The 533,106-nt window shown below is 42.8% G+C and overlaps 2 protein-coding genes and 1 long non-coding RNA gene across 7 annotated transcripts; 2 read left to right on the forward strand and 1 right to left on the reverse strand.

Annotated features, from left to right (window-relative positions):
• Nucleotides 1-2,309: 2,309 nt before the first annotated feature.
• syce3 (synaptonemal complex central element protein 3) lies at nt 2,310-22,747 on the forward strand. Its single transcript, XM_067995881.1, has 3 exons — nt 2,310-2,348; nt 4,979-5,081; nt 22,593-22,747. The coding sequence occupies exons 1-3, from the start codon at nt 2,310-2,312 to the stop codon at nt 22,745-22,747; spliced, it is 297 nt and encodes a 98-aa protein (XP_067851982.1).
• LOC137332180 (uncharacterized) lies at nt 11,860-95,274 on the reverse strand. Its single transcript, XR_010965612.1, has 3 exons — nt 95,023-95,274; nt 79,218-79,317; nt 11,860-12,185 (listed from the first exon to the last, which is right to left on the reverse strand). It is a non-coding gene; the product is annotated as an uncharacterized lncRNA (long non-coding RNA).
• Nucleotides 95,275-137,907: 42,633 nt separating this feature from the next.
• On the forward strand, nt 137,908-482,802 carry LOC137332582 (janus kinase and microtubule-interacting protein 2-like). Of its 5 annotated transcripts, none has more exons than XR_010965701.1 (27): nt 137,908-137,956; nt 249,403-249,449; nt 259,925-260,184; nt 261,727-262,224; nt 270,043-270,258; nt 271,960-272,058; nt 276,704-276,850; nt 282,643-282,783; nt 284,909-284,965; nt 287,589-287,708; nt 299,732-299,860; nt 303,002-303,085; nt 304,142-304,204; nt 306,486-306,584; nt 309,368-309,466; nt 315,285-315,338; nt 319,699-319,764; nt 332,486-332,554; nt 333,376-333,453; nt 378,994-379,197; nt 393,513-393,578; nt 401,198-401,927; nt 408,066-408,285; nt 408,359-408,602; nt 433,539-433,645; nt 480,277-480,359; nt 481,936-482,802. XR_010965701.1 is itself a non-coding variant. In XM_067996512.1 (22 exons), the coding sequence occupies exons 3-22, from the start codon at nt 260,056-260,058 to the stop codon at nt 401,648-401,650; spliced, it is 2,871 nt and encodes a 956-aa protein (XP_067852613.1). In that variant the 5' UTR covers nt 137,908-137,956; nt 249,403-249,449; nt 259,925-260,055; the 3' UTR covers nt 401,651-403,759. The 5 variants fall into 5 exon arrangements, 1 of the variants encoding a protein (XP_067852613.1); XR_010965702.1 differs by having other exon boundaries at nt 408,069-408,285; XR_010965703.1 differs by lacking the exons at nt 433,539-433,645; nt 480,277-480,359; nt 481,936-482,802 and adding an exon at nt 419,690-420,664.
• The last annotated feature ends 50,304 nt before the right edge of the window (nt 482,803-533,106 follow it).

Raw genomic sequence — 533,106 nt, forward strand, 5'->3', positions numbered from 1 at the left:
GACGCTCACCTGACGAAGGACAAAGCCTCCGAAAGCTTGTGATTTTCAAATAAAACTATTGGGCTATAACCTGGTGTTGTAAGATTCCTTACATTTGTCCACCCCAGTCCATCACCGGCATCTCCACATCATGGCTACATCAATAAAAGCAGTGATCCCAGCACTGACTCCTGGGGAACACCTCCCTCCAGTCTGAAAAACAACCGTTCACCACTACTCTCTGTTTCCTGTCCCTTAGCCAATTCAATATCCATGTTGCTACTGGCCACTTTATTCCATGGGCCGCAATCTTGATGATAAGCCTACCACGCAGCACTTTATCAAATGCCTTTTGAAAATCCATTTACACCACATCAGCTGCATTGCCCTCATCTACCGTCTCTGTTACCTCATCAATAAACTCTATCAGGTTAGTTAAACACAATTTGCCTTTAAAAAATCCGTGCTGGCTTTCCGTAATCAATCCACACTCGTCCAAGTGACTGTTAACTCTGTCCCGGAATATCGTTTCTAAAAGTTTCCCCACCACTGAGGTTAAACTGACTGGCCTACAGTTGCTCTTGTGAGGGTAGTGCTTCCCATTGTTCCCCTCTCGGGGCCTGCCCCTGTTGTTCCCCTCTCTGCTCTTCTGTAGGTCCCTGTGGCGCAGCTCTGCCTTGTGGAGCTGCAACTCCCATAACTGCACGCTGTGCCTGGCGCAGATGGTGATTGGCCTCCTCCTCAGAGATTGTGGTGAATACATCCATTGCGCCCCACCCCCCCATCCTGATGTTGTCGGGTTCAGGGGGTCCAAATTGCAGGCAAATATGTCTGATCAGAAGAATTATGAGTGTGAACAAAGAAATCTGAGTCTGAACACTAAGAACTCCCAGCCAAATGTTTGTCTGAGAGAACTGCTTGCCCTGCTGCAAAAATTCATCTTTTATCCCCATTTGTCAATCACTGGTTTAAATGTCCAAATGGCTGCCGGCTGCAACTCGCCTCCATTTCCATGGCGTGTTTCAGAGGCCACGAGAGACATGTTCAGGCAGAGTTAAAATAGTTTGTCTGCCTCATTTCCCACAAGTTTAATTGATTTAAGTACTTCAACTATCTTAATTACCCCTTTAAACATCATCCCACCTGTTTTAATTGCCGTCAGGTCTCCTGGATTTCCGAAGCGCGCACACCCAGATGTGTCTGGGTGAAACTCATTTTTCGGCGCATTGGAGCTGGGACTCATTCCCGCTCCCAACTTTTAAAATTTTTACTGCCCCATCCCCTCCCCGCCCGTTCTTCACGGTTAAAATCATGCCCATGGTGTGAGTTCAGCACTTGCCTTGGGCCCTAATTGTTTGCACTGATTTACGTCTATCTACACGTTCAGGCGTATTCTAATTAGATTAGCAGGTAACTGATGGGCAGAATGGGCACATTTTCGGGTTTAACTTCCGGGTCGCACCCACGGAGGATATTCCAGGACCCTGAATTGCAGAAAGAGATCCCAAATTACCAATAAAGATCCTGAAATCCAATGCAATTAAAAGGAATTGAACTTATTTAATCAGCTTGAAGCAATGGCCTTTATTTTGGGCTATTTTTGAGTTGTTAAGCTTTTTGAAGCTCCTTTCCGAGTTTTGTACATTGGCATGTGAATTTTGCAAAGGAAATTATTGAATTTATTGTACTCCTTTAGCTGGTACTTGCAATTCAATAACACAAAATTAAGAGGGACAAAAAAAAAAATCACCCAGGAAAATACAAATAGTGCATTAATTAATAAAATAACAAAAGTTTTTTTTTAAAATAGAATGAGATTTGGGGATAATTTCAGTGGCGTTTTCCGCGACCGGTGGGCACCGCAGGGACTGGAGTGCATCCTGGAGCGATGTAATAAATTTATTATTTGACACTTATTTTGGGTTTATTGGTTTACTGCACATGAACGCATTCTAACCCCCCCCCCCTAAAAAAATTCAGTAGCCTGTTGATATTGGTCCAGAAACAGTTCAACTCACCAAAGGTCAATTGACCAGCCAGCCAAGCTTTGCCTGTGGCGTCTTTTCCCATCTCCCAGTGGTTAGAGCTGCATTTTCCTTTTTGGCGGGCGGGTGGGCGAGCGAGCTCCGCGGTTTCCAGTCGCTGGAAAGAATGGGGGCGGGGGGTCGCGCGTTGGGAAAAACGGCGCGCGAGCTGTTGGTTGGCGGTTGACCGAGGCCTTCTCGCGCACCTGTTTGATTTTTTGTTTGTCAGTTTGGCGCGCGTGGGTTCGGTTGGCCGGTTCTCTCGCAGTACACGAGCCTGGGCTGTGTCCAAGTGGCTCCTTGGGCATGGCATATATTCAAGATATAGCAGTGATACGCCCGCAGGTACCTCTTTTATCCACGGACTGTAGCCGTGGTAAATCATTTATGTTTTGTCATGATACTGGTGTAGTACGGCCAACACCCTTTTGCAGCTTGACAGTGGAGTGGCAGTTTTAAAATGTAGTTTATTTCTCATTTATCCCTATTATTTGGACATTGGGGATGCCACTGCTTCTCTTCAATTCGGCACAAAAAACCATGTGATGCACCCAACTTGACAGTTTATTTTTCTTTTCAGCTGTGCAGTAGGTCAGATCAGCTAAGTATCATACATTTTTTGCAACTTGGTTATTCAGATTTCGTTCTCAATAGCTTTTCTTTCAATACCAGACTATCAACCAAGGAAGGCTGATGTGGGGGTATTGCACGAATTTCTGAAGGACCGTCTCCTTTATTGACGGTGGTAACCAATCCTTTGCTGCCTATCATTGAGATATAACATGGTTTTAAGCAAAAATCTGCCTCTTATTTACATCTTGCACCAAGAGACTGGGGGTGATTTTAAACCCCAAGAACGGGTGGGTTGGAGGCAGGTGGGAGTTGAAAATAATTATTTATTTTGGATTGCAACCGCAAAATTTTCAGACTTTGCATTCCCAGTGGGAAGCCTGTACTTTTATGTGCCGACGTTAAAGCCGGAAATAAAGCTGGGTTGCGGTTGTGACCCAAAAAACAAACTGTCCCCAACCCACCCGTTCTTGGGGTTTAAAATCATCCTCTTTGTGTTCAAGGTTCAGGGGTAAATTTCCAGGAAGAATTGGAAGAAGAGTGAATCGCGATTGCCCCCCCCCCCTCCCCAGTTAGAATGTAATGCAATGGCACCAGTCACAATCAATCTCATCAATCCCAATCTTAGTAGGTACCAGCCTCAGTGATAGGCAGGTGATGTGCATAGGGTGAATTTGGTACTGACCGGTCCTGAGTCCTATGCACCAGTGAGAATTATTAGTGCTTCTTGAAGCTGATAAGTAGTTCTCCAATACTAGTCCATCAGGCATTGGTGGAGTTCTTGCTTGCGCTGCCAAGTACTAACAAACCCACAAAGAAGAGAAAGTCTTCTGCACTAGTTCATGGTGACCAACAACGTCCTTTGGCACCAACAGCCACTGAGAGCTCTATTGCCCCCAAGAACTGTCAGGAGATCTTTCTATACTCGCCCAGGAAGTGCATGGATGCTCTTTCCATGGTTTAGTGATACCAAGTTACTTTTTGGCATGTATAATCTTTGAGCTTCACAATGTTGATGGCAATGATGAGCCCCTCTGGTTTGCAGTGTTAGCACCCTGGAAGTGGAGGCTCTTTGCCCATATTTTCAGTTCAATATGCTTCGAAGGACAAGTTGATCTGGATGGATTAATTAATCTGGATCAATGAATGTTCAGAAATATCTGTAGATAAAGTGATTGAAATTCATGTCGGTCAAATCTGTGAGGAAGAAAAGTTAAAGAAAATAAATTTAAGATATATTTGTTGATCAATATGAGGGGAAAAAATGTATGCAGCAAACATCAGATTACTATAGTTTTCAGGACAATTCTAGGATTTCATGAAAGGAAGGTGGTTGACGAGAGCTTGTAATTCATGACTGTTCTGTCAGAGGGAATGGCTACTAAAAATGGCCTTCAAAAGAATCAGTAGACTCAAAATGTAAATGTGCTAACTGGGAAAGAGCAAGGGTTGATATTTCCAGGCTGACAGGATGTACTGGGGAGGGAGGAGAATGTATGAGAGTACTTCTAAAGGAACTGTGAAGGATCCTTTAAGATCGGCATAGCAAGTGGAAATATTCAACAAGTGAATCTTTAGAGAACTCAGTTTTAACTGAGAATCTTAATAGTACTGAAGCTGTTCTAGGGGAAGAAACCATTAGTAAATGGAGCTGGATGAAGCATGTTATCTTCTGCTTGGGAAAGAAAGTCTCGTCACTAAGAAGACAGCAAAGGGAAGGTTTGTCAGCCAATTCAATATCATTTTTGAAACAAGGATTATACTTGATTTAATTTAAGCCTGTAGAAAAGATTACCAGCAGGATTTTCCAGTATGGGGTAGAAACTGGAGCGAGAGCACTGGGCAGGGGATTTTCTTAATTGGGGCCTTCCTTTCAGTGCCCATTCCAAATTAGAACTGTGAGGAAGCGCTCCATTCACATTATAAATTTGTTTTGGGGTTTTAATAAATCATACGTGCAGTTTATCCATAGACTTCCAGTGCCCTTTTCACTAGATAGCTGCATTGGGGTGCACGTGATGCCTCAGGTGTATTGTCGGCTCTGCATCTGATAATACAAGTAGCAGGCACCTGATGCACTTCAGTATGTTGTATGCCCGCCATCACATTAGCAGCCCCAGATATGTTTGCCGGGGAGAGTTATTAGTGTGAGGAAAATCCAGTGGCCTTTGATTTTTATTCAAAATTGCTTACTTGTGACAATAATGTAGAGGTGACTTTCATCCTGACGTGAAATTGCTGTACATTGAAGTTCTGAAGAACTTCAATTAGAGTTATTGCAATTTCCGAAGGACAAATCACCATATTACATCATTGCTTTAACAGAGGTAAGTTGTTATGCATAATATAAAACCTTGTTGAAAATTATTTCTGATAAAATTATTATGCTTTCAATCTTTTTGTAGATGGCAGAAGCTATACCATGCACTCATGAAGATCTCATAAAATTGCTTGAAGACACACGTATAGAATTGGAAGAAAAGTTAAATGATTTGGAGATGTTGTCAGGTGCAGTTTGTTACTGCCTATGATTAGATTTTAGTGTATTTTGCTTGAAACTAGTAAAATCCATGCCCATACTTTGAGGGGGTCCCAGAATCTGGGAGTGGAGTTCTGTGAACACTAGAGAGAGAGAAGTTCAGGGAACATTGGAGCAGGACTCAGGGCGTGGTGTCACCGAGGAAGAGGTTCTCAGATTAGTAACATTGGGGAGGGTGGTCTCCCAATTTGAAAGCATTGTGAGCAATCCTGAAATCAGGTGGCATCAGGAATATGGTCTAGGGGTTTATGAGCACTAAGAGAGTGACTTTGGATCTGGAGTGAGAGAGAGAGTGTGAGGAGGGTGATTCTAGGATCCATCAAACTGGGAAGGAAATATTGGGGCAGGGGGTGGAGTTTGCTGGAATCTGGCAGCCTTGTGGCAAAGGGGGATCCAGGTAAATGAAACCAAAACTGCCGTTGGCCTCTTTCAGACAATAAATGCCATACCCTCCACCACCTTTCTGCCCATCAGCTTGCTCTGTGAACAGTCTGTAGTCCCTTTTGTGCTTGCAGTTCCTCCCACCACTTTCCTCATTGTCAGCATTTCCTAGCTTTACATTTCTGCCTTAAAGCATTTAAAGACAAATTTTCTGTTTTTTGCAGAAAATTATGCACCCAGTCTGTGACTTTTCATCCAAGTGGAAATGTTACTTGTACAGATTTTTAATAACATAAATTTCTATAAACAAATGCATTTTGTTTAGTGAAACATTTAAAAGATCATCTTATATATATACCAACATACATACTTCAAAATGGTTCAGGAGAAAGATTTTGAACTGAATTTCTACAAAAATAAAGAGGTATACCTAAAAACAAAACCATTCTTAAACAATCTTTTTGGGTTTTTTTTCCAACAATCAAGAAAGAAACCACAATCACAAGTGCTGCTCGTCATAGGTGCTGTTAATCACAGGTATTGCCTGTCTTTGGACAAGTCCAAATTAATACGTTTAAATAAATATCATACCTTACCTGAAATTAAAGCTTTGAGAATTTTATCTCCAGTTTGTTTGAAAGTCTTTTGGAAAAAACAAAGAAACTCACGAGGTGTCAGCTGTAGCTTAGTTGGTAGCATTCTCACCTCTTAGTCAGAAAGTTGTGGGTTTGAGACCCACTCCAGAGACTTGAGCATGTAATCCAGGCTGACAACCTCCTTCAGTGCAGCACTAAGGGAGTGCTGCACTGGTAGAGGTGCCGTCTTTCGGATAAGACGTTAAACTGAGGCCCCGTCTGCCCTGTTGGGTGTAAAAGATCCCATGGTGCTATTTCGAAGACGAGCAGGGGTGTTCTCCCCAGTGTCCTGGCCAATATTTATTCCTCAACCAACATCAATAAAAACAGATTAGCCATTATTTTGTTGCTATTTGTTGGGCCTTGCTGTGTGCAAATTGGCTGCCGTGTTTCCTACATTACTACAGTGACTACATTTCAAAAAGTCTTTAAATGGTTTAAGGCAGAAATGTTGCCTATAAAGCGCATTGGGACGTCCTGAGGCCATGAAAGGCATTATATAAATGTAAGTCTTTCTTTTTACAAGTACTCACAGGCTAGGCGACACGCACCCATTAACTCACACTGATGCGGAGATATACAAGATTTTAATAATATGCTCGTCAGTCTCCCATAGAGTTACACACGTAGTCGGGTGAAGTTGGATTAGAGGGTGGAGGATAATTGTATCAGACATTCAGAAATAATTCAACCCCCATTTTTTTAATATACTTTTATTTGATATTGTTAGTTATAGTTAAGTAGCAAAACTGACAACAATTTTGAAGCAGAGAAGGAGGATTGGAGCATTGGAGGTTGTCTGCAGTACTGGGTAAAGAGCTGGGAGATGCAAAATGGAACTGTTTCTTCACTCACACCTTTTCATGCATTCAGCTCAAAATAATCCATCTAATTTAGTTCAGTATTGGCGGTACAGCATTCTGATCTCTTAGGCATTACTGCATAACATCTTGACAGTTGTAACTTCTCACCACTTGTATTCCTTTTGCAGGTGAAGACAGTTCATAATGATCATTAGAAGCCACCTACAGAAGGATAATCCATTAACTTCAGACCTGTAACCCAATATGAGGAAGAAGCCTTTGAAATCCTAGGAAGGAGGGTGCTTAATACAAGAGGGTAAAAGGTTTGCCTCTAATTTATGTTTATTAACAGCTGCTGCTACTCTTCCTTCTCATTTTACTCTCTATTTCACTAACTACCAGCAAAGCATATACTTAAGACTATCACTATGTCACACTGTTTACTGGAAGCTATATGTGAAGGCTGCACATCAGGACACCATTATAACCTGTCTGTTTCTCTTTGTTTAGGTGCGCCACAAGAAGCTGAGCCAGGTCCCATTACATCCAAATGAGCCAGAAATTCACAACACGCACCATCACTCTCAGACTCTACCTCCCAAGCACCAGCTGAGATAAATCCATCCCAGCAAATTTAGAGTGAGCTCGAGGAAAGTGCAGTAGGGTACGTTGCATAGCATGAGAGAGCAGGAGCAAAGGGTGGTCGTAGCAGAAGAGGTGGATCTTGCTGCCTGGAGGACCAGCTTGCATCCCACATCGGCTGCTGTACTTGGAGATCTGCACTTCACAGGATCTGTTTTTAAAAGAAGGGTTTTCTGAGCATCAAAAATTGGTACTAGAATTGAACGCCATAGTAGTGCTCTGCAGATGTTGGCTTGGGTGGAGGAGCCTCGCATAATGGTTTTGCAGCATTGTAATCCACTATGGAGTGTGTTGCAGGAAGAAGTCTCTGGACTGAGGAAGAGTGCCAAGGTGCAGTTGACTAAAGTGTGCCAACTCAAAAGTATGCGTGTACTATACATACACCAAGCAAAATGGTGCCATGTCCGCAAAGCAGCATGGAAATCACTGGCTCCACCGCTCACATTTTACACCTCCTAAGTACCATGTCTATAGAGCTGTAGAGGCAACTTGGTGCCTACAATAAGGAAAAGATCCCCTTGCTCACGTAACTGTTGCATGTTTTGTCACGAAGTCCATATGGCACTTCAGACTACTTGCATGCTTTGTAGTCAGCTGGAGTGTAGGCTAGGCATTGGGATGAACCTCCTGTTACGTGCAAATACTGAAGGCGTTTGTTTTCAACGGAGTAGGCTGCCCACAACAATTGAAAGAGAACCTACACTGGTGGAGGCCCAGCCAATCGACACCACAATGACTGCCATGAGAAACTTTTCCAACAAGTGATGGAGATGAAGGCCATAGAGGGTGTGCGCTCGGAAAAGCTTGGTGGCTTAGTGCAATCCCAACTTTTTTCTTGGTGTTAAAGCTCACTCACTGAGCCATGTTCTATGCTGTTGGGAAAGGGTTACAGCATTATTGACCTTACTACTATGTGTATAACGCAATGTTAACACATGTTCCTTTTCTCTTTGGCTAGATGATGTCCCTCCTATAGATGAGCAGGAAGTTGGCCCTGCACTCTAGCACTTGTCAAGCACATACATTTACTTCAGGGGAAGCTGAAGGAGAGGGCAAGAGGTATTACTTGCTGAAGCACTGAGCACAACTGAGGGGGAGCAAGCGGAGGTGGCAACAGACAAGCTGCAATAAGAAGGGAGGATGAGGACTGGATGTGTATCTAGTCTTTGCATATGGAGCTGAACTTATTAATCACTAGAAACGCTTCATGCAGTTCTTTGAGTCTCTTCAGAACTCCTTGCATTGAATGGTGGCGAAATATATACTAGTACAGTTCTGATATCTTTGCAAGCATGTGAGAGAGCTTTGGAAACATGTAGTCCACCATGGAGCAAGTGGTTACGACAGGGCGATCTTCAGTGGAGCCCTCAAAGATAGAGGGCCTAAGCGCAGATGCAATTTTGCTGGTCAGTATCTGCCACTATTGAGACCTGGAGCTCCAGTTTGCCAGAGGCTCTCAGTTCTAACATTGTGAGGCTGGGGAATTGGCTTGGAAGGACCTTGATGGCAAGCTTCACCTTCCTTAGTGACAACTAGGGGTTTGCTCCACCCAGATCCCAGGTTATCCGCAAAGGCCACCCAGCAGCAGGAAAAGGCACAGATGAGGTATTTACCTCTGAGGAAAATGACTCAATTGCCTAACCCAGCTATTCCCTCAGAGGCTGCAGACGACACAAGTAGAGGAGAGGAGCAGTGACCTTGTAAGGACTGAAATCCTGTAATTAATTGCAGGGCCATCTCGTGACCTAGCAGAGAAGAAGCACTGCCATAACCAGTTAAAAGATCCCAATTGAGGAGCAGCAATTTGCCACCACACTTGTTTTTCCTACTGAGGTGGCATTTACAAACAGAACAAGACTAGGAAGTAGACAAAACACAACCAACACTTTCACCAAGAGCAAGCACTGGCCAACTAAGCATTCAAGCAGATATGCAGAAATTGAGTATGGAAATAAGCTGGTTGCACCTTTGGAGTATACTGTGTAAATTTATTGTCAGAAGAGACATATGAATGTTGCCCGTGGTGGTATCCAAGCTCTGATGGTAGTAAAGGTAGTTATGACTAGGCTGTGTGTTATTGGGACTAGTGTGTTACAGAGAGGACCATAGAATTGTTCATGCAGAACCATAAATGCAGCTTTTATGTGAGAATACAATCAATTAAAGATTGGAGCAGCCCTCGACTTCCTGGCCAACCTTCCTGGTCCTCTGGCTGATGGGTTTCCTGTCGTAAAATAGCAGGATACAACAGATGTTGATCTGTCCAGAATCTCTCTCTCCATGCCAATTGTATGTTCTACCAGAATTTTTATGGAAGCATGAGCCTCATTGGATTTCATGTCAGTCTCTATTTGGACATTCCTCACTGGCATTAATAGCTAGGGCTCCAGAAGTAGCCCCGGTCCTATAGCAGCCATCGGTCCAGTCTGCCGGTTGTTAGAAATAATGCTGTCACATTGGATTGTTACAAAATTACGCCATTGTGGCTGCTGCTGGGGTATTGAGCATTCACCTGCACTATTCTATTCCTGTGATCTGCCACCATCTGTACATTAGTGGAATGAAAGTCTTTAAATGGGTTTGCTTTTGGGCGTCTTCGTGGCTACATGTGTACGATTAACAAGGCCGTGCACTTTGAAGAAGTTTGCCAACTGGTTAAAGTGCTACAACTTCTCATGCTGTTGCCTCCTTTCCTTGGGGAAATGGAGATGTGTTTGCCCTGGCAAACAAGGTTTCTGTGATCTGCTTACTACAGGCCAGGGGAAGCAGGAGCGCCATCGTGCGTACCCCACTTCCTTTTAACACCAAGCCCTTCAGTGGGGCATATGGAACTATTGCCCACCCTCTTTCCGCCCCCCCCCCCCCAGAAATTCCCAAACTTTGATGATTGGGGTGGGAGTTCTGGATCTTGCCCCTGCGTGTTATCTTCATCCCTTTTACGCTGACACCTTAGCTCAGGCCCTGTAGATATTCAGAGCCCTTTCCTCAGGAGATGAAATGGGTTGGGTAGAGTCCAGTGAAGATTATATATGGTCTATGGAAGGAATGAATTTAATAGGTTGATTGGCTTTTCCTCATTCTGTATATTTAATGATTTTAACAAAAGAGCTGTTTTATTTTAATTTAAATTTTTTGGCTTGCCAGTAGTACAGCAGGTCGGTAATGAATACTGCAGCTCAAAAGAACAAGGGCAGGAGAGTGGAAACATGGCAGTCATTCTATTGAGTGATTCCTAGCCCATTGAGTTCAATTGTGATATTTGCACTGTTTTTGACTATCTGAATAGTTGACATCTCTCCCTAGTTGTTTTAAGGTATTCAATTTTTAAATTTAATTTATTTTCTTTTTTCTGTTTGCTTTCCAAATTTTCCTTCTTATTACCCAATGGGCAGTTTCCTAAATCAGAAAGCAGCAACTTCTGAGTCATATTTTTAAGTCTCATCAAACTGAGGGATGTCCATGCTGGTCATTGGAATACTTATTACTTGATTAAATTTGAATAAAGCTTTTGTAGTAATCTTTGGAGAGGGCAGAAGAATAACTAGAAAAATTAAATTAGCTTTTTTGAGGTTGGGATTACACTTTATTATTAATATCGATAAGCATTGCTAAGCACAAGTGAATATGAAAGTATAAAAGTGCTTTATTTTCTTTATTTCATTTGCTTTCTTTCATTTTTCTTTTTTCTGTTTATTTTTTAAGCTTCTCCATTCTCACTGTCACCCAACAAAATACAAATTATTGCCCATAAGTGACACTGTAATGACAATCAATATAATCATAGTATATGGTTGCAGCTCCTTGGCACTGTGCCACTGAGCAGAGCTTTAGTATAAGTGTCAGCTTAGCTCATTTGGTAACGTTCTTGGTTGTAGGTTCAAGCCTCAGTCCAGGACTTCAGTACATAATTTAGTCTGACATTTCAGTGCCATACTTTGGGGTTACTGCATTGTCTTTAGGATGAGATATTAAGCCATGGCCTTGTTTAGGTGGATATAAATGATCCCACGGCACTATTTGAAGAAGAGCAGGAGGTTCCTCTGGTGTCTTGAGCTATATTCTTTGAACCAGCAACACCACACAGATTGACTGGTTATTCATCTTATTTACTGTGTATTGGACCTCGCTGTATGCAAATTGGCTGCTATGTTTGCCCACATAAAGTGACAGCACTTTAAAAGTAATTAATTGGCTATGAAGTGCTTAAGGATATCCTGAGGAAGTGGCAAGTGCAATATAAATGCAAGTACTTTGTTTCTGTACAGCACTACTAAAATTTGGGTATAACAGTAAAATTTATTCCAGTATTGAGTTTAGCTATAGCACCACCAAGTGATGGAAGTCAAGAACAACAGCAGCATAACCATACATTTTACTTTTAATTCCATTTACATCCATATGTATTAACATAACAAGATGGTACATCGACTGTGCATTTGCTGTCTGTCATCATACCATCTATTGTGATATTTAATTACAAAGTCCTTGGCAAATTTTCTGTATCACATTTGCAGTTGATTAGTTCATGGGTAAATTTCTTCCATCACTCTCCTATTCTTCACATCTGCTGACCCTTTCCTTTTCAAAAGCAAAATATGTGGATGCTGGAAATCTGAAATAAAAACAGAAAATGCTGGAAAAGCTCAGCAAGTGAGGCAGTGTTTGTTCCTTTTGCTGTCTTTAACCAGTGCCTTTTTTTAAAACTAAAATTTTCTTTCTGGCTGTGCAGGGTATTGTTCTCCAAACTCCTACCCTGTCCTCTCATCTTTTAACAGAAGAAAGCATTTGCGGCCCTGCCACCATTTTAGTATTCTTCTAGGTCAGCACTATGTTGCACTGGCTTCACCCGCTGCCTCCCTTCCACATCTCACGTAATGTGCCACTGCTCCAATTTGCTTATTTTCACATAAAAATTTTAAAAACTAAGTGTCTGAAATATTAATGAATATTAAAGGCTAGAGTGTGGTACATTCATAGTCAATGGGTGGAAAAAATATTAAATTGAACCAATTTTAATCTCTGCCTAGATTGCTTGCATAAGCCACTCAATGCACAGTTTGTATACACCCGATTTGTGTCTGTGTTTGTGGGTTCAGCTAATCTGCATACTGTGGGTGAGAGCCAAACATGATGCACTCCTCTTTGGCGCTGGCCCAATGAGCTGAATTCACGTGCTGCTTAAAGGCCTGAAGACGTTTATAAGGTGATCGTCTCTGGAATTTTTCATGATATCTTTGTATCAATTCTTGAAAATGTCTGTGAACAATCGTGGCAGTAGCAGAGCACCACCGTTTGAAGATAAAGCTTAGAAATTGGAGAGTCTGGAGAAGCTGGGGTTATTCTCCTTAGAACAGAGAAGGTTAAGGGGAGATTTGATAGAGGTGTTCAAAATCATGAATGGTTTTGACAGAGTAAATAAAGAGAAACTGTTTCCAGTGGCTGACGGGTCAGTAACCAGAGGCAAAAGAGCCAGAGGTGACATGAGGAACCATTTTTTTACGCAGCAAATTGTAGTGGTCTGGAATGCACTGCCTGAAAGGGTAGTGGAAGCAGATTCAATAGTAACTTTCAAAAGGGAATTGAACAAATATTTGAAGTGAAAAAATTTACAGAGCTATGGGAAAAGAGCAGGGGTATGGGACTAATTAGATAGCTCTTTCAAAGAGCTGGCACAGACACGATGGGCCAAATGGCCTGTTCCTGTGCTGTCCCTACTATGATACTATGAAGTCTTGGTGCAACAACTGATTGACAGTCTCAAGGCCAGCAGCACTGTGCAGAGGACCTGGATACAGTGCTGGGTAAAGTTCAATAACGTCACCAGGAGTGGCAGTGTAAGGGATCATGCTGACCTCAATTATGTAATGCAACAACAATTATTGGCATGAAATGTTCCCTTCTTACCCAGATATTCTTACATTATTTGTCTAACTTCCTATGGTTTCTAATTAGGCTGCACTATACAATTCCTACCACTCCCTTCCTCAACACCAGTTCCATCAATGAGTCTCCATAGTACCTGCCAACTTCTTCCATGTATTGCGGTTGCATAATGTATGTTTCTGTCATCTGAAAACTTACGAATAGCACCCTGATACATGGGTTTTGGTGTATGTGATACTACCAATATCAACTACTCGTGTATGTCTCTGCATTTGAATGGAAGAAAGCATATAACGAGGGAGAGGATGAGAACGAGAGGTGGACTGGTAAAGCTGCATGCTCTCTCACTTTTGCAAAGCAGGTCCTCAGAAATACATGGATGAGACTTGGGAGAAGAGATGGAGAAAGCAGGAGGCCTGGCCCTAGCTCAGGGTTTGTGGCACATCACCTTCTTTTAGTCTCCATACAATGGAGTTACAGTCACTGACTCTGAAGCATACTTTGAACTGCAGGTTTATGTTAGAATAATAGGCAAAGGCAGTATGAAACCAAGTTCTATTGAGGACATACTGGTAGCACTTTTTCTTCTCCTGTTCCTGCAGATATGGCAAAGGAAGCTGAAGCATAGACCAACGGCAACCATGCACCTCATAGCACATTGTATTGTTTAACCTCAATCTAGCAAACACCAACATAGGTACATTCACCCTGGGGGATTTAGAAAGTAAGTCTGAGGAGTGCACTGGCTAAAATGCAGAGCACAAATGGAGGAAATGTAGGAAGCATTGGTTAGAGGATGAGATCGCATCCGTCCACAACTGACAAGGACCTGAATTCTGATTTCTGGGGCCCAACTTTTAAAAGAAGGATTCCTTCTTTATGAAAGATTGTTGGAGTCATTGGGGAGTGTGCCTACTGACTTTTATCACATAGCAGTCAGTGTGGAGGATTCTACAACCAGCTTTTGCGAAGTATTGATGACCAGTAGGTCACCATTAGGGGTGGACAGTAAATGCTGGCCTTGCCAGTGACGCCCACATCCCATGAACGAATTAAAACTCTTCAGTCCACCTGGCAAACATAACAACTTCAGGGACACTTGCAGCGGAACGCCCCATGTCAAAGGCCCTAATGCCAACCTTTGAATCTCTTGAGTGCTCTGACTGCTGCATTAGAGGCCTTGAGCTGCAGAGTCAGCTCCTTCAACTGTTTTGCTAATTGAATGGAAATGGCAATTGATAGGAGCTACAACAATGACATTGCCACCATGGGATCTCTTTGTTCATTGATGAATGGGCATGGTGACAGAGTTCATGGCAGGCATGAAATGGTAATGGATGATGTTGCTGTCTGTTCTGATGGCAACACATTTGCACAATTTCACCACTTCACTGATAACTTCACATGTGCTAGAAAGCAGCCAGGGTCAGCTGCATCTGCAGCGGGATTATCGCAAGTCCATGCTCACAGAGATTGAGTGCCACCTCAATCCTAGGAACCTTTCCTATATGCACACAGCCATGGGAGTAGCACTAAGAAGTACAAAATTAGGTAGTACAGCACAGCGTACACAAACTGTTAGGAAAGGAGACCAATGTGATAGTAGGCACTAGAATCAGAGACATCACATTTTTGATAAATTGTAGCACTTGAGTTGATGTGTTTGCAGATAGTTTTGTTTGTATGTCTGTAGGAAATATATATACAATTGAGCAGAGTGGTGTGGCTAGCAGAGGTACATCTGCAGCTGGCTCCTCAGAGACATCTGTGGCTTGTTCTAACTGCTTCATGTGGATTCCTTGTTAAAGAGTGAAGTCATGCAGCACATCACAATAATTAATGGAACTTTGGCCAGGCAGTACTGAAGAACATTCCTGTTACATTTTTGGATCTTCACTAACCTTCTTACTCTTGATTATTTTTGGCTCTCCTATCTTCAATCGTTCTCATGGTTGAGTCCCAACTCCCCATAAATTTGTGAGTGTGTATCCTTGACTTGAGCTGTAGGTACGCTTTTGGTAATGTGCTGGAGATAACAAGCAGTAAACCCTGCCAATTATTCTCAACCTGCTGGAATTTATCCAGTGTCTCCATAGGATATTTCTGCAGTCTCCAAAAGTGATAGTATATCATATTGCTTCTCATTTTAAGTTAAAATATGAAACACATTACTATAAAGAAAGACTTTCTAGATTATAGATTTATTAAATTATTAATAAATGATTTATTAATAAATGTATGCATTTATAGTAGAAAATCTATTATGTAACTCAAGTGGAAAAACCAATGAGTCATAATCTAAGACTATAATACACATTTTTCTCTTACAATCTTTTCTGGATTGCATTTTCTATGTCACTCCTCATAATAAAGAAAACAATAAAGTGCCAATCTGCTCCTATTAATAGACTAAGTACATACTTATGCTAGTCAGCCCTTTTGAATCAGACCAGTTCTATCGTAATATAGCCTTAGCTTTTGCCTCCCACAGATCTTCCCAAGTAACCTGCACACATGTTACCCTGCTCTTTTGTCTGATAGCTGGGCAGAGGGTCAGCGGCTGACATCTGACTCCCTCCCTGTCCAGGGGTTGGCTGTTAGGGCTGCTAGTCAAACTGACTACCGGCTTCCTGAAAGTGGGCCCAGGCAGACAATCTCGTGCTGTGTACGCATGAATGTAGTTCCTCTCAAAATTTTGTGAGTAGCCTACTAGAACTGTCTAAATGTGATAATAACTTATCTACTTATCTCTATCTGATAAAGATAACCATTTCAATGGTTTGCCCATTTTATTCAAGTGAACGTATTGAGACATCTGGTCCCTTATTCAAATAGCCCCAACTATCCTTCTGCTAAAATAACAAGAAAGATACTGGACCTTTGTTAATTAACCCTGAAAATTCTAAATCTGAGTTCATATCAAAAACAAAAACTTAAAACAAAAATCCCTCCGAGGTCAAGTAATCAACAATCTCTAATTGTAACAAAGACCTAGATTACATTTCCTCTCAGTCTTATTTTCTGCAAAGAAAATAACATGAAATATGTACACCATCAGCCTGAGCAACTGACATTCCGCTTTTCCTTGAAGTCGATTTAAAAAATAGTTTGGAACTTTTTTGCTCCAAAACATTGCAAAATTTCACAGAAGATTCTTTATAGGAACATAGGAACAGGAGTAGGCCATTCAGCCTCTCGTGCCTGCTCCGCCATTTGATAAGATCATGGCTGATCTTTGATCTAACTCCATATACCTGCCTTTGGCCCATATTCCTCAATACCTTTGATTGGCAAAAAGCTATCTATCTCAGATTTAAATTTAGCAATTGAGCTAGTTTGTGGAAGAGAGTTCCAAACTTCTACCCCCTTTGTGTGTAGAAATGTTTTCTAATCTCGCTCCAGAAAGGTCTGGCTCTAATTTTTAGACTGTGCCCCCTACTCCTAAAATCCCCAACCAGCGGAAATAGTTTCTCTCTATCCAACCTATCCGTTCCCCTTAATATCTTATAAACTTCGATCAGATCACCCCTTAACCTTCGAAACTCCAGAGAATACAACCCCAATTTGTTTAATCTCTCCTCGTAACTTAACCCTTGAAGTCCGGATATCATTCTAGTAAACCTACGCTGCACTCCCTCCAAGGCCAATATGTCCTTCCAAAGGTGCATTACTCCAGGTGCGGTATAACCAGGGTTTTGTATAGCTGCAGCATAACTTCTGCCCCCATGTACTCTAGTCCCCTAGATATAAAGGCCAGCATTCCATTAGCCTTACTGATTATTTTCTGCACCTGTTCATGACACTTCAATGATCTATGTACCTGAACCCCTAAGTCCTTTTGGACATCCACTGTTTTTAACTTTTTACCATTTAGAAAGTACCCTGTTCTATCCTTTTTTGATCCAAGGTGGATGAACTCACATTTGTCTACATTGAATTCCATTTGCCACAGTTTTGCCCATTCACCTAATCTATCAATATCACTTTGTAATTTTATGTTTTCATCTACACTGCTTACAGTGCCACCAATCTTTGTGTCATCAGCAAACTTAGATATGAGACTTTCTATGCCTTCATCTAAGTCGTTAATAAATATTGTGAATAATTGAGGCCCCAAGACAGATCCCTGCGGGACTCCACTGGTCACATCCTGCCAATGTGAGTACCTACCCATTATCCCTACTCTGTCGCCTTTCGCTCGGCCAGCTTCCTAACCAAGTCCGTACTTTTCCCTCGATTCCATGGGCTTCTGTCTTAGCTAACAGTCTCTTATTTTTTTTTATTCGTTCATGGGATGTGGGCGTCGATGGCGAGGCCGGCATTTATTGCCCATCCCTAATTGCCCTTGAGAAGGTGGTGGTGAGCTGCCTTCTTGAACCGCTGCAGTCCATGTGGTGATGGTTCTCCCACTGCTGTTAGGAAGGGAGTTCCAGGATTTTGACCCAGCGACGATGAAGGAACGGTGATATATTTCCAAGTCGGGATGGTGTGTGACTTGGAGGGGAACGTGCAGGTGGTATTGTTCCCATGTGCCTGCTGCTCTTGTCCTTCTAGGTGGTAGAGGTCGCGGGTTTGGGAGGTGCTGTCGAAGAAGCCTTGGCGAGTTGCTGCAGTGCATCCTGTGGATGGTACACACTGCAGCCACTGTGCGCCGGTGGTGAAGGGAGTGCATGTTTAGGGTAGTGGATGGGGTGCCAATCAAGGGGGCTGCTTTATCTTGGATTGTGTCGAGCTTCTTGAGTGTTGTTGGAGCTGCACTCATCCAAGCAAGTGGAGAATATTCCATCACATTCCTGACTTGTGCCTTGTAGATGGTGGAAAGGCTTTGGGGAGTCAGGAGGTGAGTCACTCGCCGCAGAATACCCAGCCTCTGACCTGCTCTCGTAGCCACATTATTTATATGGCTGGTCCAGTTAAGTTTCTGGTCAATGGTGACCCCTAGGATGTTGATGGTGAGGGATTCGGCGATGGTAATGCCATTGAATGTCAAGGGGAGGTGGTTAGACTCTCTCTTGTTGGAGATGGTCATTGCCTGGCACTTATCTGGCGCGAATGTTACTTGCCACTTATGAGCCCAAGCCTGGATGTTGTCCAGGTCTTGCTGCATGCGGGCTCGGACTGCTTCATTATTTAAGGGGTTGCGAATGGAACTGAACACTGTGCAATCATCAGCGAACATCCCCATTTCTGACCTTATGATGGAGGGAAGGTCATTGATGAAGCAGCTGAAGATGGTTGGGCCTAGGACACTGCCCTGAGGAACTCCTGCAGCAATGCCCAGGGGCTGAGATGATTGGCCTCCAACAACCACTACCATCTTCCTTTATGCTAGGTATGACTCCAGCCACTGAAGAGTTTTCCCCCTGATTCCCATTGACTTCAATTTTACTAGGGTTCCTTGGTGCCACACTCAGTCAAATGCTGCCTTGATGTCAAGGGCAGTCACTCTCACCTCACCTCTGGAATTCAGCCCTTTTGTCCATGTTTGGACCAAGGCTGTAATGAGGTCTGGAGCCGAGTGGTCCTGGCGGAACCCAAACTGAGCATCGGAGCAGGTTATTGGTGAGCAAGTGCCGCTTGATAGCACTGTCGACGACACCTTCCATCACTTTGCTGGTGATTGAGAGTAGACTGATGGGGCGGTAATTGGCCGGATTGGATTTGTCCTGCTTTTTGAGGACAGGGGCATACCTGGGCAATTTTTCACATTGTCGGGTAGATGCCAGTGTTGTAGCTATACTGGAACAGCTTGGCTAGAGGCTCAGCTAGTTCTGGAGCACAAGTCTTCAGCACTACAGCTGGGATGGTGTCAGGGTCCTTAGCCTTTGCTGTATCCAGTGCACTCAGCCACTTCTTGATATCACGTGGAGTGAATCGAATTGGCTGAAGACCGGCTTCTGTGATGGTGGGGATATTGGGAGGAGGCCGAGATGGATCATCCACTCGGCACTTCTGGCTGAAGATGGTTGCAAACGCTTCAGCCTTGTCTTTTGCACTCACGTGCTGGACTCCGCCATCATTGAGGATGGGGATGTTTCCAGAGCCTCCTCCTCCCATTAGTTGTTTAATTGTCCACCACCATTCACGACTGGATGTGGCAGGACTGCAGAGCTTTGATCTGATCCGTTGGTTGTGGAATCGCTTAGCTCTGTCTATAGCATGTTGCTTCCACTGTTTAGCCTGCATGTAGTCCTGAGTTGTAGCTTCACCAGGTTGGCACCTCATTTTTAGGTACGCCTGGTGCTGCTCCTGGCATGCTCTTCTTCACTCCTCATTGAACCAGGGTTGATCCCCTGGCTTGTTGGTAATGGTAGAGTGAGGAATATGCCGGGCCATGAGGTTACAGATTGTGCTGGAATACAATTCTGCCGCTGCTGATGGCTCATAGTGCCTCATGGATGCCCAGTTTTGAGCTGCTAGATCGGTTCTGAATCTATCCCATTTAGCACGGTGGTAGTGCCACACAACACGTTGGATGTTGTTCTCAGTGCAAAGACGGGACTTCATCTCCACGAGGACTGTGCGGTAGTCACTCCTACCAATACTGTCATGGACAGATGCATTTGCGACAGGTGGATTGGTGAGGACGAGGTCAAGTAAGTTTTTCCCTCGTGTTGGTTTGCTCACCACCTGTCGCAGGCCCAGTCTGGCAGCTATGTCCTTCAGGACTCGGCCAGCTCGGTCAGTAGTGGTGCTACCGAGCCACTCTTGGTGATGGACATTGAAGTCCCCCACCCAGAGTACATTTTGTGCCCTTGCTACCCTCAGTGCTTCCTCCAAGTGGTGCTCAACATGGAGGAGGGCTGATTCATCAGCTGAGGGAGAACGGTAGGTGGTAATCAGCAGGTGGTTTCCTTGCCCATGTTTGACCTGATGCCATGAGATTTCATGGGGTCCAGAGTCAATGTTGAGGACTCCCAGGGCCACTCCCTCCTGACTGTATATCACTGTACCGCTACCTCTGGTGGGTCTGTCCTGCTGGTGGGTCCTTATCAAATGCCTTCTGGAAGTCCACATAAATAACATCCATTGACACTCCCCTGGCCACTACTTTAGTCACCTCTTCAAACAATTCAATCAGGTTTGTCAGGCACGACCTACCTTTCACAAATCCATGCTTGCTCTCTCTGATTAACTGAAAATTCTCGAGGTGTTCAGTCACCCTATCCTTAATTAAAGACCCCAGCATTTTCCCCACAACAGATGTTAGGTTAACTGGTCTATAATTCCCCGGTTTCCCCCTCTCTTCTTTCTTAAAAAGCGGAGTGACATGTGCAATTTTCCAATCTAGAGGGACAGTTCCTGAATCTAGAGAACTTTGAAAGATTATAGTTAGGACATCAGCAATGTGCTCACCTACTTCCTTTAAAACCCTGGGATGGAAACCATCTGGTCCTGGGGATTTGTCACTCTTTAGTGCAATTATTTTCTTCATTACTGTTGCTTTACGTATGTTAATTTTATTGAGTCCCTGTCCCCGATTCAATATTAGTTTTCTTGGGATTTCCGGCATGCTATCCTCTTTTTCTACTGTAAATACTGACGCAAAGTAATCATTCAACATGTCCGCCATTTCCCCATTGTCAATGACAATATCCCCACTTTCAGTTTTTAAGGGGCCAACACTGCTCCTGACCACCCTCTTTTTCCTAATGTAACTATGAAAGTTCTTCGTATTGGTTTTGATATCCCTTGCAAGTTTCTTTTCATACTCTCTTTTTCTAGCTCTTACTATCTGTTTTGTGACCCTTTGTTGATCTTTGTATCTTTCCCATTCGCCAGGATCTGTGCCATTTTTTGCCTTTTTGTATGCCCTTTCCTTATGTTTTATACTGTCCCTTACCTCTTTAGTTGTCCATGGCTGTTTTTTTTGGCAAGTAGAGTTCTTGCCCCTCAGGGGTATAAACATTTCTCACTGATCATCAGTCGTTTTACCCATTAACAGATTTGCCCAGTTTACTGTGGACAGTCTCTGTCTCATCCCATTGAAGTCGGCCGTACCCAAGTCTAGAATCTTAGCAGCTGACTCTCTTTTTCCCTTTTAAACACTACATTGAACTCGATCATGTTATGATCGCTATTGGATAGATGTTCGCGTACAGTTAGGCCGTTAACTAAATTTGGTTCATTATTCATTACTAAATCTAGTATGGCTTGCCCCCTTGTTGCCTCTAGGACGTACTGCTGTAGAAAACTATCCCGGACACACTCAAGAAATTCACTCCCTTTCTGACAGTTGCTAGTCTGCTTTTCCCAATCTATGTGAAGGCTAAAGTCCCCCATTAAGACCACTATGTCTTTCTTACACGCTTGTCTAATCTCTGCATTTATACAATCCAGCACTTCAGAGCTGCTGCCAGGGGTCCTATACACAATTCCCACTATAGTCTTAGATCCTTTCCTATTTCTCAATTCAACTCATAGAGTCTCTGATGCCAAAACTGCTTCTATACCAGCTGGGAAGTAGGAGTGCTTCAAATGCCTGTGTTTTCACTTTCCCCTCTGCTACTGTCCACAGTGGTATCAAGACCAAATCAATACTCAGTTTCCATCTCTAACAGCCAGAGACTCACTCCACGTGCGAGAAATGATATCATTGCCCCGGTTTTCATTGCGAAGCAAACAGACTGCAACTGTATGGCAAGCACTGTTCAGTTCTTCTTCCAACATCCAAAGATAGGGTTCTAATTTTACCCACCTAGAAAAGGTTCACTCAGCTTTTCAACCTATCAGGATCCAAACCCAAGATCTTCTAGCACTGAGTCTGGCACTTAACCAAATGACCTACCTGGCCTACCACAATAAAAATAGGCAGTTTGTTTTACTCGTATTCAGTCTCTTGAAAACATGCTTACTGTGTAAGAATGGTGTTTGGTGTAAAGGACCTGAAGAGGATAATGAAAATAACTAAAATGTGAGGGAAAATATTAATAAACGTTTCAAGTGCGAGTGGAGAAAAAAAGTGGATTGTGACTTTTTTTGTAATTATGCTCAAGAAAATGAAGATTGAAAACGGTACTGTGAATTCCGCAGTCGTAATTATCATTTATTTTGCAGAAGTTAAGGAAACTGCAGTATTAGGTGAGGATTCTCTTTTTATGTTTTTCTAATTAAATTATTTGTTAACATTTTCTAGTGCAAGCAACTTGTATGACCTATGACATGGTTACCATCCGTACAGACCCCTCTGTCGTGGAATCAATAATACGATTGAATGAAGCATATCTGAGCTGCAAAGAGGCAGTAGCAAAGGACTACAAAGAAATGTTAATCAAACCCAAAGAAAATTAGTCAGATACATAAACCGTTTGACACAAAGAATAAGTGTGATGCTTTAAAATTTAGGTTACGTGATCCATCATTTTTGATTCATTGTGTCTATTATTCGTTCAGAGTATCCAGCATTACTCCACTTAGTGGAGCTGCCAGTTGCGTAGCATATATCAAATTTTTGTATTGTGCCTACATTTATAATTTATTTTATTGATATTAAAAGCGAAGCTTTACTAATGTTTAGTTATTTGTCTCTATATTTTGCTTTGAGAAAGCAACTTTAGGGAGTTGAGAAGTGTATTCAAAACCCTATAAATGGGACAACAGCCCAGAAATAGCTGGGACTGGAATATTAACTCCATCACAGGGACATTTTTTTTGCTGCTTTACACCAGCAGCAGCAACATAAAGTGAGGGTTGGTGGTCAGAAGTACAGGTGGAAATCAGCAACACCAATTCTCCACCTATTTCACACCGCCCAACCACATCTGGGAGTCCACGGAGGACATCATGCACTTCTATGAGGCTGCTGTCTGTACACCATGGCCCACAATGCATAAATAGTCATCTGACTCATACAATAGCCAATCATTCTCCAGTGTTGGCAAATGCTGCATTTGAACTTCCTCTGTTGAAGCATTATGGAAGAAAATAGGAAGAACATTCCTTTGTTAGCAGTCAAATGCTAACAAATATGTATTCTCTATAGTGTTTTGTCAGTGTGTTCCTACTGTTGTGTATCATTTTTTTTTAGTGGACCTATGATTTATGTGTTCTGGAATGTAATTGACCCCTGTCAATCTGATCTGGAAGCAAGAGGAGGGAGCGTCTTGTATAATGGAGGCCAAGGCATGTGGGGTTTCCATTGCAGAATTCCCTGTAGTTGCCACATACTTCAGGGTGCACTGCATTGTGTCTGGCCTTCTCCATAATTCCTTTCAGCTGTTGCAGGTTGATAGCCACACTGTCCACTAACTTTATAATGCTTCTGTGCTCAGAAAGTAAGCTTTTTAAAACAGTCCCTGTGAGGTCTGCATCCCTTGGCTCCTCAGATGAAAGAGGATTCAAGCTGGCCCTTCAGACAGCTCTGCCTTCTCCACCACCATCTCCTCCTGCTCACCTGTTCTTTGAGAATCACCTGGTGCACCTTCATCACTGTCACTACACAATCCCCTGGGTTGGATGCATATGAAAGCCTTGGGTGGTAGGACTGAGTGACATTGCCTGTTATGTGTCAAGTGCTTGGAAGGTTCCGCTCTGACCTGCTGTGATTGCCCATGTTGTAGATATAGAGAAAGGAAATAATACACTGCTTGAGTCACGTGCAAAATGAGTTACATTAGAATTTTTTTTATTCATTCATGGGATGTGGGCGTTGCTGGCAAGGTCAGTATTTATTGCCCATCCCTGATTGCCCTTGAGAAGGTGGTGGTGAGCCACCTTCTTGAACCGCTGCAGTCCGTGAAGTGCTGTTAGGTAGGGAGTTCGAGGATTTTGACCCAGCGACGATGAAGGAACGGTGATATATTTCCAAGTCAGGATGGTGTGTGACTTGGAGGGGAACGTGCAGGTGGTGTTGTTCCCATGTGCCTGCTACCGTTGTCCTAGGTGGTAGAGGTCGCGGGTTTGGGAGGTGCTGTCGAAGAGGCCCAGATGGTAAACACTGCAGCCACGGTGCGCCGGTGGTGGATGGAGTGAATATTTAAGTTGGTGGATGGGGTGCCAATCAAGTGGACATACCTTCGTGTGTTTCAATGCATGCATTGATGAGTGAGTGGATAAAGAGAGAATAAAAAGGATGATAAAAATGGTACAAGCTCTTAACTTGGTTGGGGGAGCTTCCTGCTTCCTTATCCTTCACCCATTCCACAACTTCTATGCCAAGTAGCTGAAGTGCCATCTCTTCAAAACAACTGAGGGGCCAGTAGTTGCATGGCCCTCCTTCCGTGCAAGTCCATAATCAGTGCTTATGTGTCACCCTGTTCTGGAAGAAGAGAATTACAGGGAATAGTTTATATAGTAAGGAAGAAATACAGAAATAATGTGTTATTGTGAAGGCAACCGAAGGAGCGATTACATGGACTTGTGTCATGCAAATACATGAATACGCAAGGAAAGTAGAGTGGAGCTTCCTAGGAAGGTTGTGAGTGAAGTCATGAGTACCTAATGCAGGCAATACACTGCCTGGAGCTCACTTCCTTGATGTTAATAAAATAGGCCGTGTAAGTCTGATCATGACTCACCTCCAAACAAATCGTTAGATTTTACATGTGCATAACTTGCTTCTGCCCTAGTACATGCCTGGGTCAGAAAATCTATCCCATGTGTACACACACTTCTGTATTACAAGTAGAACTACCCTTGGAACGGCAAATATATCAAAGTGTCAAATAAAGTGTCAAAATAAATAATGTCCTTTAGGGAAGGAAACCTGTCGTCCTTACCCGGTCTGGCCTATATGTGACTCCAGACCCACAGCAATGTGGTTGATTCTTAATCAAGCCACTCAGTTGTACAATCTCGCTACAGAAAGTCACAACAAGAATAAAACCAGACAGACCACCCAGCATCGGACCACTAGGCACCGGACATGACAAAGGCAAACCAAGCCCAGTCAACCCTTCAAAGTCCTCCTCACTAAAATCTAGGGACTTGTGCCAAAATTGGGAGAGCTGTCCCACAGACTAGTCAAGCAACAGCCTGACATAGCCATACTCACAGAATCATACTTTTTAGCCAACGTCCCAGACTGTTCCATCACCATCCCTGGGTATGTCCTGTCCCAGCGGCAGGACAGACCCACCGGTGATGATGGTACAGTGGTATACAATCAGGAGGGAGTGGCCCTGGGAGTCCTCAACATTGACTCCGGACCCCATAAAATCTCATGGCATCAGGTCAAACAGGGGCAAGGAAACCTCCTGCTGATTACCACCTACTGCCCTCCCTCAGCTGATGAATCAGTGCTCCTCCATGTTGAGCACCACTTGGAGGAAAGTCTGAGGGTAGCAAGAGCACAGAATGTACTATGGGTGGGGGACTTCAATGTTCATCACCAAGAGTGGCTCGGTAGCACCACTACTGACCGAGCTGGCCGAGTCCTGAAGGACATAGCTGCCAGACAGGGCCTGCGGTAGGTGGTGAGCGAAGCAACACGAGGGAAAAACCCACTTGACCTCGTTCTCACCAACCTACCTGTTGCAGATGCATCTGTCCATGAAGTACTGGTAGGAGTGACCACTGCACAGTCCTTGTGGAGACGAAGTCCCGTCTTCACACTGAGGACACCATCCAATGTGTTATAAGAGATAGAGATAGGAGCAGGAGTAGATCATTCGGCCCCTCGAGCCTGCTCCGCCATTTAATGAGATCATGGCTGATCTGATTTTTACCTCAAGTCCACTTTCCCGCTCTTTCCCCATATCCTTTGGCTCCCTTGCTGATCAAAAATTTGTCTAACTCAGCGTCCACAGCTTTTTGGGGTAAAGAATTCCAAAGATTCATGACCCTCTGGGAGAAGAAATTCCTCCTCATTTCCAACTTAAACGGGCGACCCCTTATTCTGAGACTATACCCCCTAGTTTTAGATTCCCCCATGAGGGGTAACATCCTCTCAGCATCTACCCTATCGAGTCCCCTCAGAACCTTGTATGTTTCAATAAGATCTCCTCTCATTCTTCTAAACTCCAATGAGTATAGACCCAACCTGTTTAATCTTTTCTCATAAGACAACCCTTCCATACCTGGAATCAACCAAGTGAACCTTCTCTGAATTGCCTCCAATGCAAGTATGTCCTTCCTTAAATAAGGGCAGCAGAACTGTACGCAGTACTCCAGGTGTGGTCTCACCAGCACCCTGTACAGTTGTAGCATGACTTCCCTGGTTTTATACTCCATGCTCCTAGAAATAAAGGCCAATATTCCGTTTGCCTTCCGGATTACCTGCTGCACCTGTATGTTGACTTTTTGTGTTTCATGTACGAGGACACCCAGATCCCTCTGTACCGCAGCATTTTGTAGTATTTCTCCATTCAAATAATATTTTGCTTTTTTATTTTTCTTCCCAAAGTGGATGACTTCACATTTTCCCACATTATATTCCATCTGCCAATTTTTTGCCTATTCACTTAGCCTGTCAATATCCCTTTGCAGACACTTTGGGCCCGATATTAGGAGGGTGGCGGGTTCGCAGCGGGGCGTCGACTGGGCACGTGGGTAACGCGCCCAGTGAAATCGGGGTGCTCCGCGTGGATTCGCAGGCTAATTGGAGCCACTTACCTGTGCTTCCGGGTTTCGCGCTGGAAAGCTGCGCAGCGGGTGGACTGCGCATGTGCAGCATGGGCTGTCAGCTGGACGAGCCCTATTTAAAGGGGCAATCCTCCACTGACTGATGCTGCAGGAAATTGGAAATATTACAGCATGGAGCAGCCCAGGGGGAAGGGCTGCTCCCAGGTTTAATGATGCCTCACTCCAGGTATTGAATGGGGTGAGGAGGAGGGGGAGGACAGAGATCTTCCCCCCGGCGGGCGGGAGGAAGCGGCCTGCCTCTGCCACCAAGAAGGCCTGGCTCGAGGTGGCAGAGGAGGTCACCTGCACCACCAACATATCACGCACCGGCATACAGTGCAGGAGGCGCTTCAATGACCTAAGTGGGTCAGCCGAAGTGAGTACACTTACTCATTTCCCTACCCTCCGTCTGCCACATCTCCGCCCCCACCCCACATCTCCTTCTGCACTGCCAACACTACTCTATTACATCACTCCTCACATCTACTCAAAGCTCATCCTCATCTTAACTGCACTTACTCACCTCGCCAGTACTCATCCTGCCACTACCACTCAACCCAATCCTCATACAATCTCATGGCTCTATCTCATATTCACCCTCTCATGCATGTCTTTCATGGTCAGCCTCACTCAACCTGCCACTACCTGTGCTGCAGCCACAGGGCATGCATCACATATGTGCAGTAGGAAGCGTAAGGCAAACGTGTCGTGAGCATGAAGGGGATGCACAAGGGTGTTTGAGGGTTTGTCATGGTTTTTACCTACATTTAATTTCTGATCAACTCACACAACATATTATATTGTCACCACTACTGCCACATCTTTGCGAATCTTGTCTGGTTTGTGCAATAATGCCCTTTCCTGAGGATCACTATGAGGACCCACAACTGATGCCACCCATTGTGTCACTGCAGAGTGGGTGTAGGTGTATTTGCAGGGCTCTTTTGTGCAGACGACTGAGAGACGTCAGCGATGTCCCCGGTGGCACCCTGGAAGGATGTGGAGGAGAAGTTGTTGAGGGCAGTGGTGACTTTGAGAGCGATAGGTAAGAAGATGGTGCTCGGGCCAGCCGGGAGCAGCTCCGCATGAAGGAGACTGCAGATGTCCATGACTACTTGCCGAGTGACTCTGAGCCTCTGTGTGCAGTGCTGCTCAGAGAGGTCCAGGAAGCTGAGCCTCGGTCTGTAGACCCTGTGGCGAAGGTAGTGCCTTCTGCGACGCATCTCTCTCTGCCGTTGCCCTCCCTCCTGCTATGCACTGTGTTGTGGGGCTCCACGTGTCAGAGGTGGATGGCGTGTCCGGCGAGGCTGGTGATGCTGTTCGTCCTCCGAGGAGGTCATGACTGCAGCTACGGCGGCTCCCATCCAGAAGATATACATTTGAGGGGGTCCGCAAGGTAGGTAAATGTGTCTGGACACCGGGGTAACTGTGCAAGTTGGTGAATTTTATTGTTGGGAGGCGGGTGGTGGAGGCCAAACTTTGTCCAAAGTGACAGAGTGGCCTCCTGCAATGAATGAGGGTCTCCCCCACCCCCGACCTGTCAAATGGACCTTTGCAGCTGCCACAGGCTGATGGCTGCAACACGTCCATTTCAACTGGGAGTGTTTCCCCCAGTACGGGAAACAGTCCCAGTTGTTTGGAAAATCCCACCCCTCCTAAAATATCATGTTAATCAGGTCTCTAAACGAACTGAAGTACCTAAATGATTACCTTAAGTGGCACCCCGCCGGCTTTAATTGCCGGTGGGAGTCCCACATGCGGGGGCTGCGCGCGCATGTCAGCGCGTCACTGGGGAACCCAGAAGTGGGCGGGTTGGAGCCGGGCTCTGGACCCGCACCGGGAATCCCCGATTTTCGCAGCCCCCCGCCACGAACGCACCCGCTCGGGGGTGCGAAAATCGAGCCCTTTGTGTCCTCATCGCAACTTGCTTTTCCACCTATCTTGTATCATCAGCAAATTTGGCCACAAGACACTCTGTTCCTTCATCCATCATGTTGTGTGGCATTACCACCATACTAAATGGGATAGATTCAGAACAGATCGAGCAGCTCAAAACTGGGCATCCGTGAGGTGCTGTGGGCCATCAGCAGCAGCAGAATTGTATTCCAGCACAATCTGTAACCTCATGGCCCGGCATAGTCCTCACTATCATTACCAACAAGCCAGAGGATCAACCTTGGTTCAATGAGGAGTGTACAAGAGCATGCCAGGAGCAGCACCAGGCGTACCTAAAAATGAGATGCCAACCTGGTGAAGCTACAACACAGGACTACGTGCATGCTAAACAGCGGAAGCAACATGCTATAGACAGAGCTAAGCGATTCCACAACCAACGGATCAAATCAAAGCTCTGCAGACCTGCCACATGCAGTCGTAAATGGTGGTGGACAATTAAACAACTAACGGGAAGAGGAGGCTCCGTGAACATCCCCATCCTCAATGATGGCAGAGTCCAGCACACGAGTGCAAAAGACAAGGCTGAAGTATTTGCAACCATCTTCAGCCAGTAGTGTCGAGTGGATGATCCATTTCGGCCTCCTCCTGATATCCCCAGCATCACGGAGGCCAGTCTTCAGCCAATTCGATTCACTCCACGTGATATCAAGAAGTGGCTGAGTGCACTGGATACAGCAAAGGCTATGGGCCCTGACAACATTCCGGCTGTACTGCTGAAGACTTGTGCTCCAGAATTAGCCGCACCTTGAGCCAAAATCTTCCAGTGCAGCTATAACTCTGGCATCTACCCAACAATGTGGAAAATTGCCCAGGTACGTCCTGTCCACAAAAAGCAGGACAAATCCAATCTGGCCAATTACCGCCCCATCATCTACTCTTAATCATCAGCAAAGGATGGAAGGTGTTGGTGACAGTGCTATCAAGCGGCACTTACTCACCAATCACCTGCTCGCTGATGCTCAGTTTGGGTTTTGCCAGGACCACTCGGCTCCAGACCTCATTACAGCCTTGGTCCAAACATGGACAAAAGAGCTGAATTTCAGAGGTGAGGTGAGAATGACTGCCCTTGATATCAAAGCAGTGTTTGACCGAGTGTGGCACCAAGGAGCCCTTGTAACATTGAAGTCAATGGGAATCAGGGGGAACAGTCTCCAATGGCTGGAGTTATACCAAGGCCACCAACAACCACTATTCGCAACCCCTCAGATAATGAAACAGTCCGTGCCCGCATGCAGCAAGACCTGGACAACATCCAGGCTTCGGCTGATAAGTGGCAAGTAACATTCGCGCCAGACAAGTGCCAGGCAATGACTATCTCCAACAAGAGTGTGTCTAACCACCTCCCCTTGACATTCAACGGCATTACCATCGCCGAATCCCCCACCATCAACATCCTGGGGGTCACCATTGACCAGAAACTTAACTGGACCAGCCATATAAATACCGTGGCTACAAGAGCAGGTCAGAGGCTGGGTACTCTGTGGCGAGTGACTCACCTCCAGACTCCTCAAAGCCTTTCCACCATCTACAAGGCACAGGTCAGGAATGTGATGGAATACTCTCCACTTGCCTGGATGAGTGCAGCTCCAACAACACTCAAGAAGCTCAACACCATCCAAGACAAAGCAGCTCGCTTGATTGGCACCCCATCCACCACCCTAAACATTCACTCCCTTCACCACCGGCGCATCGTGGCTGCAGTGTGTACCATCTACATGATGCACTGCAGCAATTCACCAAGGCTTCTTCGACAGCACCTCCCAAACCCGCGACCTCTACCACCTAGAAGGACAAGAGCAGCAGGCACATGGGAACAACACCACCTGCACGTTCCCCTCCAAGTCACACACCATCCCGACTTGGAAATATATCGCCGTTCTTTCATCGTTGCTGGGTCAAAATCCTGGAACTCCCTTCCTAACAGCACTGTGGGAGAACCTTCACCACACAGACTGCAGCGGTTCAAGAAGGCGGCTCACCACCATCTTCTCAAGGGCAATTAGGGATGGGCAACAAATGCTAGCCTTGCCAGCGACACCCACATCCCATGAACGAATAAAAAAAAACTAACCTGAAATGACTAAGTACCTAGTAGAATCATTGAGTGGTGCAAGAGCAGACTGCACTGATATTTTCTCCCAGTCTAATCCCACTCTTCCACTTATCCACATACCCCTTCATATTACTTTTTCAAGTAACTATGTAAGTCTCTTGTAAAAGTATTTATCATCTCTGATTGAACAACAGTTTGTGGCAAAACATTCCTTGTTCAAACCACTTTGCCATCTCAATGACCAATGGAAACAATTGAAAACAATTTTCTACACTATAACCCTTCATAATCTTGAAGAATTTTATGAAGTCACCCGTCAATCTTCTGAGCTCCAGTGAAAAAAGTCCTCATTTCTTAAGTCTCTGCGTAACTGTAATTCCTCATCCCTCGTAACACTTTAATGAATCTACACTGCCTTTTCCAATACTTTTATATCTTTCCTATAAACGAGGTACCCAAAACTGTATGTAACGCTCCAATTGTGGCTTAACTAAGATATTATTAGTGCCAACATGGCGAGGTGGTTGCACTCTCACCTTTGCGTTGGAAGCTTATGGGTTTAAGGACTTCAATCTAGGGCTTCAGTACTTCATCTAGGCTTATATTTCAGTGCAATAATGTTGGAGTGCTGCATTGTCAGAGGTGCTGTCTTTCAGAAGAGATGTTAAACTGAGGCCCTGTCTACCTGGATATAAAAGATTTCAAAGAGGAGCACGGAATTCTCCTGATTTCTTGGCCTACATTCATACCACCACCAACACAGAATAACAGGTCTTTTATTTCATTTACTATTTATGGTGCTTTGTGCACAGATTGGCTGCCACATTTGCCTACATAATAACAGTGACAATACTTCAAAGGTAGTTTATTGGCTGTGAAACTTTTTGGGGTGTCCTGAGGATGTGAAAAGCATGATGTAAGTGCAAGTTCTTTATTGTACAAGTTCAACATTGCCTCCCTGTTTTGTATTATAAGCCTCAAGATACAAAACCGATTCCATTGGTCTCTTCTTGGCCTTGACTACTTCCACAGCCACATTTAATAACTTGCAAACCAAGGCCCCACTGCTGCTAAACTCCATTTACATTCTTATCGTTTAAAGTGCACTTCCTGTCCCTATATTCATTTCCAAAATATATTACTTCACATTTCTCTATATTGAACTGGATATGGCAACTTTCTGGCCATCCTATTCTATATATGTCCTTTACAGTTCTCATCACAATGTCATATTCCTCAATTTAATTTCATCCATAAATTTCAATGTTGTTCTCACCATTCCTCAGTCCAGATCATTTATATTTATAGTTAGTAACAATGGCTGCAACACAGATCTCTGTGGAACACCATTCACAACATCCTTACTAAGCAATAGAGGAGGTAGTCTCACTTCATTTTGCTTCAGAGTCGGTTTGGGCCTTCACATCCGGTTTATAATCAAGCTCACATTGGTGCAAATCGCTTGCGGTTTCGTATTAACAGTAAACTTGTGAAGTTTGAATGCTGTTAAAAAAAGATCCTTATTCTGAATGGCAAATTGAATAAACTAACTCAATATAGCATTTCTAATGCAAAATTTAGTTATTCAAAATAATGGTTGAATTAAATCAGGTATTTTTTACTTGCATGATATGGTTTCCAGTTTGGTTCACAGATATACAGTTGAGAATTTGAGAATCTCTTTTCTATCACATTGTAATAGTCAGGATTTCATTTTTCTCACTAAATTCGTAAGATTGATGATCATTAGTCAAAATGATTGGATCTGTTCTTTTGGGTAGTAACATGTATTTACTTGTTGAATTAGATGCACAAGGAACCAGCGATTAATTATTGCATACCTGACCACCAGAAAATACTTGAGGAAACTATTAAATACATGGGTACAATGTTAGAAGATATGGACAAACTATATGGTAACTATGATATATTTAACGGAACAATTGATTTGTTAACTCAGATTTAAGACAGCAAATTATATTGGGTATAGAATCACTTATTACACATTTCTGGGGAAGATGTTATGACTTAAATTGATAGATTCTCATTTAAATAGCATTTTCCATGCTTTTATTTTTTCTCTTTCCCCATCAGTATTCACTCTCCCCTCCACCTCTCCTGAAGTTGTTGACTGCTTGCAGGCACACAATTGCACAGTCATCAGTTGCCTTCCGTTATCTGGTGCAAGTAGCCACTAGTCACATGTGATCTGAGTTACTAAATACCAGCAGGATATTTGACAATGGGAGGACATCACCGCCGAGCCAAATCTGGTCCTCACCCAACATCCACAAACAAACACATTCAGCAGGGATGATAGATCCATCCTCCTGCAAGCTTCCAACACTTGACACATTCGGCGGGAGGTCACAATGAATAGTAAAATAGGCTCAACCTGGAAGTTTCCACTGGACCAACCATGCTCTGGGCAGATTCCTAAATATGAGCTTACGGGTACGGTAGCATAATGGTTATGTCACTGGGCTAGTAATCTAGAGGCCTGGATAATCCAGAGATGTGAGTTCAAATCCTGGCACAGCAGCTGGGGAATTTAAATTCAGTTAATTAAATAAAATCTGGAATAAAAAGCTAGTATCAGTAATGAAATGACCATGAAACTACTGGATTGTCATGAAAACCCATCTTGTTCACTAATGTCCTTTAGGGAAGGAAATCTGCCTCCTTACCTGGTCTAGCAATGTGGTTGATTCTTAACTGCCCTCTGAAATGGCCTAGCAAGCCACTCAATTGTGCAATCCCACTCACCATACAGACTGCAGCGGTTCAAGAAGGCGGCTCACCACCACCTTCTCAAGGGCAATTAGGGATGGGCAATAAATGCTGGCCTTGCCAGCGACACGCACATCTAATGAATAAAAATAAAACATTGACCCAGAAGCTTCAGTAGGCGATAGCTCAATTTTCACCCTATGTTAAGTTTATGGGTCTTTTTATACAAAGTTGTGGATCTCTCTAACGTTTCCTATGCATCTTGAAACTTGATATCAAATAATGAATTTCACAGGGGCTTCTGATAGCCGAGTGTTGATCTGGATCTCAAACAATCTATCTAAACTTTAGAGGGTTTAAATTTATTCTTATTGATAGCAGCTTACAAATAATAGCTGTTCCCCTGGTTGATATAGGAACCAATATTCATTTACATTCTTTATTGCAAGGTTGTAGAGGATTTTTTTCATTTTGTTCTCAAGATGTGGCGGCACACTCATTTATTGCTCATCCCTAGTTGCCTGGAGAAGATGGTAGTGAGCCTTCTCCTTGAACTGCTGCAACCCTTATGCTGCTCCCACAATGGTGTTAGGTAGGGAAGTCCATAATGTTGACTCAGTGGCAATGAAGGAAAGGCAATATATGTCCAAGTCAGTTTAGTGTGTGACTTGGAGGTGATGATGTTCCCATGATCTCATTGCTCATGTCGTTGGTGGTAGAGTTCATGGGTTGATAGCTGCTAACGGAGTAAGCTTGGTGAGTTGCTGCAGTGCATCCTGTAGATAGTACATACTGCAGCCATAATGCACCAGAAGTGGAAGGGGTGGATATTGAGTCCAATTGTAGGGGTGCTACGCAAATGGTCTGCACTCTCATGGATAATGCTGAGTTTCCGAGGTGTCGATGCAGCTGCACCCATCTATGAAAGTGGTAAGTATCCCATCGCACTCCTGACTTGAGCCTTGTAGATGATGGAGAGGCTTTGAGGAGTCAGGAAGTGAGCTACTCATCACAGAATAATCAGTGACTGCCCTGCTCTTGTAGCCATATTGTTGATGTGACTGGTCCACTTCACCTTCTAGTCAGTGGTGACTCCTGAGATATTGACAGTTTTGATACTATTGCCATTGAAGGTCAAGGAGGAGGTGGTTGGGCCTTCTCTTATTGGAGATAATTATTGCCTGGCACTTATGTGACACAAATGTTACCTGTCACTTGCCAGCCAAGCCTGGATGTTTTCCAGGTCATAGTTACTGAAAATGTAGAGTTTCTAGAATTCTGCTAAAAGTGTTCAAAATAGTAATAGTAAAAGTCATAACAAGTACAAATAACCTTTGGTATTTTTCACAATCAAAACTAATAAATAAAACTTTATGCTAACCTATTGAAATAAGTATCATTTTCCTGTCAAATGCTTAGCATTTTTGGTATCTGTTTTGCATTTCAGTGCAGACACAGCTTCTCCTGTGTGACTTGACTATATGCTTCAATTCTCCTGCAACAATGGAAGCAGTCAAAAGTGGTGAAGAAAGTTACAAGCATCATAGAGAAATATCAGACCAGCACCAGCATTAAAAAATAAAAAGAGGTTAACTTACAGGCCCCGAATTTTGACTATAAACTGCATTAAACAATGATTTCTTGTCAAGATGTTGGGAATCTTGTGAAAATGTGTTTGTCTTCTGTGTGTTCTTTCTGCTGCAATGTTATCTATTCAGGTGGTATTCCAGAATAAAAGTGAGTCAGATTTTTGTTGTGTTTTTGTTATTGTCCTGTGTTTACAGACTACTGCCCTTAAGAACATGTATAGTAAGAGTAAAACAAAAACTGAAAATTCTGGAAATACTGAGCAATTCAGGCAGCATCAATGGAGAGAACAGATGAGTTAAGGTTCCAGGTGTGGACCCTTTGTCAAAACTGGAGGATATTACAGATGAACAGCATTTAAAAAGGAACAGAAAAAAGGGAATGGGAAGGAAAAACACACACACACATGAGAAAAGAAATAGTGCCTGTGAAGTGCTTAAGTGGAAAACAAGAGATGGTTAAATGGCAGAAGTGATATTAGCATTAGACAATAATGAGGCATAGTGGGAGAAATCAAGAAATTTAAGATATTTGCAAGACATGGAGAACATGTGAATTGTCAAAGCAAGTGAGGGATGAGGCAGGTGGAAATGGAAGCACGAAAAACTGGCAAAGTGGAGATGTGTCCAGCAGCCCAGGAGGCTGGGAGAAGAAAAAAGTAGGTCAACACCAAGGGTGCACACCAACCCACCAGAATGACGTTCCGATGGGGGAGGGTCCCAATTCACTCACTCACTCACATCGCCAGCACTTCCTGCCAAAGAGATAAGTGGGCGCTACAGTTGAGGCCTGACATTACGAAAGTCAGTAATAAGACCAGAGCTTTTTGTAACAAAAAGCTACAACAGACAAAGAACGCAAGAAAAGAAAGGTTCTACCTTAGGACTGCAGGACAATGCAGAGGGGTTATTCTGTGAAAAGTATGATGACCCACCAAGGTAGGATAATGTTGCACATTCATTATTTTTAAATCATAAGTGAAGCCAGATTGCACCAATTGAACGAAGCAGCTGTGGTCTTACCTATCGCTCTGTATGTTTCTACTCACTAGAATAGAGCAGCTTACAATTCAAAGAAAGCTTAATTTTATCTAATGTTAACTCAGCCCACCTTGAGAAAAATTGAAAAAGTACCTGTTCAAAAGACACGAAAATCCAGTCCAGATAACAAGGGAGTTTTATTGTTACACCCATGGGTTCCGCTATCATACAAGTAGATATAGAGCAGTGTGAGTTAAGACCCATAAAAGTAAAAGGCTCAGACCATTTATGGGAGAAACTGATGCCCCTGAAACTGAAGAAGTATCTACAACAGGCTAAAATTTGTAACATTGATTTTCGTTGGTGACATTTCTCTATAAAAAGCAAAGTGTGGGACTTGATGTTCTCGTCATATGGAAGATGAGATTGTAAATAAAAGAAAACTTATATAGATTCATCTTCCACAATTTATGGCAGCTGAACTGACCAAAATAACTCCTCGTTTTATAATTCAACTATTCTAATTCGTACATTTTTACTTTTGACCTTATACTTTCAATGGATCACATTATTTTGCATCATAACAATGGACTTATGGACAATGAGATTGATTGTAAAGATATGATAATACTTGACTCTATGTGGTACTTTTCGTCTAAAAATCTGGTGTGCTTTTTATGCTTTGTTCCATTCTGGCCAGATGTGAATCCAAAATATTACACAGGAACAGGAGTAGGCCATTCAGCCCCTCGAGCCTGTTCCATCATTCAATTAAATCATGGCTGATCTGTATCTTAACTCCATCTACCCATCTTGGTTCCGTAACCCTAATACCCATGCCTAACAAATCTATTAATCTCAGTTTTGAAATTTTCAATTGACCCCCAGCCTCGACAACGTTTTGAGGGATAGAGTTCCAGATTTCCACCACCCTTTGTGTGAAGAAGTGCTTTCTGACATCACCCCTGTAAGGCCCAGCTCTAATTTTAAGGTTATGCCCCCTTGTTCTGAACTCTCCCACCAGAGGAAATAGTTTCTTTCTATCTACCCTATCAAATCCTTTAATCATCTTAAACACTTCAATTAGATCATCCCGTAATCTTCTACATTCAAGGGAATACAAGCCTAGTCTATGAAACCTGTCCTTATAATTTAACCCTTTTAGCCCCGATATCATTCTTGTGAATCTGTGCTGCACCCCCTCCAAGGCCATTATATCCTTCCTGAGGTCCAGTGCACAGTACTCTAAGTGGGGTCTAACCAGAACTTTATATAACTGTAACATAACCTCCACCCCTTTGTATTCCAGCCTTCTTGAGATAAAGGCCGATATTCCATTAGCCTTTTAAATTATTTTTATACCTGTCCACTAGCTTTTAATGATTTCTGTACTTGGACCCCTAAATCCTAGCTTCTCACCATTTAGAAAATACTCAATCTATCTTTTCTTGAGTCCAAAGTGGATGACCTCACACTTTCCCACGTTAAACTCTATATGCCACAGTTTTGCCCACTCACTTAATCTATCAATGTCCCTTTGCAACTTTCTGCTCCCATTTACTGTACCACCTAACTTAGTGTCATCAGCAAACTTAGATATACGGCTCTTTATTCCTTCATCCAAGTCATTTACAACTTTAGCGAAAAGCTGTAGCCCCAGTACAGAAACCTAGGGGACACCACTAGTCACATACTGCCAATTTGAGTACATACCCATTATCCCTACTCTCTGTCTCCTACCCCTTAACCAATTCCCTATCCAAGCCAACAAGTTGCCTCCAATTCTGTGCGTTCTCTATTTTGTTAACAGTCTCTTATGTGGAACCTTGTCGAATGCCTTCTGAAAGTCCATATAAATAACATCTATAGACACTCCCTTATCTACCACGTTAGTTACCTCCTCAAAAAATTCAACTAGGTTCCCTAGATATGATTTACCCTTTATAAATCCATGCTGGCTCTCTCTGATCAGCTCATATTTGTCCAAATGCTCAGCCACTCTGTCCCTAATAACAGATTCTAGTAACTTACCCACAACTGATGTTAGACTAATAGGCCTATAATTTTCTAGTTTATCTATTTTTTTTCCTTCGTTCATGGGATGTGGACGTCGCTGGCAAGGCCAGCATTTATTGCCCATCCCTAATTGCCCTTGAGAAGGTCTATCTTACCCTTCTTAAATAGTAGAGTGACATTGGCAATTTTCCAATCCAAGGGGACAATTCCTGAATGGAGAGAAATTTGGAAGATCATGACGAGCGCATCAACAATTTTCTCACCTATTTCTTTTAATACCCAGGGTGGAAATCATAGGGTCCTGGAGATTTGTCTATCTTTAATAAGAGTAGTTTCTTTATCTCCATTTTTTTACTTACATTGAATCTAGTTAGTTCCTCCGCTTGATTTATTTTTATTTTTCCTTGTATCTCTGGTATTTTATCCTCATCCTCTACTGTGAAGACCGATACAAAGCAGCTATTTAGTAAGTCTGCCATTTCCTGATTTCCAATTACAATATTTTGCTATATCTCCCACTCTGTCTTGACATCTCCATCTCTGCCTTTGTTCTCTTTCCCTCTTCATCTTAATCAGCTCTATACTTCACTTTGCCCTATTCTTCCACAGCCTAGTGTTTCCTTTTCTGCCTTTCACTTTTCCTGCTGTGCCCTTTCTCTGTCTTCTCTCCTATTCAGCTCTGCCCTTGACATTTCCTCACTGAATCCCAATGTTATCTGTGCCCTTGTTCATTCCTGCCCTGCCCTGGAGCACAACACAAAGTGCATCAGTGACTGGCAAAGGCAGGGAAAGCTGATTTTTTACCATATATACATTTATTTTAACTTGAAATTGAAAATATAAATATTTAATAAATTATAAGTAAGGAAAATACTTTTAAGTTCAATTTTTTTCGCAGTGAGCTAAGTGAAACATCAGGTTGTGACAGGTTGAAGGCTTATATAAGAACATAAACATAAGAAATAGGGGCAGGAGTAGGCCATATGGCCCCTCGAGCCTGCTCTGCCATTCAATAACATCATGGCTGATCTTCTACCTCAACTCCATTTTCCCACCCTATCTCCATATCCCTTGATTCCCTTGGTGTCCAAAAATCTATCGATCTAAATTTTCAATATACTCAACAACTGAGCATCCACAGCCCTCTGGGATAGAGAATTCCAAAGATTCTGAGTGAAGAAATTTTTCCTCAGCTCAGTCCTAAATGGATGACCTCTTATCCTGAGACTATGATCCCTGGTTCTAGACTCTCCAGCCAGGGGAAACAGCCTCTCAGCATCTACCCTGTCAAGCCCTCTAAGAATTTTATACAGTTCAATGAGATCACCTCTCATTCTTTTAAACTCCAGAGAATAAACACTGAAGATTGAAGATGCAACACTGCCAAAGATGGATGAATTGTGTAATGCAGGCATGATTTGTGACTGCGTGACTTTGTGATTTTACCCCATTTAAATTAATAATGATGTGTCACACCAATGTATGTTCTTATCTATTTCGCTCTGCTCTTTTCCTACTGTCTTTGTTTTAATTTGTAATGTTCTCTCTGTCTTCTTCAGCTTTTCTGTCTCACTTGTATTCTTTCAGGTGGAATATTGTGGGTAGCATGAAGGATAAGAAATATTTTCTGGTGGTGGCTGTGAGACACTGGATTGGAAGGCATCTGGCCAAAGGTGGGAGGCAGAAGCAGGAAGATGGGAAGGGGCAGGAAAGCAGGGACATCTGGGGTGCTCGGGTTGCGAGGTGCTCAAAGGGAGATTAAATGGTATGGGGTAGGAAATAATGGATGCTTATGGTGAGAAGTGGTAGGAGGGAGAGGAAAGGATAACGGGGCACTGGTGGTGATGTGCAAAGGCTTGGCTGAAGAGATGGGTTTTGAGCAGGTTTTTAAAGAAAGAAAAGGTGAGATGTAAGTGTTTATGGAGGGAATTCCAGATAGTAGGATCCAGGTGGTCGAAGGTATTATCATCAGAGGTGAGGTGTAGGAAAGAAGGGAGGGAAGCACTACAGGCCACAGTCAGAAGATCGGCGTGTTTGGGGGAATGTAGGGCTGGAGGCAGCTGTGGAGATAGGGTAGGACGAGATGATGACGATAAAAATTTTAAATTTGAGGCGTTGGGGATTGGGGAACCAGTGTAGGTCAACAAGGACAGAGCTAATAGGTGAGCGAAACAGGAAACTTGCAGCAGGTTGGACAAGTTGGAATTTATAGAGGGTGGAATATGGAGGCCTGGGAGAGAGATTGTGATCAAACCCTCTGGTCGGAATCCATTTGCAGGACAGCACAAACAGTGTCCACTTGCAATACATTAAAAGAAGGGCAAATTAAAATCAATATTCAAAAGCAACAAATCATTTCATGTCTACACAAATGCAATCCTAAAACCTTTGCAAAATCTTGGAGAGGTTGTGATGGAGAGGCCGCAATGTTTCATATTGCCTGATTGTACACAAAAGAGGAAGAGATACACAAAAGAGTGTTTGGGGGAGAGTAGGGCTGGAGGATGGTGCGGATCCAGGGTGGGACGAGGCCATGGAGTGATTTAAAGACAAGGATTATCATTTTAAATTTGAAACAGCGGGACATAGGGAGCCAAGGTCATCAAAGCCATGGGTGATGTGAGAACAGGACTTAGTGCAGAACAGATATGTACACCGGAATTTTGGACAAATTGGAGTTCATGGAGGTTGCACTACTGGCAAAAAGACACTATTATTTTTAAACTTTACAATTTGACTTATATTGTGAAGGGACTTAATGGCTCTTGTTATTGACCTGTGAAAATTTTTTGAGATCTTGTTCTGCCGGCCACCTTTGCTATATATGGTATGAGTTCATGGAAGTAAAATTGTCATATTGCTCTTCTGTTGGAGTGGTGAGAAAAATGCCTTCAGCCTGATATTAGACCTGCAATATAACTGAGGCATTAGAAACATGAAGCATGTACACACTGGACGGGTGTCCATCGGCAAAGTTGGAAAATTAAGATGTGGCTGTGATTATTAGTCATTCACTGAAACTATTTAGTCAATGTAAGGCAATTAACAAAGCTAATTAGTAGCACTGTCACTTTAACTGGAGAGGTTGTAATCTGGAGGAATCAGTTGGTATCAGGTGAGGATGATTATAAAAGCAGGCTGTAAGGGTCAGAAAGGAGTTTTCTGTTACCTAACAAACAGAGCAATGAAAGCTGTAGTGTGGTTACAGCAGCTTTGTTGGTTATGAGTTGAGGCAAGTTATTTTAACCCTAAGTAATCCATTGGCAAGGCCAGCTGGTGTAATGTATGTCATTCTGGGCACCTTCAAAGGACATCAGTGGGGAAGGAGAATTTCAAGACTTAAAGCTCACCTGTGTGGAAAGGCTCAGAAGATTGAATTTTTCACTAGAGAAAAAGTAGAGCAGGAATGTTCATAGGTTTTATTTTGCTTAAATGTGTGTAATGTTGATTACAGTCACATGTTATCTTATCACTTCTGTTCCTGCTTTCAAATGCCTACTAAAGATTTTGTCTTTTGACCATGCATTTGCCCTAAAGCTTTCATTTGCCTTTTTCTGTGTATATTCTGTCTACCACCCTGGAAAGTACTGAGATGCCTCTCTATGTATGTAAAGAGAGCTATAGAAGTGTTGTGTTGATGTTTAAATCATTGTGTGTATGTTTCAGAAAGGTTCCCCACTTTATCTTCTCTTTCCAGTGGAAAATAGTTCCAATTTTTAGAACCAAATATAGGTTTTCAAAATTATCAAAGATTTGGAGTGTCAGCTGTAGAAAAATTGTCAGTAAGAAAGGGGATGTAGATTGTGCATTGTCATGAGAAGTTAGTAAGAATGTGTTCACAGGTTATTAGAACATTCAATGTTCTATCATATAGTGTCTGCCTCAGTAGTCACATGACATTATTTTAAATAGAATTGGATAAGTATTTCAAAAATGATCTAAATAAATGGGGAAAGAACAAGAAAATGGGATTGGAGTAGATAATTCCAGTTAAAGAACTACAACAGGCATGATGGCCCAATGGCCTACTTTTTGTATTGAAAGCACCTCCAGTATCTTGTTCAAGTGTAAGCTTGAGTGTTGATGGGTTATTCAACTATAGAGGACATCACAGCTAAGCTCAATTTTGTTCTCTTGTAACATCCACACACATGTACTTTCCATTAGATGGCAGTCAAGAGTTGGAATCCTGGCTTATTTTCTCCCCTCTTTTTCCAGACCAGGGGTTTGGGGCAATTAAACCTGATGCAAGCATTTTGTCAGTCACCTTTTATTGGTGAATAAGACAATGACTTGCAAAACAAATTGAAATTTCCTTTGAATACAGCTGCATGAGAGGAATGGTGCTCTGTCGCTGCTGCAGTGTAATCTTATGGACACTAGATGCCCCCATGCTATATAACAAGATTTAGCACTGCACAACAGATATTCAGATTCTCTTCAGGATTCTGATTTCATACAAAGCAATGAGCTGGACTTTGCTGTAAAAATAACAGTCAGGTGAACAGTGCTCACTTATTTATGTGCAAATCGAACAGTAACATCTGGCAACTGTACACGTGCAGTTAAACGGGTAAATTGAGATGCGATGCGCCTCCAAAGGCTGCACGAAAATGGTATCATCTGCCTCACCGTTCAAATATATCGAACGGCATGAAGTTTCTGTACTTGCCACATAGATGTGGACTAAGAATTAATACATAATTTGCGACATATATATTCCTTTAAGGCACAAAAACCCAACAGGAAAAGTGGTCCAACCGTGGTTGACGAGAAATTAAAGATAGTATTAAATCAAAGAAAGAGGCATATAAAGTTGCCAGAAAAAGGAGTAAACCTGAGGATTGGGAGCATTTTAGAATTCGGCATAGGAGGACCAAGAAATTAAAAAGAAAGGGATAGTAGAATATGAGAGTAAACTCGTGAGAAACATAAAAACAGACTGAAAGCTTCTATAGGTATGTAAAAAGGAAAAGACTGGCGAAGGCAAATGTGGATCCCTTACAGACAGAGACGGGAGAATTTATAATGGGGAATAAGGAAATGGCAGGGAAATTAAACAAATACTTTGTGTCTGTCTTCATGGAAGACGACACAAAAAACCTCTCAGAAATACTAGAGAACCAAGGGTCTGGTGAGAATGAGGAACTGAAGGAAATTAGTATTAGTAAAAAAATGAGTACTAGAGAAATTAATGGGACTGAAAGTTGATAAATTCCAAGGACCTGATGATCTACATCCCAGGGTTTTGAAAGAGGTGGCTTTAGAGATAGTGGATGCATTGGTTGTCATCTTCCAAAATTCTATAGATTCTGGAATGGTTCCTGCAGATTGGAGGGTAGCAAATGTAACCCCACTATTTAAGAAAGGAGGGAGAGAGAAAACAGAGAACTACAGACCTGTTAGCCTGACATCAGCAGTAGGAAAAATGCGAGAATCTATTATACAGATAACAGGACACTTATAAAATAATAATAGGATTTGGCAGAGTCAACATGGATTCATGAAAGGGAAATCATGTTTGACAAACCCATTGGAGTTCTATGAGGATGTAACTAATAGAATAGATAAGGGGGAACCAGTGGATGTGGTCTATTTGGATTTTCAGAATGCTTTTGATAATGTCCCACACAGGAGGTTGGTGAACAAAGTTAGAGCACGGGGAATTGGGGGTAATATACTAGCATGGATTGAGAATTGGTTAACAGACAGAAAACAGAGAGTAGGAATAAACCAGTCTTTTTCAGCTTGGCAGACTATGACTAGTGGGGTATCGGTGTTTGGGCTATATCAATGATTTGGATGAGGGGACCAAATGTAATATTTCCAAGTTTGCTGATGACTCAAAGCTAGGTGGGAATGTGAGTTGAGGAGGATGTAAAGAGGCTTCAAGGGGATATAGACAGGCTAAGTGAGTGGAGAAGCATATGGCAGAAGGAATATAATGTGGAAAAATGTGAAGTTATCCACTTTGGTAGGAAAAACAGAAATGCAGAGTATTTTTTAAATGGTGAGAGATTGGGAAATGTTGATGTTCAAAGGGACCTGGGTGTCCTTGTACATGAGTCACTGAAAGCTAACATGCAGGTGCAGCAAGCAATTAGAAAGACAAATGGTATGCTGGCCTTTATTACAAGAGGATTTGAGCACAGGAGTGAAGATATCTTACTGCAATTATATAGGGCCTTGGTAAGACCGCACTTGGAATATTGTATACAATTTTGGTCTCCTTACCTAAGAAAGGATATACTTGCCATAGAGGGAGTGCAATGAAGGTTCACCAGACTGATTCCTGGGATGGCAGGATTGTCGTATGAGGAGAGATTGAGTAGACTAAACCTGTATTCTCTAGAGTTTAGAAGAATGAGATGTGATCTCATTGAAACATACAAAATTCTTACAGGGCTCGACAGGGTAGATCCCCTGGCTGGGGAATCTATAACCAGGGGTCACAGTCTCTGAATAAAAGGTAGGCTATTTAGGACTGAGATGAGGAGAAATTCCTTTACTCAGAGGGTGGTGAATATTTAGAATTCTCTACCCCAGAGCGCTGTGGAGGCTCAGTCATTGAGTACATTCAAAACAGAGATTGAAAGATTTCTAGATATTAAACACATCAAGGGATATGGGGATAGTGCAGGAAAATGGCGTTGAGGTAAAAGATCAGCCATAATCTTGTTGAATGGCAGAGCAGGCTCGAGGGGCTAGATGGCCTACTCCTACTCCTATTGTGTTCTTGTGTCTATTCTCACCACAGAAAGTTAAGTCATGTGCTTTCAAATCTACATACTCCTTTAACGGTGTGGTAAGTCTTAATGACTGCCAAACAACCCCTCTGGGCTGAAAATTTACAAGTGTGACATCTCATTCCTTCAGATTTTAATTATTGTTGGACATTTTTTTAAAAATTAAATAAGTTTTTTACTTTTTCTTTGTGTCTCTGTTTCTTAATTCAGTCTTGCTTGCTTACCCTCTCTCGCTTTCTGTAGCTGATTTTGACATTGAATTCTGTATTCTAACTTACACTTCCTGATTCAGTCTCTGCACTGCTCATTAATGATTCTTCAATCTGACTGGTTAAGGGGAAAGGCAGCTCCTTGCCCTGTTCAAACAGGTTCCAGATGCCCTGTAGAGGGCGCCGTGCTGAATGGATCTCTAATTTTCAGGAACTTGCCGTACAAAAGCTCATTCGCCGCTCACAGCAGAATCCGGCTTATTGTTTAAAAAAAAATGTACAGAATTATTCATTTAGTTCCAACTTTCATTGAGGCTTGCTGCTGCTACCCCCATGCGTCTTTGTATCATTGTGACTCTAACTTGCTTATTGAATGGGTACCGTCTCCATGAAAAAGCTTTGGTGAAACCTTTTCCTTGGGAAGGAAGAGCTGTATATCATTTTTGTTACAATCATGCATTTCCACATGATCATGTCCATGTACATAAATCACTAAAAGCTAGTAGCAGGTACAAAAAGTAATCAAAAATGTTAATGGAATGTTGGCCTTTATCAAAAGGGGACTGAAGTACAAAGTGGAGGAAGTTATGCTTCAGTTATACAGAGCCTTGGTCAGACCCCATCTGAAGTACTGTGTTCAGATTTGGACACCGCACCTGAGGAAGAATATATTGGCCTTGGAGGTGTAAAGTGCAGATTCACCAGAATGTTACCGGGGCTTAAAGGATTCAATTTTGAGAACAGGCTGCGTAAACTTGGTTTGTATTCCCTTGAGTTCAGAAGGTTGAGGAGTGATCTGATTTGAGATGTTTAAAATGATAAAGTGATTCAATAGGGTAGATACAGAGAAACTATTTCCTCTGGTGAAGAAATCCAGAACAAGGGGGCACAATCTTAAGATTAGAGCCAGGCCATTTTGGAGTGAAATCAAAAAGCACTTTTTCACACAAAGGGTAGTGAAAATTTGGAATTCTCTTTATACACCCCTCCCCCCCCAAAAAAAAAGGCTGTGGATGCTGGGTCAGTTGAAGCTTTCAAGACTGAGATTGATAAGGGTATCTAGGGAAATAGATCAGAGGAGAGTAAATGGAATTGAGGTACAGATCAGGCCTGATCTTATTGAATGGCAGAGACAGGCTCAAATGGCCTACTCCTGTTCCTATGTAGGTTAGTTTTCAAATCTGCTACAACAATGCATTGGTGTTACTGACAGATGTCTCTTTATGTCTACTCCTATACAATGACCTTTAGGTGAGAAGCCAGATGCATGACTAGTCAACAACGTAAGCAACAAAGTAAAGGATCTGAGGAAGATGCTGCTTCAGAATAAACACCTGATGGAAAATAAAGGCTTTTTCTTCACGAAAAAAATGTAAGTACAATGGAAATTGGGGAAACCTAAGCCTCATAAAGATATGATGCATCGTCAACCAAAATTACTCTCAGCCAGAGGCTATCTTATGTCTTATTGTTACAGAAAAGAATTGGAACACTAACTGTATTGGCAGAAATCATATGGTGCATTGCTATAGTGCTAAGAAATGTGAGCCTGTTTGATAACATTCTGCAGCTGTACTAGTCTGAATTCTGCCTGTCTTGCCAGCCCTTGACTGAAGGAGGCAGAGTCTTCCATGAAAGGGTTTGGGAAACATTTCCTGTGTTTTTGTAATGATATGTTGAAGTGTATCTACATGTCATTTGAATGTGACATCTGTGTAATGAAAATTATAGCTCATCTCCTTAAAGCAAAATATTTGCCAAGCACCTTTATGAAGCCAAGGCCCTTGTAAACACGAGTGTTTAATAGGTGAATGGGATGCGTGAGTCTGTAATTACTATATAACATACTTTGCTCATGACAAGGTGCAGACCAGTATTATGGGTAAAAGCATACAGTATATATTCAACACAATTCCATTATCATTTCTTTCTGAGTAGGCTATTTAATTTTATTGTCAATACAATGTTTTTGTTTATCAATGTAACAACATTTCTAAATGTTCATTAAGGTCATTAGTGCATAAGTCAGCAACTTTTGATGGCACCTTCCGTGAATCACTAACGCTTTTGATGTTCTAGATCTTGATTCTATATTTTATCATCTGATTACTGCTTGCTCCTCTGTAACTACTTTTGAGTCAAGATCTTAGTTCTGTTGTCTTGATTAGTCAGATGAGACATTGAAGGGAGTTCACAAATTCATCTTGATATGTTCTATGCTTCAAAACCAAATCATAGGAGAAAGACTCTAGAAGATGGTTTGCTACAGGATAGCACCAAGTAAATTCCTGTAACTCGGCTACAATAAGAAATGGTGGTAAGACCAGAAAGTCTCATGAGTTATCGTTTAGTTCTGCAACATTCCCTCATCTCTTGTCTGCAGGGGTATTGTTGCAACATGGAAATGCAATCTAAAGACTGGCTTTGTGTTCCCTTCACCTGCTGGTGAGGCTTTCTGTCAAGCAGCACATATCGCCATCCATTTGGGTGAGGTACCAGAGGCCTCGCAACACACCAACATGAGTCACTGTCTTCAGGGGAAGGAACAAAACAATAAGAGGGTACACCTTTTCAACAAGATGTCAGTATTCAATGGCTTCTGACAAGTTCCAAAACCATGCACATTAAAGCAAATCTAAAATTAATAGATTAAGGGGTAGAGTTTCCCCTTTGGGCGCAATCGGGAAATTGCATCCGAAATTGCTCTGGTCAGGTTACAGTTCAAGTTTCCTCTAAAATGCATTTGCATAATCACAAACTTAAACTCTTCCATGAACCAGTGCAATCGGGCAGTATAATAGAACGTTAGTTTTTTTTTTCTTTGCATTAAAAATATTCCATTGATGTATTTAAGAGTGGTAACCTGCTGCAGTTTTATTAATACAGCTGAAAATAGGTTTATCACAAAAAAAGCATTTTTAATGTGTCCAGCCCTCCACCTGTGAGTAATCTGATCTTAAATCACTGAAAATGACTTTTAAAAAAACTATACTAAACCATTTACCAGTTTCATTGGTGAACACTAGTCATTTTCTTAGTAAATTAAATATTTTGATATGTAAAAACTTTTAAAATGTGCCTACCAGTGCATGTGCGTCTAAGAAAATGAACGCAATTTGAAGAGCTTCCCTAACCAGCGCAATCGGCGGAAACTCGCAATGTCGACCTGGGGGTGTGGCCAGTTTTGTGGATGGGGCCTGATCCGGGCAAATTGAATCTTACCCCAGCGCAAAAAATTGTGGAAAACACAAATGTAAGTGCTTTTGGGCGTAACTCACTTACGTGTAAAATTCCCCGATCTTTTGCGTGGTTCGGCCGATTCTGCCTGGATTGTGCGGATATTACTGGCATAAACGAGCGGAAACTCTACCCGTAATTCTTTAAAACAAGAAATGTTAAGGAATTACATGCTGTTGTTCTATTTAAAGTATATAGCTTCTCTGATCCTGTATTAACCTTTGCTCAGAGGCATTTTCTGAAATATCTCACCCAGTGAGCCATTCACAAATATTTTCCCTTAATAGTGAATGGGTCCCAGGGGAAGAAGGAGAAAAGCTCGGACATGCATTTGTCTGAGGTATGGGCAAAATGTACCCAGTGGCAGCAGATAAAATGTTACTTTTCCACCTTCTGTATCTACCAGTTTTCTCCCCTCCTCTGAGAGGCATTGACTCCTTGTTGGGTTTGGCTTTTCAACCTAAAAATGTGCCAGCCAAATCTAACCCTGTACCCTCACTCGAAATCCACACAAAGTATATGTTACAAATTTGGGTCTGTTGTCGATACCTTCTCTGGTTCAGTGGCACCACTCACTCCCATAGATGATCTGAGGGTCTTAATTTATATGAGTTGACTCTCTCTGCATTATACCCTGCTTGCATAATTGAACCCAGGAGTGTAACAATAGTACCCCCTTGTGATCGGATTCAGATATTTCTAACTTCCCCTGCATTGTATCCTTCTCATAGCCTTTTTCTGGGCTTCACTGCCTCATAACTTTTGTTTCAAAAACCTGGCTGCTAGTGTCTGACTCTGTGTTTTAACCCTTGTTGCTCACAGCTTGAAAAGGAAGGGTTGGTAGACCTCCTGCAGAGTGCACAGAATCAGTGACTTCCCAACATAATGGATCTGAGGTCCTATTGATTACCGAGTAAAGTTAATAAATTGCTTATTGTTTATAGTCTATGAGGAAACGGTCAAAATTAGCTCATTAGCATCTTAACTGCCAATCATCTCCCCCTCCTTTTTTAATGGATGAATGCATTATGCATTAAAATATAACACTTAAAGTAACTCTCTTTTTCCAACTCCCTTCTGTGGAAAAACGGTCAAAAGATCTTGAACCAGTGCACTTCCAACAATGAAGCCGGGTTTACTGGATAACAACAACTTGCATTTATATAGAATTCCTCATTCAGAAATATATCTCCAAATGATTTACATGCAGCCAAAAAAAGACACCGAGCGAAAGGCAATACAGGTAGATGGAATGAGGGGATGGGGTCAAAAAAGGCAGGAGAAAAGAAAAGCTTTGCGAAGACTTTTGAAACCAGCAAGAGAGGAGGTAAGACCGCAAGACAATGGCATACCAGCTGAAAGGATGACCACCAATTGTGGCATGTAGAAGATAACGAATAAGGAGCAGCCCAATGTCAGAGCAACGGGTATGAGCAGGGTTGAAGGAAATCAGAGCTGGGGACATCCAGGCCATCAAGGTATTTAAAGTTATGGAAACAAATTGAAATTGACTGGCTCCACTAGCTCCTTTCGTCCCTCTAACAACTCTGGGGTGGTCAAAGTCTGGGGCTTTGAGCGAGCAAGGACATAGGTGGTAGCTCTTGAATGAATTGTAATTAATGGAGGATGGATGCAAGGAGATTGGCTAGGACAGCATTAAAGAAGTTGAACTTCAAGATGATAGTCATGGCTTAAGAGTTTTGGCAGCAATGGAGAGGAAGTAGGGATAGAGAGGGGTGATATTTTGGAGGTGGAAAAATATGGTCTTGGTGACGGCTTTCTTCCCCACATCCACTCTAAGTTCTGGATCGAGCAATACACCGTGCTCTGAACTACTGAACTTGGCCTGAGATGTTTACTGGGGAGTTTGGTGGAGTTAAGAAGATAAGTGCGTAGGAGCTGATGTGAAACAAATAGGATGGCATCGGCTTTGCCTATATTGAGTTGCAGAAAATTTTGATTTATCCAAGACTTGTTGTCGAAAAGGCAATTGAAGAGTTGGCAATAGCTTTGGAACCAAGAGGCAGAGATAAAGCTGAATCTCATCTGTGTAAATATGGACGTCATCCTGTGATTCTGAATAGAGCAACATATAGACAAGAAGATGAGGGGACCAAGGATGGAGTTTTGGGGTGTGCCAGAAGATACATGAGCAGTTTCCCCTCCCCCTTCCTAACCCGAGATGCTGGTGCCAATGATAGTGCCCTATCACTGCCCCCTGGGATCGAACTTGAGCCCTTCTAAATTTGTATGACTTAACTACTCACTTTTTAACCAGCTGAACCTTCAGGGCATAGATACATGGTTCTCAAGAAAATGTCCTCACTGGCAGCAGATAAAACCTTCTATTAAACAAATTGAACTGTAGGTAATTACAGCTTACAGCAAAGAGGTTCAAAGGGTTCTGTTCAAAAAGGGAAGATAATTGAACAGCTAGTTTTTTTACTAAATGATTTAAAAACAATGCTTCTCTATGACAATACTTCAAAATGTATAATTGTGTAACATGAATATTCAGTTGCATCTTACCGACTGAACCTCGTCAGTGTACAAAGCATAGTGAGTATTATGTAATATGGGCTTCATTTGATACATTTTGCTAAAAGCAATTTAATGCCTTGAAGTATGGTGACATTTTTTTAATATAGTGGTGCTAACAAAAGCAACATTCAATTCTTCTCCAAACTGAGCTGCAGAGGATGTTGCCCTCCCATTGCTGGGGATGACTGTGGAGTGGGATAAGGAAATCCACATTTATCCACTAGCACTCCCAATGGAAATCTCTTTATTCAGTTTGCAGGACTTTTCATCTGGTGGCATTGATAAGACCACCTAGATGATGGCTCAGAGCTGCTTGCAAGCACCAATTATCCATGAAAAGGCTCCTGCCCTTTAAATTTTTTATGTTTGCGCCCTTCCCATGAAAACATATGCAATGTGTTCCATGCTTACTAGGATTATTCTGCACTTGGAGCAGAACGTGGTGGGAACCTGAAAGCACTCTGAAAGTGTAATTAAATTAAAGTGTATTTGTGCATAGATTTTTAACTTTCTGTGGGGCATTTTTACAGGACGTAACCCCAATTTTCCTTGTCATTTTATTCTTTCGTCTATCTGGCCTGACATCTTTAAGTTCCAAAAGGGCGATGATATGATCTACGACATGGTATCACCAGTGCACCTGCAGGATGGACATAGGAACTGCACAAGGTAGCTCTCCCCTCTGATTTTCCCTACACCCTGTAGGTGGGTGCTGCAGGCTTTGCTTGATGCGTCCCTATTTGACGCTGCTGCAAATGGGCTTGGTCCTGCATCCAGCCCACTCGATGGCATTAAGCATTAGCAGGCTCCATCGTGCCAGCTGCACATGGTGCCATTTCTAACCACGATGAACTGTCTGAGAATGCTGTTTTTGTATCATATGGACACAGTTAGTCTTTGCCCTGTGTATTTTATTTGTGTAGGTTTAGTTTATACCAGCAGATCTACCGTGGTGGTGTTATTGGTAGGTTAGAGGATATAATATATTTTTTATGCTCACCCACCCACCCACCCACCCACCCACCCACCCACCCACCCAGGAACTATCCATGAATTACCCCCATGCCTCTAGTTCTCTCTCTCTCCCCTTATTACCCTCTTGCTTCCACTACCCCTTTGAAGTATTCTGTCCTTTTCTTCCTTGTCACCTCCTTCCATTCCCCCTCACCTCACTAGCTCCCCTCCACCTCTTAGTTGCTTTCCCCCCAAGAGCAGGCAACCAGAGGCTCCTTACCCTCTGCCTCATCGCTTCCTCTTTGTTGCTTGTGGAGGTAGAGGCAGGTGTGTCATATGTAATAATAAATTGAATTAAATATATTTGAAATAAAACTTGCTTGGCAGTAATGGGAAAAATACAGCCTCCACTGCAAGACTTAATTTCACTAATTGACACCTCACTCCTGACCATTTTCTCAGTATGTGTCCTTGCATCATTCCCATTCACCTTCAAGTGCTACTTTATCCTAAATTGGTGATTCATATTAAGGTCAGAAAAAATTATCCTTTTTACACACTCACACTCACAAAGGAAATGTTAAAGTAATGAATTAACAAAAAAAAAATTGTTTTCATTTGATCTGCCTGAGAAACAGCAAGTAACTTTGCTACAGTTGAGACCATCAGCAGATTGAACTGATGGTTAACATGTGATGAAATGCTAAAATGAGGCATTTACAGTAATGCTTTTCCAATATGGTACTCAAACATAAGCACCAGTGTCACACTGACTTTCCTAACATGGGACTACAATGCACAAGGAGCAATGTTATATTGGCTTTATAACAACTGGTCTAAATGCTTTAAAAACCTCTTATGTTAGCTTTTCTAAGCTTGCACAAATGGGTAGGGGCAGTTTTATGCTGCGTTTCTTAACATGGTGCTTAAGTGCACAATGATGGATGCTGTTAGCTTTCTAAATATACGGCTTGGGTGCATAAAGGTATTACATTGGTCTTAATATATGGCATGAGTATTGAATTTGTTCTTCATTAATTTAAAAACATCATCTGTTGTAACATTTTTTATAGACCTTTCATTTTATTTCTTGATTTAAATCTGAATTATCTTTTAATTTCACCCTTTAGTCTCACACTTCTGTTTTAATTGGTTGCCTTATCACTGTAGTCCAGATAACCAAGCTATCAAACTGGGAATATAGTAAGAGTAAAAACAAAATGTACATTGGCACCACCATCATGTCAATGCACGATCTGCTTTAAGCGGTTAAATTGGAAAGACCACTTGCAATTATATTGCGCCTTTCACAATCTCAGAACATCCCAAAGTGCTTCACAGCCAATGAAGTACTTTTTTTGAAATATAGTCACTGTTGTAATGGAGGGAAACATGGCAGCCAATTTGCACACAGCAATTTCCCACAAACAGCAATGAGATAAATGACCAATTAAACAGTTTTAGCGATGTTGGTTAAGGGATAAATGTTGGCCAAGACACTGGGAGAACTTTTCTTCTGTGAAGTTGTTTAAAATAATTATTTAAATAAAGCACAGCCTAAACTGAATTTGGAAGATTTTGCTAACTCTTAAACCTACAGTATTTAAATGCACAGTGGCCCTACTTGACATTGCTGTGATGTTATAGTTTCATCCACTGTGATGATTTGGAATTCTGACTGAAGCTTGGATCAACTTGCAGCCAGGCAAGCTGACAGCTGGAGCTCGCCCCTGGTAGCTTGAAGAGAATAGGGGTTAAATTGGATAGCCCCCGAAACAGGGCATGGTGATTGCGGTGCGCGATTAACCTACACCGGGTCGTTGAGATGTGGGCAGCATGTAACATTCGTTTTGCCTGGTGATTTACTTGATATCTGCAAGCAGCCAGGCCTAGCTGCGCTGTTGAGTGGCTGCTCACCAGGTTGGGGCAGGGGTGCAATATTGTGAGTGGCTAGCGTCACGTAAAGGCAGCCTGCACCTCTTATTTGCAAAATATAAGATATGGGTCCGCATGGAGTCTGTATGAAGATCAGATATCGCATACGTAAAACCCAGATGCAGGTCCCGTCCCTACGTTTACAAACTGATGAGTTATGTTAAAACATTGAATAAAGGTTACACATTACGAAATCCCACATCCTTCAATCTGCACACCAGACCTCACTGATCTGAGTTTGTACCAGGCCTGCGAGAGAGTATGCATCAAGGTTCTCTGCTGATGCACTAGAGGCCTCGGTGCAAGAGGTGGACAGAAGGAGGGACATCCTATAATCCGCTGGGGGGTGGGCACAAGAGGCCCTTCAGACATATGATCCCGAGGCAGTAGGGGACGAAGTCAATGCCAGGCGCATAGCACCATGAACGTGGATACAGTGCAGGAAGAAGTTCAATGCTTTGACATGAGTGGTCATGGTGAGTGAGGTCAATTGTCAAGTGGCATCTCCTACCAACTGCACCCCTAGATGCATCCACTGCTCCACGCACTACACCACCACCCCCCCACATCACCCACATATCAACAAACTCTTTCAATTAGTACTCAACTCCTCCAATCAGATGCTTCCTCTCACCCTCACACGTTACCACTGTGGCAAGCCGTACACCCACAACTCACAGATCACACACACTGGCAGCTATTCATCCATGATGGGCGCATCGCCCAAACATCTTGCAGGACACTCACCGACACACATCTCTTTCTTGCAGGAGAAGGTGGCGCATAACAGGAGGTAGCAAGTGGCAGTGGTTCCATGGAACATGAACCTGTTGTCCCCTCTCAGGATGACAACATTCCTGTCCCACTCTGCCAGTACCCTTTCTGTTGCCTGTCCGCTAGCCAGCCCACTCCCTGTAGAGTATTGAAACTTTATTATAGGAAGATAGGAACAGGAGTAGGCCATTTAACCCCTCGAGCCTGTTCCACCACTCAATGAGATCGTGGATGATCTGTGGCCTAACTCCATATACCCTCCTTAGCCTCTTGTCCCTTAATACCTTTGCTTAACAAAAATCTATCAATTCCTATTTAAAATTAACAATTAAGCTAGCATCAACTGCCATTTGCAGAAGAGCATTCCAAACTTCTACCACCCTTTGCGGGTAGAAACGTTTCCTAACTTCACTCCTGCAAGTCCTGGCTCTCATTTTTAGGCTCTGTCCCCTGGTCCTAGTATTCAAGTATAGGAGACAAATGCATCAGCAGCCAGAAGCAATAATCCAGCAACTAACCTGTAAATCCTGCATGATTCCTTTAAATAGCGCTGGTGGGGGGTCCTCCATGCTGTTTACAACCTGTTCGGCTGTGTGAGGTTAAGACAGTGCGTTGGTCATAGCGTGAGTTCCAAAATCGCATCTGTCCCTTTAAATCAGCATTGCACATTGATCTACCGCACATTCTCCCGACTTTACATGATACCGTCGTTCATTATCTGTGCTTGGCAAAAGCCTTTACCAAGATGGTGTCCGGTGCACATCACGCTAGATGTGTGCGTATGCATTCCGGACGCCATTTTGGGTCCTTAGGAGACCGTGTAGCAGCTACAAAACAAGCGCTACGCAGCCCAATTTATAGCCCAATGTTTTTGCCTTTAAGCTATCTTCTCCTCTATCAAAATTGAATATTGTTGTACCTGAAGTCTGAGATAAACTGATAGCCCTTCGCTTATCTGTAGTAGGAGCTTCTGCGTTCATTTAATGAGTAGGAATATGATTTCTTCTTCCGACTGATAAAACTCGCTTCATACTGTGATGAATGTGACATGCCATTAGCTGCACACTCAAGTGAGGCATAAGTTTTTGCTTTGCTGTTCAACATGCCTCATTTAGGGGTATGGTGATTTCTCCTGCATGACGACCGTGCTAGGATTTGCACTGGTCTCATACTGTGAGAAATACGCAATGCCATTGGCCTTGATGTCTGACCTATCTCCTTTTGAATGGAGGCAGTGTTGTGGACAAATACAAATAGCAGAGCAGCAACTGCACCAGATGTTTTTAGCTTCTAGCCCAGATATAATTCCTATGTGGCTTTCTAACAAATGCATATAAAAGCAGGTCAGTGAATCATTTCCTCTTGAGGGTTCTGCTAATCTTTGGTAAAAACGGTTGAGAATTCAATTTTCCTTTGAACTAGTAACCAACAGAGGTTTGTTGATGGTCAACCTTTTTAAATTTAAGTTGGCAAAAAATACATTTTAGTAACTATTGAAGTGTGGTCTGTTTTATCCGTCTAAGATCACTTGGGTTTTTCCCTTTTAAAATGTCAATAATATTTTGGTTTCAGGTCAAGATGAATGTTGTTGAAAATAACTACACTGTGGTCTATCTGATCTGACTCAGTTGTTGACCTCACATCTTTGAAGACTTTACTGTGTAGTCCTGGCAACTGGTTTGGTGTACACACTAAACAACACCATTACATTCTTTTTTGGTTTTTACAAGTTTTCTTTTGCACACTTTTTGATGCATTTAGCAAACACTGAAAAATAGATATCTATCCGTGCATTTGGCATGTTAGAGGCAGCTGCCAAGCAGGAGATCCTGCAACTAGTCCAATTAGTAACTAAAGGTGTTACCACTATAATTACCCTAAATTAGCTTAAGGCTCACAAGTACATAGTCCTGAGTTAATTAAATTAGTTTAAGCCACGATGGATCAGCTTATAAACAAGCACCTAACAAGCCCTGAACAGGCACGTGGCCCCATATAAATTAGCCAACAAGGACCATAGGCGGCAATAGGATTAAATGAGACCAAATCATCTAAGGTAGCTGATGGACTAGGAGTAGATTCTCCCCCACAAAGCTCTATTGTGTAGAATAATTTTCCATCATTGTTTATGCAGTCAAAAACAGCATTGTCAAGCAGGCTCGATGCATATTTGAGCGCAAAAATAGTACTGTAATATGGCAATGTCAGTGCAGTCATCCATTGTGCTATGGGACAATACTGGCACAGCTAATGAAGATAACATTTCATGGATTCTGGAACAAATAATCTGACAGTAATTGGGCAACTCCCCAACAGAAGCAGAGGATTAATAATGTTGCAAGTATCTGATCAAAACAAAAATGCTTTTACGAGTGGGAACAATGCTGACTTTTTTTATTCATTCATGGGATGTGGCTGGCAAGGCCAGCATTTATTGCCCATCTCTAATTGCCCTTGAGAAGGTGGTGAGCCGATGCCTTGAACCACTGCAACCCATGTGGTGAAGGTACTCCCACAGTGCTGTTAGGTAGGGAGTTCCAGGATTTTGGCCCAGTGACAATGAAGGAACGGTGATATATTTCCAAGTCGGGATGGTGTGTGACTTGGAGGGGAACGTGCCGATGGTGGTGTTCCCATGTGCCTGCTGCTCTTGTCCTTCTAGGTGGTAGAGGTCGCAGGTCTGGGAGGTGCTGTCGAAGTGGCGATTTGCTGCAGTGCATCTTGCAGATGGTACACACTGCAGCCACGGTGTGCCGGTGGTGAAGGGAGTGAATGTTTAAGGTGGATGGGGTGCCAATCAAGTGAGCTGCTTTGTCCTGGATGGTGTCGAGCTTCTTGAGTGTTGGAGCTGCACTCATCCAGGTAAGTGGAGAGTATTCTATCACACTCCTGACTTGTGCCTCGTAGAAGGTGGAAAGGCTTTGGGGAGTCTGGAGGTGAGTCACTTGCTGCAGAATACCCAGCCTCTGACCTGCTCTTGTAGCCACAGTATTTATGTGGCTGATCCAGCTAAGTTTCTGGTCAATGGTGACCCCTAGGATGTTGATGGTGGGGGTTTCGGCAATGGTAATGTTGTTGAATGTCAAGGGGAATTGGTTAGACACTCTCTTGTTGGAGATGGTCATTGCCTGGCACTTGTCTGGTGTGAATATTACTTGCCACTTATCAGCCCAAGCCTGTCTAGTTCTTGCTGCACGCGGGCACGGACTGCTTCATTATCTGAGGGGTTTCGAATGGAGCTGAACAATGTGCAATCATCAGCGAACATCCCCATTTCTGACCTTATGATGGAGGGAAGGTCATTTGATGAAGCAGCTGAAGATGGTTGAGCATAGGACACTGCCCTGAGGAACTCCTGCGATGTCCTGGGGCTGAGATGATTGGCCTCCAACAACCACCAGCATCTTCCCTTGTTCCACCTATTTCTCTATGCCTCTAATCACAGTTGTACTTCTCTAGTTATAGGACAGCAATCTAGATTGGTTATTCGTTAATTAATAGAAGCCAAGGCCATTGTTTTAAATGACTACTCACTTGGTTTGTAGCTGTTTCCATGTAAAATGGTGACCCTTCATGGAAAACAGGTTTCCAAAAGATTAATAAACATTGTAACTGATGCACTGTTTTTGTTTTCAGTTATTCATAATATCAAATTTTGAAAAGTGAAGTTGTCTCATTAATGAGGCTCAGGAGCAAGGTAATTAATTTCACAACTGATGCACTGCACAGTGCAGTTTGAATCATGTTCCTAATCTCAGTATGCAGTAGGTCATTTTCAGACTATGAACCTGTGAGCATAATATAAGCTAATTAGTATGGATAAATACTGCTAAGTGTCGAAAGCAATCACATAGGAGCTGTAGTTTCTCCAGAACCTGATTGTTGCATATCTCACTGACTTGGTGAGGTCATGCAGGATGGCAATTACCATAATGCAGATTGCTCACATACTAAAAATCTTGCAGATTTTTGCTCTTGACAAACACCAGCTTTTCTGCAGAAATCAAGATAATGCATGTTGGCATCATTTCTAGAGATCAATGTAACACTCAAAACTCTTGAGGTAGTACCAAGTGCAACAGAACATGCCTCAGTTGCTTGCTTAGACTGTTTCTAGTCTGTCTGTACAACACACAAATTTTAGCTGAGTGGATAGGCTCAAGATCAATGCCTTGATCCCTATAGTTGGCCCACCTGATTTTCCTTCTCACTATCCCGTTCCCCATCCCCAGCCTGGGGATACTGAAACCAACTGTAGTGCTGCCTCAACTAAGACGAGGTAAGTTTGTACAGACCACAAATTTAAACCAGACCATCCTTATCTTTATACTCCAGTAGTACATCACACAGTGCATTAATCCACAGCACCATTCAGGAGTTCTAGAGATTGGTATAGGTATTTGTGTAGAGCCAGTCCAACAATGCTTTACATATCATGACAACTGATCATGACTTCCTTAACAATATAGGATATGAAGAATGAACTGATCTGGAGGTACTGCAAAAATTACTGAGGTACTTTGAGGAAGCCATGTCTGAATTAGATGTTAATTCCACCTTTTTCAGCCAATATATTTCCAAGGCAGGAATAAGATGTCTGTCCTTTAAACATATGAGTATAAAAAATGGTCAGTATCTATTTTACACAGTTCCAAGTTTGAACTGGGGATTTCAGTAAGTGCCTTCCTTTCCTGGAGGGTGGAAACACAAATGTACTGGGAACAGGAGATGTTTTTTTTTATTCGTTCATGGGATGTGGGTGTCGCTGGTGAGGCCGGCATGTATTGCCCATCCCTAATTGCCCTTGAGAAGGTGGTGGTGAGCCGCCTTCTTGAACCGCTGCAGTCCGTGTGGTGACGGTTCTCCCACAGTGCTGTTAGGAAGGGAGTTCCAGGATTTTGACCCAGCGACGATGAAGGAACGGCGATATATTTCCAAGTCGGGATGGTTTGTGACTTGGAGGGGAACGTGCAGGTGGTGTTGTTCCTATGTGCCTGCTGCTCTTGTCCTTCTAGGTGGTAGAGGTCGCGGGTTTGGGAGGAGCTGTCCAACTAATCTAAAGAACTGGCCAGTGTAATGTTGCCAAATATGTTGTATAGCTCTTAAACCATAGCTGCTTTGATTTTATTTATATATATACATACATATACTGGAACAGTTCAAAGATGAACTCATGATGGCGGTTTAGGATATGCAAAGTTATTTTCAAGTAATTGGATAAACGTACAAAGGAAAAGAAAGCAAACAGCAATTAAATTCATTTATCATACTGTACTAACCTCAGTGGCATCAATCGAGGTTGATCCATATTTTGGATACACATAGAAATGTCACTTTAAATTTGCTAATATGTTGCGATTTCCTGTAAGCAAGCTTAATACAAAAATATATATTTTTTAAAAACTCATTTATTTTCCATTGACATTGAAGTCTTTAAAAAGAAATTGAAACTAAAAATGGCTTTTGGATAGCACTAGACAATTGGACTCCAGTCACTGAGTCCTAATTCAATAGTTACAATTTAATCTATCAATATACCTCAGCTGAAAAATGAGTTTTGGAAGGGATATTAGCTAATAAGGACAGGTTCTAGAATCAACTAGACAGTATGGAGGTGTCCATTACAAACTAGGAACTCCTTATAGCTGATAATAATGGTAAACTTTGTTAAATATTTGACCTAGAATAAAAACAGGAAATGTGCAAACACACAGCAGGTTCTTCAGCATCTGAAATGACTCATGACCGGTCAAAGTTTTGTGAGAAGAAGTTAGACTATCTTTACTTTTTCAGATGGTGACAGACCTACTGTGTACTTCCAGCATTTTTAGGCTTTATTTCAGATTTTGTGTTTTGTTTTTTAATATTAACAGAGTACTCGATAGTCTAGCTATCAATCACCATGTTGGGGCACCTTACACTGCAGAACAGCATGTGCTACTTTAGTAGACTAGCCTATCGATATATTATAGCTGTGTTCATTCTAAGCTGCTCCTGCAAGAAAGAAAGAAAGAACTTGCATTTCTATAACGCCTTTCACCACCTCAGGATGTCCCAAAGCGTTTAATAGCCATTGAAGTATTTTTGAAGTGTAGCTACGGTTGTATTGTAGGAGTCGTTGCAGCCAATTTGTGCACAGCAAGGTCCCACAAACAGCAATGAGCTAATGACCAGATGATCTGTTTTAGTGTTGTTCGTTGAGAGATAAATATTGGGCAGGATAATACAGTGCCTAGTGTACATATGAGCACTGAAATACTATCCCAGCAATGATGCACACACTTGATGGGTTGTAGGTGGTCTCTCTCAACTCTGACCATGTCATTTGAGGCATGTGTATTCATTCCATATCCTTTTTGAATTGAGATTTATTTTTTAAATTGCTTGATCTTGCAACATATGTGTAGTGGTGATGGGCTAAATGAACATTTTTCTTTTCCAGAATTTGAACTAAAATTCTCCACCCAGGGAGCATTCATAGGAGCATCAAACACCAGGCCCAAAATATTGATTTAAAATGTGAGGCTGAGAGAACCGCTGACCAAGGAGAATTAGCAATCCACAGACCAGCTAATGGAGTAACCTGGGCAAACCTGCCCACAGAAGCAAATAAACTGCAGATTACCTAGTGCCCAACATGTTGGCCTCCAGCAGACTTCATTTCAGGTGAGAGAATCATTTTCTACTTTCCAGATTCAGAAGGGCAAGAGGTGGTTTGAAGATGGAACAACCCAGTCAATTTCTTCTTAGCCATTTATTGAAAACCGTCACTTCAGAATAAAGCAGACCACATGTATCTCTGAGTTGCTCATTCAGAAAGTTTTAATTTCAAAAAAAGGCTTCATACTTTCCACAGATGTAAGAAAATAGTAGTGTTTTAAGGGCAATATAGCAAGAAATAGCTTTATTGATTAAATCTTTAATCAAAAACCTACCCATATCTGAAAACAACACTTATAAATAAATCTATATTCCATATATGTATACAAATCACATTGGTGCGATGAAATGTTCAAGACTTAACATTTATTGAAGGTGGAAATACTAAAACATTTACTTACATTGAGCAACAAGAGAGCTAATATAGATTGAGATAAAGACAGAGAGTTAATGGCTGGCTTACCTGCACCATGCTGTCTGCAAGAATTCTGCACAATTAAATAAAGCACCAATCACATAATGTTTAAAGTCAATTGTTGTGCCCGTGTATTGGCATTATCTACAAAATCCAATTCTGCCAGTTTAAGAACATAGGAACATAAGAAATAGGAGCAGGAGTAGGCCATCCGGCCCCTCGTGCCTGCTCTGCCATTCAACAAGATCATGGCTGATCTTTTACGTCAATGCCATTTTTCTGCAATATCCCTTAATGCCATTAATATCTAGAAATCTATCGATCTCTGTTTGAATGTACTCAATGACTGAGCCTCCACAGCCCTCTGGGGTAGAGAATTCCAAAGATTCACCATCCTCTGAGTGAAGAAATTTCTCCTCATCTCAGTCCTGAATGGCCTACCCCTTATTCTGAGACTGTGACCCCTGGTTCTAGACTCCCCAGCCAGGGGAAACATCCTCCCTGCATCTACCCTGTCAAGCCCTGTAAAAAAAATTTGTATATTTCAATGAGATCACCTCTCATTCTTCTAAACTCTAGAGAATACAGGCTTAGTCTACTCAATCTCTCCTCATACGACAATCCCGCCCTCCCAGGAATCAGTCTGGTGAACCTTCGTTGCACTCCCTCTATGGCAAGTATATCCTTTCTTAGGTAATGAGACCAAAATTGTGCACAATACTCCAGGTGCGGTCTCACCAAGGCCCTATATAATTGCAGTATGACATCTTCACTCCTGTACTCAAATCCTCTTGTAATAAAGGCCAACATACCATTTGCCTTTCTAATTGCTTGCTGCACCTGCATGTTAGCTTTCAGTGGCTCATGTACAAGGACACCCAGGTCCCTTTGAACATCAACATTTCCCAATCTCTCACCGTTTAAAAAATACTCTACATTTCTGTTTTTCCTATCAAATTGGATAACTTCACATTTTTCCACATTATATTCCATCTGCCATGTTCTTGCCCACTCACTAGCCTGACTATACCCCCTTGAAGCCTGTTTCCATCCTCCTCACAACTTACACTCCCACCTAGTTTTGTGTCATCAGCAAACTTGGAAATATTACATTTGGTCCCCTCATCCAAATCATTGATATAGATTGTGAATAGCTGGGGCCCAAACACTGATCCCTGTGGTACCCCATTAGTCACAGTCAGCCAACCTGAAAAAGACCCTCTGCTTTCTGTCTGTTAACCAATTCTCAATCCATGCCAATATATTACCCCCAGTTCCATGTGCTCTAACTTTGTTCACCAACCTCCTGTGTGGGACATTATTGAAAGAATCCTGAAAATCCAAATACATTGGTTCCCCCTTATTTATTCTACTAGCTACATCCTCAAAGAACTCCAATAGGTTTGTCAAACATAATTTCCCTTTCATAAATCCATATTGACTCTGCCAAATCCTATCATTATTTTCTAAGTGTCCTGTTATCACATCCTTTATAATAGATTCTAGCATCTTCCCTACTACTGATGTCAGGCTAACAGGTCTGTAGTTCCTTGTTTTCTCTTTCCTTCCTTAAATAGTGAGATGCTGTTTCCCTGGCTGGAGAGTCTAGAACCAGGGGTCCTAGTCTCAAGGTAAGAGGTCAGCCATTTAGGACCAAGATGAGGAAACATTTCTTCACTCAGAGGGTTATGAATCTTTAGCATTCTCTACCCCAGAGAGCTGTGGATGCTTAGTTGTTGAGTATATTCAAGACTGAGATCGATAGATTTTTGAATACTAAGGGAATCAAGGGATATGGGGATACGGCGGGAAAGTGGTGTTGAGGTAGAAGATCAGCCATGTTCTTAATGAATGGCGGAGCAGGCTCGAGGGGCCGTATGGCCCACACCTGCTCCTATTTCTTATGTTCTTATGAAAATATTTGCCAAGTTGGCTGTTAAAAGTCTCCTCTTGCACAAGATTAATGAATCCTCTGGAATGAACACATGGTGATACAAAATGTTAGCTTTAAGTACTCCTCGAACTCCACTGTTGCTCAAGTAGAACTGTTTTATTCCAAGAGAATAACATATTAAGTTGCACAAAGAATGTCTTTTTCTGTGAGTCACCACTTGCATTCATGATTTTATTTTTGCAAAGTGCCATTTAGCTGTAAATTGCTGATTTTCCAATATCTCTAATTGACACGGACTTTTGGTTGCTTATGTGCTTACTTACCTCATTAGTGTACGCAGGCTGTCCCAAACAAGTGGCCGCTGTATGGAGATAAAAAGCTTCCAAGCTGCAGAACTGAGTACCATGAGCTGAGAACCAATAGCTTGAACAACTCATGGAATTCAGTTCTCACAGCTGGGGGGCATCTTCCATCAGGCGAAGGCATGTCCATCAAATATTCATATCTTGTGAAGTCTATTGTTGACTGGCACTAAACAATGCCTCGACATTCATTCAGTTATGTTAGCCCCAAGATATCTGCAAAACATTTAAATCAAAATGAGCGAAAAATGGGTTTAAAAAGTCTATGGGATACAGCCGGCAGGACTAGTGCTCTGCTAGCATCTCATATGGATTGTGGACCATACATGGTTTTTGCAAGGTTAGTTAATTGGCGTGCTTCCTATGAACTCCTTGCACAGATTGGCACAAACACAAGGAGCCCCCTGATTGTGGGGGTAGAGCCGTCCTTAAATTCTGCTTGCTGCCATTTAAAGAGGAGATGCATTTAAGTGAATACATGTCAAAATCAATCTCTAGCTCATGGCAGGGAAAAGACTGAGGAACAGAGCTGTACCATTTGAAGATGCTGCTCCAACTGGTGCAGAAAACGAAGGTTTCCCTCTTTGGGCCAGTGGGGCACCCTCCTATTAGAACAGCTGTTCAGAATGCTTGAATGGAAGTGGCTAAGTGAGTGAAAACAATCTCCGATATCTAAATTGTGGGAGCAAATGCTGAAGACGTTTAGAGGTGTCATGAAGATTGCGAAGCTAACATGACCCAGTTTTTATCTGCTCAAACTATATGGTCATAGTAAACTCTTTGTGGCATGAATACTCAGAAGTTGGTGCAGCTTCACTGAGACAGCATGCAAAGTACTCAGGCAATATTTGTGCACTTTTACACGTGCACGTATGTTACTAATATCCCACACATCAAGTAAGTTGTGCCCACAATGCTTGTGCGCATGCTGCATGTTCATGGATTTAAACAAGTTCTGTAGCAGGGTGGCAACTTGGATGTTAATGTCTCTGATCTTTGCAATTCTAAAACTACATACGTTGTATCTGCTTACAGGAAGGGGTGGCACATAACAGACATGAGCAAAACCAAACTGGAAAAGGGTATTGCAACTAGGGCACTGATGAGTTTTAAGATGACCATCATTAAAATTATGGAGCTGGAAGCCATAGAGGGAGTGGGGGAGGGTAAGGTTGGAAACTTCATCCAAGCTGGGGATAGTAGCATCACTTGCTTATTATTTTTCCTCCTACCTACTGACATGCAGACATGCAATGTACTACAGCAACACGCCATAAGATTTGTTTGAAGGAATGTTTTATTGCCAGAATTCCAGCACATGCCCCTCTTCTTTGCCTATAGGTGTCCAGGAACAGACTGACCCAAGAGCTAACATTTCACAATCTCCTACCTCCTCCAAACATTTGGAAGCAACAATTATTTTTATTATTTTCAATGACCCTGATATCCCCAAAGGCAATTTTTCAACAGAAATGGCAATTTTTCTGAAGTGCCTTCAGAAGTAACCCTGCCAATATTTAGCATTGATGCGAATTACAGTGAAATTTAGAATTGATCGTTGCCAACTTGAAGCACTAGATTTAAAGCTTTCTATGTATCTCTCCAAAATCACAATACCTTACAATACCACTCCTCTACCCACTAAGGTCTAATCCTCTTCCCCCGAGGGGAAGGAAATGTTGCTCTACACTTCGAGAATCATTTTGTGATGATCTCCCCCACCCGCCTGTACCTATATGAGAATCAACCTGAGCCCCCACTCCATGCTGATTCCGACCCCACTGCAAAAAATTCAGACTCCTTCCCTCTCACCTCACCATTGATTAGCAATTGGGAGCCCTTTTATGCCCACTAAATTCTAAATGCAACTTTAGCCTCCAGTATTCACCCCCCCCCCCCCAACCCCGGATGAAAACCAAATTGGACTGCCTTCCCCTTTATGAGAAACTTGGGCCTCTTCCGCACGAAGAAGGAACCAGGACCCCACGTTGAGCTGGAAACCAATACTGTTCCCCGCCCCCTCCACTACTGAGAAGTAAATATCTCCTCTCCCACCCCCTTCCACAGAGATGGAAAACGGCCAAGTCAACATTTTTTTCCACCCCATTTCCCACTGTGAAGAAAATAGGCCCTGACCCAGTGTCGCTCATTCCTTCCCATCTCCCTCCCCTATCTGGGTCCAGTTAACAACCCCTGCCTTCTCACCCTGCTTCACCTGAATACTGAACTCGGTGTTCAACTTCTAGTGTGCACCACCACAGGGCATTGACTAGATATTATAAAATGTATTCTCTTTTTCAAAAAAAAAAGTTTGTTGTTTTTCCAAATTTCAGTCTGGATTGTTACACAGGTGTCTATAACTTTGTTACACAATTGAGAGTCTTCTAACAGAACTAAAAGCACAGAAATAGATCAAGTGGTAAACAGCATTTCAGCTAGGGATGGAAGTTTATGCCTGGGCAGCCTTTAAGGAGCACTGTTGCTGCTTGTTTTACTGCTCAGTGTCACGTGGTTATCACTTGCAGTAAACCGGCATCTGAGGTAATTACTGTCACTTCAACTATTTATACAATCTCTATCTAAAGAAAACTGTCAGAATACTACACATCAAATGCTTATGGGGGAAGTGCTAACCATATGTTATCTAATGTTCCATTTATAGTAGCATCATATGCTGCTTCTCTGGCATTTGGAAGTTTAGGGGGACGGTTTTATAAAAAGAAAACATGTGTAACTTGCACTAGTAAAGGAGCAAGATGGCTGTGATCATCCATTCAGGTTGGTAGTGCTTTTGGGCTGTCATTTTCATATCCTGCTGGTGGAGAACACCCTGCATTTGTGATTCAGCGTTTATAATTAGCAGGAAGCAAAAACCCTGAAACTCCAAAACTGCTCCCAGAAGCACTGCTAGAAATCTGATCTGAGTCAGATTTGAAGTAAGATTTCATACCTTCCCTCACCGAATAGCAGTACTTGGTCACAGATATAGCATAAATTTTTAACCTAAATATAAATCCACTGAGTCATTCAATTATGGTGCTTCACTATCCCTCATTTTGATGCTGATGAGCCAATTTAATTAGCATTTAAAATTTTAACATTTATGATACATTTGATCGAAAAGGACATTTGCACTACATTAAAATGACTTTATTTCACACTAAGCAACATTTAATTAATTGGCAATGGACAAGTCACCTTCCATATGCAGCAAATAGGACTCAGAAAATAAGGGTGCACAAATTTCAGACCAGAAAATGAAAAGTGGCTCATAACCAGATGTTGGTTATATATCTTTAAAAAGAATGGTAATTGATTAGTGCATCAAATTTAAAAGGGATTGAATATAGAAGTGGTGAGAAAATCAGCACTTTATTCAAAGTGTTTGATAAAGTATTTTACATGTAAAATTAAAATAATGTAATTTCTTGCCTTGTAATGCTTAAAGAAAATCATGTACTGTTACAGTAATTTGGCTTCTCTGATGTTGGGTGCAACACTGTAAATAAGACATGATACCCGAAAAAGTGTGCGCGAGGCATAGAGAGAGAAATTGGGAAACATAGTGGAAAGGCAAACAGAAATGGAGGGCGGGAGACTGAGAGAATTATAAAGGGGACACCGTTTGTTTTATTTTTGTCTGAGATCAAATAGTCCTGTACTAAATGTAGTCTTGCAACAAATATTAGCCTGGAAGTTACTGATGGTGATGTTGTCGCACAAGTATCACTCGTACTTGCACTTGCATCGAATTCTTTTCTGCTATTTTAATAGAAATGTCAACTCATTTATTTTAAATATTTGATTGACATAAACTGCAGGCAACCAGGAAGAACCAAGGGACCAGATGAAAATTGAACTGCAAGTATTCCAAATTGAGCCCCAGATTCCTGACACGAGAATAAGCCTCCGCAATCAAATGTTTTCCAGGGATTTGCAACATTGTACAAGCAACTCTAGGGGCTATTTTGCTCTGAATTGTTACCTTTTTGTTTACATTATTGGTACTTAAATGGGTACGTTTTCAGAAGGCTGAAAGTTAAACTGGCGGCTCAAAACAAGATTACAAAATGATTTGAGTGGTCAGCCATCAGATTGGTACCTTTACAAAAAAAATTGTGATCAGATTTTTCTCCTGCTTACTCATTGTCATTGATACCTACTGACTGTATCAAACTGATTTTGATTTGTTCATGTTTAATCAATCAGATATTCAACTGGTAACCTAATGAGTGCTCATTTACAATTTTTTGCCCTATGGAGGTGTGGTGTTTTGAGGTACATTTAGCTCAGGTGTGATACCTTTGAAGAGTATGATGTGATGGCTGCACACTGGATGCAATGTCTTTACTTATATAGATTCAATCGTTTCAGTTACTGATAGATTACCATACAGGAATATAGACATTATTTTGTACCCACTGGAAATTTTCACACCATGCATATTGACTGTTAAATGTTCCTTGCCAATCTTATAGGTGGAGGAGGAACAGGATGACCATGATGCAGTATTAGTAGTATCAGACTGTGGATTCAAGTTTAGTACCCAAATTCTCACACCAATTTGGCTTCAAGATTGACTAAAGCAGCAGTACTCGCACTGCTAGTTCTTGAGCTAGGCCTCCATGTTTATGCTGAAATACAAAGGCCACTATAACTGTACCTCAACATTCTGTAGCAATACAAAATATCTATAAAGAATACCAAAAGGAAAACTTCACACACTTTCTCCTGCATGTTGAACTTTCTCCTCAGACATGGAGTAGAAATTCCATGCAAAGTTGGCCGTAACTTATTAAATCACAGTTGTATGGACACACATTAGCTTTGCCCATCAACCAGTATAACTTCTCTAAGTCTCTCAATCACCATGGTGAAATTTGAGAGAGATCTTGCTCTTTACTTTTTCCTGCTTGCTGCATCCTGCTATGTCAGCTTCTTAATAAAATGAAGAGTCAATTCAATTCTTCTCTTCTCCCTTTCTTACCATACGATTTAAAAAGTATGAAAACTGTTATCAGTTGTGGTACTAAATTTCCCATTTATAAAGCCCAAATGTTTCTGAAGCCTGGCGCGATCAGAGTTTTGTGTTTGCTAATCTTAGTCTGAACGATACGAATTTTTTACAACTGCTTTGAACTAATTTCATTACTATTCTGTGATGTGTAGAACACCTTGGTTTCCCTTAATAATAAAAATTATTTTGTAAAGCAACTGCAGGGTTTTCTGGATCAATGCAGTTTATTTTTATGGAGTCATCATCATCTCTTTTTTTTTAAATTGAGAAATTTAGGTGAAGGGCCAAGGCCCACAATGCAGGATACCAAGGGTAAAAGAGAAGGCGAAACAAATCAGCAAGTCGTGGTTAGTTGATCCGAAGCTTGGGCTTTGAATGCTGAAGATAATAGGAGGAAGGGAAGATTGAAAGAGGTGAGGAATTCCACCCTATATGCCAATGTATAAAAACTAGTAAAAGCTAACCAACAATTTAAAAAAAACCTGACACCACCCCCAAAGAGCTTGCAACTCAAGAACAGCCCTGATGTCAGGTAGTCAAAGAATTTGTAGCTTATGCAGTAGGTATATACGTTCCTTTACTAGTATTGGAGGGGAAAAAACATAAGTACGTGAAAAGCTGAAGGGAAAATCCAAGCGTTGAAGGAACAAAATTGGTGGCACAAATCTAGTGATTTGAGGGTGTACTGCCCTGTAAAATGTTGAATTTGTACATTAAAATGAACCAAAATGCTTAATTTTAATCACTTTTTTACTTCACAGTTAGTAAATTTTTAATCTTTTTGAAAAAGGGTTAACAAAGTGACACTTGGTCTAGTGCTCTGTTAAAAATCCATCACTTACCCAAAAGTTACCTCAACAGTTACACTTTCACATCCAATCCCAGTGCCTCACTTCACAAAGGCATTTTACCCAACCTAGACCCAGTTCTCAATGACACCGTACCCCATTCAATTGCCTTATCTTGCACAGAGGCACTCTCCTCTTCTAACCCTCCCTGTACACACTAACATTCTTCGCCCTCTCCCTATAAATTCAACTTGCCACTCTTCTCCCCCTCCAACACAATTAAGCTGGTACTCTTCCTCTGCTCCCTCAATTCATGCTGGCACTTTTCCCTCTTCCCAGAATTAATACTGGCACTCCTTCCTGTCTTCCAAAGCAACACTCCTGGCTTCTTCACCCTTTCCTGTCCCATTCATTATCATCCATTTCCTTCTTCCTTCAATTACCATCCATTTTCCCTTTTCCTTTCCTTCGTTGCTATGCATTCCTCCCTTCATTGCCATCCACTTTCACTACCATTCACTCTATGCCCCATTATTTTTGGAGATATCCATTCCCACCCCCCCCCCCCACCAAATCACTGCCTCCTCAGTCAATCTCGTTCTTAGGTGAGTTTGGTAGCTAATGTGTGAAATGGGTCCCTGTCTTTTCTCAATGCCACCCCCTTGCTAATGGCTGTCATTGTGGCCTCTGTATACTGAAGGCAGGAACATTTCCAGCCAATAATAAACAAAGGGCACAATCCTGTCCATTACAGCTGGGACCGGTGTTGAGAGGAGAGGATGACCTGTTTCAGTGAATTAGCCACTGGACTTGGGAGGAACAGCATTGGGAGAGAGAGGCTTAGCTGTGTTAATATTTGTCAGCAAGTGCTGACATGTTAACCGGGCAGCTAATCTCTAGTAACCAACATATGATTACTGGAGACTGAATTCCCCCCACACACTTCTTTCCTCCTTGGAAATAGCTCCAACCTAATTGTAATAGTTCTAATAATCAATAGTAGCAGACTGCTCATCATTCAACATTAATGATTTGGATTCAGAGCTCAATGCAAACTGGTCAGGTTTCCAGATGATGCTGAACTAGGATGGGTAGTTAAATAAAAGGAAGCAGCTCAGGAACTACAAAATGAGTTGGACAAAATATGTAAGTGGATAGAACAATAGCAAATGCAATTTAATACAGTAAAGTACAACACATAGGAAGATAAAATGGGTGACTTCATGATTGGGATTGAAATAGCTAAGGGTGAAGTTGAAAGAGACCAAGGAATCTTAGTACACTCGACACTTAACATGCCAAACCCCTGAATCAATTAACAAATCAAATAGAATGCTGAGCTATATAGCCAAAAGATTAGAATACAAGTCAGAAGAAGTCATGGTCAAACTTTCTGGTGCTTTGGTCAGGCAGTACCTTGAATAAAGAGGCCAAGGGACAAGTAGACATTCTACTCCTAAAGAGAAGAGCTTTGAGACAAATCCCTAGCATTGGAGGACTAAATTATGAGAAAAGAGTGAAGAAACTGGGGTTTTCAATCTTGAAAGGCAACTGCGAGGTGACCCTGAGGTGGATAAGATCGTAAATGGTATGGAAAAGGATACTACTTCAAAATTAACTGCAAAATTAGGACAAGAGGAAACTGGTTCAAAACAGTAAAAGGCAAATTTAGGATTGATGTCAAGAAATTCTTCTTGACGCAGAATAAGCAACACGTGGAATAAATAGGCTTCCAAAAAGAATAGCGATAGGAAAACCCTGGAATTATTCAAGAAACAGCTGGAATCCATGGCAGAAGGACTGTAGGGTCTTTCCGGATGGATGAGCTGAGATAACTGACTGGGCTTCCTCATTCGTATCTGTTATGTGAAGATGATGAGTAGAATGTCTATGACGGTATAGGAAAAATTAGAATCTGCATACATGTAATATTCATCTGTTCACATGTCTGGAGTGAGTGCCTTTTTATAAACAAACAGGGCAACCCAAACCTGTAATGATCTGAACTGGGCAAAATTTAGGCGCTCATAATTTAATCTAAATTGCTCAATTTGGGTCACTTTCATTTTTAGTTTAGTTCTACTTGATGTCTAAATATCATTGCATAGTTAATAAATCATTATAATGATGGCTATATACAGCAAATAAAGGAATACTGATTATAAATGTCAAATCAAAAGCGATTTAAACTAGATATTTGCATTTTCAGAAAGAGATGAGTTTTGGCCTATTTGGTTTCAAATAGAGAGGGACAGTTTCCATTTACTTTGTGCAACACCAATTTGTCAACTGCAACCTTGTTTGGCAAACGGCAGATGTATGTAAAACAAAGTGACTGCAGCAAGGAAAATTGTGATTTTTCTGGGTGTACACACATCTGCCTGTCTGGTATGTTGATTGAGGGAATATATGTACTAATTCTTGAGCATTCTACTAGAGTGAGGATGTATGTAAATAGGTTAACGGAGAGTGGATGGGCTATATATTTTCCTTCCAGTCCAGTTGAAGGATGTTTCTGAGCACTCTGGTAGTCTAGTAGGGTAAATGTATTTACTCTCCCCATATAGGAATTTGTTTTCTTTGTCTTTGAAGTAAGATCATCTAGTTCATCACAATGCATGATCACACACTGGCAAGTACTAATATTTTGACTTTAACAGATGTGACGCGATTGGACAAGAAACTGAATATTGTTGCCAAGGCAACAAATATATTCACCCAAATGAGAAATAAATGTGAAATGCATTTAAATCTACTTTATCCTCATGTGCACGTCATAAACTAAATGCTCAAAGTAGAATTAATATCATAATTGGTCTTCCATCTCAATAATGTCCAAAAGTAGTTTTGTATTCAATTATGATCTGGCACATTGACTTATTGAACCATATACTGGTGGAACTTGAGCTCTTGATATGGTCAGTTCCTATTCATAGTCATTTTATAAGGAGAAACAGAAAGGAAATTTAGACCAACAATTCACTTGCTTACCTAAGAAGAAATGTTGTGGAGTGGCATCGGCAAAAATCTGAGACCACACTGCCTGCCTCTCTTTCATTTTGGCTGTGGTGTACAAAATAATTGAACATATGTGATTACTGCAACAATAGTAAATGATTTTGGAATAGGGTCAACATGGTATACAAATCTAGCAATGATGCTTTGTAACAAATTCAAAATGAGGAACACTTGCTTATCGTAGGTTAGAAAAAGAAAACAACAACTTGAGGTGGAATAGTCCACCTAGTAATCTGGCTGGTTACTCATTATATTTGAGTATACAATTAAAAGAAAGAAAGAGAGCAACAAATATTTTCACCGAAAGCACTTATATGGAGTCTTTCTCAACATTGGGATGTCCCAAAGCACTTCACAGCCAATGAAGTTCTTTTGAAATATAGTTACAGTTGTAATGTAATGATGATGTGGAGATGCCGGTGATGGACTGGGGTTGACAATTGTAAACAATTTTACAACACCAAGTTATAGTCCAGCAATTTTATTTTAAATTCACAAGCTTTCGGAGATTTTCTCCTTCCTCAGGTAAATGTTTCAAGATCTCCTTGAAGCCTACGCATTTATACATATTGAATAATACATGGTGTTTACAGACTGCCCCTGCAACTGCCCGTTGCCAAGGCAATCACCGTGTTCAGACAGAGAGGTGTCATCTGCAGAACCCCCGAATACACATTCAACAAAAAAACAAACAGGGAAAAAAAAACAGAGAAAAAAAAAACACAGAGAGAGGCAGAAACATCCGGAAGGCAGAGAGAGCCAGCAAATGACCCATTATATTAAAAACAGATAACATTTGTTCGCTGGTGGGGTAACGTGTAGCGTGACATGAACCCAAGATCCCGGTTGAGGCCGTCCTCATGGGTGCGGAACTTGGCTATCAATTTCTGCTCGACGATTTTGCAATATAATGGGTCATTTGCTGGCTCTCTCTGCCTTCCGGATGTTTCTGCCTCTCTCTGTGTTTTTTTTTTTCTCTGTTTTTTTTTCCCTGTTTGTTTTTTTGTTGAATGTGTATTCGGGGGTTCTGCAGATGACACCTCTCTGTCTGAACACGGTGATTGCCTTGGCAACGGGCAGTTGCAGGGGCAGTCTGTAAACACCATGTATTTTTCAATATGTATAAATGCGTAGGCTTCAAGGAGATCTTGAAACATTTACCTGAGGAAGGAGAAAATCTCCGAAAGCTTGTGAATTTAAAATAAAATTGCTGGACTATAACTTGGTGTTGTAATGTAATGAAACACAGCAACTAATTTGCACACAGCAAGGTCCCACAAACAGCAATGACATAAATGACCAGACAATCTGTTTTGGTGAGGTTGGATAAGGGATGAATGTTTGCCAGGATACTAGAAGAGTCCAGTTGGCAGATTTGAGTATCCATTACAGGCAAGGGTTGCACCACAGTAATGTAAATAGACATCTTGACCAGTGCAGCATGAAGACCACTATGTTTGAAAGACTTAACCTTGATTTACAAGCATCGGACAGAGATACACTAGATACAGAACAAATGATTACCCAGCATACTCAAGATTCGTCATCGTTCAATATCCAAGAAGACAGCCAGAATATCATCTCATTTTTTTGCAGTGAGTTTTTGCTTGGGAGTCTTGGTTTTTCAAGCGAGACTTCCGCAGTTGCCGTTTACATTCAGCATCAGCAATGTGACAGACCTCATAGTAGGAGATGCATCATGGATGGTTTATTGCCACGCTTTCTTATCTTGAGCAAGTTGTTCCCACTTATGGACGTCTATTTGGCACTGTTTCAGAGCAGCTTTTAAGCAGTCTTTAGATCTCTTTTGCTGTTCACAACAAAATTGCTTCCCAGTTCTCAATGGACCACAAAAGATCATCTTCAGGATTTGTTCACCAGACACTCACACCACATGACCTGATCATTGTAGCCATGGTTTCATGATCAGCATTTATGCTTGGATGTCAGCTTTTTAAAAGAACTTCAGTGTTGGGGATCTTGCCTTGCCATCTGATCTTCATTATTCGTCTCAGGCAGTTTAAGTGAGAGTGATTCAGTTTCTTAATGTGGCGTGAATATGTTGTCCAAGTTTCATAAGCATAAAGCAGGATCATCAGAACAACAGCCCTGTATACTTTGAGCCCAGGATTACTATTCCTACGTATATAAATATATTCACACTGCATCCTAATTTGTAGCAAATCAATTCACATAGCTGATGTTTACTTTAATAGAAGATGAAAGAAATATGCAGTTATACTTAGGTGCTGAATTGTATTTGTAAACTGTGTTGGGAATAAGCTTCCAGTTCATTAGGTATGCAACTACTGGTAAATATGAAATCCAAAACTTAATTTTTAAGTTTCCACCATGCAACTCAATGAAGGAAGTAAACAGTCTTTATCAGCTGCTTGACAAACTAGCTGATTTTAAAGCCACTTCTGTTTATGATGTGACAATCCTAGGGTTCAGGTTGCTGCGAGTTTTGCGCATTCATGAACTAGGAATGGTCAGTCTTATTATTATATATTCACAGTAAGCTCCCAGCCTGGATTAGGCCTGCTGGCAGGAGCTTGATCAATTGGGTTGTAGGAATTACGTGACAGCAGCAACCGGGGGGTGGGGGGAGGAGAAATTGTGATGCACGCGCATGTTTTCAGTGTCCAAAATGGGCGCAATCAAGTCCAGTACAGCAGCGCGACTTTCCATGCCAGAAGACTGCACACGACGTCATATTGGTCTGGGCGCTTGATAGGCGACCATGGCTGTCGCCTGCAACAAGCACGGGCAACATTTAAATATGCTAAGGGTCCTGCGCCTGAATCAGGATTCTTTCGTTAAATTGAAATTCATCAATCCATGCGGCCTGAAACGTCACTTAATTCGCCCACTAAATCATGGCAGGAACAATCAGTAAGCAGCTTTCACAAGTGGTATTCAAAAGGATCCTCACCTCCACCGTGGCAGATCTCTGGTTAGTTGTTTTAGGCTGGCAGGGTACTTTTAGGCCAGGTCTTTGGATGTTTTGACAAGTGTTTCTCTCTTTAATACTTTGCAGAGTGAGTTTGTGGAGGGCAAGAACTTTTTCACAGAATTTGCTTGTTCTGAATTACTGAATTTGGGAATGCTGCTGGGCTTACCATTGAGGCTCCCAAATCAGGAGGAGGAGAGGCAGCAAAGACCTGCACAAGACGGAAGGGCACAGGAGGCCTTACAGCTTGCAGGTATTCAGGAACGAAACATCATATCTGAACCTCACAGAAGAACAGTGTGTAAGGCGGCTGCATTTCAACAGGGAGATGGTCACTTACCTGTGCCACCTGTTAAGAGTGAGAATTGGAGCTCCACACTCGCGCATGCACTGCACTGCCTGTGGCAGTGAAGGTCACCGTGGCTCTAAGTTTTTATGCCTCTCGTTCCTGCCAAAATGCTTCTGCTGACATCACTAATATCAGTCAGTTTTCTGTGCACATGGCCATCTGGCAGGTCACTGGTGCACTCTTTATGAGAAGTGTCAACAGTTCATTACCTTCCCCATGGAGGCTGACAAGCAGGAAGAAAGAGCACTGGGGTTTACTCGGTTTGCTGGATTCCTGCAGGTGCAGGGCACCATACACTGCACGCGCATAGCCCTGCTTGTTCCCTATCAGGAACCAGCTCCCTTTCTCAACAGTAAGGGTTTCCATTTGATCAATGTTCACAATGTTTGTGACCACAGTCAGCGAGCTGTGCTGGTCTGTGCCCAGTTTCCTGACAGTTGTCAAGACTTTCATACTGCGCCAGTCCTCAATACCCACTCTATTCCATTCAGACCATTGGGTAGCAGGCTGGCTGTTGGGGGACTAAGGCTATCCCCTCACCAACTGGCTAATAACTCCTGTCAGGAACCCGGGCACGGATGCGGAGCGCTGATATAGTGAGAGCCATGCAGCAGTTTAAATCACAACTGCAGCCACTTAAATGAATTGTCAGTTGTTGATCTGATGCCAATATTCTATTAAGCAGCCTGCCATGGGAGCGGGAGCTCGTGCTATGTCATCAAAATATATAAACCCAAGTAACTGGACTAACCAGCTATGTGAGTGCAAACTCGAAACTACTCACAACACACTGCCAACTCTGATTTGCTCGCCTACAGGAGTTTCCAGGATATGGACTCGAGTGCTAGGAAATCTTACGAATTGTTCTTAGCTCCATAGGTATTTTCAATGCTACTCCTTGACTGAAGCAGAAAAGAGCATACCTGACCGATGTAGGAATCCTACACCCTTTGCCCTCCCTTACCGCAGTCCCTAGATGGCCGAGCCAAAATAATCTATTAATAGCCTGTTCTGAGAAGAAGAGAAGAAATTAATGATAGTTCAATGGCAAAGGTGTAGGATTTTCCCAATAAAAAAATCTTTGTGACCTGTCTCAAATTAATTGATTTTTAAAATCAACTATACTGTGCCTCATTGATGTTTGGCTAAGAGCAATTTGCACTTAATTTATGAATATCAATGCACATTTTCTGACCTTTCTTCCTGGCTTTGTTACTAAAATAGCGGGGAGACACTCGTCACTTGGATTGTTCTATCAATGTGTTGAGCAACAATATACCAGCAGTGATCTTTACACCACACACTTTGTTATTTTTTCCCTGGCAGTGGTGAATTAACAAAATGAATATGAAGATATCTGCCCGACAATGTATGCACTAAAGTGGCCATTTTAGTATTTTTCCAAAGCTAATTGCATTAATTGCAGGTGCAGTTTTTGGAGAGGAGGTGTTCAGGAAGAATACAATCCCTACCTATTGATGGACAAAGAGTGGTAGGTGGCAAGAATCCAAAACTACTGTAACAGCTCAGCTTCTAACTTGGTGCCATCGTACAGATGGTCACAACAGCTAGATGCTGAAATAGTAAGATGATAAGTTGGGTCTGAGAGGATGAGATCAAATGAGCTGAAAGTCGTCCCCTTATGAATTACATGCAAATGTTTTAATCCTGCAGAGTGCCTCTATTATTGCCAAGTCACTGGTCCATCTAATTTTCTAGACCCTTGTTGTCGGCTCCCTATAGCCTATCTTTGCCTCTACCACCAGGTCAAATTATTATCAGGAGAAAAATCTACCTCTGTTTGTGGTCTACAATGACCTTAAAACATTAAGTCCTACTCCATGGACTATATTTGACAAGCCTGTCAGCCTGTGGAGAGTAAAGAGACATTTCAATGTGATTTCTGTCATTCTGAGGGATGTGTGGCAAACATTTTTCATGTGTAAACAAACTTTTTCTGAGGATAGTGTCCCTTTTAATGTCTATTTCTGTCATTCATATAAACTGTAAGAATGATTACAATTTCTGTAGATGTGCAGTTCTAAAAGATTATCAGCCTTAGTTCAGCGGTCGCATTCTCCCCTCTGAGTCAGACGGTTGTGGGTTCAAGTCCCACTCCAGAAACTTGAGCATATAATCTAGGCTGATACTTCTATGCAGTACTATGGAAGCACTGCACTGCCGGCGATGCCATCTATCGGATGAGACGTTAGACCCCGTTTGCCCTCTCAGACGGATGTAAAAGATCCCATGGCACTATTTGAAGAAGTACAGGGCAATTCTACCCAGTGTCCTATATTTATCCCTCAACCAACACCACTAAAAAACTGATATTATCTCATTGCTCTTTGTGGGAGCATGCTGTGCACAAATTGGCTGCTGCGTTTCCTATATTACAATAGTAACTACACTTCAAAAGTACTTCATTGATTGTAAAGTACTTTGGAACATCCTGAGGTCATGAAAGGTGCTATATAAATGCAAGTCTTTTTTTAATATATGTTCAGACATCTCCACCATTTGAAAAGAACATTTCCTTCACTGTGAGGGTTCAAATGGTGCCAATACTTTGCTTACAATGCATGATGTCAACACCTTAAAATTGTGGAATGCTGACAAAATACTTGCACTTCAGCCCATAACAGTGTGATATTTGTTTTGCTTGTTTCCACACCAATTGCTCAGTATTTATTTATATTCACAACATTTACATCAGAGCCCACCCTAGGGGGCCTCTGCAGATTCTAACATCATTACATGCACAGTTATAAATGTCTTGCATGTAGCTCTACAACAAAGCAACAGCCCCTTCAGCAGTCGAAAAAGTCAACTGGTTAAAAATAATTATAGTGCATGTCTTAATGGTTTTAATAGACAACTGGAACAATGAAAACTACTTGACAAAAATGATTGCTTGTGTTTCAACACACACACGTGAATTCAGGCCATGAGTCACATACATTCTCACTTATACAATTCAATCACTTGGTGTGTTTCATTACAATATAAATGTAAAGCGACACTCACAGGCAAAATGACCTACTTCTTCCTCAGGCTGGACCAACTCTTCTCGAAGTCTCTAAGGGTTCTTGTCATTTTTTATCAGTCTATTTTCATCATGTAGCCCCTGTAATTACAATAGCTGCAGGTACAGTTTTCTTTGATGAATTGCTTGTGACCTTATCAAGTGTATAGTCTGTTTATATAATTCACTCTGAACACTTTTCTCATAATATATTAGCATTTTAAACTGTTTTATTTAACCCCTCCAATGACTGAATTTTTGATAAATTTCTATTTCTTTTGTGCTAGCGGGGGAGGGAGAATAGGAGAAAATACCTGAGTACTTGCTGGATTCCTTGCTGCCCCCTCAACAGTAGTAGCTGCAAATTTCAGTTACGGGGGAGTGTGTTCTTCTGAATTGGCGTATAATCCTAGATGTTACCTCTATGCTTGCCAATGCCTCAGCCATCGCTTGTTACTGCTGGTTATAAGCAGTGCGAGAGCAGATATTTTGTGTAACCCCTCCCCGATACGATGACATGAATGGCGACAATCCTTATCTATGATCTCACTGGACTGTAACTTCATCAGAGGGAACTCTACACAAAATGTCTGCTCACAAGCTGCCTTGAACTAGCAATTCTAAAGCTCTCGGTATAGCTTCTTGGATCATGATGTAACTCAGGAGACTATATTTTCCTTCTAAGGAGATACTTAACACCTCTTATCCCCCATCCCATCTTACAGTTTGCAATGTTAGATTTCAAAAAATGTTCCATTACAGTTAAAAGCATTCCAAAAATTGTACACCCAAAATAGACATTGCCCTGTAAATTCTCAATAACCAGATAATTTGCTTTCAAAAGTTTGCTGCACGAGGCAGTTCATGAATTATGCCTGACTTGCTCAATGGAACAGAATTGCATAATATATAGTTTGTATAATATTCCTCATAGTGGGATAAAACCCAAAATTTGATTCCGTTTCAGTCAAGGAAATATTTCACCTATTATTTTATGATTGGATTTACACAATTGCATCAGTATAACTTTAATAAACTTGTGTTTAAAGGAGTGGATGTTCCTTAAAGGGCACTGTTGGCATTAGAACCATTAATAATGCAATTCTACTTTCTGCCAATTAAAAGTTCATGGCTTCACTACAGGCACAGTTTATAACAACACCAACTTGCATTTATGTAGCACCTTTAACATAGTAAAACGTCCCAAGGCCTTTCACAAGAGCGTAATCAGACCAAAAAATTGACACCAAGCCAAAGAAGGAGACATTAGGACAGGTGACCAAGTGCTTGGTTAAAGAGGTAGGTTTTAAGGAGCATCCTAAAGGAGAAGAGAGAGGTGGAGAGGCTTAGGGCCTAGACAGCTGAAGGCTTGGCCACCAATGGTGGGGTGAAGGAAGTCGGGGATGCACAAAAGGCCAGAATTGGAGGAACGCAGAGTTCTTGGACAGTTCTAGGGCTAGAGGAGGTTACAGAGATAGGGAGGGGCAAGGCCATGGAGGGCTTTGAACACAAGGGTGAGAATTTTAAATTCGAGGTGTTGGTGGACCGGGCGCCAATGTAGGTCAGCGAGCACAGGGTGATGGATGAAAGGGACTTGGTGCGAGTTAGGATACAGGTAGCAAAGTTTTGCATGACTCCAGTAACATACTGTGGTTCCTGAAGACTTGCTGTGAGTGATTTCTACAACTGTTTCACATTGCAGCAGCATCTATCAACCAGCTCCTTAAACACCATGCACCACTCAATCTTATCACTGGAAATAAATTTGTAGAAACAGTTCCTAACATTTTGTATCATCTAAAGTTTTGTAAACTAGACAGAATGTGCAAGTAAATGGAAAATTGCAATTAAGTCCACCATTGGTCCTAAATTCAAAGAAGTTTGTATATTATTTTAACTCTTCTTTAAAAAGACCTAATTAATTATCCAATTGGGAACTAGTGTGAAGATTATAAAGACATAAAATTCTTTACAGAACATGTGCTGTTGGCACCACGGGTGAGTCATCGATAGAATGCAACTGAATTGAATAGCGTAGGTGTAATATCAGATCAATATGGTGAAGTCTTACTCAATTACATTGGGGAGTCGGATTAATTTCAGAGATTTATTATCTTGAAGGTTTTCTCTGGGGTTGGTTTCCTCTCTCAGAAAACTGGGCAGGCTGGGTGGAGTCCATAATAGGGATAATTGCACATGTTTTGTGGAGGGAATGAGGTTTACTGAACCAAGTGCACTTCTCATATTTTTAATTTTAGTTCTTAAATTGGGTCTCTGGAGGAAAAGGAGGATGGAAGAGAGAAGGAGAAAAGCTCTTTGGACTCTGATCCACTACTTATGCAGCCTTGGTTTCTGTTTCTCCTTTATTTATTCAATGAATATGGCCTCAAATAATAGAAAAGTATTTTGTGAAGAATGGACTATGAAAGATGCTCTCTCTAAAGGTGACAGCCTTAGCTCAGTGGAGGTAAGAAGGTCTTGAGTTCAAGACCCACTCAATGACCCGAGCTGACACTTCGGTGCAGTACTGCATTGTCAGAGGTGCTGTCTTTCGGGTGAGGTGATAAACCAAGGCCCTGCCTGCCCTTGTTACAGACCCAATGGCACTATTCCAAGAAAAGGAAGGGAGTTCTCTCAGTGGCATAGCCAATATTTATCTCCTCAGCCAACATCACTAAAACAGATTTTCTGGTCATTGATGGTCTTGCTGCTCATGGGATCTTGCTGTATTACAACAGTGACTACACTTCAAAAGTACTTCATTTACTGTGAAGTGGTTTGGGACACCCTAAAGTCATGCAAGGCGCTATGCAAATGCAACTTCTTTCTTTCTTGGATTTTCTGACTTGTTTGTTTTCCAATATATATTTAGCTGGCTCTTTACTGCAGTATTATAAACAGAGCAGGTCATTATTAAATACTAAACGCCTAAACAGGATGACTTGCAGCAGCTTTAAAAGAGAACCCAATCTTGCAAAGAATATTTTGTATGGATTTTTATCAATCTTCATGTTCAATAATGCTTTGCTGAATGCTGAAATAATTGTAATAATAGAAGAATAGAGCTGGGCTAGTAATTACTGGCTTTCAGCACCCTATGAGTAATACATGCAGCGGAGAAAAAAAATACACTGAGAAAAGTAAAATAACTGCCGTAGACCGCAAGTTTTCAAAGTGACTAAAATGCAGAATATTCAACCGTCAGCCGTTTCAAGAAAAAAATACTGAGCAACATAACAAAACTAGGAGGCGATTATGAAAGATAATCCCTAATTCTGTAGGTGTTTAAAATAATATGGCTGTGTTGGGGGAAAAAAAAAATCAAGATTTATCCTTTTGACAACATCTTATTAACTAATATTCCTTCATTAAAGCATATTTTGTAATATATTAATTATGCTACAATTGTAGAGATGATGTATGACATGTTTTATCAGTTGTCTGAATACTGATTATCTTACTATGTGGTGAATAAAATGTGATAATTTGCTATCATTCCCAGGTAATAATTTATCATGTCTGCTTAATGATAAGCCTTGGGGCATCTTGTCTGTTTAAACTTGGGAATGGGGATTTTTTTCCTGCTGATACTTCCTGTTGCAGATCAAATTACAGAACAGAATTAGGCACTGTCTTATGATAGCCAACTCCTTTTCCCATACTGCCCACTTCAAATACCTAGTAATAGTGATTCTTCAACGTGGGAAGTCAGCACCTCTTGTTTTGTTAGTGAATGTTATAGACCAGGAAGGTCCAGATCCGTGCTGAGTTTGCTAATCTCTATTAAGATGACAATAAGGGCGCTATAATTAGCTTCAGTGTCCCTGGAAGAGAAATTAGGTCCGAGCTCCTGCTTGCTTTGTAACCAAAGATCCCTGCTGGGTACTCTGCATGTGTGGATGCAGGCGAGGGTGGGATTGGACTCCACTATAACACCCTTTCCCACATTTGAAAACCCTGCAAACATTCATTGTCCAGGGTCATGTGTGAAGATGGTCAATTGGGTGAGGGACAGGATTCAACGATTCAGTAGAGGAGAGAAAACGGTTCAAAAAATATGGGCCTGTTATGCTAGCTGTTACCCATTCGCATACCGTTTACAACTCAAATGCTCAGTGTGAACCTAGCAATAGTGGCTCTTTATAGCTCTGAAAGGTAGCAACCCATTTTGTTGCATTATCAATAGGGGGAATTGAAGTTAAGCATTCCCATTTGACTGTTTAGGGAAGAACTAAGTTCAGATTATTCCTAAGTTTAGCAGTCCCTGTTACTGTAAAGGAATTGACAGCATACATGCATTAAATTCTTTGACTCCTAACCCATTGATAGATTTTTGTTAGGCAAGGGTATTAAGGGTTACGGAACCAAGGCAGATAGATTCAGTTAAGATACAGATCAGCCATGATCTAATTGAATGGTGGAACAGGCTCAAGGGGCTGAATGGCCTACTCCTGTTCCTGTGTTCCATGTACAATGACAGTCTCTGTACCCTGTCAGAGCAATTATGTGTAAAGAGAAACACAATGTCAATCCCCACAAATGTACAGTGCTATTTTCCAAGCACTGTTGTTACAGCACATACACATAGACCTGTTGAAACGCTGCTTCAGTTCTTTAACTTTTTGGTACTTGTAAACTAATTTTCTCTTGTAATTAATTATTTTTTATATACTAATCAAAAATAACTTTCAAAGCTACCATACAAATTCTATCTAATTGAGTAGTTGAAGAAACCTCTTGGGAAAAACTATTCCACAATTAAAAAAACAAGCATTGTTTCCCAGAGCCCTCTTCAGAATCTAACAACCACTTTTTAAAATATTCTTGAATTTCTTTGAGGAACTTGCTTATCGGAAGGTAGAACAGAAGCTGGGGATTGGTGAGCCAAGGGTCCGTAGCTACATTGCAGGATGAGCTTTTTCTGAATTATGTTGTTGGACAGCAAATTGCCCCAGACCATTCTCGTTACAATGGGCTGGTAGTGGATTTGCCCTCTTAGTCAAGAGGATGTAATTCAAGTTAAGTCCAGAAGAAGAGAAAAATATCAGTTCACAAAATGCAGGAAAGTTCTAATTAACTTGGAAAAGTAAATAACTGCTCTTTACTTAACCTTTTGTGCTACAGATCTAGGATTCGGGCAGTGCAGGTTCTGGAACAGGAATCAAAAGCGCCTTCAGAGGATGGAAGTAAGGTAAAGGAACATATAGAGCTGATTTTCCTCCCTTGCCTGGGTGTGTCAGGTGGTAATTCTGGGTTCAGTTCATTTGAATTGGCCTGACATATCCCAGGCATAGGCCCGCCCCTAGACATGGCCTTGAACCTTGAAATTCAACCACTGCTACAGGCCAGAGAAGCGTGCAGGAGCAGTAATGGCTGCTAGTTATGCTGTCCAAAAACAGCAGCTAGAAGGCCTCTTGCCTGAGAGTTTTCTTACTAGCCACAGGACAAAGATGGCATTTACTTTTTTTGGTCTTCATGATCTTGCTGCCTGTCCCTTTGCTCCGAGTAGGTCTGGATGCCAGGCCAATGACCCACTATTTCTGGACATCAAGCAGAGACCAGGGAAAATGCATGGAGACATCACTCTCACCTCATTTGCATAGCTTTTGAATGCTTCTGCTGCTGCAGAGATTCTAGGTATTTCCCCTATTTTTCTCCTCGTCCTCCTGTGCGATGCGTGTCCCGCAGGCAAAATGGCGAATGGCTGACCTACTTGCCTGGTGTGACACTGAGCCAATCACAGCCAGTAGGAGGTATCTGATAGGGGCACAAGGATTACGGTTCTCCTGAACACCTCTCCCTTCCCTATGGGGAGATGTTTAACCTTTGTTTGGTACCTCTAAAGCAACGTACTTGAGATAGGGAGCTCAGTTACATGTGGGATCAATTCTACTTCTTTCTTCTCTCTTCTCCACCCCCAGCCCAACTCCTGTACTGCCACATATTAATGATCTATCATGCAACTAGAATTACCGCCTGTTAGGATAAAGTCTGTTGAGTCAGTTGGTGTGTCTGGAAATTTCTAAAAGGTATACTTGACACAAAAAGTGTCAAAAGCTTTTGTATTCAAATTAGAAGCCCTTTTCCCTACTTGTGGTGTAACTTCCATTGATCTGACTCCAATTATTTACCATCCTGGTTATCCACCATAATTTTCACAGGACAAAGCTTCGCATTACATGAATGAGTTACACAATGTTTCTTTTGTTATTTATGATGCCTTCATTCCCATACCTAGCATATTTCTCTACCGCACATGTATGACCAAAAATATAGAGGCTCTCAATTATCCTCCCATTTCCATTATCCACCAGGAGTCTACCCTCCATTATGATGGATAACATAGGATCCACTTACTTCTGTGATGTGGAGGCATTAGTTGTTCATTTTTTTTGAAGTTTTTAAAGAATTTTTATCACCAGTCATCAGAACTCAAGCTATGATCCCTCCACAATTTTGCCCGTTTCTGGTTTGGACTTGTCAGAAGGTGATAACCCCATGTCCAAATCCATCATTTCAATTATTGTTCAATGATTAATCCACAATGGCTTTTCCTCAGCCATAGTAGGAAACAATTTAACAGAGTTACAAAATCTTATAGTTTGGGTTAGTTTAGATCAAAACTATTAAGATTTTACAACTCAAATGTTATAACTAAACTGAGCAACTGGGTTGTAGTAATATAGCACAGATTCTGTTTCTGAATTCGGACTGTCTGAGCAAAATGTAACCAAAACGAGAGGCATTTCTTCAACAAAATGAGGGAAACTAGAGAGGGTCAATCTGGTCTTTCACATCAGCAAAGATGACAGCCTCCTTCCACTAGTGTTCTGTAACTAGCCGTTACAAACTCTGTGATCTTCAGAACAATGAAGTGTGTTTTTTCCCCATCCTATTTATTTGTTGAACTATCTCACTAATTAATGTGAAGGATGCCAGCCCAGAAGAATTATTCTTTCCATTGAGCAGTACGTGATTTAGATGCAGGATAAAGTTCATTCTGTGCTACCACAACAATATAGCTTTATCCCAACCTTGGATATGTACTTGAAAAGGAAAAATTTGCAGGGCTGTGGGGAAAGATGCGGCGGAGTAGGACTAATTGGATAGCTCTTTCAAAGAGCCTGCACAGGCACGATGGGCTGAATGGCCTCCTTCTGTGTATGATTCTATCCTCAATTGAGTATCTCCTCCCACTTCATTGGTCTGACATTTCTATTTTATAGACTGGCTATCCTTGTGGTTTCGCTAAATGAGATTGCCAATTTTAACAAAAGCCATCTGCAGCCAAAAAGAGTTGGTGTAGAGCTGTAACTGTAGCCTGCAAATGTGGTTCCAGATGAAGTTAAACTGATTGGTCTGAGCTGAGCATTAATCATCTTACATGGAGAGGTTTTATTTATTTATTTCTTTTAAGTATTTTTTGTAGGCGGGTTGTGTTCCTGAAACAGCCAACCCTGCTCTGAAAACTCTAACTGCAATGTGCAGGCTGGTGGAAAAGGTTTCTGTAACCAAAGAAACTGGGGGTTAAATTCATTGATCCTGTTCTCCTGGCAGGCAGACACACTCAAAGGGAGCACGGGTCAGAGATAGGGCTATAACAATTCTCTTGACCCATCCTCCCTTCGATTGCGGCTCCCTGTTGCTAGTGTGGGATTGGTGAATTTACTCACAGGCCTGTTGCAACATAAACTTCTGTAATTTTCAGGTCGATTTTAACTCTGCCTGCCCTGCAGAAATTGAGAAGGCAGGCTGTTAAAATTGACTGGGTGACTTACCCATCGATGTCACACCTGTAACCTGCTCCTCTGATCAGGCGGCAAAGGCACCCACCTGAAGGCAGCAGGGTACTTCTTTAAATAGCAGATCGTGGTCTGATGGCATTATTAGGCCCCGACCACATATTTTTAACTCCGACCAGAGCGGGGAATCCGCTGCAGCTTTCCCGACGGATAATGACCAGTGAGAAGAGGATCAGAAGAGGCCATTCAAGGTAAGTTTTTCACTTTCCTTTGTGGATCCACCTACAGCGAGATGCCCTCGCACCCCCCCCTACCCCACCCCTCCAGAACACTGGCCCCCACGCTTACCCGAGTGACGGCGAGCAGCCAAGAGCCGCCCAAATTTCCACAGGCTGATCTCCTCTAGTCGGCCGATGGCATATTAATGAGGCTGGGCGGTTAAAATTCCCATGGCCTCATTCTGCTGCAGATGGGCAAGAATCTAACTGAAAACAGTGGATTCCCATGAGAAACCCACTGGTACTTAAAATCCCCCCCCCTTTGCTTTCTTTGATTTTGATTTAGAATTGAGCAATTTGGGAGCGGGGGTTGGGGGTTGGAGTTTGGAGAAGACAGATGTGGTTTATGCCAGATGTATGTTGTGTTGCTGATCACATCAAGTAAACTCTTACTCTACAGAGCTAGTAAGATGTACAATGTGTCAGAGCACTATTGTGCAGCGCTACAGAGGATACGGATTTAAACTCCCCCTTCCCTCCCCATTCTGCTCAGTTCCTGATCCAAGCTGCACCGAGCAAAGAGGCATCGAGTGGAGGCCACGACATCTCACTGCGTAGGGACAGAAAGAGGATGGCTTTCACTTTCCAGAGGCTGGTGAAAGAGACAGACGTTTTGGCACCAGAAGTCCAGGGCCTAAAAAAACATTGGTGAAAGGATGAATACTATCAAGACCAAAATTTTAAAAAATAGTTGTGCTGGACAAAATACTTCAACCATTATTTTTCAGTTCCAAAATTCACCCCTCCTCTCCTGAAGATGCTGACTCTTGCTAGGTATGGTTTCACAGTCACTGATAGCCCTGGGCTACTTCACTCAAGCACCCATTCTTTATGTGTGAGCCTAGATGCAGTGTTAGTTCAGGGGTAGCACTCTTGCCTCTGAGTCAGAAGGTTTTGGGTTCAAGTTCTACTCCAGAGACTTAAGCACATAATTTAGTGAAGGAGTGCTGAATTGTCAGAGGTGCCATCTTTTGGATGAGACATTAAACCGATGCCCCATCACTCCTCTTAGGTAGACATAAACGATCTCATGGCATTATTCAAAAAAGAGCAGGGGTGTCCTGGCCAACACTTATCCCTCAAATCAACACCACTAAAAAAACAGATTATCTGGTCATTATCTCTGCTACTTCTGGGACCTTGCTGAGCACAAATTGGCTGCCGCGTTTCCCCACACTGCAACAGTGACTACATTTCAAAACTACTTCATTAGTTGTGAAGCGCTTTGGGCTGTCCCGAGGACGTGAAAGGCACTATATAAATGCAAATTTCTTTAAACAGTAGGTGTTAGCTGTCTATTCAACTGTGGAGGGCATAAGAGACATACCTAATCCTGTCCTCTATGATTCAAACGCTTTGCTTTTCAGACAATGAATGTGAAAATCTACATATATCCGAGGTTTTATCATTGCAGCGATTGTTTGGCACAAGGTCTGAGACCAGTTCTATGCACGATTAAAAGATTCAGTTGATCACCTTTCAAGTACATTGTGTCCACTGAATCTTGGTCTCCAAATAAAATTCAATTCTATTGTTAACCTTAGACTTTTAAGAACTGGCTAAATGCAAAGCTGTCAACGTAGAGAAATGCCTGGGGTGAGATTTATGATGTACAAGAATAACACAGTAAACAAAGTAATTTAAACAAATGTGACTGCATTTACTTTTAAATGTGAGATACTTCAACAAAGGTCAGGTTTAATAGAAGAATGACTGAGACTTGATAAGCCTACCTAAACCGCAAAATAGAAACAAAGCAGTGTTCAAACAGAGCTTACACTTAGAAAAATTGTTAGTTTACCCTGCAGCTAGTAGGATGCTTATATGGAGGCACAGAAAGGACACAAATGAAACCAATATTCTGTCAGTATACCAGAGAATTTACAACATTGCGATAGCCAGTTACAGCATTGGTAATGTCTCCTTAGTGAGACTTTGACCTCATTGTTTATGATTTCATTTGAACCCTCCAATTAAGTTACAGCCTTTAACTCACTCCCAGTTTTTCGTTATTCAACATATGGACCCCTCAATTAGGTTTCAGCCAATAGCTCACTACTGGGTAAATGTATAAACTCCCCAAGCTCCTCAATTATTTGACTGTCTTGTGACTATTCCCACCCATGTTACAAGCATCTACTTGGAAAAAGTTAGACAATCAATAGCAAAGTGTTTTGGTTGAACATTTGTCTATTCTCAGCTTGCGTGCAGATTTTCTTGAACTCACACAGATTCAAAATACCATATATTATCAAGTCTTTTATATGCTGTTTGCCCACCCATACAAGGACTAAAAAGGAAGGGTGCCCTTCTTTTATTGATTTTTTTTTTACAGGTTTGTAACCTGGGAATATTGATAAAATCCATTTAACAAATGTAAAGGGCAGTAGCCCTAGGAGTACCACAAACACAAGCATGTGCGCGCACACTCGCTCTCTCTTTAGGAAAAGCAAGCTATGTGATAAGATCCACATGTAGGTCTGAGATTCCCCACACAATGATTTCTTGAGGGAAAGAGAGAAAGTCGGGAAGACAATCACCCACATTGGTCTTGTACCCACCATGCAGTTGCTTAGAAAGTAGCACTGGTAGATACCTGAGAAATGTGAGAATGAATTACGCCCTCATTGGGGGGGCCAGGCCATGGGGTGTGGTAGGGGGAACCTCAAAAGAAAATCTTACTGTTTGTAGACCTGTGCTATCTGGTGCTATGTTGTGGTTCATGATTTGTCCGCAGAGTGAAATAGTCACTTTTGTTTCATCACATGCTGTTTTAAGATTTTAATAACTTTAATCTTGTAACAACAACATATTACACCTTTGAAACTTTGCACTGCCCTCCTCAGACTGCCCAGAAACAGCCACTTAGGTTAGCTACTGAAGACAAATGACTGCTTCTCCATGGTTTATCAGAATTCATATATAAATTGTTGCTGGCACAGAAAACCTTTACTAAAACCTGGCTGTTAACTGACAAGTACCAAAGTGCAATCATCAGATGAAATGGTTTCAATAGTTTCAAAGGTGGTGTTACTGCCCATTCCATCAGCTAACAGATTTTTGCAAGTAGTTCTGTTTTTAAGCGGGCGGTGAGCAGGTATTGATTGTGTGGTGATGGGTTATATTTCACATTAAGCGCAGTCAAGGAAATGGCAGGGCTGTTATTCTAGAATGAAAGTGTGGTGATGCACCAAAGGGCTGCAGGCACTATTACAATCATACCCCACCGTGAGTCAACACCATCGGGGGAAAACAGGGAGAACATTCGCACAGAAAATGAACGGTCAGTTGTTCTTAGATACCTATAAGATATTCAAAGGAAACATTTCACTTACACAAATAGCTGAGCATTTCACAATTATACTGTTGCCATGGTACACAGGAGAAAGGGGAATATTGGTGAGATAATTGCTGTTAAATCATTTATTCATAATTGAGGGGCAGATACTTCAAAAGCTTCTCTCCAGTAACATGAAAAATTTATTGTAACAAAAATGTGAGAGGGTTAATTCAGGATGACATCTCACTCTTCAGGTAGAGTAATATTGATGTTGATGTTGGAGATACTCATTGGAAAACAGTAAATATAATTAGATTTATTTCTTTTAAGCTTTAATTTTTTTTTTACTTACACACAAAATGCAAATATTCCTACCAAAATACAGTTTATATCATTGAAAATGTGTATGGTGGTGTAGTGGTTATGTTACTGGACTAGTAATCCAGAGGCCTGGCTAATAATCATAGAACATGGCAGTTTGAGAATTTGAATTCAGTTTTTAAAAAAAAACTGGAAATCAGAAGCAAAGTGACCATGACGCTGTTCGATTGTCGTAAAAATCCAACTGGGCCACTAATGTCCTTTAGGGAAGGAAATCTGCCTTCCTTACCTGGTCTGGCCTATATGTGACTCCAGTCCCACACCAACGTTGCTGACTCTTAACTGCCCCCTGAAGTATCACCACTCAGTTGCTTTATCAAGGGCAACTGGGATGGGCAATAAATGCTGGCCTTACCAGAGATGCCCACATCCCAAAAATGAATTTTTAAAAATATTCCCAATGTCCACGGAATAAGTGTATTTAACAATAACTAGTCTGATATACTGGAAGATTGTTTCTCTTTTGTTCTTAGTAAAACTAATATTAAAAAGGGAACTGTAATGACAGCACCAGTAAAAGGCTTTATAGGTAGATGGCTCCATTTTCTTAAACCCTTTCATGTTGTCATCCATGATGCAGTGAGATAAAGAAGGGTAACGTGGAGCAGACATTTTGTAATCTAAGGCCAGTGAAGTAATTCAGAATGGATTTTTCTGGTTTTGAGATGCAGCTTTAGTTAACCTATAATGCCAGATGTTAAATAGAAAGAGGAAAAAAATTGGAATGCTGGTAATCTGAAATAAAAATGGAAAATGCTGGAAATGCACATTGTCAGTCAATATCTGTAAAGAGAAAAGACAGAATATGACATTTCTGGTTACATACCCAAAATGTTAACCTGCCTTTTCTCTGTTTTGACTGACCTGTTTTTCTGTTTTCATAGCAGAAGGGGTGGGTATGTCCCAATCAACTATTGTGAAAAGGGGTAACTCTGTTCCTCTTAAAATGTTTATGTTAGAGGCACTGATCTACCTATCTTCAGGTAAATCTAGCCTTTGTGATTGCGCCATGCTAAATCAGTGATATAATGAATTCCAATTGTTTGGCTGCATAGCTCACACACTCATCGAGTCGTTCAGTTGTTCTTGATAAAGTAATAGGGTAGAGTTTCAACTTGCCACCCGGGCAATGGAAACAAAAATCGGGCGGTTTCTATAATGGACGGCTAATCCGCAGCGCCTGAGCGGCAAGTTGAAAATCTACCCCAACAATTTCTCTTTTTTTGGTTTTGATGTGTAAATATGCATATTATCGGTGGGCTGCAGCAACATGATCTAATATGGTAATGTTGTTGATTATTCTTGAAAAGTAAATCAAATTTATCTAATATATACAATTAATGATGGGGCTTCTCGGTCGGATTGATGCAGCCAGTAAAAAGTTTCTACCATAGACCTCTAGTATCGACCAAATATGCTAAAAACTGTACAAAGTGTGCTCATAAAGGACACATTAATATCGGTTTGCAGCTAATGATTACTGTCTGTAATTGTTACAGTGAGGGAACACTTTGTTTTATTTATCAACTAGTGTGATCTAACAGTTAAAATTGACCATTTTCCCAATATTTTGTGGCTAATTTTGTTCTTCGTTGAGCAGAATAAAGATGTTGGAATGATTTAAATGGTAACTATTTGCTTTATGTGCAGTCAACACCATTTAATGGGGATGTAGCTAATTTAGGCACACATTGATGATGAATATGCTTTTTTTAAAATACCAAATAGTTTTGTTTTCAACTTGGTTGACCTATGAGACAGTTTCCAACTCTATCAACAGAAACATTTTTTAAAAATTGTGCCCATGTAATATTTTATACTAATTGACAACAGAAATCTATTTTTTGAACTGGTGTCTTCTTAAATGTCTAATGCAGATATTACAGAAATTAAGTTGCTCTACCAGTTCTCACGAACCTTTGCAAATTCTATTTTATATTCCCAATAACAATTTTATAATAGGGCCCAAAATTTCTCTTTAAAATAAAGGGGCTATGCCTGTTTTTCAATGTAATGAATAACCTGCTCATAAAATTTTGGAACACACGCCTTTTCAATAGGCCAATTGTTGAGAATGCAATTTTGTTAGTGGATCATTAATTACGGAGAAAAACAGAGTTGGGGGTGGGGGGAGAATAGGAATTTAAAGCCCAATAATTAGCCTTAGTTGAAGATGGCATTGGCTTGTGAACATACACCCTGTACTTTCTACCACTTTTTTATTGCCTAGACCACATACTTCAAACACTCGACATTTGGACAGCTTGTCTCCAGGGCCTTACCAGTGCAGCCCTGAAGCCGTCAATATAAGACACATAAGTGTGGACCAAGGATAATTCTCACCATTTTGTTTACTCCTTCCCAGTGGGCAGTGTGCAGCATATGTTTATTTTTCATTTGTAAACTACAATAATTCTATGATCAGTGCTGATATTCTCAGAATTGTGCAATCAGTTCTGTAAATCCTGTCTTCCTCATTTCATGCCAGCTACCAACATAAAATGTCTTTGGTGTAAAACTCTGTGGAAATTCTGTGGCTTTTGAAGAAGGGCGAGTACCAATAACTAACACTGTGGTGAAATTTTGGGGTGAGGCACTAGAAAATTTGCAATCTTATGTTATTCAAACTGGTCCAAATTTATTTTTGGGGGGTAATAACATTATTAATTTAGGAAAGCTATTAAAATATGGGCACATTAGTCCTAATAATGAAGAAATTCCATTTTTTTGAAATGAGGACAAGTTTTTTTTTATAAATTCTTTTTTTTATATATATAATAAAAATATAGATGTAGAGAGCTAGCTAGTTAGTTACAGAAATGGATATTGCAAATAATATCAAGGCTACGAACACTTAGTTTTTCTGAAGGCTGACTGCAAGAATTGCTCCTCTCACAATGTAGTTGAACAGTGCCAGCTTTGCTGCCCTATTTGCTGTAAACACTCTATTTAGTCTTGGCAATGTTTTGTACCAAAGTGCAATCATTAACATTTAGCAATTTTGGGTGTAGGAACAATCTCGCAAATGTCACCAGCGCCAGCACTGAGCTCACTCTGTCGCGTGTGAGGTGAGAGGCCTGGTGACAAATCAGATATTATTGAGACACGGGGTGAAGTGCGACATTAGGAGTGCTTGCTGTGAACCCAGAATACGAAAAATACATACAGCCTTCCGTTGAATTACATGTGATTTAAGTTGTCAAAAATGGGGAGTTGCAATCTTGGAAATGTATGTGTTTTTAAAATATGTTCTGGTTAAACTTTTTAATGTTTTTTGTTAATTTCTAAGTTAGGTACAGCACAGGAGGAATCCTTTGAATAACAATAGTTATCAATTTTTTTAATAGTTGTGCTGTGAATCAGCTATATTTTGTGCACTGTGTTTTTAATTCTCATTGTCTTGTAGAGATTTTAAAATTAAAAACCTTAAAATGTTACAATAGGTTCTCATTTCTCAAATTATATTTTTAATTCCTTTAAATGGGAATACACTGCAATGGTAAAAGATTTATTAGTATTAATTGATTTTCTGTTACAAAATTAATATTTTTTTACTGAACTGTGTTCAAACCATTCATAAACACTTTAACAGTACCGTTTGTTACCAAACATATTAAAATATAATATCTATTGTAAGGGATCTGACATTGTCATGGCCCGGTTCTCCTTTGCTATTGTATAAGTTTCAACAAATCTGTAGGCTATGACACATTGTAAGATGAGCTTTCCAAATCTTTGTTACATTAAAAGAAATGTACATACACTGAGTTATTTATAACACAAAAATCATAAATCTTAAAATGTTCTGTACCAAAAGTCACTTGAAGATTTCAACAAATAGTACTTTAACATCGTTTTTACAACATAAACATTTTGGGCCAAATTAAATCCTTGTAAATTATTTCCAAATAGTAACTCCTTATCATTTTTACTGACCTGAGTGCACCAGGTGACAATTTACACTAGTGTTGTTTTCAAATATTTATTTTCATTTTTAACATTTCCCCAACCTATCCATAAACTTATGCAAATATTTTTTTAAAATACATTTTAAAATAATTGTTATTAATGAACTGATTTACCAGTACTGATCCAACTCAGTATATGCAAAAAAACATCAAATTACCTTTCCACGTTTTCAGCTCCGAGACTTTCAATGACCAAGGTGCTCACAGTCTACGCCTCAAATATAGTTTCCACGCCTCTTTCATTTTTCCTACTACATCTTCATCTACAAAACTTACTCAGGATGATTGGGCAGTTTTCCCTCCCCCAGAGTCACCCATTACACATCATTTTCTGGCCGATACATTTGAATGAAATGACTGCACCTTGTGTTTTCGTTTACTGAACACCTACATTGAACATGATACATGACCAGTTCGTAAACATTTGTGTATATAAAGGAAAAGTTTGCTGCTAATTTGCATAAGCGTGGATTCCATTCACATGTCTTGATGCATTATTAGCTGTGGGAAGTTCCCCTTATATCCCAGCTCATGTAAAACTTATGACATGATACCAGACCAATGCTCATTTTGTTGAACTACTTATATATTCAACAAAAAAAATCTCACTCAGTTGCATGGAGCTTTATTTTTTTTATCAGAAATAAGGAATAAAGTTCTTTAAAAGAAAACTAGAACTATAGTTATTATTTCTTTTGAAAAGTGTTAGATCAAGCGTAAATTCTGAGAAAACCCCAGCACTGTACCTAAAAAGGAAGTAATGGTCGATCACTTGATGCTTCAGCTTCCTGTCTGTAAACTCCGTGGGTAGATTCGGGGAAATCCTGAAAACATTATCACTGGAACAGATACGTTCAGTCACTTTTTAAACAAGAACTATAGTTTCAGTAGAAACCTTTTTTTTTGTTCTGAAACATAGCAATGGAGTAAGGGAAACCTGACAATTAGCAGAAGCATCCCAGAGAGAAAAAAAATATAACAATGCAGCAATACTATTTTAACATTCTGTTCCTTTGAAATGTATTGGACATTCTGAGCATTAAAATGAGTTCAATGATCTGTTTAAAAACCTTATAGGATTATAGTAACATTGTTCAAATAGGAACAAGGAAACTTTGGAACAAAAAGGCCTAAGCAAAAGGTGAATTTATGTTGTGGAGATGCCGGTGATGGACTGGGGTTGACAATTGTAAACAATTTTACAACACCAAGTTATAGTCCAGCAATTTTATTTGAAATTCACAAGCTTTCGGAGGCTTCCTCCTTCCTCAGGTGAATGCTGTGGAATGCTGTTTCCACAGCATTCACCTGAGGAAGGAGAAAGCCTCCGAAAGCTTGTGAATTTCAAATAAAATTGCTGGACTATAACTTGGTGTTGTAAAATTGTTTACAATTGAATTTATGTTGTATTTGCAAAATGGCAGGCCAGAGATCAGCACTAATGACATTTAATTTGGTCCAATGTCATTTTTAAATTTAGAGCTACAATAAATTTAATGTTCTGTTCACAATCAATGGACTTAAAGGAATGTGGCCTTCATGAAAAAAATTGTTTGGTAAACATTTTTAAACAATACATAAAAATAATATGACTCTTCCTTGCCAAACAATGAAAGATTTGCCACATACTTTTTCATGAAGGATAAGGATGCTCCTTCAGGCAAAAGATGTGCGCGAGTGCAGAATGAAGAACAAGAGGCAGCAACTGTAGTACACAGCTGTGAGCTTGTGAGCGTCTTCATATATCTGTCCATGTATAAGTTTCGAGAGCCTCCGTTACATTTTAAAATGTCGAGAGTGTAGAAAAAAATAAGTCATTTCATGCTGAGTCAATTTACAGATTCCTTATGGTTGGTGATGGAAGTTTCCAGATTGAACCTAGAGCTGTACATTCAGAGGCAACAGGCAATCTGCAAACTTCTCTCACTAACGGCAATTAGCCCATAATTGACCTCAGGACCTGATTGTGGAATTCATTTCGCAAAGAATTATTATTAGGCTTAACTTTATTTTAGCCTATGAGGAAAGATTGGATAGGCTAGGGTTGATTTGTTTGGAACAGAGAAGGCCGAGGGGAGATTTAATTGAGGTGTGTAAAATTATGTGGGGCCTAGATAGAGTGGATAGGAAGTACCTATTTCCCTTAGCAGAGGGATCAATAACCAAGGGGCATAGATTTAATGTAATTGGTAGAAGGATTAGAGGGGAGCTCAGGAGAAATTATTTCACTCAGAAGGTGGTGGGGGTCTGGAACTCACTGCCTGAAAGAGTGGTAGAGGCAGAAACCATCAACTCATTTAAAAAGTACCTGGATGTGCACTTGAAGTGCCGTAACCTACAGGGCTACGGATCAAGTGCTGGAAAGTGGGATTAGGCTGGATAGCTCTTTTTCAGCTGGCATGGACATGATGGGCCGAATGGCTTCCTTCTGTGCCATAAATTTTTATGATTCTATGATTAACTCAGATTTCAGGAGTAATGCAGCTCTGCTTTCCTTTTTGCTTACTAAAGGAAGTTGGAAGTATAACACTGTGGAGAAAAAATAAAAAACTTAAACTGAAGTATAAAAAGAAAATGTTGGAAATACATGGCAATTTTTCTTTGATAAAGAAAAGACAGGTAATGTTTTGGGCTTGATCTGCAATATTTCCAGCATTTCCTGTTTTCATTGTAAAAGCATAAAGTGTTATTGGCTTTTTAATCAAGGTCTTTTTTATTTATTCTGGCAAGCTTAGCCCACAGAAGTGCTTTCCAAAAGTGAACAGCTCTGATTATGCATCAAGTATGGAAGATCCCTGTAATTTACTACAAGATATAACCTGGTAATGGTGCGGTTACCAGAAAATGCAATACCTTTTCATGATGTCATCACCCTCCATAATGGAGATGAGTTCCGAACCAGATAAGAAAACCAAATCCATTCCAAGCTAGCTCTGTGGAATTATTTGGGGAAATAATTTAATATTTTAAAAATATATATGATGTGGCAGCTAATGCAGCTTTTAGGCCTTTCTATTGGAGACATGGTAAATTGAAGAGATGAAGGTCAATTTTCCATTTCATTGTGCCTGGGAAATCAGTGTTTCTCAGGTGCTGTGAAGAGGAAAAAGGGTGGAGACCTATGTTGCCCCAGGATTTCCTGGAACTTTCCTATGTGATGTCAGTAGGGCCCATTCTTGGAGTAGATACAGGCCCAGTGTTCCCATTTTAATGAGATGTGAGGGAGTGTTCCCAGCCTCTTGCATCACTTTCCTCTGCTGATGACTGTTGGGGGCCACAGAGAAGGGATGTTCGAAGAAACTTAATGCAAAAGGTCTGTCCCAGGATCCCTGTGGACCTGAAGGTCTGCAAGAGTCAGGGGCCAGGCCAAAGACTTTGCAGGCTTGGAACTTTTTTAAACCACTGAGGTGCACAAAGAAAAATCTGGCTCATAATCTTGTTCTCAAAAACCACGTTATGAGTTAAACAAAGAGAGTTTCCATAAAGCACAATGGAAATATTGTGGGGCCCAATGTTATTAAAACCTGCCACTGGTATAAAGTTGGGTCAAAATTATAGCATCCAAAACCAGAGCAATCAACACTAGAGCACCCCATTGGCACACTGGTGGTACATAATTGTTTTGTCATTGGCTATGATCTGATAGGTAAGCTGCATGAAAATACAGATTGCCCTGTCTTGCCCTTTGAACTAGAAGGAGCAATAGAATAGAGTGGAATGTGTGCAAGTGTTGATTGTAAGGCCTAAGTAAGGAACTAGGGGGATGATTCCTTCTTCCAGGCCAACAATTTACTAGGTTTCATCCATGTAAAGTAACAATACATCCATTGACTTTTTTTTTATTTGTTCATGAGATGTGGGCGTCGCTGGTGAGGCCAGCATTTATTGCCCATCCCTAATTGCCCTTGAGAAGGTGGTGGTGAGCCGCTTTCTTGAACCGGTGCAGTCCGAGTGGCGCAGGTTCTCCCACAGTGCTGTTAGGTAGGGAGTTCCAGGATTTTGACCCAGTGACAATGAAGGAACGGTGATATATTTCCAAGTTGGGATGGTGTGTGACTTGGAGGGGAACGTGCAGGTGGTGTTGTTCTCACGTCCCTGCTGCCCTTGTCCTTCTAGGTGGTAGAGGTCGTGAGTTTGGGAGGTGCTGTCGAAGAAGCCTTGGTGAGTTGCTGCAGTGCATCCTGTAGATGGTACACACTGCAGCCACGGTGCACCGGTGATGAAGGGAGTGAATGTTTAGGGTGGTGGATAGGGTGGCAATCAAATGGGCTGCTTTGTCCTGGATGGTGTCGAGCTTCTTGAGTATTGTTGGATCTGCACTCATCCAGGCAAGTGGAGAATATTCCATCACTCTCCTGACATGTGCCTTGTAGATGGTGGCAAGGATTTGGGGAGTCAGGAGGTGAGTCACTCGCCGCAGAATACCCAGCCTCTGACCTGCTCTTGTAGCCACAGTGTTTATGTAGCTGGTCCAGTCAAGTTTCTGGTCAATGGTGCCCCCAGGATGTTGATGGTGGGGGATTCGGCGATGGTAATGCCATTGAATGTCATGGGGAGGTGGTTAGACTCTCTCTTGTTGGAGATGGTCATTGCCTGGCACTTGTCTGGTGCAAATGTTACTTGTCACTTATCAGCCCCAGCCTAGATGTTGTCCAGGTCTTGTTGCATGTGAGCACGGACTGCATCATTTTCTGTGTGGTTGTGAATGGAACTCAACACTGTGCAATCATCAGCGAACATCTTCATTTCTGACCTTATGATGAGGGGAAGGTCATTGATGAAGCAGCTGAAGATGGTTGGGCCTCGGACGCTGCCCTGAGGAACTCCTGCAGCAATGTCCTGGGGCTGAGATGATTGGCCTCCATCAACCGCTACCATCTTCTTTTGTGCTAGGTATAACTCCAGCCACTGGAGAGTTTTACCCCTGATTCCCATTGACTTCAATTTTATTAGGGCTCCTTGGTGCCACACTCAGTCAAATGTTGCCTTGATGTCAAGGGCAGTCACTCTCAACACACCTCTGGAATTCAGCTCTTTGTCCATGTTTGGACCATGGCTGTAATGAGGTCTGGAGCCGAGTGATCCTGGCCAAACTGACCATCAGTGAGCAAGTTATTGGTGAGTAAGTGCCGCTTGATAGCACTGTCGACGACACCTTCCATCACTTTGCTGATGATTAAGAGTAGACTGATGGGGCGGTAATTGGCTGGATTGGGTTTGTCCTGCGTTTTGAGGACAGGACATACCTGGACAATTTTCCACATTGTCGGGTAGATGCCAGTGTTGTAGCTATACTGGAACAGCTTGGCTAGAGGCGCAGCTAGTTCTGGAGCACAAGTCTTCAGCACTACAGCCGGGATGTTGCCGGGGCCCAAAACCTTTGCTGTATCCAGTGCACTCAGGCCTTTCTTGATATCACATGGAGTGAACCGAATTGGCTGAAGACTGGCTTCTGTGATGGTGGGAATATCGGGAGGAGGCCGTGATGGTTCATCCACTCTGCACTTCTGGCTGAAGACGATTGCAAATGCTTCAGCCTTGTCTTTTGCACTCACGTGCTGGACTCTGCCATCATTAAGGATGGGGATGTTCATGGAGCCTCCTCCTCCCGTTGTTTAATTGTCCACCACCATTCACGACTGGATATGACAGGACTGCAGAGCTTTGATCTGATCCGTTGGTTGTGGAATCGCTTAGCTCTATCTATAGCATGTTGCTTCTGCTGTTCATCATGCATGTAGTCCTGTGTTATAGCTTCACCAGGTTGGCACCTCATTTTTAGGTACGCCTGGTGCTGCTCCTGGCATGCTCTTCTACACTCCTCATTGATCCCCTGGCTTGTTGGTAATGGTAGAATGAGGAATATGCCAGGCCATGAGGTTATAGATTGTGCTGGAATACAATTCTGCTGTTGCTGATGGCTCACAGCACCTCATGGATGCTCAGTTTTGAGCTGCTAGATCTGTTCTGAATCTATCCCATTTAACACAGTGATAGTGCCACACAACACGTTGGATGGTGTCCTCAGTTTGAAGACGGGACTTCGACTCCACAAGGACTGTATGGTGGTCACTCCTACCAATACTGTCATGAACAGATGCATCTGCGATAGGTAGATTGGTGAGGATGAGGTCAAGTAAGTTTTCCCTCATGTTGGTTCGCTTACCACCTGCCCTCGGCCCTGTCTGGCAGATATGTCCTTCAGGACCCGGCCAGCTCGGCCAGTAGTGGTGCTAGCGAGCCACTCTTGGTGATGGACATTGGAAGAGTACATTCTGTGCCCTTGCTACCCTCAGTGCTTCCTGCAAGTGGTGCTCAACATGGAGGAGGACTGAGGGAGGGTGGGAGGTGGTAATTAGCAGGAGGTATCCTTGCCCATGTTTGACCTGATGGCATGAGATTTCATGGGGTACGGAGTCAATGTTGAGGATTCCCAGGGCCACTCCCTCCTGACTGTATACCACTGTACCACCACCTCTGGTGGGTCTGTCCTTCCGGTGGGACAGGACATACCCAGGGATGGTGATGGAAGAGTCTGGGATGATTCTATGAGTATGGCTATGTCAGGCTGTTGCTTGACTCGTCTGTGGGACAGCTCTCCCAATTTTGGCACAAGTCCCCAAATGTTAGTGAGGAGGACTTTGCAGGGTCAACTGGGTATGGTTTACTTTTGAAGTGTCAGATGCATAGTGGTCTGATGCCGGGTGGTGTGTCTGGTTTTATTCTTATTGTGGCTTTCTGTAGCGAGATTGTACAACTGAGTGGTTTGCTAAGCCATTTCAGAGGGTAATTAAGAATCAACCACATTTCTGTGTGTCTTGAGTCACATATAGGCCAGACTGGGTAAGGACGGCAGGTTTCTATCCCTAAAGGGCATTAATGAACCAGATGGGTTTTTACAACAATCCGGTAGTTTCATGGCCACAATTACTGATACTAGTTTTTTTTAGTTAATTAATTGAATTTAAATTCCATAGTTGCCATGGTGGGATTTGAACTTATGACTACAGATTATTAGTCCAGTAACATAACCACTATGCTTCCGTGCCCGTGTATTTCTAGAAAATCTCTGAAGTCATGTTCTTAAACAAGTAAAAAAAAATGTTAACGAGCCAGTGTGTAGCCTAACTTGTTAACCGTAATGGTTTACAACCACCCCCTCCATTCCCTCCCAGGTTATATGTACACACCATCACCGGTCAATTAACGGCTTACATTTATTAACTGATTTGAACTTGATCTACTGGAACATTGAAAGCCAATTAATCACATCCTACTGAAATGGAGAACAAATCCTTTAAATAGCTGGATGTACTGCATAAGTGCGAGAAAGCTAAAGGAACAGGGTATGTTGTCTGACAGCAGAGTTTCTGAGATTATCAAATGGAGGAGAATGCAAAAGCAGGGTGGTGATCATTTGACCACTCTGAGCATGCCACTGAGGTGCTTTATTTTAAAGCAGGCTTAATAACATCTTTTAAAAAAAAAATAAACTGGACGAAAATCTCTTTGATTTTCTGCATTTAATGTAGTAGCATGGAAAAAAGGGAAAGTAAAGTGTTACCTGAGAAAGGGACAAAGTAGTCTGTTGGTTTTGACGGTGGCAGGTGCAGCTTCTGCAGTGCAGGATTTCACCGATGATCAGTATGCAGGTTTTATGGTAGAGTTTTCAGCACGCACCACTTCTTCGTGGGACACTTAATGGGCAGTGGGGAGAGGGATGAGCTGCATGTCACTTCCATTGGGAATGTACCACGCACAACTAATCCAACTTCATAACACTAAGGTGGGTTTCATACAATTTGTGCCATTGCATCTAAAATGCTTGGCAGACAGAGGAGGAAAGAAAAGATTGCCAAACATTTTTTTTGTAAAGAAATTCATACTGCACCCAGGGATGAGTTATTGATGCCATTTTCAGCAACCATGCAAAATGGAGGCAATACTTGCCACATATACTCGCATGCTGTGAGATTATGGAAGGGAAAGCCCCCTATGTGTATACTGAAATGCATGCACAAGACCCTCCTCACTGATCTCCAGCTGCCTGAAAAAAGCTCACAGAATAGTCTGTTCTTTTTATCGATTAAAATATGATTGGCAACAGAGTTTTATTTATTACCGTAAACCTTTTTGTCTAGTTTCACTTGAGTACTTTTATAGAGCAGCTGATTTGCAACCTTACCAGTATGACGACATCTCAGCAAGTCAGCAATGATTCTGAGGACTTCCCCCAAATCCATATTCCCCACATAAGAAGTACTCTGATGAAATATTAATATCCTGTTTTTAAAAAAAATAATATATGCAAGATTTTTTGAATCAGTAAATGTTACTGTTCAAGTTTTGTATTGGAGTTCATATATCCCATTATTTTTTCTTTTATCATTTATAGCCGCCACAAGGTCTTTGCTTTGCATTACCTGACAGGATTTTTTTTCAATTTCCTAATAAGACTAGGTTGGATCTCTCCTCATGAGTCTGTGGCCAGATGTGCTTTATGCTGTGGTACTTAGCAATGTACACCAGGATAATCCCAGGTTCAATCCCTTGTATGTCCTGAGTTAGACAGTCTCAACCACAATGGTGTTGAGAATACTACAATTGGCCTCAATATCTCGAGGCTTAGAGAGACATCAACTTACATTTATATAGATCCTGATAAGGATACAAAATGTCCCAAGGAGCTTCATGGAGACAAGGAGAAGGGTGAAGAGGGGACAGGGGGGAAATAGTGGACACCAAGCAAGAGTAATGGGAGGTGATCAAAAATATTGTCAAAGCGAAGGGTCTTTTGAAAGTGGAGATGTAACAAGGTGGAGGGCTTAGGAAGAGAACTCCAAAGTGTAAGGGTGGAATGGCTGAAATCTCTGCCACGAATGGTGGAATGGAGGGAGGGGAGTACATAGTATACCAGAATTGGAAGGATGCATACAGGAACATAGGACTGGAAGAGGTTGCAAAAGTAGAGTGGGGTGAGATCATGGACAGATTTATAAATGAGGATTTTCAAACTGGAGAACTGGGGCCAATAGAGGATGGTGAGATTTATCGGCAAATGGAACTTAGTACAGAAGAGGAGTTGGTGGAGTTTTGGAGAATTTAAATTTTTATGGGGTGTCGCTCGAGACACCAGTGAAGAGAATATGAGAAAATTCAAACCTGGAGGTAATGGAAGGGTAGATGAATGTGGGGATGAGGTATGACAGAGGTGAGCTCTTTCCACCTTCAGAGGTGGAAATTCTTTGCAATGGTTTAGATATGGAATTTGAAATTTGGCTCAGAGTCAAACAGGATATAGAGAATGAACCTCACTGGGTTCAGCTAGGGAATAACGGAGAGTGTGCTTCAGGTGAGGAATTTCATTTGGGGCCAAAGAATGGCTTCGATCTTGTCAGTGTTAAAATGGAGAAAGCTGTGGCTCATCCAGGACTTTGTATCAGAGAGGCAGCCACACAGCACATTAAGAGGAGAGTGGGGGTGGGTGACGGGGGGCGGGGGGGGGGGATGGGAGGCAGAACAGCTCCTGCTCGCTGTCCAATGACCCCAGTGAAAAATGTGGATATATGGATGTCGGGTGAAGACAGAACTAGGTTCATCTCCCTCTATTACCAATGGATGTAAAGTATGTGAGGCACACCCATGAACAATGCCCACTTGGGTGAAGTGCCAGAGGACTGAGAGCTCCCATGGAAACATTAATTTTTCCCGGCATGAGTGCTGGGAAAATTGAAAATTTTAAAACTAGATTATTGCTGGATCAGAACTGGGCAAAGACAAGATTGAGTTAGATGGAGAAATCTGATTGCAGCCTCATCCACCATTGGGTGGCAAGAGGCTGAGAGTGGTCCAAGGGAGTCGAAACCAGCACAAGGTGTCTTGCTGGGTTATAATGCTCTTACTTATGTTATAACTAGCTAAAACAAGGAAACGGAAAAGACATGACTTCGGTATCACCTTAAAGTTAGAAGAAAGACTTGTAAGAAATGTTGGAGTCATGTGGTCTAGCACAGTGTATTTTGACTTGTTTCTTAGAACTGTGATACTATTTTCAGAAACCTAAGTTTTGGATGAACTTCTCCAAAATGTGAAGTATGTGGAAACCGTTGCTGACTTTTGGTTAATTGGTACAAAGAAAGTAAAATGAATAAAGAACTAAAGTAAGAAAAAGGGAAAAAATGGTTCCTTAAAGTGACAGAGCTGGGTTTAGGTACCTATAATCCCCACAGATTTGTGGGGGGGGGGGGTGAAAGGGGGAGGGGCAGCTTAGCGGTAAGTACTGCTGTTCCCCCCAGCATGGAGAAGGATGCATGAGGATTAAGAGAATCATGAGTAAATCAAGCTGGCTGATTGCTAAAGGGAAAAAGTGCAAATAAAGGAACAGTAACTCAAGAGAAAATGGTAAGAGGCATTTGTGAAGGGAAACATTGGAAAGATTAGATTATTGGAAATATTAAAACAGATCAATAATTGAGCAGCAAGGTTAATTACAAAATTAATCGGATGCAATCAAACATTCAAGAAATAGGAAATCTGTGTGGGATGAGGTACGGCACAATAGATTGTATTAAAGTAGCAAAAAATACCAGTCTTAAGAATATACAGGGATCTAACATGTTGAGTATAATTTAGTATTGATGTGGTCAGTTTGAATGAGATATATAGAGTTTTCAATGCCTGGAATTATTTTAGAATGTTTTCTAATGGGGATTATTGCTACTAGTTGATTTTGATTAGCTTCACTCTGGAGGCCCTTCTTCTTTTGCATTTTAAAAAAGTATATTTTTGTTAGATTTTTTCCCCTACCTTTCCTGTCAGTTTTCTCTGCTGTCCTTTTCTTTTCCTGAAGGTATTTATTCCTGGCTGAACAAGTAATCGTAGGTCTTTGGTACCTCACCTAGGTGGTCATTTCTCATGTATGAGCTAGACAGAGAGCGACAGCAATTGATTTAACTACAGCTAGCATCGCAGCCAAACCTGACTCCGTCCTCACCGGACATTCATATATGTATTCTTTCAGTAGGGATTACAGGACAGTGATTGTGCCCCTGCTGAGATTAGATAATTTGGCACAAACCAGAGATCAAACTTGGGTGTTCCCAAGATGTCAGCCTTGGCTCCGAGTCAAGAAGTTGTAGGTTCAAGTCCCACTACAGCGACTTGAACACATAATCTAGGCTGACAATCCAGCGCAGTACTGAGAGAATGCCACACTGTCGGAGGTGCCGTCTTTCAGTTGAGATGTTAAACCGAGGCCCGTCTGACCATGGCGATATTTCAAGAAGAGCAGGGGAGTTGTCGAGTTGTCCTGGTGTCCTGGCCAACATTTATCTCAACAAAATTTATTAAAGCAGGTTGTCTGGTAATTTATATCATTGTAATTTGTGGGATTGTGCTTTGCACACATTGGATGCTATGTTTCCCTACATTATAACAGTGACTACAGTTCATTGACTGCAAAGCGCTTTGGGATGTCCTGAGGTTGTACATAAATGCACGTCCTTTCTTCAATTTCTGATTCGGGCTATGTGAGCCCTTCAAAAATAAACCAGTCACTGTACAGAAACATGAAATTGCCCTTAAATGGGGCTTTGAAGTTACAGCAGAGGCTCTGGAGCAGCTCTGAGGAAATTCCTGGCTTGGGTGATTTTCTGCTTCTGACTTAAATAGTTCATGATAAAATTACTCTATGTATATACATTTATAGAATATTTCATATACAGCAGTTAATTATGATGTACATTTGGGATGTAAGTTAGTCATAAGTCCTGCTTATGAGTTATCTGGTTAATATAAACTGTAAAAATATGAATCATATTTCAGACAAAGTTCCCTACCAGAAATATTAACGCTCTATATAAATGCTGACGAACCAGCTGTATATTTTCACCACTTTCTGTCTCTATTTTTAATCGTACGTCACTTCTGGCCACAGCATATCCTCTAATTTTGATACAGCTTAAAACCTAATTGTTTCTCTTTTACACTTCTAAAATCATATGCCCCAGTTTTAGACGGGTGGGACCCACTGCTCCAGAAATGATGCCCGGGCTATTTTAATTCCCGGGCCTTATTAAAAAACCTTGCCAGCCAACCTGTTCCTGTCAGATGGCTGTGTAAAATCACGTGGCCGTGAGGCCGCTCGCCGACACGTGGTAAGTGGCTGGATTGGCTTCCGGGCCATCTCGTGTTCGGGAAATGGGTGTGAGTCCATGGCAATGGAGGCTTGAGCTTTTCTTATGGGGCCTGGAGGAGAACTCCCACAAGGAAAGTAATCAAAAAAAAAAAATTGCCTGTTTGGGTTTGTTCTGGCTCCAGCTCCTCTTCCCGTTGTCTTCACCTGACTGCAAAGCCATGGCCGAATTCTCCACTCAGGCCACCAGTTAAAATTGCAATGGGGGCCTGATGGTGTCATTGAGACCCGACAGGCATGTGTAAAAAAAGACCCCGCTGGCTTTGGGCGAGAGGTCCTTGCCCGCCTACTCACCAGAGTGGGTTAAAATTCTCAACCGTGGGTTCCTGGCAGGTAAGTACCCTGGCCAATTTTAACTGGCTACCCCACCCTGATTCTACCGGGTGGGTAGAGTTAAAATATAGAAATTTATATCCTCTTACTTTGTGGCTAATTGCACCGTATGGCGTGTTGCTGAGTTACACGGATCAGGGAGGTCCTCAGTTGATCCCTGATTGATGCAGGGTTAGCTGGGATGAGATTAGGGACACAACAGTTGAGCTCAGAATTCCTGCATCAGGGAGGAGAAATCAATCATGTTTCCTGTTGTTTTTTTTATTTGATCATGGGCGTAGCTGGCAAGGCCAGCATTTATCGCCCATCCCTGATCGCCCTTGAGAAGGTGGCGGTGAGCCACCTTCTTGAACCGCTGCAGTCCGTGTGGTGAAGGTTCTCCCACAGTGCTGTTAGGTAGTGAGTTCCAGGATTTTGACCCAGCAACGATGAAGGAATGGCGATATATTTCCAAGTCAGGATGGTGTGTTATTTGAAGGGGAATTTGCAGGTAGTGTTGTTCCCATGTGCCTGCTGCCCTTGTTCTTCTAGGTGGTAGAGGTTGCAGGTTTGGGAGATGCTGTCGAAGAAGCCTTGGCGAGTTGCTGCAGTGCATCTTGTAGATGGTACACACTGTGGTACACATCTACAAGATAGTACACAGTGCGCCGGTGGTGGAGGGAGTGAATGTTTAAGGTGGTGGATGGGGTGCCAATTAAGCGGGCTGCTTTGTCCTGGATGGTGTCGAGCTTCTTGAGTGTTGTTGGAGCTGCACTCATCCAGGCAAGTGGAGCGTATTCCATGGTGTGTCCACTGTTAGTTTTGGTGTCTGCCAGCTTACTGGCCCTCTTCCATGATCTACAACTTTTGTATAATTTGCCTGGTGATCCCATTTTTGATTTAATTTGTGTTATTTTATTGATACTATTCTGGGTTAGCCGGTCTCTCCCTGAATCATTAATAGTAAGAGGAGGTTCCACTTGTATTTCACCAACCCTGTTTAAAACAGAACCCCTGTTGGAAATGCCCACATGGGTGAGAGTAGGATTCAGCTTGGCCAGGACAGCCCCCCCCCCCCGCATTGGTGAATTGGTCATTATACAGGCACACGTGTGAACAATGACCATTTGAGGAGTTACTGGTGGTTAATACCCTACCCTTACATCAATCGCTGCCTCCAGGGGCATGATTTTATCAGACAACCGGGAAGGGGGCGGGGGGGTGGTATTCCTGCCAGGAAATCCGGAAGTGCGGGCTTCCTGAATGCCCTTACGATTTTGACGTAAGGATGTCTTTTTTTTGTACGTTTTGTCCCCGACAGGCCGGCCTGACTGACAGACTGGTCTTAGTCGGATGGGAGAGCAGCCAGGGAGAGGACGTGAAAAGGTAAGTGTTAGATGATGGAAGGAGAGGTCATCGGTTGGGGGGGGGATTTGGGGGTCATCAGTGGGGGGCTCAGTCATTGGGGATTATCGGGGGGGGGCGTCAGTCATCGGGGGGGGGGGGCGTCAGTCATCGGGGGGGGCGTCAGTCATCGGGGGGGGCGTCAGTCATCGGGGGGGGGCGTCAGACATCGGGGGGGGGGCGTCAGTCATCGGGGGGGGGGGGGGTCAGTAATCGGGGGGGGGTCAGTCATGGGGGGGGGGATCAGTCATCGGGGGGGGGGGCGTCAGTCAGTCATCGGGGGGGGGGGGGCGTCAGTCATCGGGGGGGGGGGGCGTCAGTCATCGGGGGGGGGGCGTCAGTCATCGGGGGGGGGGGCGTCAGTCATCGGGGGGGGGGGCGTCAGTCATCGGGGGGGGGCGTCAGTCATCGGGGGGGGGGGGGCGTCAGTCATCGGGGGGGGGCGTCAGTCATCGGGGGGGGCGGTGTCAGTCATCGGGGGGGGCGGTGTCAGTCATCGGGGGGGGGGTGTCAGTCATTGGGGGGGGGGTCAGTCATCGCGGGGGCTCAGTCATTGGAGTCATCGGGCAAGGGGGTCGGGGATCACAGTGGGGCTCAGTCATCAGGGGGGGGGCTCAGTCATCGAGGGTCATTGGGCAGGGGGTCGGGGTTCACTGGGGGTTCAGTCATCGGGGCGGGGGTGTCAGTCATCGGGGGGTCAGTCATTGGGGGGGATAAGTCTTCGGGGTCGGGGGTCATTGCGGGGATCGGAGATCATGGGGGAGGGGGCCAGAGATCGTGGGCGAGCAGTCGGAGATCGTGGGCAAGGGGTTGGAGATCGTGGGGGCAGGGTCCGGGATTGTGGGGTGGGGTCGCTGCAGGTAGGTTTCTTGGGCCTGGGGGAAGCACTCCTGGCCCAAAAGCAGTACAATAAAGGCACTTACCTACAGTTTTGGGCTTTCTCGCCTCGTCTCACGGGCCATGAAGTGGAAGGCTCGGGAATCCTCGTCCCCCGGGGTTAAAAATAAAAAATCTGCAAAAATGGAGGCCCGCAGCCTCCTTGAAAGCTTTTACTGACCAACCCGTCTCCTGAGACCGTCTCCTGAGAGCGGGTTGGTCACCTGCCCCTCGTCCCGCCTTTGTGGGTGAGTTGGGGGTGGATTTTTGATTTTTAAAATTTTTGCTGCCCACCCCCCTCCAACCCACCCATTTTTCCCATTTGAAATCATGCCCCTGGAGTGGAGGGGCGTGAGGAGAAAATCAGAAAAGTAAAACTGAATGGATCACACACAAAGTTTTGAAATTCTATCTAGTGATTTTTCAGTACTTCAGAAAATGGTCAGTCAGTTGCAATGTTGTGAATGAAGCACTGTGTTGTAGTTACAATATTGTACACAGGATGACAGTAACATGGTTGTTTCTAGATGCTTGAATTGGACTAAAAGCCACGGATGCATTATGCACAAGCTTTCAGTGCATTAAAATAGAAACTAATTTTAGTAAAGGGAGTAGTTTGAGCAGTGTGTTCCAAAACTTGCTTCTCAAATCAGAAAGAAAATAATAACAGACAATTCAAATTTAGAAAATTGCAGCTTTCGCTCTTAACTTACTTGGGGGGCCGATGAAAGCCCTTTGGACTCAGAAACTCTGTGACGTACATGGCATCATCTTTCAAAATAAAATATGACTAAAATAGTGCCCACTACTATGATCACTCTGTATTTTGTCAGCAACAATTTGCATCTAATTTTACATAACTATGTTAATATCATCTAAATATGGAGCAATTGCAGACCGAAGGAGTTGCCTTTTTTGTTTTCTAAAATGAAATTTATTTCAGAAATAAATATGCTCAGTGGATCTTTTTAAATCAGTTATCTATGGGTTCTGTTTCCTATTCATGTCAGCATTTGTGCATAACAGCTGGCAGTATGGTTTGTGTATAATAAAATTGTCATTTTATTCCATTTTGAAATGACAGACTGATTACACCCAAGCATTTCTCACAGGAACTGGTTTCTATCTATATTAATGAGGGGGCAGATGTTTATCCCAAGATGGGAAGACATAATGAAATGCGTTAGGTGGGAGCATTGTGTTATGACAAACCAGCTTTACAATTCATCATACTGAAAGGAAATACATTATCTGGATTTTGGAGTTGGAGCAATCAGTTGCCAGAAACTAATGATTTTAAGCATGTTTTTATTTTGCTGATTTTTAAAATTCTGCGTTATGATTAATGAAAGCAGGTGTTTGTCCGTTTTAGTAATTGCTGTTGAGAAGAGTCCACCGTCTCCATTTTACCAGACCCCTGGATTTAACTCTTTCTTTGTGCTATATCAGTGCATCCATTAACGTGGTCACTTAAATTCCTTTCTGCACTCTTAGCACTGATGATAATCTACTGAAAATGTGTTTTGTCAAAGGATTTCGATTTCAAATGTGAACAGGAAAGAACCATGCATCTTCAAACTATGTATACTTACCTGGCACTCAACCATTCTTTGTATAGTTTGTAGAAAAATCAGTTTGATATACTTACCTGAGCATGAGAGTTGTTGTTTAAGGTTTGTGTTGAAATAGCACAGTCAAGAATTTGTGTAAATACATTAACACTTGTGCTAAACATAGCGTGCACAGGATAATAAGCCGACTGATTTGATTAGTTTTTTCTTAATCTTTTGCTTTTCATGCGCTATGATCTGGGAGAGCTCTGAGTTCTATTTCTGTTAAGTAAGGTCACCATTGTCTGCCCTGCTCTTGGAGGTCTCGTTGGCCCCGATGTTTACGGGGAGGCGGAGAGGGAGCGGGGGCGTGTGTCAGCGGCCGGGAAACCTGGAAATACTGGGAAGGCGGAGGTCCTACCGAATTTAACGGCAGGACCTCATTAGAATTTTTTTTCTCCGTTTCCCACCCAGATTGGGAGGCTGGCTGGCCGTCAGCTGGGGACCACTGGGGTGGGTCCTTGGCAATCAAGCAGATTGAGGGTTGGTTGGTGGGGGGGGGGCTCGGACCGCGGCAGCGAGGAGCGAGAGAGGGAAACATTGCGGGGGAGGGGAGACATCACAGGATGGGGGGGATAAGACATCACGGCAGAAAGTTTGCTTGAGGGGCCAGGGGAAGCACTCCTGCTCCTCCTGGCCGACAAGCAGTACTGGCAAAGCAATTACCTGCTGGATCTGGCAGCTTCCCGCCTCCCTGCAGCTGCCAGATTTCTCGAGCGGTGGGAAACCCGACCGGCCAGTGCTAAATTTAAATGGCTGCCAAAACCTGAGGAACACAGCCTCATTTAAACATTATAATCACTGACCCGCCTCTCCAGTGCCAGTTACTCGGCCGCCCCTCAACCTGCTGCGGTAAAACCTGAAGGAGGCGTATTTGCAGCGGGTTGGGGTAGGAGTAGGGTTTCACATTTTTAGCAATTTAGCCTCCCCAGCCCCCAGCCCCCAAACCCCAACCCTCTCCCACCCGTTTTGTGTGTGTGTGTGTGTGTGTGTGGGGAATGGGAGGGGAGGGTTAAAATTCCCCCAAATATTTCCCTTACTTGCATTAAGATATACTTCACCGTTTAGGGGGTAGTCTGGTAAAGCAGAGAGTTTCTTTGTTATAGATCCCGCCTACTTTTCATTCCATTGAAAATCGGGCAGGTTCTACAACAGGCAATCTGCTGTGCCAGACTACTGCCCAGGCAATGAAGGCAAAACTCTGCCCCACTGTTCATTACAGTGACTGAGGACTAGAGTGGGAACATATCTCATATTACTTAGCTCCGAAGAAGAAATTATATTTTGGAGATGAGGTTTCTGTTCTTTTCTAACTGTGTACAGATTGTGGCTTGTGGTGTTTTTACGTCTATGGCTGTTGATGGCAGATTTGTTAATTTATTCAACATTACATATGGGCCCTGATGTTACCAGGGGAGCGGGGAAAGGTGCGGGAGAGGTTGAAATCGGCCAAAGGGCCCAGCAAGGTCGGGGATGTGGAGGCCCTGCCGATACTAATGGTAGGGCCTCATTAACATATTGTAGGCCCACCTCCCACCCGGCAGCCGGCCAAGTAGACAGCCTGGCCAACGGGTGGGAGGGAACACTAGTGGCAGGAGGCCTCAGCCGGGGATCCTTGGGGATGGTCCCCGGCACTGGGATGGCTGGGGGTCGGCCTGCGATCGGGAGGGCCGGGGGGGTTGGCCTGCGATCGGGAGGGCCGGGGGGGGTGGCCTGCGATCGGGAGGGCTGAGGGGAAGCCAAAAGGCTTCCTTCAGGGGCCGATGAGGAGCTCTCCTGCTGCTTTTGACCCACAGGGAGCACTAAAAGGGCCACTTGTCTTGGGGAGCCGGCAGCAACCGCCTCGAATCAGCTGCCGGGAATCCCACAGCTCGGGTCGGGCCGCCCCCATCATTTACTATTAAATTTAATTTGCGGAGTCAATGATGTTATCAGGCCGTGACTTTTGTATGTTAATTATGTCCCAGAGAGGGAGCCTTGTCCATGGCCTGATTCCTGAACTTTAAAATTTAAAGGGGCGGAAATGAGGTCAGGTTGGGCTCGGATTGCCCAATCCTGATATTTTAACCACCCCCTCTCCCACCCATCGGGGAAGGGGGGAGGGCTAAAATCGAGGCCTTGGGGGGAGTTTTACCCCACTCCACCTGGCAGGAATAGGGCTAGTGCACAGTTAAAATAGCTGTGCAAAGATTTACTGCCCTGTTCTCGTTTGATTCCCTCCTGCTACCTCCTTAACTGGGCCCTTCTTTTAGGTGGCCGAGGCGCTTGTCTGACTCAGGTCGGAGCCTCATTAATATATGCTAACCCGTGTCCTGTGACGCCCGTAGGACCCCAATGACATTTATAAAGGCCGACTGAGCAGGACTCCCACTGCGTGCGCCCCTGGTGGGGTAGAAGACGAGACCCTCGAAGGTAAGTCACAAACTTTCCTTAGTAGGGCTAACAGGAGCGGAAGTGCTCTTGTGATCCCAACTACGATAGTCTGGGTCTCTGCTGCCCCGCATTCCCTGCCCCTTCCCATCTGCAAAACGATCCTGATACCCCCTCCGCAACTTACCTTGGGGGCAGCGGCCCTCGAACCTCGGACTCCGCGATTTTGACCTCCTTGAAGCCGGTCAATTGCCTCTTTTCACCCGTTTCGGGCAAGCAGCTGTTCAGTGGAAGGTAAATGAGGCCCGGGACTTCAAATATCCCCGGCCTCAAGTGGGTTATGTTGGGCGGGTTTAATGCTCGCCCTGCTCCCACCGGCCCAGAACTCGGTCCCGTTAAAAACCTCCCTTTTATACTTTGTGATCAGGTTGAATATTTTTCTTACAATCTGTAACTTGATAACAGTTCAACAGTTTAATTCTACTTCAGACACTTTAGCAGCTACAATATGGGAAGATCAGAATGTTGACTAAGAGCCAAATTCAAATTCCAGCTTTGATTTGACATTTGTGCTTAAGTTTTAATGGGGATAAGATTCACCAATCCAAACCAGCTCATCTGAGTGAGGGACGCAAACTGGAAAGTGTGAAAAGCTGAAATGCTTTCTGTTCCATTGAAATCACTCTTTCCAATAATACAGTTTGCACGAACACAAACCAACCCTAATTTAAATCTATTGGAGGAGGTAACGACATAATCAAAGCTACAAAGAGAATATGTGAAATTTCTCCCTCGCCCTGGGGTTAATTGAGTAAAAACTCCAAGATATTATTCTAAAATTACAATCTATGCTGTTCTCCACTGACCAGATGCCATTTCAATGGGCTAAACCCACACCTCATCAGTTACTCAATGGAGCACAGTCCCTGAATGTATAACCTTCAATCCTTTTCCCTAAACAGGATATTCATCCAGCCCCCTTTTTAGAGGCGAGATAATATCGCATCATTCTATCTATAACGTTGTGTATGGTTGGTGGGATGAGAAAATTACTGTAGGAGGGTTAGCTTTTCACAGCGCTTAAGTCTAACTCCTGGTGGTTCAATTGAAACACATCAGTGCCTGGCTGCATGACTATGTTCATGGTTTGAACCAAGTCAATGTGCGAAGTAGGAATACGAGGGGGACGGAACCTAATTTGGACAGCAGAAAGTCTGGGAAATTGAGCCCCACCCCCGCCCGACACAAAAATAAACAGCTGAACTCCACTTCAGTAAAAAGTGATCACAATGTTAATCATATATGCAATAACCCTGAATAAATCCACAGACTTAGACAACCACGGCAGGCAAACTCATCTGCACAGCAGTTTAAACCACGACTGCAGGCTATACTAATCCCTAAATTGGAAAGATGCAAACGCATTTCATACCAGTTTCATGTTTATTGTGAATGTGTTGCTAAGCTGTTGGATAAAGGTCAAATCTCACTGTCTTGGTTAACATTCAGAAAATATGGATTAAAACTGTACAATGCTACAAATTAGATGATGTTAGAGAGTTGTGATTTCAGACATTGGTACCTGCACAAATATATAAGCGATAAGGTCATTAACTGTTAATTAAAATATATGGAACGTTTTACAGGACACACTACAAGGAACTGTGGGATACGATCTAAATGACAAAAGTGGCCGACTAATAACTTGTCAGCAATAAAGTCATGTGAATTACAGTCAGTGCTATGAGTGAGATAAAATTTGTACATTTGGATCCTTATCATGTATTTGTTAGATCTGTAATTAAAACAAAACTTATAAATATTCACATTTGAGCATAATGGATTTTAGAGTAGTTTGGATGAATTCGCTGTGGACAGCTTTTCCCCTTTACAGTGCCATTATGACATTAGGGCAGACTTACCAATTGGTTATGCTGATAAACAGACGTAAAGTGTAGGCCCCAATGATGCAATTTCACAGTGTTTATGCCTATATTTAATTTAAACATCTACTCACCCATAGAAAATGGACATCCGGGGTTGCTAAAGACTGTTCCGTTTACTGACGTGGATTCAAAGAGCCTTCATGCAAGATTTGTAGCAACATTTTGAGACTATTTCAGGACTTTTTAACCTCCCTGTTTCATTTAGTTGGTCAGGAGGTGTTGTGCCAAGTGATCTGCCACTGACTTTTTTTTCAGTACATCCCCACTGCCATTTTTTTTTGGAGAAAGATTAAATGCAGTGGAGGGATGCCAGGGAGCTCCGGCTGCACCAATGGTGGAATGTACCTACCTACCAGTAATCTTCCACTCTCATTTACAGGCAAAGACACACCTCCAAGGCAATAACCATGTAGAACAGGCTCCATAGCTTCTGGGTCAGCAGAGAGACAAGTGCAGAGCTATGCCACATGCACCACTAGCAGTAACGGTCAGCTGAACCTTCAAGTTCTCTTCCTTTAGGTGTCAGCCTTGGCTCAATGGTAGCACTCTCGCCTCTGAGTCAAAAGGTTGTGCATTCAAGTCACACTCCAGACAGTTGAGCTCATAATCTAGGCTGACACTTCAATACAGTACTGAGGGAGTGCTGAGGTGTCGTCTTTCGGATGAGATGTTACACCGAGGCCCCGCCTGCCCTCTCAGGTGGGCGTAAAAGATCCCATGGCACTATTCACAGAAGAGCAGGGGAGTTCTCCCTGGTGTCCTGGCTAATATTTATCCTTCAACCAATATCACTTAAAAAAAACCCCAGATGATCTGATCATTTATCTCACTGCTGTTAGTGGGACCTTGCTGTGCACAAATTGGCTGCTGCATTTCCTACATTACAACAGTGACTACACTTCAAAAGTACTTAATTGGCTGTAAATCTCTTTGGGATGTCCCGAGGTCATGAAAGGTGCTATAGAAATGCAAGTTCTTACTTTTGTACTTCCTTCCAGGCATGCTGCAATGCTGTGCCATGGGGAGGTTGCCCTGAAGTTCCAAAGTGTTACCACCCTCTTTACTGCCACCTCATTCAGCACGATTTCCACTTTGCCGCCTATCGAACAGTGTGTTCAAGTGCTGCACCACTCCATCACTTGACCACAGATCAACTTCCTGCTTCCACGTTCATCATACCAGCCGCTGGGTTTTGCCACCAATTATTTTACACAGATACGTTAAAATGTTAAAAGTCATTTTAAAAGCTACCAAAATTTTTGTCCCCATTTGCAGCCACTTCCCAGTAAATGGCTGCAACCCTTTAAATTTATCCAGGTTTGCTTACATGCGATTTCAACCTTGCCTGTCCTTGATGAGCTCCCATCACTAGGCCCAACATGGAGTGAGTGCTCACGCACACTATATAAATCAAGCTTAAAATGATGAAGGGTCAGTACATTAACACTAACACTAACAGTAATGATGTGGAGATGCCGGTGATGGACTGGGGTTGACAATTGTAAACAATTTTACAACACCAAGTTATAGTCCAGCAATTTTATTTTAAATTCACAAGCTTTCGGAGGCTTCCTCCTTCCTCAGGTGAACGATGTCGAAATGAAATCCTCGAAATGAAATCGCATTTATAATTCACAGAACAATGCTTGGTGATTACAGACAGTTTTTTCAACTGCCCGTTGCCAAGGCAATCAGTGTGCAGACAGACAGGTGTTACCTGCAAGGTCTCAGAATATACAAATCACCAAAAAAAACAACAAACAAAAAAAAACAGAGATAGAGAGGTAGAAACATAGAAAAGACAGCAACTGACCCGTTATATTAAAAACAGATAACATTTGTTCGCTGGTGGGGTAACGTGTAGCGTAACAGATGAAATCGAAGTTCTCAGCCGAGGGCTCAATTTCTGCCCCACTACCAAAATGGACCCCACTAGTCTCGCGGCGGACACAGAGGAATTCATCAGGAGAATGAGGCTCCGGGAATTCTACCACAAACCCCAAGATTTCAGCAGCGAACCCAATGAGACAATCGACGATCCGGAACAGCAGACAGAGGGATCCGCGGTACAGCAACCGAAGGGGAAAGAGTCAAACTGGACTCCTCCGGAGGGTCGCTGCCCTCAGCTGGACATGTATGCTCAAGCTGTCAGGAAATGCGTCAATGCCAGATTCATCAGCCGCACTCAGAAGACAGTCCAGAATGTCACCCGAGCACAATGCAACGCCATCAACAGGGAACCCCCAGCTTCTGTCGCGACACTACAGACTTCCTACAAAAACTCAGTACCCACGGACCAGTTGAACCAGGAACACTTCTCACCACGATGGACGTCTCGGCACTATACACCAGTATCCCCCACGATGATGGCATCGCTGCGACAGCATCAATACTCAACACCAACAACAGCCAATCTCCGGACGCCATCCTACAACTCATCCGCTTCATCCTGGATCACAATGTCTTCACCTTCGATAACCAGTTCTTTACCCAAACACATGGAACAGCCATGGGGACCAAATTTGCACCCCAATACGCTAACATTTTCATGCACAAGTTCGAGCACGACTTCTTCACTGCACAAGACCTCCAACCAACACTATACACCAGATGCATCGACGACATTTTCTTTCTATGGACCCACGGCAAGGAATCACTAAAGAGACTACACGACAACATCAACAAGTTCCATCCCACCATCAAGCTCACCATGGACTACTCCTCAGAATCAGTTTCTTTCTTGGACACACGAATCTCCATCAAAGACGGGCACCTCAGCACCTCACTCTACCGCAAGCCCACGGACAACCTCACGATGCTCCACTTTTCCAGCTTCCACCCTAACCACGTCAAAGAGGCCATCCCCTATGGACAGGCCCTGCGAATACACAGGGTCTGCTCAGACGAGGAGGAACGCGATGGACACCTACAGACGCTGAAAGATGCCCTAGTAAGAACGGGATATGACGCTCGACTCATCGATCGACAGTTCCGACGGGCCACAGCAAAAAATCGCATAGACCTCCTCAGGAGACTAACACGGGACGCAACCAACAGAGTACCCTTTGTCGTCCAGTAATACCCCGGAGCGGAGAAACTACACCATGTTCTCCGCAGCCTTCAACATGTCATCAATGACGACGAACACCTCGCTATGGCCATCCCCACACCTCCACTACTCGCCTTTAAACAGCCACCCAAGCTCAAACAGACCATCGTTCGCAGCAAATTACCTAGCTTTCAAGAGAACAGCGTCCACGACACCACACAACCCTGCCACGGTAACCTCTGCAAGACATGCCAGATCATCGACACAGATACCACCATCACACGAGAGGACACCACCCACCAGGTGCATGGTTCATACTCCTGTGACTGGGCCAACGTTGTCTACCTCATACGTTGCAGGAAAGGATGCCCCAGAGCATGGTACATTGGCGAGACCATGCAGACGCTGCGACAACGGATGAACGGACACCGCGCAACAATCGCCAAACAGGAGGGTTCCCTCCCAGTCGGGGAACACTTCAGCAGTCATGGACATTCATCCACCGACCTTCGGGTAAGCGTACTCCAAGGCGGCCTTCGAGACACACGACAACGCAAAATCGTCGAGCAGAAATTGATAGCCAAGTTCCGCACCCATGAGGACGGCCTCAACCGGGATCTTGGGTTCATGTCACGCTACACGTTACCCCACCAGCGAACAAATGTTATCTGTTTTTAATATAACGGGTCAGTTGCTGTCTTTTCTATGTTTCTACCTCTCTATCTCTGTTTTTTTTTGTTTGTTGTTTTTTTTGGTGATTTGTATATTCTGAGACCTTGCAGGTAACATCTGTCTGTCTGCACACTGATTGCCTTGGCAACGGGCAGTTGAAAAAACTGTCTGTAATCACCAAGCATTGTTCTGTGAATTATAAATGCGATTTCATTTCGAGGATTTCATTTCGACATCGTTCACCTGAGGAAGGAGGAAGCCTCCGAAAGCTTGTGAATTTAAAATAAAATTGCTGGACTATAACTTGGTGTTTTAAAATTGTTTTCAACTAACAGTAATAGTAATGTCTGATTAGAAACTCTACCCTATTGTCTCCTTTGAATACAAAAACTGTTTCCAGCAGGTAATGTTATCACATGTGGTGTAAATTAGGAATCAGTTCAGAACTAACCTGAAGTGATCTCGGTTTGCAAAGACCTAAATTTACCCCAAATTTGGACTGTTTAAAGGAGGGTGAGGAAGGAAATATGCCTCCATCCTGAACGCAGATTGACTCAACGTTGTAATTCAAAGGAGAACCTCATGGAGACTTGCCATAGTCTCCCAGCTGGAAAAAGATCCACCTGGATGACGTATATGCTGGGTGCACCTCGAACTGGCTGATATTGAGTTGAGCAGAGATTAGCACTCTAGACTGGTGAGGATGCCAAATCTACTTAGTTTACTGGCAGTGACACCGAAGCAATCTTTTCTGGCTCTGAAATGGGTTTCCACGAAGCTGCAATTTGACTTACAAAATGGAGAGTGCTTCCTCTTGGGGAACAAGAGTTCTTTGTTTCAGATCTTCTCTTCATGTATGTTGCCATAATAGCAAGTGATAGTATCCAGTGAACCTAAGGTCTGTTTTGTTATCTTGTTTGTCAGTGGCAATGTATGCATGCTTATCAAAGTCATATGTGCAAACCATCCATGTTTTATACACACAGTCAGCATTTGGATACCATTTCCCCTTGTTTGCTTTTGAGCTTGAAAACTAGCAGAGCTATCGATGTGACTCAAACTCCCCACATTGCACAGGGCCACCCCATAAGCCACTGCAGCTCAGTTCTAATGCACGTGCACTGCGGTGGGACAGGATTGGAGTCAGAATGTGGAGGCAGAGGTGGTGACTTGACTGCAGTGCAAACCGACTTTCTACAAACTATACAAGGAAGGGTGGGTGTCCGAGTACATCCACCCTTCATGGTTAGAATTCAACATTTGAAATACTACCGCATAGTTTGTGGATATTAGAAATGACTAAGTAAACATTCCTGGGCCTTTGCTGGTGTGTTTCATCTCTTTAATAATAGATATCTTCCAGGATTCATTATTTTTGGCTTGAAAGGCAGAATTACAGTAGACTTTCAAATGCTGGAATAAGTGCAGTGTTAAAGATCAGCATTTTCTAATGGGAGGGAAGCATGCCACAACCACACTTGCACACTCACCCTCCAGGAAAGAAACACCAGCTTTAGTGTTGTGAACTGTGATTTTGTGTAATAAAAACAGAAAATGCTGGAAATACCCTGCAGGTCAAACAACATCTGTGGCGACAACCTTTCGTCAGAACTGGAAGAAGTTAGAGATTTAACAGTTTATAAACTAGTACAGAGCCAGGGAAAGAGAGAGGGGCGGGGGGAAAGGAGGGGAGGAACGAACAAAAAGGGAAGGTCTGTGATAGGGTGGAGGGCAGGAGTGATTAAATGACAAAAGGGATGATGGTGCAAGGCAAGGAGGGTGGTAATGGGACAAGTAAAGAAACAAAAGTTGAGTCTATAGGAGCTGTAAATGGCAACATCAGAACCACTACTAATACCTGCTGTCCTAAAAAATGGGAGTAGTGGTTATGATGTGAAGTTATTGAAATCAATGTTGAGTCCGGAAGGTTGTAAAGTGCCTAATCGAAAGATGAGGTGCTGTTCCTTGAGTTTCTGTTGAGCTTCATTAGAACGGTGTAAGAGGCCGAGGACAGAGAGGTCAGAGTAGGAGTGGGACGGAGAATTAAAGTGGAAAGCGACCGGAAGGTCAGGGTCACACGTGCGGACTGAGCGTTTGGTCTCCCCAATGTAGAGAAGACCGCATTGTGAGCAGTGAATACAGTATACTAAATTGAAAGAAGTACAAGTAAATCACTGTTTCACCCGGAAGGAGTGTTTGTGGCCCTGGACGGTGGGAAGGGAGGAGGTGAAGGGGCAGGTGTTGCATCTCCCACGCTTGCACAGGAAGGTGTGGTGGGAAGGAGAGCAGGTGTTGGGGGTGATGGAAGAGTGGACCAGGGTGTCGTGGAGGGAACGGTCCCTTCGGAATGCTGAAAGGAGAGGGGAGGAGAAGATGTGTTTTGTGGCGGCATCGCGTTGGAGGTGGTGGAGGATGATCCGTTGAATGTGGAGGCTGGTCGGATGACAAGGGCGGACCCTATTGTGGTTCTGGGAGGAAGGAGAAGGTGTGAGGGCAGAAGTGCAGGAAATGGGGCGGACACAGTCGAGGGCCCTGTCAACCACAGTGGAAGGGTTTTGTGTACTTGTGCTTTCCTGCAATGTAAATGATGGAATGTTGAATTTACTTGCGGCTTGAGTTATTACAAGCCCATGGCCCGCAGCAGTTTCATTGAAACCGCTTTTTTTTATATGTCTATATTCTATTTTTGAGTTGGCAGTTTTTTGAGAATCTGTGTCAGTGTTATTGTAGCTTTTAGTCAGCTTTTGATTTGTTTCCTCATTTGGTATGTACAAGATAATGTTGTACCATCCAACTTTTCTTGTATGATTTAGGTCACCTTTGGCCTATCCCTTGTTTCGAACATCTTTCTTGTAGAAGCTGGATGACCTTTAAACTGACCAACTTTATCGTCTACTGAGGTCACTGTAGATCACATGGACACTTAAAGGTAAACTGGATTAATTAAATAGGCTCTGCCAACACTGTATAAAGGTAATAAATTTTACTAAATGTACGACCACTGAAGTAAATGCATGTTTGCTGGATAAATTGTGATGAAAACTTGTTGATTTGGTGGTAGCAATTAGAACACCAATGTGCATTTTCTATAATATATAACATGTCCAATTCTCTCTATGAAAAAAATTGCTTGGCGAACCAGTGTTTTAGTTCTGGATCACTTCTGTCACGTACAAATGATGCACTCAAGCATTTTGACACGATTTATACAACTGCTTTGAAAGTTTGTAAAGAAAATGGGGAAAAAAAAATTGCCAAAAGCTTTCTTGAGGATAGATTCCTTCAAGGATAACTGATACAAAAGCATCACATTATTATTAAATCTCAGACAATGGGCGTTTACAGTCAGCCAGCTGGCAGAACTGAAAACTGAGTTTTCTTGTGGAAATACAGCCAGATTAAATCCCCGCTTACATGCACATAAACTTGGATTTTGTATTAAGCTCATTGTTATCCGTTCCTTATTTGGCTGCAGGACTTCTTCCTCAGGCAACGTTGGATAATATCAACAGCCATCAGTAATTACATCAACAAGTGCAGCCTCTCCATGAAGAACTGTACTTACCCAACCTACTTTTTTATAAGATTGACATGCTTGCAGATAATGTCACCATCCAACAAATCATTTCAACACTGGCCAGTCAGGGTGGTGTCACAATCAACAATCAATCATTGGCCATGTTGTTGTCAAAATTTGCTCAATGCCACCAAACATAACCTAAGTGTCACTTGAATCCACAATTCCCTTACTGCTGTTTCACCATCTCATTCATGGAGAGTGTGGCGGCAGTGTGGGTGCCATTCTTACCCCGGAACATATTGATGCGGAACAGCCATGTCCTCTGCTATGATAAATGTGGAGATCAAGAACTTTATGACATGGAGAAATACTGTTAGCACAATCAGCTAAGATTGCAGGTGAGATAAGCATGTTCTCTTGTATGCGTTAGCCTTATAAGGATGCAGATTGTGAAATTAATCTGCGCCTTATTGGCAACAGCTAGAGTTGGGTGTTGAACTACGTCAGACTGAATAAAGCAAGGATGGTTTAATACAATCCACCACCACTACAACATCAACAAACCAGGCATTCCTGGGTAGCTTCCGGAGCTGATCAGCATGACAGCTCTGGAACATCTGGCTGATCTCGGGTTTACTCTGAAGGCATGGCAAGGCAGATGAACACAGCAGGTTTGAAGAGCCACATTCAGAACCGTTCCATCATTCAAACAACTACTGCCATAGATAACGCCCCTGTGGAATGTCTCACCATCTGAGTACTTTAGATTTATCTGCAGTGAATATACTCACTGTATACTTTTTGTGGCCTCACTTTAAATGTCTGCACATCCAGTTCACAAAAGCAGGGCGTTAAGAAATGCAAAAATATGCATGTACTTTCTGAACAAATTGTGTTCAATGCACATCAAAGCATTTAAAATACACCACAGACATCATAGCAACTGTTTTATTCCACATTAACCAGGAATAATTAAATTTTACTAGGAAAAGCTGATCTACATTTCTTTAATGTCAATAGATGGGAGACCTCTGGCTAGTTCACTGCATCTGAACTCACTGATAAAGTCATAATAGCTCAGATTATGTACTGTAGAACCACATGTTTATTGAGGTCCAATTTCAATGCAAGATGATATGCCACTCCCTGCATTAATAAAGTAATGAATAAAGCGCAAGCATTCTACTTTGTTCTTGTTCCCTGACAAATTTTAATCTGTGATTAGCATTGAACATAAGAACATAAGAACATAAGAAATTGGAGCAGGAGTAGGCCAATCGGCCCCTCGAGCCTGCTCCGCCATTCAATAAGATCATGGCTGATCTGATCCCAACCACAAATCTAAAGAACACAAGAAGTCGGAGCAGGACCCGGCCACATAGCCCCTGGGCCCTCTCCGCCACCCATAGGGCATTGACCGATCCGAACTCAGCTTCATGTCCAATTTCCTGCCCGCTCCCCATAACCCCTAATTCCCTTTACTTCTAGGAAACTGTCTATTTCTGTTTTAAATTTATCTAATGATGTAGCTTCCACAGCTTCCTGGGGCAGCAAATTCCACAGACCTACCACCCTCTGAGTGAAGAAGTTTCTCCTCATCTCAGTTTTGAAAGAGCAGCCCCTTATTCTAAGATTATGCCCCCTATTTCTAGTTTCACCCATCTTTGGGAACATCCTTACTGCATCCACCCGATCAAGACCCTTCACAATCTTATATGTTTCAATAAGATCGCCTCTCATTCTTCTGAACTCCAATGAGTAGAGTCCCAATCTACTCAACCTCTCCTCATATGTCCGCCCCCTCATCCCCGGGATTAACCGAGTGAACCTTCTTTGTACTGCCTCGAGAGCAAGTATGTCTTTTCTTAAGTATGGAGACCAAAACTGTATGCAGTATTCCAGGTGCGGTCTCACCAATACCTTATATAACTGCAGCAATACCTCCTTGTTTTTATATTCTATCCCCCTAGCAATAAAAGCCAACATTCCGTTGGCTTTCTTGATCACCTGCTGCACCTGCATACCAACTTTTTGATTTTCTTGCACTAGGACCCCCAGATCCCTTTGTACTGCAGTACTTTCCAGTCTCTCGCCATTAAGAAAATAACTTGCTCTCTGATTTTTCCTGCCAAAGTGCTATCGAGAGTGTGTTATATTTATAACAATTACACATGTACTACCTAGAATTTGACAATTCTGTCAGCGTATGTTTATATATCTTAAAAGCAGAGCGAAGGCTATTTTCTTTCTGGAATGTTCCCAGAAATTAGCTCAGCCGGCAAAATGGAATAATCAATTGGTCGGCCAGTCAATGCTATCCTGCCTTGATATGGACCAGCATTTGTCTAATCTTGCCAGAAACATCCATTACTGATAGAGCCTAACTTTTTGCATTACAGCCTGATGTTTGTGCTATTTGTACTGATTGAGAGAACAACTGCAAAAAAAAATGTCCACACCTAATAACACTTAAGGTGAGTAGTATTTTTACAAAATCATGTCAAACTCTTCCAACTTCTGAACAGGTGATGGATCCTTTATTTTCTGCAAAGAGCTGACCAACCAAATAAACTAAGAGTCCTGTGATTATATTGTACCTCCAAACATTTATAACAGGAATTCTAACCATTTATAACAGAACAAGTAGGCTTAATAAATGACCATTTCACCATGGTAACAGCTTTCGGCTCAGTCTACATTGTAAGAAGTATATATGGGATTCTTTTATATGGTTAAGATAATTAATTGATCTAAATTAAGTTCTTTTTTTAATTCTCAGGATGTGGGTGATAAAGGCAAGGCCACATTTATTGTCCATCCCCAGTTGCCCTCAGAAGGCTTTGGCTCAACCCAAACTTGTTAGTTTATTAGACTAACAAAACCCCAGTACAAACCCTTCTACGATTTGATTGAAACTTACAATCACCCATGCGGCTAGTCGTTACCGATGCTGATCATAGACCTGGACCTGGAAATGATTGGTTTCCGTCCTTCTTCCCTTGACTGCAGCCTCCGCAGTGCAAACCCCTTAGTGGTTTGCCTGGAACTTACAATCACCCACATGGCTGGTCGTTACCGATGTTGATTGTAGGCCTGGATCTGGAGGTGACTGGTCTCCATCCGACTTCACCTGACTGCAGCATCCACGTGCTGCTGTTGTACCTTCTTATAGTGTTCGAGTCATGCAAGCCCCCACCTGGGCCTCATCTGTGGTTTCAGCTATCAGTCTGTTGGATTGCTTGAAATTCACACCTCTTCATCTGGGCATCTCGGTGATTCAAAACTCCTTAGTTGTGCAGAGCTGTGAGGTTGAGAGACAACTCCTTATCTCCTCCCCACTACCTGTACAGCATCAGGACAATGCGGTATTCCTCACGGTGATGGGCCCCTGGCTCACAGCATTGTTCAGGTGTGAAAGGCCTTCTGTTCTTGTCCGTGACTGAGCAAGGGTCAGAGGCTCAGTTTGATTATACATTGTCTCGATGTTAATGTGTCTTCGCCAGGTGATCATTGTTTGATACAAATGAGTCTCCAAAATTGATCATGGGCTGGAGTCTCTTTGACCGGCACCCTGGGTTAACTGTTTCATATCTCGCAGCCTGTTTCATGTCTTGCAGTTTTACAGTGTTTTTATAGTATTTTTCATATTTGTAATCTTACAGCCTATTAGGGGACAAAAACCTAATGGGTCAGGAGGTGAGTCACACTTCAAAGATTACCCAGTCTCTACCCTGTTCTTGTAGCCACTGTGCCTATATGGCTGGTTCTGTTCAGCTTCTGGTTAGTGTTGACCCCCAAGATGTTGATGTTGTTGAGTGATTCTGCAATGGTGGTGACATTGATGGTCAAAGGAGGTGATTGGACATTTTATTGTTGGAGGTGGTCATTACCTGGCACATTTACATGGGTAAGATGGGTATAGAGGGATATGGGCCAAGTGCAGGAAATTGGGACTAGCTTAGTGGTATAAACTGAGCGACATGGACATGTTGGGCCGAAGGGCCTGTTTCCATGTTGTAACTTCTATGATTTGTGGCACAAAGGTTACTTGGCACTTGTCAGCTCAAGCTTAGATGTTGTCCAGGTGGTGTTGTAGATTGGAATGGGCTGCTTCAATATCAAAGAAGCTATGAATGGAGCTGCACACTACGGAATTATCAGCAAACAGCCCCAGTCCTGACCTTATGATAGAGGGAAGGTCATTGATACAGCAACTGAGAACGACTGGACCAAAGAAACAGCCATGAGGAACTCCTGCAGCGATCTCTTTGAGTTGCAATGAACGGCCTCTAACAACCACAACTGACTTCCTATTTGTCAGGAATGATTCCAGACACTGGAGGGTTTTCTGTTTGACCACCATTGACCTCAGTCTTGTTAGGTCTTCTTGTTGCCATATTCGGCCAAAAGCTGCCTTGATGTCAAGGTATCTACTCTCACCTCTCCTTTCAGTTTGACCTTTTGCATCTTGATGAAAGCTGTGATGAGATCTAGAGCAGACTGGTTCTGGCAGAATCCAAACTGAGCATTAGTGAGCAGGTTATTGGCGAGTAGGTATTGCTTGATGGTACATCACTTTTATGACTACAAATTAAAGATTTTGAGATTTAATGGCCACTCATTCCTGTAAGGAGTTCATCTATTGTGGGATTATTTATTCATACACTGGGCTGAATACAAGTTTCTTCGGACAAACACTTCCACAGTGTAAATCTTTACAGCCATAAAAGAAAAGCTTTGGAATAGAAACATAGAAACATAGAAAATTGGAGCAAGAGTAGGCCATTCGGCCCTTCGGGTCTGTTCTGCCATTCAAAATGATCATGGCTGATCGTATACTCAGTACCCTGTTCCTGCTTTTCCCTCATATCCCTTGATCCCTTCAGCATTAAGAAATATATCTCTCTCCTTCTTGAATACATCTAATGACTTGGCCTCCACTGCCTTCTGTGGTAGAGAATTAAAGTAGAGAATATTGGAGTAAACATTTTTGCTGTCTCATTTTAATAGATTTGGTTACTGCTTTCATTTTATAGTTCTCTGCTGCTTTCAATGTTTACTCTGATGGGTGCAACTGTTTCAAGGAATAAATTCCTCTTAGTTTGTTAGAGGACTCTTAAAATTAGGCCTGGATTTTCTTTGGCCCATCAGGAACATGGCAGGGTGGTTTTTCTGTTTGCCTATGTGGTTCTGTTGGCAACCAACATAAATTTATGGGGGGTGGGGGCTAATTAGGTAAGCAGGGTGGGTCCAATGCAGGAATCCCATTGGTGAAAGCTTCTCTGCCATTGGGAATGCCTTGGAATGCATTAAACATGCAAGTGGTCTGACATTAGAAGCAGGTCCTACAAGGACATCAGCATAACTGAGACGACTGATACCTGAGTCCTCAAGGGCTGCATCGGTACAGTCCCAGCCATCAACCTCACCACCTCCTGATACTGAGGTAGCACCATGCATGAGTGAAAGATTAGGTTTACATGCGAAAAGAGTTTTAGGCACAAGGAATAGGCATAAGAAATTATAATGAAGAGACGGTCGGTAAATGTGGAAACCTTTGGCAGATTGGTACATTTGTGGATTATTTTTATGTAGGCCTTCAGTTCTCTCTTACGAACCTTCATCGACAAATAAAATGTCCATTCCCTTTGTGTTCTTTTCTAGTCTGGATATATTTGGAATGGGTTTTGTTTTACCTAAGAAAAAATTCACTTCTAAATTCTACCTCTTTTGAAATGCTCAGTTTGCTAATCAATGGCTACCTTAATTTCTCCTGCTATACTTGTCTGGCTTACTTTTAGCTTGAATAAACTCTAGTTCAACATTGCTCTGTCTGCTTGGTTCTTCCACATATTGTATTGACTCATCATTTGTGCCGCCTTTGCTATGGACGAGCGTCGTGTTCAAGATCTTTGTGCGTTCACAACGCCCAATTTGAAGGAGGCTTTAATTTTTATAATGACTTAATAGTGGAAAGGACCACTGAGAACTTTAAAACTGGATTTACAAAGCTGAAACATGGGTCCTTTCAATGAACCTCCACTGTAACTTTGCCAGGCATCTGCCAGAACAGCCAGAAACTAGACTAGGACCTGATACACCCAACTTTCTGGACTGGCCTTGTGAGGGCAGACCCTCTGCTTGCCATTATATGGCCACTGTTGTAAGGGGGAGGGCAGACTTGAGTTCCTGTACCCCAGATTTCACTGAGACCCAGTGTGTGGCTGGAGAAAGTATACTGGTTGACCCACAGGGTACAAGCCTGGACCCCAAAAGATGGGGCACTGAAATTTTAAAATATGTTTAAAATTTGGAGGGGGGCCCAACAGGTGGGCCGGCCCTCCTCCGCTGGAGTTTCTCTAGACACCTCCCTAGAGGCTCAGGTGCCTGCCGATGGCAGGCTGACGAAGGGACCTTTCCTTGATCACACAAACTTTGGCGGAGTCAGCAGCAGAGGCCCAGGGCGGGCGCATCTCGGCACTTACACTGAGATTGCCACCCTGCGGGTTTTCTGGGCCAGGGTGCTTTGAGTCCGAAGTAGGAATTTAATAAGGGGAGTGTGCATGTCAAAAAGAACCTTGGATATCAGATAATGTACCGCACCACCATAGCCACCACCAGGAATCAAATGTTCTCTGCTGAAGTACCAGGAAAACAAATGGAATGTACATTTAAAGTAAGAGGTTGCAGGCATTCCAAATAGTTAATACTTGGCATGGAAGAGGGGCGAAACATTTGCCATCACAGAGAATAATAGTGGCTATCTATCTGTAAAAGGGTTTTAAATGTAAAAAGTGAATATTCAAACTGTGCAGTTGAAGCAAATCTTGGAGGAAAAAGGTGTGTAATGTAGTACAGCTAGGGTTGGAGGTTAATATCCAGGCAATCTAAAGATAAAGGATCCCAACCAGTCCTACTCTTGGCAACAAGATGTGTAGGAGCTGCGACATCTGTTTGTTGCCTTTCATTGGTGTAGTGGTAGGACTGCTGGAAAATGAATAGGCTGATCTTTAAAGAGAAGCTGTCTGGAAAAGAGTGCCAACTGAGTACAGGTGCAGAGTCTGTTTCTTGGCAAAGGTTTATGGGGATGGGTATGGACGTAATGAGATAATCAGTTCCGACTCAGCCTTTCCTTTCTGTTACAGCCTGGAAACATTGGCGGTTTCTCCTGCTCCAGTTATCTGTGGTCTGTAGTTGAGATCTGGTTGGAGCGGCTATCTTTCGCTAATTGCAAAACCAAATTATTTACCAGCCCTTCTGGAGATTTAAACTGTGTATATATACACTGTTTAAATCCTTGTTTTTATAACCCATGGTTTTTTATCTTGCTCTGTAAAAGTTAAATGGCTTGCAAAATAATTCTTAAAGCAACAGCATAACCTGTCAGAACGCCATTTGATATGGGATATTAGTCTTTGTCTTTGTTGTGCTACATTGCCAAGTTATTCTAAAAGCACAATGGAGAGAAACAAAAGTGGAATATGAGCTAAATGTGAGTTTATGTATTTACCAGTAGACTGTCGTCAAGGAATTAGACTTACCTCATAGCTGATTTTGTCAAGGTCAATTTAGCTGAGCTACAACTTGAACTCCAACAGTGGAGTTATCCTAAATCTGTCAATATTCAAGTGCATGAAGTTTGCTTTTACAACTAAAACTTTCTAGATGCTCACTAATATAGTGGGCATTCTTACCTCTATTAACTAGTCTTTCAAAAGAACAATTTTTGGTAACGCTGCTTGACCCATGGATAAAGACAATTGGCATGATGACCAAATCATCCAAGACCTCTTGGACATATTCACGAGGGTAAATCAATCAGACCTATGGCTATCACAAGGTCCCACAGAATATTTTTCAACATTGGTTGCAAAGGGAGGTCAAGAGGAGGGGAAGGGGCTGATACTATGGTTGCAAATGATAGCATCTGGACACAGCTTAGTAAAATTAAAAGGCTTGATCAGTATCTTGAAACCATCAGACTAAAACCACTTGAAGAAGTTTAAAGCCCTCACACAACTAACCTGTGCAAAACTATGACTTAGTGGTTAACCTGCTAAATTAGCATTGTAACGTACTGGTTCACATCTTAAACACCATTATACTTAAGGGCGAGCAGACAACACGTTGTCCTTCATCTGGAATGGCTTTAGCGCATTGCCACTCCATGTAATAAGAACATTAAAAAATCATGGATGTGAAAAGGCTATTTAACCCATCAAAGCTCATCCCTCTTAGTTTTACACTAACTCTTCTATCGTGGCGTCCATTTGTATTTTAAATAACCCCAGTATTTTTACCTCTATTACCTTGCTTAGTAGATTATTCCAAAACAGTTTTCACTCTGATGAAATTGAGTTTTCCTGATATTGTTCATAATTTACCCTTCACTAACTTCCAATTATGCCCTTTGGTCCTACTTTCTTGGTTCACTTTGAAGCAATAACATAGGGGCATGATTTTAAATGGGAAAAACAGGTGGGTTGGGGGCAGGGGGGGGCAGCAAAGTTTTTTAAAAATCTAAAACCCGCCCACTTCTAGCTCTCAGGAGGCGGGTCGGTCAGTAAAAGTTTTCAAGGAGGCTGTGGGCCTCCATTGTGACAGATTTTTTGTTTTTAACCCCTGGGGCCGGGATTCCCAGGCCTTCTCCTTCGCGCCACGTGAGAGGAGACGAGAAGGCCCGGATCAACAGGTAAGTGTCTTTATAGCTCATCTTGTGGGCCCGGAGGAGCAGGAGTGCTTCCCCCAGGCCCAACAAGCCTACCTGCAGCAACCCCACAATCACGATCGACCGAGCACCCCCCCATGATCTCTGACCCCCGCATTAACACCCGACCCCGACCCTCACGATCTCCGACCCCCCCCACCACGATCTCTGACCCCGCGATGATCCCGCCCCCCGGTGACTGACTCCCCTCTCCCGATGACCCCCCAATGACTTACCCTCCCCTCACGATGACTGAGCCTCCCCCTGGTGACTAATACCCCCTCCAATGACTTAACCCCCCCCCCCAATGACTGACCCCCCCCACCCTGGTGAATTAGCCCCCCCCTCTGATGACTGACCCCTGGCCCCTCCCCCAGTGACCCCCAATGACTGAGCATCCTCCCCCAACCCGCGATGACCCCCCCCAAACCCCAATCTAACACTTACCTGTTCACGTCCTCTTCCTCCTCCTCCTCCCTTCCGACTGAGGCAAGCCTGTCAATCAGGCCAGCTTGTCGGGCAGGAAACCGTCAAAAAAAAAAAGACATCTTTACATCAAAATCGTAAGGACATAATGGAAGATTTGTTCATAATGTATTAAAAAATGTAGATCAGCATGTTCAAAGTACAGATGTCACACATTGTTACAGGTACAATTTTAAATTGCCGTGAGCTTCTGAGCTGGAGCCTGAAATTGTCTTGTACATTCCCATTTACAATTTTCCTTCAAAAAATAACCATTAAACTCTGAATGACACAAAGTTATGTTTGCTTAACAATTAGACATTTGGCCTCAAAAAGCGACACCTTAGCAGAATAATAAATTATGCATTACAGGGTATAACACTCCCGTCTTTATAAAACAGCGTGCTGTCCAACTCACAATGAGCAATGTCATGGGAGATCCAATAGTGTGTGTGTGTTTGTGCTGGAGATCTTACATCTCCTCCGATCCAGATAAAGACTTTCCAATGGAGACGAATTATATCTTTGTATCCTGGTCCAATTATCCCCCGCTCACTAACCCTGCTTCACCTGATGACTACGTTTGGTCTCGACTCTCCATGTGCCACGCTGTGGGATATTGACTATATAGCTAGTTCTATTCCGATCTACATTTTATAGAGTAACAACACCACAGAATTTGTCGATGTATAATACTTCACATTTATGAGTATTAAGTTTCATTTGACACATCTCTGCCCAATTGCAAAACCAATCAAAGTTATTTTGAAAGTCTTTTACTCCATCCCCATCTCTACTGCTTTCCCAATTTTTCTGCCATCTGCAAGTTTGACCAACTCATAATTGATTTCATTATCCAGGTAATCAATGTCGATTAGAAACAGTAGGAGTCCAAACAGTGAGCCTCAACACTTCTCCTCAGCCTGATGTTATACCTGTTCTTGGGTTTTTTAGCCTGTTTCTAATTCACTCTAATGTCCTATCCTGGGTTCATGTGGCTTTCAGTTTACTTAATGCATTGGTATGTTAAGAAAGCAATAATGAACAACTTGGTCATGGATAGAGAAGAGGAAAAATATTGAAAGTGAGTGAGTGTTAAAATGTTACAATTCAAAAAAAAGGTCAGCTTTAACCCTACGATATTTGCATTCTTCTCCAAGGTGGCAAATTGGATATCATGGGCCCAGAGATCAATACGCCACCCAAGATTTTTTGACATTACTTGGTAGTGTCTATGGCACAGTATTAATACTATTCCATCAAGTTAGTCTACAGTAATAATACCCTTCAATAGTGGCATGCTTCAAAAATTGTGCAGTGCTATTAATTGAGGGAGAAATATGACACCATGTGTGCACCATAAAATTACATTCACACCATGGTTATATAAAGGCAATTTCACATCACAGCAAAGGTTATGAAATCAGCTTAGTGTTTCAATATATACGTCACCATCAGGCAAGTATCAAACTCTCTTTCATGTGTGTTAGCCTTGTCATGATTTTGGAGGTAGTTCTGACAGCCAGTGCAATATTAATGCAGTCAAAATCCAGTTGACTTTCAATTAAGAAATACAGCTTAATACAAGAGCTGAGTACCATTGTTTTAATAAGAAAGTTGGTGACTGCCTAGTGTGAACCCTAACTTACCAGTTGTTGAGAAAACCAAACCACCTGCATTTCAATTCATATTTATAAACCCTATCTCCCACTCACTGCAATCAGAAGCTAAGATGACGACTTGGATTCATTAAGTCATTTGAAATTTGACTGCAGAAAGTAACAGAAGAGTTTCCTTCCATTCCCTATCCTAGACCATTAAGAAATCATGTGGTATTCCCTCCGGACGACATACGTTAACCACTTCCCTCTTAACCTCACTGAAGTGCCTCTTCCCACCCTACATACTGCAAAGGAATGATATCCATCCCCCAGCTGCCGGGTGGGAAACGGGGAAAAAATTCGAATGAAGTCCTGCCGTTAAATTTGACAGGACCTCCACGTTTTCCGGATTTCCTGAAAGCTAAAAGTTGCCCCCTAATCCCCACTCCCTCCCTGCCTCCCATAAAAATTGTACAGACATAATCAGCCTGAAGTGTCTCAGCTTTATTTCTGCTTGTAACTCTTGCAAATCCATTGTTAGAGCTACTAAACGCAACTTTATTGAAAAGAAAAGTCAACGTTTGTCTTCCTGCCATTCGAGCAGCGCTGCGTCTGGTCCCTTGCCAAAGTTGTCTTTCATAACTTCTGTGAATCCTTCTCTCTATTCTTCTTCTTCCCTGGTGTGAGAGTGACGAGCTCTCCCAAAGAGAAAGCCGACTTTTTTGGGCCATTTTTCTCCTTCAACTCTGATGGCTTTTCTTCCATTCTGTTTGATTATTATGACCGACGTCACGTTTCTCCATATCTATGCTGCCGAATTCCTTTATCATTTTAAACACCTTGATTAGGTCACCCCTCAACCTTCTAAGTTCAAGGGAATACAAGCCAAATTTGTGCAACCTGTCCTCATAATTTAACCCTTTAAGCCGCGGTATTATTCTGGTGAATCTGCCCTCTACCCCTCCAAAGTCAATATATCCTTCCTATGATTCGGTGCCCAAATCTGAATGCAGTACTTCGGATGGGGTACCTTTTGTATTCCAGCCTCACTGAGACAAAGGCCAACATTCCATTTTTTTATTATGTTTTGTACCTATGCATTAGCTTTTAGCGGTCCATGCACATAAAAGCTAGCGCACAGGCACAAAAAATAATCACACTCAGTGCCCACAACCTTCAGGTTTTCTACAGTGAAATGGCAGAATCACTATGAACGATAAACTTGCATTTATATAGCGCCTTTAATGACCCCAGAATGTCCCAAAACGTTTTACAGCCAATTAAGTACTTTTGAAAAGTACTCACTGTCATAATGTAGGAACTTTCAACTGCTGGCTGCCCATTATTCACCTGAAAAACAGGCAACTGACAGAGGAAAATCTGGGGGGACCTTGGACAACTATTTTCGTAACCGAATCAATTTTCAGGCAGGCCTTTAAATGGGTGCCCGGCTACTCCCACCTGGATCTCCAAACCTTTAAGCTGCTTTCTCTTTCAATTCTTCAAAGACAGTTTCTTCATGCATTTTACACATCTACCCAACAGCTACCACCTTCTACCTTTAGTTGCACCCTTCATTCTTCATTATTGACACCCTTGGCTTCACTATCTGCTCAGATTTCAAATAGAACTCCCATGCCTCCTCCATTGCTACAGCTGTCTGCAAGATGCCCGGTTTCCTCTTTCATTCCAAAGACTTCTTTTCCCCTCAACAGCTTTTAACTATAAAGCCAAAGTCTGTCCAAGATTTTAACACTGCTCCCAAATCTTGAAAGGCTTCAAAGGCTCTTCTTGCACTTCTGTAACACTCCTGAACAGGATATAAGAAAAAAGTTTGTAATGTGGTAATTAATTCCTCTTTTACTTTGAGGGGGGAGGGGGGGGAGTGGGGGGAGTGGGGGGGGGGGGGGGGGGAGGGATTTTCAACCCATTTCTCATCTGAGAACCAGGCAACCGGTAGAGCAAAGTCTGGTGGGGATATTGTACAGCCATTTTCCCACCTGATTCAATTTCCAGATAGGCCTTTATATAGGTGCCCAGCACCCCCACCCAAAATAGGATGTTTAAATATGCAAATCTGGATCCTACATTGGTCGTAGGACCCCGATTGCCATTTTCATGCAGTAATGTGTAGAACATGCTAGTCCCAGTTTTTGCCGGCATTGATTGGCCTACCCAGTGGTCCTTAAAGGGACCACTGGAGGCTGCTCAGAAAAGGTAAGTTTTTGCTTTTTAAGAAAAAGGATTTCTGTGAGGCCAGGAAGAGAGCATTCACGCTCCTCTTGGTCCCTCAAAAATCTTCTGGCCTGTTGCTGGCTGATTCTCGTCCCCTCCTGCGTGGCCTGGTTGGCACCGAAGCCATCTGATTTTCCGCCACACCAAATTGCCAAGTTGCAGCGGAGGCACCCACTTGGTGCCCACGGTGCGCCAGTAAAATTCAAATGAGGCTTGAACCTGAAAATGACTCAGGCCTCCCGACTGTGGCCTTGGGCTGGTGCCGCGGACACACTGCTCACATCATGCCCATTTTGGGTCTGACTTCAAAATCTCCCTCTAGCCTTTCTCTCTGCATAACAACCTATCTTGCCTTTCCCTAATTTAACGACACTATTGTGGTCAGTACTCCTCTAAACTTGCCCCTCTCCTTCCTTCTGAACTTTAAATCTGTCATTGCACACATTCTTTATCCTCCCTACATTGGACTGTGTTGAAACCAAAGGGGTGATTTTAACCCCCGAGAACGGGTGGGTTCGGGGTGGGTGGGAGTTGAAAATAGTTGTTTTTTGGGTCGCGACCGCAACCCGGCTTCACTTCAGGTTTTAATGCGGGCGCGTAAAAGTACAGGCTTCCCACTGGGAATGCAAAATCCGAAAATTTTGCAGTTGCAACCCAAAAAAACAACTATTTTCAACTCCCACCCGCCTCCAACCCGCCTGTTCTTGGGGGTTAAAATTACCCCCCCAAGACTCAACTGTGTGGAATTCTCTACCTCCCTCAGTTTTTCCTTCCTCTTACATTCTTCAAGCTTTTAAAACTTGATGTCACCTATCTGCTACCTTGTGCCCTCTTTTGCTTTTTTCCACCTTGATGGTATTGTATGCTGCACTGCAAATCTTGGCCCTGCCTTGATTTCTTGATAAAAGTATATATAGTAGTGTTATTTTCAGCACTGCTCCAATAAGCTGAAAACTTGTAAAAGCAGTCGGTCAGGGAGTCATGAATTTCTGTTTGCCTGTTGGCAGTCGAAGTGTTCAGACGATTTTTAGTGCTTTACATATAATGGCTTAGGATATAGAGGCATTGGAGAAGGTGCAAAACAGATTTAGAAGGATAATACCAGAGCTGAGAGCTTATAACGATCAGGAAAGACTGAACAGGCTGGGGCTCTTTTCTCTAGAAAAGAGTAGGCTGAGGGAGCTACTTAATTGAGGTCTTTAAAATTATGAAGGGGTTTGATAGGGTAGAGAAGATGTTTCCACTTATGGGGGCGTCCAAAATTGGTGGCCATAGATATAAGATAGTCACTGATAAATCCAATACGGAATTCAGGAGAAACTTCTTTGCTCAGAGAGTGGTTAGAATGTGGAACTTGCTACCACATGGAATAGTTGAGGCGAATAGCATAGATGTATTTAAGGTGAAGCTAGGCAAGTACATGAGAGATAAAGAAATAGAAGGATATGTTGATGGTGTTAGATGAAATAGGGTGGGAGGAGGCTCATGTGGAGCATAAACACTGGCATGTACCTGTTGGGCCGAATGGCCTGTTTCTGTGCTGTTAATTCTATGTAATACTGACACATCCACTCCTCAAGATGAGGCACACTTACATATGCAAAAATTACATGGAGCTTTTATTGTTGTTGAAATAAGTTCAGACAAACAAAAATTAGTTGAGTAAATATTATTTGAGGTGATTCTGAACTATTGCTCGTGTAAGCCAAGAAAAATGGCATATATTAAACTTCGTATTTGTCAAAAAATAAGTTCAATGATTTAAAGTATGTGAAAAAGATACAAATTTGAGTTTAATTCAATTCCCCTCCACAAGGAAAACCTGCCACTTTAAGAATATGGATGCTTGTATCTCTTGTAGGTCTAGTCTCTCTCTACCGGTACTGTCTGCTTGCAGGTTCTATGATGGTATCCTCTGCTGCCTTCCTTTGTCTTTGCTGTAATGATAGCACTCCTGCAATGAGGAGAGGAGGGAGAACCGGGCTGCAGTTCGAGGCTATCAATGAGCTCATTCTCTCCGGAGAGGGTGGGTTCATTAGCATCACCAGAAAGCCCAGCTGCTGCTGATCTGAGAAGGCAATGTGTTTAGATCTAAGCTTTCCAGGCCTTTATCTTCAGTGGACATGCACATGGTGAGTTTTTTTCATTTCCTATATTCTCATAGAGCAACATTTTAATAATTAGATGTTTTGTCTCCTGTAAAAATCATCAAGGAGAACTGTGTGACTGTGTAGGGGCTTGTATGAGCAATGAATTAATAGTGAGTCATTATGCATAGTGCCCAGTAAATTTATCTTGACTCCTGCTGCAGTCATTATTTAATTTTTTAAAACTGAAATACAGGGCCATCGTGTCATCTTTAGGGTAAAGACAAAGAAAATAATGTCAAGCTGTCTGCTTTTTTTCTTCTACTGTCAGTATATCTGTGACAGTGGTGTATCTGAGAAGCAGCTGTTGGAGGGGCTGGGTTTGGGCCTGTAGTGCAAACAGTAATGGTGAGAATTGCAGATCCCGGCACAGATACAAATTCTGAGTGCGTCGGGTTTGCGGTGTGTTTCAATCAGAATTGTATTTATTTGTAATTTTGAGGATTTATTACATGTAATTTTTTTTAAGTTTGGGATGTGACTGTGTAGGACTATGGCTGGGCCTGGATTGTTCTTCCTTTTTGAGTGAAATGTCGATGGTGATATTAATGCAGGGCTGTGTTGAACTCCCATTTAAAAATTGTAGCCCATCACACAAATGGGGTTCATTATTAATTTACAGCTACGTAATTCTTTGAGTTCCAAGGCATTTGTCACTTCAAAAAAAAAATTAATGTGCTTTTTTTGTAATTCATTACATCTATAGCACTGTCAGTTTATAAAAATGCCTGCAGCTGAATATTATAAAGTGGAATTCAAGGAATGCAAATAAATACAGAGCAGCTCTAATATACTTTATTGTAGTCTCCAAAAAATAAATATACAAATAAAAGCTGTAACCTTTATTGTTTTTGTAAAGAAACACACATTTTAGAATTAATTTGGCCACAAATGTGGTGTTACAATTCATAAAGGAATGACCCTGGGATAAATAAGGATTTTATGTTTTTAAATAATCATATTTCTGTGTAAATAGTCCTTCTTTTGTACTCAGGCCAGTAGCTGAACATTTTATTGTATTAAATATTCAGCCTTGCAGTAACTCATAATTAGCTGTCATTCATTATTCAGGTGTTCTCGGGATAAAACTGCCAGTTAACTTGTCCCCTATAAGAATATAAGAAAGATTTTTTTTGAAGTTAAGAATGAAAAATGTGGACTGAAGAGAGTGGCGGCAGATTAAATGAGTTCCTCCATAATGGATCTCTGCTCAGATATTTCTGGGTGTCATGTGACCTTGAACTCTCTCTTTTATTGCACCGAGATAATGTGTTTAATTACTTTTAGTCACTGCCTCCGACTCTCCAGCATCCCCTAGTTTCGGTGCATTTAAAATAAGGTCAGATTGCACTGCTCCTAAACCATGATTCATATAGACCTCTAGGCTGAGATTATGGTTCATATCATCTGGGCTAGGTTCATGGAAGATGGTTTATAATTGTAGATATGGAAATGAGAACCATTTCATGATTGTTGGGGATGGGGGGGGGTCTCGAGAGATTCACAACCCACTGAAAATAGTGCCTGAAGTAGATCAGTATAGACATTACATAGAATTAAATCGTTCAGAGCAAAATGCAACCAGGAAGGATAATAAATACACTGGACAGGAAAGGGCACAAATCAATGTGGGTCTTACAGGGTGAGTATGTTTCAGATTGCATGCTAACTAACTGGTTTACAGTTATGTTTTAGATGTGCTTGTCCTTTCTGTTAAAAGGGAACTATTTACATGATATGGTGTTTAGCAAGCCATGTTTTTGTTAAACACACCACACAATGGTGTGAAATATATTATCAAGCCAATTCCAAGTGATGTAATTCTGATGAAAATCTCTTCCCCTTCCCTTGTGCTCCCCTGAAAAAAAAATTCAGGTACTTTCTCATCCATCCATTTAGTTGATTTAAAGATGCTGGCAGAAGATGTACAAATCCAATATATGTGTGTGTTCCTTCACTTATCCCTCCCCCGTCATTTTCCTCCTCTTCTGACATCAGTGACTTACACTGGAGTCTGGTTCCATGGGCAACACCTTTGTGTTTGAACCTGAACATTGAGCGACAGTAGCCTAATTAACTGTGGAGGCCGTCACACCTGAGCCTGACCCTGCCCTCACCCAGCATCCAGATGTGTCCACTTCCAGCTAGTGCCTCGGATCGCTGGATGGAGATTGAGATTGAGACTCCCGGTGTGTCTCTTACAGCTTGGGAGTACTGAGGTCAATTGTAACACCCCACTGCCACCCCAGCTGAGGTCGGTCATCTTGGTACAGGGTAGAGGATTTCCCTCGTCTGTCTTGTTCAATATTTCAGCATGCAGTATATTTACTGCATTTACCCATTCAGCTATGTGGAGGGGGCATGCAACAGTGTCTATGATGGTTATAAATATACATTTGATGTGTTTTTCATATTATTGCATTTATATATCATCTGCCTTCACTTTGGCTGTTAGATATGGATTATACATCTTTCTACAATCTCTGTGCTGTATGTAAACAGCTTGACATGCTAACGTTGCTGTAAATTCAGTGTGTGCATGTGTGTTATTGTAGCTTTAAGAGGCCCACTTCTATCATCATTTCACAAGGACTTAAAATGGATGTATGTGAATCTATTTTTACTGCATCGTGAAGATACATTGATTTTTAAAGTAAACTCAGCACAGGAATTATTACTGAGTGACCCAATCTTCATTTCAGATCTTTCAATGGACATTAGTTCTTTCAACGTATTTGTAAAGTTATTAGTAAACTTAATTCTCTTTTGCCATGGTTATGATCTGCAATGTACTGCGTGAAAGGAAGGTGGAAGCAGATTCAACCTTCAAAAGGAATTGGATATATACTTGAAAAGGAAAATTTGTAGGGCTGTGGGGAAAGAGTAGGGGTGTGTGACTAATTGGATAGCTCTTTCAAAGAGTTGGCATGGGCATGATGGGCTGAACAGCCTCCTTCTGTGTTATTTGATTCTACGTTTCCTATAAGAAAGCTCCTGTTTGTTTACATGAATTTCTGATACAATGATGTCCCATTAAGCTGTAATGTCTCTTTCCAGTTATATCCATGTTCATTTTAAATTAGATCTTGTGTGGTTAAAATCTTCTTGCTACCGACATGCATCCGCAACCACAGCTGTATATAGGTCAGAGGAAGTCATGATTAAACTGTACAGTGCTCTGGCCAGATCGCATCCAGTTCTGGTCAGCGAGACCTAACTCTGGTGTTGGGCTCCGAGTTATGAGGAGAACCTTGCGATTTTCAGCCTGCAAAGGAAGCATCTGAGAGGTGATCTTATGAGGTATAATGGTATGGAGAGAGTAAATCTGGAATATTACTTTAAATTAAATTGTGGCAATAGGTTCAAAGTACTAAAGGGTAAATTTAGGACTGATGTAGGAAAGTTCTGCAAACAGAGAGTTCACAGCACTTGGAATGAACTTCCCTGGTAGAGTGGTGGAGACATTTAAGAAGCAACTAGATTTTGTAATTGGTGGGTGGGGGGGGGGGAACCGTAGGGTTCGTTTGGACGGGTGCAGTAACAAGGGCCGAATGGTCTTCCTCATCTATAATTATCTTGCAATCTGATGAACTCGGTGACATTTACATTTAAATTATAGGCAAATCATCCATGTGAGTAAGATGAGAAGTAATAGAATTGGAAGACAGACAGGGAAGTCCCATGTTATATCTCTAATCTGTGCTGCGTTCGGTAACCTCAGTTGGGATGCTGAAAGGTTCACTAAAATTACTCAGTGCCTTTTTTAAAAATTCATTCTCGGGATGTGGGCATCGCTGGCAAGGCCGGTATTTATTGCCCATCCTTAGTTGCTCTCGAGAAGGTGGTGGTGACCTACAACTGAGCGACTTGCTAGGTGGCTTCAGAGGGCAGTTAAGAATCAACCTCTTTGGTGTGGGTCTGGAGTCACATTTAGGCCAGACCGGGTAAGGATGGCAGGTTGCCTTCCCTGAACTAGTTGGGTCTTTACAACAATCTGACAGTGTCATGGTCACTTTTACTGTTACCAGTTTATTATTTCCAGATTTTGTTTTCATTTGAATTCAAATTGTCAAACTGCAATGGTGAGATTTGAACTCACGTTCTCTGGATTATTAGCCCAGGCCTCTGGATTACTAGTCCAGTATCATAACTATTACACTACCGTACCCCACCCCGCCTCTAGATTAGGAAGACGATAATCAGCCAAGATTCCCACAACCTGACCAAGTGGCCACTGCTGGAAGTCTGCATGTGTGAGCACAGGGTTGGATTTGACTGTGATGCCCCCTGTGATCACTGTTAAACTGATCCATAAAGAAAGACCATTAGGCTGAGGTACTGGAGGTTGTCTGAGAGTCGTGGAACCAACCCCAGCAAGGGGTGAATGCCCTCAGGAGCGGGGGGAGCCTGGTAATGGGTCAAAAATTTAATAGTCCATTCCTGTTGCCTTGAACCCCAAGAACAAAAACTGAGAGGTTAATGAAAATTAGGACAATCCCAGCACCTCCACTGGCAGAAGGGTGTAATTACAGCCTGACAATTGCATAGACAGTTTCCATTGTAAGTATGGAATTTATAATGGAGATATAAAAATAAAGGCAGAATGTATGACTTTAAAATGGGGGCTGTATGATGTCTGCACGTCCTGGTAAAATATTCTCCACCCTCTCATCTTTCACCTGAAAATTACTCTCGGTCTTGACTCCCTATGTGCAAGGCCACAGGATATCGACTAGTAACATTTTTTTAATAAACCTTGTTTCTTATTCTTATTACCCAGCAGATAGACAGATATAAAAAGAGAAACACAGCACATGCTTAAACACCCCCTCCCCCCAGAAATAAACAGTATCTGACAAGAGAAAAGATGGATTAATCCTTCATGAGAACATATCAGGTCTGATGCAATATGAGAGTTAAAGTATGATAGAGCTGACAGTTATATGGGACTAGATGGTGGTATAGGATACGTCACATTGTACACGGGGTCATTTTTGCACGGATAAATTTTCGCAAGAGCGAACTTAATGACCATTTTGCATCGCTGTTGACCTTTACTATTGTAAAGCATTGGCGATGGTTTGATTTTTAATCTAAAAGGCGGACATGAAAGTAAAACTCACTTGAAAATAACTCTATTTCCACCAAGTACTGTAACATTAAGCGTTTTTTTTCTCTGCAGCAAATTCCAGGTAAATGAACCGTTCGGCTATTGTATGTAGAATAATCAATGTGCTCCAAAGTTGGTTTGAGGCAACATTCCTGCAAATGCATCCTGAATGTAACGAGGGACTGAATGGGGCAGGAATGCAGTAACTCATTCATTCTGTGATGATCTATTATTTTTACAGTAGGGCCTGAATAGATGCATCAGTTCACCTGTCTGTGTTACTGTGCCTGTAACCAAGTTAGATAAATCTGAGTCTTAAAGAATCGGCTTGTGCACATAATGGAAAATGAAGGTGTTGTCTACTTTTTGTCAGTTCCACGTCACTTCTCATTCATTCCTTAAAACAGAGTGATGCTTCAGTGCTGTATAAAAGAGTATGACAGTTGGGGTGGGATTTAGGTTGATGCCACAGTGGCAACAATGATTAAGGTAACAGGTGTCTGCTTGGCCAATCTGACTGTGTGTATATTAGATGGGTTGTTTATGGAGCATGGCCAGGTGGTGATGAGGAGGGGTAGGGTATAGAAACTGCAATTGCATAGGGTTACAAAGCAAAAGATTATTCTGTTGTGCCACTGATCCATCTCTATTGGGTTAACATCAGGTTGGGTGGGGGTGGAATCAGCCAGAGTTCCAGCTCCTGACCGGAATACAATGAATGCTCCTGGAAAGTGCCCATTTGTGGATTTTAGGTGAGGAGAGGACGGCAGATGGTTGCAATGCCTTCCACAGTCCAATAGTCTTCTGCCACGTGGCCTAGATTCACACATGCAGAATGGGAAATTGGATGATGGGGAAGGTACCAACAGTACCTGATGCCAGTGGAGCCATAACTAAACATTATTCTGCACCTTCACAAGAGGAGGGGAGACAAATAAATAGACTTCATTTGGCGGACAGTAAAGTACACAGGTTTATAGATTTTGTTTTTGAAGTTTTACATGTGCAATATATGTGCATTTTCATTGTGCAGTGCTGGTAGGAGAATACACTGAATTTGTTGGCATGGCTGTACTTGTGCTAGAGGCAATGTGTGTTCAAGGGTTGTGGTGCTTTTTTTTAAGTCTAGGTCCCTGGAGTTAATTTGCCAGGGGCAGTGGGGGGGGGGGGTGGGGGGAAGAAGCAGAAACAGGAAACAAAGAGCCCAGCCCGCAGCGACTGGTAGGTCTACTGGGTACAGTCACTGCCTTTCAGGCGGGTTATTGCTGCTGACTTTTTTTCTCTCCTGTGTTGGTCTGGGAACACCCTCTTGGGAAGTGGTTTGGGGTGTTGAGGGAGGACACTTGTGAGAGATTGCAATGCACTTCCCTTTGAAATGATCCAGTTCAGTATTTTAACATTAACTAGTTATTGATGAGAGCATTGAGATTTGGATATAATCTTCTCCTTTCCGTATGGTTTAATTATCAATTTACATTCTGAATAGAACAATTTTTTTACAATCTTGGCATATGTCCTAGCAAGCAGCAGTGTACAGAATCCATTTTAGCATTTTTATTTTGATGCTGTTAATCTATTCCCAACCCAGTTCAGAAACTGTGATAACTGAGTTAAAGTGATAGTATTATAAATTGTTTTTAAGATTAATTCCAAATGAAAGGTAGATTGGCTTGCTATGATATTGTGTTGATGCTTCAGTATTAGATAAACAAGGTCAAATATATCCTCAAATTTATTCTAATGTGTGTCTACAGGCACACAGAATGTCCAACTACAGATTATTTCCCAATAAGCTTGTGGTGATGCCTTCATATGTGAATGTCCTTACTACTGACGTGGAATACAATAAGATTTGCTGTCCTCATCCGTCGACACTCCCAACACAAGAACAGTTCGAAAATGGAATAAACTCATCACATAAAGTCCCTGTTTATTCATGATTATCTACCCTTTAGTTTCATGTCAAAGAAGCTGTTAGAAAGATGTCATTGACATCTTGTCTGTTAATTCTTCAAAGATGATTTTAAAATCCTGTTTCAACAGTGTCTCCTTAATGATGAACAAATGCCTGCTTAGAGCCATAAAAGCTCAAATGTAAAAAACATTTGATGCAGGCCGTTCGACAATGTATAATGTGAAAATGGATGTAGGGGCCTGTTTTCCCGGCACCCCTCTCCCCTAGCACTAGCACACCCAAAGTGTACAGTGCCTGTCCAGGTCAACCTGTGGCCAAATTGGTGTCCTGGGCCATTAAGGTGGCACAGGCCCGCCTCCTGGTGTGACCTAGTACCAGATAATGGGGGAGAATAATGGGAGTGCAGCTGCAGGCCTGGCTGCTACTGAGCCCCCCATCATACTCTCTGATCTGAGAGGGGTCTCAGTGCAAGCCCACTTGCAGCTTTTTAGGGCATCGCTACCTCTGTCATTGACCTTACTGCAGGAAATGGGAATGGCCCATCTCACTTCATTAATCTCAATCTATTGCTGACACAGTCGCAGCTTCACCCCTCCGGGGAAAGCCCTAAGTCAATGTTAAGGAGCAGAGATCGGGCCTAATGCATCTCTACCTCTTTTTCCTTGCCTTTGTGGAAGGTATTCAAAATCATGAAGGGCCTGGACAGAGTGGATAGAGAGACACTGTTCCCATTGGCGGAAGGGTCAAGAACCAGAGGACATAGATTTAAGGTGATTGGCAAAAGAATCAAAGGTGACATGAGGAAAAACTTTTTTACACAGCGAGTGGTTAGGATCTGGAATGCACTGCCCGAGGGGGTGGTGGAGGCAGATTCAATCATGGCTTTCAAAAGGGGACTGGATAAGTACTTGAAAGGAAAAAATTTGCAGGGCTACGGGGAGAGGGCGGGGAGTGGGACTAGCTGGATTGCTCTTGCATAGAGCTGGCACAGGCTCGATGGGCCGAATGGCCTCCTTCCGTGTTGTAACCTTTCTATGATTTCATTGTTTTAATCTAATTTCCTCCTTGTATTTCACACTGCTCTCCCCTCCACTAATTTCTACTTTGATCCCCCTGTATTTATTCTTTATTTACGCACAGGTAAACAGAACATACTTGTGATACAGAAAGGAAAAAAAATGATAAAGGCATAAAAACATTAAACATATTCTACTTTTATATAAGATCTGAGGGCAAAATATCTGGTCACACACATAGATGGGTTTCTATTAACATTATTAAAGATCTCCTCGTTCCATAATACAATTGAAGTCGCCATCAATGGGAAAAGCAGATTAGTAAAGTTGCTACAATATATTTTTGTTTCTAAAATTGTTTTTTTTTCTGAGAGACTTTGATCTGTTGGACCTGTGTGCTGCTAAGTCCGTTGATGATTTTCACCCCCGTCATATTGGGTTTTATTTCTAAGATGGAATCAGTGCGCTCATGTTTTTGATTTCTTTGCTAGAAGGCAGTCTATAGAATTATTTTAATAGGCAATGTGGCTGTGGTGTTCATTAGCAAATTCAAATGGAGGCACAAAAATCTTTTCACAGCAGGTGGAACTTCACAGATCAGGGTGTCTCAGAGGCCGTTTTCATATTAAAAAATTCATTTTGTTTGTAGCCAAAATTCAATCGAGCAAAGGCCAGGTTAATTTTACATTTCTTTTTAACATGGGACAATGTCCTGGGGCATTGGTATAATCTTGAGGGAATCTCTTCCTTGCGTTGTCTTGGTGACTGCCTCGAGATGTTGTACAATATTCTGGATTCTCTGAACATGCTTTTTTAAATTCATTCTTGGGATATGGGCCAGCAAGGCCAGCATTTATTGCCTATCCCTAGTTGCCCTTGAGAAGGTGGTGGTGAGCCGCCTTCTTGAACCGCTGCAGTTCATGTGGTGAAGGGACTCCCACAGTGCTGTTAGGTGGAGAGTTCCAGGATTTTGACCCAGAGATGATAAAGGATGATGATGATGATGGGGTTCCCATGCACCTATTGCCCTTGTCCTTCTAGGTGGTAGGGGCCTGGAAGGTGTTTTCCAATCACATCTCATGTACAGCATTGTGGCAAATCTGTTTCAGATTGGGCTATCTGATTGAAAATGTGGTGTGATTCTTCTGTTTCAAAACTATGTTCCTCAATGACTCCGTTGGTAAGTGGGCTGTCCAGTCTGAAACTGCTGTATGCTGAGTTAGTTGCTCACAACCAGGCCGGTCGTGCAGCAGTACAATCGACCTCAATACCCCTCGGTTAATGGGTGAAAACGTTTATCAGGGTTCCCGTTCCTGATTGCTGTCCAGCAACCCTGCTAGAAAGTATGTGTGCATCTGTGTGTGGACGTCAAACAAGAACGGGATGAAGCTGAAAGCGATGTCCTCTGTGGTTGAATAACTGCCAACGCTCACTCGTTAAGAATGGTCACTTGGGCCAGGTACAGGAGGGCTGTCTGCACCTATGGAGCTGTATCCCTGCACACCATTGGAGGGGGAAAAAGTGAAGTTCTGAAAAGAAATGATAAACATGGCCAAATTGTTCATGCAACAATGTGGCCTTGATTGGACCGTGAGCTCTTGTCCACAGCTCGCCTGGTATAACAAGAAGAAAAGCAGCTGATCTCACACAGATCAAACTCTGGGATCTTGTGTCACATTCCTATCAGCCCTGAATAATGCTCTACATTCCACATTTGAATTCCACACGGACATCCCCTCTCCCATTTATATGTGCGCAGCTGAGCTAAAATATCCCATCCGAACCACATTAAATAATAAAGGAATGTTTAAAAAAAAGCCAACTTTGATAGCCATCTTGTGATTTTTTTGATAATCCTAGAACCAAAATCACCTTTCCAGGTGTTTACTGATTTTGATAGGGAAAGAAATAATTTATCACGTGCGATTCACTTCCACTGCAAAATCTGATGTTCCCCGGATATCTATGGAAGTTTAGTAGGAAGGTTAGATTAAATTGTGATGGTGTTTAACATAATCTTTTTCCTCCTTCCTCCTTCCACCTTCCACCTACCAGCCTCAGTTGAGATGGAGTTCGAACCAGTGATATAGGAGCTAAACACATCCTATTACCAGGAGTCCACCAGGCAGTTCTTTACACAGACCTGCACATAAACTATTGGCTTGATGGTTTGTGTTCTGAGGCCTGACCTGCTGGCCCAAGACCTTGCCTGCGCCTTTTCTACTTTTACATTTGAAAAAAGGTATCTTGAGCATGTACACAATATGTTGGTATTTGTGTGAAGGTCCCCGGAAGTCCTCTTTCTATATTCTCGTGAAAAATAGTGCAACACTAATTATCACCCGTAGCGAATAGGCTGAATAATGAAATGCAGGACAACAATTATACAGGTTAAATTCCTTTCAAGGGAAAATCAAAGGTGGCATCCTCCTTTAGCTCTGTTGGCAGACAAACTGTGGCTCTGCGTTTCTCATCATTTTAAACCATTTCTGAAAAGAACTAGTCTGTGCAAAGTGAAAATTAAAATTTCTAATCTCTCTCGTGTCTCATTTCGTCAAATTACCAAGCTGGAGCTGATGGCCATTTCAGTATAACATTGGGATAGTTATTTAAATATATTGGGGTATATATGATGCCTTATCACATTGAAACATCTTGAAGTGCTTCACACAGATGGCAGGTGACATGCTTGTGTAAAGATACACTTGGTAGCATTCTAGCTTGGCTTTCACTGGGTTTTAGACAGTTCTGTTCAATAGCTGCTGCAGCATTTTGATAAGATATGGGAACAATACAAAATATTAAGATCCACCCACTTTGAATCCTATTGACCAGGGTCGATTCTTGCACAAACTGTGCATCCCTATGTACATGGAATTAGCTCACACATTTGATGTCTCAATTTTTTTTTACGATCAACGATTGAGCGTGATTTTTGTTTTACTCATTCTTGAGATGTGGGTGTCGCTGGCAAGGCTGGTATTTATTGCCCATCTCTAATTGCCCTGAGAAGGTGGTGGTGAGCCGCCTTCTTGAACCCTTGGTAATAGTTTTGATAAACTAAGTGGATTTCTGGGCTACTTCAGAGGGCAGGTAAGACTCAACTATGCTGATGTGGGACTAGAGTCACATATAGGCCAGACCGGGTAAGGACAGCAGATTTCCTTCCCTAAAGGACATTAGTGAACCAGTTAGGTTTTTATGACAATCTGACATCTTCTTGGTCATTTTTACTGATACCAGCTTTTTATGGCAAAATAGCCATTACTATCAGATGTCACGGGCTTCTGGGATGTGTTCTGTACTTGGCATTATTTGCTCATTAACATCCTCACTTTGACTTCTGTCCAGTATAGCTGCTTGGTGGTTTCAGGTATGTACCAATCATTGTTACACTGTGCAGCTCAGAGAAGCTTGGCGAAGAGCGCATTTACTTGGGAGAATAGTAAAGGGCATTGAATTAGGTTTTAAGGAGGCTGTTAAAGGAGAAGAGGGAGTTGGAGAGGCAGAGGGGTTTAAGAGAGGGAATTCCAGATCATGGGGCCAAAGTGGCTGAAGACACAGCTGCCAATGGTGAGGTGAAGGGAGGGAGCAAAGCACAAAGGCTAGAGTCAGAGGAATGGAGCCTTTGGACAGGAGGGTTTTGTAGGGCGGGAGGAGGTTACAGAGATGAGAACGAATGAGATCCATTGGAGCGATTTAAATGTGGGATTAAGAATTTTAAATTTTAAATATTTGGGAGCCAGGAACCAATATAGGCCAGCAAAGATAGAGGGAATAATAGGATATGCGCTGCAGAATTCTGAATAAGATGAAGTTTTTGGAAGGTGGAGGATGGAGGAAAGCAGTAAAATAGTCATCTGGGGGAGACAAAGGTGTGGTTAAGGGTTTCAGCAGCTGACGGTCTGAGGTGGGGCAAAGATGGGTAATATTATGGAAGTAGAAATTGGCATAAGAATGAAAGAAAACTGGGATTGGGAAATAGCATGGAATTTATGATTATGCATGTTGAAAATTAGCTCTGTATTTATGCACTAGGTGAAAATAGGTTCTATATACTGTTTGATAGCCTCATTTGCTGATGAAATGGACAGAGATTATATCAGTGAATAAATATAGTAAGGGAAATGAAATGTAATGCGCGTGATGATACTGTAATTGATTCCCCCTCCCCCTGCATATCTTGGGGACGCACTTCTGTAATTTAAAAATATTCCGTTCCAGACGTTTGGTCTGCATCATTTGTAATGAATTTAAATAGCGCTGATAATGAACCTGTTTAACCACCGCAGTATCAAAGTTACGGCACATCCTTTAATTACAGTGGGAATTATAAATGCCGTGCACAAGTGACATAGGAGGTGGAAGATAATGCTCTTTTAAGTAACATTAACTCTTTGTCCTTAGCACCTTGCACTATCTATCTGGTTTCTATAATTTTACTGTGCAATTAGATTTTATTTTTTTTTATACATCAATAGGGTAAATTTTATGTAATTGACGAGGCCTTGCATACAGCAAACGAACACTGGGAAATCGCAGAAAGGCAGAAATCTGAAACAACAAAAATGCTGGACAGCAGATCACTCAGCATCTGAAAGAGGAAGAAAGATTGAACTTTTTAAGTGTGACCCTTCATTACAACATCTGAGAAACAGCAAAACTTCTCAAAATGTCAGATGAGGGGGTCAGACTTAAAGCATTAACTTTTTCTTCCGCTTTCAATTACTGATCAACCTGGCTTACATTTCCAGAATTTTCTGTATTTAGTTGCACAATTAATGGCGATATACTGCTCCAATTGAAACCATGGGGTCAATTTTAGGATGGCCGAGCGGGTGCGTTCGTGGCGGGGGTCTCCTAAAATTGGGGATTCCCGGAGCGGGTCCGGAGCCCGGCTCCAACCCACCCATTTCCGGGTTCCCCAATGACGCGAATCGATGCGCGTGCAGCCCCCTCATTCGGGACTCCCACCGGCAATCAAAGCCGGCGGGATCCCACTTAAGATCAGTATCTGGGTACTTGAGGTCGTTTACAGACCTCATTAGTTGGAGATTTTAGGAGGATTCGGATTTTAGACTATCCAGGGAGTGTTACCCATGCTGGGGGAAACACTCCCTGCTTAAAAAGACGTGTTGCAGCCAGCAGCCAGTGGCAGCTGCTAAGGTCCATTTAACAGGTACGGGGTAAACCCTCATTCATTGCAACAAGGCACTCTGTCACCTCAGACAAAGTTTTGCCTGCCACACCGTTGTCTCCACACTCCAAATTATTAAATCATACCCTAAACTCTGCTGTCCAAACACATTTACCTACTTTGTGGACCCCCTCACACTTACACCATCGGGATGGGAGGGGGGGTTCCATTGCTGCATTCATCACTCCATTGGAGGACGAGCAACATCACCAGCCTCGCCAGACATGCCGTCCACCTCTGCCACGTGGAGCGACACAACACAGTGCTGTGCAACAAGCACCTGCACAAAGTAGTTGTGAAACTATACATACACCCACTGTAGGGTGACACAATGGGTGGCATCAAGGGTGTTCATGGAGAACCTCATGAAAGGACATTATTGCACAAGCCAGTCAAGAATGGCCAAGACATGGCAGTAGTGGTGACAATGTAATATGTAATGTGAGTTGATCAGAAATCAAATATAAGTAAAAACCATGACAAACCCTCAAACACCCTTGTGCATCCCCTTCATGCTCACGACACATTTGCCTTACGCTTCCTACTACACATATGTGATGCATGCCCTGTGACTGCATCACAGGTAGTGGCAGATTGGGTGAGGCTGACCGTGAAAGAGATGCATGAGAGGGTGAGTATGAGACAGAGCCATGAGATTGTATGAGGATTGGGTTGAGTGGTAGTGGTGGGATGAGTACTGGGGAGGTGAGTAAGTGCAGGTAAGATGAGGATGAGCTTTGAGTGGGTGTGAGGAGTGATGTGATAGAGTAGTGTTGGCAGTGCAGAAGGAGATGTGGGGTGGGGGCAGTGATGTGGCAGACGGAGTGTAGGGGAATGAGTAAGTGTACTCACTTCAGCTGACCTACTTAGGTCATTGAAGCGCCTCCTGCACTGTATGCAGATGCGTGATATGTTGGTGGTGCTGGTGACCTCCTCTGCCACCTCAAGCCAGGCCTTCATGGTGGCAGAGGCAGGCCACTTCCTCCCGTCCGCCGGGGAGAAGATCTCTGTCCTCCCCCTCCTCGTCACCCCATCCATAGGACCTGGAGTAAGGCATCATTAAACCTGGGAGCAGCCTTCCCCCTGGGCTGCTCCAAGCTGTAATTTTCGCTCCTTTCTGCAGCATCAGTCAGTGGAGGACTGCCCCTTAAAAAGGACTCCTCCAGCTGACAGCCTATGATGCGGGTGTGCCGTCCGCCCGCTGCGCAGCTTTGCAGCGCAAAAACCGGAAGCCAAAGTAAGTGGCTTCAATTTACTTACGATCGCGTGGGGAACCCACCGATTTTACTGGGTGGGTTACCCACGCGCCCAGTTGAACCCCCGCTGGCAACCCGCCTCCCTCCTACTATTGGGACCCATGACTCGTCTGTACCAAAGATTTATATTGAAATGAATTGCAAGTTGTCCAAGTTCTCTTGTATTTAGAATTTCAATTAATCTTCTCATCTAATTTATCCAGTGGAACACATGTATGACAGGTAGTGAATAAATCCACTATCATGTTTATGTGCCTTTTTGAAATTCCATGTTGTAAAGTAGATTCAGAGACCTGCACAAGAACAGCAATGTGTCCTTTCTGAACAACCTGAGCAAGTGGCAGCTCTGATGATATCCCGAATCATCTTATCTCTTCTCTACAGATGCCGAGTCTTTCCAGAATTTTCTGTTTCAGAATTCCAGCATCTGCAGTATTTTGCTTTTTAAAACAATTGCTAGCCTTGTTTCAACTTATTTTGATGACTCAGGCCTTGAAAGGGTCATTTTAGTCGAACGCTTTCTTTTAGTTTTTTTTTCATAAAAAAGCAAATCTGAAGCCAGAGTTGGAATCAGAACTCTGGGTTTAGATCTTCAAATCAGAAGTTCCAGTTTGGATTTCTTGACAATTGATTAAATTCTCCAGGTCGGATTGAGTGCTAGAAATCCCAAAGAGATCTGAATTGGATTCTGAATGGTCCAGGAAGCTTCAACTTCAGTTGAATTTATCCTTTTGAAGTTGGACAAATTTCTGAGATTGATGGGTTTTCTGTCAGCTGAATACCTGCTTGAAGTTCCATTAAAGCCTGGGTTTATTGATAAAAGTTTGGCACTTGGAGGTGAGGCTATTGGGCTGTAATGCTTTAATTGTGTACAGTTGGATAGTTCTGATTGGAGCAGAGATGAGAAAAATACATTTACAATTCCATAAGGACACAGTATTCTCTCTGTAACATACTGTAAGCTGGAAAAATATCAAAAAAAAAAATCCATTACAACATTTACATCCCTTCCAGAACCACATACATGTTTAATTGAAAACATAATGGCAATTTGGAAATATTTAGGCTTATTTCTAAACTTATTCTAACCTGTATAATATTTTTTAAACGGGGAAGCAAGCTTAGGAGGAATAGCTTTGGATCAAATCACTTCCACTTTTTAATAGAAGAAATTAACATTTCATTTTCTTTCCCACACCCCCCCCCAACATTTAAAAAAAATGTTGTAACTGACCAGGAGAACTCCCCCTATCTTCCACCCCCCCCCCCCCCACCCGAGTAGCGTCTTTGTGTGTCTTGGAGTGACTCAATTGGAAACAGAGGGAGCGGGAATTCAATCCGATTGAAAGTCACTCCAGGGACGCCCGGATCTGGGAAATCATGCTACAGGCTGCAAATGAATTGTAGATTTCCAGGGCCAGTCAACCGTAGACTGACTCTCGGGCCAATTTCAATTCGTGACCCCCCACTGTTTCTAATGGATGCACTTTGTGATGCACGAAGGTTATGTCCCTAATTGATGTCACCAGAATGGCCTAACGTGCAGAGAGACTGTCGAAGGTCACCATTTTGACAATGAAATTAACCTTTTTTCACAAAAATTACAGTGGTATTGTGAATTCTGTAAGAATAAAGTACTTGAAGCAACACATCCTCCCCTTAGACTTTCCTTGCCTTTTAGATGTTGTAACTATATTTAGTGTAAGCAAGCAAACACTTGCATTGCAGAAGTAAATCGTCTACTTTACCGACTTGGTATGGTGGAATTCAGACTAATTTTTATGGGCTTATATGCAAAAATATATCATTTGAGAACATTGTCACAAAGTAATTGATATCCTGCTGTCAGCCTCGTGTGCAATCACGGTGCCCTCCGGGCAAAGACTTCTGATGCAAAGCAAATGTAAACAAGTTGAAGAGTCCAACCTCAATATTCTACACCATGGGAACCAGCAAAAGTGGTTTTATTAGTTCTCATTATTATCAAGGATTGAGCTCCCTAACTGACTAATGGAGCTTGCTTTAGGGCCAGGCAATAGGTTTGTTATAATGGAAAGTGTGTAATATTGAGGATCGACAGAATCAATATATGTTCTTAAAAGGGCCTTTGTCTTTCAAAGCACTAGTAGGTTTGTAAAAAGTTCCATATAGCACTGTCAACAGAGAAACAACCTGCTGTTAGGTTTTTTTATAAAAGTTTTTTTTCCTCTGAAGGTAGGTTTGGATGAAGAAGGTTCTTTAGTCAGTTCTCCAGAATACCAGCTTCCCATCACAGTGTCGAGAATCATAGAATCAATGGGGCCGATTTATTTTGGGTATGCCCACATCCTGGGTACAAAGCAGAGGAAGAAGGGGGCAGAGACCCGCCCTGCCGAGTTTTAAACCCCCTTGGTGCTTCACGCACATATATGGGGTATCCCTGAGCAGGAACGTGCCAATGTAAAAAGCAGGGGAGGAAACAGGATCCAAGACCTGAAGGAGCTGTAATGGCCATCAGTTCTGGGCCCTCCAGGCTGCTGTCCAAAAAACAGCAGTCAGTTTGCTCCAGCCTCTCTGATCCGGCTGGCCCTGATAGAAAAAGAGCTTGCCTGCTCGGGGGTGGCAGGAGGTTGCCAGCAGCCTCTTCTCAAGAAGCAATGTAAAAACTCGTCTCGCCTCACTTTTCTGGATCTCCGTTCAGTGTTGGAGTGCAGACTGAAATTAGGCCTTGAAGGTTGTGCCTAACCCCCTTAGTTTGGAGGATTTGAGAAGGGGCTGCTGGCAACCTCCTGCCACCCCTGAGCAGGCAAGCTCTTTTTCAATCAGGGCCAGCTGGATCAGAGGGGCTGGAGCGAACTGACTGCTGTTTTTGGACAGCAGCCTGAAGGGCCCAGAACTGGCGGCCATTACAGCTCCTTCAGGTCTTGGATCTTGTTTCCTCCCCTGATTTTGGGCATATTCACCCATTTCAAAGGGTGTTCCTGCACCCTTTTGGTGGGGGGGGGGGGGGGTGGGGGGGGGTGGGGGGTGGGGTGGAGGGGTGTATGTCCACATCATGATAATGATCTGAACCTGGAAATACTGGCGGCTTCCAGACCATTCAGGAGGAATACATTTTCACAACTCGCCATTTGAGTTGAGTCCACTGGGCGTGTGTGAATGTGAGCGAGGAAAATCGGCTTCTAGTTGTTTACCAAAATGAATCCAGTGTCCTGGTTTCAATCATGCTTCCTGGCAACTAGTTGTAACTGTTGATCATCTGTGTAAAGAAACTCTTACCGGCATCTGTCCTAAATTTCCTCAACCTTTAGTACCTCACTGAAAAGGCTGTTCTTCACCTGCAAGCCTAGACAGTGAGTGTCAGTAGGCCAATTAGCCGTGGAGGGTGTGTGTGTGTGGTTGAGGGGTGGAGTGGGGGGGGGGGAGGGAGAGAGAGAGAGAGAGATAGAGAGAAACACCTCAGCCAAGCCCAATCCTATACTCATCCACCTTCCACATACAATTTCAAACAGGGGCACTGGTTGGTGATCAGGAGTTGGATCTCTGGCTGATTTTTTTTTACCCCCCTCTCTAGCCTGTGCTGGGACCGATTTGTAGTGTCCCGACTGAGGTCAGCTATTGCAGCACAGACTGCGAGTCAAACCTGAGACTTCCTGGTCTGTCTGGCTTAGTGTGACACCAGGAAGAGTTCAAAAGGAAAAGCATTGGTCAGAGTGTTTCAATGCGGCGGATATGCTGACTACTGCAGTACAAACTTACCCAGACAAGGATACATTTTATAGTTTATTTATAACCATTAGAAGTACTTAACTTGCCTAGAAAATCCACAATATGGCAACAGCAGCCGTTCTGGTGGTTCCCCAGTGATATTAGGAGATTAGAGTTTCTAGAGTTGGAGATTGGGGAACAATAAAAGTGGCACTTTTCTTTTCTTTTAATATCTCCATTCTGTAATGAAAGGACAGACATAAATTCTCACTGGAATTGTTTACATATTTTGATTGCTGTCATATTTTTAAAAATCATACTGAATTCAACTTCAGAGGAATAGAGATCTATCTCTAGGGACCATGGCCATTAAATTGGTTGAAAATTTGTCGAGTAATTTGGTTGAGTTATTTTTCTGTTGTCATTTTGACAGAGACAGATATCTGGTTGGGAGACACTCTATTTGCTTCCCCATGAAAGTTACCTACACGCAAGAGCACCGCCAAAACACAGTCATCCACACATTAAAAGCTCCGTTCCAGCGACAGCTGCCTCTGCTAAAAAAAAAGTACTACACACACAGATCCTGCCATATGATTCAGGGCTATATTTTATGAACCACCCCAGCACACCCTGACAAACACACGTGGAGGATTTTTCTATCGAGGCCAGTCTGAATTTTATTCATGGGTGATACATGTTCTCTTTGTAGCAGGCGTCAGTCTGAGGAAAAAATAAAACTGGATAGATTTGGGACACTGAGGAACTGTGCAGGATGATGTGGGGAATTTTGGCAGCACTTGGCTGCAATGAATATTTCAAAGACTTGTAAAGACTGAAAAGAATAATTGGATACAAGTGAGGCTTTACAGGAATTGAAATGCGCAAACGCTTTTAAGAAAGGTGACAAATCTGAGCCTATTAGTCGAGCATCAGTAACAGATAAAATAATGGGAACTATTCTTAGGAGAAGTCCCTGCAAGAAAGAAAGAACTTGCATTAGTATAACACACCATCAGGATGTCCCAAAGTGCTTCAGAACCAATGAATTACCTCTGAAGTGCAGTCACATAATGTTGGCCAATAACTTAATGGATTTAGAGGGAATGATCCTGCCTTACAAACATCCTTTGACTACTTTGAGGACATTACAGATAAAACAGATAGCCAGATGCCATATGATTCAGGGCTATATTTTATGAACTAATGCTCTAGGATCAGAGCTTCACGAGATCAGGACAGCTAATTTGTAAAATCTACCCTATAGTTTATTGAAACTTTCAGATAGCTCTTTGACTGAATGTGCTTTCTAGCATTTGTCTGATCAACATTATCTATCACTTCCAAACAAAAGTGCTACCTCAGACATTGTATTTTATTCGACAATGAAGGAACAATCCAGGACAAAGCAGTCCGCTTGATCAACAGCTCATCTCCGAACATGCCTTCAGCTGCCTAGCCCCTAAGCCTTGGAAGTCCCTCCCTAAACCTCTCCGCCTCTCTAGAATCATAGAAAATTTACGGCACAGAAGGAGTCCATTCGGCCCATCGTGTCCACGCCGGCCGAAAATGAGCCAGTCAGCCTAATCCCACTTTCCAGCACTTGGTCCGTAGCCCTGTAGGTTACGGCACTTCAGGTGCACATCCAGGTATTTTTTAAATGAGTTGAGGGTTTCTGCCTCCACCACCCTTTCAGGCAGTGAGTTCCAGACCCCCACCACCCTCTAGGTGAAAAATTTTTTCCTCCGCTCCCCTCTAATCCTTCTACCAATCACTTTAAACTATGCTCCCTGGTTATTGACCTCTACTAAGGGAAATACTTCCTTTCTATCCACTCTATCTAGGCCCCTCACAATTTTGTACACCTTAATTAAATCAACCCTCAGCCTCCTCGGTTCCAAAGAGAACAACCCCAGCCTATCGAATCTTTCTTCATAGCTAAAATTTTCCAGTCCTGGCAGCATCCTCGTAAATCTCCTCTGTACCCTCTCTAGTGCAATTACATCCTTCCTGTAATGTATGTAGTACTCAAGCTCTGGCCTAACCAGTGTTTTATACAGTTCCAGCATAACCTCCCCGCTCTTATATTCTATGCCCCGGCTAATAAAGGAAAGTATTCCATATGCCTTCTTAACCACCTTATCTACCTGTCCTGCTACCTTCAGGGATCTGTGGACATGCACTCCAAGGTCTGTCACTTCCTCTACACCTTTCAGTATCCTCCCATTTATTGTGTACTCGCTTGCCTTGTTTGCCCTCCCCAAATTCATTACTTCATAATTCTTCGGAATGTATTCAATTTGCCACTTTTCTGCCCACTTGACCAGTCCATTGATATCTTCCTGCAGTCTACAGCTTTCCTCCTCACTATCAACCACACGGCCAACTTTTGTATCATCTGCAAACTTCTTAATCATGCCCCCTACATTTATGTCCAAATCATTAATATATATCACAAAAAACAAGGGACCTCGTACTGAGCCCTGTGGAACCCCACTGGAAACAGCCTTTCAGTTACAAAAGCACCCATCGACCATTACCCTTTGCTTCCTGCCACTGAGCCAATTTTGGATCCAACTTGGCACTCTCCCTTGGATCCCATGGGCTTTTACTTTTTTGACCAGTCTGCCATGTGGGACCTTGTCAAAAGCCTTACTAAAATCCACGTAGACTACATCAAATGCACTACCCTCATCGACCCTCCTTGTTACCTCCTCAAAAAATTAAATCAAGGTAGTCAGACACTTCCCTTAACAAATCCGTGCTAACTGTCCTTGATTACTACATGCCTTTCTAAGTGACGGTTTATCCTGTCCCTCCTAATTGATTCCAATAATTTGCATCGATGTTAGACTGACTGGCCTGTAATTACATGGTCTATCCCCCGGTCCTTTTTAAACAATGGTACAACGTTTGCAGTCCTCCAATCCTCTGGCACCACGCCTGTATTCAGTGAGGATTGGAAAATGATGGTCAGAGCCTCCGCTATTTCCTCACTTGCTTCTTTTAACAGCCTGGGATACATTTCATCTGGCCCTGGTGATTTATCTACTTTCAAAGATGCTAATCCCCTTAATACTTCCTCTCTCACTAAGTTTATCCCATCCAATATTTCACATTCCTCCTCCTTAACTACAATCTCTGCATCGTCCCCCTCTTTTGTGAAGACAGATGCAAAGTATTCATTAAGAACCATACCCACATCTTCCGCCTCCACACATAGTTTACCTTTTTGGTCTCTAAAAGGCCCTACTCTTTCCTTAGTTATCCTCTTGCTCTTAATGTATTTATAAAACATCTTTTTGGATTTTCCTTGATTTTACTTGCCAATATTTTTTCATGCCCTCTCTTGTTGTCCTAATTTCCTTTTTAATTTCACCCCTGTACTTTTTATACTCCTCTAGGCTTTCTGTAGTACTTAGTTCTCAGTGTCTGACATAAGCTTTCTTTCTTTGCCTTATCTTACCCTGTATGCTCCTTGACGTCCAGAGGGCTCTGGATTTGGCAGTCCCACCCTTTTTCTTTGTGGGCACATGTTTACTCTGCACCCCTTGAATCTTCCTTTGAATGCCTCTCACTGCTCTACCTCTCTCTCCTCCTTCTTAAAACCTACCTCTTTGACCAAGCTTTTGGTCACCTGTCCTAATATCTCCTTATGTGACTCGTTGTCAAAATTTGTTTGATAATTGCTCCCATGAAGCGCCTTGAGACGTTTCACTACGTTAAAGGCGCTATATAAATGCAAGTCACTGTTTTTATATGTGCAAGTCAGCATGATGTTTAATTTGAAGGATAACTTGGAGATGATGCTGTTCCCGTGTACCTAAAGCCCTTTGCCTCCTTGATGGGGGTTGCGGGTTTGGGAGGTGCTGCCGAAGAACCCTTGGCGAGTTGCTTCAATGCATCCTGTAGATGGTAAACATTGTAGCCACGGTACACTGGGAGTGGATGTTTAGGTTAATAGATGGGCTGCCAATCAGGCGGACCACTTTGTCCTGGATGGTATCAAGTTTCTTGAGTGTTGTTGCAGCTGGACCCATCGAATATGGCTGTGTTGTGTGCATTTCTGGAAATGATTTTCTAGATTGTTTGTGCTGGATACATGAGATTAATAGTACATGATTAATGTGGATTAATCAGCAATGCTCGAATCACCCTACAATTATACACTCTCCATTCATAGAAATATACAGCCTTACAGTCATAAATTTGTATATAGTGATCTCCCATGGCAATGATCATGGTAAGTCGGAAGATACAGGAACATTATACTGTGTAATGCACAATATATTATTCTGCTCCTAACACACAACTGTGTGTAAAACAGAGAGATATTCTGCCTCCATGTGCCAGATGTGGGTCAAGGCGTAAAGTCCAAGTTTGTGTTGAAAATTCAATAGGAATGCGCTGCCTGGTACTTTTTATTCTTCAACCAGGCAGTGCTCAGGAGGTTTGTTCTTGTGCTGCTGGAGTATGCAAGCCTCATTAAAAGTGTACAAAAATGTTGATTACGGTGCAACTTCCCCACCTCACAATTCAGATGGTTTGCTCTTTAAATTCATGACTGTCACTGAGCACCAGCATACACCCAGCACACTTCTCAAGTCTTTCCCTGGCCTTCAGAATTGAGCTGCTACTTTTCTGAGTGGCTGTATGTGTTTTTGATTTTCTGCTACTTGCACATAGCCAAGGCATTTTCTTTTGCTTTTGGAAGTTTAGTTTAGTTTAGCATCTTGTCACATTCTCTCTCCCCCACCTTCGCTCGCATTCTTTTGTGCTCCATAGAAAAACTATTTACTTATTCCCCCCCACCTTCCCCAGGACTGTTTATATTCATGAGAACATAATGAAAGTCGATGAGAATTTGGACTTGCTTGGCCAATGTGGCTGATTGTGGAGTTTTGTTCAGAGTACGACTGCGTTTAGTTTAAGACAAATAGGAACTATATCATTACTATTTGAGTTAATTTTTGAGAATGCTGGCAAAAAAATTGTAACTTTGTAAGGACTGGTTTAAAGAACACTCTAGTGTACTGAATTAGCTCATATGTGGCCTCATAATGGGTAATTGTTGTGTAAAATTAGTGGATAAGCCACATTGGGTTTGGGTCCTTGTGCAGGTGATAATCAGTTTGTGCCACTACAAAGTGTGATAAATGCTTAGGATAGCCTCTTATTGATGTAAATTATGATACTGTAATGTATACCTCCACTATGAAGAACCAGTGTTGTGCCTCAGCAGGTGCAAGAAGGCCTGGGGGGGTTGGCTGGTGCAATTATGCATTCCGGAGGTGACTGTCATCGCTGTATCTAGGAGGGCTGCTTGGTGCCATTAAGACCAAGGTGATAATTTCCACTTTCGGTGTGGGTGGAAAACTGGCCATTGCAGATTGATTGCATGTTGTACACTCTGCCCGTAGGAAAGCCGAACAGGATATGTAACGGACGGCCGATCAGCAACTACCAGTGCTCCACCCGTGCTCAAAAGTGACAATTCTGACCAAGTGTCCGTTCTACTGGTAAAAACTGGGTTTCCATTAACCCATGTCTGACATTTGCACTGCTGCAAAATGAAAATAACTAATTTGCAGTTGGATGCAATTGTACTGCAGCGCAGATGAAATGAAGCAGCCTGTTTAATTGCTTTCATTACTTTAAGTGCCATGAATCATTTTTGAGAAGTTACAAGTTTGCTTTGTGAGCCAACTTTATCCTATTAAAAGTCTTGCTTTGCACACATTTCCTGTCCAACTTCCTGTTGTCACGATTTCTGGTTATGCTTTTAACACAGTAACTGCCTAGGTGAAGCTTTTAGAATGGAAATCTTGTATGTAAACAATTGCCTGTAACAATGTAGTTACAGGTTCTGGCCATTAGTGGCTCGTTGGAGCAAGTTTCTGAAGTCGCTCTCCTGATTCTGTTACCATCTTGTATATTATCAAAAACTTATATTCATCAACTGACACCACAGCCAATTTATTAGAAATGGCCAAAAAAAATCATTAGAATCCGTTCAGATCAAGTATTTATGCACTCGAATGTCTGTCCTAATTTGGCTGCTTCTGTTGCTGCACTGAATTTCCAGCCCCAGCAGGGAGTGCCACATAATTATTAAAAAGCTGGGGGGGGGGGGCGGGGGGTCTCAGAAAATACTGACCTGCCCTTTGTGTGTGACATGAAATGCATTCACCCTTTTGGGTAAGACACGCTGCAGCCCTGGTGGAAAATCATCCATTAATCATGTCCCTTTAACAACAAAACAACAACAGCTATAGCGCCTTTTAATGTCAGCAAAATGTCTCAAGGCGCTTCACAGGAGCCTAATCGGACAAAAATTGACACTGAGCCAAAGGAGATATTAGGAGGGGTGACTAAAAGCTTGGCCAAAGGTAGGTTTTAATGAGGGTCTTAAAGGAAGAGAGAGAAATGAAGAGGCAGAGAGGTTTAGGAAGGGAATTCCAGAGCTTAGGACCTGGATGGCTGAAGGCACTGCCGCCAATAGTGGGGCGAAGGGAATGGAGGGTGCACAAGAGGCCAGCCTTGCAGGAACACAAGAGTTCATGGTGGGTTGTAAGGTTGGAGGAGGTTACAGAGGCTATGAAGTGATTTTAACTCTAGGATGAGAATTTTAAATTGGAGGCATTGGAGATTGGGTGTCAATGTAGTTCAGTGAGCATGGGGTTGAGTAGGACTTGGTGTGAATTAGGATACGGGCAGCAGAATTTTGGATGAGCTGAAATTTATAGAGGGTGGGGGATAGGAGGCAGGCCAGGAGAGAGCATTGGAATGGGCGAGTGTGGAGGTGATAAAAGCATGGATGAGGGTTGAGCAGCAAAAGGGTTGAGGCAAGGAATGATTGACAGCTGCAAAGGCCACAAGACCAGTTGCTATGCCTTCCTGGCCCAATTAGAAACTAATTGCTCCTTGGTTAGATCCTCGAGTCAATCAGAGGTCAGCCAGGCGCTCTTTTTATATAATGCTTTTATTTAAGTGTAACACCTGAAGTCAATTAGGAGGTATTTTCTGTTATTGGAAAGTTTGTTTGTGTATTGAAAATAATTTGCTTTCTTTTTTTAATATTTTTTTAAAGCATCAGAAAATTGAATATCAATCTCAAAACATTTATTTTTTTGTACATAATTTATTTGTATTTCAATATATAAACTTCAGATTTCCAACTCAAACACAGATTTTACTGTAATACTTTTAGAATTCTCAGCCAGCTGTTCGGCTTGGCTTGAAGAGATGTCTTGCTTGGTAGTTTAATGCTTGCTGTCTGTCTGTGAACCCCATCTGCTGCCATGCATCCCTCCCCCACACTTCTGTAACTGGTGAAAATGCTCTTACTAATTAGCAGATTTCCAGAGTGTGCCGGATACCTTGGGGAAACCGTGTACCATTTCCAAGAATGTCAACAGGCCATGAATTAGGCCTTTTCTGTTTTGTGCTATTCACCTTCCCTTGTGCTGTGCTTTTCTCAGAATTTGGAATTAGCATGTCATCTTTGGCATAAACTGTCAGAAAGGAAAAAAAAACAATGAGAGAAGAGATTAAGGGAAAAATGTAGTAGAATCGGAAGCAGAAAGAACAGTGATGACGTGGATGATTCTGGATGAGCCAGCTTTGAATTCCACTAAGAGACCCAATTTCAGATCCCTAGTTTGACCAACAGTTTCAGTTAAATTTTCCCTAGAGGAAGAATTTTATCAGTCTCATCTGCAGGAAGGAAAAGAACCTTTCCCACACTGATAGAGATGCATGTTCTAAGAGCTTTCAGTTAGCTTCAAGTGAAAATAGTGGTGCAATTTTTACTGCTTCTACCAGTCTTACATGGGCTTGGTTTTGCGAGCTGAGTTCATGATGCCATGAAACTAAACAGGAGCAAAGCATTGTGCTTGTCAGCATTTGATTGATGGTGAGATTTTTAATGTTTGAACTGTGTTGTCATTCCCTTTACTACCACTAAAGCTGTAGCTACCCCGATGGCCTGATAGATAAATGCACTGTCCAGTGTAGTACTAAGTCACCTCTACCAAATGTACGAGGTCCAATTCCCGGTTTGTATTGAGTTAGCTGATCTCAGCTGGGGCAACAGTAGGGCACTACCACAATTGACTTTGGTGTCCCTGGGCTAAGGAGGGCAAAAAGAAGCAGCCAGAGTTCCTGCACCTAATCACTATAGGGTGTGCACATGTGGACATCAGAATTGAGTAAATACAACAACTTTCATTTATATAGCGCCTTTAATGAAGTAAAACGTCCCAAGGTGCATCACAGAAGCGTAATCAGACAAAAATGTACACCGAGCCAAAGAAGGAGACATTAGGACAGTTGGAGGTAGGTTTTAAGGAGCATCTTGAAGGACGAGAGAGAGGTGGAAGGGGGTAATAGTTTAGGGAGGGATCTCCTGAGCTTAGGGCCTAGATGGCTGAAGGCACAGCTGCCAATGGTGGGGCGGAGGAAATGGGAGATACACAAGTGGCCAAAATTGGAGGAACGTAGAGTTCTCGGAGAATTATGGGTCTGGAGGAGGTCGCAGAGATAGGGAGGGGCGAGGCCATGGAGGGATTTTAAATTTAAGGCGTTGTTGGACCAGGAGCCAATGTAGGTCAGCGAGCACAGGGGTGATTGGTGAATGGGACTTGATGTGAGTTAGGGTACAGGCAGCAGAGATTTGGATGAGCTCAAGTTTATGGAGGATGGAAGATGGGAGGCTGGCCAGGAGAGCATTGGAATAGTCATTAAAATTGGCCTGATCATCGCTGAGCAACGGAGGGAAAAGATCAGCCATGGCCTTTGCTTGTGATCTCTGTCCAATGGAAAGTGGAAATGTGTGGACATCAGGTAAGGGCAGGATCAGGTTTGGCTGCAATACAACAATTGAGCAGTCTGCCGTCGAGTATCACACATGAAAAATGTATTGGTGTGGAACCATGTCCTAGTAAAAATCCACTCTTAGGGAAAAGGGCAGGAAGGAAGAGGCGTCCGATAGTCAAGCTTTAACAATGTACTAGTTGATGCCATAATTTACAACTTAAAGTTCTGAAAGTTTGACATTCCCGTGTCGTAGATTCACTGCAGCTGATGCGAAGCCAAAGTGGGGTGAGGCTATCTTCTTGAAATGTTTTCACCATGAAGCCAAATCCTAAATCGTTGTGGGTTTGATTGCCATTATATTGTACAATTACTGTTGCTGTTATGCCAAAGTCACATTACAGCGATACAGATATGTAGAATAGTTGCCCTATTAATCACAGTCCTTTGACCTTAACACCTGATCTATAACACTGTTTTCCTTTTCACTTTTATTTTCCTCAACCACAGCAGTGATTTGCTCTCAAGACAAATGAACTAATTTCTAAATGTTCTGAACTTGTTCTAAATGTTCAGAACCATTAACCCTAATTCCAGGTGTGAGATTTCCAGCTGTAAGCTCTACACCTGAGGCATTCACATGTGTTAAAAAACATAAGCATGATTAATATGGATGAGCGGTGTCTGTCACATCATGAATGTTAACGTAAGTCTTGTGAGGCCCTGTTTGGCGAGAGTGCAGATTGGAGACATCGAAGCTGAGGTCCATATTCCCGACATGTGGTGTTCCCAATTTTCTGATGATTAAAAATTAAATCACCAGAAAATTGAGCTCAGTAGCGATTCTCCAACCTGTGCTCCCACTGGGAGTGGAGCCTCGCAAAATTTATCCCATAATTTTCTCAACTGTACATTTTTTTTCTCTCCAAGTCTACCTAGGTGTGAGATTTACAACTGTTTTGCTTTGTCTTGCTTGAGTTTGGAATCTCCCACGTGAGACCTTTGTCAAATGCTAAAGATGTTGCTGGATCTTTTTTGTTTTTTCATCAAATTTCTCCCCTCCTCTGTTGGATATGGTTTATGGGCACCTGGTACCCTCCAGTATGTAGCCCAAGTGGTAATTATGCAAGGGTGAACCAAATATTGGTAGGCTCTTCAATTGCAGGAGGCATCACACCTGGACTGGACTTGCTTCCTCACCACCCCCCCCCCCCCCCCACCCCCCCTCGTCCCAGGTTGAGCCAGCCCCATTCAGTTGGCAGGCTGTGCCCAGGTCGGGAGTTCACATTGAATATGATGCTGACCCTGGTCGTTCCACGTTCACGAGTACAAAGCTCACGGTGCACTGGTCCCAAGGTCCGAGTGCCTGGACCGCCAAAGCTCCAAGAAGCCTTTGTTCCTAAATTAATCAAATTATAGATTATGTGAAGGTCGGGGCCGAGTCAACAGGTCAGAAACTGTGCGATTTAACAGTTAGCGCATGAGACGATACTAATCTCTTTTGAAGACCGAGCCAGTAGAGGAATCCATTTCAAAATGGTGGGATCCAGGGGTCATTGATGAAGAAAATGGCAGCTTTCAGATGCTAGCAACTCATCTTGTAAGGTGCACTGCCTGTTAATCTGCCACTTTGTTCAGCAGAAGAAATAACTGTAACACGGCATAAATAACGACTCAGGTGGCTAGATTTTAGTTCTGGCGAAGGCAAAAAGGCAGAAAAGACCTAGGAGCATAACAGGGAACTGCAGGCAACATTACAGCTGGCTGCATAGACTGATGGGAAAGAAATGGCAAAAAAAAGGGTTATCAAAATTGAACACAGCAAAACAATTGCAAAAGCAGCAACTCTCAAAGGCAGAACTTGACTCCAGCATCCATTTTATATGGGTTTACAATGATGTCAACACATTCCTGACACACTAATTGATCCATGATGTCTATTTAAGTAAATTTACCAGATTCGCCACTTTAGTTAGCTTCTTGGATTGTGAGTGAACTTGCAGCGGTTGTTTTCTGTATTCACTAGGGTTGGCAGGCTGTGGTGGGCATCCCGCATGCTCTTCAATGAGCAATATAATCTATAGGGGTTGATCATACCAACCAAAACACAGCGCATATAAGCACTGGTTGTGGTTAAAGGAGACTCAGCCCACTTATGGGAACTGCTGCCCAGCTATGAACAAGTGTTGGGGTGGGGGGGAAGTCCATCTCGCTAGGTCTGTACAATGAACTCACTGTTCCATATAGATTACGTCTCCTTGATATTATATCCTGAGTTGAACAATGCAGTCAATAGTATAAAGAAAGTAAGAACCTGCATTTATATAGTGCCTTTCACGACCTAATGTAGGAAATACGGCAGCCTATTTGCGCACACCAAGGTCCCACAAACAGAAATGCGATAATGACCAGATAATTTGTTTTAATAGTGTTGGTTGGGAGAAATCCCCTGTTCCTCTTTGAAATAGTGCCATGGGATCTTTTACATCCACATGAGGGGGCAGACGGGGCCTCAGTTTAACATCTCATCTGAAAGACACTGCAGCACTTCCCCAGTACTGCACTCCCTCAGTACTATACTGGAGTGTCAGTCTAGATTGTGTGCTCAACTCTCGAGTGAAACTTGAACCTACAACCTTCTGACTCGGAGGCAAGAGAGCTACCTCTAAGCTACGTCTGACACCTGAGGAGGAAGGGGTGAGATGAGGTTATGGGGGAGGTCCGAGAAGGACGGGCTGGGATCATGCGGCTTATTTCCTTTGTCTATTTATGAAATCACATTTATCACAGCCTGTCAAAATTAAATGAACAATTGAACAGGTGTGATTTCAGGTTAAAAACCGGTTACAATACAGTGACTCGAAGTGGGAGGGTGACAGATTTAACATGCAGATCTTTCGACTCTGATGCTTGTAGATCCAGGACCTGGTTTGGGTACTGAGGCCAGATCTTGACAGTAAGGCATATGATTCCTAATAGATCCATAACAGTGAGCAAGTTATCAAGTCTCAATGCATGTTTAGTGCAGCGATTCCAATCTATAAGTCTACAATCTCGACTGAAGTTGCGTTATTTATTTTTTCCATAGTGTACAAGTCAAGAAACCCAACGCTTATAACGTTTTTATTTGTTTTTCTTGACTTAATGGAACTTTATTAAATTATATAACATAAAAGCTCTTCATATTTGTTTGTCTTTCTAAAGTTGTATTATTGAAGTGATAGAATTACTCCTGGACACAATAATCCCTGATACTCTGACTTTAAATATATGAAACTAAGTACTGCACATCAATGGAAAGGGACAGTGGTTTTAAATCATTTTTGAATCTGATCTTTATAATATCAAGTTCAACGTTGCTGCAATATCAGATCTATAATCTAACCAACTACAGGGTAGATGGTGGTTCTTATTTCATCATATTCCCGTCAGTAGTTTGGTGATGAAGGGTAACATCGTAATGTGCACTGTTCAGGGAAATATCCACACAGCCCGAAATTATATGTAGTACATCTGTGTAAAGAGAGAGACTGGCATTTCATTCGGTTTTGATTTATGCTGCGGTTAGCTCGCATGTTGTCAGAAGGTGAAACAGAGATCAGATTACACTGCAAGACACCTATTATGCAATTGTTCTTCTATGTTAGAATGTTAGCCGCAACTATGTTGATTTAAACAACGAGTTCTAAACTGCAACTTAAGTTTGTAACTTTTAACTAATTGTAATTATTAGTTTATTTTTCTATAAAGAACGTGAAATGGATTGAGGCCGCTTACCTTTTTCTGCCTTGTGCCTTTACTGTGATCTAAATGCCAACTGTGGACTGACTCTTCTTAGGCTCTGCGATCAGATGAGATCGGGTGTTTTCGGAATAGTGTGGGAAAGATGCAGTTGTATATATTTAGGAAGCCTATATTTATGGAAGGGTTTCTTACACTGTCAAACCACTTCCTTTCAAAATACCCCACACTGTAGCCTGCACTCACAGTGTGGAATTTCATTAATCTGTCCTGAAAGTAATTGAGAACTCCTTCAGATATATTTTGTTTGCGTGCTTTGGTAAAAGATGTTTCTAATCCTTAAATTTGAGATCTTTAAGCTTCACATACTTTCATGTTTTCTTGATTTTGAAACAAGCTTCATCTTCAATTTGGTAAAAGCATCCTCATTTGGAAGAGTAAACACAAAGTGTTTTGGCAGGGGGAGGGGACCAGGGCGTAACAGCAGAGAGGAGAGACAAGGTGAATAGAAAACTAAGAGGGACAAATAGCAACAGAATAAAGAATAGTGTAGAAAGAGCAGGAATTAGATGGAGGAAGAAAGCAAAGTCGACTAACATGGATGTGTGTTACTGCGAGGAGTGTTCCAAATAAGGTTGATGAGCTGCAGGCACAAGTTGCCATATGGGGTTATGATAGAGTGGCTACAACGGAGACCTGACTTAAATATGGGCAGGAAGCGGAACTAAACATTTCTGGTTACAATGTATTCAAGAAGGATTATGAAGTAAAAAAAGAAAGGGGTGGTGGAGCTGGGTGGTGGAGCTGGCAGCATTGATCAAGGATAATATTACAATTCTACAGAGGGATGATATACGAGAGAGTTCAAAGACTGAAACTATTTGGTTAGAGTTAAGGACCAGAGAAGGAGCTGTTGCATTGCTGGGTGTTTACTATAGATACCAAATAGTGAGACGAAGATAGAGGAGCAAATCTGTAGGCAAATTTCAGACAAATGTAAAAACAATAAAGCAGTAATAGTAGGGCACTTTAATTACCCTAATATAGACTGGGGAAAAAAGTGTAAAGAGCAAAGAAGGTAAAATTCCTAAAATGTGTACAGGAGAACTTTCTTAATCAGTATATTTCTAGCCCAACAGGAAGGAAGTAGCATTGGATCTAGTTCTGGGGAATGAAGTAGGGCAAGTGGAGTGTGTTTTAGTGGGAGAACATCTGGGTAATAGTGATCATAATATAATTAGGTTTAAAGTAGTTACAGAAAGGGACAAAGAAAAATCAAAGGTGAAAATACCCAACTGGAAGAGAGCCAATTTTGGTGATTTGAAAGGGGATCTGGCATAATTCGACTAGAAACAAAGATCGGCCAAGAAAAGAGTAAATTTGCAATAACAGGCCTTCAAGGCAGAGATAGTTTGGGTACAAAACGAGCAAATTCCGAGAAGGAGGAAAGATCGGACATCTAAAGCTAGAGCTCCATGGATGACAAGGGAAATAGAGGTTAAAATAAAACAGGAAAAGGTTTATGACATGTCAGGTACAGAATACAATAGAAAACCAGGCAAAATATAGAGAGTGCAAGGGGAAATTGATAAAGGATATAAGAAGGGCAAAGAGCGAATATGAGAAAAGATTAGCAGGTAAAATAAAAGGGAGCCCAAACATCTTTTATAAACATATAAAAAGTAAAAGGATAGTTAAAGGAATGGTGGGGCCGATTAGGGACAAAAAAGGAAATCTTCTTGTGGAGGCAGAGGGCATGACTGAAGTACTGAATGAATACTTTGCATCTGTCTTCACAAAAGAAGAGAATGAAGTTAATGTCACACTAGGGGAGGAGAGAGTAGAGATATTGGATAGGATAAAAATAGATAGAAAGAGGGTGCTAAATAGATTGGCATCACGCAAAGTTAAAAAGTCACCCAGTCTAGATGGGATGCATCCTAGTTTGCTGAGGAAAACAAGAATGGAGATAGCAGAAGCTCTGATCACAATTTTTCAATCCTCCTTGGATAAGGGAGTGGTGCCAGAGGACTGGAGGATTGCAAATGTTACATCCCTCTACAAAAAAGGGGAGAGGGATAGACTTGGTAACTACAGGCCAATCAGTCTAACGTCAGTGGTGGGAAAACTTCGAGACTATTGTCAAGGACAAAATTAATTCTCACTTGGAGAAGCATGGGTTAATAATGGACAGCCAGCACGGATTTGTTAAAGGCAAATCCTGTCTGACTAACCTGATTGAGTTCTTTGATGAAGTAACAGAGAGGGTTGATGAAGGTAGTGTAGTAGATGTTGTATATATGAACTTTCAAAAGGCATTTGATAAATTACCACATAATAGACTTATTCAGAAAATAGAAGCACATGGGATTAAAGGGACAGTGGTAACTTGGGTACTTAATTGGCTAAGGGATAGGAGGCAGTGAGTAGTGATGAACGGATGTTTTTCTGACTGGAGGGAAGTATGCAGTGAGGTCCCCCAGGGGTTGATATTAGGACCATTGCTTTTCTTGTTATATATAAATGACCTGGACTTGGCTATAGGGAGCACAATTTAAAAATTTGTAGATGATACAAAATTTGGCAACGTAGTAAATAGTGAGCAGGATAGTAGCAGACTTCAGGAAGACACAGACAGACTGGTGAAATGGGCAGACAGATGGCTGATGCAATTTAATGCGGATAAGTGTGAAGTGATGCACTTTGGGAGGAACAGTATGGAGAGGCAGTATAATCTAAATGGTACTATTTTGAGGGGGGTGCAAGAGCAGAGGGACCTGGGGGTACATATTCACAAATCTTTGAAGGTGGGAGGGCAAGTTGATAATTTGGTTAAGAAAGCATATGGGATACTTGGCTTAATAATTAGGGGCATTGAATATAAAAACAAGGAAGTGATGCTAATCCTTTACAGATCACTGGTTAGGCCTCAGCTGGAGTATGCTGTACAATTCTGGGCACCACACTTTAGGAAGGATGTCAAGGCCTTGGAGAGGGCGCAGAGGAGGTTTACCAGAATGATACCAGGGGTAAGGGACTTCAGTTATGTGGAGAGATTGGAGAAGCTGGGATTGTTCTCCTTAGAGCAGAGAAGGTTAAGGGGAGATCTAATAGAAGTATTCAAAATAATGAGGGGTTTTGATAGAGCAAATAGGGAGAAACTGTTTTCCTCTGGCAAATGCGTCGGTGACCAAAGGTCATAGATTTAAATAATTAGCAGAATAACTAGAGGGGAAATTAGATTTTTTGCAGACAGAGGGTTGTTAAGATCAGGAACACAATACCTGAAAGGGTGATGGAAGCAAATTCCATTGGAACTTTCAAAAGGCAATTGGACATGTACTTGAAGAGGACTAATTTGCAGGATTGTGGGGAAAAAGCTAGGGTTTGGGACAAATTGGACAGATCTTTCAAAGAGCCGGCAGAGGCACGACGGGCCGAATAGCTTCCTGCTGTGCTGTAAGGTTCTATGAAAGAAAACGTAGTACAATTTGCATGTTTTAAGTGTGCATAGTAGAAAGATCCATTTTCTGTGAGGGTTAATTTAAAATTTGAATCCTCTTATACTTGTCTATATTCTTGCTTGGTAGTACCCTGTCATAAGCACTGACAGGGTACCACCGAGCAAATACCTTTGAATAGTATAGTGGTGGTACTGTGCCATTTATGTTGTCTAAGATTTTAAGGAATATGTTATGTTAGCCAAGAAAATAAAATCCTTTTCTATGCAAAAATACTGTCTTTGAGAAAGAGGGCGGCAGGAATGGAGCAGGAATCTCTGAAGGGGTTTATGAACCTCTGATATAAACAACTTTACTTTCTAGTGTACAGTTATATCCTCTATTGTTCATTATCAATTGTGCTTAGACAGATTGGCTCTTAAAGTTTGATTTTTTTTTTGTAGAGTGCATATATTGAATGGCTAGTACAGTATTATGAACTGCACATGAAGTCTTGTGAGCAAGTATTAATTCAAAGGCACCCCAGTTTGACCTGGTCACTATTTAAAGATGTTTTTCAGTAAGTTCCTTTGGAAAAACTCCATTGGATTACCTTGCTTGATTGTATATGTAGCAAGACTCTGGTCACACTGCTTAATGGGTGGGGATTAAGGTCATCTAGTGAAGGCACCATTTATTTTTCAGTTGAAGGTAAATCATACAGTAATGAAGGTTTGTTATTTAGGTGGAGTCATGGGTTGAAAAGGCAAGAGGGTGAGGAGCAGAAATCATGACAGTGTATTGCTTGGTTGCCCTTGTGGTTGAAAAATGAAGTTTTGTTGGGAAACTGGGTTTGAATCAGAGCCAGTTTAGTTAGCTGGCCAAGATGAGTTTCAGCTGTTGTTGGCCAGTTAGCTAAGCAGAGCACTGCAGTTGAAGAGGAAGAACAGTTAGGGCCTAACTAATCCTGGCAACTGACACTGAATGCCAATTACATCAACTGTGGAAAAGCTTTCAGCACAAGACCAAGCCCCCTTATATTTTCCATTGAAGAGGAGCAGCCTAGGTGGAGGGAGGACAGGAGCAGGGATGGATATTAAGAAAAAAGGAATGTGGGAGTGCAATTATCTTATTATCAATGAACATGGTTGCAGCTAGCTTCCTATATTCTTAATTACAGCTATGAAGACACAAAGAAGAATACCTGTTATTGCACCTAAGATTTATATTCCAAAATATATTTTTCTCTCCAGTAAGATCAGTGTCAGTATATTAAATGGATTTTGTTTAGCATTATGTAGGATTTCAAAGACCTTAGATAGAAATGATTGATTCTCAAGTGTTTTTCTTCAGGGTGTTAATGGTATTGATTTTTTCCGATGCTTTTACTCATGAATGACATTATGGGCCTCTCCAGGGACTGAGACATTTCTTTTCATCTTGCTCGAGCCTGTTAAATTTTACTAGCTGCATTGAATATGCAAACCGAAATAATTCTGGTACGTTGCATCGTCACAATGACACAGTAGAACATTTCAGAAATCTTCATGAAACATGCTTTAGTCACAGTTACCATAGTGACTAGTTCCAGTGTTCAAAATGGAGGATCTGAATTGAATATGGAAAAAAAAATGGATCAATGATCAAACTACTTGAAGCCTGGACTTTAAACAAAAATTGGACTGCCTTTAAGGAACAAAAAATGATGTTGCTCTGGTTTGAGTCTTTTTAATATCCACCCTGTGAGGTAAGAATCAGAGGACGATCAGAATATTATATGCAAAGTGCTGGACATAAAAATATTTACATAAAAAAGTTATATTTTGCAGTTACCAACACACAATTTTGTTAGCAATTTGAACATTTTGCACTGATTTTTCACTTTAATTTAAGTGCTATGAATCACAAGGATTGAAGGCAGAGGGGGGAAATTGATACCTCTCCCTTCTATCATCAGGAATCGCAAGCATTAAAACAACACTGCAAAATCAATAAATCATCTACAAAATCACAATTGTTGCCAATGCTGATTTTATCATTGATTTTCAAACCTGGAAGTACAGGAATGGCTTCCCAAGTGTTTTTTTTCCTTTTGGTAGGAATTCTCAAGTCATGTCCCTTTATTCCTGTATTTGGAAAGTATTTCATAGCAGAGGTGCAGCTGTTAATGGAGTCAGTGTTTTTTTTTGTAGTTAATGATAAATAGTGGGATATGCAAGATTAAAAAATGACACTCACCCAACACCCATGCGCCATGCACATGCACATGCACATGCACACTTGTAACGGCACTCACTGGATAACTAGGAGGACTTTGAATCCTGGCTTTATTTTGTTAGCCCTCACCCCCCTCCTGGTGCTAGTTGGTAGTGCCCCCACCGCTACCCCAGCTGGGATCAGTTAACTCAGCACAGACCAGGGTTTGAACGTGAATATTCCTGGTCTTATGGCTTTAGTGCAACATGATACTACACCAACTGAGGTTGAATACAAGAATTATTCCATTTGTGAAGCAGGCTTATTTATAACCACAGCTGCATTATTTGAAAAATATATTCAACAACATTTTAATGCTACTTGGATTAAATAACCAAGATGCAATGGTATTGTATAATATTTGTACCTGTCCCTTTCTACAAGGGTTGTGCAAGTTTTTGTCTTCATGGACCACATACAAAGTTAAATCCCTAGTACCACTATTCTGTATTCTGATTAAGGATTTGCAAGAGCACTCGAGAGAGGCCTTTCCAAATCTCCGGGACCACAAAACTGAAAGAGGGCAAGCCAGCTAATAAAAAATATAAACACAGGTAGGACTGAGTTGCCTAAAATTGGAGTGTTGAATTGCCAGGACTTGGGGGACTGCATGTGGCCACAGCACCACATGGACACCCTTGATATAAGAGAGATATCACATTAGTGTGAGAACAGTAAGAGACATCTTTACAAAGCTGCTGGAGACTTTTCATTCAGGATTTGTTCAGCAAATACTGGAATGAAATCGCAATTCCAATAACATGAAGTTCTCCTATTTATTTCCACATTGGCACATTAAAACAGCTAATGCTGTGATGATTTAATTCCTATCAAAAAGAGCTGGACAGATCTCTATTTAAGAATGGGATGTCACACACTCTGCTAGAACTATGGATCAGTCGGGTGTGAAATGCAACTTATAAAATTTCAGTGTGAATTTTAAGGCTGTATTAATGCTCTGGGGTTGGAGAAAAATTCCACAGTGATATACCTTACTGGAAGTTTAACAGTAGTGCGTCAAATCCCTCAGGATTGAATAAGTTGTATTGAGCCAGTGAAAGGGAAAATTCTCTATGATGCGTGCAGGGAATGGGCTTGACATGCTGATTTCTAATTCCTCACCTTTTCATGTGTTCCCTATTTCTCGACATATTTTATGCGCTTATTAAAATCTACTGTTGCCTATGACTGATTCTATTGAAGGATGTATGACAGATCCATGTAATTACTTCATTAGTTGCTTCCCTAGCAAGGATCAAGGACAACAGTAATGATCAAAAGCAAAATACTGCGGATGCTGGAAATCTGAAATAAAATCAGTCAGCATCTGTGGAGAAAAAAACAGAATTAATGTTTCAGGTTGTCAGAACTGGAAGATGTTAAAAGAGTTAAAGTTTTTGAGCAAGTACAGAGCCAAGGAAAGGGGGGAAGGGAGGAAAGAACAAAAGGGAAGGTCTGTGATAGGGTAGAGGGCAAGTGTGATTAAATGACAAAAGGGATGATGGTGCAAGGCAAGGAGGGTGGTAATGGGACAAGTTAAGAAACAAAAGATTGATCAGGAGTAGCTGTGAATGGCAGCAGCAGAACCATCACCAGCACTAGCTGACCGCAAAAATGGGAGCAGTGGTTATGATCTGAAGTTATTGAAATCAATGTTGAAACCGGAAGGTTGTAAAGTGTCTAAACGAAAGATGAGGTGCTGATCCTCGAGCTTACGTTGAGCTTCATTGGAACAGTGTTGGAGGCCGAGGTCAGAGTAGGAGTGGGAAGGAGAATTTTTAAAATGGCAAGCGACCGGCAGGATGGGGTCACGCTTGCGGACAGAGCGGAGGTGTTCAGCAAAGCGATCGCTCAGTCTGCGATTGGCCTCCCTGTTGTAGAGAAGACCGCATTGTGAGCAGCGAATACAGTATACTAAATTGAAAGAAGTACAAGTAAATCACTGTTTCACCTGGAAGGAGTGTTTTGGGGCCCTGAACGGTGGGAAGGGAGGAGGTGAAAGGGCAGGTGTTGCATCTCCTGCGCTTGCGTGGGAAGGTGCTGTGGGGAGGAGAGCGGGTGTTGGGGGCGATAGAAGAGTGGACCAGTGTGTCGCGGAGGGAGCGGTCCCTTCGGAATGCTGGGAGGGGAGGGGACGATGTGTTTGGTGGTGGGAACGCACATGAGGTGCCAGAAATGGCGGAGGATGATACATTGAATGTGGAGACTGGTGGGGTGGAAGGTGAGGACAAGGGGCCCCTATCCTGGTTCTGGGAGGGAAGGAAAGGGGTGAAGGCAGAAGTCCGGGAAATAGGACGGACACGGAGACAATGATGATGGCCAAGCTCGCCCTTCAACTGTCTGACATCGTTACAGAACACACCAGGTGTCAGCCTATAGCTTGCTCCATTTAATTTGTTGCATCTTAGTTCATTGGTTTGTGCCTTATAGCCAAGCAATTGACAAACCTCTGAAATAGCTACCAACATGGCACAAACCTGTCCACTACACCTGTATATGTGCTAAAGTGTTCATACTGTCACTTATTTGTTATTTATATTAAGGATTTGGATGAGAATTTAGGAGGAATGGTTAGTAAGTTTGCAGATGACACCAAGATTGGTGGCATTGTGGACAGTGAAGAAGGTTATCTAGGATTGCAACGGGATCTTGATAAATTGGGCCAGTGGGCCGATGAATGGCAGATTTAATTTAGATAAATGTGAGGTGATGCATTTTGGTAGATCAAATCGGACCAGGACCTACTCCGTTAATGGTAGGGCGTTGGGGAGAGTTATAGAACAAAGAGATCTAGGAGTACAGGTTCATAGCTCCTTGAAAGTGGAATCACAGGTGGATAGGGTGGTGAAGAAGGCATTCGGCATGCTTGGTTTCATTGGTCAGAACATTGAATACAGGAGTTGGGATGTCTTGTTGAAGTTGTACAGGACATTAGTAAGGCCACACTTGGAGTACTGTGTACAGTTCTGGTCACCCTATTATAGAAAGGATATTATTAAACTAGAAAGAGTGCGGAAAAGATTTACTAGGATGCTACCGGGACTTGATGGTTTGACTTACAGGGAGAGGTTAGACAGACTGGGACTTTTTTCCCTGGAGAGTAGGAGGTTAAGGGGTGATCTTATAGAAGTCTATAAAATAATGAGGGGCATAGATAAGGTCGATAGTCAACATCTTTTCCCAAAGGTAGGGGAGTCTATAACGAGGGGACATAGATTTAAGGTGAGAGGGGAGAGATACAAAAGGGTCCAGAGGGGCAATTTTTTCACTCAAAGGGTGGTGAGTGTCTGGAACGAGCTGCCAGAGGCAGTAGTAGAGGCGGGTACAATTTTGTCTTTTAAAAAGCATTTGGACAGTTACATGGGTAAGATGGGTATAGAGGGATATGGGCCAAGTGCAGGCAATTGGGACTAGCTTAGTGGTATAAACTGGGCGACATGGACATGTTGGGCCGAAGGGCCTGTTTCCATGTTGTATACTTCTATGATTCTATGATTCTAAACAATTGAAATGAAATTTCAGATTTGTATTAAAAGAACAGCATTTCAGCATTGATTCGGGAGTCAAACAAAAAGCAAAACGACCATTAATGAATAAATTGACCCAAATCAAATTAATGAACTCCATGAGTGCTGGTAACAGGAAAGATTTGATTCATTATCAATGCAGTAAAAGATGGCTGACAGTCTATTACAAGGGCAGTTGATTCTCTGAAGACCTGGGTTCAAATGACATTGTAAGCTTCAACATCTGGGCTCTGAACCCAACATTTTGTAATTAAACTGAGGATTGGCTTATGAGGACAGGCTGGAGAAACGTGAAAGAAGCTAACTGATATAGGACCAAAATAGTAAATGGTATAGAAAGGGAAATCTGGATCACTACTTTGAGATAAAGCATGATAGTAGGACGAGTGGTCAGCGCTTCTGCACTAGGATGGGCTGAATGGCCTTCCTCGCTAAGATGGGCTGAATGGCCTTCCTCGCTAAGATGGGCTGAATGGCCTTCCTCGCTAAGATGGGCCGAATGGCCTTACTCGCTCGCATTTATTTTGTGTTCATATTTGCCAACTATTATTGTGGCTGAAAATGTTGAATTTATTTGCTGACTAACTTAATCAAGTCTGTACCTCCACCAAAGCCTCTGTCAGTGGGGTGATGTTACTTTGACAGCAGATTGCTTTCTAGATATTTTATTTGCTCAGTACAATGGCAAAGCAGCCCAAGTTTATTTTGACAAATATTTGTATCATTTTGAGGCACAATAACAGTTTTTCAATGTAGTTCTTAAACTATTTAATATAACAGGGAACATTATGCATTTCTCCAGACATCCTGTTGAATTTATTCTTGCATGTAAGTGTTTATGGGTCTGAAATTTTGAGCAAAGTTATTCAACGAAGAGAGAAGAATGAATAGAGAAAATCCTGCTGCAGGGAGACCAGCCCTTTATTTTAAAACACCGCATACATAGTTATAACCAAGTCTCATAATTATCATAGAATCACAGAACGAGGCCATTCGGCCCATCGAGCCCATGCTGACTCTTTGTAGGAGTAATCCAGTTCTTCCCATTCCTCTGAAAATGTTTTCCCTACAAGTATTTGTCCAATTCCTTTTTGAAAGCCATGATTGGATCTGCATCCACCACCCTTCCAGGCAGTGCAGTCCGGATCATAACTACTCGCAGTGTAAAAAAGTTTTTCCTCATGTTGCCTTTGGTTCTTTTGCCAATCACCTTAAATCTGTGTCCTCTGGTTCTCGGCCCTTCCACCAATGGGAACAGTTTCTCTTTATTTACTTTATCTAAATCCTTCATGATTTTGAACACTTCTATCAAATCTCCTCTTAACCCTCTCTGCTCTAAGAAGAACAACCCCAGCTTCTCCAGTCTATCCACGTAACTGAAGTCCTTCATCCCTGGAACCATTCTAGTGAATCTTTTCTGCACCCTCTCTAAGGCCTTCACATCCTTTCTAAAGTGAGGTGCCCAGAATTGGAAATAATACTCCAGCTGTGGCTGAACCAGTGTTTTATGAAGGTTCAACAAAACTTCCTTGGATTTGTACTCTATGCCTCTATTTATAAAGCCCAGGATCCCGTATGCTTATTTAACCGCTTTCTCAACCTGTCCTGCCATCTTCAAAGATTTGTGCACATATACCCCCGATCTCTCTGTTCCTGCACACCCTTTAGAATTGTACCATTTTGTTTATATTGACTCTCCTCATTCTTCCTGCCAAAATGTATCACTTTGTACTTCTCTGCGTTAAATTTCATCTGCCATGTGTCTGCCCATTTTACCAGCCTGTCTATGTCCTCTTGAAGTCTATTACTATCCTCCCCACTTCCAAGTTTTGTGTTATCTTCAAATTTTGAAATTGTGCCCTGTACACCCAAGTTCAAGTCATTAATATATTTCAAAAAAGCAGTGGTCCTAGTATCGACCCCTGGGAAACAGCACTGTACACCTTCCTCCAGTCCGAAAAACAACCGTTCACCACTACTCTCTGTTTCCTGTCACTTAGCCAATTTTGTATCCATGCTGCTACTGCCCCTTTTATTCCATGGGTTTCAATTTTGCTGACAAGTCTATTAAGTGGCACTTTATCAAACGCCTTTTGAAAGTCCATATACATAACATCAACCGCATGGCCCTCATCAATCCTCTCTGTTACCGCATCAAAAAACTCAATCAATTTGGTTAAACACAATTTGCCTTTAACAAATCTGTGCTGGCTTTCCTTTATTAATGGTCGCTTGGACAAGTGTGGATTAATTTTGTCCCAGATTATCATTTCTAAAAGCTTCCCCACCACCGAGGTTAAACTGACTGGCCTATAGTTGCTGGGTTTATCCTTTCACCCTTTTTTGAACAAGGGTGTAACATTTGCAATTCTCCAGTCCTCTGGCACCACCCCCATATCTAAGGAGGATTGGAAGATTATGGCCAGTACCTCTGCAATTTCCACCCATACTCCCCTCAGCAACCTAGGATGCATTCCATCCAGACTGGGTGACTTATCTACTTTAAGTGCAGCCAGCCTTTCTAGTACCTTCTTTATCAATTTTTAGCCCACCCAGTATCTCAACTATCTCATCTTTTACTGTGACTTTGGCAGTATCATCTTCCTTGGTAAAGACAGATGCAAAATACTCATTTAGTACCTCAGCCATCCCCTCTGCCTCCATGCATAGAGCTCCTTTTTGGTCCCTAATTGGCCCCACCCCCACCTCATACTACCCGTTTACTTTTATGTTAGTTGCCAGTCTATTCTAATACACTCTCTTTGTCTCTCTTATTTCCTTTCTCAATTCTCCTCAGTACTTTCTATATTCAGCCTGGTTCTCACTTGTATTATCAACTTGACATCTGTTATACGCCCCCTTTTTCTGCTTCACCTTACTCACTATCTCTTTCATCATCCAGGGAGCTCTGGCTTTGGTTGTCCTTCCTTTCCCCCTCGTGGGAATGTACCTAGACTGTACCCGAACCATCTCCTCTTTAAAGGCCGCCCATTGTTCGATTACAGTTTTGCCTGCCAATCTTTGATTTCAATTTACCTGGGCCAACCCACTGAAATTGGCCCTCCTCCAATTAAGTATTTTTACTCTAGATTGCTCCTTGTCCTTTTCCATAACTAATCTAAACCTTATGATACTATGATCACTGTTCCCTAAATGTTCCCCCACTGACACTTGCTCCACTTGACCCACTTCATTCCCCAGAACTAGACCCAGCAATGTCTCCTTCCTCATTGGGCCGGAAACATACTGATCAAGAAAGTTCTCCTGAACACACTTCAGAAATTCCTCCCCTTCTTTGTCCTTTACACTATTACTATCCTAGTCTATATTGGGATAGTTGAAGTCCCTCATTATCACTACTCTATAGTTCTTGCAACATTCTGTAATTTCCCTACAAATTTGCTCCTCTATATCCTTCCCACTAGTTGGTGGCCTATAGAATACACCCAGTGGTGTAATGGCACCTCTATTATGATGAATTAAAACTATTTGGAATGCACGTAGAATGGTTTGGAATGCAGGGACAGTGATTTTAAATGCTTGGTTTATAGATTGATGTAGAATCCTTCTTTCCAGTATTTTCATGCAAGTAAGTTGATTCAATCGGCCACAAGATTATCTTGAGTCTTAGATTTAATGTGTTTTTGTCATTCGTAATGGTCTTCTGAACTTGCATATTGTGAGGTTGCTAAATCATATTTTTTGGGAACAGTTACTTCTGTCAGATTAGAAGGAGTATACCTCCACTGAAAAGAGCATACTGCTCAATATCCCTTCCTTAACCATACTGTTGAGGACTATGTATGTATGTTTGTATTTATTTATGACACATTACTTGGGGCTGAGGAGAGTCTACTAAGTATCCTAGATCTTTTTTGACTTCACTTTCAGCTATTTCAACACAATTCATGGTGTGTGCAGGACACTCATTTTTTTCTTACTTTGTAACGAAAGCAGCAAAAACTTGTGCTTTTCAGCCTTGAGAATTAACCTTACAAAGAAAGACAGACTTGCATTTATAGAGCGCCTTTCATGACCTCAGGACGTCCCAAAGCGCTTTACAGCCAATTAGGTACTTTTGAAGTGCAGTCACTGTTGTAATGTAGGAAATAGCTGTGAAAGATAGTAAAAGATATAGAAAAAGTAAATTCAGAAAATTACTTCAACCTAAATTGTGAGAGTGGGACAATGGGGCACAAGTTCAAACTAGTGAAAGGCAAACTTAGAATTCAGGAAATTGTTCATGCAAAGAGTAGTCAATAAATGGAATGAACTCCTGACTAAGGTAATGGAAGCAAAACCTGTGGAATCACTTAAGAAACAATTAGATGGTACATCAATGGTACAATTGTCAACCCCAGTCCATCACCGGCATCTCCACATCATGGTACATCAGGGGAGTGATAGGACTATAGGGTTTTCTAGATAAATGGTATACCTTCTGTTAAATGGATAGTGCAGCTGTAGTTCACATGCATCATTTTGAGACCATTTTCCCATTCTCAGTACAAACAGGAATCGAATAAGTCATTTTGCTGCTGTTCTCAGCACCTGTTTATTTAAGTAATTTTTATTGCCCTGTGTCAATCAGCATTCCCTAAAGAATCCAATAGGAATGACTTAATTCAGTGCCTGCTGCCAATGAATGCTTGTCCATTAGCCACTAGGGCATTCACAAGGTAACTTGCCTTCCAATTTTTTCACAGCCCTTGAGAGAAGTGCTTTGTCTTTTGTCGGCAAATCAGGAACTCGCCCTATGGGAAGCAGAAAGGGAAAGCACCATGTCTTACTTCTGGCCCATGTCTCTGTGGCTCAATGCATTAGAGTTACTGGGACTCCTGGATTGGCTGTTTTTAGGGTATGTTTTTCGATTTGTTTCAGTGCTGTAAACGACATACAAGCCTTCATCCTCCTGACAATGAGTTTGGCTCTCATTCATTTCTCGCATCTTTCTTTTCCTGAAGTTGAAACTTGCTAAGGGAAAATCAAAAATGTTAAGAGATACTGGATGGTGGTTGACTGAGTTGCTTGTTTAATAAAGTTGAAGTGCTTTGAGTTGCATGACACCAGTTTATTTTCTTTTGACCTCTTTGGACTGTAACTATAAAAATAATTATCTGCATATTAAACAACCACTGCACCATTTTTGTCCAACACCAACAAATGTTTTTTATACAGAATATCTCTGCATCCTTCCCTGCACTTCCTGCTTCCATCTCCAACCACCGACAATGCAAGAGCAACCAAACACCCTGTTCTGCACTTGCCAAACACTGCACCCATCCAACAGTTCCCAGGGTGACACTGCACCACAGACACAACTATGCAGAACAAGCAAGTGCAATGCCTGCTACCTCTTCTGAATCTTTGTGCATTAAAGGTGAGTGTGCGACTGGGGTAACAAAAAAATCAAAAGAAACCATTTTTATCCAGTTTGAGCTTTTTGCCATCATAACCTCTCCCTCCCCCACCACCACTTTTGTCTGAGCTGCTGTTGAGTCAGCTCGTTGAAACTGACCAAGGCCCTGAGATTTCTGGGGCTGGAGAGGGAGTGAAGCCTGATTTCTGCCCAGGTTAGGGCAGGGACTTGGGGTTGAACCCTAATCTTCCACCCACTAGTCTGCATCAAAGGGAACGGGTCTGGGGGAATTCCCGGGCTTCTCTGGGAAATTCCATCCATTCTGCTCTCGAAAGGCCTCAGCAGGATTCATGCCAGCTGATGGTTCCCATCAATGTGTCCTATAATAGCAACTCGGGGCTGAGAAAAATGACCATACTGCCTCCTGTTCCTATTTCTAGATGTGTTTGAATGTCGTAATCATCAATAGTCATAGGTTCTTAGAAAGCGATGCCGTACAGACTCGATAAGAACATAAATCTATGATATCACCTTTGATCCACTGTGCTTGTTTTGTGAACAATAGAATTTATTAGGACCACTTGCTTTGTAAACTGGCTCACTTCATTCAGTTAATCTATCTACTCGTGTATAGAAAGAGTAATGAATAGGCAGAAAGGTTTTACAATCCCATTGAGGGGGTCCAGTAAGCATTATTTGATCACAGATTTTACATAATGCATAGTTGATTACGTTTTTTCCTCCCACACATTGTTTTTTCCTCCCATCTCTTCTGCCACTCTTCATGTCAGTTTAGGCATTTAAGCTGTTCTGCTGTGGGAGGCATCACCGCCAGAGATGCTGTGGCAATTTTGGAAGTGTTCTGTATTAGATTTATTTTCCAGTTGGACACATTCAGCCCAGTGCCTATTAGTGTTTGATTTTTGACACTTTATTTGGTGCATTTTCCTGTGTGCGTGCGTGCGTGAGCGTGTGTGTGCGTGTACGTTCATCTTCCATGGTGTAATTCACAGTGAGTCAGAGGTTTTGTAAGAACAGAGATGTTATGTGAAGTAGTATTACTAGGGACACTGACCTATCAGCATTGGGGGGTGGGCCTGGGGTCAGGCAGTAGTGGGATGGAGTCTCGGTGTCTAGCAGTACCTTGATGTGGGTTCCCAGGGTTACATGCGCACTGGAGCAGGTCCTGGGATCTCTGGGGGAGAATCCGCAGATCCAGGGGCATTGGGGAGGGAGTTCTTAAGATTTGGAAACATTGGGAATGGTTATGGGATTAGGGAGCACTGGGAATGTGGTGTAGGGATTTGTAAGCATTGTGAAGGGGCCACTGAAGTGGTGGGGGAGGTCATCTGAAGAGAGGAGTCAGCAGGACTTGGATGGGGTCTTTCAGCACTGGGGGTTGCTGAGATCTGGCAATATTGGGGGGGGGCAGCAGAGTCTAACATATTTGCAAAGGAGGGGGCCTAGGAGAATGGGATACAAAGTGCTGTTAGCCCCTTTTGAACCTTCAGGTATTCACTCCCCCACTTGTTCCCACTTGTCAGGAAACCCACTACCACCTTCTCCATCGTCAACTGGTTCCAATCTTTGTTCTTGCCTTTGTTCAAATATAGCAAGAATCAAGTTGTGAACCTAAAAGGACCCAACTGTTCCCTAGTGGATCCAAGAAGGTCATCAGATCTTGCATCCAAATCACACAAGGCCAAATGACACTGGTAGATGTAGTTTGATGCAAATTTTAAGGGTCTGTGGTGGTTATAATATTGCAGTTATTTTTAATGCTGTGTTATATTATTAATGATTCATATAGAGATCAAAGTGTCTCAGATGTGTTAACTCATTTAAAATAGAACAATGTCAGCTTGGCTCAGTTGCTTTCGCTCTCATTTCTGAATTAGAACATAGTTTCAAACCTCACTATGACTTTAATGCATAACCCATGCTGGCACGTCAGTGCAGTATTAGGGAGTGCTGCACTCTGAGTGCTGTCTTTCGGATGAGATATTATACCGAGGCTGTAAAGTACTCCATGTCACTATTTGAAGAAGAGCAGGGAGTTCACCAAGTGTCCCGAGCAACATTCTTCCCTCAACCAACACCCCCAAAACATAGACTATCTGGTCATTTGCGAACATTGGCTGCTATGTTCGCCTACGTAACACGACTGTACTTGAGAAGCAATCCATTGGTTACTCGAAAGGAGTTGTCTTAAAATGTACAAATTGTGGTAATTTACTAAAGGTGCTGATGCTGCTGTATTTGAATCTGTTGTCCTAATCAGAACAAAGCCAAGTTTTATATTGAGTTAACGTTATGCATTTGCAATTGTTTGTAAGTAGCGATTTGTGATTTTATTTTCTGGATGCTGTATTTTTCCCCATGGTCCTGGGGGTTTGGACAATGAAAACAAGCAGTTAAAGTAAATGGTGGGCTGTGCTTCTGGAGGCAACGTTTATCTAATGTGTTGGCAGTACTGCCACCAAAGATGCCTAGGAATACAATCTCTCTTGGTTTGGGTGCCCCTGAAGGCACCAGTACTACCTTGGTTGCCTTACAACAGTGCTGAAGAAGTTGGGGCTGGCATCGGTGGCAGTGCCAAAATGTAAATTCAGCACAGTAATACTTGATGAGATCCTGACAGCCCTGTGGGAACACCTGTATTATCTTACAGGGGCTTACAGACACTGTGGCCAACTTTTATTAAGTGGTTACAAATACAACATGGCATAAATCTCACCAAAGTGTTTCTGTTAAATGTAAAGTTATCGTGATAAAAATTGCGTGCAAAATTTGGGACTGTTCTTGCCTTCCGAACAAAAAAACAAATTCATTAAGGTAATTTTCTTATTTAAAAAAAAGTCTTTTGCTGATGTAAAAACAATACCTTGAAACACAACATATAATTTCATATGAACATACGAATTAAGAGCAGGAGTAGGCCATTCGGCCCCTCAAGCCTGCTCTGCCATTTGGTAAGATCATGGCTGATCTGATTATGACCTCAACCCTACTTTCCCGTCTACCTACTATAACCTTTGACTCCCTTGTTAATCAGGAATCTATCTAACTCAGTCTTAAAAATATTCAATGACCCTGCCTCCACCGCTCTCTGGGGAAGGGAGTTCCACCGACTCATGACCCTCAGAGAAAAAATTTCTCCTCATCTCCGTCTTAAATGGGAGACCCCTTATTTTTAAACTGTGGCCCCTAGTTCTAGTCTCTCCCACAAGGGGAAACATCCTCTCAGCATCTACCCCTTCTAGTCCCCTCAGGACCTTATATGTTTCAATAAGATCACCTCTCATTCTTCTAAACTCCAGTGTATACAGGCCCAAGTTGTCCAACCTTTCCTCATAAGATAACCCCCTATCCCAGGAATCAGTTGAGTGAACTTTCTCTGAACCGCCTCTAAAGCAATTATGTCCTTTCTTAAATAAGGAGACCAAAACTGGACACAGTATTCTAGATGTGGTTTCACCAATGCCCTGTACAACGGTAGCAAAGCATCTCTACTTTTATATTCCATTCCCCTTGCAATAAATGACAACATTCCATTTGCCTTCCTAATCACTTGCTGTATCTGCATACTAACTTGTTGTGATTCATGTACTAGGACACCCAGATCCCTTTGTACCTCAGAGTTCTGCAATCTCTCTCCATTTAAATAATATACTGCTGTTCTATTCCTCCTGCCAAAGTGGACAAATTCATATTTTCCCACATTATACTCCATCTGCCAAATTTTTGACCGCTCACTTATCCTATCTATATCCCTTTGCAGACTCCTTATGTCCTCTTCACAACTTACTTTCCTACCTACCTTTGTTTCATCAGCAAATTTAACAACCATACATTCGGTCCCTTCATCCAAGTCATTGATATAGATTGTAAATAGTTGAGGCCCCAGCACTGATCCCTGTGGCACTCCACTCGTTACATCTTGCCAACCTGAAAATGACCCATTTATGCCTACTCTCTGTTTCCTGTTAGCTAATCAATCCTTTATCCATGCTAACATGTTACCCCCTACACCATGAGTTCTTATTTTATGTAGTCACCTTTGATGTGGCCCCTTGTCAAAAGCCTTCTGGAAATCCAAGTACCCCACATCCACAGGATCCCCTTATGCTTATTACTTCCTCAAAGAACTCCAATAAATTAGTCAAACACGATTTCCCTTTCATAAAGCCATGTTGATTCTGCCTGATTGCATTGAGATTCTCAAAGTGCCCTGCTATAACCTTCTTAATAATAGATTCTAGCATTTTCCCAATGACAGATGTTAAGCTAACTGGCCTGTAGTTTCCTGCTTTCTGTCTCCCTCCTTTCTTGAATGGAGGAGTTACATTTGCTATTTTCCAATTTGATGGGACCCTTCCAGAATCTAGAGAATTTTGGAAAATTAATACCAATGCATCTACTATTTCTGCAGCCACTTCTTTTAAGACCCGAGGATGAAATCAGTCAGGACCTGGGGACTTGTCAGCTTTTAATTCTATTAATTTTTTCAGAACCCTTTCCCTGGTGATTGTAAATTTTTTTAAGTTCCTCCCTCCCTTTCACCTATTGATTCACAATTATTTCTGGCATGTTATTTGTATCCTCTACAGTGAAGACGGACGCAAAGCATCTGTTCAATTCATCCACCATTTCGTTATTCTCCATTATTAATTCCCCAGACTCACTCTCTAGAGGACCAACGCTCACTTTACTTGTTCTTTTCCTTTTTAAACACCTGTAGTTAACTCTTACTATCTATTCTTATATTTCCAGCTAGCTTTCTCTCGTACTCTAATTTCTCCCTCCTTATTATTCTTTTAGTCATTCCTTGCTGTTTTTTATATTCTGTCCAATCTTCTGTCCTGCCACTAATCTTTGTAGAATTGTATGCTTTTTCTTTCAATTTGATACTACCTTTAACTTCCTTAGTTAGCCACGGACGGTACGTCCTTCCCCTAGAATCTTTCTTTCTCACTGGAATGTATCTTGCTGAGTGTTATGAAATATCTCATTAAATGTCTGCCATTGCATTTCTACTTACCTATCCCTTAACCTAATTTCCCAGTTCACTTCAGCCAGCTCTGTCTTCATGCCCTCATAATTGCCCTTATTAAAGTTTAAAACACTAGTCTTATACTTACTTTTCTCTCTGTCAAACTGAATGCGAAATTCAATCATATTGTGATCACTGCTACCTAGAGGCTCCTTTACAATGAGGTCGTTAATTAATCGTGTCTCATTACACATTACCAGATCTAGAATAGCCTGCTCTCTGGTTGGCTCTAGAATGTGCTGCTCTAAGAAACTGTCCCGAAAGCACTCTATGAACTCATCTTCCAGGCTATCAGATTCGTCCAATCTATATGTAGATTAAAATCACCCAAGATTATTGCTGTTCCTTTCTCACAAGCCCCCATTATTTCTTCCTGATGTGCAGATGCTGTTTGGTAATTAGCAAAAATCAGACAGGTATGATATTCATGTGTTCGGTACGATCGCTTCATAACCGTTTCACTGACAAGGATACATGTAAACAACATAACATCTGCATGTGTTGTGTTCTTTTACCTAACAATTTCAAGTTATTAAGTTTTCGTGTTTGATGTCAACAAAGCATTTCACTGGAACAAGCAAACCATTCGAGCAAACTGAAAAGAAATGATTCAGAAAATTGATTCGCAATTGAGGGAAGAAAATACCTGTATTTGTAGTTCAAACAAGACAATGACATGAGTAGCAAAATATTCTCTCATCTACTTTTCCTCGAAGAGACGAGAGCCAAAGAAAAGGAGATAGCAATTTACGTGTGAAAATATATGTTGTGTTTACTATAGAGGGTCATTGATTGAAGGCATGACCTTACAGGCCAACTAAACATGGTTCCTCCTTTTATTACCTCAATCAGATACATAATGAATCAAATACTGGATTCCCCTCAAGGACATATGATTTTAAGTTGAATCAGGATACTCTAACTTTGTAAAGATCATTAGTGTGGTTACACCTGGAAAACTGTGCAGCAAAGCTACCTTCTGAAGCACATTAATGCATCATGGAGAGTTCAGAGAACATGGACAAGGATGATTCCAGAATTTCCAGCTCTGAGTTATCAGAGAGAGTCACAGAATGGAATTTATATTTAGAAAAGAAAATTGGGAGGCGATATGATCCAGGTCTTCAAAATGCTGAGTGGTATGTAAAATAGAGCTAGAAACAGCCAGATGTACTTGAGTAGAGAGGTAAAATTAACATCCCTTAAACAGGGCTTTATTTGCTATAGAGCGATGGCATGTGGAGTATGCTGTCAGCAAAAGCTATTAATGCTGTTTTGATTAACTGCTTCGTAGCTAACTGTCTAATTAGAAATGGGATTCAAGCTAATGGCGATAATCTAGTACTCCATGAAACACAATAGTTCCTGTGCTACTGGCACCAAAACAATGGCATCTGAGGAGGGCAGCCAACTTGGATTGATCAGGCTGGAGTTTCATCTGATTACCTTTGGGTATCACAGAGTGGGGAAACTGAGTAGGTGGCAGATAGTCCGTGATAACATAGATTGTACAGGGTCAGTTGAAAGAACAGGCTTGATGGGCCAAATGGGCTTTTCTCATCCCGAGCTTTTCCTTGTATTCTATTTTGGGCATTGTGCCCTCATTCATGTTTGGGTTACGATTGCATTGTTTCATATTAGCCTTCAAAATATAAGCGTGCCTGTTAAATAGTTGTTCCTGGCACAATTCCTCATCAGTTGCTTTAGTATACACATCTCTGGGTCCTCTACATGCTGGTTAACTATTTTAAAGCATTAATGGCTTTGTTAAAACAGCAGACAAAGAAATTTCATTCAAACATGTTGGTTATTCATATTACACAATGCGACATCAACAGACTTGTTTTTAATTAAATGCAGAATTGGACAAGGAAATAACTACAAATTGTATTAAAACCACATTGTTTCAAGGTAAACATTAATTATCTATAATTCCAGGACAAATAACTCCCACTTATCAGAAATGTCCAGGCCTCTCCTCCCTTGCACTCCAACCCAAACATAGCACATGTAAGGTACTTGTAAACTGACAATTACAACAACAGCAATTTACATTTATATAGCGTCTTTAATGTAGCAAAACATCCCAAGGCACTTCACAGGAGTATTATCAGACAAAATTTGGCACCGAGCCAAATAAGGAGATATTAGGACAGGCTTGGTTAAAGCGGTAGGTTTTCAGGAGGATAGAGAGGTGGAGAGGTTTAGGGAGGGAATTCCAGAGCTTAGGGCCTAGGCAGCTGAAAGCATGGCCGCCAATGGTGGGGTGAAGAAATTGGGGATGCTCGAGGCCAGATTTGGAGGAGCGCAGGGATCTTAGAGGGTTGTAGGGCTGGAGGAGGTTACTGAGATAGGGAGGGGCGAGGTCATGGAGGGATTTGAAAACAAGGATGAGAATATTAAAACCAAAGCGTGAAAATACACTTGAAAGTAACAGGCCGTTTAAAAATTGGGACTGTACCATTGAACAGAATGGCCCTGAATTTCCACAAAGTGGAATCCCAGCACTTGAGCCAGGATCACCTGGCTAGTGCCCTCCAGTGCCCACCTAACTGGAGTATGCAGAGTCAGGGGGGGGCCTGCAGGCACCCACACCACTATGGGCACATTTTGGGCACCCTGCTGCTCCAAACTGCTGGGAAATGCGACGACGGGAGTCTTCTGGGATAGATGAGGAATTTCAGCCCCTAGTCATTTATATGGCTTGTTATGAATAGTTGCTTTTAGCATCGTGTTGGCACTGATGATAATGGTAGTTATAGAATTTTACTCTCTGTCCCAGAACTGTTTCTGAATAAGATTATCAAATTGTAATTCTGGATCAGTAACAGTTAACCTGGCAGCAAATCCGACAAACTGAATATTTGTCGTACAGGCTCATGTTAACAATGCTGTGTCTTTAAGGATAACAGATCAATGCCAGATAGCCAAGGGCAGACTGACATTGTAACTGGAGGGAAGGGGACCTTTATGCAAAAGATGGTTAATGTGTTGCCATGGTAGCCAGTTTCAGGGTCTACGGCAATTTATGGTCTGGATTTCATGCTGCCGTGGGACTTCCCTCTCCAGATCTTCCTCTCAAATTTTGCTGATACTCTGGGGTTTGCAAGGTGCCTCGTTTAATCTGAACATGCTGCAAGGAAGCTCTGACAGCCGTGCACTACACTCCTAGTCTCCATAATTTTATTCCTGTCTGCACCAGTACACAAATATATAATGGCACAATATTGGCCCTGACCTCATCAATGACAGGCGTCTACATTGGTGGAGAATGCCAGTTGTTTTTAGCACAGTGGGAATTTATAAGATTTTTAAGTCGTCTGAAGTACCACAGCTGATATAAAAGAAGCGTGGAATACCTGATATCAGAGGTTTAAGGCAACTGGAGTTTGGATTTAGGGTCCTTCCCACACGAACAATGTCTGTTGGAAATGAAAAGGGATGTTACGGCCGACTGAAAATGTAGACTCCCCAACAGCCATGAGAATTAGAAATTCCTCCTCTATGTTTGAGCTAGATTCAGAACCAGATTCATAAGGTGTATGGTTTTCAAATCGATTGTGACCTGCGGTGTAACTTTGCTCCTGGTTATAGTTGTAAATGTTTCTAGCACCAGAGATAATGGGTAGTTCTGCCAATTATACTGCTCTTCCCCACATCCCAGTGGAAACTCTGTCCTCAACTTGGGGGAAAGGCAGGACCTAATTTCCAAAAAGATGGTCTAGATTTTCCACTCGGCCTTATTTTTATGCTATTGTTATCCCATTTAAAATAAACTTGTTAACACCACCATTAAAATGAGTTTGACTGGATGGTTGAAAATCACCTTTACTCATGGTAAAATCTCATCTAATAATACAAATCACATTTCCTTTATTTACTTTTTGCACATTGTGTACAGAGGCTGACTGCACTAATAGTGTTCCTGTTGGTACTGTCTGTGTGAGTTGACTTTCACAGAAAAGGTCAGTTTCAGAACGGTGTGGTTTTTATGTTCTATGTGGTTTTGTACATTTATTTGTCACGTTATTGAGGATGTGCTGGTGCCGTTCCAACACTCTGTGCCATACTAGAGGAGGAGAGATTTTGTGGGTTTTATGCCTACTGAAGATAGTTACAGCCTTCTCTATATCTGTTTTACATTTTGAGCAATAAGGGACCTATATTTAAGAGACCCCTTTTATGAACAAGTACTTACCAAACCTTAGGTTGGTTACAAACATAATGCAGCAATGTAGACGGCAGCAAAATGCATCATCACATCCCTTGTGCACTCTCATGGTGAAGTTAGACCACACACAGCAGGAACGCCCCACGCTTAATCCCCGACCTGTGCTTAGTTAACTGGGCAGCAGGAAGGCATTACAACTGGAATCAGTGCCCCGGGCCAGGGAGGCGAGAATCCAGTCCGAGTTCCCACTCTTGATCGATATCCTGTGACCCCTGCTGAGTGCGGGAGTATGTGGACAAGATTAGGATTGGCTGCGATGCCCCCCTAGGAAGAATAGTCGGCTAATGATCACTGGGTTCACAAATGAAGAAGGATTTTGGCCCACAGATCTGCATTTCAGTCTTTTTATTTTGGTTTGGGGGGCGGGCGGGGGAGGGGAGATACAGAAGGATCCTTTACCCTATATTTCTACAGTAGAATTTTGAGAAAACTTTGTTACAGATGGCAAGATTTAGCTTCCACATTCGGACAATCTGTCACAGCGTTCCATTCAGGACGCTGGAGTGGGTCGTGCTGAGGCACAAAGGCTGTGCCGTCTCCCAGCTTCGCCTCATTACCATATGAATTGCTTTCAATTTACCACATCTGTGACTGTGAGGAAAGATGTGGCAACTGTGCTGAAAAAAATTTGCATTGTGACGTGAAATTTTTGGGTTGTTTTTTTTTAAAAGCTCAGGCCCATTATCTCCCCGCAATCGAGCAGGTATGTGACCGAGACCAGCTTGAGATTGAAATGAATTGTTATTGCTATCTCTAATATTATGTTCAATGTGAGAGGTGTATCGCACCTAAATGCGCCTTTAATGTCTCAATATGTATATAGTTAATAAATTTGTGTAATAACGAGGTACAGGAGGCTGGGCTGTAATTACAGGCAAGCAGATGTGTAAGACTGGTCTGCTCTCGGCCCTATGGGGATGTATGCCCTTGAATCTTGTCTCGTTGCTGTAGCACTACTGGGAAATTGTGGAATTCAAATTTCCTGCAAGATTTTAATAAATATTATCAGGCTGTTTTGTTCTGTAAGCAGGAAGAGTGATGATTAGGCAGAACAGATGGCCAGATGTAATCCATAGAGAAGAGAAATGGGTAGAAAATGTCAACACAATTCATTCATGTGTATGCCCGAGGCATGGTGGGTGGTAATTATTTTTAGCTGGTAGACCGTGTAATATATTTGGTCCATGATAGGAAGAAGTGATCTTTTTATACTACTTGTGTTGCGTGCTTATTGTCATTGTCAAAGTGCCAGAACAAAATAGGTACCTTTTTAAATAAGCTAGAGATGAGTCTTTAATGATACCAAGGTGAAGTCTTACTGCAGTGAGTTTTGAGCTGATGTCGGCCGGGCACTTTTTTGCATCTTTGGCCGCCTTGCTGCAGAGCTAATGTTTATGTTGTGCCCGTGTGACTGTAGAATGTGGTAAACTATCCCTTCTCATCCTTCTTGACCTGTCTTCAGCCTTTGACACAGTTGTAAGGAGTCGCACAACACCAGGTTATAGTCCAACAGCTTTATTTGAAATCACAAGCTTTCGGAGCTTTGCTCCTTCATCAGGTGAAGACTTCACCTGACGAAGGAGAAAAGCTCCGAAAGCTTGTGATTTCAAATAAAGCTGTTGGACTATAACCTGGTGTTGTGCAACTCCTTACATTTGTCCACCCCAGTCCATCACCGGCATCTCCACACTTTGACACAGTTGACCACACCATCCTCCTCCAACGCCTCTCCTCCGTTGTCCAGCTGGGTGGGACTGCGCTCGCCTGGTTCCATTCCTATCTATTCAGTCGTAGCCAGAGAATCACCTGCAATGGCTTCTCTTCCCACTCCCGCACCGTTACCTCTGGTGTCCCCCAAGGATCTATCCTTGGGCCCCTCCTATTTCTCATCTACATGCTGCCCCTTGGTGACATCATCGGAAAACAAGTCAGGTTCCACGTGTACACTGATGGCACCCAGCTTTACCTCACTACCCCTCCACTGTCTCTTATTTGTTACACTGCTTGTCCGGCGTCTAGTAGTGGATGAGCAAAAATTTTCTCCAACTAAATATTGGGAAGACTGAAGCCATTGTCTTTGGTCCCCACCACAAACTCCATTCCCTCGCCATCGACTCCATCCCTTTCCCTGGCCACTGTCTGAGACTGAACCAGACCGTTCGCAACCTTAGGGTCCTATTTGACCCTGAGATGAACTTCCAACCACATATCCGCTCCAGCACCAAGACTGCCTACTTCCACCACTGTAACATTGCCCGTCTCTGCCCCTGCCTCGGCTCATCTGCTGCTGAAACCCTTATCCATGCCTTTGTTACCTCTAGACTCGAATATTCCAATGCTTTCCTGGCTGGCCTCCCATCTTCCACCCTCCATAAACTTGAGCTCATCCAAAACTCTGCTACCCGTATCCTAACTCGCACCAAGTCCCATTCTCCTATCACTCCTGTGCTCGCTGACCTACATTGGCTCCCGGTCTGGGAACGCCTCAATTTTAAAATTCTCATCCTTGTTTTCAAATCCCTCCATGGCCTCGCCCCTCCCTATCTCTGTAACTTCCTCCAGCCCTACAACCTCCAATTCTTGCCTCTTGCACATCTCCGATTTTAATCGCTCCACCACTGGCGGCCATGTCTTTGGCTGCCTAGGTGCTAAGTTCTGGAATTCCCTCCCTAAACCTCTCTACCTCTCTCTCCTCCTTTAAGACACTCCTTAAAACCTACCTCTTTGACTAAGCTTTTGGTCACTTGTCCTAATATCTCCTTATGTGGCTTGGTGTCAAATTTTGTTTGAATATGCTCCTGTGAAGCGCCTTGGGATGTTTTACTATGTTAAAAGCGCTATATAAATGCAAGTTGCTGTTGGTGGTGTTGCAGGAGGGGTGCTCCATCTGGGAAAACAGGAGCTGAGGCCTCTCATGTGCCCTAGCCCCTGATATTTTCAGCATATAACTGAAGCAAACTGATGCTCTCTGAGCAAGTGACGGCAAAGGAGCGCTGGTGTCATTGTAGTGCAAGATCTGAAGGATGTTGATGTTCAGAAAGTATTGAGAACAGATTTAAGGCGGCTCCAATATGAACAGGAATATTTCCGGAACACGTTTGGATTGTTTTGAATGACCAAATCTTGGGCTCCACTTGCACCAAGTCAGATTCAGAGTTTAGTTCAGTGCCATTCCCTTTAATGACATCTGTCTCTCTCTCGTATTCTCTTAAATGAATATATGATCCCTTAGGCCATAAATTTGCCAACTTGGGTCCCTGGATCTAAAGGGGTTTGTGAAGGAATTTGAGGGTCCGTACTTTTTGTATTTGTTGACCAGCTAGCACATCATTTTTGTTGCTGTACGCTAATTTTTTAAAAAACATTTTCCGCAGTGGTGGAAATAAAAACAGAAAACGTTGGAAATGTGCAGCAGGTCGGTAAGTGTCTGTAAAGAGAAGAGACTGGTTTCGGATCTGATGAAGGCTCTAGACCCCAAACATTATTTCTGTTAACAGGTGTTGATTGACCTGCTGTATATTTCTAGCTTTTTCAACATTTGCCATATATTTCTGCAGAGATAGGATTGTTTTTCTTTGGGGGGGCTGATATTAACAAGTAAAAGTGAAGATAGGAGGGCTCCCTGTCAATGTGACGGTATTTGCAGGGGATCGCTGGATGTGTGTCAATATTCACAGGGAGTCCATCGAATAAAAGGCTTAAAAGCTGCTGGGAATTAGATGAGTAAATGCTGCCTTCTTGAAATAAAAATGTATTAAAATGTCTGCTAGAGTTTTTATTCACAGTATGAAACCAATGTAAATGTGATTGAGTTTTTAAAAAAAAGTTTACGTCTATCCTTTGGAAGTACTTCTTCCAGTTCAATGCCTTTGCAAAGAATTAGTTCAGAAGGTTACTGAAACACTTTGGGCTCATATCTGTGAACCCACTGAGAAGAATGACCTCTCCCACATTACCCTCAAGAATAATGCAAACCCTACTGGATTTGCAGGTGTCCCCCTGGGTTCTGCCAGCCCCCTTAAGCCACTGCAATAAATAGTTTATTAAAGTAAAGATAATCCGGTTGGTTGGCTAGTGGGCTTTAATCCCCAATAGAGCTCTGCCTTCTAAGAATTTAATTTAAATTTCAAAATTAGTACCGCATGTGATCTTAAAGGGACCAAGTAATACTGATGGTTGTAGTGCAGGAACGTGCAGGTTATTTTGAGGTAATTAATGCCCCCGGCCATTCCCTCAGGCCTTAATGAACACTCTGACCCCCAATTCCCATATGGAACCTTTGTGTTTTTATGCTTTGTAGCCATTACACAGGGTTTATGTTTTTTTTCATCAGACTTTTAAGAATTGTCTGGTGAATGTAGTATTTTGGTAAATAATAAATTTGGGATTAATTTTTCTAAGGCTGCTTGTACACTTTATCTGGCTCCTGCTCTCTCTCTCTCCCCCATATTCTCTCTCAAGGGTACTTCTCACAACTTCCTCCAATGACAAACCATACACATTGTGCATTACTTCAAAATGGAGCCCTCAGACCCTAGGGTATCTGTGAGGGGCTCCCACAGGTCCACAAGGTCATCAGATCCCAACATAGAAAAGTTTGAAAGTTGCTGATTAAGTTTAAACCAAAGGTTCACCGGGATATTACTGGTGAGGTCTGTACTGTGATTGACTCAGTAGAGGTGGCCTGAGTGCAAAGAGGGTCTTTGATAGGGTTCCTGCTTGAATAAACACATGTCATAGTGAAATATAAACAACAATAAAACTTGCATTTATATAGCACCTTGAAGTAGAAAAACATCCCAAGATGCTTCAGAGGTGTAATCAGACAAAAATAGTAGCTAAACCAAAGAAGTTATTGGGCGGGGTGACCAATAGTTTGGTCATCGAGTTGAGTTTTAAACAGGGTTTTAAAAGAGGAGTGGGAGGTGGAGAGGCAGAGAGATTTAGGGAGGGAATTTCAGAGTGTGGCCACCAATGGTGGGGTGAAAGCAAAGGGGAGGTGGGGAGAGGGAGCACAAGAGACCACTCAGAGGAATGGAGAGTTTTGAGGGGGTTGTAGTGCTGGAGAAGATTACAGAGACAGGGAAGGGCAAGGCCATGAAGGAATTTAAACATATGGATGAGAATTTAAAATTGAAAGCTCTAGGGAACAAGTAATCAATGTAGGTCAGCAAGAACAGGGGTCATGGCTGAGTGGGACTTGGTTCGAGATAGGATACTGGCAGCAGAATTGTGGAGGATGGGAGACCAGTCAGGAGAATATTGGAACAGTCAAGTCTGGAGGTGACAATTGCATGGATGATTTTCAGCGGCAGATGAGCTAAGGCAGGGGCGGGGGGCGGGGGTGGGGGGGCACCTGGGGAGAAGTTTGGCTTGGTTTACACGGATATTATCTTGATTTTAATTTACTAAATAAATGTAAATGTATTTTTTTAAATCCTCCTTTCCAAAATATATTTTCTCAATATTTTCACTTCCACATATCTGTGTCTATAGAACTTATGATTTTATCTACATCAAATAGGAGTAACCTATAAAGATACCCATACACATAGAGAGAATGCACACACTTAAGTCTGCTGGTTTATGATTTAATCTTCAACCAGGGAAATTGGGAGTGGGTTACATTAATCACAAATCATGAGGTTTATTAGTGAAAATATATTGTTAGGCCCTGATGTGCCTTTGTTACAGTTTCATTGTGACTACATGTTTTATATACCAAATGTTTTTGGGAGGAAGTTTACAGTGTGGCTGCAGAGAGGCAATTGGTGCATGCACATTAGAGGTTCTGGTGTAGTACATTTTTCGCTCTTGGGCCAAGTTCATTTTAGACATTTTAATGTTGAATGCATTGTGCTGGGCTTCTTCAGTGCAAGTCTCATGCAGTCAGCAGCAAGCCAAATGTAAACTTACAGATACTCGCTAATACCAGCAGTCTCTGGAAGACCTGATGACACTGGGTCTCCCCGGCAGCCAAACTCAGCAAGTCTCAGCAGTTTTAGATGTGGCTTGTAGCCAGCTGTGCCAGACCTGTGCTTGAGGAACCTGGGCCTGGATTTTTACTCCAAGCTGTGGAAAGAGCTAGGGTAGGATTTCGGGACAGGAAACCCGGAAGTGTGGTTATTTTTTATTTGTTCATGGGATGTGGGCGTCGCTGGAAAGGCCGGCATTTATTGTCCATCCCTAATTGCCCTTGAGAAGGTGGTGGTGAGCCGCCTTCTTGAACCGCTGCAGTCTGTGTGGTGAAAGTTCTCCCACAGTGCTGTTAGGAAGGGAGTTCCAGGATTTTGACCCAGCGACGATGAAGGAACGGCGATATATTTCCAAGTCGGGATGGTGTGTGACTTGGAGGGGAATGTGCAGGTGGTGGTGTTCCCATGCACCTGCTGCCCTGGTCCTTCTAGGTGGTAGAGATTGCTGTCAAAGAAGCCTTGGCGAGTTGCTGCAGTGCATCCTGTAGATGGTACACACTGCAGCCACGGTGCGTCGGTGGTGAAGGGAGTGAATGTTTAGGATGGTGGATGGGGTGCCAATCGAGTGGGCTACTTTGTCCTGGATGGTGCCGAGCTTCTTGAGTGTTGTTGGAGCTGCACTCATCCAGGCAAGTGGGTTTCCAGGTTCCCCGGACGTCCTGACGATTGTGAAGTCAGGACGTCTTTTAAATTTTTTCGGAAGGATTCCCGCGCGACAACCAGCCAGATTGACAGGCTGACTGACTGCCTGTCGGATGGGAAAGCAGCCGGGGAGCGGATGCCAGGTAAGTCAGACCCCGGGGGTGAGGGGGGGGGTGGTTTGGGGCCGGACACCGGGGGCGGGAGGGGGGGGGGGCGGAGCCAGACATTGGGGGGGTTGCGCCGGATATCGGGGAGGGGATCTGAGACATTGGGGATGGAGATCGGCGACGTCGGTGGGAGGAGGCAGAAACATTGGGCGTGGTCGGAGGCATCGGGGGGTTCGGAGACTTTGGTGGGGGCCGTGGGTAGATCAGGGGGTCGGAGACATCAGTGGGGGAGGTGGTCGAAGTCATTGGGGATGGGGGGCCATAGATAGATCAGGGGGTCGGAGACATCAGTTGGGGGGGGGGGGGGGTCGGCGGGGGGCGGGTCGGGTCGGTGGTCGGCCAATCCCGTGTGTGGGATCGTGGCAGGTCGGCTTGTTGGGCCTGGAGGAAATACTCCTGCTCCTCCTGGCCCACAAGCAGTGCAATAAAGGCACTTACATGTTGATCTGGGCCTTCTCGCCTCCTCTTACATGGTGAGAATCAGAAGGCCCGGGAATCCCGGCCCTCTGGAGTTAAAAATTAAAAAACTTTTAAAATGGAGACCTGCTGCCTCCTTAAAAGATTGAAGAGACCAACCCACCTCCTGAGAGCGGGTCGGTTGCCGGCCCCCTGACCCGCCTGCTTTTAAAATCGGAAATGGGCGGGTTGGGGCTGGGTTTTACTATTTTACAATTGTCACCTTCCCATCCACCTGTCCTTGGAGGTTAAAATTACCCATCTGGTGTCACCAGCGCAATATAAAAGTGCCTTTTAAGTAGGCCAGACCCAGATATGACTTCATCTGAGGATGCAGGAGAGTTTTCATCTTTTCCCCCAATTTGCTCCCTTCCTTTCAAGTTGTTGACTTTTGTTGAGTTTCACAAATGCTGGATACCTGACAAGATCTGAAGTAGCCATTTTCCAAGTATGAGCTTAGAATTGAGTATTGACGGACAATTTTGAAGGGGAGGAAATCACGGCCATGTCCTCATTGAACATCTGGCCACCTCAGCACAGGAAATGTTGGAAATATTCAGCAGGTCAGGCAGCATCTGTGGAGAAAGAAACAGAGTTAACGTTTCAGGATGCTGACCTTTCGTCAGAAATGGAAGAAGTTGAAGATTGAACAGTTTTTAAGCAAATACAGAGCCAGGGAAAGAGGGGGAGGAAGGGGAGAGGAGGAAAGAACAAAAGGGAAGGTCTGTGTTAGGGTAGAGGGCAGGAGTGATTAAATGACAAAAGGGATGATGGTGCAAGGCAAAGAGGATGGTAATGGGACAAATAAAGAAACAAAAGATGGGTCTAGAGGAGCTGTAAATGGCAACATCAGAACCATTACCAGCACCTGGAGGCTAATTTTAGTCCGGAGCCAGCAAGTGGGGGCGAGTGGGTCGAATTGCGGATGGGAAACCCAGAAGTATGGGTGTCCCAGATGTCCTTATGATTTTAACGTAAGGACGTCTTTTTTTGTCAGTTTCCCGTCCGACAGGCTGGCCTGATTGACAGGCTGGTCTCAGATGGACGGGAGAAGAGCAAGGAAGAGGACGTGTTCAGATAAGTCTTAGATTGGCATCAGGTGGGCATTGGGGTCACCGAGAGGCATGGGGGCATCGGCGGGCATGGTGGTCATCGGTTGGGGGGGGGGGGCGCGGAAGTTATTCATCGGGGGCCATCGGGAGTGGGATCGGGGGTCAGTTACCGAGGGGTGGGGATCAGTATCGGGGGTCATCGCGGGGGTCGCGATCATTGGAGGGGCAGGTAATAAACGTTGGGAAGGGGGTAGTCAGGATCATTGTGGGGGGGTCACTGCAGGTTGGCTTGTTGGGCCTGGGGGAAGCGTTCCTGCTCCTCCAGGCCCTCACGCAGCGCTATAAAGGCACTTACCTGCAGTTTCGGCCTTCTCGCCTCCTCTCACAAGACGTGAAGTAGAGGGCTCAAGAATCCCAGCCTCCAGAGGCTAAAATCACAAAACCTAAATGAATGGATACCCACAGCCTCCTTGAAAGGTTTTAGTGACCAACCCGGAGTTGGGGGTGGGTCTGAAATTGTTGCAATTTTTAATGCCCTCCCGACGCCAATCCACCCGTTTCACCAGGCTGAAATCCTGGACCTGCTGTCGGAGAAAATGGGAGCAATGGTTATGATCTGAAGTTATTGAAATCAATGTTGTGTCCAGGAGGTTGTAAAGTGCCTAATCGAAAGATGAGGTGCTGTTCCTCGAGCTTCCGTTGAGCTCCATTGGAACAGTGTAAGAGGCCGAGACAAAGTGACCAAAGTGGGAGTGGACAGGGTCACGCTTGCGGACTGAGCGGAGGTGTTCAGCAAAGCGATCACCCAGTCTGCGATTGGTCTCCCTATTGTAGAGAAGACCGCATTGTGAGCAGAGAATACAGTATACTAAATTGAAAGAAGTACAAGTAAATCGCTGTTTCACCTGGAACAGAGTTTGGGGCCCTGGATGGTGGGAAGGGAGGAGGTGAAAGGGCAGGTGTTGCATCTCCTGCGCTTGCAAGGGAAGGTGCTGTCGGGAGGAGAGCGGGTGTTGGGGGTGATGGAAGAGTGGACCAGTGTGTCGCGAAGGGAGTGGTCCCTTCAGAATGCTGATAAGGGAGGGGAGGGGAAGATATGTTTGGTAGTGGGATTGCGCTGGAGGTGGTGGAAATGGCAAAGGATGGTATGTTGAATGTTGAGGCTGGCGGGGTGGAAGGTGAGGACAAGGGGGATCCTATCGTGGTTCTGGGAGGGAGGGGAAGGGGTGAGGGCAGAAATGGGACGGACACAGTCGAGGGCCCTGTCAACTATAGTGGAGGGGAACCTTCGGTTGAGGAGTATGGAAGACATATTGGAAGCACTGGTGTAGAAGGTGGCATCATCAGAATAGATGCGACGGAGATGGAGAAACCGGGAGAAGGGAATAGAGTCCTTACAGGAAGTGGGGTGGGAGGAAGTGTAATCAAGGTAGCTGTGGGCTTAAGGTAGACATTGATTGGCAGCCTATCCTCAGAAATGGAGATAGGGAAGTGAAGGAAGGAATTGGAAGAGTCGGCGATGGACCATGTGAAGGCAAGGGAAGGATTGAAATTGAAAGCAAAGTTGATGAAACACAGAATGTCAGCACAGACTGTCTGATCTCCGCACTGAGCAATCAGTTAACCAACTGAGCCAATGGGGAAGTCCTGCTCCAGTATTTAAATCCCAAACCAATTGTAGCAACAACAACACAACAAATTGTAACGGCACAAACTTGCTGTTATGACTAAGTTGCCCAGAGCTCATGTCTCAAAGTGTTCATTCAATTGTCACAAGCCTAGACACAGTGTACAAATGAATTAAATGGTGCTCCGATAGCTTTCTGTGTGTTCCTGAACTGTTTAGTGTAATCTAGGCATGGTTGCATCGTATGGTAGATGAAAGATATGTTTTTCATGCTTCTGAGCTTTCAATGTATTATTAATAGGCAATAAAACTTATTTATGCAGCATTGGAGGTTCTTGTTTACAGCCTTCCAAAACTGAAGGATCGGACAATGAGGGTGAACATTAAAGGTTGACTTCATCCAACACCCATTTTGATTTGAATTTAACCAGCCAGTTCACATGTAGTTTATTTCTGCTAATCAAAGTAATCATATCCCAACTAACCCCGTTTAATTGAGAAAAAAATCCATTGGATTGTAATCTCAATTAAAATTCACTATTTTCAGCTATTTTAGTTCATAGAATCATAGAAGTTACAACAAGGAAACAGGCCCTTCGGCCCAACATGTCCATGTCGCCCAGTTTATACCACTAAGCTAGTCCCAGTTGCCTGCACTTGGCCCATATCCCTCAATACCCATCTTACCCATGTAACTGTCCAAATGCTTTTTAAAAGACAAAATTGTACCCGCCTCTACTACTGCCTCTGGCAGCTCGTTCCAGACACTCACCACCCTTTGAGTGAAAAAATTGCCCCTCTGGACCCTTTTGTATCTCTCCCCTCTCACCTTAAATCTATGCCCCCTCGTTATAGACTCCCCTACCTTTGGGAAAAGATTTTGACTATCTACCTTATCTATGCCCCTCATTATTTTATAGACTTCTATAAGATGACCCCTTAACCTCCTACTCTCCAGGGAAAAAAGTCCCAGTCTGTCTAACCTCTCCCTATAAGTCAAACCATCAAGTCCCGGCAGCATCCTAATAAATCTTTTCTGCACTCTTTCTAGTTTAATAATATCCTTTCTATAATAGGGTGACCAGAACTGTACACAGTACTCCAAGTGTGGCCTCACCAATGCCCTGTACAACTTCAACAAGACATCCCAACTCCTGCATTCAATGTTCTGACCAATGAAACCAAGCATGCCGAATGCCTTCTTCACCACCCTATCCACCTGTGACTCCACTTTCAAGGAGCTATGAACCTGTACTCCTAGATCTCTTTGTTCTATAACTCTCCCCAACGCCCTACCATTAACGGAATAGGTCCTGGCCCGATTCGATCTACCAAAATGCATCACCTCACATTTATCTAAAATAAACTCCATCTGCCATTCATCGGCCCACTGGCCCAATTTATCAAGATCCCGTTGCAATCCTAGATAACCTTCTTCACTGTCCACAATGCCACCAATCTTGGTGTCATCTGCAAACTTACTAACCATGCCTCCTAAATTCTCATCCAAATCATTAATATAAATAACAAATAACAGCGGACCCAGCACCGATCCCTGAGGCACACCGCTGGACACAGGCATCCAGTTTGAAAAACAACCCTCTACAACCACCCTCTGTCTTCTGTCGTCAAGCCAATTTTGTATCCAATTGGCTACCTCACCTTGGATCCCGTGAGATTTAACCTTATGTAACAACCTACCATGCGGTACCTTGTCAAAGGCTTTGCTAAAGTCCATGTAGACCACATCTACTGCACAGCCCTCATCTATCTTCTTGGTTACCCCTTCAAAAAACTCAATCAAATTCGTGAGACATGATTTTCCTCTCACAAAACCATGCTGACTGTTCCTAATTAGTCCCTGCCTCTCCAAATGCCTGTAGATCCTGTCCCTCAGAATACCCTCTAACAACTTACTCACTGTAGTTCCCAGGCTTTTCCCTGCCGCCCTTCTTAAACAAAGGCACAACATTTGCTACCCTCCAATCTTCAGGCACCTCACCTGTAGCTGTCGATGATTCAAATATCTCTGCTAGGGGACCCGCAATTTCCTCCCTAACCTCCCATAACGTCCTGGGATACATTTCATCAGGTCCCGGAGATTTATCTACCTTGATGCGCGTTAAGACTTCCAGCACCTCCCTCTCTCTAATATGTACACTCCTCAAGACATCACTATTTATTTCCCCAAGTTCCCTAACATCCATGCCTTTCTCAACCGTAAATAGCGATGTGAAATATTCATTCAGGATCTCGCCCATCTCTTGTGGTTCCGCACATAGATGACCTTGTTGATCCTTAAGAGGCCCTACTCTCTCCCTAGTTACTCTTTTGCTCTTTATGTATTTGTAGAAGCTCTTTGGATTCTCCTTTGCCTTATCTGCCAAAGCAATCTCATGTCCCCTTTTTGCCCTCCTGATTTCTCTCTTAACTCTACTCCGGCAATCTCTATACTCTTCAAGGGATCCACTTGATCCCAGCTGCCGATGCATGTCATATGCCTCCTTCTTCTTTTTGACTAGGGCCTCAATCTCCCGAGTCATCCAAGGTTCCCTACTTCTACCAGCCTTGCCCTTCACTTTATAAGGAATGTGCTTACCCTGAACCCTGGTTAACACACTTTTGAAAGCCTCCCACTTACCAGACGTCCCTTTGCCTGCCAACAGACTCTCCCAATCAACTTCTGAAAGTTGGGCAAGAGTTAAATTTTAGTTGCACATAATGGAGTAAATTTTTCGGCCTGATGGAGCAGATTGCCCACCTACTATAGAACCCACACAATTTTCATTACATTGATATCAATGGAATAAAAATCAGACGGGTTCTATAACTGATGGGCGAATTGCTCTGACAGATTACGCTTCGTGTTCTGAAGGGGACAGTAATATCCCATTGTATTCCCAGTAAAAATGGTATCCTGCTAGGTGGTCCAGCTAGATGGTCCAGGGTACAATTAGATTTCAGCAATAGTATCTTGTGCTATATTGGTGTGTGATCCACACTCATTTCATGAAAGGAATGCTCTGTGGCAAAGTAGAATTGGGCAGAATACATAAGAACATAAGAAATCGGAGCAGGAGTAGGCCATACGGCCCCTCGAGCCTCCTCAGCCATTCAATAAGATCATGGCTGATCTTCGACCTCAACTCCACTTTTCTGCCCGATCCCCGATCCCCATATCCCTTGATTCCCCTAGAGTCCAAAAATCTATCTATCCCAGCCTTGAATATACTCAATGACTCAGCGTCCACAACCCTCTGGGTTAGAGAATTCCAAAGATTCACAACCCTCTGAGTGAAGAAATTTCTCCTCATCTCAGTCTTAAATGGCCGACCCCTTATCCTGAGACTATGCTCACCAGTTCTAGACTGTCCATTCAGGGGAAACAACCTCTCACCATCTACCCTGTCAAGCCACCTCAGAATCTTATATGTTTCAATGAGATCACCTTTCATTCTTCTAAACTCCAGAGAGTATAGGCCCATTTTACACAATCTCTCATCATAGGACAACCCTCTCATCCCAGGAATTAATCTCATAATGTACTTGTCTCAGGGGATTTGCACTGCAAATAACTTCATGCAAAAGTTCACACCGAGTGCCATACAGTATTGTGTAACCATTTTGTCTGAGGCAGGACTATCTCTGCTCATGAGTTTGATCTACAAAACTTGTGGTTACAGACCGCCACGCTTAAGAACAAATAATGCAAAAACGTAACTTCAGTTTCAGAATAACTTTGAGCCTCTTACAGATTTTGGTCATATCCTTTTGTTCCGTCCTGCTATTTTTTTTAAGGCAAGTCTTTTCAAACATGTGTTTTAAGCTGTAGTACACTACTGTGATCGAAGGTGACTTTGCATCATTTTGTCCTGTAGTTTACTGGATTAAATTTCTTATTAAAGAAGCTCATAACTGAATTAATAAAGCTTTGCTTATTTTAAGTCCAGATGGTTTTTAAACAATCTTATTTATTTTGATCAGCATGCTGTTCTTTGAATGTTGAGCCATGGATTTGAATCCTGCCTCCACTACACACATCCGCCTCTCCCTGTCTGTGGCTGCAAGTGCCCAATGCAAAAGGTGTTCCTGTTTCAGTGTTGCTCAGAGAGACTAAAAGGCTTGGTTAATATGGGAAGTGGCAAACATTACATAGGAACATAATTGACCATTTAGCCCCTCGAGCCTGTTCTGCTATTCACTGAGATTGTGGCTGATCTGTGACCTAACTCCATATAGGAAACATAGGAGCAGGAGTAGGCCATTCAGCCCCTCGTGCCTGCTCCGCCATTTGATAAGATCATGGCTGATCTGTGATCTAACTCCATATACCTGCCTTTGGCCCATATCCCTTAATACCCTTGGTTGCCAAAAAGCTGTCTATCTCAGATTTAAATTTAGAAATTGAGCTAGTATCAACTGCCATTTGCGGAAGAGCGTTCCAAACTTCGATCACCCTTTGCGTGTAGAAGTGTTTCCTAACTTCACTCCTGAAAGTCCTGGCTCTAATTTTTAGGCTATGTCCCCTAGTCCTAGACTCCCCAACCAGCGGAAATAGTTTCTCTCTATCTACCCGATCAGTTCCCCTTAATATCTTGAAAACTTAGATCAAATCACCCCTTAATCTTCTAAATTCCAGGGATCACAACCTAGTTTGTGTAATCTCTCCTTGTAATTTATCCCTTGGAGCCCAGGTATCGTTTTAGTAAATCTATGCTGCACTCCCTCCAAGGCTAATATATCCTTTCTAAGGTGTGATGCCCAGAACTGTACTCCAGGTGTGGTCAAACCAGGGCTTTGTGAAGCTGTTGCATAACTTCTACCCCTTTGTATTCTAGTCCTCGAGATATAAAGGCCAACATTCCATTAGCCTTTTTGAGTTTTTTGTACCTGCCCATGACATTTTAATAATCTATGTACATGGACCCCTAAGTCTTTTTGGGCATCCACTGTTTCGAGCTTTTCACCATTTCGAAAGTACTCTGATCTATCCTTTTTAGGTCCAAAGTGGATGACCTCACACATGCCGACAATGAAATCCATTTGCCACAGTTTTGCCCATTCACTTGATCTATTAATCTCTCTCTCTCTAATTTTATGCTTCCAGCTACACTGCTTACAATGCTGCCTATCTTTGTGTCATTGGCAAACTTGGATATATGGCTTTCTATCCTGTCATTTAAGTCATTAATAAATACAGTGAATAATTGAGGCCCCAACACAGATCCCTGTGGGACACCACTAGTCACATCCTGCCAATTTGAGTACCTGCCCATTATCCCTACTCTCTGTCTCTTGCAGCTCAGCCAATTTCCTAATCAGGTCAATAATTTGCCCTCAATTCCATGAACTTCAACTTTAGCTAACAGTCTCTTATGAGGGACTTTTTCGAATGCCTTCTGGAAGTCCATATAAACAACATCCATAAACATTCCCCTGTCTACTACTTTAGTCACCTTTTCAAAAAAAATTCAATCAGGTTTGTCAGACATAACCTATCCTTTACAAATCCATGCTGATCAGCTGAAAATTTTCCAGGTGTTCAGTCACTCTATCCTTAATTATAGACTCTAGTAATTTCCTGACAACATAGGCTAACTGGTCGATAATTCCCTAGTTTCCCTCTCTCACCATTCTTAAATAGCGGAGTGACGTGCAATTTTCCAATCTAAAGGAACGGTTCCTGAATTGAGAGAACTTTGGAAGATTATAAGTTAGGGCTTCTGCAATGTTCTGACTTACTTCCTTTAAATCCCTGGTATGGAAACCACCTGGTCCTGGAGATTTATCACTCTTTAGTGCCATTATTTTCTTTATTACTGTTAATTTGCTTATGTTAATTATGGTGAGCCTCCTTCCCTGATCCAAAATTGGTTTCCCTTGGGTGTCAGGCAAGCTATCCTCTTCATCTACTATAAATACTGACGCAAAGTAATTATTTAACATGTCCGCCATTTCCTTATTTTCATTTACAATATCATCATTATCAGTTTTTAAGGGACCCACATTGCTCTTGACCACCCTCTTTTTCCTAACATAATTGTAATTTTTTTGTGTTGATTTTGATATCCCTTGCAAGTTTCTTTTCATACTCCATTACTCTGCATTCCTCAATAAAACTGTATTATTGACTTACACTCTCCATTTTGCAATCAGAGCCCAGCAGTTCAGCAACCTCCTTTAACATAGCCCTGCAAAGCAACCTATATGTTTGTTTCTCTTTTAAACAAAATCCGATTTGGAAAGTTACTGAAAATAGAAATGTTAGAAAATGCCCTGGGCAGCAATTTTTTGATTTAAAAACTGCTCTTTTAAACTTAAATCAAAGTTCCCTTAATGTTTGAATAGTTATACACCAAAAATCTTCAAACATTCTAAATGTCAGTTTATAATGTGATAAATAGATATCCCATTTTATCCTTACTACTAATTATCCTTCAGTATAATTTCTTTAATGTTGGTGTTCTATAAGTGTGCTTCTTCCCCACCCTTCATTTAGAATCATAGAATGGTTATAGCACAGAAGGAGGACATTCGGCCCGTCAAGCCCGTGCTGGATCTCTGCAAGAGCAATCCAGCTAGTCCCACTCCCCGGCCCTTTTCCCATAATTTGGATTATGTTGCTGGCAAAGGTTTTCTGCATCGTCAATTATTAAAATGATTAAAATGGTTAAATACTTTTCTGGTACATATCTTTTTTGTCCAAGTTTCCATTCATGGCTTAATGCCTTCATTCGTTCCCCACTTGCCCGTCCTTTGTCCCTTCAGCGTGTCTGCCATTTTGGTTATCACCAAATGTCGAGCACGCATAATGACACGTGGTCAGGCTAGGAATCTACCAATGGCCTGGTTTGTCAGGGGTCTATCTCAAAACATCTCTGCATTTTTTTTAAGATTAATTTTTCATGCACTATTTCCTGCATATTCAGCTGTTATTCATTTGGGGAATTATCTGGGGGCTTCTTTGTTGGGTTAAAGATTTTCCAGAAAAGTATCATACTAAAGCTAAAAATAGATTCTACTGCTAGAAAATGCTAAGAACAAACATTCCAGCAATATCAATAGATTTTTAAAAAATGTTTTAAAACTGCTGTAGGTATTACTATGCGGAATGGAACCCATTTCATTTAGATACGTGAGCGATTCTCCCCTAAAGGCCCATCATGATATTCAGACATCCTCATGTTGCTGTCTGGTGTCTTGACACATTCATTAGATTTGAGTACATTTAAATTTCAGATTTAGTTGTTGATTTCAGAGAATTTATTTTATGAAATGTAAATTTTCCAGTTTTACTGAACAGGCCATTTCTAATATTTACCCAGCGGCAATGTGATTTGGGTCCCAGACACCCAGACATGCCATTTATTTTTAATTTTGGATGATACTGAGCCAAATTATATATGTAGGAAAAGATAGAGCCACAGATGTTTGAGAAGAATGTTTGTGTTTCACTGTAAAATAAAACCCGCTCAATGGAAATTGCAACAATACATAGACACTTGAGGATTGAACCTGTCATGTGCAAATGACAAGATGGCCATTTTGCGATGCAGTCATGTGTTTAAACGCAAATTATATTAGTGTGTGCACTTGGCAAACAATAGTGAGCCCAACACTTTTTCATGGTGACGTTGTCACTTTAAGGGAATTAACTATAAATACGCACCATAAATTTTGAAAATGACGAATCTGTATAATTTGACTGAGCATTTTGACTACGAATATGTGTGCCTTTTGTGGAATCTCCTATGATGTTTTGAAATTTGGGGTATTATTCATTCAGCTACTTTTAATTGAACCTCACAGCGAAGAATAAGCGATTATTGAACAGATGTGACAATCGTTCTTATTAACCAGTTCGGTGGCCACGGAATGACTCATTGATCGGTATTGGACCAAGGGGAGTTATTATGTTATACTTGTGCTGAGATGACAGCTCAAGATGAATGTGTAATTTAAACTAAACAGCACGTGATTTTAAAAGCTGCAGTAATAGTAAGTAGGGTTCAAGTGTCAGTCAATATTATTTACCCAGTACCTCAGTAAAACATAAGAACATAAGAAATAGGAGCAGGAGTAGGCCATCCGGCCCCTCGAACCTGCTCCGCCATTCAACAAGATCATGGCTGATCTCCTATCTCAACGCCATTTTCCTGCACTATCCCCATATCCCTTGATGCCTTTAATATCTAGAAATCTATCGATCTCTGTTTGAATGTACTCAATGATTGAGCCTCCACAGACCTCTGAGGTAGAGAATTCCAAAGATTCCCCACCCTCTGAGTGAAGAAATTTCTCCTCATCTCAGTCCTAAATGGCCCACCCCTTATTCTGAGACTGTGACCCCCTGGTTCTAGACTCCCCAGCCAGGGGAAACATCCTCCCTGCATCTACCCTGTCGAGCCCTGTAGGAAATTTGTATGTTTCAATGAGATCACCTCTCATTCTTCTAAACTCTAGAGAATACAGGCCTCGTCTACTCAATCTCTCCTCATACAACAATCCCGCCATCCCAGGAATCAGTCTGGTGAACCATCATTGCACCCCCTCTATGGCAAGTATATCCTTTATAAGGTAAGGAGACCAAAATTGTACACAATACTCCAGGTGTGGTCTCACCAAGGCCCTATATAATTGCAGTAAGACATCTTTACTTCTGTACTCAAATCCTCTTGTAATAAAGGCCAACATACCATTTGCCTTCCTAATTGCTTGCTGCACCTGCACGTTAGCTTTCAGTGACTCATGTACAAGGACACCCGGGTCCCTTAGAACATCAACATTTCCCAATCTCTCACCATTTAAAAAATACTCTGCATTTCTGTTCTTCCGACCAAATTGGATAACTTCACATTTTTCCACATTATGTTCCATCTGCCATGTATTTGCCCATGATGAACTGGATTCTTTTACCCTCAGTCTGGTTCAGCAAACACTGAGTCGAATACACCTTTAAAGTTCAACACAATTTTATTTAGCTGCAGCGGACCTATTCTGCAATATCGATTTCAACTCTTCACAGAGTTTGATCAATACTCAGAACAAAGCCAAATTACATACAAGAGTTCAGACAGTTATACCCTTTCAGAGAAGGGAGGGACATGATTAACAAGGGGTTAAAACCAATCATAAGCGAAGCCTGCGCATACCATGCTGAGTGACAGAATGACCGACCACTCACGGGTGATACAAGTACATGCGTATTCCGATGTTTCAATACAGCATCTTATCTTAGCTTGGTATGTTTCTCAGCTTTGTCTAGCGGAGAGTACTACTCCTTATCCCAGACTCCCACACCTTATCAGGGTTTACTCCCTGATAAACACAAAGCAGGCTTTAGCATCCCACAGACAGGTGGCCTGGAGAAAGGCCCTTTGTTAATTGTATGAGCAAACAGGCTTCTAATTAACCTTTTCTTAACTAACTGCCCTGTTACTTTGCTATGGTAGTATTTCACTATTCGACCGAAAGTTTCACTATTCTACTGAAAACTTACCACTTCATTAGAGGGGGCACCACGTAGGCATCTCACTTAGCCTGTCTCTATCACCTTGAAGCCTCTTTGCATCCTTCTCATAACTCACATTCCCATCTAATTTTGTGTCATCAACAAACTTGGAAATATTACATTTGGTCCCCTCATCCAAATCCTTGATATAGATTGTGAATAGCTGGGGACCAAGCACCGATCTCAACAGACACTTGGTTCTCTAGTGTTTCTGGGAGGTTTTTTGTGTTGTCTTCCGTGAAGACAGACACATAGGGCCCGATATTAGGAGGAAGGCGGGTTGCCAGCTGGGGGGTCGACTGGGTGCGTGCGTTGCCCGCCCAGTAAAATCAGTGGGCTCCCCACGCGATCGTAAGTAAATTGAAGCCACTTACCTTGGCTTCCGGGTTTTGCGCTGGAAAGCTGCGCAGCGGGAGGACTGTGCACCCGCATCATAGGCTGTCAGCTGGAGGAGCCCTATTTAAAGGGGCAGTCCTCCACTGACTGATGCTGCAGAAAGGAGCCAAAATTACAGCTTGGAGCAGCCCAGGGGGAAGGCTGCTGCCAGGTTTAATGATGCCTCACTCCAGGTCCTACTAGATGGGGTGAGGAGGAAAGGGAGGACAGGGATCTTCTCCCCAGCGGACGGGAGGAAGTGGCCTGCCTCTGCCACCACGAAGGCCTGGCTTGAGGTGGCAGAGGAGGTCACCAACACCACCAACATATCACGCATCTGCATACAGTGCAGGAGGCGCTTCAATGACCTAAGTAGGTCAGCCGAAGTGAGTACACTTACTCATTCCCCTACACTCCGTCTGCCACATCACCGCCCCCACCCCACATCTCCTTCTGCACTGCCAACACTACTCTATCACATCACTCCTCACACCCACTCAAAGCTCATCCTCATCTTACCTGCACTTACTCACCTTGCCAGTACTCATCCCACCACTACCACTCAACCCAATCCTCATACAATCTCATGGCTCCGTCTCATACTCATGCATTTCTTTCACGGTCAGCCTCACCCCACCTGCCACTACCTGTGCTGCAGTCACAGGGCATGCATCACGTATGAGTAGTAGGAAGCATAAGGCAAACGTGTCGTGAGCATGAAGGGGATGCACAAGGGTGTTTGAGGATTTGTCAACGTTTTTACTTATATTTGATTTCTGATCAACTCACATTACATATTACACTGTCACCACTACTGCCACGTCGTGACCATTCTTGACTGGCTTGTGCAATAATGTCCTTTCGTGAGGTTCTCCATGAACACCCTTGATGCCACCCATTGGGTCACCCTACAGTGGGTGTATGTGTAGTTGCACGACTACTTTGTGCAGGTGCCTGTTGCACAGCACTGTGTTGTGTCGCTCCACGTGGCGGAGGTGGATGGCATGCCTGGTGAGGCTGGTGATGTTGCTCGTCCTCCAATGGAGTGATGAATGCAGCAATGGAACCCTCCCCCAACCCCCATCCTGAGTGTGAGGGGGTCCACAAAGTGTGTTTGGGCAGCAGAGTTTAGGGTATGATTTAATAATATGGAGCGTGGAGACAACGGTGTGGCAGGCAAAACTTTGTCTGAGGTGACAGAGCGCCCTGCTGCAATGAATGAGGGTTTACCCCGTACCTGTTAAATGGACCTTTGCAGCTGCCACTGGCTGCTGGCTGCAACACGTCTGTTCAAACAGGGAGTGTTTCCCCCAGCATGGGAAACACTCTCTGGGTCGTCCAAAATCCGAATCCTCCTAAAATCTCCAACTAACGAGGTCTGTAAACGACCTCAAGTACCCAGATAATGATCTTAAGTGGGATCCCGCTGGCTTAGATTGCCGGTGGGAGTCCCGAATGAGAGGGCTGCGCGCGCAGCAATTCGCGTCATTGGGGAACCCGGAAGTGGGCTCCGGAATCCCCAATTTTAGGAGCCCCCCCCCGCCACGAACGCACCCCCTCGGCCATCCAAAAATTGACCCCAAAGTATTTGTTTAATTTCTCTGCCATTTTCTTATTCCCCATTATAAATTCTCCCGTCTCTGTCTGTAAGGGACTCACATTTGCCTTCGCCAGTCTTTTCCTTTTTACATACCTATAGAAGCTTTTACAGTCCATTTTTATGTTTCTCGCTAGTTTACTCTCATATTCTATTTTTCCTTTCTTTATCAATTTCTTGGTCCTCCTTTGTTGAATTCTAAAATGCTCCCAATCCTCAGGCTTACTGCTTTTTCTGGCAACTTTATATGCCTCTTTCTTTGATTTAATACTATCTTTAATTTCTCTTGTTAGCCCTGGTTGGACCACTTTTCTTGTTGGGCTTTTGTGGCTTAAAGGAATATGTATTTGTTGCAAATTATGTATTAATTCTTTAAATGCTAGCCATTGCCTGTCCACCATCATACCTTTTAATGTGGTTCCCCAATCAACCACAGCCAACTTGCGCCTCATACCATCGTAGTTTCCTTTGTTTAGATTTAAGACCCTAGTTTCGGATTGAACTACATCACTTTCAAACTTAATGAAGAATTCTATCATATTATGGTCACTCTTCCCTAAGGGCTCCTTTACACCAAGATTATTAATTAACCCTTTCTCATTGCACAATACTAGATCTAAAATAGCCTGTTCCCTAGTTGGTTCCTCAACATACTGATCTAGAAAACCATCTCGTATACATTCCAAGAATTCGGCCTCCACAGTATTAGTGCTAATTTGGTTTGCCCCATCTATCTGTAGATTAAAGTCCCCCATGATTACTGTATTACCCTTGTTACATGCACTTCTAATTTCCTGCTTTATACCGTGCCCTATATTACCACCACTGTTTGATGGCCTATGAACAACTCCCACCAATGTTTTCTGTCCCTTGCTGTTTCTTAGCTCCACCTAAACTGATTCTATATCTTGATCTTCTGAGCCAAGATCCTTTCTCACTATTGTACTGATCTTATCCTTTATTAACAGCCCTACCCCACCTTCTTTTCCTTTTTGCTTGTCCTTCCTAAATGTCGAATATCCTTGAATATTCAGTTCCCAGCCTGGGTCATCCTGCAGCCACGTCTCCGTAATGGCGATTAGATCAGACCCATTTACTTCTATTTGTGCCGTTAATTCATCTACCTTGTTGTGAATGATGCGTGCATTCAGATAAAGTGTTTTTAATTTTGCCTTTTTAACATTTTTTCCTATTTTGACCTTATTTGCTGCTGGCCTTTGATTCCGCTGCCTTCCAATTTCATTTACTACTTTTCTGTCTTCCACTTCCAGCTTTGTTGCTCTCCCTTCTGAATCTCCTCTCAGGTTCCCATCCCTCTGCCAAGTGAGTTTAAATCCTCCCCAACAGCACTAGCAAACCTCCCCGCAAGGATATTGGTCCCGGCCTTTTTGAGGTGCAACCTGTCCGGCTTGTACAGGTCCCACCTTCCCCAGAACCGGTCCCAATACCCCAGGAATCTAAAGTCCTCCCTCCTGCACCATCTCTCCAGCCACGCATTCATCTGCTCTATCCCCCTATTTCTATACTCAATAGCGCGTGGTGAGTACTGTGTGGAAGTAGTCAGACCTATTTTGTTGAATAAATGCTACCAGTACTGATATCACATTGATCATGTGGAAGGGGCACAAAGTCAAAATTAGGGATGGTGCAGCATTTATATCCTTACCTGCCTACCAGGAATGTTTAGACAGTGCACAGCGTATCTAAGTAGATAGATTGAGTGATATGGACCACACATCTTTTACTTTGCCAATCACACTGGTATTGATATTTCCGTTGCTATTTACAAGATCAGGTACAATGCAACAACCACCACCCTCCCCCATGAAGAAAAACTTAAAGGTTGGATTTTGACCCGACCTGATGGTTCAGATGGTAAATAAAGCGTGTAACTAAGTCATGCAGATCAGAAAATCCCTAGTTTGCTTCTCAGTCTGAGCTCCATTAGCGGATCGTAGTCAGGATAGCTGTAGGGGCACCATGACTTGCCTCAGTGGTCCCAGGCTAGGAAAGTGAAAATCAGCCCAGCTTGTAGTGACCCCTGCAAGAATGTGTACATGTCTGGATATCAGTCAAGGTTTGAGCTAGGGTTTGAAGCCCTTTGTGATCTAAAAGCTTGTCGATACTCACTGCCTGGGCTCGCACATGAAGAATGACCACGTCAGTGAGGTACCAGAGGGCTAGTGATGCCTGTAGAACCAGACTGTCGCAAAAGTCAGTGCCTTCGGAGAAGGAAAAGAGGAAAGAAATGTACTTGCTGTGCATTGGCTATGGAAGAATTTCCAACTGTTTTTTGTAGGGTCATTTGCTCAAGTATGTTCAGATGAAAATCTGTGTGCATAATTTGGCAAATTAATATTAAAAGAAGACCTAGCAGCTTCACTGAATTTAATAATAGCGATCTAAGAGTCAGCTAGGTTCAGGGGTAACACTCTCACCTTCAAATTAGAAGGTAATGGATTCAAGCCTTTCTCCAGAGACTTGAGGCCATGATCTAGGCTGACACTTCAGTGCAGTGATGAGGGAGTGCTGCATGGTTGGACGTGCCATCTTTCAGATGAGACATGAAACGAAAGGCCCTGTCTGCTTGTTCAAATGGATGTAAAAGATCCCATGGCATGATAGGAAGAAGAATAAAGAGTCTTGGCCAACATCCCTCCTCAATCAACACCTCCCAAAACAGATGGACTGGTCATTCATTAATTTCCTGTTTGTGGGACCTGCCTGTGGGCAAATTGGTTGATAGTTTTCGGCACATCCGAAGGTTTAAAGGTGCTGTATAAATGTAAGTTCCTTCCCACTTAATATGTTTATTATTCCAGCAAATGAATGTATTACTTAAATATCCAAATGACACATGAAGCATGCACGTGCCCTGAATGGCTGTTGTAGAACTTACCACAAGAGGAATTGAAAGTTTTGAATTGAAAGAAGTTGGGAGGGGTTTTGAAAATTAAATCTATTTTTGAAGTGTGATTTTTTTTTAAAAACCCTTAGGCAAGTCTTAGCAATGTGACAAACTGTAATATGTCTGGGAACATTCCCAGACTTACTTCATCTAGTTAAAGGTCACGAATTAACCTGCTTCAAAACACTACTCTTTACAGCCAGTTTAGAGTTAGCAATACTGTTGGGTTGTGATCGCTGATACACTTTTACCTGAACCATGGAGAAAATAATTTCTTTCGTTTTCATTGGGGAAATTAGTTTTTTTTGGGGGGATGGGTTTGTAATAGAGTTGTGAGAGCAGAACCTTTGCTTTGTCACAGAGCAGAAATGGAGCATGAAGTGTACACCATTCCGATTTATTCAATACTCGTTTTGCTACTTCTTTCAGATAGTGGTTTATTGATCAGGTGCTTTCAGGAAGAATAGATTTCTGCTTTGTTAGGCTGTATGAAATGCTTACTCGTTCTTCGGTCATTTAATTGGTCAAACGAAGCAAGGTAATTTTGTCTGACATTGCCTACATAGAATTCAGGAAAAACCTTATGCTCCCAACTGAGAGGCGCATTTTTAAAAACCTATTCTCAGACTATGGGCATCGCTGCAAGACTGGCATTTATCGCCCATCCCTAGATGCCCTGAGAAGGTGGTGGTGGATCACCTTCTTGAACTACAGCAGTCCATGTGGTATTCTTTGTAGTGATTTGATACAACTGAGTGGCTTGCTAGGCCACGTCAGACGGCAGTTGAGAGTCAACCACGTTGATGTGGAGTCAGATATGGAGGTAAGGACGATAGATTTCCTTCCTTCAAGGAAAGGACATTAATGAACCTGCTGGGTTTTTACATGGTGTTTTATGGTCTCTTTTACTGATACCAATTTTCTTAAATTGAATTCATTTTCTCAAACTACCTTGGTGGGATTTGAACTCTCGTTTTCTGGATTATTAGTCCTTTGAATTACTAGTCCAGTAACATAACCACTACACTACCATACACTATATTGTTTGTCTTGAGTTTGGATTATTTTCACTCAAGCTGCTCAGTAGACCATTTCTTGATAGTGCAGGTCTGTCTCAGGTAGGAAGGGGTGAGTAACTATGTAGGATTAATCTTGCCCTTCCATTATTTGGTCTTGGAGCAGCACTATTGACAAATACAGAAAGGTCCACAGCAGAGACCACATTGCTCTCCCGGGTGAAGGAGAAAGTGTAGCAGATAACATTATGCCATTGGCTTATGAATTAGGAGGACCAAGTTCAAATTCTAAGTTCAACTGATTCTTATAAAGCAGACCTTGCCCAAAGGGCCATTTTCCAGCTTCACCATGATTTCTAGTAAAACAGATTGTAAACAAGGTTAAGTGAACGCCGCTATCCTGCACTACTCATTTGCCAATTGACAGATCAAAAAAGGAACATCATAGCTGGCAAACATGGGAAAGTGCAAGGGTTGGGCATTGCCACCTTTCTATGCAAGTTAAGAGTATGTAAGAAGGGAGTAGTTTTTAAAAAATGAAGGCGCAAAAATATCAAAATAATCTGGAAATCTGTGATATCGTAAGGTGGAAAGAAAGCTGCAGAAGATCAGAAACCAGATGTGAACCCTGATCTTTCTATTATATCCATTACAGTGATATCATCACCTTGAAAGGTTAAGTGCCCAGTTAATAATATAAAATCACACTGTGAAACATGACGATTCTTATTTCACAATTAGATACTTATGTTTTTTTTTCACGAGTGGCTTTAGAATGACTTTTGTTTTTATTACGTGTTATGCTGTTTATCATAAATAACTGACAATTTTAAAGAAAATTTTTCTTTTATATGTTTACATTTTTTCCTCTCAATTTTCTTCCTTTTTCCCCTGAAGACGCCGACTCGCACTGGATGCAGTTTTACAACAGCCAACAGCCTCTCTGGCACCTTGCCCAAGTCATCGTTCTTAATGTGTGGGCATTGAGGGCTATTCAACTGTAGCATGCATCACAGCGGATCTACCTCTGCCCTCCCCTCCCTGCCCAAGAACACACAACACTAGGGGCTCAATTTTCAAAGTGAAAATGGGCGGGGGGGGCATTGAAAATTGCCACCATTTCAGACCCGCCCCCAACCCGCCCATTTCCGTTTTTCACCGGAGTGGCAAGAGGGGCAACTAACCCGCTCCCAGGAGGCAGGTCGGGCCTTAAAACCTTTCAAGGAGGCTTTGGGTCTCCATTGTTCTAGACTTCCTGATTTCAACCCCGGGGGCCAGGATTCCTGGGCTTTATGTTTAATGCCTCGTGAAAGGAGGCGAGAAGACCCCCTTAACGATCATGGACCCCCGCGATGACCCCCGATCCTGACACCCCACCCTCAGTGACTGATCCCCGATCCCATCCTCCGTGACTCAAAACGTCATGCCAACCTCTGCCCTCCCATGCCACAGTGCCCCCGTGCCCACCATGCCCCCCACCCCTCATCAATACAAACAAAGACTTACCTGCAGACTTACCTGAACACGTCCTCTCCCTGGATGCTCTCCCGTCCGACTGAGACCAGCCAGTCAATCAGGCCGGTCAGTCAGATGGGAAACCAACAAAGAAAAAGACGTCCTTACGTCAAAATCGTAAGGATGTCCGGGAAACCCGTACAAATGGGTTTCCCGACCTCGATTTGACCCCCCCCCCGCCCCTTCCCGGCTTGGTTTTAAAATTGAGCCCTAGATGTTCACACATACAAGCTAGATTTTGTTTTTCCGCTCCTAGTATACAGATGTTGAGGTAAATGGCTGCAGCCCTAACTGCTACCGAGCTGAAATCAGGAATTGATCTTGGTACCTTCTGGGCTGTATGATTAGCTATCACTAGCTTTGCCTTTACTTAGCAGGCCATATGGTTCCATTTTATTTAACACTCAACACAATTTTAAGGGAATACATACTGCTGTGCTGTGACGTGGCACTGACTGAGAGCTGGTGCTCTTGAGCATCAACAACCTAGTTTGCCGGTGTGCAATAATCAGGAGGGTTAAACAAGCAGCTCAGCAGGAGAGTAAAGCTCTGCTCATTAATTAAGGTTAATCAATTTAAAGACTTTGAGTCATTGACTAATCATCTTATCATCAGTCTAGCTGGTATGTGCATGAGACTGAATATGATCTGTTCAAGGCTTCTGATAGAATTTGAAAATTACACTGATTTATGAAGTCTGAGTATTTCTCTCAGACTTAAAGCAATTTGTTTTGGGGAGAGTTTTTCTGCTCAAGGTCAGACATGTCAGTGATGGGGAGTGGAATCTGTTTCCTCTTTATGGTCAGTGACTGGTACACTGAAGCTGGGTACAGGCCTGTAAAAATACCACAGAGTTCATATCCAAAAAAAAAGTGAACGGGATTTATCTGTTATCTACGATAGCTGGTGTAATGTGGCCAGGGTAGTCCCAACAATCTGAAGGGTACATGAATGGTATCCCCAGTGTTTCCCCCTTCTCTCTCCCCAACCCCCCCACCCCCACCCCCCAAGATTGAGATAATTTCCTCACTGAAGAAGTCAGAAAGGAACCAGAAGGAATTCTAAATGTGGAGTTCAGGGCATGGAGATCAGGTGACTACCCATTTGGTTTTGAGTCTCAGTCTGATTTCCTGGGCGGCTGTCTGATTATCCATTGGAAATGGAAGCTGGAGCAATCCAATGTCGAATTTATTTTGCTGCATGTAGATTCAATTGTTCTTCGGTTTCTGTACTTACCCTGCTGGATCAGAACCCGCCCCCTGAGAAATTAATTAAAACATCGATTACAGTTTAACTGGTTTATGCAAAAACCAAACTCCCGATTGCCACAGAAATGATCGTAGATTAAAGACCTGAAACTGTTCAAGAGGCAATCAGACAACTTATGTTAATTTTAAAACAGGCCCGGAAGGTGTGCAGCTCAGCAAGCCGGGGAGAAGGGTTCGCAGCAGTGGCAGGAGTTCTAGAGGCCACGGGTGGTTAGGATTTAGTAATGGGTACAGTAATCGCACTTTAACAAGGTGCGAACAGCTATGTAACCGCAGTAATAGTCAGCCTGCTTAATACGGTTTACGCGACGTCTTTGTAATTGATGCCTACGGCAATAGCAAATGGTCGGGGCCATTTGCCCGATATAGGCGGCTGTCCGGATAACCGGGGACGGTGTAAGTGGTGGGGGCTGTGGTATAGCAGCAACACTGCCGGCATCAATCACAATGGTCACTGCTGGTACAAAAAGCTCCAAAACAAATTAAAACCAGTGTATGTCATAATGGATACATGCAATTGATTTCAAGGCACTAATCTCAATTTGGAGGTTTAGCTGATGGTTTAGACACTTATTCAGTTGAACCCTTTGCCCACCCCATAATAAGATTAATGCCTTCTAATCACTCAAAACTATCCAAATAACGATTGACTATAATTTATCAGGATCCATTGCTGGGAGAAGACCTTGTAGACTAATGCTCTTGTTATACTGCAGATACCACTACCTGCTCTTACACCAGTGAAGTGGATAGCGCTGAGTTATACGGTCCCCTTGTTCTACACTGAAATTAGGGAACTGCAGAATTTGATGCACATTCAGACCTTTGCCAGCAGTCAGTTATTGTCCTATCGGCTGCCTGGGAAGAGGAAATTCAAATACAAAGAAAGCCTTGAAAAATTGGGGCTTTTTTCATTCGATCACAGCTTACAGGACGATATGATAGAAGTGGTTAAAATTCTGAGAGGATGGGACAGGGTAGATAGAAGCAGACTGTTCTAGAACGAGAGGCCATAGATACAAAATTAAATGTAAGAAACCTATAACGGAGAGCAAGAGAAACTTCATTACAGAGTTGTGAGGCTGTGAAATTTTCTTTCAGGGTTAGTGGTTGAGGCATAATTATGTCAGCAGTCAAGATTAGATTGGAGAGATGGATGGAGGATAAGGGGATTAAGGAATATGCGAGCAGGGTGTGTAAATGCGATTGAGACTATTTGCTTGCATGGAGGGTAAACACTGACCCAGATATTTGGGCCAAATGGCCTGTTCCTGTGTTGTAACTTCTATATATTCTGTGGCTCTCTTCTAACATTGAAAGCTTAAAGTTGGCCAGTGAATTACTTGGACTGTCCTTTAAACTTCAATATTAAAGTTAAAAAAGTTGGCTTTGCAGCATTTAATTATACTGAAGTGTGAGGCTACCACCTCAAGGTGTTTGTAATGATATGATATGGTATGACTATTCAGTATTGCATAAGAACAGTTACTTTTATCTCACAAGCAACCCAAACCCTTTTTTCTCCTCCTGAAAGTTCTGACTCGAGTATAGTAACACGAACTCCAGCTGCCCCCTGCTCCCATGAGCAAAAGCCTCGCTTCATATGTGATTCAACTCTGTAGTATTGGAAGGCTATGCCGTCACTAGAGTGGTCACCAAAGGCAAACTGGATCCTGTCCTCTCCCAGAGTCCACACTTTCTAGCCAGGATCACTGGAAAGAGATCCGGAGCAAGAGACTTGGCTGATTTTTCTTCTCTTCCCTATCCCAGGCCTCTTGTATTGTCGAGCCCTTACTATCGTCTTGGATCAGATAATTTATGCCATTGCAAACTGGGGATCAAACCTGGGCTCCTGGGTTTATATGGCTTATTGCCACTTAATGGATTAGTTTACCACTGAGCCTTTGAGGCAGCTTACGGTTGCAGGTACATTGCAGTTGTTGCATCCCTGCAGTGCAAAGCACTGTATTGTAACTACATAAAATGTGCAGCACAATTGTCCTATTACACAGTTTGTCACATATCTTCAAACCTGCATTACACTTAATTTATTACCATATTACTCTTACGATTTTCGGTTTTTATATTAGATGTTTTCCTCAGATATAACATTACTGGCTACTCCCATAAGTAGACCTTCCGTCCCCTACACACCAGAGTGTGCCTTTGGCTGCCCAATATCCAGATAAATGCATTGAGATCCAACAATAGACCAGCGACCTCTTGTCACTGTTCTCCGAATAACTGGAATTATCATGTGCCTCCACATGCTCTCCTCATCTTCACTAGGCAGAAGAATATTCACTCTATCAGATTGTGGCTCAGGCTATAAACCACAAGACAAATTCATTTAACATTAAAGAGGTAAATGAACAGTACTCAGTGCAAACAGCATATTTACAGTAATTACAAATTGTATTAATCTCCTCAATGTCATAAACAACACTTTTAATGCACAATGCTCAACATTAAACTAACCCTTGAAACTGGGGTTCCTTTAATTATGTGGCTGTACCTTTCCATGGAGTTGCTGGTCCACCTTATATCTCCATTGGCCTCAGAGTGACTGATTCCTGTCTGGTTCAATACAGCCAAAATTAGCTGCACATTTCTTTGAAGATATCCCAGAACAAAGACACTAAAATTGTATTTCTCAGAACTATGTTTAGGTGGTCAGCCACTTACAAGATGTTTGTATTTGAATTGAATGGCATGATCCTTTTCTGAGAAACCCATTAATCTGTTCCAACCAATTTGAACCAACTGTGATTGCAGGAAGTTAACACTTATCCCAATAGCTAGCAGGGGGTCTGCAAGGCAGAATTGTGCGAACGTTCTACAGTTAACACGCATTACCATATTAATATCTATGAAATGGTCTACTGTCTGTCAGGCCATCATGTGAATTCTCTGCAGCTTGCTGAAACAGGTGGCAATAATCAATTTTAAACCTGTCAGTGGTTTGACCAGCTAAAAAGAATCCAATAAATAATTCTCCACAGACAAGAATGCTTCATTTTTGTCACAACCATATTAGTTTCTATCTTAAGCCATTAAAGTACAAAAGAGTAGACATCAAATTCAAAAGAAATTAAACGATTCATAAGTGTCAATGTGGTTATTTTTAAATGTAGTTGTTTTGCCGAATCATGTACAGAATGAAGCCTGGTGAAACAGGCCTGATTTATGTATTGTTCAGACTACTTCCAGCATGGACTAATTTACTACACACTGTGCAGCTTGGCCTGGACCAGACCGTAACAGGCTTGTGTGGTGTGTCATTAAACTGCTCCTGTGACATCTCAATAATTAGGGTGTTGCAGCACTTAAACCATAACCAACACTCAGAGAGAGCTGGGATATAGGCAGTAAGGAGTCCTGGGAGGAGGGGGGGTTGTGTGTACTTGCGTGCATACACTTGCACGTGTGTGTGTGTTAAAATTTAAAAGGGTGTATATGTTATCATTTTAACAATTTATCAATTTGTTAATTAACCTGCTCTTTGCATTGTTAGGGAAGAGATTTTTTTAAAAATTGGGATAATTTAACAATTTTGTGACATATGTCCTAATAACAAATAGTTTTAAAACTTTATTTGCTAAAAATAAAATTTTCTATAACGTCACATTACAGGCTGAATATTCTTTGCCTCAGGACTAAAAGCCCTGGGAAGTGTTTACACCATTTGCAATCCCTTATTCTGAGTTTTGTTTCATTTAATATTTTGGTATTTTTTGTTCCCTAAAGATCTGAATCAATTAATTTTCCTCACCCCTCACTCCTTGAATACCTTTTGAACTTACTGTATGTCTGTAACCTCCTCCAGCCCTACAACCCCCCGAGAACTCTGCGTGCCTCGAATTCTGGCCTCTTGTGTATCTCCGACTTCTGTTGCCCCACCATTGGTGGTCGTGCCTTCAGCTGTCTTGGCCGTAAGCTCTGGAATTCCCTCCCTAAACCTTTCTGCCTCTCTACCCCTCTCTCCTCCTTTAAGACAATCTTTAAAACCTACCTTTTTGACCAAATTTTTGGTCACCTGTCCTAACATCTCCTTATTTGGCTCGGTGTCCAATTTTGTTTGATGAAGCTCCCGTGAAGCGCTGTGGGACATTTTACTACGTTAAAGACACTATATAAATGCAAGTTATTATTGTATGATTGTAGCATCCAAAGTATTTCACTACTTGTTGCTTTTAGACTGCAATGGATTATACTACAGAATGTCAAGGTTTAAGCTTTTGATTAAAGCATAAAAAGAGTTTAGTTAAATTGTACAAAGAGGTATTATTCAATATGCTAATAAAGATGTACCAGTGTGGGGCAGTGGGATTAGAACAGTTTCCTTTATCCTCTGGTACCAAGACATGACCCCTGTACAGACCAATTGGAGAAATGGCTCCTCCCTCCGACAGGTAACAGGGTCCTATATGAAATAAGTTTGCACAGCCTCAACCCACTTCTTACTGCGTGTAGGCTCCACAGCACAAATCTTCTCACAATTGTTTATTGAGAGCCATCAGGTTTGTGTTGTTTAAGGCACAAATCTGTTATAGGTGGCCTTCTTTACCTGGCAGCATATGAAGAAAGAAAGAGCTTGCATTTATACAGTGCTTTTCACAACCTCAGGATGCCCCAAAGCATTTTACAACCAATAAAGTTCTTTTGAAGTGTAGTCATTGTTGTAATGTAGGAAACGTGGCAGCCAATTTGCGCACAGCAAGGTCCCACAAACAGCAATGTGACAATAACCAGATGATCAGTTGCAGTGATGTTGGTTGAGAGATAAATTTTGGCCAGGACACTGGGAGAACTCCCCTACTCTTCTTCAAAATAGTGCCATGGGATCTTTCTCATCCGAAAGATGGCACCTCTGATAGTTCAGCACTTCCTCAGCACTGCACTGAAGTGTCAGCCTAGATTTTGTGCTCAAGTCTCTGGATTGGGACCCCAACCCACAACCTTCTCACTCGGAGGTGAGAGTGCTACCAACTGAGCCACAGCCGACACCTGTTCTGATGCCAACTCAAGCAATACCTTGAGCAGAGTGGCTGTAATCACTAAAGACATTTTTAGTGTCCTAAAGGCAGGGGAGAAATTTGGGGACCCTGATGTGTATTAATGAAAGCTGGATTTGTGGCTGGAGCACTGGGTGATGAGTGTGACTACTTTGAGTTGTAAACAAATCTGAAAAAGGGCAGCGTTGAGATATTCAGCCCACAGGAGCAGAGAGTAATACAATTAAATGACTTGTGGTATCTTAATTATTTTGCTGGTTATATTATTCCTTACAATAACATTCACCCACATACATAAACTGAACTTAAGTGTTTTTAACGGTGCCTAGGTTATGTTGTGCTTGTTGATTGTGTTCTGATATGGGACAGACGGATAACGAGATCTGACAATGATGACCCTTTCCTCTTTGTCGTCCTCATGAAGAAGCTAGGAGCTGTGAGAGTACATGGCCAAACCTTGATTTTACCTGGGACATGTACTCTATCTTCAAGATCCATGTAAGGGTGAATGGGAGATGCGTTGAAAATTTTATCTTGAAAGAGGAGTAAATCCAGGCATTCGCTGTTGCCTTTTCAGTGTCTTCATCAATGATGCATAGGGTGGTTTTGTAAGGCATGGTCTTGGACTGTCTATTTTGAGCATTTCTGAAAGAACTGTGGTACATTTTACAGATGATATTGTGTTGTTGCTGGACTCATCTGGGGATCTAGTGTGCTCTGCCTACCATCTTCAATACTGGGCTAACCATTATGGTATGATGGTGGGTGCCTGCAAATGTGGTATAGTGGCTTAGTCCAGCTTAAGAAGGAATCTTGAAGGCATTGGTTTGAAGATAACAAGGTCATTTAGGTACCTGGAGGTCCTGATGAACACCAACTTTCATCTGGACACAATTATTCAGGATCAGGATCATGTTCAGAAGAGGCAAATGACATTTAGTTTTTTTTCCATCTTTCCTCAGTGACAGCAAAGTTCCAATACAGATTAAGCTTGCAATGTATAAGATGTGGCTGAGCAGTCCTGCCTCATGGTTCAAAACTCCTAAGCATGCAAGGGATTCTGTCAGCCCATGTGCTAGATCCAGGGCCAAACAGAGGTGCATTTGTGGTGAAAAGGAGAAATGGTTGCACATAGGGAGTGCTCCGGCTGGATTGACCTGTTGCTGAGCTCCCTGGAGTGGGGAGTTGGCCTAATGGGTGTGTCTCTTTGCCAAAGTCACTGACATGAGAACCTGGATTAAGTAGTTGGTGACAAGTAAATTGGTATGTAGCACTGGACTTAGACATCGAGAACATCAAGGTGGCAGACATACAGCAAGCTGTCTTGCGTAGATTCTCCCACCATGCTGAAGGTAGATGTCTGTCATAAAAACTCTGAGATTTGGGATGACAATTGCCGGAAGGTGTTAACTTGGAGCCTGGGTATGAGAACACGCATAAATGTGAGAATACCTACGAGGTGCCCCTCTAATGAAATGCATATGTAGTAAGCTTTCAGTAGCTCAATAAGATGCCTCCATAACAAAATGGCAGTATGGTAAACCAAGGGTTAATATAAGTGGCCCATTTTGCTAGCTAGAATTAGAACAATGACTACATATGCATTTCATTAGAGGGGCACCTCGTAGGTATTCTCAAATGTATCTGGAGTTTGATGCCCACCATGATTAGACTGCAGAATGGAAGCAGCTGCTGCTGAAACTCTGAACCTTCAACTGGTGGAGCCTTTGTTTGATGGGGGCATGGTGTGTCTCCTGACTTCATGCTGTAGTCAGGAAGATGGTGGCAATACACTTACATTTTATGGCGAGTTGTGCTGATTACCAGGCTGCTCTTGAGACGTTCAAGGTGGTGTTGTCCACCTAGCACGGTCTCAAACTTGCACTTGTCAGTTGTCTAAAGATCAACTAATGACTATACACTTTTGGGGGCAATAAATGGGATCTTTTTGTGGGGTTGAAGTGACTCCAAGATGACACACCTGATGAATCCTCTGTGGCAAACTCAGCAATCTGATATCTGATCCGGACAGCTCTATCGTGTTTCAGAGCACTGTTAATCATTGGCCAGCTGGACCTGCTCTATACTAGGACGTGGATGGGTAGACCTATCACTGGTATTCTTCCAACTTGGCTCCAGATAACCCAGCAAGTCAGTTCCCCAACAAGTAGGATTGGCCTGGTTGGACATGCAATGGGAAGCTTACCAGTGGCCTGTGCCGGTAAACCCCAGCAGTACCCCTAAGCCTTGGTTCTTGCCATCCTACACCCAAGCTATCTGGACTAAAGTAAATGGGATGTATCCCTATAGGGAGAGAGTGCGCACTCTCAACCTGTGGAGATTTCTCAGTAGTTTGGTTTGGAGACATTTGAGCAAAATGATGAGTTCTGGCCGCCAAAAAAATAAATAAAATTTGCAATATGCGTCTCTGCTGCAATCTCAGCTTTTCTAGGTATGTCTCTTGTATTATAGGAGCGTGTGAATCTTCGATTGAATAAATGTGCTTTTACTTTTGCTTAAATTGGGATCGGAGAAACCAACGGCAGCAGAGATTAATGTTAGCAAGCTTGTACTAGTGACAGATGATCTTATATAATAACCAAATTGGACATTTCTGCTAATATCTGTCAGTGACGGTTTTTGAATTATTGCCTATAAGGTGCCTGGCTTGCTGTTCACAGCAGTTCAGATCGAGATCTATATCCTTCAAAGAAAATTTGCCCTGAAGTATATACAGAAGTCACTACCTGTCACTTCCACCTTTGGAGCACATCTTTAACTACACTTAACTCTCCGGTAACCAGCCAAGTGAATAAGTTAGATTTAGTGTCACTATCCACAGCCTGCTGCAGGAGATTGCTATCATAGTACAGCAGCAACATGCTACAGCGAAGTAACCCTTCGTGCATGATGTTATCACTTGTGAAGATTCTGTCCACTGCTCCGTACTATTGCATCTGCCATTAACAATTTTGCTTTCTAATAGTTAAATAAATGCAAACTGCACGTATCAACTCCGCTGATAATCTAACGGATAAAAGAACCATTTGTTGTAGTATAGAGCCACGTAGATCAGAATGTCTCGGATTTGATCCTTGATGCCGAGATAATTGATCTCAACCGTGGCAGCAATTGGATTGCTGCAGTTGGCCGCAGCAGCCTAGACTAGGGAGGAGAGAAATAACGCAGAGTTCCTGCTCCTGGTTACCGCACAGTGACCCCTGCCATTGTGTGGCTAATGGATGAGGATGGATCAACCTTGGCTGTGATACATTTCACTTGTCGACCAGCTTGTTCACATTCCTTGGGCTCACGATATGAGTGACCACACTGTTGAGATACCAGAGGGAAACTGGCCCCCTTGGCCCTGGGAAGAGAGCAGGGTGTGGGAGGGTTTTCAGACAGGCAACCTGGAAGTAAGGGTTTCCCACATGTCATGATGATTTTGATGGTAGGACATCTTTTAAATTTTTTTCAACCGGTTTCGTGCCTGAAAACCAGCCAGATTGACAGGCTGACTGCCTGTTGGGCGGGAAAGCAGCCAGGGAGCAATCAGGGTCTTTGGGGTTTGGACGGAAGGGTTGGGCAGAGATCGGGGTCTTTGGGGTTTGGAATGGGGGAGTCGGGCAGAGATTGGGGTCTTTGGGGTTTGGATGAAGGGGTCGGGGAGAGATCGGGGTCTTTGGGGTTTGGGTGGAGGGGTCGGGGAGAGATCAGGGTCTTCAGGCTTTGGATGGAGGGGTCGGGCAGAGATCAGGGTCTTTTGGGTTTGGAATGGGGGGGTTGGGCAGAGATTGGAGTCTTTGGGGTTTGGATGTGGGGGTTGGGGAGAGATCAGGGTCTTTGGGGTTTGGATGGGGGGGCTGATGGTGAAGTCAGAGACAGTGTGGGGGGGAAGTTGGGGCGCATCGGACGTCATGGGGTAATTGGCGATTGCGGGGGTTGGGGGCGATTGGACATCACGAGGCGGGGTAAGCAGTCGGCGATGGTGGGTGGGTGAGCAGTCGGAGATTGAGGGGTCTGTAAAGCCGTTACCTTGGGGAGACTGGGGGAAGTACTCCTGCTCCTCCTGGCCCATAAGCAGTGATGTAAATGCACTCATCTCATAGATCCGGTCCTTCTTGCCTCCTTTTACCTGCTGGGATTCCCGCAGCCCGGGGAACCCGGCCTCCATGGGTTAAAAAAAATTTTTTTAGGTAAAATGGAGGCCTCCTAGAAAGATTTTACTGACCAACCCGCCTCCTGAGAGTGGATTGGTCGCCCGCCCCTCAACTTGCCTTCGTTAAAAGTGGGTGGGTTGGAGGCGGGTTTGAGAAATGTTAAAGTTTTACTTCCCTCCCTCCCTCCCCCAACCCACCCATCCTTCGGGGTTACAGGTTCCCCCCTTATCTCAGCAAGAGTGCGTGCCATAAGACACGGAGGGTAGAAAACAAGTTTGAAAAATTCATGCTGCACAGGTACACTGTCTGCTACTGTCCAAGGTTTTGCAGGTGGCCAACTTTGACTGAATTTTAACTGAGTTTCCAAAGCTGAAAGAAAAACAGAGCATGCTGCAAATATTCAGTGGGTCAATCAGAGTAGGTGGAGGGAACAGAGGAGTTAGCATTTCAGGTGTGGAAGTTTTGGATGTGTATCATTTGTCGGGACTGAAGTCTGAAATATAAACAGGCATTTTGGTAAAGTAAATTGCAAGCATACAAACAGAATTCTCACGCAGACCTCTCCCAAGTGTTGTTTTCCAAAAGAAATTTCCCAACATATCATGAAGGTGCAACAAAATAACATAGCAGTTTTCGGACTGTGTAAATGAAAAATTGGAATTTTGCAAGTTTCTAACATTCTTGTGTTGTGATGTTTCCTTTATGAAGTGAAATTATTTACACTGCTCCTATGGTTTTGAGAGAACCTGTTGGTTTCCCCCACTGTTTCCTTTGCCTTGGATTTGACATGTGACAGCAGTAAGATAGTAGCATGTAACATTACAATTCCTCTTTTTACGTTAATTTTCTCAGAAATCCTGGTAATAAGAGTTTTGTGAGCCAGTTATACTACATGTGTGCATGTGTTTAAATATTCATATGTGAAGCTTTGTGTACCCAAATTTAAGAGCGGACAATTTAAAGCCACTGCCTCCTCACACTGCTCTTAGGAATGATATTGATACCACAGCCCTTGGTGCAACATTACTGGGGCACAGGAATACAGTTGGCATAAATGGACTACTTGTTTGCTCCAAGTGTACATTTATCACCAGAATAAAATAATCAATCTGCAGCTGAATGAAGTATTTTGTTGGCTTCATTTCCTGCCATGTTTCCCTTCGCCTCGTCCTCTCCTGGAGGCACTGACTCCTTGTGGGGCACTGTTCCAAGGACACCTCTCAATCTATGGACCTCACTCAAGTGACTGTTCTACGTGTATGAGACCAGATGGTGAGTGGTGGCAGGCAATTTGAGTGTGCTGTGGCATTTTTTTAATTCATTCATGGGATGTGGGCGTCGCTGGTAAGGCCAGCATTTATTGCCCATCCCTAATTGCCCTTGAGAAGGTGGTGGTGAGCCGCCTTCTTGAACCGCTGCAGTCCGTGTGGTGAAGGTTCTCCCACAGTGCTGTTAGGTAGGGAGTTCCAGGATTTTGACCCAGCGACGATGAAGGGCATCACAACCGACCTTCCCCAACATCCATACACTTACATTCCAGCAGGAGTTACTGAATATTCGGCAGTGAGAAGTCTGGCCTTTTTATTTTAACCCCCTCCCTACCCCAGGGATTCTGAGGCCAATTGTAGTGTTCCTGCCATCACCATTGCTGAGATCTGATTATTCAACACTGGCTGAATGAGGTTTGTTACAATCTTTTTTTGATTTGATGCAGATAACCAACTTTCATTGCTTCTTTTGGTGCTTTTAAAAATTATTATATTCTCAGTTGGGTGACTGTTCTGCTTTGTGAACCACGCACAATTTGCTCTTTTGAGGTTTAGACAATATTTTTTTCCCTTCTCATGCCTGTGACATTTTGTTTACTAGTTTACGTAAGAAATTAAGAAAACACGCAACAAGAAAAGAAATATTCAGCCCATTAAGCCCATTCCTTTCACAGACCATGTATAATCTGCCCTATTGTGGACTCTAACTCACCCTTTGATCTACTGAGGTATAGGTCTGTACAAATGCTGTCCGATCCTCTAACATTATTAAGGACGTGTTCCAGAATGTTCATCCATCCTCAAATCTCCACTCCTTGAATCTGGCCTGCCGACATCCACAGACAACATTCTTTCCCCCCGACCCATCCCCATAGCCTCTAAACTGATTCTCAATCTTTTGCAACTCAGTTGCAGTTTTTGAGACTCCTAGGTTTGTAGATGAAGAGCCAAGGCTCATCGTCCAGAGCATTGCTACGGTTTAAAAGAGAAAATGAGGTTAGTCAGGATGAAATGATTCGATGATGGCAAGTTCGGGTTTTAAAAACCAAATGATTGCAGGAAGGAGGAAATACTGAGACTAAATATTCAGTTTAATTGTCATGGCTCAACAGCTTTACATATTGAGCGACTGAGCCATTCGCACAGGAAAGTCCCTATTTTTTTAACTCTCTGTTGAGTTGGCTGAGCTCTGCCTGGATGGAGGAAGGTGTACTTTGATTAAATATAGCTTGGGTTATGATGTGGAAAATTAGCCTGGGTTCCCATTTTTGATTGCAATCCAGCAAATCTTGCTATTGTAATGGACCTTTTATGGTTGAATAGCTTGTTCAGGCTCGCACGTACATCATGGCCTCTTGGACAAAGTACCAGATGATAATTGATGCCCATAGAACCATACCCCAGCAAGGACTCAATGCCTTCAGGAGGGAGAGAAAATTGGCAAGTAAGATAAATAAATATAAACTGGACATCCAAATTCTTTTTAAAAAAATGTATTGACATCAAAAACATTTTTATTTAAGTACAGTGAGCCTCTTAGTGCCTTAGCATGTATTTTCCATAGCTGGATATTGTTTATTGTTTTCTCACACATCTACCCCAAAAACCTTGGTTGACAATGTTCATATTTCATGATGTGGTGGGTTTACATCGGACCCCACAATATTGTAACCGAGCTGCTTGGAGTGTCAGCATTTTAATGAGTGTCTGGACAAGCCATTAGCGATTAAACAGGAATTTATAATCAATTTGTGATGCTTTGATGCACTAGTAATTAAAATGGAGGCAACAGAGGGCTGTCCTCACATTATAATTATCATAAATTCATATGCTGCCAATAATAAAAACATTTTAAAATGAAGTGACAAATGTCATCAGTCTTCGGCCACACTACCAGGTACGGATTCTTACCCGGGGAAGGAAGGGAGTTAATTCACTATCCGTCTCATTGCAAGAAAGAACCAGCTCCTGACAGCCATAAAGGGATCAGCAGTCTCAGTCTGCCCTTCCACTCAGGATCATCCACAGAGGTGAAATGAAGGGGAAACAGAAGACGTTCCTTTTGTAAAGGGAGACTGCAGCAATGCAGCATGAAACCATATAGTTCCAAAACACAAAAAAATAAAGGTTGCAGCTCTTGGTTTAAACGTTGTGGCAGTGACTGACTTTTGCCTTCATTAGTGCATGTGCTCAATGATTACACTCACATTTTCCCATTGATCAGTGAAATTAATAAATACAGATTTATTACAGGATTTGAAGTGTTTGTGGTAACATACTTCGTAATATTTCAGTGAGCAGCCTACACTATCTATTTTCCCCAGTAATACCACATTTCAATGATGTAAGATTGAAGTACCTACTATGTTTTGCAAAGCCAGGAATTGCAGAGCCTCTATGTTGATGGCAGCTATGTAAAAGTGTATTTTTCCCTTGTTTTGCATAAACAGGAGGGCACAGAACAAAAACCGAAATGCATGCTAGAAATATTAGAAAAACCTGTGATGTGATACTGTATAATTTTACCTCACGGTATTCCTCCCCAGAATATATTTATTGTAATACAGTCTGAAGCTAAGGTAAACTCAATCCATGACTGAATGAGTAAGCTCCATTTTAGAATACTTGCATACAGGTTTTCTGCAAGGAGCTGAGCAGGCTAAAAACACAGCCATGTCTTCTGACAAAATCTCCCTTTTCTTAAATGGCTTGCCTGTGCTTCTGAGTGTAGTGACTGTAGACTTGGCATGTGTTCATGCATAACAGCTAAGGCGGCAAATTAGCATATTTAGTGTAAAATACAGCCGCAGCTATAGTGAAACACCGACACCTGCTCTCTCAAGGTTAATCTGTTAAATGAGAAGATGAGAGTTTAAATCTCATTGCATCATTTCCAACCCAGCTAATCTTCTAAAGACCCTCATTTATCCAATATGATTAAACCGTACTCCTTCTGATATTCTGATGTAATGGGTGACTGTGCTATACAGTACGTATGCTGTGCAGAATGTCTCTTAATAAATTGAGCTAAAATCAGTGTCAACACTATTAAGGCTGTACACATGGAGTGATTAGACCTTATTTTTTTGTGTTCCCGATGGTTTAGCTGGTATAGACACCGCATGGTGTATAACTAAGCCACACAGAACAGAGGTCGCAGGCTCGATTCTTGGTCTGTGCTGAGTTAGCTGACCTCAGCTAGATTAGCAATTCAGGCACTACAATTGGATTTCAGCTCTCCTAGAGTAGGGAACAAAAAAAAATAAGCAAGGCTTTGCAATCCTGAATGCTCTCCACTGACCCCTGTTGAAAAATGCTTGTGTGTGAACATTGGGTGAGAAAAGGATCAAAGAATGGCCATCTCGGGGCAGGGTATCGGAGAGATAGCAGTGCTCTTGGAACTATAGCCCAGCAACTGAGGGGGATGAATATCGAGCTATTGACTAATTATTCCAACATAATGTAAGTCAGCTGATTAGCACTGGCGAGTAGAGCATTGTGCCGTTTTGCTTTCACTTGCTTATTTTCTTTCTGTTTATGCATGTATATATAGCTTTTTCTTGTCTTAGCGCTGCTGAAAGTGTAATTACTTCAGGTCCTTTTGGCTGCTCATCAGCTGTAGCTATATTTAGCTGCCAACTAGTTTGGAGAAATCCCTACACGACAGATCAAACATCTCACCCGTCAATCAAGGGATTAGCTCGAGTAGTTCACGTACATAGGCTGTTTTATATTTAATTGCTTGAGTTAATCCACTGAGTGACAGGTGGAGATGTTTGATCTGTTTTATAAGGTGCTTGATTGAAGCTGGCTTTGCAGTTGGATCTTTTGTTGTGGTCTTTCTTGGTAGCTGAAACTCAAGAGTTTGATACAACATGTCTCGGCCTGTCATCCAAATACTGTATTATGTTGTTGCCATAGGCTTAACCATATGCTCGTCGACTCCTAATCTCCCCAAAGCTGAAGATTGGTTGACAGTAAGGGGAAGGGGAAATCACTGCACTGCCTGCCCTTAACACACATGCACCATGAGTACTGCGGCTGAACAGAATCTTTGCGAAGTAAATTCACAAGCAATACATTTACAGACTGGTTAATACCAGTGCACGGAGGAAAAGATCCTACAGGATACACACTTGAGTATTGCTCAGCTCTACTAGGGTTCTAAGTATAATTGGAAATTAATTTTATGTGGGCAAAGCAGAGCCAAAATAACTTGAATATTGAGAATACCTTTGTGACCAGGAAGCTTTTTATGAGCACATGGGCGATAAAACCATTCACAGAGTCAACACAAGGGAATTAAAGTTCAGATAGTCACACGTTACTTAACACATTTACGCAAAATTCCTTTGCGCACTGGTTTAATGTAGTCGTTAAATATTTATTTCAGAGTAGGTTAACATCTACACTAAAATAGTGCACAGAAAAATTTTATGCAAAAATGTTAAGCAGTGTGCTATAAGAGGGAATAAAACCCCAAAATGAGCGTGGCAACAACAGAAGCCCAGATGTTCCAATCGCCATTATTTGAACGCTGGCATTAACCCGTTTAAGATAAATCGATTGACGCTGTCAGTAAAATAAGGCCAATTGGAAAATCCAGGTTGAAGTGGACTGAATAACCCACAAGTGTCAAAGCTGTGAGAGGGATGTAATTGGTCGAGATCAGTACAGTCTGTTCTTAATTCAAATGATCTAATAATTCAATATTTGTGTCACTAAGGTCCCACTTTACTGTGCTATTTATATTGCTTAATTCAAAGGATTGGATAATTTAATTTTTTTTAGTGCGAGTAGACTATATTTGTCAGATTCAATTGTCCAATGTACATGCTATTTATTATATGAAGATGCTGGAGATATCAACATTTTGAACCATTTTTACGCTCAGCTGAGAAGCATGTAGATAAATATCAGACTGACATTCACTTCTACAATGGTGAGTGAACTTTAAGAGTGCCTAGCGATTCACTTCGAAGTCAGGCTACTGCTTATGGTCCCCAGGCCTCGTCATATTCCACAGATGTTATTTCAGCTGTCCCAAGGGCACCACTTTCAAGGAGTAACACAAGGAAAATGAACTGTAACAGGACTGAATGTGCTGTGGATCACTCCCTCAGAAATTAGACAATTTCGAGAGTCGCTGTGACATTTTGCTGTTAAATGTGAGCTTTGATGAATCATTTCTTGTCTTATTAAATGAGGAATGCACCATAGCCACAAGGAGCCTTTTCCATTCAAAACCTTTCAACAAGCTATTAACTGAAGTAAGTGAAGCAGCAAAAAGAATATTACTAGTAATTGATGATCTCAGTCAACGTAAATGAATCTTAACAAAATTATCTAAGCCGTGCTGTATCCTTGAGAAGAATAATACCAAATATGGCAATCACAAACAAACAGTGAATCATAGAATTGTTTTACAGGGAACAGGGAAGTTAAATAGACTACCACTTTACTACCCATTTACTAACCTTGTTACTGTTAACCATATCTAATATGTTCAGATTGGCACCAGAATCCTTACTGGCACAGACCACACTCAGTTTCAAGGATCTGTCAGTGCTTCCATAAACCGATTCGAATTTACCTAAAATGATATTTTCTTTGTGTTTTATGGCTTTTTTTCCTGCAAAATGACCAATAAAGACTGTTTGAGTGCATTCCTTAGTATGTCTTATGCTATGCACATATAGCGACAGCAAACTTATATAGCGACAGAAATAGACAGTTTCCTAGAAGTAAAGGGAATTAGGGGTTATGGGGAGCGGGCAGGAAATTGGACATGAATTTAGATTTGAGGTTAGGATCAGATCAGCCATGATCTTATTGAATGGCGGAGCAGGCTTGAGGGGCCGATTGGCCTACTCCTGCTCCTATTTCTTATGTTCTTATGTTCTTATAAACTTATTCTTGTAAGAAGAATTTTGATCCAGGCTTAAGTTATAACTTTATTTCCTAATCCTCTCCCTCTCATTCTCTCTCCTATTCTCTCCTTGCTGTATCTGACTGTCTCTTTCTCGTTTTTTCATTCTCTCTCTTCCGGATTTGTTTATATGCTTTCTCTTTGTTTAAATCCCATGGGAAATGAAATCTAGCTGATCACTGTACCGTGTAAAGGGCACCATATTGTTGCAATTGCCATGCTTCCAATGAAAGATTTAACTGAAGCCCTATCTGCAGTCCTTGTATGTACCAATCCCATAACTAGTTCCTCTTGACTGACAGGAATTGTTCAGCAACATTTTTGCAGAATTCACAATTCCACGGCATTATATTGTGCAATACTGTTGGAGTATTTACTCCTTACAAGTCTCCCAATTATACACTTGTGTTTAATACATCTGAAGAATAGACAATAGTTATTGTGTAGAGGCAAGTGCAGTCATTTCCTCTTGTGAACAATACATTGATGCGCTCCATTGTTTGAGGAATCCTCATGGAGCCACTGCTGAATACAGTAGTCTTTTTACACATTTACACATGGGGTTGGGGGTAATATATTAGCATAGATAGAGGATTGGTTAAAGGACAGAAAACAGAGAATAGGGATAAACGGGTCATTCTCAGGCTGTAACTAGTGGGGTGCCGCAGGAATTGATGCTTGGGCCTCAGCTATTTACAATCTATATTAATGACTTAGATGAAGGGACCGAGTGTAATGTATTCAAGTTTGCTGATGATACAAAGCTAGGTGGGAAAGTAAGCTGTGAGGAGGACACCGAGTCTGCAAAGGGATATAGACAGGTTAAGTGAGTGGGCAAGAAGGTGGCAAATGGAGTATAATGTGAAGAAATGTGAGGTTATTCACTTTGGTAGGAAGAATAGAAAAACAGAATATTTTTAAATGGTGAGAAACTATTAAATGTTGGTGTTCAGAGAGACTTGGGTGTCCTCGTACAAGAAACACAAAAAGTTAGTATGCAGGTAAAGCAGGCAATTAGGAAGGCAAATGGTATGTTGCCTTTACTGCAAGGGGGTTGGAGTACAAGAGTAAGGAAGTCTTACTACAGTTGTACAGGGCATTGGTGAGACCTCACCTGGAGTACTGCACACAGTTTTGGTCTCCTTATCTAAGGAAGGAGATACTTGCCTTAGAGGCAGTGCAGTCAAGGTTCACGAGATTAATTCCTGGGATGAGATGGTTGTCCTATGAAGAGAGGTTGGGTTGAATGGGCCTATACTCTCTGGAGTTTGGAAGAATGAGAGGTGATCTCATTGAAACATATAAAATTCAGAGGGGACTTGACAGGATAGATGCTGAGAGATTGTTTCCCCTGGCTAGAGAGGCTAGAACTAGGGGCATAATCGCAGAATAAGGGGTCGGCCATTTAAGACTGAGATAAGGAGGAATTTCTTCAGAGGGTTGTGAATCTTTGGAATTCTCTACCCCAGAGGGCTGTGGATGATCAGTCATTGAGTATATTCAAGGCTGAGATGGATAGATTTTTGGACTCTAGGGGAAACAAGGGATATGGGGATCGGGCGGGAAAGTGGAGTTGAGGTCGAAGATCAGCCATGTTCTGATTGAATGGGGGAGCACGCTCGAGGGGCTAGATGGCCTATTCCTGCTCCTATTTCTTATGTTCTTACATCAACAGGAGTAAATTTCAGTAAAAGGGAAAGCCAGCTCCTGATCAGTCTGCAGAAGGGACACTTATCCACCAACCAGTGATTTGCTTTGCAAGGACAATTAGGGATGGGCAATAAATACTGGCCTCGCCAGCGACGCCCACATCCCATGAACAAATTTTTAAAAATGTCCCGTGGTTTCCTGCCTGGTGTCATTCCCCACTCTTGAATTATCTTTCTATCTCGTAGGTGTGTGTGAATGTGCAGGTGTGCGTGTGCAGGGGTGGTCAATTATTGACCATTTTGCAATGGCTGAAGTATTAAATGTTAAAGTTGTGGGATAAACATTTCACATCAACAATACCCATTACAACACTGTTCTCCTTTATTGATCAAATTGCTGTGTGTTTTTATAACAGTAAGTAGCTTTTAACATGAATAACAGTTGAAGAACAATTTTTTACTACATGACAGTGTAATAAAAAAAAACTTTGAAACTAAATGTGCCTGTAAATATTAGTTTTGGAGTAGTCTTAAATCTTGCAAATCCCATTTCTGTTTGGATACTATTTTATCAGGAAACTCCTGAGACCTGGAGTTTAAAAATAAGTGCTTTAAATGATTAAAAGCTAACCATCAGTCAAAAGCAGAAAGTAGCAATGCTTAAAATTTGTAATCAAAACATTCCCTTTCAATTTCAATATAAACTGTTCTGTTTTGCAGGAAGGTTTGATTTTAAAGGGCGGATGATCTGGATTTAGTTTACTCAGTTGTATGCGTGTGACCATTGTGTGACTTGCCCTAGAGTTAGACCTCAATGCAAGCTTCTCAAATATGGTCTGGTTCTAATCTAATGTGAAAAAGAAATTGTGAATGTTTGTGTTCATCAAGATGATGGATGCTAGTACTAGGGAATGGAACACTTTCAATTTCAGGTAATAAGTATTCTGCCCAAACAATGTTCCTCGGTCACAACCCAAAAGCATCCCCGACTGTACAGTGTGATATTTTTCCATATTCCACACCAGCCGTCTTGTGGCCTTTCAGAGAGAAATTGTGAAATTTTGCATTGTGGCCCCTCCCCACAAGAATCTGGATTCACATCAATTTAACACTGAATTTATTCCACACAAAACAGGAAGCAGACAAAGGAGATTTAATTCCATTAGTGTGAACTGGATTTAAGCCCAATTAAAGGACTCATGTCTAATCCACTGCATCATTAAGTCCCAGATGCAACAGAATATTTAAAGGTGTGGTGTTCCATGTGTTTCACAACAAAAATGCAATTTTACAATTATGAATAGTTTAATTTTTAAGTTGTCGATTTCTCCTCCTTGACTTTATTTGGGTCTCCATGCACCATATTCCTGGATGAGAGGGTCATTCTTGCAATTAAAGATGAGATAAGCTAATAAGTGTTAACACCAGGTGCATTGCCGCGATTGTATTGTCAATCACATTCTCACTCTCCTGTTCACTTATTGTACACGGCCTTGCAATGGCTATTAACCAGTCTTCTTTAAAGTGTGGTGGCGATGTCCCAGTGATGGCTCACAAATTGAAATTGTTGCTGCTTAATATATAATCAGAATTAATATGCTATTTTCAATTGGTTAAATGCTATCCAAATTAAATTAAAATAATTAAATTGTGCTTCTCGACAGGAATTAAAAGTAAATAAGGCTGAGGCTGCGATTTGAATTTGCAAACATCTGGCCCAGAGCCTAAGAGCTACAAGCCTGGCGATAATAATTGATAAAATCATGATGCTGGTAAGAAATGTTCACAAACAATCCATTATAGTTCATTAAATAAACACAATGTGTTCTTGCAGTGGGCTTCCCTTGTAAAACCATTCCAGATAAACAAATATTTTACTTCAGGATAGTCTGAATAAAAAGGTTAACCTAGACAGAAGTGAGCACGAGTCAAACAGGATTGGATGATCCTTGTAGTGAAACTCATATTTTGTTCCAATTTTCTCCGATCCCTTCCTGAGTACTAGGCTTTTGCTGGCAGCCCTCCAGCATCTTGGCCAAGTGATTATTCTTCCTATATGACCCCAGAGAATGACCAGCAATGGGCTATCCCCTCAATGGAGCACAGAATCTGATCCCTTTTCAATTTTTTGCTCGCACATGTGGAGAGGATCACATGATCAAACAGGCATGAGAATCATGGGACTAGATTTTTCCATGGCGTGAGTTTCCCGTCGGAACTGCACATTTGCCCATCGGTGTAACTCTGTTGAGAACCAGCCCGGTTTTCCTCAGTGCACCTTCATCACATATTCACCACAGACTCCAGACTCCGTAGGCAGTCTGCCTCGGGGTTGGGGTGGTGGGGGTGTGGGGAGAGGAAAACCTTGTACTCCGACAGCAGCTGCAAGATTCAAGGTAGCCATCTTATGTCGGTAACAATGTGGTTCACTGCAACACCCGAGGCTGGTGCTAAACCTTTACAAATCACTGGTTAGGCCTCAGCTGGAGTATTTTGGTCAATTCTGGGCAACGTACATTAGGAAGGATGTCAAGGCTTTAGAGAGGGTGCAGAAGAGATTGATTAGAATGGTACCGGGGATGGGGGACTTCAGTTATGTGGGGAGACTAGATAAGCTGGGGTTGTTCTCCTTAGAGCAGAGAAGGTTAAGAGGAGATTTGATCGAGGTGTTAAAAATCATGAAAGGTTTTGATAGAGTAGATAGGGAGAAACTGTTTCCACTGGCAGAAGGGTCAGTAACCAGAGGACACAGATTTAAGGTAACTGGCAAAAGAACCAGAGGGGAGATGAGGAGAAATTTTTTTAAGCAGCGAGTTGTTATGATCAGGAATGCACTGCTTGAAAGGGTGGTGGAAGCAGTTTTAAAAGGGAATTGGATAAATGCTTGAAAAGGAAAAAATTACAGAGCTATGGGGAAAGAGCGGGGGAATGGAACTAATTGGATAGCTCTTCCAAACAGCCGGCAAAGGCACGATGGGCTGAATGGCCTCCTTGTGTTCTGGGTGATTCTATGATTCTATGAAGGCCTTGGGGGTGAGTGCTACCTCCAGCAAACAGATACTAAATGTCAGAAGAAGTTCACTGGCTTCTCCCGGGCAGCCAAGGTAACAGGAAGCACTCGTACCTTGCAACAATGTGCAACTGAGGGTTGGAGTCATCTGTAACAGCGAAGCCGGCTGGGGTTACTGTGGGGATCAGGAAGTATTTATGGAGGACTTTCTTCAGGGGGTTAAATGTATGGACAGGGCAGATTGGTTTGCGGTGGGAGCAGGTTTTATGAGCTAAAATGTGCACAATGTTGCAGAAACAAAACTGTAGCAGCTCAGTTGCACCGTGTGTTTTAGGTACTAATGTGCAGCACAACAGTAACAATTCATATTTATATAGCACCTTTTAACACAGCAAAACGTCACAGGATGTTTCACAATTTGTGGTCAGACCAGAGCAGGAGTAGGAAGGGCGTTAGGTGTGCTGGCCGAAACCTCAGTTAAAGAAGTAGTTTTTCAGGAGGTTTTTAAAGGTGGTGAGAGATTTAACAAAACTAAAGGTTTAAGGAAGGATTTCCAGAGTGTGGGGGCAAGACGGCTGAAGGCTCTGCCACTAAGGGTAGAGCAGAGGGAGGAGAATATGACCACAGTTGGAAGAGCGGAAGGTATGGGGAGAAATGTAGAGGTAATTGCATGGGGACATTACCATTGCTGTAGCCTGTGCCTCCTACTTTATGAAGAACATCTCGCCTGTTGATTCATTTTGAATGTTTTCTCACAATATTGATTTGAAAACAAACATCCATTTGCCTCTGACAAGAAAGATAACAAGGTTATGCTTAGTATACACTGTTTCTTTACATGGAGAAACCTCCAATCAAAATATAAGTTGACGCGAAAGCATTTGTGTAAATTCTGTAAATTATTATTCTGTGGGGTTCTGTCAGTTTTTCATAAAGTCAGTTTATCCACTGTGAAATGAGGTATTTCTTTAATCAATCATTGCGCCTAGAATTCATAGGTTTATTGCCATCTCAACGCCACTGGTGAGAGCAACTCCAGGATGATTTATACTGTGAATATTGATTAAACTGTGACACTGACTTGCTTTGTAGAGGGAAATCACATTGGAAGCCAAGGAGATTGGCTGTTGTACAAGCACAGAGCTGTCAGGTTATTGGGTGTGTATTTAGATCATGCAGTGTAAGTGCTTTGAAATACATGTTGAACTTTGAACTTTACAACGGTTCTTGTCTCTGTTGAATAATTTCAGCTGGATATCCAGGCACAATTATGACCAGTTATTGTAGCAGAGGAACTCCACTGAGTTCAGTGGGGCTCTGCTTTCTCCATGATTAAATCTGTTTTGCTCACATTCTCAGCAACAGGTATGGTGCCATTTTTAATCCTATAATCATAGGCCCCGATATTTACGGGGAGGGTGAGGGGGGAGTGCAGTGGTGCAATGAAAATCCAGTGAGGCCGGGGATGTGGAGGTCCTGCCGAATTTAATGGCAGGACCTCATTATAACTTTTTTTTCTTCGGTTTTCCCCCCTGGCAGCCAGTCAAATTGACAGCCTGGCCGGCTGCCGGACGTGAAAGCCAGTGGCAGGAGGCCGCAGTCGGGGACCCTTGGGGAGGGTCCCCGGCAATCGGGAGGGGGGAAGGAGCGAGAAATCGGGACTTGGGAGGGGGGAAGAGAGAGACCATCATGGAAGGGAGGGAGGGAGAGAGAGAGGCCGTGATCGGCAGTAGGGAGGCTGAAGGCTTCCTTGAGGGGCCAGGGGGAGCACTGCAGCTCATCCTGGCCCACGAGGAGTGCTGTAAAAGCCACTTACCTTCTTGAGCAGGCAGCTCCCTTTTCCGAGCCGTGGGAAATCAACATGGCAACTGTTAAATTTAAATCAGGCTTCCAATTGCACTGTGGAAGCCTGATTTAATCATGTTAATAAAGTGTCCCACCTCTCTATGGCTGGACACTCGAACACCACAAAACACACTGCCGAAAAAACGGCAATGGTCGTGTATGTGGTGGGTTACATGGAACATTTTAACTGCTGACAAAATATTTTTTTGGACAGCTAGCTTGTTCACCAGATGCATCTTACAATACTCAACCCAGGAATCCAATTACCTATAATGTATCAGATGTTGTTTTACTAGCGCTGTTCATTTCTTTGGTTTGAATACGGGACTGATCTAATGTTGAATTATTTTGTGCTGGCGAAGGATTGATATCATGCGATAGTTGGCAACAAAACATTTGGGACTGTGACTTTAAACAAAAAGCAAAAAACTGCACATGCTGGAATTCTGAAAGAGAAACATAAAATGTTGGAAACACTCAGCAGGCCAGGCAGCTTCTGTGGACAGAACAGACCAGTTAGTGTTTGTGTGTGAACCCCTCTTTAAAATTATCATGGCTTTGTTGTGACATGTGAAGCTGCCTTTTTTAGTCACTGCTTTGTCAATCATCTGTGAATGAGGAATACAAAAAAATCTAAAATCTACAAAAAGGGTCTAAAATTTTCAACTGAGGTAGTATAATTTTCTCTCTGATAATTTTATAATAAGATTAATGTCTGTACTACACTGAGTGTTAAGAATACTGTCCGTATCTGAGTAATATGAGCTTCACCTCTCACTGGTTGACTACTGAATACGGGAATATTTCTTAAATTGTTGACCGCATAACAGGAGATGATGAAGTTTCAGTGAGTTATGTCAAACCTTGTAAACTAATAACGCTTGAGAAATTTCTACAAAGGTTGCGCAACACACACCTATGCCAATACGGTCAGATGTGCCCTGTTGCTAGATCATAGAATCATAGAATGGTTACAGCACAGGAGGCCATTTGGCCCATCGAGCCCGTGCCAGCTCTTTACAAGAGCAATCCAGTTAGTCCCATTCCCCCAAATCATCTCACTTGTTTCCAATAGATGATCTTCAATAGCTTGTGGGGTCACTTTACAGAACAGTGCAATTAAGTGATGTCTTGGTGAAAATTGTATTGTGCTTGAACAAATAAATGTATTTGAAATGTGTCAATTTTGAGATTCCCTGACACCTGGGTGAGTAAACGCATTGACCAAACACAAGATCAAGCTCAATTCCTGCTCTGTGCTGAGTTAGCCGATCTCGGATGGGATGGCAGTGACATATATTTGACTTTTTGTCCCCGGGCAAGAGAGAAAAAGTCGGCTTAGATACGTGCCCTGATCACTCATCTGTTGAATATTTTCTGGATGTGTGTTTATGTCAGATATTTATATATCTCAGAAAAAAAGTCAAGGATGAGACAAGGTTGTTTAGCCAATCACATCTCAGCCTTCACATACCTTAACACCCCCAGTCTGGCGATCACCCACATTCCAAGAATAAATTTTTTAAAAATCATGTTCTGGGATTACCTCTTCTTCACTGTTTTAGTATTTTAGACCTTGATGAGGTTCCCCCCCACCCCTCCAAAACACACACCTTTACTTCAAAGCTTGAGTTTCTCTAACTTTCCTCATAGCTCATTCCCTTGACATACGAACATACGAATAAAGAGCAGGAGTAGGCCATTCGGCCCCTCGAGCCTACTCTGCCATTTGATAAGATCGTGGCTGATCTAATTGTGACTTCAACCCTACTCTCCCATCTACTTACTATAACCTTTGACTCCCTTGTCAATCAGGAATCTATCTAACTCAGCCTTAAAAATATTCAATGACCCTGCCTCCACCGCTCTCTGGGGAAGGAAGTTCCACAGACTCACGACCCTCTGAGAGAAAAAAATTCTCCTCCTCATCTCCGTCTTAAATGGGAGACCCCTTATTTTTAAACTGTGGCCCCTAGTACTAGTCTCTCCTGCAAGGGGAAACATCCCTTCAGCGTCTACCTCTTCAAGTCCCCTCAGGATCATATATGTTTCAATAAGATCACCTCTCATTCTTCTAAACTCCAACTGTAGCAAAATATCTCTACTTTTATATTCCATTCCCTTTGCAATAAATGACAACATTCCATTTGCCTTCCTAATCACTTGCTGTTTTTGCATACTAACTTGTTGTGATTCATGTACTAGTGAGAATCCCTACGTGGTCAGTTTTCGGTAAAATATTAAGATGCCTACGTGGCAAAGAAGCAGAATGCAAAATGGTTAGAAAGGGTTAATTAGTTAGTAACTGAGATTGGTACAGGTGGCCTGGCCCTCCTGCTGGGCCATATGTTTGCTTAGTCAGCAGGCCTGCATTGTCTTATCAATGATAGGTCTTTGATGTGAGTCAAGGACTGGTCTGAATGTCTCCATGTTTATGGCAGATCAATATGGGTAACGAGCTTAGCCAAAGTTGAAAGACATTCCAGGTTGGGAGATAAGGAACAGAAGGAACAGGGAAGAACATTCCAAGTTGGAAAGTGAGGAAGTTATACCCTTTGATGTCTAACAGCAGCATGGTCAGCACATGATTATTTATGATTGGTCGGAAATAATGTAACCTCGCATGGCAACCTATGCCCGGCTTATGATTGGTGTTGACCCTCGTTAAGTATGCTCCAACCCCTATTGATTGTATAAAAACGTGTGGATTTCTGTATGTTTTTGTTCTTGCTCTGCCAGCATAGAGGGACTCTATCAGGAGTCCAAATCAATGCTGCAGACTAAGAACCCTGCTATTAAAGTTGTGCTGAACTTTAAAATGTATTCGACTTCAGTTATTACTGAACCAGACTGAGGGGAAAGAATCCGGATCGTCACTAGGACACCCAGATCCCTTTGTACCTCAGAGTTCTGCAATCTCTCTCCATTTAAATAATATACTGCTTTTCTATTCCTCCTGCCAAAGTGAACAAGTTCACATTTTCCCACATTATACTCAATCTGCCAAATTATTGCTCACTCACTTAACCGACCTACAACCCCCGCAGACTTCTTATGTCCTCTTCACAATTTAACAACCATACGTTCGGTCCCTTCATCCAAGTCATTGATATAGATTGTAAATAGTTGAGGCCCCAGTAATGATTCCTGTTGTACTCCACTCATTACATCTTGCCAACCTGAAAATGACCCATTTATGCCTACCCTTTGTTTCCTGTTATCTAACCAATCCCTTATCCAGCTAATATGTTACCCCCTACACCATGAACTCTTATTTTGTGTTTTTTTTTATTCGTTCACGGGATGTGGGCGTCGCTGGCGAGGCCAGCATTTATTGCCCATCCCTAATTGCCCTCGAGAAGGTGGTGGTGAGCCGCCTTCTTGAACCGCTGCAGTCCGTGTGGTGACGGTTCTCCCACAGTGCTGTTAGGAAGGGAGTTCCAGGATTTTGACCCAGCGACAATGAAGGAACGGCGATATATTTCCAAGTCGGGATGGTGTGCGACTTGGAGGGGAACATGCAGGTGGTGTTGTTCCCATGCGCCTGCTGCTCTTGTCCTTCTAGGTGGTAGAGGTCGCGGGTTTGGGAGGTGCTGTCGAAGAAGCCTTGGCGAGTTGCTGCAGTGCATCCTGTGATGGTGAAGGGAGTGAATGTTTAGGGTGCCAATCAAGCGGGCTGCTTTATCTTGCATGGTGTCGAGCTTCTTGAGTGTTGTTGGAGCTGCACTCATCCAGGCAAGTGGAGAGTATTCCATCACACTCCTGACTTGTGCCTTGTAGATGGTGGAAAGGCTTTGGGGAGTCAGGAGGTGAGTCACTCGCCGCAGAATACCCAGCCTCTGACCTGCTCTCGTAGCCACAGTATTTATATGGCTGGTCCAGTTCAGTTTCTGGTCAATGGTGACCCCCAGGATGTTGATGGTGGGGGATTCGGCGATGGTAATGCCGTTGAATGTCAAGGGGAGGTGGTTGGACTCTCTCTTGTTGGAGATGGTCATTGCCTGGCACTTATCTGGCGCGAATGTTACTTGCCGCTTATGAGCCCAAGCCTGGATGTTGTCCAGGTCTTGCTGCATGCGGGCTCGGACTGCTTCATTATCTGAGGGGTTGCGAATGGAACTGAACACTGTGCAGTCATCAGCGAACATCCCCATTTCTGACCTTATGATGGAGGGAAGGTCATTGATGAAGCAGCTGAAGATGGTTGGGCCTAGGACACTGCCCTGAGGAACTCCTGCAGCAATGCCCTGTGTAGCAGCCTTTGATGTGGCACCTTGTCAAAAGCCTTCTGGAAATCCAAGTACACCACATCCACAGGATCCCCTTTATCCACGTTGCTTGTTACTTCCTCAAAGAACTCTAATAAATTAGTCAAACACGATTTCCCTTTCATAAAGCCATGTTGATTCTGCCTAATTGCATTGAGATTCTCAAAGTGCCCTGCTATAACCTTCTTAATAATAGATTCTAGCATTTTCCCTATGACAGATGTTAAGCTAACTGGCCTGTAGTTTCCTGCTTTCTGTCTCCATCATTTCTTGAATAGAGGAGTTACATTCGCTATTTTCCAATCTGATGGGTCCCTTCCAGAATCTAGGGAATTTTGGAAAATTAATACCAATGCATCTACTATTTCTGCAGCCACTTCTTTTAAGACCCTAGGATGAAGTCTGTCAGGACCTGGGGACTTGTCAGCTTTTAATTCTATTAATTTTTTCAGAACCCTTTCCCTGGTGATTGTAAATTTTTTAAGTTCCTACCTCCCTTTCACCTCTTGATTCACAATTATTTCTGGCATGTTATTTATATCCTCTACAGTGAAGACGGACACAAAATATTTGTTTAATTCACCTGCCATTTCCTTGTTCTCCATTATTAATTCCCCAGACGCACTCTCTAGAGGACCAACGCTCACTTTACTTACTCTTTTCCTTTTTAAATACCTGTAGAAACTCTTACTATCTGTTTTTATATTTCCAGCTAGCTTTCTCTCGTACTCTAATTTCTCCCTCCTTATTATTCTTCTAGTCATTCCTTGCATTTTTTTATATTTGTCTTCTGACTTGTCACTAATTTTTGTGGAATTGTATGCTTTTTCTTTCAATTTGATACTATCTTTAACTTCCTTAGTTCGCCACGGACGGTACGTCCTTCCCCTAGAGTCTTTCTTTCTCACTGGAATGTATCTTTGCTGAGTGTTATGAAATATCTCATTAAATGTCTGCCACTGCATCTCCTCTGACCTATCCCTTAACCTAATTTCCCAGTTCACTTTAGCCAGCTCTGTCTTCATGCCCTCATAATTGCCCTTATTAAAGTTTAAAACACTAGCCTTAGACCTACTCTTCTCTCCCTCAAACTGAATACGAATTACATTGGGGATTATTCTTATCGCTTTTCACTGCAGCCTCTGTAATGCACGTAAGATCTTATTGCAGTGTGGTAACCAGAACCAAGAGCGTACTCAAAGTGAGGCCTGACTATTACATGTCTGATACAGACAGGGCGAGGAATTGCTACAATGCCCCTCCCCCTCCCAGCAGGCAGACAACCTGCCAACACTCATTGTTGACAACTGAAGAACGGCCACTCAACTGAAGCAGGTTCGACACCTAGGAAACCATATCCTTGTGTAAATGATTGCTTTCAGTGGAAGGACAAAGGCAGACAATTGGTGGAGAAGGAAAATATTAAAAAAAGAAATGCGTCTGTTCTTGTAATATGGAGCATTGACTCTTGGGATAAGTGGTACATTACCATTCTCAAAATAGATGAACAGATCAGATTGTTCAACCGTATTTCACATTCAACTGTAACCTTTATTTTTCTTCATTCATTTCACAGATGATGGCTGCTTCATTGAATAAATGGATGGATATGGATGGATGAAGGTATGACTAACAGATGAAAATCATATAAAAATTGTTAAAGACAGGATCAATTAGTACAACTCTTAATAAAATGTTCCTGTTTGTGTATCTCTGCTGTCTCTAAATGAGATTAATAATGTATAACCCATTAGCTGACCTAAGTAGCAATGGGAAACAGTCAATGAGTGGGTAATGGAGGGGTGGATTGACACTGTGGTATGAGTGGACACATTTGGCTCGATTTTAGCGTCGGGTTTCCTGTGCGTTATCGGCGGGGCGGGCTCCAAAATGTCAATTTCCACGTGCGGGAGCGGATCGCGCCGAGATCCCGACCACTTCCGGGTGCTGCGCTGACGTGCGGGGCTGCGTGCGCAGACCCCGCTGGTGGGAATCCCGCAGGCACTTAAAGCCAGCGGGGTTCCACTTGAGTGTACTTACCTTGCTTGTTGAGGTCATTACATGAGCTGAATCAGCTGTCAAAACAGGAAGTGTGGGATTTTACCTTCAAGGCAGAGTGTTCCACACACTGGGGGAAACAGTCTCCCTTCAACCGGTCGTGTTGCAGCCAGCAGCCTGTGGCAGCTGCCAAGGTGCACTCCACAGCGGGTGGGAGAGCCCTCACCCACGCAGGAGGCCACCGCGTCACATAGGGCAACCCCTGCCCTCCACCAACCCCCGCCAAGCCAGAGGACAGACCGACGTGAAACCGCAGCCCCAGTGCGAGGAACCACCTACCTACCGTGCACAACCCTTCAGACCAACACCTGCCAGATGGGTGGTGCGTTGACATCCTCGGAGGACGAACAGCATGACCAGCCCCAGCAGCCTCGCAGTCCACGCCGTCCGCCTCGGAGACGTGGAGCCCCCCAACACGGTGCTGTGGCACACCCACCTGCACAGCAGGAGGGAGGGCAACCACAGAGAGAGATGCGTTGCAGGAGGCACTACCCTCCGCACAGGGTGTACAGACCGAGGCTCAGCTTCATGGACCTCTCCGAGGAGCAGTGCATACGTCGGCTCAGAGTCAATCGACATGTAGTCGCCGACATCTGCAACCTCCTTAACGACGAGCTGCTCCCTGATGGACCAAGCAGCATCTTCTTACCTGTCGCCGTCAAAGTCACCACTGCCCTCAACTTCTTCGCATCCGGATCCTTCCAGGGTGCCACCGGGGACATCACTGGGGTCTGTCAGTCGTCTGCACACAAGTGCATAAGGCAGGTCACCGATGGGTTGTTCCGCAGGGCCTCGCACTACATCAACTTCGCCATGGACGAGCGCAGCCAGATGGAGAGGGCGGTTGGATTCCATGCCATGGCTGGCTTCCCACGGGTACAGGGTGTAATCGACTGCACCCACATCGCAATACGGGCACCTCCACATGAGCCAGGGCTGTTCATCAACAGGAAGGGGTATCACTCCATGAACGCCCAGCTCATCTGTGACCACCGCCAGAGATTCCTACACGTGTGCGCCAGATACCCCGGCAGCTGCCACGATGCCTTTGTCCTCAGGGAGTCCACCGTCCCGCCCATCCTCCACGCACCCAACGCCGGCAACGGCTGGCTCTTCGGCGACAAGGGGTATCCCCTACACACGTGGCTCATGACGCCTCTGAGGAACCCCATCACCGAGCCGGAGCGTCGGTACAATGACAGCTACACTGCTACCAGGTCTACAATTGAGCATACCATAGGGCTGCTCAAGATGCGCTTCAGGTGCCTTGATCGTTCTGGGGGAGCGCTCCAATACACACCATTCAGAGTGGCACGAATCATAGTTGTCTGCTGTGCCCTGCACAACATGGCCCAACAGAGAGGGGTGCCGCTGGAGGAGGCCCCATCCACACCCGCCACCCACATTGAGGACGGCGATGAGGACGAGGAGGAGGAGGTGGAGGAGGAGGAGGAGGACGCGCCAGAGGATGGTGGACGACCCATGCGCCGAACCACGACTCACCGGGATGCTCGCCGGGCCAGGGAGGCACTCATACGTCAACGGTTCTCCTAGTGTCAGACAGTGCGAGGCGCTCGCATCTCCTCACCTGCACATGCGAGGGGCCATACCAGCCCCCTCCACTGAAGAGTGTTGCCAGTACCCACACACCCACAGCAGTGTGCCCAATGGGCGGCAGCAGGTGTTCGCCGTCATGAGGGGCTGCACGGAACGCACCTATTGCACAGGCCGCGGAAGAATGGACGAGAGGTGGCAGGAGTGGTGAGAACGATAGTGTTTAATATGTACAATGTGAAATACTATAAACAAAACATGTACAAATTAACTGACACCCTGGTGCATTCCCTTTGTGCTTATAACGCCTTTGGATTTCTTTTGCTGGAACCCCTACGTGGTGCTACCCCTGTGGCTCCAGCAGAGGTAGTGGCAGGTTGCTCCTGTTCTTGCCCTGACCGGGTAGATGCTTTGGGCGGACGGCCCCTGGGTTTCGGTGCCCGTGAGGGCACCTCCACAGACTGCTCCTCCTGCACCTGTGCAGGGGCAGACTCAGCCACCTGGAGAGGAGGCACCATTGCGGGTACTGGTTGAGAGGGGGGCAACGGGTGGGACGTGGGGGCGCCTTGAGAAGCGTCCCCACTTCCATGTCCCTGGTCACCATCACCCCTCTCGTGGCCTCGGCCCACATCACCCCTTCCACCCTGCTGGACGGCAGTTTGGATGGCATGTGTGAGGCCTTGCAAGGCCACCCCTAGTGTATCCGTCAGCCTGTTTATGGCGACGGAATGTTGCTCACCCTGAATCCGTACAGCCGTTGTCAGGGCCTGCACGGACTCGATGTGGAGCTGTGCGTGATGCTCGAGGGAGGCCAGCCTGTCCTCCACTGCAGACGCTCCCGCACCTACCCGCGACACTATGTCGTCGGTACCCTCCTGTGCCTGCGCCACCAATGCCCGCATGCAGGAGTTGGACTCCTCCATCGCCTGCGCAATTGTGGACAATGCGCGCGGCACCTCTCCCAGTACCTCGGCAATTAGCTGGTGCCCCTCGACGGCTCTCCTTTTCACTGGTGGCCCCCTGGGTTCAGCATCTGGGTCCAGCTGAGCAGAGCCTGGAGATGAGTGCTCCCACCGACGCGGACCCTCCGCGGCTGCCCCTGCCACCAGGGTCTGCTCATGCTCACTCGTGCGCGGTGAATCACCAAGTGCTACCCCAACTAGTTGGCGAGGGGGACCCACCGAGGTGCATGTCTCTGCGCTGGTGGATGGTTGGCTCAGATGTGACGATGCACCCTCAGAGACCGCCATGTCCTCTGAGGAATCGCCCTCCTCAATCACAGCGCTCGCAGATGGCCCTGCAAGAGAACAGAGGGCACTATGAGGCATGTGCACCAACGTTACAGTGCGCCTGATGGCAGGTGATGATACGGTCACTCGCGATCATGGGTGTTGAGTGTCAGCTTTCCCTTACCGGCCGTTTCTGCAGCGACAGACTCGCCATCTGCGACAGACAGGCAATGTGGCGTGCGGGCGAGGTCGAGCGCCTCCACCTCTGTGTCTGTCAGGTCGACCACGTGCGGCGGGCCACCTCCGGTGCGTGCCCTTTGCCTGTTGTTCTTGCTTCTCTTCTCCTGTCAAGGCAAAACACAGATGCGTGAGTGGGTGCATATTGCATAGTGAGACGCATCGAGCATCAGTGTGGGTGGGTTGAGCATGGGGCAGATGGATGGGAGGATGCGTGTGCCACATGCCCATCCCGTTGCATGGGGATTGGGGTGTGTGGTAGTGTTCGGGTGGGGACAGGGACGGTGGGTACTTGCGGGCACGGTGAGGATGGTGAGTGAGTGGCTGTGAGGATTGCTGTGGGAGCGCTGTGGTGGCTCTGCAGGAGGGGTTGTGATCTGTTTGGCGTGATGGTGGGGACGGGTTGTGGGAGGGTGCGTTGGTGTACTCACCTTGCTGGACCTAGTGAGGTCATTGAACCGCTTGCGGCACTGCTCCCATGTCCTGGGGGTGTTGGCCCTGCTGCTGACCTCCGCCGCCACCTCTGCCCATGCCTTCCTGGTGGCGGCGGCAGGACACTTGCGTCCGTCCGCAGGGAACAGCGTGTCCCTCCTCCTCCTCACGCCCTCCAGCATCAGCTGCAGCGCGAGGTCCGAAAAACGTGGCGCAGCCTTTCCCCTGGGTTGAGCCATCACGTCTTGCCTACTGATTGCAGCAGGAGGGGCTTTGGGAGACTGCCCCTTTAAGTGGAGCTCCTACATCGCGTCGATGGTACTGCGCATGCGCAGCCCGCCGGCACGCAGCTGGGGAGCGGAGAACCCGGAAGCAGGGCTTAATCAGTTCAATTATCCCGCGATCGCGCGGGGGGCGCACGCAATTAGCCGTCCGCGTTTTCCACGCTCCCGGAGGACCACCCGCTGGGAACCCGCAGGCCTGCTAAAATCGAGCCCATTGTGTAGGTAACAGAGGAACTAGTTAACCCAATGTTATTAAGAGACAGTATTAGACAGATGATAGAAAGATTGACATTGTAGTAATAGCATAAGGCTTGGGTAGATATGGAGAGGCTGATTGAGGTGCTTGACAATGTTGAGTCAATAGCAGGAATTATGAATAATGACAAACAGCAAACAAGCCCCATCCCTTCTCTAGCCCGATACCATTTGAAATTGCTTTTTCTTTATTTTGTATATAACACCTTGTTGACTTTGAACACATTATACAAGCAGGTTAATTCAACCATAGTTTGATGGGATAGAATTGCCCTCCCACTTGGTCAGATCCATTTTTACATTGCACAGTTATGAAGTGAGATTACTGCATGTGTGTGCTACGTGTTGATCAGCAGTAGGGGGATAAATGATTGGGGCAATAGTCATTTATTGCTGTGCATTGGCAGATGATCTTTTGTGCCAGTGGCAAAGATGGTCCTACAAAGGAGAAACAACAACACAGGGAAACTGCAAAAAAAACCCCATAAAATGTAGAATGAGAAAAGGCCATTAGGTCCATCAAACCTTCTCATCTGCAAATAATGCACCCTAGGATGGACTCCGCCCTAACTATTTTAATATTTTGTGGGAAAGTTTTGCATAAATAATCCTGATCCCCAAATGAATCAAATGAATCTCCAGAATATCTATCTGACCCCATATCTCCAGTATTCAGCAGCTATATTTGGCCACTCTATAGACAGCACTAGTGAAAGCTCACCTTCCCAGCCTCAGTAACATGGGAACCATTGTGTCTTATGGAAACTGTGATAATTTCAGGCTAAATTTATCCATTTAATCTTCAATCCTACGTTCAACTGGATATTTATCCAATTTTTGAAGGCATCAATTCTTTTTCCTGGGGTTCTCTTCCACACATCCTCCACTGGTTTGGTGTGGGATTTCTTCTAATTTCTAGCGTTAATTTTTTACCTGTGATCTTCTACTTCAGAATCAACAAAACACTGATGTTAAAACTGACATTTTACTGTCTGGCAATGATCGCAGAAAGGCAGAACCAGATTCCTATAAATAAATAGCTGACATCATAAAAGTTATCATAGAGTCATAGAGTTATACAGCACGGATAGAGGCCCTTCGGCCCATCGTGTCCGCGCCGGCCATCAAGCCCTGTCTACTCTAATCCCATATTCCAGCATTTGGTCCGTAGCCTTGTATGCTATGGCATTTCAAGTGCTCATCCAAATGCTTCTTGAATGTTGTGAGGGTTCCTGCCTCCACAACCCTTTCAGGCAGTGAGTTCCAGACTCCAACCACCCTCTGGGTGAAAAAGTTCTTTCTCAAATCCCCTCTAAACCTCCCGCCTTTTACCTTGAATCTATGTCCCCTTGTTATAGAACCCTCAACGAAGGGAAAAAGCTCCTTAGTATCCATCCTATCTGTGCCCCTCATAATTTTGTACACCTCAATCATGTCCCCCCTCAGCCTCCTCTGCTCCAAGGAAAACAAACCCAATCTTCCCAGTCTCTCTTCATAGCTGAAGCGCTCCAGCCCTGGTAACATCCTGGTGAATCTCCTCTGCACCCTCTCCAAAGCGATCACATCCTTCCTGTAGTGCGGCGACCAGAACTGCACACAGTACTCCAGCTGTGGCCTAACCAGTGTTTTATACAGCTCCATCATAACCTCCTTGCTCTTATATTCTATGCCTCGGCTAATAAAGGCAAGTATCCCATATGCCTTCTTTACCACCTTATCTACCTGTTCCGCCGCCTTCAGGGATCTGTGAACTTGCACACCAAGATCCCTCTGACCCTCTGTCTTGCCTAGGGTCCTCCCATTCATTGTGTATTCCCTTGCCTTGTTAGTCCCTCCAAAGTGCATCACCTCGCACTTTTCCGGGTTAAATTCCATTTGCCACTGTTCTGCCCATCTGACCAACCCATCTATATCGTCCTGCAGACTGAGGCTATCCTCCTCGCTATTTACCACCCTACCAATTTTTGTATCATCAGCGAACTTACTGATCATACCTTTTACATTCATATCCAAGTCATTAATGTAGACCCCAAACAGCAAGGGACCCAGCACCGATCCCTGTGGTACCCCACTGGCCACAGGCTTCCAGTCACAAAAACAACCTTCGACCATCACCCTCTGCCTTCTGCCACTAAGCCAGTTTTGTATCCAAAGTGCCAAGGCACCCTGGATTCCATGGGCTCGTACCTTCTTGACCAGTCTCCTGTGGGGGACTTTATCGAAGGCCTTACTGAAATCTATGTATACCACATCCACTGCGTTACCCTCATCCACACGCCTAGTCACCCCCTCAAAAAATTCAATCAAATTAGTCAGACATGATCTTCCCTTGACAAAGCCATGTTGACTATCCCTGATTAATCCTTGCTTCTCCAAGTGGAGACTAATTTTGTCTTTCAGAATTTTTTCCAATAATTTTCCTACCACTGATGTTAGGCTCACTGGCCTGTAGTTCCCCGGTTTTTCCCTACTCCCCTTCTTGAATAATGGTACTACATTAGCGGTTCTCCAGTCCTCTGGCACATCCCCTGTGGCCAGAGAGGTTCTGAATATATGTGTCAGAGCCCCCGCAATCTCCTCCTTTGCCTCACACAGTAGCCTGGGATACATTTCGTCCGGGCCTGGGGATTTATCCATTTTTAGGCCTGCTAAAACCGCCAATACCTCCTCCCGCTCGATGTTAATATGTTCGAGTATATCACAGTCCCCCTGCCGTATTTCTATGTCTACATCGTCCTTCTCCATAGTGAAAACAGATGCAAAAAACTTGTATCAGTTAGTAAGAGGATGAAGAAAAAGCTTTAATTATCAGGTCTCCTCTTTCATATCTTAATAGTTTTGAGGTGTGTTTTTAACACTGGAGATAATTTCAGTCTCCAGTCAAAGCCAATTCAAAACATGACGCACCCTAATTATTATCACAACTGATGTAAGATTTGCATGTGAATTTGGACGGGAGATGACGACTTAAAAAAAAGAGCCCAGGAAGGGCACACTTAGCTGAACAAAAGAGCAATAAATAACAGGTTGCTTGAAGCCTGCTCTGCCCAATTCAGTGCTTCTCACTTGTATCAGCTAGAAATAATTCTCATATTTTCAGTCAGCCTCACTCCTAGGTATAAAAAATTCAACTTCAGAGATAAATACCAAGTGCATCCATTTATGTGTCTCTGTATAAGTAGCTCTGTATTCTATCATATGTAGCTTGTATTTTCTTTTTAAAAAGGGATGCAACTACACTCGTCCTACCTTTGTGTTATGTGTAACATGCACAATTTCTGTAGAAACTGTATTGTAAGTTAATATGCAGTCTCTCATTGAGAAGCAACGGGCCAGATCTTGCGGGAGCGAGGCATCTCACGGTGTGTACCGTTAGTTGGACATTTTCCTGCTCCCTTCAGCTCGAAATTTTTTTGCACTGTAATTTGCTGGAAGTGCGAGCTGGTAACGGAACTGCGAATGCAAAGGGGCATCTGGGAACTCAGTGAACGATGGGACCAATAGTCTGTCTCCTTAATCAATGAGATTTAAGGATTGAGAAAGAAACAGGAACGATGGAGAAGGAGGGTGAATTAGAGTCAAATAAGGTACACAAAGGGAAATGGAGGGAAAGAAAGATTGGATTAAGAGAGCGAAAAAAAGAGATAGAAAGGAAAAGTAAGAAATTTTAAAATTTAAAATTTGACATTTTTAATATCTCGAAGGAGAATTTACTACACGCAGGAATGAGACTCAACAGTTTAAATTGTTCCCTTTCTGGGCCAGAGAGGTTGATTTGCATTGCATTAACAATTATCACGTGGTTAAAAGGGTTGTTATGGTTTTAATCACCAGCCCTAACTTTCTGCGGCGAATTTAAGAGCAATTAATGTGCAAATCCTGCAAGTTCTTGTAAATAACGGGAAGGTTGAGAGCGAGATGCTGTTTGTGCGAAGCAAATGACGGAGCGGAGGAAATCGACCAGCAAGCTCTGGAGATTCGCAGCTCACGGCGTATCTCTTAATCCCCTGAACTTGCTGGCCGATTTGTGCGTTAATAACGGCGTGCGTTGGTAACACGCCATTATTTTTCCAGTAAGATTAAGCCCAATGATTCACTGGTGCCACCCATTCCAGTAATGGCCTGGATTAATGGGCCAGACACTGAAGCCCCGATGCGGATGGCGATCCGTCCGACCCTCCACTCCCTCCCCCCCGCCATGAGGCCCAGGCAATTTTAACAGCCAGGTCTCAATTTTATTTCCCTTCACTGACTTTTGCCCGAAGCCGGTGGGGATGACGCTGAGGCTGGCAGGCAAGAAATAGCCCCCGGCAAAGTATGTGAGAAAGGGAGGGGGATGGAAAATGATGGCAGTCGGGGGAGGCTTGGGGCTGGGGCTACGGAGGCCCATCATCTGCTGGAGGAGCACTCGTTAAGACAGTACATCTTTAACCCTGTAGATAGCCAGTTTAGCATTCAACCTCACCTTAAGCCAAATCACTGCCTGCAGTGTAAAACCTTAATAATTTGTTCTTGCTGAAGGTATCCTTAAATAGAAATCGTGTGTTGAGTTATTAGAATAAAATTCCATGATCAGGGGCACAGTTGGGGCGTGATTTCGATGGCTGGGGTGACTAATTTGAAGCAGAACCTGGATCTGCAGTGTTCCCACCTCTCTTGTGGCCTGGAGAGGGACAATTGTCTTTACCAAGTTGCTCCTGTTCCCTGAAGTGAAGCAAAAGAACTTGTAATCCAATTTTCATCGACCCAGTCTGGGCCTCCGGAGTCCCCTCCCAGTACGGTACAGTGCTACTCCGACTTGCTCCTTTTCAGTGAGGTGGACACTCTCTGTTGTACTGCTACAGATGCTCTGAATATTCAAATGACCCCTGTCCCAGGATTTGGGACCAGGTTGGTGGCGGGTTACAGTGGGGGATGGAATTCTCCACTGTAATCGAGATTGCCAGATTTCTAGGCTATTACGGAGTACAAGACCTATTTTTGATTCACTTTTCTCCCCTTCTCTAGGCATTGGTTCATGCATGGGTACAGCTCCATGGGAGCTGGGAGCTCTACAGTATCTCATCCAGGAGCCATTCTTCATGTGTGTTCATAGACATTGCTTGGTACTATTGGCAATTTTACTGTATGAAGGTTTAATAATTTCCCCTCAGTTATTTTAAACAGAGGTGTTAGTTCAGTTATTTGGGTAAACACCAATGTTAATATAGAGGAGAAGAATTTCTACAAGTGCGTTAAGTGCTCATGTGAAAACTTTGCCTACAGTAATTTCCACCCTTGTGTGTCAGGCTGTTTGACAGTGGGAGTATTACACTTGACCCCAACTAGACATTTGCACACATATGTACAGGGGGTCATTGGATAGCATCCAGGATTGAGAGCGCTGGTTGGTTTCTTGCTTCTTTAGTCCATGATGTCAAGGCCAATTGCAGATACCCTACCAACTGTTGTCACAGACTAAGATTAGCTAACTAAGAGCAGACTGAGACCTTCTGGTCTCTATATAGCTTAGCTGCACATTGCCTTTATCAATTTAACCAACTTAACCAGCAGGGGAGCTCAGCAATCATAATGTTTAAGTAGGTACATGTTTTCCTTTACCGATTTACCAACGGCTTTGAAAATTTCTGCTTCTTTTCAAAATTGCTCTCTGTTGACTCCAGAAGACTCAAAATAACAAGAACAATATGAGTGGATAGGCAAAGGCGAAGGCTCCACTCTAAAATCTCATCTCCTATTTTTCCATTGACACAGGGCCACAAGTTGCAACAGTCTGGCAGCATACCAAAGAAATGTTGGGTGGGCTTTTGCTGAAAGAAAGAGTATCTGTTGGAACTGTTGGCAGTGTTTTAAGTGGTGATAGTCTGTTTTTTCCACATGTGTAGGTGTCTACCTTCCCGAAGTGATTGGATGGGATTTAATAAAACTTACCGTCAACTCTTGGCAAACTATGTTGGCAATTTCAATTTTGCAATTGCAGCTGTATAAATTAAGAACCTTCTGTTTGTGTCATCTAACTGAATCATTTCCTTTGGCATCTATGTTCCAGGCCTCGCACAGCCAAACTGGTGGCAGGAGGGAGCCAAGGAATGTGATGCAGAATGTGCTAGTGGATTTGCACTAAAATAAAAAATGGCAATTTATTCTTGAATTAAAAAGAATAACGGGGAAGAACTGAAGATGTCCAAGAAGGGGCGTGGGAAGGCTGAAAAGCCTGAAGCCCTAATAGCTGCCTTACAGGCTGCTAATGAGGAACTCAGGACTAAACTGACTGATATACAAATAGAGCTTCATCAGGAGAAATGTAAGGTGAGTGATGCCTCTTTATTTGGTTAAATACAGCGAAGGGGGATAAAAGTATAGTCTTGGAAGTATTTCCCAGTTGAATCTAAAATAATGAATAATGTACAAACCTTTAATAAGAACTAATTGATAAGCAGTCAGAAAAACCACGATTGAGGTATTGTAGCCCAAGATTGCGGTTGTTGTAATCATTTTAAGTGTTTACGCTAATAGAGGTTTCTAATCATTTTGGCCAGAAGGTTGACTAACAGAATAATCATTAACCTTTAATCATTGAAGCTTTTTTTCACCATAGAGTACACATCCTGTAGGGGAGGCTGTACTATTTGATATAAATACCACCTGATGTTATACCAAGCCACATAGACCAGGAAAGCCCCGAGATTGATCCTTGGCCTGTACCGAGTTAGCTGATCTCAGCTGAGGCACAGTGGAGTTCTACAATAGACATCAGTGCTCCCAGACGAGTGAAGGGAAAGGTCATCTATGGCTTTCCGCTTCTCATCACCTTCCAGTGACTTCTGCTTGAAGGTTTTTGTGTAGATGTTGGATGAGGACAGGCCTAGATCAGCTGCGAGACCTTCTATGGAAGATTGGATATTTGGGTGAGATATCCTGAGGGCTGCCATGACCTGTGGAACTAAAGTTCTGTACAAGTCACCAACATCAGTCAATGAGAAGAGAAAGTTGCAAAAAGCAAAGCAAGTGTCCTTCTGCAGGAGAATTAGATATCCATCCTAAATACTTCCTTATTTTGGATACTAGTGGAGCAATGCTGAAAGCAGCCTTACAGGCTAAAACTGCAGAGTATCTAAGTCATCAATCATTCAGTCAGTACCGGTAAATGTTTCTCTTGATCAACCCTTATTCTCTGTTCTTTCTGGAACCATTGCCTGCAAAAGTTGAATTTTAGCTCCAGTTACCAAAATATTTCTACAGAGAAAGACTAAAACAATGTCTATATATTCATAGAATCATACAACATAGAAGAAGGCCATTCGGCCCATCATGCCTGTGCCAGCTTCTTGAACGAGCTATGCAATTAATCCCACTCCCCTGCTCGTTCCCTATAGCCCTGCCATAAACCTGGACAAGGCAGACTTGACCATCTTTCCCAATTTCTACATCACTTTTACGATAATTGCAAGAGCTACTGAGCAGCACTGGTTTCTCTCTGTCACCTTTGAACTTCCTATCACTTTAAGGTTAACTGTCAAGAGCTAAAGGTAAACACAATGCAACTTATAGCTGCCCACTGATAAACCCTTCCAAATCACAGCTGAACCACTTCTGGTTTGATTTCATGCCCATATGAAAATCGAGAGGACTGTGTTACTCATTGACTCGTTTGTTCCTCACAAGTGGCAGCACCTTACATTATTTTCAATTTTCATGCCAACTTTTGACTGATAAAAGATCGAAACGTCATTATGCAGTTAAAATGCCCATATTTAGTTCAGTTGCTCGTATGGTATTAAATCTGCTATTTTACTCCCCAGTGCACTGTTTGTTTTGGCATTTCAATTGTCTGTGTTATTATGCTTTCAGGTTAGTAAACTTGAACGAGAAAAGGTACAAGAGGTGAAGCGTATAAGGGAGCAGGAGCAGCACAAGCACACAGCAACAGTCACAGACTTGAAAAGCAAACTCCACGAGGATAAAATGAAAGAACTGCAGTCTGTTCGAGAGACGTTGATAAAGCAACATGATCAAGAACTGGCTCGTACGATCAAAATCAAAGACCACGAGATTCAGCGACTTAAGTCACTTGTGAATGCACTGCGAGATGGCAGCAGTGACAAAGTAAGAACAGCGTTGTCTAATGAGGCCCGGGACGAGGCTCGGAAAGCATTTGACTCTGAGCGCCTTAAACTGTTGCAGGAACTAAGTGAACTGAAATCAGCCAAGAAACAGGTGGACGAGTCACTGAACAACATGATTCAATCAGATAAGATAAAGGCGGGAAATTTGAGGAGTGAGCACCACTCCCATCAAGAGGCCATTGCCAAAATCAAATGGGAGTCTGAAAAGGACATCCGAAGGCTGGTGAGGATTATTGATTTCATGACTTCAGCAGTTCCATTGTCATTTCAAAGGCTTTGCTTTTTTTAAAAAAACAGTATTGTAATCTTGGCAAATCTTGCATGTGTCAGGTAATTTTTCATAGTTAAAAGAAAAAGAGAGATTTGCATTTATAAAGCACTTTATCACATTTTCCAGAAACGTCTCAAAACACTTCACATAAATTGAATTACTTTAAAGTGCAGTGACTTGTTATATAAGCAAATATTAATGTGTATGTAGTCAACATGCTAAAATTATAACCACTGTAATGGCCAATTGCATTGGTGGCACGCAAATGCTATTTAGTGGCAGTGTTTTCATTGAAACTGATACCCTATAGCATGGGGTTAACAGGCAAGAAAATCCAAACTGGGGGCCAACCAGGCGGCATTATCCAAAGGAATGGATTTGTGGGAGTTAAGAATGTAGTTTTGCGTGTCATCAAGGTGAGGGATGTTAGTTCTGAGGGTTTGGAGTGCTTCCCATTTGAGGTACTCATTTTCAGCATCATTCCCAGGTCACGTATAAAACAAACAGTATTGACACAGCCACATGCAACTCTGCCCAACCCAGAAGAACACCTCTTACTGCACCAATTTCACAAAAGGGCCCTGATTCAGACGCAGGACCCTGAATGAGATATTTTCCATTTCCAGCCATTCTGAATTAGATTGGGACAGTTTTAGTGCTGTGGACCCATGCTCACTAGGTGCTGGATTGAGCCTATCTGAACTCCTTTCATATAGGGCCCTTACAGAGAGCAGACAGAGGAGGCTTTCATTTCATCAGTCTGGAATGGATTTGAACCTGGGTCGGCGAGGTGAAAGGCCAGTGTCTAGTCCACTATATCATTCAGTTTTCCATCTGAATAATCAAGGGTTATAAAGAAAAAAGTAATAAAACACAATGTGTTATTTTAATCCCTCTGTAATGACTTGTTGCATCACTAATTTATTTCACATACCTCTAAAGATCACCTGATAATGTCCCTTCTGTTCCTATTATATAATTGCAGTGAATTATACAGGATTGATCTTCATGTACATAGAGTTACATAGAATTTACAGCACAGAAAGAGGCCATTCGGCCCAACTGGTCCATGCCGGTGTTTATGCTCCACAAGAGCCTCCTCCCATCCCTCTTCATCTAACCCTATCAGAATATCCTTCTATTCCTTTCTCCCTCATGTGTTTATCTAGCTTCCCCTTAAATGCATCTATGCTATTCGTCTCAATTACTCCTTGTGGTAGCGGGTTCCACATTCTTACCACTCTCTGGGTAAAGAGGTTTCTCCTGAATTCCCTATTGGATTTACTAGTGACTATCTTACATTTATGGCCCCTAGTTTTGGACTCCCCCACAAGTGGAAACATCTTCTCTACGTCTAGGGTTGTTGGCTCGGATTGTTTCACTTTGGCCCCCGTAACCTGCCAAACATCCCAGACTCTCTTAGACACAGTTAATAGGACAGTTGGTGGTTCCAATATTACTGTGAAAGCGATACAAACGGACACTCCCAAAAACGGACACTTATTGACAGTCCCGAATAACTTACATTGTAACTGATACAAGCTGCACTTTGAAACCACGGACACTCGCAAATTACGAACTACAGCCTTCAATGCACCAAGTCCGTTCACAATTTAAAACGCAGGGCACGCAGGTCAGCGTGAGGCGGCAGCAGGTGAAAGAAATGGCTGTTGTGGAATGGGGAGTTCTTTACCCAGCATCCATAGCGGCAGAGAACCCACTCGATCTCTGGGATTGAATGCCTGCACGGCTCCATCCCTGGGATAGAGTGGTTTCTGTGCCGCTATGGATGCTGGGTAAAGAACTCCCCATTCAACAAAATCCCGGGAACTGCACCGGGTAACATCACATCTCACTCTACCAGTACATCAGATACTGATGAGCTGCTAACAGACCCCTACCCACCACCACCCCCCCCACAGCGCTCCAAACATTAGCAGCTGCAGCACACAGAGGGAGGGGGTCCCGGACAGGGGTCTGCAGGACATAAATCCCCCCCAATTTAGCTGGGATCTCTCATGCACTCCGGCTCTACAGCAGGCACCTCACCCTGTGCAGGCTGCCAACGTAGCAGATCCCAGGATCGTGACATCCCTCCCTCAGTGGAAAAGGATCCTGGGATGGCAATGAACAATCCAACAAACAGAAAATGAACTGAAATCACATCCTGCTGGCAGTGCTCCACAATTAGGCACGATCCCAGGTGGGGGTGAAAAAAAGAAGGAACGCTGGAGGAGATACAGCTAATCCCGGGATATTTGGTTCACCTGGTTTACCATACATACAATGACCATTTTGAAAATAAGGACACCTGATGCAAATCCCTTAGGTGTCCCTAATTTATGGGTCTCACTGTATATTTATAAGCAGAAAGGACAATGTCAAATATAATTTTATTTACACAATTAGATTTCTTACCGAGCATGCCCTGTTGTTTGAGTTTATTGGTGAAGTTTACTTTTTGATATGTTTTTGAAAGTTAGTATGTTTTTGGAAATTACAACTTAGAGATAGCATTTAAATTACCTGAGAAGTATTGGTACACTCAATCTATAGTCTTATTAAACGGTTTCTCTGTAAATCAGTGGGGTAGAAATTGGTTGTGTTTTGCATATTTTCCTGATCCAAAATGTGTGCCACGAGGTTGAATTCTGCAGCGCAGTGTTCCTAAACATCACCGGAAGTGCAGCAACGCCATATTGGTTCGGGCGCTCATAGGTGACTATGTCAGCCGCCTGAAACAATCATAAGACTTTTCCTTTAGTTGTGCTTTCTCTTCCTTATTTCTGGAGGTGGTTTTACAAAATATACAAAAAAGAATTTATGAAATTTATTCCAAGTAAATGAGGAAACAACCTGACGAGACCTCCTTTCCTGAGAGCCAGCAGCAACTTAAAAATATCTTGCACTTATTGGGCAGCGCCAGCTGTAACCATGGTAACTCCCTTGTGATGAGTGTTCCAAACAAAAGTTAATGGCAGAGATGAGTGACAAAAGAAATGCCCTCGATTAACTTATTTACCAAATGAAATGAAGTTAAATAAGCTCACACCAGAGCCACGTTCTAATAGCCACTGTGCTGTATCTTCTTTGATGAATGCACACAGGTAATGGCTTCATGTACACTCGTGTACATTGTGATAAAGCACTGTTAAACACTACTCCATACCATGCCACACAAGATGACTTGACTCTCTGCTAATCAAATGCAAGTTTCTCTCAAATTTTAACTATGCTGTACAGATACTAAATTGTTCAACGCAATGTTTATTGCATTAGCGAAGACTTGTTAGCGAAAATGTGGAGTTGGTTGGTCTTCACTCTTGAATAAGCATCGCATTTAACAGCCTTCTATGCTGTATATTATACCACAATGAAAGATGAAAGGAATTATTAGATTTACAATTATTTTGTTCAAAACATAAAAAGTACAAATCTCTATCTGTCCCGTTTCTGCTGGCATGTGATCAATGTGAGATTACTTTGGAACTATTGACCTTCATTTAATGCAGCCAGTTTTTCTCCAGACCAAATAGATTTTCCCAAAGGAAATATCTTCCAACTAGACTTGCGAGGATTTCTTGTACGGTCACTGTCACTGATGAGTGATTGGCTACAGAAGAAAAGTGAACAGCTACTTTCAATTCTTGAGATGCGTTGGTGATGTATTTTTCCCAAAACATATCAGGAGACACAGTTGCATTTATTGGAGGTGGGGACACACACAGGGTGATTTTCCTCCCTCAGGAATTGATTTCTAAAAGATTGACTTGGGGCCTGTGTGACTCGCTGTAGCCTCAGGAATTCAAGCAAGACATGTTTTTCTGTCCTTTTTATACATATGGTAATACACAGCAAAGAGGCTGATGCTTGTATATCCTGTGGCTAACCTCACCTTTAGCATTATTAATTTTGTGTGGCTACTGATCTCCAAAGGATGTGATGGATACGATGCAGCCTGCTTTTATTTTTTTCTGTTATCCTTCTCTCCTCCACTATCTCAAATAATGGTTTAGGGACCAGATCTGGGACATTCTCTTATTTTTTTTTTGTGCCTTTGTTTTCCTTATAGGTCGGCAAATTGCCTAATAGTGACCAGGGTTTATAAGGGCAGGATATCCGATTGCTTATGTTCACATATGAGTGCGAGGTCCACTCGTACTACACTCCTATGTGCATTTGTTTTACACAGGTTCAATGTACGGTATTAACTTCAGGAACTGTCCATCACAGGAAGCACCAGATATGTACAACTTTATCAATACAACTCCTGCTTTACAAATCAGGTTTAAAACTTTTATAATAGAGAAAAGAAGTGACCCATCAGAAATTAATCCAATTGGAACATCTAAATATGGACATAGCCAAGTTGTGCTTATGTGTTGATAGGTAAATGCATCACCTGGTGTGGTACTGAACCTTATAGACCTGGAAGATTCCAGGTTCAATCCCTCTCATCTGTGTTGAATGTGAACTACAATTTGCTTCAGTGTCCTTGGGCTAGGGAGAGAATAAAAAAATAGCCATGTTCCCGATCACTATACTCTGACTCTTGCTGGAAATTCCATGTGTGTGTGTGTGGGCATTGGGTAGGACAGGCATAGGCTCAGCTGTGATGCCCCACACAATCTTTCAGCCCGCTGAGTTGCTGTTTGGGCTAACACATGAAGAATGACCAATTGGACAAGGTACCAGAGAACTGGACATGAAAAAATAGTGCCTTCAATGAGAGGAGGGGCAAAACTGGATAAACAAGGGGAACATTTACAGCAATCTTGGGTTTCAGAGTTTAACAAGGTGTTGGATGATGTAAAATGTTCCAATTCTTTTCATCCAAAGGCAGCATTAATCACTCCCAGATCAGTTATAGAAAAGATTACGTGCAGCAAGAAGCTCCCCCTCAGCTCTGCCAATAATGTTTCTTGCCCTCAACATTAGAAAAGCAATCCCTGCTGAACCAAGGCAGTATTTCCATTTCTCGCACCAGCTATCGATATTTTTTTTATATTCGTTCATGGGATGTGGGCGTCGCTGGCGAGGCCGGCATTTATTGCCCATCCCGAATTGCCCTTGAGAAGGTGGTGGTGAGCCGCCTTCTTGAACTGCTGCAGTCCGTGTGGTGACGGTTCTCCCACAGTGCTGTTAGGAAGGGAGTTCCAGGATTTTGACCCAGCGACGATGAAGGAACGGCGATATATTTCCAAGTCGGGATGGTGTGTGACTTGGAGGGGAACGTGCAGGTGGTGTTGTTCCCATGTGCCTGCTGCTCTTGTCCTTCTAGGTGGTAGAGGTCGTGGGTTTGGGAGGTGCTGTCGAAGAAGCCTTGGCGAGGTGCTGCAGTGCATCCTGTGGATGGTACACACTGCAGCCACAGTGCGCCAGTGGTGAAGGGAGTGAATGTTTAGGGTGGTGGATGGGGTGCCAATCAAGCGGGCTGCTTTGTCCTGGATGGTGTCGAGCTTCTTGAGTGTTGTTGGAGCTGCACTCATCCAGGCAAGTGGAGAGTATTCCATCACACTCCTGACTTGTGCCTTGTAGATGGTGGAAAGGCTTTGGGGAGTCAGGAGGTGTGTCACTCGCCGCAGAATACCCAGCCTCTGACCTGCTCTTGTAGCCACAGTATTTATATGGCTGGTCCAGTTAAGTTTCTGGTCAATGGTGACCCCCCGGATGTTGATGGTGGGGGATTTGGCGATGGTAATGCCGTTGAATGTCAAGGGAAGGTAGTTCGACACTCTCTTTTTGGAGATGGTCATTGCCTGGCACTTGTCTGGCGCGAATGTTACTTGCCACTTATGAGCCCAAGTCTGGATGTTATCCAGATCTTGCTGCATGCAGGCTCGGACTGCTTCATTATTTGAGGGGTTGCGAATGGAACTGAACATTGTGCAATCATCAGCGCATATCCCCATTTCTGACCTTATGATGGAGGAAAGGTCTTTGATGCAACAGCTGAAGATGGTTGGCCCTAGGTCACTGCCCTGAGGAACTCCTGCAGCAGTGTCCTGGGGCTGAGATGATTGGCCTCCAACAACCACTACCATCTTCCTTTGTTCTAAGTATAACTCCAGCCACTGGAGAGTTTTCCCCCTGATTCCCATTGACTTCAATTTTACTAGGGCTCCTTGGTGCCACACTCGGTCGAATGCTGCCTTGATGTCAAGGGCAGTCACTCTCTCCTCACCTCTGGAATTCAGCTCTTTTGTCCATGTTTGGTCCAAGGCTGTAATGAGGTCTGGAGCCGAGTGGTCCTGGCGGAACCCAAATTGAGCATCGGTGAGCAGGTTATTGGTGAGTAAGTGCCGCTTGATAGCACTGTCGACGACACCTTCCATCACTTTGCTGATGATTGAGAGTAGACTGATGGGGCGGTAATTGGCCGGATTGGATTTGTCCTGCTTTTTGTGGATAGGACATACCTGGGCAATTTTCCACATTGTCGGGTAGATGCCAGTGTTATAGATGTATTGGAACAGCTTGGCTAGAGGCACAGCTAGTTCTGGAGCACAAGACTTCAGTACTACAGCCGGGATGTTGTCAGGGCCCATAGCCTTTGCTTTATCCAGTGCACTCAGCCGTTTCTTGATAGCACGTGGAGTGAATCGAATTGGCTGAAGACTGGCTTCTGTGATGGTGGGGATATCGGGAGGAGGCCGAGATGGATCATCCACTCGGCACTTCTGGCTTCTGATTGCCAATTAGTGCAAAATGATGGGCTGTTTTTGCTGTTGATTGACGCCCACAAGAACCAGCCCAAACTCATTTTGCTTTGGACTCATAATCTGCAGAGAAAGTGGAGAGTTTCATCTCATTAGTTTTGTCTTGATTCAAGTGAAAGAACTGTGTCCTCGACCCAGCTGATCTTCCTGTTATCCAATTTATTCTCAAATGGAGTAGCTGTTTTATGGAGTACAATATATTATCAACAAGAAATGTGCTCAGCATATAACACTCCACAGGAAATTCACAACCTCCACCCTCACTGTCAGTGTGACCGTGGCTTGAGGTTACATTTTGGTCAAGTCTCCATGTTCAACCACTCTGTCCGGGACAGACCACAGAGAATATGACTGGTCTCCCAATCCCTACAGGTCCGGGCCTGTGCTTGGTGGGCCTACCCATTCATGAAAAAGATGCATTCCCCTCCCATGGCAGAGTGCACCACCCACATGCCAGTCAGAATGAGTATTGTACATACTCTGCCTGAAACTCGATGGATATTAGGCATTTTCCTGAAAACCCACAAGACCCAGACATCTCTCACCTATACACGGACCACACCTCAAGAAGATCAGTATGGGGCTAGAAGCGAACAAAATCCCCACCCCAGTGACCCACAGAGGGCAATGATCCAACCTACAGGACCCTTGATTTGCCACCTGCTCAGCCAATCCCTCACGACAGTGGACAAATTACTCTGACTGCCAAGCAACGCATGTGTACAGCCATATCAACAGCCTGAATGTGCCAATGGGTTCTCTTGTAAGTAAATTGTGACGAAACTGTGCAATGACATCGCAAATATATTTGTGTATTCTACTCAGCAAAATTTAAAAAACCAACTTGAAAAAAAATCCCTGTTGACGAAGCAACAGTAAGTTGTTCAGCGGTGCACAGCTGATTAGCCATTAAATTCTAGAAACACTTTGTGCCGTATTTATTTGCTGAGGTAAGTTATGACACAGAATTAAGAATGAGAGGGGAGGTCAGAGGAAGACTCCTTACTTACACTGGTGTTTAATACCTTTTTTCTTTGATCTGTGTTTCAAGATGGATGAGATTAAAGCTAAAGATCGAACTATCTTTTCCCTGGAGAAGGAGCTAGAGGTGCAAACAGGTTACACACAGAAGCTTCAACTCCAGAAGGAGGCTCTGGATGAGCAACTCTTCCTGGTGAAGGAAGCAGAATGCAACATGGGCATGAGCAGCCCTAAGCGGGAGATCCCGGGCAGTTCACGAGATAGCACTGATCATCCAGGCAGTCCGGTAAGCACCACATATCATACTTAGATGTTTTGAGTAAGATAACTACTGCTTCAAGAAAAGAAGACTTGCATTTCTATGATGCCTTCTCAAAATGTTTCATGTACAACCAAAGGCTTTGACATGCAGTCGATTATGTAGACACATGCAGCAGCCGTTTCGCACTCAACAAGATTCCACAAACAGTAATGAGCTGAATGATCGAGTAAGCTGTTTTTGATTACATTGGGGGTGAGAGGACTGTTGGCCAGGATACTGCGAGAATCCCCTTCTCTTCTTCGAACAGGACACGGAAATCTTAAACGTTCACCTGACATGGGAGGGAGGGCTTGGGTTTAGCATCTCACTCAAAGGACTTCATTCCCATCAATACTTCACTGGAGTGTCAGCCTAGATGATGTGCTCAAATTGTGGAATGGGGAGGATCTAACTCTCTGTATTTGAGGGACATAATGGACACGAAGCATCTGGGGGTCGCAAAATAATTTATTTTATATAGGCTTCCATTAGGCCAAGTGTCAGTTTGAATCCATTGGTTGTACTCTTATCCCTGAGTCAGAGATTGTGGGTTTAAGGCCCACTACAGCCCTGATCACAAAATCCAAGCTGACACTTCAGTGCAATATGGAGGGAATGCTGCATTGTCAGGTGTGCCGACTTTTGGATGAAATGTTAAACTGCGGCCCTGTTTGCCTAATTAGATGGGCGTAAATTTCCCGTGGCACTATTCAAAGAAGAGCAAGGAGTTCTTCCAGTGTCCTGGGAAACAATCCTCCTTCAACCAACATCACCAAAAATGGATGATGAGGTCTTTTACTCATTTGCTGTTTGTTGTGCACAAGTTGCCTGTCACATTTGCATGCATAACCTAGGAATGTATAGAAGTGTGGAAGACCATTGCATTCTGGCTGGCTGGTCCCAGTAATGGCACTTTGAGTGTAACCCATTGGTTGTAAAGTGCTTTGAGATATCCTGAGAATGTGAAAGGCACCAAGTTCTTTTGTCCATTTGAATTGAATGTGAATCAGATAGACATGCACTATTCATGGTTTTTCAGTTTCCGAAATATGTCTGTTTTTCTAAAAGATATACTTTCAAATATTTATTGTTTCTTTGGCCCAGATGAAACCAATTTCCAGTGAAGTGTAAGATCTAATACAGAAACTGGTCAATAGACTTTTGTAATATGAAGATGCAACATTAGTCTCCAGTGTGTTAACTTGCCTCATATTGACATTTTTTTTATAGGTTCCTCAACTTTACAGTGAGAAAAGTTTTTAAATCCTATTCAGAGAAAACCAATCTTTGCTGTGCCAGAGTTTAATGTTTACACTTCATGAATAACTCCATTAAGTGACTTCTTGACTTTTCTCTCCTTAGAAAATAAAAAGTTCTCTTTTCAGATTGATATAGAGATCCCATAGACTGAGTTTGTCCATGTTTAGAATGTATCAATTAGAAATTACATACATAATTTGCATAACTAAATATTATGGAGAAAAAGAATTAATACTAGTTTACATTTTCTGATGAATTTTTAATCTTGTTTCCATGTTTAGTTGCTGTTTTTGATTCAGGTAAACTGAATGAACAGCTAACAGCCATCAGTGACCAGAGGATGTTTTTATCAGCACTCCCTGCGCTGCAGTCACTGCCCCATCCACATTTCACAATGTTATTTTCATTTAACGTTCTTTCACGCAGGACCTGCGGAGAAACCAGCGCAAGATTGCAGACCTTAACTCAACAATTCGGAAACTAGAAGACAGAAACACATTGCTGGTAGATGAAAGGAACGCATTGGTAGGTGATTAAATCTATTTACGATTTTGGGCAAAAATCGCACCCTGATCCTCCAGCAGCAAAACCGCCCCAGAGAAAAGTTCAACCTTGAGCCTCAGCAAGCTATTCTACCATGAGATTCATCTCAGCCCAGCTTGATCCTGTGGTAGACAGTGTGGTGGTCACTGGATGGTAATTAGGAGCGAGAACTCTGGCTTATGTTACCATCCTCCCTATTTCAATGGGCACTTAAACCAATTGTAATGCCTGTGCCACCCTGCCAGAGATTAGAGACTGGTAGTTGAACCTGGGACCTTCCTGATCTCAATGGCTCAGCTGCTCACAGGGTAAGTAGCTTCTCTGGTTCCCAGACCATGTACTGAACCCAAGGTAAATCCATGCCATTGGACACATCATGAAATTTCTCCAAATGCTTCATTATGGGAAAAAATTCTATGGGGAGTACTTTCTACTCAATGTATTACTCCTTTATGACCTCACTAGGAATTTATCATTTTTATAAAATGCAGCTTTTCTTACTGACATGGAAGCCCTGGATGGCCAACTCAAATATTGCTGATTGTCTCCATTACAAATGTTGTGGGGTTAGGGGGGAGCAGATTTAATCCAGCGTGAGACCTGCTCCAGAGCCACCCAAATCTGGGAAGCTACCCTATAGGCTGAGAAAACCCAGTATTCCCATGGACTTTCCTTTCCCTTTAAGTAATCACTTGCAAAGTTGCCTCTTACTGTAATTCCAATGTCAATTGGTTTCAGTGAGATTTTCTTGATATATATTAATGACTTGGACTTGGGTGTACAGGGCACAATTTCCAAATTTGCAGATGACACAAAACTTGGAAGTGCAGTGAACAGTGAGAAGGATAGTGATAGACTTCAAGAGGATATAGACAGGCTGGTGGCATGGGCGGACACGTGGCAGATGAAATTTAAGTCAGAAAAATGCGAAGTGCTATATTTCGGTCAGAAGAACGAGGAGAGGCAATATAAACTAGAGGGCACAACTCTAAAAGGGGTACAGGAACAGAGAGATCTGGGGGTATAAGTGCACAAATCATTGAAAATAGCAGGGCAGGTTGAGAAAGCGGTTAAAAAAGCATACGGGATCCTGGGCTTTATAAATAGAGGCATTGAGTACAAAAGTATGGAAGTCATGATGAACCTTTATAAAACACTGGTTCGACCACAGCTGGAGTATTGTGTCCAGTTCTGGGCACCGCACTTTAGGAAAGATGTGAAGGCCTTAGAGAGGGTGCAGAAAAGATTTACTAGAATGATTCCAGGGATGAGAGACTTTAGTTACATGGATAGACTGGAGAAGCTGGGGCTGTTCTCCTTGGAACAGAAAAGGTTGTGAGGAGATTTGATAGAGGTATTCAAAATCATGAAGGGTCTAGACAGAGTAGATAGAGAGGAACTGTTCCCATTGGCAGAAGGGTCAAGAACCAGAGGACATAGATTTAAGGTGATTGGCAAAAGAACCAAAGGTGACTTGAGGAAAAACTTTTTTACGCAGCGAGTGTTTAGGATCTGGAATGCACTGCCAGGGGGCTGGTGGAGGCAGATTCAATTGTGGCTTTCAAAAGGGTACTGGATAAGTACTTGAAAGGAAAAAAATTGCAGGGCCACGGGGATAGGATGGGGGAGTGGGACTAACTCAATTGCTCTTGCATAGAACTGGCACGGACTTGATGGGCCGAATGGCCTCCTTCCGTGTTGTAACCCTTCTATGATTCTATGGAAATTAGGTATAAAGTAACTGGTAATTAGGTAGTAATTGGTAATTAGGTGAAAAGTCTGCAAGTGTGATCCTGACCTGCCAGTCTCTTGCCATTTTAATTTCCCTTCCCACTCCCACTCCCACCTCTCTGTCCTCGGCTCTTACGCTGTTCCAATGAAGCTCAACGGAAGCTCAAGGAACATCTTTCGATTAGGCACTTTACAACCTTCCGGACATAACATTGATTTCAATAACTTCAGATCATAAACACTGCTCCCATTTTTTCGGACAGCAAGTGCTGGTAATGGTTCTGCTATTGCCATTCACGGCTCCTCTAGGTCTATCTTTTGTTTCTTTACTTGTCCCATTACCACCCTCCTTACCTTGACCATCATCTCTTTTGTCATTTAATCGCTCCTGCCCTCCACCCTATCACAGACCTTCCCTTTTGTTCTTTCCTCCCCATCTTTCCCTGGCTCTGTACTTGCTTAAAAACTGTTTAACCTTCAACTTCTTCCAGTTCTGACGAAAGTTCATCGACCTGAAACGTTAACTTTGTTCCTTTCTCCACTGATGCTGCCTGACATTTTCTGTTTTTATTATAAAGTAACTGTGTTACACTAGTTTATAGCATACAACAGGTTATCCTGGCAGAAAATGTGATTGTTTGTTTGGTTAGTGTTAATGATTGAGTTTCTGGCCTTTAACAATGATGATGTTTTTGAGTCGAAGATTAGGGATGAAATTTGAAATGGGGGAGGGACTTCCCATGAATGATGAAGCATATGTGTTTAACCTGTTGGACAGAAATTGTATGTTCACTGGAGTCAACTGTTGTGAATAGTTTAACATTTGGAATTTTCGTTGAAAACAATTGGATACATTCAACAATATTGACTTCAATTTCAAAAGTGTATGTTGATAGAGTTTTTATATTATATATTGTTATATCCCACAATGGTTTATCACAGGAGGGAGAAAATAATAATTTTCAATAGAAGGGAGGAGAGGCTGGGTGGGTGATGATCTTCAAGAGTCTCTAAAGGAAGAGCTTCAAGTAAGAAAACCAGAAAAATCACCTCCAACAAAGATTTTATTACAAATGAGGAATGGAGTTCTTCAATGTACTTTTGTACTCTATTATTCATGATAATAGGAACAGGAGTAGGCCATTTAGCCCCTCGAGCCTGTTCCGCCATTCAATGAGATCATGGCTGATCTGTGACTTAACTCCATATACCAGCCTTAGCCCCATCTCCCTTAATACCTTTGGTTAACAAAAATTTATCAATCTCAGATTTAAAATTAACAATTGAGCTAGCATCAAATGCCATTTGCAGAAGTGAGTTCCAAACTTCAACCACCCTTTGCGTGTAGAAGTGTTTCCTAACTTCACTGCTGAAAGTCCTGGCTCTAATTTGTAGGCTATGTCCCCCAGTCCTAGACCAGCGGGAATAGTTTCCCTCAATCTACCCTATCAGTTCTCCTTAATGTCTTGAAAACTTCGATCAAATCACCCGTTAATCTTCTAAATTCCAGGGAATACGACCCTAGTTTGTGTAATCTCTCTCCGTAATTTAACCCTTGGAGTCCAGGTATCATTCTAGTAAATCTAAGCTGCACTCCTTCCAAGGCCAATATATCCTTCCTCAGGTGCGATGCCTAGAACTGAACACTGTACTCCAGGTGTGGTCTAACCAGGGCTTTGCGTAGCTGTAGCATAACTTCTACCCCCTTGTATTCTAGTCCTCTAGATATAAAGACCAGCATTCCATTAGCCTTTTTGATTATTTTCTGTACCTGTCCATGACATTTTAATGACCTATGTACATAGACCCCTAAGTCTCTTTGCACCGCCACTGTTTCGAGCTTTTCACCATTTAGAAAGTACTCCGATTTATCCTTTTTAGGTCCAAAGTGGATGACCTCACACTTGCCTACATTGAAATCCATTTGCCACAGTTTTGCCCATTCACTTAATCTATTAATACCTCTCTGTAATTCTATGTTTCCATCTACATTGCTAATATGCTGCCTATCTTTGTTCCATTTGCAAACTTGGATATATGGCTCTCTATCCCATCATCTAAGTTGTTAATAAATACAGTGAATAGTTGCGGCCCCAACACAGATCCCTGTGGGACACCACTAGTCACATCCTGCCAATTTGAGTACCTGCCCATTATCCCTACTCTCTGTCTCCTGCCACTCAGCCAATTTCCTAACCAGGTCAATAATTTACCCTCAATTCCATGAGCCATAAATCCATTTTCTGACCACCTGAAAGCTTCTCCCTGTTGGTCCACAGCCCTGTTTAATATTAATTGATTGGGTGGTCTATGCAATCAACCACAGGCTATTCCTGACTAAACCATCTCCGGTGTGTGCAATGGACCACACCATCTCATATATCTCAGGTCAACCATGGTCACGTCAATTCTGAGCTCTCTCAAGCTCACTCACACTTGGCTCCTCTTGATTTGATGAGAAAAAATAAATTCATGTTGGCCCAATGATTGGCTTTCATGGTGAGATTTGACCATTTTGTGTCTCACAGTAAAACAAGCTTGTCCCAAAGTCTTGATCATGTAATGGGACTCTTATGATTATAAACAATACCTCAATTAAGCACAAAGTTCAGTTAATTTCTATCTTTTAAAGATTATTCAGTTACTTCCAGTGCTGTTCTTAACATTTTGGCACTTCACACGGAATAATAGATTTTAAATTGGATCACAGTATATTGGCTGAATTGGTTCAATCTTTATAACATATTATTATTGACTGAATGGAGCCAAGGGGATTACTAGTTGACAGCACTGAACATTGAGAACTGCGTAATGCCCGAGGACACCAAACAGTTATGTGACATGTGGTAAGGAATCAAAAGGTCAAACAAAATTAATTTTGAACTCGTGTTTCCAGCTGAAGCGAACACGTGAAGCTGAAAAACAATATAAACCTCTCCTGGAGAAGAACAAGTGCCTGACTAAGAGAAACGATGATTTGACTCAGTCTTTGCAACGCATGGAGGAGAAACTCAAAGTACTTAACAGAGAAAATGCAGAAATGGTAATTTCCAAGTATGACATACTTTTGTTTCTCTACCTCCCTCAAGTAAATGATATCAGAATTTTACAACGTTATCCACATTATCTTCTGTTTGTATTTATTTGGATTTATTGATGTATTCCAACTTTTCAAAGAAACACCATGGCCCCGATTTTAATTCCCGGCGGGTTTTGGGCAGGTGGATGGCAAGGTGAGTTAGAAACTCAACTGCAGCTACAGAAAAGAGGCACTGGCTATTTTAACTACGGGGCCTGATTTAAATCCCGCTGGCCAACTTCCTGCCCATTCCGGGTGTGAAGTTGGTGGGAAGCAGTGGAAAATGATGAAATTCTTAACTTTTTCACCCTCTCCTGGCGGGGAGGGTTGGGGGGGGGGGCAGTCTGACGCTCTCCAGGGAGACCGATCCTCTCCGGGATAGGCCGATCCTTTCCGGGGGGCCTGATGCTCTCCGGAGGTGGGGAGGGGGGTCTGACGCTCTCTGGGGTGGGGTCTGATGCTCTCCAGGGGTCTGACCCTCTCTTGGTGGGGGTGGGGGTGGGGTCTGATGCTCTCCGGGGCGGGGGCTGACGCTCTCTGGGGGTTGATCCGACCTGGTTCAGTTTGGTGGGAAGGCCGCAGCAGTTTCCCCGCTCAGGTCTGAGTTAAAATTGCAGTCAAGTCCCGATAACATCACTGGCACCAGCCATGCATATGTGAAGAAGGACCCCACCGGCTTTGGGCAGGTGTCCTCGCCACCGGCTTTGGGCAGGTGTCCTCGCCACCGGCTTTGGGCAGGTGTCCTCGCCACCGGCTTTGGGCAGGTGTCCTCGCCACCGGCTTTGGGCAGGTGTCCTCACTACTTGCTCGGGAGACTAGGTTAAAATCTCGTAGGGTGGGATCCTGATGGCTTTCAGATGGGTAAGTAACCTGCCGATTTCAACTGCCTACCCGCCCGGTTTTCGCCAAGTGAGTCGGGCTAAAATCGCCCCACCTTCTTGAAAGAATGTCCATAGAAGTTTTATTTCAATTGATGACAAACAGACGATCCGACACATGAACTGGATTGAAATTCTTCATTTGCACACGATGTCTTCTGGCTCTTTTTCCTCCCCAAACATTATAAGGTTTGTCAAGCTTCTTTTCAATGAGAACTCTGCCCTTTAAATCCTCTGTGAGTTGTTTGTAGTAAAATCACAAGCATGATTATCTCTCCCCTTCCAAACCATAACCATCACCTTCTTTAAAAAAAAAGAACTCTCCCTCCATCACATCCATCATCTCTAACTACTGTCCCAACTCCACCCTCCCTTTTCCGCTAAGTTCTTGAATATGTCGTCGCTTCCCAGCTCCAGGCCCATCACGTCCGTAACTCACTGACTGCTTCCGTCCTTCTCAGAGCACTGAAATGGCCCTAAGGTATTATCCATCTTCATTCTCTTCGACCCTTTTGTAGTATTTGATATGGTTGACCATGCAATTCTCCTCCAATGCCTCTCTTCTGTTGTCCAGCTCATGGGGCTGTCTATGCCTATGGTTCTCTTCTCCCTTCATCACTCTTCATTGTCCCTCTTTCTATGTCTGCTTCATTTGCTCTTCCCGTTGCTCTACTAGTTTGAGTTGTGTTGTGATACGATTCCTACAGTTCCGAATGCACGAATCTCCAGCAATTACTTTTGTTCCCACTCCCGCATCGTCACCTCTCTGCTCCCCCAAGGATATATGATTGGCCCCTCCTTTTCCTTATCTACAGTGATATCATTCACAGACATTGGATCAGTTTCCTCATGTATGGTGATGATAAGTAACTTTACATCTGCATCACTTGCCTCGACCCCTTCATGGCCTCCGTGCTGTCAAACTACTTGTCCTACATGAAGTCCTGGATGAATTACAACTTTCTGCAGCTCGGCATCAGGAAGGCCCAACCACCATCTTTGGCCCCCACCACAAACTCTGCTCCCTTGCCACTATTCCGTTCTCTGGTCACTGTCTCAGGTTGAACCAGCCCATCCACAATCTTGGAATCCCGTTCAAGCTGAGATTTAAATTCCACATTCTATCCAACACCAAAATTGCTTACTTCCACCTCCAAAAGATTGCCTGTCTCTTCCTATACCTGAACCCCTCCGATGTCGAAACTCTTTGTCACCGCCAGACTTAAATATTCCAACACTCTCCTTCCTGGCCCACATCCTTCCTCATCCATAAACTTCAATTTGTCCAAAGCTGGCACTTACATCCTGGCCTGCTCACCGACCATTCCTAACCCATAAAATTTAAGATCCTTACCTATGAAATCCCTCTATGACCTCACCCCAGCCTATCTCTGCAATCTCCTCCAATCCTATATCTCCCATTCCAATTCTCTGACTGCAGCATTCTCCAACCCTCTGCCTCATCATTGGTTACACCATTGGCCTTTAGCCTAGTCCTTGGTCCCAGTCTCTGAAATAAGCCCTCCTCCCACTAAATGGTTTGGCTTCTTCACCTCTCTTTTTACCTTTTAAAAACATTCGTAAAACCCACTTCTTTGGCCAAGCTTTTGGTTACCCCTCCTAATCTCTCCCTTCTTGGCTCATAGAAGCATAGAAACATAGAAAATAGGAGCAGGAGTAGGCCATTCGGCCCTTCGACCTGCTCTGCCATTCAATATGACCATGGCTGATCCTCCATCTCAATACCATATTCCTGCTCTCTCCCCATACCCCTTGATGCCTTTTGTGCCTAGAAATCTATCTATCTCCTTCTTAAATATATTCAGTGACTTGGCCTCCACAGCCTTCTGTGGTAGAGAATTCCACAGGTTCACCACCCTCTGAGTGAAGAAATTTCTCCTCATCTCAGTCCTAAATGTCCTACCCCATATCCTGAGACTGTGACCCCTCGTACTGGACCACCCAGCCAGGGGAAACATCCTCCCTGCATCCAGTCTGAGTAGCTCAGTCTGTCAGAATTTTATACGTTTCAATGAGATCCCCTCTCATTCTTCTAAACTCTAGTGAATACAGGCCTAGTCAACCCAATTTCTCTTCATACGACAGTCCTGCCATCCCAGGAATCAGTCTGGTGAACCTTCGTTGCACTCCCTCTATGGCAAGTATATCCTTTCTTAGGTCAGGAGACCAAAACTGCACACAATACTCCAGGTGTGGTCTCGCCAAGGCCCTGTATAACTGCAGTAAGACATCCTTGCTCCTGTACTCAAATCCTCTTGCAATAAAGGCCAGCATACCATTTGCCTTCCTAACTGCTTGCTGCACCTGCATGTTTGCTTTCGGTGACTGGTGTACAAGGACACCCAGGTCCCTTTGTACTTCAACATTTCCCAATCTGTCACCTTTTAAATAATACTCTGCCTTTCTTTTTTTCCTTCCAAAGTGGATAACTTCACATTTATCCACGTTATACTGCATCTGCCATGTATTTTCCCACTCACTCAACTTGTCTAAATCGCCTTGAAGCCTCTTTGCATCCTCCTCACAACTCACGGTCCCACCTAGTTTTGTGTCGTCAGCAAACTTGGAAATATTACATTTGATTCCCTCATCCAAATCATTGATATATATTGTGAATAGCTGGGGCCCAAGCACTGATCCCTGCGGTACCCCATTAGTCACTGCCTGCCACCCCGAAAAGGACCCATTTTTTCCTACTTGCTGTTTCCTGTCTGTTAACCAATTTTCAATCCATGCCAGTATACTACCGCCAATCCCATGTGCTTTAATTTTGCACACTAACCTCTTATGTGGGACTTTATCAAAGGCCTTCTGAAAATCCAAATACACCACATCCACTGGTTCTCCCTTATCTATTCTACCAGTTACATCCTCAAAAAACTCCAGTAGGTTTGTCAAACACAATTTCCCTTTCATAAATCCATGTTGACTTTGTCTAATCCCGTTGATATTTTCTAAGTGCCCTGTTATCACATCCTTTTTAATAGACTCTAGCATTTTCCCTACTACTGATGTTAGGCTAACCGGTCTGTAGTTCCCTGTTTTCTCTCTCCCTCCTTTTTTTAATATTGGGGTTACATTTGCCACCCTGCAATCTGCAGGAACTGTTCCAGAATCTGTAGAATTTTGGAAGATGACAACCAATGCATCCACTATTTCCATGGCTACCTCTTTTAGTGCTCTGTGATGCAGATTATCAGGCCCTGGGGATTTATCAGCTTTCAGTCCCATTAATTTCTCCAGCACTTTTTTTACTAATACTAATTTCCTTTAATTCCTCCTTCTCACTAGAACCTTGGTTCCTAGTATTTCTGGGAAGTTATTTGTATCCTCTTCCGTGAAGACAGAACCAAAGTATTTGTTTAATTGCTCTGCCATTTCCTTGTTCCCCATTATAAATTCTCCCGTTTCTGACTGTAAGGGGCCTACATTTGTCTTCACTAATCTTTTTCTTTTTACATACTTGTAGAAGCTTTTACAGTCCACTTTTATGTTCCTTGCAAGTTTACTCTCATACTCTATGTTTCCCCTCTTAATCAGCCTTCATTTCCTTACATTTACTTGTGAAGTTCCTTGGGGCGTTTCTTTGTTAAAGGCTCTATATAAATGCAAATTGCTGTTGTTGACGCTGCTTTGCACACTTCACCCATTATGTCTCATTTGTATAATTTACGTCATTAATCACAAAAACAAGGAACAATTACTTGACTAAAGTGCTCTTATCACATTACATTATTAAGTGTTACTCACATCACTATTATGGTTTATTAGAGGTCAATGACATTGTACTTTTAATGTAATGCATGAAACTATATTTTCAGAAAGCAGCAAAAGTTAACTAATTAGTACCAACTGGAAGATTTCAAATATTTATTTAGCAGGCTCGCCTTGAAAGTAATATCATACTTGAGTCTCTGTCGGATGAGCAGCAATGTATGAGTATGTAATTTACTATTTCTACAAGCTGAATGTTGACCTTGTAGCCAAATAATAGAGCATGAGTCAGAAGAAGTTATGATCAAGCTGTACAGTGCTCTGGTCAGACTGGACCTTGAGTACTGTGTCCAGTTCTGGCCACCGCGACACAAGGGAGATATTCAAGCCCTGGAGGCGGAGAAGAGTCTCGAGGCCTCGATTATGAGGAAAGACTGGAGAAACGTGAGCATTTCGGCCTTGAAAAGATGCATGTGAGAGGTGATCTTATAGAGTTAATACAAGACTGTAAATCACATAGAAAAAGTAAATCCAGAAAATTACTTTAATTTCAATTTAAATTGGCGGAACAGGACAAGGGGTCACAGATTTAAACTAGTAAGAGACAAATTTTGGACTGACAGCAGGAAGTTTTTCTTTGCCTAAAGAGTGATCAGCACATGGAATGGACCCCAGATAAAGGCAAAGTTCTTAGAATCTTCTAGAAACTAATTGGATGCTGCCATATGGGGACTTCAGGGTCATTCTGGATAGATGATCTGAGATGGGCCGAATAGACTTCCTCATTTGTAATTATCTTATGAAGCAAATCTAATGCTAAACCAGATTCAAAATATTAAGCGGCATTGATATTTAAATCTGGTTCCATTCCAAGTTCTCAACATTATGAATCAGTCCAAGAAAGTCTACATAGTACTGCACAGTGACCGAGCTTCTTGCACACTCTTCCTGACCATTAAAATGCAAATTGCTGCATCATGGATTACGAATAGTTGTGATTATTCTCTGTAGCCTGCGATTACATTCTAATTGTGGCCCAAGCTCTACAACATTGCCATCTCATAAAGCAAGAAAAGAATTGTTTCCCAAAAGGATCACTTGTTGCTGATCACTAATGCCTTTTTTAAATTTTTCTTTCCGCAGAAAGAGAAAGTCGGCTCTTATCCGCCCCTGAAGAAATTACGTTCCTTAAATGATCTTGACCAAGCTCATGAAGAACAAGAAGTAGAATTTTTAAAACTTCAAGTTCTTGAGCAGCAGAACATCATTGATGACTTGACTAGGGTAAGCCCTCCGAATCTCACTGCCACGCCGGTATCTATGTGTTTACTTGTGGTATTATTATACCCGTTATCATTTCTTTATTGCTGAGGGCATCTACCCATTGATGAAGATTAAACACCCTCAGTTTTCTTCCTGGCGTTGTTAGATGTGGCACCTCTGCCTCTGCAGCTTGCGTATACCGGTGCCCACTTTCACGAGCTGGCGTGAGATACGCAATTGTGACTCAGTCGAGACACTGCCATACAAATTTCCATTGTCTCTTCAGGAAGACACTCGGGCCCTCAGCCAGCACCTCCCCAATTGGCACAGTCCAGATCGAGCACAGAGTAGTGCATCAAATCTGCATCTTCCCACTCCACTACGCTGTATGTTCCATAGCACTGTCAATATCATTTTATTTCTACCAAGTTTTGCTTTTCAAACCTGAATTTAAAGCATATTCTACCTGCATGGATTTAAGTGGATTGTAAGCAGAAAAACTATTGTTTCAAGTGATGCATTTAACATGTCTAAAGAAGCTGTGGTATATTTTCTTTACATGTCAAGAGTTGATTCTAAAGAAACTGTAATCAAAAGATACTTATTAATCTTTAAAACATATGTTCAATGACACAACAATCTCGAAGTGTTAGATTTTCTTTTCATGGACTAGCTGTGTAAGCATGAGTACAGAGCACTCCCCAATGACTTTTTAATAGAATACAAGGAAAATGTTATTGCTTTATTCCGGTATCAATGCTTGAAATGTCATTGTGTGAAGAATAGTGTGTGAATGCTCAATGTGTTCCTGTGATATTTCTTGGCCTGCTACTTTAGTGGTCACATTAAGCTATTTATTTTAAACTGGTTAACGCCTCAGTTAAAACAGCTGACCAAGGAATTTCATATGAATGCATTACACCTCCATATGTTTATCTTCGCACAACATAATTTCAGGACCTTGTTGTCTTTGTTGGGTGGAATATAAACACTATTCCAATGTTAAACCCTTTGAGACTTGCATTACCATTCCTGCACCTGGCGCGACTTCCGGGATTTCCTGCTTGGGATGTATTTCGTGTCATTTACATTCTGTCAAAGCTGGACATCAGGAACATTGACGCACAGGGAGAGCGTTAACATTAAACCTTCAAAGCGGGAATTTTGAAAACTACGAAAGTTTTTAATTACATTGTTTTTTTTCACATTCAGCAATGGTATAAACTCCATAACCACCCCCCCCCAACCTGAGGACGGTACCCCAGCAGCACAATAAATAGCCTTGGTGCCCACCCTCACTATGTAAATGATCCTGACCCCGAGAAACAAGCCAGGGTTGGCAGAGAAGAGTTAGGTGGAAGTCCTGTTCTACTAAAGATCCACAGCCATTATTGCCGAAAGGAATGTCTGTGTTTATAAAAGATATTTTTATTTGGCACGTTTTTTAACATTGAACAATAGAAACATACTCACTTATTCTAGCTGGTGTTATTTTGAAGAAAACACTGGGTATTTTGAATGATAAAAATATCTTTTGCATTTCGAGTTAAATGCTGAATGTTCTGCATCCCTTGCTTCCACTCAATGTGTGCTGCAGTGTAATGGGGTCCCGATCAAGTGCAAAAGTGCTGTGTGTTATTACAAAAACAGAAAGAAACGTTTGTATTAAGTAGGAATCGGTGCTGTGGAGCAATTAGAAAGATTACTGAAGGCACGCATATTTTTCACATCTTTTGAAATCTGTCTGACTTGAAAGTTCGGTGGAAATTAATTAGGTTTGCATCTTTAGGCTTAGTCAGTGCAGAGCTAGCCAGCAGCCATGAATGCAGAGATGGATTAAAGACATAGATGTTTTTTTTGCTAATGTGTCGTGCAATATTTAAATAGGCCACAAATGTGCATATTGGCTTGTAAATCATTTTCTTTCTGTATAAAAAGTGTTTTACTTTCAACAGAGCATTATATTGTGTATGGAACCCACTGTATGACAAACGGATTGTTCACACTGGGAAGTGGTGCCTTGTAACAAAACTGTTTATCGTGGTTTTATTAAATGACACTGTATTTACAGCAGGCCGCTGTCATTTCAGTGTGGCCTTCGTCTAATGTGCCCAATTTCAGCCTAATGGATCTCCTTGTTTTTTAGGACCGCGAACGACTGCTTCGTCGCAAAAGACACAAACGATGTACAAAGCCTATCAAGGTAAATGGTACTGGGGGGCACAGTGATAAGAACAATTTTTATATCCGTTTGGAATTCCGAAAGCTCGTTCTCCTAGATTGTTCAGGGGACAATGTAATTCTCTCCCAGGAAAAGAAAAAAAAGCTTGATTCTCTCACTTAATGGGCCGGATTTTGCTGTGAGCAGCGAACGAACGGTGCCAGCCGTTTGTTAGATTTATACTTGCCCACAGACTTTCTATGAGCTTTTGTACGGCAAGTTACTGTCGACGAGACAGCAAACGACGTGGCTCCCTCTACAGGGCATCTGGGCCCTGTGAGAACAGAGCAAGCAACTGTGTATCTCTTTAACCTATTAGATTGAAGAATTGTTAATAACAGCGTGGAGTCTGAACCAGGAAGTGTAAGTTAGAATAATGAATTCAATGTCAAACCAGGTACAGAAAGTGGAATTAAGAAAGGGAAAAGAAATATTGAATTAAGAGAGAGAGATAAAAGAGACAAACAAAAAGTAAAAAAAAAATTATTTACTTTTTTTTTAAATGTCCATCAATAATTAAAATCGGAAGGAATGAGAATCCACACTTGTAAAAGTTAATTTTCAGTGCCGGAGAGGTTGTTTGGCAGTAATTAAGACTTACCACACCATTAAAATGATACTTAGACTTGAAATGACTCGACTTAAGATTTTTTGGTGAGTTTAGACCGTATCTGCGATGTCAGTACAGCAACTTTACGTTTGAACAGGGACCCAGACAGGGAGATGCCATTTTCGCGCAGCTTTTGGAGGAGCGTCGCCTCTCGGAGAGCGACTTCCGGATTTTCACGTTTAACTGTGCATGTGCGGTCGCCGGAAGTTGCTTTCCGATTTGCACGTCAATAACGGTGAGCGCTGTTCGCCTCACTGTTATTTTTACAGCAAAATCAAGCCCATTACCTCCTCAGAATTCAAGCAGGTTTATTGGAGGATATAGGTCGAAGGGGAAAAAAGGGGATGAGAAATGCTGCAAGTAATTATCCAGGCAATTGTGTTTTTTTCCCCATAACTACAAGACATTTCTAGACTTATGCCTGGATAAAATCTCCCGATGTGCACAGCAGGCTTATAAAGCCAAATCTTCTGTTTGTATGCCCTGTCATGGAGCCTCGCCTGCCTGGAGCACATGTAGGGAAATCCTACATGTGTAGCCCATGAAAATGATGCACTTATGCACATGTGCTCTCGGTGGGTCCACGCTGGACCCATGCAGTTGCAAGATACCCTTTAATTTTATATATTTTTTTATTAATGAAAGAAAGGTGAGACGTGGGCCAGAATTTTGACCCAGAGCCGGGAAGGGGTGGGGGGGGTCGAATCGCGGACGGGAAACCCAGAAGTATGGGTTTCCTGGACGTCCTTACAATTTTGATGTAAGGACGTTTTTTATTTTTTATTGGTCGATTTCCCATCCAACAGGCCAGCCTGATTGATAGGCTGGTCTCAGTCGGATGGGAGAAGAGCAAGGAAGAGGACGTGTTCAGGTAAGTGTTAGATTGTATGGATGGGGGAGGGGTGCATGGGTGGCCACGGGGGCATCAGGGGGTCATGAGGGGTCAGTCATCGGAGGGGGTGGGGAGGTCAGTCATCGGAGGGGGTGGGGAGGTCAGTCATCGGAGGGGGTGGGGAGGTCAGTCATCGGGTGGGTGGGGTGGTCAGTCATTGGTGGGGATGGGGTCAGTCATCGGGGGTGTGGGGAAGGTCAGTCACTGGGTGGGGGTCAGTCGTGGAGTCATTGGGGGATTGGGGATCATGGGGAGGGTGATTGGGTGTCAGTCACTGGGGGGGGGGGTGTTCAGTCACGGGGGGGTGGGGGGAAGGGATCGGGGTTCATCGCAGGGGTCCGTGATCATTAGGGTGGTCACTGCAGGCCGGCTTGTTGGGCTTGGGGGAAGCATTCCTGCTCCTCTGGGCCCACAAGCTGTGCTATAAAGGCATTAACCTGCAGTTTTGGGCCTTCTCGCCTCCTCTCATGCGGCGCTAAGGAGAAGGCCCGGGACTCCTAGCCCCCAAAGGGTTGAAATCACAAAACCTTTCAATATAGAGGCCCACAGCCTCCTTGAAAGGTTTTATTGACCAACCCACCTCCTGAGAGCAGGCTGGTTGCCCGCCCCGGTGTAAACCTGAAATTGGCGGGTTGGGGGCGGGTCTGAAATTGTTCCAATTTTCAATACCCCCCGGCCCCCAACCCACCCGTTTTTCACAGTTAAAATCCTGCCCATGGACTTCCATCCATATCTTTGCAGAAGCTTGATATGTTGAGTAGTTTTAAGTAAATCAAAAAAAGCACCCGAAGGAAACTATTCACCTGTGAAAACAGTGTCTTCCCTTGAAGGAGTCGCAAGTTTCCATTGCATTGATTCACAACATTGAAAGTGCCTGCTACGAATGTATGATTCCACTATCGGGTCATTCACGAGTGACTGAAATATAAATGTTTCAATCCCACTGTCTGGAGGAAAAAGACTGAATCACACATAGACATAAATCAGAGCCAGTTGCATCTATTTTTGCATTTGTATCCGTTCTGAGGAATGGGTGAGAGGTGGGAGTCCTCCGCCATTTCAGAATACTGCACTTTTTTTCCCCTCTCCTCCTCCTCCCACAGAGACATGTGGTAGAGACGTGTTTTGGATTTGACGAAGAATCAATGGATTCAGAAACATCCTCCTTAGCCTCCTACCGAACAGACAGGACACCAGCAACACCCGAGGATGATTTAAATGAAGTGAGTAGATGACCTAACTCAACAGAAGTTATTGATACCAAGGAATGAAAGAAATGTCTGTTTTAAAGTTTGCCGTAATTGTAGATATAATGATGGTGACAGGGATTTACTGAAAAGCAAACAGCATGACATTGAGTGGTGTGAACCCAAATAGCACAAACTGAGATGGTCCTGATTGTCCCTCCTTTGGTAAATCAACAATCTTTCTAAGTAACGTGTTTAGCTAATAGTGTACATTTAAGCAAAATCTGAGGATTGGGCAGCACAATGAGTTCTGGCACACTGCCCATTCACCTCTGGAACGTCTATTTGAATCCAGCTCAGTCTGATGGACTGAACGTGTCCTCTCTCTGCTGCCTGCGGGCAAGGTACATGAGGTGAGTTGGTTGCACTCAACCCAGTTCCTTGTAAGCACAAGCTGGTAATCTCAGAAGGGATAAAATGGTCAGTGTAGGAAATGGGAAAAGTTCACACCAATGTGATAGGGAGTGTTCCTTTGAGGTTACATTTAAGGCACATGTTGGGATTGTGTAGAGGCAGCTTTACTCTTCATCTGCTGTTGACTGTTCATGGTTGGAATTGGTTGATGGGAAAGTGAATTCTTTGCATATAACTCATACTATGTCTGAGTTGGAATTGCTTGAAGCAGACACAGAATGTAAAGGTTCCATTCTCGAGTAGTAACGCCTCTTGCTTCAATGAAAAGAAACATTTACCAAAAAAAGAGAAAAATTTGTCACATTTAATTCAGATTTTTTAATATTCAATAACTTCTTGTTGCAAATATAGATGGTTGAATGTTGTTTATGGACATAGTATTCTAGCTGTGAAGCTATGAGAAAGGAGGCCCACAGAAAACAAATAAATCACCATTGCTTTAATGTGCAATAAATGAAAACTCAAGTGGAATTCTGATGTCTTCCACTTCTGTTTCATCGTATTTTTTGGTAGTAACGTGGACACATCAAGAGCATAAAGAATAACAGATGGATAAGATCATGGTACCAGGCTATCAGCTTTGGACCGGACTGTAACAGTAGGGTTCGGGGAGTTTGTGAGGATGTGTAAGGCTCAGAAGTATGTTACAACTTTGAAAATGCTCCCCTGCTATTTTAAATTCTTCCTACTATATAATGGTCATAAAATTTCCTGGTATGATACTGCAAGTATATATTTTTTCATAAATGTGCAGTGCCCGACTGATTGTTCATGTTGGCAATACCATGATCATCAACCCTGCAGTTAATGCATCAGCGGCTCTTGGAGACTGGCCAGTGTATGATGCTGAAGAAATGAGTTACAAATTGAACAAAACCTCCTCTCTGAAGATCACAGTATCTACCCTGAAATGATTTCAAGGCTCTGATCCCCTTTGGAGTTCAGATGACTGTTGCTGTTCATAATGCCATCTGAACCCATTAAAGGAATCTTTGAAGTCCTACATCACATGAGACTCTATCAATTTGATACTGATAACATGGGATTTATTCTTACAGATCAAACATTTACTCACCTTCATATAACTGTGATCAGTGAGCTACATACAGCAATCCAAACTCGAGGTTCAACTTAATGACAAGTTGCTTGAACCTTGTTCCCAGTTTCTGAACTGTTTGATCAGATCTCTGCCTTACAATCCCACAGCTGGCCATCCAGTAATCCTCTATGTAATGACGACTAGTTGTTCATTATTCTCTACACAACGTATACCTTGGATGTGAATTCAGATAAATTCAAACTTCTGATTCAAATCTGAGTCCTGTGAAGCTGAACCTGAACTCACAATGACTCTGAGTGTAGGTCAAACCATGTTATAAATTATAGAGCAGTCTTGTCTATGCTGAGGAGAATAGGTAATAACTGCCATCATTTTGAGTTATGTAGAGAGACTAATGGGTCACACACCTGCCAACTTTCTTTTCAATGACCTCCCCCACATTAGACACCTACAGATCAAACGTATGTGCATTTATAGGTACGGTAGTGTCGTGGTTATGTTACTGGACCAGTAACCCTAGAGGCCTGGACTAATAATCCAGAGAAGGTGAGTTCAAATCCCACCATGGCAGTTTGAGAATTTGAATTTGGTTTTAAAAATCTGGAATTAAAAAAGCTGGTATCAGTAAAACTGATGATAAGCTGTTGGATTTTCATTAAAAACCCAACTGGTTCACTAATGTCCTTTACAGAAGGAAACCTACTGTCCTTACCCAGTCTGGCCTATATGTGACTGTGGTGCCACACCAATGTGATTGACTCTTAACTGACCTCTGGGGCAGGATTTTAACTGTGGAAAAATGGGTGGGGTGGGGGTGGGGACATTGAAAATTGCAACAATTTCAGATCCGCCCCCAGCCTGCCTCCAACCCGTCCATTTCCAGTTTTCATCGGGGCGAGAGACCAACCTGCTCTCAGGAGGCGGGTCGATCAGTAAAGCCTTTCAATTAGGCTGCGGGCCTCTATTTTGAAAGATTTTGCAATTTCAACCCCTGGGGTCCGGAATTCCCGAGCCTTCTCCTTCATGCCACCTGAAAGGAGGCGAGAAGGCCCGAAACTGCAGGTAAGTGTCTTTATAGAACAGCCTGTGGGCCCGGAGGAGCAGGAGTGCTTCTCACAGGCCCAACAAGCCTACATGCAGCGACCCCCACCTCCCCACTCAACGATCGCGACCCCTCCCAATTTTCGCTGACCCCCGATCCCTCCCCCCAGTGACTGACATCCGATGACTGACCCCCCCCCTTTGCCCCCCTGTGCCCACCCATGCCCCCATGCTCCCCCCCCCCCCAATCTATGCAATCTAAGACTTACCTGAAGATTTACCTTTTCACACCCTCTTTCTTGCTCTGCTCCTGTTTGACTGAGACCAGCCTGTCAATCAGGCCGGCCTATCGGACGGGAAACTGACAAAAAAAAACGTCCTTACGTCCCCCCCACCGCCCCCTTCCCGGCTCTGGGTCAAAATCCTGGCCTAGCAAGCCACTCAATTGTTAGGAATGCGTTATAAATGCTGACCTTGCCAGCATTACCCACATCCTGAGAATGAATTTAAAAACAAGCTGGGGGCAACTAGCTAAGCAGCACAAATAGTACCACCCCACCATTTGGATTTTGAGTAAATGTATCCAAACCATGAGGCTACTTCCCCACTCTATAAGGTAAACCAGGTCTGCGGGTACATTTGCTTCACTACCAAACTGATCAATTAACCCCATGGTAACACCAGCATTTTTATATTTTGGTGAATTTTCAAGGTGAAAGATATCATTACTGGGGAATGGAATATTCCCCACCTTTATCATCGAGTGCTCCCACAATCAGATACAGCCCTAGGATTCCTCAACACCTCAAAACCAATTTCTGTAGCAGATCTAACCAGCATGGGGAGAGTGCCTATCAAATTTATGAAAACAAAATATTTATTATAATGGATAAAATAAATAATCTCAGGAGGCACAACTGACCAACCACAAAAAATCATGAGAGGAAAGGAACAATAATGGGGGGAAATAAAATAACGACTGGGCTCCCTTTGCATACTTCTCAATGACTGGTTACCGAGCAACACCCAGTGAAACGCTGTAAACAGGTCACCTGGCTGTTAGCAAGAAAATAATGTGCGTTGTAGGAGGAACCCAAGCTCCACGAGGGAAATACAGCCTTTAAATGGGACAAGTGGTCCATCTGTTTTTTAAAATGGTACCTCTGCACTTGCAATGTTGTGGTTGGGATGAATTCTTTGTTTGGATCCCATTCACTGCACTTTCTGGGGGTAATTTTAACTTTAAACAAAGCTGTTTAACTTTGAACAGACCCAAAACTTGTAACACTGCCAGAAGTGACAGCTGCCAATGGAAAAGAAAATCAGTCGAGGTGTAAAATTTGCTGCTAATTCGCTGTCAACCATTTTTCGCCTGGCGATAAGGGTTAAAATGACCCCCACTGACTCTACTTGCGATACTATGGTGAATCACAGAGTCAATCCCAACTACAACATTGCAAGTACAGTCATCAAGTATAGTTGGCAACTGCAGTGCAGGTACAGCTGGCAAGCACAGTCAGTGAGTGAGGAAGCAGAGCATCGGAAGATCAATGTATATTGCAGATTAGATGCAGAATAGAGCGCTCTCCATATGCTCCCATCAAATGTTCCCAGGTCAGGTATAGCATAGGTTAGATGCAGAGTAAAGCTCCATTTACACTACCCAACAATGGCCTCATAAATTTGCTGGGGAAGATAAGCCCAGCTGGAACCTCCACTATATCAGAAAGACTTTGTCATGTCGCTTCCCTTTCTTGCTCTGCCACTTCAGTCCTCTCACGTTCGGTTGGATAAAAGGGCTGTTTCCATGAGTTTCCATGTAGTGAAGTAGCTCCATTTAAGTAGAACATTAATGGTGCTCTTGGTCCTACAGTTGCATGGCTGAAGTCAGAAATGGGGGAACTGCAGACGTAGACTGGCATCCCAGTACTCCCGAGAATGGCCCCTGAGCAAGTGCCTGGCTGGAACTGTAGATCTTAGAATCATATAGCACAGAAGGAGGCCATTCGGCCCATCATGCCTGTGCTGGCTCTTTGAAACAGCTATCCAATTAGTTCCACTACCCCACTCCTTTTCTGTAGCCCTGCAAATGTTTCCTTTTAAAGTATATATCCAATTCCCTTTTGAAAGTTACTACTGAATATGCTTCCACTATCCTTTCTGGTGGTGCATTCCAGATTATAGCAAATTGCTGTGTAAAAAAATTCTCCTAACCTTCTCTCTTGGATTTTTTTGCCAATTTCTTAAATCTGTGTCCTCTGGTTACCGACCCTCCTGCCAGTAGAAACAGCTTCTCTCGATCTACTCTATCTCTTGATTAGAGAAAGGGAAAAACATGGAACTACGGTTTGGAATTGTACATCCAGACTAGACTCACTATTTCCTCAGCTGTCACAGTCCGAGGGCAGGTGTAGTTAGTCGCAGGGCTGCCTCCAGCCTTCCCACTACTTGTTATACCATCCACCGCCTATAGCGGGCAAATTGTGTCAACACCACTATAAGCAGAGGGGACTGTATATCTGATATATTTCCCGTTATTTGTGCTGTAGCAATGCTGGACGTTAAGAGCACCAGGCAGTTAACTTCAGCTTTCCAGAAGCTGCTGGCCATGCTACTGAGGCCTATAGCAGTGATTTGCCCCTCACCCTGGACGGGATGCTCAATGCAGGTAGGTATCCCTCGAGGAGTCTACCCAAAATATCCAAATTACCCTAATCCCAGGAAATCAGCTGGAGTCGAGGGGTCAGGCAAAGGGCGGGCGGAAGTCCCGCCCCACCAAAGTTCTAACAGTGTAGTGGCTGGGAAGAAAATTGGACCCCAGTTATCCTTGTGGCCTCTGTGCGAAATATCAATTCAAGTGCTAGGCTTCTGCTGTGTTGAGACTCCCAAATTCCATTTCATGTTGCAACTTTACAGTCAGCAGGGAGAGGTATACTTTCATCCCGCTAGGCTGGCCAGGATTAAAACCTGAATTCCAGAGGTAAAATGGCAGTATTCTTACCCACTGCGCCACTTAGTCCCCCTGCATATTTTGCACTAGGTTACCAGGAATCATATTAATATTTCATGAGCTGCTTTTTGCACCCTGGAAAATAATAAGTTCTTAAATTAAAAGCTTGGCTTTGTTAATGTTACTCCAGTCTCAATCATTCACCCACTACCTGCCACTGACAGCAAGGAAATGGTGGTATACTTGAGCCAGTGAATGCTTGGCACCTCTGTTTCTGGGAGCGGCCATGATTCTTTTTATACAATTATAGAATCTTAAAGCACAGAAGGAGGCCATTCGGTCCACTGTGCCCATGCTGGCTCTTTGAAAGAGCTATCCAATTAATCCCACTCCCCTGCTCTTTCCCCATAACCCTGCAAATTTTTCCTTTTCAAGTATATATCCAGTTCCTTTTTGAAAGCCACTAATGAATCTGCTTCCACCATCCTTTCAGATAGTGCTTTCAAGATCATAACAGTTCGCTGAGTAAAAAAGAAAGTCTCTTCATCTCTCTCCCGGTTCTTCTGCCAATTATCTTGAATCTGTGTTCCCTGGTTACTGACCCTTCTGCCAGTGAAAACAGTTTCTCCTTATTTACTCTATTAAAACCCCGTATAATTTTGAACACCTCTATTAAATCTCCCCTTAACCTTCTCTACTCTAACGAGAACAATCCCAGCTTCTCTAGTCTCTCAATGTAACTGAAATCCCTCATCCCTGGGACAAGTTGAGGGGATTTTAAGAGAACAGGTCATCCAAATTGGGCCATATTTATGTGTTCAACAAATTAACCCAAACCAGCTCTATCGTGGTTGTGGCAGGGTTTGAATTCGCTTCAGCTCTGGTACCTGATTAGAACATCTAATCCCTTTTTCAGTTACTGAGTATTCTCATCTGAGTCTTAACTGTTGAAACTGTATCGTCCATTACCACCAGCAGTCCTTCCTTATCATTGCTAACCATTGCTACTAATGGCTTTGGTGCTTGGCATCACATTACGAGATAAGGTGGTGTTATTGACAATAGACCAAGTTTCAGCTGGCAACATTTTTACTGAACAATAATCTGCCTTCTCCTACTGGGTTATAATGCTCCTGTGTATTTTATAGCCTAGCGATAGCTATCATTGCTGCTCTGTCTTTAGCGGTGAAAAAAGATTAAACAATCACAGATGCAGCTATAGTCAATCAGACCTGTTTCAATTTGAGCCACATCTCAGACAACAGTACAGAATAGGGTTCAGTCTTATGCACTGAAAGCAGGCACGTTCTTCCCTGAAGCTGATTGTAACACTGTGCTATTGTAGACTGAGAAACAGTTCTTGAAAAAATTCCAACTTGGAAAAATTGTAACCTTACAATAATTACTCGGAGCTAAGATGGGATCCCCCTCTCCCTCCCTCTGACTCACTATCTTAGTTTGTCTCTCTCTCTCTCTCACACTTTGCTGCAGTGCTTGAATAATTTCAACAGAAAGAAGAGATCACAATAAGACACAAATCCCTAACTGTCTGTTAATTCCACCTACAGTTTTGGGGAGAAGGATTCAGGATAATGTAAATTATTAAGCAACAACACCTACTTGCATTTCTATAGTGTTCCTCATGTCCAGGAAGACAACTCAAAGTGTTTTACAATAAGGAGGAGAAACAGTGGGCATCAAGCAAGTAGGAAAAGGGAAAATAGAGAGGGTCAGGGAGGGAAGGTAAAGAAGAGGTGGTGAGGCAGAATGAACGGGGGAGAAAGGTCCAGAGGACAGGAACGTAATGGCTGAATGAATGAATCAAAGTCAGTGGTAGAGTGGAGGGACTGGGGGACAAGAAGTAAGCTGTCCTCGTCCCTCCCTATCTCTGTAACCTCCTCCAGCCCTGCCACCCTCTGAGATCCCTGCGCTCCTCCAATTCTGGCCTCTTGCGCATCCCCGATTTTCATTGCTCCACCATTAGCGGCCGAGCCTTCAGCTGTCTGGGCCCTAGGCTCTGGAATTCCCTCCCTAAACCTCTCCGCCTCTCTACCTCACTCTTTTTTTAAGTTGTTCCTTAAAACCTACCACTTTGATCAAGCTTTTGGTCACCTGTCCTAATATCTCTTTATCTGGCTCGGTGTCAATTTTTTCTGATAATGCTCCTATGAAGCGCCTCGGGAAGTTTTTACTACGTTAAAGGCACTATATAAATGCAAGTTGTTGTTGCTATCAAAGATTTTTTGCCTTTGCTGTTGTTCCTACACTCTGCATACAGCTAACAAAGGATTGATGCTGTGCTGTAATATCAGGTAGCACACTAAAGGTCCCAAAAAACCTTTACTACCAAAAATTATTTTTTCATTTTTTGGCTTTGGCCCCTTAATAAGCCTCACTTTTTGTTGGGATACAACAGTCTCCCAAAAAATATCCGAAAGCAGTGGGTCCAACTTTGTATGTCGTGCACTAATACTGGGCTGCACTTCAGGTGAGATGCTTAAACTGAGGACATGTCTGCCTGTTTCATGGCACTATTGAAAGAAAAGCAGGGAGTTTGCCCAGTGTGCCGGCCAAAATTCTTCTCCAAAACTGCGGATCTTGATGTGCGCAAAATGGCCGATGCATTCAGCTACATAACAACAGTGACTGCACTTCAAAAGAAAGCAATGCATTGTATGTGAAACACTTCGGGACATCCTGAGTGCTGTGATAAGGTACTATATAAATAAGGTCCTTCTTTCTTTGCACATAGACCCTTGTTACACTTGGTCATTCAGCACTGGTTCTATTTGTACGACTGTGCGTGAGGAGCACTGCATTCTACTGACTGCTCACCACTACATGGGAGAGGGGTGATCTTCAGCTCCATCAACACGTGCATGAATTGGGATTGCCGTTACGTCCTGTCCTGTCGTTCTGCCTTCTGTCGATTGAAAGCTGACAGGACAATAACTGCTTTTGTGACAGTGCAATGTTGCCAATGGCTTTTGCACTATTTAAGATATTTTTCTAGTGTATAAAGTGGGTTCTCGGGCCTTAATGTGAATGCAAATGGGTTCTAAGGTGGATGTAACCTTTGACTATGATTTTGAGGGCAATTGATCCTAAATGGACCAGACTGGAGTATCTTTCTCCACAGCCCTTTATTTCCCTCGCTGAAGGTTGACCTTTGCCCTATCTTGCATCGGATTCCAATAATTCCTGTTTTCCTCTATTTTCTATCATCATTCTGATTACATTATTCTTCTATAGAATTGTCAAATATCGCTCAGCACTCAAATTGAGTATCTGGTGACTTTTGACACATGTGGACTAGAACATACAGAATGTCTTTGTACATCCTAATCAATATAATGATATTAAATCTGTCACAGGCATCTTGGTTCTTCCTCCTCTGACCTACACTGTTTAAACATGCACAGGTGCTGAAAGAGGTTAAATAGAATTAAAAAGGAGTACTCACCTTCCAAAGAGATAAGTGTCAGACTTTCAGATAAAAGCTGCACTAACTAGTATCATCAACACTAGCCCCTGACACTAGCCTGTAGTCTAGTACCATAGATACAGCAAGAACAGTTATTAGGATCATTTTAGTATTTGCATTCCTCCTCTTTGTCTCAGTATAAAGCTGGGTTAGAACAACCGATCCCAGTCACCACCAGACAGTAGTATCTTCTCTACATCCTTTTGTTCTCTCATTAACCATGGGTTTGTGTCCCCTCTACTGCTACTTGTCCTCACCAGCTATTAATTATAGAGCTGCTGGACTCCTATCTAAATATGGAGATCAATATTACCAGGTCAAAAATCATCAATTATTTCTATACCGTATCCAATGGCTTTTGTCACACATAATACATGAAGTGGTCAACCTACACAACATGTTTATACATATTCAGCATGTGTCGGAGGTCCTTTGTTACAGACCTTGCAGTTTCCCTTTTCCTGAGCTGTTCTTGATCGTACGTGTGTAAGGGAATGGCCTGGGTGGGTTTATGTTACTTATTTAACACCGTTGAATGGACTGCAAGATGCAATCATAGGAAGCAAAGCGGCTTATCTCTTGGCTTAGTAGATAACTCACTTTTCACATTAACTCTTTAAATAAGTCCACACATAACCTAATAACTCAGACATTCCCAGGCCAGACATAACCTAATAAATTAAATAATCTCAGGCCTGACATGAATCAGGATCAGGCTGTCTGCTGGCTGATTTGTGTGATACCTATTGGGTTTTCCAGAGATATACGGCCTTTCCCTTTTATATCTTTGTATCCTCTCAGCAGGCCGTTCATGAAACAGAGAATAGCGTCTCCAAAATATCTGCAAATTGGTATCTCAAGGATGAACTCAGCTCATCTTCATGCATCAACACCAGCCCCCAACACTAGCCTGTAGTCTAGTACCATAGATGCAGCAAGAACAGTTACATAGGCAAGTCCTTTCCTGCAGGTGTATTATACAGTCATAAGAGAGAAAGTTGACTTCAACAATTATTTTTACAAAAATAGTTCCACGTCTTATAGGGGCTTACAGAATGACCTTTTACTGCCTGGGAAAGTGAAACAAAGAATGCTGGAAACCCACAGCAGGTCAGTCAGCATCTGTGAAGAGAATGGATCATTTAATGTTTCAGGCTTACTGCCCTTCATCAGAACTGGAAAAAGATGTACAAATGGATGCGGTAGTGTAGTGATTATTTTATTTTTTTTATTCGTTCATGGGATGTGGGCGTCGCTGGCGAGGCCGGCATTTATTGCCCATCCCTAATTGCCCTTGAGAAGGTGGTGGTGAGCCGCCTTCTTGAACCGCTGCAGTCCGTGTGGTGAAGGTTCTCCCACAGTGCTGTTAGGAAGGGAGTTCCAGGATTTTGACCCAGCGACGATGAAGGAATGGCGATATTTTTCCAAGTCGGCATGGTGTGTAACTTGGAGGGGAACGTGCAGGTGGTGTTGTTCCCATGTGCCTGCTGCCCTTGTCCTTCTAGGTGGTAGAGGTCGCTGGTTTGGGAGGTGCTGTCGAAGAAGCCTTGGCAAGTTGCTGCAGTGCATCCTGTGGATGGTACACACTGCAGCCACGGTGTGCCGGTGATGAAGGGAGTGAATGTTGAGGGTGGTGGATGGGGTGCCAATCAAGCGGGCTGCTTTGTCCTGGATGGTGTCGAGCTTCTTGAGTGTTGTTGGAGCTGCACTCATCCAGGCAAGTGGAGAGTATTCCATCACACTCCTGACTTGTGCCTTGTAGATGGTGGAAAGGCTTTGGGGAGTCAGGAGGTGAGTCACTCGCCGCAGAATACCAAGCCTCTAACCTGCTCTTGTAGCCACAGTATTTATGTGGCTCATCCAGTTAAGTTTCTGGTCAATGGTGACCCCCAGAATGTTGATGGTGGGGGATTCGGCGATGGTAATGTCATTGAATGTCAAGGGGAGGTGGTTAGACTCCCTCTTGTTGGAGATGGTCATTGCCTGGCACTTGTCTGGCGCAAATGTTACTTGCCACTTATCAGCCCAAGCCTGGATGTTGTCCCGGTCTTGCTGCATGCGGGCATGGACTGCTTCATTATTTGAGGGGTTGCGAATGGAAATGAACACTGTGCAATCATCAGCGAACATCCCCATTTCTGACTTTATGATGGAGGGAAGGTCATTGATGAAGCAGCTGAAGATGGTTGAGCCTAGGACATTGCCCTGAGGAACTCCTGCAACAATGTCCTGGGGCTGAGATGATTGGCCTCCAACAACCACTACCAGAGGCCTAGACTAATAATCCAGAATGTGAGTTCAAATCCCACCATGGCAGCTTGAGAATATGAATTTAATAAATCTGATTTAAAACATAGCTGGTAAAAGTGACTGTGAAGCTGACAGATTTTCGTAAATCCCAACTGGTTCACTCATGTCCTTTAGGGAAGGAAACTTGGTCTGACCTATATGTGACTCCATTCCCACACCAATGTGGTTTACTCTTAACTGCTCTCTGAAATGGCCTAGTAAGCAGTTACCACCACCTTCTCAGAGCACCTACGGATGACCAATAAATTCCACCCTTACCAGTGATGCCCACGTCCTGAGAACGGATAAACAATTTTAAAAAAATAATAATTTTAATAGAATCAGAACAAAGTGGAAGAGGGAGGTAGGGGGAACAAGTGAGGAATTACGTATGGAATGATCTGTAAACTGCTTAAAATAAAACCAGGAGTTGGATAGATGACTGAGATGATCTTTCCATGATTCTCATGTAGCATACTATTCTGAAGAGTGAATTACGGAAAATACTCTATTACGTACATATCATAGAAGTATCTATACACCGTTACTGATTTTATGTTCCTACAAACATGGGAGAACTCCAGTGTAAGCACGATATAAGCAATATTGTGCAGGAAGCACCTGATGTATGTTATTAATGAAGGGATGTAATAAGGAAAATGCCTGCTCCTTGCAACTAATTTTTTTTTAATATTCACGGAGTTTAAATGTTATTGTGCACAAGGGACTAACTCACCTGACTCACTTTTGTTCACCATAAGAGTCTGGCAGCTGAAGAATCTGAGCTCCGTTTCAGACAATTAACGAGGGAATATCAAGCGCTCCAGAGAGCTTATGCACTACTTCAGGAGCAGACGGGAGGTATCCTGGACGCAGAACGGGAAGCAAAGGTGATTATTAAATAATTTGTTAAAATAATCAGGCATGGTTAAAATGGTGAATTGGCACAATAGCTCTTTGAAAATGTATATTATTTTCTTAGATGCTGGCCTTTCACCCCGGGACCTGGGCTCAAACACATCAGATTGTGGAATGAAATTCTGCTCGGTCTGATTGAAGGGTCAGTCCCACTCCAGTCCCTACACAGCACAGGAATGTGCCTAAGTTGACAGTCCCCCTCAGAGAGGCCACAGGATAGTTGGTGTGGGAAATGGATAAACATCACAATGGTGTGAAAGAAAGTACCCTGGTGTGTTTGGGGCAGAGCCGAGGGAGCTTTACTCTGCATCTGAACATGTTATACGTGACCTGGGAAGGCTTGATCTAGTGTCAGCTTGGCTCAGTTAATAATGCCTTTGCCTTTGCATTTGAAGGTTATGGGCTCAAACCCCACTCCATGCTTCAAGCTCATAATCTAGGCTGATGGTTCATTATAGTGAGGGAGTGCTGTGCTGTCAGGGGCACCATCCTTTGGCTGAAGTGTTTAACTCATCTGACTGTTTGTGGTCGTTGAAGATCCCATTCCACTATTTGAAGAAGAGCAGGGAGTTTGAATTTTCTTCCCTCAACTAGAACCATCAAAATTAGATTAACTGGCCAATTAATTTATTACTGTTATAATGGGACTTTGCTGTGCACAAAATTGGCTGCCACATTCACCTGCATAGCAACAAAGACTGACCTTCAAAGTAGTTCATTGAATGAGAAGTGTTTTGGTACAAACTGAGAGACATGATAAGGCACTATATAAATTCTTTCTTTCTTTGATCTGAATGTCAAAATGGTAAAGTGTTCTGTTGCTAGGCATTAACATCCTTGCATTTTCTTATATAATAAACGTACATGATCATTAAATCTTTCCAAAAAGTCTATTTAATTTTTATCGTAACTTAATAACTAAAAGCAAACTTACTGGCTACTGTATGATATTATCCATCGTGGGGCATGTTCAGTACTGGTTTACTTGGGTCTTAAGATATCACCATCCCACAGACATCACAATGATTGACAGGCAGCCTTATAATAAGCACTAATAAACACTCAATTATGACTATTTGAGAATAACTTTGCTGAAGAAATGGAAACTCTCTGAGATAATCTTCAAATAAAATACCAGCTCTCTATCTTCATTCAGATTCACAGTTTAAAAGATAAAAATGTTTAGGGAACTGTAAATTCTGCATATAATGAGAATTTTTTTCAAAAGTTGTTAACTATACATGGATTGAGGATGTCAGCCATGGCTCAGTGGTAGCATATTTGTCTCTGAGTCAGAAGGTTGTGGATTCAAGTCCCACTCCAGAGACTTGAGCACATAATCGTGGCTGTCACTTTGCTGCAGTACTGAGGGAGCGCTGCACTGTCGGAGGCGCCGTCTTTCAGATGAGACGTTAAACCAAAGTCCCATTTGCCCTCTCAGGTGGATGTAAAAGATCCCATGGCACTATTTGATAAAGTACAGGGGAGTGTTCCAGTGCCCTGGCCAATATTTATCCCTAAACCAACAGCATCAAAAAACAATTATCTTGTCATTATCACATTGTTGTCCGTGGGACCTTGCTGTGCACAAATTGGCTACCACATTTCTCTACATTTCAACAGTGACTACAGTTTAAAGTACTTAATTGAATGGGAAGCAATTTGGGACGTCCTGAGATCGTGAAAGGCGCAATATAAATGCAGGTTCTTAGTTTCTTCATAAATTAACGGATATCCTGACTGTTGTGAGAAAATACTGTTCCGATTTGAAATTCTGGACTGGCTGGGCTGGTGTAAAGAAGGCCAAGTGACACCTCTCAGAACCATTTATGTTAGGAGAGTTAATAGAGACTTACAGAGATCTAACCTTTTCCTACTATGTCCTAAATCCCTATGGCACACTTAAATGGTGTTATATGATTCAAAATGCTCCTATGTTCACTCTCACTGGGTTTCCTTCCTAGTGATCTTCAGTATCACACCACATTGCATTCATCCAATAAGCCATTGGGACAGCCAAAAGTATCTTTAAACCTCTAACAATTTAATAAGAAAGAAAGAACTTGCATTTATATAGCACCTTTCACAACCTCAGGACGTCTGAAAGCGCTTTACAGCCAATGAAGTACTTTTGAAGTGTAATCACAGTTGTAATGTAGGAAACGTGGCAGCCAATTTGCACACAGCAAGGTCCCACAAACAGCAATGAGATAAATGCCCAGCTGATCTGTTTTAGTGATGTTGGTTGAGGGATTAAATATTGGTCAGGACACAATTATCAAGCTACCAGTCTTTGGATCCCAAACTGAGTTGCTACTAATTTATTCCTTTGGGCTCCTCATAGTATAAATGCACCATGAGTAGCGATCACAGTTTCAATCTCCAGTCTGTGCGGAGTTATCTAATCTCAGCTGAGGCAACAGTGCAATTGGCCACAGCATCCCTGGACAAGGGAAGAGCCAAAATGGACAAAGTTCCTGTTCTTGATCGTAACCCGGTGATCCCTGCTGGAAAAATGCAGTTTTGTGGACATTGGATGAGATTAAGATTGGCCTTTGCTATGATGCCTGCTACAGTTGAATAGTTTGATATATGGTCACTTGGATGAGATACCAGGTGGCTGCTGATACACATGGCAATATAGTGCAGCAACAGAAATTAAACTTCTGCAGCAGAGAATATGAATGAGCAAGATAGTCCTTGTCGTACTGTACGATTCCTCCCTCTGCCCCTCCCATTGCACTTCTTTTATCGACAGTATATTTTCTTGTCTTAATAAATTCATTTAAATTAGAGAAGCAAGTATGTGGCATCATGTTTGCTCTAAATTACAACTTGACCAACATTTTTATAAGCTTAGCTTCAACGATGCTCCTTTAAATGTGCCTCATATTTTGTTCCAATTTAAAATACTGTACTGCATTGCTCGAAAACCTTATCAGAGCAAGCTATTGATGCAAAATTTACTTTTTTGGTATCACTGACGATGAAAAATCAGATGCAAAATACTTTCATACTTAGAGAATAAAAAATCATATTCCATTTTTATTCTTCGCACATCACTGAAGAATGTTTCCCTCATGGCATTAGTGACATTTTCCTGATTTCAACAGGCTCATGAACAATTACAAGCAGAAGTTCTCAGGTATAAAGCTAAAATTGATGACCTCGAAAAGGCCTTGGCCCAGAAAGGACAGGTAAGAGATTTAAAAAGTTGTCCCAACTACCAACCCTGCCTGAAGGCCTCCAGTCTCCAGATTCAAAGGTGCATGCAATCTGGAAACTTCTGACTTAAAACTCAAGGCTTGTCAAGCACTCGTCATGGCTATGGTTCACTGTGACCTATTCTACAATCCACATTCGAAGGGATTAGTCAACACAGTGTTCATACTGAAACTGCTGTCTGAAGATCATGTTGCTAATTCTTTGTCAAGATCAAGTTATTAAAAGGATTGCCACAGATGTGCACTCTGCCATGTTGATGGCTGTTTGTGCTGGGGCTATTATTTGTCACTTCTTCACTGTCCCTAGAAGGGCGCGTTGCCCCTTAGAAGGAAGGGCACTGTCATCATGGTGAACTATCTAACAACATCTTTTGTCCTGTTTGTACGGAGATGGAATGACAAGATCATTAATGAATCACCTGTGTTGAAAGTTTCTGTGACATTCCTGACAGCAGCCCTGCCCTGGAGTTTTGGGAGTAAGAGCTTCCTAGCTTTCCATGAACGGAAACATCCCTGAATAATCCCCCAATGCAATTGTATATCTCCCTTTAAGGTCAGCTGACCTTTACATTGCCACTGAAGACCATCATCGACTGTTAGCAGTATGGGGTGAGAGGTGTTAGGGTCATTTCAATGACTTTGTTCAAACAATACACAGCAATGGAGGTAATATTTGTATTGTTTCCTCTGCCTTCATATCACTCTCTCCCCTCGAGCCACGTGGTTCTCCATGATAATGAATTAATGGCTTAAGATTGACGACCTTAGCATTGGGGGCCGTGGGGTAAAAATTGGACTTGCGCGAGGTCCATGCCGAGATCAGCAGCAGGCCCGTGACCATGTCCTAGAGTAATTAGAGAAAGTGCAGGCTATTTGTTTGGAAAGCAGGACTTGGGGATATTAGAGAGGCCTCTTTTAAAAAAAACTTATTAAAGAAGTCATTCTAACTTCCAAAATGCCTCTCATTTACACAGAAATGTGTTCTTAAACTTTCTCTCTTTTAATGTTTTTCTACATTTTTCACCACAGGATTCAAAATGGGTTGAAGAAAAGCAACTATTTATGAAAAGAAATCAGGAACTTTTGGAAAAGGTACTCCTGGCCTTTGCAGTGGTATCTGTTTTGTAGTGCCTCATTACGACATTTTCAACCTTGGTATTTTGAAATGTTACTTTAAATCTGTAGGCTTTGCCGCCCTCAAACCTCAGCACTTCTCCTGACCAGAGCTACTGAGGTGTAGGTCACAAACAATGTGAAGTATCTCTGGTGTAATTTAGCAGATTTTTGGGTAGATTTTTTAAATCATGCTTCCCCCTTTACTGTTTGCATTATTCGAGACCACTGTGGCGTATCATCTCCATTTCTGCATTCTTGCTCTGATCAACGGTAACTCTGATGAAAAGTATATTACTAACAATTCAACAAATACTTGTTCACGTTCACCTTTAAGTTACTGACTGTGACTGCTCACCTAGATTATTTACTAATTGCACCATATTAGCACGGTGCAGTGAGCATAAGTTCCATTTTCCCCGCACTCTTTTTCCAATCTTGGCTGTGTTGTTACGGAAAACCGCAAGAAAACCCTTCGGGGGAAGAGGAAAGCAGAGTCACGGGCTGCCCCTTGTGAAGCTCCCTTCGGCCTGTACACAGCAGCCTTGTTGGAGGTTGAGCACGGTCAAAGTGTGTCTGGGCAGAAAAATTGAGGAACTCGTACACTCAAGAAATGAATAATCCACTGTTGTGTCATCTGTAAATGCAAATGAAAGGATGGTTTTGAAGTTTAGAGCCTCTGTCAATAACCTTTGTTATTTTCTATTGTGATGCACGTCACTGAGAAAGTGATATCGAGCTTTTATTATTGGTTGAATCACAAAAGCAACTCGACAGAAAACCAGGTAAAAACCCAGGCCAATCTGGGGACAAAATCCTCTCCGACCGTTCTCCACTCTCCACCCGCCACCCCCCAGCCCCCACTCCCCCCCTCCCCCCCGCCCCCCCAGGCAATCACGAACTACTGCAGGAGATCAATGGAAACTAAGAAACATTTACTCTCCACATAAAGGAATCTTTCAAACTAGGCCAGTGTCCAGTCAAACAGCCAGCAGTTTCTTTTACTTTTATATTTTGAGTCCAACCCCTTCATAAAATCATTGAGGGACTTCCGCCTTTAAAGGTTTCAGGGGATTATTTATTGCTATCGTTGTTTGGCTGGAATATTTTGATGTACGTTATATTCATAGTGTACCGTAGGGCCTGTGGGCTAAGGGCTACTTACCCCTGGAAACCTGGCGATTGAAGCCCAGCCAGTCCAATCCTATGTTTTTAAGCTGTTGTTCTGTCCTGTTTGAATTTTAAGAGCCCGGAGGCCTGGAAAAGTCTGCTCTTAGCTCTGTTGCCTCATTGGCGGATAAATCCTGAATCGGAACACCGAGAGCAGTCAGCGCCAACAACTTAAGATTTATTCAAATGAATGGGGCTTAACGTTGGTGGCCGGGCTTTTCTGCTGTGCATTCACCAGCCTGGGGGTTTACTGTCCATTAAAATAAATTGAGGGGTGAGGTAGGAATCGCAGGGTGAAGAACACACAAGTGGAAAACCCTGGCCTGTATGTGGCCCCTGAGACTCCATAGTATGGACCCATATGGCCCATGAAGACAAATGTTTGGACCCCTTTGGTACGCAGTATATGTGGTTTAATTCTGCTATCTATTGTGGTAGTGAGTCAGCTTCACTTGGGTTGTCGATGCACATGGAGAATAATTCCAGGGAGCAGCAGAGATCGTAGCAGATAATGTAGTGCCTGCCTGCTGTGCTGTGCATAATTGTTTTATAACCTAATCTATATCAGGGCGCTGGATTTCATAAAACCGGTTTCTTACAATGGTTTGTAGGAATAATTCTAAGCAGACCTGTTTGACGGACACATCCGATTAATCCCAGGCACTGCCAGTAAGGGCTGCATTAATGCTGGTTCAACAAAGCCCCTCTTGCTTCACAGCTGCTACAATGAGAGTAATCTAGAACTACGGTCTGATTAAAAGTTTCATCTTTTAAAAAGGTTAAGTATTAGCTTTAAAAAGTACAATATAATACTACTATCATCATTAAAGGGGAGCTGTCTTCATGAAGAAGTGTGAGGCAAACCTCAGTCTGCTCGGGGAGGAAGAAGAGGTATGCATCACTGTGATCTTAATGAATCATTGCACAAGTGGCATGATACCTCATTGCATGCTTACAGAAATAAAATTCAAAGGAAAGCTTGCCAAACCCTTTCTCATGAAGGTACTGCCCCTTTAACTAACGCGTTAGCAGAGACCAGATTTGTAATTGACTGTTATCGCATTTTATTTTTCAACGTCATTTCTTACAGATTGACAAATTGGATGAAGAAGTAAACCGGCTGCAACAGGAAGTTCAAGATTCTCGGGACCAGAATGAGCTGTTAGAATTTCGCATCCTGGAACTAGAGGTAAGATGACGCTGTAACAGAAATCTGTGTGAAAGGTTATCTAACATTAGAGGGGGTTTTACAGTTAATGTTTCATGGGAAGAATCAACGCATGTTGATCCTGCCTTCACTGACAGGATGGAGCTAAAAAAAATAAAACAAATCTCAAATAGGAACATTAGGAACAGGAGTAGGCCATTCTGCCCATCGGGCCTGCTGCGCCATTCAATTAGATCATGGCTGATCGGCACCTCAGCACCATATTCCTGCCATTGCTCCATGTCTCTTGATACCCTTACCTAACAAAAACCTATCCATCTCGGTCATGAAATCTCCAATTATCCCAGCATCCACAGTCTTTTGGGGGAGAGAATTCCAAATTTCTGCTACCCTTTGTGTGAAAAAGTGCTTCCTGAATTCAATCCTGAATGGCCTAGCTAGATTATGTCCCTTTGTTTTTGATTCCCCCACCAGAGGAAATAGTTTCTCCGTATTTATCCTATCAAATCCTTTTAACATTTTAAACACCTCGATCAGATCACCCCTCAATCTCCTACACGCAAGGGAATACAAGCCAAGTTTATGCAACCTGTTGTCATAAATTAACCCTCTGAGTGTCACCACCATGCTCAATGTAGCTCAGACTGGGAACTGAGTGGAGCGGAGCTCGATCCTCTACGTGTGCCCCATCTCTCTGGTACTGAGCACAGGCACCTCATCATACCCACCTCTATGTCTGTGTCTCTCTGTCTCCACTAAACCTCTCATGGACTAGTTTTGATCACCTAAGGGGGGTTGGAATTTGCTATAATCATTGAACAGTAATCACATGGATGGTCCAGTTGCTGTAGTTAGTCTGCATTGAATCCCCATGCTGAAGATGCAAATTTGAACTAAACCCTCAACTCCCCTTCTATCTCAGCTAGCTCTAGTCACACTTTGGTGATTCTAGGTAAAGCCTCGAGATGATCCAATTATACCAGCAGAGCACTGCTTTGTTGGATGGGAAAAAATTATGCATCAGGATTTCTGCTGCATTTAAGTCAACAGGGAATGACATTGTTGCTGTGGAGAAATTACTGAGCACAATATGAACATATGAATAATGACAGAGAGGAAAAGACTCTCTGGTCCATCCAGCCTTTCCCACACAATTGTGACACCTTGTGCATCACAATAAATGCACTTTCCTCCTTACCCGAATCCATGTGAAATCCTGGGAGAGGCGAAAAACCAGATAAAAACCCTGACCAATTTGGGGGAAAAAAATCTGGGAAATTCCTCTCCAACCCCCCTTAGGTGATCAAAACTAATCCAGGAGAGGACTAGTGGAGGCAGAGAGACACAGACATAGAGGTGGTATGATGAGGTGCCTGTGCTCAGTACCAGAGAGATGGGGCACACGTAGAGGATCGAGCTCCGCTCCACTCAGTTCCCAGTCTGAGCTACATCGAGCATGGTGGTGCAAACAGAAACTATGTCGATGTCCTGGCAGTGGGCAGAATTACAGGGGAGAGTCATGTCTGACAGCTCTTTGCTACTTAATGGTGCTGACCACGAAAGGCATTGGCAGCGATATGGGTAGGGTGTGCAACCACCATCCACTCCAGGTGTCTCACCATGCAGGCAGACATTGAGAATAAAAATGCAGGAGGAAACCTTACTCAATTATCCCCATCAAAATAAAGTTTAAAAAAATGAGGAGGGATTTTTAAATTCCGATATGATCAATCAGGAATTCAGGAGAAACTTCTTCACTCAGAATGGTGAGAATGTGGAACTCGCTACCACAAGGAGTAGTTGAGGCAAATAGCATAGATGCATTTAAGGGGAAGCAAGATAAGTATATGAGGGAGAAAGGGATAGAAGGATATGTTGATAGGATTAGGTGAAGTGAATAGAGTGGGAGGAGGTTTGCCTGGAGCTCTAGATTCGGACGTCAGCGATGTAGGCCAAAAGAGAGAGCCTAGTCTTTCCAACCAGTGTTATTTCCAAAATATTTATTCCTGGGTTAAAATGATGGCGATTGAAAAATCTAGGTATAGAGAGACACACGAGAGTAGCAGCATGAGCTGACCATACGGATGGAAATAGCAATCCATGAGAAACAAAGATTGCAAATAACATTTGTATCTCAGATCTGTTGCAGCTGTCTGCACGTCGATCTGCAGTGCTAAGTTTGGGTGATGGGTGGTGCAGTAGGTTAGAACACCGTTGTTTAACCTATGCGACCTAATGTAAGTTCAGACCAGAGCAGTGGGAATAAAACGTCCTTGCCTGTGACGGCTGCAAACATCCTGAGTGACGTGAGATTGAGCACTTTGAGACGTTTTTCTGGCAGGCCCAAAATTGTTTATAATCGGCACTGAGATTTCTCAATTTCCCTCGGCGATGTCACAGGGATGGGTAATGTGGGAAAGGGAGATGTCACACTGGGGCAGTAAAGGATGCTCTTGTTGGTGTGGGATTTGATCCTTGCTCCAACTGACCCAGGAGTGCTAATAAGGCTTAGATTTATGTAGTCTTATCACCTTGGAAACGTTTCTTTACGTACAATGAATTTCTCTGAAGTGGATTAATTGTTATGTAGATTATCTCCACATCTTAGCTGGGGTATCCCTGCCCTGGGAAGGCTTGATACTGAGTTTCAGAAGCTTTTTCCATTCCCCAGTGCTGACAGCCCTCACCTTGTGAACGGCAAAAATAAATCCACCAAAAGCACAAACCTTTGGTGGATTTGTTCACCTTTTCTGAATTGATTTGAATATTTCACCATTTGTTATTTATGCGCTTTCTATTTGCAGGAGAGGGAGAGAAGGTCTCCTGCCTTTAACCTCCAGATCACACCCTTCTCCGATGGAGTGAGTGCTCTTCAGCTCTACTGTATGCAGGAAGGTGTAAAGGTGTGTGTTGACGTACATCCGAATCTAATTATGTTTATGAAATTAAGAGTGACACGTATTTTCACATGGTCAGAATCGGTATAAACTATCACAATCTTGGCTTACCCCTATTAAAAGATTGTTATGAAGGTGGGAAGAATGGTAAATGTACTGGGTTAATGTTTTGATTTCAATCTATGGAATAGTATACAAATTACTTGCAATCTGAATTTTAATGTACTCCTGAAAAAGGTGCAATTAACCCACAGTTAAGAGACATAAAGCTTTCCTAAGCGACCTGATCATACAATAAGTTAGATATAGGCATTTCATCCCTAAGGCCTAGGTTCAAATCCAACTTGCACTTGCACTGATGTGTTGAAAGTTATCTCTGTCAGCTGTAAAGGTTATTAATTTGGGTTGTCTTCATCCAGTTCCTAATGGGCTTTGACCCTACAGCACAAAACTGTCTCCAAGTTTGACACTGCATTAGCAGTCTCACTCGAGAGAGGCTACAGGATGTCGCAGTGAAACGATAGGCCTTGTTCTTTTGAAATTAGGACTGAATAAAGGGAGCTGCACTCTGCATCAAACCGTGCTAAATCCAGCCTGGGCATACTGGCTGTTACCACATGGGTGGTACAGGGTAGGAAACGGCCAGGACCAGTGTAATTTAAAGGGACCATTGGAAACAGATCTGGGAATGTTATCAACTTATTGATTTGGCAGTTTTGAGCCTTCAGGATTACCTGAATTGCTCTCTATACTCCTTCTGCAATGTTCTCTGTCCCTTGAATTATGCCCTCTGTTATTCCGCCCACCCAGATCTGACCTGCCCTCCCCTTTAAGCTGCTGCTGCCAGGCAATGCTGGCCAGTTTCTGTCCCACCAGATTTCCCGCCTTCTCAAAAACGGCGAGCTGCCTGCCGTCACTCGAATCACCTGGGCAGCTCGCCGACTACATTTAAACGAGGACCGACCATCAAAATGGTCCAAGTCTCACGCCAACATCGGGCTGGCATTGCGTTTGCCCCTCCCGCTGCCTGCCCAATGTATGCCAAAGGCCAAAATTGGGGCCTTGCAATATGAAGTACTTGGAGATGGTTCAGTGTGATAAACTGTTACATATGCAACTCTTTCTTTCTCTGATTGCACTGGGCCTGTTTCTATACATGAATTAACATCTGACAGCATCTGCAGTATTATATATGCATCAATTTAATGCATAGAGAATACCAGATGGCTATAAGCTCGGAGCAATGCTCAACTGCCTTACTAAAGTCAGCCTAACTCTGAGCCCCTTCTCCTCTTTGAACTTGGATACAGTTTCTAATTTTCTGTGAGCTTCTCTATCCCAGTAATAATGCTGTGTATGCCTTGCTAATTTTATGAGCTACGCTAACCCCCAAGTTGCAGGCAGGCATCTTGATTGCCCTGCCCCAGTTTCCAGTCTTGAAAGTTATGGACAGGGGCCAGTGTGGGTGATCTGACATCCTCCCAGGACAGTTACACACGAACATTGGAAATTGACGGGCAGGAAAAGACCAGGGGGTCCATCAAGCCTGCCACTCGTGGCTGGAGCATCGTGACTAGACACTTTTCACCGTTCTACCCCCCCACCCCTCACACCAAATCCCGCAGCCATGTAATCTCCTGGGAGAGGCAAAGGAAAGAACAGAAATCGTATGGCCAATAAGGGAAAAATACCCTGGAAAATTCCTGTCCGACCCCTTCAAAACCAGTCCAGGAGATCACATGGATCATGTGTTATCTATAAACCCGCTTACAGAGATCATATACGATGCGATTTCTGTCCCAGTCAAGAACTGGTCCAGCTCCCTCTTGAAGGCATGCAGAGATTCAGCACCCACCACACCAGCCGGCAACACATCTAGAGGCAGAGTTGTGACGTATACTGTTAATATTAGTGTGATTCCTTTCTGATCTAAGTTTTAAAACTGCAGCGCATACATCAAAATGGTGGAGATTTTTCCTTTTGTTCCTCGGTCAACTGCTTTGTAAGGTTTTAAGGTTTAACTTTGCTTTCACTAAAGTTAAGCAGTAATAATGCTATTTTGGCTTCTGCATACAGATCAAACGGAGGCATCAACACCACTAAGTCACCTAGCCTGCATTGCATCAGGTTACAAGCAATGGAATTAATGTGTCACTGTTACAAGCCTGTAAATACAGGGCTATGGGGGAGAGTCATGATGTGGAGATGCCGGTGATGGACTGGGGTTGACAATTGTAAACAATTTTACAACACCAAGTTATAGTCCAGCAATTTTATTTTAAATTCACAAGCTTTCGGAGATTTTCTCCTTCCTCAGGAAACATTTGCCTGAGGAAGGAGAAAATCTCCGAAAGCTTGTGAATTTAAAATAAAATTGCTGGACTATAACTTGGTGTTGTAAAATTGTTTACAATTATGGGGGAGAGAGCAGGGTAGTGGGATGAGATTTGGATTTCTCTAGCTGAGAGCTGACACAGAAACGATGGACCGAATGGCTGCCTTCTTTGCTACAAACATCTATGGTTCTGTTCTATTTCACCCTCCCTGTTGATTGCCAGGAATCTGGGTACATACACCACCAGGAAACTATCTATCACCCCTCTCACTAGACTGCTAGGGAATTGTCAGACACAGCTCTACCACAATACCATTTGGCATCCTACCCAGTTATTCTCAGGAATTTGATGTATTTATCTCAACTGCAAGGCTGCATATCCCTCCCTCCGCCTCACGTAGACTAATACATTGTAATTAGATATATATTCACAGATTTAAGGTGATTGGCAAAAGAACCAAAGGCGATGTCTACATTAATGACTTGGATATGATTGTAAAAGGTATGATCAGTAAGTTCGCTGATGATACAAAAATTGGTAGGGTGGTAAATAGCGAGGAGGATAGCCTCAGTCTGCAGGACGATATAGATGGGTTGGTCAGATGGGCGGAACAGTGGCAAATGGAATTTAACCCGGAAAAGTGTGAGGTGATGCACTTTGGAGGGACTAACAAGGCAAGGGAATACACAATGAATGGGAGGACCCTAGGCAAGACAGAGGGTCAGAGGGATCTTGGTGTGCAAGTTCACAGATCCCTGAAGGTGGCGGAACAGGTAGATAAGGTGGTAAAGAAGGCATATGGGATACTTGCCTTTATTAGCCGAGGCATAGAATATAAGAGCAAGGAGGTTATGATGGAGCTGTATAAAACACTGGTTAGGCCACAGCTGGAGTACTGTGTGCAGTTCTGGTCGCCACACTACAGGAAGGATGTGATCGCTTTGGAGAGGGTGCAGAGGAGATTCACCAGGATGTTACCAGGGCTGGAGCACTTCAGCTATGAAGAGAGACTGAGAAGATTGGGTTTGTTTTCCTTGAAGCAGAGGAGGCTGAGGGGGGACATGATTGAGGTGTACAAAATTATGAGGGGCACAGATAGGATGGATACTAAGGAGCTTTTTCCCTTCGTTGAGGGTACTATAACAAGGGGACATAGATTCAAGGTAAAAGGCGGGAGGTTTAGAGGGGATTTGAGAAAGAACTTTTTCACCCAGAGGGTGGTTGGAGTCTGGAACTCACTGCCTGAAAGGGTTGTGGAGGCAGGAACCCTCACAACATTCAAGAAGCATTTGGATGAGCACTTGAAATGCCATAGCATACAAGGCTACAGACCAAATGCTGGAATATGGGATTAGAGTAGACAGGGCTTGATGGCCGGCGCGGACACGATGGGCCGAAGGGCCTCTATCCGTGCTGTATAACTCTATGACTCTATGATGTGAGGAAAAACTTTTTTACGCAGCGAGTAGTTGTGATCGGGAATGCATTGCCATGAAAAGATGGTGGATGCAGATTCAATTCTGGCTTTCAAAAAGGAATTGGATAAATATTTGAAGGGAAAAAATTTGCAGGGCTACGGGGGAATGAAACTAACCGGATTGCTCTTACAAAGAGCTAGCACAGGCTCGATGGGCCGAATGGCGGCCTCCTGTGCTGTAACCATTCTGTGATTCTGCTGGGTATCAAACTTACCATTAAATGGTGCACATGCATACGTACAGCAGTAATTGCATATTACTGTATATTATCAAAAACAAACCTTAGCTTTAACTGTGACTTCAAGTGTACTTGACAGACACTTACCCTGTAACGACTATGTTGCCATGAGTTGTGATACTTATTTAATTTTGGGTAGCCAACTAGAATCTGAGGTGTAACAGGGGCTTGGTAATCTGGTTTGTCTCTTATTTCCTCGAAGACTGATCCCTTACCTCTGTAATTTTCACGCATCCCTCACTGTTCTAATGGTTGCCATACTGCCTCTGGTTGTAATTTTCATATCCATTGACACGGTTTGTGCTGCACTCGACTTTTCAGTGTCTGAGGTCTGTATTGCCAGGAGCGTTCCTCTGACTTCCAGCCTGCCGGGAATGGTAGAAGTGGGGCTGCTGTCAAGTTTCTGATTTCCCTCCATCAAAGAATCGGCAGATTCTACAGAAGTATTACAGGAGGTGATAAAAACAAACCTACAGGACCAACACACAGATGGTGTAATATCAGATTGCATCATTGATAGTTTGAAAGATGATGATTGAAAATATGATGTTTGATTTACCTCTTTATTGATTAACTTTGTGCTTGTCAAGGTGAAGGATAAAAGCAAAGACTTTTACACAACTCCTCATCACATCTCTCAGAACGCCACATAAATTGATTTACTTTGGAATACGAAGGCCGTTGTTACGTAGACAAACGCAGCAGCCACTTTGCACACAAGATTCCACATGATGACCAGTTAATGCGTTTTTTTGGGGTGTTGGTTGAGGGGTGAATATTGGTAAGACATTGAGAGAACTCCCCGCTCTTATTCAAAGGATGTCATTGAATCTTCAATGTCAACCTGAACCAGGACATCGATTTAATGTCTCATCTGAGCAGTGTCACCTCTAACGATGCACCATTCCCTGAGTACCTCACTTTGAGTATCGTTCCGGATTCTGTGTGCAAGTGCTGGAGTGGGGCTTGAACCCATTACATCCTGTGTCGGGGCAAAGGTGTTACCAAATGAAACAAAGTATCAAGGAATGTTCCCAGTGTCAGCTTCAAGCATTCATAGGTCAGATGTAGCATGGGTTAGATACAGAGAAAAGGCTCCTCTGCACTGCCCCATGTCTCAACCTCAACCCCAGAAAAGTGCCCTCTACTACGCCAAGTGTGACTTTCCCATCTCTCGTGCCAGACATCCTCCACGCTTGCCTGATACTGAGAATTAGTATCAAAATATGTACATTTTGTGGGACTCATAACCATTAGGAACTGGCTGCCAACTGAGGAGAGACTTTCATCGTATTAGTCTGGGCTAGATCCAAACCCAGGTTTAGGATAACGTGCCAGCCCACCTTAGCATTAGGTTCTCAATTTCACCACTTTTCCATATGCTTGTGACAATTTCAAGACTATAATCTGCATCTATACCACGGTCCCTTCGGGTGGACTTGCACTTTCCATCAGTATGTTATTGAGTAGCTCGGTCCTTTTGGAATTCTCTCTCATGGCCTCGGCACTAACTGTGCTGTTGAGGTCACCATCCCTGTTCTATGGGTTATGGCTCGTCTCCTAGGTTTATCAACTCAACAGAAATGTTATACTATCCACTTCTACATTTTCCCAATCACAAAATACTATTAACATATTCTGTGGGATGAATCTTGCATAAAGGGTGCATTAGTTAATTGGATTATCATTCGTTGTTACATTTATATTTTTTGATTTGTATTTGACTTTTGCGATTAACCAGTTAAATATCTGTTGAATGATTTGCTTCACAGGGTGTGTCCATTCTTGACCTCATTAAACAGCTGGACATACTGGGAGATAATGGGGTAAGTTTCTTTGCCCACACAAAGTTGGACATATACAGTGAAACCTCATTATTACAAACGCAGTATGGGCAGGTGTCCCTTCATAACAAACGATATAACCCTGTCTTGCCTTGTGTTTTTAGTGCAGGAGCTCACATTTCAATGATAGCAACCCTTGATTGATTGCTCAGTGGGTAAATATACTGCCGTGCATTGCCCTGTGGAACTAAAGTTACAAGGGGGGGTGGATTTTCTCCCCCCAGCGGACTTTTGTCAGCTGGCACCAGCTGTCCGGGCAACCGGGGCCTCATTAGCATCGGGACAGCGGGCTGCGGCCTAAGATCGAACATCCTGGGGCAGTCACGATATTGGGTGTTCCGGCCAGCCTCCAATCTGGCAGAAGGCAGGGATAGGGTTGGGGGGGGTGCGGAACGGGGACGTGGGCCGCTGGCGAGCGGCCCAGGCAGGTTTTGTGGAGCCTGGTGGAGCACTCCTGCTCCTCGCGGCCCCACAACGATAAACTGGAACGTACCTTTGGATCCTCTTCGTCCAGGCTGCCAGCTGATGCTGGTTGGAGTGTGCATGTGCCTGCTTCGACCGGCTCAGTCTGAAAATGGCAGTCGGAATCCTATGCATATCATAGGACCACGATGTGCATTCTAAACAGGCATATCGCCTGGAGCAGGAGGCCAGTCCAGGAGTCCAGCGGTAGGCTTGGGGGAACCTTGCCGCAGCCACAGCGATGGCGCTAGGGTCATTGCCCACCATTGGTGGGGCACTATCACCCTGAGCGGGAGGCCTGAAAGTTCACTCCTAGGTCTCTACTGAGTTAGCTGATCCCATCAGGGAAGGTGATAGGGGACAACCAATGGCCTCTACGCTGCTGGACCATGGAGGAGAAATATCAGGTTGGGGTACTGCTCTTGATTAGCACCCAATCCCCTGAAAATGAATGTGTGTGGATGTCGAATGAAAATGGGATCAAACTTGGGTGTGATGCACTCCATGGTGGGATAGCCTGTCAATACTTTGGAGGCGGGGTGGGGGGCGGTGGTGGGTGGTACCGGTGGGAAAATTCAACTTTAGTGGGGGTGCAAAATGGGCGGTAGCGGATTGGCCGCTCGTAACTCCCGCTCGATGTCCCTTTCCATTGAAGCCAATAGAAAAGATATTCGGGCTGGTGTATAATGAGCGGCTGGAACACTATCGCCTGTTTCACACTCTTACTGAAATGGAATTTTATCCCTTTGGTGTCTAGACTCAAGCTCGAGAAAGGTACCAAAGGGCACAACTAGACCATATCCCAGCCGGGATTCAGCGTCTCCAAGAGGGGAGGGGAGAGATTTGGAGACAAGAGAAAAAACATAAAACTACTTTGTTGTCTCTTGAGTTTGTAAAACAAGGTTCGACAGCATTTAGTATCTTGTTTTTCCTTTTTTGGGGTTGCATAACAAGAGACAGAAGCTGTTAAAAGACCAGTTTATTGAATCAAATAGCTAATTATTAGCTCAATACTCAAATAATGCTGAAGATTCTTTACATTTGTGAATGTTTTGTGATATGAGCTCATTACGTTGCTATTTCCAACACTACTTCTCCTCTCATACTCTCAGCATTTTCAATGGGAGAGCACTCAAGAAAATGACTCAAAGTAATTCTGGACACGTCTGTGTCATTTCATGTCAAAAGCTGTTTGCCCTCAGTCTGCATTTAATAAGTCATAAAAAGTGAGCAGAACTGAACAACTGATCAACTGAACAGGAGTAATGATGACTCTCTCTCTCGAGACCATCAGTAAAATAGGAGTAATGTTGACTGTCTCTCGCGACCATCAGGAAAGTAGGAGTAATGGTGACTCTCTTTCGAGACCATCAGTAAAATAGGAGTAATGGTGACTGTCTCTCGCGACCATCAGGAAAGTAGGAGTAATGGTGACTCTCTTGAGACCACCTGTAAAATAGGAGTAATGGTGACTCTCTCCTGAGACCACCTGTAAAATAGGAGTAATGGTGACTCTCTTTCGAGATCATCAGTAAAATAGGAGTAATAGTGACTGTCTCTCGACCATCAGTAAAACAGGAGTAATGGTGACTCTCTCTCGAGACCATCAGTAAAACAGGAGTAATGGTGACTCTCTCTCGAGACCATCAGTAAAATAGGAGTAATGGTGACTCTCTTTCGAGACCATCAGTAAAATAGGAGTAATGGTGACTCTCTTTCGAGACCATCAGTAAAATAGGAGTAATGGTGACTCTCTTTCGAGACCATCAGTAAAATAGGAGTAATAGTGACTGTCTCTCGCGACCATCAGGAAAGTAGGAGTAATGGTGACTCTCTCTTGAGACCACCTGTAAAATAGGAGTAATGGTGACTCTCTCTTGAGACCACCTGTAAAATAGGAGTAATGGTGACTCTTGAGATCACCTGTAAAATAGGAGAAATGGTGACTCTTGAGACCACATATAAAACAGAAGTAATGTTGACTGTCTCTCAAGACCACTAGTATAGTTGCATAAATTGTCATTCATTCTAGTAAACCAATGCAGTGGCAGCTTGGAGACGCTCGGCTGTAGGAATCCTAGTCGAGGTTGAGCACGTATCACTCCGACTCACTGCTGAGGCGATGCGTTGTCTTCTTCCTCCTCCACAGTGCACAAAAATTCTGAAATTTTAAAATCATCCACCAGAATAACAAGCTACAGATTGATTGTGTATCACCATTACCCTAGCAGGGACACTATCCATTATGTACAGTGCCAGGACTGCATGAGTGGGCTGTGTTTACACTTAGTGAGATGGCTGAAGTGTGATTTCATTGGAGGATCACGTAGCAGTTCTTTTGTTTCCATGCTCTGTTTTCAGAGGGTGATGGGATCAGCAGGTGAGCGATCCAGAGAAGTACACAGATGTCTTACAGTATTATTTGGGGCAGATCCTCCCTTTGAAAATGGCGACAGTGTGAGAGGACAGGAAGCTTTACTGCCCCCTGGAGGAGGAGCTTTGTGCGCCTGTAAGAAACACAAAAGGACCTGTGCACATCCCCACAGGCAAATCAACCAATGGGCAGAATACCCTGTGGTTTTATCATTAAACTGTTTCATTTTTCTCCTTTTTTTTTTCTCCTCCTTTGGACTCTCTTTGCTGAGTGGGGGGGTCAGGTTGGAGACTTGCTCCCGGTATTCCCACAATGGCTATTCTACAGGAGGTGTATTACAGTGATCAGGGTTAATTCCTCCACCCCTTCCCTCACTTTCTTTCCTCCTTCCCTGTGAGAACGTGTTTGATTTCTCCATGGTGACTCCTTGTGATGTCGCAGTTGAGATCAGGGACTCACCAGATGGAAAGCCCTTGCACGCTGTAGCATTGTGTCGTTCCCTGGATGAGCAGGCAGGCAAACTACACCTAGGCCTTTGCTAATGCTGGTCTCGGGCTGGCAGCTAGGAGTTGCACTCAAGTAATACAGGATGACTCCTTTGCTGGATTCTCCCCCCCCCCACCACCTTCCCTGCCACTTCCTCTCCCTGTCAATGCTTTTTCTTCCAATGCAACTACGGGAGATGCTCTGGGCGTGTGTGTGTATGGGGGTGGGTGGGTGATGGAGGTGGGGGAGATGACACTTGGATGCGAATCTGTACTGTTCCACCATTTGCAGTGCACAGTGGTTAATTGGCCATTCGAATCGCAGTTAACGTAGCCCTGATGCTGGTTGGAGTGACATTAAAATGTCACCTGAAATCTGCTTTTAAACATTCAGACCAGTGCTGCCAGCTGCGATATTTGAACCCAGTCTAATGCTGAAGGTGGAGATTAAATTTGCTGTGCGTAGCCACGGCAACAAAGCAGTCGGGCGCTTTGATGACGATTCTTAATTATACAGTGCAACCAGCTAAATGACATTTTCCTGTTGAAAAGTATTGTATGCTATGAATGGAGTTTGGATGATGAGTGCGTCAGTAAAACAAAGCCTCTGTGTGTTTATTGTAGGGCGTATTCCCCGATTGGGTGTTTGAAGTATGAGGCAGCATTAACTGCGAGCATTGGTGGGGAAATCACTGGCTTATAGCTCCAGTTTTCTATCTGTTGGATTAAATGGATAAAATTCAGGGGCTGCGGGCCTCTGGTTTTCCTGACCCCACACTCAATCAGAGAATGTGCCCCTATATTTCAGGTTCTTTTAACGTTCTATTTGTGAAGTTAAACAAGGTGTCTGATCTTTGTCATTCATGTTAAGTATCGGTCAGTTTGTCGTTGAATTGCATCCAGTAATATATTTTGAACATTTTTCCAATTGATGCTTTCATTATTGCCAATCTGTCCACACAGCAACACGCGTATTTCACAGGAGGTGTTAGTAAAACATTTATTTTGAATTTTTTTCTAGAATCTGAGAAATGAGGAGCAAGTGGCGATCATCCAGGCAAGCACTGTGCTGTCTCTGGCTGAAAAGGTAGAGTTGAACTTTTGTTTGTCGATCTTCCTGATTCTTTGAGGATGTGACATCCCGAGGGTTCTGTGGGAAGACCCTATAATGTGTAAATATTGGGAACACTGAAGCCATTGGGCTCAATTTTCAAAGTGAAAAACGGGTGGGTTGGGGTTGGGGGGGCATTGAAAATTGCCACCATTTCAGACGCGCCCCCAACCCGCCCATTTCCGGTTTACACCGGGACGGGAAGAGGGGCGGGTCGGGCCTTAAAACCTTTCAAGGAGGCTTCAGGCCTCCATTTTTCTGGACTTCCCGATTTCAATGCCGGGGTGGGGGGTGGAATTCCCCGGCCTTTTATTAACGCCTCATGAAAGGAGGCGCGAGGGCCCAAGACTAACAGGTAGGTGCCGAGAAAGGCACAGCTTGTGGCCCAGAGGAGCAGGAGTCCTTCCCCCAGGCCCAACAAGCCTACCTGCACCGACCCCCCACAACGAGCGCCAACACCTGACCCCCGATTGTGAACTCCTCCCCACAGATCGTCGACCCTGATCCGACTCACGACCTCGATCCTCCCTGACCCCACCGAACCCCGACCCCGATCTTCCCCCACTCCGATCCTCCAACCTCCGACCCCGATCCTCCCCCCCCCCCCCCCGTTCAGATCCTCCCACCCCCATCTCCAATCCTCCGACCCCCGAACCCCGATCCTCCCCCTCAAAGATCACGGACCCCGATCCCGACACCCCTCCCCGTGAATGACGCCCGATCCCATCCCCCATGACTCACAACCCCGTGCCCACTCGTGCCCCCATGTCCACTCAAGCCCCCCCGTGCCCTCCCTCCCACCGCCCCCCCATCCATACAAACAAAGACTTACCTGTAGACTTACCTGAACACGCCCTCTCACTGTCTGCTCTCCCGTCCGACTGGGACCAGCCAGTCAATCAGCCAGTCAGTCAGGCGGGAAACCGACAAATAAAAAGACGGCCTTACGTCAAAATCATAAGGACTTCCGGGAAGCCCGTACCAATGGGTTTCCCAACCTCAATTTGACCCCCCCAACCTCTTCCCGGCTCGGTTTTAAAATTGAAGACATTGTCTTAGGTCCCTGCCACAAACTCTGTTCCCTAGCCATCGACTCCACCCCTCTCTCTGGCCACTATCTGAGGCTGAACCAGACCATTCGCATCCTTGGGTTCCTATTTGACCCTGAGATGAGCTTCCGACCACATATCCACTCCATCACCAAGGCCACCTACTTCCATCTCTGTAACATCACCAAGACCGCCTACTCCCACCTCTGCTCCATCACCAGGACCGTCTACTCCCATCTCCGTAACATCACCCGTTTCCGCCCCGCTTAAGCTCATCTGCTGCTGAAACCCTCATCCATGCCTTTGCTACCTCTAGACTTGACTATTCCAGTGGTCTCCTGGCCGGCCTCCCATCTTCCACCCTCCATAAACTTGAGCCCATCCAAAACTCTGCTGCCTGTATCCTAACTCGCACCAAGTCCCGTTCTCCCATGACCCCTGTGCTTGTTGACCTACATTGGCTCCCGGTCCGGCAATGCCTCAATTTCAAAATTCTCATCCTTGTTTTCAAATCCCTCCATGGCCTCGCCCCTCCCTCTCTCTGTAACCTCCTCCAGCCCTACAATCCTCTGAGATATCTGCGCTTCTCCAACTCTGGCCCCTCCAGCCCGACAACCCTCCAAGATCTCTGCGCTCCTCCAATTTTTGCCTCTTGCTCATCCCCGATTTTAATTGCTCCACCATTGATGGCCGTGCCTTCAGCTGCCTAGACCCAAAGCTCTGGAATTCCCTCCCTAAACCTCTCCGCATCTCTACCTCTCTCTTCTCTTTTATGATCCTGCTTAAAACCCATCTCTTTGACCAAGCTTTTGGTCACCTGTCCTAATAGCTCCTTATGTGGCTCGGTGTCAAATTTTGTTTGATAATCGCTGCTGTGAAGCAACTTGGGACTTTTTACTACGTTAAAGGCGCTATATAAATGCAAGTTGTTCTTATTTGTTCTACCTAGACTTCCAAAAAACATTTGACAAAGTTTCTCATGAAAGGCTAATAGTTAAGCTCAAAGCAGTAACGATCCAAGGTATTCCACTCATAATCATTATCTGACGGTTCCCATGGCAAAGTGTGTGTGAATATCAGGTGAGGATAGGATTGGCCTCAAGGGTCAATTGCTTGCTCACACTCACTAGGGGTATTTCTGTCCTCCAGCACTCCGAGTGGGGAGTGGTACTCACAGTAAGTGTATCTTGGTAAACCATGAATGCGCAATATGTGATTATGGACTACGATTCATGGGCTGCACACCTGTGATTTCCAGACTTATACTCCCTGGGAGTGCTACTCCCCACTGGGAACTCCTACTGTCACTTTGGTGGGCCCTTTTGTCTGACTGCTTCTCTGACAACAAGTCCTGGATGAGCCAGATTTCTCTCCAATTCAACATCAGTAAGATCAAGGAATCTACGTTTGGCTCCACACCAAAATCTCCACACGTTAGCCCTTTCTGTCCCTCCCCGACTCCCCAACCACTTGCTGAAGCTGACGCCGGTGGGGTGCAGTCTTGGTGTTGTGTGTGAAGTGGAGCTCTCACCAGCCTCTTGAGCTTCAACCTCCACAAACCCTGGTTTGTCCAAAACGCTGCTGCCCACATGCTCTGCTGCAATAAACGCCATTAACCTATCACCCTCAGTCCAGGCCAGACTCCATGTGGTCCCTTTCCCCCAAGCACTGAATCTTCATCCTTGTTTACAAATCACTCAGTGGTCTTGCCCCTCCATACCTCTGCCATCTCCTCTGGCCTTACAAGTCAGCACTTACATTGAGTTACATCAAAACTACAGCACAGAAACAGGCCATTCGGCCCAACTGGTCTATGCCAGCGTTTATGCTCCACACAAGCCTCCTCCCTCCCTAATTCATCTAACCCCATCAACATATCCGTCTATTCCTTTCCCCCTCGTGCTTATCCAGCTTCCCCTTAAATGCATCTATGTAATTTTCCTCAACTACTCCTTGTGGTAGTGAGTTCCACATTCTAACCACTCTTTGGATAAAGAAGTTTCTACTGAATTCCTTATTGGATTTATTAGTGACTATTTCATATTTATGATCTCTAGTTGCCCTCCACTTTTCCAAATCTTGCCCCCTGTTGTATCCCCCACTCCCTGCCCTTCACCCTCAGTGGTGGAGCCTTCAGCTATCCCGGCCCCAGACTCTGGAACACTCTCCCTCTACCCCTCTGCTGCCTATCACTCTTCACACCATCAAAAGCCTCCTCCAATCCTGCCTCTTATCTACCCCCCCTGTCCACCTTGGACTCCATCTCCCCTCTGTGAAGTTCCCTAACCAGTAACTTATTTCAGGTAGGAGACAGCCATCGGTCCATTTTGCCAGCCCATCATCCCCCCGCCCCCCCCACTCTCGTTCCTGTGAGATACGCTCTGTACCATGTCGAACATTTAATAAATCATGAACCACTTTCAGATGCGAAAGGCTTGTCTGCTCAGAAATGTAAGTTGCTGTTGTTATTTCCTGTTTGAAACCCCTCAAATGCTTCCTGTTGCCTCACCTGTGATGGCTGTTTGTGCCATAAGTTAATCAGCGTTTTGCTAAAGAAATTCTGTCTGAATTGCGCTTTGACTTCAGTCTATGGCTATGGTAAAATTCTTTGTTGGTGTGGGTGTGGACTGGCTGCCCGATTTTACTTTACATTGACTTGAACGAGAAGGAAAATCAGGCCAGCTGTATAGTAAGTGGCCAATCTGCTACCGCCTGTCTCGTGCCCCCCCCCACTGAACTTGAACTTTGCCCCCTATGTTTCCTGGTTCGGGAATTCTGTTGTGATGTGACAAAAAACAATTCAACTTATTGAACCCCTGAATCTTCTGACGGTTTCTATCAAGTTTCTCCTTAGTCTCTCTTCAAGAAAGGAGGCCTAAATAAACACGATTGTAAACAATTTTACAACACCAAGTTATAGTCCAACGATTTTATTTGAAATCTACAAGCTTTCGGAGGCTTCCTCCTTCCTCAGGTAAATGTCAGGAAGGAGGAAGGAGGAAGCCTCCGAAAGCTTGTAGATTTCAAATAAAATCGTTGGACGATAACTTGGTGTTGTAAAATTGTTTACAATTGTCAAGCCCAGTCCATCACCGGCATCTCCACATCATAAATAAACACAAGCATCTTATGGCCTGCACGTTCATCACCAGGTGCCTAACCTTTGTAATTATTTCACTACATTTTTTTCGCAGTATATAATATTTGAGCAGTATTCTCCTCGCATATACAAGGTAACTTCACAAACAACATTGTGTGCAGCTATTTTTAGTCAAGAAATTACAGGAACATCTTAGTATAGAAATTGGGTGGCCAACCATAACTCGCTCCCTACAACCATTTATAAATCAGAATCAGATATAGATGATACTAGCCTCTCATTTCTTAAGTCTTCACCTGCCCAAATGCCATTTTGTACCATAGTGCTGTTTCAATCCTTCTTTTTCTGCAAAAATCCTGTAATATGACTTTCTAATTGTCATTTTTTATGTACAGTTTAAAAATATTTAGAACTATATTCTCTGAATAAGTTAAGACTCTTTGTATGATAGGTATTGTTATCGAGCTCCTTACTGGTGCCCCAGCGATTGGGATTTACCAAAATGCTAAAAACTAATGATGTGCTGCTCTCTAGTGGTTGTGCTGTGGAATTGACAGTAACGTTTTTCTCTCTTGCTCCACGATGGATGCTTTAAGCAGCACTTTCTGGGTGTGCCTTAACTCGGGTTGCCAACTCCGATGGGATGTATTCCTGGAGGTTTCATCATGTGTCTTCCTGTCTCCAACCGCTCCTGGTCAAACAGCCTTTTCTCCTCATCTCCAATATTTTTATAACTAATAAAGATTTTTTTTAATGCCCTGATGACTTTTCTTCTGGGTTGCTTGCAACGGTGTCCAGGAGATGAATCTTTAATTCCTGGAGATTCCAGGACAATCCTGAAGGGTTGGCAACCCCAGCCTTAACACAGAGTGAGGGTCAAACTGAAAGCCAGCACTACTTTCTACAAATAACACTAAATTTCCTCGGGGCTTCTCCCGCTCCACTGCCGTTATCATGGAGCATGTTCAGCAGAAACCCCGTTGACTCATGTGAGCAGGGCGTCCGCTGAAGTTACGCCGCAGTGCGGGAGAAGCCGCGAGGAAATGCCCGGCGGAACAGTAAGCCGATTTGTTTCTGCATATCTTTGTACGAGAGCATGGGAGGAGCTCCTTCAACCACCTACCGGATTGCTGAGCAGCGAGAGTCATGTCAGCTGAAGAATAACCCCCTCTTCTGGAATGGGCATTCCTGCGACCATTAGTAGCAATGTACAGCGGCCATCCTTTGAAACTGCACCAGGTTCACCCATCTCCATGATCAATGCCATCACATCCCGAATCTAAAATGGGTTTGACCCTCTGCTCACTGTCTGATATCATTATGGGATAAGGGGCAGCCTGCTGTGAAGGCTCGGTTCACTTGGCCATGTTGGTCACTGAGGAAACTCCTGTTGTCAGCATATTCCACTTAGGCTTTTATACTTTTTTAGTTAAACTTTACGAAACTGCAGCAAAGTTTAGTGGCAGACCAGTTTGCCAAACACTTTCACAAACATAAAAATCAAAACATAAAGGAAAGAAAGAACTTTATATAGTGCCTTTCATGTCCTCAGGATGACCCAAAGCGCTTTACAGCCAGTGAATTATGTGTGAAGTGTAGTCACTGTTGTTATGGAGGTAAACATGGCAGCCAGTTTGCACACAGCAAGATCCCATAGATATCGATTGACTGGTTAATCTGTTTTGGTGGTGTTGGTAGATGGACAAATGTTGACCAGGGCACAGGGAGAACCCCCTGCTCTGTGGATTGTGCCACGAACAGGCAGACAGGGCATCGGTTTATCATCTCATCCTAAAGACGGCACTTCCAACAACACAGCATGCCCTCTGTACTGCACTGAAGTGTCAGCCTAAATTATGTGCACAGGGTCCAGGAGTTTGTCGTTGAACAAATAGAATACAGGCGAAACTATTTTAAAACCTTTTCTTCATGGAGTTTGTGCTCATCACCTTCATGGAGTATGTTGGCATTGAAAATAATACTCCCATTTCAGGCAACCAGTGTCAGCATCGAGCTTTCCCAGGTCAGGTGTAGCATGGGTTAGATGTGGAAGAAAGTTGCCTTATCTTTGTCCCAACAATATGCCTTTGCCCAAACCTCCAAAGAGCACCCCGTCCTGCACCTATATATCACTCTTCCCTCTGAGTGAGATTACCAATGAATACCAAGCAAAGGATCATCACCTGCTGTGGGCCAGTGCTCATTTGGAATTTGTCTGAGACTGACCAAAACTCATTTCACATTGGACCCTTTCAGCCAGCAAACATGAGACTTACCTCCCAGCAGTCTGATCTGGATTTAAGACCGGGTCTCGAAGGACAGTCTGCTACAGCACACTGTGCCACCCAGTTCCCCATGATGAAAATTATCATCGTAGTTTGATCCTGAAAATGGGATCCTGACTATAACAATCAGTCTTTAAACCAAGCACAAAGGAGAACCAACTTAGTAAAGATGGGAATGACGTCAGTGATTGTTTGCTTTGGCAGTGTAATCTATTATAACGTTAGTACAATATAAGGAGCAACGTAGAAAGAAATGTGCTAACAATTATCCGAGATTGTTTCCATTCACAACAAATAAACGGTTAGAATTCATAAATGGAAAACACAATAGTGCTCAGCAGTAATTCCAAAGTAACTTGGGAAAAACCATTACCAACGGAAACTGCACATAACTTGACTTCTGTCTAAATAATTGAAAACAGAAAAGAGATACAACAGAAACCGTCCAAGAGAATAAAGCAAAGAATATCAGTGGCACGTTAGGCTTTTCGGGACAGTTGGGCCTGATTTTAATTACTTTTACAGACTCTTTCTTCCAAGCAGATCTATTAAATTCTTTATTGGTTTGTGAAGACCTACATAGGAATATAGGAAAAGGATTAGGCCATTCAGTCACTCAGGCCTGTTCCGCCATTCAATTAGATTATGGCTAATTTGTATCTTAACTCCATCTGCTTTGGTTCCATAACCCTTAATACCCTTGCCTAACAAAATTGACCCCTAGCCTCAAGAGCTTTTTGGGGGAGAGAGTTCCAGATTTCCACTACCCTTTGTGTGAAGAAGTGCTTCCTGACATCACCCCTGAACGGCCTAGCTCCAAATTTAAGGTTATGCCCCCCATGTTCTGGACACCCCCACCAGAGGAAATACTTTCTATCTACCCTATCAAATCCTTTAATCATCTTAAACACCTCAATTAGATCACCCTTTAATCTTCTATACTCAAGGCAATACAAGCCTAGTCTGTTCATCCTGTCCTCATAATCTCACATGTGTTAAAGAAACGTATCAATGCTTTTTGTCTCAGCCCCCTGCCCTCACCACCCCCACCCCCGACAAGATGGGGCAGAAAGCACAGGTCACTCTGTCATTATGAAAAGGTGTTTGCCAAACCTTTATGTGACACAATAATGTAAATCGCACCGTAACTCATGTTGTGTGTGCATGATGGCATCGTGCCTTAAGTGACACAAGATCATTAAATAGATACAGATGAAGAAGGCCATTCTACTCACCTATCCAGGGAGAACTTACTGCCCCATCCAACTGTTAAATGATTGCAAGGGTTTTGCCTGCATTACGCTTTCTGACAATCCATTCTTCATGTCGGTCACTCTTTGGGTGAAGAGGAACATCTTGATGTTTGTCTTAAATTTTCATTTCACTAGGCAGAACTTGTGACACCTTGGGGCATGATTTTAAAAGAGAAAAACGGGTGGGTTGGGGCCTGGGGGGCATTTAAAATCATAACCTCCAACCCACCCACCCACTTCCGGTTTTCGCCCGCAGCGGGATGGGGGCGGGCGACCAACCCGTTCCCTGGAGGCGGGTTGGTGATTAAAACCTTTCAAGGAGGCTGCGGGCCTTCATTTTTCCAGAGTTTCCAATTTCAACTCCTGGGGGCCGGGATTCCCAGGACTTCTCTTTTACACCGTGTGAAAGTAGGCGAGAAGGCCCAAAACTAACAGATAAGTGCCTTTCTGGCACGGGTTGTGGGCCCGGAGGAGCAGGAATGCTTCTGCCAGGCCCAACATGCAGCAAACCTCCCGCCCCGACCTCCGACCCCCCCCCACAATGATCACAGACTCGCCCCCCCACCCCCCCCGACCCCTGCGATGACCCCAGATCCCGACACCCCCGCCATGACTGACCCCCGATCCCTCCCCTCATGACGGACTCCCCCATGACCCCCGTGCCACCCATGCCCCCCATCCATACAAACAAAGACTTACCTAAAGACTTACTGGAACACATCCTCTCCCTGGCTGCTTTCCCACCTGACTGAGACCAGCCTGTCAATCAGGCCGGCCTGTCGGACGGCAAACCGACAAAAAAACATAAAAGACGTCCTTACGTCAAAATCGTAAGGACGTCTGGGAAACCCGTACTTCCAGGTTTCCTGTCCGCAATTTGACCTTCCCGGCTCGGGGTCAAAATCATGCCCCTTGTCTCTGTGCCAATTATCATTTATACCTCTGGAGATCCCCTCACACAGCTTTCTTCTTCTGCCTTGTTCCGGAAGAAAAGACTGGCCAAACTATTTTTCCTTAAGGTTGCGACCCTTTAAAGAAGCTGCATTTGTTTGATAATGAAGAAATATCGCAGGTATGCTGTGGAATAACTAAAGGCAATGTAATGGATCAGAATAATGTAGATTTTCCTCTTCCCTGCACTCTGGGGTATTCCCCAGTCTCAGAGGGGAGGAAGAAGGGACACAGACCCATTATTGTCAGGTCTTCATCCCCATTGTGCTGCCCTCTGATTTCCTGGGGCTTCCCCAAGGTGCCTGTAGTAAGTACAGGCCCAGCATTGGTATTGTATGAGGTGGGTGGGAGCAAATCTACTCGTTGGGTACCCCAGCGTAGGGGCACCAATAACCTGGCTCTGTGGCTTGCCCTTAGGCTCCTGCCAATTAAAGGGTCAGCGGGCACCTTGGCATCTGGTTATGACACGGAGGCAGGTGATGCCCCCAGGATGATTTAAGGCACCTGGGAGCAGCAGCCAGAATGGACGCTTGTCAGAGGCCCAGACAGCAGTGGTGATCTGATCTCCTCCCGAAATAGAGCCCAGCTAGGGGACAGCCTGAGCCTGGAGTCCACCACTCCATGCAAACGAGCTGGGCGGAGGACAAATGTAAGCAGCCGCATTCAACAGGTGCCCATAGAGGGCCATGTACCCTGATATGCCCATAGAGGGCCATGTACCCTGATATGCCCATAGAGGGCCATGTACCCTGATATGCTCATAGAGGGCCATGTACCCTGATATGCCCATAGAGGGCCATGTACCCTGATATGCTCATAGAGGGCCATGTACCCTGATATGCCCATAGAGGGCCATGTACCCTGATATGCCCATAGAGGGCCATGTACCCTGATATGCCCATAGAGGGCCATGTACCCTGATATGCCCATAGAGGGCCATGTACCCTGATATGCCCATAGAGGGCCATGTACCCTGATATGCCCATAGAGGGCCATGTACCCTGATATGCTCATAGAGGGCCATGTACCCTGATATGCCCATAGAGGGCCATGTACCCTGATATGCCCATAGAGGGCCATGTACCCTGATATGCTCATAGAGGGCCATGTACCCTGATATGCCCATAGAGGGCCATGTACCCTGATATGCTCATAGAGGGCCATGTACCCTGATATGCTCATAGAGGGCCATGTACCCTGATATGCCCATAGAGGGCCATGTACCCTGATATGCCCATAGAGGGCCATGTACCCTGATATGCCCATAGAGGGCCATGTACCCTGATATGCTCATAGAGGGCCATGTACCCTGATATGCTCATAGAGGACCATGTACCCTGATATGCCCATAGAGGGCCATGTACCCTGAGATGCTCATAGAGGACCATGTACCCTGATATGCCCATAGAGGGCCATGTACCCTGAGATGCTCATAGAGGGCCATGTACCCTGATATGCCCATAGAGGGCTATGTACCCTGATATGCCCATAGAGGGCCATGTACCCTGATATGCCCATAGAGGGCCATGTACCCTGATATGCCCATAGAGGGCCATGTACCCTGAGATGCTCATAGAGGACCATATACCCTGATATGCTCATAGAGGGCCATGTACCCTGATATGCCCATAGAGGGCCATGTACCCTGATATGCTCATAGAGGGCCATGTACCCTGATATGCTCATAGAGGGCCATGTACCCTGATATGCTCATAGAGGGCCATGTACCCTGATATGCTCATAGAGGGCCATGTACCCTGATATGCTCATAGAGGGCCATGTACCCTGATATGCTCATAGAGGGCCATGTACCCTGATATGCTCATAGAGGGCCATGTACCCTGATATGCCCATAGAGGGCCATGTACCCTGATATGCCCATAGAGGACCATGTACCCTGATATGCCCATAGAGGGCCATGTACCCTGATATGCCCATAGAGGGCCATGTACCCTGATATGCCCATAGAGGGCCATGTACCCTGAGATGCTCATAGAGGACCATATACCCTGATATGCTCATAGAGGGCCATGTACCCTGATATGCCCATAGAGGGCCATGTACCCTGATATGCTCATAGAGGGCCATGTACCCTGATATGCCCATAGAGGGCCATGTACCCTGATATGCTCATAGAGGGCCATGTATCCTGAGATGCTCATAGAGGACCATATACCCTGATATGCTCATAGAGGGCCATGTACCCTGATATGCCCATAGAGGGCCATGTACCCTGATATGCCCATAGAGGGCCATGTACCCTGATATGCTCATAGAGGACCATATACCCTGATATGCTCATAGAGGGCCATGTACCCTGATATGCCCGTAGAGGGCCATGTACCCTGATATGCCAGTAGAGGGCCATGTACCCTGATATGCTCATAGAGGGCCATGTACCCTGATATGCCCGTAGAGGGCCATGTACCCTGATGCCCATAGAGGGCCATGTACCCTGATATGCCCATAGAGGGCCATGTACCCTGATATGCTCATAGAGGGCCATGTACCCTGATATGCTCATAGAGGGCCATGTACCCTGATATGCCAGTAGAGGGCCATGTACCCTGATATGCCCATAGAGGGCCATGCACCCTGATATGCCCATAGAGGGCCATGTACCCTGATATGCCAGTAGAGGGCCATGTACCCTGATATGCCCATAGAGGGCCATGCACCCTGATATGCCCATAGAGGGCCATGTACCCTGATATGCCAGTAGAGGGCCATGTACCCTGATATGCCCATAGAGGGCCATGCACCCTGATATGCCCATAGAGGGCCATGTACCCTGATATGCCCGTAGAGGGCCATGTACCCTGATGCCCATAGAGGGCCATGTACCCTGATATGCCCATAGAGGGCCATGTACCCTGATATGCCAGTAGAGGGCCATGTACCCTGATATGCCCGTAGAGGGCCATGTACCCTGATGCCCATAGAGGGCCATGTACCCTGATATGCCCATAGAGGGCCATGTACCCTGATATGCCCATAGAGGACCATGTACCCTGATGCCCATAGAGAGCCATGTACCCTGATATGCCCATAGAGGGCCATGTACCCTGATATGCCCATAGAGGGCCATGTACCCTGATATGCCCATAGAGGGCCATGTACCCTGATATGCCAGTAGAGGGCCATGTACCCTGATATGCCCATAGAGGGCCATGTACCCTGATATGCCCATAGAGGGCCATGTACCCTGATATGCCCATAGAGGGCCATGTACCCTGATATGCCCATAGAGGGCCATGTACCCTGATATGCCCATAGAGGGCCATGTACCCTGATATGCCCATAGAGGGCCATGTACCCTGATATGCCCATAGAGGGCCATGTACCCTGATATGCCCATAGAGGGCCATGTACCCTGATATGCCCATAGAGGGCCATGTACCCTGATATGCCTGTCTGCACTACGCATTGCACTGACTTCCTGTTATAAAAAAGCTACCAAAACTCGAAGTGGCATCAGCAATAAGAGAGGCAGTGAGCACTCCCTGGTGCATCAATAACACACTGTACCTGGTACATTAATTTGGAATTAGCTAAGAACTTTACATATAAATATTCATTTATTTTACTAAATGTATCAGATTGGGATGTGTATTTCTCAGACTAATGATTTATGGGATGTCCTTTCAGAATCTGATGTTAAACGGTGCTTATTTTAAATACCATACAAAGCCAGTGATAAACACAATTGAATCATAATATCACACCATATAACCGTAAAGATTTATGACAGTGAAGATTCAGCTAACTGCCAAAAAGCACATGGTGTAACCAAATTTGCTGAGGTTTCAGGGGCTGTGTTAGACCCTGAGAAGCTTTGGGTTGTCACAACAACTTCATTTCTGTTTAATGCGAAATAAAGCAGCAAACCAAGTAATTGGACGAGTGTATGCATCATAAATTATTGAAGATTTTTTTCAGAACTGAGGGCGAGTTGGAAGGTCTCCATAATCGCAGACGTGCCAGCAACAGGCTGTGGACTAGCTTCTTCATCATATATGTTCACTATTAATGTTACTTCATTCCTTTCTCACCCTCTAGTTGCTGCAACAGATAGAAGGCACTGAGGCTGCACTACACCAGAAGATGATAGACTTGGAGATTGAGATGGTACGAAACATAATTCTCACTGAGTCTGGGTGAACAGTTTGAAATTCTGGTGTATCTTTCCCACTCGCTAATATGTAAATATTCTGCTACAGTGATAATATTTCAACACTTCTCGACAAAGTTGGGTGCGTGCTCCTTTTAACCCATCCCCTGCTGAAGGTGGTGATTTTTGGTGGCAGTGGCAGTTCTCTGCGACCTCACCCAGGTGACCGGTCGTTTTATGTGAGCCTGGACAGTGCATGTGAAAAGGCCGCTCGCCATGGCGGCCATTTGTAGCTGGGTCAGATCTTGTCTTCACCCAGCATCTCTTTCCACCCCCCCCCACCTCACCACAACCCCCCATCAAACACATCTTCAGCGAGGGGGTCGCTGGACAGTAATTAGAAGTGGGGACCCTGGGCCTTCTCCTTTCTCTGTTCTGTCCATATTAACCTTACTACTGACAGAAGCCCCATAGTCAATGATAATGTATCCCGGGCAGTGCCTATTGGGGTGTTGGTTATGTCTCTGGTGATGGCACCCCCAGTATTATAAATACTTGGCCAGCTCCATCGACATGTTTTTAGCCATGGCAGGCATGACAGGCTGTCTTGTACGGTGTCACCCCTGACTGGCATATTTGAGCCTCCCCCATTATTTTTGATCGTTTTGCCTCAAACATAAAGGCTGCTGACTGGACAAATTAACACCACTCGGGCGAGCAGAAGACCTTTCACTTTATGCTCCCAGAATATGTAAGGGACGCAAAATGCCCACCAAGTTGCTAAGGGATATTCTGGAAAAGCAGATTTTAATAAACTTCAATTTTCTATTTCTTGCAGGATATGTTTTGCAAACAAAAAGGCTACCTGGAGGAAGAGTTAGATTATAGGAAGCAAGCCCTGGACCAAGCATACATGGTAAATCATGTCATTGTACATTAACCAGGAGTGTTAATTATCCAATATACAGCATTGTTTTGTACACAGTGGTTTCATTATTCTATAGACAGAGTATTCATTATACTATATGCAGAACGTTCATTATAATATAGACAGAATGTTCATTACACTATACACAGAATATTCATTACACTATATACAGAGAATTCATTATAATATATAAAGGTTTTATTACAATATATAAAGTTGTGTTTAATAGACTATATGGAGAGGTATTCATTATAATATATGCAGGTGTGTTCAGTATACTATATACAAAGGTATCATTATGCTATATACAGGTATGTTCAGTGTACTATATACAGAGGTGTATTATACTATTTACAGGTGTGTTCAGCATACCATATCAGAAGTGTAGGTGTGTTCAGTATACTATGATCAGAAGTATAGATGTGTTCAGTATATTATGATCAGAAATATAGGTGTGTTCAGTATACTATGATCAGAAATATAGGTGTGTTCAGTATACTATGATCAGAAGTATAGGTGTGTTCAGTATACTATGATCAGAAGTATAGGTGTGTTCAGTATACTATGATCAGAAATATAGGTGTGTTCAGTATACTATGATCAGAAATATAGGTGTGTTCAGTATACTATGATCAGAAGTATCGGTGTGTTCAGTATACTATGATCAGAAATATAGGTGTGTTCAGTATACTATGATCAGAAATATAGGTGTGTTCAGTATACTATGATCAGAAGTATAGGTGTGTTCAGTATACTATGATCAGAAGTATAGGTGTGTTCAGTATACTATGATCAGAAATATAGGTGTGTTCAGTATACTATGATCAGAAATATAGGTGTGTTCAGTATACTATGATCAGAAATATAGGTGTGTTCAGTATACTATGATCAGAAATATAGGTGTGTTCAGTACACTATGATCAGAAATATAGGTGTGTTCAGTATACTATGATCAGAAATATAGGTGTGTTCAGTATACTATGATCAGAAGTATAGGTGTGTTCAGTATACTATGATCAGAAATATAGGTGTGTTCAGTATACTATGATCAGAAATATAGGTGTGTTCAGTATACTATGATCAGAAATATAGGTGTGTTCAGTATACTATGATCAGAAATATAGGTGTGTTCAGTATACTATGATCAGAAATATAGGTGTGTTCAGTATACTATGATCAGAAGTATAGGTGTGTTCAGTATACTATGATCAGAAATATAGGTGTGTTCAGTATACTATGATCAGAAGTATAGATGTGTTCAGTATATTATGATCAGAAATATAGGTGTGTTCATTATACTATGATCAGAAATATAGGTGTGTTCAGTATACTATGATCAGAAGTATAGGTGTGTTCAGTATACTATGATCAGAAGTATAGGTGTGTTCAGTATACTATGATCAGAAGTATAGGTGTGTTCAGTATACTATGATCAGAAGTATAGGTGTGTTCAGTATACTATGATCAGAAATATAGGTGTGTTCAGTATACTATGATCAGAAATATAGGTGTGTTCAGTATACTATGATCAGAAGTATCGGTGTGTTCAGTATACTATGATCAGAAATATAGGTGTGTTCAGTATACTATGATCAGAAATATAGGTGTGTTCAGTATACTATGATCAGAAGTATAGGTGTGTTCAGTATACTATGATCAGAAGTATAGGTGTGTTCAGTATACTATGATCAGAAATATAGGTGTGTTCAGTATACTATGATCAGAAATATAGGTGTGTTCAGTATACTATGATCAGAAATATAGGTGTGTTCAGTATACTATGATCAGAAATATAGGTGTGTTCAGTACACTATGATCAGAAATATAGGTGTGTTCAGTATACTATGATCAGAAATATAGGTGTGTTCAGTATACTATGATCAGAAGTATAGGTGTGTTCAGTATACTATGATCAGAAATATAGGTGTGTTCAGTATACTATGATCAGAAGTATAGGTGTGTTCAGTATACTATGATCAGAAATATAGGTGTGTTCAGTATACTATGATCAGAAATATAGGTGTGTTCAGTATACTATGATCAGAAGTATAGATGTGTTCAGTATATTATGATCAGAAATATAGGTGTGTTCATTATACTATGATCAGAAGTATAGGTGTGTTCAGTATACTATGATCAGAAATATAGGTGTGTTCAGTATACTATGATCAGAAGTATAGGTGTGTTCAGTATACGATGATCAGAAATATAGGTGTGATCAGTATACTATGATCAGAAGTATAGGTGTGTTCAGTATACTATGATCAGAAATATAGGTGTGTTCAGTACACTATGATCAGAAATATAGGTGTGTTCAGTATACTATGATCAGAAGTATAGATGTGTTCAGTATACTATGATCAGAAGTATCGGTGTGTTCAGTATACCATGATCAGAAGTATAGGTGTGTTCAGTATACTATGATCAGAAGTATAGGTGTGTTCAGTATACTATGATCAGAAGTATTGGTGTGTTCAGTATACTATGATCAGAAGTATAGATGTGTTCAGTATACTATGATCAGAAATATAGGTGTGTTCAGTATACTATGATCAAAAGTACAGATGTGTTCAGTATACTATGATCAGAAGTATTGGTGTGTTCAGTATACTATGATCAGAAATATAGGTGTGTTCAGTATACTATGATCAAAAGTATAGATGTGTTCAGTATACTATGATCAGAAGTATAGGTGTGTTCAGTATACTATGATCAGAAGTATCGGTGTGTTCAGTATACTATGATCAGAAGTATCGGTGTGTTCAGTATACTATGATCAGAAGTATAGGTGTGTTCAGTATACTATGATCAGAAATATAGGTGTGTTCAGTATACTATGATCAGAAGTATAGGTGTGTTCAGTATACTATGATCAGAAGTATAGGTGTGTTCAGTATACTATGATCAGAAATATAGGTGTGTTCAGTATACTATGATCAGAAGTATCGGTGTGTTCAGTATACTATGATCAGAAGTATAGGTGTGTTCAGTATACTATGATCAGAAATATAGGTGTGTTCAGTATACTATGATCAGAAATATAGGTGTGTTCAGTATACTATGATCAGAAGTATCGGTGTGTTCAGTATACTATGATCAGAAATATAGGTGTGTTCAGTATACTATGATCAGAAGTATAGGTGTGTTCAGTATACTATGATCAGAAGTATAGGTGTGTTCAGTATACTATGATCAGAAATATAGGTGTGTTCACTATACTATGATCAGAAATATAGGTGTGTTCAGTATACTATGATCAGAAGTATAGGTGTGTTCAGTATACTATGATCAGAAGTATAGGTGTGTTCAGTATACTATGATCAGAAGTATAGGTGTGTTCAGTATACTATGATCAGAAATATAGGTGTGTTCAGTATACTATGATCAGAAATATAGGTGTGTTCAGTATACTATGATCAGAAGTATAGGTGTGTTCAGTATACTATGATCAGAAGTATAGGTGTGTTCAGTATACTATGATCAGAAGTATAGATGTGTTCAGTATACTATGATCAGAAGTATAGGTGTGTTCAGTATACTATGATCAGAAGTATTGGTGTGTTCAGTATACTATGATCAGAAGTATAGGTGTGTTCAGTGTACTATGATCAGAAATATAGGTGTGTTCAGTATACTATGATCAGAAATATAGGTGTGTTCAGTATACTATGATCAGAAGTATAGGTGTGTTCAGTACACTATGATCAGAAATATAGGTGTGTTCAGTATACTATGATCAGAAATATAGGTGTGTTCAGTATACTATGATCAGAAATATAGGTGTGTTCATTATACTATGATCAGAAATATAGTTGTGTTCAGTATACTATGATCAGAAGTATCGGTGTGTTCAGTATACTATGATCAGAAGTATAGGTGTGTTCAGTATACTATGATAAGAAATATAGGTGTGTTCAGTATACTATGATCAGAAATATAGGTGTGTTCAGTATACTATGATCAGAAATATAGGTGTGTTCAGTATACTATGATCAGAAGTATAGGTGTGTTCAGTATACTATGATCAGAAGTATAGGTGTGTTCAGTATACTATGATCAGAAGTATAGGTGTGTTCAGTATACTATGATCAGAAGTATAGGTGTGTTCAGTATACTATGATCAGAAGTATCGGTGTGTTCAGTATACTATGATCAGAAGTATAGGTGTGTTAAGTATACTATGATCAGAAGTATATGTGTGTTCAGTATACTATGATCAGAAGTATAGGTGTGTTCAGTATATTATGATCAGAAATATAGGTGTGTTCAGTATACTATGATCAGAAATATAGGTGTGTTCAATATCCTATGATCAGAAATATAGGTGTGTTCAGTATACTATGATCAGAAGTATCGTGTGTTCAGTATACTATGATCAGAAATATAGGTGTGTTCAGTATACTATGATCAGAAATATAGGTGTGTTCAGTATACTATGATCAGAAATATAGGTGTGTTCAGTATACTATGATTAGAAATATAGGTGTGATCAGTATACTATGATCAGAAATATAGGTGTGTTCAGTACACTATGATCAGAAATATAGGTGTGTTCAGTATACTATGATTAGAAATATAGGTGTGTTCAGTATACTATGATCAGAAATATAGGTGTGTTCAGTACACTATGATCAGAAATATAGGTGTGTTCAGTATACTATGATCAGAAGTATAGGTGTGTTCAGTATACTATGATCAGAAATATAGGTGTGTTCAGTACACTATGATCAGAAATATAGGTGTGTTCAGTACACTATGATCAGAAATATAGGTGTGTTCAGTACACTATGATCAGAAATATAGGTGTGTTCAGTACACTATGATCAGAAATATAGGTGTGTTCAGTATACTATGATTAGAAATATAGGTGTGTTCATTATACTATGATCAGAAATATAGGTGTGTTCAGTATACTATGATCAGAAGTATAGGTGTGTTCAGTATACTATGATCAGAAGTATAGGTGTGTTCAGTATACTATGATCAGAAGTATAGGTGTGTTCAGTATACTATGATCAGAAGTATAGATGTGTTCAGTATACTATGATCAGAAATATAGATGTGTTCAGTATACTATGATCAGAAGTATCGGTGTGTTCAGTATACTATGATCAGAAGTATAGATGTGTTCAGTATACTATGATCAGAAATATAGGTGTGTTCAGTATACTATGATCAGAAATATAGGTGTGTTCAGTATACTATGATCAGAAGTATAGGTGTGTTCAGTATACTATGATCAGAAATATAGGTGTGTTCAGTATACTATGATCAGAAATATAGGTGTGTTCAGTATACTATGATCAGAAGTATCGGTGTGTTCAGTATACTATGATCAGAAATATAGGTGTGTTCAGTATACTATGATCAGAAATATAGGTGTGTTCAGTATACTATGATCAGAAGTATAGGTGTGTTCAGTATACTATGATCAGAAATATAGGTGTGTTCAGTATACTATGATCAGAAATATAGGTGTGTTCAGTATACTATGATCAGAAGCATAGATGTGTTCAGTATATTATGATCAGAAATATAGGTGTGTTCATTATACTATGATCAGAAGTATAGGTGTGTTCAGTATACTATGATCAGAAGTATAGGTGTGTTCTGTATACTATGATCAGAAGTATAGGTGTGTTCAGTATACTATGATCAGAAGTACAGGTGTGTTCAGTATACTATGATCAGAAATATAGGTGTGTTCAGTATACTATGATCAGAAATATAGGTGTGTTCAGTATACTATGATCAGAAATATAGGTGTGTTCAGTATACTATGATCAGAAGTATAGGTGTGTTCAGTATACTATGATCAGAAGTACAGGTGTGTTCAGTATACTATGATCAGAAGTATCGGTGTGTTCAGTATACTATGATCAGAAATATAGGTGTGTTCAGTATACTATGATCAGAAATATAGGTGTGTTCAGTATACTATGATCAGAAGTATAGGTGTGTTCAGTATACTATGATCAGAAGTATAGGTGTGTTCAGTATACTATGATCAGAAATATAGGTGTGTTCAGTATACTATGATCAGAAATATAGGTGTGTTCAGTATACTATGATCAGAAATATAGGTGTGTTCAGTATACTATGATCAGAAATATAGGTGTGTTCAGTATTCTATGATCAGAAATATAGGTGTGTTCAGTACACTATGATCAGAAATATAGGTGTGTTCAGTATACTATGATCAGAAATATAGGTGTGTTCAGTACACTATGATCAGAAATATAGGTGTGTTCAGTATACTATGATCAGAAATATAGGTGTGTTCAGTATACTATGATCAGAAGTATAGGTGTGTTCAGTATACTATGATCAGAAATATAGGTGTGTTCAGTATACTATGATCAGAAATATAGGTGTGTTCAGTATACTATGATCAGAAATATAGGTGTGTTCAGTATACTATGATCAGAAATATAGGTGTGTTCAGTACGCTATGATCAGAAATATAGGTGTGTTCAGTACACTATGATCAGAAATATAGGTGTGTTCAGTATACTATGATCAGAAATATAGGTGTGTTCAGTATACTATGATCAGAAGTATAGGTGTGTTCAGTATACTATGATCAGAAATATAGGTGTGTTCAGTATACTATGATCAGAAATATAGGTGTGTTCAGTATACTATGATCAGAAATATAGGTGTGTTCAGTATACTATGATCAGAAATATATGTGTGTTCAGTATCCTATGATCAGAAATATAGGTGTGTTCATTATACTATGATCAGAAATATAGGTGTGTTCAGTATACTATGATCAGAAATATAGGTGTGTTCAGTATACTATGATCAGAAGTATAGGTGTGTTCAGTATACTATGATCAGAAATATAGGTGTGTTCAGTATACTATGATCAGAAATATAGGTGTGTTCAGTATACTATGATCAGAAGTATAGATGTGTTCAGTATATTATAATCAGAAATATAGGTGTGTTCATTATACTATGATCAGAAGTATAGGTGTGTTCAGTATACTATGATCAGAAATATAGGTGTGTTCAGTATACTATGATCAGAAGTATAGGTGTGTTCAGTATACTATGATCAGAAATATAGGTGTGATCAGTATACTATGATCAGAAGTATAGGTGTGTTCAGTATACTATGATCAGAAATATAGGTGTGTTCAGTACACTATGATCAGAAATATAGGTGTGTTCAGTATACTATGATCAGAAGTATAGATGTGTTCAGTATACTATGATCAGAAGTATCGGTGTGTTCAGTATACCATGATCAGAAGTATAGGTGTGTTCAGTATACTATGATCAGAAATATAGGTGTGTTCAGTATACTATGATCAGAAATATAGGTGTGTTCAGTACACTATGATCAGAAATATAGGTGTGTTCAGTATACTATGATCAGAAGTATAGATGTGTTCAGTATACTATGATCAGAAGTATCGGTGTGTTCAGTATACCATGATCAGAAGTATAGGTGTGTTCAGTATACTATGATCAGAAGTATAGGTGTGTTCAGTATACTATGATCAGAAGTATAGGTGTGTTCAGTATACTATGATCAGAAGTATAGATGTGTTCAGTATACTATGATCAGAAATATAGGTGTGTTCAGTATACTATGATCAAAAGTACAGATGTGTTCAGTATACTATGATCAGAAGTATTGGTGTGTTCAGTATACTATGATCAGAAATATAGGTGTGTTCAGTATACTATGATCAAAAGTATAGATGTGTTCAGTATACTATGATCAGAAGTATAGGTGTGTTCAGTATACTATGATCAGAAGTATCGGTGTGTTCAGTATACTATGATCAGAAGTATCGGTGTGTTCAGTATACTATGATCAGAAGTATAGGTGTGTTCAGTATACTATGATCAGAAATATAGGTGTGTTCAGTATACTATGATCAGAAGTATAGGTGTGTTCAGTATACTATGATCAGAAGTATAGGTGTGTTCAGTATACTATGATCAGAAATATAGGTGTGTTCAGTATACTATGATCAGAAGTATCGGTGTGTTCAGTATACTATGATCAGAAGTATAGGTGTGTTCAGTATACTATGATCAGAAATATAGGTGTGTTCAGTATACTATGATCAGAAATATAGGTGTGTTCAGTATACTATGATCAGAAGTATCGGTGTGTTCAGTATACTATGATCAGAAATATAGGTGTGTTCAGTATACTATGATCAGAAGTATAGGTGTGTTCAGTATACTATGATCAGAAGTATAGGTGTGTTCAGTATACTATGATCAGAAATATAGGTGTGTTCAGTATACTATGATCAGAAATATAGGTGTGTTCAGTATACTATGATCAGAAGTATAGGTGTGTTCAGTATACTATGATCAGAAGTATAGGTGTGTTCAGTATACTATGATCAGAAGTATAGATGTGTTCAGTATACTATGATCAGAAGTATAGGTGTGTTCAGTATACTATGATCAGAAGTATTGGTGTGTTCAGTATACTATGATCAGAAGTATAGGTGTGTTCAGTGTACTATGATCAGAAATATAGGTGTGTTCAGTATACTATGATCAGAAATATAGGTGTGTTCAGTATACTATGATCAGAAGTATAGGTGTGTTCAGTACACTATGATCAGAAATATAGGTGTGTTCAGTATACTATGATCAGAAATATAGGTGTGTTCAGTATACTATGATCAGAAATATAGGTGTGTTCATTATACTATGATCAGAAATATAGTTGTGTTCAGTATACTATGATCAGAAGTATCGGTGTGTTCAGTATACTATGATCAGAAGTATAGGTGTGTTCAGTATACTATGATAAGAAATATAGGTGTGTTCAGTATACTATGATCAGAAATATAGGTGTGTTCAGTATACTATGATCAGAAGTATAGGTGTGTTCAGTATACTATGATCAGAAGTATAGGTGTGTTCAGTATACTATGATCAGAAGTATAGGTGTGTTCAGTATACTATGATCAGAAGTATAGGTGTGTTCAGTATACTATGATCAGAAGTATCGGTGTGTTCAGTATACTATGATCAGAAGTATAGGTGTGTTAAGTATACTATGATCAGAAGTATATGTGTGTTCAGTATACTATGATCAGAAGTACAGGTGTGTTCAGTATATTATGATCAGAAATATAGGTGTGTTCAGTATACTATGATCAGAAATATAGGTGTGTTCAATATCCTATGATCAGAAATATAGGTGTGTTCAGTATACTATGATCAGAAGTATCGGTGTGTTCAGTATACTATGATCAGAAATATAGGTGTGTTCAGTATACTATGATCAGAAATATAGGTGTGTTCAGTATACTATGATCAGAAATATAGGTGTGTTCAGTATACTATGATTAGAAATATAGGTGTGATCAGTATACTATGATCAGAAATATAGGTGTGTTCAGTACACTATGATCAGAAATATAGGTGTGTTCAATATACTTTGATCAGAAGTATAGGTGTGTTCAGTATACTATGATTAGAAATATAGGTGTGTTCAGTCCACTATGATCAGAAATATAGGTGTGTTCAGTATACTATGATCAGAAATATAGGTGTGTTCAGTATACTATGATCAGAAGTATCGGTGTGTTCAGTATACTATGATCAGAAATATAGGTATGTTCAGTATACTATGATCAGAAATATAGGTGTGTTCAGTATACTATGATTAGAAATATAGGTGTGTTCAGTACACTATGATCAGAAATATAGGTGTGTTCAGTATACTATGATTAGAAATATAGATGTGTTCAGTATACTATGATCAGAAATATAGGTGTGTTCAGTATACTATGATTAGAAATAGAGGTGTGTTCAGTATACTATGATCAGAAATATAGATGTGTTCAGTATACTATGATCAGAAATATAGGTGTGTTCAGTACACTATGATCAGAAATATAGGTGTGTTCAGTATACTATGATTAGAAATATAGGTGTGTTCAGTATACTATGATCAGAAATATAGGTGTGTTCAGTATACTATGATCAGAAATATAGGTGTGTTCAGTATACTATGATCAGAAATATAGATGTGTTCAGTATACTATGATCAGAAATATAGGTGTGTTCAGTACACTATGATCAGAAATATAGATGTGTTCAGTATACTATGATCAGAAATATAGGTGTGTTCAGTACACTATGATCAGAAATATAGGTGTGTTCAGTATACTATGATCAGAAATATAGGTGTGTTCAGTATACTATGATCAGAAATATAGGTGTGTTCAGTATACTATGATCAGAAGTATAGGTGTGTTCAGTATACTATGATCAGAAATATAGGTGTGTTCAGTACACTATGATCAGAAATATAGGTGTGTTCAGTACACTATGATCAGAAATATAGGTGTGTTCAGTATACTATGATCAGAAATATAGGTGTGTTCAGTATACTATGATCAGAAATATAGGTGTGTTCAGTATACTATGATCAGAAGTATAGGTGTGTTCAGTATACTATGATCAGAAATATAGGTGTGTTCAGTACACTATGATCAGAAATATAGGTGTGTTCAGTATACTATGATCAGAAATATAGGTGTGTTCAGTATCCTATGATCAGAAATATAGGTGTGTTCATTATACTATGATCAGAAATATAGGTGTGTTCAGTATACTATGATCAGAAATATAGGTGTGTTCAGTATACTATGATCAGAAATATAGGTGTGTTCAGTATACTATGATCAGAAGTATAGATGTGTTCAGTATATTATAATCAGAAATATAGGTGTGTTCATTATACTATGATCAGAAGTATAGGTGTGTTCAGTATACTATGATCAGAAATATAGGTGTGTTCAGTATACTATGATCAGAAATATAGGTGTGTTCAGTACACTATGATCAGAAATATAGGTGTGTTCAGTATACTATGATCAGAAGTATAGATGTGTTCAGTGTACTATGATCAGAAGTATCGGTGTGTTCAGTATACCATGATCAGAAGTATAGGTGTGTTCAGTATACTATGATCAGAAATATAGGTGTGTTCAGTATACTATGATCAGAAATATAGGTGTGTTCAGTACACTATGATCAGAAATATAGGTGTGTTCAGTATACTATGATCAGAAGTATAGATGTGTTCAGTATACTATGATCAGAAGTATCGGTGTGTTCAGTATACCATGATCAGAAGTATAGGTGTGTTCAGTATACTATGATCAGAAGTATAGGTGTGTTCAGTATACTATGATCAGAAGTATAGGTGTGTTCAGTATACTATGATCAGAAGTATAGATGTGTTCAGTATACTATGATCAGAAATATAGGTGTGTTCAGTATACTATGATCAAAAGTACAGATGTGTTCAGTATACTATGATCAGAAGTATTGGTGTGTTCAGTATACTATGATCAGAAATATAGGTGTGTTCAGTATACTATGATCAAAAGTATAGATGTGTTCAGTATACTATGATCAGAAGTATAGGTGTGTTCAGTATACTATGATCAGAAGTATCGGTGTGTTCAGTATACTATGATCAGAAGTATCGGTGTGTTCAGTATACTATGATCAGAAGTATAGGTGTGTTCAGTATACTATGATCAGAAATATAGGTGTGTTCAGTATACTATGATCAGAAGTATAGGTGTGTTCAGTATACTATGATCAGAAGTATAGGTGTGTTCAGTATACTATGATCAGAAATATAGGTGTGTTCAGTATACTATGATCAGAAGTATCGGTGTGTTCAGTATACTATGATCAGAAGTATAGGTGTGTTCAGTATACTATGATCAGAAATATAGGTGTGTTCAGTATACTATGATCAGAAATATAGGTGTGTTCAGTATACTATGATCAGAAGTATCGGTGTGTTCAGTATACTATGATCAGAAATATAGGTGTGTTCAGTATACTATGATCAGAAGTATAGGTGTGTTCAGTATACTATGATCAGAAGTATAGGTGTGTTCAGTATACTATGATCAGAAATATAGGTGTGTTCAGTATACTATGATCAGAAATATAGGTGTGTTCAGTATACTATGATCAGAAGTATAGGTGTGTTCAGTATACTATGATCAGAAGTATAGGTGTGTTCAGTATACTATGATCAGAAGTATAGATGTGTTCAGTATACTATGATCAGAAGTATAGGTGTGTTCAGTATACTATGATCAGAAGTATTGGTGTGTTCAGTATACTATGATCAGAAGTATAGGTGTGTTCAGTGTACTATGATCAGAAATATAGGTGTGTTCAGTATACTATGATCAGAAATATAGGTGTGTTCAGTATACTATGATCAGAAGTATAGGTGTGTTCAGTACACTATGATCAGAAATATAGGTGTGTTCAGTATACTATGATCAGAAATATAGGTGTGTTCAGTATACTATGATCAGAAATATAGGTGTGTTCATTATACTATGATCAGAAATATAGTTGTGTTCAGTATACTATGATCAGAAGTATCGGTGTGTTCAGTATACTATGATCAGAAGTATAGGTGTGTTCAGTATACTATGATAAGAAATATAGGTGTGTTCAGTATACTATGATCAGAAATATAGGTGTGTTCAGTATACTATGATCAGAAGTATAGGTGTGTTCAGTATACTATGATCAGAAGTATAGGTGTGTTCAGTATACTATGATCAGAAGTATAGGTGTGTTCAGTATACTATGATCAGAAGTATAGGTGTGTTCAGTATACTATGATCAGAAGTATCGGTGTGTTCAGTATACTATGATCAGAAGTATAGGTGTGTTAAGTATACTATGATCAGAAGTATATGTGTGTTCAGTATACTATGATCAGAAGTACAGGTGTGTTCAGTATATTATGATCAGAAATATAGGTGTGTTCAGTATACTATGATCAGAAATATAGGTGTGTTCAATATCCTATGATCAGAAATATAGGTGTGTTCAGTATACTATGATCAGAAGTATCGGTGTGTTCAGTATACTATGATCAGAAATATAGGTGTGTTCAGTATACTATGATCAGAAATATAGGTGTGTTCAGTATACTATGATCAGAAATATAGGTGTGTTCAGTATACTATGATTAGAAATATAGGTGTGATCAGTATACTATGATCAGAAATATAGGTGTGTTCAGTACACTATGATCAGAAATATAGGTGTGTTCAATATACTTTGATCAGAAGTATAGGTGTGTTCAGTATACTATGATTAGAAATATAGGTGTGTTCAGTCCACTATGATCAGAAATATAGGTGTGTTCAGTATACTATGATCAGAAATATAGGTGTGTTCAGTATACTATGATCAGAAGTATCGGTGTGTTCAGTATACTATGATCAGAAATATAGGTATGTTCAGTATACTATGATCAGAAATATAGGTGTGTTCAGTATACTATGATTAGAAATATAGGTGTGTTCAGTACACTATGATCAGAAATATAGGTGTGTTCAGTATACTATGATTAGAAATATAGATGTGTTCAGTATACTATGATCAGAAATATAGGTGTGTTCAGTATACTATGATTAGAAATAGAGGTGTGTTCAGTATACTATGATCAGAAATATAGATGTGTTCAGTATACTATGATCAGAAATATAGGTGTGTTCAGTACACTATGATCAGAAATATAGGTGTGTTCAGTATACTATGATTAGAAATATAGGTGTGTTCAGTACACTATGATCAGAAATATAGGTGTGTTCAGTATACTATGATCAGAAATATAGGTGTGTTCAGTATACTATGATCAGAAATATAGGTGTGTTCAGTATACTATGATCAGAAGTATAGGTGTGTTCAGTATACTATGATCAGAAATATAGGTGTGTTCAGTACACTATGATCAGAAATATAGGTGTGTTCAGTACACTATGATCAGAAATATAGGTGTGTTCAGTATACTATGATCAGAAATATAGGTGTGTTCAGTATACTATGATCAGAAATATAGGTGTGTTCAGTATACTATGATCAGAAGTATAGGTGTGTTCAGTATACTATGATCAGAAATATAGGTGTGTTCAGTACACTATGATCAGAAATATAGGTGTGTTCAGTATACTATGATCAGAAATATAGGTGTGTTCAGTATACTATGATCAGAAATATAGGTGTGTTCAGTATACTATGATCAGAAGTATAGGTGTGTTCAGTATACTATGATCAGAAATATAGGTGTGTTCAGTACACTATGATCAGAAATATAGGTGTGTTCAGTACACTATGATCAGAAATATAGGTGTGTTCAGTATACTATGATTAGAAATATAGGTGTGTTCAGTATACTATGATCAGAAGTATAGATGTGTTCAGTATACTATGATCAGAAGTACAGGTGTGTTCAGTACACTATGATCAGAAATATAGGTGTGTTCAGTATACTATGATCAGAAATATAGGTGTGTTCAGTATACTATGATCAGAAGTATAGGTGTGTTCAGTACACTATGATCAGAAATATAGGTGTGTTCAGTATACTATGATCAGAAATATAGGTGTGTTCAGTATACTATGATCAGAAATATAGGTGTGTTCATTATACTATGATCAGAAATATAGTTGTGTTCAGTATACTATGATCAGAAGTATCGGTGTGTTCAGTATACTATGATCAGAAGTATAGGTGTGTTCAGTATACTATGATAAGAAATATAGGTGTGTTCAGTATACTATGATCAGAAATATAGGTGTGTTCAGTATACTATGATCAGAAATATAGGTGTGTTCAGTATACTATGATCAGAAGTATAGGTGTGTTCAGTATACTATGATCAGAAGTATAGGTGTGTTCAGTATACTATGATCAGAAGTATAGGTGTGTTCAGTATACTATGATCAGAAGTATAGGTGTGTTCAGTATACTATGATCAGAAGTATCGGTGTGTTCAGTATACTATGATCAGAAGTATAGGTGTGTTAAGTATACTATGATCAGAAGTATATGTGTGTTCAGTATACTATGATCAGAAGTACAGGTGTGTTCAGTATATTATGATCAGAAATATAGGTGTGTTCAGTATACTATGATCAGAAATATAGGTGTGTTCAATATCCTATGATCAGAAATATAGGTGTGTTCAGTATACTATGATCAGAAGTATCGGTGTGTTCAGTATACTATGATCAGAAATATAGGTGTGTTCAGTATACTATGATCAGAAATATAGGTGTGTTCAGTATACTATGATCAGAAATATAGGTGTGTTCAGTATACTATGATTAGAAATATAGGTGTGATCAGTATACTATGATCAGAAATATAGGTGTGTTCAGTACACTCTGATCAGAAATATAGGTGTGTTCAATATACTATGATCAGAAGTATAGGTGTGTTCAGTATACTATGATTAGAAATATAGGTGTGTTCAGTATACTATGATCAGAAATATAGGTGTGTTCAGTACACTATGATCAGAAATATAGGTGTGTTCAGTATACTATGATCAGAAGTATCGGTGTGTTCAGTATACTATGATCAGAAATATAGGTATGTTCAGTATACTATGATCAGAAATATAGGTGTGTTCAGTATACTATGATTAGAAATATAGGTGTGTTCAGTACACTATGATCAGAAATATAGGTGTGTTCAGTATACTATGATTAGAAATATAGATGTGTTCAGTATACTATGATCAGAAATATAGGTGTGTTCAGTATACTATGATTAGAAATAGAGGTGTGTTCAGTATACTATGATCAGAAATATAGATGTGTTCAGTATACTATGATCAGAAATATAGGTGTGTTCAGTACACTATGATCAGAAATATAGGTGTGTTCAGTATACTATGATTAGAAATATAGGTGTGTTCAGTACACTATGATCAGAAATATAGGTGTGTTCAGTATACTATGATCAGAAATATAGGTGTGTTCAGTATACTATGATCAGAAATATAGGTGTGTTCAGTATACTATGATCAGAAGTATAGGTGTGTTCAGTATACTATGATCAGAAATATAGGTGTGTTCAGTACACTATGATCAGAAATATAGGTGTGTTCAGTACACTATGATCAGAAATATAGGTGTGTTCAGTATACTATGATCAGAAATATAGGTGTGTTCAGTATACTATGATCAGAAATATAGGTGTGTTCAGTATACTATGATCAGAAGTATAGGTGTGTTCAGTATACTATGATCAGAAATATAGGTGTGTTCAGTACACTATGATCAGAAATATAGGTGTGTTCAGAAAACTATGATCAGAAATATAGGTGTGTTCAGTATACTATGATCAGAAATATAGGTGTGTTCAGTATACTATGATCAGAAGTATAGGTGTGTTCAGTATACTATGATCAGAAATATAGGTGTGTTCAGTACACTATGATCAGAAATATAGGTGTGTTCAGTATACTATGATCAGAAATATAGGTGTGTTCAGTATACTATGATTAGAAATATAGGTGTGTTCAGTATACTATGATCAGAAGTATAGATGTGTTCAGTATACTATGATCAGAAGTATAGGTGTGTTCAGTACACTATGATCAGAAATATAGGTGTGTTCAGTATACTATGATCAGAAATATCGGTGTGTTCAGTATATTATGATCAGAAATATAGGTGTGTTCAGTATACTATGATCAGAAGTACAGGTGTGTTCAGTACACTATGATCAGAAATATAGGTGTGTTCAGTACACTATGATCAGAAATATAGGTGTGTTCAGTATACTATGATCAGAAATATCGGTGTGTTCAGTATATTATGATCAGAAATATAGGTGTGTTCAGTATACTATGATCAGAAGTACAGGTGTGTTCAGTACACTATGATCAGAAATATAGGTGTGTTCAGTATACTATGATCAGAAATATAGGTGTGTTCAGTATACTATGATCAGAAGTATAGGTGTGTTCAGTATAATATGATCAGAAATATAGGTGTGTTCAGTATACTATGATCAGAAATATAGGTGTGTTCAGTACACTATGATCAGAAATATAGGTGTGTTCAGTATACTATGATCAGAAATATAGGTGTGTTCAGTATACTATGATCAGAAATATAGGTGTGTTCAGTATACTATGATCAGAAATATAGGTGTGTTCAGTATACTATGATCAGAAATATAGGTGTGTTCAGTATACTATGATCAGAAGTATCGGTGTGTTCAGTATACTATGATCAGAAATACAGGTGTGTTCAGTATACTATGATCAGAAGTATAGGTGTGTTCAGTATACTATGATCAGAAGTATAGGTGTGTTCAGTATACTATGATCAGAAATATAGGTGTGTTCACTATACTATGATCAGAAATATAGGTGTGTTCAGTATACTATGATCAGAAGTATAGGTGTGTTCAGTATACTATGATCAGAAGTATAGGTGTGTTCAGTATACTATGATCAGAAGTATAGGTGTGTTCAGTATACTATGATCAGAAATATAGGTGTGTTCAGTATACTATGATCAGAAATATAGGTGTGTTCAGTATACTATGATCAGAAGTATAGGTGTGTTCAGTATACTATGATCAGAAGTATAGGTGTGTTCAGTATACTATGATCAGAAGTATAGATGTGTTCAGTATACTATGATCAGAAGTATAGGTGTGTTCAGTATACTATGATAAGAAATATAGGTGTGTTCAGTATACTATGATCAGAAATATAGGTGTGTTCAGTATACTATGATCAGAAATATAGGTGTGTTCAGTATACTATGATCAGAAATATAGGTGTGTTCAGTATACTATGATCAGAAGTATAGGTGTGTTCAGTATACTATGATCAGAAGTATAGGTGTGTTCAGTATACTATGATCAGAAGTATAGGTGTGTTCAGTATACTATGATCAGAAGTATCGGTGTGTTCAGTATACTATGATCAGAAGTATAGGTGTGTTCAGTATACTATGATCAGAAGTATATGTGTGTTCAGTATACTATGATCAGAAGTATAGGTGTGTTCAGTATATTATGATCAGAAATATAGGTGTGTTCAGTATACTATGATCAGAAATATAGGTGTGTTCAGTATACTATGATCAGAAGTATAGGTGTGTTCAGTATATTATGATCAGAAATATAGGTGTGTTCAGTATATTATGATCAGAAATATAGGTGTGTTCAGTATACTATGATCAGAAATATAGGTGTGTTCAGTATACTATGATCAGAAGTATAGGTGTGTTCAGTATATTATGATCAGAAATATAGGTGTGTTCAGTATATTATGATCAGAAATATAGGTGTGTTCAGTATACTATGATCAGAAGTATAGGTGTGTTCAGTATACTATGATCAGAAGTATAGGTGTGTTCAGTATCCTATGATCAGAAATATAGGTGTGTTCAGTATACTATGATTAGAAATATAGGTGTGTTCAGTATACTATGATCAGAAATATAGGTGTGTTCAGTATACTATGATCAGAAATATAGGTGTGTTCAGTATACTATGATCAGAAATATAGGTGTGTTCAGTATACTATGATTAGAAATATAGGTGTGTTCAGTATACTATGATCAGAAGTATAGGTGTGTTCAGTATACTATGATCAGAAATATAGGTGTGTTCAGTATACTATGATCAGAAATATAGGTGTGTTCAGTATACTATGATTAGAAATATAGGTGTGTTCAGTATACAATGATTAGAAGTATTGGTGTGTTCAGTATACTATGATTAGAAGTATAGGTGTGTTCAGTATACTATGATTAGAAATATAGGTGTGATCAGTATACTATGATCAGAAGTATAGGTGTGTTCAGTATACTATGATTAGAAATATAGGTGTGTTCAGTACACTATGATCAGAAATATAGGTGTGTTCAGTATACTATGATCAGAAATATAGGTGTGTTCAGTACACTATGATCAGAAATATAGGTGTGTTCAGTATACTATGATCAGAAATATAGGTGTGTTCAGTATACTATGATCAGAAGTATAGGTGTGTTCAGTATACTATGATCAGAAATATAGGTGTGTTCAGTATACTATGATTAGAAATATAGGTGTGTTCAGTATACTATGATCAGAAATATAGGTGTGTTCAGTACACTATGATCAGAAATATAGGTGTGTTCAGTATACTATGATCAGAAGTATAGGTGTGTTCAGTGTACTATGATCAGAAATATAGGTGTGTTCATTATACTATGATCAGAAATATAGGTGTGTTCAGTATACTATGTTCAGAAATATAGGTGTGTTCAGTATACTATGATCAGAAATATAGGTGTGTTCAGTATACTATGATCAGAAATATAGGTGTGTTCAGTACACTATGATCAGAAATATAGGTGTGTTCAGTATACTATGATCAGAAATATAGGTGTGTTCAGTACACTATGATCAGAAATATAGGTGTGTTCAGTATACTATGATCAGAAATATAGGTGTGTTCAGTATACTATGATCAGAAGTATAGGTGTGTTCAGTATACTATGATCAGAAATATAGGTGTGTTCAGTATACTATGATCAGAAATATTGGTGTGTTCAGTATACTATGATCAGAAGTATAGGTGTGTTCAGTATACTATGATCAGAAATATAGGTGTGTTCAGTATACTATGATCAGAAGTATAGGTGTGTTCAGTATACTATGATCAGAAATATAGGTGTGTTCAGTATACTATGATCAGAAGTATAGGTGTGTTCAGTATACTATGATCAGAAGTATAGGTGTGTTCAGTATACTATGATCAGAAATATAGGTGTGTTCAGTATACTATGATCAGAAGTATAGGTGTGTTCAGTATACTATGATCAGAAGTATAGATGTGTTCAGTATACTATGATCAGAAGTATAGGTGTGTTCAGTATACTATGATCAGAAATATAGGTGTGTTCAGTATACTATGATCAGAAGTATAGGTGTGTTCAGTATACTATGATCAGAAGTATAGGTGTGTTCAGTATACTATGATCAGAAGTATAGGTGTGTTCAGTATACTATGATCAGAAGTATAGGTGTGTTCAGTATACTATGATCAGAAGTATCGATGTGTTCAGTATACTATGATCAGAAATATAGGTGTGTTCAGTGTACTATGATCAGAAGTATAGGTGTGTTCAGTATACTATGATCAGAAATATAGGTGTGTTCAGTATACTATGATCAGAAGTATAGGTGTGTTCAGTATACTATGATCAGAAGTAGAGATGTGTTCAGTATACTATGATCAGAAATATAGGTGTGTTCAGTATACTATGATCAGAAGTATCGGTGTGTTCAGTATACTATGATCAAAAGTATAGATGTGTTCAGTATACTATGATCAGAAGTATAGGTGTGTTCAGTATTCTATGATCAGAAGTATCGGTGTGTTCATTATACTATGATCAGAAATATAGATGTGTTCAGTATACTATGATCAGAAGTATAGATGTGTTCAGTATACTATGATCAGAAATATAGGTGTGTTCAGTATACTATGATCAGAAATATAGGTGTGTTCAGTATACTATGATCAGAAGTATAGGTGTGTTCAGTATACTATGATCAGAAATATAGGTGTGTTCAGTACACTATGATCAGAAATATAGGTGTGTTCAGTATACTATGATCAGAAATATAGGTGTGTTCAGTATACTATGATCAGAAATATAGGTGTGTTCAGTATACTATGATCAGAAGTATAGGTGTGTTCAGTATACTATGATCAGAAATATAGGTGTGTTCAGTACACTATGATCAGAAATATAGGTGTGTTCAGTACACTATGATCAGAAATATAGGTGTGTTCAGTATACTATGATTAGAAATATAGGTGTGTTCAGTATACTATGATCAGAAGTATAGATGTGTTCAGTATACTATGATCAGAAGTACAGGTGTGTTCAGTACACTATGATCAGAAATATAGGTGTGTTCAGTATACTATGATCAGAAATATAGGTGTGTTCAGTATACTATGATCAGAAGTATAGGTGTGTTCAGTACACTATGATCAGAAATATAGGTGTGTTCAGTATACTATGATCAGAAATATAGGTGTGTTCAGTATACTATGATCAGAAATATAGGTGTGTTCATTATACTATGATCAGAAATATAGTTGTGTTCAGTATACTATGATCAGAAGTATCGGTGTGTTCAGTATACTATGATCAGAAGTATAGGTGTGTTCAGTATACTATGATAAGAAATATAGGTGTGTTCAGTATATTATGATCAGAAATATAGGTGTGTTCAGTATACTATGATCAGAAATATAGGTGTGTTCAGTATACTATGATCAGAAGTATAGGTGTGTTCAGTATACTATGATCAGAAGTATAGGTGTGTTCAGTATACTATGATCAGAAGTATAGGTGTGTTCAGTATACTATGATCAGAAGTATAGGTGTGTTCAGTATACTATGATCAGAAGTATCGGTGTGTTCAGTATACTATGATCAGAAGTATAGGTGTGTTAAGTATACTATGATCAGAAGTATATGTGTGTTCAGTATACTATGATCAGAAGTATAGGTGTGTTCAGTATATTATGATCAGAAATATAGGTGTGTTCAGTATACTATGATCAGAAATATAGGTGTGTTCAATATCCTATGATCAGAAATATAGGTGTGTTCAGTATACTATGATCAGAAGTATCGGTGTGTTCAGTATACTATGATCAGAAATATAGGTGTGTTCAGTATACTATGATCAGAAATATAGGTGTGTTCAGTATACTATGATCAGAAATATAGGTGTGTTCAGTATACTATGATTAGAAATATAGGTGTGATCAGTATACTATGATCAGAAATATAGGTGTGTTCAGTACACTCTGATCAGAAATATAGGTGTGTTCAATATACTATGATCAGAAGTATAGGTGTGTTCAGTATACTATGATTAGAAATATAGGTGTGTTCAGTATACTATGATCAGAAATATAGGTGTGTTCAGTACACTATGATCAGAAATATAGGTGTGTTCAGTATACTATGATCAGAAGTATCGGTGTGTTCAGTATACTATGATCAGAAATATAGGTATGTTCAGTATACTATGATCAGAAATATAGGTGTGTTCAGTATACTATGATTAGAAATATAGGTGTGTTCAGTACACTATGATCAGAAATATAGGTGTGTTCAGTATACTATGATTAGAAATATAGATGTGTTCAGTATACTATGATCAGAAATATAGGTGTGTTCAGTATACTATGATTAGAAATAGAGGTGTGTTCAGTATACTATGATCAGAAATATAGATGTGTTCAGTATACTATGATCAGAAATATAGGTGTGTTCAGTACACTATGATCAGAAATATAGGTGTGTTCAGTATACTATGATTAGAAATATAGGTGTGTTCAGTACACTATGATCAGAAATATAGGTGTGTTCAGTATACTATGATCAGAAATATAGGTGTGTTCAGTATACTATGATCAGAAATATAGGTGTGTTCAGTATACTATGATCAGAAGTATAGGTGTGTTCAGTATACTATGATCAGAAATATAGGTGTGTTCAGTACACTATGATCAGAAATATAGGTGTGTTCAGTACACTATGATCAGAAATATAGGTGTGTTCAGTATACTATGATCAGAAATATAGGTGTGTTCAGTATACTATGATCAGAAATATAGGTGTGTTCAGTATACTATGATCAGAAGTATAGGTGTGTTCAGTATACTATGATCAGAAATATAGGTGTGTTCAGTACACTATGATCAGAAATATAGGTGTGTTCAGAAAACTATGATCAGAAATATAGGTGTGTTCAGTATACTATGATCAGAAATATAGGTGTGTTCAGTATACTATGATCAGAAGTATAGGTGTGTTCAGTATACTATGATCAGAAATATAGGTGTGTTCAGTACACTATGATCAGAAATATAGGTGTGTTCAGTATACTATGATCAGAAATATAGGTGTGTTCAGTATACTATGATTAGAAATATAGGTGTGTTCAGTATACTATGATCAGAAGTATAGATGTGTTCAGTATACTATGATCAGAAATATAGGTGTGTTCAGTACACTATGATCAGAAATATAGGTGTGTTCAGTATACTATGATCAGAAATATCGGTGTGTTCAGTATATTATGATCAGAAATATAGGTGTGTTCAGTATACTATGATCAGAAGTACAGGTGTGTTCAGTACACTATGATCAGAAATATAGGTGTGTTCAGTATACTATGATCAGAAATATAGGTGTGTTCAGTATACTATGATCAGAAGTATAGGTGTGTTCAGTATAATATGATCAGAAATATAGGTGTGTTCAGTATACTATGATCAGAAATATAGGTGTGTTCAGTACACTATGATCAGAAATATAGGTGTGTTCAGTATACTATGATCAGAAATATAGGTGTGTTCAGTATACTATGATCAGAAATATAGGTGTGTTCAGTATACTATGATCAGAAATATAGGTGTGTTCAGTATACTATGATCAGAAATATAGGTGTGTTCAGTATACTATGATCAGAAGTATCGGTGTGTTCAGTATACTATGATCAGAAATACAGGTGTGTTCAGTATACTATGATCAGAAGTATAGGTGTGTTCAGTATACTATGATCAGAAGTATAGGTGTGTTCAGTATACTATGATCAGAAATATAGGTGTGTTCACTATACTATGATCAGAAATATAGGTGTGTTCAGTATACTATGATCAGAAGTATAGGTGTGTTCAGTATACTATGATCAGAAGTATAGGTGTGTTCAGTATACTATGATCAGAAGTATAGGTGTGTTCAGTATACTATGATCAGAAATATAGGTGTGTTCAGTATACTATGATCAGAAATATAGGTGTGTTCAGTATACTATGATCAGAAGTATAGGTGTGTTCAGTATACTATGATCAGAAGTATAGGTGTGTTCAGTATACTATGATCAGAAGTATAGATGTGTTCAGTATACTATGATCAGAAGTATAGGTGTGTTCAGTATACTATGATAAGAAATATAGGTGTGTTCAGTATACTATGATCAGAAATATAGGTGTGTTCAGTATACTATGATCAGAAATATAGGTGTGTTCAGTATACTATGATCAGAAATATAGGTGTGTTCAGTATACTATGATCAGAAGTATAGGTGTGTTCAGTATACTATGATCAGAAGTATAGGTGTGTTCAGTATACTATGATCAGAAGTATAGGTGTATTCAGTATACTATGATCAGAAGTATCGGTGTGTTCAGTATACTATGATCAGAAGTATAGGTGTGTTCAGTATACTATGATCAGAAGTATATGTGTGTTCAGTATACTATGATCAGAAGTATAGGTGTGTTCAGTATATTATGATCAGAAATATAGGTGTGTTCAGTATACTATGATCAGAAATATAGGTGTGTTCAGTATACTATGATCAGAAGTATAGGTGTGTTCAGTATATTATGATCAGAAATATAGGTGTGTTCAGTATATTATGATCAGAAATATAGGTGTGTTCAGTATACTATGATCAGAAATATAGGTGTGTTCAGTATACTATGATCAGAAGTATAGGTGTGTTCAGTATATTATGATCAGAAATATAGGTGTGTTCAGTATATTATGATCAGAAATATAGGTGTGTTCAGTATACTATGATCAGAAGTATAGGTGTGTTCAGTATACTATGATCAGAAGTATAGGTGTGTTCAGTATCCTATGATCAGAAATATAGGTGTGTTCAGTATACTATGATTAGAAATATAGGTGTGTTCAGTATACTATGATCAGAAATATAGGTGTGTTCAGTATACTATGATCAGAAATATAGGTGTGTTCAGTATACTATGATCAGAAATATAGGTGTGTTCAGTATACTATGATTAGAAATATAGGTGTGTTCAGTATACTATGATCAGAAGTATAGGTGTGTTCAGTATACTATGATCAGAAATATAGGTGTGTTCAGTATACTATGATCAGAAATATAGGTGTGTTCAGTATACTATGATTAGAAATATAGGTGTGTTCAGTATACAATGATTAGAAGTATTGGTGTGTTCAGTATACTATGATTAGAAGTATAGGTGTGTTCAGTATACTATGATTAGAAATATAGGTGTGATCAGTATACTATGATCAGAAGTATAGGTGTGTTCAGTATACTATGATTAGAAATATAGGTGTGTTCAGTACACTATGATCAGAAATATAGGTGTGTTCAGTATACTATGATCAGAAATATAGGTGTGTTCAGTACACTATGATCAGAAATATAGGTGTGTTCAGTATACTATGATCAGAAATATAGGTGTGTTCAGTATACTATGATCAGAAGTATAGGTGTGTTCAGTATACTATGATCAGAAATATAGGTGTGTTCAGTATACTATGATTAGAAATATAGGTGTGTTCAGTATACTATGATCAGAAATATAGGTGTGTTCAGTACACTATGATCAGAAATATAGGTGTGTTCAGTATACTATGATCAGAAGTATAGGTGTGTTCAGTGTACTATGATCAGAAATATAGGTGTGTTCATTATACTATGATCAGAAATATAGGTGTGTTCAGTATACTATGTTCAGAAATATAGGTGTGTTCAGTATACTATGATCAGAAATATAGGTGTGTTCAGTATACTATGATCAGAAATATAGGTGTGTTCAGTACACTATGATCAGAAATATAGGTGTGTTCAGTATACTATGATCAGAAATATAGGTGTGTTCAGTACACTATGATCAGAAATATAGGTGTGTTCAGTATACTATGATCAGAAATATAGGTGTGTTCAGTATACTATGATCAGAAGTATAGGTGTGTTCAGTATACTATGATCAGAAATATAGGTGTGTTCAGTATACTATGATCAGAAATATTGGTGTGTTCAGTATACTATGATCAGAAGTATAGGTGTGTTCAGTATACTATGATCAGAAATATAGGTGTGTTCAGTATACTATGATCAGAAGTATAGGTGTGTTCAGTATACTATGATCAGAAATATAGGTGTGTTCAGTATACTATGATCAGAAGTATAGGTGTGTTCAGTATACTATGATCAGAAGTATAGGTGTGTTCAGTATACTATGATCAGAAATATAGGTGTGTTCAGTATACTATGATCAGAAGTATAGGTGTGTTCAGTATACTATGATCAGAAGTATAGATGTGTTCAGTATACTATGATCAGAAGTATAGGTGTGTTCAGTATACTATGATCAGAAATATAGGTGTGTTCAGTATACTATGATCAGAAGTATAGGTGTGTTCAGTATACTATGATCAGAAGTATAGGTGTGTTCAGTATACTATGATCAGAAGTATAGGTGTGTTCAGTATACTATGATCAGAAGTATAGGTGTGTTCAGTATACTATGATCAGAAGTATCGATGTGTTCAGTATACTATGATCAGAAGTATAGATGTGTTCAGTATACTATGATCAGAAATATAGGTGTGTTCAGTATACTATGATCAGAAGTATCGGTGTGTTCAGTATACTATGATCAAAAGTATAGATGTGTTCAGTATACTATGATCAGAAGTATAGGTGTGTTCAGTATTCTATGATCAGAAGTATCGGTGTGTTCATTATACTATGATCAGAAATATAGATGTGTTCAGTATACTATGATCAGAAGTATAGATGTGTTCAGTATACTATGATCAGAAATATAGGTGTGTTCAGTATTCTATGATCAGAAGTATCGGTGTGTTCATTATACTATGATCAGAAATATAGATGTGTTCAGTATACTATGATCAGAAGTATCGGTGTGTTCAGTATACTATGATCAGAAATATAGGTGTGTTCAGTATACTATGATCAGAAGTATAGGTGTGTTCAGTATACTATGATCAGAAATATAGGTGTGTTCATTATACTATGATCAGAAATATAGGTGTGTTCAATATAGTATGATCAGAAATATAGGTGTGTTCAATATACTATGATCAGAAGTATAGGTGTGTTCAGTATACTATGATCAGAAATATAGGTGTGTTCAATATACTATGATCAGAAATATAGGTGTGTTCAGTATACTATGATCAGAAATATAGGTGTGTTCAGTATACTATGATCAGAAATATAGGTGTGTTCAGTATACTATGATCAGAAGTATAGGTGTGTTCAGTATACTATGATCAGAAGTATAGGTGTGTTCAGTATACTATGATCAGAAGTATAGGTGTGTTCAGTATACTATGATCAGAAGTATAGGTGTGTTCAGTATACTATGATCAGAAGTATAGGTGTGTTCAGTATACTATGATCAGAAGTATCGATGTGTTCAGTATACTATGATCAGAAATATAGGTGTGTTCAGTATACTATGATCAGAAGTATAGGTGTGTTCAGTATACTATGATCAGAAATATAGGTGTGTTCAGTATACTATGATCAGAAGTATAGGTGTGTTCAGTATACTATGATCAGAAGTATAGATGTGTTCAGTATACTATGATCAGAAATATAGGTGTGTTCAGTATACTATGATCAGAAATATAGGTGTGTTCAGTATACTATGATCAGAAGTATCGGTGTGTTCAGTATACTATGATCAAAAGTATAGATGTGTTCAGTATACTATGATCAGAAGTATAGGTGTGTTCAGTATACTATGATCAGAAGTATCGGTGTGTTCAGTATACTATGATCAGAAGTATCGGTGTGTTCAGTATACTGTGATCAGAAGTATAGATGTGTTCAGTATGCTATGATCAGAAGTATCGGTGTGTTCATTATACTATGATCAGAAGTATAGATGTGTTCAGTATACTATGATCAGAAGTATAGGTGTGTTCAGTATACTATGATCAGAAATATAGGTGTGTTCAGTATACTATGATCAGAAGTATAGGAGTGTTCAGTATACTATGATCAGAAATATAGATGTGTTCAGTATACTATGATCAGAAGTATAGATGTTTTCAGTATACTATGTTCAGAAGTATAGGTGTGTTCAGTATACTATGATCAGAAATATCGGTGTGTTCAGTATACTATGATCAGAAGTATAGATGTGTTCAGTATACTATGATCAGAAGTATAGGTGTGTTCAGTATACTATGATCAGAAATATAGATGTGTTCAGTATACTATGATCAGAAGTATAGATGTGTTCAGTATACTATGATCAGAAGTATAGATGTGTTCAGTATACTATGATCAGAAATATATGTGTGTTCAGTATACTATGATCAGAAGTATAGATGTGTTCAGTATACTATGATCAGAAGTATAGATGTGTTCAGTATACTATGATCAGAAATATAGGTGTGTTCAGTATACTATGATCAGAAGTATAGGTGTGTTCAGTATACTATGATCAGAAATATAGATGTGTTCAGTATACTATGATCAGAAGTATAGATGTGTTCAGTATACTATGATCAGAAGTATAGATGTGTTCAGTATACTATGATCAGAAATATATGTGTGTTCAGTATACTATGATCAGAAGTATAGGTGTGTTCAGTATACTATGATCAGAAATATAGGTGTGTTCAGTATACTATGATCAGAAGTATCGGTGTGTTCAGTATACTATGATCAGAAATATCGGTGTGTTCAGTATACTATGATCAGAAGTATCGGTGTGTTCAGTATACTATGATCAAAAGTATAGATGTGTTCAGTATACTATGATCAGAAGTATAGGTGTGTTCAGTATACGATGATCAGAAGTATATGTGTGTTCATTATACTATGATCAGAAATATAGGTGTGTTCAGTATACTATGATCAGAAGTATAGATGTGTTCAGTATACTATGATTAGAAATATAGGTGTGTTCAGTATTCTATGATCAGAAATATAGGTGTGTTCAGTATACTATGATCAGAAATATAGGTGTGTTCAGTATACTATGATCAGAAATATAGGTGTGTTCAGTATACTATGATCAAAAATATAGGTGTGTTCAGTATTCTATGATCAGAAATATAGGTGTGTTCAGTATACTATGATCAGAAGTATAGGTGTGTTCAGTATACTATGATCAGAAATATAGGTGTGTTCAGTATACTATGATCAGAAATATAGGTGTGTTCAGTATACTATGATCAGAAATATAGGTGTGTTCAGTACACTATGATCAGAAGTATCGGTGTTTTCAGTATACTATGATCAGAAGTATAGGTGTGTTCAGTATACTATGATCAGAAATATAGGTGTGTTCAGTATACTATGATCAGAAGTATAGGTGTGTTCAGTATACTATGATCAGAAATATAGGTGTGTTCAGTATACTATGATCAGAAATATAGGTGTGTTCAGTATACTATGATCAGAAGTATCGGTGTGTTCAGTATACTATGATCAGAAATATAGGTGTGTTCAGTATTCTATGATCAGAAATATAGGTGTGTTCAGTATACTATGATCAGAAATATAGGTGTGTTCAGTATACTATGATCAGAAGTATAGGTGTGTTCAGTATACTATGATCAGAAATATAGGTGTGTTCAGTATACTATGATCAGAAGTATCGGTGTGTTCAGTATACTATGATCAGAAGTATAGGTGTGTTCATTATACTATGATCAGAAGTATAGGTGTGTTCAGTATACTATGATCAGAAGTATAGGTGTGTTCAGTATACTATGATCAGAAGTATAGGTGTGTTCAGTATACTATGATCAGAAGTATAGGTGTGTTCAGTATACTATGATCAGAAGTATAGGTGTGTTCAGTATACTATGATCAGAAATATAGGTGTGTTCAGTATACTATGATCAGAAATATAGGTGTGTTCAGTATACTATGATCAGAAATATAGGTGTGTTCAGTATACTATGATCAGAAGTATAGGTGTGTTCAGTATACTATGATCAGAAGTATAGGTGTGTTCAGTATACTATGATCAGAAATATCGTTGTGTTCAGTATACTATGATCAGAAGTATAGGTGTGTTCAGTATACTATGATCAGAAATATAGGTGTGTTCAGTATACTATGATCAGAAATATAGGTGTGTTCAGTATACTATGATCAGAAATATAGGTGTGTTCAGTATACTATGATCAGAAGTATAGGTGTGTTCAGTATACTATGATCAGAAGTATAGGTGTGTTCAGTATACTATGATCAGAAATATAGGTGTGTTCATTATACTATGATCAGAAGTATAGGTGTGTTCAGTATACTATGATCAGAAATATAGGTGTGTTCAGTATACTATGATCAGAAATATAGGTGTGTTCAGTATACTATGATCAGAAATATAGGTGTGTTCAGTATACTATGATCAGAAGTATAGGTGTGTTCAGTATACTATGATCAGAAGTATAGGTGTGTTCAGTATACTATGATCAGAAGTATAGGTGTGTTCAGTATACTATGATCAGAAATATAGGTGTGTTCAGTATACTATGATCAGAAATATAGGTGTGTTCAGTATACTATGATCAGAAGTATAGGTGTGTTCAGTATACTATGATCAGAAGTATAGGTGTGTTCATTATACTATGATCAGAAGTATAGGTGTGTTCAGTATCCTATGATCAGAAATATAGGTGTGTTCATTATACTATGATCAGAAATATAGTTGTGTTCAGTATACTATGATCAGAAGTATAGGTGTGTTCAGTGTACTATGATCAGAAATATAGGTGTGTTCAGTATACTATGATCAGAAATATAGGTGTGTTCAGTATCCTATGATCAGAAATATAGGTGTGTTCAATATACTATGATCAGAAATATAGGTGTGTTCAGTATACTATGATCAGAAATATCGGTGTGTTCAGTATACTATGATCAGAAGTATAGATGTGTTCAGTATCCTATGATTAGAAATATAGGTGTGTTCAGTATACTATGATCAGAAATATAGGTGTGTTCAGTATACTATGATCAGAAATATAGGTGTGTTCAGTATACTATGATCAGAAGTATAGGTGTGTTCAGTATACTATGATCAGAAGTATAGGTGTGTTCAGTATACTATGATCAGAAATATAGATGTGTTCAGTATGCTATGATCAGAAGTATAGGTGTGTTCAGTATCCTCTGATCAGAAATATCGGTGTGTTCAGTATACTATGATCAGAAATATAGGTGTGTTCAGTATACTATGATCAGAAGTATAGGTGTGTTCAGTATCCTCTGATCAGAAATATAGGTGTGTTCAGTATACTATGATCAGAAATATAGATGTGTTCAGTATACTATGATCAGAAGTATAGGTGTGTTCAGTATCCTCTGATCAGAAATATAGGTGTGTTCAGTATCCTATGATCAGAAATATAGGTGTGTTCAGTATACTATGATCAGAAATATAGATGTGTTCAGTATACTATGATCAGAAGTATAGGTGTGTTCAGTATCCTATGATCAGAAATATAGGTGTGTTCAGTATACTATGATCAGAAATATAGTTGTGTTCAGTATACTATGATCAGAAGTATAGGTGTGTTCAGTATACTATGATCAGAAATATAGATGTGTTCAGTATACTATGATCAGAAGTATAGGTGTGTTCAGTATACTATGATCAGAAATATAGATGTGTTCAGTATACTATGATCAGAAATATAGATGTGTTCAGTATACTATGATCAGAAGTATTGGTGTGTTCAGTATCCTATGATCAGAAATATAGGTGTGTTCAGTATACTATGATCAGAAATATAGGTGTGTTCAGTATACTATGATCAGAAGTATCGGTGTGTTCAGTATACTATGATCAGAAGTATAGGTGTGTTCAGTATCCTATGATCAGAAATATAGGTGTGTTCAGTATACTATGATCAGAAATATAGATGTGTTCAGTATACTATGATCAGAAGTATAGGTGTGTTCAGTATCCTATGATCAGAAATATAGGTGTGTTCAGTATACTATGATCAGAAATATAGTTTTGTTCAGTATACTATGATCAGAAGTATAGGTGTGTTCAGTATACTATGATCAGAAGTATAGGTGTGTTCAGTATACTATGATCAGAAGTACAGATGTGTTCAGTATACTATGATCAGAAGTATTGGTGTGTTCAGTATACTATGATCAGAAGTATTGGTGTGTTCAGTATACTATGATCAGAAGTATAGGTGTGTTCAGTATACTATGATCAGAAGTATTGGTGTGTTCAGTATACTATGATCAGAAGTATTGGTGTGTTCAGTATACTATGATCAGAAGTATAGGTGTGTTCAGTATACTATGATCAGAAGTATCGGTGTGTTCAGTATACTATGATCAGAAGTATAGGTGTGTTCAGTATACTATGATCAGAAATATCGGTGTGTTCAGTATACTATGATCAGAAATATAGGTGTGTTCAGTATACTATGATCAGAAATATAGGTGTGTTCAGTATACTATGATCAGAAATATAGGTGTGTTCAGTATACTATGATCAGAAATATAGGTGTGTTCAGTATACTATGATCAGAAATATAGGTGTGTTCAGTATACTATGATCAGAAATATCGGTGTGTTCAGTATACTATGATCAGAAATATAGGTGTGTTCAGTATACTATGATCAGAAGTATCGGTGTGTTCAGTATACTATGATCAGAAGTATAGGTGTGTTCAGTATACTATGATCAGAAGTATCGGTGTGTTCAGTATACTATGATCAGAAGTATCGGTGTGTTCAGTATACTGTGATCAGAAGTATAGATGTGTTCAGTATGCTATGATCAGAAGTATCGGTGTGTTCATTATACTATGATCAGAAGTATAGATGTGTTCAGTATACTATGATCAGAAGTATAGGTGTGTTCAGTATACTATGATCAGAAATATAGGTGTGTTCAATATACTATGATCAGAAATATAGGTGTGTTCAATATACTATGATCAGAAATATAGGTGTGTTCAGTATACTATGATCAGAAGTATAGGTGTGTTCAGTATACTATAATCAGAAGTATAGGTGTGTTCAGTATGCTATGATCAGAAATATAGGTGTGTTCATTATACTATGATCAGAAATATAGGTGTGTTCATTATACTATGATCAGAAATATAGGTGTGTTCAATATACTATGATCAGAAATATAGGTGTGTTCAATATACTATGATCAGAAGTATAGGTGTGTTCAGTATACTATGATCAGAAATATAGGTGTGTTCAATATACTATGATCAGAAATATAGGTGTGTTCAATATACTATGATCAGAAGTATAGGTGTGTTCAGTATACTATGATCAGAAATATAGGTGTGTTCAATATACTATGATCAGAAATATAGGTGTGTTCAATATACTATGATCAGAAGTATAGGTGTGTTCAGTATACTATGATCAGAAATATAGGTGTGTTCAATATACTATGATCAGAAATATCGGTGTGTTCAGTATACTATGATCAGAAATATAGGTGTGTTCAGTATACTATGATCAGAAATATCGGTGTGTTCAGTATACTATGATCAGAAATATAGGTGTGTTCATTATACTATGATCAGAAATATAGGTGTGTTCAATATACTATGATCAGAAATATAGGTGTGTTCATTATACTATGATCAGAAATATAGGTGTGTTCAATATACTATGATCAGAAACATAGGTGTGTTCAATATACTATGATCAGAAGTATAGGTGTGTTCAATATACTATGATCAGAAATATAGGTGTGTTCAGTATACTATGATCAGAAATATAGGTGTGTTCAGTATACTATGATCAGAAATATAGGTGTGTTCAGTATACTATGATCAGAAGTATAGGTGTGTTCAGTATACTATGATCAGAAGTATAGGTGTGTTCAGTATACTATGATCAGAAGTATAGGTGTGTTCAGTATACTATGATCAGAAGTATAGGTGTGTTCAGTATACTATGATCAGAAGTATAGGTGTGTTCAGTATACTATGATCAGAAGTATCGATGTGTTCAGTATACTATGATCAGAAATATAGGTGTGTTCAGTGTACTATGATCAGAAGTATAGGTGTGTTCAGTATACTATGATCAGAAATATAGGTGTGTTCAGTATACTATGATCAGAAGTATAGGTGTGTTCAGTATACTATGATCAGAAGTATAGATGTGTTCAGTATACTATGATCAGAAATATAGGTGTGTTCAGTATACTATGATCAGAAGTATCGGTGTGTTCAGTATACTATGATCAAAAGTATAGATGTGTTCAGTATACTATGATCAGAAGTATAGGTGTGTTCAGTATACTATGATCAGAAATATAGGTGTGTTCAGTATACTATGATCAGAAATATAGATGTGTTCAGTATACTATGATCAGAAATATAGGTGTGTTCAGTATTCTATGATCAGAAGTATCGGTGTGTTCATTATACTATGATCAGAAATATAGATGTGTTCAGTATACTATGATCAGAAGTATAGATGTGTTCAGTATACTATGATCAGAAATATAGGTGTGTTCAGTATTCTATGATCAGAAGTATCGGTGTGTTCATTATACTATGATCAGAAATATAGATGTGTTCAGTATACTATGATCAGAAGTATCGGTGTGTTCAGTATACTATGATCAGAAATATAGGTGTGTTCAGTATACTATGATCAGAAGTATAGGTGTGTTCAGTATACTATGATCAGAAATATAGGTGTGTTCATTATACTATGATCAGAAATATAGGTGTGTTCAATATAGTATGATCAGAAATATAGGTGTGTTCAATATACTATGATCAGAAGTATAGGTGTGTTCAGTATACTATGATCAGAAATATAGGTGTGTTCAATATACTATGATCAGAAATATAGGTGTGTTCAGTATACTATGATCAGAAATATAGGTGTGTTCAGTATACTATGATCAGAAATATAGGTGTGTTCAGTATACTATGATCAGAAGTATAGGTGTGTTCAGTATACTATGATCAGAAGTATAGGTGTGTTCAGTATACTATGATCAGAAGTATAGGTGTGTTCAGTATACTATGATCAGAAGTATAGGTGTGTTCAGTATACTATGATCAGAAGTATAGGTGTGTTCAGTATACTATGATCAGAAGTATCGATGTGTTCAGTATACTATGATCAGAAATATAGGTGTGTTCAGTATACTATGATCAGAAGTATAGGTGTGTTCAGTATACTATGATCAGAAATATAGGTGTGTTCAGTATACTATGATCAGAAGTATAGGTGTGTTCAGTATACTATGATCAGAAGTATAGATGTGTTCAGTATACTATGATCAGAAATATAGGTGTGTTCAGTATACTATGATCAGAAATATAGGTGTGTTCAGTATACTATGATCAGAAGTATCGGTGTGTTCAGTATACTATGATCAAAAGTATAGATGTGTTCAGTATACTATGATCAGAAGTATAGGTGTGTTCAGTATACTATGATCAGAAGTATCGGTGTGTTCAGTATACTATGATCAGAAGTATCGGTGTGTTCAGTATACTGTGATCAGAAGTATAGATGTGTTCAGTATGCTATGATCAGAAGTATCGGTGTGTTCATTATACTATGATCAGAAGTATAGATGTGTTCAGTATACTATGATCAGAAGTATAGGTGTGTTCAGTATACTATGATCAGAAATATAGGTGTGTTCAGTATACTATGATCAGAAGTATAGGTGTGTTCAGTATACTATGATCAGAAATATAGATGTGTTCAGTATACTATGATCAGAAGTATAGATGTTTTCAGTATACTATGTTCAGAAGTATAGGTGTGTTCAGTATACTATGATCAGAAATATCGGTGTGTTCAGTATACTATGATCAGAAGTATAGATGTGTTCAGTATACTATGATCAGAAGTATAGGTGTGTTCAGTATACTATGATCAGAAATATAGATGTGTTCAGTATACTATGATCAGAAGTATAGATGTGTTCAGTATACTATGATCAGAAGTATAGATGTGTTCAGTATACTATGATCAGAAATATATGTGTGTTCAGTATACTATGATCAGAAGTATAGATGTGTTCAGTATACTATGATCAGAAGTATAGATGTGTTCAGTATACTATGATCAGAAATATAGGTGTGTTCAGTATACTATGATCAGAAGTATAGGTGTGTTCAGTATACTATGATCAGAAATATAGATGTGTTCAGTATACTATGATCAGAAGTATAGATGTGTTCAGTATACTATGATCAGAAGTATAGATGTGTTCAGTATACTATGATCAGAAATATATGTGTGTTCAGTATACTATGATCAGAAGTATAGGTGTGTTCAGTATACTATGATCAGAAATATAGGTGTGTTCAGTATACTATGATCAGAAGTATCGGTGTGTTCAGTATACTATGATCAGAAATATCGGTGTGTTCAGTATACTATGATCAGAAGTATCGGTGTGTTCAGTATACTATGATCAAAAGTATAGATGTGTTCAGTATACTATGATCAGAAGTATAGGTGTGTTCAGTATACGATGATCAGAAGTATATGTGTGTTCATTATACTATGATCAGAAATATAGGTGTGTTCAGTATACTATGATCAGAAGTATAGATGTGTTCAGTATACTATGATTAGAAATATAGGTGTGTTCAGTATTCTATGATCAGAAATATAGGTGTGTTCAGTATACTATGATCAGAAATATAGGTGTGTTCAGTATACTATGATCAGAAATATAGGTGTGTTCAGTATACTATGATCAAAAATATAGGTGTGTTCAGTATTCTATGATCAGAAATATAGGTGTGTTCAGTATACTATGATCAGAAGTATAGGTGTGTTCAGTATACTATGATCAGAAATATAGGTGTGTTCAGTATACTATGATCAGAAATATAGGTGTGTTCAGTATACTATGATCAGAAATATAGGTGTGTTCAGTACACTATGATCAGAAGTATCGGTGTTTTCAGTATACTATGATCAGAAATATAGGTGTGTTCAGTATACTATGATCAGAAATATAGGTGTGTTCAGTATACTATGATCAGAAGTATAGGTGTGTTCAGTATACTATGATCAGAAATATAGGTGTGTTCAGTATACTATGATCAGAAATATAGGTGTGTTCAGTATACTATGATCAGAAGTATCGGTGTGTTCAGTATACTATGATCAGAAATATAGGTGTGTTCAGTATTCTATGATCAGAAATATAGGTGTGTTCAGTATACTATGATCAGAAATATAGGTGTGTTCAGTATACTATGATCAGAAGTATAGGTGTGTTCAGTATACTATGATCAGAAGTATAGGTGTGTTCAGTATACTATGATCAGAAGTATAGGTGTGTTCAGTATACTATGATCAGAAGTATAGGTGTGTTCAGTATACTATGATCAGAAATATAGGTGTGTTCAGTATACTATGATCAGAAATATAGGTGTGTTCAGTATACTATGATCAGAAATATAGGTGTGTTCAGTATACTATGATCAGAAGTATAGGTGTGTTCAGTATACTATGATCAGAAGTATAGGTGTGTTCAGTATACTATGATCAGAAATATAGTTGTGTTCAGTATACTATGATCAGAAGTATAGGTGTGTTCAGTATACTATGATCAGAAATATAGGTGTGTTCAGTATACTATGATCAGAAATATAGGTGTGTTCAGTATACTATGATCAGAAATATAGGTGTGTTCAGTATACTATGATCAGAAGTATAGGTGTGTTCAGTATACTATGATCAGAAGTATAGGTGTGTTCAGTATACTATGATCAGAAATATAGGTGTGTTCATTATACTATGATCAGAAGTATAGGTGTGTTCAGTATACTATGATCAGAAATATAGGTGTGTTCAGTATACTATGATCAGAAATATAGGTGTGTTCAGTATACTATGATCAGAAATATAGGTGTGTTCAGTATACTATGATCAGAAGTATAGGTGTGTTCAGTATACTATGATCAGAAGTATAGGTGTGTTCAGTATACTATGATCAGAAGTATAGGTGTGTTCAGTATACTATGATCAGAAATATAGGTGTGTTCAGTATACTATGATCAGAAATATAGGTGTGTTCAGTATACTATGATCAGAAATATAGGTGTGTTCAGTATACTATGATCAGAAGTATAGGTGTGTTCAGTATACTATGATCAGAAGTATAGGTGTGTTCATTATACTATGATCAGAAGTATAGGTGTGTTCAGTATCCTATGATCAGAAATATAGGTGTGTTCATTATACTATGATCAGAAATATAGTTGTGTTCAGTATACTATGATCAGAAGTATAGGTGTGTTCAGTGTACTATGATCAGAAATATAGGTGTGTTCAGTATACTATGATCAGAAATATAGGTGTGTTCAGTATACTATGATCAGAAATATAGGTGTGTTCAATATACTATGATCAGAAATATAGGTGTGTTCAGTATACTATGATCAGAAATATAGGTGTGTTCAGTATACTATGATCAGAAGTATAGATGTGTTCAGTATACTATGATTAGAAATATAGGTGTGTTCAGTATACTATGATCAGAAATATAGGTGTGTTCAGTATACTATGATCAGAAATATAGGTGTGTTCAGTATACTATGATCAGAAGTATAGGTGTGTTCAGTATACTATGATCAGAAGTATAGGTGTGTTCAGTATACTATGATCAGAAATATAGATGTGTTCAGTATACTATGATCAGAAGTATAGGTGTGTTCAGTATCCTCTGATCAGAAATATCGGTGTGTTCAGTATACTATGATCAGAAATATAGGTGTGTTCAGTATACTATGATCAGAAGTATAGGTGTGTTCAGTATCCTCTGATCAGAAATATAGGTGTGTTCAGTATCCTATGATCAGAAATATAGGTGTGTTCAGTATACTATGATCAGAAATATAGATGTGTTCAGTATACTATGATCAGAAGTATAGGTGTGTTCAGTATCCTATGATCAGAAATATAGGTGTGTTCAGTATACTATGATCAGAAATATAGTTGTGTTCAGTATACTATGATCAGAAGTATAGGTGTGTTCAGTATACTATGATCAGAAATATAGATGTGTTCAGTATACTATGATCAGAAGTATAGGTGTGTTCAGTATACTATGATCAGAAATATAGATGTGTTCAGTATACTATGATCAGAAATATAGATGTGTTCAGTATACTATGATCAGAAGTATTGGTGTGTTCAGTATCCTATGATCAGAAATATAGGTGTGTTCAGTATACTATGATCAGAAATATAGGTGTGTTCAGTATACTATGATCAGAAGTATCGGTGTGTTCAGTATACTATGATCAGAAGTATAGGTGTGTTCAGTATCCTATGATCAGAAATATAGGTGTGTTCAGTATACTATGATCAGAAATATAGATGTGTTCAGTATACTATGATCAGAAGTACAGGTGTGTTCAGTATCCTATGATCAGAAATATAGGTGTGTTCAGTATACTATGATCAGAAATATAGTTTTGTTCAGTATACTATGATCAGAAGTATAGGTGTGTTCAGTATACTATGATCAGAAGTATAGGTGTGTTCAGTATACTATGATCAGAAGTATAGGTGTGTTCAGTATACTATGATCAGAAGTATTGGTGTGTTCAGTATACTATGATCAGAAGTATTGGTGTGTTCAGTATACTATGATCAGAAGTATAGGTGTGTTCAGTATACTATGATCAGAAGTATTGGTGTGTTCAGTATACTATGATCAGAAGTATTGGTGTGTTCAGTATACTATGATCAGAAGTATAGGTGTGTTCAGTATACTATGATCAGAAGTATCGGTGTGTTCAGTATACTATGATCAGAAGTATAGGTGTGTTCAGTATACTATGATCAGAAATATAGGTGTGTTCAGTATACTATGATCAGAAATATAGGTGTGTTCAGTATACTATGATCAGAAATATAGGTGTGTTCAGTATACTATGATCAGAAATATAGGTGTGTTCAGTATACTATGATCAGAAATATAGGTGTGTTCAGTATACTATGATCAGAAATATAGGTGTGTTCAGTATACTATGATCAGAAATATCGGTGTGTTCAGTATACTATGATCAGAAATATAGGTGTGTTCAGTATACTATGATCAGAAGTATCGGTGTGTTCAGTATACTATGATCAGAAGTATAGGTGTGTTAAGTATACTATGATCAGAAGTATCGGTGTGTTCAGTATACTATGATCAGAAGTATCGGTGTGTTCAGTATACTGTGATCAGAAGTATAGATGTGTTCAGTATGCTATGATCAGAAGTATCGGTGTGTTCATTATACTATGATCAGAAGTATAGATGTGTTCAGTATACTATGATCAGAAGTATAGGTGTGTTCAGTATACTATGATCAGAAATATAGGTGTGTTCAATATACTATGATCAGAAATATAGGTGTGTTCAATATACTATGATCAGAAATATAGGTGTGTTCAGTATACTATGATCAGAAGTATAGGTGTGTTCATTATACTATGATCAGAAATATAGGTGTGTTCAATATACTATGATCAGAAGTATAGGTGTGTTCAGTATACTATGATCAGAAATATAGGTGTGTTCATTATACTATGATCAGAAATATAGGTGTGTTCAATATACTATGATCAGAAGTATAGGTGTGTTCAGTATACTATGATCAGAAATATAGGTGTGTTCAGTATACTATGATCAGAAATATAGGTGTGTTCAATATACTATGATCAGAAGTATAGGTGTGTTCAGTATACTATGATCAGAAATATAGGTGTGTTCAATATACTATGATCAGAAATATAGGTGTGTTCAATATACTATGATCAGAAGTATAGGTGTGTTCAGTATACTATGATCAGAAATATAGGTGTGTTCAATATACTATGATCAGAAATATCGGTGTGTTCAGTATACTATGATCAGAAATATAGGTGTGTTCAGTATACTATGATCAGAAATATAGGTGTGTTCAGTATACTATGATCAGAAATATAGGTGTGTTCATTATACTATGATCAGAAATATAGGTGTGTTCATTATACTATGATCAGAAATATAGGTGTGTTCAATATACTATGATCAGAAATATAGGTGTGTTCATTATACTATGATCAGAAATATAGGTGTGTTCAATATACTATGATCAGAAACATAGGTGTGTTCAATATACTATGATCAGAAGTATAGGTGTGTTCAATATACTATGATCAGAAATATAGGTGTGTTCAGTATACTATGATCAGAAATATAGGTGTGTTCAGTATACTATGATCAGAAATATAGGTGTGTTCAGTATACTATGATCAGAAGTATAGGTGTGTTCAGTATACTATGATCAGAAGTATAGGTGTGTTCAGTATACTATGATCAGAAATATAGGTGTGTTCAGTATACTATGATCAGAAGTATAGGTGTGTTCAGTATACTATGATCAGAAGTATAGGTGTGTTCAGTATACTATGATCAGAAGTATCGATGTGTTCAGTATACTATGATCAGAAATATAGGTGTGTTCAGTGTACTATGATCAGAAGTATAGGTGTGTTCAGTATACTATGATCAGAAATATAGGTGTGTTCAGTATACTATGATCAGAAGTATAGGTGTGTTCAGTATACTATGATCAGAAGTATAGATGTGTTCAGTATACTATGATCAGAAATATAGGTGTGTTCAGTATACTATGATCAGAAGTATCGGTGTGTTCAGTATACTATGATCAAAAGTATAGATGTGTTCAGTATACTATGATCAGAAGTATAGGTGTGTTCAGTATACTATGATCAGAAATATAGGTGTGTTCAGTATACTATGATCAGAAATATAGATGTGTTCAGTATACTATGATCAGAAATATAGGTGTGTTCAGTATTCTATGATCAGAAGTATCGGTGTGTTCATTATACTATGATCAGAAATATAGATGTGTTCAGTATACTATGATCAGAAGTATAGATGTGTTCAGTATACTATGATCAGAAATATAGGTGTGTTCAGTATTCTATGATCAGAAGTATCGGTGTGTTCATTATACTATGATCAGAAATATAGATGTGTTCAGTATACTATGATCAGAAGTATCGGTGTGTTCAGTATACTATGATCAGAAATATAGGTGTGTTCAGTATACTATGATCAGAAGTATAGGTGTGTTCAGTATACTATGATCAGAAATATAGGTGTGTTCATTATACTATGATCAGAAATATAGGTGTGTTCAATATAGTATGATCAGAAATATAGGTGTGTTCAATATACTATGATCAGAAGTATAGGTGTGTTCAGTATACTATGATCAGAAATATAGGTGTGTTCAATATACTATGATCAGAAATATAGGTGTGTTCAGTATACTATGATCAGAAATATAGGTGTGTTCAGTATACTATGATCAGAAATATAGGTGTGTTCAGTATACTATGATCAGAAGTATAGGTGTGTTCAGTATACTATGATCAGAAGTATAGGTGTGTTCAGTATACTATGATCAGAAGTATAGGTGTGTTCAGTATACTATGATCAGAAGTATAGGTGTGTTCAGTATACTATGATCAGAAGTATAGGTGTGTTCAGTATACTATGATCAGAAGTATCGATGTGTTCAGTATACTATGATCAGAAATATAGGTGTGTTCAGTATACTATGATCAGAAGTATAGGTGTGTTCAGTATACTATGATCAGAAATATAGGTGTGTTCAGTATACTATGATCAGAAGTATAGGTGTGTTCAGTATACTATGATCAGAAGTATAGGTGTGTTCAGTATACTATGATCAGAAATATAGGTGTGTTCAGTATACTATGATCAGAAATATAGGTGTGTTCAGTATACTATGATCAGAAGTATCGGTGTGTTCAGTATACTATGATCAAAAGTATAGATGTGTTCAGTATACTATGATCAGAAGTATAGGTGTGTTCAGTATACTATGATCAGAAGTATCGGTGTGTTCAGTATACTATGATCAGAAGTATCGGTGTGTTCAGTATACTGTGATCAGAAGTATAGATGTGTTCAGTATGCTATGATCAGAAGTATCGGTGTGTTCATTATACTATGATCAGAAGTATAGATGTGTTCAGTATACTATGATCAGAAGTATAGGTGTGTTCAGTATACTATGATCAGAAATATAGGTGTGTTCAGTATACTATGATCAGAAGTATAGGTGTGTTCAGTATACTATGATCAGAAATATAGATGTGTTCAGTATACTATGATCAGAAGTATAGATGTTTTCAGTATACTATGTTCAGAAGTATAGGTGTGTTCAGTATACTATGATCAGAAATATCGGTGTGTTCAGTATACTATGATCAGAAGTATAGATGTGTTCAGTATACTATGATCAGAAGTATAGGTGTGTTCAGTATACTATGATCAGAAATATAGATGTGTTCAGTATACTATGATCAGAAGTATAGATGTGTTCAGTATACTATGATCAGAAGTATAGATGTGTTCAGTATACTATGATCAGAAATATATGTGTGTTCAGTATACTATGATCAGAAGTATCGATGTGTTCAGTATACTATGATCAGAAGTATAGATGTGTTCAGTATACTATGATCAGAAATATAGGTGTGTTCAGTATACTATGATCAGAAGTATAGGTGTGTTCAGTATACTATGATCAGAAATATAGATGTGTTCAGTATACTATGATCAGAAGTATAGATGTGTTCAGTATACTATGATCAGAAGTATAGATGTGTTCAGTATACTATGATCAGAAATATAGGTGTGTTCAGTATACTATGATCAGAAGTATAGGTGTGTTCAGTATACTATGATCAGAAATATAGGTGTGTTCATTATACTATGATCAGAAGTATCGGTGTGTTCAGTATACTATGATCAGAAATATCGGTGTGTTCAGTATACTATGATCAGAAGTATCGGTGTGTTCAGTATACTATATGTCATTATACTACACTCGAGTGTTATACTCAGTGAAACCATGTGCACCATTTGAACTTGAGCAGTCAGCTTACATGACGACCCAGTCTGCAGCTTCCAAGTGAACTATATTTGGAGAAATATGTCTCTACTGTCCAATAATTCTCTGCTCAGCCATAACACGTTTTTCAGCCTTCCTCCAGAGCTCTGACTTTCTTGTTCAATACCATTTCCTCTTGACTCCTTGAGCTTCTTGTTGATGTTTAAAGGAAGTTCCATTGTTCGTTGGTAAGGTGCCCTCTCCATGTCAGTTGATTCGATCATGACCCTGCTCTGTCATTGTAGTGTTTCAAAATGCCCTTCTTCCTGTCATGTGATGAAGGCCTGCATGGAAGAACTTAGCCGCAGTTTATGGTGAAAATGGCAAATATGAACACCGGTAAAACAGCAGCAGGAAAGCTCTGATTAGGGAGAAGGAAACATGATGCAATCTGAATAAAGAGTTCACTTTGGGCAGGTGTTCAAGGCTGAAACACACTATTGGGATTTGGATAAGTTTCACAAAATACTCAAAAGTTTCCTGTAATGGTTCATGACGTCAACTGAGCCCCAAGTGATCTGACAAATTCCCGGCCAAGCAGGCTATATTATTCCCAAGTAATCTGCTGTTGCTTAACTGTGCAATAAGTCCTATGTGGTTGCACACGAACGTTAACCCTTCAGCGTGGATGTAATTGTGTTCCCCATGCTGAGAGTCACTGTCAATTTAAAAAAAACCTTTCAAACGGAACAAAGCCACCACAAATAATTGAATTATAGCTCTCCTAGCTACCCATTATAATCTCTTTACATTAAATATCTGCATGTGCTTTGTAAGATATGCAGGCTGTTATGTAAGACTGCTTCTTTCTGTTGCTGATTTAAAAAAAAAATTACACCTCCCCTTTTAGCAACTGCTGGCCGTGGACAAATGGCCTCACTGCCCGATTCCCCACCTCCAAACCGGTGCACTGTCCAATGGGAGCTCGCCGGGCATTTGATAAGGAACGTCAACCATGAGAGTTGGACAGGTCCCATGTTGACTCCTGTGGGCGTCCGCCACACAGCCTGTTTACCGCTGTTGAAAATGGCCCCCACTGTGTTTTATCAGTGAGCTTCTATTTAACACCTCCGCAAAGGGGGAGCCAAGACCTTTTTTAAAAGAACAGTCCAGATAAATAAATTCATTCTTCATGATCCTATGGCATTTTGTACAAAGAAAGAGATATGACTGCACGCAGAATGTTCTGGAAGCCTTTGTATTTGGAGTGAGTCAAGTTGGGGGACAATACGTTGGGTAAACATTTAACCTGAATAGTGCAGTGAACCAGGCCTTTCTCCTCAGGGGACCTGCATTCCATTCTTACCATCCTCCCTCCTAATGGTTCAGTGGGGTACTGACACATACAGGCCAGAAAGGCCTCAGACCTGATCCCTCGCCTCTGCTGAGTTACCTAATCTCAACCTAGATGATGGTGGAAGCGGGGGGCGTTGCTACAACTGGCCTCTGTGTCCCTGGATGAGATAGAGGAATATAACTCGGCTGTGGTTCCTGTTCCTGATCTCTGTCCAGTGACTCCCACTAAGAAGTCCACTTCAATATTGGGTAAGGACAAAATTGGGGTCAACTGTGACACCTCCCATGAAAAAATAGCCCGACGACACTCACCTTCTAGTCTTGTGCATGAAGAACGGTCACTTCAGTGAGATATGAGAAATCTATCAATCCCCTGATCCTGCACCTTAGTGTGAATCGGGTGAAAATACTTAAGGAGGGAAATACTAGAAAAAAAGACACCACACTGTTAACAAATACAGATTAGACACACAAGTCTGCTTGGTGCAGAAATTCAGTGTCCAACTCTCAACTTTCGTTCTTTTCTTCGATCGCCCTGCTTTGCTCTGACTGCTCCGTATTGTCAACTTGTTCTTTCAGCGTATCCAAGAGCTGGAGGCTACACTGTACAATGCATTACAGCAGGACACCGTGATAAAACTGGGCGAATCGCTGACCGAGAAGCAGAAGGATGACTTGCGAATCGCCGTGGAGAAGTTGAGACGTCAGATGCTGAGAAAGAGCAGAGAGTACGACTGCCAAATCCTGCAGGAGCGCATGGAACTCCTGCAACAAGCACATCAGGTAAGGTTTAAAATAAATAGCACGTCCCCATAATCCCGCTGGTTTCGATAGTAGATCTATTGGGGGGGAATGGTCGTAATTTGGGGAGGAAAGAGGGTGCACTGGTCTCACCCTGCATTTACATTCTCCCCTAAATTCCACCAGAGATGAGGGAGGATGTACAATGAGTCTGCCCTAGCGAAGGAGCAGCCATATAAAAGAAAGACCTCAGGACATCCCAATGCGCTTTACAGCCAATGAAGTACTTTTGAAGTGTAGTCACCGTTGCAATGTAAGAAACGCAGCAGCCAATCTGCACACAGCAAAGTCCCACAAACAGCAATGAAATAAGTGACCAGGTAATCTGTTTTTAGTGATTTTGGTTGAGGGATAAATATTGACCAGGATACCGAGGAGAACTCCCCTGCTCTCCTTCGAATAGTGCCGGGGAATCTTTTACGTCCACCTGAGAGGGCAGATCGGGCCTCAGTTTAACGTCTTATCTGAAAGACATCAGGAGACTTGAGTGTATTGCAGTACTGCACTGAAATGTCAGCCTGGATTTTGTGCTTAAGTCTCTGGAGTGGGACTTGAACCCACAGCATTCTGACTCAGAGGCGAGAGTGCTACCACTGAGCCACGGCTGATACCTTATATGAATGATTGGGTTAAATCAGGGTGACATCATCTGTCAAAAGTTCCATTATTTACACCCTAGAATCTGCTGATCTAACTTATAGAACAGGGCTAATTTAGACCCGTAGCTGAGGAAGGGCATTGCTGGAATCTTAAAGATAATTTGCAATGCTTCATTGTGCTGTTATATAGAGACTCATAAATTTACTTTGGATTGGTCTTTTGTTCAATTTTTTGAAGACATTGGGAAGTCTCCAAGAATATTTTTGTTTGGACCAATTCCCTGGAATACACCGTTAGGCTGTGTGTGGGTTTCCCAATGGGGATTCCTCTCTTTAGGATGTTGTGTTGGAGGAGGAACAGCAGAGAAGCTGGGTGGCCAGACTCGAGGCAGCACTACAGGAGATCCAAACCCTCCTGCAAATACCCGGCCAGTATATAAACCGAGATGATCTTATTTGAACAGCTCCCTGGAGTTACGTTTATAAGGATGTTGTCTGCTGGAATTTGTTTATCCACCTTCTGACCCCAATATCCATGGGTACAATTACCAGCAGGATCCTCTAATGAGACTACTGTGATACACCCTCTCTCCCCATCTCCACCTCTGTGGGTTAAATTATGAGGACAGGTTACATAGACTAGGCTTGTATTCCCTTGAGTATAGAAGATTAAGGGGTGATCTTACTTCAAGGTGACCTAATAGAGTTCACAACTGGAAAAATGACTGCACTTTAGGCAGAATGTGAAGGCCTTAGAGAGGGTGCAGAAAAGATTTACTGGAATGGTTCCAGGGATGGGGAACTTCAGTTATGTGAATAGACTGGAGAAGCTGGGAAGCTTGAGAGGAGATTTGATAGAGGTGTACAAAATCATGAGGGGTCTAGACAGAGTAGATAGAGAGAAACTGTTCCCATTGGCGGAAGGGTTGAGAACCAGAGGACACAGATTTAAGGTGATTGGCAAAAGAACCAAAGGCGACATGAGGAAAAACTTTTTATGCACTGAGTGTTTATGATCTGGAATGCGCTGCCTGAGGGGATGGTGGAGGCAGATTCAATCGTGGCTTTCAAAAGGGAACTGGATAAGTACTTGAAGGGAAAAAAATTTCAGGGCGGGGGAGAGGGACTAGCTGGATTGCTCTTGCAGAGAGCCAGCATGGTTTCGATGGGCCGAATGACCACCTTCTGTGTTGTAATCATTTTATTATTCTATAATCCCTGGAAGAGCTTTGCACCGTCCGACAGAGAGATCTGCAAACTTCCTCAAGAATAGGGCAGCACTTACTGTTATAACTGGATAGCCTGGTGGTGAAGGAGAAAATACTTGAGCCTGGTATTTAGTTTGCTTCCAACCTTTATTCACAGAGATTCCCCCTACACACACACACCATACCTTAGCTAAGCTCTCCTATAAAAAGGATACAAGAGAGTCCCCAATTGATACCCACCACCTGAATACAATTAACACTCATTGATATAAATCATACAATTAACACTTACCGTGGCTCAGAAAGCTACGACTGTCATGAATTTCTTTGCACTGGCTCATTCCATAGGGTAACAGGGGACTTCTGCCTGGTCAGTCAATTTGCTGTCTATTATTACAAAGGGTAAGTAATTAATGCCCCATTTGCCAGGGCCACCCAGTTCATGACATTTGGCACAGGAGCAAGACAATTGAATGAGCAGAGCATCAACTTTGATGGTATTGCTGGGTTCTAGGAATACTTGGAGCTGTGGATTGCACCCGTGGGCGTACAAGCTCCTATTGCCAGCCCACACCATTATATCAACCGAAAATGATTTCACTCAGGCATAGGTTTCTGCACATCAGTACCTAGTATGCAGGGATCTGTCATGATTCATTCATCCTTCAGCAGTCCAATGTCCCTGCACTCTTTTATAATCAAGTTATAAACTGGCTTCTGGGAGACATGTGGTATCTAACACGACTGTGGCTTCTAATACCATTGAGTAAAAGCACCAATGAAGCAGAGGAATTCGACACCAGGGCTCACATCAACACTCAAACTAAAATTGAAGAGACCTTAATAGAGTGACTGATATCCCCTTATCCTCGGGAGAGAGTATCCCAAATATCCTGCAAACCATGCTCTGGACTCTGGTAAATGTTACATTCTCCATTCTGTCACCCAAGGCCTCAATGCCACCAGACAAAGCCTGAACATGGGAGCTGTAGACCTGCTCCAGACTTTTGTTTTCTGTGGGATATAAGTAGATATTCTTGCAGCTGCCACTTGCTCCAGGCTGCCCTGCATTGTTGAGAAGCCCTCTCTACTGGTACAGCAAAGGAAGGCGTTAGACTCTGCCACCAGCCCCGCTGGACATTTTATGAAGAGGCTTTGCAGTGCCTTTGTATGAGTTTGATGCTCTGGTAGCATTCTTCTTTTCAGGACAGAACCCCTGAGATCATTGTCCAAATGCTGTTTAGACAAAAGCTGACATTTCCTTAGCCTTTGTTCAGGAACATCCTTCTCCACGTCTACAGCCTCTTGCTCTGGCTTCTTTTTGTGTCATGCAGCCCCCAGTATCCACTCCTCGTCGAAACCATCCCCGTTCTCCCCCTTCCTAAGTGACACTATTAGGTCTGGTAAGTGCAAGAGGGTGACTGACGGTGTGGGTGAATTTCTGCTGCTGAGAGTCCTGCCATTGGGTCACTTTCTCTCTCTGCTGCTTCTTCCCTGCTTTCAGCTCCTGTGGAGAGAAAAAGCCAGAGAAATGCAGTGAGTTTCCTGTTGGACATTGTTTCTTTCCAGTCCTGTTTACGTAAGGGGCTGTCGTCAGAGTAAGAGAGTCAGAAAGCTGCAATCGTTTTAGGATCTTTGAACACTTGTTCTGCAGACAACAACTGTGGTTGCAGGAGCTCCCACATTCCCTTCCCCTATCACTTCAGCTAAGTGAGATCCCAGTATCTCCTCCTTCTGAGTTAACGGACAAATGTCTGCTGTTCCTCTTCCTGTAACTTGTCATTATCGTTAATTGTGCAAATGCTTTTCTTGCCTGAGAACAAAATGGTTAACGGTTTATTTTACAACTATTGGAGAGCTCGTATCGCTTCTCTGATGGAGTTCACACATATGGAAAATGATTCTCCAAAGGGCATGCATGCATTGCAGGATTCTCCAGAGATACAATGTCATTGTTTCATGTGAAGGAATCTGTACAGTTCGTTTAGTTCACAAAAAGAACAAAAATACAATAATTGGTATTAAAATGTTATTTTCCTGTTACTTTTTACCCTGCACTTTTAGGAATAATGTTGGTCTGTGGTTTGTAAAGTTTAAAATATAGATGAATGAAAGATTACTGCCAACACACTTACCTTTACTGATCTTGTGAAGCCATTAAACTTCTTCCTGCACTAGAGATGGGTCTTGGTGGTTAAGGAGTTGCCATTCACCGCCTGTGCCACCTCTTACCACACGGTCCTGGCTGCTCTATCAGCGGGTCCCTCGCCACCAACTCCCACTTTTCCATCCCTCCTGTGCCTAATTTCCTTCATAAGAATATTTATATCACTCTCCGGGACGTTTGATGCTCTCTTGTGACTGGTTCCTGTTGGAGCCATGTCTTCAGCTTGCTGCAGGCGAGTCCGGCGTTAAATCCTGCAGCTGTGCTATTGGAGGGGGGGGCGGCTTCTGGTGCCCCCAATTTCAATGCATTTTCTGGCCCTTCCTGGCCTAACTGACAAGTTGGTGGTGGGACTTGACTTTGACCCACCATCAGTGTTAATTATCTGATGGATCACATTCACCTGAGGAAGGAGGAAGCCTCCGAAAGCTTGTGGATTTTAAAATAAACCCAGTCCATCACCGGCATCTCCACATCACAAATATCTGATGGGGTCAGCATCAGGGCCATTGGGCAGACGGATCGCGGTCTCAGAATGTTAGGGCCCACGTATCGGGCCTACAACTCATAAAATGATTTCATATATTTCATATATTTTATATGTAGTTTGCGGATTGAATGCCTCTGCTGTATACCTTACAGATAGCTCAACGACTCTTCTGACCAAAGTGTTTCTTCAAAACCCAGAAGCATCTTTACTTCTGTTGCAGTGTCATCACCTTGTCTATTTTTTTTTACAATTTAACCAACTGAACAGTTGAAAGTAGAGTTCAGGCACAAAGCTTACTATTCAAAGACACTTAGATTGTCACGAGAGGAATGAGCTTCAATAAGCCAAAGTCATTTTCTCATCCCTGACTTTTCCTTTGTTCTCATGAGTACTTTTTGCCTTCACAAAAAAGAATTATTTATTTTTGCTGGGAGAGTTGTCATATTTTTGTATGGGTGCCCACTCTCAGCGTTTCATGTTGACCGTCAGCATTTCCAGGCATCTGACCCTTCTTCAGCATCTGTGGACAAAAATTGGCACGTAATTATCAGTTCCTACTCTGTCTGATCCTTGTTTTGCAGCTTACTAAAGCGTTACATTCGCGCCAACCATCAGCGTTTTTTGTATCAAATCCATGGATGGGCAGGGACCGTGCTGCCTGGCCACTGCCCCAAGGTCGCACCAGAATGATGCAGGACTATCACCTATGCATGCGCATGTGAGAGGGTGCAGGGCCGCAAAACCTGTGCACGTGTTTAGCAGCCCAATCAGGGCTTGCGTTGGCTTGTCACGAAGGGGCAACCACGATATTCGAGATCTTCAAACCTTTGGGGAATGGTGTCCTTTTTTTTATTATGGGTGACGGTGGATGTATTGCATTTATTGACCATAATTACTGAAGAATCTTGCTGATATCAGTCTAGTTGCTCTGACAAATTGCTTTAAGAGTCAACTACATTAGTGAACCAATTGGGTTTTTAGAACTGTACTATATCATTCTGGTGCCAGCCCACAGATTTATTGAATTCAATTGCACTGTTTGCTATAGTGGGATTTTAAACTCACAACTTCTGGGTTGCTAGTCCAGTATCACAACCACGACACTACTGTTCCATAATTGAGCTTGTAAATTGTACCGAACAGACTAAGTTGCATGAAATGTATCAAGTGGAGCTGTGCAGCAGTAATAGATGAAAATTATATCCTGGGGAGAACGATATATCCAATAAATCCAAGAAGGAATTCAGGAGAAACTTCTTTACTCAGAGAGTGGTTAGAATGTGGAACCTGCTACCACAAGGAATAGTTGAGGTGAATAGCATCGATGCATTTAAGGGAAATCTAGATAATTACACGAGGGAGAAAGGAATAGAAGGATATGTTGATAGGATTAGATGAAGTAAGGTGGGAGGAGGCTCGTGTGGAGCATAAACAGCAGCATAGACCTGTTGGGCCAAATGGCCTGCTTCTGTGCTATAAATTCTATGTAATGTAATATATGCATGTGTTTGACGGCTGCTCTGGCGGGGGGGGGGGGGGGGTGGCGGTAATGGCAATGGCACGGAGAATAATGTAAGGAACCACCAACCCCTTGGAGCTACCTTGTCTGAGGATGGTCAATACAAGACTTCTTGAGGTACACATACCCTTGGTGTTCCAGAGTGCCATTGTAGTAGTTTTTTTTTCTGCCCACAAGAAAGGGATCCAATTGAACCTGAAAATTACAGAGGAATCTCGTTGCTATTAAAATGGTTCTTCAACTTGTCGTGGCATATGTATTGGATCCTTTGGAGGTCTGCGGAGAAATCAGAAAATAACAGGCTGAGTTTTGCTCTCGTGAGGTAAGTAGGACAGATAGTGGCTTTATACGAGATCTCAAAGGGTCAGGAAGCGCAGGGAATCCCTCGTGCAGTGCTTTCGTTGATTTTTCATATATCTTTCAATCTTCATGTGTCTTGTGCACCCCTTATGAAGCAACTGGAAACTATGGAGTAGATGGGCAAATCTTGGATTTTATCTGGGTGTGCATCCCAGTTCCAAGATTTTTGAGAGGGTAAATAAAGACTCACTCAACCTGTCATAAGAACACAAGAAATAGGAGCAGAAGTAGGCCGTACAGCCCTCGAGCCTGCTCCGCCATTCAGTCAGATCATGGCTGATTTTTGACCTCAACTCCACTTTCCTGCCCGATCCCCATATCCCATGATTCCACTAGAGTCCAAAAGTCTATCCATCTCAGCCTTGAATGAATTCAATGACTCAGCATCCACAGTCCTCTGGGATGGAGAATTCCAAAGGTTCACAACCCTCTGTGTGAAGAAATTCCTCCTCATCTCAGTCTTGAATGGCCGACCCCAAATCCTGCAATTATGCTCCCTAGTTCTAGACTCTCTAGCCAGGGGTAACAAACTCTCAGCATCTACTCTTTCAAGCCCCCTCATAATCTTATATGTTTCAATGAGATCACCTCTCATTCTTCTAAACTCCAGAGAGTATAGGCCCATTCTACTCAATTGTTCTCATAGGACAACTCTCTCATCCCAAGAATTAATCTAGTGAACCTTCTCTCTCAAAAGACGAATGAGGCAAGGTTATCCATTTCCTTCCATCCTACTTGATATCTTTGTTAGTGAGGTGTTGGATGGTTTTGTCTATTCCGGATATTCTTGTGAAGGGGGGGGGGGGGGGTAAATTGGTCCTGAGATAATTTGGAGACTAGTTATTGCTCTTGGAAGTTTCTCTAGATTGACTTCTCTCCTTGTCCTCTCAACAACCTTTCTTGGTTTTCCATGTCAGAACAAATAAACCTTTTTCTCTTTTTGTAATTTTTTTAAAGAGATTATTCAGTTGCAATTTGATCATGTTTTACACAAAAAGTGGTATCTTGAGTGTGATGGATTCTCCCAAAGCTTTTTGGACCCAGGGAATCAAGACCCAAGTGCGTTCTTCAAATGAAGTGGGTTTTGATGGCAGAGGATAATTGGACCTGGCCTAAGGGCGAACTGCAGAGCTAAAATCCAGAAGAGAGTAATAGGGAAGTTAGAACAGAGTGGGGAGGGGAAAGGAGCTGCGGGCCCTTCATTTAAAAGGAGTTCAATTTGAGGCCTTTAATTATTTGTGCAAATGTGCCATTTTTAATAATTGTGCAAAAGCAAAGAGTAAATTATTATAGAATGTTGCATGAATGTGAGAATATTAGTGATATTCCCCAGAGGGCTGTAGATGCTCAGTCGTTGATTATATTCAAGGCTGAGATCGATAGATTTTTGGACCCTAAGGGAATCAAGGGATATGGGGATCGGGCGGGAAAGTGGAGTTGAGGTCAAAGATCAGCCATGATCTTATTGAATGGCAGAGCAGACTCGAGGGGCCGTATCGCCTACTCCTGCTCCTATTTCTTATGTCTTATGTTCTTGTATTGAACCAGAGCCAACTCTGAATGCAAACTGCCTCAAGACCACAAGCCTCCCTTCAATCACCTCAGATTGGGGCTGATGCATCGAACAGCGGGGAGGAGGGAATGTGAGATATCGACGGGGGAGCCCAACAAGAACTGAGTCCGCAGCCAAGGGGTGGAAGAGTGGGACGCTAAGTAGTCTGAGCCTTGGATCTGAAATAGTGTTTTTGCCTCTGAAGGTCATAGGTTCAAGCCCCATTCCAGGTCTTGATCACATAATTAAGCTGAGTACTGAGGGAGTGCTGAATTGTCGAGGATGCTGTCTTTCAGATGAGACATTAAACTGAGGCTCCAGTCAGCCTGGTGAATGTAAAAGATACAGTATCACTGTTTAAAGAGTAGGGGAATTCTCTGTGTGTCCTGGCCAATATTTATCGTGCAACCAACATCGCCAAGACAGATTAGCTGCTCATTTATCTCATTTACTGTTTGTGGGATCTTGCTATGTGCAAATTGACTGCCATATTTGGCCACAAAATAACAGTGACTACACTTCAAAAGTAATTTCTTGGCTTTGAAGTGATTTGGAATATTCTGAGGACATGAAAGGTACTCTAAATGCAAATTAAATTTATAAAGAGCAGACATTTTTTAAAAATCCATTCTCAGGATGTGAGATGCTGCCAATGCCCGCATTTATTGCCGATCCTTAGTTGCCCTAAGAAGGTGGTGGAGGGCCTTTTTCTGAGTGGCTGGCGAGGCCACTTCAGAGGACAGTTAAGAGTCAACTACATTGGTGTGGGACTGGAGTCACTTTTATTGAATTAAAATTCTCAAACTTGCCATGGTGGGATTTGACTCACGTCCTCCGGATTACTAGTTCAGTAACATAACCACTACAGTACCGTGCCACTGACTGGGATAGGGACCATGCCAGCAGGCTCCATGAGCAGGGAAGAGAAGGCAAAGGGCCGTGCCAGTGGGAGCAGGCAGGAACTGGATTACATTTTTAATTTTACAGGTAGGGAGTAGGCAGGAGACTGAAGCAAGTAAATTAAAGTAAAACTTACCTGAAGAGAAAATAACATATCGAACAGAATATCTGAAAACTTTTAAAAATGGAGTCTTTGAAAATGTTCAATAGTTGGGCGCAAAGCCATCCAGTGGCCAGATTGTGCAGTTGCAGCATGACAAGTTTACATAGGCGGTTTCCATTATAAATACAGGCGTAGGAATTTATAATAGTAAAATAATTGACACACAATTCTTAGAAAAAAGTGACAACAGGAAGTAAGCTTTTGTTGACAGGAAGTGCATGCAGACGTAAGGATTTTAATATATAGTTATATCAAATCAGTGATGTAAATAGACTGAAATGCAGGACACAATTATGTGTATGGGGAGAACTTCATGCAAATTAGTGTTTTACAGGCTTTCTGATAGCCAGTGACCTGCAGAAATAGCCAATTTTTTTTATTCGTTCATGGGATGTGGACGTCGCTGGCGAGGCCAGCATTTATTGCCCATCCCTAATTGCCCTTGAGAAGGTGGTGGAGAGCCGCCTTCTTGAACCGCTGCAGTCCATGTGGTGAAGGTTCTCCCACAGTGCTGTTAGGAAGGGAGTTCCAGGATTTTGACCCAGTGACGATGAAGGAACAGCGATATATTTCCAACTCAGGAATGGTGTGTGACTTGGAGGGGAACGTGCAGGTAGTGTTGTTCCCATGTGCCTGCTGCTCTTGTCCTTCTAGATGGTAGAGGTCACGGGTTTGGGAGGTGCTGTCGAAGAAGCCTTGGCGAGTTGCTGCAGTGCATCCTGTGGTTGGTACACACTGCAGCCACGGTGCACCGATGGTGAAGGGAGTGAATGTTTAGGGTGGTGGATGGGGTGCCAATCAAGCGGGCTGCTTTGTCCAGGATGGTATCGAGCTTCTTGAGTGTTGTTGGAGCTGCACTCATCCAGGCAAGTGGAGAGTATTCCATCACACTCCTGACTTGAGCCTTGTAGATGGTGGAAAGGCTTTGGGGAGTCAGGAATGTGTCACTCACCGCAGAATACCCAGCCTCTGACCTGCTCTTGTAGCCACAGTATTTATATGGCTGGTCCAGTTAAGTTTCTGGTCAATGGTGACCCCCAGAATGTTGATGGTGGGGGATTCGGCGATGGTAATGCCAAGGGGAGGTGGTTGGACTCTCTTGTTGAAGATGGTCATTGCCTGGCACTTATCTGGCACGAATGTTACTTGCCACTTATGAGCCCAAGCCTGGATGTTGTCCAGGTCTTGCTGAATGCGGGCTCGGACTGCTTCATTATTTGAGGGGTCGCGAATGGAACAGAACACTGTGCAATCATCAGTGAACATCCCCATTTCTGACCTTATGATGGAGGGAAGGTCATTGATGAAGCAGCTGAAGATGGTTGAGCCTAGGACGCTGACCTGAGGAACTCCTGCAGCAATGCCCTGGGGCTGAGATGATTGGCGTCCAACAACCACTACCATCTTCCTTTGTGCTAGGTATGACTCCAGGTAAAGTAAGCTAAATGAGAGGCTTCGTGCCGTGTGGTCACAGCACATGCTCTAAGCTTTATCTTGGAGTTAGATGGCAGTGTGCAGGACTGAAAGAAAAGGGGTGAAAGAGAAAAGGAAAGGAATAAACTGAGACACAGAGGAGAAGTAATACACAGACAAGAGTGGAAGGGAGAGAAAGCCAAGTGAATTATAGCCAAGTGAGAGCAAATAGTGAGTTAGAAATGGTTAGCTGTAAGCTTGAATGTTTCTCATGAAGAGAAATATGGGAGAAAATTAGAAAATACTGGAAACACGCAGCAAGTCAGGCAGCATCTGTGGAAAGAACAAACCAGTTAATGCTTCAGGAGTGGACGCTTCACAAGCAAGTACAGAAACAAAAAAAAGGTTTAGCAATGATAAAACTGTGCCCAGAGATATATGGACAGTTTTATCATCTCTATGCCTGTGTCATTCAGACAGAGGAAGGAATGCTTCTGAGGCTTCAAAGAAGAGTCAGAGAGACAGTGGCAGATTTAGAAATGCATACCATACCCCTGTGAAGGGCTTCTGAGGCAAGGTTGTTTCTAAGCAACACCCACTTCATCGACTGTTAGTCAGCTCCACTCATGACCTCTCACCTCCTATCAGCATGACATCATCAGCTCAGAGCTGATTGGGCAGCAGTGAGATTCAGCTGTAATTGAGCTCAGGAAAGACAGCTGCGATGCATGTTGGGAGTTGCACGCCCGAACCATTGTGCACTTTCATTCTTATGATTTGTGTTCATTTGAGACCTTCCAGAATCATCTTTGAGCAATGGTATAAATGCTATCCCATTAACAGCATCTGACAAGCAAAACAGATGTTCGCAGCTGCCAAAAAGTAATCACGCTGTTGCTTGCAAAGAACAGGAGTAAATATACTCTACCCACAAATACCCTCAACCACACCCAAGTGTCACATCTGAGCATTGCCTAGTTAACATTTGTACAAAGAATAGCTCAATTCACTGGAAAATAGCTCATTTAAAATGAGGGACTGCTCTCAAGCCTGAGAAAGTGTAATTAATTAGGTTTTGTTTACATTAGCAGAATTTCATCAAGTAGAAAAAAATCCAGTAAAATGTGATGGAGTCGGCAGTGTGACATTTACAATAAGAGGCAACCAGCTGGTCCCCGAGTTTTTAATAGATTTAGTTTAATTCTGAATGGGATGTACTCTGTTTCTTTAAATAAGCAAATAGTACGAGGGATTTTGCACACAAGCCAGGTTTGGACCCATGCAGTGAGCCATTTTCCAACAGCCTCCTGAAGCTGTTGGATAGTCTTCACTGGCTGCAGTCACCGTCTGCCTGGAGTGCATCACTTGCGACTTGGGCCTCTGAGCAGAATGGCATGTTATTGCCAACAATAAGATTTTATGAGAAAAACAGATGGGACAGATTGTAAGTGTAATTGGTGCATAGAATTATATTTGAGAGAGATGCTGCTTTTTTCATAAATTCAATGAGTCAGTGGAATTCGCCAGATCTGGGTTTGCTTGGTGAATACAGCAAACTGATGTAGTACACTGTAATTAGATTGGTTAATTGTCCACCGCTTCATCTCTGTGACTCCCTACATGGTAATTCTTACCCAAGCCATCCATGGAAGGTAGCAATTTAAGGTGAGGGACCTCCCCAGACAATACAGTGATGGGGTGGGGGCAGTAATTGGAGGACAAGACAACACATTTTACTCTAATTCACCTCCTTGTGGTTGACAGAGAGACAGAATGAAGCTTCATAAGCTAAGACAGATATGAAAATTAAGAGCAAGCCGAGAATTCGAACAGTACCACAACACACAGAGGGACTGATTCTCTTCTGCTTTGCATCAGAGGCACACTTATTTCCCGGGTACAAAGCAGAGGAAAAAGGGCAGGAACTGGTGATTGCAGGGTCCATCCCCTTTGTGCTTCGCATGTACTTCCAGGGGTTTAAAGGGCTTGAATCTGCAGCAGGCTCAAGCATGTAAATGGTTAATGAGGAGAGACCAATGTCACCACACCTCCTGCCTCATTTTCTTGGGCCTTCACCTGGCACATGCCCAACTCTAGCGGCGCTCACAGCAAGTGGGCCTTTGTACTCGCATTCAGACCAAAGGACTCGAGAAGGGACAAACAGCAAATGCCTGGAGGCACCAATAACGTAAGCCTTGGGGCTGGAGGCCCGCTGGCTGCTGTTTCTGGAAGACCCCAAAGCTGGCAGCTGGCAGTGGTACACTTTTCTCCCCCGCTTTTGGGGCGCAAGCCATTTCCGAGGGCTGTTGCTGTGCAAGGGCCATTTAAATGACCTGAAACCGCGAATACAGGCAGGTTTGGATGCTGTTGGATGCACTCAATGTGATTTGGATGGGGGGAGGGAAGGGTGAAGCAAAATCGGTCCCATAGAGTGTAGAACAAGGAATTAATTTGAGTGGAGGCCTGGTGATCAAAATGCTCATGGCTCTGGATCTGGCATTCCAAAATAAATACTAGTGACTTTGCATCACGCAATTTCAAGCAATACTAATATTTTACAAGCGTCAGGAGATTGTTTCCTTTTTAATTAGTTGTTGGTTCATTCTGAACTACAAATTGCACGAAAGGCAAGTGCTCCTCACAATGGAAAGAAATACTTTTTCCCACCCACGCTGAGCCACTTGCTTCCTCTTACAGTATCTATTGCCCTGCCTTCCTTACTCTCTTCCCTCCCACACACCCCACCCAGTTTATACGAGGCACCCTTCTTCCTCTGATTCGCCTCCCCCGGCTCCTTGCTGCAGGCACCAAATGATCGCAAGTTTAGGAATTCGAGTGAATTTGGATCCATGAGCAAAACGGCAGTAGCAGAGAGGAGTCCAGAGTGGTGGCGAGTGGCTAATCGAGAAGTGGGGGGATGGCAATCTCTGTGGGTGCAAAATGCAGGCGTGTGGTCCAGACTTGATGACTTTTTGGGCTGGATGCAGATGTAATGATCTGGCCTGGTCTGGAATGGAATGAGTTACTAAGAAAAGTTATAGAAAAGAAAGACTTGCATTTATATAGCGCCTTCCACGGCCTCAGGACGTCGCAAAGCGCTTCACAGCCAATGAAGTACTTTTGAAGGGTGGTCACTGTTGTAATGTAGGAAACACGGCAGCCAATTTGTGCACAGCAAGGTCCCACAAACAGCAATGAGATAATGACCAGATAATCTGGTTTAGATGTTGGTTGAGGGACAAATATTGACCAGGACACCGGGGAGAACGCCCCTGCTTTTTTTCAAATAGTGCCATGGGATCTTTTACGTCTACCTGAGAGGGTTTAACGTCTTATCCGAAAGACGGCACCTTCAACAGTGCAGCACTGCCTCAGTACTGAGCGTCAGCCTGGATTTTGTGTTCAAGTCCCTGGAGTGGGATTATGAACGCACAGCATTCTGACTCAGAGACAAGAGTGCTACCACTGAGCCATGGCTGACAAATAGATTCAATGATACAAACGGGCATTTTGCTGAAGCACGAGCGGACAGATTGATGCAGAGAGAGAGTGGGGTTGAGAGCAGCCAAAAAACAAACAAGGTTTCTTGGGCCTTATAGCCATTTCCTGTTCCTAAAATTTTCTATGTTCCTAGTTTCTAAAATCAGATTGTACCTTCCCATACTCCGTTCTCAAACTCTAGTGAACAGCATATCCCTCCATACCTTTGATCTCTGCTGAATCACTAAATTTAACAGTCAAATATGTTGAAAATTAGAATTTTATGATAATTATTAAAAAAAAGAAATGTACTGTTTTTACTTCTAATTTAAAACCAACATGTTTAAACCAGGGAATGGGATGTTGACGGGTATGTAATGGTGACCCACTGGCACTGGACAGCAGTGCTTAGTGTTCATACTTCACTCAGTGTTTACTTGTTTTTTCAGAGAATACGAGATCTGGAAGATAAAACTGATGTTCAGAAACGGCAAATCAAAGATCTAGAGGAAAAGGTGAGTTTGTCAGTCCCCCCGCCCCAATCTGCCTTTTTCTCACCTGGTGACACATGTTCTTACATAATGGGTTAATTTTGCGAATTTGTGCTCCCCACGTGGAACTTTGCCTGTGGAGAGCACGTATAAGGAATTCAGACAGGGAGCTCAGATGGATATTTTGGTCATCATCAGTGGAGAATCCTATGGGGCCTGCTGATCTCTACACCTCAGTTCCTGATACGTGCTTCCAACACCCGATATTCTGTGCTCGGACACCCTTCGGATATCCGATAATTGGAGTAACGCAGTTTAATACAGCAACAGCAAGCACGGAATTGGTTGCAAGGAGTAAAATAAAACCCTAAAAAATGCGGTGATAGTAGGTATCTCTTTCACAGTGCAGAAATATGCATATTAATTGCCTAATTTTAGCATCCTTGAATAATTTGCCCGACAACTGTTAAACGATGTTCTAATATTCCTTGGACACTTAATCGAACTGTAAAAAGGAAAGCATGCAGTGTTTGTCAGTGAGAATAACTCCATAATGTTGTGCAGTGTGTTTTTAACATTGTTCCAAACATGCTGCTTATATCATAACTCTACTTGTTCTAAACATTTTGCTCTTCTTCTGTCTTTCCATTTTCTTTTCCGTCTGCAGTTTCTGTTTTTATTTTTGTTTTTCTCCCTTGCCTTTATCCTTTGGCCTTGATGTCAATGAGACTTCCTAATGAAGGTAAGTGACTCTATATAAGTCCTTCTGTGATATTGGACTCATGAACAACTGTAAGAATGAACTGAATCTGACGCTTTTAACATTACGTTTTTATCCCCCTACATTCATTCTTTTAGATCGCCCCATCCCCATTCAGGAAAGTAGTCAGACAACGAGCTCCTGGGTCTCCTCCTGCTGCTCTTGATCCACCTTGTTAAAAGGATCATGAGAAGGACTTGGAGAGGAAGACGTGTCCTCTGCTTGCCACCTACCCCCGGCAGCACAGAGGAGATGAGAAGCCCACAACATCCAAAGCTCCAACACCCTATATTGGCAATTACAATGGTGCCTGCCATTCATTAGACTTGCCCGTAGACTTTCCGTGGAGTTTTGCGTGGCAAGTTGATGTCAGCGAGGGAACTAAACAGTGTGGCGCCCCCTACAGGGCATCTGGGACCTGTGTGAACAGGGCAAGCAATTGTGTATCTCCTTAACCAATCAGATTGAAGAATCGTTAATGTACAGTGCAGAGTCTGAACCAGGAAGTGTAAGTTAGAACAGTGAATTCAATGTCAAATCAGCTACAGAAAGTGAAATAGAGAGGGAAAGAAAGATTGGATTTAGAAATAGAGATAAAAGGGACAGAAAGAAAAAGTACAAAAAAAGTTATTTAAATTTTTAAAAGATCTCCAACAATTAAAAGCTGAAGAAATGAGACAATGCACTTGTAAAAGTTAATTTTCAGTACCAAAGAGGTTGTTAGGCTGTAATTAAGGCTTAGCACGCCATTAAAAGGGTGCTTAGAGTGGAATGGACAAACCTTTTGTGGTAAATTTAGTCCGAATCTACGTCAGTACAGGAACTTCACGCTGTTTAATACATTTCAACGGAGAGTCAGACGGCGAGATGCCGTTTTCACCCTCCTTACAGAGGAGCGGCGCATCTCGGATAGCAACTTCCGGATATTACAAACATACATACATATGAATTAAGAGCAGGAGTAGGCCATTCGGCCCCTCGAACTTGCTCTGCCATTTGATAAGATCATGGCTGATCTGATTGTGACCTCAACCCTACTTTCCCGTCTACCTACTATAACCTTTGACTCCCTTGTTAATCAGGAATCTATCTAACTTGGCCTTAAAAATATTCAATGACCCTGCCTCCACCGCTCTCTGGGGAAGGAAGTTCCACAGACTCACGACCATCTGAGAGAAAAAATTTCTCCTCCTCATCTCCGTCTTAAATGGGAGACCCCTTATTTTTAAACTGTGGCCCCTAGTTCTAGTCTCTCCCACAAGAGGAAACATCCTCTCTACATCTACACCTTCAAGTCCCCTCAGGATCTTATATGTTTCAATAAGATCACCTCTCATTCTTCTAAACTCCAGTATATACAGGCCCAACTTGTCCAACCTTTCCTCATAAAATAACCCCCTCATCCCAGGAATCAGTCGAGTGAACCTTCTCTGATCCACCTCTAAAGCAATTATGTCCTTTCTTAAATAAGGAGACCAAAGCTGCACATAGTATTCTGGATGTGGTCTCACCAATGCCCTGTACAACTGTAGCAAAATATCTTTACTTTTATATTCCATTCCCCTTGCAATAAATGACATCATTCCATTTGCCTTCCTAATCACTTGCTGTACCTGCATACTAACTTGTTGTGATTCATGTACTAGGACACCCAAATCCCCCTGTACCTCAGAGTTCTGCAAACTCTCTCCATTTAAATAATATACTGCTTTTCTATTCCCCCTGCCAAACTGGAGAAGTTCACATTTTCCCACATTATACTCCATCTGCCAAATTTTTGCCCACTCACTTAACCTATCTATATCCCTTTGAAGACTCCTAATGTCCTCTTCACAACTTACTTTCCTACCTACCTTTGTTTCATCAGCAAATTTAGCAACCATACATTCGGTCCCTTCATCCAAGTCATTGATTATAGATTGTAAATAGTTGAGGCCCCAGCACTGATCCCTGTGGCACTCCACATGTTACATCTTGCCAACCTGAAAATGACCCATTTATGCCTACTCTCTGTTTCCTGTTATCTAACCAATCCTTTATCCATGCTAATATGTTACCCCCCTACACCATGAGCTCTTATTTTGTGTAGTAGCCTTTGATGTGGCCCCTTGTCAAACGCCTTCTGGAAATCCAAGTACACCACATCCACAGGATCCCCTTTATTCATGTTGCTTGTAACAATATTTTCACGCATCTCAGCTCGCCTGAAGTTGCTGTCCAATTTGCGCATAAATAATAGTGAGTGTCATTAGCCTAATGATTATTTTGACGGTAAAACCTGGCCTTTTGCTTCCTGTGCTGCTAAGACTCTAGGAATGTTGTCCTAGTAAAGCAGACAACCAGGGTTTACGTAATTGAGATTCTATGGTTAGATCAATATTCTTGAGCTTCATTCAGTTATTTCTGGGAGTTTAGAGAAATTTTGCAGACCTTTCCCTTGCCAGACTAACAAAGGGCATGAATCTTCTTGCCCTTGCCATTAAAAAAAACGATGCTGAGATGCAGATTCTGTGTTGGAGTGTTTGAACTCCTTCAATAGGCTGACCAACTAAAAGCCTATGATAAAAATATATGATAAATAACAGAAGTTCTGGAAAAGACAACAGTTCCACCAGCACCTCTAAAGAGAATAAAGACACGTTAACATGTTGGGTGCAGAAACTTTGGCAGAATTGGAAACAAACTGAAACCTGAACATACTGGAGGGGGAGTACAAGGGAATAGCAGATTGCAAATAAGAAGGAGAAGGGACAATAATGAAGAACGAAGCAAACAACAATCACAACAGATGTTAATAGAACAACTTGAACACTCGGATTCCTAGAAGAGAAGTGGCAGTGAATCAACGGACAGGAAGAAAACAAATATGGAGTAAAATTTTCACAGGGTTTCTCCTGATCTCCCGACATAACTTTGGTAGAAGATCAGTGAAAATCCCGGAGAAACGGCATTAATGGCTGTTTACGCCATTTTTTCAGAATTTCCGTCAATCTCCCACTGAAGTTATGGCAGGAGAGCGAGAGAATTTTACCTCTGTATATTTTGTTCATGACTGGATGATTTTGGTTAATTCTGTAGCTGTTTTTATGCATCTGCGCTCATCTGGACTGTCCAGAATACCGCCAAGATGGTGAGATTTCTGGGATACGGAGGGAGTCGGGATTCGAGACGAACTGTGTGTGGATATTGGTCAAGCTCCTTTATGGTGTTATTTCCACTGTACTTGTTTACTGTAGTGTCAGGGAAAATTAAACTGCCAGTTACTTTTGCTGCCAGCTTGTGCCAAGTTGGACTGGTTTCTCAACCCACTCCCCCTCCATTCTCAACCCACCCCTCCCTCCACTCTCAACCCACCCCTCCCTCCACTCTCAACCCACCCCTCCCTCCACTCTCAACCCACCCCTCCCTCCACTCTCAACCCACCCCTCCCTCCACTCTCAACCCACCCCTCCCTCCACTCTCAACCCACCCCTCCCTCCACTCTCAACCCACCCCTCCCTCCACTCTCAACCCACCCCTCCCTCCACTCTCAACCCACCCCCCTCCACTCTCAACCCACCCCTCCCTCCACTCTCAACCCACCCCTCCCTCCACTCTCAACCCACCCCCCCTCCACTCTCAACCCACCCCTCCATCCACTCTCAACCCACCCCCCCTCCACTCTCAACCCACCCCTCCCTCCACTCTCAACCCACCCCTCCCTCCACTCTCAACCCACCCCCCTCCACTCTCAACCCACCCCTCCCTCCACTCTCAACCCACCCCCCCTCCACTCTCAACCCACCCCCTCCACTTTCAACCCAACTCCCCCTCCACTCTCAACCCAACTCCCCCTCCACTCTCAACCCAACTCCCCCTCCACTCTCAACCCAACTCCCCCACCACTCTCAACCCAACTCCCCCTCCACTCTCAACCCAACTCCCCCTCCACTCTCAACCCTCCACCCCCTCCACTCTCAACCCGCCACCCCCCTCCACTCTCAACCCAACTCCCCCTCCACTCTCAACCCGCCACCCCCTCCACTCTCAACCCGCCACCCCCCTCCACTCTCAACCCAACTCCCCCTCCACTCTCAACCCGCCACCCCCCTCCACTCTCAACCCGCCACCCCCCTCCACTCTCAACCCGCCACCCCCCTCCACTCTCAACCCGCCACCCCCTCCACTCTCAACCCAACTCCCCCTCTACTCTCAACCCAACTCCCTCTCCACTCTCAACCCGCCACCCCCTCCACTCTCAACCCAACTCCCCCTCTACTCTCAACCCAACTCCCCCTCCACTCTCAACCCGCCACCCCCTCCACTCTCAACCCGCCACCCCCTCCACTCTCAACCCGCCACCCCCTCCACTCTCAACCCGCCACCCCCTCCACTCTCAACCCGCCACCCCCTCCACTCTCAACCCGCCACCCCCTCCACTCTCAACCTGCCACCCCCTCCACTCTCAACCCGCCACCCCCTCCACTCTCAACCCGCCACCCCCTCCACTCTCAACCCGCCACCCCCTCCACTCTCAACCCGCCACCCCCTCCACTCTCAACCTGCCACCCCCTCCACTCTCAACCCACCCCTCCCTCCACTCTCAACCCACCCCTCCCTCCACTCTCAACCCACCCCTCCCTCCACTCTCAACCCACCCCTCCCTCCACTCTCAACCCACCCCTCCCTCCACTCTCAACCCACCCCCCTCCACTCTCAACCCACCCCTCCCTCCACTCTCAACCCACCCCTCCCTCCACTCTCAACCCACCCCCCCTCCACTCTCAACCCACCCCTCCCTCCACTCTCAACCCGCCACCCCCTCCACTCTCAACCTGCCACCCCCCTCCACTCTCAACCCGCCACCCCCCTCCACTCTCAACCCGCCACCCCCTCCACTCTCAACCTGCCACCCCCCTCCACTCTCAACCCGCCACCCCCCTCCACTCTCAACCCGCCACCCCCCTCCACTCTCAACCCAACTCCCCCTCCACTCTCAACCCAACTCCCCCTCCACTCTCAACCCGCCACCCCCCTCCACTCTCAACCCAACTCCCCCTCCACTCTCAACCCAACTCCCCCTCCACTCTCAACCCGCCACCCCCCTCCACTCTCAACCTGCCACCCCCCTCCACTCTCAACCCGCCACCCCCTCCACTCTCAACCCGCCACCCCCCTCCACTCTCAACCCAACTCCCCCTCCACTCTCAACCCGCCACCCCCCTCCACTCTCAACCCGCCACCCCTCTCCACTCTCAACCCGCCACCCCCTCCACTCTCAACCCGCCACCCCCCTCCACTCTCAACCCAACTCCCCCTCCACTCTCAACCCGCCACCCCCCTCCACTCTCAACCCGCCACCCCCCTCCACTCTCAACCCGCCACCCCCTCCACTCTCAACCTGCCACCCCCCTCCACTCTCAACCCGCCACCCCCTCCACTCTCAACCCGCCACCCCCCTCCACTCTCAACCCGCCACCCCCCTCCACTCTCAACCCGCCACCCCCCTCCACTCTCAACCCGCCACCCCCCTCCACTCTCAACCCGCCACCCCCCTCCACTCTCAACCCGCCACCCATAGTTTTTTTGTACCAAACAAAATATTGATGGGTTGGGAGGGGTATTTTCTACAGAGGTGCAGCCAGTATCTTGTGTGCCTTTTCTTATTCCTATTCTACTATAAAATGAACCTTGATGTCTTTTCAGAGAATCTTGTAACAAAACCCTATGGCTTTATAGACTGGACTGATGAATATTAGTTGCTTGCCTTTTGTTATACTCTTGTAATGTTGTCCTAAATGTTGGAACCACCAGCCTGGCATTTCAGGTCTGAAATCCACACCATCCTGTCATCATCGACAAGTGTTGAGGGAAATTTGAAACTCGAAGTAACTCAAATTGGTTAATACGCTAAATACATTTGACCAAATCCAGCCTGTTTAGGTTGAGAGTAGCTATGCCCTTCCACAAATAGAACCATCCAGTCACCATTTTCTCTATCTCGCATTAAGTGTCGCAGCCGTTATAGTGGGTGGCCAGAGAGCAGCCTTCTCTTCCTTGCCGTGTTGCATCAATTCACAGAACTTTTGTTCCTGCTAACAATTAATTCAGTCCCATATTTCTCTTTTATCTGTAAGTTGTTATCTCTTTCTAATTGAGAGTGGCTTTTAGAACAACTGCACATCTGCTCTCCAGCAATCTAGTTGGGAGGTAGCATGCAGTCTCTTGACATAATGTATTTTTCTAATCTCTGATAGCCTAGTGGAGATGGGTTGTGATAGGCATGGATTAGGATCATCCTTATAAGGTTAATGGATTTAACTATGAAACCTCAATTTGGGCAAGTAAGGATTCAGTGCCTTTTGGTTGTTGGAGAGGTGCAAATGGTCTTGTGGTATGTTGACAGTTCCTTGATTGAGAAAGTTTCCATTTGATCCCTGGGAGACATCTACCTAGCCAAAAATCAAAATTGGAATGGTTCTTATCCATGGCTCTTACTATAATTGAATCTTATGAAACAGTTTCACCAACACTTTGGAACACTGGTACAAACTGCTGCCAATTTGAATGGTGTAGTACAAGACTTCAACTTCAGGCTTCTGTGTAGGATTAGCACCCAAATTCCAGACCAACTATCGTCCCGATTATCCTGTGTTTATCCCTATCTGTTGCACATTCGTTCCTGACTATAACTGACTTCTCAGACCCACAGTATCCCAGCACATGACTAGATATTGTCTCCACACTGTCAGATAAACGTGCAGTTAAAAATCTAAATAGTAGAAATAAGTGTAAAACTTGTGATAGCTTAATGTTGGCTTTGTGTCTAATAAGTTCTCATTGAATTTTTCCAAATAGCATCATTACAAATCATACTTCATGAGAAGTATTTTGCATTTTACAGGGTGCTGGATGGTTAAAATGCTTCCAAGTCAGTAAAGAGTTGATGTTGAATCACCCTGTAGCTGGGACTAACGGAAGTGAAGGAAAGCAGCAAAGATTATGCCTGAAGTCGTCTGCCTTCTTTGCCAGAACCTTTACCCAAGATTTATTTTGCTCGACTCTCCCCATTGAAGAAAGTCGCAAGCTACAGTACCTGCTGCATTTAACTGCAACTGCATCGCAAATCAAGAGTATTTTGAAGCAAAATAATACCACATTAATGGCAATGATACACAAAAAGAAGTGTCTTAGACATAGAACCAAAGTGAAGAAAAGCAGCTTATCCCTGCTGTGCAGGGGAACATTAAAATATCGGACTATCACTGCATTCAGGACTAAAGGGTGGAAATATCACGAAGGGAATAACTTACGATTACAAATTTGTAATCACATTTCTCAGAGAAAAACCTTTTAGCAGTGATGAAGAACAGAACTGAAACCGTACAGGGTTAAAGGACATCACATAGAATTACAGGGATTCTATTCATTTCTTCAGCAATGGTATAACTGATGAGGGCATTTCTTGACCAAGGAAGACGTAATAAGTTATTGGAAAGAAAGGAAGACTGGGTGAAACTTGGAGACTAAAGAGCTAACTAAACCAGTGCAGTGAAGTTAGTCATTCATCAGGAGAAGCATACCTGAAGACCCAGACGTTGAGGAGCCGCGGTAACATTTATGTGAACTGTTGTGTAAGTTTACGGTGATTCAAGATCTGTCACTCTAGGTCCTTCCCTCATCGCTGCGAATATATTAACTCATTCATCATTACTTGTACCAAACCTTCAAATGAAGCTGAGCATTACAGCAAAACTAACCATCAGTGGTAAAATCATACAGTACACTTTTCATTACATTACAGTGGACCCAAAGTTAAGTTGCCACGGTCTTCATGATATTCTTCCAATTGAGTAACTTCCTTTCCCACATTTCTGAAGGATATATGTTTGCATTATCAGTGCAGACAACTTTCAGTATCACTATCATGGTTAGTGGAGAGGCATACACATCACCTACATGTACAGTTGTCTCTGTTGAAGTGTAAACTGTTGTTTAGAATTGCAGATGAGGAGCTTACAGTTGGGTGAAAAGTAGGGTAATTCTACTTTGAGCTTCCAGCACTCTCAATTCATATGAATCTTGCTGATTTTTTTCCCTCTCATAATAATCTATGGGCCCATTCATTAAGGTCACTTAATTTGCCACAGCATCATTTGTACATTTTTTTTAAGTATGAATTATGGAGAGATTATCTAGTTAAGAAAGCAGAGTTCCTGTGTCGAGCCCACCCATATATATATTATCATAAGGGTGGCATTTACACATGAATTGAGCAGTTTGAAGAGGTATTATTTACAAATGTCAGGAAGAGAAGATGTCATGGTAACCAAGTATGTGGGGTCAGGATATTAAGAACAGATGAATGACTAGAAGACTATAGAGAAATGCTCAAAGTGATACTAAATTGAAATAAGAATGAGTAGTGCAATGAAAGGAATGACTTTGTCACTGATATAAATGAGAGCTTTCATTAGTGCACAAAGCACAATAGTTGTGGAAATGAGAGCCATGCTTTATATAGCAGTCCTGGATCCTATTAAAATAGGAGGTCTCCTCTCCCATTCCCAGATCTGTTTTGTTGCATTGTGCTTCTCCTTTTCATTTTGAGATTTGTTTCTCTTCCTTGAGTCTTGTTTTCTTGATGCCTTTTGTACTTTTAATCTTTCTCCAGCTTGCTTCGATTTGTTTTTGTGTTTTCTGCTTTCTTATCGTACCAAAGGCTGTTGACTACAACTAGTTCAGTTAATAATGGAACTGGGTCTTAAATCAAAGTATTCCTTAATTGATCGAATTGCTTGAAAATGGGATTGAAACATTTGGCTCAGACCCTGGCTATGTTTGTTTGCTTGCCCAGACTCGGAGCTGCCTGGGACTAAGCAACCAGTTGCGGCACTGATGAGTTCTACCTACTCTTATCAATATCACCATATGTGATGGTAGAGGGTTGCACTTCAGGGTGTTGGAGCTGAGGAAGAGAAAAGCTGAGGCTGTCTTGAAAATTTACATCAACAAGCAAAGATAAAGACTTTTTCTTTTGAAAGATTTCCACTTCTGTCCTCAAAACAATTTAAAGATATGTAACTCTGTGCAATTCCAATGGTCCTGACTAAACCTCCATGATAGCAATACCAGAGCACTCATAGACCAGCAGTAACACAAACAGTATGAGGTCTGTCTGCTCTCGTGTTGCTAGAGAGGCTGTTGTGAGAATGCTGTAGTGTAGAGGATGGAGATAGTTCATTTGTTAATAGTTTACTCATAAGTAGTGTCATGTCAGATAGTCCCTGCAATGTGCTGAAGTTCAGTGAAAGGAAAATCAAGCTTGAAATGTATTTCTGAACTCTAGCAAAGAGGAGGTGAGAGAACCTATTCCTTCGTCAAAGTTTGCACCAAATGGTTGCTTACAAAACCACAATATAGAAAGAAAGACCCGCATTTATTAAGCACCTTTCACAATCTCAGGACGTCCCAAAGTGCTTTACAACCAATGAAGTACTTTTGAAGTGTAGTCACTTTTGTAATGTAGGGAAACGCGGCAGACAATTTGCACACAGCAAAGTCCCACAAACATCAATGTGATAATGACCAGATAATCAGTTTTAGTGATGTTGGTTGAGGGTTAAATATTAGCCAGGACATCGGGAAAACTCCCCTGCTCTTCTTCGAAAAGTGCAGTGGGATATTTTACATCCATCTGAGAGGGCAGACTCAATTTAATGTCTCATCCGCAAGACGGCACCTCCGACAGTGCAACATTCCCTGATGATCCCAGGGCACTATTTGAAGAAGAGCAGGGGAGTTCCTCCTGGTGAGCTGGGCAACATTTATCCCTCAACCAACATCTAAAACAGATTATCACCTTACTGTTTGTGAGACCTTGTTGCTGCATTTACTACATTACACCAGTGACTGCACTTCGAAAATACTTCATTGGCTGTAAAGTGCTTTGGGTCGTCCTGAGGTCATGAAAGGCGCTATATAAATGCAAGTTCTTGCTATTACAGGTAACTCTGCGGCTATTTGTCAGCAGTTAGAACATTGCTTAAATATTTTAATTTTATTGCTTTAATGTACAATGTCAACAGAGAATGGATATCTTTGGTGAAGCAAAAGGCTGACTGCATGAGAAAAACAATTAATGAGATCGCTGTGATTTTACACAACTGCATTCCTGAGACACTGCACCCAGCTAATCTGGCTGCAGTGGCAGTAAGCTATTCGTGCTTATCTGGGTACTTGGCAGAAAGTGGGTTTATAGGGAAGAGACCCTTTGGAAAATTAATGGCAGTTTCTGCCCATTTCCTCATTGCTTCATTTTTTTTTCCTCCTAATTGTTTCAATCTTAACGCCACCTAATAATGTTGGCCTTTGTTCTTTACAATCCCTCCTCACCCCCTCCCGCTGTACTAGCATGACCTGACTGATAAGTGCCCCTGATTTGAAGCACTTTTTTCCACTAGTGGCCCACATTCCGTGCTTGGATGCTTAAGCAGGCTGCATGAGGAAGGGAGAAGTGATAGAAAACCGAAAAAGAAAGGAAGGTTTATTTTTTCTTGAACTGTACCATCTTGAAGTTACATCTCTGCCCAAAAAAAATTAGCAATTTAATCTGGGTTTCCAGAGTCTGTCACTCCCCCTCCTCCACACCGACAGATACTTCCAGTTATGAATGAGTTAATACATTCAGCAAGAGTTAGGTGAATGATGAAAACTTGAATTAAGATATTATTTTGCAAAACTTAATTAAGTAATTGAAATGATAGCTTGCAGAAACTCTACCACAGATCCCTTGAATAATACCCGAGGGGTCTGCGATCAGATGTAACAAACTGTATTAATGTGTAGAGGAATATTAATGCCATGTTATGTTTATGAACGGTTATTTTTTTAATTTATTATCAGGACACTATTTAAACAAGTATTTAGTTGGAGTTTGTATAATGAAATAAAAACACGAGTTTTTCCTATAATCTTGCATTAATATGCCTCTTCTCTTTCTTCTGAACCCTATTTTTTCTCCTGTGAGTATCGTGTGTGTGTCTTGACAATCCTCCGCAGATCTATCTGTAAGAATTGGTGCTTTAGAAACTGGGCAGTGAATTGGATATTCAATCTGAGCACTTTTTTTATTCATGATGGTTTAAAAGGTAACTAATTAAGTGGCTTGATGGGTAAAGATACAGAGGACGGGACGATCCCAGGTTGAACTCCTGGTCTGAGCTTAGTTAACTAATCTCATCCAAGGCAGGTGGTGTGGCTCTACAATTAGCCCCTGGGATAGTGAGGAGAAAGAAAAATAAACCAGGAATCCCACTGCTGATTGCTTTCCCGTAATGCCATCTGAAAGCGAAGTAGATGTCAGGTGAGAAGAGGATTAGGCTCACCTGTCAGGCCCTCCACAGTCAAACATCCTATTGACACTCATGTCTTAGGGTCACATGTAAAGAATGGCCAAGTAGACTGCCAGTGCCCATGTACCATTGAACCACAGCAAGAGTCAGTGCCTTCAGGAGAGAAGGGAAGAAAACTGTCCCTAAAAATGAGCAGGATAAACAATAATTGCATAATTTACCATAGATCACAGGAGCCAAACTCAAACAAATATGCAAAGTTATTGGTGGGTTTTGTTTAAGGGCTGTTAATATAAAATAAGGACTGGAGTGAGGATCTTACTGCAGTCATGTATAACAGATACAAGAGTATGCTTCAATGGGCACCCATTGTCGACTATGAGATGTTAACCCTGGAACGCCACGTTACTTGTGATCTGTGGGTCATTTGTGCCACTGTGCCAAATGGTTATTTACACCTCACTGCAATATTATCCTCGATTATTCAGGATTTAGCTGTGAGTCAAAACAAAACAATAGCACGAGCTGTCAATGTATCAAACTCATTGTTAAACTAAATGTTTGCTGATGTTGTGGTGCAGAATTTTGTAGAAACGTTGCTGCCAAGGTTGCAATATAACCAATTTGTGTCCATTTAATCCCTGGTTAGATTATTCAAGAGCGGGTAAGTGTGTGTCCGTTTAATCCCTGGTTAGATTATTCAAGAATGGGTAAGTGTGTGTCCGTTTAATCCCTGGTTAGATTACTCAAGAACAGGTAAGTGTGTGTCCGTTTAATCCCTGGTTAGATTATTCAAGAATGGGTAAGTGTGTGTCCGTTTAATCCCTGGTTATTGAAGAGTAGGTAAGTATAGGGGGAATTTTAACTTGGAGTGGGATTTGGGCGGGAGTGGGGGGCTGGGCGAACGTCAATACCCCTCCCCCTCAGCCCCCTCCCAACCATGGCAGCATGGGGCCTTTTAACTTTCGAGCCTCATCTGCATGCTGCTGGTCAGCTGCCCGCCCAAAATGGTCGGAAACTGGCAGCTGGCCAGTGGGTGGGAGCGGAATTTCAGGTGGTAGGAGGCCACCGGCCAACACCAAAGGGAGAATCATCGGCAAGAAGGTAAATCACGGGGAGGGGGTTTCAGGGGAGTCTCACGGGAGGAATGGGAGGGGAGCCCGGGGCAGGGGAGGCTGAAACTTTGCTTGTGGGGCCTGGAGGAGCAGACCTGCTTCTCATGGTCCCACAAGGAAACTAAAAATACTTGCCTGTTTGGGCCTTTTCTGGTCCTGGATTTTCAATCCTGTTCCCGCTGTCTTTACCTCGTGGGAAAGTCACTGTGGCCTCCCCACTCAGGTTACCAGTTAAAATTGCAGTCGGGTCCCGATGATGTGATCGGACTCCGATCTGCATATTTACAGAAGGACCCTGCCAGTTTCAGGCAGGCATCCTTGCTGCCTGCTCAGAAGAGGAGGTTAAAATTGAAGATGACGGGTTCTGGTCGGGATGTTGGCAGATAAGTCACCTGGCCGATTTTAACTGCCCGCCCGCCTGATTTCCACTGGGCAGGTAGGGTTGAAATTGCTCCTTAGGTGTCCATTTAGACCTTTGCTGGACTACTGGAAGGGTGGGTGGGAGGTAAGCAGATACCAAGATCCTTGGTGTAGGGAAATCTGCTTTCTTAGGATACGTCCTTCATGCTTTAGAAGTTCAGTTGGCAGATGATCTCTCTTGCGTTCCATAAATAAATCAATTTCAGAATTCTGAAACCAAAAATAACCTAAACTTTGGACTTTGCCAGTTTGCTCAGCTGAATCCAGCAGTGCAGTCACACCCATCAATGATGTTTTACACAGCCTGAGCTAACCCCCATGCAACATCCAATTCAGAAGACCCTGGAACGATATAGCCGAGGAAAATCTGACTACAGTCCTCGGCGCTGAAGTATCTTCTGGTTTGTTGCCAAATCAGAACTGGACAATGAGGTCAGATGAATGTTGTGGCTATGGCCCATCACTTGACCCAAGTAGTCCCAGTGTGTAATTGTATTCAACCATTTATAGGGCAACTTTCACCGCACAGAGAGAGAAACCAAAGTTTAGCTATGATGGTGCACCGTTCTTTAAGCAGCCTGGTCCCACACTATTTGGCAGCAACACTGCAGCCTCTAGAAAGTGTTCAGTCTCAGGTGAGGGGTGATAACAGAGTATAAGATATTAATGAATCGCAGCAGTCTTACATATGATAAAGAAAGAAAGATTTGCATTTATATAGCGTCTGTCACAAACTCAAGACGTCCCAAAGCACTTTACAGCTAATGAAGCACTTTTTGACGTATAGTCACTTTTGTTATATTGGGAAACAAAGTAGCCAATTTATGCACAGCAAGGTCCCACAAACAACAATGAAATAAATGACCAGATAATTTTTTTTTAGCAGATGTTGTTTATGGGATAAATATTGGCCAGGACACCGGGAAGACTCCCCTGCTCCTCCTCGAATAGTGCCATGGGATCTTTTGCGTCCACGTGAGAGGGCAGACGAGGCCTCGGTTTAACGTCTCATCAGAAGGACAGCACCCCTGACAGTGCAGCACTCCCTCAGTACTGCACTGGAGTGTCAACCTAGATCATGTGCTCAAGTCTCTGGAAAAATAGTGAGTATGTCGGTAACATACTAGCAATAATCTCATTTGCTACTGTTCCTACTGTCATGTGTTTTTTTTATAGGGACTACTATTGTCTAAACACCAGTTATTGGAGGAGCATTAAACTAAATTCAGGACCTCAAATGAACTGGATTGCAGAGTCTGAGTGGACTGGAACAGACCTTGTTGCTGGTGTTTTAAATCTGGATTTATTGGTTTCACTTGTGAACAGTAAAAGGGTGATGAGCACCTAGGAATATCCTATCATAGCTTCCTGCTATAGTGGTGAGATGCTTCCTATCTCAGCTGGAGCCATGACAGCAAAAGTAGGCTCCGTTATAAAATTCCTACGATTTCTTTTTGATGTCTACCTACTAGGACGGAATAGAAAAGAATATCCAAGCCTCGGGATAAGGCCTGATGGTTTACAATGACCAACTAAGTTAAGTTTTATTATATTCTGGGATTTTTTAAGAGCGTTTAGGGGATTGAATTAGAACTATAGAATCTTACAGCGCAGAAGAAGGCCTTTTAGCCCATTGTGCCTGTGCTGGCTCTTTGAAAGAGCTATCCATTTGGTCTCACTCCCCTGCTCATTCCCCATAGTTGCGAACATTTTTCCTTTGCAAATATACATTCAAATCCATTTTGAAAGTCACTATTGAATCTGCTTCCATCACCCTTCAGGCACTGCATTTGAGACCTTAACAACTCACTGAGTAAAAAAATGTCTCCTCATCTCCCTGGTTCTTTTGCCAATTATTTTAAATCTGTGTCCTCTGCCAGTGGAAACAGTTTCTCCTTATTTACTCTATCAAAATCCTTCATAATTTTGAACACCTCTATTAAATCTCTCCTTAACCTTCTCTGCTCCAAGGAGAACAATCCCAGCTTCTCCAGTCTCTCCACATAACTGAAGTCCCTCATCCCTGGCACCATTCTAGTAAATCTCCTCTGCACCCTCTCCAAGGCCTTGACATCCTTCCTAAAGTGTGGTGCCCAGAATTGGAGACACTACTCCAGCCATGACCTAACCAGTGATTTATAAAAGTTTAGCGTTACTCCCTTATTGTGATTCTGTGATTCCTTCCATTTCGAATTTGGGCCACTGGTTTATGGTGACTTAATAAGTAGAATTACATATTTAATGTACAAGATTACTGGATTTTCACTGGTGTTCTATGGTTCCATTTCACAATTCTGCCCATTTTTCCCTACAAACTGCAAACCATTGGGCCTTGCTTATGGATCATAGGTTCTTGCTGTTAAATTATTTTGCAATATCCCACCAATCCCAAGTTGGTGGTTGCAGTTATGCCATGTGCTAGTGTCATGAAATGATAATTAATGGTTGTGATCCCTCAATGACAACAGTATTGGGATAGTTCTGGAATACTGCCACTCAAGAGTTTAACCAGGTGGTAAAAGCTGACAACTGTCCACTTGCTTCGGCTGGCTTGTCAGTGCCATGGGGAGGGGGATTGGGCATGGCCCAGCCTCCTGACTCGAAGGTTCAGTATAGGAAAGTGGTGTGCTTTGAGGGAACTGCGTTCAGTTCATGGCACCACACCTCAGGAAAGATATATTGTCCTTGGAGGGGGTGCAGTGCAGTGTAGATTCACCAGAATGATACTGGGGCTGAAAGGGTTAAATTTTGAAGCCAGTTTGCATAGATATGGCTATGAGTATAGAAGAGTAAGGGGTGATTGAAGTGTTTAAGATAATTAAAGGAATTGACAGGGTAGATAGAGAGAAACAATTTCCTCTGGTGGGAGAGTCTGTAAAAAGGGGGCATAACCTTAAAATTAGAGCTCGGCCATTCAGGGGTGATGTCAGGAAACACTTCTTCACACAAAGGGTAGTGGAAATCTGGAACTCTCTCTCCCAAAAAGCTGTCGAGGCTGGGGGTCAATTGAAAATTTCAAAACTGAGATTGATAGATTTTTGTTAGGCAAGGGTATTAAGGGTTACGGAACCAAGGTGGGAAAATGGGAGTTAAGATGCAGATCAGCCTTGATCTAACTGAATGGCTGAAAAGGCTCAAGAGGCTGACTGGCCTACTGCAGTTCCTATGGAAGAAAAATGGGGAGAGCTGAAGCAAAGGAAGTTAATGAAAAAAACACCGGTCACTCTAAATTACAAGTTTTGTAACTGTGAACAATGGTGAAGGTAAGGAGTTTGAGAGAGAATGGACAAAGGGGAAGTGGAATCAGTGATGTTAAGCATACATATTATAAATTTAATGGCCTATGAAGAGAGGAAAAAGGATGATTGTGTAATTCCGCTGAGGCATTATATTAACAGCATTCAAAGGATAAAACAGTAGCTGATCCGATTATCGTAATGATTGTTGCTTTTACCATTTGCTGATTATAATGCTATTTAACACTGCTTAAATCTATTTTATTATCTATTTTACTGCTTAAATGCATTCAACTTTATATGAGCCATTATCTCAATTGAAAATGATGATTGTTATATAATACAAGGCAGCTTATTGATCAAATGAACAGCGTTTTGCAGTAATTTCCTTAATAGGCACATTTCTAAATGAGATGGCTAAAACATAACATTCACTATCACAGGGTGGCATCTGGAGGTCCCTTTTAAGCAGTAAAATTGTTGAAAAGAGAAGCTAATTGGCAAAAGCCCTTCTGTCTCCCAATCGATGTGATGCTCAGCCATTGCTCATGCGTGACTTGGAAATATATCGCAGTTCCTTCATTGTCGCTGGGTCAAAATCCTGGAACTCCCTTCCTAACAGCACTGTGGGAGAACCGTCACCACACGGACTGCAGCGGTTCAAGAAGGCGGCTCACCACCACCTTCTCGAGGGCAATTAGGGATGGGCAATAAATGCCGGCCTTGCCAGCGACGCCCACATCCCGTGAACGAATTTTAAAGAAAATATCACGGTACACGGTTCTTCAGCTTGGACTCTAGGCTGACACTTCGGCACAGTGTTGCTGAGGGAGTGCTGCATTGTTGGAAGTGCTGTCTTTGAGATGAGACATTAAACTATCCATTCGGGTGGACGTAAAAGATCCCGTGGCACTAATCAAAGAGGAGCAAGGAGTTATCTCTGTATCCTGGCCAACATTCCTCCCTCAATTAGCACATCCAAAAGCAGATTAACTAGGCATTCGTCTCATTGCTCTTTGTAGGGCCTTGCTCTGTTCAAATTGGCTGTCGTGTTTGTCTACATAACAGCTGTGATTGCACTTCAAACGTAATTTATTGATTGTAAAGCTTCACTGGGTCAAAACCCTGGAACTCCCTACCTAACAGCATTATGGGAGAACCTTCACCACACGGACTGCAGCGGTTCAAGAAGGCGGCTCACCACCACCTTCTCAAGGGCAATTAGGGATGGGAAATAAGTGCCAGGCTTGCCAGTGATGCCCACACCCTGAGAATGAATTAGGAAAAAAGCACTTTTGTATTATATAACAATCATTGGTTTCAGTTGAGATACTGGCTCATATAAGTACTCATCCTGAGTACATGAAAAGGTGCCATATAAAATGGAAATGCTTTCCTTCCTTTCTCTCTCTAACAATAGATTCCCCTTTAACAAGGATGGTGCTCCTTTAAGAAAAACTGGGATAATCTTTTATCCAGTCATTAAATGTGTCATACAGACCAAGGTGGCCCCAGGTTTGATCTCCAGTTTTCCCTGAATTAGCTGATCTCAAATAGGATAAGAAAGATAAGTGCTACAATTGGCTTCAATTTGCCTGGGTTGGTGAAGGGAAAATCAACCAGGGTTGTTGCTCCTGATCATGCAGTGCCTCCCTTGTGAAAAGTGTGTGTGTGTGTGAGAGAGAGAGTGAGAGACATTGGATGAGGACAGCTCAACTGTGATCCTCTCTGCACTCAGTGTCAACACTCACTATCTGGGCTGGCACATGGGTGAGGTACTGGAGGGCTGCTGGTGTACCACATTCCAGCAAGGAGTCAACACCTTCAGGAGAGGAAAATTGGGGGATAACTATATATCTGATTGCAGCATCCCCACATCAGTTTATTATCTCAAATACTTGCTGAGAAGCATCAATACTGCGCTTATTGTTTGGGGCATTGCTGGCACATGGAATAAATTATATAAATTGCATTGACTATTAGCTGATCCCAAGGGTTGCATCTGTGTTGTGTCATGTGTTGCCATTTCCTCCTCGATGCATCCCTGGAATTCTGATGCCTAAGTGGACCGTGAAAAGTACGTTAACATTTTGACTGCGGCTTTTGCTGTTGGTTTAGGAATAGAACAGGAGGGTTGGTCTTTTAGGTTGATTAACTTTCATTGTGGAGCAGACATCATTATGATTGGAGATTGGCCAGGGATGAGTCTTGGAATTGTATGTTCATGGCTCCAGTCAAAGAAAAAATGTTGGAGACAGTGGCTCCAAAGTAAATATTAGCAGGAATAATGATTTTTCCAACTTGTTTTTTGGTCGTTTTAACACTGACGGGTAAATACAGCCTGAGATATAGTTTAGAAAATGATCACTGTAAGGCAGAGATGATTAACCCTTTTGCTGACTTGTTATAATCACACACAAGCTGTCAGAACACCAGGCTTCAGTGAAGATTTCTCTTAGTGTTTCTTTTATCTGTCAATTATTAACCCAAAACTTCTGCACAGAGCACTAGCACCAGTATTCCTGTGTGGAACTGTCTCCCCGACAGGTAGTTTCAGTACACACAAGGCCATGAGCAATCTGTGACTTGCTTACCCACACACCAGTCCAGTTGCTCCTAAGCCCTTCTGTGCCCCAGGCACAAGTTCAGTATTCAATGGCTTCATGTGAATACTGGACCTGTGAAAACTGTCCGGTGACCTTATTCTGATAAACAAGTTAATATTGCAAGTACGCACCTTTAAACAGTCTGCACCCAAAGTGTTAACTTGTCTCTTCTCTCCACAGAAACTGACTGGCCTGCTCTTTGTTTCCAGCATTTTCTGGGTTTGTTTCTGATTTTCCAGCATCTGCAGTATTTTGGCTTTTTAACCTCATTCTGATAACCCGAGTGAAGCTAAATGTACACTGCCATCTTTGATCCTCCCAGCTTTTCACTGTAAGAAGAATTTTTGGCTTACAAGCCAGAAATTCCTGAATGCATCTGCTTTCAATGCTAACAAATTCCGTGCCCCAGAGTACACGAGTTGTAATGCATTGAAGGGAAAGTACATGAGGGAGAAAGGAATATTAGGATATGTTAGGGTGAGATAAAGTAAGTTGGGGAGGAGGCTCGTGTGGAGAATAAACACCAGTATAGACCCGTTGGGCTGAATGGCCTGTTTCTATGCTGTTAATTCCATGTAGTTAACTTGCTCACGGAACAACGTCAACCATTAAAGCAAGTTTCTCTTTTAACAGGAGTGACTTGGCCACTACATCTTTTCCCTTATACCATCTGGAATAACATGACATTTTGTTAAATCTGTGTTGCAACATGCTCACTGTTACATTGCTCTGTGGATTAAGCTTCATACCTATTATGCTAGTTGATGTCTCAAGCTGTTTCTGATTACTCTGCTTCTCGATCGCCAAAACAGCACCATCCAATACCCAGTGTCTGCCACATGGTGGCAGCAAGTCTGCATGCCAATTAGAAAAAAAACAATCTTTCAACTTTGTCAGCTCCTGGTTTCAAGTTAATTGAGGCCAGGTTAATCTGATTCATGTAATAACAGTAGTTATTCTGTTCTCTGTTTAACAGAGGCTGCCTGTTGTAAATTGTTCACATATTTGCACTGTGGAGTTTCCTGTGGTATCAAAATGGGAAGAAAGCTGGAGTGGGGGAAGGCCATTAAAAATCTAAAGAGGAAAAGAAATTCTTCAAAGAGTAGCTTATTTTAATTGCTGCAACTGCCTTAAGGATGTTTTATAACCAAGGATTAAAAATTGTTCTGAAATGAACTGTTTATAAAAATGCATGCAAATCCCTTGCACCTCCGATTACTGTTGGTTATTAGCTTACAATAATGTGGTTTGAGCGCACATAAGAATGTTCTAAAATACAAACAAATGTTGGAAATGCACCTTAGGTCAATCAATATGACTGAGAGTGAGCAAGCAAGTTAGGCTTCCAATGGTATCACACTCAAAGTGTTAATACTAACAGTTTCCTTCCTGCACATTTTGGGTGTGATTGTCTTTCTCATCCAGTTGCCACTGTGTATTTCCAACATTTTCTGTTTTAATTTCCTTTTTCCTGCATTCACAGTTTAAAAAAGATATCTCTTTCTGTGAACGTGGTGCTGTGTGCTGAGCCAGCTTTCCAGTGCACATGTTAAATGAAATGCACAGCCCCCTATCCTGGACTCACCATCCTCATAGTTGCTATTCCCCAGAAGTTTTCTTCATTACTAGACTCTGAGAATTCTATCCCTTGCTCATGAACACGTGCAAACCTCGGGCAATGATATTTTAAGCAGGTACGATTTGAGTTCTCTTTGTTGGCCCATTTAAACATTATTGTTGGGCTTGACCTGAACTCACTGCTCAGTGTTTTTCCTGATGAATGTTAAACAGGAAGTAGTGTATCAAATCTTAATGCATTGTGTAATGGGAAATTCAGTTTATTGGCCAGGTATGGTCAATTTAATCATTTCCTATCCTGTCCCAGATACTGAAAACACTTAAAAACAAGGTCTCTATTATGTGTAAATATGTACCTTTTTGAGGTCATGTATACATCTAAACCTTGGGACAGAATGCAGGAACACTATTCGTTTACCTCTGGGACCAGGGTTCAAATGCAGGTCCTAGCCGAGGAGAACGAAGGCCTGGAGTTGTAATGGACACTGATCTAAGCACAGCTCCCAGAGGACGTGAGTGCACAACACAAAACAGCTCTGAGCTTAACACCACTTTAGCAATCTCTCAGTTAGAAGCCTGCTATTTAAAGAGGGAGAGATAAACATGAAAAAACCTCACCGCTGCAGAAGATACAGTTCCCTTGAATCCGTGGTTGATGTACATTCTTAGGGAAGTGTAAAATAGACCTTAGATTGAACCTGAGCTAGTCATGAAGCATTTTTACACTAATACTGGGGTCAGGAGCTTGGGACCCTCTCTGTCATTTTTACACTGATACTGGTGTCAAGAGCATGAGACCCCCTCCCTTACTTTTACACTGATACTGGTGTCAAGAGCATGAGACCACCTCCCTCACTTTTACACTGATACTGTTGTCAAGAGCATGCGACCCCCTCCCTCACTTTTACACTGATACTGGTGTCAAGAGCATGAGACCCCCCCTCCCTCACTTTTACACTGATACTGGTGTCAAGAGCATGAGACGCCCCTCCCTCACTTTTACACTGATACTGGTGTCAAGAGCATGAGACGCCCCTCCCTCACTTTTACACTGACACTGGTGTCAAGAGCATGAGACCCCCTCCCTCACTTTTACACTGATACTGGTGTCAAGAGCATGAGACCCCCCCCCCTCACTTTTACACTGATACTGGTGTCAAGAGCATGAGACCCCCCCTCCCTCACTTTTACACTGATACTGGTGTCAAGAGCATGAGACGCCCCTCCCTCACTTTTACACTGATACTGGTGTCAAGAGCATGAGACCCCCTCCCTCACTTTTACACTGACACTGGTGTCAAGAGCATGAGACCCCCTCCCTCACTTTTACACTGATACTGGTGTCAAGAGCATGAGACCCCCTCCCTCACTTTTACACTGATACTGGTGTCAAGAGCATGAGACCCCCTCCCTCACTTTTACACTGACACTGGTGTCAAGAGCATGAGACGCCCCTCCCTCACTTTTACACTGACACTGGTGTCAAGAGCATGAGACCCCCTACCTCACTTTTACACTGACACTGGTGTCAAAAGCATGAGACGCCCCTCCCTCACTTTTACACTGACACTGGTGGCAAGAGCATGAGACCCCCCCTCCCTCACTTTTACACTGACACTGGTGTCAAGAGCATGAGACCCCCTCCCTCACTTTTACACTGATACTGGTGTCAAGAGCATGAGATGCCCCTCCCTCACTTTTACACTGACACTGGTGTCAAGAGCATGAGACCCCCTCCCTCACTTTCACACTGACACTGGTGGCATTAGACATCTGAAGGCCCAGCCGGCAATGGTGGGGCGCAGGAAATGGGGGGTGCACAACAGGCCAGAATTGGAGGAACGCAGAGATCTTGGAAGGTTGTAGGGCCGGTGGAGGTTACCGAGATAGAGAGGGGTGAGGCCATGGGGCGATTTGAACATGAGGATGAGAATTTTAAATTTGAAGCATTGCTGGACCGGGAGCCAGGGGTGATGGGTGAACGGGACTTGGTGTGAGCTAAGATACAGACAGCAGAGTTTTCTATTAAATTCTTGTGCAGTGACAAAGATCAAACGTTTAGTAATGAATAAGTTAAAATTCTTAGAGAATTGGCTCCTTTTTTTGACCAGGGGTTCAATGTACATATTTCCCTGCTTTTTGTTGGAACTGACAATCCATTAAATAAACCTGGTGAACTCTGTGCCTCCCAGATGTTAGGGGCTATTCCATGGATCCCAACAACAGAGGTCAGGGACATGAAAAACACATACCTCTCTCTGTTGACCCTCCAACGGAGACCTGCAACGTCCACGTTCACCAAAAAGGGGTGAGCGAGTCTCGAGGTCACAGATCTTGTTTGAGGGTTGTTCTCTTAGTGCCAGTGTACCAATATAGAAGTAACCCCAGGTGACCTAGAGGTGCCTTATGCAGTCGCTGAGGGCAATATATAAAAGGAGTTCCATTTCCACAAAGCTGTCATTCATCATTCTGCACAGTGTTTCCAATAACAGTTATAAACAGAGAGTAGCGGTGAATGGCTTTTCTTAGGACTGGAGGGAGGTGTACAGTGGTGTTCCCCAGGGATCGGGGTGCTGGGATCACTACATTTCTTGATATATATTAACGACTTGGACTTGGGTGTACAGGGCACAATTTCAAAATTTGCAGATGACACAAAACTTGGAAGGGTAGTAAACAGTGAGGAGGATAGTGATAGACTTCAAGAGAATGTAAACAGGCTGGTGGAATGGACGGAAACGTGGCAGATAAAATTTAACGCAGAAAAATGCAAGGTGAAACATTTCAGTAGGAAGAACGAAGGGAGGCAATATAAATTAAAGGGCACAATTCCAAAAAGGGTACAGGAACAGTGACATCTGGGGGTATATGTACACAAATCGATGAAGGTGCCAGGATAGGTTGAGAAAGCGGTTAGAAAAGCATACGGGATCCCGGGCTTTATAAATAGAGGCATAGAGTACAGAAGCAAGGAAGTCATGATGAACCTTTATAAAACACTGGTTTGGCCACAGTTGGAGTATTGTGTCCAGTTCTGGGCACCATACTTTAGGAAAGATCTGAAAGCATTAGAGAGGGTACAAAAGAGATTTACTAGAATGATTCCAGAGATGAGGGACTTTAATTACATGGATAGACTGGAGAATCTAAGGTTGTTCTCCTTGGAACAGAGACGGTTGCGAGGAGATTTGATAGAGGTATTCAAAATCATGAAGGGTCTAGACAGAGTAGATAGAGAGAAACTGTTCCCATTGGCAGAAGGGTCAAGAACCAGAGGACATCGATTTAAGGTGATTGGCAAAAGAACCAAAGGTGACATGAGGAAAAACTTTTTTACACAGCGAGTGGTTAGGATCTGGAATGCACTGACCGACGAGGGGGTGATGGAGGCAGATTCAATCATGGCCTTCAAAAGGGAACTGGATAAGTACTTGAAAGGAAAAAAAATTGCAGGGCTACGGGGATAGGGCGGGGGAGTGGGGCTAGCTGGATTGCTCTTGCATAGAGCCGGCACGGATTCGATGGGCTGAATGGCCTCCTTCTGTGCTGTAACCTTTCTATGATAATCAATCGAATAATTGTTTTCTGTGGGATTACATCTACCCGAAGGATTTATTTGGTACAGTCCATCTCACTGACTATCTCTGACTTAACTTATCTCATAGTGATGTGGATTTGCAAAATATTAAAACATGGGGATTTGAGGGTGAAATCACGGCCTTCCCAAGGAAACATGAGCCTTTAAAATGTTGACTTGGCCCACCTGGTAGTGATGCAGTGGTTAATTAACTGCTGGGTACTGGCCAGCTGCACATCTGTATTTATCAAGTGACTCAGGAAATGTAATGCAGATGTTTCTGTGGGCTGAGCAAAGAAGGAATGAAGTCATTTCCAAAAAAAGACATAGGGAAGCATGTACATTGAACCAGTGGTCAAAAAAAGGGGGCAATTTGCCAAGAATTTTAACTTATTAAATATTAAACGTGTTTGATCTTTGTCACTGTACTAGAATTTAATAGAAGCCCTAAATGTGGACACTGGAACACTAAAACCAAGGAAACGGAAAACAAACATTATAGGAAATCCCACTGGTAATGTCTGTTCCCGTTGTTCTTTCACTGATATAAATGAAACAACAGTCTCACCAGTTCCATTTTTATTTAATTTTGGAAATCTTTATCAACCACTATTCTCCTCTCCCCTATCTCTCCCTACTGGAGTACGGCTCTATCAGTGCCCTTCAATCCCTTGCTCCAAGTGGACATGTGAGCCTTGGCAGTGAGTGTTGGCAGGCTATTCAACCTCAGAGGGCATCACAGTTGAGCAATATTCATCCAGCCTGTCCCACACGACCGCGATGTCTTGTGCACATAATATATATCGACTCCACACCCCAACCGGGAGATCACATGGCTTTCGGGTGGGTGAGGAGTCTTTATATTGTGGCGTACTAGGCATTACAGTTGTATGGACCGGCTGGATAGACCAGGGTGTCTTTTACTGCCCGTCATTGTCCATACATTTCTTCCCCAACTTCCATGAGGTTCCAACAGGAGTGACTGGATAGCAGTCAGGACCGGGAACCTTGAATGATTTTACTCCTCCCTGACTTTGGGGCACTGAGGCCAATTGCAAGACTCCTATGGCCTCCCTAACCAGCATTGGCTAAATGAGTACAGACTGGGAATGAACCAGGAATCTTTTTGGTCTTCCTGCTTTTATTCCCCCCTCCCCCAACCCCTGCTCCTCTAGCCCAGGGATGCTGATGCCAAATTGTCACATTCCTATCATCACTCTGGCTGAGATTAACTCATTCAGACTGGGAATCCAATCTTTCTGTGCTATATGGCTCAGTTCCACACTAGACAGTGCATTAAGCAACTGAAGAATGTATATATGTAATCCCCCATGGCACTGCACACAGTGAGTGGGAGGATACACTGTTTTATAACAATAGTGGTGTAAGCAACACTGCAATGGGGAAAGTGTTACTGGAAGTGTGACTGTTGTCAGGAATTGCGTGCTACAACTAAGACTTTTAATATATTTTCTTTCCTTCCCTTGTGTGTCCGTCCAAACCAACACAGCCGAGATTGGCAAAATGACAAGAATCAAACCCGTATCCCAGCTCTCTGACACGACATGTTGAAAGGGTTATCGTCAAAAGCATTTGTCAGTCAAAAAATTGAAGAAGAAAGTCAATAATTACAAAAACCAGACCGCGCCCCCTGCCACATAATGAAAAACAGGCTGCGTTGTACCACAAACACTGGCACGTCACTGCTATATCCTGCTCCAAGGCGGATTTGAGTTGTCAGTCAAAACTAAAGAGGTATCTAACCATGTGTGATTACATAGTAAAGCTGCATGGAGTTCAAATGGATTCAAACCAGTTCCTGGCATTGGCTAGCCACCTCCTTGCATCTGTGAGCCAGATCCTGCAATCGATGTTACTAAACCTGCTTTCCACAGTCTGGCGGTGGATTTGTACCCAGTTAAACCTCAACTTGCTGCCAGTATATGGAGACCGGATTTAACGACCTCAACCATAAAGGCTGTCAACCATCCTGGATGCTTTGGGATTCTGAATCTGGCTTCATAAAACTAATTCAACATCAGGAATAACTTTATTGCAGGGAACTCCATTTGTCTCAATGTGAAGCAACTTTCAATGCACATCAGTGTGAATTAAAGTAATGGTTTGACTCCCAAGTTTTACTGAGCCTAGGAAGCCTATAGCTACCTGGATTGTAGATAGTCTTGTACAGCTTGGGTCTACATCCATTGGAAACCCTGATAATTAGTTATCCTGGGGAGTGGAACACTGCAAGTGCTCAGATGCTCCTTTGTTACTGAACCTGATTTGACCTGAAATGAGGACCAGTGGAAAGTCTGACTTGGGTCTGCTGACTGAGCATCACACTCTACACTTAGCAGTTTCAATCATCAAATGGCAGCATCATATTAACCTTAAATAACTGATATAAATGCTTAAAAACATATTTATATGAAAAAGAAGATTTCAACCTTCCCTGTGCTTACTCTGTAATTACCTTGTGATATGCTAGTAAATATTTCAGATCTGGTTTCTCACTATGCCTTGTTCCAGTTTCTCGGGCTTAAAAGGGCCCAACGCACACCAATTTAGCAGTGGCCTACGTCCAATCTGCGCGAGCGTTGGCCCCACTGCTAAATTTGTAGGGCTCATTTTTTTTTAAACGTCCCCGGCGGACATGTAAAAACAGGCGTTAGGCCCCTTAAATATGCTAATGAGGGGCCTAAAGTCTGTTGAAGGACCCCTCTACAAAATTAGTTATCGATGAGCGAATGGGGAAGTTCAGGGTTCTTCAGCGGCCTCCAACTAATGTTAAGTTTTAGTTCAGGTTATTTTTAAAAACAAACCTCTCTGTGGAGCTAGGAATGCTCCTCCCAACTCTGCAGTCCCACCCACCTCACTCTCTTTCCCCCCCCACCACACCCCCTCCACTTACCTGAGGGCCACAGCCAATGAGGCAGGTGGCCCGAAATGGACTTTTCTGGTGGGGCGAGCTGTCTGTGGAGTTGCGACCAGCAGGTGAGGCCTGAGAACTGATTTTTATCCATCCTTGGGCCTCGTGGTATGGGTATGCGGGCGCCATTGTCCCCTGGGCCTTCCACTGAGTGGCCAAAGCGCCTGCCTGAATCATTGATCCATGCAAATCGATTCCCTATGATGTGCATAGGACCCCAATCACGGAGCGTGAGCAGTGGACCCTCCGCTCAGTAAAACTTGATGTGGAGATGCCGGTGATGGACTGGGGTGTACAAATGTAAGGAATCTTACAACACCAGGTTATAGTCCAACAGTTTTATTTGAAAATCACAAGCTGTCGGAGGCTTTCTCCTTCGTCAGGTGAGTGTCGGGTTCCTTAAAAATTACCGCATATATAGTCACAGAACAATGCCTGGTGATTACAGATAATCTTTCCAACTGCCCGTTATCAAGGCCATCAAATGAATTGAATAGTGTTCAGACAGAGAAACATTAGATACCAGACTACTGAATACACAAACGGCCAGAACCAAAGACAGATAGGGAGAGAGAGAAACATCCGAAAGGAAGAGAGAGAGAATGACCAGTTGTATTAAAAACAGATAAAATTTTTTTCCGCTGGTGGGGTTATGTGTAGCGTGACATGAACCCAAGATCCCGGTTGAGGCCGTCCTCATGGGTGCGGAACTTGGCTATCAATTTCTGCTCGACAATTTTGCGTTGTCTTGTGTCTCGAAGGCCGCCTTGGAGAACGCTTACCCGAACATCGGTGGCTGAATGTCCTTGACTGCTGAAGTGTTCCCCGACTGGGAGGGAACCCTCCTGTCTGGCGATTGTTGCGCGGTGTCCGTTCATCCGTTGTCGCAGTGTCTGCATGGTCTCGCCAATGTACCATGCTCCGGGGCATCCTTTCCTGCAACGTATGAGGTAGACAATGTTGGCCGAGTCACAGGAGTATGAACCATGTACCTGGTGGGTGGTGTCCTCTCGTGTGATGGTGGTATCTGTGTCGATGATCTGGCATGTCTTGCAGAGGTTGCCGTGGCAGGGTTGTGTGGTGTCGTAGACGCTGTTCTCCTGAAAGCTGGGTAATTTGCTGCGAACGATGGTCTGTTTGAGGTTGAGTGGCTGTTTGAAGGCGAGTAGTGGAGGCGTGGGGATGGCCTTAGCAAGGTGTTCGTCGTCATCGATGACATGTTGAAGGCTGCGGAGAACATGGCGCAGTTTCTCCGCTCCGGGGAAATACTGGACGACGAAGGGTACTCTGTTGGTTGCGTCCCGTGTTTGTCTTCTGAGGAGATCGATGCAATTTTTCGCTGTGGCCCGTCGGAACAGTCGATCGACGAGTCGAGCGTCATATCCCGTTCTTACGAGGGCGTCTTTCAGCGTCTGTAGGTGTCCATCGTGTTCCTCCTCGTCTGAGCAGATCCTGTGTGTTCGCAGGGCCTGTCCATAGGGGATGGCCTCTTTGATGTGGTTAGGGTGGAAGCTGGAAAAGTGGAGCATCGTGATGTTGTCCGTGGGCTTGCGGTAGAGTGAGGTGCTGAGGTGCCCGTCTTTGATGGAGATTTGTGTGTCCAAGAAAGAAACCGATTCTGAGGAGTAGTCCATGGTGAGTTTGATGGTGGGATGGAACTTGTTGATGTTATTGTGTAGTCTCTTCAGTGATTCTTCGCCGTGGGTCCATAGGAAGAAAATGTCGTCGATGTATCTGGTGTATAGCGTTGGTTGGAGGTCCTGTGCAGTGAAGAAGTCGTGCTCGAACTTGTGCATGAAAATGTTGGCGTATTGGGGTGCGAATTTGGTCCCCATGGCTGTTCCGTGTGTTTGGGTAAAGAACTGGTTGTCGAAGGTGAAGACATTGTGATCCAGGATGAAGCGGATGAGTTGTAGGATGGCGTCTGGAGATTGGCTGTTGTTGGTGTTGAGTACTGAGGCTGTTGCAGCGATGCCGTCATCATGGGGGATACTGATGTAGAGTGCCGAGACGTCCATCGTGGTGAGAAGTATTCCTGGTTCAACTGGTCCGTGGGTACTGAGTTTTTGTAGGAAGTCTGTAGTGTCGCGACAGAAGCTGGGGGTTCCCTGTACGATGGGTTCCGTTGCCTGATACGATAGGACGTCCGGGTGTGTTGGCTTTGTGTATCTTTGGGAGGCCCCGGAGCACAGTACATTGGCGAGACCATGCAGACACTGCGACAACGGATGAACGGACACCGCGCAACAATCGCCAAACAGGAGGGGTCCCTCCCTGTCGGGGTACACTTCAGCCGTCAAGGACACTTAGCCACCGATCTTCGGGTAAGCGTTCTCCAAGGCGGCCTTCGAGACACACGACAACGCAAAATTGTCGAGCAGAAATTGATAGCCAAGTTCCGTACCCATGAGGACGGCCTCAACCGGGATCTTGGGTTCATGTCGCGCTACACGTAACCCCTCCAGCGGAAAAAAAAGTTATCTGTTTTTAATACAACTGGTCATTCTCTCTCTCTCTTCCTTTCGGATGTTTCTCTCTCTTTCTCCCTCCCTGTCTTTGATTCTGGCCGTTTGTATATTCAGTAGTCTGGTATCTAATGTTTCTCTGTCTGAACACTATTCAATTCATTTGATGGCCTTGATAACGGGCAGTTGGAAAGATTATATGTAATCATCAGGCATTGTTCTGTGACTATATATGCAGTAATTTTCAAGGAACCTGACACTCACCTGACGAAGGAGAAAGCCTCCGACAGCTTGTGATTTCCAGTAAAACTTGTCCATACAGCAGAAAAGGCCCAAAACGGTAAGTATTAAAGTTATTTTTGTGGGGCCAGGAAGAGCAGGTGTGCTTTTCCGGACTCTACAAGAATAATGTGGGCCGCAGTTACCCCTGGGCTCCGCAGTCGCACCTCCCCACCTGACCTACCCTCCTGGCGGACGGGTCAGCCGATATTGGGCTGGCCCACAGCCAGGGGGCTGCAGCAGGGGTGCCTATTTGGCACTTGCAGCTCGTGCCCCCTGCGGGCCGGAGGGTCCAGTTGGCCGGCAGGCTGCCCAGTTGTTAAAATCTAGCCCGTGTTATTTGGATGTAGAGGTGAATGGTGTGTGTGTAAGATTAATTTGCACTGGGCACAGGAACAAAAAAGGGCAGTTGTGTGATTCTGAGGGTGCAGCTATTCTGCCCTTTAATGTCGATGCAAAGTAGCTTTAGGGGCGCGGTGGGGGGGGGGGGGAAGTGACAGGGACCACTTGGGTGTCAGTGCACTGTAGCCAAGCCTGTGAGAGGTAATCCTAAACCTACACAAATCATTAGTTAGGCTGCAGTTAGAATATTGGACCCAATTTTAACTCAACCCCCCCTCCCCCCCGGCCTGGTGCAAACCGGGTGGAGGTGCAGTTAAAATGAGGGCGAGGACTTTCCCCCCTCCGATCACACTGCCTTCCCGACGGGTCCGAATATTAATCCGTTCTTTCGAGCAGGCGAGCAGGACACCCGTCCCGAGCTGGCGGGGTTCTGTTTAAAGATGCAGATCGAGGCCCGACTTCTATGTTAGTCCAAGGCCTGAGCAGGGGGAGCAGTGATGGCTTCCTCGTCAGACCAGAGCTGCTGGGGAGGGGGACCGTGGGCCAGAAGAGGCCCAGGCAGGTAAGTTTTTAATTTTATTTTAGGTTTCCTTGTGGGCCAGGAGGAGCAGCAAGAAACCTTGGGCCACCCTTACCCCAGGCTTCCCACCCCCCCCCCCACCCCTTCCGTATTCACTTGGTCCACCGTCAGAGAGATTGGAGAAGCATTCACGTGAATGGTGCGAATCTCCAGCTCCGATCAAAAGGAGATGATATTGTTGAATCCCTTGTTCTTTCTATGGTACAAGTAGATACAGAGCAGTGTGAGTCCACTCCCATAAAAGTGAGACGCTGAGACCACCTAAGGCAGCAACTGATGCCAGTGAACCTGAGAAGGTATCTGAAACAGACCTGAATTTGTAATAATGAGTTTTGATGAGATAGAGAAAAGACCATTTCCACTGGTCACTGTGTCAGTAACTAGAGGGTATAAGTTTAAGATCATCAAAAGAATGAAGGGAGAGGTTAGGAGAATTTTCTTTAAGACGTACCCAACAAGAAACTATGGTAGAAGTAGAGATCCTAAAAGCTTTTATTAGCATAGGAACAGGAGAAGGCCATTCAGCCCTTCAAGCCTGCTTGCCATTCAATTAGATCATAGCTGACCTGTACCTCAACTCCATATACCTGCCTTAGCTCCATATCTCTTGATACCCTTACTTAACAAAAATCTATCGATCTCAGTCTTGAAAGCTCCAATTGTCCCCCAGCATCCACAGCCTTTTCGGGGAGAGAATTCCATATTTCCACAACCCTTTGTGTGAAAAAGTGCTTCCTGATCTTCTTCCTAAATGGCCTAGCTCTAATTTTAAGATTATATCCTCTCATTCTTGATTCCCCCACCAGAGGAAATAGTTTCTCCGTATCTACCCTATCAAATCCTTTTAACATTTTAAACACCTCGATCAGATCACCCCTCAATCTTCTACACTCAAGGGAATACAAGCCTAGTCCATGCAACCTGTCCTCATAATTTAACCCTGTTAGCCTCGGTATCATTCTGGTGAATCCATGCTGCATCCCTTCCAAGGCCAATATATCCTTCCTGAGGTGCGGTGCCCAGAACTAAACACAGTGCTCCAGGTGGGAGTAGGTAAAAGGGAAGAAGGTAAGTTTTTGAAAAAGAAAAATATTGAGAGGTATGCAGAAGAAAATGGGAATGGAACTGAATGACTCGCCCTTTCTGAGGGTTGAGTGGGCTCCTTTTGTGCTGTAAAATTCTATGATGCTATATTCTCCAAGAGGCCATTTTACAGCTACTTCCGTATAACTTCAGTCTGGTGCGAAGCCACATTTTAAAAATGCCTGTGTAATCTGTTGGAAGCTGGCAGGAAGTTTTAAGCTTTGCGAGTGAGCCTTATTCCATGTTAGTAGTTATCAGACACTGCTGCCTGCACTCTTCTAATGTTACATATTAGCTGCAGGGGAAATGAGCTCTGTGCACATGGTGAAACAGGCACACGCAAACCTCCATCATCCCTGTACCTCAGTGCTGGTCAAACTGAGGCCACTCTACAGTACAAATTTGCCCTGCCGACTCTGCATTGCAGCCAAGAGATTTTGGTCTGAAATGAGTAGCTGCAGTATAACTGCAGACTGAGATTGGTTTCACAGATGCCAGTGACTGTGAAGTGTTTTGTTGCGTTGATTCTAAAACCAGAACTAAATATCCAACTGAAGAGCCAGTTTCTGCACGAGAAATGAGCACAAACGTTTAGACGCAACCTTCCGAGTATTTTGGGGCCTGAAAACTGTATGAACGTGAGATGCCTCACGTGAGATAAAATGGCTACTGTGTTGGTCAAGGACACAAATGCTGCTTCAGGGGCCCGGGAGAGTTTACACTGACCTAGGAACCTGCTGCCCAGCTCCTCTCACCAGAGTGACTGGACGGAGCAGATGCTGAGATCAAAGACACAGCTTCAAAATTGCAACGCCTGGGCAAAGCGCAGAAAGGGAATTCTGGCAGGGGCGATCGCATGCTGGTAACAGAACTCGCCTGACTTTCCTTTAACGGAAGGGAAATTCAGCAGGTTCTGCAAGTTATGCCCAATCCTCCCGGCCAAATTTTGCTCTCTGCGCTCCACCCAGACGTTGCCTATTCCCCAGACAGTAAAGACCAAAATCGACCCCATTGTGATTCGTGCTTCTCCTCATTCCCCTCCCGAGGAGAATCTCCCCTGTAGTTGAGGATTGGATCATGTGAAGAACTATGGAGGAACTTTGTACTTGAAAATGGAGGAAAAATCATAAGAGCTACACAATTTTTTTACCCTAATTAATTCGTTATTTTTTCCCCTCACCAATTTTCTTTCCCTTTTTCAAGTCGTTGATTCAGTTCATTGGGAGCCAAGTACCCTCTGGTACATCTTGTGAGTTTAGGCGGACAAATCGACCACAGGGAGGCATCACAGCAGATCATGCTCCTGTCCTCACACTTCCAGTAGGGTAACTAGATAGAGATCAGGAGCAGGAACACTTGACAACACTTGAGGTGCTGGAAGTCTTAACGCGCATCAAGGTAGATAAATCTCCGGGACCTGATGAAATGTATCCCAGGACGTTATGGGAGGTTAGGGAGGAAATTGCGGGTCCCCTAGCAGAGATATTTGAATCATCAACAGCTGCAGGTGAGGTGCCTGAAGATTGGAGGGTAGCAAATGTTGTGCCTTTGTTTAAGAAGGGCAGCAGGGAAAAGCCTGGGAACTACAGACCGGTGAGCCTGACATCTGTAGTGGGTAAGTTGTTCGAGGGTATTCTGAGGGACAGGATCTACGGGCATTTGGAGAGGCAGGGACTGATTAGGAACAGTCAGCATGGTTTTGTGAGTGGAAAATCATGTCTCACGAATTTGATTGAGTTTTTTGAAGGGGTAACCAAGAAGATAGATGAGGGCTGTGCAGTAGACATGGTCTACATGGACTTCAGCAAAGCATTTGACAAGGTACCGCATGGTAGGTTGTTACATAAGGTTAAATCTCACGGGATCCAAGGTGAGGTAGCCAATTGGATACAAAATTGGCTTGACGACAGAAGACAGAGGGTGGTTGTCGAGGGTTGTTTTTCAAACTGGAGGCCTGTGACCAGCGGTGTGCCTCAGGGATCGGTGCTTGGTCCGCTGTTATTTGTTATTTATATTAATGATTTGGATGAGAATTTAGGAGGCATGGTTAGTAAGTTTGCAGATGACACCAAGATTGGTGGCATTGTGGACAGTGAAGAAGGTTATCTAGGATTGCAACGGGATCTTGATAAATTGGGCCAGTGGGCCGACGAATGGCAGATGGAGTTTAATTTAGATAAATGTGAGGTGATGCATTTTGGTAGATCGAATCGGGCCAGGACCTACTCCGTTAATGGTAGGGCGTTGGAGAGAGTTATAGAACAAAGAGATCTAGGAGTACAGGTTCATAGCTCCTTGAAAGTGGAGTCACAGGTGGATAGGGTGGTGAAGAAGGCATTCGGCATGCTTGGTTTCATTGGTCAGAACATTGAATACAGGAGTTGGGATGTCTTGTTGAAGTTGTACAAGACATTAGTAAGGCCACACTTGGAATACTGTGTACAGTTCTGGTCACCCTATTATAGAAAGGATATTATTAAACTAGAAAGAATGCAGAAAAGATTTACTAGGATGCTACCGGGACTTGATGGTTTGACTTATAGGGAGAGGTTAGATAGACTGGGACTTTTTTCCCTGGAGAGTAGGAGGTTAAGGGGTGATCTTATAGAAGTCTATAAAATAATGAGGGGCATAGATAAGGTCGATAGTCAAAATCTTTTCCCAAAGGTAGGGGAGTCTATAACGAGGGGACATAGATTTAAGGTGAGAGGGGAGAGATACAAAAGGGTCCAGAGGGGCAATTTTTTCACTCAAAGGGTGGTGAGTGTCTGGAACGAGCTGCCAGAGGCAGTAGTAGAGGCGGGTACAATTTTGTCTTTTAAAAAGCATTTGGACAGTTACATGGGTAAGATGGGTATCGAGGGATATGGGCCAAGTGCAGGCAATTGGGACTAGCTTAGTGGTATAAACTGGGTGACATGGACATGTTGGGCCGAAGGGCCTGTTTCCATGTTGTAACTTCTATGATTCTATGATTTTTCACTCTCTCTAAACCAGGAGTGTTGAGGCCAGTTTTGGTGCCCACTCCTGTCATCAGCTAACTTAGCACAGAGCAGCGGATCAAAGCTGGGAGCCTTCCAGGTTTGTGAGGTTCAGGTACTCACTGTTTTAACTTAATGAGCCATTTGATGGGCTGATTAATACATTCTCGAGACAGTGGCAGTGCCCTGATCAATGACTGCACCATTTTAAAAACAAGAAAATACCACTTTCATTTCTATCGAGGAATTTTCATATCAGAGTTTGCTTAATGTTGTCATCATATTTCAGTAGTTTGTTAAACATGTTTTCAGTCACCAATCCATCAGCTTTCTCTGTTACATTCGCAAAGTCCTTTCCAGCAAACTGGTGTTGGATTTAAAGCTTCAATGAGCTGCTTTTTCTCAAACATTGATTTGACAATTTGAAATCACTTAGATCTTTAAAATGAACCCGGCAGTGACCTCTGAGATTTGAAATACACAATACAACAAACATTACAAAACAGAACTAGCCCACGGCCATTTAATAAATGTAAGTTTTTTATATATATATATAAAATAAGATGATGACAGAGGCGATAGAGAAAACTTGTAAACTGTTCCATGAAGCCACCTAGTGGGCAGAGCCTTCACCATCACTGTGACAGTAGATATAGCAAAATTGAATGGGAGATGTTGACACAAAAGTCTGACCAAAATGCATGACAACAGGAAGTGTTATTTGTGGATAGGAAATGCACACTAATAATATGTTGATAATTTGAGAGAGAAATGATCAAGATTAAATAATAATGGGCCTAATTTAAATGGAAGGAGAATCAGGTGGGATCTGTTGGTGGTGATCCTCCCCACTCCAGGATCCTCTCTCCGTTCTGCCCAGGTGATGTTTAACACCCAGGCAAAAAAGATGAAAGATTTTCTTTTTTGCACCACGATTATGATTTCTGGAGAAGTTACATTGAATTTTACAGCATAGAAACAGGCCATTCGGCACAACTGGTCTATTCCGGTGTTTATGCTCCACACGAGCCTCCTCCCTCCCCACCTCCTCTAACCCTATCAGCATATCCTTCTATTCCTTTCTCCCTCATGTTCTTATCTAGCTTCCTCTTAAATATATCGATGCTATTCCCCTCAACTACTCCATGTGGTAGCGAGTTCCACATTCTAACCACTCTCTGGAGCAGTGCGATAGCTCAAAACCTTGTCAATAGAATGCTACACCATGTCATCCGAGGTTCTTACCAAAGGAATTATTGAGACAAAGCAAAGATCACGTCAGCACCAAAATGTGGGCAAATCAACCTGAAACAATGGCGTTGGACAAACTCCCCACCTGCTTCAAACATTTAACACTAATAATTACCTTATAAAAAAAACAAAATTGCATTCAACTCTCGTTGACATCAGCAGCACAACAGCAAGCGGCAGGAGTTCAGCTGCTGCCCGAGGCTGTCGATCTACAACACTCCTCCCATTGAGAGAGCTCAGTGTCAAAAGAAATGGAAAATGTTGGGGAGGATCAGTGGCCACAGCTGAAATATTAACCCATTATTTTTTTCAGTAGCTCAAGTGTAGTTCCAGGATTTTCTGTTTGCCTTTAGACTTGACGTGTCAAAAGAGATCGACCGTCACACCAACTTGACACAATTCTGGTGATCCAAATGACACTCCGATTCATTACAAGTTTGTGTCCTAGTATTTTATATTTTTACTTCAAAACTCAACTTAAATTGCAACCAGTAACCAGCACTGACTCACGATATGTACAGCATGCTGCAAATATCCTGGCCTAAACCATATTATTACAATTCATGGACCCAGCCAGCCATAACTCACATGTGATTCGTATATGTGGTCAGGTCAACTCATTGTAAAAATAAGGGGTCAGATTTTCTGCGCATTGACTATGACTGGGTGTGAAATCATTGCATTGCCCCAGGATGTATGCAGTGTTCTTTACATATGTTTCACATTAATTTACAAGAAACCCAAACAAATGGATGCTGCATCATCAAGGTTCCCTTGGTTGCATTAATTTCTTTTGAAAAGCTGACCTGTACAGCAGGAAAATGAGGAAAGCTGCCAATAAAGAGGAGTTGCTCACTGGGACTAGACCTCACTGGGGATGTAACCCGTCACCATCAAATCAACATTTTGGAAGCTTAAAGCACATTGTGGAAGTGGCACTGGTGGGATACTGAGGTGTGCCAGTCTCAACCAGATGCACGCTATTAAATCCCTTGAAGCAGTCCATGCCCATACGCTGCAAGACCCGGACAACATCCAGGCTTGGGCTGATAAGTGGCAAGTAACACCGATGTTTGAGTCACCACCACCTTGGTGGGGTCCTTGAAATGGGCAGCCCAGCTGCCCACCAAAAACAGGCGGGCACCTCATTAGCACAGGCAAATCGGGCACGTAATCGGGCGCTAAACATGCTCCACCCATTGGTACTTGCATTGAGTGGCCTAAGCAGCAGTCCTTAAAGGAACCGCCATAGGCCACACAAAAACAGGTAAGTTGAATGTTTTAGATGATTTTTAAGGGGGTGGGAGAAGCATTAATATTCCTCCTCACTCCAAAAATTCAGCCCCCACAAAGCCCTCTCCTGGGATCTACCCACCCAATCAAATTACCTGCACCAGCTGGGCTCTTCACAGGAGTGGCCAGATTTTCGGCCTCCTCCAATTGGCGAGATGCTCAAAACATGGAAGCAGCTTGCTGACGGAATGAAAATGAAGCTTGCCAATGAAAATTGGTCAGGCCTCAGACTGACTCTATCGCGAGGCCAATGGGCTCGACCACTCACCTCCCACTGAATAGAATCAGACATATGAAAATCTTTCCCTGCCTCTGTAAACTTGTGATACTGTAATTGCACTCTTCCACCATTGGGGGTGCTGCAGCACCACCACTAACGGGGAGAGTCCAATTTCAGCATGACAAGATTACATAGGTAGGTTCCATTATAAATGTGGACATAGGAATTTATAATGGAAATGTAAAAATAAGGACAGAGTGTATAACTTTAAAGTGAGGATTGAATTCTGTGTGTGTCCTAGTCCTCTAACCCCACTTCATTTTAAGATTACACTCGGTCTTTGACTCTCTGTGCATAGCACCATGAGAGATCAACTATAGCTCAATGTGCTGATCCTTTAACCACCTTCTCCCTAACTGTAAAGGTTAAGCGGCCCAGCGTTATAAAGTACTCCAAGTGTGATCTTATCATGTCATTCTAAAATTTATGATGACAGAGCTACATTAAATAGCGGCAGTTCCTACGTTCTTAAAGCATTATCTCCAAAAGAAATTACACTCATTCCGTGGTTAGACGGCAAACAATATGATTTTTGTTATATTTGGTGCCGGTTGTTCAAATGTAATGTTTAAATGGATGTTGTCTCTATGCTACAAGCCATAATTCTTAAAACCCAAAACCTTCAGGCAAGACACAGTCTGTAACTTGCAGTTGGCCATTCTGCACTAAAACAATTAAATAACGTTCAATTGGTTATGACAAGGCAATTCTTAAACAAAGAAAAGCTTATACATTTGCCACATTGATTTTCCAATTCACCATCTTATCAATTAGATTGAATGCGTAGCAGACGGGAAAGGTTTACATGAATCTATGGGAGAGAGCTATTTAACAGTCGCCCATCTACAAATGCAAATATAGAAAGCCAACATGCATGCATGTGCACTATTAAAATCACTAATGTATATTGAACAAAAGAGTAAAGTCAATCAGCAAATTACATTGAATAGTTTCAGGTTTCTTCAAATCTCAGAACAAAGGACACTAAATGGGCACGATTTTAACATTGAAAAATGGGTGGGTTGGGGACTGGAGGGGCATTTAAAATCATAACCATTTCAGACCCGCCCCCAACCTGCCTCCAACCCACCCATTTCCGGTTTTCAGTGGGGCGGGATGAGAGGTGGGCAACCAACCTGCTCCCAGGAGGTGGGTTGGTGACTAAAACCTTTCAAGGAGCCTGCGGGCCTCCATTTTTGCAGGTTTTGCAATTTCAACCCCTGGGGGTCAAGATTCCCGGGCCTTCTCCTTCACGTCTCTTGAGAGGAGGCAAGAAGGCCCAAAACTGCAGATAAGTGCCTTTCTTGCACAGCTTGTGGGCCTGGAGGAGCAGGAGTGCTTCTCCCAGGCCCAATAAGCTCACTTGCAATGACCCCCCCAACAATCGCGGACACGCCCCCAATCCCTGTTCCCCCCCCCAATCCATGACCCCCCCCCCCAATCTCCAACCCCTCTCCACTCGATCGCGGACCCCCAGCCTCTCAATCAGGCCAGCCAGTCGCACGGCAAACTGACAAAAAAAAATGAAAAGACATCCTTATGTCAAAATCGTGAGGAAGTCCGGGAAGCCTGTACTTACGGTGGGGGTAGGGTCAAATTGCAGATGGGAAACCCAGCTCGGGGTCAAAATCATGCCCAATAAATCAAATGATACAATGGGGTATCAAAGCGTTTTAACAGGTATGTCTCATAATTCTCATGGGGGAGGGGGTTGGTGGGAATATGCTGAACCTACTACTTATAAATATTCAACGTCTTAAGAATCTCATCTCCAGAGTCGGATACCCAGTTGAAACACTTCACTTTTTTGGGTGTTGGATTAACTTTTTTTTTGTTAAATTGCAACTGACTTCAATCCATTGTCCCCTTTCAGGAGGTGACTGGAGTGGAACTTCATGATGAGAATTGTGGCTGTTGCTAGGTGACCTAAGGCCAACCATCTTAAAGCAGGACAAGACAAGGGACAACCGAGAGATGTCAGTGAGTGTATAGATAACATCCTTTCAGATTATGGTACAATGCAGATGGGTAAAGTTCTCTTTGAAGTAACTGTACATTGATGTCTAAAGATATATGAAACCCCCATGCCTTACCAGTCAAGGATTGAATTAATAGGTAAGCTAACAAAACATAGCAAATGTCCTCTCTTTATTTCATAACTGTTGACTGATGATCTGCCAAGGGACTGAGGCACAATTACAGGCAACCTCTTGACGTCGTAATGTACCTGATGCCACATATGTGCATTTTGACTAACCTCCGAGGATGACATTCTGGAAAAGACTATTAGAAATAATTACCATAAAGCAGTGTAAATTTGTTTTTCACAATATTTTAAATGGAGTTTCTCACCTCTATGAATCTGTTGGCAAAGCTTTCACATTCTTTTTACAAATGAGACAGAGACATTTTGAAAATGTTGCCTTTATTGCAAACAATATCCCGTTATCATAAAATATCTCTGTAATTCAAGGCTTTTCCTTTTGGGGGACCTCTACAAATATTCCCAACCTCCGCACAAATATTGACAGACTCCGGGGAATTCTCTGTCCCAATATCCAAATGACAATGGGTTAAAATAATCACCCACTCATAGTTAATGGATGGAAAATCTACTCTACTGACAGCTTTCCAAAGAGAAACACATTTTTTTAGTATACAATAACAGAAAGAATGTGCTAGTAAGTCATGAAAATTAGTCTGCTGACTTCTGGATTCCCTTTGCCAAGTCCTAAGGGGCTAAGGATCCCAGTTTGTAGTGCACCAGTGATAACTGGCTCTTCTATCTCATTATGTATTCAAATCGGCGCTCCACCGTTTCATTAAACATTTATGTCACTTTTTTTAACTAAAAGGATTGCAAAAAAAATGTTCTCAAATTGTTCCTTTTAATGGAGATTTGAAGTCTTAAAGTTTGTAGTCCAGATGGCTCATGTTTAGATTTGTAGGTATCATGTCGTTTAGAAAAGGAAACAAAAGATGTGAAGGTCAGAGCCCTTTCCTGTGGGAGAATGTTTCATCTTCAAGTTGTATTGACATTAGAGAAATTAGATTAGGATAATTTTGTTAAAGGAAATTCCAGATATGAATCACAAGTTTTGAGGAGTCGTGAGGAGACTACTAAATGTTAATGCTCCTTATGATAGTTGTTGAGGGTATTTTGGATAGTTTCATTGTTCATTTAAAAAAAATCAAGATCTCCAGCTAATATCACAACCAGTATTATCAATAACAACTGCGGTAAAACGACGATGGGGTAACTGAAGGCATTTCAGAGTCCAAATCCCATGACGTCTCTTTCATTTGGACTGAGTTTGCAAGGCTTGCTACTAAGTGGTATTAAGCCTCATATAAGATCCACTTTCAATTGATGCACCTCCTGCAGCTAATGTCCTCCAACTCTTCAGCATCAAAGGGTGCAGCGTTAGCCACACATCTCCACTGTGCTATCGTGACCAATTATTTCTACTTTTCTGTCCCCACGAGAACTTCCCCTTTAATAGCCCTTTTCTATTCCCCAGCTTTTCTATTCCCCAGCCAAGTATGCAACAGACCAGACTCACTGTGCAAGCTTTCTCTGTGCCTGTAGCCTCTTTAGATTAGGAGAGGGATTCCCATCAGAAAATTGGGGCCCGGTCAGTCCTCTGTACCACAGGCACAGGCAAGACTTTGCATTAAGTCTGCTTAACCCCATCATTGAAAAGGCATAGCGATTGTTTTTTCCACAGAGTTCAGCAGCTGAGTAGCCCAATTAGCATTTGATTTGGTTACTGTTAGTGCTATGAAAATAGACCTTCATTCCTTGAGATAGGAACAAGAGTAGGCCATTCAACCCCTCAAGCCTTCTCCGCCGTTCAATTAGATCATGGTTGATCTGTACCTCAATTCCATTTACCTACTCCATATCCCTTTATACCCTTACCTAACAAAAAAGGTGATTTAAATCATTAGTGCATGTCATAACAGTGGCACTGTTGGACTATGTAAAGTTTTACCATGCTGCCACCAAGTATCTGTGAAAATAGGTCATCACCATGAAATATCTGACATTGCAAAGTACTTTTATATTACAAATATACACCTTTACAACTCTATACCCCCCCCCAAGTACAGTAGGTATATAATTTGTGCTGTGAGCTATAAAAGTGTCATGTTTCTTCTCTCCACAACACTTGATCTCTTTTGGTACATCACACTCACCATTTTGTGTATTGTTTAGTCACATCTGAGTAAGCAATCTCTACATATTAATTGCTGACTGGTGTTATCTGATAACATCAGAAGCTCAGGTGATACTCAACTATCAAACATTTTCACATCGTTCACCTGACGAAGGAGGAAGCCTCCGAAAGCTTGTGAATTTAAAATAAAATTGCTGGACTATAACTTGGTGTTGTAAAATTGTTTACAATACTCAACTATCCTGCTGTGGTGTTACTAGCTGTATGGTAGAAATAGCTCTGCTCGAGTCTCGAGTTCCCTATGTGTATTCAGGACAAGTGACCTTTCTTAAACCAACCTTTGTAAAGGTGACTCGCAGCATTCTGTGGTGAATTCAGTGAAAGTTTAAGTGATTCTGCACGGATGGTGCAGACACTACGGTTTAATCACTGGAGCCATTGGCGGAAAAGCGTAGGAAAATGTATAAATAAAGAAGCTGGAAAGTGCAAACCTTTCCACCAGATGATTCACTAGTTTAGCTAAATAAATATGTACAGCATCTTTCCTATTTCTGTACATGTTTAGAATATGCTGCATGATCTGTTTGACAGTTACATCAGACTTCTGGCCTAGTTTGTTTTCAATGAATAAACAGTCTAATTCCTCAGAATTCTAGACACAATCTGTTATCCATTCTAGAGTTGAAACTTGAATGGTGCAATACTTTAATGTCACACCCATTTTTAATTTCTTCACTCAGTAATGCAGTAAGAAAATGAGAAAGGATGTGAATAATAAACAAAAATGGCAGCACGTCCAGAATACTCAAGGCAGCAGCACAATATAATATGGTGTCATTCGAAGAATAACAGGTCTCTTTCAATGTATGAAGTTGACTGGCTTGAGCACATTGCTGCTGCACAGATTTCTTTCCAATTAGATTCATTTGTGTTATGAGGGATCACTCTGATCCTGGAGAAGTCCAAGCATATTGTGAGTTTGAACCTGTTCCAAAACTTCCTTTATAGTCTCTCAAATCTGAACCGAACACCAATCTTCCAGGACGTTTTCATTTAAGAAACCCTCAGTCCTCTTTCTAAGAGTATAACTGATTTTTGTTAGGTGCAGATTTGGCATGGATTGTGTTGGTCAGTCATTATCATTGCGATTTCAAAATAGCCTAATCCCAATTCATTAAGAGGAGTCTTTAATCTCTTTCCAATGGATAAAATCCTGCCTTGCACACGAGAGAGAGAAAGGTTGCTGATTCACCAACAATTTGAATCTTTGTAGCGCCTTTAAGACAGTAAAGATGTCTGAGGTTTGAGGAAAACTTATTCTAAGCCAAAGAAAAGATGAGGAGGGGTGATTAAAGTCTTGGTCAAAGAAGTAGGTTTTTAAGGAAGAGAGGGAGTTGGAAGAGGCAAAGTGGTTTAGAAAGTGAATTCTAGAAAGTGGGACCTAGGCAGCTGAAGAGACAGCCACCAATGATGTGGCAAAGGGAGAGGGGATGCACAAGAGGCCAGAGCGTGAGGAATGGAAAGTTTAGGAGAGAGCGGCTGTAGGCCCAGCACCATCACCTCAAGGCATCAGGGGATGGGCAATGAATGCTGGTCTTTCCATCACGCCAACATCACAAGAATGAATTTTAAATTGGTTACGGAGATAGGGAAGGATGAAGCCATGGAGGGATTTAAAGATAAGGAAAAGAAATTTGAGTTTGAGATGTTTGACGACCAGGAGTCAATGTAGGTCAGGGAGGTTGGGGGTGAGTGGGACTTGGTGTGTGATAGGATACAAGCAGCATAGTTTTATATGTTAGAGTTTGTGGAGGGCAGAGAATAGGAGGCCAGCCAGGAGAGCATAGGAGTAATGCGGTAACAAAAGCACGTATAAAGGTTTGAGCAGCAGATGAGCTGAGGTAAGGGTGGAGGTAGAAGTAGGCGGCCTTTGTGATGGAGAGAATGGGGAATTGAAAAGTTAGTTTGGGGTTGAATAGGACACAGAGATTGCCTGAAACGGTGGCAAAGAGAGGGTTGGCATCTTTGCTGAAGAAGCAAAGTTTGTGGCAGGGGTTGAAGATGATGGCTTCGGTCTTCACAATGTTCAGTTGGAGGAAGTTGAGTCATCCAAGACTGGATGTCAGACAAGCAATCTAACAGAACAGAGGCAGTGGAAGGGTTGAGAGAGGTGGAGCTGGATGACATCGGTATACATGTGGAAGCTGACCCCATGTTGCAGATGATATCACCAAGGGGCAGTATTTAGCTGAGGAACAGATGAAGGGGTCACAGATGGATTCTTGGGGGGGGACTAGAAGTGTAAGACTGGAAAGAGAAGCCATTGCTAGAAATGCTCTGATTACGATTTGATAGGTAAGAGTAGAACCGAGCAAAGGCTATCCCATGCAGCTGGACAACGGAGGAGAGGAGGATGGTATAGTCGACCACACCAAAGGTTTCAGAGAGGACGAGGAGAGACTGGTCACAGTCATAGAGATAGTCATTTTTGACTTTGGTTAGGGCCATTTTGGTGCTGAGAGAGGAGCAGAACCTGGATTGGAGAGATTCAAACCAGGAGTTGCAGGAGAGATGGGAATGACACTAGGAGGTGACAACATGACAGGAAAGTTGAAGGTGGGTGGGAGGACAGAGGGGCTGAGGGTGGTTTTATTGAGGGGGTGATGACAATGGTTTTGAAAAGGAGGGGGAGAGCACCTTAGAAGAGGGAACCATTTACAATGTCAGCTAGCACAAGGGCTCAAAAGGGAAGTTGGTTGGTCAGTGTTCAGTGGGAATGGGATCATGGGAGCAGGAAGTAGGTCTCATAGACAAGATTATCTTGGAGAGGGCATGGGCGGAGAAACAGGAGATGGGGGGTGGGGGTTCAGGGCTGTAGTTGGGAGGGAGACTGGAGGGTTTGGCATAAGGGGCAAATGGAAGGAAGGGAAGCAGTGAATGGTTGAGGCTTGTTCTTGATGATGAAGAAATTCATGAGCTCCTCGCACTTGTTCATTTTTACAAATGTTGAGGTTAAAAATTGTTAAAGATATCAACACCAAGATGACAGATCAAGATGCTAAATCCATTATGATATAGACTGGAGGAAAACCAAGTATAACCAGTTACCCAGTTGGTATTCAAAAGGAGCAAGTAAGGATTTCCCTTGGTTTGGAAATAAAACAACTGACCAGATTATGAAATAGTCCAGATAACCAATGATATTAACAATGATGTGGTTGACTTTTACTACATGTGGAACTAGAGTCTTAAAGTTTGGCCACAAAACCTCTCTCTATAGCAAGCATACGTACTGTTTCCTTGAAAACTATCAGAAATCCAAGCCCCCCTGATATTTCCAAATGCCTACGTCTTGACCATAACTTTCCCTCATGTAGTTTCAGACACAAAGGAGACCTATCTGATCAATGATAGACCAAAATATTCAATGACTGCACACAAACACTTTTTAGGCAAATTAAAGGAGTCCAAAGGACCATAAATGAACTCGGAAAGTGACGAGGGAAAGTGACGAGATATAACCTACTACAGGCTATAACATGGAGTATAAAGGGTTATGCAACTGCTGTCTGCTTCAGTGCGCACTCTGCCATGAAGATTGGAGGTCTCAAATTCTGAGGTCCGTGGGACTTTGGAGATGTCACTTAGGAACACTTAGAAATAAAGCATGGCTTTACATATTTTTGTGCCATGTTTAATTATGTTTAATGAAGCGAGCGTTCAACTTTAACTTTCCTCCTTCGATTTGTATTACTGAACCAGCTGGCTGGTTCCAGATAACTGAAACACAAACAGGCATAATTTGTAGATTCACAACATGTTTATGGTTTCCTTTTTGACATATGAACAACTGTACATTTTACATTTTAATTGCTGTTTTTCTCAACACCAAATGAAGTATACAGCAGAGCTGTATTGTAAGTATGTGAAAGGATTTCACTGAGGAATGTTGACTACATTGATTTAATTACCCCCTATTTTTATTGTTAATTAACATCGTCAGATCTCCTGTGGCACTCATATTAAATCAGATAATTATGGGGGTAGATTTTTGATTTCAGTGGAAATGTAAATTGGGCCGTTTCTATAACGGGCAGACGATCCGTGTCGCCAGTTTTACGCCAGGGTGGCAAGTTGAAAAACTATCCCTTGCTGTTTTACAAAAGCAGCAGTTATACCATGTTATGGGCACAATGTATTATTCTGCTGATAAGTTGCAGCTGTGTCCCTTTAAAGACCCACAGGCCCCAATATTTGTGGGGGAGGTTAGCGGGTTTCCTGGAGGGCCTGCCGAATTTAATGGCAGGACTTGGTTAACATTTCTTTGACTCTGTTTCCCGGCCGCTGCCAGCCAGATTGAGAGGCTGGCTGGCTCTCGGGCAGGAAGGCCTGTCGCACTAGGCCGCAGCCGGAGAGTGGAGAGGAGAGGAGGGAGGGGGTGAAAGAAACAGGATTGGTGTGGGGGGTTGGCGACCCGGAGAGATCACTCCGGGTTGTGGGGAGGGGGCGGTGGAGAAGTCATGGGGACGGGGTCGGCCGACCGCGGTGGGTGGGGAGGGGGTCGGAGATATGGGGTCGGGGTCGGATAGATGGCGGGGATGGGGCAGCCTATCATAAAGGCCCCGATCACGGGGATCCGATCACGGGGGTCCGATCGCGAGGAGGTTGACAGGTTTGCTTTGGGGAGCCGGGGGAAGCACTCCTGATCCTCCTGGTCCACAAGCAGGTACTGGAAAAGCACTCACCTGCTGGATCCAGCCATTCTCACCTCCCTTCAGCTGCTGAGTTTCCCAAGACCCGGGAAACCTGGTTGGCCAGCGTTAAACTTGAAACGCAGCTAAAATCTGATGCACGCTGCCTTTTAAAAATATTTAAATTAGGGACCCGCCTCCAGAGAGCAGGTTAGTCACTCACCTCCGACCCGCCTCCGTTAAAACCGGAAATGGAGGTGGGTTGGGTTGGATTTCCCATTAAAACATTTTTTAACCCCCTCACACAAGCACCCCCCCGCCCCCCCCCCCCCCCCTGCTGTCCTGGGGGATTAAAATTACCCCAAGAAAGTCGATTGTTAAGTAAACAAGAGACTTCGGTCATTCAGAGTTTAATTGTTTGGTTAGTGAACTTTGCATGTTGGATTATTCTTGCCGTTTTCAGGCTGCAGCTCAGAAGCATAACAACATTTTAAGATTATCTGTCAATTTTAACAAAGTGTACCATCTGTACCCACGGACGTATCATTTGCTATGTGTGGTATTTACTGCTTTTCAGAGTAGATCGCAGAGTTCATTCCACAAGGACTCTGGTGAATAATAAAGGAGTTAGTTGTGTGACACACTACCCCATTCACAAAACACTCGAGAGTGGAGGCTTCAGTTCATAGGAAACTCAGTCTGCTTGTGGAGACTGCCCTTATGTTGTGAATGCCAGTGAAAAGTGTTGGGGAGAAAGCCTAAATCATAACCAGGACCACACCTTCACCAGAATAGTTCACCATACAAAAGCACTGTGGTGTCTGTATTATAGCCGAGATTGCCTGAGCCTGCACCAGTGGTGAGGTACCTTGCCATTGGCGCAAACACAGAAAACTCACCCTATACGTCAACCCAAGTTACATAAATGAACCTTGATACAATGATGTTTTGTTCCAAAGGTAAGACCTCTCTCAACTCAGCTTGTCCTCTCACAGTAGGTTACTCACCTAAAATCCCGAGCAAGAATTATTTCAAGCTATTCATGCAAGCAGTTTCCCCATCTATCAAAGCAAATCTTCCTGTCAGTTGTGACCCTGAGTTAACCAGACAGCAGGCTGCTTTTTGAAGCCTGCAGGGCTCTTGACTTTGCCAGGGGGGCCTAAATGTGCGAGCTATACAATCACACTGCAGAACAGCTGAATCAATCTCACGGTCGATGCTACACATCACTGAAAGAGCTGAGGAGTTAGTTATAAATGTCTGGAAACATCTACCAAAGAAGGTAATACAGGCAAAAACATTGGGCTAATCAAAATGCAATTAGATGTCATGATGAGAATGTATGTACCAGATGTTTAGGCTTCAATGAGCTGAATGGGTTTTTCTCATCCCGAGTTATCTTTTCCTATATTCTTCTGAGTTCAGTTCTGCTTTCAAAAAGAGAACTGAGTGTCATTGTCTCTGTCTTCTCTTACACACTTAAAATACGCTAATGTCAGAAGCTAAAATCTTATCAGGGAGGACTGAGCAGGCTGGGGCTCTTTTCTCTAGAAAAGAGAAGTCTTTTTTCTTTTTTTTATTCGTTCATGGGATGTGGGCGTCGCTGGCAAGGCCGGCATTTATTGCCCATCCCAAATTGCCCTTGAGAAGGTGGTGGTGAGCCGCCTTCTTGAACCGCTGCAGTCCGTGTGGTGACGGTTCTCCCACAGTGCTGTTAGGAAGGGAGTTCCAGGATTTTGACCCAGCGACAATGAAGGAACGGCGATATATTTCCAAGTCGGGATGGTGTGTGACTTGGAGGGGAACGTGCAGGTGGTGTTGTTCCCATGCGCCTGCTGCTCTTGTCCTTCTAGGTGGTAGAGGTCGCGGGTTTGGGAGGTGCTGTCGAAGAAGCCTTGGCGAGTTGCTGCAGTGCATCCTGTGGATGGTGCACACTGCAGCCACAGTGCGCCGGTGGTGAAGGGAGTGAATGTTGAGGGTGGTGGATGGGGTGCCAATCAAGCGGGCTGCTTTATCTTGGATGGTGTCGAGCTTCTTGAGTGTTGTTGGAGCTGCACTCATCCAGGCAAGTGGAGAGTATTCCATCACACTCCTGACTTGTGCCTTGTAGATGGTGGAAAGGCTTTGGGGAGTCAGGAGGTGAGTCACTCGCCGTAGAATACCCAGCCTCTGACCTGCTCTCGTAGCCACAGTATTTATATGGCTGGTCCAGTTAAGTTTCTGGTCAATGGTGACCCCCAGGATGTTGATGGTGGGGGATTCGGCGATGGTAATGCCGTTGAATGTCAAGGGGAAGTGGTTAGACTCTCTCTTGTTGGAGATGGTCATTGCCTGGCACTTATCTGGCGCGAATGTTACTTGCCACTTATGAGCCCAAGCCTGGATGTTGTCCAGGTCTTGCTGCATGCAGGCTCGGACTGCTTCATTATCTGAGGGGTTGCGAATGGAACTGAACACTGTGCAGTCATCAGCAAACATCCCCATTTCTGACCTTATGATGGAGGGAAGGTCATTGATGAAGCAGCTGAAGATGGTTGGGCCTAGGACACTGCCCTGAGGAACTCCTGCAGCAATGCCCTGGGGCTGAGATGATTGGCCTCCAACAACCACTACCATCTTCCTTTGTGCTAGGTATGACTCCAGCCACTGGAGAGTTTTCCCCCTGATTCCCATTGACTTCAATTTTACTAGGGCTCCTTGGTGCCACACTCGGTCAAATGCTGCCTTGATGTCAAGGGCAGTCACTCTCTCCTCACCTCTGGAATTCAGCTCTTTTGTCCATGTTTGGACCAATGCTGTAATGAAGTCTGGAGCCGAGTGGTCCTGGCGGAACCCAAACTGAGCATCGGTGAGCAGGTTATTGGTGAGTAAGTGCCGCTTGATAGCACTGTCGACGACACCTTCCATCACTTTGCTGATGATTGAGAGTAGACTGATGGGGCGGTAATTGGCCGGATTGGATTTGTCCTGCTTTTTGTGGACAGGACATACCTGGGCAATTTTCCACATTGTCGGGTAGATGCCAGTGTTGTAGCTGTACTGGAACAGCTTGGCTAGAGGCGCAGCTAGTTCTGGAGCACAAGTCTTCAGCACTACAGCTGGGATGTTGTCGGGGCCCATAGCCTTTGCTGTATCCAGTGCACTCAGCCGTTTCTTGATATCACGTGGAGTGAATCGAATTGGCCGAAGACTGGCTTCCATGATGGTGGGGATATCGGGAGGAGGCTGAGATGGATCATCCACTCGGCACTTCTGGCTGAAGATGGTTGCAAACGCTTCAGCCTTGTCTTTTGCACTCACGTGCTGGACTCCGCCATCATTGAGAATGGGAATGTTTTCAGAGCCTCCTCCTCCCGTTAGTTGTTTAATTGTCCACCACCATTCACGACTGGATGTGGCAGGACTGCAGAGCTTTGATCTGATCCGTTGGTTGTGGAATCGCTTAGACTGACGGGTGACCTGATAGACTACGAAAGGGTTTGATAGGATAGACGTAGAGAAGATGTTTCCATTTGTGGGGGAAGACCAGAAATGGGCTACAAATATAAGACAGTCACTAATAAATCCAAGGAATCTTACAACACCAGGTTATAGTCCAACAGTTTTATTTGAAAATCACAAGCTTTCGGAGCTTATCTCCTTCGTCAGGTGAGTGAGTGAAGGGTTCTAAAATCGTATCGCATATATTAGGCTGGGAGACAATCACAGCAATCAAAGGTGTCGTTGGTTTTCAGACCGGTTAGCCACGAGAAACATTACATCCCAGTATACTGAATACACAATGGGTCAGATTACACAGACAGAGAGAGAAAGAGACCTGAAAGGCAGAGAGAGAGAGAGAGAGAGAGAGAATGTCCAGTTGTATTAAAAACAGATAACTTTTTTTTCCCGCTGGTGGGGTTACGTGTAGCGTGACATGAACCCAAGATCCCGGTTGAGGCTGTCCTCATGGGTGCGGAACTTGGCTATCATTTCTGCTCGATGATTTTGCGTTGTCATGTGTCTCGAAGGCCGCCTTGGAGAACGCTTACCCGAAGATCGGTGGCTGAATGTCCTTGACTGCTGAAGTGTACCCTGACTGGGAGGGAACCCTCCTGTCTGGCGATTGTTGCACGGTGTCCGTTCATCCGTTGTCGCAATGTCTGCATGGTCTCGCCAATGTACCATGCTCCGGGGCATCGTTTCCTGCAATGTATGAGGTAGACAACGTTGGCCGAGTCACAGGAGTATGAACCATGTACCTGGTGGGTGGTGTCCTCTCGTGTGATGGTGGTATCTGTGTCGATGATCTGGCATGTCTTGCAGAGGTTGCCGTGGCAGGGTTGTGTGGTATCGTGGACGCTGTTCTCCTGAAAGCTGGGTAATTTGCTGCGAATGATGGTCTGTTTGAGGTTGGGTGGCTGTTTGAAGGCGAGTAGTGGAGGCGTGGGGATGGCCTTAGCAAGGTGTTCGTCGTCATCGATGACATGTTGAAGGCTGCGGAGAACATGGCGTAGTTTCTCCGCTCCGGGGAAGTACTGGACGACGAAGGGTACTCTGTTGGTTGCGTCCCGTGTTTGTCTTCTGAGGAGGTCTATGCGATTCTTCGCTGTGGCCCATCAGAACTATCGATCGACGAGTCGAGCATCATATCCCGTTCTTACAAGGGCGTCTTTCAGCGTCTGTAGGTGTCCATCACGTTCCTCCTCGTCTGTGCAGATCCTGTGTGTTCGCAGGGCCTGTCCATAGGGGATGGCCTCTTTGATGTGGTTAGGGTGGAAGCTGGAAAAGTGGAGCATCGTGAGGTTGTCCGTGGGCTTGCAGTAGAGTGAGGTGCTGAGGTGCCCGACTTTGATGGAGATTCGTGTGTCCAAGAAAGAAACCGATTCTGAGGAGTAGTCCATGGAGAGTTTGATGGTGGGATGGAACTTGTTGATGTTATCGTGTAGTCTCTTCAGTGATTCTTTGCCGTGGGTCCGTAGGAAGAAAATGTTGTCTATGTATCTGGTGTATAGCATTGGTTGGAGGTCCTGTGCAGTGAAGAAGTCGTGCTCGAACTTGTGCATGAAAATGTTGTCGTATTGGGGTGCGAATTTGGTCCCCATGGCTGTTCCGTGTGTTTGGGTAAAGAACTGGTTATCGAAAGTGAAGACATTGTGATCCAGGATGAAGCGGATGAGTTGTAGGATGGCGTCTGGAGATTGGCTGTTGTTGGTGTTGAGTACTGAAGCTGTTGCAGCGATGCCGTCATCGTGGGGGATACTGGTGTCGAGTGCCGAGACGTCCATTGTGGTGAGAAGTGTTCCTGGTTCAACTGGTCCGTGGGTGCTGAGTTTTTGTAGGAAGTCTGTAGTGTCGCGACAGAAGCTGGGGGTTCCCTGTACGATGGGTTTCAGGATGCCCTTGACGTATCCAGAGAGGTTCTCACACAGGGTTCCGTTGCCTGATACGATAGGACGTCCGGGTGTGTTGGCTTTGTGTATCTTTGGGAGGCAGTAGAAGTCTCCCACGCGGGGAGTACGTGGGATGAGAGCGCGTAGGATGCTTTGAAGGTCTGGATCGAAGGTCTTGATCAGTTTGTTGAGCTGGTGGGTATGTTCTTTGGTTGGATCTGCGGGTAACCGTCTGTAGTGTTCCTGGTTGTCCAGTTGTCTATATGCTTCTTTGCAATAGTCCGTTCTGTTCTGTATGACGATGGCTCCTCCTTTGTCCGCTGGTTTGATGACGATGTTGCAGTTGGTCTTGAGAGCGTCGATGGCGTTGCGTTGTGCTCGACATCATGACTAATAAATCCAATAGGGAATTCAGGAGAAACGTCTTCACCCAGAGAGTGGTTAGAATGTGGAACTCGCTACCACAAGGAATAGTTGAGATGACTAGCATAGATACATTTAAGGCAAAGCCAGATGAACACAAAGAAATAGAAGGATATGATGAGAGGGTTAGATGAAGTAGGGCTGGAGGAAGTTCATGTGGAGCATAAACAATGGCGTGGACCTGTTGGGCTGAATGGCCTGTTTCTGTGTTGTACATTCAACGTAATTCTATGCAATTTTATTCAGAGTAGTGGATAAGCATTTGATTTTTAGAATGTACTGGTGCAGTTCTACTACAAATGAAAGTCAATTATCGGAAAGCTGAAGATGACTTTTCACTGCTCCATGCTCGAGATTCCATCTGTGCTTCCTTCCATTGACCTGGAAAAGCAAATGTGACTCTGCACAAGATGCTGTAGAAGTGGCATTGTAAATTATGTGAATTTTTAAAAGTCTCATCAACAACTAAGAAGACCTTCACCTAAAGTTAATATAGTTTGTTGCAGTTATATTAAGTATAATCTTTTGAAATGGAATGTGTAAATTATACACTGAATGACGGCTTTGGGAAACATTACAAATTCCAAAGTGGCTCACACCCTCTCCTTGGCACAGTGGGTAAAGTGTAGTACTCAACTATCCTGAGCAGGAAGGTCCCAGTTTCAAACCCTGGTCTGTGCTAAGCTAGCTGTTCTCAGCTAGTCTGTCAGTATAAATTGGCCTCTGCCACTGGAATAAGGAGTGGAAGGAAATGTCAGGATTCCTGTTCCTGATGACTGTCCTGTCAGCCCTGCTGAGAAGCCATCCATGTTTTGATGGAGCTGGGTTCCTGCCTCACATAGAACATCTATAATGCTGTCCAGAGTAAACACACATCCCATCAGTTGAACAGCCAGTTTAGTTTGTACTGCTCCTGTACATTTCCATTGATGCTTCTCCTCATCAAGTGCCTCCATGGACTCGCTCCACCCCTTGTTACTGCTCACATCCTCTGACTGTTGATTTACAATTCTCATCTGCTCCATCACGCTGTCCCTGCCCTCTGGATTTCTCTCCCAAAATCACTTTGCCTTGCTACCTCCTCCCCTGCCTTCAAAAGCCTCCTAAAGCTCTCCACTTTGATCATGCTGCCAGACTGGGCCTGCGGCAGGAGGTGAGCGAACCAACACGAGGGAAAAACTTACTTGACCTCGTCCTCACCAGTCAACCTGTCGCAAATGCATCTGTCCATGACAGTATTGGTAGGAGTGACCACCGCACAGTCCTTGTGGAGACAAAGTCCCATCTTCGCACTGAGGACACCATCCAACGTGTTGTGTGGCACTACCACCGGGCTAAATGGGATAGATTCAGAACAGATCTAGCAGCTCAAAACTGGGCATCCATGAGGCGCTGTGGGCCATCAGCAGCAGCAGAATTGTATTCCAGCACAATCTGTAACCTCATGGCCCGGCATATTCCTCACTCTACCATTACCAACAAGCCAGGGGATCAACCCTGGTTCAATGAGGAGTGTAGAAGAGCATGCCAGGAGCAGCACCAGGCGTACCTAAAAATGAGGTGCCAACCTGGTGAAGCTACAACTCAGGACTACATGCATGCTAAACAGCGGAAGCAACATGCTATAGACAGAGCTAAGCGATTCCACAACCAACGGATCAGATCAAAGCTCTGCAGTCCTGCCACATCCAGTCGTGAATGGTGGTGGACAATTAAACAACTAACGGGAGGAGGAGGCTCTATAAACATCCCCATCCTCAACGATGGCAGAGTCCAGCACGTGAGTGCAAAATACAAGGCTGAAGCGTTTGCAACCATCTTCAGCCAGAAGTGCCGAGTGGATGATCCATCTCGGCCGCCTCCTGATATCCCCACCATCACAGAAGCCAGTCTTCAGCCAATTCGATTCACTCCAAGTGATATCAAGAAACGGCTGAGTGCACTGGATACAGCAAAGGCTATGGGCCCCGACAACATCCCGGCTGTAGTGCTGAAGGCTTGTGCTCCAGAACTAGCTGCGCCTCTAACCAAGCTGTTTCAGTACAGCTACAACACTGGCATCTACCCGACAATGTGGAAAATTGCCCAGGTATGTCCTGTCCACAAAAAGCAGGACAAATCCAATCCGGCCAATGACCGTCCAATCAGTCCACTCTCAATCATCAGCAAAGTGATGGAAGGTGTTGTCGACAGTGCTATCAAGCGGCACTTACTCACCAATAACCTGCTCACCGATGCTCAGTTTGGGTTCCGCCAGGACCACTCGGCTCCAGACCTCATTACAGCCTTGGTCCAAACATGGACAAAAGAGCTGAATTCCAGAGGTGAGGTGAGAGTGACTGCCCTTGACATCAAGGCAGCATTTGACTGAGTGTGGCACCAAGGAGCCCTCGTAAAATTGAAATCAATGGGAATCAGGGGGAAAACTCTCCAGTGGCTGGAGTCATAACTAGCACAAAGGAAGATGGTAGTGGTTGTTGGAGGCCAATCATCTCGGCCCCAGGACATTGCTGCAGGAGTTCCTCAGGGCAGTGTCCTGGGCCCAACCATCTTCAGCTGCTTCATCAATGACCTTCCCTCCATCATAAGGTCAGAAATGGCGATGTTCACTGATGATTGCACAGTGTTCAGTTCCATTCGCAACCCCTCAGATAATGAAGTAGTCCGAGCCCGCATGCAGCAAGACCTGGACAACATCCAGGCTTGGGCTCATAAGTGGCAAGTAATATTCGTGCCAGACAAGTGCCAGGCAATGACCATCTCCAACAAGAGAGAGTCTAACCACCTCCCCTTGACATTCAACAGCATTACCATCGCCAAATCCCCCACCATCAACATCCTGGGGGTCACCATTGACCAGAAACTTAACTGGACCAGCCATATAAATACTGTGGCTACAAGAGCAGGTCAAAGGCTGGGTATTCTGTGGCTGCAGCACAGGTAGTGGCAGGTTGAGTGAGGCTGACTGTGAAAGAGATGCATGAGAGGGTGAGTATGAGATAGAGCCATGAGATTGTATGAGGATTGGGTTGAGTGGTAGTGGTGGGATGAGTACAGGCGAGGTGAGTAAGTGCAGGTAAGATGAGGATGAGGTTTGAGTGGGTGTGAGGAGTGATGTGACAGAGTAGTGTTGGCAGTGCACGAGATGTGGGGTGGGGGCGGTGATGTGGCAGACAGAGTGTAGGGGAATGAGTAAGTGTACTCACTTTGGCTGACCTACTTAGGTCATTGAAGCGCCTCCTGCACTGTATACAGGTGCGTGATATGTTGGTGGTGCTGGTGACTTCCTCTGCCACCTCAAGCCAGGCCTTCGTGGTGGCAGAGGCAGGCCACTTCCTCCCGTCCGCCGGGGAGAAGATCTCTGTCCTCCCTTTCCTCCTCACCCCATCCAGTAGGACCTGGAGTGAGGTATCATTAAACTTGGGAGCAGCCTTCCCCCTGGGCTGCTCCATGCTGTAATTTTGGCTCCTTTCTGCAGCATCAGTCAGTGGAGGACTGCCCCTTTAAATAGGGCTCTTCCAGCTGACAGCATATGATGCGGCTGCGCAGTCCGCCCGCTGTGCAACTTTCCAGCGCGAAACCCGGAAGCCAAAGTAAGTGCCTTCATTTAGGCGTGCGGAGCACCCCGAATTCACTGGGTGCGTCACCCACGTGCCCAGTCGACCCCCTGCTACCAACCTGTCTCCCTCCTAAAATCGAGCCCAATATCTCCTTCTTTGGCTGGGTGTCAGTTTTTGTCTGATTAAGCTCCTGTGAAGCACCTTGGGACATTTTACAACATTAAATGTTTAATTCAGCAAAGGAGTACAAAGAGATTGATTAAGAGGGGAAAAATAGAATATGGGAGTAAACTAGCAAGGAACATTAAAAACTGAATGTAAAAGCTTCTATAAATATGTCAAGAGAAAAAGATTAGTGAAGACAAATGTAGGTCCCTTACAGTCAGAAATGGGGGAAATTATAATGGGGAACAAAGAAACTGCAGAACAATTAAACACATACTTTGGTTCTGTCTTCACAAGGGAGGACACAAATAACCTGCCAGAAATGTTAGGGAACCAAGGGTCCAGTGAGAGGGAGGAACTGAAGGAAACCAGTATTAGTAAAAAAAAATAGTTCTAGGTGAATTAATGGGGCTAAAGGCTGACAAATCCCCAGGGCCTGATAATCTACATCCCAGAATAATAAAGGAAGTGGCCCTGGAAATAGTAGATGCATTGGTGATCATCTTCCAAAATTCTATAGACTCTGGAACAGTTCCTACAGATTGGAGGGTGGCAAATGTAACCCCACTATTTAAAAAGGGAGAGAGAGAAAAAACAGGGAATTACAGGCCAGTTAGCCTAACATCAGTAGTGGGGAAAATGCTAGGATCAATTATAAAAGATGTGATAACAGAACACTTGGAAGGCATTAATGGGATTGGACAAAGTCAGCATGGGTTTATGAAAGGGAAATCATGCTTAACAAATCTACTGGAGTTTTTTGAGGATGTAACTAGTACAATAGATAGGGGAGAACCAGCGAATATGGTGTACTTGGATTTTCAGAAGGCTTTTGATAAGGTCCCACACAAGAGGTTAGTGTGCAAAATTAAAGCACATGGGATTGGGGAGAATATACTGGCATGGATTGAGAATTGGTTGACCGACAGGAAACAGAGAGTAGGAATAAACAGGTCTTTTTCCGGGTGGCAGGCAGTGACTAGTGGGGTGCCGCAGGGATCAGTGCTTGGGCCCCAGCTATTCACAATATATATCAATGATTTGGATGAGGGAACTAAATGTAACATTTCCAAGTTTGCAGATGACACAAAGCTGGGGTGGAATGTGAGCTGTGAGGAGGATGCAAAGAGGCTCCAATGTGATTTAGACAAGTTGGGTGAGTGGGCAAGAACATGGCAGATGCAGTATAACGTGGATAAATGTGAGGTTATCCACTTTGGTTGTAAAAACAGAAAGGCAGATTATTACCTGAATGGTGATGGATTGGGAAAAGGGGAGGTGCAACGAGACCTGGGTGTCCTTGTACACCAGTCGCTGAAAGCGTGCATTCAGGTGCAGCAAGCAGTTAAGAAGGTGAATGGTATGTTGGCTTTCATTGCAAGAGGATTTCAGTACAGGAGCAGGGATGTCTTACTGCACTTGTACAGGGCCTTGGTGAGACCACATCTGGAGTTTTGGTCTCCTTATCTGAGGAAGGATGTCCTTGCCATGGAGGGAGTGCAATGAAGGTTTATCAGACTGATTCCTGGGATAGCAGGACTGACGTATGAGGAGAGATTGGGTCGACTAGGCCTATATTCACTAGAGTTTAGAAGAATGAGAGGTGATCTCATGGAAACATATAAAATTCTAACAGGACTAGACAGACTAGATGCAGGGAGGATGTTCCCGATGGCTGGGGAGTCCAGAGCCAGGGGTCACAGTCTCAGGATACGGGGAATGCCCTTTAGAACTGAGATGAGGAGAAATTTCTTCACTCAGAGGGTGATGAACGTGTGGAATTTTCTACCTCAGAAGGCAGTGGAGGCCAAGTCATTAGATGTATTCAAGAAGGAGATAGTTATATTTCTTAATGCTAAAGGGATCAAGGGATATGGGGAAAAAGTGGGAACTGGGTACTGAGTTAGACGATCAGGCATGATCATTTTGAATGGCGGAGCAAGCCCGAAGGGCCGAATGGCCTATTCTTGCTCCTATTTTCTATGTTTCTATGTTAAAGATGCAATATAAATGCAAGTTGTTGTTGCATTTGTTGTCAATCAGTGGGTTTCAAAGATGTCATGCTGGTCTTCCAGTCACTGTCTCCAACCTCACCGCACCCTGCTTTCTTGATAAAGTCAAGCTGAGAGATCCTTGCCGTATGGGATAAACATTCACAAGCAACTATCTATGTCTCCTTCTCCGAATCATTGATATTAAGTGTTTCTGACATTTATGTGAACTTGGCAACTAACACTTGTTCAGCAGTCCACCTAGACAGAGATGACTCATCCAGCCTTTTGAAGTGCCTTTGGCAAATGAGACCATCCATTTCCAGCAAGCAATAATCAAATTAAAGTGGTTATCAATAGCTAGAATCCCAGAAGAGTCTTTTATGATTTGAACCAAGACAGATTTCCAATCTTTCACAATGGGCATCATCATGAAAATGTGTTTGATGACCATTTTTAAAGACACAATGACCGCAGTGTTGCCGAAACATGTCACTTGAGAATTATGTCATCATGATAAAACATCACTGTTTACTGGTGTCCAGGCAAAATTTCGTGAATAGATCAGCCCCATAAATAATGAACAAAAATTGTGGTTTTGAAATAACTGTTAGATTCAGGACTATGAGCTCTCCCAGAGGAGATTGCAATCTCATGAGTATAGTCTGCACCAGCTATTCCCAGTGTTCCTCTTGCTCTCTTTCACTTTCCTGTGATGCTGACAATATATCTGTAATGACTGTAAAACCCCTCTGTCAAAATATAGTGCCTATAGCTTGTAGCCATGTTTGTGCATTCTAAGGCAGTGCCTCAGGCCTGCAGTTAGCTCATAAATGCAAATCTCACCCTTTGGATTTTACAAGTGTTGACAACTTTTGTTACAAAGCGCCTAATAACCTGAAAGATTGCTGGTGGGATAGGCCCCTGGTAACAAAAAGATCATGACATTACTGGTTACATTCTTTCTATTTTGCCAAATGTGAGGGTTTTTGTCTGCGACAATCCCAGCGTTTCATTCATTCTGACTTTGTTCTATAATCATTATGGTATGACAGCACTGTTTTACTGAAAATTAAGGATTTCAAAAAGGGCACAAACCTGATTCTAAATAACATGTCAATGAACCATAAGCAACAGCAAATAGCTCTTATAGAAAGGTTATATGGCTTTTGCTTATATTGTGAAAGGGAAATGAGATGAATTTGAAATATTACTAACCTGAAGAATGATTGTTTATGGAATAGAGTTCTACAAGGAGCAGGCAAAGATTCCATGGTCCAGCTAAGATATCTACTGACTTATTGTTCCAATAATTTCTGATGGATGAGCTATAAATGCAGCCCAAAGTAATACATGATATTATTTCTAAATTATATTATTGTTGAGAAACCAACTTTGGGAAGAATTGCTCTAATTACTTTATGTAGCGACATTGTAAATACATTCAAAAAGGGCATCTTTAACCAAGTCATACACACGAGGATGAGATTCTGAAAATCGAAGCATTGGTAGACAGGGAGCCAATGTAGGTCAGTGAGCACAGGGGTGATGGATGAACGGGTTATGCTACGGGCATCAGATATTTGGATGAGCTCAAGTTTATGGAGGCTGGAAGATGGGAGGCCGGCCAGGAGTGCATTGGAATAGTCGAATGTGGAGGACTAGATGCGGATTTCAGCAGATAACCTGAGTCAGGGGTGGTAGCGGACAATGTTACAGAAGTGGAAGAAGGCAGTTTTTGTGATGGAGAAGATATGGGGTCGAAAGCTCAGCTCAGGATTAAATAGGACGCCGAGATTTTGAATGGTCTGGTGCAGCCTAAGACAGTGACCAGGGAGGGGATGGAATCAGTGGCGAGGGAACGGAGTTTGTAGTGAGGCTGAAGTCAATGGCTTTGGTCTTCCCAGTGTTTAATTGTAGAAAATTGCAGCTCATCCAATACTGGAAGTTGGACACGCAGTCTGACAACAAAGAGGCAGTGGAGGGGTCGAGAGAGGTGGTGGTGAGGTAAAGGTGTCATCAGTGTACATGTGGAACCTGTTGTGTTTTCCAATGATGCCACCGAGGGAAATCACGTATGATGTGAAATAGGTGAGGGCCAAAGATAGATCCTTAGGGGATACCAGAGGTAACGGTACGGGAGCAGGAAGAGAAGCCATTGCAGGAGATTCTCCGGCTACAACTAGATAGGTAAGATTGGAACCAGGTGAGGGCAATCCCACTCAGCTGGACAACGGCGGAGAGGCATTGGAAGCAGATGTTGTGGTCAACCCTGTCAAAAGCTGCAGAGGTTGAGAATGATGAGGTGGGATAGTGCACCATGGTCACAGAGGATGTGCCCTCTCAGGTGAATGTCAAAGACCCCACGGCACTATTTCGAAGATGAGCATGGGAGTTCTCCCTGGTGTCCTGGCCAATATTTATCCCTCAACCAACATCATTAAAACAGATTATCTGGTTCATTATCTCATTACTGTTTGTGGGACCTTGCTGTGTACAAATTGGCTGCCGCATTTCCCTGCTTTACAAAAGTGATTACATTTCAAAAGTACCTAATTGGCTGTAAAGCACCTTGGGATGTCCTGTGGTCATGAAAGGCATTGTATAAATGTAGGTTCTTTTTTTTTTGATTAGGAACCTTTCATTGCTGTGGCAGGGGTGGAAACCTGATTTGGAGAGGTTCAAACATGGAGTTGCGGGAAAGATGGTCACAGAGTTGGGAGGCGACAACACATCCTGGGAGTTTGGAGATGGGGTAGTAGTTTGCAAGGACAAAAGGGCCAAGGGTGGGTTTATTGAGGAGTGGGATGGCAGATTTAATGGGGAGGGGGACAGTATCCGAGGAGAGGGAACCATTTACAATATCAGCTAGCATGGGGGCCCGGAAGGGAAGTTTGGCCGGAATAGGGTCGAGAGAGCAGGAGGTGGGTCTCATGGACACGATGAGCTCAGAAAGGGCACGAGGGGAGCTTGGAGAGAAACTAGAGTTCATGAAGGAAGCCTATAATTTATACTGTTAAAAGTTCTGTGACTATAAGAATGTATGATTCCTGACTGGTCCATGCTAATCACATGACACTGGTCAGGTGGTCAGCATAAACCAATCACAGATGAATCAATTGCAGAAAAGCATCCAATACAGCCATAACTCTCTGAATTTTGTGGCCCACCTCTGCTCCACTCATTCCTGGGCTCACCTGCAATCAGTTCCCCCTTCATACTTGTGCTCACCTTGCTCGCCAGTGCTCTGCTCAATCCCCAGCCCACGTGTACTCTCAAACCCTCGTCCTTTCTCCTTTGTTTTTTTGCTAGCTAATGAGACTTGGCCTTTGCTTATTGCTCACTCCTCACCTTGCTTTGAACTAGCCTAGTATGTCTGTTTCTGCCTTTCCTTTTCAGACCCTGACCAGTGCTGCAAAAGATATAACTGTGCTGATTAAAATGTGACTGGTTGAGTAGCAATAGTATGCAAGAATCAAACAGGACAATGTTCATCCCGATTAAAGTGTGGAGAGTACATTTTATTCAGTACAGGATCAGCTGTTCTTAGACAAACCTCACTAGTTCTGTTTATTATCCCTATAGTCCCAGAACCCTTAAAATAATTAAGTTCTGCTTGAAAGGTTCTCATTTGGCTTGTTTGTTCTCCTAGAGTATTTAAATGAAAGATCAGTACAATTTTTATTTCAGCTTTAAGTTACAATAGTTCACTTATGAATAAACCCTTTAGCCAATTGTCATAATGATATATTTTGGCATGTTCTTGAGATGTTTGTAAACTGTGTATTGTGTCCCTTCTTTCCAGAATATTCCAAGTAACAATTTACATGTAGTCATGGTGATCGAAGCTTTTACTTTACCATTTCCCACAGAACTTTTGCTGCTGAAAGATTTATCATCTACAGAACTCGGTAGTGTGATTGGATTGAAAAATGTCTTTTTGTTTCCACTGAAACCGGGCATGAATCCAATTCAGACCGGTGGGATGAAATTTTCCTCTGTCTGTTATATCGATGAATGAGGAAGCCAATTTGCACACAGCAAGATCCCACAAACAGGAAATGAGGCGAATGACCATTTAAACAGTTTTTGGTGCTGTTGCTTGAGAGAAAAGGCCAGAACTCTGGGAGATCTCCCTGTCCTCCTCCTAATGGGATCTTGTACATCCTCCTGTTACGTCTTTTACATCAATAAATTAATGCTGCAAGATCTTGCCTACATTGCAACCTTAAAATAATTAATTGTGTGAAGTGCTCTGGCATGTTTTAAGACGCTACGTAAATGCAAGCCTTTTTTTTCACCATGCCACATAAACAGTTAATTGTTACTCCCTGCCTCATTTATTGTAGCAAGCAAGCAATTATATTTAGCAGAGGTCCATTGCATCGACCATTCATGACCGTGCTGTACGGCTTCATTCCAAGCATCAGAGAGTTACACTGGATTGGTCCTCATCTGATAGAGCCAGGTTAGCCGAGGATGGCCCCGTGGCTGACTCCAATCTGGAGCAGGTTGACGTACCATCCTGACTTCAAATCTGATCTTCAGTGCCCTATTTACGGGAACTTTGTCTCTGTGAAGGCCCAAGTGACCAAAGTGGGCCCAGTGGCGACAATTAATGATGACTTCAATCGAGTCCGGTTTTTGCTGTTACATTCTGTAATCGTACCATCTAATTCCCAGCAATCATCTCTAACAGCGCATATGGCCTCGCCCCTCCCTATCTCTGTAACCTCCTCCAGCCCTACAACCCTCTGAGATCTCTGCGTTCCTCTTGCCCATCCCCGATTTTCAACGCTCCGTCGCCTTCAGCCGTCTAGTTCCTAACCTCTGGAATTCCCTCCCTGAACTTCTCCACCTGTCCAGCTCTCTCTCCTCCTTTAAGACATTCTGTAATACCTACCTCTTTGACTAGGCTTTTGGACACTTGTCCTGATATCTCTATGTGGCTTGGTATCAAATTTTATCTAATAATGCTTCTGTGAAGCACTTTGGGATGTTTTACTACGTTAAAGGAGCAATATAAATGCAAGTTGTTGTGTAGATGGGAAAGTCAGTCAATGTGCTGGAATTTTGCATGTGAGGACAGGATTTGCACAGTGTCCAGGCTCACACACAAGGGTTGGTTCCATGATCCCATGCTTCAAACGGAGAAGCTGAGCTCGAAGGCAGCAGGGATTGGAGGCAGGACTACGACACTTCTCCGACCTATGCTTTTTATAGGCATTGTTCCCAGCTGGAAGCACGGGTCATGGAATTAGCTCTGTGAAGAATGGCTGCATCTTGAGTGAGATCTAGGAGTACGACAGCAAAGAGTCAACACCCTGAGCAGAGAAAAAAATTGGTGAGGGGAAAAGAAATACTCTTATAATGCTTTTTATTGTGTTAACTGTTGGACATAAGGCATCTCTCATTTTACTTGTGGAACTTTTGATAAAATTTGATGCTTATATCCCATTACATTCTGTGGGTGTGTAGTCAATGGAATAATGGTTTCCACATCTGGTGCCAATTAATAAATTCATTGAGTTAAACTTTGACCTCAAGCTTATTTTGGCAATGGTTCAGCAAAATCATTTTTTTTACTTGTAATGCATAAAACATTCCCTGCCCACCCACATTCTCCACTAACTAGAAGACTCTCAATGTCCTACTACAGCCTTTTGAGATATCTGCCATACTACAGCCTTTGAAAACAGATGTTTTGAATGCAGTATTGAAAACTAAGATTTATATAAAGGTGCAGGGGTAGATGGTAATCGCCATTCATTAAAAAGATTGAAGTCTTTACTTCAGAGTATAAAGCCTTCATTTGCCCTGAATAGAGCAGGTGCTCTAGTGTTTGAAGTCTAAAAATATTAGATATATTCATATGAGTCGATGTTGCTCTTTCTTATTCCCATAGTCCTTTAACCTTAGTAATATAGCTACAGTGGTGCTTGAAATGCTCCTATCTTCATACTGGAGCTTGTATTTGCCCATAACTTAGGGCCGTAAATCACCAACGGCAGTTCAGACTTGCAGTTAATCCTTTTTTATAAATTGTACTGTATTATTTTGATATTTGGGAAAAGGCTGTGAATGCAGTACTGAATTCTCAGCGATGTAACAAAAATATTATTACTGAAGTTTTGTTTGCTCCTCTATCTTCTCCTGAAGGCAGAGCCTCATCCTGGCGTACAGCTGCACTGACACTAGTAGTCCTCACCCAAGCAGCCGATCTTCATGTGTTAGCCATTAGGGCATTGGCTTGCAGGGCTATCTAGACCCGAGTGGGAAGAACCCCGGCCCCTAGTGGCGTTATAATTGTCAAGGATGGGCAGGGACATCACAGCCAAGCCCAACATCCACCATCAGCAGGAACCTGGCTGAATTTTATCTTCAGTAGCTGAGGGGTACTGATGTCACATGAACAATCTAGTGTTGCCTTGGCTGAGATCAGCTAAACCAGCAGATACCAGAGATTCAACTTGTGGCTTCCTGCTCCCTATGGTTCTGAACAGTAGCACACTATAAATGTAGCCACTCGACAGTCTGGGAAATCTCGTCCCAACATCTGTTCCTTCTGCACTGACTCACTGCACTTTCCTACTCAAACTCATTCTTTCCCAGGACCTCAAAAGCATTGACTTCATTTAGCTTTTTCTTCTAACTACAATCTACAAGGCTTCAAAGCATGGCGTCGTTTAACCATGGCTTGATTGTTTTAATCTTCAATCTTACTCTTTTCAACCTTTTATTTTGATCAGCCGAGTGTCTGACCCACGTGGAAACTCATCATCATGTTTACAAACTAAGTTACTGTTTGTCCAATGCAGATTGCATTCTCTTCCATAGAGAACCACTTACCTAAACCCAGACAGCTTAACTGGCAGTTGGCAAAACCAAAGCTTGGAGACTCCTAAGTGTGCGTTGGGATACTGCTGGGATTTAACCAGCTATAACAGCACAAATGCAGGATATAAGTAATCACCCCACTGTCCAGATAGGATTTATTTAACCATTAGGGCATTGGCTTGCAGGGTTAGCTAGAGCTGAGTTGGAAGAATCTCAGCCCCCAGTAACATATCTCTATCTCTGCTGTTTCCATCAGTGGCCCAAATTGGCTGATCAATCATCAACAGCAAGCTGGGGTGCAGACCCACCTGGTTCAGGTATCAGATTATTGAATCTGCCACAGCATGTTGATTTGGATGTCAACTTCCATCAACAGACTATCAATTTGGAGCCACCTTAATCCCAAAGATACCCACTTACATTCCCTCCATCACCCGAGGAAGATAGAGGATGGATTTCACCCTTGACTAAATCCTGCATTGTGGGTCTTGGCTGTGCACTTGGGCTTCTAATATATGAAAAAAAATCACTGCAGCGAGGATAGCTGAATGATTGGGTTCACCAATCAGTGCCGACAATACTGTGCTGATTTGGCCATTTAAAAAAAAAATTCAAAATATACTTTATTTCATAGAATTTAAAGATACACACAGTGCAATGTAAATATCACAATTCCAAATCAGTACAATTCAAACCAAAACATTACAGATTGTACACAGTGATCTCATTATTACAATTCCAACACAGTATTTTTTATGACTCATGGTGTACAATGCAAGGTGGGGTGGCCTTACCCCATAGAACCTTTGCGTAGGTTGCACCTCACCTCAGTGCATCCCGCAGCATGTCCTCCTGGACCGTGGACATTGTGAGATGCAGTGAATGTACAGGTTATTTTATTTCTCTCTGATTTTTCATACCTGCCTCTCCCATTATCATGTTTTACCACTTGTTGGTCCTCCACACACACCCTACAACAACTGGCTGAGGTCAGCAGCCTTCCATCATACGCCCACCTACAGCAATTCATTCTGGCAATACAGAGGGCACTGCATTCATGAAAAAGTTTCAAAAATCTTTTTCCCCCCATTTATTTACAATCTCATGTCGCAATGATGTAAATTGCATTAACACATCACCATGTCATTTATGTCACCTTGCTGAAAACATCACATGGCTCCCCCAACGCTTCCCCCTCCCAAACAGAAAATGGTTCATCAAAAACTTTTTTCATAAAGACAGTGCTCCTTTAAATTAACAGCTTGTAACAAGAAAAATGAAATATCTCTTCTGTTTATAATCCTAATTGAAGAATGCTGACAAAATGTCTTCCCTATTTACATGACAATAGCCACTTGACTCTAATAATCTCTTTTTTTATAAAGAAATACCATCATATCTTCAATGAACTCAATTTTAGACCAAAGATCTGAATCAATTTGAATTGGTTTGGTTTGGCTCAAAATCTCGATTCTGACCCTTTAAAGAAACAAAAGCAGAAAGGTTGAGATCTCTAAGGTCAAGATCATCAGTCATTGCCTCTGTGATGGGATTTCCCCTATTTTATTTACATTTCTTAATGTTCCCACTGCATGTCTTAGTATTCCACTATTCCCAACTCCTTAATGCTACTCTAGGGAATACTCAGATAAAATGATTCTTTTTCTATATACACTCGCTATATTTCTCCAAGTTGTAATAGCTTCATTCTGCAATCCTAACAATGCAAAACCTGAGATGTGTCATGATTTAACAATGTAATAATTGTAGATCTGGACTAACACTTTGGCCTGTTTTCCAGGAAGTATGAGTTAAGGTACTTGTAGCTGAATTATGGTTGCCAGGGCACAAGCCAAAATATTACTCCATGTGTGTTTGCACTTCTTATTCGCTGGTCAGTTGTGTTTGAACATTATGGATCTGGAGGTTTGGAAAGGTTTGGTAGATAAATCCTGAATCTACATACCAGGAGTTCATAGCTTTCAGCACTTGAAATATATGCACATACTTGAGAATGTGAATTTAAATTTGATATGTGGCCCCCAAGGAACAAAAGCTTGGACACTTCAAGTTAAGAACTTAAGTAGTAGAAGCAGCAATAGGCCAAAAGGTCCCTCGAGCCTGCTCCGCCATTCAATAAGATCATGGCTGATCTTCAACCTCAACTCCACTTTCCCGCAAAATCCCCATATCCCTTGATTCCCCTAGAGTCCAAAAATCTATTGATCTTAGCCTTGAATATACTCAACGACTCAGCGTCCACAGCCCTCTGGGGTACAGAATTCCAAAGGTTCACAATCCTCTGAGTGAAGAAATTTCTCCTCACCTCAGTCTTAAATGGCAGACCCCTTATCCTGAGGCTATGCCCTCTAGCTCTAGATTCCCCAGCCAGGGAAACAGCATCTCAGCATCTACCCTGTTAAACCTTCTCAGAATCTTATATGTTTCAATGAGATCACCTCTTATTCTTCTAAACTCCAGAGACTGTAGGCCCATTCTACTCAATCGCTCCTCATAGGACAACATCCCAGGAATCAATCTAGTGACCCTTTGTTGCACTGCCTCTAAGGCAAGTATATCCTTCCTTAGGTAAGGAGACCAAAACTGTTCTCCAGGTGTGGTCTCGCCAAAGCCCTGTACAATTGCAGCAAGACTTCCTTACTCTTGTACTCCAACCCCCTTGCAATAAAGGCCAACATACCATTTGCCTTCCTAATTGCTTGCTGTACCTACATGTTAACTTTCTGTGTTTCTTGTACAAGGACACCTAAATCCCTCTGAACACCAACATTTAATAGTTTCTCACCATTTAAAAAATGTTCTGTTTTTCTATTCTTCCTACCAAAGTGAATAACCTCACATTTCCCCACATTATACTCCATCTTCCATCTTCTTGCCACTCACTTAACCTGTCTATATCCCTTTGCAGACTCTGTGTGTCCTCCACACAGATTACTTTCCCATCTAGCCTTGTATCGTCAGCAAACTTGGATACATTACATGCGGCAACTAAATGATTCAACTAAATCATTAATATAGATTGTAACTAGCTGAGGCCCAAGCACTGATCCTTGCGGCACCCCACTAGTTACAGCCTGCAACCTGAAAATGACCCGTTTATTCCTACTCTTTGTTTTCTGTCCGTTAACCAATCCTCTATTCATGCTCATATATTACACTCAACCCCATGAGCCCTTATCTTATGTAACAACCTCTTGTGTGGCACTTTATCGAATGCCTTTTGAAAATCCAAATATGCTACATCCACTGGTTCCCCTTTATCTACCCTGCTAGTTACATCCTCAAAAAACTTTTAATGGATTTGTCATACATGATTTCCCTTTTCATAGAACCATGTTGACTCTGCCTAATCATATTATGATTTTCTAAATGCCCTGTTACCACGTCCTTTTATAATAGATTCTAGCATTTTCCCGACGACTGATGTCAGGCTAACTGGCCTGTAGTTCCCTGTTTTCTCTCTCCCTCCTTTCTTGAATAGCGGGGTTACATTTGCTACCTTCCAATCCATGGGGACCATTCTAGAATCTAGGGAATTTTGGAAGACCACAACCATTGCATCCACTATCTCTGCAGCCACCTCTTTTAGAACCCTAGGATGTTGGCCATCAGGTCCAGGGGATTTGTCGGCTTTTAGTCTCTTTAATTTCTCCAGTACTTTTTCTTTACTAATCTTAATTACTTTAAGTTCCTCACTGGTTCCCCACTATTCCTGATATGTTTTTTGTGTCATCCACTGTGAAGATAGATACAAAATATCTGTTCAACGTCTCTGCCATTTCCTTATTCCCGATTATAATTTTTCCTGTCTGAGCCTCTAAGGGACCCATGTTAAACTAAAAGTGGTGGGTTTGCTGCACATTTTGTTATACTAGAACATTTTTCTTCAAAGGGTGTCATAAATATGGTACATTTAAACACTTTGTATATATTAATATTGCTTAGAAGATAAAAATGTTTTATGAATCATGTTCTTTTAATCATGTCAGAGGTTCCAAACATCATTCAAATCGGACTTGTGGTGCTGGAGGAGTAATCACGTCAATAATATGGAAATTGGCAGTTTAAGTAATTCAGAAGAGATCTCTGTGTAATAGGCTAATCTGGAAATTTAATTCAGTTGGGGTAATGGCTAATTGTTGAGTCTAAACCACTGATGAAGAATATATGGATAACAGTAACTAACCATTGCTGAATCACCATTGACCATTTGGTGAATGAACGTTATTTCCCAAGTCAGTCAAAGCTTAAAGGAATTTGTCGAATGGCAAACTGGGGACTTATACCACGGCTCTGGGCTCTTTCCTATTTATCATTACAGGATTTTAAAATATGTATATTTTAACGTTTTATTTTATAAGGAAACCCTAGGCTCAGAGTGGGAGCCAGGCAAAGTAGAAGAATGGGGAATTAAGAAGAGACAGCGTGAGAACAGGACTCGGGGAGGATGTGGTGTGAGATCAGGACTCGGGGAGGATGTGTGAGATCAGGACTCGGGGAGGATGTGTGAGATCAGGACTCGGGGAGGATGTGGTGTGAGATCAGGACTCGGGGAGGATGTGTGAGATCAGGACTCGGGGAGGATGTGGTGTGAGATCAGGACTCGGGGAGGATGTGTGAGATCAGGACTCGGGGAGGATGTGGTGTGAGATCAGGACTCGGGGAGGATGTGTGAGATCAGGACTCGGGGAGGATGTGGTGTGAGATCAGGACTCGGGGAGGATGTGTGAGATCAGGACTCGGGGAGGATGTGGTGTGAGATCAGGACTCGGGGAGGATGTGTGAGATCAGGACTCGGGAAGGATGTGTGAGATCAGGACTCAGGGAGGATGTGTGAGATCAGGACTCGGGGAGGATGTGGTGTGAGATCAGGACTCGGGGAGGATGTGGTGTGAGATCAGGACTCGGGGAGGATGTGTGAGATCAGGACTCGGGGAGGATGTGGTGTGAGATCAGGACTCGGGGAGGATGTGTGAGATCAGGACTCGGGGAGGATGTGGTGTGAGATCAGGACTCGGGGAGGATGTGTGAGATCAGGACTCGGGGAGGATGTGGTGTGAGATCAGGACTCGGGGAGGATGTGTGAGATCAGGACTCGGGGAGGATGTGTGAGATCAGGACTCAGGGAGGATGTGTGAGATCAGGACTCGGGGAGGATGTGGTGTGAGATCAGGACTCGGGGAGGATGTGGTGTGAGATCAGGACTCGGGGAGGATGTGTGAGATCAGGACTCGGGGAGGATGTGGTGTGAGATCAGGACTCGGGGAGGATGTGTGAGATCAGGACTCGGGGAGGATGTGTGAGATCAGGACTCGGGGAGGATGTGTGAGATCAGGACTCGGGGAGGATGTGGTGTGAGATCAGGACTCGGGGAGGATGTGTGAGATCAGGACTCGGGGAGGATGTGGTGTGAGATCAGGACTCGAAGAGTTCGATTTCCTCAACAAAACAGAACTTACATTTATAAGTTATTGTCACATAAAATAAAATACAATCACGTTGAGAATTGTTTGTATTTCCTCTGGCCATATCAAGAAAGCTGAATTTTACATGAAGTATATGGGAGGTTACAAAAACTGCCTAAATAACTATATGTTTACTCTGTTTATTTTCAGTTTGGAGTAATCTAAACAGAGTGAAACATTAGATTAACAGTTGTGTTTATTGCTCCCGATTCTCTGCAGCAGATGGGACTGTGTAATACAGATGAGGAAACCTCCAGGAAGGTGGCTGTGATTGGGAATCCAGTTGTTTCATCCATCGCCTCAATATTGATGGAGAGGTGGCGAAGTTTGGATGAATTTTAGATCAGAGCAATGGTGAAATATGGTAGGAACAGGGCAGAGCATCTGGTTCTAGTGTTGAGTTTATTTTTGTTGCATTTTCTTCCCTCCCCTCTCCTAAAAGTACTAACATATACACTGGGATACAAATGGCCAAACTTTTTACGTGAGCCTAGGCAGTGACTGTTGCCAGGTTATTTAACCGTGGGGTGGAAGAACATAACAACTGAGCTGTCCCTATCGGAGCAGAGGGGTGAATAGGAAAATCGACCCCGTGAAGCATCTTTGCTTACCACTTCACAAGGACCACAATGTTCTCAGAGACGACCTGGTTAACTATGCAATCACAATATCGTCAATTCCTCCACCATCAGCAGTTCCACACCTTTTAATATTAACTTGCACAGTCGTGATATCACGATCCACTCTCTCATATCTTGCACCTTGATGTGGAGATGCCGGTGATGGACTGGGGTTGACAATTGTAAACAATTTTACAACACCAAGTTATAGTCCAACAAATTTATTTTAAATTCCACAAGCTTTCGGAGGCTTCCTCCTTCCTCAGGTGAACGGTGTGGAACCTGAGGAAGGAGGAAGCCTCCGAAAGCTTGTGGAATTTAAAATAAATTTGTTGGACTATAACTTGGTGTTGTAAATCTTGCACCTTGTCAGCACTGCAGGTTAACATTTAATTAGCTTGCTCTACATTGGCCTATATGTGATTCACTTCACCGATTGATTATTTCGGGAGGTCTTGCTTAATCTGTGTATTTATAGCTGAATGTATTGGTGAACTTAATGATGATGCTCTGGTTGTAAACTCAGCTAGTTCTTTCCTCTGACTAGCCTCCAGATTGGTCTATCTGTGCTTTTGCATCTCTCCTAATACCTAATTAAATTAAGACTTGTATATTTTAGCATTGGAGTAATTAACTGTCACAAAATAGATTTTGTTTAATGTTAGTTCATCAGTTACTGTTTAGAAATGTGATTTTCATTTCCACTTAGAAAGTTTATAATTGAAATACAGCTGTTGAAGGCCATACCTTTTTGGTAGCATCGAAGGCCCATTGGTGGGGGTTGTGCTGGTGATTTCCAATGTGGTGAGTTGGGCTGCTGGAGAGATATTAAGCTGAGGTGTGGTGCTTCCCCAGATGGAGCAGGAGTGAGGCTTGGAACAAAAGAAAACCTGGAATAAGAAGATGCCTTTAGACCTACCCAAGCTGCTCATTCATTGACAACTTGTAATCATTCCCGGGATATGGGCATCACTAGCAAGGCTAGCATTTATTGCCCATCCCTCGTTGCCCTTAAGAAAGTGGTGGTGGGCCTTCTTCTTGAATTGCTGCAGTCCATGTGGTGAAGGTTCTCCACAGTGCTGTTAGGTAGGGAGTTTCAGGATTTTGACCCAGCGACAATGAAGGAATGGAAATACATGTCCAAGTCGGGATGGTGTGTGAGTTAGAAGGGAACTTGGAGGTGATGATGTTCCCATGCACCTGCTGCCCTTGTTCTTCCAGGTGGTGGAGGTCATGAGTTTGGGAGGTGCTGTCGAAGAAGCCTTGATGACTTTCTGCAGTGCATCCTGTAGATAAAATACGCTGCAGCCACGGTATACCATGGTGAATGTTTAAGCTGGTTTGTCCTGGATGGTGTCAAACTTCGAGTATTGTTGGAGCTGCACTCATCCAGGCAAGTGGAGAGTATTCTATCACACTCTTGACTTGTGCCTTGTAGGTGGTGGAAAGGCTTTGCAGAGTTAGGAGGTATGCCACTCGCTGCAGAGTATCCAGCCTCTGACCTGGTCTAGTAGCCAGGGCATCTGCGTGGCTGGTTCAGCTCAGATTCTGGCCTCTGGCAACCCACGCGACATTGATGGAGGATTTGATGATCGTAATGTCATTGAATGTCAAGGGCAGGTGGTTAGACCCTCCCTTGTTGGAGATGGTCATTGCCTGGCACTTGTCTGGTGCGAATGTTACTTGCCACTTATCAGCCCAAGCCTGGATGTTATCCAAGTCTTGCTGCATGAGGGCACGGACTGCTTCATTATCTGAGGAATTGTGTATGGAGCTGAACAGTGGGTAATCATCAGCGAACAGCCCCACTTCCGATCTTATGATGGAGGGAAGGTTGTTGATGAAGGAGCTGAAGATAGTTGGGCCAAGGACGCTGCCCTGAGGAATTCCTGCAGCAATGTCCTGGGGACAAGATGATTGGCCTCCAACAACCATAACCATCTTCCTTTGTGCCAGGTATGACTCCAGCCACTGGAGAGTTCCCCCGATCCCCATTGACTTCAATTTTACTAGGGCTCCTTGGTGTTACACTTGGTTGAATGCTGCCTTGAGATCAAGGACAGTCACTCTCATCTCACTTCTGGAATTCAGTTCTTTTATCCATGTTTGGACTGAGGCTATAATGATGTCTGGAGCCGAGTGGTCCTGGCGGAACTCAAATTGAGCATCGGTGAGCAGGTTATTGGTGGGTAGCCTAAAGAAACAAGCCTAATCCTGAATTGGGAGCCTCAGGCTCAATTCAGAGTTCTTGGCTAGAGAGTCATTGCTTAGTTGGACTTTTCCATGCTCCACACGGTTCCCTATTATGCATGTGTGGCCTGAGGACCAATGATGCATGTGTGATGTTTGAAATAACTCAGTAACTTTCCTGATGGTTCCCAGCCTGCTCCCCAAATTGTTCTCTCCCCAGTGCAGCTATAGCTACTTTCCAGCCCCCTTGGTGCGGCTGCAGATGCTTTCTCAGCTCGGCTGATCACCCCAGGCCACTCCCACATGTTCCTCCCCAATCTGCTCAGTCCCCTGCCGTAGCTGCAGCCACTTTCAGATACCCTGGTGCGGCAGTGGTGATGCTGGCCTGGCTGGTTTCCTAGGCCTTGATGTGGCTGCAGTCATTTCCTAAGGCCTGGCCGTGCTCCCTGCCCCTTTTCCCCGTATACTGCCCCAATATGTTCCCCTTACGCCAGTGCTGCCGAACAACACAATCCCCTGGTGCTGTTACATCCCAGGACAATCCACCCCCATGTTACAGCCAACCTCCACCCTCCTGGCCCGTGTACTGTCAAGCCCCGTATTCTTTATCCCAAATGCTGCATTTTGTTCCCCCACGCTGCCATACCCGAGGACTCTCCATGCTGCCAACAAATCCTACGTTCCCTGCCCCAAGGGCTACCAAATCCCAATCCCCATCCTTCCTAGTGCTGCTAAATGCAACCACTACCTCTCCTCAGCCCTCCCCTCCCCCCACCCCGCTTGCAAACCCGAGGAACACTCCCTTTACAGTGCTGCCAAATTTCAGAGCCCCCCACCCCCCCCCCCCCCCCACACCCTCCGCCAGTGCCAGCAAACCCCAGCACTCTCTGCAGTTCCTCCAAACTTCGGAATCTCCCAAATACTGACAAACTTCAGGACTGCCTCCGCTGCATCTATAACCCCCACCCCCGAGAGCACTCAGACCCTAGTCCCTGTCTGAGTGCTCCTGAACTCCAACATTGACCAGTGCTTCCACAACCCTCCTCTCCTTTCCCAGGATACTGGCAGATCTCACACTTCTGAGATTTTGAGGTTTGAAAGCACTGCAAAGAATCCTGGGCTTTTGATAAAGTGCCACATGAAGCTACTGGGTGCTAAAATTAATTTCCATGGCATCAAGGGCGATATGGACAGATAGATTGCAAATTGGCTAAAGGACCATAGGCAAAGGATGGTTTTAAATGGGACTGCTTCCCAATGGGATCCAGTCACTACTGGGGTGCCCCAGGATTCCATGCGAGGTCTCCCCCTGTTTATTAATGATATGGAGCAGGGCACAGCCACTACAGTTATTAAGTTCATAGATGATACTAAATTGTGCAGTAGAGACAGAACCTTCAAAGAAGGAAGCAGATTACAACTGGATTTGGATAGACTGGGGAAGTGGGCCCAAGATTGACAAATGTCCCTCAATGAGGAAAGTGTGCAATTATTAACACAGGCAATCAGAATTCAGGTATAGAGTACAACATGAGTAGGTGTAGGTTAAAGGTGACAGGAAGGGAGAGAGACTTGGGAGTGATTATTGATCACTCCCCAAAGGTTCAAGTACCAAGGAGCTGGGCCATGCAAATGGCCTGGACCACTGAAGAATTATACATTTTATTTTATTAAAAACGTTTGCAGGTTGGCTCCCTTGCTCAGTGGGGTGGTGGGTGAAAGGGCCATTGCCAGGGCTGGGCAGGGGGCCTTGGCAACCTTGGCCTTGAGTATATGAGTTCCAGAGTTTCTGCTGGGCAAGTGATGGAGATGTGCCCAAAATGTCACTTGCACCTAACTGATCCATGCAAATGAGGTACCTCCTCACTGACCCCACGAGATCTGACAGGATCAGTGTTGGAGGGCCTCACCGGGCGTGATCTCAGCATGACCACCAGGATCACAACCCGAGGAATTTCTGGGTCATTATCTCACCCCGCAGTGCACCCATGGCCCAGACTCCATTTTCCATCAATACTCCCAGACAGCAACCTTCCCTTAACTCCTCCATGGCACTAGTCTTCTCTGTCCGCTGCCTCACATGTGCCAACGAGACTCACCACCCCTTGCTACCTCTCGCCCCTACCTCTCCACTGCCTTCCAAGCTGAATCCCCTCTTTCTCCTGCACAGTCTCTCCCTCCCTGATTCCTTTATCCACCCCCAATCTGGTGCCTATTGATCACCATTGTGCTGTTAATCCTCGGCGATTAAAAGGTAGGAGTTAAAAATTCAGTATATAGATAAGTAAACATAACTGAGAGCTATAAGGAAAGAGCTAGAACAGAGAAGGGACGGAGTGAAAGACAAACATTCAGACACAATGAGAAAATTACCTAAGCCATAGAGAGAGAAAGAAAAAGGATTGAGAACAACACAGAAAGAATTAGAGTAGGAAATAAGGAGACAATTGCAGGAAGAGAAAAAATACTTTTTATTTTTCTCTTGGAGCCATAGCATAGGGGATCAGCTGTATAATATGATAATACATTGTGCATTTCACATCATGACACCACTGTGGTAATAAATATTAAGCTCACCCATGAGCAACACCACTGACGATCCATTGCTTGATGACTCCTCCTGAGAAAGGAGAAAGCACTGGCTAAAGTTCTTAAATTGACTAACAGCTAAAAGTAATGAGTAATCTCAGTGGCTATGGACGAAATTAGGTAACAACTCTGACAGGAGATGTCAGGACTGTATTCCTGGGAAAGGAGCAGTCATCCAGAGAACGGACACGAAGCTCGGATTTCCCATTCGGCATTGTTTTAACACCAGCGGGAATCCATTCATTTTAAATAAGTTTCTGCCAGCATTAAAATAAATGTCAATCAGAAAATCCAGGCTAGACCTTTTAAGTCGAGACACCCGAAAAGGCACGTGTGAATGAAGATCAAAGAATGAAGGTTAAGCCTTTAATGATAAGGAACATTAAAAACATAACAGTTCGGGTTTATTCCAAACCCAGTCAACCAAATTGCTTGATTAGAATTGGTCCAATTTATTCTTCTCCAGAAGCAAAAGTGCAGGAGTTCAGTGGTATGATGTTATATATAATATAATAATACTCATTATAACAAAATAGCCCCCTTTCCTGGATGTCAGGAAAAGTGGTGGGGCGATGCCAGCCACTGGAATTCCCCTAATGTAGGCCTGCAAGGAGCGAGTATACATTAGTTTTCAGGGCCACATCCTGATGCAGGTGGTCCCCAGTAAATTCTGCAGAGCTGGTGCCCTTATGACAGCCAACTGTGAAGCAATTGGCTACCTAAGGGTACAGGACATTTTAGAAAAGAGCCGGGTTTTTTGTTTTGTTTTGATAGAAGAGTCTTCATTCTGTCACACAGGCACTCCGTTCTAGTGTTTGGTCTCTGCCGCTAGTCTGTCCCACCTAGAGGGTGCCCACCCATTTTATGTAAATATTCCGGACCCTGGGAGTTTGGACTGGGTCAGCAAATAAGGAAGCAGCGGATTTTCAACCCGATAATGTCCAGACCGTCTATTTTGCCTCTGACCTATTTAATTGGGTAATAGATTAGTTATCCGAATGCACTTCCCTTATATTCACCTCGAAGCCCGAGATAAAATCCACCCAAAAGGGGATGAGGCATAACTCAGTGCTTTGATGCATTTGACATCATGTACTCCAGCATAAGGTGAGGTGGAAAGTTCACGATCACCGATAGATAGATAGGGATGTCGATTTTTATGATATAATTAATGGCTGCTGCTCAACATGTTTTTCTTTTCTTTTTTTCAGTTCCTTTTTTTTAAAGTTTGTTGCAGCCATTCTGCAGCTGGAAAACTAGGCAACTGCTGACTCAAATACAAATTCAGCTCCGTGAGTCAGCCCTTCAGGGAGGTATTGGTTAAACCAGACTGAGACTTACATTTTTTCTCTTGTTGGACACATTCCTTAGTTGTCGATCTGAGTGCTTTAAAGAAAAAAAAATCACAAAATATGTGACAAAATGTATCAGCTAAGCTGCTTTCGCACAAAGGGCTTCATGAATACTGTAAAATTTCATTGCAAGCACCAATAAGGAGATGGTCTTAAACATAGCAAGGATGTGTAAGATATGATGCTTACCAGAATGTGGGCTTAAATCATATAGAGGGAACCATTATATCTTTACATTAACATTTCTGGTGTCTGTTGTGTAAATTGAGTCTGTCTACATCACAAGCATTGAGTCTGTTGTCTACACTGTGATTTCTGCTATTAAGCAGTCCGTCACTTCCTCCTTTGTCATTAGTTAAGTGTTTATGTCTCTCCCCTAATTGATTATTTTCTACTTCCATTATTTACCAATCCTATTGATCAAAACCTTTCTGCCAAATTACATTCAACTAAAAAAAAAATGTATTCTAACAGATATGATTGCCTTGGTAATTACTCATCCAACTCTCTTTACAGTCCCAAAATTTAAAAAATCACTCTTACCCATAAACTTGATGTAACATTTTGAGAGACTTGTGTATTACATTCTTTCACATGACCACAAATAGGAATGAATGTGTTTCAGAAACAACCAGAGTTAAGTTGGAAGTTGTCTTTACTCTGTCTGTTAGTATTAGCCTGAGTGTAACCATTGACAGCATGGGTATGTATCGCCTTTTGGAGCAGATAAGGGAACATGGTGGGCATCACGTGGTCTCTAGTGCATTATACTGTAATTAAGGGGTAACTGTTGGTTTAGTGGCATTCTATCTCAATCATAGCACACAGAAGGGTGAAGATTTCAATTCATAGGGTACTTTGATCTGCTTATGGGAACTATCTTTTGCTGTGATTAAAAGACAAAATTGCTGGGAGAAAACCTGAAACACAGCACTTGACTCCAGTAACTTCCTCTGCTTCAACAAATAGCCTGACACACTGTCAGAGTGGAAGAACCATCTTTACCCCTCCCCGACAATGTACAATGCCTATGGCGAATTGTCACCACTAGGAGTAGAGGGGCAACTAGCAACAACAACTTGCATTTATATAGCACCTGTATTAGTTAAGTAACACTCATCACCACTCCAACCCCACTTCCTATGTTAATTCCAAATCCATTAACTAACATTAAGAAATATCTCAAATAGGGGTAAGGAAAATGGAACCGAGCTGGAAGGGCAACTGAAAGCTTGGTCAAAGAGACGGGTTTCGAGGAGGTTTTTAAGAGGAAAAATTTGGGAAGAATATTTCAATAAAAAAGCATTTAAATATTCATCTAGTGTCACGAGAATCCATATCAGTGCGACATTTAAAAATGCCGATGTCATTACATACTTACAAAATCTTACTCAAAATCTTTTACGTAAGATTTGAGTTGTTCTTTTTAAAACAAAATTATACTCCAGCCAATGTGCAGGACTAACAACGCAAACAAGTCTACTAAACGTGCTGCATTTGATGTGGTCATGATCTCACACATGTATTGACTGAGTTGGAAATTTTCAGCATTTTTTTGCTTTCCTTTGCCAGAAAGTAAGAGAGCATTGTTCATATCCCAGCATTTGTAGCAATAGTGAAGGTCCGCTATCAAAACTATAGATCTTCTTGTTTGATTTCAAAGCTGGTTTGGATGCTGGGATAGCATGACCTCCATCATCAGCTCACATTTTGTCACTCTCCAGTGAAAGAAAGCAAGAAAAAAACCACTCACAGAATCAGACATGCCACCTAGAAAGCTGACGTCGTTCCCATAAAGCTAACAATTCAAAAAGAGACCTGAATCTTATGACACATGAAGACAAGGAGCTAGGCTGAAAGTGCACTGGGACTTGAGCAGAGCTGATCATAATTTGAGCTTCAGGTGGTCTCAATGTTTGATCACTTTTATTGCAGAATTCCAGTCAGCAATAGATTGTCAGATTTAGAAATGCATCAAGGTAATCTTGTAAAAGGTTGGATGAGTAGGCGAGATAGGCCAATGGCCTATCCATGCCTGAAAATTGTTACTATGCTACTGTAGGGTTTATTCACCAATGCTGCACTCTCACACTCGAAGGAAGGACAGGAGATAAGTCCTTATCAGACTGTGGCTCTATCTCTGTCCCACATTCCTTGTGAGTGTGACTCCCCACCAGAGGAGCAGTATCATTGAATTTACCACATGTTAGCTAGAAGTTAAAATCTAACATAGGCCAAAGCACAACAGCAGCAATGGTGGAATTGGAAACTTACTGAAGGGGCTCATAAAGACTGAAAGCGTGAGATTTGATGAGGGGAGGGTTTGGGCCTTGCCTCCCTGAGAAACTTTTCCATTTTCTACTGTACCTACTTTAATTTCTCCTAGAAGGGTTACAGACATATTAAATATTGAAATAAAAGTGGTTGTAGGGACTTCAATCCGACGTGACAGGGTCCAGTTAATTTTATTGGGAATCTAACCCCAGGTACATTGGACTAATTTGTGAACTGGGGCCTTATACAATGTGGACTTACAGTAATCCCAACCAGCCATGCATTCTACATTCACTAAACTAACCTACTATTGTTTCTGTCCCTGCCCCGTACACTGCAGTGAAATCCTAAATATTAAAGTCTCGGTGTAATCTTTTTAATTAAATAACACTCATCACCACTCCAACCCCGCTTCCTATGTTAATTCCAAATCCATTAACTAACATTAATTTAAAGCCAGTTAGTCTTTTTACATCAGGAACACCCTTCTTGTGTCATGATCTCTCGTAGCTGAAAAAAACCCAATTATAACCAGTCTTGAAAAAAAAATTCACATTACAACAAATGTTGGTCCTTTGAATAAAATAAAGAGTTTTTAAAAACTGCATTTTAGCTTATTTGTTGTATTTGACTTGTTTAGGGATAACACTAAATAAACATACCTTGAACAGCAACTGTCAGAAACCATCAGCTCACCTTAAAATGTTATTGCCTCAAGTTTGTGTACAACTAACAGTGAGAGAAAATAACCACTGATTGGTTCAGATAGCCATCAGTCATGCCCTCCAACTGATTTGATTGGTTTATACTGACAGCCTCTGCTCCTGGTGGGGCGGGACGGTCAGTGTTTGTGTGAAACACAAACAATTTGACATATGGATTGAAACACTGACAGTCAGCAATGCTGATGGTTGGCATGTTCACAGATCCTACAGTACTGTGAAAGAAGGCACAGAGGAAAAAGAAGAGACAGACAAGTAATAGGGAATAAGAGAGCAGCACCTGTGACAGACAGAGCCGACAGCTATTATCCAGGTTTAAGTTTTTGCTGTGAGTTGATGCCTTGTGTTTATGGCTCGTGGACTGAGAATCGCACTGTTGGGAATTGTGCTTTGGGTATCAAATCATCCTTTACAAGTGGTCCTGCTATAAATACACAGAAGATATCATTGAACCAGCACCAACACAAACCATGCGCTATAACTGGGGCGTTGCTGTCCCTTCATAATGGTTCAATGATTGAAGTTAAAGTTAGTGGTGGGGCTGTGATGTAAACGCAGACTAAAGATGCTTTGATACTGCTGTCATGTCACCGGTTCCGGACTTGCACAGTCAGCAGCCTAAAACTTACCGTATTTGAACCCACTTGTTTTTTTTTACTGGTGCTTCCTGCCTGCTGCTGGTCAGCTATGTCATGATGCCAATACTGACCAAACAGACTGAGCCAGTCTGCCCACACACCACCTGCTGGGATGTAGTTTGCAGCCAGTTTACAAGGAGAGTGGCTGCACTATTCAAAGTAAAAGTGTGGCCCAACGGCACACTCGGATTGCTCTCCCAAGACCCAGCCAGCAACATAAAAGCAGGAGAAAAGTGGGACAGACTCCTCTGTCAGTGTCTTTTGTTGGCACATTGAGAGTGTTCACAAGTCGGCATGAAACTGCAAATGGACGTCAGTCACATCTTTCTGAATGAACGAGACGCTGGAGTTGTGATTTCACACCTTACACCTCATTAATACAACAACATTTAGTTTTCCAAACCCATAAAAGATAATAGTATTTGACCAACTAACATTAGTTTTGTATTGAAGACCTTGCAAAGTTTTATAAACAAACCAATGTCAACGAGCTTTTACCACCTCAATGAAAATTAATATCTCATTTATCCAAGCTACTTCTTTGCAGGTTAACTTTAATTTCCAAGAATGTAGTGAACAAGGTGTTCAATGTTTTAGTCTTTTTTAAAAACACTGATCTTGTATTTTCCCAACATAAAAGAAAAGAAAGAACTTGCATTTATATAGCAACTTTCACAACCTCAGGACGTTCCAAATTACTTTGCAGCCAATGAAGTAGATTTGAAGTGTAGTCACTGTTGTAATGTAGGAAACGTGGCAGCCAAATTGCGCACAGCAAGGTCCCACAAACAGCAATGAGATGAATGACCAGATAATCCGTTTTTAGGTGTTGGTTGAGGGATAAATATTGGCCAAGGTACCGGGGAGCACTCCCCTGCTCTTATTTGGAATAGTCCTATGGGATCTTTTACATCCACCTGAGAGGGCAGACAGAACCTCGGTTCAATGTCTCATCCAAAAGATGGTACCTCCAACAGTACAGCACTCGTTCAGTACTGCACTAGAGTGTCAGACTAGATTTTTATGCCGAAGTCTTGTGTGTCCAACACACGACTTTCTGACTCAAAGGTGAGAGTGCAACCATTGATCCATGGCTGACCATTCTTGGTTCTGACCTCTCACCTGTAGTTTAAGACTGGAAATACTGTTAATTTTGTGTCAGTTTCAGTTGTGTAATTACATGAAAGTGGAAGTATGGTTCGAGAGGGAGGTCTTGATCTGACTCCCAGGTACACGAAAGGCAAATGGTTTGCCACACTTCTACTTTGAATAGTGCAGCTGCTCTAACCCCAGACACATTGCATTAATTTGGGCACTGGGGCCTTATACAACATGGACCTACAGTAATCCCAACCGGCCATGCATTCTACATTCACTAAACTAAACTGACTTATTATTGTTTCTGTCCCTGCCTCGTAACCCAATGGTACACCGCAGTGAAATCCTAAACGCTAAAATCTCAGTGTAATCATTTTAATTAAGTAAAAGTCATCACCACTCCAACCCCGCTGCCTATGTTAATTCCAAATCCATTAACTAATATTAATTGAAAGGCCAGTTAATCCATTTACACCAGGAACACCCTCCTCATCTCAAAATCCCTCGTAGTTGAAAAAAAACAATCGTAACCAGCCCTGAAAAAAAAATTCACATGACAACAAATTTCGGTCCTTTGAACAAAATAAAAGGTTTTTAAAAATGCATTGTAGCTTATTTGTTGTGTGTAACTTGTTCAGGGATAACACTAAATAAACAGCAACTGTCAGAAACCATCAGCTCATCTTAAAATGTTTATGCCTCAAGTTTGTGTGCAACTAACAGTGAGAGAAAATAACCACTGATTGGTTTATACTGACAGCCTCCAATCCTGGTGGGGCGGGACGGTCAGTGTTTGTGTGAAACACGAACAATTTGACATATGGATTGAAACACTGACAGCCAGCAATGCTGATGGTTGGCATGTTCACAGATCCCTTCCCCACCCACAGGAGGCCATCTTACATGCTTGGATTTTGCACTGGGTGGAGTACAACTCCAGTCCAGTTTGAAGTTTAGAAGTTTTCAGCCAGTCTGTTGGATCTCCTGGGTACTTGATAGTGTTAGTATTGCGTCTTTTTAATGTTATGAGTAAACAGATGCAACCACACCCACGCTCCATAGCATCAAATCGGGAACATTTAAAATGGCGGTGGTCTTTGAATGCATCATAACGTTCCTCATACTTCGGTTTTTAGATGATTCTATTGACCACCTCAGTGTTGTACTTTCCCAGTGCGTTCCTTATGAGCTTTTCTACTCTATAAACTGAATAAAGTGGCACAAAGCATTTTTGAACAAATAAACACGTGATCTGAAGTGCTGAGGAAGAGGAAAAGATGGGCTAACCTGAGGCAGGAGTGCAAAACAAGTTGACCTATTTGAAGAGTAAGTTAATCAGAGGAAGTGTGCGGCTCCTCAGTTTTCAACATTGTGCTGCAGCCATGTTGTCACAAGTCAAGCACACATTTAAAGGCCGATTTTGACCCCAACGGGCATGCGGAAGGTTAAAATAGAGGTCCTGCCTTCCCAGCTTGGTGCCACAGGCTGGCGAGGACCTCATAAATATTCGAGAGTTGGGGTCTGATGACATCAATCAGACCCCAACTAGATTTTAACACACGTTCGGCGCTCAGTGCCGGCCTCGCTAGGGAAACCTGGTACCACGTGGGACCAGGCCAGAAGATGGCAGATAAGGTAAGTTACTTTCAATTTTTTTACATTTCTGTGAGGGCCAGGATGAGTTTGAGTGCTCCCCTGGACTCAAAAGGAAACCTAGGGCCTCCCTTGCCACAAGCTTCCCTCCCCCTCCCTTCCATCCTGTGATTGCCTCTGAAACCCTGCTTCCTATAGGCTTACCTTTACCGGGGACTGTTCCCGCGAGTTCCAGGTGCTAACCTCTTGCTGTGTTCGCCCATCCCACCGCCAGCACCACATCATTGAAGCCAGGTTCGGGCAGAAGTCGGGCCTCACTTATTTAAGTGAGGCCCGGGAGATAAAATGGCCCAGGCCTCATGTAGACTGACACTCACCCCAACAGCCCCACACTTGCCCTTTTCCCCCGGTTAAAATCGGGGCTTTAGTATATTGACTTCTGTTGGGCCCAATGATCCTTTACTGCTAATTTTTCTTCAGCCCAGGAAGGGTCTCCAAGGCAACCTAATTCTTTTTGCTGGGCTGTCCACCATTTTTGCTTTTTTGGGTTGTTTCCCCCCCAGTACCACCCAAAGAGGGAGAGAGAGACATATATAGTTAGGTTTTCAAACAGAAAGCTGCAAGGGCAAGTTTCCTCCTGACTCAGAATCATAGAATCATACACCACAGCAGGTGGCCATTTAGCCCATCATACCCGTGTTGGCTTTTTGAAAGAGCATTCCAATTAGTTCCACTTCCCCAATCTTGCCCAACAGCCCAGCAATTTTTTCCCTTTCAAGTATTTATCCAATTCCTTTTTGAAAGTTACTAATGTATCTGCTTCCACCACCCATTCAGGCAGTGCATTCCTGACAACTCGCTGCATAAAAACATTTCTGCTCATCTCCCCTTTCCCAATTATCTTAAATTTGTGTTCTCTGGTAACTGACCCTTCTGTCAGTGGAAACAGTTTCTCTCTATGTACTCTATCAAAACCCCTCATAATTTTGAACACCTCGATTAAATCTCCCCTTAACCTTCTCTGCTCTAAGGAGAACAACCCCAGCTTCTCCAGTCTCTCCACGTAACTGAAGTCTTTCATCCCTGGTATCATTCCAGCAAATCTCCTCTGCACCCTCTCTAAGGCCTTGACATCCTGCCTAAAGTGTGGTGCCCAGAATCGGACACAATACTCCAGCTGAGGCCTAGCCAGTGATTTATAAAAGTTGAGCATAACTTCTTTGCTTTTGTACTCTATGCCTCTGTTTATAAAGCCCAGAAGGTTAGAATGCAGGAGTATAGTTAGAAATGATCTTGTTTAAGTCAAGAAAGATGACCCATTGATTTGGGGAATCGTAGCATATTCATTATTTTGTATTATTATGTGAAAACAAGTACTGATTGGATCCACTTAATTCAATCATAACTGATCCTTTGTCTGTTACTGTGAAATAAAATAGTATAATGATTTGTATCTGGCCTATTCTTGGTCAGTTTTTAAAAGATGGGAGAGGCATGTGGGAGCATATGCCAAAGACACAGTATCCAGTTCAGATCACAAGGAAGTCCTATGTTACACCCCAGATCATGCTATTGTACAATTAGATATCAGACAGTTCGGGCACAGCCCTTAGAGTAAGATGCTCAGGCTGCTTACTGGAAGTGACCAGTGTTATAAGCTGGTTAGCCCAGTGGTGAAGGATAGACTAGGACAGCCTGGTCTTCAGTTGCTTCCAAGCCTTTATTCACAGAGCTCCACATTACACACACCACACCCTAGATAAGCTCTCTTATATATGGATACAAGAGAGCCCCAATTGATACACACCACCTGAATACATTTAACACTAATTGCTATAAATCACATGGATACAATTAACAACCAGCACCACTCCACCTGAGAGCATATCTAAGGCAAGACTCTAAATTGCAACAATGGTCTTCAATCTACGATAGAGCCTTGTCCCCCAAAAAGCTGTTGGGGCTGGGGGTCAATTGACAATTTTAAAACTGAGATTGATAGATTTTGTTAGGTAAAGGTGTTGAAGGATATGGAACTAAGATCGGTAAATGGAGTTAAGATGCAGATCAACCGTGGTCTAATTGAATGGCGGAACAGGCTGGAGGGGCTGAATGGCCTACTCCTGTTCCTGTGTCCCATGGTGCACCTCCAGCAGGAGGATCTCCAGATCTTCAGTATAAGAATGAATGATTTTTTCCCGTACTTCTCCTTTGTGTCATTCTGAACAATTGCTCAGCTTTTCTGGCCAGTACCACAGCCTTACCGTTTAATAACGAGTCGGAGCCTGTCAAGAGCTGTTGCCTCCCTAGATTATGCGTCTCTAGCCAGCTGTGCCATAGGCTAAGCTCCTTGGGTGTATTTTGCATCTGCTGAGAGGCTATTCAAATTAAAGGGATGGGCTAGCGTTGCAAAGGTCGGCCAAGCAGCAGTCTGAGCTCCCTGCGCAGGTGCACACTTGCCCTGAGCCAGCTCCACGTCGATTCCTGCAAAGTCACGGCTTCAACGTGACTCTTTTTTTCATGGAAAAATTCCTGAATCTAGGAGTAAAACCGGCAACATTTTAATTAGATGTTTTTGTTTTCTTTTCTTTTTCAGCTCAGTCAGTGCAACATCTGTTTCCTTCTTTTCTGCTTGTTTGTACTACTAGGCCTGAATTGTAGGCCAAAGCCTGAGACTTTCCTGTCTCAAAAGGGTGTGGTTTTTATTCCTGTGCTCAGGCCAAACCATTAACCTTGAAAAGCAGGTCTCTCAAGTACTGAAGAGGCCAATATGCTAGTATTTCAGCCAACGGTTTTCCATTAAACTGATTAACTTGTGTGTCCTTACAGGAATGTCACATCAGCAACTTTTTAGAAAGCACATCAGCCAGTTCCCGGTCTCCATGGTAACCTGCAACAAACAGCACGGTCAGGTAAAGGATTTCAACATTAAACATTATAGCACTTGAGTTATTCAGCCTCTGTTACATCTGCAGCTTTCCCATCATGGTTGTGTAGACAGTCATATAGCTTCTTCACTTATTTCCTTAATGTATGAACACGATGAATGTTTCGCAGGGAGGCGTTACATTTATAGTTTAATGCTTCCAAGGTAACAGTGCCCACCCAATCCAATCCCTTTCATACTAATTTTATTGAGTTACGACAAGGCAGAGAAATAGTAGCTGGCTTGTTTCAACAAACAGATCATAAATTAGTATTCTCAAGTGCAAAGACAGGCTGTTATCAAAGCAACATAATAGCTACAAATTGATTTGCATTGCATCCAGTAAGAAAGGCCCTAACTTCACAATAGGGTTACCAACCCTCCAGGATTGTCCTGAAGACTCCAGGAATTAACAATTAATCTCCTGGACATTGCTACGAGCGACCCAAGAGAAAAATCATAGGAGCATTAATAAAGATTGTATTTTTTTTTCATTTTCTTTGAACACTTTCGTTTATTAGTTAGAAAAATATTAGAGGTGGGGAGAAAATCAGTTTTACTGGGCAGGACGTTTGGAGATGGGAGGTCATGTGATGAAACCTCCAGGAATACGTCCAGCCAGAGTTGGCAACCCGACTTCACATCCAAAATGCTAAACTTTTTTCAATCATCTGAATTAATTTGAATAATGATTTGAAAATGTTTTATCAATAATTTAAATCCTCTGCACTCCATTTCACACATATTCTTGTATTATACTTACTCTCACATAACAGAGCAGCTCAGGTGTCCAAATATTTGCCTGAAGAATAGAATCTACAGCCTTAAGAATACCTCAGTCCATTGTTTTAAAGCCAGGGTTAGGCCAATTAAAATAAATAGGACAAGGTTCTCATCAAAATATTGATCAGAGGAATTTGTTATTAGCACACTAATACTGCATATCGTCAGTTCCAGACTCACATAAGTGACATGCAATTAACAGTGCAGATTTAAAGATAGACTGGGAGCATTCATTGGAATATAACTGTCCCAGGTGTGATACTGGATCAGTAACAAATATTGCAGCGGCATTGGCTCTGATATTTACGGGGAGGCGGGAGGGAGCTGGGGAGCGTGTTTACAGTGGGAAATCCCGGGCATACGGAAGTCCTGTCGAATTTAACGGCAGACCTGTAGGGTGTTTTGGGGTTGTTCTCATCGGTGCAGATATCTGGTCCCCGGTCCAGCCAAGGAACACTTATACCTCACGGATCGGGGGTTCAGGAAAACGGGACTTATGCTAACGCACCCGGTGATGGATCACGTAGCCAAATAGCACAGAGAACACACAAACTCGGTGTTTAAATTGAATTGGAATGTTGGTTTTAATCTACCGTCAACACGAAGAAAATAACGATAAAAACAGTCCTACACAGGACACTGAGTTACACACACCCACTACAGTACTTTATCCCTCTAAACTAAGAGGTTGGTGGGGACCCTGGAGACACCTATCACACACACACACACACACACACACGTACGTATGGTCGAGGCTCACCAATCTTTTGCACTCGCAGGTCTGGCTGACCGGTTCTCTCACGTGGGATTCGTTGGTTCCGCTGGAAGCTGCTCTCCTCCCTGGAGAGCTCAGGAGAAGAAAAAGAGCGAGCAGGAACTAAGAGGAAGAGAGAGAAAGAGAGAGAGCAAGCTGGAAAAGCTAAGAAGCAAGAGAGCAAGAACCAGAGACAGCAAACAAGAGAGCAAACAAGAGAGAGAGGGGTTTCAAGCTTTCACTTATATACCCCTCTCTTACAATAGTTTTCGTCGTTAAATGAGGCACTTCATGCCTGTTTAAACAGTTCTTACAAAGTCCTTAAGAATCTTTGATGGCTTTTGATGGTCTCTCATCATGTTGCAATTGCTTCTCTCGATGGGCCTTTGTTCTTCGAATTCATTCTGATCGTCGAGCACTTGCCACACAAGGCTCCCTTTTCATCCCACGTCCTGGGTGACGATTGGTTTTGCATCAGAACCGAGGCATGGCTCCGCCACGTCTGGAGCAGTTGCCTCTCTCAATGGCCTACTGCCTCTCGAATTAGTGCTGATCGTTGACCACCTGCTGTAGGTTTTGCATCAAAACAGAGTCTGAAGCAGTAATTCTCCCACATTCCACTGTGTGTTGTTGATTCGTCTGGTGACCTCTCACCTATCCTTCCATTGTAGGATTTTAGTCAATGGCCAAAGTTTTACATACTCAGGGAAAAGGCAATATTCCCAGAATTCTTACAGACCTCGTTATAATTTTTAAAATTCTATTTCTCACCCGGCAGTTGGCCAGATTGACAGGCTGGCCGGCTGCCGGGCGGGAAAGCCTGCAGTAGAAGGCCGCCGGGGACAGTTCCTAACAATCTGCAAAGATCGCAGGACATAAGAGGTTGGGGTCTGACCGGCAATCGGGAGGGAGGGAGCGATCGTGGGTTAAAGAGGGGGGTCGGCAGATCATGGGGTTGGGAAGTGGGGGGGGACGGTCGATTGTGGCAGCGAGGAGAGGCCGCAATCGGCAGAAGGTTTGCTTGAGGGGCCGTTGGGAGCACTCCTGCTCCTCCTGGCTCACAAGCAGTGCTGGAAAAGCACTTGCCTGCTTGATCCGATTGCACTGTGGGAGCCTGATTTAAATATTAGAAAGAAATATCTCACCTCTCGAGAGTGGGACACGCTACACAAACTGCCGCCATAAAATAGCAACGGGCGCTTACGCAGTGGGTTGGGGTTGCGTTTCACGATTTAAAATTTTTATTCCCCCCCCCCGACATTCTCCTGCCCATCGTGAGGGGGTTAATATTGATCCCATTCTGTTGGGTTATGACGTGTTGGATATTACAGCTGCTCACATTTAATGGAATCACTGAAAGCTTCAGCTATTTCACTAATATGGGTGTATAGAGTGTTTGAGTGTCAGCTGTAGTTCAGTGATAGCCCTCTTACCTCTGAGTCAGAAGGTTGTGGGTTCAAGCCTCACTCCAGAGTCTTGAACACATAATCTAGGTTGACACTCTCAGTGCAGTACTGAGGGAGTGCTGCACTGTCAGAGGTGCCGTCTTTTGGGTGACACGTTGAACCAAGGCCCTGTCTGCCCTCCCAGGTGGACGTAAAAGAATCCCATGGCGCTATTTCGAAGAAGAGAAGGGGAGTTCTCCCCGGTGTCCTGGCCAATATTTATCAACCAACATCACTTAAACAGACCATCTGATCATTATCACAGCGCTGTTTGTGGGACCTTGCTGTGCAAATTGGCTTCTGTGTTTCCTTCATTACAACAGTGACTACTCTTCAAAATTATTTCATTGGCTGTGAAGCACTTTGAGACGTCCTGAGGTTGTGAAAGGTGCAACTTCTTTCTTTTTTATACAGGGGAGTGAGAGAAGATTGTTTTTGCTTGTTTTCTCCCATACCCCACGAAGGTGCTGAAACATGCTGGTGCACGGTTCCATCAGAGCGATCAGCCACTCTAGCGTCTCACCCAAGTGGCTATTCTCAATGTGCGAGCGCGGACGGTGAGTGCTGGCCAGGCTCCTCAACCATGGGGGTCACCCCAGCTGAGTCTGATCCAGTTCTCATCCCGAGAGACAATTTTTGTCTGTGTTGTAAATGAACTATACGAAGATGAGAGAGAGAGAGAGTAAATTAGTGAGTGTGTGAGGAAGTGTGTCCGAAAATGTGAGCGAGTGTGAATGTTAAAGAGAGGGACTGTGATACAAGCGTGGGTCTGAAAAAGAGCAAGTGAAGAAAATAATGAGAGTGCGAGGGAACGGTGAATATGAGTGAGACTGAATGTGAGGGAACGTGTGTTTGTGAAAGAGAGAATGGGCTGAGCTAAAATACTATCTGGGAATTTCCTCGGAGCTGCTCCCTCTCCGCGCCCAGAACTTCACTGGAAATGCAACAGAAACGCAGTTTGCCGATTCTATTAGAGCCAAGGTGGCATAATTTTTCACCATTAAAAGCATATTAAACAGCTCATTTGCATATATATCCACAGAATTCTAAAGGGGGTGTGTTGAGGAAATAACCTTACACAAAAATATCATTTGGCTAACAGTGGACACCTCCCTTCCCAGGGGCGGAGGGGGTCACAGATCAGGTCCATAGTTTTGTTTGTGTAAAGACTCTTTTATATCATTATTGGTTGTTGATGTTTTCATATCTTTGTACTCTTCCCTTGGAGAACAGTGTGAAGTAGCAGAAGGATTCGCAATGATTAACAGTCTGACAGGTCGTAACCATCTTTATACCAGCCGATAGGGGAGGTTAGTCCTATATAGTGGGAGGGTTTTATGGGCTCCCACAACCCATATGATGAGGGGTGGGGGTCACCCACACCCACCAAACACGAGTATCCTGCTGAATGTCAATTTAGAACTCAGAGCCGGAGTTCTGATCTCCAGTGGCCGGGACTGCCTGGAGCAGGGTTCGAATCCTGCACCGTCTGACTCAGAGGGAGGAATGCTACCACTATGCCAAAGGCTCACTCCATTATGATCAGTAAACCACTTGTCATGCCATATGTAACATTTGTGTGTGTAAATAGAGCCAATAAATAAGCTGTACCATCAGATTGTATTACTCGCCCTCTGTTGTCTCACTTCTTCTTTGTACTTGTTTCTCTCCTATTTTCTCCTTTCCATCATTTCCCTAGAATTCATATTCCACTTTTCTTTGTTCTACATTGCACCGATGGACCCAGAATTGAATGTTTATTTTTCCACTTGCACTACTTTCGACCATTAACATGTCTCCAGTTGAATTCTCTTCTGTTTCTAATTCCTAACTCTTTCCTTCAAAGGACCTCTTTTTTCACGTTCTCTCATTATGTGAGTTAGTGGGAATGACCATGTTTGGCCAGTTGTGCTTGTCTATTGCTCTTCATTTATCTGTTTGTCATGCTGTCTCCATTTCTCACCAAGGGAGAAGAATTCCTTTGCACGATGTGTAACAAATTCAGAAAGCAAATCTTTTCAAACTGCTCTCAGTTTTCATTACACATGGCACAAGGGATATGGGGATTGGGTGGGAAAGAGGAGTTGAGGTCGAAGATCAGCCATGATCTTATTGAATGGCGGAGCAGGCTCGAGGGGCCATATGGCTTACTCCTGCTCCTATTTCTTATGTTCACACTGGAAATCTCACCCCTGCCATGGGTCACTCCACTCGCTGGCTTCTTTTCGCTCTGTGGCATCATCATAGTGAATTGTTTGATTTTTCTCTGAATTTTCCAGCAAATCATTTTTCGTGTACCCTTAATGAGAGAAACCTCTGATGTAAAACATTTAGTTAGGGTATCATTTGACCTTTGCTCACCCGTAGGACAGCTTCAGTGAGAGCTGGCCTCTGTTGCACACTTCACTTTCACGCTCAGGAGAACCCTTTTCCTGTTTTCAGTAAGTGTGGTGTAGTGCAAGACACATCTTGAAAAGAATGAGAATACAAAGGCCAAGCAACATTTTTTTCTGTGTTCATTATTAATTCTTGAGATGCGGGCATCATTGGCAATTATTGCCCACCCCTCATTTCCTTTGTACAACTATATGACTTGTTAGGCCGCTTCAGAGGGTAGTTGTCAACCACATTGGTATGGGATGGGAGACAGACCGGGTAAGATTTCCTTCCTTAAAGGGCATTAGTGAACCAGTTGGGTTTTTACAACATTCTGACAGCTTCATGGTCAGTTTGCAGATTTTTAAAACTGAATTCAAAATCTTAATTTGACCTCTCGTGTGCCACTGGGGATCTGGGGTGGAGAGTGTTGCATGGAGCAGTCGCGACCAATAGGCATTTAAGCCATTTCACGGACTCCCAGGCTGCCTGCAATTTCTGCAGCCTGGACGAGTCCGTGTTTCATTTATTCACAGGGTGTGGGAGGCTGCAGCCCCTGTTTGACTATTTAAGGGGGCTGCTCCTCAAATACTGGCTGAAATTCAGTCCCACGCTCCTGATCTTTGGCCACCCGGTGAGGAGGGGGGCGGGCAGGACGGTGGACGTCCTCGTGGGCCTGTCCAAGGTGGCCATCCACAGGTCCAGGTTAGACGCGGCCCGTGGAGGCGGTCGCTCCGACTGTCTGCCTCTCTTCCGCTGCATTCTCCGCGCACGGAGAGGGAGCACGCGGTGTCTGCCGGTACGCTTGAGGCTTTCCGCGACCGGTGGGCACCGCAGGGACTGGAGTGCATCCTGGATCCTCAAAATAAAATTATTATTGGACATTTGGTTTTTGATTTGTTTTAAATAAAACACACCCTTATCCCCACTCCCCCCTTATAAAAGGATGGCACAAAAAAGGAAAAGAAAAAAAAAATTGAAAAAAAAGACAAAAAAATCTCAATTTGAACTCCTGTTCTCTGAACTCTTAGTCCAGACCTTTGTATTACTAATCCAGTATCTTAACCACAACACCACCATACCCATAATTTGTAGCAGCAATCACCTGCTGTGAATGGCCTTAACAGTGAACTTTCTTAACTCTGTCTCATTAGTGCAGCCCAAAATCTTAGTATTTATAAGATCTCTTTTACATGTGGTCGCAAACCTTAGATTCACACACATTCTCAACTTGTCTTCAAGCTGGAGAGTAATAACCCCCCATTCAGTACACCTGGTGCAAAGTATCTCTGACAGGAACATCACCAACTAGCCATTGTCCAATTCAATGTGCAGCATATAATTTAAACATGAGTCTTTGTGCTAATTGCTCTGATTTTTTTTTATTATTACTGGCATGACTGAAAGAAAGACTTGCATTTATGTAGCGCCTTTCATGACCACAGGATGTCCCAAAGTTCTTTAGAGCCAGTGCAGTACTTTTGAAGTGTAGTCACTGTTGTAATGTAGGAAACACGGCAGCTAATTTGCACGCAGCGAGGTCCCACAAACAGCAATGAAATAAATGACCAGATCTTCTGTTTCAGGTATTGGTTGAGAGATAAATATTGGTCCTAAGGGCTTAGTGGGAAAGCCATAAAACCCAGAAAGTCCCAGAGTTGAATTCCCAGTCTGAATTTAATTCATGTCAGCCAAGGCAACAGTTAGGGAGCTGTATTTGACCTCAATGCCCCTGGGCTAGAGAGGGGAAAAGATCATCCAGGGTTTGCATACCTGATCATTTTCCAGTAATCCCTGTTGGAAACACCACCGATGTGGAAAAGATTTGGCTCAGTTGCATTGTTCCCCACAGTCAAGTAGCTTACTGGTGCTCACTATCGAGGCTATCAAGGAAGAATGGTCTCTTTGGCAAGGTACCAGAGGGAAACAAACTCCAGCAAGAATAGGACAGAAAAGGGTGCAAAAAAAAGGCAGAATTGTCAAGTCAGACTACTTTCAAATGTCCTGTTACCATGGGTACCACCTGGTGTGGAGTCAAACGGCCAGGCAAAATGCAAGAATCAGTCAGGTCCACTCATTAACCTCCTCCTCCCCTTCAGGCAAGGAAAAGGCCAGTTCATTACCCCTTTAGTGACTCCTAATTGCTTCATAAATTGCATTCCTTTATTATCTATAAATGGTCTCTTTCCAGACTTAATCCTTAGTCTGCTGAAATTCCTTTATTATCTATAAATGGTCTCTTTCCAGACTTAATCCTTAGTCTGCTGAAATTCTATCTGAATACACAAGGATGTGCAATTGGCAGGATAAGGGATTGATTTGAACACTTAATAAGTCTTGCATTCTTAAAATTTTCAAATTTACAATCATTTTTAAGCCAGACATTGTATTTTACAAATTATTTTCAAAGGCCTAGTTGAATCAAACTGAACAATGGCTTGTGTGTTTGTGAGAGTTTGGGGAGATTTGCTGAAGAACAAATTCTCTTGTGAAGCATGGACTGATATCTGCAGTGAGACTCGCATTATTGCTTTGTAATCAGGTGCAGCAAAGTTATAAACCATTCTTCCCGGGGGTGAACAGGATCTCCCTCCTCCTGTCGAGCACCTGTGCAAGGACCTCCAAAGCTGCATCAGAAAATCTGGGTGCTCCATCTGCAGCTCTTGCAGTCATTTTTTTGCCCATGAAAAGCGTTCCCCACTGTTAGCAGCTACAGTGCACCTCCTGTTTGAGAGATGCAGGGTGCCTTTAAGTGATTTCAGTGACGCCTGATTTCCTGCCCCCCTCTTGCCCCAAACAGGTGCGCAGCCAATAAGCAGCGCGGGGTAGAGCTGGCTGCACTCCTGTCCAACATTAATGACCTCCCAACGTGGATTTCATGTGATCACTTGAACTGTCGCCTGCAGTGCGGGCCCTCCCCTCCCCCCACTGATTGGCTGAGGAAGAATCATGGTCATGATCATGTAGCTGCTTGGTCATGTAAAGGACCGCCTTAAGGGGGATGGATAGGGCAGCAGTTGGATCAAAGAATAAGACAAGTAGGGGCCATAAATATAAGATCGTCACTAATAAATCCAATAAAGAATTCAGGATGAACTTCTTTACCCAGAGTGTGGTGAGAATATGGAACTCACATGGAGTGGTTGAGGCAATTAGCAGAGATGCATTTAAGGTGAAGCCAGATAAGTACATGAGGGAGAAAGGAATAGAAAGATGTGTTGATAGGGTGAGACGAAGTAAGGTGGGAGAAGGCTCATGTGGAGCATAAACACTGGGATAGATCTGTTGTTCTGAATGGGCTGTTTCTGTGCAGTAAACTCTATGTAAGGCAACTTAGAGAATCATAGTCACCTGCTCTCTAAAGGATTGGGGTAATATCCATCTTTTGTACTTACTGCCTTGACACTATGTGTAACTAGTATTACTTGATTATTAAAGTTGCTGATTACTGCTGCATTGGTTGGCTCTTCAAGTCTGTTTACACACCCCTAGCTGAGATTAAGGAAAAGTCAAGTGTGCAAAATAAGCAGTCAGGGTTGTAGTGGAGATGTGGGGCTGGATAGATGCTCTGGAGTTTAACTTGGTTATTTTATGATGTGGAGATGCCGGTGATGGACTGGGGTTGACAATTGTAAACAATTTTACAACACCAAGTTATAGTCCAGCAATTTTATTTTAAATTCACAAGCTTTCGGAGATTTTCTCCTTCCTCAGGCAAATGTTTGCCTGAGGAAGGAGAAAATCTCCGAAAGCTTGTGAATTTAAAATAAAATTGCTGGACTATAACTTGGTGTTGTAAAATTGTTTACAATTGGTTATTTTAGAGGAACAGGAAGAAATTTTAAAAATTGTTCTATTGGGAAATTAAATAATCGAGGTGGCGTCCATGATGGGGTAATTACATATGATCTAAGGAAGGAGCAAATGGACTTCACTGGCCCCGTATTCTGTTCGTTTTTCTTGTGTATAGCTTTATTACAGCCTTTAGGCCTATCTTAATATCAACATATTGAGGCCCCGTCTATGAAAGGTTTTCTTGTGTAAGGAAAATACATTAACAACAACTTGCATTTATATAGCCTCTTTAATGCAGTAAAATTTCCAAAGGCGTTTCACGGGAGTGTGATCAGACAAAAAGTGACACTGAGCCGAAGAAGGAGGTATTAGGACAAGTGATCAAAAAGCTTGGTCAAAGTGATGGGGTTTAAGGAGCATTTTAAAGGAGGAGAGAGAGGTGGAGAGGCAGAGAGTCTTAGGGAGGGAATTCCAGAGCTTAGGGCCTAGACAGCTGAAGGTACAGTCGCCAATGGAAGTGAGGGATGGACAAGAGGCCAAAGTTGGAGGAACGCAGAGTTCTTGGAGAGTTATAGGGCTGGAGGAGGTTGCAGAGATAGGGAGGGGCGAGGCCATGGAGGGAATTTGAACACAAGGATGAGAATTTTAAAATTGAGGCATTTGATGGACTGGAAGCCAATGCATTCCTATTAGTCAATCTACATTTCCTTGAAAATTTCTGGATTTTTTTCTGTGTTTATGAAGTTGAGGTACATTAGTACTGTGGGAAAGGAGCTCTTTCTGTTTTGATCCCCCTGTATCAGCATCCCAGTCAGGTATACCATGATTAGTTGCAATATAAAGCTCCTTCTACTCTTCCCTGACAATTTGCCTCAACCCCAATCTCAGAAAAGCACCAGATTTTTTTTACTGGATTAGTCTTAATAAATTGTAAAAATGGAATGCGTTAAGACCCATGGGATAGGATTTAGATCCCATTTCTGGTGTTGCTTCACTCACTGCTCTGTTACTGGGTCGGCCCATGCATACAATATAAATCACATCCCATGGACCTCCAGCATGTATTCTTTATGTCAGTAACTGTGTGCATGGATGACCTTCAGAGGACCCCATGCCCAATCGCTTGCAAACGGTATTAATTGCCGCTTATAACCAGGATTATTTGCAGGTGTTTCTGCTGAAACCTTATCAGTATTAATCCCAGGGGAAGGAGTTACAGAATGCACAACAGAGAGGATGTCCTGGAGGGGTCAAGGACAGAATCTATTTGGTTAGAGTTAAGAAATAATAGAGGTGCCATTACATTACTGGGTGTATTCTATAGGCCACCAACTAATGGGAACGATATAGAGGAGCAAATTTGCAGGGAAATTACAGAGAGGTGCAAAAGCTAAAGAGTACTGATAACGGGGGACTTCAACTGTCCTAATGTAGACTGGGATAATAATAATATAAGGGGGAAGAATTTTTGAAATGTGTTCAGGATAACTTTCTTGACCAGTACGTTTCCGACCCGATGAAGAAGGAGGCATTGCTGGACTTGGTTCTAGAGAATGAGGCGGGCCACATGGAGCAAGTGTCAGTGGGGGAGAATTTAGGGAGCAGCGACCATAGTATCATAAGGTTTAGAATAGCTATGGAAAAGGATACGGACCACTTTAAGGTAAAAATACTCAATTAGAGGAGGGCCAATTTCAATGGGTTGAGAACGGATCTGGCCCAGGTAAATTGGAATCAAAGATTGGCAGGAAAAACTGTAATCGAACAGTGGGCGGCCTTTAAAGAGGAGATGGTTCGGGTACAGTCTAGGCACATTCCCACGAGGGAGAAAGGTAGGGCAACTAAAGCCAGAGCTCCCTGGATGACAAAAGAGATAGAGAGTAAGATGAAGTGGAAAAAAGGGGCGTATGACAGATGTCAGGTTGATAACACAAATGAGAACTAGGCTGAATATAGAGAGTTCAGAGGGGAAGTGAAAAAGGAAATAAGAGGGGCAAAGAGAGAGTATAATAATAGACTGGCGGCCAACATAAAAGGGAATCCAAAAGTCTTCTACAGGCATGTAAACAGTAAACGGGGTAGTAAGAGGAGGGATGGGGCCGATTAGGGACTATAAAGGAGATCTACTCATGGAGGCAGAGGGCATGGCTGAGGTACTAAATGAATACTTTGCATCTGTCTTTACCAAGGAACAAGATACTGCCAGAGTCTCAGTAAAGGAAGATATAGTTGAGATACTGGATGGGCTAAATATTGATAAAGAGGAGGTACTAGAAAGGCTGGCTGTACTTAAAGTAGATAAGTCACCTGGTCCGGTTGGGATGCTTCCTAGGTTGCTGTGGGTAGTAAGGGTGAAAATTGCAGAGGCTCTGGCCATAATCTTCCAATCCTCCTTAGATACGGGGGTGGTGCCAGAGGACAGGAGAATTGCAAATTTTACACTCTTGTTCAAAAAAGGGTGTAAGGATAAACCCAGCAACTATAGGCCAGTCAGTTTAACTCAGTGGTGGGGAAACTTTTAGAAACGATAATCCAGGACAGAATTAACAGTCACTTGGATGAGGGTGAATTGATTAGGGAAAACCAGCACGGATTTGTTAAAGGCAAATCGTGTTTAACTAACTTGATAGTTTTTTGATGAGGTAACAGAGAGGGTAGATGCGGGCAATGCAGTTGAAGTGGTGTATATGGACTTTCAAAAGGTGTTTGATAAAGTGCCGCATGGTAGGCTTGTCATCAAGATTGTGGCCCATGGAATAAAGGGGGCAGTAGCAACATGGATACAGAATTGGCTAAGGGACAGGAAACAGAGAGTAGTGGCGAACGTTTGTTTTTCGGACTGAAGGGAGGTGTACAGTGGTGTACACCAGGGGTCGGAGCTGGGACCACTGCTTTTCTTGATATATATTAATGACTTGGACTTGGATGCACACGGCACAATTTCAAAATTTGCAGCTGACACAAAACTTGGAAGGATAGTGAACAGTGAGGAGGATAGTGATAGACTTCAAGAGGATATAGACAAGCTGGTGGCATGGGTGGACACGTGGCAGATGAAGTTTAACGCAGAAAAATGCGAGGTGATGCATGTCAGTAGGAAAAATGAGGAGAGGCAATATAAACTAAAGGGCACAATTCTAAAGGGTGTGCAGGAACAGAGAGACTTGGCGGTATATGTACACAAATCGTTGAAGGTAGCAGGGCAGGTTGAGAAAGTGGTTAAAAAAGCATAAGGGATCCTGGAATTTATAAATAGAGGCATAGAGTACAAAAGTATGGAAGTCATGATGAACCATTTTAAAACACTGGTTCAGCCACAACTGGAGTATTGTGTCCAATTTTGGGCACCACACTTTAGGAAAGATGTAAAGGCCTAAGAGAGGGTGCAGAAGAGATTTACTAGAATGGTTACAGGGATGAAGGTCTTTAGCTTAGTGGAAAGACTGGAGAAGCTGGGATTGTTCTCCTTGGAACAGAGAAGGTTGCGAGGAGATTTGATAGAGGCATTCAAAATCATGAAGGGTCCAGAACCAGTGGTATAAATTTAAGATGACTGGCAAAAGAACCAAAGGTGACAGGAGGAAAAACTTTTTTACTCAACGAGTGGTTAGGATCTGGAATGCACTGCCCGAGGTGGGTGGTGAATGCAGATTCAATCATGGCCTTCAAAGGGGAACTGGATAAGCACTTGAAATGAAAAAATTTGCAGGGCTACGGGGATAGGGCGGGGGAGTGGGACGAGCTGGATTGCTTTTGCATAGAGCTGGCACAGACTCGATGGGCCGACCGGCCTCCTTCCGTGCTGTAACCTTTCTATGATTCCACGATTCAAACCAAGGTTCTATAGAAGTTTAAAATAACTTCTCTGCTTTTCATTTCTATCCCTCTGGAAATGAACCCCAGTGCTTGGTTTGTTTTTGTTATGGCCTTATTAAATTGCGTCGCTTCCTTTAGTGATTTGTGTATCAGTACCCCGCGATCTCTTGTCTCCTCTACCCCATTTAGACTCTTATTTTCCAACCAGTATGTGGCTTCTTTATTCTTCCCACCAAAATGTACCGCCTCACACTTATCTATATTAAAATTCATTTGCCAATTACACGCCCATTCTGCAAGTTTATTAATATCTTCCTGGTTGCTTGGTTGCTCAGGAGACTTTGTGCCAAGGCTTTGTTTCAGAGCGCCACAATACTGATGGCTTCCCCCATTGGAATCCCCCTGTCCTTATCTTTTTGGAGGAAGCAAAGGAGGAGCAACTAAGGCAGGTCGGGCTGCACCAGAAGTAGACTGCACCCACCCTTACACCCTTTACAGGCAGAGGCAACACCTACCTGGGACTGCCTGAGGCGCTTTGTCAGAAGATGGTGCAAATCACCACTAATGTAGCTGTGCCACCTGTTGCAACTCCACCTGCAGCTAGCATGCACCTCAGGGCTGGCACTACCAGTGGCTGCAACGGGCAGCCTTCCCTTAACTTCCCTGCCTCCTTCCAGATATGCTGCAATTCTGTAGCAAAGGCTCCTTGCTACGGCTTCACGCAGCAGCACCTCCACTTCACCAGCCATCAGACACTGGATTCGAATGTTGCACCGTTCCTTTGGCCAAAGACTCGGTTTCCTGCTCCCACTTTTATGGTGCCAGCCCCCATTGTCATCCAACCAGCATTAAAAATATGAGAAGCCTTTGTAAAGTCTGCCAACTTTCTGTCGTCATATGTCATGCCATTCTGACACCTTATAAGGCCACATCCCTTTAATTGTACCCACACCTCTTGTTAGCAGCTCTGTAAGCTCCGTATGGTGGGGCGAGGGAGGTGTTACTGTCTGGATTTTAGTTTACAATTGTCAGCTGAAACAGCACAGGGAGGTATCTCCCACCCCAAGGTCTATAGAGATTAAATTATAGTGTGCGTAGGAATGCAGCAAGCTCAATTCAGTTGCCACTCACTGACTGACAGTAAGTCCACTAACCCTGAAATGAAAAATGATAAAAATAGAAAAAGAACACTACAGAAATAATCAGCTGAAGTGTTGTTTCCCAGTGTGCCTAGATGATTAATGAGTTGGACTAGCTTGTCTGTTTTATTTGCTTGGGGAGGGAGGGAGGGCAAAGGAATAGAGAGAAGATTGTTTTTGCTGGAGAGCGAGAGAGAGACTCCTATTTGACCTAGCTCAGAGAAGACTTCACAGATGAAATCACATACTAATTGCTTACAAAATGGCCACTTCTGATAATAGAGTTTATCACTATAATCATTAGTATACCACAGAAAACATGGAACAAGTAAATCTTTTGCAGCTTATCAAGTCTGCTACTTCCACAGACAATGGTGGAATAGGAATTTCAGGAGATAGAATCATTTTTGGCAGTTATTTTGTGTCAGACAGCACCCAAATCTATCTGTCTGCTTCTGCCATTGAATCCAAGGCTATTGCTCTACCTTCCAATTGTCTGCCTATCATCAAGGCCTCTATCAGTCAAGATTTCCTTCCACTCAACATTATCAAAATTTAAGCCATTCTCTCCATCTCCTGCCGGCACCAACATGGCTTTAGCTTCAATTCCATCAACCTCCCCTGTTGGCCCCTTAGGCTAAACACAGAGGTGCATAACCTCAGTGTCCTGTTCAATCCCGAGCTGATCTTCCTACTCCATGTCCAGTCTGTTGCCAAGACCACTTTCATTCACTTCCATATCAATGCCCATCTACACTTCGAATTCTGCCTCACCGCTGCCAAAACCTTGATCCATGGTTTCGTCACCTCAAGGATTAACTCCACAAATGCTCTGCTTGCCAGGCTTCCTACTTCCACCCTTCACAAACCGACTCATATCACCATGGCCCACGTCCTCTCCCACTCAAGTGTCACACACCATTACCTTGGATCTAGTCAAGCTCCGCTGGCTTTGTGGGTCTCAGCACCTCAACTTCAAGATCCTCGTCATTTTCAAATTCCTCCACAGCCTCGCCCCATCCTTCTCCAGCCATATGTCTTCCACTCCTCTGTCATCAGGTTATTGCTCCCTCCACTTCATCAATCAGTGGTCATGCTTTGAGTCACTACATCCCTTCCCTCTGGAATTCTCTTTGAAAACCACATCCTATTCCTATGTTCCTCCCTACCTACAAAAGCCTTCTACAGACTTTTCTCTCCGATTGTGCCTTCTAAACCTTGTCTTCTTTTTTCTTGTCCGGTGTGAGCTTTTCCTGTCTTGTTAAGTACTGTGAGAAATGTTCTTCTATGAGGATCCCTATATAAAATGTAAGTTATTGCAGTGGCGTATAGAGATATTATAGCATTGTTTCATTCAATTCCTTTTGGGACCTCATTGCTACTGGGAATTGTCAAATACTTTGGCTTGGAGTTTTATACTTGGCCGCTACCCAGAAGTTAGACCCGAAAATGGGTCCCAATGTTGCCCTCATATTGCCAATGTCAAGTTACACCCAAGTATCCTCCCAATCTCATTAGAATACACCCAAACTTAAAATGGGCATAAATCAGTGTAAACAATTGGGACCCAAGGAAAGCACTGAACCCAAACTAGTATGTTTCTTCTTTGAGTCTTAAAATTTAAGTTACAACTTCTTTAACCATCATTCATGCACATCAGGCACAGCATGTTTAAGAACCTGCAATCGGGGAAGCTTTTCCATTTTTAATGTGTCTTATGCTTGTGCTACAAAAATTCACTTAAAAAAATTGAAAATACAGTGCAGATCTCAGGGAGAATAAATTTTAGAAAAACATTCAAAAAATTGCAATTAAAAGACCAAAAAGATGACAATGTCTGTGCCTGCGTCACGATCAAAAAATCATGGCATCTTATAGCACAGAAGGAGGCCATTCGGCCCATCGTGCCTGTGCCGGCTCTTTGAGAGAGCTCCCGACTAGAACCACTTCCCCTGCACTTTTCCCATAGCCCCGCAAATATTTTCTTTTCAAGTACCGATCCAATTTTCTAAGTATATATTCAGCAATCCTAGCCAATTTTTCCCCTTCCTTTGCCAAGGACATTGAGGCCAATTGCCATGCTCCAAAACTGCTAGATCAGGTGACACAGCACAGACCAGGTGACCTCTTGGTCCATGTGAATCTGCATCAGACCATGTGGTACATTTACCCACTGAGACAGAAGGGGGCGATAAGTCTTTCTAACTTTCTATAATTTTACTAATGCAAGATTACTGTTGTATTGGGTGTGGTTTTCTGAATGTGTATTCGAAAGGGAGAGGAAGGCTCCCCTTTGGCAGCAGCACTCATAAATTTGGCCACTTGTGTCTCAGGTGGTAATATATCTAGCACTGGATTGAAGGCTGCCCAACACCAGCGTTTTTCAACGGTTGGTTTGCAGGGGAGGTCCCCACCTACTCCGTAGCAGCAAAGAAGGGCACTGCTAATAATATGATTTAGGATAAAAATACGCAGCTATTTCAGCAGCAAATCACTCAGTATAAAATTTAGCCCTGCATGTTAAATTTATAACACAGGTAGATTGTCCCTGTTTAAATTCCTGTAGCTATTTCATCCTGATTATTTTTCTTCCACAGGGAAGTTTTCAGATATTCCAATCTTTAAGTCAGCACAGGTGCATGGAGAAATGTCTTGGCTCTTGTTAAAATTATGAAACTGACCTGAAACTGACAAGAGTCAAAACCACAGCTTGAATGCCTCTGCTGCTGCTAACACTTGGATAAAACATCTGTAGCCAGCTGGCAGTGAAAACAGCAGTGTTCTGCCGATTTGCAGAAGGTTAATGGTATGCATGTTGTCATCTTTGTTATAGAATGAACGAGTGGTTTACGATTCAGCAAATAATCAAATTGGATTTAGACACATTCATCATTAATAAAAGTATTAAATGAATCCTTATGGGAATGGTTTAAGCGTTGCTCAATACAGTTAACCTATTGTAGTCTTGGAAGGTCATTTTCATTTTAATATATATGAGGAGTGGGCCAATTGGCGTCTTCACGTTTCATGTTCTATTTTCCTATTTTCTCTCTTCTTCTGAGTTTCAAACTGAGGCACTGGGTTTCCAACCTGTTCCCTGATCTCTCCAATTTCTCTTTGTAATCAGCGTAAACTATGGATTTTATGCACAAAAAGTGCTTTCCTGGAATGCCCAAGAACCTAACAAAGGGAGATTGAGTGAATAATCCGCCCACCCAAAAAAAACAAAATTACACCACTGTCAATTCTTCTTCACTTGCTTAACCCTCTTCACTTGCCTAACCCTCTTCACTTGCCTAACCCTCTTCATCTGCTTATCCCTCTTCACTTGCCTAACCCTCTTCATCTGCTTATCCATCTTCACTTGCATAATTCTCTTCACTTGCTTAACCTTTTTCACTTGCTTAACCCGCTTCACTTGCTTAATTATCTTCACTTGCTTAACCCTCAGACCACCAGAAACTACAAGAAGTGCCAGCCTGCCTAGGCAGCACAGTTTTAAGTCAGCTCATAGACCATGGTCTTGACACAGGCCCTACCATTAAGTAGTTGAGGTCTTAGCTATCAGACTATAATATTAATCTGATGCTACTAAAGAATGGCCAACATCGCATTTTTAATTTTCCCTATTTGTGCTCATCCTCTTCACTCCCCTCCCTCATTCCTTCTAACCCATATGTACGATTTTAGTTTTTGTAAGCGTATCCCAATTTAACTTATATGTAAACTTGACAATCTTTTTTTCTAATTTGCTTTGAAGTTTAAATACTGAGACTGGGCCAGAGCACTCTTCATCTAATTCATGATATGCCTGGCACAGAAGTGCTTGACGCTGCACTGGGTGACTGAAATGGATAAAATGTTCTATTTACTGTTGACATTTATTGGCCTGACACCATCCAGTGTCATAGAGACCAGGTGCTCCCGGGTTCAGTTCCTGATTTGTGTCGAGTTAGTTGATCTGAGTCAAAGGAGCGAATGGGGCACTGGACATTGAGTAATAACAAGTCCGATGCACCCCATGGTGGAACAGCTTGCCAACGTTCACCGTCCAGGCACACACATGGAGATTGCCCATTTGGACGAGCAGCTGCAGGAACTGGCACCCTGGCCGGAATTGGCACTTTCAGGGTTGGGTGGGGAGGGGGGTTGCCGGGAGGGGGAAGAAAATCGGAAGAATGAAAGCATTTCTGATTTTCCCAGAGGGTTAACCATGGGATACTGCACAGTGGAAAATCCTTAAAACGCCTCCTGTGTAACACAGTTTAGTTAAGCTCATCTTGTATTAGCTAAGATCCTGAGAAACAAAATGACAGCAGCTAGCATCTGGTGACCTCCCCCCAGATGGGGAGAAGGGCCCCTTAGGTACTAATAACTGTATTGTAGCAACATGGTTATCAAGAACTATGTACATGAGTCACTATTTGGCATTGCAGCAAGTGTCTATTGAATGCAGATGCAACAGTACTTTTATGTAATTAGAAGTCCGACACACCATGAGGTCCAAAATGTTTGTTCTTTTCTCTATGACTGCTTGGAGGCTAAAAGTTTTTTTTGGTTTATGGGGAGCAAAATACAATCTTTAATTAAATTCTTTTAGCTGAAATTGTACTCTACTAAACTTTAGTGCTGTTTATAATAAGCTCAGAAGAAATAAGAAATTTGAATCATTTATTAGTTTTGGACTCTGTGTAGAAATCCTGTTGTAAGTGCCTCTTTTATTACAGGTTCTGTAAGTACTGTAGGGACATGTTACGATAAACTTTTAAAACAGGCTGCAACAGTGGCTTGAACCTTTTCTGCACTGACATCTGGAGCTATTTCATTGTAGGTTTGCAAGCACCCAAATCCGTTCTTGTTTTATTGCTGTTTTCACCATATGTCACTATCAGTGCAGAATCAGCGTGAAAGTCCTGGTATAGAGTCAGTTGGGTTATGTTAGCTGTGGCTCAGTTGGTAGCATTCTCGCCTCCGAGCCACAGAGTTGAGCACGTAACCTAGGCTAACACTCTTACTGAGGGAGCACTGCACTGTCGGAGGTGCCGTCTTTCAGATGAGACGTTAAACTGAGGTCCTATCTGCCCTCTCAGGTGGATTTAAAAGATCCCGTGGCCCTATTTCGAAGAAGAGCATGGGAGTCCTCCCTGGTGTCCTGGTCAATATTTATCCCTCAACCAACATCACTAAAACAGATTATCTGGTCATTATCTCATTGCTGTTTGTGGGACCTTGCTGTGCGCAAATTGACTGCTGCATTTCCTACATTACAACAGTGACTACACTTCAAAAGTACTTCATTGGTTGTAAAGTGCTTTGGGAGTTCCTGAGGTCATGAAAGACGCTATAGAAATGCAAGTTCTTTCTTTCTTTTCTCTTCGGCCCCTAAGCAAGTAGGTGGTTGGTTGTTGGAGTAGCAGAGACAACAGTAACTTTCATTGATGTTGCACCTTTAGTATTGTCGTAAATGTCCCAAGCAATTCACAAAAGTAAAAACAGATGCCGAGCGGTAGAGAGAGAAGAATTCAAGGGCTGACCAAAGGCATGGTCCAAGAGGTGCGTTTTAAGGAGGCTTGTGAAGTTGGGAAGAGAGGCAGCAGGATGGAGAGGAAGCCAGCCGAGGTCACTGAGGACAATAATAAAAGTGGAGTAAGACAGTATAGGATAGGATGCAGGTGGAAAAGTTTGGCTGAGTTGGACTATATCAAGGGTGGAACTTGGAAGATCAGTAAGGAGAGTGTTAAAGAAGATGAGCCTGGAGATAACAAAGGCATGGATGAGGGTAAAATCGGGTCAGAGACGAGTGGTGTTGTGGAGGTGAAAATAGCTGGTCGTGTTGATGGATAGGATACGGGGTTTGAAGCTCTGCTCTGGGTCAATCAGAACATCGAGGTTGTACAGCACGGAAGAAGAATGGAATCATGTATTACCGAGTTCTTAGTATACAAGGGCAAGAGACTAAACTTGGAGTTGTCTTTGTTTAAAGTACAGTTCATAGCTCTAGTCAGAATCCAGAGACTAAAAGCTCATAAATGTACATTACTGTGCGATTTATAACATGGTGTCAGAACCTTGTGTCAGAACATGGCTTAACAAGCCAGTGAATTTAAATGTCGTGAGGAACAAAGTATTGAAGGCAGGCATAAGGTGGAACCCAATTCATCCTGTGTGTGTGTGTGTGTGTGTGTGTATGTGTCACTGGGGCCAATTGTCATTATCAGGTGTAAGTCAGTTCTGCTTTAAGATTCACCTGAATCTCTCTGGTCTAAGTCAATTTGTATAATTATTCACAACTCTTTTTTTACTATATTTGTGCTCAGAATGTGGGTAACACTGGCAAGGCATTTATAGCCAAACCCTAGTTCAGGGCATTAAGAATTAACCACATAGCGAAAGACTGGTCATGTGTCCCCCAGATCAGGTAGGGTGCCAGGTTCCCTTCTCTAAAGGCCATCAGTGAACCAATCTGGCAGCTTTCATAGTTATTTTTTCTTGCAATCCAAAAAATTGCCAGACTAATTAAATTAAATTACACAACTGGTCATGGTGAGATTTGAACTCATAATTTCTGGGATGCTAGTCCATACTGTACCCCCCAAATGCAGCACTGATAGGAGAGGAAAATTGTGTGCAAGTCAAATTTAAAGGGATGAGGATATTTAAAGGGGGGTGTCACAAGGAGGGGAATAAAAATTCAAAAGGGATCCCGAAGTGCAAGCACAAGTGAGCAGACAAATGACGGTGCAGCCCAACACTTGGCTCTCTCTTTGATGGCTGCTGAAATTGAGGTTATGCTGCGTGTGAGGAGGGTTGTCCTCTGTGCCACTCCACAGCACCTTCCCATTGGTCAACACTGCAGCGTGCCTGCAAGACGGTGCTGCCAAGTTTCAGGCCACAGCTGACTGTTACTGTCCCTGTTCATATGCAAGCCTTTGCTGCATGGTAGCCACAGGTATCCTTACAGCAAATGACAGAACTCAGCATCTGCCTCTTTGCATACCCAGACCCTCAGAAAGGAGGTTCTCAAGGGCATTCCCAGGTTTGCCGAGACCTGTGGAAATGGTTGGCGACATCTTGGCAGGTGTGGCCAAACAGGCAACATTGGTTCCTCATCACCTTGGGATGCCTTCTTTCATGTAATTCCATGTAAAGCACGAACATTGGGATGCTTTGGAAGAACTTTTGGGAAGAGGACTCTCCATCAATACACCATCTGCCAAAGCGAGGTATGTTACCTGTCTCTGAAAATGAAAGTGCTGGTGTGAGGTCATGGTGCAGCTCTTGGGCAGCCTGACCTGCCTTGGGACAATCTCCAAATTAGAGCCAGGCCATTTAAGAATGAAGTCAGGAAGGACTTTTTCACCCAAAGGGTAGTAGAGATGTGGAAATCTCCCCCTCCCTCCCCCACCCAAAAGGATGTGGATGCTGGGGGGTCAAGTGAAGCTTTCAAGACTGCGATCGACAGATTTTTGTTGGGTAAGGGGATCAAAGAATATGGAGCAAAGGCGGGTAAATGGGGTTGAAGTACAGGTCAGCCATGATTTAATTAAATGACGGAACAGGCCCGAGGGACTGAATGGCCTACTCCTGTTCCTATCCCTCTGCAACTCATCCTCTTCCTCTGAACACATCAGCTTGGAGTATCCTTTAGCCAACCCATTAGTGCCAATAAAAGGCTCTTGGGGCAAAAAAACCCCAAATAAATAATGGCACAAGGACTTATAAAAGCCTGAGTGCGGTACTTTAAAAAAATGTTTTTAAATTACAAGAACCACCTTCAAAACACCCAAAATCCTTTCCTTTGAAATTCGTCGGCCCTTTAAAGGCCCTTGTACCTGCAGGCCTGCCAGAGGCATCCTTCCTGCTAGTTTTCCATGAGTGTACTGGAAAATGGCAAGGTGCCCTTCCCCGTCCTCTGTTATTTAGGTTAATGAAGCTCCCACCTGCTTTGGAATAGGAACTGTTTGCGCTTGAAAAATTCTTCCGTCCCCTGGCATTAAATTGGGTGGCCTTGGGAACTGGCGCAGAGTGAGTGGGACGAAATCTCACTCCATTTTCCAACCACTCTCAGGTACAAACAGGGTGATAATGAGACCAAAATCAGCCCCATTGGGCTTTTACTAAATGATGAGAATAGGTTGAATGTTGGGATGTGATTTTCTGCTGTTGGTGTGTCAATCAGGAAGACAAGTTCAACTCAAGTACACAGAAATGGTAGTGTTCATGATAACTGTCTGTAATGATGTGCGCTGGTTGGGAGATGAATTCTGTGCACAGTAATTGTGTGCCTGCTATTCTGTACAGAGCATCCAGTATGTCATGGGTGGATGGAGGCCTTACAATAATTTAATGATTTACAGTAATTCAATGATATGCCCTCAATGGAAAAAAAACACACAGAGTGATAGTGTTCCCAGTCGGCTCAGCTGGTTTCATGTGTTGTGTGCACTGGGGTTGTTTAGGGCTGATTCACATGAGAGAAGGTAGATTGATGGAATGACTGGGTGAATGACTGATGGGATGAGTGCTGTGCTCATTCAGTAACAATGATGAATAGCTGTCATTGTGTGCCAAAAATAAAAGCAAACGGTTACATGCAGAATTTCTCTCTTGGAAGGAAGAAAGTATTATGAGTCATATTTATTCTGCTGCTAATATTGCTAAGGTTCCGCAGCAAGCATTACATTGCAACTATCTCAGAGACTGGCCCTGGTCCTGAACGTATCCTAACATTAATTTGCACGAACCTGGGATTCACATACTTTTTGGATTACTATAAATTTTGACACAATGCCAAGGTAATAAAATATAGCCAACTTGCCCCCCCCCCCCCCCGCCCCATTGTGCCATGGGTAAATGTAGCACGTGGTATGGTATTGAGTCATTCAAACCAGGAAGGTTTCGGGTTTGGCCAGTTGTCAACTCTCCGGTGATATGGCTGTTAGCCTGTTGCAATTGGCCTTAACTCCACCTCCGACTCTGCAGCACTCCCTCAGTAATTCAATGAAGTGTTAGCCTAGACTTTGTGCTCAAGTCTCTGGGACTTGAACCAAGAAAGGTGAGCCAACTGTGCACTCAACACATCAGACCCATGTGACCAAGCTCAGGCACTCTTGTGGCTTCCCAAGGGGCTTCAGGCTTCATTGATGGTTGATAAACAAGACGCAAGATCAAAACTTAAGTCTCCACTCCAGTGCTCTGGATGTGTTGCTAAGGAACATAAGGAAATTTTACATAAGGAAGCATGGAATCAGAAAGAGTTTTCAATTTGGTCTCTGATTGTCTCTCTCCATCTTGTTTAATTGCAGGAAGGAGACTAATTGCCATATGATCCCATCCTCACCAATCTACCTGTCACAGATGCATCTGTCCATGACAGTATTGGTAGGAGTGACCACCGCACAGTCCTCATGGAGACGAAGTCCCATCTTCACACTGAGGACACCATCCAATGTGTTGTGTGGCACTACCACCGTGCTAAATGAGATAGATTCAGAACAGATCTAGCAGCTCAAAACTGGGCATCCATGAGGCGCTGTGGGCCATCAGCAGCAGCAGAATTGTATTCCAGCATAATCTGTAACCTCATGGCCCGGCATATTCCTCACTGTACCATTACCAACAAGCCAGGGTATCAACCCTGGTTCAATGAGGAGTGTAGAAGAGCATGCCAGGAGCAGCACCAGGCGTACCGAAAAATGAGGTGCCAACCTGGTGAAGCTACAACTCAGAGATCAAAAAATATATTAAAATATTTAAGTTAAAAAGTGTGGAAATAATTGATAAACTAGTCAAACTTAACGAGAATAAGACCCATGGTCCAGATGGATTGCATCTGTGAATATTAAAAGAAGTTAGGAAGGAGATAGCAGAGGCACTATTGCATATATATAAAAATTTACTAGAAAAGGGAATAGTGCCAGAGGACAGCTAATGTTATTCATATATTTAAAAAGGGAGATACAAAATGTCCAGGAAACTATAGACCAGTAAGCTTAACGTCGGTGATAGGAAAGATAATGGAACCTTTACCCTTTACTCAAAGATGGAATAGAAAGACATCTGGAGAACAAAAGTATAATAAAGAACAGTCAGCATGGATTTCAACAGGGATGTCATGCTTGACAAATTAATTAAATTCTTTGAAGAAGTAACAGAAAGAGTAGACAAGGGTAATGTAGTAGATGTAATATATTTTGATTTTCAAAAGGCCTTCGATAAGGTATCGCATTGTAGACTCATGGCTATGGTCAGAGTATGTGGAGTCAGGGGACAGGTAGCAGAATGGATAGCAAGCTGGCGACAAAACAGAAAACAGACAGTAGGGGTTAAGGGAAAGTACTCAGACAGGTAAAAGGTGGGCAGTGGTGTTCCTCAGGGTCAGTGTTGGGACCACTGATGTTCACAATTTACATTAAGGATTTGGATTTGGGAATCTTAAGTATAATTTCAAAATTTGCGGATGACACCAAATTGGGGGTATAGTTAATGCAAAGGAAGAATGAGTCAAAACGCAAGAGGACATTAATAAACTTGCAGAAAGGGCATGTAATTGGCAAATTAATTTCAATATGGATAAATGTGAGGTGGTGCATTTTGATAGGAAGAATAAGGAGGCCACATACTGCTTTTTAAAAATTCGTTCACGGGATGTGGGCGTCGCTGGCGAGGCCAGCATTTATTGCCCATCCCTAATTGCCCATGAGAAGGTGGTGGTGAGCCGCCTTCTTGAACCGCTGCAGTCCGTGTGGTGACGGTTCTCCCACAGTGCTGTTAGGAAGGGAGTTCCAGGATTATGACCCAGCGACAATGATGGAACGGCGGTATATTTCCAAGTCGGAATGGTGTGTGACTTGGAGGGGAACGTGCAGGTGGTGTTGTTCCCATGTGCCTGCTGCTCTTGTCCTTCTAGGTGGTAGAGGTCGTGGGTTTGGGAGGTGCTGTCCAAGAAGCCTTGGCGAGTTGCTGCAGTGCATCCTGTGGATGGTACACACTGCAGCCACAGTGCGCAGGTGGTGAAGGGAGTGAATGTTTAGTGTGGTGGATGGGGTGCCAATCAAGCGGGCTGCTTTATCTTGGATGGTGTCGAGCTTCTTGAGTGTTGTTGGAGCTGCACTCATCCAAGCAAGTGGAGAGTATTCCATCAAACTCCTGACTTGTGCCTTGTAGATGGTGGAAAGGCTTTGGGGAGTCAGGAGGTGAGTCACTCGCCGCAGAATACCCAGCCTCTGACCTGCTCTCGTAGCCACAGTATTTATATGGCTGGTCCAGTTCAGTTTCTGGTCAATGGTGACCCCCAGGATGTTGATGGTGGGGGATTCGGTGATGGTAATGCCGTTGAATGTCAGGGGGAGGTGGTTAGACTCTCTCTTGTTGGAGATGGTCATTGCCTGGCACTTATCTGGTGCGAATGTTACTTGCCACTTATGAGCCCAAGCCTGGATGTTGTCCAGGTCTTGCTGCATGCGGGCTCGGACTGCTTCATTATTTGAGGGGTTGCGAATGGAACTGAACACTGTGCAGTCATCAGCGAACATCCCCATTTCTGACCTTATGATGGAGGGAAGGTCATTGATGAAGCAGTTGAAGATGGTTGGGCCTAGGACACTGCCCTGAGGAACTCCTGCAGCAATGTCCTGGGGCTGAGATGATTGGCCTCCAACAACCACTACCATCTTACTTTGTGCTAGGTATGACTCCAGCCACTGGAGAGTTTTCCTCCTGATTCCCATTGACTTCAATTTTACTAGGGCTCCTTGGTGCCACACTCGGTCAAATGCTGCCTTGATGTCAAGGGCAGTCACTCTCACCTCACCTCTGGAATTCAGCTCTTTTGTCCATGTTTGGTCCAAGGCTGTAATGAGGTCTGGAGCCGAGTGGTCCTGGCGGAACCCAAACTGAGCATCGGTGAGCAAGTTATTGGTGAGTAAGTGCCGCTTGATAGCACTGTCGACGACACCTTCCATCACTTTGCTGATGATTGAGAGTAGACTGATGGGGCGGTAATTGGCCGGATTGGATTTGTCCTGCTTTTTGTGGACAGGACATACCTGGGCAATTTTCCACATTGTCGGGTAGATGCCAGTGTTGTAGCTGTACTGGAACAGCTTGGCTAGAGGCGCAGCTAGTTCTGGAGCACAAGTCTTCAGCACTACAGCTGGGCTGTTGTCGGGGCCCATAGCCTTTGCTGTATCCAGTGCACTCAGCCGTTTCTTGATATCACGTGGAGTGAATCGAATTGGCCGAAGACTTGCTTCTGTGATGGTGGGGATATCGGGAGGAGGCCGAGATGGATCATCCACCCGGCACTTCTGGCTGAAGATGGTTGCAAACGCTTCAGCCTTGTCTTTTGCACTCACGTGCTGGACTCTGCCATCATTGAGGATGGGGATGTTTGCAGAGCCTCCTCCTCCCGTTAGTTGTTTAATTGTCCACCACCATTCACGACTGGATGTGGCAGGACTGCAGAGCTTTGATCTGATCCGTTGGTTGTGGAATCGCTTAGCTCTGTCTATAGCATGTTGCTTCCGCTGTTTAGCATGCATGTAGTCCTGAGTTGTAGCTTCACCAGGTTGGCACCTCATTATCAGGTACGCCTGGTGCTGCTCCTGGCATGCTCTTCTACACTCCTCATTGAACCAGGGTTGGATAATAGGAGTCTAAATGTTGCGACACAGGTTAATAAGGCCATTAAAAAAGGCAAATCAAGCACTATGATTCATTTCTAGAGGGATAGAATTGAAAAGCAGAGAAGTTATGTTAAACTTGTATAAAACCTTGGTTAGATCACATTTGGAGTACTGTGCACAGTTCTGGTCTCCTCATTATGGAAATGACATAGAGGCATTGGAGAGGGTGCAAAAAAGATTTGCAAGGATGATACCAGAACTGAGAGGATATCCTTTTCAGGAAAGGCTAAACAGGCTGGGGCTCTTTTCTCTAGAAAAGCGAAGGCTGAGGGGTGACCTGATAGAGGTCTTTCAGATAATGATAGGGTTTGAGAAAATAGGCATGGAAAAAATGTTTCCACTTGTGGGGGAGTCCAAAACTAGAGGTCATCAATATAAAATGGTCACTAATAAATCCAATAGGGAATTCAGGACAAACTTCTATACCCAAAGAGTGGTAAGAATGTAGAATGTGCTACCACAAGGAGTAGTTTTTTTTTTATTCGTTCACGGGATGTGGGCGTCGCTGGCGAGGCCAGCATTTATTGCCCATCCCTAATTGCCCTCAAGAAGGTGATAGTGAGCCGCCTTCTTGAACCGCTGCAGTCCGTGTGGTGAAGGTTCTCCCACAGTGCTGTTAGGATGGGAGTTCCAGGATTTTGACCCAGCGACAATGAAGGAACGGCAATATATTTCCAAATCGGGATGGTGTGTGACTTGGAGGGGAACGTGCAGGTGGTGTTGTTCCCATGCGCCTGCTGCTCTTGTCCTTCTAGGTGGTAGAGGTCGCGGGTTTGGGAGGTGCTGTCGAAGAAGCCTTGGCGAGTTGTTGCAGTGCATCCTGTGGATGGTACACACTGCAACCACAGTGCGCCGGTGGTGAAGGGAGTGAATGTTTAGGGTGGTGGATGGGGTGCCAATCAAGCGGGCTGCTTTATCTTGGATGGTGTCGAGCTTCTTGAGTGTTGTTGGAGCTGCATTCATCCAGGCAGGTGGAGAGTATTCCATCACACTCCTGACTTGTGCCTTGTAGATGGTGGAAAGGCTTTGGGGAGTCAGGAGGTGAGTCACTCGCCGCAGAATACCCAGCCTCTGACCTGCTCTCGTAGCCACAGTATTTATATGGCTGGTCCAGTTCAGTTTCTGGTCAATGGTGACCCCCAGGATGTTGATGGTGGGGGATTCGGCGATGGTAATGCCGTTGAATGTCAAGGGGAGGTGGTTAGACTCTCTCTTGTTGGAGATGGTCATTGCCTGGCACTTATCTGGCGCGAATGTTACTTGCCACTTATGAGCCCAAGCCTGGATGTTGTCCAGGTCTTGCTGCATGCGGGCTTGGACTGCTTCATTATTTGAGGGGTTGCGAATGGAACTGAACACTGTGCAGTCATCAGCGAACATCCCCATTTCTGACCTTATGATGGAGGGAAGGTCATTGATGAAGCAGCTGAAGATGGTTGGGCCTAGGACACTGCCCTGAGGAACTCTTGCAGCAATGCCCTGGGGCTGAGATGATTGGCCTCCAACAACCACTACCATCTTCCTTTGTGCTCGGTATGACTCCAGCCACTGGAGCGTTTTCCCCCTGATTCCCATGGACTTCAACTTTACTAGGGCTCCTTGGTGCCACACTCGGTCAAATGCTGCCTTGATGTCAAGGGCAGTCACTCTCACCTCACCTCTGGAATTCAGCTCTTTTGTCCATGTTTGGACCAAGGCTGTAATGAGGTCTGGAGCCGAGTGGTCCTGGCGGAACCCAAACTGAGCATCATTGAGCAGGTTATTGGTGAGTAAGTGCCGCTTGATAGCACTGTCGACGACACCTTCCATCACTTTGCTGATGATTGAGAGTAGACTGATGGGGCGGTAATTGGCCGGATTGGATTTGTCCTGCTTTTTGTGGACAGGACATACCTGGGCAATTTTCCACATTGTCGGGTAGATGCCAGTGTTGTAGCTGTACTGGAACAGCTTGGCTAGAGGTGCAGCTAGTTCTGGAGCACAAGACTTCAGCACTACAGCTGGGCTGTTGTCGGGGCCCATTGCCTTTGCTGTATCCAGTGCACTCAGCCGTTTCTTGATATCACGTGGAGTGAATCGAATTGGCTGAAGACTGGCTTCCGTGATGGTGGGGATATCGGGAGGAGGCTGAGATGGATCATCCACCCGGCACTTCTGGCTGAAGATGGTTGCAAACGCTTCAGCCTTGTATTTTGCACTCACGTGCTGGACTCCGCCATCATTGAGAATGGGGATGTTTGCAGAGCCTCCCTCCTCCCGTTAGTTGTTTAATTGTCCACCACCATTCACGACTGGATGTGGCAGGACTGCAGAGCTTTGATCTGATCCGTTGGTTGTGGAATCGCTTAGCTCTGTCTATAGCATGTTGCTTCCGCTGTTTAGCCTGCATGTAGTCCTGAGTTGTAGCTTCACCAGGTTGGCACCTCATTTTTAGGTACGCCTGGTGCTGCTCCTGGCATGCTCTTCTTCACTCCTCATTGAACCAGGGTTGATCCCCTGGCTTGTTGGTAATGGTAGAGTGAGGAATATGCCGGGCCATGAGGTTACAGATTGTGCTGGAATGCAATTTTGCTGCTGCTGATGGCCCACAGCGCCTCATGGAAGCCCAGTTTTGAGCTGCACGATCCATTCTGAATCTATCCCATTTAGCACGGTGGTAGTGCCACACAACACGTTGGATGGTGTCCTCAGTGCGAAGACGGGACTTCATCTCCACGAGGACTGTGCGGTGGTCACTCCTACCAATACTGTCATGGACAGATGCATTTGCGACAGGTAGATTGGTGAGGACGAGGTCAAGTAAGTTTTTCCCTCGTGTTCGGTTCGCTCACCACCTGCCGCAGGCCCAGTCTGGCAGCAATGTCCTTCAGGACTCGGCCAGCAGTGGTGCTATCGAGCCACTCTTGGTGATGGACATTGAAGTCCCCCACCCAGAGTACATTTTGTGCCCTTGCTACCCTCAGTGCTTCCTCCAAGTGGTGCTCAACATGGAGGAGGACTGATTCATCAGCTGAGGGAGGGCGGTGGTAATCAGCAGGAGGTTTCCTTGCCTATGTTTGACCTGATGCCATGAGATTTCATGGGGTCCAGAGTCAATGTTGAGGACTCCCAGGGCCACTCCCTCCTGACTGTACCGCCACCTCTGGTGGGTCTGTCCTGCCGGTGGGACAGGACATACCCAGGGATGGTGATGGAAGAGTCTGGGACTGTTGGCTGAAAGGTATGATTCTGTTGGTATGGCTATGTCAGGCTGTTGCTTGACTAGTCTGTGGGACAGCTCTCCCAATTTTGGCACAAGTCCCCAGATGTTCGTAAGGAGGACCTTGCAGGGTCGACTGGGCTTGGTGTTTTGCCGTTGTCGTGTCCGGTGCCTAGTGGTCCGATGCCGGGTGGTCCGTCCGGTTTTATTCTTACTATGACTTTTCGTAGCTAGATTTTACAACTGAGTGGCTTGCTCGGCCATTTCAGAGGCCGATTAAGAATCAACCACATTGGAGTCACATGTCGGCCAGACCAGGTAAGGACGGCAGGTTTCTTTCCCTAAAGGACATTAGTGAACCAGATGGGTTTTTACGACAATCCGGTAGTTTCATGGCCATTATTACTGATACTGGTATTTTAATTCCAGATTTTTATTTAATTAATTGAATTTAAATTCACCAGCTGCCGTGGCGGGATTTGAACTCATGACTCTGGATTTTAGTCTAGGCCTCTGGATTACTAGCCCAGTAACATAACCACTATGCTACCGTACCCATGTTGTACAGTTGAGGCGAATAGCATAGATACATTTAAGGGGAAGCTAGATAAACACATAAGGGAGAAAGGAATAGATGGGTATCCTGATCGGGTTAGATGAAGTCAGGAGGGAGGAGGCTCATAAACGCCGGCATAGACCAGTTGGGCCGAATGGCCTGATTCTGTGCTGTGCACTCGAGGTAACTCAATATAACTGCACCGTAGCTACACAGAGGGCTGTTCCTGAGTCGCCAGGTGTGGTCACTTACTGCATGCCTTATCACCCCACATCTAAAACGGTTGAGCTTACACCAGAGATGGCCTGGCAGTTCGAAGCCAGGAGTTCTCTCGTCAGGCTGGGTGATGAGGAAGGGGTTTCTTATAGAGGGAGCAGCTCGTCCCCATTCTGTTCACCATAACGAGGCAGCATCTGCCTTGGAGATAGTTGTTGGGTAGTCAAGATTGGTCTTCTTATTAGTTGGTGCCAAGACTCCTCCCATATATCTTTGAAAAGTAGCAGCTGTGGGATCTCCTGAATTTTCTCAAGGAGGTTCTTTGCTGCAATATGATGTTAGGATACCATATATTGCAGGGGACTGGTAACCATTCAGTGATTGTTGATCTCATAGTCCCTGTTATTATTCTCATTGTTTGATTAAATTGTACATCAACTAGTTTTGTATGGGAACAGTTTAGCCACAGAGGAGTGCATTTAGGGACGGGCGATTTATATTGTCTTGCCAGTGTTGCTCACATCCCAAGAATAAAAAAATACTTTGTTGAGCCCTAACTGAATCCCACAGTGATATTTTTATGGAGAAGTGTCTGGTCGTCGTCGTCGTCGTCGTCGTCATCATCATCATCATCATCATCATCATCATCATCATCATCATCATCATCATCAACAACAACAACAACAACAACAACTCACATTTATATAGTGCCTTTAACTTGGTAAAATGTCTCATGGCACTTCACAGGAGCGTTATCAGACAAAATTTGACACGCAGCCACATAATGAGATATTAGGTAACCAAAAGCTTAGTCTCAGAGGTAAGTTTTAAGAAGTGGCTTAAGGGAGGAGAGAGAGAGGCGGAAAGGTTTCGAGAGGGAATTCCAGAACTTAGGTCCTAGCCAGCTGAAGGCATGGCCGCCAATGGTGGGGTGAAGGAAATCGGGCATGCACAAGATATTACACTCAGCCTCATAACATTCAACCCTCTTCTGTGACAGGTTTTGAGTTGATCAATTAGTCTGTGCCACATATTTACTCTCCAGGGAAGCAAATGTCTTCTCATGTGTAATCTCAATGAGACAATTTGGTTTGCTAATTTTGAGTTCTAGTTCTGTAACCACAGTTTGAGCAAATTGCTTGATTACAAAGAGCTTTGAATGAAACTAACACATCTCCAATGACATTGCTTAAGGGCAAAATCTTTGCAAAAATTTGGAGGTTGCTTAGAAATTTAGTTCCAGACTTCTGCAGCCTGTCTTAAAGCCCTGACCTGGCACTGCAACAGAAACTCTGTTTTTAAATCTCACTGACCTTATAAATAGGCATTTCAGTCAAGAACTCCTTCTCCTTCAATATCCTGTTCCCTGCTTGCTGCTGGTAGTGTAGATTCTTTCTGTGGAAGGGAGGTCTATAAAGTAGCAGCTGAAACTTCTTTATGGTGCCCACTCTATTCAGAATTGTTGGCTGGCTCTCTGTCAGTACTTCTCACATCATAACTCCAAAGCCCTATCAATGAAACGCGTCGACAAATCAGAGGGCTCAGGCATTGGTTGGATCACTGTCACATCTCCCACCTCATTGCCTGTCAATGAAACACATCAGATCAATCAACAAGTACAAAAATGACCCGACAGACGTACAATCACTACAGACCCACTGGCCTAGAAATTCGATCGGGTGTGAAAACAAGCGCACGGGGAGGCAGAAGCGGGGCACGGGCTGGATGCACCTGTTCACGTGTTCAGGGTTCAATCCCTTCCACCTTTATTAGATCATCACCCCCTCTTTCTGCACCCTTACCCTTGCTCCTGAAAAACAAAAATAAATGCAACCCTATTAATGTTCTTCCTCACTGCACAACTCAACTAATTCACTTCAATTTCTGACCATGTAAAGAATCTGCCTGTGCAGTTTGTTTCTGCAGAAACACATATCAGTGCCCTTTAATAGGAACTTAGGAATTGCTAGATGAAAAAAGACCAAAGTCCATCTAATTCGCCTTCTATCATCCTGGTAGTCGCGTGATACAACGATAATGGAGTTGTTGACTAATCATAGCAATCAATCTCTATCAATTAGTCTATGATAGACCCAGACATGAGGGCCCCAATATTAGAATGGAGGCTGGATGACAGCAAGGGGAGTGAATGGGCGCGTGGGTAACCCAACTAATAAAAAATGCCCGTTTCCCACGCGATTGCAATTCAATTGGTGCCACTCAACGTGGCTTCTGGGTTTGCCGTCGGAAAGCTGCGCAGTGGGCGGACTGCACACCACCATCACAGGCTGTCAGCTGCAGGAGCTCTATTTAAAGGACCATTGCTCCAAAGGCTTTTGCTGGAGCAAATACCCACAGACCACAATGGAGCAGCACAGGGGCAAGGCTGCTCCAAGGTTTAGTGATGCCTCACTCCAGGTGCTACTGGATGGGGTGAGGAGGTGGAGGGATATGTTTTACCCAGTAGACGGGAGGAAGTGGCCTGCCTCTGCCACCAAGAAGTTCCTGGCAGAGGGGATCACCAGCAGCAGCAACATCTCCCGCACTATAATGCGTCCCGCTCTGTGAACGATTAAGGCACCTAAATCGCATCTTGAGCAGCCCTATAGCGTGCTCAATTGTAGATCTGGTGGTGATGTGGCTGTCGTTATAGCGACGCTGTTGCTCGGTGATGGTGTTCCTCAGAGGTGTCATGAGCTATGTGGGCAGGGGGTATCCCTTGTCCCCGAGGAGCCAGCCCTTAAGGGTGTTCGGTACGTGAAGGAGGGGCGCGATGTTGGATTCCCTCAGGATGAAGGAATCGTGGCAGCTGCCAGGGAATCTGGCGCATAGGTGAAGGAATCTTTTGCGGTGGTCACAAATGAGCTGAGCGTTGATGGAGTGATATCCCTTTCTGTTGATGAACAGTCCTGGCTCGTGTGGAGGCTCTCCCCATCTGACAAACAAGCATTTGAATGTGCAACTGACTGCTGGCTGAAACACGTCTGGTAGAACATGGAGTGTTTCCCACAGCACGGGAAACACGCTGAGCATGTTTAAAAATCAGATCCCTGCCTTAATATGGACAAAATTAAGTACTTCAAGTATCCACATAAGTTTCTTAACTATCATCCCGCCGGCTTTAATTGCCGGTGGGACTTTAGCATTCGGGAGGCGCGCGTGCACCCAGATGCGTCAGTGGGAATCCCGGAAGTCTGCGGGTTGGAGCCGGGTTCCAAACCCGCTCGGGATTTCCCTGATTTTCAGAGCCCGCCCCCGACGCACCTGCTACTTCATTCCAAAATCGAGCCCGAGTTGAAGATAACCCCAGTGGTGGAGAGTTTTGGGAACCATAGGTCCAAAGTTACCTGTTCCTCCCAAATTACTCATATAATATATCACAAGATGTTATTTTCTGGAAGAAATCTACCTAATTTGCATTTGAACAAATCAACACTAACTGACCTAGGGAGCCTCTTCCATAGATTGACCACTTGCTCACTGAAATATTGGGGGCAATTTTAACCCCCCAAGGCCGGTGGAGGGTTTAAAATAAAAAAATGGGAAACCTGACCCCAACCCGCTCACTTCCTGTTTTAATGGAGGCGGGTCGGAGGGCGAGCGACCAATCCGCGGGTCAGTCACTAAAATCTTTTAAGGTGGCTGCGTGCCTCCATTTTAAGTCTAGTTTTACTTTTAACTTCTTCAGGCCGAGGCTCAGGAATCCCGGCAGATGAAAGGAGATGAGAAGGGCTGGATCCATGAGGTAACTGCCTTTATTGGACTGCTTATAGGTCAGGAGGAGCAGGAGTGCTTCCCCCCGCCCATCAAGCACACGTTTTAAACACCTCGCAATGGGAACCCGCGATTGGCCGACCCCCACCCCCCGCGATGTCGATTTGCACCCATCCAATGATGTGGAACTTACCTGACATCCACTCCCCGGCTGCTTTCCAGCCTGACCAGCAGCAAAGCCTTTCAATCTGGCTGGCTGTTGGGTGGGAAACTGGTTGATAAAGGCTAAAACAGGTCCTGCTGTTCATTTCGGCAGGACCTACTACTACTGGGTTTCGTCTGAAAATCCTCCCCCCACTCCTTTCCCGGCTGCTATTAACAGGCCCATTATTTCCACAGATTAGTTCTCTGGTTCTACTGCCTTGGACAGTTAACGGTGAATTGTATCTACAGCATTGGTCAGAACGGGCTTCTTCTACGATGCATACAACCATGGTCTTAGTATGCAATTTGCACAAAACACAATGCATCAAAGTACATTCTGAAGTAATGTTGTTTAAAATTGAATCAGTGCACGCAGTGGAAGCTTCATTGCTTAAATATTACGAAGAAAACATTGAAATGTCGCATTATTTTTAACCAAGAATTAACATTGACCTGTTTTGCAGTCACACTAGAGAGAAAACAAATCGTTTTGATTTTCAGGCCAAATAATTAGATGGGAATGGAAAATCTCTCAGTTTTCCCTTGTCGGTAGCTCAAGCAACTGGGAGTTAACGGTCGGCATTTTCTTCTGAGGGCCAGCGATACAGTTAGAAACATGATCAAAAGTTTATTTTTAAGACTGTTTACAGTTCATAGTGAAAGCCTTTTTGTATAAAGTGTACAATGTTTTCACTATTTGGAGGATGGATGTTTTTAAATGAATAACTCATGCTTCTGGTGTGACTTTGGTTTTCAGTCAATAGCATTAAGAAATGTTAGTTAAAGAAACTGGAATATAGTGGGAGACCGTTCCACAATAACAATGGCTGTGGCTGCAACTGTGACTTCAGAAAGTAGCAGCAATATGATCGATGTGTTCACCATGGGTCCAGAATGATACCGGGGCCAAAATGGTTGAATTATGCAGACAGATTGCATAGACTAGACTTGTATTCCCTTGCATATAGAAGATTAAGGGGTGATCTAATTGAGGTGTTTAAGATGATTAATGGAATTGATAGAGTAAATAGAGAGAAACTATTTCCTCTGGCGGGGGAGTCCAGAACAAGGGGGCATAACCTTAGCACTAGAGCGAGGCCGTTCAGGGGTGATGTCAGGAAGCACTTATTTTAACATCTGGAAATCTGGAACTCTCTCCCCCCAAAAGTTGTTGAGGCTGGGGGGTCAATTGAAAATCTCAAAACTGAGATTGATAGATCTTTGCTAGGTAAGAGTATTAATAGTTTTGGAACCAAGGCGGGTAAATCGAGTTAAGATACAGATCAGCCATGATCTAATTGAATGGTGGAACAGGCTCGAGGAGCTGAAAGGCCTACTCCTGTTCCTGTGTTCCTATGGGTCCCAATCCACGTATGTGCCATGGGGACCTGTTTTAACCAGCGAAAAATTCCTAAGGAAAGAACTGAATCTCCTGGAAAATACTCCAAATTGTATTTCAGGTTGCTGACTCAGGAGTAGGCCCGCCTAAGACAATAGGTGTGATTTTTAACTCTGCCTGCCTGGCAGGAACTGTGCAGGCGGGTGGTTAAAATGGCAGTCGGATGAGCCCCGCTGCTTTCCCGACAGGTTCCATTTTGCATTCCTGCCCGCCGCCATTTTAACCCCGCTGTTTTTAGTCGCAGGAAAGGTACCTGCCACAGGCAGAGGCCTCATTAAAGTGTAAAAGAATAAAATGTAAAACTCCGATGATGTCATTTAGACCCAGACGCAATTTTAACTCAAAAATTCTGGGCAGGAAGTCAGTGGGAAGCTGCAGAATATCGGGGTCCCAGAGGCCACCCGCTGGCAGCAGGTAAGTCGCGGGAATGGCTGCCGGCCCATCCCCCAGGGGGGCCCCATGATCGGGGGGAGGGGTGGGAGGCAACAGGGAAGGCCTAAGCTTTCCTTGTTGGAGCCAGAGGAGCACTCCCGCTCGATCTTCTACACCACTGGATTGGCCTGTTGCAAAACTCCCTTCTGCTTCCCGCTCAGGCCGCCTCCTAAGAATTGCAGGCGGGTCCTGATGACGTCATTGGAACCTAATATTGCATAAGTTAAAAAGGACCCCCGGCCGGCATTGGGTAGGTGTCCTTTGCGGGCCTGCTCAGGCGAGCAGGTGAAAATGGGAACCTGTCGGCTCCCGGTGGCCCCAGGGCGGGTAAATAATTTGGACGATTACAACTGCCCACCCTCTTGGTGGGTAGGGTTAAAATGGCGCCCGTAGTTACGGTGAAAGTTGGTGACAAACGGAGTTTAAGAAAATCACTGATTGCTGTCCCATTGAGTCATCATTTCTCTCGAAAAGAGTAAGCTGAGGGGGTTGACCTAATTATTGTCTTTAAAATTATGAAAGGATTTGATAGGGTTGATGTGGAGAAAATGTTTCTGCTTGGGGAGACCAAAACTAGGAAGGCATAAATATAAGATAGTCACTCATAAATCCAATAAGGAATAAAGGAGAAACTACTTTACCCAGAGAGTGGTTAGAATGTGGAACTCGCTACCACAAGGAGTAGTCGAGGTGAATAGCATAGATGCATTTAAGGGGAAGCTGGATAAACACATGAGGGAGAAAGGAATCATAGGTTATGCTAATAGCGTCAGATGAAGTAAGGTGGGAGGAAGCTCGTGTAGAGCATAAACACGGCATAGGCCAGTTGGGCCGAATGGCCTGTTTCTGTGCAGTAAATTCCATGCAATTCTATGTAATCCGTTCTGGCGGGATGACATAAGAATATTGGCTAACAAAACATTGCTTTGAGTCGTTGCCCCTTTCACCTCTTGGAGGTGTTAAGCTCGGGCCAGACAATCACTCAGGGGATCAGTCTCCTCTCTCTCTGATTGCTGTTAAGGATAGAAAGGGAACAGTCTCATGTTAGTTTTGTTAACATCTATAGGACAAATAGTCCTCATTTCGGCACTAGAAAGTATAGTTTTGAGGACTCATAAGACAGAGGTTCTCAGTAATGAACATATTGGGGAGAACTGTGTACTGAAACTGACTCATACGAGACCCAGACTGGGAACACTAAAAGTTCTCCCTTTGTTAAAATCTGGGAAATATTGAGTGATTTATTGTACAGCACTGGCTTTTCTCTATTTAATGATCATGCATAAAAGGCATTTGAAAGGTCACTTGGGGAGGAGGAGGTGAGCTCACTAGCTACAACACTAAAATCTAAGCTTAAATCCTAGCCTGTACTTTGTATGCCCTTGGGTTGCCCCAGGTTTGTAATTACCAGCTGGACTGAAACACAGGAAAATGTCTTGGGACTGATTTTCTCTGAGACTGATGAATGATGTCAACAGAAGCCCTTCCCCCACTCTCCGGTGGGCTGACCAAGGAGTGGCACTTGCTGTTCATGAAGATACAAGTGCATTGCCCTATGGCCTGAGGAGATTATCCCCCTCTTCACTGGCAAGGTGCAATCCAGCTCTGAACACCACAAAATACAAATTGTTTAGATGTCACTCATAATTCCTGGCCTCAAGTATCGATATGTTTTTATTTTGTTAAAATTACTATTTAATTGAATCCATTTTATCCACAAAATGCTGCACAGATGGTTTCATTGAAACAAGAAATAATAAAAGTATCATTGCAAGTAAAAGCATGGGTTCATGCTGCTTGGTAGGTCGTCTTATTTTGTTCAAACCCAGATGTAGATCTGTGGCGTTTGGTTTACATATTCTAATATCTGCCAAGTGCTTTCTGTACCAGTGTTGGTGAGCAGCAGATGAGACTGCCTCGTGTTTTCATAATGTAGGGAGTGCATTTCTTTGAAAACATGTGGGACTTGTTTTTTTACATTTACCAAATAGGGCAACTTCTGGAGTGCAAACATGCCAAAGCTACCGATGTGATGATGGCAAGGCAGCTGACTTTTCAGAACAGTCTGGGGGTGAATATCCACAGGGCTCTCCCGTTCGGCCAGCGTAAGAGCCGCGGAAATCCTGGAAAAACGGAGCCAACAAGCGGGGAATCCATCACTTGGAATCATAGAATCTAGAATCATAGAAAGGTTACAGTTCGGAAGGAGGCCATTTGGCCCAACGAGTCCGAGCCAGCTCTATGCAGGAGCAATCCAGCTAGTCCCATTTCCCCGCCCTTTCCCCATAGCCCTGCAAATTTTTTCCTTTCAAGTACTTATCCAGTTCCCTTTTGAAGGCCATGATTGAATCTGCCTCCACCAGCCCCCTGGCAGTGCATTTCAAATCCTAACCACTCGCTGTGTAAAAAAGTTTTTCCTCATGTCACCTTTGGTTCTTTTGCCAATCACCTTAGATCTATGTCCTCTCGTCCTTGACCCTTCCGCCAATGGGAACAGTTTCTCTCTATCCACTCTGTCTAGATCCTTCATGATTTTGAATGCCTCTATCAAATCTCCTCGCAACCGTCTTTGTTCCAAGGAGAACAACCCCAGCTTCTTTAGTCTATCCACATAACTAAAGTCCCTCATCCCTGGAATCATTCTAGTAAATCTCTTCTGTACCCTTTTTAAGGCCTTCACATCTTTCCTGAAGTGCGGTGCCCAGAACTGCACACAATACTCCAGTTGTGGCCGAACCAGTGTTTTATAACGGTTCATCATGACTTCCATATTTTTGTACTCTATGCCTCTATTTATAAAGCCCAGGATCCCGTATGCTTTTTTAACCACTTTCTCAAGCTGCCCTGCCACCTTTAACGATTTGTGCACATATACCCCCAGATCTCTCTGTTCCTGTACCCCTTTTAGAGTTGTGCCCTCTAGTTTATATTGCCTCTCCTCATTCTTCCTACCGAAATGTATCACTTCGCATTTTTCTGCATTAAATTTTATCTGCCACGTGTCCGCCCATGCCACCAGCCTGTCCATATCCTCTTGAAGTCTATCATTATCCTCTTCACTGTTTACTATCCTTCCAAGTTTTGTGTCATCTGCAAATTTTGAAATTGTGCCCTGTACACCCAAGTCCAAGTCATTAATATGTATCAAGAAAAGCAGTGGTCCCAGCACTGACCCCTGTACACCTCCCTCCAGTCCGAAAAACAACCGTTCAGCACTACTCTCTGTTTCCTGTCCCTTAGCCAAGTCTCTATCCATGTTGCTACTGCCCCCTTTATTCCACGGGCCGCAATCTTGATGATAAGCCTACCGTGCGGCACTTTATCAAACGCCTTTTGAAAGTCCATATACACCACATCAACTGCATTGCTCTCATCTAACCTCTCTGTTACCTCATCAATAAACTCTATCAAGTTAGTTAAACACGATTTGCCTTTAACAAATCCGTGCTGGCTTTTCCTAATCAATCCACACCTGTCCAAGTGACTGTTAATTCTGTCCCGGATTATTGTTTCTAAAAGTTTCCCCACCACCGAGGTTAAACTGACTGGCCTGCAGTTGCTGGGTTTATCCTTACACCCTTTTTTTGAACAAGGGTGTAACATTTGCAATTCTCCAGTCCTCTGGCACCACTCCCGTATCTATGGATGTTTGGAAGAATATGGCCAGTACCTCCCAATTTCCACCCTTACTTTTCTCAGCAATCTAGGATGCATCCCATCTGGACCGGCTGACTTATCTACTTTAAGTACAGCTAGCCTTTCTTTATCAATTTTTAACCCATCCAGTATCTCAACCATATCTTCCTTAACTGAGACTGTGGCAGCATCTTCTCCCTTGATAAAGACAGATAGAAAGTACTCATTTAGTACCTCAGCCATCCCCTCTGCCTCCATGAGTAGATCTCCTTTATGGTCCCTAATCGGTCCCACCCCTCCTCTTACTACCTGTTTACTGTTTACATGCCTGTAGAAGACTTTTGGATTCCCTTTTATGTTGGCCGCCAGTCTATTCTCATACTCTCTCTTTGCCCCTCTTATTTCCTTTTTCACTTCCCCTCTGCCTGGTTCTCACTTGTGTTATCAACCTGACATCTATCATACGTCCCTTTTTCCGTTTCATCTTACTCTCTATCTCTTTTGTCATCCAGGGAGCTCTGGCTTTAGATGCCCTACGTTTTTGCCTCATGGGAATGTGCCTAGACTGTACTCAAACCATCTCTTCCTTAAGGTCGGCCCATTGTTCAATTACAGTTTTGCCTGCCAATCTTTGATTCCAATTTACCCGGGCCAGATCTGTTCTCATCCCATTGAAATTGGCCCTCCTCCAAATGAGGATATTTATTTTAGAGTGGTCCGCTTCCTTTTCCATAGCTATTCTAAACCTTATGATATTATGATCATTGCTCCCTAAATGCTCCCCCACTGACACTTGCTCCACTTGGCCCATCTCATTCCCTAGAACCAAGTCCAGCAATGCCTACTTCCTCATTGGGTCGGAAACATACCGATCAAGAAAATTATCCTGGACACATTTCAAAAATTCTTCCCCCTCTTTGCCCGTTATATTATTATTGTTTTTCCTGTCTATATTAGGATAGTTGAAGTCCCCCATTATCACTACTCTATGGTTCTTGCACCTCTCTGTAATTTCCCTGCAAATTTGCTCCTCTATATCCTTCCCACTAGTTGGTGGCCTATAGAATACACCCAGTAGTTTATTGGCACCTCTTTTATTTCTTAACTCTAACCAAATAGAATCTGTCCTTGACCCCTCCAGGACATCCTCTCTCTCCAGTACTGCAATATTCTCCTTAATCAATACTGCCACCTCCCCCCACCCCCCTTTCTTTCCTTCCCTATCTTTCCTGAACATCTTGTATCCAGGAATATTTAGTACCCAATCCTGCCCTTTTTTGAGCCAGGTCTCCGTTATCGCCACAACGTCATATTCCCATGTGGCTATTTGTGCCTGCAGCTCACCAACCTTGTTTACTACACTTCATGCATTTACATACATGCACTGTAAACCTATCTTAGACCTTCATATATTCTCCCTTAGTCTGATCCCACCTAATATCGTACTATGTATTACTCTAGGGCTATCTGTCTCTCCCAATCCTTTGTGCACCTTATTTCTCCATTCCAATGCTACACCCTGGTGCCCAACCCCCTGCCAAATTAGTTTAAACTCTCCCCCACAGCACTAGCGGACCTCTCCGCAAGGACATTGGTCCCAGCTCTATTGAGGTGCAACCCGTCCAGCCTGTAAAGGTCCCACTTTCTCCAGAACTGTTCCCAATGCCCCAGGAATCTAAAGCCATCCCTCCTGCACCATCTCTCCAGCCACGTATTCATCTGCCCTATCCTCCTATTTCTATATTCACTCGTGCGTGGCACTGGGAGTAATCCGGAGATTAGTATCTTTGAGGACCTACTTGTTAATCTCTTTCCTAACTTCCTAAACTCTTCCTGCAGGACCTCATACCTCTTTCTACCTATGTCATTGGTACCGTTATGGACGACGACCTCTGGCTGTTCACACTCCCCCTTCAGAATGTTCTGCAGCCGCTCAGTGACATCCTTGACCCTGGCACCAGGGAGGCAACATACCATCCTGGAATCACATCTCCAGGATGCTCAGCCTGCCTTCCAACATCCCAGTGAAACAACATTGTATTTTTAAGGGGGTACACACTTAAACGAAGCAAACTGTACTACCCTGAGCAAATGTGTATTCAACTAGGTTTCAGAGAAAAGGTTATGGGGGTGTCCAAAGCTAGAGGCCATAAATATAAGATAGTCACCAAGAAATCCAATAAGGAATTCAGGAGAAACTTCTTTACTCAGAGAGTGGTGAGAACGTGGAACCTGCTACCACAAGGAGTGGTTGAGGCGACTCGCATAGATGCATTTAAGGGGAAGCTAGATAAACACATGAGGGAGAAAGGAATAGAAGGATATGTTGCTGGGGTGAGATGAAGTGAGGTGGGAGGAGGCTCGTGTGGAGCATAAATGCCAGCCTAGTTGAGCTGAATGACCTGTTTCTGTGCTATAATTTCAATGTAATTCTATGTAATATGGTTTGGAATGAAGTACAAGAATGAAACAATCTTAGTTTAAAGCATTCCCCATTGAAAAACAAAAGCAAAAATAAACTAGCACGGGGAAACTGATAAACATTTAGGGGAAAAGATGGATCACCATTCTCAACCCCAGCTCTACGGCTTATCTTTTAATCCATTCTGTATCAGGCTTTATGGCTTCTGAGTCAACCTGACTCGAAGACGGTTAAGATTTTTGACAAAGCATCTTCCTGAATATGGGTTATCCTTTAATGTGTATTACACATTTTTACTAACTCCCCTTAACACCAATCCTGTTCTCGACCCAAAAATTTGTCGCATATGTCAAAGCAAAAAATAAAAGCTCACCTGCATTAGCTGAAACTTGTTCATTTCCTACATTTTATGGAACTTATAAATTGTGGTATTACCAGGCAAGCTTAGCAGATATATATGGCACACAGCAGATGGATCTAACATCTTGATATGACTTATTAACACTATTTAGTATATTATGCGCTAGTCTTAAATCTATTGAATTGAATTCAGTTATGAGACTGAGCATAGCTTCAATTATGAGTGATGCTCTTAGCCGTTTATAAATAATACGACAATCACCATATCACATTTTACATTTAATCAACACAAATATGTAGAAAAACCTGGAACATACTTATGCAGACTTTCAGTGAAAGAATTATTTGCTTCTGCTAGTTCACAATGAAATGGATCTTGTTATATAGCCTGGGCCAGATACAACGGCCCCAATTTTAACTCTCCCCGCCTGAAGGACACCGAGCCTGGAGAGGGTGGTGGGATGGGCAGCAGTTAAAATGTGGGCAGTCACTTATCCCCTCTAATCTTGCTGCATTCCCGTCATGTCCCAATGTTAACCTGCTCTTTTAAACAGGTGAATGGGACACCCGCAGGAAGGCAGTGGAGTCCTTCTTTAAATATGCAGATCGGGTCCCGATGATGTCATCAGGACTCAACAGCAATATTAACCGGAGGCCTGAGTGGGAGAGCAGGAGATGTCTTCCCCTTCAGACCAGACCTGTCGGGAGGGGGTTCGTGGTCCAGAAGAGGCACGTGTGAAGAATGTTATTTTAGATTTCCTTGTGGGCCAGGAGCTCTCCTCCGAGCCTCATGAGGAAGCCTTGGGCCTCCCTTACCCCGGGCTGCCCAACCACCCCTCCACCCCCCCCCCCCCCCTCAACTGACTGCCGTGGACTGCTCCCACGGGTCCCTGGCTGCAGCCTCCTGCCGCTGAATTCCTGCCTCGGCCTGGTGGTCAGGTAGTGGAACTGGCCGGGTTCGGGCGGGACTCTGGGGACATTTATGGAAATGAGGCCTGGCCATTGCACTCGAGTGATTAACTTTGGGGCTTGCGCATACCATACCTGGCCCCCTTTAAAATCAGGGCCATTGTAAATTTTTTTTATTTGTTCATGGGATGTGGGTGTCGCTGGTGAGGCCGGCATTTATTGCCCATCCCTAATTGCCCTTCAGAAGGTGGTGATGAGCCGCCTTCTTGAACCGCTGCAGTCCGTGTGGTGACGGTTCTCCCACAGTGCTGTTAGGAAGGGAGTTCCAGGATTTTGACCCAGCGACGATGAAGGAACGGCGATATATTTCCAAGTCGGGATGGTGTGTGACTTGGAGGGGAACGTGCAGGTGGTGGTGTTCCCATGTGCCTGCTGCTCTTGTCCTTCTAGGTGGTAGAGGTCACGGGTTTGGGAGGTGCTGTCGAAGAAGCCTTGGCGAGTTGCTGCAGTGCATCCTGTGGATGGTGCACACTGCAGCCACTGTGCGCCGGTGATGAAGGGAGTGAATGTTTAGGGTGGTGGATGGGGTGCCAGTCAAATGGGCTACTTTATCCTGGATGGTGTCGAGCTTCTTGAGTGTTGGTGAAGCTGCACTCATCCAGGCAAGTGGAGAGTATTCCATCACACTCCTGACTTGTGCCTTGTAGATGGTGGAAAGGCTTTGGGGAGTCAGGAGGTGAGTCACTCACCGCAGAATACCCAGCCTCTGACCTGCTCTTGTAGCCACAGTATTTATATGGCTGGTCCAGTTAAGTTTCTGGTCAATGGTGAACCCCCAGGATGTTGATGGTGGGGGATTCAACAATGGTAATGCCTCTGAATGTCAAGGGGAGGTGGTTAGACTCTCTCTTGTTGGAGATGGTCATTGCCTGGCACTTGTCTGGCACGACTGTGACTTATGAGCCCAAGCCTGGATGTTGTCCAGGTCTTGCTGCATGCGGGCTCAGACTGCTTCATTATTTGAGGGGTTGCGAATGGAACTGAATACTGTGCAATCATCAGCGAACATCCCCATTTCTGACCTTATGATGGAGGGAAGGTCATTGATGAAGCAGCTGAAGATGGTTGGGCCTAGGACACTGCCCTGAGGAATTCCTGCACCAATGTCCTGGGGCTGAGATGATTGGCCTCCAACAACCACTACCATCTTCCTTTGTGCTAGGTATGACTCCAGCCACTGGAGAGTTTTCCCCCTGATTCCCATTGACTTCAATTTTACTAGGGCTCCTTGGTGCCACACTCGGTCAAATGCTGCCTTGACGTCAAGAGCAGTCACTCTCACCTCACCTCTGGAATTCAGCTCTTTTGTCCATGTTTGGACCAAGGCTGTAATGAGGTCTGGAGCCGAGGTGTCCTGGCGGAACCCAAACTGAGCATCGGTGAGCAGGTTATTGGTGAGTAAGTGCTGCTTGATAGCACTGTCGATGACACCTTCCATCACTTTGCTAATGATTGAGAGTAGACTGATGGGGCGGTAATTGGTCGGATTGGATTTGTCCTGCTTTTTAGGGACAGGACATACCTGGGCAATTTTCCACATTGTCGTGTAGATGCCAGTGTTGTAGCTGTACTGGAACAGCTTGGCTAGAGGCGTAGCTAGTTCTGGAGCACAAGGCTTCAGCACTACAGCTGGGATGTTGTCGGGGCCCATATCCTTTGCTGTATCCAGTGCCCTCAGCCGTTTCTTGATATCACGTGGAGTGAATCGAATTGGCTGAAGACTGGCTTCTGTGATGGTGGGGATATCGGGAGGAGGCCGAGATGGATCATCCACTCCGCACTTCTGGCTGAAGATGGTTGCAAACGATTCAGCCTTGTCTTTTGCACTCACGTGCTGGACTCCGCCATCATTGAGGATGGGGATGTTTGCAGAGCCTCCTCCTCCAGTTAGTTGTTTAATTGTCCACCACTATTCACGACTGGATGTGGCAGGACTGCAGAGCTTTGATCTGATCCGTTGGTTGTGGAATCGCTTAGCTCTGTCTATAGCAATTCATTTGCAAGATACGTTGTAATGAGGCTGGAAACCTTGAACTCTTGAGAAAGCTCAGATTGAAATATAACTCTGAAGGGTCTAAATCAACAATGTGCAGAAATCAGGAATTAAGGGCATGGAAGGGACTGTGAAGAGTTTTAAGGGGAATGTGAAGAACTTTTGAAGGAAGGCTTTGAAGTTCTGGTGGGCCTTGTTGTTGTATAAGGGCCTGCAGTCATTCAAATTGTTCCTTTGAAGGAGATCTTGACGAATGTATATTTAAAACAAAAATTCTCATTCAGTTCAATATAGGAGGAATTCAATACCAGAAAATTGAATAAGAAAAGGCACAAATAGCTTTGCAATAATATGTGAATATACAAGTTAAACTGTTTATCATTGCTGGCAGCCCACCTGTGGCATTGCTCGGAGTGAGTCAGAAGTTCCCTGTTTATAAAAATATGGGTGTTCATGCCATGTAAATGATAACATCAGGGTCACTGATTTACAGTGAATGAATCAGTCGAATTCTATTTTTAATAAACGGTTTTTCTAGGACCTTTCCTGGTGCTTTGCAGATTGAATTCCACATCTCTGTCCATTATTCCATGAAAACCGTATATGAGTGCCCTTTTTATATATATATTCCTGTACCGATGGGTTGGATTTTTTTAAAAATCTCATTCCAGTTTCCAAACTGGGAATGCACAGTAAGATGGTATGAAAGATGCACCACCTGTAATTTAGGGAAAATCCTGCTGGGCCTCCATCCATTTTTTAGTGCAATGACAAATTCCACAGGAAGTGGGCGCCAGACACTTGTTTCACCTGCACCTCCCCCCCCTCACCCAGTGAACATGTTACCACAAGAGGCAGGGCTGGCGGGATGATGTCAGCTGCCGGAAATCCAGCTAGTTCTCCCTCAGTCGCCCCCAACGCTAAGTTTGTCTGCATGAATCAGCTGCACTAGCAACATCGACAGTTTGCAATTATATAGCGTCATTAAACATCTTAAGGTGCTTCACAGAAACGTAATCAGACAAAAATCAATGCCGAACCAAAGCGAGATGTTGGGAGGCATCTCCGCCATATGCAAATTCCCCTGACCCTGGGATTTGGCATAGGGGTCAAGGGCTGGTCTCCAGACTGGTAGCTGGAAGTCCCGCCCCAGTTTGGTTTCGGCAACACAGCTGATCCTCAAGAGTTTCCGCTCCCTGGTATTTAGTTGTACGACATGGGGGAGTGAGAATTAGCAGCACTGGTATCAGCCCTGTGCTTTAGTAACAATAGGGAAAATCCTGGGCTTCGGTAGCACTGGGGGACATTTCTAGGCTTTGGCAGAACTGCGGGGAGGATCCTGTTGTTTGACAGCACTGCAGTGTGGATGGATTTGGGAGGGAATCCATTGGTCCGGTATCAATGTGGAGAGGGAACCTGAGCTTTGGAAGAACTGGTGGTGACATTTGGGGTTTGGCTCATTGGTGGATTCCTGGGGTTCATTTTAATCCCCAAGAAGGGGTGGGTTGGGGGCGGGTGGGTGGTAAAAATTGTAGCATTTTAAATCGCGATCATAACCCGGCTCCAATGCGCCCACTTCCGGGTTTAACGTGGGTGCATTTAGATACACAAGCAGCCAAATCCCAGAAGCCACGTTCTCAATTACTGTCGGCAGGCAGATTATTAAATGGCCAATTTACCTACTTGAGATAGTTAAGGTTAGAGTCATAGAGTCATAGAGTTATACAGCCCATCGTGTCCGCGCCGGCCATCAGCCCTGTCTACTCTAATCCCATATTCCAGCATTTGGTCCGTAGCCTTGTATGCTATGGCATTTCAAGTGCTCATCCAAATGCTGGTTGTTTTTTTTTATTATTTAATGTTACTCACCTTTAAATTTAACGCCTCCAGGATGGATTTCCCAGGGCTCGTAAATCTCGCCAGGTGAAAGGAGGCGAGAAGGGCTGCTTCATCAGATTGGTGCCTTTATTTCACCGCTTATGGACCAGGAGAAGCAGGAGTGTTTTCTCCAGGCCCAACAAGCTCACCTGCCGCGATCATACCCCCGCAAAAGGACGACCCCCCCCCCACCCCACCCCCCCCGATGGAAGAACTCCCCAATGGGAGATTACCTCCGATCGATGGCTGAGCCCCCACGATGGGAGATCCTCCCGATGGCCGACCCTCCTGCTGACCTCTGGCTCCTCCCAACTTCCGGCTCCTCCCGACCTCCGATCTTCTGCCCTGCCGACCTCTGATCTTCTGCCCTGCCGACCTCTGACCTTCTGCCCTGCTGATCATCTCCTGGCCCGCGATCCTCTCCATGGTCTCCCCAGCCCCCTCACCCTGGTGTCTACCATGCTCCCCCCCAACCTCCTCCCAGCATCAGACCGCCCCCCTGGATCCCCTTCCTGGCATCAGACCACCTCCCACCCCCGATCTCCTCCTGGCATCAGACGCCCCCCTGATGTCCTCCACGGCCCACAATCTCTCCCTCCCTCCTCTCCGATCCCCAACCTTCTTGCCTAACAGCCAGCCAGCCTGTCAAAAATAATTGCCTCCAATTAAGCTGCGATTGCAGATTCCGACGCACTCAACTCAAAAATCTACCCACCTGACTCTCTTGCCGGCTAAAGGTCAAAATCACGCTCCTGGTGTCTGTCAGCAGTGAGACGAGGGGGCATGGGCCTGAAAGCACTGGGAGGGTCTCCCGGGTCTGGCAACTGTTGTCATAACTCTCTCAGACATCTTTGCAAACATGAAATGGAATAGACTCCCTACAGAGTCGGTGGAAGCAGATAGTATTGATTGATTCAAATCCAAATTAGATAGATTTTTTTCAGAAAATAACATTTTCGGACACAGTATAGGAGTAATTTGAGACATGACATGTGGTAAGTGTAACATGCTTGGGAGGAACAGGTGACTTTGGACCGATGGTTCCCATAGCTCTCCACCACTGGGGGTTTTCCTCGTGTCGTGTCTGGGTGTGTTGTGGAATAATTGATAGAGATTGATTGCTATGATTAGTCAACAACTCCATTATCGTTGTATCCTGCAACTACCAGGATGGTCGAAGGTGAACTAGATGGACCTCGCTCTTTTTCCGTCTAACATTTGCTATGTTCCTATGTGTTTTGTGATAGGTGACTTGAAGTGTATCCGTGTTTCTGTCTCTCCGTGTTTGTCTCACAGGTATCGGTAATTAGAATATTTACATTCTCTAACTATTAACAAAACATAGAGGCTTTGTTTGCTATCAAAATTTGTTTTTTTTTTCAATAAAGAACTCATTAGGTTGAGGGAAAGCATCTCTGCATGTGTCTCTCAGATTAATACACTTTCTAGAGTTTATAACGTATTTATAATTCAAATTTATCACTGTAATTACTCCCTCCTGACAGTGAGGGCAGTATGTCCATAGATGAGTGGGTGTAACTGCAGTGTAACAGGTTTACATAGGCAGATTCCATTATAAATGTGGACTTGGGAATTCATAATGGAAAAGTTTGACAGGAGGTGCATGCAGGCGTAAGATTTTCAAAAGATAAATAGATTATTGAGACACTTAGTGAAGGGCCAAGACTCATTGCACAGGACACCATCAAGGTTGAATTGAGCAGGTGACAAGACAAATCAGGAAATAACAGTTAGGAACTGCCAAGCTTGTGCTTTAAAAGCATGTAGATTGTAGGAGGAAGGAAATATTGAGGGAGGTGAAGAATGAGTTGGAGAAGGACATCATTCGATTTCAATGCATTGAACTTAGTGAAGTGTGAAGAGATTCCATGTTTTACAAGGCTTATAGCTGACAGTATTAGATTAGTAGGCTTACCATGCAGTCATCAACAGGTTTTATGCAGGGAGAGAGGAAAGAACATTAATCAAAAGCAACTGCGAAACCGAAGTGCTTTACTCAGCTCGAGGTTCCCTATTCCGGAGCACACCATGCTGGGACTGCGATACAAATATTGATAGACCGAACAGTCAGACATATAGGACGATGACCAGGATTGGTGCTACTGACCACCTCATCCAAATACACCAAATAGACCGTCGATACTGATCATTACTAGACCACAGTGATAATAAGCTATAATTCATTTATCTTATTTAGATGAAGCTACTAGGCAGCAATGAATCTATCAGCGACTAATTAGTCCTGAAATTTCCTGGACTTGCTCCAAATTGTGGAATACAGTGATACGATAAGGGATGACTTGGTGCCACGGTGCCAATCATTGGGATAGAACTAGAATATTGGGATAGAACTAGCCTATTGGCTCAGCTGATTAAGGAAGGGAGCCTCACTGACCAGAAAGGTCCCAAGTTCCATCCCCTGCCTGTGCAGGGTTCTTAATCAAGTTAAGGGGGTAAATTTTAACTCCCAGGAATGGATGGGTTGGGGGGGCGGGTGGATAGTAAAAATACTTTGTTTTCGTGACGGGACCGCATCCCGGCTCCAATGCACCTACTTCAGGGTTTGACCCAGATGCGTTTGGACGCGCACGCTTCTGACACCCGGAAGTCCCGATGGCATTTAAAGCCGGTGGGACGATATTTAAAGGGCCAATTTAGGTCTTTAAAGTACTTAATCCTATTAACTTTTTGTGTATTGAGTTACACAAACCATTTTAACTTCTCCTGAACGTGCCTCTCGTGGCCTCTGAAACACATCGTGGAAACAGACGCGAGTTGTAGCTGATTCTCATTTAGACCTTTAACCAGTGATTGACACGTGAATAAAAGGTGAGTTTTTGCAGCAGGGCAATCAGTTGTCTCAGACAAACCTTTGGCTGGGAATTCTTTGTGTTTAGACTGAGATTTCTTTGTTCACACTCAGAATCCTTGTGTTCACATATATTTACCTACATTTCAGACTCCCTCAAACTGACAACATTAGGATGAGGGGTGCAATGGATTTATTCTACAGTACATCTGAGGAGGAGGCACATCACCATCTGCGGCAGGCACGGCATGCAGTTCTGAGAGTTGCAGCTCCACAAGACAGGGGTGCGTAACAAGGACCTGCAGAAGAGCAGAGAGGGGAACAACGGAGGGGCCGAGGTCGCAGGAGGCACTACCCATGTGAGAGGGTCTACAAGCAGAGGCTGAGCTTCCTGGACGTCTCTGAGGAGCAGTGCCTATGTGGGCTCAGATTGAGTTGGCAGGTGGTTGCAGACATCTGCAGCCTCCTTCATGCAGAGCTGCTCCCGACTGGGCCTGGTGGCCATGCATTGTCCTTCGCAGTTCAAGTCACCACTGCCCTTAATTTCTTCGGCTCCGGATCCTTCCAGGGTGGAACTGGTGACACCACCAGGGTCTCTCAGTCGTCTGCACATAATGTATATCACAGGTGACAGATGGCTTGTTTGCCAGGGCATCCGACTACATCAACTTCCCCATTGACAACATCAGCCAGACTGAGAGGGCAATGGGTTTCCACTCTCTGGCTGGCTTCCCACGGATTGATTGCACACACATAGCAATCCAAGCATCTCCACATGTGTTAGGAATGCTCATCAACAGAAAAGGATATCACTCGATCAATGCGCAGCTGGTTTGCGACCACTGCAAAAGGTTTCTGCAGGTGTGTGCCAGATTCCTGGGCAGCTGCTATGATTCCTTCATTTTGTGTGAGTCCAACATCCCGGCCCTCTTCCATGCACAAGACAGACTTATGGGTTGTCTCCTTGGAGACAAGGGATACCCCCTGCAGACGTGGCTCATGCACATCAGCAGTACGATGACAGTCACATCACCACCAGGTCTGTCATTGAACAAGCCAAAGGAATGAAGATGTGCTTGAGGTGCCTGGACCGATCTGGGAGAGCCCTTCAGTACTGACCGGCGAGGGTGTGTAGAATAATACTCGTGTGTTGCGTCCTGCACAACATCACTCAGCAACTGTTGAGGAGGAGCTCGAATGCGGTCATGAAACATCCACATCTGCCAGCAACATTGAGGAAGAGGAAGGAGGAGGAGGAGGAGGAACAGACGTGTGAGCAAGTGAAGGTGACAGGGTCACCCGATGGATGCATTTCTTTTTTCGTGAGGCTGATAACGAAAGAGATGCATCAGAGGGTGAGTATCAGACAGATTCATGACATTGCATCAGGATTGGGGTGAGTAAGAGTGGTGGGTGAATGAATGTGGAGGTGAGGAAGTGCACAGAAAGTGAGGGTAAGTTGATAAAGAGACTTTAGTGGGTGTGAGGAGTGATGTGATGGAGTAGGCTTGGCAAGACAGAGTGAGAGGGGTGATAGCATACACCACAGGATGTAGGTCAATCAGTAACTGTACTCACTTTTCTTGACCTGGTTAGGTCATTAAACCTCTTCCTGCACTGTACTCACGTCCTTGCCACCCTGCTCCTGCTGCTCAGCTCCTCTGCCACCTCCAGCCAGCCCTTCTTGGTGGCAGAGGCAAGGCGGGTACAGTATGTCCCTCCTGCTCCTCACACCAGCCAGTAGCAACTCAAGCGAAGAGTCGTTAGACCTGGCTTAGTTCTTTGGTGCTCCATATCTTCAAATTCCTCCTTTCTCCCTCAAAATCCATGCTTGCAGTGGCCCTTTAAATACTCCAGTTCCCAGCACGTATACGGGTGCACAGAACGCCCGCTGCGCAGCTTGGAGACGCGAAACCCGGAAGTCACATTGAGGGCCTTCAATTGAGTCGCGATCGCTTGGGCCAACGCACACAAAATTTTTCCGAGTTTCCGACACGACTATTCACCCCCCCGCTGAGTTCCCACTGCCATCTTAAAATTTTGCCCAGGGTCTCCTAAGCACAGGTGACACTACATACCCACCAACGAACAAAAGCTATCTGTTTTTAATATAACGGGTCATTTGCTGGCT

The sequence above is a fragment of the Heptranchias perlo genome, chromosome 14 (assembly GCF_035084215.1).
Source record: "Heptranchias perlo isolate sHepPer1 chromosome 14, sHepPer1.hap1, whole genome shotgun sequence".
NCBI lineage: Eukaryota > Metazoa > Chordata > Chondrichthyes > Hexanchiformes > Hexanchidae > Heptranchias > Heptranchias perlo.

What these genes read in the sequence shown, in the direction of transcription:
- syce3 (XM_067995881.1), top strand. Translation starts at nt 2,310, where the DNA reads ATGGCATATATTCAAGATATAGCAGTGATACGCCCGCAG. An exon ending in TAGCAGTGATACGCCCGCAG is followed by an intron (nt 2,349 to 4,978) that starts GTACCTCTTTTA and finishes ATCTTTTTGTAG; the next exon opens with ATGGCAGAAGCTATACCATG. An exon ending in TGATTTGGAGATGTTGTCAG is followed by an intron (nt 5,082 to 22,592) that starts GTGCAGTTTGTT and finishes AACATTTTCTAG; the next exon opens with TGCAAGCAACTTGTATGACC.
- LOC137332582 (XM_067996512.1), top strand. Translation starts at nt 260,056, where the DNA reads ATGTCCAAGAAGGGGCGTGGGAAGGCTGAAAAGCCTGAAGCCCTAATA. An exon ending in ACAGAGAAAATGCAGAAATG is followed by an intron (nt 276,851 to 282,642) that starts GTAATTTCCAAG and finishes TTCTTTCCGCAG; the next exon opens with AAAGAGAAAGTCGGCTCTTA. An exon ending in TAGACTTGGAGATTGAGATG is followed by an intron (nt 332,555 to 333,375) that starts GTACGAAACATA and finishes TATTTCTTGCAG; the next exon opens with GATATGTTTTGCAAACAAAA.